The sequence below is a fragment of the Fringilla coelebs genome (genome assembly GCF_963513975.1).
Source record: "Fringilla coelebs genome assembly, chromosome: 11".
Classification (NCBI taxonomy): domain Eukaryota; kingdom Metazoa; phylum Chordata; class Aves; order Passeriformes; family Fringillidae; genus Fringilla; species Fringilla coelebs.
The window spans coordinates 11,419,499-11,996,214 of record NC_140037.1 but is presented as its reverse complement, the minus strand read 5'-3'; the positions used below and the strand labels follow the sequence as shown (position 1 = coordinate 11,996,214).

General features: G+C 43.2%; 9 protein-coding genes across 25 annotated transcripts; 3 read left to right on the top strand and 6 right to left on the bottom strand.

Annotated features, from left to right (window-relative positions):
* Window positions 1-62,682: 62,682 nt before the first annotated feature.
* Window positions 62,683-103,947, bottom strand: GPR50 (G protein-coupled receptor 50; the record flags this gene model as incomplete). Its single annotated transcript, XM_084213177.1, has 2 exons — window positions 62,683-63,904; window positions 103,773-103,947. The coding sequence occupies 2 exons, from the start codon at window positions 103,945-103,947 to the stop codon at window positions 63,036-63,038; spliced, it is 1,044 nt and encodes a 347-aa protein (XP_084069303.1). The 3' UTR covers window positions 62,683-63,035.
* Window positions 103,948-126,842: 22,895 nt separating this feature from the next.
* HMGB3 (high mobility group box 3) lies at window positions 126,843-133,302 on the bottom strand. Of its 2 annotated transcripts, XM_084213079.1 has the most exons (5): window positions 133,174-133,302; window positions 130,301-130,457; window positions 129,658-129,797; window positions 128,936-129,110; window positions 126,844-128,439 (listed from the first exon to the last, which is right to left on the bottom strand). In XM_084213079.1, exons 2-5 carry the CDS (start codon window positions 130,448-130,450, stop codon window positions 128,296-128,298), a joined length of 609 nt encoding a protein of 202 aa, XP_084069205.1. In that variant the 5' UTR covers window positions 130,451-130,457; window positions 133,174-133,302; the 3' UTR covers window positions 126,844-128,295. The 2 variants fall into 2 exon arrangements, with proteins under 2 accessions (XP_084069206.1, XP_084069205.1); XM_084213080.1 differs by lacking the exon at window positions 133,174-133,302 and having other exon boundaries at window positions 126,843-128,439; window positions 130,301-130,456.
* A 33,332-nt stretch (window positions 133,303-166,634) lies between these two features.
* On the top strand, window positions 166,635-198,723 carry CD99L2 (CD99 molecule like 2). 2 transcript variants are annotated; one of them, XM_084213196.1, is made up of 11 exons: window positions 166,635-169,085; window positions 184,661-184,726; window positions 186,731-186,778; window positions 188,180-188,275; window positions 188,479-188,559; window positions 189,405-189,497; window positions 191,066-191,128; window positions 192,146-192,181; window positions 192,262-192,375; window positions 194,792-194,857; window positions 195,288-198,723. In XM_084213196.1, exons 1-11 carry the CDS (start codon window positions 168,767-168,769, stop codon window positions 195,350-195,352), a joined length of 1,047 nt encoding a protein of 348 aa, XP_084069322.1. In that variant the 5' UTR covers window positions 166,635-168,766; the 3' UTR covers window positions 195,353-198,723. The 2 variants fall into 2 exon arrangements, with proteins under 2 accessions (XP_084069322.1, XP_084069323.1); XM_084213197.1 differs by having other exon boundaries at window positions 166,637-169,085; window positions 197,349-198,723.
* Window positions 198,724-201,168: 2,445 nt separating this feature from the next.
* Window positions 201,169-239,566, bottom strand: MTMR1 (myotubularin related protein 1). Of its 9 annotated transcripts, none has more exons than XM_084212971.1 (18): window positions 239,363-239,566; window positions 236,550-236,655; window positions 234,024-234,047; window positions 231,790-231,843; window positions 230,349-230,424; window positions 229,467-229,561; window positions 229,160-229,267; window positions 228,657-228,758; window positions 227,878-227,961; window positions 227,169-227,318; window positions 226,241-226,429; window positions 225,568-225,753; window positions 223,757-223,810; window positions 222,758-222,964; window positions 221,898-221,990; window positions 216,837-216,950; window positions 215,265-215,441; window positions 201,169-203,227 (listed from the first exon to the last, which is right to left on the bottom strand). In XM_084212971.1, exons 1-18 carry the CDS (start codon window positions 239,488-239,490, stop codon window positions 203,063-203,065), a joined length of 2,112 nt encoding a protein of 703 aa, XP_084069097.1. In that variant the 5' UTR covers window positions 239,491-239,566; the 3' UTR covers window positions 201,169-203,062. The 9 variants fall into 9 exon arrangements, with proteins under 9 accessions (XP_084069097.1, XP_084069098.1, XP_084069099.1 ...); XM_084212972.1 differs by having other exon boundaries at window positions 231,790-231,840; XM_084212973.1 differs by lacking the exon at window positions 223,757-223,810.
* A 216-nt stretch (window positions 239,567-239,782) lies between these two features.
* On the bottom strand, window positions 239,783-280,390 carry MTM1 (myotubularin 1). 4 transcript variants are annotated; one of them, XM_084213248.1, is made up of 16 exons: window positions 280,319-280,390; window positions 277,715-277,862; window positions 269,446-269,517; window positions 268,497-268,569; window positions 266,944-267,038; window positions 265,818-265,928; window positions 264,815-264,916; window positions 257,814-257,897; window positions 256,510-256,659; window positions 254,555-254,743; window positions 251,426-251,611; window positions 250,190-250,396; window positions 246,571-246,663; window positions 245,631-245,744; window positions 245,150-245,326; window positions 239,783-242,913 (listed from the first exon to the last, which is right to left on the bottom strand). In XM_084213248.1, the coding sequence occupies exons 3-16, from the start codon at window positions 269,506-269,508 to the stop codon at window positions 242,746-242,748; spliced, it is 1,812 nt and encodes a 603-aa protein (XP_084069374.1). In that variant the 5' UTR covers window positions 269,509-269,517; window positions 277,715-277,862; window positions 280,319-280,390; the 3' UTR covers window positions 239,783-242,745. The 4 variants fall into 4 exon arrangements, with proteins under 4 accessions (XP_084069374.1, XP_084069375.1, XP_084069377.1 ...); XM_084213249.1 differs by having other exon boundaries at window positions 239,783-242,910; XM_084213251.1 differs by having other exon boundaries at window positions 239,783-240,009.
* Window positions 280,391-292,638: 12,248 nt separating this feature from the next.
* Window positions 292,639-536,567, bottom strand: MAMLD1 (mastermind like domain containing 1). 2 transcript variants are annotated; one of them, XM_084212749.1, is made up of 8 exons: window positions 536,438-536,567; window positions 535,126-535,227; window positions 468,469-468,596; window positions 419,368-419,441; window positions 325,245-326,957; window positions 296,444-296,590; window positions 295,099-295,180; window positions 292,639-294,812 (listed from the first exon to the last, which is right to left on the bottom strand). In XM_084212749.1, exons 5-8 carry the CDS (start codon window positions 326,835-326,837, stop codon window positions 293,794-293,796), a joined length of 2,841 nt encoding a protein of 946 aa, XP_084068875.1. In that variant the 5' UTR covers window positions 326,838-326,957; window positions 419,368-419,441; window positions 468,469-468,596; window positions 535,126-535,227; window positions 536,438-536,567; the 3' UTR covers window positions 292,639-293,793. The 2 variants fall into 2 exon arrangements, with proteins under 2 accessions (XP_084068875.1, XP_084068874.1); XM_084212748.1 differs by lacking the exons at window positions 419,368-419,441; window positions 468,469-468,596; window positions 535,126-535,227; window positions 536,438-536,567 and adding an exon at window positions 374,394-374,619.
* Window positions 535,945-538,680, top strand: LOC311157794 (EOLA-like protein). 2 transcript variants are annotated; one of them, XM_084212753.1, is made up of 3 exons: window positions 535,945-535,976; window positions 536,813-537,096; window positions 538,168-538,680. In XM_084212753.1, the coding sequence occupies exons 2-3, from the start codon at window positions 536,844-536,846 to the stop codon at window positions 538,383-538,385; spliced, it is 471 nt and encodes a 156-aa protein (XP_084068879.1). In that variant the 5' UTR covers window positions 535,945-535,976; window positions 536,813-536,843; the 3' UTR covers window positions 538,386-538,680. The 2 variants fall into 2 exon arrangements, with proteins under 2 accessions (XP_084068879.1, XP_084068878.1); XM_084212752.1 differs by lacking the exon at window positions 535,945-535,976 and adding an exon at window positions 536,361-536,489.
* Window positions 538,681-540,098: 1,418 nt separating this feature from the next.
* On the bottom strand, window positions 540,099-549,464 carry TMEM185A (transmembrane protein 185A). The gene is made up of 7 exons (XM_084212750.1): window positions 549,326-549,464; window positions 546,894-547,070; window positions 545,883-546,090; window positions 543,125-543,208; window positions 542,123-542,299; window positions 541,664-541,787; window positions 540,099-541,170 (listed from the first exon to the last, which is right to left on the bottom strand). Exons 1-7 carry the CDS (start codon window positions 549,361-549,363, stop codon window positions 540,926-540,928), a joined length of 1,053 nt encoding a protein of 350 aa, XP_084068876.1. The 5' UTR covers window positions 549,364-549,464; the 3' UTR covers window positions 540,099-540,925.
* Window positions 549,465-560,732: 11,268 nt separating this feature from the next.
* On the top strand, window positions 560,733-569,707 carry IDS (iduronate 2-sulfatase). Of its 2 annotated transcripts, none has more exons than XM_084213180.1 (9): window positions 560,733-560,788; window positions 561,564-561,700; window positions 563,085-563,262; window positions 564,143-564,231; window positions 565,376-565,576; window positions 566,173-566,343; window positions 566,975-567,101; window positions 568,584-568,757; window positions 569,091-569,707. In XM_084213180.1, the coding sequence occupies exons 2-9, from the start codon at window positions 561,569-561,571 to the stop codon at window positions 569,591-569,593; spliced, it is 1,575 nt and encodes a 524-aa protein (XP_084069306.1). In that variant the 5' UTR covers window positions 560,733-560,788; window positions 561,564-561,568; the 3' UTR covers window positions 569,594-569,707. The 2 variants fall into 2 exon arrangements, with proteins under 2 accessions (XP_084069306.1, XP_084069305.1); XM_084213179.1 differs by having other exon boundaries at window positions 560,737-560,880.
* Window positions 569,708-576,716: the final 7,009 nt, after the last annotated feature.

Below are 576,716 nucleotides of genomic sequence, written 5' to 3'. Positions count from 1 at the left end.
TCTCTGGAGGTTCTGCTCACTCACTTCTGACTCCCTGGAGCTGCCTGTGACACAAGCACTCTAATGGAGCTTTTCCTGGCAATAGTGATTTGCCCCAAGCAGGGATGTGGGATTAAGAGCCTTGCCTTGCTTCCTGACAGGAAGAAAAACCACACACCAGAGGTGGGCTTGGGTGGCATGAGGAACACCAGGCAGGTTGAGAATGCCATCTCCAGGAATTCCACAGCTCAGAGCAAGTGTGGAACATTACTGAAAGGAACTTTGGGTCCCAGCACCCAAAGCCAGGAGCCATGGGACCAACTGTGCCTTCAGATACTTCTACTTTCCTTGCTTTGCTAACAGATGGCACCTTAGGCTCTTAAAATAAATAACATTTTGTTGCCTAAGCTACCAATGCTGGCATGAGCTTACAAGTAAAAAGAAAATACTCATGTATAGGCCTGTGTTGTGAGGATGCTTTTAAAGAGATTGGAATTACCAGGGAAAGGAAGGGCCCTAAGTGTCACCATTCCAGTGACAGCAGCAGGGATTGCTGAATCAGGCTCTCTCATCTGACAAATGCTGAGCAGGGCTCCAGGAGCACATGGGGCTGCACCACCCAGCCTGCTCACTAATGACAGACCCACCAGATCAGTGTGTGGGCACTGCCTCATTGCTGTTTTAGTCAATAAACCCCACTGGGTGAAATTACCAGCATGTTTATTACAAATAATATTTGACAGGATGGAATTAGCACATAGATGCTCTTATGTTGGTTAATGAGGTCTGAAATCTAATCCTATAAATCATCAACAACTGCCAGCTGGTGACAGACAGATGAAAAGTAGAGAGGGTGGTTATAACATATCCCCATCACTGCAGTGACAAGGGTTTAAAATAGCAGCATACCTTCAGGCAGGACAGCTGGGTGTGGACCCTGGTTGCAGGGTTTCCTTTCAAGCAGTCACCATGCTGGGGAGCTGGGGGGCAGTTCAGGGCTGCAATCAAACCTTCCACTGCATCCAGGAGCAGCTTGCTGGGTCCTCAGTCAGCTGTTGGGTGAGAAAGACCTGGCCATGTTGTCCCTCCAACAAAGCAGTTGCATCTGCTATGATAGAACAGGCTCCATCTGAGTTACAGATCAAATGGAAGGAGAAGTGTCTGTGTGCTTTCCAGTCCTGGCTGGTACCAGTGAAAATAAAGGCAAACCATGGCCAGTCTGAAACTGTTGAACATTTATAAGAAATGCATGCTCTGATTTGCAGTCTTTAGCATCCAATAGAATCCCACATTCTCACGATTTAGGAAGCAGTCAGGCTTTCTAAAGGCACATCCATCCTTATTCAAGGTCTATAGCAGACAGAACAAGAGGGAGTAAATTACTTTATTACTGCAATTCACGTTTACTGTCCAGCAGTTTTTATTTAGGAAGTAAATCCACTTGAAAGGCCACACAAGCAGGAGGAGAACAGGAAGCCAGAGTGTGTGTGAGGCACCAAAACCACTCCCTGCTCCCGTGCACAGCTGAGTCACAGCTGCGAGCACATCTCTGCACACAGCTCTCCTCATAGCTGGGCTTGTTTATGGGCACCCCCAGCTCCTGCTTTAGCACCCAACTCACAGCATATTCAGTGTTGGGAACAAATTCCAGGACTCTGCTTATTTATTTACAACCTCCAGTCATCACCTGGGGGTGTAAGTGACTGGTCCAGACAGCCCCTCCCCTGCTGCCCCTCCTAGCAAGCATTGCAATCTTTGCATAAGGGGTAAATAAGCACATCCTAGCCTGTTCTATGGCTTAGACAAACACTTTCCAGAAATGCAGAATATTCTTCCCTGTAGGCTGAATTCAGGGAGAGAAGTACATTGTAAACATTTAATATATGACTAAATACTGTGCAAAAATCATAGCCCTAAATATTTACTGACTGCTGCTTGCCCCGTGCTTTAAAATATCCTATGATGGAGTTATAAAATATCCATACATGTTTAAGCTTTCTCCTATTTTGTAACCCACTACAATCTGCTGCATCACTGATGGTTTTATTTCAATTTCAACAGTGCTCATTTGGTTTTCCCACCCATGCAAATGTGCTGCTAACACTTCACCTCACCCCTGTCATTTCAGTGTTCAATAGCATCCTACAACAGTGTAAGATTTGCTGTGCAGAGGGAGCTGGAGTTGTTTATCCTGGAGAGAAGGAGGTTTGGGGGGGTCATTCCTGCTCTCCACAAGTACCCAAAAGGATGGTGTGACAAGGTGGGGTCAGTCTCTTCTCACCTGCAGCAAACAGTAGGGCGAGAGGAAATGGCCTCAAGCTGTGTCAGGGCAGGTTTGGATTGGATATGAGGAAGGAATTCTTCCCAGAAAAGGTTATCAAGCACTGGAACAGGCTGCTCAGGGTGGAGGTGGGGTCACCATCCCCGAGGGGGTTAAAGCACGTGTGGATGTTGTGCTTGGGGACATGGTTAGTGGTGGCCTTGGCAGTGCTGGGTTGATGTTTGAACTCGATGATCATTTCCAGTCCAAATGAGTCTATGAGTTTTGATAACAACAACTGCAATATTTACATATTTCTTATATTTCCCTCAGTTCTTTGGTATTTCAAGTCATGTCAGCCTCCCATTGGGGATCAGACCCTCTAGGCTGGATGCTGCAAGTATTTCCCTAAGAATCAAACAGGAAATGTAGCAGAATATGTGTGAATTACTCATATTCACCAAGGAAATAACTGTGCTCTGAAAATTTGGGATGAAGAAATACCTCATTTCTGAAAAAAAGAATAGCTCACTGATGCATTGCATAATTTTAGCATAAGGTTACATATGCTATCCCCAGTTTATGAGAAAGAACATAATTTTGAATTTCCAAGAACCAGCACATTACAGTGACACCTGTGAATATTCCTCCTACTCTGTGAACTGGGAATTAGCTCAGAAGGAAACCAAACTTCACTGCATGTGTAAGAGTGCTCTGGGTATTTCTGAAGCATGTTTTCTTGCACGCTGCTCGCTGGAAAGATTTGTGTATTACTATTATATTGCAGGGAAAAAGATGTTTGTGGAAAATCAGTATGAGAACCTGGAAATAGTCAATGACAACATGAGAGGCAAAGCAGAAAGCTCCATTACTTGTCATTAATAGGAATAAAGAAACTTAATTAGTACCAGCAGTTACAGTGATCCTCAGAGGCTTTGCCCCTGGAGCTGATCCTAACTGTACACCTGCTTATCACACACCAACAAGCAGGGACAAGCTGATCAGGCCTCTCAATGAACTGCCACAAAGGAACAAGAAACCCAAGAAGAAACCAAAACTATGTGTGACACATGTGAAGCCACTGCTGAAGTGCAGAGGCTGAAGGGGGCTGAGCTGCAGGAGACCTCAGCAGGTCAGTCTGAGCTGGTGCAGCCCTGTGTTTGGTGTGGGAGAGGTTTGACAGAGAGAGTGTGTGTTCTGGCAAGCTCCCTTTGAGGAAACATGGCTCTCAGGGATTTGGGACATAGGCAGGATCTAACTTAGGATGCCAGGAAATTCCTGGGCTCCTCGTGGTAAATGAACTGTCAGCAGTAACAGAAAACAACTTTGAAAAGCTGGGCACTAATTCCAAGCATCAGGCGCAGAGCAAAGAATGATCTGGTTTCATGTCTTTTTATGTTTGATATCAAACTGCCTTCCAACCCACAAACAACAACAGGTTTTGCTCAGTTGCTGGCTCTGCTGATATAACCTTATCACTCCCAACACAAAGTGCAGTGATGGCCTTGCTGCTGCAGTCCCCATCCTTTACAGCCACACTTACCTGCTGTCACACACAGTTAAAACCTTACAAACATGTAAACAGGGTTAGAGAGAAAAGTTTTGATGAGCATCTACACTAGGCATTACCAACCAATGAAATGAGTTACAGGGAGCTGCTGAGCAACTGGAATTAAACATGGTGCCCTCTGATAGCCATAGAAATATACACTGTGGGTAATAAAGATTCTGCTTTTGCCACTTGAACTTTGAAGTGTTGTGTCCATCTTTGTCCATCCCCTCAGTGACAATATGCTGTAAGATTAATCTGCAAACATTCATTGTGAATCTCTTAATGCAAATAACCCATTTTTTGTACTCATTCCATGAAAGAGATTTGCAGAGGGATACAGGGCTTTAAAACGTTCTCACATCTTGCAGTGTATGAATGCAATGCATTTGTAAGTCTGCCTTGTCATAGGAAGCAGACCCAGCATTCAAAAAACAGCAGCCTGCCTCTTTTAGTTTTAGAGGTAACAAAACCAGAACTTTCCTTGAATGTCAGACTGGGGGAGAGAACAATTCTGCTCAAATCACTGTTCCTGTGCAGGCAGCAATGCTGATGAATGGCAAGTGCACTTGAATAAAGGGGTACCCTGACTTACTGACCAGAGCCCTGCAGTAGGGCAGTAGAGCAGTAGAGCAGCCTCATCACCCAGCTGACACAGAGAGGGTCCTGGCTTGGCATGTGGGATGTGGGAGAGGACCCAATTCCCACCCAGCAGAGACAGTCCTGGGATCTGGAAGGCACAGCCTCAGCGGCTGGGACACCACCACAGCAGCAGGTGCTGTGATCCCCTCTCCCTGCCAGTGTTTGGGAGGGGCTCTGACACCCCTGGTCCCTACAGAAATCTGGGATTCAGTTCCTCCTGCTGGCCTTCACAGGGCTTTCTGTGGGTTCCATCCCCAGAACTGACCACTGCTGTTCTGCAAAAGCCACACCTTGAAGTATTTGACCAGCTAACCTTAAAAAAGCCTCAAGACTCCAGCAATTCTCAAAGCTGCAATGACTGCCTCTGCTAGCAGTGAAAAAGCAATTACTCAAACCAACTGATGAAAGAATATTCAAGCTGAATATTTAAGGAGTTTCAGAAGCTTATCAGGGATCTCAGTTTTGTGACTTGATTTCAAATTTCCTCTGTAAGTCATGTGTTAGAAAAAGAATGCAAATAAACAATGAAAAAGATATTGAAGATATTACTTCAGACAGCATTAAAATGAAACAATGAAATGGAAGATTATTTTCTCCTCTGCACGTGCTGAGTGATGACACAAATTCTCATTTCAAAAGATGCAAAAGGCATTGTGCCCCAAAAGACAGAGCATGATTACAAGCTTAATGGGTTGTTTAACTTGATAAAGTGCCAGTTTCTAAATAAAAACTGTGCTTTAAATATTTAATCAAATTTTGAACAGTCTTCCATTTTTTTTTCTTGTCTAAAAAAAAAAGACACCAAAAATTACGTTTTTCTTTAAGTATTCAAAAATATTGACAGAGAAATTAGGCAGAAGAAGGAAGATTTAGGTAAATTTGAACCCACTTAGGTTCCTTCTAATCAAAGCAGAGACACCTCAGTGCAGATCCCAGCCCCTTGTCAAACACATCACCCAACAGAGATTTGCCTGTGCCTTTTGACTTCCCAGTGGTTTGCACACCCACAAGTGACCCAAGGAGGGGGATCCTTCCCCTGCATGCCCGTGGCTCCAGTGCCTCCCACCAAGAGTGTGGCACCACCACCACAGCCTGGAGTCCTCTCCCCACACATGCCCAGAGAGTTGAGAGCCCTGGCATGAGGCTGGCAGGAGAACATGCCAAACACTCTGTGCCCCAGCCTCACCACAGGGACCCCTCACCTCCCATCAAACCTTTTGCATTGCTGCCCTCTCCCACCTGCTTCAGTCTCCATCAATATTTGAGTCCCTTCCCACCTGCAGCCCCTGAGCAGTTCAGGACATCCCCTGGTTGTCTTTCCTTCTGCCACATGAACTTGAAAAACCTACGTGCTTCCATCAAAAAAGATACAGCAAACATTTCAAAGAACTAGAAAGGGGATGTCAAACAGCCCTGCTGGAACCCAGGCCAAGGCCATTGTTGGCTGTTTTGCCACGTTGAATGTGACAAGGCACAAGAAGGATGAAAATCAGTTCTGGGGCCCCCTCTGAGCCAGAGGGATCCCCAAGCTGCCCCTGAAGGACCAGGGCGCCCAGACACTGTGGGAGCAGTGAGCTGGTGGCACAGGAGTCCTGGTGGCTTTAGCTTTGAGCCCAGCAGGGCTGGCTCACCCACACTGAAGTGTCACACTCACAATGTCACTGCTGTCCCCTGGCAGGCTCTAGCCAAGGACCAGAGCACATCACAGTAGTCCAGCTCCAAAAACCCAAGGGGCTTTTTCCTTTCCAAACACTCCCATGGGCCCTCTCCAGTTGTCACCTCCCATGAGAGAGGAAAGTTGCTGTCCCTTTTTGCCAAGTCCAGCACTGGACTCTGAAAGAAGGGAATTTGTTTGTGGCCAGAGGTTTGACACCCCAGTGACACAGTGCTGCTCCCTGAGTGCAGCAGCCACTGCCACCTGGCTCAGCCCCAGGAGCAGGGATGGGAACAAGCCCTTCAGCAGACACAGGGCTCAGCTCCTTGCAGAAATGGGTCTTAGGCAGCTGGGAACAAATTAACATTCAAGTGAGTCTGTTTGGATAGCAGAAAAAGCAAAAACTCCGCGTGGCAAGTGCTCCCTTTTAGAGCAGCATTACAAGCCTGGCAGCTGTCCAACTGGCACAGGAGCTCTCCAACAGCGAGCACACACCATTTAGCTGGTGATGTGTAAAGGGCACCCCTTAACCATTTCTGCCTCAAAAACTGTCTTGTGAAATTTTTGAACTTGGGTTGTGTTCCTACACCGCCCAAATCAGCCGTGTACCGCTCGGCACAGCTCTGAGCTCCAGGCTCTAAATAAACCCAGCATCGATGTCACTCACCAGCAGTAACAACTTTTTTCAGTTTGCCTGTTTTCCTTTTTTTTTTTTTTTTTGGCACAGATGGCTGGGTGATGAAGTCATGGGTACTTCCTGAAGTGACTGTTTTTACACCCTGCATTGTTTTAGCTATCAGAAGCTCACTGTGTTTGGAGCTGTAAAACCCACTGCACCCCCAGCTATAGCTCAAACTTCCCTGAAAGCTCCCTTTTCCAATCCCTTTTTCACTTATGCCCTCCCTGGCTCAAACTTCACAGTCAGCTGTCCAAGGTGTGCTGCTCCTTTGTTTTACCACAGAATATTTTAGCCAAGCCATAGATACCTCGCAGCCCAGCCTGACTTTTCTAGAAGGGACCTGTTGGGATCATGTCTCTCCTCCACTGAGCATCGTGGGCACAAAGGGCAAATCCAGAAGGAAGGATCCTCAAAGCAGCTGCCTGGAACCCATGCCTGCTTTCTCAGGTGCCAGGGCACTGCCCATGGCCCTTGAGAAGAGAGCCAACATTCCTGCTGATGCAACCCTACAAGAGCCCCCTGCCATTTACAGAGGGATGAGAGAGAACTGATATGCATAGGCAGGGATATCACTCACCCACAGTCACAGGGAGCAGCTCTGCAGACTTCCAACCCAGGGAATCACCATATTCAGAAAGGCTTCTGGAAGCCAAGGAACTCCAAACAATGAAAGTAGAAGCATGTTCTCTAAGTCAGCTTTCACCCACCATACTCACTCCATTGATACCAGCAAGGTTTCCTGCAGGATAAACTCCTGATCAGCAGCCAGAAAAACGAAAATCTGCCCTTCGTGGGGGTTTTGCCATTGTTTATCTTGCTGTGATTTTTTTACTTCTGATCTCATTATTTCTATTCTGGAACTCATTACTTTCACTTAGTCTGAAGCTATCCTAACAACAGCCAATTTACAAAATTAAAAATTTAATGTTAAAAAAAACCACCTCAAAACTAAAAAGTAGCAATCTGAACAAAAAAGGTCTAATGAAGTAATTATATGCAAACAGCCAGATTGCATAGGTAGCTGACAGGGAGAGAGAATGTTAAGAAAAGAAGCAGTAATAGGAAAATCTGCTTTGGTTACTTAGGTAGGAAAACAGAAAACTTTTTGCCTGATATGTGTTTAGAGGCCAGTTGGACAGGACCGGTTTTGGAACATGAGGATTTTGCCCCTGGCATGAGTGAGGCCCATAAGAAAACCCCACTTCAAGATCTGACTTTGTGAACATAATTTTTGCAGCAAATCCTCAATATTCCTTGCCTAGCCTAAGTGACCAAGAGCCAGGGGAAGGGAGGGATGAGAGTGCTCCAGTCAGCCTGGCCACACACCCTCCCTTCAGCCATGCAGCACATCCAGATATTCCTGATGCCTCCTCCTGCCCAAATTGTTTTTGGAGCGTTTGATGCTTCCCAAAGCCACCTGCAGGGACTGGCTGGGCACAGCTCAGCTCAAGACTGACTTACAGCTGGTTTTCCCTTGTGACTGGATTCATGTTTGAATGTCACTAAAAACAGGCAGTTCTGCACAGCCCTTTGTGGGATCAATAATCCCTTTGTGGATCAGTGCCTCGATCCAGTCTGGTCATCTTTGGGATGGTTGTGCCCACCAGGGTTGTGGATTTTCATGCCATATCCCTGCAGCATGCCACATTCACCCCAAAAAGCAGCTGGGTTTGCAGAGTTCAGCCCCCCCACAGGACCCAGGCTCAGCTAATGCTGCAGCTTCTTCTGCAGACCACCTTCCCCAGACAGACTGACAGACAGACAGCAGCTGCTCAGCTCCGCGCAGAGGGACCTACTAACCTTTTACTCCTTCTTTCTGCCACCTTATTGCAGCAGTCTGGGTTTCCTTCCCAGATCCAAAAGAGCTGAGCACATGCCAGTCCAGCAGCAGGTGAATGTCTCACCTGCAGGACTCCCCTGGTGATGAAATACCAAAACTACCTCGCTGTGCTGCCTGAGCACGTCGAGAGCAGCCAGGGCCACTTGTGTTTGTAGCCATTCAAGCTGAGGGGGAAAGTCAAGAGCTATTTAGGAGTCCATTCAGAGCATAGAGGAGAGGGGACACCCAGGGTGGTGGCAGCAAGGGGACACACAGATCTGCTGGCACACAGGACCACTGCAGAAGCCACTCTGCTGGCCTGGGGAAGACTGGGCTCCCCAGGAGGGCTGCCTGCACAGCGTGATTCCAAGCTACACCCCCTCCCAGAGCTGCATTTTCTCCTGGGAGCATATTTGAGCTTATTTAGCATCAAAAGTAAAAAATAATAGGCAAAAACATCAAGAAATGCAAGACAAAATTAGCTAGGATAAAACCTGTGTGATGGGTGGCATTATAAATGCCTAGGAATAATCACAGCCCACCCAAGACTATTTTCAAAGGAAAGTAGCTCAGCTTTGATGCCTTTGGAGTCCAAGGACTTTGGCTTTTTGCTTAAACTCCTTGCATTGTGTTTCATGTTTTCTCAGGGGAAAACACAGGCATCAGAAAAACACCCTTAAGTAGGCTGCAGCTGAAGAAATGGCTTCATTTCTTGTGAAGAGATAAGAAGTGCTTTGCTTTTCAAGAGGTTGAAGTAAACAAAAATCAGCAATCAAGGGAATCAAAGTGCCCAAAGAGTCTCTGCTCACTGCTTGTCAGTGCTGAACAAGTTTTATTAAAACCAAAAATCCAAACCAAGCCACAACCCCAGAATCACAGCAGATGTTCAGGCACTCACGCTTCCCTGTGTGGCTACAAGAGGAAGAAGTGACATAGCAAGGAGAGATGCTGAAGTGCACTTTTCTCCAGGAAAACAAAAATAAAAGCTCTGTGAGAGACACATTCAAGACCTGCACCCTTTGGAGCACAGCAGGGGCATTGCTTGTGCTCACCCTGCTCCCCACAGTCCCTGTGATGATGCCGATGATGCATCAGGAGCCCCAGGGCTTTGCTTCCTGCCCTGAGGGCTGATGTTTGCCTCCATCCCCATGCAGCCCTGCTCCATCTGCCTCTTGCAGCACCCCTGCCAGCTGTGACCATTGCTCAGCCTTTCTGCCTTCCTCTCCAGGTGGTGGTGGAGTCCTGCTCGAGCCTTCCAGGGTCATTGTGTTCTCCCAGACCCCTGATCACCACCCCCAGGGCATGGCAGAGCCAACAGGGCCACAGGTGTCACCCTGCCTTAGAAGGCCCCCAGGAGCACTTGGACAATTCCCTGCAGCCCTGCCATGGACTGCTGGAATGAGGATGGAGGCCATGCACAGGAGGGGCCAGGGGGATGGCACTCAAACATCAAGCAAGGAGCAGATGGTGTCTCAGAAAGAACCTCGTGTACCTGGCCAGGAGCCAGAAGCACACTGGCCACCACACCAACCTTCCAGCAGGAGACAACCCAGCAAACAGCCTGCAGACAAGTTCTGCATTAATCAAAGAGCCTCAGGCAGGGGGAGGAACCCCATCCACCCAGTCCAGTGCAGTGAAATGCTGTTTGCTAGGCGAGGCAGGGATGCTGGCAGCAGCAGAGGTGCAGCACAGCCCCAGGAGCAGCAGGGCAGGAGGAGGAGGCATCTCAGAGCCCTGCCTGCCACCTCTGCTCCTGGCAGACAGGGACTCTGGCTGCTGAAGTCCAGCATTCATGTTTTAGCTTTGCATTTTCCTTACAAAAGAAAATTGGCCTTGCTCTTATTTCCCTCATGAAAACACAGCTCCAAGGTTTGTCCCACATCCCAAACACCTCCACAGCCCCTGTGCAGCCCTCGGTCACTGCTGCAGACTGGGAGCCTGTGTGCCCAGCTGGTCCTGGGAAGCAGCAGATGGGTACAAATCCTCAGTGCTGGAGCAGAAAGGCTGCTCAAAGGGCAAGCCCAACCTTATTGCCACCCCTGGATCTACCTCCCCATCTTCAGGCAATGTGGATTTCAGGTTTCTGCAACAGTCAGATGGACTTTGATGCTTTTTATGATCAAATGCATGTGTCAAGTATGGCCCTTCTAGATAAAGGGGTTTCAATGAAAAATCTGTTTCTAGTCCTGTAAATGATGGCATTTTTTGAAATAAGAAAGTTGCCAATCAGCATTTAATGAACCAGAATATGAGAAAACTACTACCATAATTGTCTGCCGTGGTAATTTCACATTTTCTTTTATTAAGTGAATGAAAAATAAAGCGACCACAATTATCTGAGATTCTAAGTGAAGTCTCCCAGTGACACTACAGGGTTTCCTCCAACTGCACAGATGTAAGAGGAGGCCACCCTGAGGTGCAGAACCATGTGCATTGTGCAGGCAAACACAAAAGAGAGGCAGTGTCACCTACCACAGGGTGTGGATACAGCTGTTTCGTAGGCAAGGACCAGATCTTGTCTTCACCAACATCAGTGAGCCCCAGTGAAGTGCCATCAGGCCAAACCTGGTGTCAGCCAGAAGAAAGAGAGCAGGGTCATTAGTTACAAGTGCTCAATGCCAGTCCCCTGGGTGGCACTGGGTGGCACAGAGGAAGAAGGACATCCCTTCCAGCATCCTGCCACTCTGCTAAGCTGGGAAAGGGTCAGTGAAGGGCATCTCCTGTTGGGTTGTGGTATCTGTGATGTGACATAAATGAAAGGTGACCATGCTGCTGCCTCCCAGCAGTGCCACCATGGCCATCAAGGCCGTGCTGCTGCAGCCAGGAGGGCACTGAAACACTTCAGACTCCTGCTCTGCAGTGAAGTCTGTGAACCCAGTGACCTGACACTGCTTGACAGACAGAGGAGAAGACATCCAGCATATTGAAGCTGTTAGCAAGAGCCAGGGACAACAAACACTGTCGTGCTAGGAAATTAAATTGAAATGCAATAAAAGTCTCACATGGGAAAATATGCAGATCATCCTGAACTTTGTCACTTTGCTGAATTCCAGCACGTTTGGTGACAGGGATTGCTTTTCAACTGGAAAGTAACAGATTTTTCTCTCTGATGTTGCTGAAATCTGGACATAAAAAGCAGTTTTCTTAGGAAGTGACAGTAGAAATACAATAGAACTTCTGGAGCATGTTGCTTCCTTTCATTCAAAGGGATATTGGTTTTAAGGAGAACTGAAGTTTTAATCAAAGATCTTTCTCATGTTTGTCAAAAGCAGGGGAAAATGACAACTGCTTGTTGGCTGTTGGCTCGTGCTGAGCCAACCCTTTGAATATTATTCCAGTTGATTAAATTTGCATTGCTAATAGGGGAGAAGCCATATGCCTTGCACACCTGTAGCATACAGCTCTGGGTTTTGAAAGGTTATTAATGCACCATTGTGTTGTGGTGAGGAAGGATTTTATCAGAGCAGGATTTGGAGCTGCTGGGGTGCAGGGAGTCCCCTGGCCCTGCTCCCCTTCCGTGCTGTGCCTGTCCTCCCTGCACAGCTCACCCCAGGGGAGGGGGAAACCTGCCTCTTCCTAGGCAAAAACCCTTCAGCTTTAGCAGGGATTTGTCCATCAGGGCAGCATGAAGTTGCACATAGAAAAAGAAAAAAAAAATCAAAAGAGCATGCAAGAGATTTAAATCTTACAGGATGGCTTATAGAGATAGTGGAATTGGTGCTCTCTGAATGCCTTCAGCTGAATTTTAAATGTCTTGGGTAAAACTGAGGCATTGCTTTTTCCTGTTGTCCAGTTAAGAAATTTGTCATCACTAGAGATTGCTGAAATTATTGCTTTCTCCTTCAGGTCATATTAAAAAAATTAAACAGACTACTCCTACTCCCCTTAAGACTTGGTAGAGGGATTTTATCCTGATTAAAGCATTAAAAATTAATGCCACTCAGAACAAGTCCCTTTGGATTCTACAGACTGCAGCTATTGCCTGTCTCCTCCAGGTATTTCAGCTGACATTATCTGTAATTAACACTACGTGTCTTAGCCAGTGGCTTTTTGACAGAGAATTTTCAGCAGTGTAAATGGGAGCCAGCTCTGCCTGCTGTGAAAACCTGCCTCAAATGCCAGGCAGATCCAGTCTTGTCCCCTTCCTGGCATGCAGCTTCCCTAGCAGGGAAACAAACACTATATTGAGACAATTCAGTGTGCATTTAACTTTCCAGGCAAAGGATCCTGGCAGGAATCATTTCTCAACCCTCACTCCCACCCCTGCCACATTCAGGCTCACACACCATTTGCTTTTTCCATTTAAAAGCTGTTGTCTGGGGAGAGGAGAATGCATTCCAGGCAACTCAGCTGAGCTCACTCTGTGTTTGATACAGGTGGGAAAGTGTTTGGACTCAGGATGAAAAATGACTGCCAGGAGCTCCCATCCACCACCAAAAGAGCCCTGTGCAAGCATCCCTGTCACCAGTTACCAACCCCACTTACCCAGCCTCAGTGTCTGGGAATTACAAGTCTCACTCTCCCCTGAATTTCCAAAACTTTATTGGACTAATTGAGAGCCCTTGAAGGACAGTCAGACAGAAATTCTGCACAGCAGTGGTGCAGAGTGTGATAAAGGGACGTGGGCTGGTATTTGTCAGAAACTTTTGTTTGGGTTCATTAGCAATTTGCCTTTTTTAACTGCAAAGTCATTTAGATTTGATAAAACTTGTTGTCAGTTTCCCAGAAATGTCTGAGGTGATAATTGCCATTTAAAAAATATTCCTCAGAAAAGCTTTCATTTAAACTTATTTGTCAAATTTTGGTGTTGGTGTTTTTAAAACCAACAATTCCTTTTTTTATGTTTCCAAACAAAAAATATCTGGCACAACAGACAGAATGAAGGAGGCGGTGGTGGCATGAAATGACTTCAAAACTTTCATGCTGTTGACCTTACACAAGGCAGAAATGTCAGACCCTCAGAACTGGGTTTGACAAGAAATCAAACCACCCAGAGGAGGCTATCCTGATGCCTTAATGCCCATGCAGGGCTCACTGTAACATCAGCCACGGTCAGGATGTTGTTGTTTTACCCTGCTTTACCCAAAGTTCCAGTGACTGCCATCCAGCACAAACAAGGTGCCCTCTCCTGTCACAGCCCACCCCAGCAGCCAGCATGGATGCACAAACTATTCCTGTTGCCTTTCCAGAGCTGTAGAAGGGCCTGTGTGGTTGGAAAAGGCTGGTTCCAGCAAGGGGCAGCTCTGCTCAGCTCTAAGAAGGGCACAGAGCTCAGATTCCTATGACAGGCTTTTTCTAAGCTTCCAGTGTTTACTCCTTCCCAGACAAGAGAACAACAACCAAGGAAAGCAACAACTGCCACATAATTGCAATATTCTGAAAATAATCCACTCCCTTTGATAAAGGAGCATGTTACTAAGAAATATACAGGGGGAAGATTGAAATTTAGCTGCAAGGTAATGAAAAATGTGCAAGGACTCAAAACAATTCCCAGCAGAGCACCAGAGCCTCTGCCAGGCTCAGCAGTGACATCCCACATCTGGGACAGCTCATTAAAACACCCACGGCTCTGAGCAGAGCCCGAGCCAGGGATGGGAGCAGAGGCTCAGGGGAAGAGGAGAGGTCAAAGCCCTCTCCAAGGTGAGCCAAGGCAGCTGATGTGGAGCTGGAGGAGCCATGGGCACAGGCAGCCTTAAGAGACAGCCAGCAAGGCACAAACACATCCTTTAGAGCAAAGAGAACCCCTCCCCAGCCACACCGTGTGCTCAGCTCGAGGACGTGGTGTGTCAGCACACAGAGCTCCACTCTCTAACTTGGAGAGGGCCCTGAATGCTCTGTTTAAATCTAATTTATAGACAAGAAACCCAAAGTTTCTTGAAAGAGCACGTCAAGAAATTAGCATCGCATTTTGCTGCCTTGTCAAGGATTAGCAGCTTTAATCCATTTCAAGTATGAATTGGGAATTAGAAAATAGTGCTGAGATATTAATAACAAGTAGTTCAGTGTGTGCCCTTAATTTGCCTAAATTTAAAAGGGCTGGTAGGAATTTTTATGCAATGGAGATAGAGCTGAGCAGATAAAATAAAAATGTCTTAATAGCACAACACACCTAGAGTTTGGGGCTAAAGCTCTGTTTTTCTCTTTTTCTACACCAGATATTTTCTGGCTGTCTGAGGTCTTCTGCTAAATCCTTCTGTCACCGATGGTTGCTGTCTCCAACCATTCAGCTCCTCTTTCCACCAGGAGCTGGGAAGGCAACTGAAGATGAGCTTGAGCAAGCAGAAGCTGCCTATTGGAGCCTGTAGCTGGGAGTGTCAGTCAGGCCACGCTCACACCCTCACACCCTCTCTGGACACAGTTCCTGCACACACTGGAGCCTCCAGCCAAAGGGCTGCACTTCCAGAAGCAGAACAGAGGGGGATAAAGAAGGTAAGATACACCAAAGGGCTTTTAAACTGATTGTCAGCACCTCGGGGATAAAATTTACATACCCCAAGGTGTTTGGAGAATGCCCACAAAGCCTCCTCTCCAGCACAGCCCCATAAATCATCAATTTAATGGCTGTTAATGGGCTGGTGCCTTCAAAGGCTTGCAGTCAGCACAGATGTTTCTTCTTTGACAAACCACTTTGATCATTTATGCTACTAGTAATTTTTAATTCAGAAAATGTCGTATTAATTGTTTGAAATGTGCTGTACAGCAGGCCATGGTATTGCTGACTGCCTTCCCTAAACTCCTGCAAAACAAGTATCAAAAGTTTGGCCCAGGCACGTAAGAAGGAAATGCAATTAATGTAAATTGAGCTGTAAGCTAAGGTTCTGTTTCTCCTCCCAGATAACAGTAGATGCCATCAGGATAAGTTGTGCAAAGAAGTTGAGACAAGGCTGTGATATTATGGCCATAAATCCCAGTGTCTTGACATGACCTCATTTACAAAATGCACCTCATTTGCATGGCCCCTGCTGTTACACAGGAAAACAGAGGTGCTCCAAAACCAAGAAGAGATTGCAGAGCTGAAGAGAGCAGAGACCATGCTCATCAGTAGTTACATTCCAGCAGCAGAAAACAGTCCTCAGGCAGAATGACAACAGTAGAAACCTCATGTCACACAGTCACTGTATATTACATCTCTAATCTTGTCTGTCCAAGGTTTTTCCACAGCTCAGTGCATTTTCCCCTTCAAAAGAACTGCTGTATCTGGAGCATAACAAGCAGGGTGACAAAAAGCCCCAAAGCTAAACCCAACATCTGGGGATCAGCCAAAACCTCTGGCACTGGCTGACACCTCAATTCCACGCAGAGGGGGCAGATGTCCTGCTCAGGTGCTCCATCAGTGACACTGAAGGCTGGTCAGGAGATGAGGTCCCACCATGGCATGTGCAGAACTGCTGACTGGTTCCAATTGTTTTGCACTTACTAAACTGTTCCTAAGTAAAATTTTCCTGATAATGTAAGAAAATTTATTTTTGCTCATAAAATTTAAGCTATTTAATAGTATTTCCTATCAACCTCCATAACTTTTGCCAGGATCTCCTAGGCTAAGGTGAAGGAAATCACAAAAACATTAAGAAACATGGAAAGAAAATGGCTAAGATGATATTTGTCCTAAGTTTGACCTTATTTTGGAACAGGCCATCACAAAATGAAAGTAAATATTTTCAAATAGAGGTACAGGTTTGAATTGTTCCTAATTGAAAAATAGCTGTAAACAATTTATTTAAATGAAACAGCTTGAATAAATGAGGGGAGGAGGTTCATCCCACCTCCTCCCTTCATTTGAAACAGGCCAAATCAGCTTAGTGCACTTCCAAGTAGCTGACAGTATTCCAGGAGTAATCATGTTGCTGTCTGGCCAGGGAAGATTGATGCCTATCTGTGCTGACATACATGCTGATGCCTCTTCTCCTCAGCTTTCCACGATTATGCTTTGACAGTCAATTAAAAAGTTCTCTCTTCCCTGACCAACTGTTGGGCTCCACTGCCTTCCCCCTGCCCCTTCCCTCCTGATAAAACACCCTCCCTGTCCCCTGAGCACAGGGATTTTATGAGCTCCCTCTCTCTCAGGCTGTTTTGGGATGACATTCTCCAAGCTCCTCTGTACCGCGGAGCAGCACCCACAGCTGGGCACCGCTCACATCTCCTGCCAGGGTGGCAGAGGGACACAAGTGCCACAGCTGCTCTCACTGAGGCAGGAGGCTCAGCCATGCACCACACAGTTCCTGGCTCCCTGCTGCCCCTACCAGCCCTGCCAGAGAAGGATGCAGGGCTCTGTCCCCAGGGCACTGCCCTTGCCTTGCCCCGCATGGCAGAGCTCACTGCCGCCGCAGCAGGAGCCAAGGAGCCAACCTGGACAGCATGGGAGATGCCAGAGCTGCACACTCCCAGCTTCATTCTTCTACCTGTAGATGGCATGGATATACCTTGCTATCTCAAGCAGCTCTCCACTCCTGCTCACGTGCTTGGTAGGCAGTGTTCTGGAGAGCAGCACTTTTAAACATGAAGCACTATCTAGTGGGTGAAATTCCCTCCCACCAGGCAATCCAGGACACCTCTGTAAAGTGTCTGTGTGGAACACCAATGCTTTTAAGGGCACTGGAAGTGTTACTCAAGCAAGAAACAGCTGTAGGGACCATTGCACTTGGCTTTGCAGTGACATCTTTATGTGGCGATTTCCCACGGCACATGGAGTTGTCTGCAGAGTGAAAAACAAAACCTGACACGCTTCCAAAGAAGCAACCAACCAGGAGAAAGCCATCTGAGCAGAATCCAAGCTACACAAAGTGTAGGACAGTGTGCCTGTGAACCTCACCCACCAAGACATCCCTCAGCAAATACTACTGCTGAGACAAGCTGTAGGAGGCTGCTCGCAGGAGAAGCTGCCTATCTGGCTAAATTTGTTACTGTGCCTGTGTAGCTTTGGGCTGCTTCTGCAAAAAGTATTTCAGTCCCTCAAGGGTCACAGCAGTGCTTAGTAAGAATGACAGGAAAAAGTCAAAACATCCTAGCAAGTGTGACTGCCAGGAGAAGGAGGTACCCTTGCATTTCTGTAACTCACACCCTCCCCCTCCCTAATTTAACCAGTTAAGCACCTTTGTAAATCAAACCCACAGCATCTTCCTTTAGGCACTTCTGAAAAGACTATTCTTAACTAAAAAACTCTCAGATTTATTTTTTTCCCCAAAACGTTTTGACATTTTTGGCATTTGATTAAAACAAGGGATTTACTCTGTGCAGAAAGCAAATCTCAGAACTTAATACCCTCAGCTGAGAACGCCCACAAAAGTGATTCAGTGTCTGCAGAGACCTGGAGGTTATCTGTACAAACCTGCTTGCTGCAATGCCTGTCCTCTACAGAAAAATAATGATGATATTAATTTGGGGCATTTTAGCTGCAGTTCAGAAGCCATTCCTGCAAAGGCTTCTCACATGGTGCCATTAGCACCTACTTGCAATGCACCACTTCAAGTGTGTAGGCAGGATTGTGGAGAAGTGAAGTCAGAGTAATTTGTATGTGCAGCTACCTAGGACACTGGTTAAAACAGAAATCCTGCACATAACTTACTTCTCCTCACAGTCATTTCATTACCACTCCAAAATTTTCTCCTATCCTAAGAGTACCCAGCAGCTTCAGGTCCTCCCAGCTCCTGACCTGGACAAGAAACCTGCCCTTAGAGCAACAGCTGTCTGCTGAGAGTGTGTCCTGATTTTACCTCCCCCCATACCTGAGCCTAGCTTTGCTGGTCATTGTTGGACATATAAATCACACACCCTTTTGGAAATGAAAAAGCATTTAAGATCTGGACTGACTTCACACTCTGGACATGCCAAAAGTTAGAAGAATTAAGTTGGCATAAGAAAGAATAAGCATTAAATCATGCCTGCCTTAGGGACAAGGGTTCACTCTGAAAGAACTACTGCTCTGTTATTTTATTTTCTCATTCTTTTTAGAGTTGGGGGGGGAATGACAGATTTTTAAAAAATTACATTGAGAACAATATTTTAATTGTAGCTTTTAAATTTTGAGCTTTGGAAACGCTCCCATATTCTTCAATGGGTTTGAGAAATGCTAACCTTCATTCTTAGGTGACTAAGAGATCTTGTTCACATTCACAAAAATCCTGATTCACTCTGTAGTATGAGCCAAAATGGACTGTGTTCATCCTTTAAAAAGATCAAATGAAGCAACTGGCAATGCAATTAACTTCCTTTTAATGCATAAGAAAACATAGAGGCAATTCCCCTGAGTGTGCAGTGACACCACACTTATTTAGTACCCTCCACCAAAATTCAACCTTGTATAAAATAGAAAGCCACACGGAGAAATGGGAGTGGAGCACAACACCCTGTGACAGACCTGTGAAATGTTCAGGGTGGTTTTTTCAGCCAAAATGTTTCAGTTCAAATCAGAACACTAAAGGACAATGCCAGAAGCAAAGTTTCATCTTTTGTACTTCGACTTTTTATCGATTTAATCAAGATAAATTAGCATTGCCTTATAATTTACTATATCTGAGGGTTCCATAAGCACCTCTACCTTGTGTTGTGCTATGCAAATTTATTAAATGAATGTAGAAATTAAGACAAACCTCTCCAAGATGTTTTAAGTACTGAAAGAGAATAATTAAATTTGATCTTAGCTCTGTATTTTGGTGCTTGATTTCTCAGCTTTTAGTATCAAAATAATCCTCCCCTCCTTATTTATAAATCAACCTCATTCTCCAATTCTTTCCCTCCTAGAGGTAAGAAACTGCACAATCTGTATTCATTTAGCTGAGAACATATTCTCAGAGGGAACTGGCAGAGAGAGTGCCTAAGCCACTCTCCCTCATATTTGAGAAGTTGTGGCACTCCATGAAGCTCCCACTCATTACAAAAGGGGGAACATAACCCCTGTTTTAAAACAGGTTAAAAAAAGGACACAGGGAGCTACAGGAACAGTCAGTGTCACCTTGATGTGCCTCAAGATCATGGAGCAGATGCTCCTTTCTGTGCTAAGGAAAATAAGAGATGATTGGTGACGGCCAGCACAGCATCACTAATGGCAAATCATGCCTGACAAATTTGGGGGCCTTCTAGGATGGGATTCCAGCACTGGTGCACAAAGGAAGAGCAGCTGCCATTTACCTGGACTTGTGCAAAGTGTTTGACGCTGTCCTGCACAGCATCCTTGTTTCTAAATTGGAGAAACATGGATTTGATGGGTGTGATTGATCTGGTGGAAGGTGTCCCTGCCCATGGCAAGGAGTGTGGAACTGTATTATTCTTAAGGTCCCTTCAAACACAAGCCATTCTGTGGTTCTGTGATTACTTATGCCAAGTGTTCATTTGGATCCACTGCAACCAGAAACAAGGTGCCTTCTATCCTCCAGCACCATCCCAAAGCCCACATTTTAAACATGTTTGGTCAAGTTGTCCTATCATTCCCCGAACAGAACTGCAAAAATACAGTGTTTTTTGATAAATGAGCTGTTTTTAGCAAGGTACAGAGAGTCCTTTGGGTTCAGCCATTCCCCATTGCTGCACATCCTCAATGCAGTTATATCAAAACAACACGAGTTGTTGTGCTAAGGGCACAGAAGGTCTTGACTGCTTGGGTGAGCCAAGCAATAACTAATTTGCCTCTTAGTCACACTCAGTTATTTTGTTGTTTACAGCTGTATACACAGGGCCAGCCTGGGACTCCTGAAGAGCTGGGCTAGGATGGGCAAGGCAGATATTTCTGTTACCAGGGCCTGCACAAGGGAGGCAGCTCACTGCTGACCTCTTAACACCTAGTCATAGTCAAAGGTATGCCAGTGTCTCAGCCTAAATAAATCTGTGGGCAGCCAAATGACAGTCATTGTCTCCTCAACTACCACACATGAGTCAATGTCTTCCCTAAAAGTAATGATCTAAAAAATCTCCTACACTCAGCAGCCACAGGCTGCTGAGAAGAAATAACATTCATCCATGGAAAATAAGTGTCAAACTTGGAACACAAGCACCCTTATAAAGTTGATAAGCTAGAGCTGCCAGAAATATAAAAGCTTAAAAAAACTGCCTTGAGAAAGTTGACATTGGCATTGATCAGTAATGCCCCAAATCAAGAGAGAGCTGTGAATCCATGAGCCTCTGAAGAGCTCTCTTTGCACAAGGGTCTGTAAAACAGGACTTTGCAAACAGCACTTTTTACTGCACCTGATCATTTCTGGAACTCACAGTAGAGTAATGTGGCTGGAGAGAGAAACCACCAGGCAACAGTTTCTGTTCCATTTTCCCTGACACCCACTAGCATCATTCAGTGTTGACTTCTGACAAATGGAATGCTATGGGTGTTCCAGAGGAGTGGAAGAAAATAGATGGCCAGAATAAGCAGATGGACATGAAACCATAAACTTGCATGAACCCAAGCAAAACCACAGATAGGCTGATATGCCACGTAAACACAAAAGAATTAAGATTATAACTGAATGTCCCATCAAGATAACTCTGCTGTGAAAGGCTCAGCTCTGGCTGATAGAGATGACCCTGTTGGCTCAACATGCTTCTGTAAGGCTTTTTACTCAAGTGAGTGACTTTATGCCTGCTGGTGTTGCAGGACAATATGGCCCTATGGATACATCAATGTAGATCCAAGTTAATTGAAAGACCATTAACAGATGAACCACAAGAAGCATTTGGAACATTATAAACCCACTCACACTGCAAGGTGAACTCAGGCAAGTCACTCTCAATTTCCCAGAAATAAGGAGATTCACAGAGACACCAACAGCTGCAGGTAGCTGTAGCCTCATTACACCTGTGAACTCCAGGCCAAAGAATCCCATTAGATCTGAAATTAGGGCAACATGTTTACAAAGCCTGGCACTTGATCCAGTCCTTCTGCAGAAAAAAGACATTAATCTGTCTCTCCCAGCTGTGTTGCCAGTGGAGGAACTTCTGAGGAGTGTTACTGGCTGGCTTCTCTTCCTAGAGATGTGTTGGATGAAGGGCTGAGTTGATTCTCTCCTTGCCAAGCCCACTTGTTTACCTCTTTCCTTTTACCTGAAGATACAAAAGCCCATTGGGACCAGTCACCCTTATGACTGATCATAATATGGCGCTTTATGCACCTCCTGTGTTCTCACAGTCAAACTGTGCTGGAATCCTGCAAACTCTTGTCTACCTTCACCTAACCAACACTGTCATCTGGGTGGTTGTTCCATGTCTGGATCACTAACACTGACTTCCTTCCAGCTTACAAAATATGATCCTGACCTGCATACTTCTACAGAATATGATCTGACAAGGGTTGTTAACTTCTACACATATTCCTACTACAGTCTCATTCCCAGGTTTCTAAACTAGAAAAAAAAAAGGTAAAAAATGTCCCAGTCATACCCAAATGTCTGACCTGCAACATTCACAGTAATTTCTTGGTCCACTAGGATTATATTTGCTATTCATGTGAGTGCTAACACAGCAGGAATAATAAGCTTGTCCTAATCAACGCTGCTCCTTCTCATTTGCAGAAGGGCTGATGGACAGAACTGAACATGTCTGCTGACCCCCAGAGCTGCATGGCACACCATCCCTTCAGCTTTCAGAAAACAACACTGTAGTGATTTATTCACCCAGCAGAAGTTGTGACAATCAGCATTGTTCAATCCTGGGGCACCCACACCATGTATTCTCTGACTCCCATGTTGCAGCTAAGTGCAGCCCTCCTGAAGTGATGGGTGTTCTTCCCCCTGGTACTCCAGGGGGCAGGTGCAGGTGCAAATTGCTGAGCAAAAATGCATGACTCGATGGTTCTCAAAGCCTGTAACCTTCTAGAAGACTCCTCTGCTACTCAGTTTCACTGGGGGAAAGTATCTGGGATCAGTAAAGGTTCTCCTGATCTCTCACTGCTGTCCCCCTTCACTCACATAAGCCTGGCCTACATTAAAATCCCACTGGAAGCTGAGAGCAAATTCAGAGTAGCCCTGAAGGAAGAACCAGTTTTACCAAAAGAAGAAGGTGGCCAGTTAAATCTAGTTGACCTTTTTAAGAAGCAGCAATTCTTGGCCTGGAGCAATTTTATGCCTAGCCTGGAGGCTCCTGTCCTTATCACAGCAGGACAGCACAATGGTTGTTTTTTAGGAAACACAGGGAAACATGCAATCCTGCCTCAGCAAGAAACAAAGATGAGCCATGTAAATACAATATCCTGGACCCCAACCAATGCTCCACACAGCCTGTCCCTACACTGCCTGGCACCTCCCTTATGGCAGCGTTCCCCTGTCCCCACCTTCCTCAGGCAAATTACCTTTTCCAAGAAGTCCTGATGAATTTTCAGCTGCAAACCTGCACTACACCTTCAAATCTGGAACATGATATTTCCTTTATGCGTAGTCCTGGTAGCAACCAAACACATTTTATTTACCCACAGCAACCCAAGAGGCAAGATTCAGACCTACCACTGTGGAAGAAAGCAAATTCAGCACACAATTTCAATTACTTGGGTTAGACAACTGATTTCCATTACTGCTAATGGGATTTATGCATCCATTCAACTGAGCATGGTACTGAAAATCTGCTCCTCATTCTGACCCCAGACATTTCTCTTCCCCATATAGCTTGAAAAGAATAGAATAAAATGCAAAGAAAATGAATGCTGTGTTAACCACTGTCTTAGTTTTGGGCCATTAGCAACGCCTCTGCCTCTCTGGAGTGGCTCATTTTATTTTCAGTACACATCTCTCCCCCCTCCAGTGATGAAGCTGTTGTCCCAGAGAGTCTGTCTGCCCTGGCTTTATGTGCTGCCTGTACTGGCAAGTTCTGTTTTCATTTCTCTTCCTACAGGTATGAAAGCTCAGCTGCTCTGAGATCCTTGGCATTGTCAGATATCTTCCAGAACTTGATCTTTCATTCCTGTTGAATTAACACTGCATGGGGAATCTCTTCCCTCATCTGTTTCCTACATGAAGGCACAGGTCTGGAGGAACAGTCACCCCAGGAAGTGCTTGGATGGAAAATCTGCTTAGCAACACTGTGCTGTCCCTAATGCTCAAAAAGCACACAGTCTCATTTTTTCAGTGGTAAGAAAGAGTTAAAACTTCAATTGCAGCAATGAAAATGAGAATGTCAACACCTCTTTGTCTCTTGGATGATTTCCAGACTAGCTCTGTTTATTCAATAAGAAACCATGACATGGCCACCTGTTTAACAAAGTCTCTGCAAGCCTCTTGCTAACCTTTGCTTTTCATATTTCTTAAACTGTTTATAGACACAGGAGGGCTCTGTCCCAGCCACAGTCTTGGGGCTTCCTGGTAGTTTTAATGAAAAGGTCAACATGAGAAAGGAGGGATTGTGTGCTGAAGAAGGAGGTAAAGCTTGCAGAAGCTGCATCCTGCAGGGGATGAAGCACAGAGGGATGACACCCAGGAAATTCTAGAGATTTTATCCTTTTTGCTCAGTTTGGTTGTGTTTCCACTCCAAGGAGTCTGTGAAGCAAGTACTCTGGTAGTGGGATGTTAGGATTTATGCATTGGACACAATGGTTATGGTGAAATTAAATGGAATATCAGATCTCTACAAGAGCCTCCCGTGGGGCTGGACTCCCACATCCCTGCTGCTGACAGGAAAATGAAAAAACGTCACCCTTCCTTTCTACTTTGACTTGTCCTTCTCAGACAGAGCCTTTCCCCCCTTTTCAGACAGTTTGGTCACTCCAAGAGCATTCTGATACCTTCAATCTCTTGAAGGCATGAAACTGCTTCCATTTAAATGACACCTAAATGTTATCTGGACTAAATTTGGGGTTGCAAGGCACGATGTCACTCCACACTGTACTAAGTCCCCTGTTGATGGGAGCTGTCCCCAGTGACACACCTCAGGTGGATGGTCCTCCTGACCCCACTGAGCTGGGACATCTCTTCAGTGTTGACCATCCTATCTCCTCATGGGATCTGCCACAGGACATGGAGAGACTTTCCCAGTTTCTTCCAAATAACAAACTAGTGTAACCCAGCCTTAGTGCAACAATCACAGCAGGTCAATACTTAATACAACACTTTAGGTAGCTGAAAGTCACATCCCAGCATGAATGAACCTGAAGTACCATAGGCAAAGTTTTAACAGCTTAAATACCAGTTTAACAAGGGCAGAGAAATAAAACATTTCCTGCACAAGTTTGTACTTCAGGTGAAATTATATTTCCAGGGCAGCCAAAAAACCAGAAACATATCTTTGAACATGGCATGGAGAGGAGAGGTTCCTTGCCCATATCCCAAATGTAAATGGGCTCTGGGCTCCTTGGAGAGCCAGCTCAGCAGCAAACAGGGCCCAAAGGAACCCCTTCACACCCAGGCTGAGCAGCTGAGCTCCCTCTGTGAAATACAGGGAATTATTAAAGCCCAAAGCTGGACAAGGAGTCACCGTAGGTGGCTGAGGCTAAGAAGGTTTTGTCTCAAATCCTGCTCCCCTTTGGATACTTCCAGCCCAGCAGTTTTGCTGTAGCAGTGCAGACCCCCCCTTTCCCCCACAACAAGAGCAGGACAGCTGATGGGAGCCTTGCTTTGCTCAGGTACCCTTCCATTCATCCTTCAGAAACACTCTGAGGCTCTTGGCAGCCTTGTGACCAAGTACTGAAATCAAATAAATAATAATTGTAATTAAAAAACCAGCTGGAAGGCTGAAAGGCTGAAGGACATGACTGAAACCAGGCTGGGGAACTGCCTAATGTAGAGCTTTGGGAATGGCAGAGACAGCCATGAGAGCAAGGTATGACAGGCAGAGATCAAAGAGAATAGACAAGCACACCAAGTACAGGCATCAGATCATACTTTAGGATTAGTTCCAGGGATGTAAAGGACTGTTGTTATTAGTTTCATGCAGGTGTTAGAGATACCTTCTGCACTGCAAAACAGATTCTGTACCAAGGGCTTTAAAAGTCCTTAGCCCTCCTCACACTCATGTCCTTTAGGTCACAGAAATCACTTTCAAGTCAGCAAGGAAAAAACACCCTGCTGTCTTCCAACAACTAAATGGGGCATACCCTAGGGCTGTCAGCAAGATTGAATGTAGCCTCTGTGCTCTGAGAGACCATAAATCCCTTTATTGGCACAGATTACCAACCTGATTGCTTGCATACAGATTAATGCAGCAGCATGAGTCCTCTGGGTGACTGCTGAGCAGAGAAAGAGGAGGGGGGAATTTATTTGCTCAGAAGCTTGTGATATGGATCTATCAATCACCAAAGAAAAAAACATTTCATGGACTTAATTCCAAAAATATCTTTGTATACAGAGAACAGAGCTGAGAAATTTACCCAGATTAAAAGAGGGAAGGAAACAGCTCTGTAGTTGCACACATGAAAACCCAAAGTTGTGCCAACTCCCCAGGGTCCACATGTTGTGACCCCACAGCTGTGGTCTCCCCTCCAGCTGTGGGATTTCCTCACCTACATAATTCCAGCAGTAAGTACCAATAGAAGGGAGAGCATGGCTGAAAGAGGAGAGCTAACACATGAAACAATCATTCATCTTCTGGAGAGCCTCAGCAAATTCTTTCCATTTCCATTTTTAATTCACCACTAAATACGGTGAATTGGAGAGAGGTTGTGAAACCTTTCTCATGGCAGGGAAGATGAAAGGGCAGCCCCTTCCCAATTTGAGCTAAGGATGATGACAATGGATAGTTTATCACCTCTATTTCAGGCTCCTTGCCCAGACCCTGCCTTGCTGATGTGGCACAGTGGGAGCCCCTCAGCCCAGGGAGGGGTGTCACAGACAAATTTTCGGAGAAATCCTTTTGCTAAGATTTTTCTCCTGAAGCCTCAGAAAAGAAATGTAAACAATATCTATCTGATGGCTGTGGGATGTAGTCTGGAGATGGTTTACCAACAGGTGCATCTTTGATTAGTTGCATGCGAATTGTTTTTAATTAATGGCCAATGACAGCCAGGTGTGTCAAGGCTGTGAGCAGTCACAGAATTTTATTATCATTCTTTTCTAGCTTTTTGATGTCTCCTTTCTCTTTCTTTAGTATAGTTTTAATATATAATTTCCTTTTAATATAATATACATCATAAAATAATAAATCAATCTGAAACATGGAGTCAAAATTCTCATCTCTTCCCTTGTCCGGGTTGCCTGCAAATTCCACAAGGGCTCCATCCTCCCCTGCTCCCACACCCCAGAGATGCTGACAGAGCCCCTGGGCACGGCTGTTTTAGTGCTGAGGGGAGCCAGTCCAGCCTGTGGCACACTCACCTGTAACAAAGGTGAACCAGAAAGGCTCCAGCTGCTCCCAGGGGCCCCACAGAGAGCCAAGCCAGGAGCTCAGGCTTTTCCTTCTTCTCCAAGAGGCTTCCAGGATCTAGGGACCAACTGCTCAACCAACCCAATTCAAAGACCTGATTAGTGGAATATTGCTCTGATGCTCAAGAGCAGGCATGTGCTTGCTGGCACAAAAGTCAATTTGGAGTCCCAGACCTGACCTGCCTCGTGCCAACATGTTTTTGGCAGCTGGATGTTCTAGCTTGGCACTCCTGGGAAACAGTCCCCACATTTGAAAACTGGCCTCAGACATCGAAAATGTGACTTAAAAATATAGACACACAAACTGTGTTAAATTAAGACAGCAGCACTTATTTTTAAATATTTTTTTTTATTTTCCTGAGCTTGGCTCTCCCTGAAATTTTTTACTAATGAAATTACTTGAGCAAATTTCTCAGGAGACAATAAACATTACAGACTCATTTAGCAAAAGGGAATTCTTCTAAGCTGAATTGACTCTCTCTCTCTCATATATTAAAATTGAGACCTGCTGCTAAATGCTTTGTCTTCTCCCAAAGAGCAGACTATAAAGCCAATAATTAACATGATGATATATTTACCGAAGAACTAGTGGGAAAAAAATTGACATTATCTGTTCCTAAATAAATTTCAGTGTTGGGAAAACAGTCTGGTTCCATTTCTGAGTAAATGCTGCCACTTGCACCACCTGTGTTTCACCCAGTCCAGTGTGGATCACAGAATCAGAATGGTTTGGGTTGGAACAGAGCTTTGGAGCTCCCAGTCCAGCCCCCTGCAATGAGATCCTCAACTAGAACACCTCAGAGCCAGACCCAACCTGACCTTGAATATTCCCAGTATAACTCCTTGATGCAGCTTTCTAAACACAACAGGAGCAATAACAACAACAACAAAAATCCCAGTCATCAGCCCAAAAATATTCCAGCCATCACTTGATTGTTTTTTGTTAATTATATTTTGGACTACAGACAATATTTATTTTCTCTCGTTACAGTTACTCTGTCTGAGCCATAAAAAAGTGACTTTACTTGGGAGAAAAGAAAATACTGTCTATGGGAAGTGCTGTTGCCAAAAAAAAAAAATTCTTCCAAAGTAACTTCAGAATATTTGTGTTCAGGCAACAGGCCACCATTTTAAAGTAATTTGATTTAAAGAGAAAAAATGACAACATCATAACAGCACTATCTGGATACAATCCAGTAAAGTGGATTTAGTTCAGGACTTGGATGCAAAATTGGGTAGAAAACTTGAAAGGAAAAGTAAGCATTGAGTTGCAGTATTCGCAATTATTTTACTTTTTAAGTTTTTAGAAGTTCCATGCTGAGGACTGGTTAGCACAACCTAATGGGGATGCACCCATTTGCATCATCCTTCTGAGGATGGAACCTTCTCCACACTGGTCCACACAAGGGAAACTTATCAAGAGGTTACAAAATGAAAATAAGAGGAAAGAAAGAAGATGTAACAGGACTATCACTGAGCATTTGTGCAAAATTAATGGAGCCTCCTTGTCCCTGCTTTCCCTCCTGTCCCAGGAGGGCAGGGGAAGCAATCTCAAGATGCCAGAGTGGCATCACAGCTCCTCTGGCCCTGCTTGGCCCCAGGAAATGAGCGGGCAGCTGCGGAGGGCGAGGTTCAGAAGGCAAACCAGAGCTCATCTGGAAGTCAGAGGCAGCCTGTGCACTCAGGCAGGCTGTGCTCAGTGCCTGCACAACCTCAGGATGGCCTTTCCCAAGAGCTCACACTGGGTCCTGGTGTGACAGGGAGAGCCTGACCCCTGCTCAGGACAGCCAGGAGGGGACAAGGGAGGTGACAGCCACAGGAACACAGCAAACCCCTCCCAGCCCAGGGACAAACCTTCAGCCAGCTTGAGTCCGAGAGATAAGAATTAAAAGGCAATTAAATTAAAATTAAGGTAATTAAGAATTAAAAGGCAATTAAAGGAAAAGCAGAGTATAAAGCTGCTCCTGCCCTGCAGGCCCTGCTGGATGCAGTGGTGCTGCATGGGTGGATGGGGCAATGCTGCCAGGAGGTTGCACAGGGCTTCTGCAGCCACAGCACACGAGATGACAGAAGGAAAGGATGTGCCATGCTCCTGAGCACTGACCCCTGCACACAGTCAGGTCCTGTGCTTTTGGAAGCAGAACAGCTCTTTGATCTCTCAGAAAGTAACAAGTTGTTCCACACTAAGAGCAAACACAGCATTTGTGCAACACGGCAAAGCCTGCAGAGGGTGGGAAGAGTCCTCTCACGGAAGGATGATGACCTTTGCTTTTATGATCTACACTCTGAGCACACTCCCCAAACCATACATGGAAAACCCAAGTAAACAGAAGCCAGGATGTGCTAAAAGCAAAGCAGGTTCCCTGGCAGTTTTATCGAATTCAAGGGATTTAACCTTTTCTTTCTCTTGCTCTAAATTCTGAAAATAAAATCAGGACTCCTAAGAAATTTGTGCACCCATTTTAATATGCAAGGATACCACAAAAAGCTGTGTTCATTTTTGATCTAATTAGAGAGATGCATTTCCTATGGTTTTTTTTGTGTTTTCAGCCACAAACATCAGGTATGACCACAGCTCTCCCTGGTCCTGCTCTGCAGTTACAGGCCAGCAGCTCGAGGACTTCACGTGCTGCTGTGCCCATGTCACCAGTGGGGCACTGGAGCCTGCCCAGGCAGCAGGTGACTCTATCAGTGCTGGATCAAGGGTGACATTTCCAGCCCTTGCACACACTGCAGCACCAGCAGCACACCTACAAAGGCCACCACAGGCCTCCCTAGTCCTCTCCAGGATGACATTTCCTGCACATTTCCTTGGTCCCTGTCCCGTGCTGGCAGCCTGCAGGGCAGCTCCCATCACAGCCAGGTGCATTTGCCTGCCCTGGAGTTTCATGGGTGGGCAAAGCTGACATAAAGCAGCACCTAAAGGAGAGAGCTGGTTCCTCTCTACTCCTGTCCTTCCCTCCTGCACTCTGAGAAAAGCAGCACTGAGGGGTTGCTTTAGATCACAGCTGGTTTCACTGCAGGCTGGTTTTCAGTAGACTCTCAGCCCTGCCCAGCCTCCCAACAGCTCTGCCAGTGCCAGGGGAGCCCAGGGCAGGAATGAGCAGCATGGCCAATGAAGAACAGGCTTGGCAGGCTTCCCACTTTGAGCTTTGACATTGGTTTCAGCTGACCTTGGCTGCCCTCAGTGCTGGAGCAGGAACCCCAGTGATTTACCCCACATCCATCCCCACCTATGTTTGCAGCATTGCCTTTGTGCCAGCAGCAGACTGCCTGAAAAATAAACTGATGAATAAAATGCTTTTCCTTCCTTTACCTTTTGTCTAACCAGGACACAAGCGTTACCCTCAACTAAAGGGGTAACTAAAACACAGCACTAGGCTCAGAATTCAAACACATCATTTCAGCTGCAAGTCTGGAGGCTCAAAGCCCCCCAGGACACAGGTCCAACACCAGGTCCATATCCTGGCACTAAACCTGAGTGAGCACAATACACCTTTGGGGTGGAGCATCCCTCAGCCACCTGTGTTCACAGCTGGCTAGGCTATCCCATTTGAGCTGCTTTGCTTCATCTGAAGATAAACACATTAATGAAATTTTCATCTGAAGATAAACACATTAATAAATCCTTGGTTTCATTTGCTCTGCAAGCAGGGAGTAAGCTCAGACCTTGGGCGTGAAGCAAGCCACATCTTGGGGAAGGGGTTGCTGAAAGCAGAGCAAGTGTTGTTTTTACCAGAGCTCACAGCTCAGGACCTTTCAGCATCAAAAGGGTCTTATCTGAGGTCTCAAAGAAAAAAAAAAAAAAAGAAATGTGCTAGCCTTGGCCAGCAACTCTGTTGAAGAACATTGATTAAATCTTACAAAAGGAGCCTTCTAATCCATGCTGGCTTGATGGACACCACAATGTTATCAGCAGAGCCACCCTCCAGGCCTGCTGCCAGCAGATGGACTTGGTACAGGGAAGGGCTGGGGCTGCACACCCTGCACCCCAAAGGGCTGGGGACAATCATCCCACTCCTGACAGGCATGAGAGCCCAGAGACCTTGGAACAGCAAACAAAGAGCAGCCTGGAGAGAACCTCTTTGGAAAAGCACTGAGACCCACGTGGTTAGACAGCCAAAGGGTAAGCAAATTGATTAGGAAACCAAAATAAGCACCACCAAAGCTGCAGAGAGCTCACACATCACAGATCACACCACCAGGGACAGGAGAACAGGAAAAAGCAGTTGCTTGGCTTTGTCCCCCACATCAGGTACTTCACTAAGTAGTCCAAAACACCCTCCCTCCAGTGGATGCATAGCAAAAAATGTTCTTGGAGGAGCTGATGTGTGCAAATACCTGTGTAATTGTCTGTTCTGGCTCACAGACTTCACATGATCACAGCAACACTCCCGCTTGGGAAAGTGAGCTCTGCTATGCAGGTGGAGATAGAGGAGCTGCCTGTGCCCAGCCCTGGCCTGGCAGGAGCAGTCACAGGGAAGGGATGAAAATGCAGCAGCATTAATGAAGAATAAAGTACTACTTTAACGTTCAGTTTCATTTTTTTCCTATTGGTAAGAAAGTTTTGTGCATTTTTTGGGGTTGTTCACAAGTAGATAATTTCTGCATTGATAAATGCTCCTATAAATTGAGTTTAAGGGTCTGCATAAACTCAGAAATATTTCTAGCTTATTTTACAGCCAGTTCTGCCTAAATGATTTCTAAATTGGTTAAACTCTTCATATGGATTTCAGATAGTATAAAGCAAGCAGCCAATTTTTTACCTGCACTAAGTTCAAGGTAACTTTGAAAAGTCCATTAAAGCTGAAGCAAAAAAGCGTTCAGATCACCTGTAGTCTTGTTGTGCTGGTTTGTGCAGAGTTCATTATCTTCATAGTAGAGGCTGGTATGGGGCTGTGGTTTGGATTTGTGCTGGAAAGAGTGTTGAAAGCACAGGGATGTTTTTGTTGTTTCTGAGCAGTTCTCACCCAGAGCCAAGGCCTTTCCTGCTCCTCACCCACCCCACCAGCAAGAGGCTCCACAAGGAGCTGGGAGGGGACACAGCCAGGACAGCTGACCCCAGCTGACCCAGGGGATATCCCATAATATGGCACCATGCTCAGCATAGAAATCTGGGGAGGAGGAGGAAGGGGGGACGTCTGGAGGGATGGTGTTTGCCTTCCCGAGTCACTGGTGATGGAGCCCTGCTGTGCTGGGGCTGGCTGAGCACCTGCCTGCCATGGGGAGTGGGCAATGAGTCCCTTGGTTTGCCTTTCCTGTCAAACTGCCTTTATCCAACCCACTCAGTTTTCTCCCTTTTACCCTTCCAGTTCTCTCCCCCATCCCAATGTAGGGGATGTGAGCAAGCAGCTGCAATGAAATCATGGTGAATAAAACACTTGGGAAAAGTTTTGGATTGCCAGAACCAAGATCCAAGCAGGGACTGAGTTGACTGGTAAGGAATCAACTTATTCCTTTCTTCCAACTAAACTACAGAAGGTAACAGCTACTGCCAAGAAAGGTGGGGCCAGCTGGAATCTGACTATTGCTGGAGGGAGGAGCTGGGAACAGGCTATCAAAAAAGGTGTCCCATTGTTGCACTTTCATCTGCACTTGTGATTGACCTCACCGTGTTGTGATCTCAGATCTTGTGGCCCCAGCCTACACATGCTGACTCTTTTGCTGCTCTAACTCTCTATTCCCTCCCTTCAAGCTCCATCAGTCAGGAGGAGCTGGGAGCAGCACTGAGTTGTATTTACTAGCTCAGCAGCCAGCTCCTGTGGCTGCTCCTTGTGGGTTGACTTGAGGCTATATTTAGAGCATGAAATCCCTCTTACCTCTATAAATTCTTTCAGTGACTCATCACAGGAAAATTAGCAGCCCTATACAATCATGAAAACAGAGAAAAGGATACTTTTGGGAGAACTGCCAGCACCCTTTATCTCCAATGAGACTTTTAATTGGCACCAGCATTTGTGCTCATTTTGATCCACACTCTTCTACACTCAACACCGATATTTAAGCAGGAGAAGGCGTAGAAATGGTACAGATGAGGCATGTGACCATGAAAGCCATATGGGAAAGTGCTGATCCCTTCTCTCTCTCGTACCAGCCTGCATTTATTCCAGTGTCTCTGCTGCAAGTCAAGGTTTACACAAACACAGCAAAGGTGGCATTTGCAGTCAGTGAGGAGCACACAGACACTCGTGCTGCACCTCAGCTGACAGCAGTAACACCTGCTCTGCTCCCATGCCATCGTTTAGAAGACGGCTGGGCCAGCTTCTGTTCAAAATGCCATGTCCAGGGTGGCAGGCAGGGGTCTGCTCAAGCTCTGCTGTCAACAGGAGGCAAGAGAACAGAAGGTCTGGTCCTCACCCCCTCACTAGGCATGGATGGACCTAGGGGACAGCATCCATCACAGCCTCTGTGTCTGCCAGCCTCAAAGAGAAGCCACTTGCTGGAATATGCAAACCTTTGCTGTGCTCTGAGCTAAGCAGGAGTGAGGGAAGCTTTAGCATTCTTGTGCCTATAAATGCTCCTGAGATATCAGAGTTCAGAGCTATTTTGCCCTGCACTAACAACTATAACAAGCCATAACAGGGGAGCCACTCCTGTGGGCTATGAGCCATGCCAGAAGCCTGGCTGAGACTATGGAAAGCAGCAGCTCAGGAGACAATTCAGCCCCCCAAAATTCCTTCACCAGCATCACTGATAATAATAAGCGGATGCAGACGATTAGTGACTGGGAAAAAGCTCTGTGGTTTCATTCAGTCCTCATGAAGTAAGAACCCTACAGTGAGAAAGTCACTCAAAAACAGCTGAGTTTGTGTTTGGGTTTTGTTTCCCAGTGTGCAGAAATTAGGAATGAAATACTGCTGTAAATCAGGCTGTTAGAAGAGCTCCCCCAGCCCTTTACTCACATCAATCATCTGATTGCCTCCAGTGAGAGTGTTTCCATGAGTGAGGACTTTTGGCAGGAGTAAAGTTGGAAAGATGAAGCACTTGCACATAATGACAGATTCATGGAATAATATGAATATTTATACATGCTGGCATGGGAGCACTAAGCTTCCCATACAATTATTTATGCTCTGTGTTCAGACATGCCATTTATCTCTCTGCTCTCAATCCAGCAGGTTTGTGGCTCACAGAGGCAGCCAACACACACTCAGCCACACTTTGCTCTGGTTTGCACCAGCTCTGATTCCATCCCACAGCTCCTGCTGAGCAATGCCAAGGCAGTGAAGGCAGATTTCAGCCCAGCACTATCACAAGGGCCTCACAAGCTTTACTGGCTGGCATCCCCTCCCCACAGCTCTGCTTTCTCCTTGCTTTTGCACGAAGCCAGAGGGGTTCTCCTCCACCGCCTGACATCTCTGAATGACTCACTGATGCTGAGGCCCAGAGACAGAGCTTGAGAGCTCTGGACTCTCTCTACAGGTTTGCCCATGTGGCAAGCACATCATTTTTTGGTGCCAATACAGTATTTTCAAGAGCATGGTGTCAGCTGCAAAGGGTGAGCAGCTCAGCTCAGATATTGCAGAGCTGGGGTGCCCTGCAGCTTGCTTTCCCTGCAGTATGCTGCAGGAAAAGAAAATACTTTGCTATTGTTACTTCTCATACTGGCAGTAGGAATGAAGCTACCAAATGTATTATGAAACACCAGGATACAATTGTTGCAGGAAAAAGCTACCAGATATCTCACCGGGACAGGAGCAGGCAGAGCCTGGAAATGGCACAGATCTCCCACCCAAGAAAACCAGCCTGGGACAGGCCTTCACCATAGTGAGGTAAGAAACCTTACACAGTTATTCACTAAGAGACTTCCCTACCTGCTGTGTTTTCCTTTGTAGAACAGAAATCAGCAGAGTAATACTCCTAAGCCCATGGCGTGGGTGGCAGCCCAGACTCGCATCCTGCCCGAGCTGAACTGTGAACTCCTAAGCCCAGAAGGCCAGGAAAACGTGTTCCCAGGGAAGATTGCTTTCTAGCAGCATTTTCCTCCTTATTTTTTAATATACAAATGCAAACAGCACTGCACTCACAGACTGCCAGCAGCAATAGAGGAAGGGAGCCACAGCCTGCCCCTCTCATGTAACACCTTCCCAATTACTGCTGCCATCCTGCACAATCAAAACTAATTACAGCCACACTGTCACTTCTCTAGCAAGGAGTAAAATGCTGATGATAACGATGATGGGGTAATAGAAACATTCATCCTGTGCGCATCGGCAATCCGAGCTCGCTCGTGTGCTCTGAATCCAGAGAGGTGCAGATCAGACTGGGGAACAGCTGTGTGAACTATTCTGACCATAACCCCTCAAAGTTAATTAAAACATCAAGTGCCTCCAAACCAGCATCCTGTAAATAAACATTTTTCACACTCTCATTCATGAGAACATAGAAGACAGACTGCATCAGTAGCAAGGAGATAACTGCCATTCTTTCAGGTGGAAAAAGCCAAAGTTCAGCCTCCTCCTGTGCCAGTTGCCAAAAAGTGGTTTGGGAGCACAAGATGCAGCAGCAGCTCTGTTGTGGCACTCACCACTAGAAGCTCCTTATGTGTAGCCCACACTCAGCATCATCCAAGGAGTCAACTGTGATGAGCAGAGCAGGTTTTCCTATCAGAGCACGACCTGAACATGGGCAGGCCATGTCCAGGGGTCAGTGATGTCCCAAGAGCACAGTTTATCCCTGAATCTCACAGGACCCTCATGGCCATAACATACAGGAGAACACCCTGAGCCCTGCAAATCTCTCTCACACACAAAGCTGTCTCTAGATCATGCATGCCTAAAACCCAAACACAAGCTTTCACGAGCATTGGAGTGCCAGACTCCTGTGTGAAGCTCATTTAAGTCACACAGTTCAGCCACACAGGGATTACCTTTTTTCCCCAGTGCTACACTACACGTTCCAGACTCAGATGCTGAACCAGGAGCAACTAGCAGCTTAGTGCTCAGCAGTGTCCTCTGCTGACAGACAAACTGCCCCAGCACAAATGTAGCCGTGGGCACTGCACCTTTTGGTGAAACACAGGAGGAAAGTCAGGCTGTGTGCCCACCTAGGTCTGGCTCTCAGAACATTTAACCAAGAAAGGTAAATAGACAAAAACTTAAAACAGGCTAAAAGTCTATCAACAAAACTTGTGCTGCATGGTAGGGTTTGGAATAGAGCCCGAGTGTTTCCCAAACCCATTGCTTTCTGATGCATATCTAAACTCTATCTATTGCCTTCCCCTCCCACTGGGGAGAAGATTTATGCAAGACCCATGCAGGCCTATGTCAAATTGAAAGGTATTAAACATACAGAATGCTGCTTTACTTATCACAATGCAAATTATATCAGCCATAAGCCATAAAAGAGCTCATTTCAAACAACAGTAATTTAACAGAGTTATTCCAAGAAGAACTAGTGGCTATATTTGTTTTCTTTCTGATATTGCAATAACAAACCATGCATGAAGTTTATTAAGCCATGCTAATGTCTTTCTGTTCTAGCACATTTTAGCCATATGGAGAATCTGGCCGGTGCTCAAAATACAAAATTGTTATTTGGGGAAAAATATCCTGAAAAGCTTCAACCGCTCCAATTGTTAATTTCTTCAACAATGTGAATAATACATAATTAAAATGTCAGAATGGATGTGGTACAACATGTTGGAATCCATCAAAGGAAGGTAATTTGCAGACCCCAAGGAGGCACAGGCAGGAAAACATCTGAGCTCACATGAAACATTGGCCATAACCTGAAGGGTTTGTGCTCCCTGGGGGAGCAGGTGGCTGTGCCTGGTGCAGAGCCCATCAGACCCAAGTGCTGTGTCATGCAGAAATCCCTCCCAGGGCAGCCACCTCTCCAGACTGAAGGCTGGAGATACAAAATCTGTGGGGAGAAATGGGGGTCAGGTTCAAATCCCAAAGTCCAGCTTTCACTGTGACCTTGGGAAGAGCCCAGAAAGCAGCACAGCTCATCCAGGGACACAACCCCTGCTCAGGGCAGTGGGCACTGAGGGGGTGACAGAGCTTCAAAGGGAAGAAGGGAGATGCTGGAGTTACTGAGACCATTTCCATGAATAAAAAAGTTCGAGGAGTTCACATGCAGAAACAAAAGCCTGGAAGAAGCCTTCTCAGCATAGAGAACCCCCTAAAAGTTACATGTAAGTGATGTTTCAGGTGGTAAATCTCTTTAAGGTGGTAAATTCTGAATCACATACAATTCACAAGGGAAATCTCAGCAAAGGTTGAGACTTTGAAGTTCATCACTATCAACTACCTTTGTTTAACTTTCCAGAACCTTTCAACCATGTAACAGATCAGAATCAACATACAAGATTTGGATTTCATAATCATTTGCATGCCTTGCCTAATTATTTTATATTAGACATATGATTTACAGTTTATTGAAAGATGACACAATGCCAGTAAATTAATTCCCAGAAACATTTTACATGCCCTCATTTTTTTGCTATCCTCAGGACATACTCTTTTTTTTTTTTGCTGTTATAATTCATACCACCATTTGAAACAGTGACTTTCAGTAAGGTTAGCCATAAAACAATTCAGGGTTGATAGTCTTATGATACAATCCAGTTATTTTTGAAAAAAGAGATTTTATTTTATTACTCCCTTCTGACCTAAACAATAAAATGTAAAGACTTGCTGCTGAGAAGGGAGACATGAGCACCAAATCATGACATATGAGATATAGTTAAAATGAATGATATGGTGGAGTTTTATTTTTAAATATTTTAAATAATACTGACTCTGGATTAAAAGAATTTATGGTTGCATGATTGTCAGCTTTTTCATTACCTGGCTCTGAACCCCCAAACCAGCAGAATAATTAATGTATTATGTTTTACTTTATAACAGATGGATAACAAAGTGAATTTAAGAACAAGATAAAATTTACAAAACACCTGAAAGTAAATTATCATCTAGGTGAGCCTGAGGAAAATCCATGGGCACAGCCAGTGCCATTACCCAGTGTTTTAAATGTTAGTTTGAGTAAGATAATGGAACACATCAGAAATGGAGGGTAGCCCTTACCAAAGCCTTCATCCACATTCCCAAGAGGATGCCTTTGGATGGACACAGCAGCCATGCCTGGCAGCATGGCCATCCTCCACAAGACCTCAGCAGGGCCTGCAGGAAGAGTGGAGGCTTTCCTAGAAATACATCCTGGAAATGCAGCCTGGAAAGGATGGGCAGGCAAGGCTGGTCCCCGCCGTGCCTGCACAGAGAGCTTGTGCCGGCTGCTCCTTGGAGCAGCATCTGCAGCCTCTGTCTCACATCCCGGGGCCTGGAAACCCCCTGCCCTGAAACAGCAGGCTCCAATAAAGCTCATAAATCCATATTTCTCCTGCCTGATGGAACTTCCAAACAGAAACTGCTGAAGCCCATTGTTTTGTGGATCTCAAGTAATTCTTGGGAAAAAACCCCGGGATGACATGAAGCATCTCCAGGAAAAGACAGTATTTTCTGTATAGTGAAAAATGTTAGAGGGAAAACAAGCCCACTGCCCCCACCTCCATGCTTGACACATGCACTGAAACAAACCCTTCATTTTGCTTGCTGAAAACCAGCAGGAGAAAAAAGTTTAAACAAACGAATAATCAGATGTCATCACGTAGGCTCTCCTGCTGGAGCTGCATGGGAGCTGTGTGACTCACTGCCTCAGTCACGGAGCAGAGGGATGAGTGAGCTGCACTGAGGAAGAGTAACTTCCATGACAACTTTTGTTTCCAATATAGAATTTCGTTTTCAGCATTAAAAGGAGATTATTCTTTCCACAGTACTTGTACACATGCAGGCATCTGCTACCAGATGGAGCCAAGCCCCACGTTGTTTTAACACCTTGATAGATGCATGGGAGTGGTTTACTCATCCCAGTCCTTGACAAGGGCTTGCTAAACAAAGGGAGTGAAGAGCCTCTTATGGTTCTCGTTCCCATCTGGCAGTTTTGGAAAGCCAGACACAAAGAGCAAGTTTTGCAAGGCTTCAGAGGTGCCCCTACTGGCATCTCCAGGATTTAGTCCTCCCTCTACTGAGCTAACTCATAGCAACACAGAATCCCAGAATGGTTTGGATTGAAAGGGATCTTTAAAGGTCCTCTGGTTCAATGTCACTGCCATAAGCAGGGACATCTTAAACTAGATCAGGTTGCTCAGAGCCTTGTCCAAGCCAGCCTTGAATGTTTATAAGATGATCTAGGTTAATTCTAGGTTTATCTGAGAATATATGTAACAAGAAAAAAAATAGGAATAATAATAAAATAATTAAAAATATCACCTAGAAGCACTACAAGAAAACTTATCTGATGCAGAATCAAGTGCAAACTCCTTACTAGAGGGACACCCTGTGCTGCACATGTGCAGTGGTGCCACACATCTTAAAATAAAAGGCTCCAGGGACACCTGAGAGCAACTTCCAGTACCTAAAGGGGCTACAAGAGAGCTGTAGAAGGACTTTGGACAAGGGCAAGGAGCAACAGTACAGGAGGAAATGACTTCACACTTCAAGAGGGCAGACTCAGATTAGATATTTGGAAGAAAATCCTCCCTGTGAGGGTGTTGGGGCACTGGCACAGGCTGTCCAGACAAGCTGTGGATGCCCCATTCCTCAAAGTGTTCCAGGTCAAGCTGGAGGAGGCTTTGAGCAGTGTGGTCTAGGGCAAGGTGTCCATGCCCAGGGCAGTGAGGGGTTGGAACAAGATGATCTTTGAGGTCTTTTCCAACCCAAGCCCTTCTGTGACTTCATGCAGGATGAGCTGTGGTAAAGGTATGGGCTCCTCTTATTAATATAAAAAAAAAGAAATAAAAGCTCTTCAGTCACTGGGTTGGGGAGAATTCCTCACAGAGGCATGCCAGGATGATATAGAAAAGCTGTAGAAAAGCTAAAACTAATGCCAGATCTCCTTCCTCCCACTTTGATACTTTTAGCTGTAAGGCCATCTGGTAAGAGGGATATAAAGCAAATTTTAACTTGTACTCACAACACAAGCATAGTTGAAAACTAGATTAACTCTAGTCCATTTGAGCTCACTGGAAATGTGCCAACCAGTAAATTAGATTGATCACCACTAATCTCCATCTCCATCACTGCTGGTCCCTGGTTGAGCCCAGGGATAGAACCAGTAGAGCCAAATGGGAGGAAATCAAATCAAGGATTTGATTGTATGTCTTCAATAATTTTTAAGGAACAGACTGGCAGACCAGGCCACTCTAAGCTTCCAACCCCTTGTTGTGGAGAAGCTACAAAGAATTCATTTGCAGAAAGTTTGTCCAGAATTTTGAACTGTGACTAAAAGATGATTTTAGCCTCATTAACCCAGTCAAGTGATTCCACCCAAGCCTGACCCTTAACTGCAAACGTGCAGTGGATGTATGCTACAAGGAATTCACCTCATAAGCTCTGCTCCTTTTATTGTTTTAGAAGAGTTCAGTCTAAACAAACCCTCTCTGAGGCACAGGTCATGGGTACACTGCAGAGAGAGAGCCTGCAAATTCCAGGTAGTGAAGAAAGGTTCTGGGTGTTTGTGACATTCAAAAGCAGAGCTGGCTGAAATGACAATTGTGTCCCCTGTAGAAGAAATGTCTGGCTGTGCTGTGAATTTCCTTCAGAAAAACCAAGGCACTTCCTGATGTTTAAATTCCTCATAGAAGAGCCAAGAGAAAAAAATAAAACCGTAGAACAACAAAATTTGTTACTGTTGGTTTACATTAACCTCATTTTTGAATGGCTAGGGCACGATCCTCCTCTGCTGAGCCCAGCTTGAGCATGAGGCAGCCTTTGAGGCACCCCTGCTAAGCCGTGGATCCCTGACCTCGCTGTGCAGAACGTCAGCAGACGCAGTGTCCTGATTTACTGAGTGATTCAGGGGTTAAGTAACAGGGGTCAATGGAGACACAGCTTTCTAGCATTAATAGTAATCTCAAAAATATTATCTTGATTAGCTCTACATCTCACTGACCCTGAGCCATATCCTTATTTTTCAGCTGCCTTTCCCCTTGCCACTGCTCTATTTCCTTCCGAAGTTTTCAACTAAATCCAAGTCATTGACGTAGTTCAGGCATTTTGAGGGCAAAACAACACCCACCCTTGATCCTGAGCCAGAAGTCTTTAAAAACTATACTGAGGTCAAGTCATAAGGATTCCTCAGCTGACCAGAGAACCTCCTGGAAGGAGCTTCCAGGTGCTGAAAAGCTCCACGTTGCTGTTTCTTAGGCTACCCCAGCTCCTGCTGTAGCTCACTGAGGCCTCAGCAGCTGCCAACACTGATTGCTAAAGGAGCTTTTGTAGTTTAGCAGATGGAAGCTGGATTTCACCTGTGTAGCACTCATACACACGAGCAAAAATAAGATATTAAATGCCTCTCTTCAAAAAACAATGTATGAATCAGTACTAAAGATTTAAGCTCTCAATTTCCAGACAAACCTGTGCCTTACTTCATCTTGAGTAAAAGCAAAACTACCCTCAAGGTCTTACCATTTGACAATGCTGAGAGATTATCAGCAATAAAGCCATCATCTAAAGTGATGCCAGAGTTTCAAATATTGCTGGTTTCTCCTTATGTCCTCTAGTTTTGAACATTCAATATCTGCCTCTAGAAAGATATATCCCTGGTGTCATTATTAACAATATTCTACTTTGAACATTACTTGAGCTGCTAAGGAAAGAAAGCTGGAGGTTTCTGCCAGGTAAAACATCAGAGAGCAAGAAAAGCAGCAAGCAGTGTTGAGAGAGATCAGAAAATTTGTAATTGAACAGTAGTTAGAAAATAACATCATCCAACCCACAGTGTAACTACACCCCCCCCCACCTCTAAGAAGACATCACTACACAAAATTTTTAGTATCTTGGCTGTTAGTAGGGCTACATGTGCAAAGCTGGTTATGAAACATGATTTTTAAAAGCAACATTTCAGTGGTCTCATATCTCCAGTATTACTTGCAAATTATTTAAACCTGCAACATTTTCTGTTTTAATAATCTTTGACAATCTTTGCTTCATTACCTCCAGTAATCAAATACAACAACAGCAGAAGTAGTAACCTTGAAAAACTGCATGAAGTGCAAAGCTGGGCATATATTTTGGCAATGTAACTGTGCTTTACCCAGTGCAGTTAAATAAGCTATGTAATTTCCATCTGCTTTGTGTAACTGCATGCTGGACACATGTTGGAACAGATCTTTTCTGCTTCTGTAAATGGATTCCCAGGTTCACCCAGTCCCAAACCAAAATCTTCACCAAGGTGTGGTACTACTTTGGCAAAAAGGGAGGGCTGACAATAGGTGGGCTGAGCTATTAAAAAATAATCAGCAATGACAACATTTCAGAATTTCATATTTTAGGAAACTGAGCCAAAGAATCTTGCTCTTATCTGCAATTCCATGGGAAAATGACAGTTTCTCCTATGTATGTCCTAGAAACATCTTCCAGTTGCTTTTGCTGAGGCTTAACCTAGCCAGCTCACACACAGTGAGCATGCTGTTAGCTGGCCAAGTTACAGCACATGGGCTGCTTGCCAGGACTCATTCAGAATAAAGCACTCAGTAAGTGCAGCTTCAGACATATCTATCTGCATCCCAGGGGGGCTTGTCAACTGGATGGCACCACCACAATGGGCTAGAGAGACTGGAAAAAATGTCTTGGGATAAAACAGGCACTAGGTCCAGCACCTGGGGAGCTGAAGGCACCTGGGCCATGGCAGCCCTGCTCTGCCAGGAAGCTCTCTTTGCCCTAAACCTCCCCTCTCCCTGCCAAGTGATTCACCCAGTTATTGTCCAGAAAATGCCACAGCCCTGGGGAGAGCTGTGGGCTCACAGCCACCGCTGTGAGAACATCCAGGCTCCCCATTATGTTTGTGGTGCAAAAGCACTCAGCTCCCCAGAGGCCATGGCAGGGCTGGAGGCAGTGGGAAGGGACCTGAGGGGAAAGCAGGCAGAGCCCAGCCTGCCCTGCCTCTGACACAGCAGCATCTCCCTCCATCAGTCCTGTGACTCTCCTTGCCAACAGCTCCACTCATCACTCACCTGCCCAGGCCAGAGAGTGCAGCCCTGTGTCATGTGTGGGCATCCAGCCCCTACCCAGCCCCAACCCAGATGGTGCTGAAAGGACAAAGTTTTTGTCACAATAACTTTCACCAGACATTTCACAGGTTTCTTGCCTGTTGGTTTTAATGTGATGCTAATTGTTAGAGTAATACAGGCTCACATCACACTGGTAACTGCTACCAAACAATGAAAAGCTTTTACTTCCCATTACTGAAACTGGGAAAATGTGGATGGGAAGTTGGAAGTGCCCAGACAACTCCCACATCTCTGTGCTCACCTATTTCAAAAATGTAAAGAATCATGGCTGCACTGTCACCTTATTCCAGTAAAGAGGGATCAGGTCTTTACCAGTTCTTACAGCTGATGTCACCAATCCTTTGGTGATCAGCAGCACGAAGTCTGGTACACTTGTACTGCAGTGATTCCCTGGGGATGGATCCAAGTCACATTGGGCTTCACTTAGGAACAAATCAGCTCCCTAAGGATCACAAAGACTACATTTGCAGTAGATGTTTTTTTTCTCCTTAGCTTTGTATTCAGTATTCCATTCTCCTCCTGCTGCTGGAGCAGTTTGCTATAAACACAAACCATTGGGAAGGTCCTTACAGACCCATCAATCTGCTCATGTATATTCCAGCTCTCAGGGCCATTTGCTCTTCCTCCTGCTCCCCAGTGCCTCTTACCACCATATCTTACCCCATGAAGCTCAGCTGCAGCATCATTGCCACACTCTAAAGGTGTTGTTATTGAACACCTACCTACCTCTTCCTGAATTTCATTGCTGCATTTCAAGAGATGGATTCATGCTGGCTGACATCAGGTACTCACATCTGCTTTGTCACATCCCTGGCAGTGTCTCACTCAGGTAGCTTGGGTGGTGGGAAGAGCTGAGTGCTAGATCTGAGCTGGGTGGCAGCAGTGGTGCTTGCTGCCCAGGCAGACAGTCCCCCTGTCCCAGGCAGAGAGCTTCTCCTGCAACTCCAGAATGGAGTTGCCTTCCACTGAGAGAGGACTGCAGATCCCAGTGCCCCCAATACCTCCTGTGGTCTCACTAATCAGGGTACTGATCACCACTTTGCCTTTGGAGACATCTGATTTTCCACTCATCTCACTGCAGCTCATCTCATGTTCTAGACCAAAACTCTAGAAACTGCAACTGGCACCAGCCCAGCCCTGCATCTGGAAAACACAGATACACCATTCACCCCACAGAACCCCAGACATCAAAAAAATGTGAGCCATTACTTGCCTTCAGCAGATTGCCTCCTTATTGCCCTCTGAGTGTCATCCCTGGAAATGGATTACACCAGTCTGCTTCCCTCGAGGGTCATGGAGCCTCTCAAGTGTTTTGTTGGCCAAAGCCCATCTACCAGCAGATAGCACCAAGCCAGCTCTCAGCAAGAGCAGGTCTGGAAAGCTTGTTTACAAGAGTTTTTAGACTAAAACGCTTGTAAAAAAATGTTTGACAAGTTCTAGTTAAAAAGATACTCAGATAATTGACTGAGATTCATTTTCAAGCTACAGACAGCCAACCCATTTCAGCCAGCACAATAAGCTACAAGGGTTCAGGAGGAAAGAAGAGGTGGTGGATTTTTTTAAACCATAAAAGCCAAACATGAAAAATTAGTTTTTCTTGGGTAATACTCCATCATTCCAGTGAAAAAACAGGGTTTGATTTGGAGGAAGTTAAAGGCAATGGCTTTCTTTCCTGGCAGCCTTTACTTCCCCAAGCAAACAGGGATAGGAGTAGAATAAGAAAAAAACCCACTGAGCTAAGGACAGTTCCAGCACTCAGCCACTTGCTGAGCACTGAAGCTGCACTGACAGACTGATGGGTCCCAGGGGTGGTTAAAAGAGTAAGGCCATCAGAAAGAACACAGGGTTTTGGAGAGCAGTAGAAGAATCTTCACAAGACATGGGGGGGAAAAAAGCATATAAATAGTAGCAATTATTAGCAGATGCATACAGACTGAAAGGGAATGTAATGCACCATTCCACAAATGGTATTTTAAGATGTGATGAGAATATATCTGATATATCTCCATTTTTATAAAGGTTTATGCATACCATGGTTGCACTGTACCCTAGTGGATGTCTATCCACACAGGAATTTTTGTTGTTAGCATCTATGCGTCTCACCATCAAGAAAATGCTCCTCACCAAATAAGTGTGGGTATTTATTTCTTACTGGGCTATTCAGCAGCAGAACACCATCAGCACATCACCAGGATGCACTGGAAATGATGCAGTGCTCTCTGTTGAAAGAAAACCAGATCTAAACCAAAAACCTTCTTAAGTTTTCATGATAATTAGGTGCCTGTAACATCTTCTGCCTCCCAGGGAGGGAGGGAAAGAAGTAATTATCAGCCATCCAAACTCCCTGCTACACAAAGAGGGCTCCCACGCTCCTGTCATCTGTGACAAGAGCCAGTTCTCTGTGGGCAGCACCTGTCCTATCCCCTGCCAAACAGCAGCTGAACGAGGCTGCTTTCACCACTCTGGCTTGGGCCACCCTCCTGCACCACACAAACTGCCAGGCTCAAACTGAGGAGCTCATTCCCAGCAATCTCCAGAGCACTTTGGAGAGACAGGGCTGATGACTACCAGCCTCAGTGCTCACAGCTGCAATCTGTAGAGATCACATCTGGGATCACATCTGGCCAAAGCCCATCTGCCAGCAGAGAGCACCAAGCCAGCTGTCAGCAAGTGCAGCACAGCAGCTTTGAGAGAAACTGGGACTGCTGTCCTGCCCCACAGGCAACAGCTCCGCTCTCTCAACTCATGGATGGCTGATGCTGCCTCAAGAAACAGCAAAAGCAGAACATTCATTCTGTGCTCACAGATTTCAGTAATCATGTTTCAGCCAACTTCAACAAGGGCAGAATAGATTTTTCTTAGTCAGTTTTTTCTTCCGCTTAAAAATAGGTGACATCAATTTGACTTGTCAGTTTTAATTAGTATTTGCATTATGCTCTGCTCTAAAGAAGTTGTTCTGTTTTGACAAACAAGGGAGAAAAAAATCTGATCCATAAATCAAGCCTAGAATTTAGGATGTCAACATGAAAGGCAAAACTAATTAAGATGCTTCACAGGAGATCCCAGCGCTTCCCACATACACCAGTAACATGATGTTTTAGACAGGCATTCTTTCTATTTGTATATATACAGACACAGCCAAACAGTCAGGGATTCACAAAATTAAAACTGACATCAATTAGCGCTAGCAATGGAACACAGACCAGGACTTGTAGCTAAGTTCAAGCCTAATGATACTGGATATTGCTGCAAAAACACATCAAGAATCAATCCCTATTTCAAATAATAGAGCGTAGTGACTCAAGACAAGGATGTGAAGAAAGTGTTGTTGGCAGCAACAGCTAATGAATAGAAAATTGACAAAAAAATGCAGATTCTCTAGACTGCACTGCTGTAGTCAGTCAGTATTGCATACAGATATAACCCCAGGGACACCAGCAGAAATAAGGATCATTTTTAAAAAGTTATTTGACTTATTAGACATTTCAGTTGACTCTGAAGCAGCTGCCTGCTTTTTTCTTTTTTTGAAGCACCTAACCTAACCAAACTTACAGGTGAAGTGTGCAGTCAGGGCAAACTTGCATGCACATTCCAGAGATTCTGTTTAATGTTTAGTGCCATTTCTGACACTGCAGAGTGTTAGAAGCATAAATGATGTAGAGAATTGAGGAGTATCACTCAGAAGTCTGTCAAAGCACACTGGGAGGTTCTTCTCCAACCCTTTGAGGAACCTTCAGCTCTTACAGCAGGAAGAGGCCCCAAAAGATAGGATCCTTTATCAGTCCTAGAGCAATACTAAAGTTTGAATTGTTTTTCTGCTTGCCATAAATTGTTTAGATGCCACTGACACATTTAAAACCAAGTGAAATATGCACAGGACAGCTCTACTCAATAGAAACATTTCCAGTTGTGTGCATTCCCCTTGGTTCCCTCACCTGCTCCCAAAGGCAGGAAAAGACTCTGCTCCAAGCAAGGCTTCCCACAGCACAGGGAGCCAGAGCACAGGGGCTTTATTTCTCCTGTTTTGTACTTCTGGCATTACCTGACCTGGTAACAGAACCTGTCAGCATTAACCAAGGCATGTGTAAGGGTAGACAGAGTAACTTTATTGTAATTCAGCAGCAAGACAACCTCATTGAAGGAGGGGAAAAGCTAGATAAGATGAAGAACAGTGCAAACCCCCCCAGACACTGACACGCAGGCAAGTTTCACTGAGAACTAAGAGAGTCACCAGAACAGCCTTCTAGGAGCTGCAAAGGCTGGAGTTGCCTTTGTAGTTTTAAGATAGAGCTTTGTTCTGCCTGTGATAGCTTGTGTGCTATAGCTGGATGCAGTTGTGAGTGGTGGGGACAAGGCAGGACCCGTGCCCAGGGTGACCTCTTGTACATTCCTTGTGCCAACATCAACTGCATGCTTGAGGTGTGCTTGAATTTGAGCAAGAATACTGGGGAAGCCTTAGTGGTAGGAAGGGGTGGGGTGAACAGAGAGGAGAAGGGAGGAGAAGGCATGAATACTTTTAAGACAATACCTCAGTTTTACAGGACAACAGCTATTTACTTGTTGAACAGGCAAGTTATGAGACTCTTGGGAATCAAGCTTTGTACTGAAGTAGCAATTGGCCTCTGATTACAGCAGCATGAACTCTGCTGCTCCAATAAAACATCAAAATCAAAGCTGAATCATGCCACAAAGGGAAGATTTCAAAAAGAGGAGTTGTTTTGGTTTTTGTTGGTTTGTTTTTTGAATGGCTGTGACCTGATCATAATCAAATTAGCCAAAAAGCAGTTGGTGGGTTTTTTCCTAAATATAACAGAGAGAAGAGTGCAGACAAGAAAGGTAACTCAAAAAAGGGAAATAATTGCATTAATAGAAATGCTGGAGTGTTTCAGTAGAAGAGACCAAGTGCTTTGGTTCACCTCCCTCTTGTGCCACAAGCTGTCCCCTCAGCATGTCACTGTGGTAGGACCAAGGCTTGCCAGAGGGAAGACATGCTGATAGCAGGGATAAAGGACCAAAACAAGTCCTACAGTGAAAGCTCTGACTACCTCCATGAATCTTGCCCCTGTACAAATTACCACGTTTTATTCCCCTGGGTTGTCTGAAATGCTCTTTCCTTTTATCTAAACTTGACTATGGTGCTCACCGTGCTCACCCACAGACAAACTCAGGCTACCCCAGGTATTTAAATCTCTCCTCACAGGAGGTACTCAAATTCAAGTTCAGGGCTATAAATTTAAACACAGGAGACCCAAGATGAGTCTGAGCATCTTTGTACATGGGCAGAGCAACAAACTCCATCTCATTTGTCAGACGGGAACCAAGGTGACAACCTGTGACTCTCCAAGGTGAGAGCCCAAAGATGAACAAGGCAAGTCTGTGAGACTGCTGGGCTCTGTGACCTGTCCTTCAGTGAAGCTTCCCTCTGGGCATCTTCACAATTTGTAGCTGTGTGCATAAAATCCTCAAAGCTGAGGTGCTAAGCTGACATCACCCAGGATGAGACCTGCTCCAGGGTCCCAACAAGTTAACAGCAAGACTCCCCATCATCTCTCAAGAGCTCCCTGTCCCAACCCATAGCCACAAGAGGGATCTGCAGCAGGGTGAGGATCAAGCACAGCATGGCCACATCATCTTTTTTTAAAGCTCCAGCTGAGCAGAGCAACTTCACATGAATTAAGCCCATGGATCAGTCTACTGGTCTGTTTCCAGAGTGAAAGTCTTCCCTAAATACAACACAAAATAAAGGAGGCTTTAAAATCTCACCAGGTTCATATAAATGCCTCTTCTTAACCGTGAAATATTGATGTTAATATAGGACATGAATAATTGAGCTCCTGATTTCTCTGAAAACCTAGCCTTACCAAATGTTACAGGACACAAAATTTATATTTGGGTAGTAGAGGAAATAACAAATGATTTCACCTCTTAAACCAGTCTCATAGGCAGCCTTAAGTATACCAAAGTACAGTAATTGCTATAATGGCAGCTTGCCCACATTAAGGCTTAATAACGTTATAATAAAAAGAGTTTTTATGGCTCTTCTTTTTAGGATTGATTCACCTTAAAAAGAAATCAATAAATGCATTTTTTCACTTCATCACTGCAAACAGCTGCTAGGTATTTTTTAGCTTTTCCTGCACTCAACTTTGCGGTAGTCCTACAACAGTGACCCACCTGGTCACAGATGCTCTAGGCATCCCCTCAATCTGCAAGTGGCCTGGGACAGATGTAGAAACAAGGAAAGACAGGAGCAGTAATCCTGCAATGTTTCAGTCTGTCAGACTCCTTCACCCCATTTCCTATCACTAGACTCCAAGCACATTTTATTCCAGCAGTACCCAAAAATAAACATCAGGTGGGGGCTGACCAGGGCTTGACTGGCTACCAAACCCTCTTCCACAGACTCCCAAGAATGCTGGGCCCTGCAGAGGACCCTGTGCAGAATTACATCCCATGGGCCAAGCCAGTGGTGACGGTGCTACTGGCACAAGGGGCTGCAGAGCTCTGCCTGACTGAGCACATGAATCCCATGACCAGGGAGTCCTCAAAGCAATCCCTGTGAACCATCCTCTTTGCAAACTTTACTGGTGTCACCCTTCCCTTTTGATCATACCTTCCACACTGTTAACAGAATTTAAAACAGGCCTAAAACACAATACCTTCATTTCACCTGATTTAACCAGCTATTTAGAAATAAGTCAAATGAAGAAGTGATTGCATTTCAGGCAGTGCAGTGGGAGCCAGGCAGGTGCTCAAAGATCCCCATGCCCAGCTAGTCCAGTGCTGAGGTGCTCTTAATTCAGGCTTATATTTCTCAGGAGTCCTGCCTAACTCCATGTATCATTCTAGGGCTGTATTTGAGCACTGAAGTCACCCATGCCCCAGTGACAGGAAACAGGTATCTAAGGCACAGGCAGAGAGTCAAGATGTCACTGCACAAGCTGCTCACCTGAAGATGGTCCAGGGATGAGCATTTAGGTGGAATTTCACACAGCCAACAACAGTCCTAAAATCAGTTAAATTATTTAGAAAAGGATGGTTACAGAAGCTCTGGATATCTTTCTGAATAATGAAACCCAGCAGATAATATAATTGAATAGCTAATTTCACAGCAGCTGTGAAATCATCTGCAAAACACTTACCCCTCATGGGTCTCATCCCATCTACATAAAATCCAACCCAAGTGACTTAGAAGCAGCAGAAACTCAGCCTAGCTGACAAACCAAAGCAGTGGATCCAATTTTACAGCTAATTGTGACAAATTCTGTTTGGGCCAGTCCTGTTTATATTATTTATCAGTTATCTGTATGAGGGGATCAAGAGCACACTCAGTTTGTATCTGACACCAAGCTGGCTGGGAGGGCAGGAAGGCTCTGCAGAGGCATCTGGGCAGGCTGGATTGGTGGGTCCAGAGCAATTGTGGAAGGCTCAAGAAGGCAAAGGGCTGGATCCTACACAACAACCCCCTGCAGTGCTCCAGGGTCGGGGCAGAGGGGCTGGAAGGTGCCCAGATGGGAAGGACCTGGGGGTGCTGGCAGAGAGCAGCTGAACAGGAGCCAGATGTGCACAGCTGGCCAAGGAGGGCAGTGGCACCTGGCCTGTACCAGCAGTGGCAGCAGGAGCAGGGCAGGGACCATCCAGCCGTGCTGGGCACTGCTCAGGGCACACCCCAAACCCTGGGCTCAGCTCTGGGCTCCTCAGGACAGGAGGGGGCTGGAGAATGTCCAGAGAAGGGAATGGAGCTGGGGAAGGGTCTGGAGCCTGTCCAGAGAAGGGAATGGAGCTGGGGAAGGGTCTGGAGCCTGTCCAGAGAAGGGAATGGAGCTGGGGAAGGGTCTGGAGCACAGGGCTGATGAGGAACAGCTGAGGGTGTTTGACCTGGAGAAAAAGAAGCTCAAGGGGGACCTTATCACTCTGTACAACTGCCTGAAAGGAGGCTGTAGCCAGGTGGGAGTCAGTGTCTTTTTCCCAGGTAACAAGCAACAGAAGAGGAAATGGCCTCAAGAAGCTCCAGGGGATGTTTACATTGGATATTAGGATAAATTCCTTTACTGGAAGGGCTGTCAAGCACTGGAACAGGGAAGTGGTGGAGTCACCATTTTGGGAAACATAGTACATGTAAGAGGATTTTCAGAAAGCTGTAAGAGTAGGCCTCAGAAAGAGCAGAGAGATTACAGCTGCAAATCTGAAAGTAGAAAAGTTGCAATAGTATAGCAAGCAAGGACATGAAACAATAGTTTGAGTTTTAGGTTTAGCTAAGATAGACCTTAAGACTGTAGAAAAATATGCCTAACAAGACAGTAGAAGGTTTTAAACTTAATAATAGAGTATTGTGCATTGTTAATAGAAGAGCACACAAGGAAGCATTGTTCAAAGCAAGTGTACGTGAGCTTTTAGGGATTAGCTAGAACAATCATCTCTAAGCTTTAGCAATGTGCTATTGGCTAGAAAGTTTTTTAAATATTCTATAATAAAGAAATCTTCAGCAAGCGTGAGCTGTCGCCATCTTTCAGTTGTCTCAACCACGTAATGAGACTGATACCACAACAAAATTCAGAGAATGGATCTCAGCAGTCCTGTCCTGTTTGTGAAAACCTCCAACACAACCATTCCTGGAGGGATTTAAATAAAAGACACACAGAAGTGGCACCTGAGGACATGGATTAGTGCTGGACTCAGCAGAGCTTGGTTGGACTTGGTCCTTTCCAGGCTAAATGGTTCTAATCCAAGTGATGAGATATTCTTGTTGGGAACACAAGCTATTATGCCTCAGTTTTGACAGGCTTTCACTGTAGCTTAAAATACACATTTTCTACATGAATACATCTCTCACTAGTGCACACAGCCACTGCTATTTTTCCTCAAATTAAGAGACTCTAGCAGTAACAATACTACCTGTGCAAGTTTATTTGTGTGCATATATATATATATATTAATGTAATAGCTCTGATTTCTCTCTCCAAATACAGTCTTTCATTGCATTTAAGAATACTCAATACAGACACTATGTAGTTTTGTAGAGCATAGAAATAATTTTAATACCTTATATATATATATACACCATATTTTTTAATGGTATAGTGAGACAGTGACCCCCAGCCTCACAGACTGTAACTCCTGCATTGCTTTTTAAAAGGGCTTTTGCCTGCCAACTCCCACTAAATCCCTAGTCCCATGTCAGCTGAGCATGGAACATTTTGCCCCCTTGCAAACATCATGGATATTGTTAATTTTGCCTGCATGTGAGCTGCTGGAGCAATCTCCAATTTTTAAAAAAGATCTATTTATACTTCTATCGTTAAATCACTTCTCACTTTCATTTTTACTGTCATTTTTACCACCAACAGTCCTAATTTCTAACTGATAAAACCAAATTATTCTGGATTGGGCACAGTTCTCCTCCTACATTAATGCTACATTAGCATAACTACAGCTTTCAGTGAAATTAGTCTTGTTCACTTTGCTGGGAAACAAAGAAAAAGCAGCAGTCCTACTGTTTCCTCCCTAATACACTTACAGGAGGAGTTTAGTCCACAAATACATATGCATGACCCAATGCTGGAAGGAGAATTACTCAGTATGACCAAGGAATATTGCAGCAAATCTGATGTTTCATTGCCACTAAGTATTTTCACCAAGAAAACTGGCTCATTTCAGTTATCACACCACCTGCAGACACTAGAATTAGACAGCAGACTTTAGTATGAACACCAAATAAACCAAAATAAAATCAGTCCTACATCTGCATTGAAACAACTCTTCAAATCCCACGAGAGAAATTATAAATGAGCTTGACTGGACTCTAATGTGTTACAGATAATTGCACATGTAAGCAAATCAAGCATGGCCTGCAGATCTGATCTTTCCCCCACTGCTTTTGACTGTTCTCACAATGGTTGTTCTGTTACAGAGAAAAAAAAAAATAAACCACCAATAAAAATCAGGGACTGCAGCAGGTGCCAACCTGTTACACACAACCCAGCCCCTGGGTTTTGCCCCAGGCCAGTATAAAACCATGGGCTCTGCAAAGCTTTGTCACAGCTGACTAATTCGGTCCTCTACACTTCTAAAACCAATATTCACCTTTGATTTTCACTTCAAAGATCCTGCTTCAGCAGGCTTAATGAGAAAGAAAGAAATCACAAAGCAAATTAATGATTAAATTAATCATTGTGCAATTCCCTTAGATAACTTAATTGTCTCATCCTCAGTGTTTTGCAGTGTAATTAACTACATCCCAGAACCAAAGGTAAAACACTCTTCAGTTCAAGGTCACAAAACAAGTAGAGAGAGGCAAGAACAGAGGTAAGATGTCCTGACTTGTCACCTCCACTTAGTCCCCTGCTTCAACCACTAGGAAGCATCCACTCTTCAAGTTGACACAAAACCCAGGACACCAAAGTCAGTGCTAGCTGCTAATTAAAATTTGAGAACAGAGCCTGGGAAAAGGAACCTTTCCACGTTGGTCATATAAAGGAACTGCAGCTTAAGGCAGTGTTTGATGTGCAGTATGCCTGACAAATAGACTTGTGTGCAAAGCTATCTAGCTCTTTTTACACATCCTTGGAAAAACTTACTGCAACTATGGACTCTAAAGATTCAAGCACCATTTCTGAACTCAGCTGTAATTTACTCTCCCTTGCTGAGCTCTTTATCATCCTAATGGCCCTGCCAAAACTAGAATAAATTCCACCAGACATATCATTAAGGTATTTAGTAATCACTACAAGACAGTTACATAATTCACTAAACACAAAATACCCCAAAATGCTGTTTCTGTCCCTTCACAGTTACTGAAGTGCCTTAATGAAATTCTATTTGACTGCAAAGTTAAGATATGGATGGATTTCCACATAACATAGAAACAGTCCATTTAATTAGCAGCTGAGATGTTTATTGGCTAGTATTAATTTCTGTTAAACATTGAGACATAACTCTCAGCTGAAAGCTCTGAATTCAAACAGTTGTTCAGGATTCATTTCACTTCAAAGGCTCAAACTAAATTTCAGATGCAACTGCACAACCAAGAAAAACGTTTGAGTTATGAGCAAATCAAGAGACCAACACTCAGAACTGAGAAGACCTACAGAAATGACTCCAAAGTGGCCATCCCACCTCCATCTCAGGCTGTAATGGGTATTGTCTGCTGCAGCCCCAGGGGACAGTGAAGTTAGAGAGGTGCAACTTGTTCCTTACCCAAAAGCCTGACTACCATACTCCACAAAGCATGGAGATGGAGAGATTGTGCCATTGCCATCCCAGCTGTTATCACCAGCTGTGCTGCTCCAGCCCAGCTCTGAGCCCCTTCAAAGAGGTCACTTACATGTGACAGCAATTCCTCAAACAACAATACCCACAAACACAAACCCTAAGGCAAGCAACCAGCTCCAAGCATTCACAAGATGCTGCCTCTTGGGGTGGGAGCAGTGAAGACTATTCATTGTTTTCCAAAATTTCAGCATCAGAAAACAGAGTGAGGGAAAGGTCTGCCATCTGAAATGACACATTCTGTCAGCCTAAGGACCTACAATTTAAAACTAAATCTTTATTTTCTTCTTGGAGTAAAGCCTGGCCAAATGTCTCCAGGCCTCAGCTGGATCAGCAGGGGGGAAGCAGCCCCACTTGTGAGCTCTCACAAAGGCACTGAGCAGCACCAGTCCCACTGCAGAGCAGGACTCAGCAGACAGCCAGCACAACTGGCCTTGCTTTTTCATCTACAAACTTCACTTTCTAAACATGCTGAGCACAGGAAACCCTTCAGTGTCTGTACAACCAACCTCCTCATTCCTTTTCTGCACAGTCCTAAGAACATGGCAAAAATAAACTGAGGATTCAGTTTCCTGTTGAAAAGCAAAGGGAAAAGCTTGTGCATGGCAACTAAAGCAAAGCTCATTTTACACTTTTGAGTCAGTGATACACAAAGTGCAAACCCCTGCATTCCCTGGTGGAAATACAGGGTCTCCAGGGTGACCTTACAGCACTTTCCAGTACCTACAGGAGCCAGAAAAGAGCTGGAGAGGGATTTTTACAAGGGCATAGAATGACAGGACAAGGAATAATGGCTCCAAACTGACAGAGGACAGGCTTAGATTAGATATAAGGAAGAAATTCTTCCCTGTGAGGGTGGTGAGGTCCTGGCACAGGTTACCCAGAGAGGCTGGGGCTGCCCCATCCCTGGAAGTGCTCAAGGACAGGCTGGATGGGGCTTTCAGCCTTTAGCAACCTGGTCCAGTGGAAGGTGCCCCTCCCCATGGCAGGGGAGTTGGGATTAAATGAGCTTTACAGCCCCTTCCAAAACAAATAACTCCATGGCATTTCCTCAGTAAAAATAAAAATACCAACCATCTTCCACATGCACAAAACCCCATGTTCTTTTTGTTGCTTGTTATTGATTTTCAATTGTTCAAGAATATGTGAATCTGTAAGACTTCACCTCTAACCGCCCTGCATGTGCTTTTATGTTACAGAGCAGTTTCAGGCAGCAAAATGTCAAAATAAACAAGATAAACAGGTAACTGTGACAAGTTTTCCCAAGGGTAGAAAAACATTAGCAGCACCTGCTGCGTTTTCCATCTGTTCTGAAGTACCCAGGAGGAAAAAACCCAGAACTTTTGTGTAGCAAATAATTTGAAATGTATGACTGGTCTTGGTTCCTCTAGGAAAACCCAGGCTGTGCCAATAAATAAATAATCATACATATACACACCTCTATACAATGAAGAAAGCAGTATAAGGGCTACTCTAGACTCCAAAGGGCTTCAAGTCAAAGTACAGTTCCTTTTCCTTCACCTGTCTTTCCTCTCTTTCAGTAGTGGCCTACAGGGAAGGGATGAGCGTGGGAAGGAGGAGAATTTCTGGTCCAGGAGACATGAGGAGAGTCTCACATGGAATCAATTGCCCTCAAGGTTTGCAGACAAAGCCCTGCTACCACTTTCATGCAGGGCTTGGTTATGACTAACCCAAGCAGGGTTTAGCCTGTGTCATTGCCTAAATATTTAACGTTTCTCACACCCCTCAGGCAGGGCTAGGTGTCATCAGCTCAGTCAGGAGCACAGCAGCTCTGTGAGGACAGGTGGGCTGGGAGGAGCACAGCCAGGGCAGGGCAGCAAGAAGGACAGGTTCTGTGTATGAAAAACACCCCCTGTCACCACTTTAACTCCTCCATCACCACCAGCAGGGCAGAGAAAGTCAGAGGCGACAAGAACAGAGCAGCTCTGTTACCCACAGGAAATATCTGCTTTCAGGAACATCTTTTGACTTTCCCATGAAGAGCATCATGCCAAGGAAGCAATCCTCCCTCTCATGCTCAGCAGAGCTGCCCCCTCCTACCTCAGTGTGGTGTCTTTCCTGGTTTAGTCTCACCAGACCCACTTGAACTGGATGTGGCCCCACTTTTGCATCACCCCAAGGTGCTGGAGCCCTGTAGTGCCCTTGGGGCTGGCACAGGAACCTGTCATTGTTGTCTGACTGTAAAACTTTTGTACCTTCGTTGTGAGCTCTCATGGGTAGCTCCTCACAGCCAGCTGGCTTCTTCTTCCTCTCCACAACTCCACCAGCTGACTCCAAGGCTCTCTGAGCTAGCTAGCCCACCCTTTTAGAACACTCAGCCTCACTGGATACACCTGTAGCCTATAAAGGGCAGGCCTGTTCCTAATCCTTGGTAATTAGCACAGCTGCAACTCCTCGGGGGTGAGATTGCCTTCTGCACTATCTCTTATTCTTCAATCTCTTATTCTACAACCCTTCCTCCCGCAGCACATCATCATCCTCCTCTCCCAGCCATACACTGCCTGGGAAAGCAGAGCCTCTCCCCAGGGGCATGTTAGCCCTTGAGGGCTCCACTCTGCCCAGGGGCAGCTCATTAGTCCCATCCTATCCCTGCCTGTGCCATTCCTACAGCTTGGGGCTCCCTAGAGCCAGACACAAACCAAAAGAAAATTGTCTTTTATTTGCAATGAAATCATAGCTGGGGAGGGAAAGACAAGAAAGACCAAAAGCAAAATCTTACTAAACTACCAATACATGTCTTCGTTTAATAGTTTCCAAAGTGTGCTTTGGTTTTCTCTAAGTTTCTTTAATTTTCCTTACTGTATTGACTGTTTCTCTGCAGCCAGACACCCATTCCCTGCCACCTGCATGTCCCTGTGCCACAAAAATCCCTGGGTCATTTTTTATATTACAGGATTTCTTAACTTCATTGTCCTAGCCAGGTCCCAGTTTAGTACAATCCCTTCAAATACTTCTCTCTTATTTTAACCAGAAATGTCTATAACAATTACTTCCTGTAAATTGTTTTGGAGCTTTTTCCACGCCCTTTTTTTAAACATTGCAAAACAGCTGTCACTTTTCAGCCAGAAGATGGTTGTATTTTGATGCCACATTAAACCTCTATCCTACACACTTATCAAAACCAGTGGAAACCTACCTCGAGGCAAAGCAACCTGCTTACAGTTGAGAAAACAATTTTGCATCCTATTTCCAGGGAAATTCAGAAAATTTGCTTGCAGGAGAAGCAAAATGATGAAGGAAGGACATAACAGTTTATTAAATGTGCTATGTGTAAAATATTCCACATACAAAATAAATTATGTGCTTCAACTGGACAGACATAAAATGGTTTGATGGCTCAACTCTATTTAAAAGGAAATCTAAGCAAGCAGTGACTGTTCAGACATTGCACCTAATCTAAAAGACATTAAAGTTTCCCTGATCTCTTAGAAGCAATCATTTGAGTTAAAAACCTTATCAGCAGACCATGCTTGGCAGAAAATATAGAAACATATTTCAGTTAATGGTTCAGACCCACCTTGTTTGCTCTGGAAACCGACCCTGTACTGTAAATTCTATCTCTGCTGTAGAGTACTTATAGCCCATGAATAATGGATATTATAAACAAGCACTTGAAAATGAAAATTCAGTTAACAATATTATGGAGCTTCCATTCACAAGTGTAGTTCATGAGTGATATGAATTTTATGGTTCTTATCACCAATGAAAAAAATTTGCATATCCCATCACAGAGTTCTTACAAGAACCTATTCTGCATTTCTTATCTCAGGGTTCTTGTGGTAAGAAGTATCGCATTAAGTCCAGTGATTTACATTTTTTCAATAAAATTCTAAATACATATGCAGTAGCTCTACTGACTGGTTTCATGTTATAAATTATAAGCTTGGAGGTAAATACATTAGGAGGTTTCTAAATAGTCACTATGAGTGAGATTTTATCCTGGTATTAAATTACCACACCTCTTGTGTTTTATATCTCTGTCTTATCTCCCAGTTACTATACTTTGTGACAAGTAAGTAAATAAATAACACTGCCTTACTTCTGACAGTTCAATTCATTCTGTTCCACATGGTAGAAACAGCAGGTACAAGTCCATGAAAGGGTTTTCTGGCAGCTCTGCACAGAGAGACATTTTGAGATTTGCCACTATCATAAACACTGCTTTCAGCATGTCACACAACCAAGCATTGCAGGCTTCACTGTAGAAGCAGCAGGTGAAGTCCAGTGCCTGTTGGAAAAGATTAGGGAAAAAAAAGTAACAATACTGCTTGGGGATGTAATTGAATGAATAGTCCTTGTTCATTCAACGTGTCTGCTCCATAGCTTTTCAGCAATTCTTTGGTTTAACAGATGGTTTTTGTTTTACTGGGTAATCTCAGCCTCTAGTACCTTAACACCATGGCTATATGTGACATCTGGTTTGGAAACAGGAGCTCAAGTTGCAGTTACCATTGGACCCCTCCATACTCCCATATTTCCTGCTTCACAAGCAGCACAGAGACTCCCCCAGTCAAGTCAGCACGGGAATATAATCAGTGCAACCTGTGGATAGAACCTGTTGGCTGAAGAACTGAATGAGTACAGCAAAGCCTGCCCCAAAACAGAGGTGGAGGAAAGAGCACAAACAGAACACCTTGGATACAGCATCCTCACAAAGCTCCATGATGGAGACCAAGTGTGTGTCAGCCCTCACTGTGCCCCCAGCCCAGGGTGACCCTCTCTGTCCCATCCCTTCCCCACAACCCAACACCACCTTGTGCCCTGACTTGCGACCACGCTGGCTCCCACACCCTGCTGTTCACAGCTCAGCTGTGCTGTCCTTCCCAGGAAAGAGCAAGGGAAATGATATGACAAACTCTGCTTCCATAGCACCCCTGGACAGACACAAGGATAGGCACAGAGAGGGACAAGAAAGGCAAAGGACCTTGAAGGGGCACACAGTGAGAAGATCAGTGGCTGTGTGGAGAAAGTTTCTTCCCTGATCAGGAAGGCCAGAGTGCATCAGGCAGCTGACTCACAGGCAAGTGGAAGAAAACATGTGGATCCAAGGAGATGTCTCAGATGCCCTGGGTCATTCACCTCCAGGTCCAAGCTGGGCTGCTGAGATATGTGTGAACTCAAACACGTTTGTCAATTCAATCTGCTTTCTGGGAGTCAACAAAACTCAAGGTGATGTTCCAAATATTTATTAAAAAGTAACTGCTAGTGGAGAAAAAAAAATCAGTAAGTAGTCCAATGGCAGATTTATTACATTTTTAACAGGTAAAGGGAATTAATCTATTTTATGAACAAAATTGGCAATAGGAAAGTATACTGAAGGATTCTCAATTAAACATTAAAATGGAAACAGCATATACAATACACATTTATATATAAATATATTGGTTACATTCTTCTTAAATTGATGAAACAACATTCATTAGCAACATCCAAAAATATTTCTTTGTGGCAAGAGATTTATCTTTCTTCACAGCAATACTGCCTCTCCATAAGTTTCCACTACAACAATTTTAGAGCTTGGGACTAGAATAGGTATTCGACACACCATATCAAATCCAGAGCAAGTGATTTGAAACTAGTTTATATGAGATCTCAATGAGACTTAAGGCCAGATATGCAACAGGTGGAACTGGCAGAATGCGATTAAAATTGTAGGATCTCACTGAAATCTCAAATTTGGACTAAAGCTAGATTCCCATAGGGAAACTGTGACACTGCCCAGAATTCTCAGCTAAAACACTTCCCTTTTTCTGTAAACAAATGCTAACAAAAATAAACTCTCTGTACCCTGTTAACCATTTCCTAACATAAAAATAAGGAGCTGCTCGGGTAGTTTTTAAAATAAGTCAATATAAAACTCCATCCTATCCTGAGCACTGCCTCTCTCAAAGTGCTAACAAACGGCACAGTGTTTCCTGTTTGAGGCTACATTCCCTGCTTCCCATGGTTCATATTGCAAACCTCAGCTCCAGCAGGACTGAGCTCAAGCCTCCAACCATGGTGGCTGAACCAGCCCAGCCCTGGGCACCTCCCTGGGACACCCAGAGCCTTCTGAACAGGTCTGTGCTCCCTGTGCTGCCAGAGCCACCCCCAGCCTGTGGGGTCTGCACTGCAGGCAGCTGCTCAGACCCACCCCAGCACAGCAGGTACTTTGCCTGTCCCCTGCAGAGATCTGAGCAGCAGCTGGGCTCAGAGCCTGTGGCAGAAGAGGAGCAGATAATTTTGCATAGTTTGGTTGAGTGGTGACTCAGTGAGTCCTGGGGAGATGTCCTATTGTGCTCCTGCTGCTCCCATTCCTGCCAGGTGGAGAAGGAACTCTCACAGCTTGCCTGTTCAGGACCTCTTTGGATTTGGTTTGGTTCAAATACTTGCTGGCTGTTAACTTTGGAGCCTGAATAACAAATAGTGCAAATACGAGCTTAAAGAATAAAATAATAATTAAAAAAACCCCACATTACCTTCACTGAACATTCATTTAAAAAGACAAGAATCCATAAGATTAAACCCCAGCTTTGGGATATTTGAGATTTTTGGCAAACTTGCACAAGATTCTTCACAATTGTCTTAAAGCAGTATATTTCACTTGGCACTAGATGCTTCAAATTATTTGCTAATGTGATTCTAACTAACACTGTTGTGGCTAATTGCAAATGACTTTGAAGCCTAGTCATGGAACACGGGACATCTCCCAGGCGTGATGGGACAAACACTCCCTGCAGTTATGTGCCCTCAGTGCTTTTCTTATCCAAGTTTAACTCAAAATGATTTTGCTTGCATGGAATGGTGTGAATTCATCCAGGGTGGTTTTTCTGGAAGGCGAACAGACAACAGTTATTTCTGAGGGTCAAAATACCTTTATTTGGCCATGCTGAGACAGATTAAGAGGCCAAAACAGAACTCAGTTTGATTCCTATTATGGGAGGCTGGCTGCAGTGCATTTTAAAACAACATTCATCTGAAGTGGCTGAGATGTTCAAGTTTGAAACTTCCTAAGTGCCAGGGCACCCTGTAAATGCAGGCCCCCCCTGTTACTGCAGTGACCTTCACCACATGGCAGCAGAGCAGCAGAGACACTCAGTCCTCATGGAGGCAACGCAGCATGCAAAGTTCCTTGGCCCACTTCAGAAAAAGCCTTTATTTTTCTCAATTCCTCTTCCCCAAAAAAATCAGCAGAAGGGACATTCAGCAGCAAGTTGATTTCAGAAAGCAGTGCACAAATGGCTTATTGTTTTCACTAAGGATTAGGCACAGTGCCTGCTCAGGCTTTGGGGAAATCCTACATACTTCCATCTCCAGGCACCTACGAAGTCTGGTCTCGGTCTTTCAGGGCTCAGTGCTGGGAACTAGTCCTGCCTTGACTAGAACCAAAGAGAGAAGACTGCAGTCCTTGACCAGGGGCAGGGCTGCCTGCTGGCCTCGTTAGACCCCCAGGGCTCTGACCTGCCCCTCTCCCTGCTGTGCCCCTCAGCACACTGGCAGGGGTGCTAACCTGAAGGTAGAGTTGCACCAGGGGGGTCTTACCTGTTCATTTTATGGGATTGTTTCAAAGCAGGATCCACATTTAAAGCCATAAAGAGATGAATTCACAATGAAGCTAAGGAAACAAAGAAATCCTATCTACAGACAGCTGCCATCTTACACACACACCCCTTTCATACTCCATTAAAGAAACAGCCTTATCTTTGCCCATGTGTTTATGTCTAATGTGATACTGGCCTGCCCAGAACTTCATGACATTGTTTCCAATGATACAGATAGCACAGTCCAGGCTTAAACAGAACTGATGCATAATTATGCTTAAGCAGCTTTTGTCTCCCCACTCTGAGTTAATTACAGTTCTGTATGTGAATAAAATGGGAAAAAAATCTTCACTTTTACTCCCATCAGCAAATTCATGTTCTGTGATGGGGAAAAAGAGGGATTTTTGTAAAAACACTGCCTTCCCCTTCTGTTTTGGCTGCAAGTGTAAATGTTACTGGAACTTAAAAGTCGCAATCTGCGTTACACAGATGGGACTCTGCTATGTTCATCTTTTTTATTGTGATGTTCATGTAGCAGTGACTTTTGAAAGATGTTTGGAATGACTGCTGGCCATGATAGGATACTGCCTAAATTAGAATCAGGCTCCAAGTATCTTACTGCAATTAGATTATGTCATATGTCATATACTTACTCATGGCCTGGGAAGGAGAGTGCAAGGGTACTTAATGTCTGTAGATACTCAATTAAAATGAGCGCATCAGACACACACTGGTCTGGCTTCTGCCTGCCTCACATCTAGCCCAGACTAGCTCCTAAACCTTAAGAGAAAAGAAAAAGGAAAACACACACCATGCCCATACATACACCTGCTGGCTAATACGGTTACTTATCTACAATGTAAAAAGCCATGCAGTTTACACTTTGTTTGATGCAGTTCAGGTTAAGTTAATGCTAGAAAAATAGAATTCAGAGGGAGGGGAGAAAGGTTTGTGTGTAATAAATGGCAATTTTGCTGCCTCTTGAAGGTTGCATTTCAAGCATAACTGCATTTCTCCATGCACTCTGAACGCTTCCCTTTTCGGGTATTGGCATGCTTGTGGCAAAAGCAACCAAACCGATTAATTAGGCACACAGTGAAAGATGACATATTAAAAAAAAAAAAAAATCAGTCATTGCTGTTCTGAAAATCCTTATTCAAAGCCTTGATGTCACAGCGATAAGCTAAGCATGAAAGGTTGCAGACTCCTTCCTTGCATGAGGGCAACACCAGCTGTGCAATGCACACAGCTGGAAAGGTTCTTATATATTATTTATACAACTGTAATCCAGAATAAATAGTACTGTCCTGACTCATAGGTGTATTTCAGCATGATTGTTGTTGGTTGTTATGGCTGGAGAATGCTTGCTCTTCATCCCTTCTGTCCCACCCTTGGACACATCAATGAACAGCAGCCTGGGAGTCCACAGTGTCAGCAATATCCTTTTGTATTCCTTCCGAAAATTCTGGTTAAGAAGCCCATAGATCACAGCATTGAGGCAGCTGTTAAAATAGGCCATAAAATAGCTCAGGACAAAAAGCCATTCTGGAATGTGTGGCTGCACTTTTGAAGGATTAATTGAAACAGCAAGGCCAATAAAGTTTAATGGTCCCCAGCACACAGCAAAAAGGACAAAAACCACAAACATAGTCAAGAAGTTTCGGATGTCAGCTGCCCTGAGTTTCTGCTTGCAGTCTTGTCTCACCCGGTGTTTGACTTGAATCACCAAAATCCAGATCCGTAGGTAGCAAAAGGTCACGACGGAGAGCGGGACGATGAAGTGAACCACCACCACCGTGATGGTGTACGACGTGCTCACCGTCTGGGCAAAGGTGCAGGAGTAAATCCGGGGGTCATACTGCAAGGAGCCAACAAAGAAGTTTGGCACAATTGCCACCACCGTGAGTGTCCAGGTGAGGCAGAGATAGCAGCAGGTGTTCTTCAGGTTGAAGAGCTTGTCGTACCGAAGGCTGTGGCAGATGTAGCAGTAGCGGTTGATCGCGATGGCCGTGATGTTGAAAATGGACCCGATGACACTTAAGCCCATCAGGAACCCACTTATCTGGCAGTGGATGTTTCCCATGGTCCATCCATTGTGGAAGATGGCACTTAAAATCAGAGGGTACGGATAAACTGCAACCACGAGGTCTGCAACAGACAAGCTGACAACAAAGATGTTGCCTACAAAAAAGAAGAGACCATGAGAGGTTAGTGTAGGTCCAGATGGACAACTTGCAACGCAAAACTCCTCTTTAGGCCTAAGTCTTCTGATGGGCTTCACTCTACTGTCCACTTGGAATTTGAAACTCTAGAAAATAAGACTTTGCTCCAGTAGCGACAGCAAGGGAGAGTAACTAGGCATGATTGACCTGCATGTTCCTTCTCAGGAACAGTCTGCACTAGAAGTGTTACCTTTAACTTGGCTACAGCTGGGAGTCAGGTACAGGTGGTCCTCTAGGTTATATAGAAGGATTTTGTTCTCCTTGTTAACCAGCCAGCTTGACTCTCTCTGACCATCATGGGCCAAAGGAGTATGGTAGGCAGGTTAAGTTTTCAGTGGTTTATTTATTTCACTGACAACAGTTAGACAGGAAGTCTCTTTTGTTCTTTTGCCTGTAAGCAGGTATGCATTCACCAGAATTTCTGTGCTGCTCATGCTAACAATTGTGTGTTCTTCAAGGAACCACGTGCAGGCAGCCTTGGATGTACTTATCTTACTTGGTATATTTTCCTGTCTTTTTAACGTGAAAGTTGTCCAGTTCAATGTGGAAGGTCAGTCACTTCTTCACTGTCTGGTCCTGGGCAGAGAATGTGATTAATAAGCTGCAGTCAGTCATCTCTGCAGAGTATGTGCTGCAGCTTGTTCATTCAGGCTCTACAACAGAGAGTCTCAGCAAGTATAAACTAATTTAATTCCTTATTGAATTGAAAATGCTGTATTGTGTGGGACAACACCTGATAGCTCCACTGTGAGGAGCAGCCTTCAATGACCTGGGTGACCAGTGACATTCTAACAGCACTTGCTGCTCATTTCATGAGTCTGGTGTATTTTCAGGGAGGCAAAAAGCCTTTCTGTTCAGTTTGCCAGTCAGCATGGAGGACTGCATTAAGAAAAAGACCCGAAGGTCTTGTGGGAACTGGTGTAACTACAGGACTAGCTATGCTCTGGAAAAGGACATCTGTCAATACTCAGCATTTTGATGACCACAGAGAGTATCATTTCAGCAGGAGATCAACATTTCAGTTAGAGGACAGCACACTAGAAAAAGTAGCTGGTTTTCCTAACTCTGCAACTTTCAGGTGTATCTGCAGCAGTGGGAAGGAAAATATTACTAGACAGCAGATATATATATACTCACAGAGAGAGTATATATAGAGAAAGCAGTTGTATATAACACATTTAAGGTGTGAAGACCTGTGCCCCTATGTGATACAGGCAACATCCCATGCAACTGATCCCACCTACACCTCCTCTTCAAACCCTCATATCCACTGTCTAGTGGAGTAGATATCTATTTTAAAAATTACTGAAAAGAGGTATTTTTGTGTAGTATCCCTGAAACAACTCTCTTACATCTCTATTCAACCAGGTCACAGGCTTTAGCATTTGGAAAAATCATGCAAGGGCTGTTGGAAAGCACGGCTGCATTGGCATTGCAGGTGGGCCATGGCTATGTTTGTGCCAACAAAAACTACCAGGACAAGTCAACAGTTCATATCAGGGCACTTCATGCTGACCGGAAAGCAGTCCAGACTGGAGAACAGCCCCCGGCAGTGTGCAGCTGACACAGACTGTCACTTCAAAATAAGTACTACCAGAGGTCATGTGAAGTGCTAAAATCTTTTTAGAGAGAAATTTTACATACACAGGTTTACCACAGCACACAGCTCTGCTGGGCCTCAGTGCTGCTTTCTTGCTGATTTAATAACTTACTGAGAGCCTTTTAAAATGCAGTTACTGAACCTGGTCCCCCATATAATTAATTCCATTTATGCCCATTTTCAAGGGCAGAACCAACTGTGGCCAGGCTTAGTGAGGCTGCAGGCACCCCAGAGGGAATGCTCTTCTGCAGCAAAACTTTTTTTTTACTTGATCAAAAACATGCACTTCAACAAAAAGAAAATGTGCCCCCAGCAACAGAATTTCCTTTTCTAAAACAATTTTCAAGAGAGCGAAACAGAGACAGAGAGGTATCAGCAATCCAATTTAGGAGACTTCCAGAGGATACTGGAGACAGACTCCACTAACTGGACCACAACTCTCCCTCTTCACCAGACCTGTCCAACTTGGATGCACATTTATACACAAGCAGGTAGAAAGCAAGTCTCTGCCTTTGCTGGGCATGAAAGAGACACATTCAACATCCAGCTCTGAACCAGGCAGAGCAGAACAAAGCTGAATATTCCCTACTTAAAACAACACATCCATGGATTTAATCCAAAACTTAGAAAAATCATGGGGAAAATTACTAGTCTTACTTCACTGCCAGCTGCTGGAAGAAATAAGCTGTTTCTGTTGGTCTTTCTTAACCAACTTGAATATTTGAAAGGAAGTAAAAATATAAGGAAAAAATTTATAGAAATAATATTCAGAGGATGAACTTCATAGTTTGGATTCAATCCAAGAGCACAGTATTGTGTGTATTATTTTGACACAACTTCTTTGCAGGGAGAAAATGAGATGGTTTTATCAAGAAAAGAATCATCTCCTCCACTCAGGGAGCAAACCTGCCCTCCCCTGCTCTGTACCTTCAGTGGTGCAGTCTCACCTCTCCTACCCACCAGACCTATGGCCCAGGCAAGGTGCTGGGTGCCTGGAAATACAGCCAGTGGGTTCACTCAGTACTGTTTCACAGAAACAAGCCCATCTCCCAGTTTATGTGGGAATGTGCTCAACTTCATCCTTTTCCTCTGGTGAGATGAAGGGGCAAGTCAGACCCATAAAACAGCCACTTGTAGGTCAGTCCTGAAAATCAGTGCATTTTTAATGGCTGAGTACTGAAAAGAGGGGGCACATTGCATGCCACCAAAGCAGAACATGCCTTTCAAAGTATGGGAAGTGGCAACTGGCTAATTATTAAAATAGGAGTAATCTGAGTTAACCATTGCTTTAGCCTTGCAGTCCCTGGTGTGCTGTGAGACCACCGCATGCTCAGCCCTGCACCAACAGCTTGTGTCCTTCCGTCAGTAGGATGAGGTTGGACCCCCCTTCCCAAAGACACTGCAGAAAGGGAAGCCATCTAATATGTGGCTTTTAGAAAAGGTAAAGAGCAGTCTCCTGCCAATGATCTTCATTACTATTTTTTTTAACATTTTCCCACTATAAAACAAGGAAGCCTGGCCCATAAATAATAGCAGTAGGGCTTTATCTCCAACTTAAATTTATCTGCTTCTGCAACAATATTTTCAGCTGTATCTTTTTCTCTTTGTTGGCATGTGACTATATTTCCTTATTAGCTTTCACATTTTCCATCCCTTTTTTAATTTCTACTTATTATAAACTGGCTCACGTGCCACTGTTCTCCATCCCCCAGTTATGGAGTCGTACATGAAGAGGCAGGAATGGGGAAGAAAGGCAAGTGTAACACTGGTAATACAGACTTCTCCACATTTTCAGAGAAATTACAAGTTCTTTTACATTACAGAAGTCCAACACAAAGCTACAGATTATAGAGGTACAACACACTGTTCACAGTGTAATCCAAAATTGTTTAGGGAAAAAAAACAACAACTCCAAGCAACCTGAAGCCCAGCTGCAGAGCAGATTACAGGCATGTGCAAATGATGCAAAAGGGAATTTATCCCAGAACATCTTGTGCCCCAGCACTTATTTGAGTTCCCTTTCTAGTCCCAATAACCTATTTCTGCCCACTCCAGCAGTCTGCTCCTGTACTCCAGCAGTTCCCTGGCCCTACCTCTCATTCTGCCTGGATTATCCAACAACACAGGTTATCTGAGGACATATTGTCAAGCCCTGGTTCTAGGAAATGTGGAAATAACTCAATGAATTCTGCAAATCAATAAACCACACACGTAAAAGTCTTTACTGGCAGGCTGCCCCAACAGCACCTGATTCATCCAAACAGGTATCGTTCTACACAGATTAACTGAGCATCACTGTACAAACACCAGGGTCACTGGCACTGCCTGCCTCAAGAGGCTGTTGGAAATCCCCTGGTGCCCAAGCTCCTGTTGCACAGATGCAGCCTCTCTTTGTTTTTCCCACACAGCAGCTGTGGGCTGTCCTTTACAGGCTGTGGTTTTGCATATCCTAAACCTAGAACCAGAATTAAAAGGTGGGGGGAGGGAAGGAGATAAAATATTTTTCTGGAAGTTGTCACTTTTTGTACATCTCAAAACGTCCAAACACCCAAACCTCTTGTTTCTTTGTTATTCATATTAAGTTCTTTTACATTCCTTGCTGAAGTATTACAGAACTACAAAACTGTTTCCTGCAGGTGAACAAGACAGAGATGCTCAATGCAACCTGAAGTTAGCACTGTTACCTGTACATCCAGTGCTGAAACTGAACTGTCCTGACTGACAGGATTTGCACCAAAGCAGAAACACAATTGTGGATCAACTTCTGCTCACCTGGAACAGTCTAGCTCCAAGTGAGCCTGCTATCCAGGCTGCTGCTTCCTCCCCCACTCTGTTCAGGGATTTGAGTTGCTCCCAAATAGACAGTGCCCAGCACAGCATTTTGAGGCAAACAAACCCACACACAACAGCTTCAAAGGCAGCAAGTGAGAAGCTGACCCATGAGCACAATGGACAAGTGCCATGGGGCTCACTGCATGACTAGTCACCTTGCTGTTCCAACCTCTTCCCAGCAGTGAGATCAGACCCTGGTGTCTGTCCAGCTTCTGCCTGATTAACTGACAGCTATAGAAAAGCAGGTCTAAAAACCTGTGTTGATAAAAATGTGCCAAGACAGACAATAACAGAATTACAGAATCACAGAATGAACTGGGTTGGAAAAGACCTTTAAGATCCTCTATTCCAACCTGTGACCTAATACCTCCTGGTGTTAGGAGGCACTGAGTGCCATGTCCAGTCTTTTTTTAAACACCTCCAGGGACAGTGACTCCACCACCTTCCTGGGCAGATGATTCCAGCATGCAATCACTCTTTCAGTGAAGAATTTCTTTCTAACATCTAACCAAAACTTCCCTTAGCACAGGGAAGTGTCCTCTTGTTCTGTCAGCTGCTGCCTGAAGAAAGAGACCAACCCCCACCTGACTACAGCCACCTTTCAGGGAGTTGTAGAGTGATAAGGTCACCCCTGAGTCTCCTTTTCTCCAGGCTGAGCACCCCCAGCTCCCTCAGGTGTTTGTGTTCCCAGCCCCTCTCCAGCCTTGTTTCCTCCTCTGGACGTGCTCAGTGTTCCAATGTCCTTCCCAAACTGAGGGGCCAGAACTGGACACAGCACTCCAGGTGATGCCTCACCAGTGCCATGTACAGGGGCAGAATGACCTCCCTGCTCCTGCTGGCCACACTATTCCTGATACTGGCCAGGTGTCATTGGTCTTTTTGGCCACCTGGGCACACTGCTGGCTCATGTTCAGTCGGTTGTCCAGCACACCCAGGTCCCTTTTACCTGGGCACTGTCCAGCCATTCTGTCCCCAGCCTGTAGCACTGCAGGGGTTGTTGTGGCCGAAGTGTAGGACTTGGCACTTGGACTTATTAAACTTCATGTTGTTGGACTTGGCCCATCCATCCAGCCTGTCCAGGTCCCTTTGCAGAGCCCTCCTACCCTCCAGCAGATTGACACACGCTCCCAGCTTGGTGTCATCTGCAAATTTACTGATGGTGGACTCAATTCCCTAATCCAGATCATCAATGAAGATATTAAACAAAATGCTAAAAGTTTATTGATGCAAATGGTATGTTTGCAGTGACTTCTTACTACTATAATTATACTATAAACCACAGCTTATAATAAAGAGAATCTTAAATTTTATGTTTTTCATTCAGGTTTTATGAAAAAATCAACAGACTCAGATCTTCCAGATAAATGGGATTTAAGACACACATCAGCCTCAGAGACATATATAATGAGGTTCAGTAAACAATTTAACAGGCCATGACTGTAAAGCAAGCCTCTGATGACCACTTACCATAATCTAATACTCTGTTTAACCTTCCAAAGCTTATGCTCACTGCAAAACAGAAACAAAATGTACTATTTGCTTCAAGCAAAAAAATAAAGTAATAAAAAGCTTTATTCAGCATGCAACAAGACTCTTTATTAGCTGTGATAGCCTCTTTTTCCTGTTTGTTTTTACCTGCCACTTGCTGTGTGATTGCTTGTATGTCACTAACCTCCAGCCTGCAGATGTAAAGCATGTGCTCAGTTCTGCTAAGTGGCAGTTCATAGGAAACGCTTTCAGATCAATTTTTTTCTTTTTATGACATAGAGGAACCACTGAGCATGTGCAATCATACTGATCGTGTACTGCTGTAATTAAGTGGATGACCATGCTGTCGTGCTGGGGGATGCTGAGCCTGCAGCCCTCACTCTGACAAGCATTTCCTACACCATAAACTCTAAAGGGTCATTCTTGGGTAGACAATATTTACCCCATCAAAGTGCATTAAGAATGATTCTTCTGTAGGGGAGTGTGACCCATTGCACTGATCCTTATAAGCTCCTGGCTTCCACACCACACACAATGACACAGGAGGAATCCCAGACTGTTGTCATCTCTTTCCACCATCCTGATAAGCACTGATACATTGATGTACCCACATGACACCCCAGTGTATACTTACCCATTCTGACAACTGAAAATGTTTGACAGGAGAGCACAAGTGAAAAATCAGCAAAATTCTCACTGAGATCCAGGCAAAAAAAAAAAAAAAAAAGAAAGATTTGTTGTTCAATTCATTAATCCATAAATTTTAATTGAGGATTTTATTTGTGTATTTAGGGAGTATGTTCAAAGAGAGGAATAAACAAAAGAAAGGAAAAGGCATTCAATTAATTATCTGCTATCATTACTCCATTAGCATTCAGACAGGGATAAAGTGTGATTTCCTGCAGTTAAACAGACAGTGCTGTCAGGCTGTCAGCTGCTCTCAAATCCTGACTGTGTTGCATAAAATGATACACAGGATAACAACAAAAAGGGCAGGAGGTATTGCCAACCCACAGCATTCTTAGGATATAAGATTAGACAATGTGGAAATATCCAATTTAAGGACATTATGAAAGTCCTAAAAAATGCATTAAACTCCAGAATAATTTAACCCCTGAAAACAGTCCTTTGAGATCTCTCAGCACAACCACAAAGCCAGAAAACAGCAGTATGCTACGGGCTACCAACTATTATCTGGTTTGCTGGCATCATTCCCTACGGGAAAACTGTGGGCACTAAGAGCTGCTCCCTGCCTTGTGCCAGCCCTGCAGATGCATAGAGCAAGGCCAAGGCAGTGCACAAAGCAAACTCTCCTCCTACTCCTCTGCCTTGCTGAGACCAGGTACTTTGGCATAGCTTTGGCATCCCTGACTTCACAAGCCCTCTCATCAGTACATCACTACAGCTGTGAAAGCTGCCCTTCCCTCTGGACCTCTAAGATAGGCTCGTAGGAGGAGGAGAAAAAAAGAGCATTTCCTGGAGAAGAAAGGACCAGCCCTGTAGGGCTTCAATTACATTAGTTATGCACCATATATTATCCTGGCTAATGGCTCGAGAATTGCTTACATTGCCAGGTGAAGGACTGGATTTACTGGATTTTAGACTTTTAAGTCATGACTTTCTAATTGTCTTGCTGCCAAAACCATATTTGAGCCATGCCTTCAGCCACTCTAACTGAATGCAGAAAAGGGCAATAGCTGGCAGTGTTCACACCCCAGAGATTCGTAAGTTTCATTTGGCTAAGATCAGCCAGATTCACAGCCTTAGCAGAGCTCAGAAGTCTGTGGAAATGAGCTAGAAATTAGAGAACAGCCCTGTTAGCATGATTTGGTACCCTTCCTTATATCACTTACCATTACACTGGAAGCAATGTAAAGGGGAGGATTTTTCTCTTGCTGTTACACAAATGGTAGCTGGACATTCACTCTCAAATGAATAAAAACTATTAAGTTATATCTTCTTCTGAACACTTAAAAAGTGGTCAGCCCTCTTTTGGTACCAATGCAGAGCAACTTCCCATTCTTCAGAATTTCAAATACTTTATTAAAAAAAAAGAAGCTTTTACACCATCCTAAGGAAACTGTATTTGGCAAGTTTCCAAATGTTATTACCAATTAATCCTAACACATCCTGCTCACCTTAGGCACTCCTTTCTGAAAAGGTGATCTGAATATCGTATAAAGAAAGGAAAAATTATATAAAGTTGACATTTTACCTACCTTCAACATTTTTCAAGTTTCTAAAATACCATTTAATGTTCATTAAGTGCCTTTTAATGATTTCTTCCTGTGTTTTCCTGGAAGTTCTGACCCTTCACATTAGGGAAAACCACAGTGCTGAAGTTCTTATGGATTTCTAAACTAGCTCTTGCTAGTGGGATGTTTTTCCTGAAAGCAATTATGGCCACTGAATCTGCTAGTAATGGAGGAGGAGTAAGTGGTGGTCTTGATCCAGCTCCTAATAAATACAAAAGTGCTAAAAAGTGCCCCTTCTGCTCATGAGCCCCAGGTTTCTGTCATTTCACTGTTCTATCCACCAAACTCATCACCTGCAGTAACACCATGAGATAGTGAGCCAATCCACACAAAATCCTGATTCTTTCTCAAATCAATTCCAAATGCTTGGACTAAAGGTGGGCCTGGAAATACTGCCTGCCTTCACAGCACATCCCAGCAAAGCTATGGAGAGCAAGTGTCAGAGTCAAGGTGGCCTTGGAGCCACCCCCCAACTTGCACAGAGTGAGAAGGAGCCTCAGCACCTCTGCCAGTGCCAGGTGATCTGCAGAGCCCAGGCTGCTGCAAGGACGGAACAGCTGGTGACTACCTACCCCCTAAGGCAGCTTCTTGTGGGACAGAGATGTCTTTGGGAACAGTCTACACAAAACTCCACACAGCCAGAGGTCAGTCCAGATACCCAAAGTAGCACCTGACACCCTGGATACCAGTGCTGCCCCCTGAATTCCAGCTGTTCACCCTCATTTTCTGCCTGAAACCCCCACAACCCACTATGTTATGTAAAGCAGCTGCCCTCATCCACATCCAGGCTTACCCTCCCACACTGGCCACATGGGCACAGGGATGAGCTCTACCAGCCTGGTTAACTCCAGGCCATTATTTATCACCTGGTTTATAAAGTGCTCTCAAAGAGGAAAGACCCTGTATAAACATAAATATGAATTATTGCCTGATCCATTGAAATGACAAACTGACATCCATCCTCTCCCAGTCCTAGCAGCTGTACCACCACCATTTGCCATCTGCTACTATTCCAGAAAAAAAAAAAAATCTGTCAACTCAGGCTTAAAAGACTTAATAATGTTTTTTTCCTATTGGTGTTGGTCAAAGTGTGCTCCCAGAAAGGAGCTGTGTGCAAGCAACCAACTCCTAGGCAGCTGTCAGGCAGAGCATACAGTCAGATATGAAAACACAGCTCATTTTAGTCTTAAAAATTTTGTCTGACTGCCCTGGAGAGCCCTGCTGAACCACCACAGCTGAGCCTAGGAGCTGCTCCTGCTCCTCCTTGTGCCTCACCAGCACAGTCTGTTGACTAAACCTTAGTGCCAGCACCAGTCACTACAAACACAGACATCCACTGCAAAGGAGTAGATGCCACAATTAACAACTTGTCTTGACCTCCTAGCCTTGACATTCCAGGCATGAGTCTCTCTCCAGTCCCAGCTCTTCCTGCTTAGCTGGGGAGAATGGGAGGTGGTTTTTTTCCTCTACAATTCTTTTGAATTGCATATGGAAATGATGAAGCTACTAAAGAAACAGTCACCACACAAAAATGAAGGCCATTTAGTGTTTAACTCATTCTGCACCAATTCTAGGTTAACTGAATGAAGGCTTGGGTGTTAGGGCAGTAGCAGAGTGATAATCACCTGTGCTTCTGCACAGCATTTGCCACTAGACTTAGGAAAAAGAAACATAATTTGGATCCAAATTATCTCCAAGGTGATAGCCTAGTTGTAGGCTACAGCACAGCCCTGGTATGCCTTACAGGGAGTGCTATGCCCCAGTTGACTGGCTTTTCTTCAGAAGACCTTAACATATTTTTTCAAACAAGAAAACCCCCCATGGGCTAGATTTAGATCATAGAATTCCCTAGACCCCACATTTTTTTCTCCTGTGGCCTCATGCTGAACCTGGCATGAAGCAGGTACAGCCACAGTACGCACAAGCAGTGGAGGTGAGGCTGGAAGAGAAATGATGCCATGAGGGACAGGAAAGCAGCATGACTAAGGGCTATGAAAAGGGCTGAGATACCTGAAGTACTGTTCATCCAGTTTTCACAATCTGCTAGGAAAAGGAATAATGTTCCTTACAAAATGGACAGGCAAAGAAAGAGTCCCAAGATGTCATGGCTTCATCAAGACTGCGTGAACTGTGAGAGACATAGTGCATAAAATCAGGAGAAAAGAAAGTAAAAGAAAATCTGTTCTGGACCTTCTGGTTCATTCATAACTATTTACTAATCCCACAGGAAATGGAGAGTTACTTTCACCTGGAAACACTTTAGGGACTCTGGTACAATTACATAGGCAAAAGTCCAATGCAAACAGTTAAAGTTGGTTCAGTAAGAATATAATGATACTGGAAAATAAAAAAACTCTCATGCCCTTATTTTCCCAGAAAGGAGTCCAAAAACATTGTTTCCCAGAACATCAGCAAAAGTTTCACTCCAGATATTCCACAGGGTTTACAGACCTCATGTACAGGATGAACCAGACCTCCTGGGTACAGGATGAACAACAAGAAACGATCAATGATATGAGAAACTTGGACTAGGGAGTCCCAAATGTATTGCTGGATGGCATCTGCTACTGCTCTTTTCCTAATGACTTACAATCACTGAGGTGCCACATCTGGGTCTATAAAAGGAGAAAAGATGTTTTTGCAGTAAAGTCCAGAGTAAATGTGTTCCAACACAAGCCTGTGTGAACAAATGGTTCAAGTGGATGTGCTCCAACACTGATCTCAATGGGAGTCTAGTGGTGGATAATATCCAAGTGGCTTGAAGGCAAGTAAGACTCCATGGGACAGTGACACCTGAATTACTGAAGTAAGTAGTCAGACTTACAGGCAGCAATACACACCTTCAAGAGCAGATCTCACACTTGTGGATAATACTTGAAGAGGCTGGCAGACACTTTGCTATCAACAGCTTCCAGCAGAGGAGCATTGCTGGATTCTGCTCTTACAAACCATGTTTTGCCCTCAGCAAAAAAGAAAAAAAAAAAGCTCCAGAAAGAATAAAAGATGCTGTAAAATGACCATGCACATAAGCCAAAGAAACTCTGACGTACTTAGCTAAATTGCCTAATCCTGGAATACCCCTGAGTCGTACTTTCTAATCTGTAGTGATAAGGGCAGGCCTACTTTTAGAGTTGTATAACCACCATCAATTGATGGTGCTTTCAGTGTCCCCTTAAAACTTTTCCCCTCCTTTCCCTTTATCTCCCTAATGAAATTTCTCAGCAAGAAATAAACCACAGATATTTCTTCTCTCTGAAACTACTTAACATCCACACTTCCATACTTCAAAGTGGTAATGTGTTCACTTGAGCCTCACGATTCCCATCAGGAACCCAGGAGGTGAGGGCTGCATGCAGCCCTTTAATGCTAATCCTGAGTGGACCTTTCAAGCCAGTTGGTGGTTGGTAAAGGAGAATCTCCTCTCCACCTCCATGTTTGTGTAGCCAAGGGTGTGGCTGTAAAACCCATCAGCAACAAAAGAGCTGGAGGGACCCTGGGAGGTTGACTGATCATCCCCCTCAGCCACAGCTCTTAAAAACTGCTGACAAGGAGGAGCCTTTCTTCACTTGGAACAGGGTACCTAGGTCAGTGGTGGAATCACCATCCCTTCAAGTGTTCCAAAAGTGCGAGGATGTGGCACTGGAGTGATATAGCTTATTGGAGAACATGGCAGTGCTGGGCTAATGGTTGGACTTGATGACCTTAGTGTTCTTTCCCAACCTTAATGAATCTATTTCTGTAACTACATTGCCCTTACTCAAATCCAAGCTACCTTTCACCCTACTTGCTACCATTAAAAAAAAAGCTTTAGGCATGTATTGGTTGAGTAAACTCAGAAACAAAGGAATAACTCAGCACCTTCAGTCAGTGTGAGAACTCTCCTCTGGCAGGGGCAAAATAGAGGAAAAAGCTATAGCTTTTCACACTGCCTTTTGTTCCTGAAGTGTGCTGGAATTTCGATCAGTTTTAGAGGTCATGCTTTCATTTGCCACCCTGTCCAAAGACAAGAGAAATGGTCAAGTTTCCTAAATTTCTACAAGAAAAACCATCTGTCAGTCAGTGCAATTTCTGAGAAGTCCTCTTCTCCAGTTCTATATTGCTTTATCTAACAGTATTTTTTGAAGAGCTGTCATTCATTAAGCATAAGATACTAATTCAGCCTTCAAGTCTCTTCAGAGCCATTTATGACCCTCCATTTCCTCTCCTTAGGATTCCCTGCTACTTTGCATTTAATTGCTGAAACCCCATGTTGTTATTTGTCCCCAATAAAGTAATTTTGTTTATGAACTAACTCCAAAGTAAGAGAAGTTTTAAGGATTAAATGAAGCGTGGGCTTAATAGAGAGTCTTCTAGGGAGAAGTATTTGTAACAAATACCAATGCCATACATTCACCATGAAATCTTCAGGGCAGTGGGGATATCACAAACCATTAAAGATACTTTTCTAAGAGGGGGTTGATTTGGCAGGGTTAGAAAGGATGAGGGTTTCTAGTCCTCAGCAGCAGTGTAACACAGACATATCCAGGTAGGAAATGGAAACTCACTGCATGTTTCTCACCTCCTCCTTCAAAGGGAGCCCCAAAACCACACAAACAAAGAGAGAACAGGGAGACATAAGGCAAGGTTAGTGTGCATTACAAACAGCTTCACAGAAATTCCATCCAAAAATTTGCTTGGCACGCTGCTGGCAATAGATGAGAGCTTTGCACATTAATGAGTGGAGTCCAGCAAACAGTCTCTGCTTCCCAAGCAGAGCTGGCAGCATGCTATGATATGGTATTTCCCTGTCAGGCATGGGAGCACACCAGTGTTGATTGCACATTGATTGAGGTAGCTCAAGAAACATCTTGAGAGTATGGGAGTCACCTTCAGCTCAGCAGGACCATCCTTGTACAACAGGAACATGAAATGTCTAACACTGAAATAGCTCAGCTGAGTTCTGTACGTACTCTAAGGAATCAGGGGGTTATTTGTAACGTCAGAGTTAGCAGACCCAGGATTTGCAGCTTCAATACCAGATTTACACAAAATAACAGAGCCCAGCTCTTGCAGCAGACTCTGCAGTCTGGACCACCCAAGAGCCTCCCCAGGGTCACCCCGTGCCCAGGCCATCACGTCACCCAGCCCTGGCTGTCACAACTCCCCCCTCTGGGGCAGAGGAAGAGGAGCCCCAAGGAGCATGGGCCGTGTCTGCTGACTCAGCAGGTCTCACAGCCCTCATCTGGGAGCACAGTGCAGAAACACACAGTGTAGAAACACAGAGTGTTTACTGCACTGCAGCGAAAAACAAACCTCCAGTGATTGCCAGAAGTCAGTGTCTTGGCACTGGGATCACAGGGCGTGGAGTTTAACTGCTAATTAGGACAGGACAGCAGCAAGGGGGAGAACAGGGGAAGAGGCTGGCTTTGGCTCCCTCAGGAGTTGAAAGGCTTTCCCAAATTCAGCCACACAACACATCCTTTAGAAGGAGAGCAATGGCTTCTATGTTAGCAACAAAGCGAAACTCTCATGCCAGCACTGCCTTCTGATACTAGCTGTCCTTTTATCATCTATTCAGGAATAAAACTCTCACAAGGCAGAGTTATATCAAATGACAAATAACAGCTGTAGGGAAAAGAAAAAAGTGTTGCACTTCATTAGAACTCTGTATGACTCTGACAACCAGAAACACACTGCCAAAGTGGCAAACACAGCCAAAAAGACAAGAGAGATCTCACAGCAGCTGTTAAACCAAATGGGAACTTGTTAAAATTAAGGGCCATTTCCCCTCTTTCATATTTAGTCTCAAAACATCATGTAAAGAAATTCAACCTCTTACAAAGACAGACTGAGTCATTAGTGCAGAAGAGATGCAACACCCTTGCAAAGTTTTCAGTTTAAAAGGAAGCAGTTAATACCCAAGCAGTTCCTAAAACCCTATGAATATGTTAATCTGGTATCAGCTTAAACCCTTCAATATTAAAGTAATAAATCTTACCAGACTGAATTTTACTGCTGTTCATTTGGTGTTACAATATTCCATTATAGCATTCAAGTATTCAAGATGGAGGATGCTGATGGGCCTGTAGCAGCAATGCCATCCTGGAACAGACTACACATTTCCTTCTTCCCAGAGAGGTCAAAGCCATTCCTGTCACCACCTGTCAGCACTCCCAAATTCTCTATGCCACCAGGCACTGGTGACAGGGCACTGGTGACTACACCCTGAAAGCAGCTGGGATTGCTGGAGGTACAGGTTTGTATAAGGCCGACACAACTCACACCTGGAGTTGATTTTGTAGAGGTACCACATAAACCACAGGGAAATACTTGGGGCTAAAAAGTATCCTGCAAGCCAAGCTGTACATTTGGCTCAAAGGATGCTGATTTCCAGAGGGGATGGGATGATTTTGCTTCAATCAGGCTCCTAATAAACACTGACAAACCAAACAAATTAAGCACATAACCAACAGCCACTTCCAGATTATCCCACAGCAGGAAAGTGCAGTGCTGACAGGTTTTGTTCTCTATTTCTTTAGAGGACAGAATGTGACTGCACTGTGTAATTCTGCATTTAATTAGTAAGAGCTAGTCTTATATTGGAGAACTGAATGTAAGGACAAACGAGAGACACACTCTTGTTCCAAGCAAGGACTTTTCCAGTTAATCGCCACGCAGCACAAGCAAACCGCTGCCTCAGCATGTTTCAGCTTCCTGCTCTGCCAGCAAAAGATCTGCCTCCAGTGGATTCACTGATATCTACAAGTACGAGGATGTCATTGACTGGAAGGCAGAATAAAAATTGAAACATTTCCAACATGCTCACCTTCTGGCTCTGGGGAGTCCTCCCACACTGAGCACTTTGCACAGCTCTGTGCAGAGCAGACTCAGGGCCTGTGACAGCAAGAACAACCGAAGAAGTGGGATATAACAGGCAGAAGCACATCCCTGTTCACCAGTCCTGGAGTTCCCCACAATCCCCCACACCAGGAGGAGTTAGATGAGAAATGCTGAATGTAGAACATGCAACTTTAAATTCCATGGGCAACCCTCTTCCCACCATGGTACCAGAGGAACATTTCCTGTTGAGAGGTTGCTGCTGACTTCAAGTGAAACTCACCTTCAGTGTCTCAGGTTAGAAGATGAAAACTCATTGTGGGCAAATAGTTATTAGCAGAAGTCTCCTCTAAATCAGTATTTTCCCCTAAATCCCTAATTGCTTCAGCAACACTATCAAAGGCAGGGATAATAGCTGGCATACATGTTTCTTGGAAGAAATTGAAAAATTTAACACCAGGGAATTAGCAAAGAATCCTCAAAAGACAGACATGTTAGAAATATTCCAAAGGTGAAAAAAGTCTCCATCATGGTTGGACTTCAACTGACACCAGAACCTCTGTCTATGAGGAATCTCCAATTCTCTGTCACAGGAAACTAAAATGAGGAAAACAAAGGCTGCCAAGACAGCCCCAAGCAAGCACACCATGGAGCCTGGAACAGGTGTCCTGAAAGGAAACTCAGAGCTGGCGCTGAACAATGATGGACACATAAAAATGCACAGTTTACAGAGGCAACTTCTACTACAGGCATGTTCTGCAGCAGCCTACAACAATGATTAGGATTGCACAGTCACAGAAACTAGTTTTCAAAGATCTGGTATATTCACAGAAGAAGAAAAAGTTGTCATGAAAAAATAAAACTAAACAAAATCTGCTTTAAAAAAATTTAAGAGGGCAGTAAACCTAGTTTTATGCAGAACAACCACCATGTAATGTTGCAATACAGCCATGAAATTCTGAGTTACCTAAACTGTCACCTAAGGGGAAAAAAAAAAAGAAAAACAAAGAGGCTGAAATGGTGCTAGCCAACACAGATAAATTGACTGACTAATGGATTTGATGCTGATTTAATCTTCTTTTGGCAGTGCCCTGAAAAGCCTGGTTTTTTGCCTTTCCTTACCTAAATGAAATTAACCTATTCCAGAAAATTAAGAGCAATTTATCAAGCCACTGAAGAGAGACTGCTTGTTGGATCTGGATCTGTATTATTCCATCCAAAACACAAGATAAACTTTGCCATTGAAAAAAACCTGAAAATTGAAGGATTGGTAAAGTGTAGCATCTGGAGTGTCACTGCTCTTTCCTCACACACTTCCTGGCAAACTCCAGCACACAGGTTGTACAAATAACCTTCTGTTTGGAACAAGAGTGTTTGGCTCCTGCTACAACACAATTTGTTCTTCATTACCTCAGAAAATGCAATTTCCAGTGCATCAAACAAGAAGAAATTTGGGAGCAGAATATTTCACTGTGACTTCAAGCTCTTTTACTATCATTATAAAATTAAAGTGTTGGGTTGGGGCCTCTTTCAATAAAGTTTTACATGGAAACCTTAATTTCTGAAGATGTCAAAACCACTATTTTGTTCTTCCTCACAACACAAAAAAAAAATTGTTTTCTGCAAAAAAGAATCTAGGAAATTGATTACATAATTTTTCACCAACAAAGGTTTCTTCTGTAAAACATTATCATTTTGCACTCATTTGAGGACCTGCAATGCTGCCATTGCTCACTCCCTGGAAGAAAACACAGAAACACATCTGCATCTCTGCATTTCAGAAACATCATTGGTTTGAAAGCCAACAGGGAAAAACCTAAGAGTAAGAATTAAAGGCCATATTTTCTTCTAGTATTAACTGGTTACATTCTAAAATGAAGGCTGACAAAGAAAATTCGGCTGAAGAATCAGCTAGAGCCAGAATGCTCCATCACAAAAGAAACCCTCTCAGGGAAAGCCCAGTTTGGCACATCTTTCCTCTCAACCTTTGAGCTCTACCTGCAGGATGCAATAAAAATACGCAATTATCTGTAAAACCTTTAATGGTGATTTTGAACTTGGGACATGAAGTAGGGCAGGAGGAAACATGCTCAAGAATAACAAAAAGGGTTCAATTAAAAGCGTTTTAAGCGAGAAAAAGCTGATGAAAACACATAGGTTGCACCATATGCCTACATCAATACAATGCAGCGGAATTCCCACCCTCCTGCAAAACTCACAGATGTGACTGCAAGGCCTGGCATCACCAATGAAAGCAGTGGGAGCTGATGAGTAAAGTGTCCCCTCCTTCTGTAGTGCCTGCTTGCTGCAGTCAGCAGGACAGTTCCCTCTCTAACATGAGGCTGCATTCAATGAGTAGAGAAAAATCGGAAGAGCAGAATGTGCAGGACAATGCTTAAAACTGCTGCTAGTTCACGTTAAACCCATAAGTCACCTTCAGATTCATTCTGGGGTGGATGTGACAGCAGAAGGAAAATGACAGCCCCTCCCAATTCCCTGTGTTTCGTTCATACAGGATTGGGCTGAAGGCAGACAAAACCCAGGAGAGAGGTTGTGAGGGAAGACAGGGACCAGGATGGATGGAATGCTGGGGAAGTCAGGGGGTGTGGGCACTGCACACTCTCTCTAGAGACCCAAAAAGTACAGTTGTCTTCAACTTTTGACACTTTGGGAACCATGCAAGACCCCTGTCAGCAGAAGCACAAGGCTCAGCCCTGCCCCTGCAGACAGCAGGGCAAGGCATGATGACACATCTGCATTTCACATTATCCATTTAAGCCAGGATTCACATATTTTTTCCCCTCAGATTGCTGTGTCATGGGAAGCCAAACCCAGTTCTCACTGAACTAGTGTGACCTCTACAAGGAGAAGCAGTAGGTCTTAAAATGCTCCTTCATTTCCCTACAGGCAGAGCTGGAAATTGAAATGGTCTGTCCAGTACACGCAGCCTGAGCCAGGGTGAGCGTGCTGGGGACTGCATGGGAACAAGCCCTCTGGAAACAAACCCAACTTTTCTATTTCCTGGTTGTGTTGGATCCAGCCTCTTTGGGCACATGATGAGAAAGATGCTTTGTGCCTTACCTCACCACAGTGCATTCTACAACATGTTTTGGGGTGTTGTGTCCACAGCCCACACCCACTAGCTCCACATTATGACAGTACCTGCTTTTTATATTTATCCTCCCTCACTTACACATTCTCCTGCAGTGTGCAAAGGGTGTATAAAGATGGCATCAGGATTAATTTGGATTGCTGTCCATGGACACTGGTTTGTAAAGGAAGGCAAAGCTGGCTCCTCTCTGTATTAGGAAGAAGAGGGAAAGCACATTGGGAAGGTTATATACTGCCGACACCATTTAAAGTCCAGGGAAAGAAAGCCCTACTTTAGTAGTCTTCTGATCATTTACAGATTTCTTTCCATGGATGTGGTCATATGTTTACAACAATATTTGCAGCTGCTGCAACAGTCACATAAACATTGAAAGGACATAAATTCAAAAGTTCAAATAATGACATTCCTTTAATTATGATTAATGTTCATTACTAATCATCCCAGAACCCATGCTTGGGAGATGTATTTTGCAAATTTGAATGACATCATGTGAATTACCCACATAATATCAAACACAAAACTAGATATTTCATGAAGCCCAGGTTGAAAGCCACAAATTTCTTCAACTCTGTAGCACTTAAGGGTATGCAGTTGTTTAGATAATTACACAGATTTTGACTCTGTCAGAGTATCATGTAAATTATTATCTACACACATTTCCCAGGGACACAATCAATGAGGCCTTAATGGAAAACGCCACACAACTACATATGGAAAAAATAACAAAAATCAAACTTACTTTGTCACAGAATCATAGAAAACCAGGCTGGAAAGGGACCCCAAGGATAATCAGGTCCAGCCTTTCTTGGGAAAAAGAAATCTCCCCGAGACATTGTTGAGGCACTGAAAAGATGTGGAAAACTGGAAAGAGCACTCATTCTGAGAGCATAAATCATCATGCTCTTAAAGATAACAGAATTGGATGATTATTTCTCACTAGGAAAAGCAGAAAAGCATTTTATGAGACTCATAAATCCACAACCCACAGACAAGGGAATCCTTATGATTCCTCTCTTTCTCATTTCTACCCCACTCCCTCAGTGCTTTCTTCTATTTTTCAGCAAAAAATAGGAAAAGTGAGTGCAGTGGGAAACCTCATGGTAGGAAAACTAACCCACTTGGTACTTCCCTTCCCACTACTGACAAGTCTCAAGGGTATATTCCCGCCTTTCCCTCTATGGGAAGGGACATTCCCAACAGGGCTGATCCTGGTGTACTGAAGCAAGCATGAACACTCACACTGCTTTTGTGGCAACAACGTCAGCACCATCCCTTTCAAGATGTTTTTGAAGGATGGATTTAGCAGGGGATTATAGGTAACCTTATAATATAAATTGTTCCTGGTGCTTTTTCTAGTCTTCAAACTCCATCTCATCCCAACCCAGAGCATTAACTGTCCTGTTTCCAAGTTTTAGGGGGATAAAGAGCATTAAGCACCATAAAAAATAAAAACTGCAGAAAGTACTCACTCATAAAGTAACTTAAAATTCTTCCTCTTGATTTGGACTATACCTGTATACATCTGAAGTGTATGAATTCACATAGTTATGTCTGATATAATAAATAAAAGGTTTACTAATGCAAGGGGTTGCAATGCATGGAGCTGTAGAAAGCTTACATTTTGACTGTTTTCCTTTTGGTTCAGTACCCTGCATTTTCAGGTCTCTCTACTGAAAATGCCTTGAACTTTCTGAGTGCCACTAGAAGCAAAAAGTTTTCAGAAAGCCAGGTAAATAAGGTCAGTGATTGTCACATTGAATGATTGCACAGAGGTCTGTTGAGGTAGTGTTTTCTCATACTTCATGGAGACCAAAGGGTTGATGAATGCTTTGAGCCTGAGAACAGCCACATCAAAGCAGACCTGAGGGTCATCTGGTGCCATGCCCTGTACCACCACTGCCAGAAGGAGCTGCCTCATGGAAAAGTTCCATTTTGCCTTATATGCACACTTAAATTTTTCAGCACTAACAGAGTGTTTTGACAAGCTGCAATCGACCTCCAGTCTGCAGTAAATTTTGACTTTTTGTTCCAATTTTAAACACCAAAACCCAAATCTGGCCATGACAATTCCCCATAGTACAGAAATTAAGAGTCAAAGACATTCACTCCCTAAAACAATATACAAGGCCAAATTTGTGATCTTTCTCTGCCTTTCCCCATTTGGCAGAGGGGAATAATCCCATACAATAGCACATGTCTGATATGATTGTCATGGGGAAATTAGAGTCTTATATCTAGAGAAGGAGAAGCCCTACATTACTAAGGTTTCCTCTGCCACCACAGGGAAGAAACATTACCTCCTGGTGATTAAGACTGTTGTTATTATTATTATAAATTCTGAAACACTTTGAATTACGAGGTACATTTTCTTTAAATGGGCACCATCGTTAGCGCAAGTTGATTTGAACCAATGATTTATTCATGGATTAACAACCCTGTTTGCTTCACACACTCAACACATTTTGCTCAGTATATTGTATTACTAGCTGGTTGCTATAAACAGTCCATTTAAATTTAGACAGAAGCTTTTGGAAAAGTTCTATTTCTAACAGATATGTGAATTAGAACTGCATTGATCAGGAACCACTGTTTTCTTTTAAAGTCTCTAACGTTTACTTGTATGCCTCAGGTTCTCAAAAATGTTCACAGGTTCTAAAAAGGATTCAGCACACACTGGAGTTCCCATTCGAACAAAACTTTCTATTCAGGCCAATCCTAATTTTCAGTCAATTAACGATCAGGAGAAAGTCTGCCAGATAGCACTGCCAAATTGTGAAATTTCTGCAAATTAATCAGAATCAGACTTCCCCATTGTGGTGTTAATAAAATACATCCGGCCTTGCCAATAAATCTGCATTACCTTTCTCCGTCTTCTGAAATGAAAAAGCTTTGGCTTTACTGGCGTTTGTTGCAAAGCAGGTCTTAATCAAAAATAGCCATGGAAGAAGAGAAAAAAGTCTTTAACATTTGGCTAGATACACTTTTGTCAAGAAATTATACCTTTTTACCACTGTGAAATTAAAATGTAGATTTTTTACTGAAATTCTTCCAAAGTTCTGGCTTGAAGGCGTTGGAGAAAAACCACACTACACCATTGATGATGTACAGAGCTCTACAACCAGCTCCTCTTGGGCTACTTCATATTTTAATTTTTAAAGATAGTGCCAGGGACCAAATACGGTTGTTTGCTCTCCACAGTGCTTAGAGCACTTTATAAGGGTCATATGCTGTTCCCTCTTCTGAAATTTCCATGTTGCCATGTCTTAATTAGTCATCGTTTTCAGGATGACAGTTTTTACTCGGCTCTTTGGAGAAGGAAACATTTCTAAAAGAAGCATCACAGTCAAGTATGTATAAAGCTGGGAGAAGCAACACCTGCTCCCTATTATACTCTACTCAGAACAGAAGTTACGTGTACATTAAGAGGCATTGCTTGTTTAAAACCTTTTCTGAATGGTGTGAAAAATCAGAATCTAAATCAAACATGAATTAGATAAAGCCATAAGCTGGAATGATGGGGCAGTGATTGTCTCTATGTGCTGGGTACTGGTGAGGGCATACCTGGAATGCTGAGTTCAGTTTTGGGCCCCTCACAAGAAGGACAGTGAGGGGCTGCAGTGTGTCCAGAGAAGGACACAGTGCTGGGGAAGGGTCTGGAGCACAAGTCTGATGAGGAGCAGCTGAGGGAGCTGGGGATGTTTATCCCAGAGAAAAAGAAGCTCAGGGGGACCTTATCACTCTGTACAACTGCCTGAAAAGACGTTGTACCCAGGTGGGGGTCAGGCTCTTCTCCCAGGTAAGAAGCAATGGACAAGAGGAAATGGCCTCAAGTTGCTCCAGGGTAGGTTTAGATTGAGTATTATGAACAATTTCTTTACCAAAAGGGTGGCCAACCTTTGGAACACACTGCCCAGGGACACAGTAAAGTCGTTATCCTGTCAGGGATTTAAAAGATGTATAGATGTGGCATTTAGGACGTGGCTTAGTGATGAACTTGGCAGTGCTGGGTTAATGGTTGAATCTTGGAGGTCTTTTCCAACTAGACAACTCTATGATTCTCTGCTGTATTGGTATCCTAGTAATGCAATCATTATTTTTGTTAACCAGCCCATTTCAAGAAAACATCAGGCTATCAATTAGCATGCAAAAAGTCCACTGTTTAGCTCAAACAACTTGGCTGGCCATATCTCCATTGTCTCAGAACAATACTGAAACACTGCACCCTTGTTTGGTCCCTTTAGCCTTTAAAGCATCTGTTCATACAAACCCCTTCCTGAACTGCCAGAATCACTGATAAAAAAATTTACTTTTTTTTAGAAGTTGCAACTTTTAGTAAGATGACAAGGCAGATGATACACTTGTATTGGTGTATGAGTGCCTGGGCCAACAGGATTGGGTTTGTTTGGGTTTGTGTGTTTAAATTTTAAACACTTGACTTGGAACAACTGAGAATAAAAATCTGGTTTTCAACATAGATAAAAGACAATAAAAGTTATATGAATGAATAAATATAAAGTAAGTAATTAATAGGTATCACACCCTCAAGTTCCAATGCAGCTGTAATTACAGACAAGATTGTGCATGGAGATATTCAGAGATTAAGGAAGAAGACTGGCAGAAGAGAGCAAATATTTTCCATGCTGTGAAACCCAGCTCACTGGCTTTACATTGCTTCCCAGAGTGAAACTTGGCCTACTTCCATGGGAGTGTCACAGGAGAGGAAAACTGAGATGAAGACTCACAGCAGGCAAACCTAAACACCAGACTCAATCTCACCCTTTCCTTTTAAACCCTATGTAAATCCATTCACATGGACACCAGCTTCTGTTTCTGAACAATGATTCAGAACGCAGATCTTAAGTCAGAAGGCAACAAGCTGCTTCACAAATTAATTTTGGACTCTTCTTGGTCTATTTCTGCCTTTTTGCTGCTTAAAACTATCTGTGTTTTGTTGCTCTGCTAAAATGTTTTAATGCAGGTCATTTACTACCCAGACAGAAGGGAAAGGGCAAAAGCAGAAGTGCTTGATCTCTTTAATGCACAATCTTGCAGCACTTTCAAAATCTGTATGAAGATTGCCTTGTCCTGCTTTGAATTTTATCTGGCTTCTTACTTCTCAAGATACTCACAACACAATTACAGGCAGACACTGTTAGTCCCTGAAAAAATTACTACAGCAAGATTGTGAGGAAGGCAGGGAAGTACAAGAGGCATAAGGAACAGATCTGATGCATTAGCAGACATCTACTTTTTGGATTCATAGATTAATATATTTAAACAACCCATAAGCCTTTGCAAACTTAGGTGTTACTGGACTGATGAGTTACAATACACTTTTTGATAGAAAACGCAGAAGAATTCTGCTCTTGCTGGTGGAGATTGAGAGTTCCTGAATGTCAGTAGCTTTCCACAGCTTGGAAATGCACTTAAAAGCTAAAATAATTTTAGATGAAGGGAGAAAGAACGAGACAAAGAAACTAATATGATGATGTGAGGGAAAACTATAGCTCCACAGGCAGGTGATCTGTAGGTTTCACATCCCACCACCAGCAATTCTCACAAGGAAGTAGCATTGTCCCGGATACAGCTCTTAAAATGCAAACTGGGCACTTGTGAGAGAAACAAAGTAAACCAGATGATGGGATAGTGTCATGCTTTACCTCAGCAAGTAACTAAACACCACACAGCTGCTCACTCATCTCCTTCCAGTCGAATGGGAGAGTGAAAGAGGAGGGAGGTAAAATTTGTGTGTTGAGAAAAAGACAGTTTAATAGCACAGAAATGGAAAGAAGTAATAACAATAATAGAATTAGAATATGCAAAACAAGTGATGCACAATGCAATTGCTCACCACCTGACAACTGATGCCCAGCCAGTCTCTGAGCAGCAGCTCCTGGCCAGCTTTGCCCATAATTTATAGTCTGAGTATGACACCATACAGTCTGGAATATCGCTGTGGTCAGTTGGGGTCAGCTGTCCTGACTATGCCCCTTCTAGCTTCTTATGCCCCCCTTGCTGGCAGGGCAGCATGAGAAGCTGAAAAGTCCTTGAGTTAGTGTAAATACTAACTCAAGCTTAGCAACTAAAACATCATCCTAACATTATTCTCATCCTAAATCCAAAGCCCAGCACTGGGCTCCAATTAAGCCCATCCCAGCTGAAGCCAGGACAGATGGAAACAAACATCTTAGCTTCTTTCAGATACCATAGCTCTAAAAATCTTCTTGTCTATGACAGAGGAAGCAGCACAATGAATGAATGAAGAGTATTGGTCTGGCAGCAGTCCCCTGGAAAGGAGGCTCTTGTTACAGTCCACAGCTCACCATCATCCTAAAGAAATCACATCTTCTGTCTTCCTTTCACAAGGGTGAAAGACAAGAATAAACATTACCAGGCCCAGTTTTGTGGATAGGATATCAACAGCACTGGGTCTTGTTCACAGCTGCCCAGAAAGCCAGCACAAGAGCTTTCTAACCCCTCATACCCTCCACAAAAGAAAACTGAAAACCGTTTTTGACAAGCACACAGACACAGAGATCACAGGCGGAGGCATATGAAAGGGGCTGTATACAAGCCAAAGCTACTTTCATCTCTTTTGCCACTGAAGGACACTTAGCTCAGACTGTCCTTTCACCAACACTGCAGGGAACTTCCACAACAGCTTCCCCTGTTCTACTCCTGTGCCACTTCGAGGCCACTTCAGCAGAGACCTCACCATTAAAGTCAGCACCAGCCAGGCCAAAAGGTCCAGAATCAGAAGACTTTTATACAGTCTTGTTTTAGCATGATTGCAAAATATCTATCTTCCTATTAGAGCAGGGCTGTTCAAGTATTTGTTCAAGTAATGTTCAAGTGATTTGTGTCCAAAGAAGGACAAGGAGGCTGGTGGAAACATTAAAAAAAAATGTAGATGTGACACTTAGGGACAGGATTAATGATGGACCTGGCAGTGTTAGGTTGATGGTAGGACTTAATGATCCTGGAGATTTTCCAATTCTCCTTTGAGCTCTAGGATGACTAGAGTCATTCTCTCTCCTGATTCCACTCTGTTTTCCCCCACAGACCACTCAGTACTCTACAGAGACTCAACACACAGTGGCCAATGCCTTTGCTCCCAACAGGGAGTTGCCAAGCCCTGCAGTTCCTGTTGGTGTGGCACCTCAGAGCTATGGCATTGCAGCCAGGGCACCGCTACAAATACAGCTGTACCACCAGCTACTTACAGTATTTAGAGGGCTCCCAATTCAAATCCAGCCCAGCTACTTTAGAAAGGATTCAGCACACACTGAGAACCCTGCTTTCAACAAAGTCCAGCAGTTAAAACAGATCCCTCAGAACAAAAAGGGCCACTGAAGGGTTTCTGAAGTGCAAGCCACTGCCACATGCTCATCTGTGCTAGCACCCTCATCCACCTGCAGTCAGCAACCAAATGCATTTAGATGCCCGGCACACAGCACCTTTCCCCAACCTTCCTCATTTCCTGGTGAAAGATCAGTCTCAGCAGAATTAGAGAAGCAAGGGTGAGTGAAAGGACAAATACAAAATGAATGCTTAGCAGGAACTGGCTTCTCTGTCTGTTTTTTTAAAAAAGAAGTGCTTTTCTAGAACAACAGAATGCAGAATAACCATTCAGCTTTCTATTTCAGAATGAATTTTTCTTACATGTCCATGGCAGAAAGTTAAACTCAACAAAGGGCTGCTCAGCACTTCCTCTTCATTGACATGCTGTGTCCTCCCATTCCAGTTTGGGGACAATTTTAGCCCAGCTAAGGAAAGCTTGTAGCCAAGGGCTTGACACAACAACTCCCCAGGCAGGGACAACTTCCACTATCCCAGGTTGCTCAAAGCCAAGTCCAAACTGGCCTTGAACAGTTCCAGGGATGGGGCATCCACAGCTTCTCTGGGCAACCAGTGCTGGTGTCTCACCATCCTCATGTTGCCATCTTATTGCAGGGGGTCGGTACTGTTGTCTCCTTATCGCAAAGGTTTCACACCTTGATGTTTCTCATGGGCAGCTCCTCAGAGCACCGACTCTTTCTTCTTCCCAAAGTAGCCAACCAATTCCAGTTCCCATCTCACCCAGCCACCCCACTCTTTTATAGTACTCTTCTTTTTCATTGGTCACAGCTGTGGCCTGTTAAAGTCAGGCCTGCCCCTAATCTTTGATTACTGGCCCAGCTGCAACTCGTTAGGGGTAAGATTACTTTCTACACTATCTTTATTTTCTTATATTCTATCCCCCAGATCCTCATGCTGAAGGATTTTATCTTAGTATCTCATCTAAACCAGCCTTCTGTCAGCATGAAGCCCTTCTGCCTTCTCCTGTCCCTACAGCACCTGTAAAAAGTCTCTCTCGAGTTCCCTTGCAGGCCAGGCCATAATTTTATTGACTACCAGGAACTGAAACTCATTTAAAAAAAAGGAAGAGAAAAACAGAAGAGTTGATTACAAACCAGGATCATATTCCAGGAAAAAAGGTATCAGAGTTTGATCATTTGTCTTCATTCCACATGGGAGGAAAAACTGGTATCTTTACAGATTTGTTAGAAATTATTATAAGAATCACTTTTAAAGGTAAGAGGAATCTGTAAAAGACTGGTCTGCCAAAGCAATGGGAACAGCCCAGCAGCAGCAACTGGTTTTAAAATGCCAACGATCAATCAGAAGAAATCCAGCCTCTCCTGGGAGAAATTTGTCTCAAAAAGGAAATAACAAATGAGAGAACTGGAGTGAGTATACCAGTAAGGAAGAACAGATGCTGCCACAGCAAGACTGAAAGAGTCTAGCTCCTTGTAAGCCCTTCTTGTTGCTTTCTCCACTCCTGTTTCCATATCTGTATAATTTATTCCAAAGCAAATTTATTATTTTAAAGACTCCATGGAGAAGGCTTTGTGTGTGCTAAGGGACACAGTGCTAACTACTTATTGCTCTTCCCTATTATCAAAGGCTTTGCCTAGTCTGGGATTTAGGAAGACTTTTAATTAATGGCTTCCAATGGTACATCCACACTGGAAAGACTTCTCTCATTAGCTAATTAGTCTATTGTCTTAATTAGGCAAGTCAGTTTTACTTCCTTGTTGCCTTGCATGGGAAACCCTGGTTTTCCCACCTAGGTTTTTCCTCAAGTCACTTCCTGGCTTCTCTGTCCTCACTTGCTTTCTGGAAGGACTTAGAGCAAGGTGCTGGCAGACAGCATAGCCTCACCTTTCCATGTGAGTCTAAAGCAGACAGGGAATGTTTTGTTCACTGCAGCTGTTCTGAAAACAGGGCCCCCTCGAGTCCCCAGCAAGGTCTTGGGTCATTAGGAACTGGCTCATCAGCATCTGTCAGGAACAAAAGTGCATTGTCTTACAAATTCTCTGTTTTCCTAAGAGGAAAACACTAGTGCCAGTGGGGTTGGAACGAGATGATTTTTAAAATCCCTTCCAAAACAAAGCATTCTCTAATTCTATCCCTGAAGTGCCTGAAGACCAGTACATGTGCTGAGATGTTGAATCCTCCTAACCTAGGTGAGGAGTGACCTGAGGTTGGGCACCTTCCAGCAAGCTGTGCTTGTTGAACTGCTCTGGGCCCAAATGTATCTCAGCAAGGAATGCAGGTGGAGCTGCAAATCTGTGCCTCATCAGAGCCAGCAGAGCTGTGACTGCTGCTCCTCCTTGCTCTGACTGCTGGCCATGGTATTTAACTCTCAGCAGACAGAACTGCCTCTTCAAAGGCAGGGATTTGCTCACAGCCCCCCACCACAAGTATCCCTCCTGTTCCCATCACACATGCCCCTCCTTCTCCCATCACACCTGTGTTTTTCTGCAATCCTCACACCACACTTCTCTCTTCCCTAGAGAAACTCCCACAGATGAGCACGGCAGAGTTTGCAATCCACACTGTAATATCTGTCCATTTTGGTGCCTATCAGCTACACCTACTCTTGAAGTGTTTTGTCAGCAAGCTTTCCACTCAGTCCAATTAATTGTGACTAATCACTTTTGGTTAGTAGAAAGACTGTTTAAGACACAAGCCATAATGGCAGAGCTCACCACTGACTTAATGCTCACATTTTAGGTACAGTAGAATTTTTTTTGTTTCATTTCGATTCTTCCCTTGAAAAAGCCAAGATATAATCTCTGCCTTGACAACATGTACTTCTAGATAAAGGCACCAGTATACTTCATTCTAGCTTGATTTCTCCCTTCAAAGCAGAGCACTGAAAACTCCAGAGATGCTGCAGAACTAGTGATGGAAAGCAGAGGATAGCTAGCTCTTCAACTCATCCTTGTTTTGCAACACCTCTCCTATGAAGAAAGGCTGGATGTTAATTCAAATTCTTGGGGGTGTTCAACCCAGAGAAGATTCCAAGGAGACTTTACAGCATCTCCTACTACCTAAAGAGGTCTGTAAGAAAGATGGAGACAGACATTTTACTAAGGGTTATTGCACTAGGACCAAGGGGAAATGGGTTTAAATTAAAAGAGGACAGATTTAGATTAAATATTAGGAAAAAGTTTTTTATAATGAGGATGGTGAGCCACTGGTATAGGCTGCCCAGAGAGGTGGTAGGTGCCCTGTTCCTACAATATTCAAGGCCAGGTTGGACAGAGCTCTCAGTAACCTGATCTGGTTGAAGATGTCCTTGCTCTGTGAAGGAGGGCTGGACCAGATGACCTTTAAACATCCCTTTCAATCTAAACCAATCTGTGAATTCTATGGTCTTTGCTACTGCTGTTTATTGAGGTGCTGAGATCATACTGACCATTTGTAAATAAGCTAATGTGCCAAACTCAGAAGAGACAGATATTTTCAGTCAGATATTAACAGATACTGCCAGTGTGAGCACAATCTGCCTTCCACCAGGAGTCAGAAGAGCATAGGTGAGAGAGGAACTTGAGAGAACAGCAGAAATACTAACTTTGGCAACTCCAGACTACTCCAAATGCTACTGGAAACCTCTTCCAGGAATATTATGTGTTGTCATGACTTGCTTTCAGTCTCTGTAACAGGAATTAGAAAGGGTGTTTACTGCACTTGAGGTAAAGCTAATGCACCTTATGCCCACATCTTCATGGCACCACTGGCCAAACTCTTTCCAAGTTTCAGCTCTGACCTCCTCCCTTAACACACAGAGAAGCCACAGAAGTGTCCGGGGGTGCTGTGAGGCTGGGCTACTTCACTTAGCTGGGCAGTCACAGGGGTTTGCTGTTATTTGGGCTGGCTCATGTCAGCTCTGCAAAGAAGCCATCAGGCCAGTGTTGAGAGATCACCACCTTCCCAGCACTCCCCAACTGAGACATTCAGAAAGTTCCAGAGCATCTCAAAGATGAGGAGGGAGGACCTCAACACGTAGAGACTGAAGAACTGTCTCTAGAGGTACTGATGCTGAAGAACAAACTCAGCTGGCAAAGGTGTAGTAGTAGAGGGAGACCACCCAGCCATTCAGCCCTGGCTCTGCTCCCTGAGGCACCTCTGGCAGTGCCAACACAGAGATATGACCCAGACAACTTCAGGGAAAAGCTGCAGGGAGGGAATGACACAATGCACAGCCCTTGTCCTCAGACAGCTTGGGGCCAGGCTAATGACACAATCTTTGTTCTCCCATTCTGTTTAAAAAAGCAATGACTTGTGTGGATGCTGGCTTTGGAGTACGTGCTTGGCAATGCCAGCAGATACACAGAAAGGATTTCCATGGAATACCACTTCTGAAAGAAATACATTTAAGTTATTTTTGAAATATTAATAAATCCAGTAGTGAATATTTTGAATGTGGTATAATCCATTTTCCTAGAAACCAGCCAAGAAAAACTGACAGCAGCACAAGGGAAGTGCCACCATGCTGCCATCCCTGCCTCACTGCTCCCTCAGGGACACGAGCAGGAGCCTCACATGCCTCCCTCCTCCATCAGTGTGCCTTACAAACATTGCTCCCATCAGCTCTTCCCTCACCAGGTAAGCCTGGATCCTTCCTGCTGATCCTGACCCTGCTCCCCTATCAGCCAGGGACCCTCCATCAGCCCTTGGAAGCCCCAAAGCTGAGTGCTGACAAATGCAGTAGGAGGGCCAATGCAAGCCACTAAAAAGACTGGTCAGGGGTATTTCAGCAACCTGCAGGTGGGACTGAGGGCCAAAGAACTGACACTGTGAGATCTGGAGGGCTCTTGCCATTGAAACTGGCCAGCAGATGAAAGCAGGAAACAAACAGGCGGACTGGGTGGGTACAGAAGAACCACCCCTGAGCACAGATCATCATCTCCCAGTCTCCAGTAGTTCTACCGTAAAAGCAGAGCCCAAATCCATACCCAGGCACCAGGACTCCAGTCTTCTACTCCCTCTTACCTTTTATGTGTTGTTCACTCCACAAACCCCCCTATGCCATGTTTGTATGCAAGTGCAGGGACAGCCTAAGCTGCAGTGATCACCTAAAGGAATAGTGTCTCCCCACCTTAGGAACATAGGAAAGAAAGTTAGTTACTCTGCACAAGTCATTGGAAAATCCTGGACGACCTGGAGAACATCTCCCTTTCCTAAATTGCTCCTTCTGAGTCTCCTCGCAAGTAGGACAGACCTGAAGCCACCAGAGGAGCCCCGTGCCCCCATCCTGGCTCATGCTGTGGGCACACTGGGGAGGCTGCTCCCTCCCACCTGGCTGTCAGGGCAGCATAGCCAGGGCTCCATTTCCTAATGCATCCAAATGCAACTCTGCTGTGGATTTCACCCATCCCATTAAGATTCAATTTGATCTATTTTCTACTGCAGTATCTGCAGAAATAAAACTCACAGCTGAGATCTGAAGGCCATAAAACGGGCTAAGAGTAAGATGAAATATGTTAAACTCCATTTAAGTTACAGCTCATAGAGCCCACGGGAACTGCAGGCTGTGTGCCTGCTCAGCACCACAAGGCTGGGGTTTGCTCTTAAAAAACACCAGGGTCTCTCCAGCCCACCTACCCATACTGCAAAACATCAATGTCTGCAACAGGCAGAGCTGCCAGCTCTCCCCACCTTTCCTCTCAGCATGGGAAGAGGTGCAGCTCAGTCAGTCTGAGTATTCCACTGCTCGCCCTTGGCACAGCTTTTGCTGTACTTGGTACATCCCATCACAACTCCTGCTGGGGCCAGATTCTCAGCAGTCCATTAGCATTCCCACTTATCCCCCTCCTCCCTCACCCTCTGTGCATCCTCTTGCCCCAGGCTGAAGCATTGCATCCATGTCAAAGGACAAGCAGGGCTTCAGGGCAGGTGGGACTCTGGGCTGCTGGACCTCAGCGCCCTACAGACAACACAGCATTTGTCAACATCACATCTCAAGGTGATGCTGGGGATTGCTCAACAAAGCAAGATCTGAGGTCTCTCAATAAAAGGCATCAAGGGGATGGTCTCAGAAGAGACTCACTGGTCCTCATTCCAATTTTCAAAAATGAGGAGAGTTAAACATGAGAAAGCTACACCACAGGTTTCCTTTTACATCTTCCAGAAAAAGCAGTCCCATCGGACCGGGGCTGTTGCAAACATGTCCTGGGATTGTGGCACAGCCTTCTGATAAGGACTGTCCTGTCCTCTTCCACCCCTGCTCTCTGCTGTGGGACAGACCTGGAAGGAATTAAACATCCTGCACAGAGAGACAAAAGCAAACAAAAGGCAAACAACAAAATGCAAACAAAATGAAAAACAGATAAAAGTATACAAAACCCACTTCTGAATTATTTTCCATTTTATTTATAGACCATGACATGACAGTTGTCCTTCTAAACCTTTTAATTAATCACAGGGAACAGTTACTTTGAGCACATATCCCACTCTCCCTTTTCCTGAAAGATGTTCCAGCTCGTATTGAAGGACTGTCTGCAAGGTAATTAATTATTTACCATTATCCATGCCAGTACTTGGCTCTTCAGATTTTTTAGGAACATCAAGTCCATGGGCAGCAATGCTCTTTGGGGCTGAAAAGAAAAGAAGAGCCTTTGCTAGAGACAGGGAAGGGCACAGGGCTAGGAGGGATTGAGAAAGGGAGAACAGAAGCTCAGCACTGTGCTGAACATGGCTTGCTCTCTTGTCCATAGGGTGGCCATCTGGGGAGGCAGGGTGTTATTTTACATGATACAAGACACAAATCTGCCTGCCTAATAATAGGAGTTTTGTTTCAACTAATTTCAACTGTATAGAGACCTGTTACCCATGTGTAACAGAACTTTTGTCAAACACTGCAAAGACAAATAATCTTCAGTTCAGAAATGCCAGAATTACTGTTTCTAGTGGAAACTTGAGTCATTGGTGTATTGATTTTGCATGGCCTGGTTTTTGGTAACAGGAGAGCCACAAAGATGGCTCCTTTGAAAAGCTCCTGGAAGCTTCCACCATGTCCAGCAGAGCCAACCTCTGATGGCTTTGAAGATGGACATGCTGCTGGCGAAAACTGGGCCAATGAGAGAGGCTGGTAATGCCTCTGTGATTACATATTTAAGGAAATCAAAACTAAGTCACAGGTTTTGCTTCTAGTCAGAGGAGGAGGTGAGAACATGTGAGGGAAAACAACATGGAGACACCAAGGTCAGTGGAGGAGGGGGAGGAGGTGCTACAGGCACCAGAGCCAACATTCTTCTGCAGGTCATGGTGAGACCATGGTGAAGCAGCCCATGGGGATCCCTGGGGGATGCAGAGATCCACCCACAGCCCAGGGGATCCATGGGAGATGCAGAGATCCACCTGCAGCCCGTGGGGGAAGGTGCCCACACCAGAGCAGGTGGATGCCTGGAGGAGGCTGTGATCCAGTGGAAGACCCAGTGGAGAAAGAGGGACCCTGCTTCCAGGCCGGAGCAGCCTGTCCTTGGAGGGCTGCACCCCATGGAAGGAGAGACCTATGTCACAGCAGTTTTGGGAGGACTGTCTGCCCACAGGGGAGTTCATGGTGAAGCAGGTGTGGTGTGGCTGCTGCTCATGAAAGTGGACCCACTCTGGAGAAGTTCATGGAGAGCTGTATCCCGTGGGAGCGACCCCACAGTCTCACAGGAGAAGGACTCCTCTCCCTGACAGCAGAAGAAAATCTTGATGATGAGCTGACCAAAGCCCCATGCCCTGTCTCCCTGCACTGTCAATTGGAAAGAGTGAGGGGCTGGGGGGAAGAAGTGTTTTAGGGGCTGATTTTACTTCTCGTTATCCTCCTCTGATTCTGTTAGTAATAAACTCACTTTGCAACTGTAAGTTGAGCCTGTTTTGTCCTTTAAGTGTTTTTCCTGGTCCTTATCTCACTCACAAAGCGTTTGTCAATTTTTTTCTTTTTCCCTTCTCCACCGCCCAGCTATAGCAGGGGAGGGTGAGCAAAAGACTCTCGTGCCTGGCATTGGGCCAGCATCAAACCACAACAATTCCTCTCAAATCATGTATTTATCACTTGACCCACATACCATCTGGCTCCCAAACCACTGGTACACCTGAAGTGCATGCTGAGCACTGCTGACTTACTGAATGACTAACAGTGCTTCAACTCCTATCCCCAGCCAGACATCCATGACTTACAGTGCTGTGTTCAAGTCCTGCTCCAACCCGGGGTTTGGGAGTGGGAGGAGCAAAAATTTCTGCTGGGAGTTACACAGAGTTTCACAAAGGGGCTCCTGAGATCCAGCGTTCCTAAAAATATTCGCCTCTACATAGAGACTTTTTTCCCTGGAAAAAAAAAATAGAAAAGAAAAAAAACCCAAACCCAAATATTGGAAGCTTTGACCTCACAGAGTTGATGAGATGGAATCCCCCTGGGAACCCCAATGGAGCTGCATGAAGGACCAATTTAGAAATATTTCTGAAGCTACTGTGCTACAAAGCAACTTAGGAGCTGCTCATGCCTGAGTGAGCTGTTGCTTCCTCCGGAGCCCTGGGAGCACAGCATGGGAGCAGCACAGCATGGGACCAGAAATGCCACTTGGAGCAAGACAGGGCAGTGGCTGAGCCTCCTCCTTGGCACTCTGGACACAGCCCAGGAGGAAGCCAGAGCAGCACTGCTGGAAGGAGGGATGTGCCAGGGCCTGGATGGGAACGCAGCCTGAACCCTCACCAATGCAGGAGCAGGCGAATGTGAAGGTGATGCCATCAGAGACCTCTCCAACTTAGTCTGGCCATGGGGCTGTGCCTGTGGCTCCAACACAGCCCAAACAAATGCCCTGTCTCTGTGTCTCACTGTGCAAGACATCTTCTAGGAAAAGACAGGTCAAGACTGCTCTCCACTTTCTGCTCCTATTACACTTAAGGTTCACAGTTCACCTTAATCCAAATTGATTTTCTCATAGGTTTCATCCCACTGTCACTCCCGCTTTGCCCACCTGCCACAGCCAGGTGTAGAAGGGTGGCACTCCAGCACCCACCTGCAGAGCCAGGGGAGCATGGGCTGCAGCAGAGGAACAGATCCATTCCCCCTGCCCTCCCGCTCTGCTGCTCCCAGAGCCCACCAGACCCCCCCAAGAGACCACTCTCAGCAACTTCTCTGCACCAGCCCTGCAGCCCACACCCTCGCTGTGCTGAGCCCCAGCCCAGCTTCTCTGCAGCCCTAATGTTGCAGGTACCATTTCCATGGCTGGGGCACAGGGGGAGCACTGGCAGTCAGCTTGATACGGCAAACTCACCACCGAGCTCTTGGTGCATCAGTAACAAAGCTAAAAGCAACCACTGGCATGGCCAGCCCCCATCTACAGCAGAGACATCTGTCAGCAGCTCACCCCTCTGAGGTCACAGGTGCCATCCCTGCTGAAGGGCAAGGGCTCTTCAACATCAGAGGTGGGGAAGGAGAGACCCTGGAGTGCCAGCAACCTTCTTACAGTTTAACCAACACACAGCCTGCTCCCCTCAGCAGAGCCCCCCCAGAAAGCCCAGCCACTTGCAGCAGAACCCCCCTCATTTCAGGGGCCATGGGCTGGGTGCGCCAGCAGCACTGGTAGGAGTTTGCTGTAGACAAGTGAATCAGTGGAACAGATGAGCAGCTCCCGAAGCATCTACCCACAATGTACAGCAAGAAGAGATGTAATTTCAGGCCTATGCCAGATGCTGGAGGGTTTGTGGTGCTAAAAAAAAAAAAAAAATAAAACTCAACACCTACATATAATAGATAGCTTTCTAGGACAAGGAAATCCTGCAGTAGCTGAAAGAAAACCAATCACAGTTCCCAGCTACATCTGAGGTAAGAAAACAGAACATGGTCCAAAACAACATCTCCTAAAGGTCAGTTTCACAGAACTAGAAAGAACCAGACACAAAAATAACTGAGAGAAAACATCTAAATATAAGTAAGTGTGACAATGCTTATTGGAGGATGTTTGAAGATGCCTTAGTAGAGCCCTCTTTCCCACCAAGAAAAGCAACAGTATATTTTTCTGGTTTAAAATAGAAATTAAGACAAGAGCCAAATATAAAAAAAAAAGTAAAAAAAAAATTAAATCTACTATAAAATTAGAGCAAATTTTATAGAATTCAATACATTTTATAAAGAAAGCTAAAAGATATTAAAAAACCTAGAGGCAATAGTTCTATCAGGAAAAAAGCAACAATCCATCAATACATTAGGCTTGATGCTAAAAAAGTACAGTGAAAGTATCCTGATATAGATGATGCAGAAAGTATAAGCATTACTTTTTATCTTTGCAAATAAGGATGACTTAAATCTCAGCTATAGCAAAATTCTCTGAGAAGCGAGTTGGGAAGATCCCCAACACCATCTGCTAACCATCCTCACATCTGTAACGAGAAAACCTGGACTCAGAGCCTCTGAAGGAGGTCACCCAAATTCCTAACATTGACTTCAAAAAAAAAAACAAACCAGAAGCCTGTCCCAGGCCAGCCAGGAAGTTCCAGAGGTCTTGGGATAATAAATAAAAAAGCCCTGCTCAAGCAAACAAAAACTTAGCCCAGTGCCAGTATTTCCAGAGGGCAAACGGCTGACCTGGGCAGTGCAGGCTGGTCACCCTGCCCGTGATCAGGGATAGAAACACAACTCCTGTTAGTCAACCCAGTTTTCTGGCTGGAGGGCTTGTCAAATGGATCTGGTATTTCTTCTTAGAGTTTGCATCTGGCTGACTAAGGTAACTGTGTTGACATAATACATAGAGACTTCTGTGTGACGCCCGACTTTGGCTGGGGTGACAGTTCAAGAACAAAATCCCCTCACTATGCAAACAGCCATGTATAGTGTATATCCAGAGGATTAAAAACCAGTTGAGCCCAATGACCTCATTAGAGTTGTACCTGCACTGCCTGCCCCTAGAGAGGTTTTGGATCCCAAGATGACATTCCCAAGAGCAAAAAGGGCCTATGAGGCAGCAGAAATTGCTCTCTACACACAAAGCTCCAGGCAGCACTGCTGGGAGACATGGGTTTCCAGGGAATGCATGCTTGGGCTCTGTGCCTGAGTTTGCAGTGAGTTCAGAAGAACGAGAGAAGGGTATTGCCCGAGCCTCTGCCTAGGGAGCAAGCTAACTCATTGAAAAATACTGGCTGGTTTTAGAGCTGATTTTCAGACTTGTAAAGCTGGCCAGAGGCAGAACAGAAAGCTATAAACTCAGTCATGCCAGCAGCCCTCAGCTGGTCCTGATCCTGCACGTGCCCCATTATACACAGCTCACTATCATTGTTTCTCACTTCGGTCCTAATCTGCGCTCAGCACTCTGAGCACCTCCCAGTAACAACACTGGACACATCAACTTACCTTACACCTTCCCAGATGGAAAGAGAAGCAGTGTGATTTCTCTTGAAGGAGCAAGTTCTTCCCAACTCCCCCAGTGCCCAGTGCAATAGAAGGACGGTCAGATTTGTCAAAGTTTTCAGCTGCCAAAAAACTTCACCCCTCCCATAAAAATATATAGACATCTTTAATGTGAGAGGAGCAGAGTTATTCCTCACATCCTTCACCCTCACTGCCCTGCACTGGACATACAGACCAAAGCCTGGAGCTTTTTTTGAACCTCTCTGAGCAGACAAATATCTCCAAGTGTCCAGGTAACTGGATGTAGGAAAGCCTAACACCAGACATTCTCCAGCATGACTGGCTGAACAGCCAGCTGTGGATGTGAACTGTCTACCACAAAGGACACCTGGGGCTTTCAGTGAATCCCAGTTTCCTCTGCCCACAGGCACCACCCACCTCCTTCTCTTTGTTCAGTTCCAGGCAAATGCTGATGTGAGATGCTGCCCAACAGTCACACTCCTGTGGCTGCATGCCATTGCAGCTGTAGAGTGACAGTGCTGGAGTGACAAGTGACAAGTTCTTCAAACGCATCCAGGGCAACAGACCAAAAACCCACCTCACAAGAGAGATCACCCACCAGAGCCACTGAAGCAGCGCTGGTTACACACCCCAGCCTGAATCCAGCTTATCCTGACAATACAGTTTTAGCTCCAGCTGGATGACCTTGCGTGAGCTTGCTCCAGAAATTGAAGACTTGGTCCTTCCAGGATTTGGCAAGGGCTGACAGAGCCATCACAGGTGCCCTTTTAATTTATTATACTGGCTTAAGGTGTATTTGCACATGAGCAGATAAACTCTTTGTCCAAAGGACTTCAATCTGGCTGCTGGGTTCCAGATGAGCCCCTTTCATTCACGTGGCTGCTCACATGTCAGGAGGAGCATGAACTGAGCTGAGATCCCTGACTTTTTGTCCTGAATCCAGGGAGGCTGACAGACTGCTTACTTCCCAACACAGAGAGATGCAGGATTGTCTGAACACCCTAAGCACATATGATCTTTTTAGCAACACAAGATGACAACACTTAGATGCAGGTTAGACATTTTACTTTACTGAATCAGACCACCACCACTGGCCTGACCACCTCATCCTCCTGCTGCTGAACCCCTTTGTGATTTAGCACAGGCATTCCCAGTTTAGGCTGCAATTGAAGGAGGAACAGTGCTCAGGTGAACAAAACAGAATGGGTCTTGGGACTTTTAACAGCTTCAAAGTCTGTCACACTGAATTCCCCACTAGTCACACGCAAGTTCTGTGTGCAACAAGAGCCACGTCCCCCCCGATGAGGAAGGTTAGCACTGTTTGCACTTGTGTTGACTTTATTTGTACACGCAGACAGCTTGTACAGAGAGCAGACAACAGGCTACTGACAAGGACTAAGATCTGGAAAATATCTCTGTGATCACTTCAACCCAAAGCTGCTCTTTTTCACTTTCACGGGAGCTTTAACTCAACTCACAGTGGAGGCAGTCTTAAAACATGAAATGCATTCAAGTGATCAACAATGTGAAAGGTAATAAAGGCCGTTAATAGCTTCAAATCTGCTTGCAGCCAGATAACATAAACAGCTAGTTATCTTTGGGAGAAGGGCAGGGTGCTTTTCTTCCTCAGAACCACTGATTAAAGCTTGCAGCACCCACATTTTAAAGCAAAGCTGAAGAGAAGAGCTTTTCCAGCTATATTGCAGTTTCTCATAAACCCAGTATAGCCTGACTGTGTAGCTATGGGCAGCATTTTATGTTCCAGTTAAAAAGCACTATTCAGGGTCACTGCATCCAGTGCCTGCCCAAGCCAATGGCCATTTTTGTGCTTTCTTTCATTAATAAATCAATCAAATGTTAGAGGCACTGGAGTGAAATTGTCCTCTCAGCCTTATCCATCCGGTACTTTTACTGAACCTTGCTGAGCTACTGCTTATTTACAGGAGACTGAGAGAGACAGTGAAACATCAGCATCTCAAAATACTTGCAACTTGCACATCATAAACACCACATATATTTCATTAAAGCCATTTTACAAGCTATAAAACTGAAGGTCATTTTATGTCTCTCTCTATAAAAGCAGTCAGTGATATAGTCCTCAGTAAAACATACTCTATGGTACAATTTAAGCAGCACTACACAGACTACTTGAAACTCCTTACAGAGCAACTTACATCCAGGATAAGTTCTCTGTTAATACAGATATCCAGTATTTCTTTGCTAAAATAACAAAACTTTGAAGGAAATAAATTTACAGCCTCAAATAATACAGCCTTCTTAAAAACACTGAATAGTATCCGTTTAACAATTTTCCTAGATGAATTCATTAGGGAGGTCAATACATAAGGCTACAAAGCAGATTTCCAAGTTACCGGTGGAACAAAACACGTAAATTCTTCACTCTGCTTTCAGCATAGCAGGTTTGTAATAAAAATACTAAAACACTGAAAGGCTAGAGCACAAAAGCAAGTGTACAACGTTGTAATGGACTTGTCTTAAAAACCCGAGCACTCTTGCTCAGCACCTGACGCGGCACTCGGAGTCGTCCTCACCTGCACCTCTGCCCCGCTCCTCCCAGCGCGGGTCGGCTGAAGGGACGTGGGTTTTACCTGAGTTGGCTCCTCCGTCTGCAGCTGCCTCTGGGGGACAAAAGTTTCGAAAAGTCGGAGGACAGCAGCAGCAGCGGGACGGGACGGGCAGAGAGCGAGCCGGGAACCCGGCGGCAGCCCGGCCACCGGAGAGAAGCGACGGGCGGGCACTGCTCCGGCTCAGCGGCAGCCCGGAGCCCTGGGCCGGGGCAGATGGGACCCGGGGCTCCCCAGCGGAGGTGCCCTCCCGCCCCGGTACGGGACTGCCGCTCTGCTCTCGCCGCCCCCCGCGGGCTCCTGCGCCTCCAGCAGCGGGCCCGGGGCGGCGGAGCCCGGGGCGCGGCGCGGTGCGGTGAGGTGCGGTGCGGTGAGGTGCGGTGCGGTGAGGTGAGGGGCCGCTCCGCTCCGCCCGCCCCTCGCTCCCGCCCCGCGCCCGCCTCGCGCTCACCGGCGTTGCGGAGCTTCTTGTTCCGCAGCACAGACAGGATGACCAGCGCGTTGCCCAGCACGTCCACCACGATGGTGAAGATAAGCACGGCCGCCAGGCCGGTGGCGGCTCCCGCCGCCGGGCCCCCCTCCAGCCGGCAGCCTGGGCAGCTCCCGTTGCTCCCCGGCCGCTCCATGCGCGCCTCTGCCCGCCGCCGCCGGGGCCCCTCCTCCTCCTCCCGCCCCGACGGCAGCTCTCACCCCCGGGCTCGGCCCGGCCCGTCCCGGCCCGTCCCGGGGCGAGCCCGCCGCCCCCTCCCCGGCGGTGCCGCCGCCCTGCCCGGGGCGGAGCGGGGGGGCCGGGCGGGGGTGCCCGGTGCGCGCCGGGGGCACTGAGGCGCTCTCCGGGCCGATGGCGCCACCGCGCGGCGGCGGCGGGCGGCGCGGGGCGGGGGCGGGCGGGGGTCCCCGCTTGGAGCCGCCGGGCCCACAGCCCCGCCGGGACCCGCAGCCCCGCCGGGCCCCGCAGCCCCGCCGGGCCCCGCAGCCCCGCCGGGCCCCGCAGCCCCGCCGGGACCCGCAGCCCCGCCGGGACCCGCAGCCCCGCCGGGACCCGCAGCCCCGCCGGGACCCGCAGCCCCGCCGGCCCTCCCGGCGGGACCCGCACCCCGCCCGCCTCCGCTGCTCGCCCGTCTCCCGCCCTCGGGCAGAGATGCCGGCAGGGAGAGATTACGAGGCGAAGTTTCGCACCTCGAGTCGCTGAAGCCTTTCCCGGTGCCTTTACTTCCCACCGCCCCGCGGCTCCGCTCCCAGCCAGCCACCCCTCAGGCAAACCCATCCCCACAGGGACTTTTTCAACCCATTACGCCAGAATAAGACCATTCACTTTCGGTTTAATACTTTTTACCGATTGTAACGTGTGCACTGCAGAATCCCCATTAGTAATGTAAGCTCAGCAGCCCCCTCACTCAGCTGCTGCTCAGCCGCACGCACGAGAACAGCATCAGTCGGGACACCCAGCTCCCTCCATCAGGATACCCACTTCTCACAACCCAGCCCCATCGCTGGGGTTTCCAGGCACCTTCTGTGCTTTATTCCACACCACCATGAGCAAGAAGACACCAAACCATTGTGGTCAGGCTGTGGCTGCAATACTACAACCACATGAGCTCTCAGCTTTGTTTAGAAAACAAAATCGGAAAAGAGAAAATAGGGATACTGTAGAACCATGGAATGGTTTGGAAAGGACCTTAAAGATCATTCAGTTCTAATTCCCCGTGCTGTGGGCAGGGACACCTTCAGGAGCACCAAGGTACTCAGAGCCACATCCAGCCTGGCCTGGAACATTTCAAGTGATGGGGCATTCACAGCTGCTCTGGGTAACGTGTACCTCATCATCCTCAACAGTCAAAACCTTCTTCCCTATATCTAATCTAAACCCACCCTCTGTCAGTTTAAAGCCATTCCCTCTCGTTCTATCACTCTATGCCCTTGTCTAAAGTCCTTGTCTAGCTCTCTTGTAGCCCCCTTAGGGACTGGAAGGTGCTATGAGGTGTCCCCCAAACGTTCTCCTCTCCAGGTTGAACAAGCCTGGCTCCCTCAGCCTGTGTTCACAGCAGAGGTGCTCAGCACCAGCCATGGGCAGGACAGAGGGCAGGTCCATGCTCAGGCTGTCCAGCACCACCTCCTGCTCCTGCCCAAAGCCACCCTGCTGTGTGCAGGTCAAAGTGTCCAAGCGAACATGAAAGTTGTGTCACAACCCATCATGGGGGTTTTACTGCTGCCTGGTCGAGTGAGTCAATAACAAAGCAAAAAGCAAAGCCTTTAGGGGCTCATTCCCTGCCAGTAGAGTACAAGCAGCAAACAGAGTCTGCCCTGGCCTGATGGCCCAGGGTCACAGCCAGCCCCGCATCTGCATTCAGAACCTTGCTGAGCCAACCTGCTTGAAATGTATTCTTACCTTTTCCCCATGACTGAAGAGCGCTCAATTTTGGAAAAAAAAAAAAAAAAAAAAAAAAAAAAAAAAAAAAAAAAAAAAAAGAGGATTTTAAACAAAATTATTAAAATCCTTGAATTGTTAAAGACAGTATTTTGGCTTGATATGTAGCTTCTTTTGACTTCCTTTTGACATTCTGCACTGAATTCTGCATAGTTTTGAAAATATGTTCTCTGCGTAAACCAAATAATTTTGTTAATGGACTGTCAGCTGCTCCGTTCAGGACATACCTGCAAACAGGAGTAAGTTCAAGTGTCACGGACATATCCTTTCTGCACCTTTCACCTTCACTCTGCTCTTCTCTATCAGTTTTGCGCCATTCATAAGGTGCTCTCAGGAGTGTTTCAGCTGTGGAGAACGGGGATGTGACTTCAAAGGACCTGAACTTTACATTAAAAAGTCTTGGCAAGAGCACCAAAGCTACCCAAAAAAGATTTTGGCCTCACACTTAAAAAAATCTTGCTCACAGAGCAGTGCAAGGTAAAGGGGGTATAACATTTCATTAAACGAATGCAACTGGAAAAACATAAAAAGGGCTTTTTATCTGGCCACTTTTTTTGGTGTGTAATTAATACCTGCAAAAAACAGTTCTTTTTCCACAGCCTGGAGTGACTGCCCTAGACAGGAAGGTCTGCAGAGCTCTACCAGGGATGTGTGCATCTGCATAGCTGCAGCAACTAATCTTCTGTAAGAAACTTAGAAGAAATTATGATAGATGTAGTGAGCAACTGTTTTCATCACTGGAGTGATTTAGATGAATGATCTTCAGGCTGTTTCCTCCCACCTTCCTGCTAAATGGACTCTTCACTGCTTCAATTAAGACAAGGCAAGCACTCTCGGAAGCAGTGGCAAGGGAAAAAAAATTAAGGTAGAGGTATCAATGAGACCTTTTTAATTACACTTTACTAGAACTGCTGACATAAATCACGCTGAAATAAGAGTGTCCCCAGTGTGTTAGAAGAATTTAGGCTCATTTGATTGTGCAAGGATCATGACCATGATCTCAGCAGAAGGCACCTGAATTAGGGTCAGAAACCAGAACCCTTCAGTACCTAAACTACACCAGGGAGAGTAGGTATACAGTACCTACTGTATACAGTAGTATGTATACAAACAGAAAGACCAAGTAGAATGTAATCAGTGTAAAATACTCAAGCACCATAAATCCACACTCCATGTGCAAAATTGTCACATCTTTGCTTAACAGGGAGGCTGGGAGGGGCAGTGCCTGGCACCCTCCTGCCATGCCCCTCACAGCAGCCCTGTTCAGAGCATCTCTCATCCCTCCCTGAGCATCTCCAGTGGCACAAAACACCCCCGTTTCACAACCCTACCTACCAGGGCACACAGCTTAGTAAGAGTTAATCCAGGTATACTGTAATAAATGGAATCTTACATAATTGAAAAATAGCTGAGGCATTAATCTTCCTTCTCGCTACCTTGAGTCCTCTTTAAAAAGATTATTTTGTCTTCAGAGACAGCTTTAATGCTACTTAATGAATCGCTTATAAATGAAGAATTTTTTTCCCCTCCTATACAGGGACAGGCTGACTACTAACCTGATTGTCACAGAGACAATTAACTTTTGTCAAATATACAAAGATAATAGCTGTTCTCTATGAATACTACTATACTGAATTTGGCATATTTAGGGCCAATTTTTCTTGCTGTTTTGACTATGCATGCTTAGTGACAGTGACATAACCATTCCCTTTAGCCAGACCTGGGGAACTCCTCACGCTTAGCAAAATAATTAGTGGCCCCCTGGGCACCCACTGGAACAGGTAGGTGAGCAGTGAATCAGGAATACCAGGTTGGAAATGTCAGAATTCCAACATGAACGTGAGCTCATTGAAAGTATCTTGGTGTCCCACTTCAAAGGAGAGAGGAGACATAAAAAAAAGGAGAGGGATGCAAAATAAGAGTCTCATCTTCCATGCTGCCTGTCTCAGTTGCAGACAGGGTGCAGGCAAGCCATCTTTGATCTGTAACTCCCTCCTTGCAAAAGCAGGCACCAGGACCACAGGGACCACCAGGACCACAGGGCAGGTTAGTGGTTTCATCACTAAAAATAACTCCCAGTGAGCTGCTAGGGCAATTTTATAGTCACCCCTGACACTGAGGTCTCCAAGCAGCAATACTCAGTTTTCTCCCTTGCCCATGTCCCACCAAACACCTGCTCTGTTCCCCAGAACCACACACGCAGGGCAAAGATGCTGAATGAAGCTGAACCCCACTTCTCCCACCACACCAGCTAGCCAAGTACTTGTATTTATTTCTAACAAAAATAGCAGGCAATGAAAGTTGTAGTTTCTCAACACATGGGCATTTTGACTCAAGCAATGGCCTTTGGGAGACGCATTAAGCAGACGCAGAAATGCGGCTGATAAATCCTTTGCCACATGGACTACTTCCACACTCTTTAGTCCCTGCACTCTTTAGGCTGCTCCTGGTGATGGGCAGAGCAGGTTTCCTCCCCCCTGAACAGACTCAGTAAGAGTGTAGAGGTCTCTGCTGCTTCCCGTATTGATACCAGCAGCGTACAGGTGTTGAATGCCACAAGGATGCAGTGCTCAGCCAGTGGAGAGCTTCAGCACATGCCTTTCCAGTACAGTCTGGTTTATTTGCTTAAGATTCTGATCTAGAGCCCAGATAGTAGAGGTTAATTCCTTGGTGCAGTCTAAGACTCACTGAGCCCACAAACATGGCTAAAATAAGTCATTTAGTCCTGCCATGCGTCATGACTATTGGCATAAAAATAAGGGCAAATACCTTCCCCCCCACACCCCTTCTCACAATTCTGCCCTTAAATCCAGCATGTGGCCAGGAGGCAGAGTTATTTCCAAAGCATTACCTACAGGGGAATCACTATTGCCCACCTGCAGTCCTTTAGCCAAACATATACAGCAGCGGTTCCTCTCTCCCAAACTTTTCTCTGGTCCAGAGAGAAACACAGAGAGGCAGCACAGCTGTACTGTGCACGGCATAGAGAATCCCAGTCCTGGGAAAAGCAGCGCTGGCTGCTTCAGCAACAAACAGATGAATGCAGCAGCTTGCCCTGAGCTGCCATCGCAGAGGAGATCAACAAACAAGTGGCTCTATTTATGCTCTCGAGGAGCTCCAGACAAACGGCTAAGCTCGTGTTCAGCCACTTCCCCTTTGTCCCCACGCAGCAGCAGCGAGCAGCACACAGCCCGCTGGCCAGAGCAGCCCTGGCTGTTCATCCCTGCCACAGCCCCGACACAGGCCTCTTCATTCAGCCCAGCTTAACGCTGCAATCGAAATAAAAAGGGAAAGAAGGGAAACTCTGTCTTCCTTTTGCACCCTGAATAATTAATGACACCATCAATGTTGCCCTGCAATGCAACATCAAGCCACTTCCTTTGCTCCAAGATGAGATTTAAGAAGAATGACTTTGAGGCTGACTTGCCTTTTCAAATATCCCAATTTTTTCCCCCCATTTCAAACTCGAGGATGCAACATGAATGAAATCAGAATTAGCCTCATTACAAACAAGCAAGGCGGGGGCTGACCTCGATTCACTCTGCCTCTCGGAAGTCACTGCAAAAGTTTAAAACCTGTCATATGGGGCTGCAGCACATGTAGGTCAAAGTTTGTTGCAATCAAATCATGCTTTCAGAAAAGGCTTTTGCTGGTGGGATGATTTGTATGGCAGTGGCTGAATTATGCATGGGATTTGTACAGTCTCTGCTGGCAAATAAATATGTGTGAAGAAACTCAGGCTTCTTCCTGCAGCATCATCAGTGCCTCGAATCCAGCTCTGCATCCCCAGGGACACATGTGCTGGGTTTTGTGGTAGCTCTCACCACCAGCTACATCAGGCAGCATCCCGTGGCTGGAACCCGTCTTGCTGCAGGTTTCAAGATGCTAGGACAGAATGTGGAATTTTTTCAGTGACTTTACTTAATCCTGCCCAAAAAAATGCCAAATTAGAAGGCCTGCTCCCAGCAAAGACAGCCTGGTTGCTGTGTAGGCTGCTCAGGGAGGAGGTTCAGATGACAATTGAGAGGTAGCATGGGACTCTCACAGGTGACAATCATGGCTGAAGGAAAGATATGGAAATGGTCCAGCTGGTGGGGTTTGTTGGGGGAAAAAACCCTCAGGGAAGGATCTAAAGAATTAATTGTTTTAGTATCCAAGTAAGAAACTCCTGCAAATCAATATAATGCAAAGTGAGGAAATCTTGTTCATGACAGACCAGTCCCCCCACCCCATTTGTGTTCAAGATCTTCCTTTGACTCCAGCAGAAGAAGGACCATTCATTCTCCTCACACCATCCCCAAAATGTGTGTGCTCAAGTGAGGTTGGGGCAGACTTTTCCCTTCCATAGAAACTTTTTGGGATGGTAGGAGAAAAAGAGGAAGAAAAAAAGGAGCACTTCATATTTTTTCTCATTGAGATTCCTCACCCAGTCCCTTTTCCTACCATTAGAAACCAAACCCCTTTCTGCTCCTTACAATTCTCCTTTCACCATTCCCTTTCCAGCCCATCCCTTTTGCCCCAACATGCTGTGCACACAAAAATCTTGCTGTTCTCACAGTTTCCCACATCAGCACCTATGGGATGCTGGCTGAGTTGCTCTCAGTTTTCCCAATGCCCCTCTCACAGCCTCTCTCACCTCACTTTCTCTCCCCTTACTTCCCCCTCCTTCAGCCTGGGGTTTATCCCAGTTAGAGATCAGCTAAAAGAATCAGGCCAAGCTTTTGGAAACATCAGGGTATTACCCAGTTCACCACCACCTGTATGTAGAAGGGACCTAAGTTTATCCTCTGACTGTTCAGGGGCAACAGTGTGAGATGGAAACTGCTGAGATGCTCTAGGGACTCTCCCCTTCCCATTCCCTGCCTCCCCAGCCCCCATTTGTATTTGGATGCACACCCACCTGCAAACATTCTGCCCACGCCACGTCCAAGCTGCTTCTCCAGCTGGGGATGGCACAAGCCATTGCCACTGGCAGTGGTTTCCAGTGCTAAGGCTGAAATTCCCATGGCTGTCCTCTTCAAGAACTGTCATAAGAAAGAAGAGAAGGAGCTTTCCCTTTCCTGGAGCAGCCCCTCCTGCAGCCTGGATTGTGACTTGAGCAAACTTCAGGAGCACTTGCCACTAAGCATCTTGCTATGAGGCAGCAGTGTAGGAAGGACAGTGCCACACTTTTGAGCTCTTAATTGTGTCCCAAGCAGCACCTCTGTGCCTGCAGTAATGAGGGCCCAGCTACATCCACGGCTGTTAGTGAGATCCTGTTTTACTTCACCCTCATTATGGGAAATAGCCTGCTCAGATCCAGCAGCCGTGGAGATGTTTCCTCTCATGAAGCAGATTGCCTTCCCCTGTCAATTACGAGCAGAGAGCTCGACAGCCCCGTGCAAATTGCTGGGTGAGAGCATAAATAGGAGCACGTGAGAACTGACTACAGCCTTGGTGGCAGGCTTGCTTAAAAACACCTGATGGGAACAGGAGGGTCAAAAAGCAGAGGGGTGATGGTGGCTGGCACAGCAGCGCTGTGGAGCCAAGGGGGATGTGGGTACCTACCTGCCCCATCCACAGTGGCAGTGTGCTGGGAGTTAACAGAGGGGCTGCAGCCAGTTGAATCCACGACCAAAGCTTTTTCTGCAGTGAAGAGATTCCCTTTCCTCAGGCTATCAATTTGGTATGTATCAGCAATGTCCAGCCCATAGGTGGGAAACTCTGTATTCTTCAGGGAAACAGAAATGATTCTCTTCTCTTGCTGTACTCCCACTAAAGGCTCTGATTTCACTGGACCATCCAACACACCTGCAAAGCTCTGCAGCATTTCCAAGAGGCAAGCACCAGGTCTCTGGGCTGAGGTTGCACACAAACCTTTACCCAGTGCACAGCACTGGTGCTCACACTGCCCACAGCAGCTGCTCTTACCTGAGACAGCCCAGGGTTAACTTCCATCATAAATAGACTCTTGTCCTGCTGGGTGCCCATTCCAGAGAACAGGATGAGAAAGTGTCTGTGGATTTTAACCAATGGTCTTCAAGATGGTTTATTCAGCCCTACAGACATTGCTGACCCTCCTGGGCCGGTTTCCCTGCTGCAGCCCTGGAGCCTGCCTTTACTCCTTCCTTTGGGCAAGGAGGTGGCAATGTCTCTTCTGCCTACAGGTCAGCCCCGGGTCAGGGACAATTAAGCAAAGGAACAACTTTCCTGCAGCAAACAGCTGAGTGCCCATCTTACAAAAATCACTTTTCTCTGCCCTGTAATACATCATTGCTCATGAACTCCCACTGGTCTTCAACCCACTCCCCACTGGCTGGTCTGATCTTCAGCCTGCCACTGTAAGGTGCACACCAACACCCAATACACGTGTGAAGAGCCCCTCAAGTTTGCTCTGTCCCACCCATCTCTGCATCCAGAAACCTCCTCTGGGCATCAGCTCTGCACACTTACACCTGTCAGTGTTTTTGCAGGCTCTGCAGGAGGGCATTGATTCCTGCTCATGGAGCAGTTCTGTCTGAAGGAAAGCTATTGTGTTTGCCTGGGTAGGCTTTGAAAGGGGGCCTTTCTGTGCCCTGCAGATCCATCCTTCACCTTTCCACTCCTGCCCTCCCCACAGACCCACTGGGGTTGCTCACCCTCCTCAACCCCAGCCCCTTTGCTTTCCTTCTAGACCCTGCAGGCAGAGCTGCCTATGATTTATTTCCTTGTATTTAATTCTGCTAAGTCATAGGCACCAGAAATCTGCAGCTGGCAACTCCAGGCTGCTTTCCAGCTTCTCCATCCAGACCTGCCAGCAGACATTTTCAGTTTTGGTTCTCAGATCTCCATTACAGTCTGGTCTCAAAACAGTGAATCCACCAACCCTCCAACTGTGCACGTTCAACTCTACAGCCTCAAAGCTGCTACAAGTGAGCTACAAGTTCCTCCTGCTCCTCCAGAGAAGAGGGTATCCCTCCAGTGTGTCTTTCTTTGGCAGAAAATGGTATCCTTCAGCTCTCCTTAGCATAGTTTGGTGCCTGGTTTTCCCCTCATCCCCATTTGTAGGCTCATAAGCAAAAACAGCTCTCTTCAGATCTGGTGGTGTTAAAGCTCTTCTTTATCAGTAACTCCACTTACCTCTGCAACAAGGTGAAAACAGTGCTTGAATTTCTGCTGCTTTCCTAGAGAATTTAAGTGACACTGAGCTGTAGGACCATCCATCCTCCTGCTGCCTTTCCCTCAGCTCCTCGCTCCTGGTTGTGCTCTGCCCTTCCCACAGGCATTTCTTAACAAAACCGGGGCCCAGGTTTTATTCAGTCATGGGGAAGAAACCAGAGTTTCAGTTCATACCTCATAGGAAACTCATTGAAAGTTGAATGAATAACTTCAGAGAAGAGAAATGGCAAGAAAAAAGAAGGATTTGCATGCCTCAGGTTCACCTCACTTTCTTAAAATCTGATTGAAGAAAGCAAATTTGGAGATGTTAAGTCAGGTCTAAGGTTTAACAGGTTTGTATACAGTTAAAATGAAACCCCCAGTAGATGGATTAACTCCCCCCGTCAGTTTGTCCCTGCTCCCAGGCAGGGACTAAGCACTCTCCCCAGGCAGTGGGCACTCTAGCCTGGCATGCAGTGTGAACAAAAGAGCCTGAAGGAAAAGGCAAGGCTGCTGAAGTTATGAAAAAAGAAAGCTGGATGCAAATTAGATCTGTAATGCAGAGAGCTTGAAATTAAATATAAATTCAACTACAGAAAAGGTTGCCAGAGATATTTAGGATTTGTATGTGTACATTACATATATATACACATACACACACTCATATATATTTATAAAGACCAACAAATCCTATCTGTGTTCAACGTGGGCAAGATGTTGCTATAGTAATCTTAATTTTACATTCCTTACATTAAAAAGAAGATTGCAAGTTGTTTGGCACTCAGACTGTCTTTTTGTTATAACATGTGCTGCATTTAACCCAGTGGGACGCTGTTCTCTACCTCTTGGAACTATGGAAATAGAAATAACTACTAACAATAATGTCATCATTACATGGCAGCCTTGGATTCAGTCTCCTTTTTAAAAAAAAAGGAAAAGGAAAAAAAAAAAGGGCAGACAGATAAAGAAACAGCCTGTGCATGTTAGCATTAAATTTAGGCTTGGACATGAAGATGTCCTTGAGGACAGGCAGGGAGACACTGGGAGCTGGAGGGGGAGCAGGGGAGTCCTGGGTGGGAGAGGGGCAGGAGGAGAGAATGTGCTTCAGATTTCATGTGACACCAGCTGTAAATCAGAAGTGACTCCACCAAAGCCAGGAAAAGCACCAAAGGGATACAAAAAAGGATAAAACCCAAGTGAGGTACCTGTGCTGCAAACACACTGCCTGTGATGAGATGGGGAGCTTCTCCAAAAGCTGGCATGGGACAAGGGGCTCTCTGCCCACACTGGGGGTGTCTCCCAAACCAGCCTCCCTCTCTGGCAGGAGCAGCTTGGAGGGTGGCAAAGGGCACCTGGCAGGCACGGGGCTGCCCCCAGCAGCTCACTCCTACCTTGGTCCCTTCTGAGAGGGGCTGGGGGCTGCATGGGGGGCTGCAGCCTCCAAAATCTGGGGACCCAAGCCCTCCCAGGGAAGAGGACAGACAGCACTTTGTCTCCCTGGATTTGCTGGAGCTCCAGACCTGGGGAGGTGTGAGGTGGGGATCCATGCAGCCCATGTGCACATCCTGTGCTCTGCAGAGACGAGCGCTGACTTCGAACATCCCCACCTGACACCAGCTCCCGGGAGCGTTTGTTTTCTCCAGATTGATGGTGTTTACAACTCAGGCATCTTCTCAGTCATCTGTGATCTCTGGCTGGGAGTGGGTCTCTTTGGGACATTGGATGACAAGTGTTGCTACAGTGCCAAGGAGATGGGACTCCCAACTGCCTGTGGCAGGCAGATCGCTGTGAAATCATGATTTATCTGGAGTTAAATTAAGTTATGTCTCTCTTTCCTGCCTGCCCTGGCAGTGGCTGCATGCAGGTATGCTGTATTTCTTCCTCTAAACAGGAGAACGTGGGGCCATTTACCAGCAGCTAGAGGTCAGAAGGTGCCCAAATGTAAACTCCAGGACAAAGCTCGTCTGAGCGTGTTCGAGGGACAGAGCTGACAGGTGACAAACGGCCAGAGCTGAGTTTGCTCTATTTTGGCTTATGCCACTGCTTGGGGAAATACAGGAAGGGAAAACAGGTGAATTATTGTCACCTTCAGACTTAAACAAATAGAGGCTTCAAACAAAATTGCATTGCTTAGACGTTCAGAGGGGGAAATATTTACCTCGCGTGCAGAAACAAATGTTAAAGTTTATCAGTCACATAAAGCCTTTTTATGCTGAAAATCCCTTCTGGATGAGAATGGGGATATTTCTCATTGTGATCTTGATCCATCCAATTTATTTGTGGATCAAAAGGATCAGTGAGGGCCTAATTCTGCAGAAGATCTGGCAATGGGAAAAGTTCTCTCAGTGCAGACTGGATGCCCACCTGTTTCTCCCCATCCTGACTCACACAGGTCCCTTCGCCCCTGGCAGGAAAAGCTCCGGTTCCCTCTTTGCACTGAGGGTTTTTGGCTGCAATAACAAGTCTGCTCTGTCATGTGGTTGCTCCCCAGGGCCATGGGATGGAGTGGGGCTCCTCCAAAACTCCCTGTTCACAGGCAAAATCAGGCTTTGGAGGAAGACAAGGAGCAGAGCAAGGTGGAACACAGGAACCAGCAGGCTAGGCAGGAGGAGGGTGCCCTCTTTCTTGCTCTCTCTGACTTCTTGCAGCCCTGAGCACCCACCTTGCCAGGATGCCAAATGCTGGCATTCACTCCTCTTCCCTTAGCATGTGAGAGGGAGGTGCACCAATGCATGGAATAAAGGATGAGACAAAGAGGGGCAACCCCAGTCACTATTCCTGAGCTGCTGGCACTACATTCCAGGGAGACAGACAGCAGCAGATCCTGGGAGAGGCAAAGACAGGAAAAACTCATTCATATGCAAAGGGCTTAGATCTTGGGGAGAGTGGCAGTGAGCTCATGCAGCACAGAATGAGCCTGCCCAGAGTTCTCTGCCTTTTGGAAAAAGACATTAGTACTGCAGGAGCCTCAGGCCTTGTGGAAAAGCCACCATTTCCTTCATTGGTGATGATTTATTTGGGAAGAAGCCTCATTTTTCACTGATCGTATTAGAGGCACAGAATGGATTACAGCATGGAGTAACCCTGATAGCTGAGAAATTCAGTGTATGCAAATGTGAGCCTTAAACGGCTCTTTCTGTGAAAGATTGCCTGTAGCTGGGATGTGTTGGAGATGTGGCACCAATGAATAGGCTGGTATTTCAAAGCAGAGGCTCTGCCACAAGGTACAACACAAGGTCTGCTGACATTTACAAATGCAGCTGCTCCCTGTGAGCACAACTTGCATCTCTGTTTTGCAAACCTGCTCCTTTTGCTGCAGAACCCTGTGCCCAGTACACACGCACCCGTGCACCAAAAGACTGCTAAAAACAAACAGTAAGTGATCTGCAGCATCCATGAGCTCCCAAGGCCTCCCAGGCTGCACCCTGGTACCTAAACTGCAGCCCAAGAGTGGCCAAGAGGCAGCACCAAGGACCTAGGGCTGTTTCATCCTCTCCCACCTCCTCCAGCCCCTCCAAGCTCAGGCATTAGAGGGGAACACGTTCAGGTGGGAAGAGGGATGAGGTGAAACTTGTGTTTTGCCTGGACTGACGCTGCCCTTTGCTCGGGTCACCTGGTGCATCTTCCCTTGGGCATCCCTCGTGGGCCCAGGCTGCGCCCACCCCCTCCAAGCAGCACAGGGATGGGCAAGGATGCACAGGGATGCTGTGTAGTGTGTGGCAGCTGCCTGAAGATGGCAAGCCAGCACTGCAGTTTATAATACATGCAAATAACCCTGCTGGAGGGAGAAAGGGGCTCCCTACAAATAAGAGGGCTATATTTTCTTGGCAGCCCATGGAATGCCAGAGCAGAATTTAAATTGCCGTGTTTATCAAACAAGTCTGAACCTTTTTTCCTTTCCTCTCCTTTGTTAAATGCTGCCCGTCTTGCAGAATTTTGAGCAGTACTCCTGGTACTGCATCAGTCCTCGAGCCCAAATGCAAAGTCTGAGGAAGAAATTGCAATGCATCCTTTGGCACCAGGGAGCCATAGAGCTGGTGTGTGCATGCAATAATTTATCCTAAGCCTTCTAGTGGCATTTTATGTCTTTTTGCTGTAGTGCTATTACAGCTTTGATTACTCCATTTTTATGTTTGTCAGCACAGCATATGGGCAAGATAATTTGTATTCAAAGTATTAAACTGGTAATGTAAATTATTAAAGACCCAATTCATAAACGCATTACACACCATATGCAGATTTCTTCCCCTTAACTCCCCCCTTCTCCTCCTCCTCCCCATTTTGCAGACCTGGCTTCACACAGCTGGCGCAGGACCACTGCCAGCTCCCACCCCATGGGCACCAGGCCCATCAGGTGAAGCGAGTGTCAGGTGAAGACCCAGCCTCTTCTCTTTCCTGCTGCCCCCTGCACAACTCATTCATCCCCAGGTGCCTATTGCCCATCAGCTCATCTCATTTTGGCACCTCCAAAGACAAGAGAAGAAGCTCTTTCCCAATTTTACTCCAACCCCAATTTGCACCAGAGTACCCTCCGAAGTATGCCCATCTCCCAGTGCAAGAAGGCACTGGAGTGGGCACAGGAGGAGGAGCAGACAGTCACTGTGGCAGTCCCATCTCATGCCCATTTGCAGTTCCACACGTGCAGGACAGTGGCAGCTTGGCTCTGGTTTTGTGGCAGGGGCTGCTGCACCTCTGGTAAGCACGCAGTCTCACGGGCAACAGGTCACCTCTGCCTGTGCTCGGCCCCAACAGGATTCCAGCAGCCACTCTGCAGGGCTGTGGGCAGTGAAACCCACCAATCCTGCATGGAAATGGGGCTGTTCAGCTGTAACCCCTTCCATAACAGGCATCTCCTTTCAATAGCTGTTTACCAGACCATACACAGCGCCATTGTGTCGAGCAGATGCCGTCTTCTGTTTTTCTCATTACCAAGATTTACTGTCTTATAAGCTTATTATTGACCCAGGCTTTAGGCTTCCTTCAGGGCTGAGGCCGAGGGAAATGCAAACTCCCAGCACTGCTGTTTGCAGGAGCATCCCCCACTGAACCCAGGGAACTGACACAGAGCTCAGGGCTGCCTCCTCCAAACCTGGGTTCCCCCACCTCACATCGAAGGCTTTGACAGCCCAGAAGAGGGTCAGGGAGCTGCAGGGTGCCCTGTCCCTGTCCTGGGGATCCCAAAGCCCCTGGGCAGCCCCTCAGACTCTGCCCCTGGTAGAGAGCAGTTTCAATGTTTTGTGCTGCCAGCACTTCTGAAAAGTTACATTACAGCAGAGGAAGAATTGGGACTGGGATGCTCAACTGCATTTAGCGTGTGTAAAATCAGGCAGGTCTCCTAACCTAGAGCCCCCCCAGCACACAAAAGACCTTTCTGGTCCTGCTTTTCAGACAAAATGCATGCCTCCTCCCACCCTGGGACAAAAAGGAGTATTTTGAATCCAGCTTTCCAGAGGTGTGGCTTCCAGGGTGCCCACAGGTGACCACAGCAGTGTTGCTCTACTTCAGACCTGCATTTCCCCAGCCAAAAGGCGCTGTTGGCACAGACCAAGAGCCAGAATCCCTGGTACACTGGCCCTAGCAAAGGAGCTATTTCACCTGCGTGCCACACTCCACCCAGTGCCAAGAAATCAGCAGAAGCTCCCTGAGCTTCTACCCAGAAAAAATGTACAACTACATCTCAACCCAGTAGGACACAGAAGAACTCAAAAAGTAAAAATGCTGTCAGTGCCTACTGGGACTCAGCTCTGCTCCCCCAAGCAAAAAAAAAAAAAAAAAACAAAGGCAGTTTTGCCAGAAAAAGACAAGAAAACAAGGCAGCACAGCAGGAGCCACTGGCCATTGGTGCTGCACCCAGAGCCTCATGGGTCAGATTAGTGTGTGTAGCTGACAGGTAAAACAAGACCATCCCCCACAAATTATAAATTTTGCCGGGCTTTCACACAAGCTGGCCACGTATTGCTGAGTCAGAGCTTTCAGTGGCTCTTCAGTGACACTGGCACCCTGCTCACTCCTCACTCCTGCTTTCATTCCTGGGACATGGAGTCCAGCTGAGATGGCAGTGCCAGAATCAGAGCAGGGTGGGAATTACAGTGCTCCTGAACAAGAAACCTCTCCGTGCTGGCTGGCTCAGGGTGATGCCTCCCACCTGTGGCAGGCACAATGCTGCTCCAGCAGCAGGGGATGTGTGCTGGGAGCACTGCGAGGCTCCAGCTGTGCACAGCCACCTTTGGGTACATCACAGCTGTGGCCAAAATTGAAGCTGCCAAGGCAGGGTATGCAGGAAAAGGATGGAAACATGAGCAAGGTGCTGGAGATGCAGGAGCAGAAAGGGAGCACATGCAGAGACGCTGGGAAAGAAATTACTATTTGGGAAAAAATAAACCAAACCACCATTCAGTTATTTCTGTTTACAACGTATTTGTAATCCCTTCTCCAATACAGTTTTCTAAAAAGCAGAAGAATTTTTCAACTCCTATTTTATCATCAAATGAAGAAGACCCTGATCCATCCACACTCTGATGACCAAGCCATGAGCCCTGTGCCTGCAGGGATGAGGGTGAAGGGCTGGGAATGAAAGAGGGATGGAGCAAGTGGAGCTGGCCCCGGGCAGACAGTGCTCCAGAGCAGATGCTGCTGGTGGCAGAGGCAGCCCTGCACGGTAACAATGGGCTCAGCTTTGGGAGAACTGGGCTCTGCACATGGGAAGGGATCAGAAGCCCTGAGCTGGGTTTTCTCCTCCTCCCCCATGCATCTGCTTTCCTGGTGGGCTCTGCAGAGCTGCCCCTGCCCAAAATCACAGGGGGCACTGTGCAAGCAAGGCCCTGAGCATCTGCTGGGTATCACCAGCCACGGGGATGGATGAGGTTTCCCCCAAAACCTGGGAGCAGCAGGCAGAGGTGGGGCATGCAAACGGTGCCATCAGACCAGAGCGTGTCCCTGCAGCGTCGCAGGGGGAGCTTGAGCGCAGGGAGCTCTGCTGGGGAGGGTGGGGTCCCTGCAAATAACAGCAGTGATTGTTATTTTGGAATACATCCACGGAGAGCCACCGTGATCCCAGCGTGCTGCCCATTTTCAGGGCCTATAACCCACATTATGGAGACACAGCCCAGCCCAGCAGACGAGCTAAACAGCAGGCTTCCAGATGTCCACCCGCTCGCCCATCTCAGACTCCTAATCCCCTACTTTGTCTGAGCTCTAGCTCATTTCTGATGCATTCAGATTATCCAGCGAGCATAACTGCTAGTGAACATCTGAATATTTCCCCCTCCATCTCACATTTCACCTTGGAGGAGAAGCACTCCACAGAGCCCAGGCCCTTCTTTATCAAGCCAATTAGTGCAACACAAAAGCAGTGAATAGGACCAGGCAAAGCTCAATGGCCTGTAAAATCCCCAATATTTCGAGATGGGCTTAGGCCAAATATGACTGTTTTTTAAAAAAAGGGAAAGCCTAGGGTGAGTAAACCAGAGTGCTGGCCTTTCCAACCACATTAAAAAGAAAACTCAGCAAATCAGTGCAACGTACAAGGCAGTTCATGGATCATAATGAAAAGTTTACAAACAGAGCAGCTATAATTCCTTCTATAACATTGGAGGACCCAAGTTTGCAAGGAACAAAAGGAAATGATTAACAGGGGAAATATGCATGGTACAAAAAGACTTTTTAGTCCAAAAAAGGATGTCCATATTTAGAAACACTTGATTCCTGTTGTCAGGGCCCTGCTTTTCCTGAATGTGTTTCTCTCCCGTGAAAGAAAGAAGTCACAAAGGGAGTTTGTGCACAGCCATGTCACATGAACACAGGGCACCGCTGATTCTTCTCCAGGATTAAGGGAAAAATGCAAAGGATTCCAGAGCAAGCAAATAAAAAATTAAAAATAATCATGTCCATATTTAGGAGAAGGCTTCGAGCAAACCAGCAGCTCCTCTGGCAGGATCCCCTCTCCCACCATGGGCACCCTGAGCCCTTGTCAGGGTGGGCTGCCCGCACAGAACCCTCCCTGGGGGGTTCTCACTCCCCTGGGGCTAGGGGGCCAGAGGCAATCCCTGACCACAGGGATCTGCAGCTCTGCTCTGGGAGAGGCTCTTGCTACAGGGTTCTGGCACCTGCTCTGGCACAGCCCCACCAACCAAGCATGGCCTGGAAGGGGCTAAATGGAATAGAGACCCTAGCAGAGCACCTCTGATGGGCAGGATGAGAATGTATATGAAATATTCACATTCACTAACACTTTATCTCCCCCACAGCCAGCCTGTTTGTGTCCCTGCCACAAGGTGTGCCCAGCACAGCCTAACACTGGCAATAACCACCTCCATGAGAGACCTGAGCAAAAACATCAGCAAACATTTCTGAGAGCAGCCCTTCCCTCTGAGCCACAGTGGGTGCTGAACCTCGTGCTCAGGCAGGCTGTGAAACCCAGCACCATCTGGTGCCCACACAGGCAGGGACCCTGTGGGCTGCACGCCGTCTGCTCAGGACCTGGGGACCCCCATCCCTCAGCTGCCTCCTGCTCCTGGTTCCCACCTCCAGCACAACTGTTCTCCCCACACGGGTCGGCTCAGCAGCAGCTCCTGCAGCCCTGGAACTTCCATCCTCATCGTGGTGCTGCTGTGGGCAGAAATCCCAGGGGAATAGCAAGAGTGATGTCTGAGCTGGCACAGAGCAACAGCCCATGACAGTGGAAGGTGTTCCCTAAAGCACCTGACTGCTGGGAAAACACAGTCCAGGCTGCTCCCAAAACTTAAACACAAACCACACCATCTGAAGCAAGCCTTTGGGTCAGTGCTGAGCACAGCTGCTGTGCTGGACTGAGAGCAAGGCAGAGAGCAGGAGGAGAGCGTGGGGCACCCACAGCTCCTCATGGGCAACTGTGCCAGTGCCTCACCACTTCTTCCTAACTTCTAACCTAAACCTACTCTCTTTAGCTTAAAATCATTTCCTCTTTGTCCAGGCACTCTCTGCCAGTGTCAAATGTCACCCTCCCCTCTTTTCCATGAGCCCCCTTCAAGCGTGGGTAATGGGAAGCCCAAGGGCTGAGCCTGACATCCTCCCCAGGCAGAGCACTAAGGGGACCGGCCCATTTGCTCCCTCTTAGCAGAGATGGTCGGGAAGAGCAGAAAACAAACAAACAAGGCTAAGTCCTTCTAGTTCAAAACCACTGAAAGCCTTCGTGAGTCACCCTCAAGGCTCAAAATATGTGGTCTAGTGGATTTTTTTTGCTAGACAGCTCTGGTGGGAATCACAAACAAATGGAACACAAGTGACAGCCTAACAGTCGCCTTGTCTAACCCTAACCTTGTCTAGGAGAAGGTGCCCCTGCTGTGGCAGGGGGTTTGAACAAGATGATCTTTAAGGTCCCTTCCCACCCAAACAATTCAAAGATTCTATGATTCTACTTGGTCAGGTTCTATTCCACTTTCAGACACATCCTTTGAAGAAAGGGTTCTCTTTAAAGAGTTTTACTGACATCTTGATCTTTGAGCTTGGTTTGAAAAACCTCCCAGCAGCTTGCAAAAATTAAGTTTCTATATGAAGCAACAAATAAAGTAACAGGAGACCCAGCATGTTTCCTTCTGCTCTCCCTGCTACTGGGGAGAAATCCTAGTCAGGACCTACAGGTAGTAATGCCTTAACTGCAGAAGCCAAGCCCAGGGAAGATCCCCAGCCTGAGTTCTAAAGCTAAAAAGAACAAAACTCAACCAACATATCTTGTAAGAAAATGGGAGACCAAATTGACCCTGCTTACATCTTTCTCAAGCTTCTTTTGCAGGACCATATATTACTGCTGGCACAGCCAGGTAACACACAGTAAAAGAGCAATCACACACTCATTAGCAGCAGAAAAGAGGCATTTGTCTCAAGCAATCCCTCAAATCACTTCATCCTGCTATGGGTATTAATTTTCTAAACTAAATAAAGCAAATTTTAAGCTTCACAAAGAAGCAGTTAAAAACACTTACAAGCTATAAGCTCTTACAACAACAAAGCCGGGCCATGTTTGATTAATATTTTTAAAAAGAGTATTCTTCTGACTTGAAATACCTGAGGGAGCTTTACAAGTGGAAGGGCTGGGAAGAAAAAGCAACTCTATCACTCACAGCATCACACAGGTTTGGCTGCAGTGGTGTGTGACAGAGGGGCTCCTCTGGCTCCCCAGGTGCCCCACAGGGAGCACTGAGCCTGAGCAGGTGGCAGGTATGGAGACAGAGCAGCAGCCCTCAAAATCAACCACAAACACCCTCTAAACACCCAGCCCCACCTGGGCTCCCAGCTGTGGCTTGCCTGGCTGCTGAATTCAGCCAGACATGAAATGAGTCAGGGAACACAGTTACAGGACAGGCATTCCCTCACCACAGTAAATGCATTTTCATCTCAACAAAACAAATGTCTGCTTTCATTCATCCCAGCCTCCAAGGGTCATAGCCCCACCAGTTTGCACCTCCACACAACGTTCAGGCTCCCCACTCCTGGGGAAGTCACTGCCAGCCCTGCTCTAGCTTACCCTACAGCCCTGGCTCAGCCACTGCACAGGGGTTTGAGAGGCTGTGCCACATCCAGGAGCAAGAGGAGCAGTCACCACCCAGCACACAGAGCTGTCAGCTCCAGCCTGGCTGTGCTGCTTCCTCCTGCCTAATTTAGGGATCCAGGTGCAGGAGGGCGCTCAGGGAAGAGCTCTTAGCAGCAGACAACTCCAATCAAGAGCATTAGCACATGCAAGGAGACATCCCCCCCATCCACACATTGCTTTAGCACATAGAGATCAGATCTGCTGGAAGGTGACATGTTTGCAGAGTGCTTTGAACACAGGTTATCAAATGCTGCCCAAGCAGGGGCAGGCACACACCAGAGCCCAGCCTGCAAAAGGGGGTGAAGACACTTCAGAGGGCAGAAAACCCCACCAGGCACGCTGGTTATTCAGTCCCTTCCCCACTGCAAGCTGACACATTTAGAGAGCAACTGCTTGGTAAAGGGTCCCCAACACTTTGTTTGCAGCACTGCTGTGATTTGCAATTCAGTTTATTGCATTAAAATGTGGTGCAGCCATAGCCCTAGAAAGAAATAAACATGCCACTTCTCACAGTTCCTCCTGTTATCTTTTAAAGCAAGCTTGGGTGAACATTCATAGACAGGAGTCTGGGGCTTGTCAGAAAGCACTGCCAGAAATGCAGCATCCTGCTCTCACCCCACTGGAAACATCCTATCTCCTCATGCCAGCTCCCCAAAACCTGCAGCAGATGACAGCTTACTTGGGACACGTTCCTCTGCCTGTGGAACAAGAGCCTGAGCGAGCAGAGGGAAAACATGAACTCAAGGTGGCTGCCAGGATTGTGCTGGAGGCTGGAAATAAAAAGCCATTCACCTGCTGAGCCAGGACCAAGAGAATCCCTTGCACCTTGCTGCTGCTCCTGCAGGGTTTATCAGGAGTGAGTAAAACTACCTAAAAAAGAGCTGTTCCAAGGCAGGTGTGAGAGATGCTGTGACTGTGTTTGTATCCTCAGTCCCACCCCCAAAGAAGACTCTCTCCTAGGGAGATATGCAATTTTACTAGGATTTTTAATTAATTTTACTATAGAAAATTAACACACTCCTTCCCCACAGATGTGTTAGGGGCCTGACCCAGCAAAAACCATCCTGCAATGTAGTTTTCCTTGTGACTGCTTGTGAGGAGTGACTGCCACACCCATGCTGGGACTCCCCTGATGCTGCCCCTTCCTCCCAGTCTAAGTGCTCAGATTTGGCTCACACCAAATATTTACCACATCTCAACTGAACTTTGGCATATACAGGCTACAGAGCAGTGGGCCTGTGGCCTCTGACTCTCTGGGTCACGCTGAGACTCCCAGGCTCATTTTCAGGAGAGGCAGATTCTGCCCTGCCCAGGGCAGCCCAGCAGCCTCTGCCCCCGAGGGTGTGACTGCAGAGCAATGTGATGCACCTTGGGAGCAGCTCTGTTCTCAGGAGTCTGGGCAATCCTGAGTGCAAACCAAACAGCACTGACCACGGGAAATCACCTGCAGGATGTGGGTCAGTGCTGTCTCTGCCCCACACCACCACCTCTGACACCCCTGTAGGCATCCAGAGGGACCATGCCACAGAGCCAAGCCTTCCTCTGCCTACCCCCAGCAGTAAGTGGGTTTTAACAGCTGCAGAACCAGCACCATCCCTTTCTCTTAGCTGAGCCCTGGTCCCTCAGCCCAGCTCCAGCAGGGAGAGGAGCATCAACACATCACATTTTGGAAACATAAGCAGTCTCACAGTCAGCTCTGTCAAATTCAAAAGTCTCTTCATCCATCCCCTCCCTTTGCCCAATCTATTTTATCCTTACCCTTCTCTACATATCATGGAGTTAATAGGACACATATTTATTTTGCCTGGCTTGGGACTAAAGTTGAACTAGAAGTTTGAGTTGTGCAGCAGCACAAAGCAGAAATGTCTTCTCTGAAACACCACAAGCATTTCAAAGCAGAGAAAAAAGAGCATTTAGAGGGTGTTCCATGAAAATAATGGAGCTGGGTGAAACTAAGCAGTTCCCAATATTTGAGATGACATGTCAGAACACAAAACAGTGGGGGGGAAATTATGTGTTATTTATATGCACTCACACTATGGCATTCATCAACAGCAGAGTATTCAGGGAAGAAACATCACCACTACATCTGCAGTACCCAAATGTGAGTGCCTGGAATCCTGCACTAGGGCTGTATTGAACAGCAGCCCCCAGGAATGCCATATTTTAGGTGTGTGCAGAGCAGCAGCAGGTAGTGCACTGTAAGGTGTGAGACCTTGATCAAGCTCTGCAACTTAAATGGATTTCCAATAGAATGAAGACAAAGAGGTGTCAGCTCCAGTCCTCATTTGCTGATACTATCAATAGGGGCTCAGCTCACTAGCAGTTAATTCAAAGCCAAGCTCAATTTGCACAACAGTGATCTACACCAAGTCCCATATGTGGCTAAGGGGAGATTTTGCCAACTAGACAATAGAAACAGCATTAGAGCTCCTGAACTGATGCCATCACTTTTTTTTTCCTGCTCCACCAGTTCCCCATCAAATTTCCACAGGCTGGGATCTCCAGCTGCCTACTCCCTTGCATCAGAAGACATGCAGAAAGGGTAGCAAATACAGAAGTACCTATTTCTTTTCCAGATGCAGCTTTATTGAGGCTTTTAAAATGCAACTGCCCATAAAATAGGGGCAAATACCACCTTTTTGTGCAATAAAGATACTAAAAATTATCATAATTAAGCAACTATAAAAGTACTTCTGAGTGATTCAACTGTCAGCCTTAAAAACAAAGGTAGACACATGTTGCTATGCTTCATGAAAGTTTTTTAGCTTGCTCCATTCTGAAAATTTTGCTTTCAGGTTTTAGTCCATCTCAACCCTAGATCAGACTCTTTTGCCAAGCTGTTGCTGGTGAGTTGTTGTTATGCTGTTGAGAAGACAGAGGAAGCCAGAAGTGCTACCCAATTAGGCAACTAAGTAGTTTTAACCACATTCTGATGTTACTGCCTGTAAGCCTGGATCACATTCATCTTAAAGTTTGCTCAAAAGCAGAGGTGGCAGCAGCCCATGCCCAGTGTTTGCACCTGTGAGTTCCTGTGTCTTCTGAAACCACCTGGACACAACAGCCCACAGCTCTGCCTTGCTGTTAATGCAAGTGCCCTCACACCCCCATCTACTCCCCACCAAGCAAGCACTGACTGCTAGAGCCAGCACAGGAAGGAATTCAGGCTAGTGTGGGGTGCTGTAGCTTTTCCAACTCCTGCTGTTCCCATGCTAAGGAAAACCAAGGTGCAAGTCACCCGTTAGAGAGCAGGAATTACCTTTCAAGTGCCACAAAACACCCCCAGCTTGGACTTGGAAAGAAGGCAAGACTTGGACACAGCCAGCTGGAGACCAGAGGGGAAAGAGACCTGTTGTTCCCCCACCCCAGCTCCTACTGAACCCTGTGTCATCAGAGAAAGGACACAGACCAAGTACCTGTGCCACGCTCCTACTGCAGCAGGGAGTTAGACGGAGGCGCCTGGCTCCTGCCACGAAACAAGAGGCTAGAAAAAACCACAAGTCTGAAACAGTTTAACACAGGACAAAAAAGGCACATTTTAATATGTACAGCAATGCATTTGGGCTATAAATTTACCCAACACAACTGAAAAAAATCCAAACTATGCTTTTATACTTATTCCATGGTGTCAGCCTCATTCCTAGCCACCTACCTTTCTCTGCATCTCTGAATGCTGCTATATACACACACAAACAAACAATTACGTCATGAATGTTCATTTAGGCTCCCAAGTTCAAGTAATAAAGTTCAAACTTGCATAGCATCTTATGCCACTCAGCCATAAACAGTTACGATTGCATATTAGCTGGAGCAGCCATCTCTTTCAATTCAGCCAGTTTTGGCTGGCCACCATTTTTTAAATTTTTTTTTTTTTTTTTTTTTAATCCTTGAGTCAGAATGTTTCCTAAGTCACCAGCCCTGAGGGATGCCACAGACTTCAAAATGAACCTCTTGCTGTTGTTAAGATCCTCTTAAACCAGAAATTTAGAGTGTTGTCAAGAACAGTTTTAAAAATGTAATACTGTTTATTTTGCTTCAAAAACATTTCAGCATTCTAAACATACAAAAAAAACAGAACGTTGCAAATTTGTTTAAGTACAGAGTGTTTTTGAACTTCAGTTGCTGCACTGGCTCTTCACTTAGTTGACGATGAAGAGATGTCTACAGTTTCAGTTTAAAAACTACCGCACTTAACTAAAAAAACCCATACACTTCTCATGCCAGCTGAACCCCCTTCCACAACTAAGAATGGCAGCAGAATGCTATTTCACTATATACAGAAAGACAACTTTAAGCTAAATGGACGCCCACTGTAGTGTAAATAGATCTACCCTCACAGTGCATGCTTTGGGCCATGGCACCCCGGGGAACGTACAGCCTCTCCAAGTCATCACTGCTCCTCTAAGGCATCATCACTCTAAGCATGTACCACAAGAATCTGTCTAGTTTTTACAAACTATAGATATGTACAGTTTATAACCCAGGATTTTCTAGCCAATAACCATATAGTAACACCACCTTACAAATTAAAAAAATGCTTGAAACATTTTTAAATGCTTTGTTACACCAACAGCAAAGTGCACAGAGTTAGGAGAACACTAGAGCGCCTTTTCATTTTAAAAATGTTTGGAAATATGTACAACTTTGATACAGTTTCAGGGTGCTCACTACACCCATGGCCACTTCATGTAAACCAGTTACAATTTCTAGAGCACTTTTAGAAACTACAACGCGATCGGAATCCAATTTTTTTTTTAATTAAGCCTAATAAGGGCAAGAGACACCATCTCAAATAAGAGGTGCTTCATTTATGGTGTTTCCCCTACTCTATGGTATTCACATGGAGACAAGTATTGTACAGTTTTATTCATCATCATCATCTTCATCCTCCTCTTCTTCATCCTCCTCCTCCTCTTCGTCTTCTTCCTCTACCTTTTTCCGAGCAGCTTTGGTTGCTGCTCCCTTTGCGCCATCAAACTTTCCTTTAGACTTGTAGTCTGCAACATCCTGCAAAGTCAAGGGGATGTCTTAATTTGCTCTAAGCAGCAAACACACACAGCATTTGTACAGCAGCGGGCGTTAAGGCAAAGGGACTGGCCTCCCCAGCTGCACCCCAGGGGGACACAGCCAGCAGGGAGCACCCAGCTGTGCAGACACCTCAGCACGCTCACGGACCATGGAGGTCTGGAACCCTGCACCATGGCCATTTCTCTGAGGAGGAGAAGAGAACCAGCCTCTCAAAGTTTCCTGATAACGGGACAAAGCTCCAGTAACAGCACAGCAGACCCTTTCTGAAGCAACACGAGCAGCCCCTGCTGTACATCACTGGGGAAAGCTCTCCCTCCTTGCTGAAATCCGCCTGTGGATCTCGATCCTGCTCTGCCCCAACCTGTGCAAAGCTCGGCTCTGACTATGCTGGGGCCAACTGAGCTGGGCCTGTGTTACAAAAGCATATCAACAAAAGAGGTGGTACAGAGGAGGCACAAGTGACAACTCTCCTTACCTTCTCGTATTTCTCCTTCAGTTTAGCTGCCTTATTATTGTAAGGCTGCTTTTCACCATCACTGAGGTTGTTCCACATTTCGCCCAATTTCTTTGCTACATCCCCAATAGATATGCCAGGGTTTGTGGACTTGATCTTGGGGCGAAACTCTGAACAGAAGAGGAAGAAGCCAGACCTTGGGAAGAAACACCAGAGGACAGTCAGCATTTGCAGCAGCATGCCCTGGGAGCACTCCTTCCTCCATCCCTCCCCCACAACACTGACACATGCATGAGCACACAGAGCAGAAACTTTTCTTTAACTTACAAAATCAAGCTTCAACGTGTTTTGATTTTATGGAGGCTCAGACCTGCAGCCTCCTTCATTCAATGCTCTTTATTAATTAAGCGTTTTATATCCCCTCACCCAATTCCATGTTAGATACACAAGTCTTACAGTGACTCAGCCACTTGTGTCTTCCTATGAGACACACAAAGTGTCTTCCTATGAGACAACTCCTAGCACTATGAGTTTAAGAGTACCAAGTATTGACAGTTTGTGTCAGTGCCTTACATGCTCGAGACACAAGCTGCCTAGAAGGCTTACAAGACAGTATCACTACCAGTCCTGCTGTAACAACACTGTGTCCCCCCCATCTACCTCCTTCCTGGAAAGCCATGTTACATACAGGCTGTGAAAATGAACCAAAATATTTCTGCATTTAATGTCTCAAAGACACTTACGGTGGTCGTTTTGGGGCATTGGGGTCCTTCTTCTTCTTGCCACCCTTAGCTGGTCCATAGTCCTTCATTTCTCTATCATATCGTACCTTATCAGCCTTTGCCATTTCATCAAATTTAGCCTTTTCCTTGCTTGACATGGTCTAAAAAAACCAAAACATGAGACATCAAACTTGTGATTACCCAACTGTTCAATGGCTGGCAAACTTTATGCAAACAAGCCAACACATATCAACTCAATACGGGAGTTTCGGAATTTGTTTGTTTTTTTAACTGGACTGTCCTGTACGGGAAATCACAGCCACCACAGACATACTCGGCAACAAGGAAGCAACAGAAATGAGACAAGCACAGTCAGAGTCCTCCTTTGGACACACACCTGGAAGGAAGTAGCTGCTGAAAGGCACTGCTTGGGAATCATAAAAAATGCCAGACTCTAGCAGAAACATCTAAATGGGCAGACACACAAGGCTAAAATGTTCAGTATTGCTACAGGCTCCAGCAGCACCTGACCAATGGCCAGGTCAGCTTGCCAAGATCAGCACACAGACCAAAACAGCACCGGCTCCCTTCATGTTCAGACACACACACATCATCCTAGCAGATACTATAAGAGGTTCCTTCAGGAAGTCACAAATTAAGGTACCTTCCACCTCTCTGAGCACTTCTTGGAAAACTCTGCAAAGTTGACTGGAACCTCTGGGTTCTTTTTCTTATGTTCCTCACGGCACGTCTGCACAAAGAAGGCATAGGCAGACATCTTGCCCTTGGGCTTCTTCGGATCACCTTTAGCCATCTTGACTCTGTAGGGACAGAGGAAAAAGTAACAAATAAATTATATTTAGATGAACGCACGCACCGATGTATGCGTACACATATGGTGTGCATATATTTATATACACACACACCCCCTCATCATCTTCTGACGTGATGTCCCATCAGAAACACACCCCTTTCTTTCCCCTGACACCTCTCCCCATCCCCAATACAAAGACTTAAATTATTCTCTCTTGATACTTGGGTTGCAGACAAGCCAAGAGAAACCAGTCAGTGGATTGAAGTGTTACATTAATATATATTTACATCATGTCCAAAGACTAGAGACAGACTATTAAATATACATACTTATACCTATTAAGCGTTACACATGAACTAATATAAAGTAACTGTTTTAGTTGGCTACCACACTGGGGCTGGAGTGGCATGCACAGTACCAGGCAGACTTATCCCTTCAGGGGCTGGAGTGTATGTCTCAGCAGCTGCTGCTCAGGTAAGCAGGGAGGACAAATTAGTTGCCCCAAAAAGGGGAATAACCTTTTATAAATAAAAAGGGCACAAACACAGGCTGACTTTAACCACAGTAGGACCCGTGGAGCTCTGCGAGGTGAGTTGTGCTTGCTCTTGCTCCACCAAGTGACACATGTTTGAGGCATAGTGGTCAGTGCAAAGATGCAGTCGGCAAGTTACCGAAACGATGGCACTAACTTTTGGGCTCCATTTATTTTTCTACTTCCGTATTAAATTTTCCCCGCTTAATAAAAAATATCTTAAGCCCACCACAGTATTTTCTGTTTACAGCTTTCAAGTTCCTTGAAAATGTAATTTTTATTAGCACAGCGTTAATATTTAATTGCGCCCAATAACCCGCCAGGTGAAGCTAAAGCGGCCGTGAGCCGCCCTGCCCGGTCCGGCCGCTGCCGGGACACCGCTGCCCCCGCGGGGGCGGAAAACGCGCGGTACCGGGGCCGGGGCGCGGAGCCGGCCCCGCTCCGAAGTTGGGGCGAGCGGCCCGCGGCGGCCGGTCCGGTCCGGCCCGGCCCGGCCCTGCCCCGCGCCCCTCCCGCATCTGCGCCCCCCCAAGGTCACAGCGGCGGCCGCGCTCCGCGGCGCGGGCACCTGCGGCGGGGCCGGGGCCGGCGGGGGCAGCGGCGGCTCCGCCAGACGCCAATAATTCATCTTCCATTTTGTGAAACGCCTCCTGATGAAAGAAAGTGCCCCTGAAATGCGGTGGGGCGGCGGGCGGGGGGCGCCGGGGGGCCGGGCGGCGGCCAGGGTCGCGGGGCGCCGGGCCGGCCCCGGGCGGCCGGGGCAAGCGGCAGCGGGAGCGGCGGCGGCCGCGCTCCGCGCCCAGGGCCGGCCCCGCTCGCTAAGATGGCTTCTCCCGGCGCCGCCGCCGCCGCGCCGCCGAACAAAGCCGCGTTCCCCCTCCGCCGCGCTCGGCCCCCCGCGCCCGCCGCCCCCGGCAGCCGGCCCCGCCAAAACGCCGCCCCCGCCGCCAAGGGGCTCCCCGCTGGCCCCCCGGCGGGCGGCGGGGGCGTCGGGGCCGGGGCGCGGGCGGGAGCCCCCCCCCCCGGCCCCTGCCTAGCGCAGCGCTCTCTAACAAAGGCTCCCGTGCAGCCATTACCGCCGCCGCTACGCTCCTCCGCGCTGCCAGAAAAAGAGTGCGGGGAGCCCCGGGGCGGCCCCCCAGCGCCCGTCCGAGGACACGGGAAGGTGGGGGGAGAGGAGCCGGGGCGAAAGCGAAAGGTTTGAGCCCCCGGCGGGGCACCGGGAAGGAGATTTTCCTCACCGCGATCCCCCTCCCCATCCCTGTGCCGCTCACACGTCTTTCTTCCCTTCGCCGGGGCTCTCCAGCGCCAGCCATATTAATGCCCACAGCACGGGCGGCGCGGCGCGGGGAAAAGGCGATGCGGGGCCCCGCCGCAGGCGCAGCCCCACCAGAGACACCTTCTCGGGCAGGGGAAGAGCGGCGGAGGCAGAAGCGAAGGGATCGGGGGAGTTTGGAGGTGGCGGCGGCGAGAAAAAAACTGCTTGGCCGGGACCGCCGGGCGCAGCGCGCAGGGTTTATCCCTGTCAGATGCTAAAGCGACAGCCATATTAATGCAGAATAAACAGCGGGCACGGCACTGCGCACGGCCGACAACTTTCCCACCGCCACCAGCCCCACCGAGCCCACCCTGGGAAAGGGGCACATAAAAGCCGAGGGCGCCGCGCGTTTTGCCGTGCGACATTAGGAGGCGGCAGAGAAAAATCCCTGCCCATGCGGGGGAGAAGAGGAGTTAGTCCCGGTGTAGTTGCTGCACCAGCCATATTACTCTCGGCGGCACGGGAGCCCAGCGCGGAGCTACGGGGCTGCACCGGGGGCAGGTGGCCCCTCGGCGGCGGGGGGAGCTCCCGGCGGGGCAGGGCAGGACGACGGGGGACAAACGCTGCGCCTCGCCCGCTGCCCACCGCCCCGCCAGCTGCGCACAGCATCTGCCCCGGTACCGCCGATCCCCGCGAGAGGGGCGAAACAAAGTTTTGGGTGAATTTCCCGATTCTTTTCTAATTAAAAAAAAATTAAAAATCAAGAACTCGGAGGAAGGAAAAAACGAAACGCAACATTAAAAAATAAAAAAAAAAAAGAGAGAGAAAAAAAAAAAGCATGCTGGGGCAGGCAGGACAGAGGGACGAAGGCGCGGGGGCAGGGCGGGGAGGGGGCAGCCGCCCCCCGAAAAGTTGCGGCGGGGCTGCACGTACCTGTATTGTTCGCGGTAGTGTGGACAGGAGCGGAGCGCAGGGCACGACGCGGGGCTCGGCGCGGCTCAGCCTCGCGTTGGCTGCCTACGAGAGCGGCCTGATTGGCTGCGGGGCTCTGCCGTTTAAAACAACCTCCTCGCCCGCTCATTGGCGCGGCGCCTCATGAATATTAAGCGCGGCCGCTCGGCGGTTGGCCGGCGCGGGTGAGGTCATTCATTCAAAAAGAGCGCCCGCCGGGGGGACCGCGGAGCGCGGCCAGCGCGTGCCGGGGCGCGCGCCCCGCCGAGCCCCCGCCTCGTGCGGCGGAGCGGGAGCCCCGGGGGGCCGGGCACCGGGCGGGACCCGCGGAGAACCCCCGGGGAGCCGGGCACCGGGCGGGACCCCCGCGGGAGCCGGGCACCGGGCGGGCACCGCGGGGCTCCAGCTGTGACAGCCCCGGGCCGGCCCGGCTGCCAGCGCCACGGGATGACGGGCAGCACCGGAGGAATCCGGGGGGCGGGCGGGACCCCCCGGCCGGCAGCAGCCCGGTATTGCCGCTTTCTGCCCAAAAGCCGTACGGGGCGGTTCCAGTTGCAGTGCGCTGTTTGCGAAGCCGGCTACTACTGCGCGTAGTGGAACCGAGACCAAAATAAACTCTGCTGACAGTCCCAACACACAACGGGTGGAGAAGGAGCTACAGGGCAAGAAACTGCGTGTTTGTGTGGGGAGGAACAGAGTTTTACCCGCTCGTTCATCAAATAAAGAATCCATTTGAGTTACTAGTTCTTACAGACTTTTATAGTTTGTTTGGTATTAACTTTCCAGGATTTGCTTGTTGTAAAGGGGGCTGGTTGCATACAAGGAAATCTGTTAAGTATGCCCTGCTGACTGAAACCAGCCCAGCGTGACTCTAGGGCTCCTCTGGCTCTCTGCAAAGAGCTGTTTCCTATAGGGTGGCTGCCAAATGGTTAAACTGGTATTCGTGGCTGACCACAATTGTTGGTTGGCTCGGAAAAAAGAGCTGTTATTTTTAAGGACGGAGCGGTAAGACTCAGAAACCACCCCATACTGTTATGGGCTGTTGGTAACTGCCGCCCTGTTATGATAGCCAGAAGAAACAGTTGCCCTCTTTTAGGAACAGATAGTGAAAAGAAGCCTCCACCCTGGGCTGAGGCGCTGTCAGGCAGCAGGGCTTACCAGATACCGCCCTGTGGAAGCGCTTGTGGCTATAACAACATATGGTCACAGGTTGCCTTTGCCGGAAGAGATCAAAACAACACGGCTGATGAGGCACACAAGAGTGCCAGCCTCCCGCTGACAGCTCCACTGGGAAGCACGCCGAATTTCACCCAGGGTTTTAGCCAACGTCCTGCCTGGATTTCTCCCTTAGGGTACGTGTCTAGCAAGCACCCAATCCAATTGTTGGTCCGTGTGCGTTACGTACTTACGGAGACCTTACAGCCGTGTCCTCGGGCTTTTCAAAGCACAGATGATAAAATCAGTCTTACTAGCCTCTTGCCCTATTTCTGCCTTCTCAAACCAAAAGTATAAAACGAGGGGTTCCTTCATAAACATTAATGAGGTTACCTGAGGGACTGTATTCTGTAGCATCATCATAAAATAAGACAAGCAATACTACTGCAGGAAAATCTCTTTGTAGCTGACAAACATCCCCTTCACCTATTTTTAGGGATACTTTCAAGTGTTCCAAGCTAGTTGAATAATTAGGGCTTTTTTCTTGGCTCTTGAGTCGCACAATTTTTTTATTCTGGAGCACTTTGTTCCTCAAACCACAATCTCACCCTCCAGAGCACACCAAGCAGAGAGCATTACTAAGGGGATGGACAGGCTGTTCAGGGGATGGAGCTGGCTTAGGAGAGGCACCTGGCATTGAACATGCTGTCCCACAGCCATCTCCAGGGCATCCCCTGAGCTCTCATCAGCCAAAGGAAACACCCCCTAAGACACTTGTTCTAGGAAAGCCAGGAAAGTTTTGACAGCTGGCCAAGGGGCAAAGGAGATATTTTGGTAGCTGAGAGACAGCTGGGTTGGAGGTTTTATCCTAGCACTTGCAGCATGCTTTTGAAAGCAGAGGAGGGCTGAGTAGCAAATGGGTGAACATAACCCCCAGAGGGAAAGCTTCTACTCGCCCCCAGAAGTACCACTGCTGCAATTCTCCTGCAGTGCCCTCAGCTCCACACATCACACCTGGCCCTTTGTCTGGGCCCTTTCCTGCCGTGCTCCAAGAAAACCACACAGAAAATTGGCTGAGCAAATCCAACCCTTTCCTGCAACCTCTTCCAGTCCACGCAGTCCCCCTTCCTCGTGCAGCTCACCTCTCTCCTGGCCCTTCTGGAGACAAGGCAGCTCACTAACCCAGCAAAAAGTAAACAAAGCCCAAAATTCTACCTCCTTTTATGCTGGGCTAGCTTTCTGCTGGATTAGACTGAACCAGTGTACCAAGGAGTGAGGTGACTACCAGAGCCAAGGCAAAGAAAGGAGTGTGCAGAAGGATACAGCCAGCAGCAGAGACACTCCCAAGTGTGGGTTTCGTAAATTTTAGGGAGTTTGGGGTTGTTTTGGTGTTTGTTTTTTTTAATATTACGTATTACCATGTGTTTAACTATAGGAAGCATGAGAAAAAAACCCCACAACTTAAAGAAACTTTAGGATGCCTGGCTTTTGGCACAGCTGGCACTGATGCAAGGAGAACTTAATACATAGTTCTGTACCTTCCCTTCAGAAAATCCTGACCTGATCCCCACCAGGTAGGATTTCTTTTGCAAACACATACCACATTTTCAAGCAACTGTCAGCCTTACCCTACATCCAACGGCAGGGACCCAGGTCAGTCAGTTCCTTGAATATAAGGACTGAGGCCTAAAATGTTGGCCAAGGTCCCATAGACAGCTCCCAATACTTGCAGTAGCTTGTTGCTGAGAAGATGGATGGCAAAGACCTGTCCCAGGCAGAGTCACCAAACACTGAAGGCTTCTGGCCCATGGACATCATGTTGGTGCTGCCCAAGAAACAGCAGAGCTGCAAGCACCTGAGTCCATGCTGCCAAGCTGAAGCACTCTCTTCTCTTCCTCTGGAGATGATATAACAAGGAGGCAGCTGTGAAAAAATCTGGAGCCACTGAGGACCCCTCCAAGAAATCAATAGACTACATGAACATACTTTAAATTCAGTAAAGTCATCCACAAATGAAATTGCCTTCTTCTGTTCCATGTAATTGCTGGAAGTCTGTAGTAAGGTCACACATTGCTCAGCCAACAGCCACATCTCACCTGAACATCAGTGACAGCTTGGTGGGATTGGCCTCCTGACAGCTCTGTCCATCTGTTGAGCCACAGGGCAGCAAACGAGGGCCCACCCTGGACTTAAGGTATTCAGAAATAAAAGTGCTGAAAAGGACCAGAGCTGTAAGTGAGCTTTGTGAACACTGATCAGTGATCAGCTCCACAGCTCCTCCAGCCATTCTCACAATGTTCCTCCACCCTCTCATTCCCATCCATTAATGCCTTGGAAGGATCATGGAGGACAACAACTGTATGCTAAAGATTAATCCCCAAGACCTTTAACAAGCTTCCCAGTATGGATCCAGATTGTCTTGGTGTAGGAAGTTGGCCTGACATTAACCTGTGCTCGAGCTCTTGCTGGCTGCACTGTGCCACATCTGGGATGACTTCAGCTGAAGAGTTGATGTGATGTCTTTACTGGGCTTGTCCAATATTGGTCAGAGCACGTTGTGCTTGCTGTGTTGCACATCTTCCTCATGGGCAGCACCACCTACTAGTAGCTGGGAAGAGGCTGGTGTGAGTTGACACATTGAAATTGTAAAGCATCTCAGTGAATTGGAAGTACACCAGTCACAGAAAAATTATTTGGGCCTTCAGTACAATGATATCCCCAAAATGAGCTATTGTGCTGAAAAGCTTCACAAACATACACCATAATTTCCAGGAGGAATAAAATTTGCCTGCTTTCTGTTTTGGAGGGGCAGCTCAAATACACAGCTCATTGTCAAAGCAGTTCCCTTACTGAGGGGCTTCTTGGGCTCAGATTTGGCAGCATTTCTGGGAACAGCAAGAAATATCCTCTGGTCTGTAGCCTACATGCTTGGATATGTGCTATTTCAGCCCATCAGCCTTCATTTTTCAGTGCTGATACCTGAATTTCCACCTTTTTTATCTCTCAGCCGATGCAGGTATCAGAAAGCCAAGGGAGCTTTGCAGGGGCAAATAGCTGCAATGAGGCACTGGATACCAATGCAGCATCAGTCCATTTGCTCTTTGCCACCTTTGGAATATGTTGAGCCCATGACTGTGATGTTAAATCAGAAGCACCTATGCTGTTGTGCTCCTGACCATGGCACTGGGAGCTTATTCAAGGCAAGGAGTAGAGGAGGCTTCAAGAAATCTCACAGGAAAGCTGTCTGCAGTCCTCCTGAGATAAGAACTAATTTTCTGATGCCTTCTAGGCCACAGAATGCCATGGGTCACAGAAAAAACCCAGAAGTGTCCCAAGAAGAAACACACTTGCTGTTTACAGGGTGAGGAAGCTCCAGAAAACATTTGTGAAAAACACTCAGCTCTCTCAGGCATGCAGCTTGCTTGCCATGAGATGTTGCTTCAAGCAACCTGGACATCCAATGCCAGCACACCAAGATGTGCTCACAGCCCTGGCAGAAACACCACATCAGGGACATCCCCTCTGACCTGTGTCACGAGGGTTGAGCCGCAAGGCAGGGGCCAGCACAGGGCACCCTCCACTAGCCCCACTCCGGCCCTTCCCTGGACCACAGAGAGCTGAGCTCGCTCTCAGCACCCCGTGAAACTGCCCTGGCCTGGGCACAGCAGTCCCAGCACATCAGCAGAGCTATGGAACCATCCTGCCCTCGGCCAGTGGCTCCACTGTGGTCACTGAGCTGCAGCTCCAGCAGGGGAATTATATCTGCACTTGGGCTTCCACTTCTGTCTTCATTGCATCTCTTCAACTCTCGGGCAAAATCCTCTAGTGGAGACTTGACCCGAATGAAAAGGCTGATATAAATACATCCGTAGGGTTCTGCCAGCAATTAGGAGTAAGGATGGGGGAAAATCCCTCCTAGGAATCGAACAAAGCCAGGAAACCTTTTTAAGCAGAACCAGCCTATCAGAGTGACAGAATTGACATTTAAGGTTGGATGGACAATAGCGACATGAAAAGTGTTAAATGACCTGTTTATCTCACCAGCATATTCATTAGGCTAGTTAGGGGGCTATTTCAAAAGCCTTCAGCGGGGACCTGGCTTCTCCCACCACTGACCTTCCCTGCTAACATGCAATGGAGATGAAGAGGTTCAATTAACCCTTCTCTAACTGGTATAGTCAAAAGCTGACTGAAGAGGTTTCATTTACAAGTCCAAGCTTTTTATTTTATTTTTAAACCAAGAGTTTAACTTCAGTAAAATCAGAAGGAATCCCTCCATATAAAACCCTACCAGGCTTAAAACACTTGGGATTTCCACACATGGATTTTCCGATGCCCACAGCCTGAGGCTGAATTCCAAGTCCTGTAACTATAATAAAATATTTGTAATTGCTCACTGGGATCTCAGCCAGTTAGAATATTTCCTCTTTAACCTATGAAACAAAAAGAATTATCTTAAATACACGCTGAAAGTAGAAAATAAAATTAGCAATGGTGTTTAAGGAGCTTGGCAGCATGCAAGTTCACAGAGACAGAGGTTAATCTGTTCCCAATTCAACTATCAGAAACCTTATGTTCCAACAATTAAAATATTAGTCTAAATGACCAGGTGACCCCCCAAATTCCCTAATGGGGTGGCACAGCCTGTTATCCCCTGTAGCCATATCCCATTAAGCTGACACCTCTGCAGGAGTAGGATACACTCTCAGTTGCACACACAAAATTAATTATTGTCAAATGCACTTCATGGGGACTGAGGTGAGAAATACAAGTTAAAATAATTGACAGTCATACTAGGCAGCAGTTCAAAACCTCCTTGCAGTCTAACCACAGGCAAGATAAACAGAAACTCACGGTTACCTTCACAGGTGGCTCCCCCTGTGTCTTGTCATATTGTCCACATTCCTCTCGGGGTTTTTTCCTTCCTTTTCTTTCTCCTCTCCTCTGTTTTTGCTTCTCTTCACACCTTGGCCCTGGCTCTTTCCCAGCACATGCTGCCAGGATGCCCAGGGGGTGGCAGGCAGGCAATTTGCCCCTGCACACCTGCTCCACGAGATTTACCACGGAGCACAGCACCTCCCACGCTCCCAGACTCCTGGGAATGCTGTGCCCTGCACACTGCCTCCCTGCATTCCTGGCTCGTCTCTGCTCCCTCATCTAACACATCCCTCCTGCCACAACACTCTTTCTTCAGGCGTCTCCTTCCATGCTCAGCTACCACAGGGCCATCTGCTTTCATGTATTTTCTTTTTAAAGATGCACTATCCCAAGCCTTCTAAACCCTAAGCGACCTGGCATGAGAGCAATGAGCAACACACAGCTTCAGAGGGGTCTTTCTGCTTCTGCTTCATATGCACAGAACTACACCCCCCCCCTAAAAAAAAAAAAAAACCAAAAAATTCAAAAAACCCTCCACATTTATCTACCTACCCCACCCACCCAAAAACCAAAAGGAGAAAGACAGGACAACTGGAAACAACCTCTGCAGGTTTCCCATAGCCTTCAGAGAAGGTAGAATCGAGATGCAATTGTAAAGGAGAAGATTGTAAGTGTTTCCCTTGCACTTTAATTGGCAAGTAATCAAGACCACATTCAATGCAACACAAGTTCTTGCAATCACGCTGTGACAGCAGACCAAGAAACTCTATTAAGAATCCAATGCAATTACAACCCAACAGCAGTCCAGCAAAGGGCTGGATATAAAGGGAGGCATGACCCCACATTAGAAAGAAGTCAGTGATGATACAGCTGAGGTGTAGTTCAGGCACCACGGATGTGACACTGAACGAAGCAATCAGAACGTCTGGCACTGGAACAAACCTGCACTGGATACTTATTTCAGGACTCAGATCACTAAGTAACTGTTCCCAAATCCAGGAATACCTGCTCCTACCCCACACCCAGCGCCTGCACTCGGCAGAATCTGCACTCCAGTGTGCATCCTTTCCTCTTTGGCCATCCTGCCACTGTCCACAGCTCCAAACTGGACCATGGCAGCACACAGCACACTGACAAAATGATGCTCCAAAACCACTCACATTCAGATGAATGAAAGAGGAGAATGTTCTCCAATAAGCATAATCTTGGTGCTACTCTATCTCACACGTGTCTGAATGAAGCTTTGAGTCTGGCTGTGGTTTGCAACTTCTCAAGATAGGCTCCTGTCTGCAGTGTCACAGTGAGACGGGGAGTGACGTACAAAATCCTTGGCTGGAGAGAAGGAAAGATGAGTTTTCTCCACAGGAGCTGTGAACTGAGTGTTTGGTCTCTTCCCCACCCAGCCAGGCTGCCCAGCAATCAGCTGCAGGGCTGCCTTGCACAGTCCAGCTTCTCCAGCTGGCATCTGAACTAGGCTGAGGGTGTGGGTGTAGGAAAACACAGGGAACACTGGGGGATTCCAGCCAGGTGGGGAAACTCACTGCTAGCACAACAGGCCTTTGGGAAGGGTTAAAAATCTAATTCTCAGAAAAGACATAAACAGCATAGGTGCTGCAAAGGCGGAGGGGAAAGCAGCTTTTCTTGATCTATCACCTGCACTACACTGCTGGGACTTAAGATCTCCAAAACTGACTGTAAAGCTAGGAAAAGAATACATTGCCCACACACATGAAGGTGCAGGAGAAGCAAAGGAAAAAATGTGAATTGAAGTTATAAGTGTTTACAGTTCAGGGGAATATTTAATTGGTTGTAAAAAACCCATTGGGGTGACACTGCACAGGATAAGTCTTGCCTTCAAAGGGTCAAGTGGACCTTCAGTTAAAAAAGGAAGGCAAAAAACTGGCTCAGGAAAGTGCTCAAGGCCCCTTAAGCTTTCCCCACTCTTCCCCATGACCTCTCTATCCCCTACACCTTTATTTTTTCTCTTCTTTTAAATCTGTTCAGAAAATATTGTTTCCTTTTTTGTATCAGTTTTGTGCCATCACTTCACCATAGCAACAGACAGCAAACAGCAGTTTCAACAACTGAAGTTGCTTGCTTACTCAGGTAGGCTCTCCTGCTGCAGCAGCCGTCAGTGACTCCCTGCTTTTGGAAAAACAATTAGCTGCATAATTCCAGGTTTATTTCCACTAAAAAGAACATGTACAATTAACTCAATGCCACCAATTAACCTATCAATAAGGCAGGGATATTTTCAGTACTGCACTTGTATACAGCTACACTGTTACTGCAGCACCCCAGGCTGATTTTAGAGTGACCCCCCAAGTTCTGGGGACAGACAGGGCCAGGAACCCCCGGGTGCCATCCTGGGCAGTTCCCCTGCACACAGCTCGGTGCTGGCAGCAGCCACACTGCCAGGCTCAGGGGGGAGATTTTTGTGAAAGATCCAAAGTCCCGGTGCCTCCCAGGCAGTGAGAAGAGACCTGAGCTGGGACACCGGAGCGAAAACTGAAGCACATGGGCTCCACGTTGATACTGGACCGTGCAGGTGTTTTGGCAGATCAGCAGGAAGATACAGAGGTAAACAGGATGATGAAGGAGAGGAAGGGAAGTTTTGCAAGGCACAGTCAGGACTTGGATGAATATCTTTACGTCACTGAACAGCACAGGAAAGTCATAAACTGTGACAAGGGACCTAACTCAGGTTGCTGCCTGCAAGTGCTTACACTGATCCTTGATGATGTTGAAGGAGCAACTGTTTTGGAGAGAATTTTAATAATAAAAGGTGTAGATTTCTGCCAATTCCTCCTGAATTCTTCTTGCTTTACATTCATTGGACATCATGTTTTGTTAACATATTTGATTCCTGTTTTGCTTTGGAGTTAGGAACTTTACAGTGAATGAATAAAAAAATATATTTCAAATATATATTGAAAATGTTTTGAAAAATATACTGAAAATTTTTTAAATTGCTTCATTTATGCACATTCCTTTTAGAGACATACATATGTATACAAGTTACATTAAGAATCGCTTTAAAGATGAACTTCCCCCAAAAAATTTGTGCTATTTAAATTTTCTTTTAGGTTTGTTAACCCATTTTAGGTTTAAAAGACATTGTCTATTGAGACTGGGGAGTGTGTTGTATATCTATAATTAACTTTTCTATTAACTACAACTTCTCATATCAAGACAAGTGTTTGATAAAGTTCCTCCAAATATCTCAGCTGTCTGCTTTTCCCCAACTAAAAGTAGATGCTTTTCAAAGAAAAACAGCAAAAGAAAGACAAACATATTGAAAATATTAAAGCAAAATAAAAATTTTAAAATCTGCCAAACTTCCTTCCCAGTATCATCAGTGACAACACACTTTCAGGATATCAGCAGCAGCCTAGTGTGGCATTTAAGAATATCCAAATGCCTTAGACGCTGCACAGCCCCTGCTGTTCTTTCATTTATAAATTAGTGCCCAAATCCTGACCTCCGGATACAAAACCCCACTGAATTCACCAGAATTTCACGTGTGAAGTTCAGGACAGAATTCAGCTTTTAGCTGCTTAAATTTAATTGGCCCATCATATGTTTGCTGCTGGGAGACGTTTTTTTCCCACCACTACACAAACTGGGAAGATAAAAATTTGGTAACTAAAAATGTTTTCCAGAATCCTACTTTCCTAAGGAAAAAAATAATATAATTACATGTAAATGGCAGAGTTATTTGATCTTACTGTGAACAGGGTAGCTGTGGTGTCTGGGTTGTCTTGTGTTCCTTCTGTCCTTCCATCAGCTCACTTGTTTTCCATGTGGCTGCTCGTGTACTTACAATTGTGTCTGGTTATCATATGCTGAACATGATTGTTTTGCACTCAGATTTATTCCCAGCATGAAAATTATTTGAAAATGGGTGGAAGAGAGAAACACAGCCATCATTTGAGAAACTCACACAGCAGAGTGCTCAAGGGCTTCCTTTCAGATTTGCTTTCCACACCAAGAAAAGGCATTGTTACAATGACAAGTGTGTTACAATAGGAAAATCATATGGAATGCAAAATTAAAATCTCAGTCACAGGTGCAGAATCAAGGCAGCAGAGGAGTGCACACACAGAACTCTTGCACTGCTCTTTTCTCCCTGCCTTTTAGGAAAAGTTGGCAATGCCTGGTCCCTGCAGAGGTGACTCTGGGAGATGCCCAGTGCCCACGGCAGGGGAGTGAAGCACCCTCCCAGCGCCGTGTCCTTCCTGGCTCTGCTCAGGGCACTGCCTCCCCAGGCTCCAGGCAGCTCCAGTGCCCCAGGCTCCCCCAGCCTGGCCCCTGCTCCTCTCCAGCCAAGCTGTCTCCATCTGTCCCTCTGCCCCTCTCCCAGCTCCTGGAGGGGCTCAGGAGGGGAGGCTGTGCCCACAGCAGGGGCAGCCAGTGGGGCAGGGCACCTTCCAGCCCCAGCTGAGAGCTCTCAGCACAGCCAGGCCCCTGGAGCCCATCAAGGGAGCAGGGGACTTTCTGCTGCTCAGAGACAGCGTGGGCACACCAGCAGGACTCTGCAGCACGGCCAGTGGGACTCCTGTGCCGTGTTAGGGTTTCTTCAGGGGAGCACAGGGTGGCACCTACTCTCAGCCAACAATTTGAATCACACCTGGTGACAATTTACAGTCACACTTGTCAAGCCGGTGCAGATCCAGATAGAAATCAGGTGGGATTTCTCCATGCACAGAGCATTCTGTATTTCTGAATGGCAGATTATGCTCCTCAAGTTCCTCTACTTCCAGCTACCAGGCATTTCTTCCCTCTTGTAGCAATTGTGGCCAACAACCCCCACTACTACTTACCCTCTTTGAATAATCACACCCTTACAGTACCTCTCACAGCCTAATGTTTTACAATGAAATCTGAGAAGCTCTGAATAATCCTAATAGCAGTTAGGCAACAGCACTCGCACAATTATGATATAAAAGGTAAGTGTGCTCCCACCAGCTCTCCATTTAAATTTATAGTGATTGGTTCCATACAGTAACATGGTAAATGAAAAACATCCCCCAGCCTTCATTTAAGAGGTTTATAGTAAATAAAAAAATGCTGAGGGTTGTGTGTTGGCATCCAGCCTGGCAGCTCTCTGTGCAGGAAGGGGATTCAGGCTCCTTTTCCTAGGCACACATAAATGCTGGGTGATGTACAGCTCTGCTCCACCAGCAGCGTGCCTGCAGCAAAAGCCTGAGGAAGTCAGGCTGCTGGTCCTAAGGAACCTTCTCTGCCAGCCTAGGCTGGGAGGGCAAAGGCAGAAATCACCTGTGCTGTCCTGTCACCTGCCCTCCAGAGACACTCCAGCATCTCTGCAGGGTTTGGTGACGAAGCATTTCCCAGCCATGAGGCAGAATGGAGTTCCCTGATTAATTCAGTACACAGTGCCCTGATCACACTGAACAAGGGCTGGCAACTGTCAGATGTGTCAAGTGCTGACTAAATTTTTTTTACAAGGAACACAGACCTGGAAGATTTTTAAACCTTCTCCAGAGACTAAAGACGGCTCTGTTGTTCTGAGCTTAGACTGCAGGGAAAACAGGTCTTGACTCATGAGAATTTAATTTCAGTACCTTCCCTAGTACCTTTAGAAAATGCAACGGGTCTGACCCTGACTCTTACAATTAACTTGCACAAGATCCTGTGCAAGTTAATTAGACGAAAGGTGTAATTCTGCTACATAAAGCCAAGCATCTGGGGGACAGCCAATCCTATCCTGCTACAAAGTACATCACTCCTGGGTGAAAACACGGAGGTAGCTTAGCTGCTCCTCTGTGCTCCTTCTGGCTGAGGCCACCCTGGCAGCCTGCAGGTCCCCTCTGCCCCTCAGCACCAGACCCACACCACAGCTTTGGAGTCAGAACAGCCAGTACAGCCACACAGGAGAAGTGCCCGTGGCTGCTCTCCTCAGACCAGCTCCAAGAAGGGTCCTGCAGCCCAGACAGCCAATACAGCAGGCACCAGAGAGGCTTTCATCATCTTTACACTCCCAGCATCACCTGTGCATTGATTCTGTGGAGCCCAAAACTTCCTTACCATGAGCCTGCCTTGCTCACCCTGGTGAGGAAGGGCAGATCCTTCAGGCTTTCACACCTTCATCAAGCTGTTTCTACAACAGTGCTCAACACCCTTGCACTGCTGCAGTGTCCTGACACTGCTTTTCCCTCATGTTCCTCTCCATCCATTTCATCCTTAAGATACATAAATGAATGAAGGCATTGCTGGCTGAGCCTCAGCCCTACACAGCCCATGCTACCGACAGTCCCTGCTGTGAGACACCCCTCCCCAGAGCTGCTGGACACAGCACAGCCTGACCTGTCTCCATCACCCTGGCTCAGCCTTCCCCGTGGCACACCCACCTAAGGGATACTGCCTGCCTCTAATTTCCTGGGATTTCACACCAAGAAATGAATGCCAATGTTTGTGGGAAGGGCGAGAGTCCCCAGCCCCCAGTGCAGCATCCACTGTCAGACTGCAGTTCCTGGCCCAGCGGGTTGTGACTGGCATCTACCTTGCAATGCCCTCATTATATCATCCCAGGGCTCACCCTATACTTAAGGAAACTCTCCCCTCCCTACAAGAGGACACAAAGCAGAACAGACCAGTTTGTGTTTCTCAAGGCACCCTGGGAAGTGAGTGGTGAAGGAAGGGTTCTGCAAAACTGCCCCAGTAAATCCCTGGGGAGGAGAAGGGGCTGTGCCCCCGCGCCCAGCTCCGAGGCGTCGCACTCCAGCAGTGTGCTCCTGGGCTGCCTTGCACATCTGCTGAACTAGGGTAAAACCAGACACTGCAGAGCTGTGATTGATGCCACCAGGGCAAGGCACTGCTGGAGAGGTCCCTCCCTGCTGCAGGAGAAATACTGCACACTCCTCTCTCTCTGCTCACACATCCTGCCCCTGGGATCACAGCACAGTTAGAGGCAAAGCCTGCTACGAGATTGTCACCTCTCCTCCTCAGACTCTTGCAGTGCCCAGAAGTCCCAAAGCTTGTGGCTACTGTGCCACCCTACAGAGACAGAGGAAGGGCTTGGGCACCCCTGCTAGAGCACCTTCACACAGCACCCCCAAGTCACCGTGCTTTGGAGCAGCACAGGCAGCTTTACCTTCCAGGAGCACTAAGTGAAGAGCTCCAGCAGAGCTGGCAGCCAGCTTGCCTGCAGGAAGAGTTAACTGGGTGGAAGGAGGCAGAGGAATAAAAGGCCTTCCTTTCTCTGTTTGTCAGGCAACAGGTCACACATGCTTGCAGACAGATCCCAAAGCCTGTCTCTATTCTCACATTTCCTCTCTTCCTTTCTCTGACGCTTTCCTGACATATCTTCTTGTGCACTTTGCTCAGCTTTTGAAGTAACACTCCTCCCTGCTTGTTCTCCTTCCCACTCCTTGTCACTGAAGTCCTGCTGCTGTCATCACACTCCCATCAGACTTCTCCTTTCAACTGTGCGTTTCCACGCTGTCTCTCCCAACTGTCACACACGCTTCTGGTTCAAACATCTGTTCCTCCCCCTCCCAGGGAAGTTGCTCCAAAACAAGCTGCTTTCTGTCTGAATGGCAGGGAGGATAGATTTGGTTGTACATGTGGCACCACACGACCATCATGCTGCCAAGTGAAAGGCTCCTCTTCTGTGATTTGGTCACATCAGTTCCCTGGGCTACAGGCTTAGGACCTCCTTCTTGTGCCAGGGAGGAGAGTGAGGAGCCTGTTTGCTGCACCTTACAGCCTGGTCACTCAGGGCTCAGCCTCTGCTCTGCAGGAAAGCAGAGGAAGGGGATACTTGCTGCCCTGCACAGAGGGAAGGTCTGCAGGATCCCTCTCTAACAGCTAAAGGGATGCCCATGCCAGAATGGCTCAGCCCAGTGGAGTACCAAGAGCCCAGCCAGGAGCTGACAAGTTACAGGAGCATTGTGGCTACCCAGTGCCCAAGAGCTGGTGCTGCCTGGTGATTTCAAAGGCCTTGTGTCACTGCAGTGAGCCTCAGGCCAGTCCCAAACTCAAAGTGGGGCTAACCCAGGCAGCATGGCCAGCAAGGTGTCCTGCACAGCCTCCTAGTACCACGGGGCTCAGAGGCAGAGCACATCTGCAGGCCTGTGCAGAGGCCACAGCAGCCCCACTGCCTGCACACCCAGCTCTGCTGGCAGCCTTGGGGTGCCAGCCCCACTGACACCCTCAGGAAAGAGAACAAGTGCTCTCTGGCCTGCTACTTGCTCTGTCCCCATGTGCTGGCTGGAGGCAAGCCCCCAAAGCAGGTGTCAGAACGTAGAGAAGAAGGTTCAGAGAGGTTTTATCAGCATCACTAAGTTCTGCCCATTGTGAAGAAACAGAAATGTAGTTTCTATTCTATTCCCTTTTCAGCTGCTTATAAGTTTTTCAAACAGATTCTTATTCAGGGTGAAATGTTCAGTGCTTGGTCTCAGATCAGAGATGATTTCTTTTATTTTCCCCTACAGGAACTGTGAGCAAAATACTAAATGGAGTAGATTTGGAGTTTGGGGAGCATGAGCAATCAGATATTTCCCCCTTGTTCCCTCTGATACCATATGTTCCAGTTGGAAATTTTACACTTGCAGACTGGTAACTCGTAAATGGTGGAGATGATAGACTTCAAATGTTCTCATTGAGAGGCAGAAAACAAACCCAGATTTAACAAAATAATTGGTTCAATACTGTTAAGATGAGTTTAAAGAATTCTGATAATGCTTTCCCCTTCCGTCATGTCCCAGGAGAGACAAGTACACACATTTTATTTCAATCTCTGTGCTATAATTTTAAGGATAGCTGACAAGAGGTGGTCTTTGTTAAGATGTATCTATTTACTTTGAAATCCAAAGAAGTTCAGCACTTGCAAGCTGCCAGAAATCACAGACTTATTATTTAAGGAACTTTTGAGCTGTGCTGTCAAACCCATCAGAAGTCTGTACCCTGCACAGCTCCCATTCAATGCATTTTTGTGCTCATTTACAAACTCTCCAGTGGAATTGCTTGAAGCTTTATTCCCCTTAACTTGAAACTCACTTAAAACTAAAGCCAGGGAACTCCAGTGTTCTTGTAAAGGCTTGTTTGGAACCCAGCCTTACAGAAAGCTGTATTGACACCTATATTGCCAGCTAGGTCACTTAAAACATCACAGTCTAGCTGTTTTTTTTACTTCAAAGTCAGGCCTGCAAACCCCAGGTGAGCTTTGGATAACCTGTTAATGCCCTGCATGTTGGTATAAATGCAGAAGTTACAGGACAGACAATCAGCTTTAAGCACTGACAGTTCCTGATCACAAGTGCTCTGTCACGATCAGACCCATGCATGCACCACATCCAGAGATGGTTATTTACATTATCTCTCCCTTTCCCACTGCACAGCACAGATGTCCTTTTGTGTCTGGGGAGACACTGAGCAGCTGCCCAGCCCATCCTGCTTCCCCCACTCCATCCCTGGTCCCACTCACAGCCGAGAGAGGCACTGCTGACAGCTCATGTGTATTTAACAACCCGGGCAGCAGGTGACTACCAAAACATCCCAGCACTTTGTGGCACAGTAAAACAGGACACAAAAATCACCCTGTTGGGGCAAAGAGCTGGAACTCACCACACAGCAGGGCTGGCAGACCATCCAGGAGGCAGGTGATGGCTCTCTTCCAATCCCACTGACCAAAGTGACCCAGCAGCCACCTGGAACACAGCAAGAGATGAAATCTCTGGCAAGCAGCTCCCAGCCTGTTCTCTGCCTCCACAGCATCTGGCACGAGCTACTTTCACCTCAAGCCCCTGATCTCTTTGATCTCCCAGATAGTTACGGACCTTAATGATTCATGATTGTCACTTGAGTCCCACCTGCAAGCAGGGGAGCCTCCACACCAGCCTACAAAGGTTATGGGATAGCTGTGGGCTCACCTGCCCAGCCCCTCCGGGGAGCTACTTCCTTACACCAGTCTCACAGCATGGTAATTCTATTAAGTGCTATGGAACTAATAATGATTTATGCCAGTTGAAAGGAGAGAATAACCTGTATCCTCACCTCCTGTACTACTGATACTGCTCTAATCTTGTTCATACTTCAAAGTGCTTCATTCCAGCCAGGTTGTTAGAATTACTTTGTGCCTGTACCCTTAAGCTGTGGTCATTGTTTGCTGTAATTCCTTGCTGTGGCTTCTGGAAAGGTGTTTTTCTCCCTCCACTCTCCACAATAAATGAGTTTGTCACTTGAAATATACTGCCAATGTGTTACGTGTCCCATAGTGTTTGTGGTTATATCAGAAGTGTTTGTTTATAGCACCATAATTCAGCAATATCTTGATTACAGGAGAGATGGTGTTGTAACTCACTGTGGCTTGAGAGAATATTATTTTTCTTTTCCTTTAATATAAAATGTTGATTTTCAGTCAATACACTGAAAGAAAAAGGTGCAGTTGTTGCCCTAGTAACCAGCTGCCTTGTAAACCATAAGATGGTAGGAGCACAAGGTGTTAATTGTTCCAAGTGCTGCTTGTGGTCAAGGGTAAAAACTAGAATGGGAGAGATCATAAGAAACATCTGGGAAGACAAAGTCAGCTGGTGTGTGGTTGGAGAAAGCCTAACAGCTAAAGTGAGAAGTACCACAGCCACCAGAGGTGCAGGACGAGTGGACTTTGGCCTCATGTGAGAGAGTCCCTGAGCGGAGCCTGCAAGAGCACAGCGCACCCTGGGAGCTCGATGGGTTTAACCGGGCACCCTGTGGGTTCAGCACTCCATCACCACAGGCAGGGGCTCTCCCTGGCAATGCTCATCCCCTTCTGACCAAACCCATTTACCCTTCTGCTCTGTCTCCTGGTGTCTGGCTATGCTCTGCTCCAGAAGGTTCCTCCCTTCAGCAGGAATTCAGGCTTGTCCTTCCCATCCACACCTACCTGGGTTGCAGCGCACCTCGGCTGCCCTGCTGAGCAGGTCCTGCTCTGTCTGCACGGCACAGCCTGGCACAGCTCAGTACCAACATCTCCCTGGGTGACCCTGCTGTGCTCAGCCTGGCTCTGCTGACTGCTGATGGCCAGGAGGGCAGACTGCACACAAAGCATCTGCGCCTCTGCCCCAGCCCTCCGTGAGGCACAGCCCCCAATCCAGTGGGTTTGTGCTGGGAGCAGCACCAGGAGGACTCTGTCGGCAAGGGAGGGAGAGGGAGAAAGGCTGCATGGGGGCTTCCCTCCCGTGTCTCTTCCCCCAGACTGAAGCAAGCTGGCAAGACAGCAGCCTCATGCTCCACAGCATCTGCCACCTCTCCCCTCTCTCCCCCTGCCCAGTCCTTGCCACCTGGAGAGCAAACAGCAATACTGTTAGGTCTGGGGGGAGCTTTTCTGCTTTGGAGCAATTTACCATCTCTGAATGCCCACTGAACCTGCCAGCATGCGCGTTCCCCTAGGAAATAAAGGCAAGGAGCACAGGAAACGCAGTATATTTGCAATATAAGCCCCTCCCAGGGGCAGGGTTATGCTAAGCAGGAGCCTCTGCCCCAGCATGGGACGTGGATTACATCTACACGACAGCAACATATGGAGAGGAGGGCTCATGTCCTGCAGAGAAAAAGGATGGGACACCAGTATTTTTCCCCCTTGGACTCTCATTGTCCAGGGATGTATTCCTGATGTCTCATTGACTTCTGGGGGGCAGTTTTTCTCCCTGTTGCTTTTATTTACTAACTCTTGGTGTTTATACTTCGCAATAAAGTCATTGCAGTGAGCCATGCCACAAAGCCCTGAGTGCGATCTAATGACGTGTCACACTGGGGATGAAGCCTACATTTAAGCAGAGGCTTATTTTCTTCCTCTTGCTTCCCCATGACAATGCAGCCACCCTCCTCTCAGCACAGCCTGATGTAGACCTCTGCTGCTGATCAGGGCTGGGATTTCTGCCATTCATCCTTTACACTAAGAAAACACACTCTGAGTGAATAAAGCTGAGAAACCATGAATTTTTCCAAGCAGAGAGTGCTTGGGCAGCACTTCAGATAGCAAAGCTGTATTTTAACTGGGATCTGTGGGAAAGGCTGAAAAATAAAGATGAATGAGTTTGGTTGGGTAATTAGATAATAAAATTGAAGGCTCTGGAGTTTAGCCCAGAAATATAAGCCAGTATATGTGGCTGGCTAGCCTGCTGACTCTCCTACTGCTGGCAGCACTGTCTTCACCCAGCAAGGAGACCTGTCCTTCAGAGTCCAAGCACAGAAATGCGTTTGTGTAGCACAGGACCAATGGCACAGGACAATCCTGCCCTCTGCCAGACTCCCAGCAGCTGGATTTGCTCCCCACAGGTGCTGCAGGGCTCAAAGTGGGCTTCCCACACCCAGAGGGGAGCTGGGCACCAGAACAGGCTCCCCAGGGAAATGGTCACAGCACCAAGGCTCACAGAGCTCAAGAAGCATTTGAAAAATGTTCTCAGGAGCACGGTGTGATTCTGGGGCTCTCCTGTGCAGGGTCAGGGGTTGGACTTGATGATCATTGTGGGTCTCTTCCAGTGCAGGAGATTCTATGATTCTATGATCTCCCATGCATATCTTGTGCCAGTAAATACTACTGTGGCTCTGTAGAGGGTGGTGTTTCAGGGTAAAAAGGGCAGCAGAGCCAGTCTGAAAGGAAAACTGGGAGTGATTTTGCTTTCTGGAGCGACTGTTTTCCTAGATTCAGTTTTCAAATTGCTGCAGAGCTGAAAAGCAAAGCAAGGCAAGTTCTCTTTGACTTGGGAAATACTTCAAAAATAAAGCAAGCTCATTTTGAAAGGCACTTTGTCAGCTGCCCTATTTTTAGGATTGACTCCTACAGGTCCTTCCTTCAATGATAACAGTTTTGCCTGAGCAATGACTAGGGACTGCAGGATTTAGGCTTTTAATAAAGCAATTGTGTAATTAAAAATAAATGGGTCTCTAGTGTCACTATTTAAAAGAAAAGAAAACTTAGATCAAATAAGGCATTTCTTTCTTTTTGGTTTAGTCTGCTTGGATCATGCAGAGCTTTAATGACGCAGTCACAAATGTTGTATTTAAAAGGCCTCTTAGTTGCTGAGAGGAGCCCCAGGAGAGGGCTATTAACTGGCCAAATTAGGCTATTTATTTTTGTGAGTTTTGCAAGTTTGAAAAAGAGAGGCACATTTTCACTTAGGAGAGTGATATTTCAAATAGGTCACAGGAAACTCTGGCAGGCGGGGAGCAGAGCAGAGCGTCAGTAGGAAAACATTAACCAGAGACATTTTGCAAGTGTAAGTCGACATTTGGGTTCCTAATGGCTTCTGAAGTCCATTCAAAAATCTTTCAGGGAACATAAAATAGGGGCAAGGCACTGCAGCTGTGCAGGAGCCCCAGCCTGATCCTGAATCCCTTAAAAACGGCAGAGCCGTGCCCAGGCTGCCAGCACAGCCAGTGGGACGTGTTTGGGGGAGATGGACTCTGCCTTTGGTCAGGAGAGAGCTGGGGCTCACAGCCAGTCACTCCCAAAACCTCACTGCACCTTTCCTGCCTTTAGCTTTGAGTTTGATTCTTAGGACAAGCCATGAACTTCACTTTCCTCTCACAGAGTCACAGCCTGGAGCAAATCGGGAGTGACTTCGGTAACTCCTGTAAAGCAAGCTGCGTGTTCACCTTCAGCATCAGGCACAATATATTTTAAATACAGGTTGGAAAAGGTGTCTCCACACCACCTCTGCAGGCACAGCACATGCTCACCAATAGCACACCTTTCCCTCCTTTTCACCTTTGCAAACAGAATCAATTACCTTAAAGCCCACTCAGGAATGATTCAGGTGAAATTGCTCTGAAGGACTGGTCCACCTCCCATTACCTTCAGAGCTGAGGATGAAGTTACCCAGGAGTTAAGAAGCCTCTGGGGCAATGTCAGGCTGTCACTGGGTCCTGTCCTCCTCCAGCAGGGCTGAGGTCCCTTGAGCTGCTGCCACACAAGAAACAAGAGCACCACAGCATCTGGATGTAAAAGTTTTGCAGGGTCAGGATGAGAAAATAAATGACATAGTAAGATAATAAAAAGCAGTGTTCCTAGAAAGTGAAGTTTAATGGGCTCCTCTTGGTGGATTATAAATCCAGCAGCCATACATGTCATAAGACGAAACCAAAGTTAAAGAAAAAGTAACCAGATGCCTATTAGAGCAATCTTCCTCAAGTTCTTTCCCTACAGAAACTGGGTAACTGAGGACTCAAGGCACTGGCATGTGTGAGGCTGCAACTGTTGCTTCTGCGCTTCCATCAGTGAATAACAAATCTCTACAAAAACACCTTTCTGTGACTGTGGTGGGACAGGCTCTCAGCACCCCATTCTGCTCCTCTGGCTGGGTGAACTGGGGAAACTGGGGTGCTTTGTGCCTGATGTTTTCACAGGACTTCAGGTTTTTCATGACTCAGACAAACCAGTGCTTCACTGGATCAGAATTACTGGTGTAAAGGGAGCTCAAAGGGAAATTTGGAGTTTCACCAAAAACCTTGTCAGCCCATACACAAAATGTCAGACAGACCTGGCCCACAGCTTTATTCTTCTCATAATCACTGTACTCTGTCATACTAACATAAAACAGCCCATCCCACCCTGAACCAACCCAACCAAAACCAGGAGGGGATTCTGGCATGGCCTTGTCCTGCACTGTAAACAACACTGCACACTCAGCAAGAGGAAACCAGAGGTAGAGAGAGTCCCTGCAGCTGTGTCATAGAAGAAATCCCTGCTCTGACCCATGTGATGGGGAGGCATATTTTTCAGAGGTGAGGAGGGAATTTGTAGGTACAGGGAAAGCACAAATATATTGCTTGTCTGTTTGGCATGAAGGGAGCTATAAATAGCTTGACAATTGTCTCCAGAGACCCAGGACAACCCTGATTAGCAGCCACACACTGTCCCTGTGGACTTTACTGATGCCATGCAGGTTGCAGTCACCAGCTCAGCTGGCTCAGGTGTCTGTTATTGCCTTTAAAACTGCCCTAGCAAAAGCTGCCTTTTCCAAGGAGAGACAGAGGCTGGTCCTCTGCCTCAGACAAACCTGCTGTAGCCCCAGTGTTGATCATCATCCAGTTGAACAGTAGAGCTCTCCAGCTGGACCCTGTGCCTGCTTCATGGCTGTAATTTTTCCAGACCTCCTCTGTATATTAGCTTAGCCTGGCAATATTTATTTAGCAGATAAAACTTTAATGCTGCTCCTGTAGAAATAGTTTGCAATATATTAAAAAGGCCCTAACATTAGTCAAAAGCATTTTTCTTGTGCCCCCAAATGTTTGGTGTAAAAGAATCAGCAGATGCCAAAGATGACAAGTTAACCAATTGGTAAAACAAAAGGATGAGGGTGATCAGGGGTACCATAAACCACTCTCTCCTCTAGGACCTTGCAGCTCACAGCATGCTGTGTTTAATGCATGCAAGGGTATTGCTTAAAACAATTCAATATGATCCAAGTCCATCCAGACACAAAGAAATAATTCATCCTTTTCCCATGGATGGGCACAAAACAAACCATGCCATGGTTCCATCCAGGGACAGATAGGTGTTTCTTGTTCAACGCAGCTGTATGGACTCACACTGCCTGCCTGGCTGAAGTGGGGCTTCAGGAAAAAGATTTGGGTCACTCCTGCTTTCCCTACACCACCCCATCCCATTGCTCCCCTCCCAGGGGCATCAGAGCCCATCCAGCCCCAGTCACAAACAGCTCCTCCTGGCCCCATGCTGGGGTGAGGGGGCCTCTCCAGGGTCCCCCTCCCCAGGGAAGGGCAAAGACGTTCCTCATGGTGATGGGGACTGGCAGTGCCCACTGCACAAACCTCCCCCTGGCCTGTTTTCTTTCTTTCTCTGTTTCCCCATTCAGGAAAAAGCTTCTGTCACAACAGCTGCTGATTCATTTTCTGACTTGGTGCCGAGCATGCCAGACATAACACTTGTTTGCTGCCAAAGTGGTAAAAACAATGACTTACCAGCTCATTTTTCTTCAGTTGATTATGTGGTGGGGGGAGATAGAAGCTTTAATTAAAATTAGATAAGGAGGAGAATAAATCCACTGAGATGCAAACAGCAATGCTCTGGAAGGCAGGAGAGGGGAGGGCATCTGAGGAGGTGCAGGAATAACCATCACTAAACAAAGGAAAACAAGGGACTCCATGGTCAGTGGTGAGGGATTCTGTGGTCCCTTGCTGCCCTTCACCAACTTCTCGTCTCTACACTTTCCACCATCCAGATGTCAACAGCTTCCCAGACCAGTCACTCTCAGATCCAATGCTTTGCCTGCCTGACTGAGAGGAGAGAAGCCACCTAAAAATGTTTCCAGTGAGGGCAGAGAGGTATACTGGTCTTTGAGACTTCCCATGTTTCTTCCCTGATTTGTCTTCTGTAGTGGAGGAGTCCCACCATTAACATTTATTTGCTTCTTAATACACTGACTGATGATTTACCCAGCAGAGACAATCGACTTCCAACTCACATTTTGGAAGTGTTCAGGGCAGAGTGACTGGACTGAGATTTTGGCTTGCCTATTAAACACTAGAGCCAAGTCTGGCTCCAGTGAGTGAAAGTCATGGTAATAACCAGTGTGAGGGTGAGGACATGCTGTGGATGAACCACCCAAAGCCATTATCCCAACACGACCTTTACAATTTCATCTGATGATAAAGAAAAGCCTAAATCATTTAGAGGCTACAAGAGAGATTTTTAAGGCAGATGGGGAACAATCCTTCCACAGGTGGAATGTGGCTGTGTGGTCAGATGCTACAATTCAAACCAAGGACTCATCAAGGACTACTTATCCAATGCCTGGTAACCTCTCCAAACATATGAGGAGGAAAAGCTCACTTTTATACTTCACAAGCTCTTGCATTCTTTGCTTTAAATTGTTGTTAGCTCTCTTCATCTGAGGGGAATACAAAGAATGGCTATTTGCAAATGCAAAACCCAAGATCAAGGAGTCATTCTTGTTCACCAGAGAAAATAAAACAAACACTAGAGAAGCTCTTTAGAAGGAAGGAAGGATTTTCAAGAATACCAAGTAAGGCACCTAGATACCACCAACAAGCCACTGAAAAAGATACACACCTTCTTGGAATATTTTTGGAAAATCACCTCATTATGTCAACTTGTATTCAGAACCTGAAAGTAGTATCTTCACCACCACACTCTCACAGAATGGGGAAGAGGGGAATTAAGAGGTATCTTATGTTCTCCACTCTTACCTCTGCTACACAACCAAACCATTCTTTCCCTGGCTTGATCTACCTGCATCACCTCTCAGGTCTTGTATACACTGTTTCCTTGGGTGGCATTGCTAATTCCTGCGCTATAACCAAGTGTTTAAGAAAATCTCAAGTTTCTCTCAAGCAGCCATGTTACAAGAACACCACCAAGAAAGGTTTCTCCCTCCCATGACCTTTTCCTGATGCAGATCCCACAGAAAGCAATGCTGCACTGCAGAGCAATGCTCAAGCTGTGGAATGACATACCTGACCATCCAGAGACACCCTGCCCTTCCTGGCTTCAGTTGGACCTGTATTTTCCCAGCACCTTTACAAATTAAGTCTGGAAACTAAAACATTAAATTGTATTGCTGCATAAGGACCTTCATTTCCAGTCTTTTATCAGCAGGAATGATATTGCCATTCTGTACACTAGACCTGTTTTTGTAATACTATGGTTCATCAGAAGTTTTTATGTTAATACCAAATCAGAAATAATACACATGTGATTCATAATAATCTAACTGAATGGCTGCACTGAATGTATTGTAAGAAATTCTGGTTAGGCAAGAAACTCATTAAAGAAATAGTGACTGCTATTATCCCACAGCATATATTGTTCTACTGGAAAGTTTCCTTGAGTAGTTTCTTTAATTAGCAGTTTGATATTTTGAAATAGTGTGATCTCCACAACACACAATTTGTAACACAGACTTGGCTGGCAAAACAAAGGAAAACAAGCAATCTTTTCATAGTTTGCATCTCTAGGGCATATCTTGTCATTTGCTGCTGTATATATGTGTATAACATAGTGACACTGTTCTTGTGGGATTTTGATTCTTAAAAGTTACTTAGATAAAGAGCTTTTTTATTGGAACATTATATATTGTCTTTTCTTTTTCTTTTTTTAGAAAATCCACATAAAATATTTGCATAACTTTGGGCTGTTCAGATAGAAGACATTGACCCCAGCTGTGTTCTGGTGAATGAATCATTTATGTAGGAGCTCATTGCACAGAACGTATGGTATTTTATCTTTGCTGGGTTTCTGCCAAATACAGTCTGTAACAATTTTTCCCCTTTGCCGCATTTACTGCTTGATATCCTTTAAAATATCCCAGCTCCAAGTGTGAGAAAGCAAAACAGATTCTGGCCAGCTCTGGCTGAGAGCTGTTTGTATGGATACCCCTGTGCTGGCACCGAGGTGCTCTTGTTTTTGGAGAACATCCATTCCAGATCTGAGACTCTCCTTGCACTGACTGCTTTTAATAAACATTGAATCAAAGTTAATTTAAACCTGCAGGGAACTGCAGAAGCCCAGGAGCAAGGGAAAACAGGGATCCTCTTCATAAACATAGGAACTGCCCCAGTGAGAGAGACAAACTTCCACTGCCTTGAACATCCCAAGCTCTGCACCTGCAGGCAAAGCCTGCAGGGAGTGAGGGAGGGTGTTTCTGCCACTGCTCTGCTCAGTTACAGCTATCCTCCAGGTATCACTTAACTGGAATTTGGGCAAGACATATTTCTGCCCAGAAGGGCAGGGAAAAAGATTATTTCATTAAGTGACTGAGGCAGTGCATGACCAAAGCCACTATTACAGCAGGTTTGATTTGAAACGCTGAGGGAGAGGTCAGACTCTCTCCACACTGATCTCCCGGGGGAGAGGAGATAAGGCAGAGTGCTAAGGTTTCCACGCTCCCACATGAATAGATAAGGTCTGAATGAGCAGCCTCATCTGTAGACTGCTTCCCTAAGTGTTTTTCATAGCTTTCACTGGAAACTCTCATACCTTTCTACACTGAATCACATAATTATGGTTTCCACAAGAAATTCAGAGCAGGATCTCCTCCCACAAAATTTCCTCTCACCTGCACTCCTTTCATCACCAAAGATGACTATTTGTCAGCACTATCTCTACTGCTGAAAGGGTTCACAAGCAGCTCAATTTAGCAGCCAGAGTCAAGAATATTTCCCCATGTGCAAGCTTCTAAAACGTGTTTGTGTGTGGCATGAGCATCTCCATGAGGAATCACTCATTCAGGACACACTTGCAGTCTCGATGTGTTCTCCCTGCTAAGCAAGGAGTTTCTTTCACAACAGACAACCTCCACCATCAGGAGGTTACCTTCCAGTTTCCCAGGAAAGCCTTGCTCAGATGGAGATATTGCTAGCAGGAGGCAGCCCCATTAATCTCTGCCATCCCAGTTCCTTCTGCCTGAGCTGTTCCCAGCCATAGGAGGCTCCCTCTTCATCACAGCCTCCCACGTGCAACAGGAACATAATAGCCTGGTTAAACCTGACCTGGGTAAACTCCAAATACAGACAAGACAGTGCTCTGAAGGTCACCAGTTCATTCATCTTTCAGCAGCAGATGATTTCTGATGTGAAATGTTTGCTCCTATTCCCTCAACAAAGCAAGCCAGAGTTTATCTGGTGCTAAGGACAGCTCTGCAAGTCCTTCCTGAGAGAGTCACCCCAGAACCTGCACTGACACCAGTGCCAGAGCTCCAGAGTTGAAAGTGCTGCTGTAGTTACACGTGGCTGTTGTACAAACTCCAGTTTTGGTTGCTCATAACTTCATCTGTAATTAATTGTTTAGGCTGAAAATTTCTCCAGCTGGATTCAGCCTCAGGCAAAACTCTCATTTTGGCTGAAATGGCTTGTGTCTCTCCCAAGAATATATTTAAGGAAAAAGACTCTCTTTTGCCCCTGTTAAAAGGGTCTTTTTGTAATTTACTGAAATGTTCTCACAACTCCATGCTTCTAAAAGCAGCACTTTGAAATACTGGCAGACTTGATTGTTGTGAGACACGTCTCTTCATATTGTCAGGGGGAGAGAAGGATCACAATTTGGCCGTTTTCAGCCTCAGACATATATAAACATGTATAGGTATGTATATATACACACACACACATATTCCACTCTGACTACCCTCAGTGCTGAGCAAGCCTGGTGCCCCACTGTGCCAGACACACCAGTGAGGGGACACACAGAATCCAGCAGAGCCCAAGGACACTCCTGCAGCTGCAGGGCCTGTAGAGCTTTCCCTGCACACGAGTCCTTTGGCTGCAGGTTCTCTGGGGCCAGGAGAGAGCTGGGGGCAGGTCAGGCAGAGCAGGACACAGACACTGCATCTCAGTGAACACAGGAGATGCAGCTACTGAAAAGGGCCATGATGAGCCTGGCCACAGAGCAAGGTCTGACCTGCAGGCAGTGAAGATAACCCTGGGTGCACATGGAGGAGCAAAGACAAGTCAAAATGTTCAAAAGCAGTTCAGTAAATAGCTTCTGTCTACTCTGAGAACAGCCACAGGTGTCTCTACAGAGGTCTGTTCTACAGTGAGACAGAAGTGCAGAAAATGAGTTTGTGATCACTCATGATAAAGAGCACAGCACAATGCAAGGGGGCTGAATGCAACCTGCAGGAACAACCTCAAGTTTCCTTCTTCAGGAATATCTGAAGCTGAAACCTTATGACAGGCTAAAGATGTTGTACCTACTTTCAGAGCAGGTGCACACCCTGTGGTTTCTAGCCATGCAGAAAACAGGCAGAAAGCACATCTGGCTGCAGAGAACAAACCCTAGAAACACAGGAAGTCTTGAAAAATCTGAACAGAAAAGTGAAAATTACTTAATTAAATTTTTTACCAATGCAATAGAGTCCAGAGATGTCATTAGGAAAAAGAAACCCCAGCACACATCTGCCCCTGAGCTAACCAGGAAAGCAAAATGGCCCCACTCTAACTAAGGAATTAAAACACTTTTAGACAGTTCTTACTACTCTGTGAACATGAGTCAGTACAAGTGAAAATGGTGCACAGATGGGCCAGCACAGAAGCAACAGAAGTGCCGTGATATTTACAAGGGGGGGAAAAAAAATCTTCCTTTACAAGTGTAAATATACCAGAGAAATCATCGGCTCACAGCACAAACTGGGCTTTGATGTAGCAAACACTCCACCAGGGACAGCACCAGGAGGAAGAGGCATGGTAGACACTGCATCTGGAAAACAGTAGGCTCAAAGCACTGAGCTCTTCTAAAGAGTCACAACAAACACAAACATGCCAGACACACAGACCACTCCACAGTCTTCAGGCAAGCAGCAGCAAGGGGCCAAGCACTGAGCCAGCCCACGGAGAGATGCTGAGAAGGAAAGAATTGAGGTGAGCTTTGGGCCCAGCAGCTGGAAGGAGCATTGTGACAGCGCCAGCAGCCTGGGCTCTGGTGCACTGCCCACAGCACCAGACGTGCAGCAGCTCAGACACACAAATCAAAGCTGGTGGTGCCCTGCATGGAGCCAAGAAAGCAGCACCTGAATCATTCTGTCCACATCTAGGGTCCTCAGCACAGCAAGGACATGGACCTGCTGGAACAGGACCAGAGGAGGTGAAAAGGATCCAGGAAGACAAAACACCTTCCAGTACCTAAAGGGACTACAAGAAAGATGGAGACAAATATTTTACCAGGGTCTGTTGTGATAGGACAAGGGGTAATGGTTTTAACTAAAAGAGTTGACTTTAAATAGTTGCAAGGAAAGGTTTTTTTTACAATGAGGGTGTAGAAACACTGGCACAGAGAGGTGGGAAATGCCTCATCCCTGGAAACACGCAAGGTCAGGTGAGATGGGGCTGTGAACATCCTGATGTTTAGCCTGAACTAGATGACCTTTAAAAGGTACCTTCCAACCCAAGTCATTCTATGATTTTTGGGGCCCTCAGCCTCTCACTGAGCAGCAATAACACAGGGGGTCTTTTTCTTCAGCCTCTCTCAGGTCTCCCCCTCAGTGCAAGCTGCTCTGAGTTCACAGGGAGAACATGGGGCTGAGCTCTCCAGACTAATCACATTCCTCCCCACACGTCTTCCCCTCACCTGTAAAACAGCAGTAACAATATTTACACTTCTGCAGTTGGCTCAAGATGTGGAATGAAAATTTAATTATCATCAGTGCTATTCACCTGTGAGAACAGCTCCCAGCCTGACCACAGCAGGAATGAGGCGAGCCCAAGGAGCCCAGAGTGGAGCTGCAGGAGACAGCACAAATCTCATCCCAATGGTAAAAAGGTGTGGCAGTTTTGAATGGGAGAGAAACAGCTTCCCCATCCCTTATGAACTTGTTTCTAGTGAATTATCACAGAATTTTGTAATGGATTTTCAGTCTGCAGGTCAGGCAGACTCCTGCCATTCAGTGCTCTGCCCGCTGACTCTGCAGTGACACACATACTCGTGTTCTACAGGAAAACCATTTTTAAACAATAAATCTGCCTTTCCAAACCTCTCACCTCCCCTGGGTCCCTCTAACAACTTTTGTGGGTTTGTGCTACATTGTCTCACTCCTGAAGACCTTTTTTTCCCCAGTGTTGCATGAAAGACCCAAGCACAGCAGGAGAAATTAATTAACAGAGCAGACAGCTATTCTGCCATCAAATGAACAAAATTAAACAGTACCAGAGACTTACACTTATAGTCACCCCTAAGTGTTTCACATGACAACAGCAGGGAAAACACAGTCCAGACTGTTGTTTTAATGTTGATAATATTCCAAAATCCACAGCGCTTACCAATTTCTCAGTGGAAATAAAACCTTTGACACCAGTGGGAATTCTGTCTGGGCATGAAAGCTGGTTGTTGTACTATGATCCAGCAGTAAGAGTCTGTTTTGATTGTCAGATGTTTAGCACCATTCCCTTCTACGCCTGCCCAGAGCACCTGGACTGACAAACTGAGGACAAAACTTGAATACATCTGTGCACTCATGTGCTTTCTGCCAATGCTTGCCCTGGTGAGGAGCTGATTCTGTTCTCCACTACAGGCAGGGTTTATTTACACTTTGCAATCACCTCCCAGCAGCTGGAGGGCTGCCTGATGTGTCAGCCTGCTCTGCTGCAGAGAGTTGGCTTTTTGCATCTCAGCTAGTTTGTTACTGCTCGGATGCTGACCAGGACTGGGCTGCTAATTTCTCCCAAAATCATGAAGATGTTAAGGAATATAGGGGGAGGGAAGGGGACAAGGAAAGCATTATGATACAGCAACAGTAAGAGGGAAAAGAGTTAAAATGAAGACAGGAACAAAATTCAAAGGCGCACGAGTGTAAGACAGCATCACTTCAGGCATATGTCAAAATAGTGTCAGATTTTTCTCTCTTCATTAAGTCAACAGTTAAACACCCACCAGCTCTGCTTTTTACTAGCCCTGGAGTTTTGCTGCACCTGGAGAACCTCTCTGTGACATCAGCAGTAGAAACAACTGGGTTTGTCAGCAGATAACCTCATTCATGAGTAGGCTGAGTACCCCCTTCCACTCATGTCACCATGAGGGCCATGAGCAGGGGTCAGGTCACAGACTCGAGGTGGTGGAGACCAGCCCAAGCTCAACAGAAGCTGTAGGAAAATGGCCTGAATTTTATCAATTTTTCCTGGTTTTAAGTCACAAGTAACAGCACTTAGTATTTGTCCCCAGAGTTTGATAAAAATAAAATTATCCCCATAATACTAAACTAAAAGCATCAAATTCATATCTGTCCAGCTAAGGTGGTAGAGATCACCAGCCTGTGGTGAGGAATGGTGCCAGCAAGGGAGCATCTGTGCATTTGGGAAAAATTTGGGGTCTGGGAAAAACCCCCTGTCCAGCATTTGGGGTTCTTAACTCCCTCATTTACAGAAGATTCACAGAGAAAGAACCTGACATATGAGTGCTTTTATTCAGGACTTTGAACCTGTAACAATATTTGATATAAAATTACTGCCCTATTATAAAATTTTGTGTTGTGGTTACAGAAAACCCAAACAACCCACACGCAATAACTTAAGAATAAAACGTTAGTTTCCCTTTTTGTACATAACTTTTATTCTACTCATTGGAACTCTTCCATTACAGGTAGAAGGATGAGTAAACAAGCAAACCCTTTTTACAAAAGAGGGGTAACATTGTCTAAGGGAGAGTGCATATTAGATTGAGACTATGGTAATGTCCTAGGACTGTATTTAGATGAAAGAATCTGGGGTTTTTAGTGGTTTTGGCCTCAAAAGCCTTCCCAAGGGACACGTATAATTTAGCTGTGATAAGTCTCCCTTAGGTTTAGGAGCCAAGAAGACAGACTCATCTCTCTTCTGCAAGAGCCAGCATCCAGAATTTGGCACCAAACACACTTTGCTCCCAGGCAGTGTCAGCCCTGAGCTGTACCTGCTCTTTGCCATTATAGCAACCCAGGCACATAAATCAGCCCTGTCCAGTCTGAGGGAAAAATCCCACACAGACACCTCGACTGCCCTGATACTACCTGTTCTGCACTCCAACTTCCACACCTCTCAGTCCAAAAAAGGCTGCTATATGCACTGTTTTATTGCTTCAGGTAATACTGCACACTCTCAGCAAGAGAAACAAAGACTTTGGTGAAAGCAAACTTGTTTGTCTGAGGGTTTTGGGGTTTTTCCCATAAAAAAAATTCTCCCCACTTGTAACTATGAACACTCCTCAACAGTCCTCACCTCAGTCAGCCAAAAATCACACGAGGTCTTTCTGAAAAACTAAGTTCTGTGCAATGAAGTTATTAACTGCTGGGAAAGGCAGAAAAGCTTTTTTACAGCTGTTCATTGATGCACTGAACGTCACCTTACACTCTATAGCCCTTTTGGATTCCGCAGACTTCTGGAGTAGGCTAAGAAAAAACAAAAAATCTTGGCCAGAGCAGTTACACTGCTTCTTGAGACATGTTTGGTTTTTTTTTTTTTTTTTGGGTTCAGGCCTCAGATTCTCAGCCAGCAATTTCTGTCCCTGGTGGAAATTAAAAAAAGCAAAACAAAACCACCAAAAAACCAAAACCAAAAAAAAACCCACCAAAAAAAAAAAAACCCCAAACCAAACCAAAAACACACAAAAACAAACAAACAAACAAAAACCAAACAAAAACAAACAAAACCCCCCCAGAAACCACCAACAAAACAAAAAACACCCACAGAATGCACCAGGTATGTCTGCTTTTTAGGAATCCAGGGAACAAATATGAGTTCCTAAGGATGTGAATTAACCCCAAAGCCCCAGCAGCCTTCCATGGAAGATCACAGTTACTCTGACAAAAGCCAGCAGTGCCTGGCTCAGAACCAGAGTGCTCCCAGACACACAGGGCTGGGAAGTGGGAGAGGAGCAGCCTGGCCATGGCAGCTCCCACTTGGCACCTGTCAGCCCATCCCTGTGCACACTCAGTCATGCTCCCACAGAAGGGGACAGCCAGGTCCACTTGATGCTGAAGTCCCCACACTGATGCTTGAGCCTGTCCACACAACAGCTTTAATGACTCAAAAACTTTTCACACAGGGACCACGGCTTGTGCTGCTCCCTTCAGTTTCAGACAGGTGCACAAACCCCTTGGTTTAACCAATTGGTTGTCATCCTGCAGTAAATGAGGCCAGAATTCATTGGCTCTGTTTAATTTATGTTTCAACATTTCTATTCTAAAACTGTACATGGATGCTGGGGTACCAGCAGGTGCATTCCTGGTACATGAACCACACCAAGCAGTCCTGTTCTCATCCCTGTGTGCTCCTGCAGCAGCACACCACTCCTCACACCCCGTCTGCTGCTCGGCTTCCTTTCCTCTTTCTTTTTTAAATGGCATAGATAGCCGAGGAAGAGCCAGGCACTCACCTTGACCCAGACTTTCTCAGCAGGAACAACCAGGTTTGAAATGAGAGGAAATGCTTGGCAGGTGCTCCCAGGGGACCAGCCAAAAATAACTGCACTCTCTAGTTAACGTCCATCCGAGTAGTACTAACATTTCTGCTTTAGGAGTGCGGCTGAAGCGTTTGATTTACACAGGGTTGTAAGCAGTTTTGTTAGCAGTTGCCCAGCAAATCCAGCACACAACAGGGAACAGTCAAACCCATTTCAATCACCTATGTAAGGTGCCCGCGTTCTCCATACAGACAAGGCATCTTTTAGGGTGTGATTAACTGTAATTAGGAACCTACCTCTCACCTTTGATTATAGCAGTAGTCTAGACAGCCAGGGTTGGCAGAGAACTAACAGACTTAAAATTACCTTCTACAAAAATTCCCCAATGCATCGGTTATGCAAGGAAACGGACCGGAGGCTCTCTGGGAAGAGGGTTATACCGAGTAGCACTCGACACTTGGCAGCAGTGAGGAGCAGGTAAGGCTGTTTACAGGGAGCTCTACTCAGCCGTGACTTCCACCAGGAGCTCCCCGCGTCCAGCTCAGAGCGCCGCAGGCTGAGCGAGCCGGGTCCCGGAGCCGCCGAGCCGCTCCTGGCGCTGGCACCGGAGAGCAAAGTCTGCTGGATGTCAGCTCTGGCACAGCACCAGGGCCGGCAGCGTGGCCAGCCGCCAGCCCGCTGCTCAGGAAAACCTACTGAAAACCTGCTCCTTCCTTCGGCTCGGGCATGCAGCTGTGGCTGAGGAGCCCGGGAATATCCTCCAGTCCTGCAGCCGCGGGCTGCTGCGTGGTGCAGGCTGACGGCGCCTTGTAGCTCTCCTCTCCTACTACTGCTTGCCTTTTTTTTTAAAGGAACCACTTGGATCGTAACTTTAATCAAGACTTTAGAAAACGAGTCATCTAGGAAATCTGGCCAAACGTATTCCAGCTTCATTAAAGGATTTAAAAGCTGCCCCTCCAAATTAGCAAATTTTTATACTTAAAAAAAGGATTGTTGTATTTGAAAATACTGCCATAAAACAATACCTCAGGCAAGAGATAGACTAAGGTTGAAACATAGTTCAGCCCCTGAAATTACTTGCTTTAAATTGTGTATTTACATTTTCCATCTGAAATAACGGTGTGGTGAGGCTGTGCATTGCCACACGACAGCTCGTTCTGCTTTTAAAACAGCAGCACTTCAGTAGTAGCTAAATTGATGCCTTTCATGGGTCCATCACTTGGGTAATTGATTAGCGCCAGTGAGGGGCTCTGAGATCCAACAGATTACATGTTCTGAGCCTGCTAAATTATTTGAATAGATTTAAAAAGAAAAATATTCAGAATTTTGTGTGATCCAGTATTACCTTCCCCAATCATCATTTCCCCTTCCCATATTTTGGCTCAGTTACAAAACAAGCGTGCTAAGCCCAGGGAGCAAGAAGAGTTGAGCATGACACCTGTTAAAATATAATAGAAAGCGAGTATATTTTTCCACTGAGAGTTTCTCTGATGACTGTTTATTCCGCTATTTAAAGATTACAGCTTTAATCTCGCTCAAGAGAAGAAAACGGAAAGGTCACAGCTCCGTCGAGCTCGGAGCGATCCGCCGGGCAGACGGCACTGCAGCCCCAAACAACATGCCGTGTTCGAGGCTCCAGCCTCACAACACATCCTCTGTGGTGCAATTTGGAACCATTTAAGCTCAGCTGCCTTAAACACAGCCCGAACCAAGAATAGCCTCGGCTCCCGGGCACAGGTCAGGCGATGCTGAGTCACTTGCTGGCCGGGGCCCAGGATTTCCAGCTGCCTTGGGCTCGGCCTCCTTAAAGACACAACTTGTGCCTGCCGCACACAGCCCCAGCTCCAGCTGGGCACGACCAGCCAGGGCTGGCACCCTCGGATGCCAGGGGTTTAGCCAGATGCTTGATTCCAATACGAAATCCTAGTTCGTGCCGCCCTGTTTCCCTCCAGCTTCGGAGCGCAGCGCTGCTGCTGCCTTCCTGCTCATTCAAAGCTACATTCATACATCTCTTTGTAATTATGAATCAACTCCCAGGCATCGGTGCACACCCCAGGCTCACACAGAACGGCAAACAATATACTGTCACGGGTTGCATCAGCTGCACGATGCTCTCTCATGCCTTCAGGCTTGCTAAAGCTGATCCAACGCTAATATAATAATAGCCTTTTTACCCGCCTCCTCCCCCAACAATTACCGGAGGCTTGGAAAGCCATTGAAATGCAAATAGCACACGGAGAGGTTATTGGGAACCAGGCTGGGAAGGTACAAATGCTGTCCTGCTAGTTTCCTTTAGTTTGACACGAACGGGACCGTAGTCCGGAATTTCTCTTTGTATAAACAGGGAGAGAGGCAATATCGTGGATGTACAGACGGCTCAGTGTAGGAGCTGAAGTTCATCTTCTCCGGCACGGCTTCTCTGTATCTGGGGCCCCTGTTAGTCCCCTCAGCTGCTGCAGTAGCAGAGAACCGCACAACACAGAAGTGTCTGTAGCTCCGATTATACCAGCGTGCCCAGCTACACAAACTCACAGAAACGCGCGCAGTGTGGGTTTGAAAGATCTTGCCCCCTCAAGGCAAGGCACTGTAGAGCCTGCAGGTTGCTCTGTGGCCAGATGAAAGTCAGAAATGCAGCATCCCTCTCCCTGCTTATCCCACCGCATCCTTCAGCCCAGGCTCTTCTACAGAGGACAGGACCTCCCTGCACCCCGCCCCATCATGGTCTGTTTGCCTACTATCTTTTCAGGTAATGTTTCCACCGAGGACAAAAAATGGGCTTTCTAGACACAAGGCAGTCCTGACACTCGGCTGGAGCAGCCGCGAACAGCAGCATGTACCAGCTGCTGTGAGGTGACATGGGACTACGATGACCCAGACACTTCTTCAGCCTCTCAGTCCCAGTAAAGCTTCAGGAATACCTCCTAAAAATAGGCCGCATCCTCATCCCCTTTTCTGTAGCAAAACAACCTATAAATATCACAAAGAAGATGTTTACCCTGTTATAAACAAATTCCTACCCCCGTTCAAAAGAGCCATAGAGAAGAGGGTCCAGCAGCCGGTGCACAAGGGGTAACTTGTTTGCTTTGGCGAGAGGGCGGCTGAAGCAAATCTAACGGCAGTTTACAGCTACTCGAGCGCAGTTATTAACGCGACAGAGCCAACACAGCTGGGGGTGATGGCTAAAGGGTCAGTGTGAGGGGCAGAGTGAACCCAGGAGAATCTTCTTGCCAGGGTAGCATACAGCACGGCCATTGGTCATCTCTGGGAAGGCTGGGGAGCTTTCAGCCCTGCAGGTGTTCAGATTGTGGCTGAGATAACCTGGTGTCCACGGGTCCCGCTCCGATGGGGTCTTTGGGCTGGAGACCTCCAGAGGTCGCTTCCAGCCACCAATTCCATAGTTCCGTAACCTCCACGTTAAATACTTGGCATTAAAGGGTGAAACTGCAGCAGCTCCTTCCCCTGTATTTCTGTTCTGTCCCTGGAGCAGGGCACAGCTCCCAGGCCGCGCACCGCCCCATCCCAGCGGGGACGCGCGGCCGTCCCTGCCCGGGGCTGCGGGCACACGGGGCTCCCCCGGCGCCGGGCTGACAGCAGCAGTCCCAAGCCCTCCCTCGTTCCCTGCGCGTCCCCCACCGCTGTTTGCCGCCCGCATCTCCCAGCTCGGGCGAGCAGATGCGGCACTGACGCCGATGCGGCGGAAGGATGCGCACCAGGGCCGCGTTTTCGGCGAGAGGCAAAGGCCGGCGGGTGCCGGGGCTCGGCCGCGCTCCGGGACCCGCGGGTCTCCTCCAGACACCCCGCGGGTCTCCTGCAGACACCCCCTGCGCTGCGCGGGGCCGGGCGGGGGCGCGGCCCGGCGGGGAGGGCGGGGGGCGGTGGCGCGGAGCGCCCGCCCCTCACGGCCGCGTCCCGCCCCGGCGGAGACGGGAGCCGAGCCCGCGGCAGACGCAGCCGAGCCGCGCCATGGCCGGCCGCCGCCTCCTGGGGCTGCTGCTGGCCTTCGCCGCGCTGCTGGGCGCAGGTAGGGCGGCCGGGCCGGGCCGGGCCGGGGGCGGCGGCGGCGGCGGGAGGGGGCGGCCCGGGGGAGAGGGCCCCGGGGGGCGCGGTGAGCTGTGCGCATGATCGCGGCGCCGGGCTCGGCCCAGGAGCGGCGGACCCCCGCCCCCGGCCGGGGTCACCCCGCGGGATGCGGCCCCCGAGGGATGCTGCCCCCGAGGGATGCAGGCGGCGCGGCCCTCTCGCCGTGGGGGCTTCTCGGTCTGGATATTGCTCCCGGTAGCACGGAGCCTGCCCCGGGAGGGGCTCACGGGGCCGGGGAGATGCGCCCCGAGGCGAGGCCCCGGCTGGGAGGGTGCTCCCCCGGGGATCGCCTCGGGGAGGGGGCTGCCCCCCTTCGGGCCCCGCCCTGCGCAGAGCACCCCGAGTCCGCAGCGATGGCGGGGTGCCAGCCTGTGCACCAGGGCGGGCTGCAGACCATCCTTGTCCCCCCTCCTTCTCCCGACCCCCACCCTGGGCCCGGCTCCGGCCCCTGCCCCTGCTCCCCCGCTGGCCACGGGGCCGGTCCCGCCGCCGTGCCCTCAGGTGGGGCGGCTCCAGCCTGCCTTAGGTGACAGTGACAGTGACAGTGCTGCTGACCGACGCATCGCGGAGCGGTGCCTTCGGGTGACAGTGTGACAGCGATGCTTAAGAAGCTCGATGCTGCAGGTATAAAGATCTGGAGCAGCCTGGGGCTCAGTTAATCCTAAACAGAGGTAGCCATGGAGTCACCGCCAAAGGAGTTTGGGTTTGTCTGTCTGCTCGCTGAGCTGTTGGATTAGAGGATTCTCTGTGTGACCCAAATTAGTCGGGCTGCTGGTTGTATTCTCACTCTTTTTTTTGTCCCACTGTTATTTCTGCAGATCAGAACAGTCTAACCCAGAAATCGTTCCCAGCTAAGCAGCAACTAGGAAGGAAAAAATAAAATACTGTTTTTAGGAGAGTAGGAAGGAAGAAATTAAAATCAATGCAAAGTTTTCCACAACTCTTTGTCTCCTTAGAAAAACCCAATGGTACTTTTAAAAAGCTGTGTGTTTAAACTGGAAAGAAACATCTTTCTAAAGATTATGCAGAGGAAATAGACAAGAATTATGTAAAAAGCCTCAGGAAAGTTTTTCTAAACAAAATCTGCTATTAACCAGGAGGCACCCGGCAAGCACAGACTGATCAGAAGATATCAGCATCAAAGCAGACAGCGAACTGAAACCCAAGCAGCTCTTGCTGTTGGAATAGATTAGGTTTTTCCCGAGTCAGCCTGGAATTTGTTTGCATTTGGTACCTACCTGTTTGTGCACCTGTAATGGTAACAGCGTGGTACAGAGTTGCTTATGCTGACCGGGTTAGCGGCTGCATTTTTAATTGACAGATATCAGTTTGACAGGCTGAGCTGATAAAATCTTGATTTTGGGTTAAAAAAAGAAATCTGGTTAGTCAGTACTAAAGCTATTTGCCTTTTGTGTTTTTCGCAATGTGGGTAAACAAAAATGCTGTTTTGGAGCTCTTTGGCTGAGGAGTCCAGCTCTTAAATATCCTTGGCTGTGTTTGTATCAAAATGAATTTCACTGAAACATTCATAAATCATTCCTGCCAGCGTGAGGCTTCACAGGTAATTGAACAACATTAAGTTTGTCCCCTCTCCGAACCGTGGCAGTCATTGCAAGGGGGAGTTCTCTGCTCTTGGCTTCCCTCCCGTGCAGAGCCTTGCCGACACAGGACACACCGAGCTGGGGTGCCGGTATGCAGTGCAGCCTTTCCACCTGGCCTCTGCTTCCTCCCCCGGGGTATCCTGGCAGCGGCTCTCCCAGCCTGTGGGTGGGTGCCTGCTCCTCCCTTCCCCTTCCTTCCTCTCTCTCTGTCTCCCCCTCCCAAATGTGTTGGAACGGCTTTGCAGTGCCCTGAGCGAGCCTTGGGAGCCCTTCCCCACCTGAGCACTGACCTGGCCTTTTGGGTACTAGCACAACCTCCCTGCCACCATCCTGTACCCACGGGAAGAGAACAGGTGGTGGCAAGGCAGTGGGTTTCCCAGGCAGGGCATTCTCTGCCATTTCTCCAGAACAGCAGCAATAGAAACCACATTTTTTCATTGCCTCTATTCCCCAGCGGGGTTGTTTTTTTTTTTTTGGCTTGTTCTGAAACAGTTGCTCCAGTAGTGCTGAAGGCAGGCAGTGGGCAGCCCAGTCTCTTGGAAGCTCAGGGATTTACAAATTACCAAAAACCAAGCATAACAAACAACAAAATCAGTACCTAGCGTGATTCCTGCAGCTGTGGTCCACCTCCACTACTGACACAAGACTGATGTGTGTGTTGTCTGTGACTGTCCAGTAAAGCAGGAGCAAACTTCACTTTTTAATTGGGAAAAAATGGGTTTGGGTTTCTCTTTGATCACATTCTAGTGTATTTCCCTTCATTCGTGGCTGTGTGCTTCAGTGCCCTGTCCGGGCTCTCAGACACAGCTGTGCCACATCTGTCTGTGCCTCCAAGCTGCCTCTGGCCACAGCCTGTCTGCCTGTGGCTGCAGTGCTGGAAACAGGCACTGCTTGTAGGGCCCCAACCCACTGGCCAGGGCTGCTAAACTCTGCCCTGTTCCCAGGGTGCTGGGGGGCAGAAGCATTAAAGTATTTTGAGAAGGTGGAGAAAACCAAACACCCTGCAAAGCCTATTTGCTGTAGCCAGAGGCAGGCATTCCCTGTGCCACCATGTTGCATGGTGTTTTAAATTCACAGATCTGTGACTTTTCCAGAGTGTAGTTATGTTTCATGTTTATGCGTCATCCAGGGTTAACCACATGCTTGTGGAAAACAGTAAGAGTCGAGCAAGAAATTTACCAGTCTTGTTGTTTTCCCCTCTCCTGTCCTCAGTCTCATAAGCCAGTACAGAATGCATTAGGTTTTCTTTGAAAGCTGGCAACTTTGACATCTGAGGGCTTTTTGGAGGGAGCACAAGGTTTCCTCTCGCAGCCCAGGCAGAAGAGGCACGTGCAGTTTTTGTACTTACCTTTTGTAAGAAAAGGTTGAAGAAAACCTTCACTCTCCAAGCAGCGATAAGAGCAGTCGGGTGTGTCCTCCAAAGTTGCCACCTCAGCATGACAAGCTGTGTTGTCACCCATGTCTTCATAAGCAGCATCTCACAAATCACCTCTTCTCCCGAGTGTGGCTACCAGCACCCACCAGCAATTACAGGAACTGCTGAAATGTGAAGGCAATATCAGACAGTGCAGTTAGCTCTGGGTAACTGCTGCACAGATGGCCGCAGTTCCTGCGGGCGGCTCCCCTGCACCCGCCCCACACCACAGTGCCCAGCGGAGGCACGGGCAAAGCAGAAAGGAGCCATCTCTTCCTGATGTTTTTTTCAGGTGTCTGGACTCTGTTTTGCGCTGGGCAGCTGTGGGTGCAGCTGGCAGAAAAGGGGTGCCAGTGCCAGGTGACCCTGTGTCTCTGTGTCCCATCACTTGCTAGGGTCACTCACCATGGATATTCCAGAAGAGTTGCAGGGAGGAATTATTTTGAGTAGAACAGAAAGGCTGGGTTTGGCATTGTTGTAGAAACTAAAGGAGATAGCAGCATTGTATAAAGCGGCTAAAAATCTTTCTTATAATACATTATTGTGTTATTAAAGTTATAATTACCAGGTATCAGTGGTGAGTCAAAGTAATACATTTAAAGAATAATTTTTACTTAGATAACGTCTTTAGTGTGTATGACAAAGCAGGAGAAACCAAATTGGTTTTCTTACAAATTATCTCTGATCTTTGAACACATATGCATTAATTAAATGTGCCATGCTCAGATATTTATGTACATAGCTGTGGAAATAATTAATTTCCATGGTTCTACTTGTATTTAGAATTTTTTTCTTCTACAGCCTAGTGATAAACATGCTTGGAAATTGCTGTTTAAGTCTTGAGGTTTTTTTCCCCCTCTACAAAAATGTGGGTTTTTTCTTACATCTGTTGCAAGCATTTCAGCCCTTAAAGCACATAAAACAGAAGTGTCTATTGATCTCCTGAGTTGACTAGAATAAACCTTTAAAACTACTTGGTTTAAACCCAAATTTGTTTTCTTCTTGGAGGAATAGCTCCAAGAGCACTAACTTTACAATTAACTAAAGGAAAAACTGGGGTTTTATTAGACATTGCTTCTGAAGCCACTCTAATAACAAAACATATGCTTGATAAACTATATAACACTGATGGCAAAGAGACAAGCTTTGCAGCAATTCCTTTGTAAGCTGATTGATACAATTCACAATCAGGGGAAGTGCTCAAATAGAGGAAAGCAGGAGAAGATGAACGTAGCACATCAAAATGTAGAACATGAAAGGACTTTGAAAGAGAAACTTCAAAGTTGGGGATCCAGATGCTGGAGTCACTAGCTGTGATTTAGGATGTGAGCACAGGAACGTGACTGCTGAGGGAACAACACCTTTGAGAAGAAAACAGAGTCCTGATACAAGCCATGACACAGAGAGGGCTGAGTGCTGCCTTGCACTCACAGGGATTTCAGTGGAGCTGCTCAGGGTCAGCTTTGGGTTTGATCTTGTGAGAGCTCAGCCTGCTGGAGTGGTGGGGGTGAAGTTAGTGCTAATACATATTTATGGAACTGCCTTGCAGCCACTCCAAAATCCTTTTCCTTTGCTTTTCAGCCTTGTCTAGGAAACCCAGAAACTTATTGTGGGAGGAGAACTGGTGCCACAGGCAGAAAGCTGATGCTGAGTTTGAGCTTTGTTTCCCAGCCACATGAGCAGCATCTCCAGGGAAGGAGATGGCCAGGTTGCTGTAGGGTCTGGTGCAGTCACCACATACATGTGTAAAAAAACCAAAGCAAGTGAAACCAGAGGCATTGGTAAGATTTTGGAGATGGTGGCTCAGACAGGGAGGAGGGACACATCCCTCAGCATCATTCTGTTGGAAGGCTCTGCAGGCTGGTACAGTGTTGTCTCCAGCAAACAAGGTGCTGGGGAAAGAGAGCGGCACAGAATTTTGCTTACCCTTTGAAATGCTCTCTTTGCCTGTGCACAGAGAAGTCTGGGTAAAAAGAACTTGTCAAAGTTGGAATAATCTTACTGAAATCCTGCTTCAGAAGGACATGCTTCAGGTTGGGTGTTCAGGGGTAACTGCAGCTCTGGCTCTGGGAGAGTACAAGGCAAAAGCTAAACAAGCAGAAGAGGTTTCCAGCCCCAGCTGTGGATGGCACAAGAGGTGCTTGTGCTGCAGAACAGATGTTAGATAGCTGATGAGATTTTGAACAGCACATTAGTCTGTGTCCCTAAAGCTTTGTCTGCTGGAAAAAGTGTCCTTTTAGGGGTAGGAGCTTGGAGAATGCCTCTGTCTTAGTGTCTGATCTCTAAATGATCTTCCTGTGGGGTGAACTTGAGCTGCTTGGTGAAACATCTCTGTGGTGACCAGACACCTCCATTCAGGTGCTGCTGCTACTGCAGGACTTGGGCCATCTTTCCAGACAGTAAAATCTGAGTGAAAATAATGCCAGGCTAATATAGGCTCATGTAGAGTAAAAACCTCCCCAGGTCCCCTCCTGCCATCTGGTACACAGCCTTCCTCTTGGAGCTTTGCTTAGTCTCCACTACAGAGCCTGAAGAAGTAGAAAGACTCAGAATTGGTGCAACTTCACCCTGGTACATTTTCCCACCCTGGAAGTTCTTTTGGCCAGAAAATCGCAGAATCAATTAGCTCAGAAAAGACCTGTGAGGTCGTTTAGTCCAACCTGTGACCAACAACCACCATGTCAATCACACAATGGCACTGAGCACCACATCCAGTCTCTTAAACATCTCCAGGGACAGTGCCTCCACCATCTCCTTGGGCAGTCCATTCCAGTGTTTCCTCACCCTTTCAGTGAAGAAATTCCTCCTAAAGTGCAACCTAAAATCACCATGGCACCTTACACCAATGCAGGGCTAGGTAGAAGAGGTTGCACCCCCCCAAAATCAAACCATCCCATCCTGCATGCTATTTCCAACTGCTGCTAGCCTGCTCTGAGCCCCTGCTTTGTGACCCAGCCACAGGCTGGCTTCTGCCCAGGTGCTTCCACTGGGGTGGGTGTTCAGCCTGGCCCCACTCACCAGGCCCCAGCTACTGCTGCTGGTGCCAGCCTGTCCCTTGCACTGTGCCATGCCATGCAGTTCTGTGTAATTATTTGAGGAAACTGGAATGTGTTATTTCCAACCAGCACTCCCCCCCACCCCAGGACAGCACTGAGCCTTGACCTCGTTATACTTTTAAAAACACCCACAGATCCCAAACATGTCTTTCACCTCGTGCAGAAAAGAGAGCATTTTTAAGTGAGGTTAAACATACATTTGAAAAGACAGTGTATTCCTTCTTTCTTTTTTGTAACGATGGTCTTAACTGAGTGAATTATTCATACTTTCACAGAGAAAATCTCAGAACCACAACAGTTTGCAGACAGTTGGGTCTGCAAGTGTTGGTGCTATTTCCTCTCCAAGTAGGGTCAGAGAGAGTAAGAGAGCTTTTGCTGGACTTCTCTTTGAACTCACTGAGCATAGTTCTATGTTTAAATTGTTTCATGCCGCATTAATAGCACAGAGTGCTCTGTTTATACAGCACCTGGTCCCCTGGTGATGGGGATGCAGCATGTGCATGGGAAGCAGCAGAAGCCGGATACACACCCCAAACTCCCCTTTTCAGAGACTTCTCCAGACTCTTCTGTGAAAACAAGGAGCCAAACTCACCTTATTGAGCACAAGCTGTTGGAAAAGGCTGAGGGACGTGGCACGGCTTCCCTTGCCATGGGCAAGCCAGGAGGGGTGGTCTCACAGCTGCCGGCTGGGTGGTTAAAAATCACCACCAGTTCCTGCACCACCTGCTCAGAATTATCTCCAGCAGATCTCTGTTGCTGCTTCCTACTTGGAGGGTGCAGCCCCCCACGCTGCTGTCTCTCCGTGCTGGTTCCTTCCCGTGGCAGCCCCGCCTGGATCAGGGATGCTCCCGGAGCAGCAGAGCCGCACGACCCGGAGCACAGCGGGAGTGTGGGTTGGCCAGGAGGGTGCAGACAGTGAGCAGCACAGGCTGGGCTCTCAGCTCTCCCCACCTGACCCGAATAGCTCCCGTTTGCAGGGGAAGGGGCTGTGGGGAGGCGGGGACAGCAGTGGCCAGGTGGGAGCCCTGCGGTGATGGGGCAGACAGATGCTCTCAGCCACAGGAGCAAACTGAGCCCCCCATGCTCTCCCAGAGCCCTGCTCCATCTGTCAGCATTACCCGAGTTTTCCTTCCTGCTACTGCTCTGCTTCTGATTTTAAATAGCACTGTATGACAGGAGCATCACATCCCAAGTGATGAACCAGCATTTTTACTCTGTAATTCCCTATTTACCTACTTTTAACTACAGCACCTCCTCTTGATCTTTATCTGATGAGAGCAATCTTTTTCCACCGGGAATCAGGTGATAAGCATTTAATCTCCTCCAGTTTTCTTTGGGCACCTGCATCACTGACTTTGTCATCAGTTGTTCCTGCACTGAGTTATGAACAAAATGCTTTCATGCCATAATTTGTTGCCTGGTTGATGCACAGGCATCTTTGGCAATAGACAAATTCATAGCCATTACTTAATGTGTCAGTAGAAATCATATGGCTAATGTGAGTGTACATTGTAATCTTTCTGGGTGGACAGCAGGCAGGAAAACATGGAAGCAGCTGTTGTGGTGTAATCCCAGCTGGCAGCTCAGCCCCACGCAACCATTTGCTCACTCAGCCCCATTCCCCTTGGGATGGGGAGAGAACTGGAAGGGTAAAGGTGAGAAAACTCATGGGTTGGGATAAAGGCAGTTTGACAGGAAAGGCAAACCAAGGGACTCATTGCCCACTCCCCATGGCAGGCAGGTGCTCAGCCAGCCCCAGCACAGCAGGGCTCCATCACCAGTGACTCAGGAAGGCAAACACCATCCCTCCAGACGTCCCCCCTTCCTCCTCCTCCCCAGATTTCTATGCTGAGCATGGTGCCATATTATGGGATATCCCCTGGGTCAGCTGGGGTCAGCTGTCCTGGCTGTGTCCCCTCCCAGCTCCTTGTGGAGCCTCTTGCTGGTGGGGTGGGTAAGGAGCAGGAAAGGCCTTGGCTCTTTCTTGCTCCTCATCAGGAGGAGGGTGCAGCCCCCCCTCCAGTTTGTCCCCATCAGAGGCCTGCACACAGCATCTGGTGGGGACAAACCTGAGCCCAGAGTGACACTCTTGTTTTTTTTCATCACTGAAAAGTCATCTTTAACCATTCTCCATCCTGTGTAGTTGGTTCAGTGCTAATTTCCCCGTGGCCCCTTGCAAAGTGGTTGGGGTGTGGGAATAAAATAAAGATGCTGTCCACATCCTTTCCCCTTTAGCATATACCTTGTTCTTCCTTTAAAAATCCCCAAACAAAGCAAGAAAGTGGAAAGGAAAACCAACTCACTTTCTTATAAGATACACCTTTAAGTTATTGAGGGTTACACCTGGGGCGTTTTCCCACAGTCCCAGGGAGGGTCAGAGGTTTGCAGAGCTCCTGTGAGGTCTGGGACAGGCTGGACTCTTCCTGTCCTCTCTAGTCCTCAGCTGCAGTGTCCTGGTACCCACTTCAGGCATGGAAAGTTTGGTATCACCCCATCCTCAGCACAAGTACAGAGCTGGGCTCAGGCATGCCTCAGGAGGGGAGGAACCTTAAATATGTCTGCTCTAAACCTTTCAGCCTTTTGCTCTGGGTGCAATTGATCTGGGGCTAATTGAAAGCAGGTTTTGGCAGTGCTGTGGCAGAGCCCTCTTTGACACAAGCCTCAAAGAACAACTATCATATTAAAGTTGCTTAGAAAACATCACCTGCTGCATGCACTGAGATGGCAGAGAGCCCTGGAAACCTGGAAAGCTTTGAGCGCTCATACTGAAGAAAACTGTTTATTATCTTGTGTTGCCAGAGCAGGACTACCTGGTCTGGGATCCTCCTGTGATGGAAGAGCTGCTGAAACATTTGTTTCATGTGGGGTCAGAGAGAGGACACTACTGTGGAGCCAGAGATGGGGCAGACCTGGCCATCAGCTGCCAGCCCAAGGCATTCCATGGGAAAGCCCCATGCAAAGCCTTTCCTGGCTTTGGTCCTGCTGACCTTGATGGGGCTTTGCTTTCCCTCAGAGCTGTTCAGGGTTGCTGCTGGCACTGGGAGGTGTTTGTCTGTCTGTGGCAGGGACCCTCAGCTTTCAAGGGTTCCTTGCAGCCTCTGTGCTGGTAAATAGGCTCTGTGCCAGCCAGTTACCAGATGCAGCTGTTGGCAAAGACAAGTCAAGGGCTCTTCCCTCTGGGGTTTTAAATCTTGCTGTGGAGGAGTGGAAAGGCTGTGCAAGAGGGCAGCAGATGAAAAACTCCTCCCTGCTGTGTTTTTTGTCTGGTGTCTGCAGAGGGACCTGCTGGCAGCTCCCGGTAGGGCAGCACAGCCTGAGCCGCCACTGCTCCCCCGGGGCTGTGGGACATGGCAGGGCGTGCAGGCTGGAGCTGCTTCTTCCGGTGCTTTGGAGGCAAGCTGCAGGTCTGTCCTTCCACAGCAGGTGGGGAGAAGATCCCCAGCATGGTGCAGGCTGGATGGGCACTGCATCCCTTGGGCATCCAGAGTGTGGCCAGGCAGGGCCCGGTGAGGGCTCGCCTGCTCACCAAAGATGCCCTTCTGGCCCTGCCCCACATCGTGGTGCCAGTGATGCCTGCTGGGAAGGAGCCTGATGCAGGCTGGTTTTGCTCACCAGCTCCATCACTCCTGCTGGGTAGAGGTAGGGCTTATTTGGTACCACTGCCAAAGAATTGATACTATTCCTAGTAAGCCTTGAAATCAAGGTGCACCAGACACCTGCTTCTCATGCAGCTGCCGCACAGAACCGCGGTGTAATGCTGTGGCTTAGGGGCCAAGTGAGGTGTGTTGTCCTGAGCTGCAGACTTCAGAGCTTTCACTGGGGCTATGCTGCCTCTCCTGGCCTGTCCTGGGGCACTGGCTGCAGGAAAGGGCAGAGCTGGGGTTGTAGTGGGGCTGAGGTTCCCAGCAGGGGCCTGAGGACAGCGTGGGCACTGCATGGGTCAGGACAGCAGAGCCCTGGCTCTCGTGGAGGCTTTTAGGCATTTCCCTTAATAGGTTTCAAACACAACCACCATCAGTCCCTCCACAAAGAGAAAGTCTTCATTATGCAAATTCTCATCTTAAAGCTTTATTCATGTGCTTCCTGGCAGGCTTTCCTTTAATCTCAAGAGCGAGATTGCTTGGAATTACCATACACCCTTGTTAATTGCATTAAAAAAAAAATTCAGCAGAGGTTGTTTTTGCCATAATCAAGAGTGATTTTTGATTAGTACTTCTGAAAATCAAAATGTTTCACTGAGAATAGAGAGCAAGGACAGCAGCATTCCCTCATCCCCTGCAAGGAGCAGGGGTCATCCCAGCTGGGGGAATGTGTCCCACTGCTCTTTACTGGTCATGCCCTGGGCTGGGTTGTTGTATCCCCAGCATCAGCTGTTGGTCCCACTGCTGGGGTGAGTGCAAGGGTTTCTCCCACACTTTGCTTCCCAGCAGAGCCCTTCCACCCCTTGCCCTGGCGGGCTGCTGACAGCTTGTTTGTGCAGGACAGCCAGTCTTCCCTGGAAGCAGCTGAGGAGATAAATTGGAAGTTCAAAGTCTGCTTTTCAAGGCAGAGCTACCTTGAGGAGGAGGTCTGTGCTGAGGAGGCAGCCTGGCCTCTCTGCAGGGAGCAGTGCAGCTGCACAGAAGCTGTCCTTAGCCACCTGCTCCAGCAGCAGTGCTACCAGAGATTGTGACACCTCAGCTCCGAGGAGCACTGCTCTCCCTACACACATGGAGCTGTGCTTTGGCCTTAGCAGTCAGCAAGAATTTGGGATTCACAAGTAAATTTCCCACCCATTTGGCAGTGGCTGGGGCCAGTGCCCATACAGCAGTGGGGGAGGCACTGATGATTCCAAAGCTCTGCTCTGTCCTGACTGGGATCTGCTCCAGCTGATGGTGTTGTGGTGTCAGCTGCCCCAGGAGAGGTCCCTGGGGACACTCAATGCTGCAGCAGGGTACACCTGTGCCCATGGGGGAGCAGCTGTTTACTCCCCACAGACTTTTGGGGTGTGTCTCTGCTGAGATGGCAGAAACCCCACTGCGAGGATGCAGCCCAGAGGTCCAACAATACAGCTCTGCCCCCAAACCCCCTCTTCCCCAACGCCCTGCCCAGAGGTCCCAGCACAGCTGTGGGTGCCCAGCCTCAGCCCACCCACCTGTGTGTGCCAACATCATAACTTGGAGCAAAAAGATGAGGTTGGTCACTGGGGACACCCTTTTGGCTGCCACAGTACTTGCTCTCCTGCTTTCCTCCTGCTCCCCCACCCTCTGTGTTGCTCCTAAGGTGGGTGCAGTGCCCACCCAGCCTGCAGCAGGGAAGTCAGGCAGTTGGAATTACTTTCTGCTGCCCTTGTTCCTGCTTTGCATTCTCCCGTAATCTCCCGGGCTGTCAATCTCGTGCCGTCGCAGCTCTCTATTCCCAGGGAAGCTAAACACACATATACTGCACAAAGAGATCTGTGGGCTGCTGCTAAAAATGGAATACACCTCTCTCTGAGTGCTGCAGACGGCCTGGCAATATCCTGGGTGTGAATTATGATACTGTAATTCAAGCTTTGTCAAACAGAGGGGCTTAATTAGAATATATATATAATTGTAAAAACTAAAAAGCTGACGAGTACAATTGTGTGTTTGAGCTGCCTGCTACAGAAAATAATGAGGAGAGAATACATTAAGGCACAAAAACCTTCTACCTTCAAAGAGCAGCTAGCTCTGATTAAAAATACCCCTGGCAAGGCGAGCGGACTCAGCAAGAGGTGGGGGAGTCTGCAGTGCCGGCTCGGCCATAACTCCCACCCCTGTTACACAGCTTCTGCTGGACACAGCTGCAGCCTTGGGGTCCCCCCACCTCCCCATTCTGGCTTTGGGGGATTCATATTGGGTGCAATGTAATGTCCCAGCTTCGTCTCTGTGGATTGCCAGATTAAATAAAAATATGGAAAGCATATCTCATTTGCCTATTCCCCCCTCACCACAGAGCTGCAGTCCCTTGGGTGCTCCACTGCCCCTGCTAGTGGCACACAGAGCTGGAATTGCCTCCAGTTGCCCCAGGGGATGTGTGTTTTCTCCCAGCAACCAAAGAGCATAGTTCTTCCAAAGACCCAGTGCAGGGGTAGGGAAAAAAGTGACCCAAACTAGCCTAGTCATCAGCCCTGACAAGGATCTCTTACTGCTCCCCAGCACTTAGCAACCAGCAAAGGGGGGTTTGTGAATCACTGCTGTTGTGGCCCTGTAACAGGTGTAGGTGGGGGTGTCCTATGGGGAAGGTGGCATGTCAGGCCATGCACAACCCTGGCTCCGTTTCATGGGCATCACAGACAAAACTCTGCTGCAGCTCAGCAGCTTGTGAGTGCTGATGTGTAGGTATGGGCCCCAAGCTCTCTCAAAAAGTATAAACCCTTACTGTAAAGATAATCTCTGCTGTGCATGAGTTCCCATCAGTGGGCTTTGGAAGCTCCACTGCTGGAGTGACTGTGGAGCAGTGGCTCCAGGAGCAAAGGGATTGCACAGGCCAGTGCAGGGAGTGGCAGTGCTGCCTCCAAAACACTGCACGTGCACAGTAAACACACGTCCCAAGAGCTGGTGGGGTTTCCAGTGTCTGGCCATGAAGTACCAGATTTGTTACCACTTAATAACAGAGTAAAAGAATGAGGAGAGCATTCCAGTCTTATCTGTTGGAGAGAGCAGGGGAGTCTGTGTGCCTGTGACAGCAGCACTCGGTTATTGATCTCTAAAGGGTCTACTGCATCTCTGTAACACCCTTTGCATGAAATACAGGTGTTGTCAGCTTCAATTAACTGGCAATCTATTATTAATCCTTGCTAACACCTGGGGGAATCTGGAAAAGGATGTTGGTTTGCCAGGGGCAGCATTGGGGAAGCCCTGGATACCAGGCTGTGCACAGCACTGCCGCTCTCTGGGAGGGTTTTACTGGGCAGCTCAGTGCATCCACAGTTTTCCCAACCCTCGCTCGGGCAGCATTGCCACCTCTCCCACCAGGGCAGGGAAGACACCCAGGATGCAGCTCCAGCCCAGGACTCTCCAGCAGTTGCTGGTTTACCTCAGCCCCATGAGGATGGAGGGCCCTGAGCACCTCTCTTCCCCTTGGGGCCAGCTGGCTCTTTGGAGAGGGGTTTTGGAAGGGGCGCCCTCCTCTCATCCTGCAGGGAAAGTTGCCAAGGGAGCTGTCACCAAACCCAGGGGGGCTGTAAGTGCTTCTCAGCTGGCAGGTCCAGTGAGCCCCCCAAAGCCAGGAGGAGGGAGCCCATTTTTGGGACACTGTGTTCCCTGCCAGGCCCCTGTCCCCACTGGGGGGACATCTCTGTGCAGCCCCACAACCCCCAGAGCCCTTCATTAGAGCCTGTGAGCTGCACACACCCCACGGCTGTCCACTCCTGCCCTCGGTATTTGGGCTCCTGCACTGAGGCAAAGCATGGGCGGGATACACTAACACAGGGCTCAGCATGCAGCAAGTCAGTGCCTTGATATTGACTTAATCATGGAGAGCAGAGGGAGAGGGAAGGGAGGCTCCTGGCATATTGCTGCGAGTTGGTGCTGCCACCACATCCCTCCTGCCGGCTCACATGGTGACAGAACATTTTCCTCCTTCGGGCTGATAACGCTTCTCATCCACCAGAGACGCGACGTGGGCTTCCCCTTCTGCCTATTTTTAAGCATGCTTTTATGTAGAAAGAAACAAATGGTGGAGTCCTGTTAGTTCCTGGAAATCCAGTAAAGAGTGGGAAAAGAGCCATTCTGGGGAAGACTGCACGAAATTGTCAGACTGACAAGGCTGGGGCAGTTGGCCAGCACAGTGATGAGTGTGTTGAGTCTCAGCAGGGATGTTGATGGTTTGGCAGCCCCCTGTGCAAGCCCTGGAGCTGGGCAGGTCTTTGCCAGCACTGTGGATGGTCTTGCACATTTTTAACTTTGCTCCTTTGCACTGACAGACCACTTGTTAACTCTGCAGCTTCACCCAGGCTGTCAGAGCGGGAGAGCAATGCCTGTCTCACAGTGCCAGTATTTCACCAGCAATAAGGCCCAAGAGGGAAAGATTTTGGGAAGGGAGGAGAGAGGCATGGAGGGAGGCTGAGGGTGGCAGACACTGCCCTGCTGTGCTGAGCAGGAGGCTCTTCCGTGTGCCTCTCCCTGTGGATTTCACAGGGATGTTCCCTGCCTCGCCTGCTGCTGGCCGTTCCTCCAGGCTGCAGGGAGGCGTTGGCATCGTTGAGCCCGATGAGAAACACGGTGTGGGCTGGGACACTCATTCTGTACACACCCCCTCCAGCAGCACCTCCCGTCCAGCCTTTGCTGGGGGGAGAAGCCCACAGCAACTTCCCAGCCCCAGCCCCTGCACACAGATCACATCCATCCCCTCAGGGCTGCTGCGTGTGCTTCACAGGCAGCAGATGAGATGAGAGGTGATGTGTGAGTGAGTGAGTGGAACCCGAGCTGCAGCTGTTGCAGTACTTAGTGACCACTCTCAGTGAACTTTTTCACTGAAATGCTGATACCTGCTTTGTGATGGACTGGTGCCTTCCCATTGTTACTGTCCTTGTCAGTAAAGCTTTAAATTTATTCATGAAGCACGCTGGAGCTCAGGTGGCAATAGCTAAATCCATTTAGCAGTAGGAATAAGAGGAAAGCCATTTTAATGTTCTCTTGCAGTGCTGCAGTACTTAGCAAACCCAAAGGATATTAATTACTCAGCATGCTCCGAGATGTAAAAGCATGAATTTATCAAGACAAATACATTCAGAACTAGGGTAAGTCAACAGTAATTAATGCCATGCAAAAAAGAGACTGAGAAAGGAAGGATTAGCTGGCTCTGTTGCAGGAGAACACGATGTAGCCCTGAGTTATCCCTGGGATATGGGACTGGAGTTGTGGTGAGGCATCTCTAACAAAAAAATCTGCCTGTCACGTATATCCCTGGGATGGGGGTTTCATCCTGGTTCACATTTCCAAGGCAGAATGATGCAGGCTGCCTCTGAAATGCTAAGTCGTGCTTGGCAGCCAGCAAAAGCTTTTTTATGCAAAGCCTTTGATGTTGGAAGGCACTTGAGAAGAAGAGGGGCATAGGGCTTTTGTGTTTGCCACTGAATTTGTCTGCACTGTCCCAGTGTTTTCATGGAATTTAGCAATCATATAATCGCGAGCACAGCCAGAGATGAGTGGCAGCTCAAGAGATGAATTGGTAGGTTCTCCTTGACAAATCTAAGCATAACATGTGCCTTTGTACCACATCCATTAGGGCAGACAAATGGAAAATCCAGAGATGGCTGCCCTGCATTTAATAGTCACAGCATTTGGAGAAGGCTGATGTCTTCATCACCAGTGTTGGGTCAGGCTTGGAAAAAACCAGCAAAAAAACAGCAATTTGAGCAAACAAGTCTAGCTATGCCTTATTTAAAGGTGGTTTACTCTGTGTGGAGTGAGTACAGCCAGTGCTGATTCTTTGTCTCCAGGTCATGGGGATGACACAGATGACTTCAACCTAGAGGATGCCCTGTTTGACCCCACCACCAGGCGACGTAAGTCACATTTATGCATTGTTTTAAAGAGGAGAAAACAAACAGATGGTAATAGATATAATTTGTTCTTTGGGATCTGATGCTGGTGGGAGGGTGGTAGAGGATACACCTGCCTCATCCTCTCTGCCTGGGAGACACAGGGTCTGGGTTGGACAGGTGGAGCTGGGGACAGTCCTGGAGAAGCTGCCTGCTGACCAGGTGCCCTTTGCTTGCTGGCTCCTGTGAGGAGCCACGGAGGCACAGCACGCAGTGCTCTGAGGTAGCAGTGGCACTGAGCTTGCCCTTTGGTTCCTTGCCTGCCTCGGTAATGCCTTGCAGCAGGCCTGGAGCCATCATGGAATCCTTCCCCAGCTGGGGAGGGCAGCTCGCTGTGCCTGGCCAGGCAGGGCAGTGCTGGCTCCTGCCCTGCTGCATTGCAGTGTGGTGCCCAGGAAAGCTCACAGTGCCCAGGGGCACTGCTCTGCCTCACTGGGGTTCCAGTGTAGCCCAGCAGACAAAGGAAACTCACTTCCTCAGGGGTGCCCCACTGCTGGCATGCAGCATTCAGTATTTTGGTGTTTTACATGCCAAGGACCTAACTGCCAGCACAGCAGCTGAGGGATGGGAGGAGGCTCATCTCCCTCCCTGGGAAATGTTACCTGCCTTACCCCAGTGCCAAGGGCTGTGCCCGAGGCTGCTGTGCACCCACACTCATCTCTGGCTCCAGTTGCTCCCCAGCCATGGAGATGCTGTGGCAGAGCTGCAGATGCCAGCACCCAGGGCCCCTCACTGCCCAGCACTCCCCATGCAGTTCATGGTGGCTGTCCCCAGACCCAGCAGCTGGCACGGCAGCAGCAGGGATTGCTCCATGAGTGATGCCAGGCTCTGGGATCAGGCAGAACCTACCCACGTGTATGGAAGGGAAAGCTGTAACACTGTTTGCAGCCTCTTGTGCTGTAGTCTGACAGCAGAGGGACACTTGTGCTGTGTTATTTTGGAGTTTTTGTGCAATAGAGGGTGCTCTCCACAGCTCTCCTGCATAGGATAGGCCATGGGGTATCAGACTTGGTGACAGGGCTGATGCAGCTCATCTAGGATTTTCCAAAAGCCATTGAATGCAGCATGTGAGGAGACCTGGTTAGAAATGACTAATGGCCACCTCAAGTGGAGAGAAAGTGGCATTCTCCAGGCTGAAGTCCCTGCAGTGAGGGAAGGAAGAGGCAGCACTGTCCCCATGGCCTCCCCAAGTGCTGCATCCCACTCTGCATTCATGTCAGCCCCAGAAAAAAGCAAACTGAGGGTCTGGAGTTGGGTCGCATCAAACCACACCAGCACACTGGAAATCAAGCCCAGCAACACCACTCCAGTCTAATGGAAATTAATGGGAATGGAGCAGCCACAGCTCTTGCTCATAATTTATTCATATACTTGGTAATGCCAGCCACTATTAATAGGCAGTGGTTTCCATATTGCTCCGTCCCTCCCCCCTCAGGAGGCTGACTGTAGCCTGTTTTAGCCCAGGAGCAGCCAGGGGAGGCTGGGATCTGAGTATCAGGGTGTCACTGAAAGCTCTCCAGCTGACAGGGAACCTCCTGTGCACAACACAGCAGAGGAAATTATCTGTCCTTGGACTGCCTGACCAGCCAGGGACACCAAAGCATTGGCACCTCACTGCTGGTTTCCACACGTTCTGTGCAGTGTCTGCCCTTCCCTGTCTGCTGCTCAGCCCAGAGCCTTGGAGCAGATTGCTGCAGCTCCCTGCTCCCACCAGCGGGGCTGGGATGCTGGCTCAGCTCAAGGCAGCAGTGAGTGCCCTGTGGAGCACTGGGCTCCATTTCACCCATGGGCTGTCCACAGTGTGGCCACACATTGTGTGCAGGGTGTTCATCCCCCTGTGCCCTGAGTTTACAAGTGCAGATGTCAGAAAGCTGTGCTGAAATCTTTGCCATTCATTCTCAGTCCAGAGGTGACATTTGTGCTGATGCCTGTGACTAACACTTTTCCTCCCCATCTCTTTTGTCACAGCCACTCCCAAGGGCCCCAGGAAGCCAGCAGGTGGGACAGGTGGGACAGGTGAGACCTCCTTGCATGCCCACCATCTCTGCTCAGTGTGGGGTGCACTTCCCCTGGGACAGAACTCTGTGAGCCCCCAAGGGCTGCCCGAGTGTGGCTGAGTGCTGCTGCCTCAGCAGCTGCTTTGGGACCCCTTCACTTGCCCATGGGGAAGCTGGAGCTGGTGTGTGCACCTGCACTGTTCCTGTGTGGCCAGAGAAATGCAATATTGATATTTCTGTCCGTGCTGAGGGTGAGTGGCAGCGGAGCATTTACAACCAAGGCAGAATTTTGCACACTTTGCAGTATCCTAATGGAGGAGACACAAATCACTGCTCAGCTACACAAGAGCTTTTGTTCCTGTCTGCATGGCACCTGCTAGCTTTACTTCCCAGAAGGAAGTCCAGAGGATATTTTCCTTCCTTTTTTTTCCAGCCTGCACAGAAAGTGCCATCTTGGTGACACTTTCCCCTCCAGGGGAGAATGGGTCTCTCACTGTTGGTGCACATCAAATGTGCTGTCTGGCCAGCTCCCAGCAGCGCCACGGTTGAGGAAACTCCCTTCAATTCACATGAGTTTTGTTGCCAGCAGCTCCTGTGGCTCAGTTTTGGTCAAAGAGTCCCTGTTAAATATAGCACAGTCACAGGAGCTGAAGGGTAGCTCAGTCCCTGGAGGAGCTGCAATAAACCGCATCAGAGGAGTGCTAAGAAGTAAATCCACTCACCCGTGCAGGAGGATCTTGGCACAAATTTAAGCAAATTCAACTGTCTGGCTCCTTGGCCACCATGGTCTTTGGTAGGGACAAGAAAAGCCAAGTGCCAGAGGCACACTCAGGGCTTCAGTGCTTGGATTGCAGCCTGAAGGAGAGGTTGTTCCATCCAGTAAACTCCCCCTGGGAAATGAACACATGTGGAGGCTGAGGCTTTGTCTCAGCCAGTTCCTTCTTCCCCAGGGAGTGTTTTTTGGATGAATGAGAGGCTCCTGCAGTAGATTCCTGTGCCCTGGCCCCTCTCTGTGCATGCCCTGCTCAGTTCAAGGTCACTCACGGGCAGCTGCACAGGGAGCAGTGTCCTAGCCACTGGCTCAGTTCCACTGCCCCTTCTCGTCTCCCCAGCTCTCAGGAGATGCTGCAGGTACCAGCAGGACTCCCCCAAAAGTGAATTACTTCGGGACTGCTGGGGCTGGGCTGCAGCCACAGCTTGGATGGGGACACTGAAATGGTGGCCAGGCTTTTCTGAAGCCTTTGTGATAGGTCACGATTGAGCAGCAAAGTGGCTGGATGCCCTTTCCAGCTCCAGCCTGACGTGGGAGGCCCTGGCAATGGTGCAGCATCATTGCACAACACCCACAGGGAGGGGTGTGTGCCAGCAGCCTTGTGCTGTCCCCACAAACAGGAGTGTAACAATCTCTTCTCTCCTGCAGACTTGGATTTGGCTGATTTCTTTGACACGCCTGTGGAGACTACCACCAAGCCAGCCAAGCCCACTCCCAAGCCCTTCCCCAGGCCAGGGAAGCCAGGTAATGCAGAGCTCCCTGCAGGCTCCAGCATCCATCCCCAGGGCACCCAGAGGGGTGTCAGCTTTTGTGTGAAGACCAGAGCCCTGAGCTGGCCCAGGGCAGCCCCAGTCTCCCAGCAGGGTGGGGGTTTCCCCACACAGCACTCCTCCGAGCCCACCTTTCAGAGGGTAACAGCATTTTGGTTTTTTTTTCCCTCCCTTCAGACAATGGCCTTTGGGATGTCATTCGCACCACCACGACCAAGCAGCCAAAAACTACAAGAGCCCCTCCTAAGCGTAACCCAGGTGAGCATCATCTCCACAGCCCCTGCTGCTTCTCTCCTGCTCTGCTGCCCTCATCATGGTGTTTCCAACCTCTAGTCTGTTTGCTCGCCTGAGACACCTCAAGATAAAAACAACTATCAAAAGCCACAGAGAGGACAGGACATCCGAGCATTGCCCTGCATTTCCCAGGGGACCTCAGTGGTTTCTGGACCATGCTTCATTCCCATGCTTGCTGGAAGGCTGTGAGCTGGTTGTGCTCCCTGTCATGGCACAGCTGTGTTGGGCAGACACCCACAGGCTCAGGGCACCCTGTCAGCTGAGCATTTTGCTGCCTGCCCAGGCTGGGTTTTGGTTTGAATCAGAATAAACTCAGAAGTGCACCGGTGGGAGGGCCAGTACTGGGCTTTTAGCTGCTATTTGTCAGAGTCAATATCCTCTGTCAGCCAGGCAGGTCGGGGGACCAGCTGAGCATTCACAGAGGAAAATAACTCCAAGGAATCAAGCCACAGCCATTCCAGCTGGCACGTGAGCATGGTACAGCCACCTCCCTCCCTCCCTCCGGCTGGGCCCAGGGGGCACCAGTTTGGCTCTGACTTTTCCTACTGGCCTCATTTATCTGATTGCCTGGCACTCCAGCCATGGGGACCCTGTTCCTGCAGGAAGGACGTGGCATTCCCCAGCACAGCAGCGTGGGGGCATGGAACAGGATGGGTTTGGAAGATCTGCCACCAGGCCTCACAGCAGAATTGGGAAATGCTTGTGTCTGGAGCTTCATCTCTTTCAACAGTGTTTTTCCCTGATTAATTAATTAATTGCAGAGTTCCTCAGCCTATCACCACATTGCTAACCCTGGTCTTGTTTTCCAGAAAAGGATCCTATGGATTTTGACTTGGCTGATGCCCTTGATGATAAGAACGATAGGAAAGATCCTGGGAGGCCAGACCTAAGGCCAGGTGAAGGTAGGCTGACCTCTCCTCTCTGTCCTGCTTGCTACCAGCCCTGCTGTTCCCTGGGGCCTGCAGGAGATTCTTCCCAGCCTGACACCATTCCCCCCAAGAGATGGGATAAAGAGAAACAAGTGCTGCCTGGTCTAGTGTCCTGCCTGCTCACAGTGGAGACATTTCCACAGACAGCTTGATCCTGGGGAGGGAAGGAGCCTCTTCCTCAATGGTCCCTGGCAGAAGGGGGCTCTTCTAACAACTTGCTCTGTGTCTGTGTGCAGGTTTTTCCCCCCAGGGTCTCTTCTGATCCATTAAGGTGCAGTGGTTTTGTTGAGTTCCCCCCATCCCCAAAAGCTCTTTAGCCGAGGGCACGGGCTGCTGGGGTTCACACTCACTGCCAAGGTGTAAATCTGGCCTAACACACCCTGTGGGCTGGGAAGGATCTTTTTCCATCTCTGAAGTACTCCAGTGAATGAATCATTTGTCTGTGAGGATTGTTCCCCTGAGCACTTGAGCTGGGAAGCAGACTTTGCACGGCTGGTTTATTGATGTTGGGATGGCTGTACACCCTGCTCACACGCCTAATTAACAGGCAGGTATTTTATTACATTGTATTAACTAGGTGACTTGTCTGCACTTTGGTATTCTGGGCTTGCTGAGTTTTCAGGCTCCTGCAGGAAAGGTGGAGGTGTTGAACTGCTGGAACGTGGCACTGGCCACAAACCAGCACACACATTCCCCCAGCATCACTGCTCCCTGGATTGCCTGGGACCTCTCCAGGCTCTGGCATAGTCAGGGCTTTCATTCTTTTCACACTCATTACTAAGCCCATAAATCTGTTTTTTGTGGTAAGCTGATGAATAAGGCAGTCTCTTCCAGTTAAGGCAAAGGAAATCCTTCCCAATGCACAGCATCAGAGGGGGAGCCTTTTGCTGTCTCTGCTCCCATCACTCACCTTACTGCACCCCTGGGCTCCCTCTGGGACTGCAGCTGAGACCTTCAACAGCACCTTCAGCTGCAGATCCACAGACCCTGTTTCTCTGTATTTATCCTGCATCAATGAGACTTGCCCACTACAAGATAACTTTTTCATGTGGACCAAAACATGCTGGTGCTCAGTTTTTCCCCTAGACTGTTCTGTCCCTCTGGGAAGGATAAGGGCCAGTTCCAGCCTACAGGACCCCAGGCCCAGCTGGTGCAGCTGGGACTCACTGATCCACAGCAGTATGGCCACAGCACACACAAACTCCTTCTTCCTGCCTTCTCCACTCTCAGCCAAGGCTGACCACCAAAACATCTAATGAACTCTTAAATAATCAGTCATCTGTGATTATCAGTCGTCCTCACTCCCAAAAATCACTAACTTCAGTAAAAAAAAAAAAATACAGTAGCATTTAAACTAGTCAGTTATTACCTCTTCTATGACCTTAAAGAAATTCAGGGTTAACATCTGGTAATTGTAAGAAAAGCAGTACTACTATTTGACTAGTCCCAGTTGCCAAGGGGAGATGGAGCAGCCCATGATCCCAACTTCTGGCACAGCTGTGGCTCCCTCAGGTGCCAGCCACTGTTTGTTCCTTTTAAAGGATTTTCAGATGATGACCTGGCCAGCATTGTGGATGGTGGCTACAGCCCAGACAAGAAGAAGGGTAAGTGCTGACCTAGGTATGGTTGTTTTCTTTAGCAGTCATGGCTTGGGGTTACCCCCAGCTGCTGGAAAGAGCCCTGTGCAGAGCTGTGCTCACCTCCATGGCAGGGCAAAAGGGGTCTCAGCCATGGAGCCAAGGGAAAAGTTCTTGGCTTCTGTGGTCACGCCTGGTGCCAGCATTGGAGATGCTCGGTTTGGATTCCATGGAGGCTCTGCAGCTCCAGCTGCCACCAGGGCAGACAGGACCTGTGTCTCCCCATCACCTCAAGGGCACCCTGGTGCCATGCATGGCTACATGCCTTCGTTTGCTTTTCACCACATGACCACCAATGTCTGGAACAAGGGGAAATCCAACAACCACCGGATAAGCCGTTCAGAAGGATCCACAGCATTAAATATTAAAAGCAGTCACATAAAGAGCTGAACACCATGAGCCTAATCAACATTTAATAAATCCCTGTGCCAAGGACAAGACGCAGCAGAGGCATTAATACAACGCTGACCTGCTTCCATAAATTCAGGATGTAAGTGACTCGGCAAGGACTGCGGCTTCCTCTGGGAGCAGCTTCTCCTCCCAGCCCAGTTTCTCCAGGGAAGGTGGTATCAAAATAGACTTCAATCCAATTGAGGGTTCCCTGACGTGATGGAGCTCAGCCAGTCACCACCCATGTGCTGTGTAACACTGACAGCCCTTCAGGTGCTCCCTTGATGCTGAGCAGTGGGGGTGAGGGTAATTATCAGACACAGGCAGAGGTGTCCCATGCAGAGAATCTCACAAAACTTCCCCCTATGCACACACAGAGGGAGAGGAGCAGCTTCAAAGCCTTTAGAAGCAAAAACCAGCAGCCCAGTGGAGTGTGGAGCAGCAGAAAGGCTGCAGCCCATGGAGGCTTCTGCCCACCCCCAGGCCTGGGCTGCCCTGGCACCCCTGTCCTGCGTGTCCCCTCCCTCTGAGGCCAGCGGTGGGGGAGCAGCGGGCAGAGAGGGGCAGGGGCACTGACGGGTTGTGTCTCCGCAGGTGCCAGTGGCAACACCGACAACGACTACAGCGGAGGTGGGTGTGTGCCAGGGGACGGCGGGGCGGGGGGAGCTGGGGGTCAGTGCCCATCCCAGAGCTCTCTCTGTGCCCCACAGTGGCAGAGACGGGGACGATCGCCGGCATCGCCAGCGGCCTGGCCATGGCGCTCATCGGGGCCGTCTCCAGCTACATCTCCTACCAGCAGAAGAAGTTCTGCTTCAGCATCCAGCGTGAGTCCTTCCCGAGCACCCAGGGCACACAGCCAGCACACACCTGTGTTCCACCCTGAGCCCTGCTGCCATCTCCACCCAGTGCCCCCAGCTGGCAGAATAAAGCCCCAGCACAGGTCACTGAGCCCCCCATGTCAGGCTTTGCACAGACAGGAACCCACCAGCAGTGGCAGCCCCGGCACCCACTGCCACCCCAGGCTCACACTGCCCCACACAAACACTGCCCAAGACCAAACCATCAATACCAAACACAAGAAATATGAAAAAAAAAAAAATCCCACCCCAAAATAAACAAACCACCCCCCCCCCCCCCTCCCCAAAATCTCATCAAGCAGTAAAGACTCACCAGGATGCAGGGAAGGGAACAGGGGCAGTATCTGCATCTGGGACTTCAGCCCACTGCACCCTCAGCAGGCATGTGACAATCATTGCAGTAAACTGCAAATTAAACAGCAAAACTTACCATAAAACACCTTTTGCACGAGCTGCCCTTAAAGCTGCTTGGTGCAAGCATTGCAGGAGACTCCTCACAGCCTCAGCCCACAACACTCACCTGACCATGGTGGGCTCCTGCAGCTCTTTATGAGAGGGAAGTTACAAGCAGCTGAGTTACAAGCTCTTTTTTGAAATTAATCAATTGAAATCTCCTGTGAGTCCCATTTGCTCTAGGGAAAGGGTGTTTGGGGTTGGAAATGTTCTGTTGGGATCGTGCTATTTTCCCAGTTGTGCCTGAAACAAACAGCATTTTGGTAAATTAGATCAGCAGGAAAAGTCAAATGAATGTGATGGAATGAAACACTTTTGTACATTCCCCCCACTTAAATGATATTTTGGCAAAAATAAATAATAAAAAAAAAGGAGTAAAGGCTTTGATGAGGAGGAAGCTGAGAGACACAAAGCCCCAGAAAGGCAGCAGGAAATTAAAGTTAATTATAAAGGAGGATTAATTTAAGCCATCAGACATGGCATGCTGGGCTAATGTCAGGCCTTAGATGCATTGCAGTGCATGACAGAAATCTAAGAGTTGTCAGCCGCTGCTTTTTATTGAAAAACATAAATTGCATTTGCTGTTACTGCAGCAAAGCATGTCTGACCACTCACTTGATGCACAGAGGAATAGGCTCACTTCTTTCTGTGTCCTTCAGCTTTGAGTCTCTTCTGAGGAGCATTTGCTGATGATGCCCAGCACTGCCTAGAACTCTCCATCCCACTTTCTTTTCTTACACCTCACTCGTACTCACCAGCCGTGCCCTGGCTGTGGCTCAGCCTCTTGCTGTGCCTGGGCAGGGTGGCAGCTGTACCTCTCCTGCCTCCACAGCTTGCCCAGCTGCTGCCTGCAGTGTCCCTGCTGGCATGAGGGCTTTATGGGGTTTTCTAGCCAGTTCCAGAACCCTTTCCTCCTGTGCCTTGGAGGCAGCAGCTGCCCCATTACTGCCTAAGGCTCCCACCACACTCCTTTGGCCTGGTCCTGGCACCATTCCCTACCTCCCTCCTTCACTGGGAGATACCAGTGAGCCCTATCCAGACCTAGTGGTGAGGCACAGCCAGTACCTGCCACACCCTGAGCTATATTTAGATGTGCAGACAAGTTACAGATGCCTAAAAAGTGTGTGCTGCATGGCCTGATTGCCTCAGGCTTCATTTGCAGACCAGCACCCGAATCCCCTTCCCTGGTCCTTCTCCAGTGGAGCACAGCACTTCCCCCTCTGCCTTTCCCCACAGCTGTCCCTTAGAGGAGCTGCTGAGGATGCCTGAGGTCTGTGGCACACCCCAGACTGTCTTAATTCACCTCCAGCTCTGAGCTGGACCACCCCTTTCTCCTGCCCACCCTCCTGCAGCCACCCCTGCCCACCAGTGCCCAGCCTTGCTCCATGGCCTCGGCTCCACTTGTTGATAACGTTGGGAACTTCTTTGCATTTAAATAAGGGACTTACTCGGGATTTGACACCCCACTGGGATCCTGCTTCATCACCACAGCCCTGCTCTGAACTGCTGCTTGAAGCTCTGCATAACTTAGCTTTTAATATGGCTGTGGCACATCTCTGTGCTGAGGCACACAGCCGTCCTGTCCAGGAAGCTTCCTCCCTTCCCCTCCCGCACTCCTCAGAGCTCAGCTCCTTAGACAGGAATTAGCTGGGCTGTCTCCCGTGATAAAGATGAAGCAGGAGCCTCAGACAAAAGAGCTGCTGCTGGAGCTGTGCCTGCCAGGAGCTCCATGGGCACTTTGAAACCCAGCAAGTCTCAGCCCTGGCTGTAAGTTACGGAGGCTTCTGTGCTGCTGTCACTGCAGAGGGGGTTTTAAAAAGGCATCTCTGCTGTTACAGCTCTACGCCCATTACCGGAGTTTTTAAGGCATCAAAGCAAACAATTTCACTTTCTACCCTTCCCCTCTCACTGTGTTTATTGTACTTCTCAGAGGGACTGAACGCCGAGTATGTGAAAGGAGAAAACATGGAAGCCGTCGTGAGCGAGGAACCCCAGGGTGAGAGCCTTGCATCCCTTACCCCTGCCTGCCTCCCTCACTAAAACAGCTTTACCCAGGGACTTCCCTAAAGTCCCCGCTGCTGTACAGAGCTGCTGCATCCCTTTGATGATGGCACTGCTTAGGTGATGCTGCAGCTTTTGTGAAACACCCACCACCGTGCTTTTACCCCTTCAGTGCACACAAAGGAAAGCCTGGTAAGAGCCCAAGGAGCTCGAGCTGCACACGATGGCAGTTAACACCGAGCTTTCATGTAGCAGCCACTGAGAGTCTTGCACAAGAGAAGCGTGATCCTTCTTTCAGTGACAGACAATCAGAGCTGCTGCAAAGGCTTTTCCAGTGTCACACACAATCAGCCAGTGCCGGGGTTGCTTGTGCCCTGGTTCCATCGTGTGCTATTGTACTCATGGGTTTTTTTCTTTCTCCCCAGTTAAATATTCAGTCCTGGAAACGCAGTCAGCAGAACCACCAAAACAAGACAGTGCGAAGATATAAAGCGAGACCCAGGGCTAGAAAATAATCAGTCAGCAGCAACAGAGATCTTATGTGCTTGTAATTTAGCTTTTAATTTAATTTGACTCCAAAGCTATTTAATGTGTATTTAAGCTTGAACTGGCTTTTTATTGCTCTAGGCTTTAGGGTTAGACTGGTAGCATGTGTTTATTTTTTATGAAGAGGTTTATGTTTACATCGAAGCAGTAGTGTAGGATTGGTGTGCAGTTGGATGGAAATCCACAGAAGGTACTTCAGCTGTGGTCAGTTTTCAAGAGCTTACAGGTATGAGGACAGTGAAGTGCCTGTAAATAGCAATCCAAAGCCAAACCCTGCAAAGCGCCTCAGCCACCTTCTGCCTTCAGCTCCGGGCAGTGTCACTTCCAGTGCTGGGGAAAAAGCTGCACATTTCCTGAGGGTTGATCGCAGTCCTTCGTGTAGCTACACCTAAAAATGAAGTGCCTATGGTGGGTCCTCGTGTGGGGCCTTGGGCTGAGCCAGGTGACTCCCTGCTCCCAAGCCAGGAGTTTAGGATGCTTCACCACCACCACCACCACCCAGCGCTCGGCTTGCAACCAAAGGACCTGATTTTCACACCAAGTCACAAATACAGTTGATAATGTGAGTGCAGTGTTCACTTCTAGCAAATGCCATTTGAATGCTCCCTGTGCTGCAGATCAGGCTGGAACTGAAGTGATACAGTTTGTCTTAAGCTTCACCAGGGGAAGTTTAGGTTAGACATCAGGAAAAAATTCTTCACTGAAAGAGTGATTGGGCACTGATATTGTCTGCCCAGGGAGGTGGTGGAGTCACTGTCCCTGGACTTGTTTAAAAACGACTGGATGTTGTTGCCATCTTATTGCAGGGGTTCCATACTGTTGTTTCCTTATCACAAAAGTTTCATACCCTCTTGGTGTTTCTTGTGGGCAGCTCCTCAGAGCACTGACTCTTTCTTCTTCCCAGAGTAGCTAACTGACTCCAGTTCCCTTCTCAACCAGCCACCCCACCCTTATAGCACTCATTGGTCACAGCTGTGGCCTGTTAAAGTCAGGCCTGCTCCTAATCTTTGATAATTGGCCCAGCTGCAACTCCTTAGGGTTAAGATTACTTTCTACACTATCTTTATTTTCTTATATTCTATCCCCCTACAGGATGTGGCACTCAGTTGATGTGGAGGTGTTAGGTTAGGTCATGGGTTGGACTTGCTGATCTCAAAGGTCTTCTCCAACCTAGGCCATTCTGTGATTCTCTCTCTGTGACTTGAGATAGCTACACTGTCACCACAATTAAAGCTGCGTGCGTATGGATGCTTCCAAGGACAGGTTCAGATCTCAGTCACACTAGAACAAGTGACTGATTTAACCCAAAAGAAAATAAACAAAGCAGGTACCTGTTAAGACCTGTAATGCTCAGTACAAAAGAAGTCAAGCTTAACAAGATGCGGTCCCCTCCTTTTATCAGCAACTATCAGGAGTGCTCTCAGGCACCCAGAGGCAGAAAAAGGATTTAAACTTCACTCTTTGTGTCACTTTTAAAATAGGCAGTACCTCCTGGGAGGACAAATCCTCCATCACTGTCCTGCATGGGGTTCCTGCAGCTGCCTGGAAGCACTGGGCTGTGAGTGGTGCTCAGCAGGACACTGGGCTGCACTGGGACAGTGCACACGCAGCCCCTGCCACGCTGCTGAACTGCTGCCCAGCCCTGACCTTCACTATCTTGCAAGAGTTTCTGTTTAGATTTCTAATGTCTCCCCAGCAACCTTTCTGACTGCTGCTAAAATATGGATAACTGCCACTTTCCAGTACATTTTTCCAAATCAATGATTGCTTAAAAAGCATGCTCTCAACTGAAGGGAATTTCACTTCACATGATGTAACAGGTACTCACTATTTATATATAAACCTGAAATGTGAGCATTTTGTATGGGTGTGCAAATTTTGTGTTATATGAATGTGTATTAGGAAAACCAAGCCTTTCAGTAAGATGTACAAATTCACAGCTTTCAGGTAGACATGACTTCCAGAAGGCCTTGCCAGGAGGTGAATGAGCCCAGGAGCATCGCTGTCTAACAGCTCCATTTGGAATGAAATTGCCTAGTGACTTGGTTAAGTATTTTGCAATAGCTGCACAATTCTTTATGCTCTTTTTAACACTTGCATTTTTAAAGCCTTATACTAGCTCTAGCAGAACAGCTACAGTGGTTTGAAAGGTGCCTCACAACTATTCAGAATGCTTAGGCTACAACGATACTACTCTGAACAGCTGCTGCTTTGTTTTATGAATGTTTGAAACAGAAATGTTAATTATTGGCTCAGATAATGGAAGCATAAGAAAGAGATGGGATGCACTGTTTGCTTACTCCCAGAGAAGGGTTTTCATGGAGGAAGTGTATCCTGAAGAATTTGCAGCAGGAGCTCAGGTGCCATCAAAGCCACACAGCTGAGTTTGTGTATCTCCAGTCCCAAGCACCAGCACTTGCTTTTTGTTCTTACCCAAACACATTTGAAAGCTGTAGCATGAAATGTGTTATTGTAGATGCAGTGTTACAACAGGGCATTGATGATCACTAGAAGCTGTTTGCCCAGCTTCGATCTAGTGCCCATAATTCCTCCTCTCACTTTGCCAGTGACTGTGTCAATGGTCTGTGTGGTTTAAAGAGTACAGCACCTACCCCTCCCTTGGGGAACTCTGCCACCAGGGCACAGAGGGAGCACAAGTCCAATTCAAAATACTACAGGTCACAAATTTAACAAGGAAAGGCAGCAAGCTGTTTCACTGGAACACCCACCCCAGGTTTTGGGACTCAGAAGCTGCTGCTTTGCTCAAGGCTCTTCTGTAATGCTGGTGACTACTTAAAAGTTAGTGCATTGTGTAGGTATGTGGAAATCCATAAATGCACAGTGAAAGAGAACACTTCCAAAGTGAATAGTGACAGAATTCAAGATTTCTTTCTCTAGCATTTCAAATAGGAAAATACTTGCAAATTCTGCAGTAGAGAAATTAGGCTTGGCCTTCTCTTCAAAACTGAACAAAAATCAGAGTCTTAGTGGTAAATGTCAGCAAAGGCTCAAATGTTTTTTTATTGCTGTTCCCTCTTCCGTCTGAACTGCCACCAGTCTCTGAAAAACAGGGAGTTTATATCATCTATATTTTAGGCATTGTAGTAACTGAGAGGTTTCCTGTGTATTTTCCTAGTAGTGATCCAAGTTCTGGAATAGCTGACCCAGCACCGACCTCTACTTTCATTTAATTACTATTTATTCACTTTAAATTGGGATATGGATTTTTAAAAAATCCTGCATTTAAGCTCTGTATACATGGCATGAACTTTCTTGTCCTTTATTAAAAAAGGCAATAAACCACTAGAAAATTGGTTTGCTTTTTTTTTTCATGAGTCCAAAACCTATATATAGATGTCCTGAGAGTTTTTGTACTATGTATGCTGTGAGCTCTTTTTCTTATGACACCTCACTTCTAAAGCTATTTTAAATGGCAATAAAATGATTCAGAAAAGGTTTGTCAAAGGTTTGACAGAGAAAAGAGAGAATTGAAAGAATTCAGCTGGCTCTTTTCGTGTTTATTCTTTCAATTACTTGCATTTTCCTTTGGCAGTACTTCGTTTCAGATTCCTCAGCTGAGAATACTCTGACACAAATTTCAGATCTTTCTGGCACTATAAACTCAGTCATTTTCAAGCAACCCCACTAACGAACCCTTACAAGTGCTCCACTGTCATTCTTAACTACTCATTTGTTGTGATAAAAGTGGAATTAGTCCATAATACTGTTTCAGATTCTGAAAAAGAAGGATGAGTCGGCAGGCTGAGCTTTAAAAATTGCTTCTCTGACAGATAATGTTGGGGAACAAATGAAGTTCAGAAACAAGAGCGTTGTGAAATTAGAGAACACTCTTTTGAGTGAAGTTCTAACTTAGAAGCAGGACAGATTCCTTGCTGCTGAAGAAGTGACCTGTACCAAAGGAAGGTTGAATGTTACGCTGTAACAAAATACATTTTGTTAATGTGCTTGTTAGGGTCATGGGGGTAAAAACCAGAATTTAACTATTTAACTACCTTTGAAAACACCAAATAAACCAAGTTGACTGGAAAGACATTTTAGACTTGACTTTTTTTTTTTTTAATATATTGGAAGTAAGCTGCAAGTGTTTGGCTATATCCTTACGGTACATCACCTCTAACTACACTGAAGACTTCATTTAAAAATCCAATCCAAACTAGATTGTGAGAAAACAAATACCACTATGGAAACTTTAATGGTAGAAATGGAGTGTTTGCACCCACACACACACTCACTCTCTCAAGTCATCAGCAGCTAAACTCAAGGCAGTGCCCAGGTTTCCTGCAGTTTTCTTTACATTTTCACACCCAGTAGGATTAATCTCCCATGCAGTGCAAACTAAGCTTTGTATCATAATGTGATTTTTGACCACAGTCAAAAAAGGTGGTTTATATTTCAAACTAACTTCTGAGTCATGTTTCTAAACTCTTTCCTCCCAACTACCCAAGATCTGGCAGTTGAAAGCTATCAATACCCTCTTAGTTCAGCAGATATGGTCTCAGCAAATGGACATTCCTTTTTGCTTTTTACCATGAATGTTTCACCTGGGGAATAGCCTGAATTGCCCATTTTACTGTGTCCTCTGTTGTGAGGCTTAGTGCAGATGAATGAGAGCTCTTGATTCCTTGTTTTCAGCTTTTAGAGAACCAGATGTTCTTGGTGTTACTACGTAGAGCCCATGAATTAGTACAGCTTCTCTTGGAAAATGAAAGCAATGAAACACTTCTTGTTTAAAGCTCTAACTCCTTGAGAAGGCTGCCTCTGCAGGGAACAGAACCAGGCAGTTAGGAGTGTTTACTGGCTTTAAAAGCTTTCTTCCATTTCAAGGAAACAGCAAAAAAATTACTTATCTATACAGGGGAAAGAAGTGTAAATTCAACTCTGAAACAGGACTTAAAATGGCATAATCTCTGATGCTGATGATTCACTTCACTTACTTTACAAGCAAAAAATGTGTCAGCTGGTTACCAAGGCTTCATCCCCTCCTGGGACACTGGATTCAGGTTGTACCCCCTCTCATATGCCACTGAAATAGGACAATCCTGCAAGCCAAATGTAACTGCTTGCTGTCTTTGCACATTCCCTTTATACTGAGCAGTCAAAACCAAAAACCAAAGCTGAAAATCTAGTGTTTGAACCAGAAGTTAATAGCTCTGTCCAAGGTGCAGACAGGGAACAGGATTCTGCTCATCCCTGAGATAGTTCAATACTGCCTTATTGAAAAAGAAAAAAAAAAAGGACAGAATTAGTTGTTAAATCAATAGGAAAAAAATCTGATTATCAGGAAGCAGAGTGAGTACAACAACAATCATCTCTTCAGTGTAAAGCTATGCTCTAACTAGCTCATATGAGCTACAGAATACCTCTGAATATTTCCATGCTCAGTGTGTACAAGCACATCCATTGTGCTGACACAAGGGACAGCAGGACCCTCCCCCAGAGCTCTCCCTGCACATCAGGGACTCACTGAGCTGAGCTGAAACTGGTGGATACGCAGCCAGTCAGCTGAAATAACTGATATTCTTCTATGCAAAACCAAATTCTCAGAGTTTAGCTTTAGAAATCCAAGCTTTAAAAATCAAGCTAACCCAGGCATCGCTTTTGCAATAGTTATAGAGAAAATATTATGATTATTAGCACAAATATAGAGGAAAAACTTCAAAAGATTTTCTTTAGCGCTGCATTTTGGAGATAATGTGCTTTACTTTAATATACAGTAGAAATGTCAAGGAAATCTGAAGTACAGAAGAGTTTAATTCAACACCAGCTCAACATATTTTGGCAATGTAAAATTCACTGCTGGCACACACTGTTCAGCAGAACCATTTTTACAGGAACACATCTTTCATCTATTTATAAAAAGCCTGAGGTTGATTAAGAGATGCAACATTGCAAGCCTTCCCAAACTGTGTTTGTGTAGGTGAATATTTATTATAAAAAGCATTCACTACAGTAAAAAGGACATGTTGAAATACCCTGCACTGCACAGTAAACATGTAAGACTGGATACAGCACTTCAGCCTCTGCAGCTGAAGTCAGGAAGGTGCTCAGCAGCTCACCTGGCTCATTAACTGTGTGCTGAGTAGAGTTAATGCAGAGAATGAGACACAGAAAAGCACTGCTGTGTACTGGGAACAAATGTGCAGCAACAAATGAATACTCACAGTCAGGAAAACCCACAATCACCACATAGAATCAACTGGCTCTTAAAAATGGGGCTTAATTCCCACCAGCAGAACCTGGAGCAATACAAGAGTCAAAAAGCAGAGCTGCAATATTTAAGTTTCCTAAGGAGAAGAACCAGATTTTCATGAAACACAGCAGGAAAACAATCCAGGGAAAATTTGCAGCATGCACCATTTCTGGGCCTTCCAAGAATGCCAGTGAGTAGTTTTCTAAAGGGTGGAATGTTACAGTAATCAAATCTCTCCAATATGAGTATTTCTGGGGAGAGATGCAAGAAAGTTGGGAATGTATATTTAACATGTCAACACAGTTAAATTATTGCAGAAAAAATGCTAGTAGGAATTTAAAAAACAAAAAGCCAAGAGGCTTTATTTCAAGAAAAACAATTAATATCATATTATTCAAAAAACTTTGTCAAACAAAGTCATTGCAAGTTAAGGTCCTCAGAAGGGTTTGGACAGGCAGGATCCATTTTCTGAAGGTACAGGTTAAACCCACGGGAGGATGCATATGTTCAACATCACATACACATGGGTATAAACACACACAGCTTTGCATTTTGTGTGTACACTCAGAAACAAAACACACTTCACAATGTGGAGCTATACAGACTATACAATTTACACAGCTGGGTGTCATTCCAACCCCAAGTATTACCATTTGCTAGAAAACAAACTTTTACTTTGTACAAGACCTTGACATGAGCAAGTTTACCCCTCGCTCAGGAGGCTGAAACTGAAGAATAAGCTAAACAGTCAAAAGACTTTATTTCAACTTGTACAAAAGGCATTAAAAACCCTAAAATACATGCTTTACCAAATATGTTACATCATACAAGTCAGTGTGGTGTACTTGATAAACCCAGCTCAACTTCATCCACTTTTAATGGCATATTTAGTTCGAAATGTAAAACTGACTACACTGGAAAACATTTATTTTAAAATCAATTTCCAAGTGCATTACCTAAAAAAAATAAATTGCTCTAGCAAAAAAAAAAAAAATAGAAATATATATATATATATATATTACTGAGTGAAATGAGCTCCCATTCAGAAAAACATTTTGTGTTCTGTGTAAGCATCATGTGGCATTTCATCTGATTCTCTCAACCAGGCATAGTACTCTAGACAATGTGTGAGGCATTTTTCTCTCTGCTTGGCAGATGGATTCCTTTTTAGAATGGTTAAATTGTTAGTTGCTCAAAACAAAGTTTAATTTCACGATTGGTGACTTAGCTAGAGTGTCAAAACACATGTGGGAACTGCCAACAAGAAAATACATCACATCTACTGAAGCTCTTTTTGGCCTCATTGTGATAGTATCAGACACAGAGTAAGGCATGTAGATCACTGCAATCACTAATCACTCGCAATCCTTTTGTGATGGGAGAAGCATTTCACCCTCCTCTGTGTTACCCCACACTGAGTTTTTCACATGGCTTTTGCTCCACTCACACAGAGGTGTGCACTGGTGTGGCAGAATGGGAAGGAGATGAGCCTCTGTCAGAGGAGGAGGAAATGGAACGTGTGGCAGCTTCCCGCTGCAAATCCTCAACCTTCTTCTGAAGCTCTGTCCTGATGGCCAGCAGTTCTTTAAGATTTTGGTGGATTGGAACCTGCCAAGTAAAGAAACAAAAGGCTTACTGTGGCTCTCATAGTGAGTTATCTTTTCCAGCAATGTGTCTGCTGTTTCTTTCAATAACAAGGAATTCAACTCTGGTGAATTTCGGTATGTCAATATTTAGGGAAGGTGTTTCTTAGTCATTTGAAATGAAACATTGCAGGAAAGTGTCCCTTTCTAACAACACAACTGGCAGGAAACCTATTAAATATACTCCAATAAATGTACCTGTATCCCTTATCAATACCACTGTCAGCTGAACTTAAAATGCCTTTCCTGGGAATGATTTCTCTGGCCTGTTGGGACAGGACTTACTTTATACATGGAATTAAAAAAGCTGGTTCCATATGGAGCATCTCATTACTCTTCTAACCAGGCATCCTTCCAGGAGTCTGACCCCTTCCAGTGAGAAAAGTGCAGCAGCCAAGTGAATGGTGCCTGGACCTCCCAGAGTCTTACTCCAATAAATCTTTCACAGAAGTGCATTGTACAGGTTTCTGCTTCTGACATTACCCAACAAACATCAGAGATGCAGCACTCTGCATCAGAGCCCTTTCATATTCATCTGAAACATTCAACTATATTGTGGCCAAAGGAAGATTCAAGCCATACTGGATTTTGCAGCTGGATTTGTTATCTCAGACGAGCAGAGAGAACCATCCCCCTCTTCCAAATTCCACAACAAGGGAAATAAAGTTTTACTGTAAGTTGCTTTAAATTTATTTTATCCTGTACAAACTCTAATTGTTTATAGCTTTTGGAAAGAGCAAGAGGGGAAAAGAATTTAATTGCACCCGACACAACCATCATGGGGAAATGCAGCACTGGGAGACCTATGGATTGTTAGATGAGTAATTTATACCCTGGGCTTCTGGAATGCCAGGCTCCAGGGAACTGCATTCTCCCACCATCAGTTCCCACTGATGAGCAGTGACTGTTAAAGCTGGGATGCACACCTGAGCCTGCCACCTGCACGTGGTGCCATGAGAAGGAAACAGCAAAAACCAGAAAGGGTTTTTCTTGCTATCAATATGCAACCGAGTCACAACTTACATTTTTGTGAATTCCTGCTTTTTCCACGCATTTGATATTGATATTTTCAGTATCAAATGCAGAAAGACACCATTTAATTTTTAACTCTTGTTCTAACTTAAAACAATGAAATAGTACCAAAGGTCTTTTTAGGTCTACAATTTTTTGGCCATATGGTTTTTTCTTGTTTGTGGCTTAGCCTGTGAACAGAAACTTCAGTGTATTGAGAAAGTGCTGCTCCCAGTACCCTGGGAGTCATCAATTCATCCAGCATGTCATCTACAGCAATTTTAGAAGTGTAACTTTCAGAGTCTTCAGCAGAACAATAGCTGCACACCACCAGTTCCCAGTGACCCTGGAGCCCTGCCCTCACTGTGCAATGAATTCCCTCTTTTGCAGTTTTACCCTCTATCCTCTATACAAACTCTTCAGCAAGCGAGGCCACAAATCTACAGATCTCCTTCACTAATCAAACACCAAGCACACACTCCAGAAAGCCAATCTCATTTTTCTGAGGTAGACTACAGAAAGTAGAACACCTACAAACATGGCAAAACTGAGCCTGCTGATAAAGATGGTCCAGGATGCTGCAATACACACTGTGGAAACTTCAAATTTTAGTAAAGATTGAGATTTTCTGGAATTGGCATCCCCTGTATTTATTCTTCCCTCTCAATCAAAGATCACTTTCTCACAGACTCCTACTTTAGATTTCTTCAGGAAGACATTTTCCTGAAACATTTAGGTCCCTAACAGAACGATTTACCATTGCAATCATCAGTCCCACAATGGCTCCCTGGGTCATGGGAGTCATTGATTTCTGCACAGCTTAACCATGACTCAGTGAACCAGGCCAGATTTCACAGGGCCATCAGCTGCTGGGTTCACTGCAGAGCTCACACACTCTCAAACAGCAGCTCCACAAAACTGGCTTTTGGGGAACCTACTACAAATCGTTCCAGGATAGACCACACAAAAGCTGCTGCAGGACTTGCCATGCTCTGCAAAGTGCTTTGAGGAAGGAAAGTGTGGCTGCACCTCTCAGTCCCTCTGCATGCCCAGAGCCTAATTCAACAGGCTCACGCTCCAACCTTGACGCAAGTGCTGTTCTCCCCACAGGTCCATCCTGAAGAGCAGAGCTGCCTTTCAATAAATTAGCTAAATAACAATAATAACATTTAAAAAGCCTCTGTATATTCAACTCACACACAAAACTCTTCAACATTAAGATTGCAAAATTACGCTCTCAAAGAATTAGGAGGTGTCAGAATGAAGATTACTTCTTCAACCTCAATTCAGCCTTCCTGTACATCTGTATAAAATCATTGGTCAAATAAATATTAAAATACTAGCTTCCCCCTTGTATTCCTCATTTACTCGGTGCACAGGCTGATGCTACTTAATTAATGAAAAGTTATTCAATATTTAGTTTTCTTTGCAGTGTCTGACCTCATCTTTTATTTATTGTTCTGAATTTAAAATGCTAAAGTTCCTTTTTCTGTACTTTCATCTCATGTCAAGAAACAAATTTATTTCTGCAGCACCCTAATGAGGTATGGGAGTATTAACACTTCACTTTTACAAACAAAGATCTGAAGCCAGCACCTCCTAATTTAACAGAGAACTTGGGAATTCTGCAGCTGGGGCATGTGGGTATCAAGCAAGACACCCAGTAAATAAGGACAAAAAAAGGGACCATCCTGTTCCAGGTGAGCTCCCTTACAACAGAGGAATCCTGTGGCAAAGGCAGGGAGAAATGTCATTTCTCTCAGGGGACAATTCTTTCTCAGCCTGCAGCCATGTCCCCTCCAGCCTACTTTCCCAGACTCTGTTCCACGGGTTGAACAGAAAGCCAACACCTCCAGCACCTGGAGCATTATTCACTCCTAGCTCCTATTCCCTGCTAGACACAACTCTCTCATACACTCTGTATAAAATCCATCTCTCAGGCCTTTTGATTTATTCTCAGTTCTTGAGAATTCACTGAGATTATTCCAGCCTCAGACCTCCAAATTGGAGGAACTTTTTCCAGGATATGAGCGGGACAGTTTCTGAAATATAATCCCACTAACACCTCATGTTTTCCCTAGAGATGGAGCATTTATAGAAAAACAGCCCCTTGCCCCAACAGAAGTCCTGTAAGTTTCCCAATATTTTCATTTGGAAAACATTTTTCTTAGTCACATTCTCATAAGAAACTGAGCCTTCTTGGATTATATTTTACAAAACAATTCAGTCAGACACACAAACTTGGGGACTCAATACAAACCATTAGAGCCCAGCTAAGCTGTGAGCAAGGCAGAGTAGGGTCTTACAGTAGGGAAAAAAAGGGGTCACCTTCAAAATATTGGCCATCTTTCAGTAAGGGCATGTTAGATTTAAAGACTGCAGGACAGTTCCACATGAATATCATCATGCCATTTCATCTGGTAATGTAAACACAACAGAAAGGTTTTCTGATGTGATGCCTTCCCCAGGAAAAGATTCTTTTTGATTACCATTAACACAGCATCATGTAGATGCACACAATAAACAATAAAATTCCAGAAATAGGTTTCACATATTAAGCTTCCAATGCACACTTCAATTTCATGAAATAACATGCCAAATTCAGTCTAGAAAAATTACAAGCAGCTCAATTTTCAAGCAGCTAACAACAGCTGATTTTTTACTAATAAAGGTTCATGTTCAAATTACATTATCATGGGGTAAGGAAAAGGTGGTGTAGGCAGTTGAAGTACCACAGAAGTTCCTACAAAGAGACCTGAAAAGCAGCCTGGCACAAGGATTCAGGAAGAAGAGTAAAAAGATGAAACATCATGAATTAAATTCTGTCATGAAAAACATTAAAATTAAAAAGTCAGTTCATTTCCACACTTCCTAAAGACTTATTCCCAGGGAGACCTGCTGCTGTCAGTGTATCCTCAAACCATCCTGCACAAATTCTTACAGATAAGCATCTCCATTTTTGTCACTTCACCCTGTTCTATTTCATCACGAGCTTCCTCTCTCAATTAAACCTTCTTCAGAAGGAAATGGGTCCAACAACCTTCACAATAACACCTGTAATGGCTTGCTGTGAACGAGGCTCTCCTTCACTCTGCCACTGTTTAGAATGAAAGGAAGTGGAAGAGTGACAGATTCTGTAAGGAACAAGAAGTTTGAAGAAGATTGTTTATTACAAGATCTTGTTACCACTTTAACCCTAGAACTGTGTACTTGCACAGCACAAGTAGCATCTCCAAGGCAAGCTTTTATTACTGTCTTGTTAAGAAATCACGTAATTGGTTTGCCTGAGATGAATTTGTTGGGAAGCTGACAGCAGCTGTACTGTTTTCTACTCTCTCATTCTGCCTCTCAATTAGGAGTGGAAGCTCAAAAGATGACTCTGGACCTATCACCCAGCTGCATTCAACATATTTTTGCTGCTCTAGTCCACAGATTTTCAGCAGAGTATGCATCCTTTCCTTTGTCCCACCAGTGTCCCCACAGTGATGCTGCCAGGCAACACAGCTTCTACAGCCATCATTTCTGTCCATAACCCAGCTAAAAGCACAGAACTATTTCTGCTGCATGAGAGGAGCCTACACAGATGAAACTCTACCCAGCAGTGCATCTACAGCTTGGCTGGGCTGGAAAACTTCCAGGGCCATTGCTCTTCAGGATGTTTTTCATGTGCTATTTAAACTATTATCTCAATGTGCTGAAAAACAGTACATTTCATTTCTGTGATTTAACACAATAGTCCAGTAAAAATGAAGTAGAAACATAAAGGTGAATGTACTACATTCCTTTTAATGGTTTTTAGAGGGTAAACGTCATAAAAAAAATCTGCCATGTATTATTTACAAGAAATAGAAATAGATTTCTCTAGTCATATAAAATTTATTATCAACAGTTAGAAGCTGCTCACCCCAAAACAAATTTGGCACTTGCATCTAATACAGGTAGTGACAGAAGCAAACAGGGACAAGAATATGGAGTTTGCCAGCAGCACTAAGGAGGGGGGAGAAGGGCCTGGATCCTTGGGAAGTCTGACCTCACTCCAGGCATTAACCAAAAAGTTGGCCCAGTAAAAGCTGCAGAAGAATCTACCCACAACACTTCAAAAAGACTTTTCAGTTTTGGGGCTTTTTTGTTTTCTTCCCACCCCCCCCCCCCCCCCCCATTTTTTTTTTTCATTTTGTGAGGGTTTTTTTAGATTTTTAAATTGTTACTATAATATTGACTCAGGAAGTCAGACTACATGCTGCTCCCCTACCTCATAAATAATTTTTCCCACCACTTACTCAAACCCTGTGCCCCAAGTCCTTTTACTTGTCCTGAGCAATACCCTCAGCATTAAATATAAGTTTTATAGACTTCTCCCTGTTGTCCACAATTCTGGCATCTTTCTGTTTGGCTTTAAGCCCTAACCAAATTTTGTACCATCACATTCAAATCCCTAGTTTTATTCCATTACCTCTCTTTCACTGAGTAATCTTAAGGAACTTTTTTTTTTTTTTTTTTTTTTTTTGTAAACAGAAAGTAAAAAGAATATTCAGCTCACCAGGAAGATTTTACTTACATTTTTTCCTGTTTCTTCCCATTTTAACATTTCTCTAAGTTTTTAGTTCAACTTCTCTCTACCAAGCCACAATTCAACATAGGACCTGATTCCTTACTCATACAACCTTCACCTGTAGCTACCTTCAATTTCTGCAATTCTTCTCTGTTACTTGGTTCTTTCCCCTTCCCTTCCCTTCCCTTCCCTTCCCTTCCCTTCCCTTCCCTTCCCTTCCCTTCCCTTCCCTTCCCTTCCCTTCCCTTCCCTTCCCTTCCCTTCCCTTCCCTTCCCTTCCCTTCCCTTCCCTTCCCTTCCCTTCCCTTCCCTTCCCTTCCCACTTTCTCCATCACCCCAAGGAGTCCCTCCTGTCTGGTACCTGCAGTCTCTTTGCCCTGGAAGGCATGACATGATTCTCACACTACTAATGATACCTGCAATATCTGAAAACCCCATTCCCAACCAGTAAAAAGCAGCAAAATGCTGCCAAAATGGAGTGAGCCAAGTGACATTCTTCACTAAGGAAGAAGTGATTGTAGGTTTCTGCAAAGTAACCAGTTAAAATGGGTGGTGATTGTTTTCCTCCTTTAGCTTCCTTTGCTGCCTATTTCATTCCAAAGCAGGTACTTTTCCTCCACCTTAACAGTAGGGTACCTACTGCCTACACTAAGCAGGAAAATATTGACAACACTGCTAAAAACATTCTTTATTACTAAAAATACCATTGATATGAAACCATTTTTTAAACTGAATTATCCACATATATCAAAAGCAGAACCTGGTGCAGTGTAATGCTGAGCACATGCCACTCCACAGTCAGGATGCATTATTCCTGCTGGGGAAGGATTTGAGGAAAAATAAAGTGTTTTATTTTTAAACTATGCCCACTAGAGAAACTATAGTTATGCTATACCATATACATACTACCTCCCACATAAAAATCATCTAGACATAAGACAGCTTCATTTCCTCAGAAAGCCTTCCTCTTCACAGAATTACTACAGTTCACTTTCAGTATTGATTTTCAGGTTTTCATTCCCAAGGAATCCTTCAGGATCCTGAAGTGCTTTTGGGTAGCAAAATTTGTCAACACAGGGATGGATAAAAGAGAAATTATAATAGTTACTCCCTTTTAGTACCAGCAAGTCTTAATTGGATGGATATCTACTGTGTGTTACTCTATGAGCTCAAGGACAACCATTCACATGAAAATTGTTCAACAGTGAATGCATTTTGCCTTGTTCAGTGAGCACACTTTATCTCTTTTAGCAACAGGGAAGAAAAGCTGCAGAAGAAAATGGTTATTTTAAATTCATTGCTCAGCTTAAGACTGTCAGTTTTCCAAAAACCTACTCTGTGCTTTGGAAAGACAACAATATCTTTCACTTGAGCTTTTTGTTCCTCTCTGTGAAGAAGTGGAACTCTGACAGCCTAGTTAACAGGACACCTGTAGCAAAAGGCAATCTCAAATGATGAAGACAGCAATTTTCAATAATAGTCAATACTTCTACACTTCTTGCTCCTGAGAGATCAAAGAAAAAGCCCTGGTCTCCTGGAAAAGCAAGGACAGAAATTATGAATTTTGGATAGCAAAATTCATAATTTCCCCACAGCTACCAGGTGGGAACTGGAACTCACAGATTTCCAGACTCAGGAAACTGCACATGCTACAAGCTGATGCCATTGCTTGTTAAAACCTACAGCCCACTTAGATTTAGACATCTGAGACATGAGAGAAATGGAGTGCTTGCCCCTCAGAATGTGTTAGAAATTCCCAAAAATGAAGATTATTTGCATAGTACTAGCTTGTCCCATTCTGTGCACATTCTGATGCTCACTATAGGAGCTGATTTCTTTTTCTTAGGTAACTACAGTTTCTTTCAGCATCCAGGATAAGCAGTTAGTCTCTATTTTATTCCATACTGATTGAATACTGAGACTTTCATCTATAGATGAAAATTATCTGCAGTAAACTAGACTCTGGAAATCTTTACTTGACATTCTAACTAGAGAGAAACCACCAAGTACTGGCCAAAACCTGCCTCATCTCAGAAGAAACTTTGTTAATTGCAGGGATGAAATCTGCTTGGCTAAGGTAACACCCAGCTGCTGTCTAAGCCACAAGGCAATTCCTCCTCCTGACACCTCCTGCCCCACTCTTTCATTCAAAAAGAGGGACTCAGGACCAGCAATGCCAAACAGTTCCAGAGCTGTGTGATAACTCTGTCCTGCCACAAAATGGTGGTAAATCAAACGTGTGGACTTTCAAAAATATCCCAATGGCAACTTGCTTGGAGGGGAACACGCCAGGCAGTGTGACTGAAGGCAGGGATAAGTACATGAACACTCCATGTGCCAGACAGTAAGTTACATGCAGGAAGTTACACATTATCCTATTACATGCAGGATAAAGCATTGCAGTAATTATGTTTTCCAGTTTATTGTCAGCAATTTTCCCAGTGACACTCAGGATCTTATTTGTTGTTTTCACTGTACAATATTCTGTGTTTATTGACATTGAAGCACAGCTAACATCTGATTGCTCAACTGTTCAACACATCAAATCCTCTGGCAATAGCATCAAATAAAAGCAGCAATTGTAAGCTATTTATATAGTTTACAGTCATTTCTGTATATACTGAACAAACAGCTTTACCTATTCCTACCTCTCCCTTTCACATCTTTAAGTGAGCTGCTAACAAGTCAATGGAATTTCCTGATTCTTGCACAGAAGTTTTGAGATTGCCTTTAGCAGATGATCCCATCACAGAAGCTGAATTGAATTTCTACGTGATAGATGGTGCTAGCCTTTCACTCTGGATGACAGTCCACACACATGAAGAAAATAATGAATTTGAAAAATTACAGGGATTTCTATGGTTTCAACATGAGCACTGTGGCCAAATTTACAGAACAGAGTTTGAAGAAAAAGAAAAAAACCCACATGAAACTTTTAAATTAAACTAAGCCCTGTCCTCCAAGGGTTAAAACATAATTTCCAAGAAAGCATAAAAAGAACAAAACACATCCTAATGGACTGTGCAAAGTTTGGTGACTAAAACGCATTATTTTCCTTGCCTCTCACAGCTTGACTTGAAACTTTTACTCATGCTCTGCATATATGAATAATAGGGTATGTTAGTTCAAAACTACTGCCCCTGCAGAGATCATTCATTGTTGTGTCCTCCCCACATTCCAGAGATGCCCAGAGATACCTAATGATATCTGGCAGCCAAAACTCTCTAATCAGTGTCAAGAAGAGGATGAAATGACTACATAGAAAAGGGAAAAATATATATCAACTGAAAAAATTCACAATTGTCATAGTATCTAATGTATTCCAGACTAGCAGGATCATCTGTAAGGCCATACCCACAGATCCCACACTTCTGCATGACAGAATGGAAAAGCTTCACTTCCACATGTCACATACAAATACACATTTCTCCAACTCAAAGAAAGGGCAAATCTGAAAAAGGTCTGCTCCATCAATGAACTCAAGACAGAACTTACATCTATCTAATTTTCTTAGGACAAGAAGCCAATAATGATGCAACACCTCCAAACTCAAACCAAAAAACTTTTTATTTCACTTAAAAATTAGAATGACCTTGTTGAAGCACAATTTAGCAACAAAAAATGTCCACATTTAACCTAGAATTTTCCACAGTGTTCAGTTCTCAGACTTCTGAGCTTTGAACCCTATGGAAAGAGGCTGTGTGTCCTTAAGTGCACAAGATCTACTGCAATACAAGATAAACAGGGCTCTTGATGCAAATAAACATGATCAAAACCACCATCTCAAGCTTCCACAAAGCTCAGACAGAACTGAAGTTATATCATTCTAAGCAATCTTTATGGAACATAAGAATGATGCTAAACTCTGTATGTCCTAGAGCATTGAAGAATATGCTCAGGCTGTACCACATTGGTAAAGGTTGAGACAGAGATATTTAAAGACAGAATACAATAATACAAAAACAAATAAATTGCTGTATCAAGTTAGCATTCAGTAATTTTCAAATTAAAAAAAAAAAAATTACAGGTCATATATGCTCATTTCCAATAGAAAAGGCAATGAAGTGCAATGAAACTTCTCTCAGTCCATTTGAAAATCAAGTGGAAATGAGAAAACCTAAAATACTGCCTCCAACCAAAACCTGCCCTTCTGCTCCTACGAGATTTCTCTCCCATAACACCAAGTTGGTTCAAAACAGGTATCAAAGATCCATTCTGATTATATTCAAAGTACTATTATTCATCTTCCCTTAAATTCACCTGTTGGGCTTTTTCTCCTTTTTGGTGAGCACCTCAAAAACAATACACATGGTTTAGTTTTCTAAAGATGCTTTTTCAGCTGATAAAACAGTAAAAGGTTGCCTTGAACTAATCATCAGAGAACTTATTCATGTTAAATATTTAATTTTCTCTTATATTTAGTTGAAAATCAAGAGAACACATTAAAAGGTATTCAACAAAATCACCTTTTATCAGTAGGCAGGGATGCCCATTATTTTAATAAATCCACTGATTAAGAACTTTTTTTACTGAAGATAAGTGAAGACCTGCTGGGTGTCACAAGGGTCATTGCCTTTTTTTCTGTCACTGAATACATCTGAATGTTACTGAATTGGTTGACAGGGTGTGACAACAGACAATGCAAACACAGGGGAAAGCAAACTTAGTATATTGTGATTAATATATTCTTATTGCACTTAGTATATTCTGTGATTGCAGAAACTATTTACTTGCTTGTATGAGTTTGTGCTTTCATAATTAGACTGGCAAATGCAATTCTGCAATAAAATATTGTCATTTCTGCTGCTAATTTATCCAAGTAGATTTGAAACCCTCTCAAATGTTGGTCATAAACATAAGTTCAGGCCAGAGACAAGAAGAAAGGGATGATGTACCATGACAAACCTTACGTGGCAGAACTAAAAAAGGTGAAACACTTTTTAAGTACTTAAAGAAAAACAGGTGGCAGGAAAGTTAAGGCAGTTACCAGGACCAGCACATTTTGTTCCCTTCAGCTCCTGATGGAGGGACCTGCTCTCTCAAGTGAATGAATCTCATGTGCCAGAGTGACTGAGGAGCATCTCCCAGAGAAGCAGGCAGAGCACTCAGCAGTGAGCAGAGCTTTCACTAAGAGATGACAGCTCTGGTATTTCCTCATTATGTCATCTCTTCCCCACCCTCCCTCTTTTGGACCAGGACTGGCTTTCATGTGGTTCACAAAGCCTGCTTGCTCTCAGGGCCTGGAGATCTTAATCAAATACAAGTCATAAACCAACACTACTGCAGCTAGTGCAAACAGCACCCAAATGGAATTCAGCAAACAGGCTGAAGGAAAGATGGCATTTTGCTAAAAAGCAGCTGACAATTTCACATGAAAATTATATAACATAAAATACACCATCATTCAAAATTTTAACAAGTAAGAGAAACAAAGCAGCTCAGAGGAAACCCCTCAATGAGAAAAGCAAGCAATCCAGACTTTTCCAGGTCCTTAAAAGGTATTTCTCAGAAACCTGGACTTCTACCAGTGTAGTGGCCTTGAAACTTACCTTGGAAAAATATCTTTTACAACAGCCTCTGACTTGTGGATGTCTAATAAATCTGAAACTCGCATCTCATTCTAACTGCTAGAAGATGAAAGCACCTTTTGAGCAATCACTTAATACAGGTAATTTATCATAATCTGCTTGGAGGTACCTTGGAATGTTACCTTAATAAAGAGATGGCGTAGCACACTCAGATATATTATGGTTGTGACACAATCTGAATGTTCTTTCTTCAGACTTCTAAGCATGAGAACATATGGAGCATTTGTCTGATGAGATTTAGAGATTTATCTGAATAGCAGACATTACTTATAAGAACAAATACTGGATGAATCAAGGAGCATGTATAGGGAGTGTTTAATCTTTAGTATGCCAGCTTAAAACTATAAAAGTCAATTGAAAACAAGCATCCATGGGATGCTTAGTTTAGAGAGCCTGCAAAATGAGTTGGTATAGTCCAGTTCTTTCAGAAACTGCTGCTGTAATCTATGTCAGGGCTGGGGAAAGGGCAAAACATGATTAAAAACAAAGGTACACAAAAACTAGGAGAAGGTTAAGGCAATAAAAGTACTAAAATGTGTTACAAAGTATTATAAAAGCATTATAAATTAATCTTCTGACAAAAAAAGACTGTTAATCATTACAAGCCAATACAGTGATACTGTAACTCCCTAGTTTATGACTGTAGAAAAGGGAAAACATCTTTTTTTCAAGTTTGACCACATCCTGCATTATCTTCATGACAAACACCTTTTTCCCTATCAGCTGAAATACGTGCAACAGATGAGCACTTTTGTATTAAAGGCTGCATTTGACATTAGGAAAAATAATAATTTCTCTTAATCTCTGTGACCTTCAGTAAAACATGAAGACATGTGAGAGAGAGCTCATACCTGAGGCCGCATCCTGGGGTTCCACCTGATGTAGTAGTTCACCCACAGCTCCAAATGGTTCAGACTGGCAACAGGATACAGGACGTGGTTTTCATAGTTTACATAGAAGGGATTTGTGAATTCCTCTAACTGGCTGTTTATATAGGACCACAGAGATACAGTCTTTGTGCTCACCTCCTGATTGAAAAAAGTTATAACAAAAAATTAATGATGTGGATTGCAAAATTTAAAAATATTATGTTAATATCTACATATCAATAATAATAATGTCAGAATTTTGCCTTATCTACTAGAAAATTACATGCAGGCTGAGAACACTTCCGGTAGCTGATCAGTGAACAGCCTTAAAACTTTAGCAAAACATCTGAACACTTATTTTGGTCCAAGGCCAATAGAGAAAGGAGATTTAGCCATACTATTTTCAGAGACACTGAAGTCTAGTTGAGCAAAAGCAACCTGTACTGCTCATAATTTATAGCAATATATACAGCTACTTAAATACATGCTTACACACTGAGCAACTAAACTCAAAAGATTAGCTTTAACAGGAATATCAGTGAAGAGACAGGAGTTTGGAAGATCCAAAACAGTGTCTGTGAAAAATAATTTTTCAAGCTTCTCACTCATACTATTTGCTCCTAACAAATAATTGATGTTATGCTTTAAACTGACATATTTGTACTTTTATTTGCACTTCTGAGGGTTGTATTATTCTAAATTTAATCAGCATAATAATGGTTAGATCAAAGATTGGAAATCTGAACTTACATCAGATTAATCTTGAAAATATAAACTCCTTCAGTGTTGTAAAGCATGTGTTTCTACTACCACTGTGTCTTGAATTGCATTTCTCTATTGCGAATTGCATCTGACTATTTATTTATGAAAGAAAGCTGTCTGGAAACCCTGCATTTGCTGAGAACATGTTATTCAGCTCCATCTTGTGGTATTTACATGCAACTTTTCCCCTACAGAAGCAGTAGAGGCATATTAAAAAAAAAAATGTAGAACTAAATATGACAAGGAATTGTAACTTGCTCGAAAAAATGAGACAGTAAAAACAACAAAGCCACAAGAGCACTTGGAATAGCAACAAACTTTTAGTTTTTCTTCACAAACACCATCTTTCATTGAATCCTAACTTCATTCATTTAGATAATTTTAATTTCTGTAGTCCTCAATCACAAGTTCCATCCAGTTATCTCCTATAGTAACCTGCCACATCATCCATAGGAGTTCCTTCAGAAATAGTGAAAGAAATGCTAATATTATTTGATAATTACTATTGTTTAAAATTTTGTATTTTTGCTACAAATACCTGCAAGAAGACTTACTAAAAACCCTCAACGCCACAGACAGATGATAACTAAAGAAACCTAAATGCTGCCTCATTTAATAGAATGGCATTAAGTATATATTTCTCATACTATGAAATTTAATGTCTGCACCATTTTTTAAGACTATGTGACAAATATATTTAATATATACAGCTCAGACAATCTTAGGTAATTTTCTATGCATTTTAATATAAAAATCAGAAAGCCAAGAATGTGCATTATACTAATTATTTACCTCTTTTAATCTCTCTTTTTCACAGTTGCATAAGAAAGTTCCGAAGAGACAACTATAAAGGTGATCCAGAATGGTGATCAAAAATAACTCATTGAATTCAAATGCTGCAGGAAACTGATATTAAAAAAAAGGGTAAAATTACTTTAAGCAGTGTAGAAAGGAAGAAAACCAGACATAAGAAGCAACCAAATAATCCAGGTGAGATTTTTGTCCTATTTAGGGATTATTTGCAGGAAAACTCAGCAATTTCAGTAACTCCCACTTCAATAATCCACTTCACCTATGTACTTCTCTACAAATACTTCTCAGAGCTATACTTTACATTAATTATCCAAGTATACCAGAATACAAACATTAGCTGATGTGAAACTAATGATATAAAGCAATCCATTTTAAGAAGCTCTAACAGTGTTCTGTTCTACCCCAAGCACTCTTAAACATATACTTTATATCTCTTATTACAGAACAAGAAAACATTCTGGGAAAAAAAAAAAAAGGAAAAATAAGATAATGGCATTTAAGAGTTTTATTTCCTATTTCAACATGCAATGTATTGAATAATAAAGACTACTACATATACATTGTACTTAACATTTCATTAAAACTTTTCTTTCACTTTCTACTCAAGTAAGTTACTTTTCTCCATTTCACCCTGAGTTTACCATCAGCTATATATAATAAGCCTTTAATCCCTCTTCTTCTGTATGGGAAAGTAAATCCTGTACATCTGAAATGAAAGAACTCTTATTCCCCTGAGCACCATTAGGTATTTTATTCACAAGCACAAGTTACTTGATATAAGACAAACAGTCAGAAATCTGAAAATGTTTCTCCTAATCTGTAGAGGTCTAAAAATTCATAAAGGAAGAAATTACTACAAAATTCGTGGGCTGCTGCCCATTCAGATGGAAGAAGTCTTTCTTCAATCAGATTTTATGGTAAGACTACCTGTGGCAACTGCCTGATGTGCCAAAATAACTTTGTGTCCAGGATGACAAGGGTAGCAAATACAGACATGGAATGATAGACATTTAGAAGAATAACAAATTGAGAAGAATAACAAATTGAGAAGACTTAAGGAAAACTTAAGAGGTAGTATTTTTCTCATTAACAATAAAGAGCATGTAATAAGAGAATAATGTTCAGGACAAATGAAACAAACTTTGTGCATTCCCTCTAAAAGAGCACATCTTGACAGAAGTCTAAAAGACAAAGTTTTAGATTTGCAAGGCAGAATTTCCTGCTATATGGAGAAATCTTAAGTCAGTATTTCAGATGTGCAGAAAGCACAGTCTTAAGAGGATTGGTTTCTGTTTTGTGCCACTAAAGAACACTGGATACCTTGGTGAGTGACTCAAGAGCTACTTAAAATGAAGATGACTCCTATAGTTAGGAGGAATAACAGCAATTGGGACTGTGGGTGAACTAGATGATCCAGAAATTCCTCTTCAGTGTCAGCTGTGATTTATGAAGGGCAAATGTTTATTCATGTTGAAAGTAAAGAGATGAATAACACACAAGAGGTGTGCTTGTATTAAACCCAGAAAGAGCTACGTTTTAAACAATGTTTCATAAAAAAGATCGATCTAAGACAAAAATTGCAAAAGCATTTTCTTTCCAAGACTTCTCAAGCTAATACATACCACCTTTTGACTGAAAATTTTGAGTAAGGAGATTATCAGCACCATGACACAGAAAATGAACGGGAGCCTTCTTATGACTCTGCTACAGATTGTGCACTGTTCACCAGCACAGTGCGCTCACACTGGGGCTTCTCTTGCAAAACATGGGTTGTTTTCAACCTCCTCACCATTTGTTTTCATAAGGCATAGAGGAAACTAAGATTATCAAAATCTCTTTTTCAGTCATGTTCATAAGTTAACTACTTCTGAACTTCCTTCTCTCTAGGAAATCATGCCAAAACTTAATTACAAAACAATGATGTTAAAAACACAGCTATTACTCTAAGGAAGTATGAACAGAACTTGACAAGCAGGTGTGCTGAACCAAGTCAGGAGAAAATTCACTGGGTCTCAGATCTCAGCCTGCTGCGTCCAACCCAAAGCAGCAATCAGATACAGAGAGCAAAAATAATTTGCAAAGCATCAAAATGATATTTGGAAAAAACTTTGAAGACAAAGTGTCTCCTAGAGGGACTCTCTTTAACTGAAAGCATTTAATGAGCCTTGTCACATCAGGGTTCTGTGTTGTGACAGGTCCATCCTAATCAGAAGGAGGCCGACATGGCCACTATTCCAATCCAGTGAAGCATATTCAAAATTCCATACATCAGTGCTTGCTCTCCAACTAGTTTATTAATAAGTGATAGCACTTTATTGAAACCCAGTCTTTGGATACAAGAGTTGTACTGTTGGAGCTGATGTTATCAAGACTGTAGAGCTTCTATTACTGCTGCTGAAAAATCACTGACCTAAAAATGCCTTTCTCTGTAGTTCCAAGCCTATTAGCGTCTGCTTGAAGATTCAGGTGGAAAAATTCCCCAAATGGAAATTTACTTCTTCTCAAATCCACTAATTATGAGAAAACACACAGTCATTAAAATCTCCCACTTGTTGCTGCAGGAGTTGTTGTTTTCTTTTTTTTTTAAAGTGGCATTTAAAAAAAGAAATTATCTTGTTTAAGTCTGAAGGTGAGAAGTAGCATTTGATTCAAAGACTTACAAAATACACTTGCTTTTTAATCAATGAACTTGTTCTGTACTACAGTAACACTGAAACACTTGGCAGAACTGTGCAATGGACAACAATGGTTAACTGAACACTAGGCAGAGGAACAGTGCACTGCTGAATCCAGTGAAAAATGCATCTACAGCAACAGCTGACACCCAGTAACAAACAGGATGAAACTTTCTGCTGACTTTCTGCAGACCTTCCTCCTGTGAGGGTTCTGTGCATGAAAGGTAAGAAGTTAAACTGCAGGGCTAATGCAAATTTTACAGTTCTGTTTCATTTTTAACCAGGCATCAGTATCTCATCAGTTCACATGTGGCCTTTCCAGTCTGACATCTGCTACTCAGTATCACCAGAATTTACTAACAGAGGAGGGAAATCACTTCACCATGAAGTTTTTTATTAAAATCTGATGTCAATGTACTTCTCTCAAGTTCTCTGTTATTTTATTTTTGTCATGAAGACCATAAACCCAAGGGAAAATATAAGGCTGTCAAGGCCTAAATTTCATTGTCTGAAGCTATCTGGAAATTTGTATCTTAGTGGGAAGTTCGAGATTCTCACTGTTTAAAGGTGACTGTTTTGAAAATGTAACTCTTAGACCCCAAAAGAGCCTATTTGGTTGCTTTTAGCCCATGCCCACACCAGAGCCCTTACACCCTCCAGTCATTAACACTTACTTAAGCTTTGAAACATTTCACATATGTTTACCATGAATTCTAAAGCACAAAACTATCACTGTTTTATGAGCAAATGATTTACACAATGATAAAACAGAATCCTGTTTTTCAAAGGTCGGTGTCACGGTAATCACAGTCTTCACATCTATTCTCTAAGTGTACAAGTCAACTGAAAAATTAAAATAAGTGGGCAAGAACTGTTCAAGAATAACTTTTTCTATTTTTTTTCCAGTGCAACATTTATGATTTTTCAATGTCACTGCTGTTCATCAATTTCAGAACAATTTTTGGATCCAGGTTTTGAACAGATGTGGTATTGGCAAAATGTTTCAAAGATTCCCCCTCTGCCCCCATCCCTTTCTCTTTTTTAAACTAGAGGCAACTAAACTGTTTATAGCAAGAAATAGGAGGCAGCAAGGGAGATCACAAAAAGAGAAGAGGCTGCTCCCAATTAAGGATCTCCCCAAAGGACTTTTGTTCCTACCAGGTGTTTAGAACAGCTCCTCTTTGCTATTGTTACTAGCTTTCCTCTGAAATAGGGACAGAATTTTTCATTCATTTTCTCCAGCCATACTAAACAGCACATAAATGCTGAAATATAGAAACACAGAAAGTCTACAAGACCCCCTGGACAAGGGCCCAGTAGAACAGCAGGGAACTTTCATAAAGATGACTGTTTTGAATACAAGTTTTGGAAACTATGATGTAAGTTTTAAGAACTGTGCTCAGAACAAGAAGACTAAGGTAAGAGATCTGGGAGTGCAATGATCATATGGAACCAGACTGTTACCCTCCTCCCTTCAAAACAAATCACATACTACAGAGAGTTCAGTATAACAGCTTTTACCATAAAAGCACAGACCCATGTTAGGCTTCAAGAAGGTAAAAAAAAGGAAAGAAGAAAAAAGAAAAGATAAAGGGGAAGGTAAAAACCAAAGGACTCAAGCACCAAGAACTTCTAAATCACTTGGAAATAAAGCCTTCAGGTGGACAACCCATTTCAATAACCCCATTAAAGTATGGCAATATAAAACTACAAAAGAAAGCCTAGCTTTTTGCTCATGGAGGCACAAATAAGGAAAACGAAGACTAAATCCATTCAATAACTTAGCATTTCAAAACAAAAATGAGAATCTGAATATTTTGGTATCTTAAGAATCACTAATTTCAGACATCTCCCTTGATCGAGAGGTAAGAGCAGTGATGGAAGTAAGAAAACTTATCAGAGAATAATAGGTTTGTGTGGTATAAATGCTGTCCTGTATACATAAGGATGAAAATGTTCACATTTGAGATTTATATAAAATAACTCTCTACTACCCCCTGGTCACAATCAGCCCAGATTTTTCTCTTTCTTAAGGACAATCTAAATCCATACAAACATTTACTCCACCAGTGACCTTGCAACACAAATAATTTATTTCATCACCAACTCTTATTTATATAAACAGCAAACCCTTTGTAAGCCTGTTTTAAACAGAAAAAAAACCCTGGTATTTTGGTTTCAAGACAAAATCTCTACTCTAGCTCCCTGTATCTCACTTGCAACAGAAATTTCCCTCTGCAGCCTCAGAGTAACCAACTTCAGGTAAACATGCTACTATTCTGTAAAGGAATGTGTTCTCCTACACAAATTATGTTTCAAAGACAAAGACTGATACCTCACAGAAATACACTCCTCAGCATCTTACCTGCCTTGTCATTTGCCAAACACAGTCAATGAACTGCAGGAAGATGGGAGATCTGTCAGCATCCGCGTGATCATCATCTCCATGTCCCACTCGCTGGAAGTCAGAGCACACTGATTTCAGCCTGATGTGCCTGCAGCACCATCCCAACACTGCAAAGCTCAGGAACTCTTAAATATGTTCCAGGAGTGAACAAGACAAGCAAGTCTTCCATAACGTTAACCTGTATTTTTCAACTACTAAAAATGCCTCCCAATATTAACTTAGGGACATGCCTTCAGCGTTGAGCAGAGCTGGAAAGCTCTACCAGTTGCTTCTCCATCTTATACTGCCAGTCACTGATTTCCACCAGTGGCTGAAACTGGTAGGAATTTATTAAGACTGAACTGAAAAAATGGCTATTCCATATCCACCTGTCATAACTACATGCCATTTCTACCAAATAATCCTAAGAGTAAGAGCCCACAGAATGTCATAACAATTTATTCTAATTCCCCACTAACCCATGTGTTAAATAAACACTTCAACCTTAAATCAAAGTAATAACTCTAGCCATTTTACACTTTAGAAACCTTAATTGTTTTCCTTGGTTCTCCATAACATAAGCTACAATCCCTCATTCTCATAAAAAAGCCACATGACTTTTTCTCACCATTGCATTCAAACCACTTCATCTTTATTCACTTTACATTATACATCACATAGAGGTTTCTTGCTAAAAATGAATGGGTCACAGTTCTCTGACACACTCAGACCATTAAAAAGACACCAGAGACAATAACTAAAATGCAGCAGTAAAAAAACTGCTATTCAAAGTAAAAGCCCTGAAGGTGACAAACTCCACACTAAATTTTCCAGCTTACCATTGCAAATCGATGTCCAAAACTTATCCATTCTTTCTCTACAAGAACTTCAAAGCCCTTGATGGTTCTGTAGTAGCTGTCCAGCATGAGCATGGCCAGTGCAGTGAGCTGTGCAGTTCGGTCCCAGCCATCACTGCAGTGCACCACTACAGAGGTTTTACCAGATTCAATTTTGTCCGCAATTCTTACTGCTCCAGCAAGAAGCATCTTGAACAAAAATGAAGAAAGAAGTGTATTAAATACTACCAAAACTTTACTAAAAAAAAGAAAATATTAAGATTTTATACTCTTTAAGTCATTAAGTTTTAAAATTTCAGATTAATTTCATAATCATGCTGATGACAATGCCTTTAATGAGAGATTTCCAAACAGTGGTGTGCATGTTCCTAGAGGTAGAAACACGGCATGCATTCTCTTGTACAGACAGAGAGCTTACCAGCTCCCCATTACTAGCAGCACATAACAAATGAACCTGGGAATCCCTTCTCTAAATTAATCTATACTCTGTATTATGATGAAAAGACACAAATACTGTAATCTATTCCAAAGGCTGAAGTTTCAAGGTTTTCAAAAGTTGATTTCACATTAATCAATCACTCTTTCTTGCTCCATTTTCAAATTCAACTGAAACTACTGAGTTTAGAGAAAAGGACAAAGCATCCAGCTAGTGTGTACCAAAACACAACCCAAACAAACCCACAAACCCCTGGCTGGGAGCCAGGTCTGATTTGCTGCTGCATGAAGTATACATGATATTCAGCTTCTGATCTGACCATCAACAGCCTGGATTCAGTATTATGACAGAACTGAAGTATGCCAGAGGGAAAATATCAAGCAACAATACAGAAGTGTCTATGTCTATGTGAGTGTGTCTGTGAGAGAACAGCTTGTGGTATGAACTAGTTAACTGCCAATTATTTCAGTTAGAAAGCTCTAGTGCATTAATATGAACACAGTTTGGTCTTCAATAAAAGCAGAAAACAAATCTATTTAACATACAGGTATGCAATAGCTTGCTTTAAAGCGAACACAGATGCCTCTGAAGGAAAACAGCTGGAAATAAACAACAGAACAGGTACAGGAAATGAGCAGGGAATGGGAGACAGAAACCACATTTACTACTAATTCAGCAGATATCTGTGGAGTATGTGAAGCACTTTATTCTACTTCAGACAACAGCCTTTAGAAAACAGCTTCCTCTACAAATTTATTATTCTTTACAGATTTTTTGAAACTTGGTAACCATCAGAGTATTTCAGTTTGAGCTCCTAACGAATAACTGGCTTTGGACTGGTTTACAAAACAAGAATTGAAAACTTAGTTAATAGCACAAGTTCTACCCTCAGACAGAAAATACTCCAGGTATGCAGTAAGCATGAAGTGCCTCTACTCATGTTGTTATTACTGTCTGCACACACTGAGAGTTACTGGTGCCTTCACTCCTAGACCATCTCTGGAGCACTGTGGGTGCCAGGGGTTGGAAGGTGAGTTTCCAGTAATGCATTGCATTCATCTGGGACACAGCCACACTGGTTTGAGCCAGAAAACAGCAGATGTGTTTAGTGTAAAGCTGTGGAGTGTAAGTGCTATAGCAAGCTAAATCAAAAGGCAAAGAACTCTTGGAAGAAATCTCAGAGAGATCCTACCAACAGTGTTAACACAATAATGGCAGCCTTTATGGAATCAGCCTGCAGTTTCTGCTGTCAGTACCCTTTAAAGTGAAGTAGCACCTAAGGGACAGATCCATGAAGAATGTCACACATGCATCAACTCTTCAAAATCATTTAAATGACATTTTCAATTGCTGTGCTATTGTCACCTGTCTGACAGCAGTATCAAAGTTCACTCCTGACACTGCCTGATCCAAGAACCCCATCAGAGTCAGCGGCAATGAAAGGTGACCACAAACACAAAACAGATGACTGTAAAAATTCAGGCTGATAAAAAAAGCTTAGATTCTCAAAGCTGTTTCAAATAGTTCAAATTAAAGCAAACAAGAAAATTAAACTGTTCACAAAATATCATTAAATCTGGCTCCAAATTTCGTGTTTGCTCCCCCTACTGGCTCTGCTGCAGTTGTCAACAGACACTGCTTAACAGTGTCAAACTAATGAATGATCCCAAACATGTTTTGCATGAGTGACATTTGAGCCAGCTGCTAATAAAACAAATTATACTCCATCCATATTATTCATAAACAGGGGATTGAATGTGGTAATGAAATAATCTACTCTGCAATAATTTCAAAGGTTAGTGAAACTGACTGTAAAACTGAGTGTGGTAGTGATTTATTTTAATATTATGTTAAATAATAGGGCAGATAATAGTCTGATAGATCAGTGGTTACAAACAGCTCATGAAAATGTAGGTGCCCATCACAAGAACTGTAACATTGCACAGAAGGAGAGAAGGATGAGAAAGACTCTGGAATTCACAGTCAAGTTCTTTTGGCAGCGGCTCAAATACACTCTGAAGTTCCCAGTGCATTCTTCCAAACAAGAGGAATAACCCTGGACTGCCCACAAACATTCCTTCTCAAGAAAATAAAACACAGCAGTAAATATGATACTATATTATTGGGAATTAACTCACTATCTGCCAGTACATAAAACTAGAAATACTACATTATTATGAAATGCTTAAAATGCTGTGTTCTAAGTGATTATTTAAAAATTAAACTTTTCCACAAGATTATTTTAATTAAAGCAACATGCTTGAGTTTCAGCATTATTTTTGCAGTATTTTCAGAAGTGCAAGTTAAAAACATGGTTTAAAAAAGTAATTGACTTTTCACACCAAAAGCATTTTACCCTTATATATTCCAGCCAGTGTGTGGAGTCCACGTTTGACAGCCATCGAGTTTCATCAATAGTAGGATAAACAATTTCTTTCAGTTTCCTCAGGGATTCTCTCATGACATGGATATTGTGAATCTCCAAAAAGACCAGCTCTGCATTTGGGTAGGCACTTTCACTTTCATATCCTCCACCTTTAGCCTGTCATTCAAAAGGTAAAAGCAGACAATGAGAAGAACATGTGCAAGACTTCAGTATAAGGTGGAGAGAGTTATTTTACTCAAGTTTCAGAATTTTCTGAGAGAAGGAATTATTTTAGTGCTGATAAAAACATATTTTTTGGCTTCTGTTTTTCTAAAAAAGCTGCAGTTTTTTTAGGTGAAAGAAATTCTAATCGTGACAGGCTACATTTGTTAATACATCCATATACCTTCACTGTTTTATTAATGAAAGCTTTGGTCTTCTGTGAGCTCTACTGCATAATTTCTCAGCTATATCTTCATGTTGCCTTTGATTCCTGCCAGGCTTTCTAAAATGGTACAAGCAACTTACCTTCCTTCCCCTGCCCTCTTTAGGCACCCTTTCTTATCTCTTTTCAACATCAGATTCTCCACATTCTGATATCTGGCTCAAGCTTCAGCCTTGTGATAAGGCTGATGAACTAATGCCAGTTATGATACAAACCTACCTTGTTTGTATCTGCAACACTATTCTGCCTGGCATCAAAGATGATCAGTTTATGTGACTGAGCATTGGCATCCATAATTGTCTGCAAATATTTTTCATCTTCCTTGCAACGTTTATCATTTGGCCCAACTGATGGCTGGCTGCATCGTGTTATTGTCGCTTGACTCTCAGGATGGATCCAGGATAACACCTGGAACAAGAGAAAACTATTTCATTTACTACACTACTATAAAAGCAGCAGGCCAGAGAACAACCAGACAATCATATTGCTTATCTGGCATTATTTCCTGGCAAATCAACAAATGCAAGTTTAAGGACAGGCTGATGCAAAAACATATTGACAGCACACTAGCACTGACTGCTCATCCCAAATCTGAGCCTGAAATACACAGCGATTCCAAACATCTTAGCTTTTATTTCTAACAACAACTAAACCTGCATTATTCTAATTGAAAAAAAAATAAAAAAGGGCAATGGAGGAATAAAAAACTGCTTCCATGTGGAACAGTATGGACCTATATACTACCTTGCTAAGCATGAAAACCAACCCAATCTAACACATTTAAAGCGATTCTAATGCTACCTTGTCTATTCTTAAGCAAAGCACTATGGCTATGACACATTCTACTCCAAATAAGAACACAAGCTAACACATGCCAGAGCATGAGACACCATTGTGGCCTTGAAGTGCTAATCCAAACAAAAAAACTCACTACAAAGCACAATAATTGTGCAATTAAACTCAGACTTGAGTTGCTCCCTACGTTCTAAACCCATTGAGTCTAATTCTTCTTTCTTTCCCCCCCACCCCAACTCAGGAAGGAAGCCATGTAACTGTTTAAAAAACAAAGCCTGAAAGAACACTAATAATTTTTTAAAACCTACAAATTTCTAAAACAATTCCATTCTCTTGTACAAATTTCACTTACAGGAACTCTCCCTTTTGCTCTAAATGCTGCCACTTTTGAGAGGTCATCGTCCTTTACACTGGTTGGCACAACAAGAACAGCAGGGTATGTATCACAGAGCTCATAGGTGCTGTTAATTTTGGATATCTTCCAACTCTCATTGGGCAAGCCCTGTACAGAAACAAAACAATCTTGCATTTTTCAGGTTAGACCTTTACATATGTCACCTTGGGGCAATGAAACATTTTATGTGCTGCCTGCTTTAAAAAAAAAGGCATGCCCACTTTTTTTTTTTAAATAAGCTGTAAACTGAGGTCTTCATTCTGAAACACAGACCAGTGGAAGTCTTTACACTAAACTGATAAGGAAAATAACCATATTGAAAATGCAGATTTAAAATTACAAACTACAGTTACTCTTCTGTTTAGTGATGTTTATTCAAATTCAATTTTTTGTAACACCCGTGTTTTGTAGAAACAGCACTTGAAAAATGTGGATTTCAGAACCATGTTAAGTTAGACCAATTCACTCAAGTATCTCCACCAACTTTAGCAGGTGCTTAACACACTCAAACTCAGGCCACTTGCATTTTATTATCTAAACATGGTATGCAGACAGTCATCGATGTAGCAAGAGGTGAAAATGATGAGTTTTCTATAACATTTTTTCCTTGATTAAATGGCTCTGGAGGAGATGAAAAAAAAAATACACCAAGTATTCTATAACTTACCTGCCTCTTATATTCTGCCATTGGATCATACACTTTCCAGCCATTAACAGCAAACTTTTCTTTATAGCTGAATGCAAAAAGAGGCTAAAAACAACAAAACAAAATCGTAAATTACTGCCTGACAGGTTGTAAGAACAGTAACTCCAAAACAGTCAACACTCCAGTATTTCAAATCTAAAGCAGACATAACACCTTCAGTCAAGACTGGAAAACACTGAGCTAGAAAAAAGATAGTTTTTTCCATTAAGTAGAAGTTCCATTAAGCATGAGTATGAATTCAAAGTTCAAAAAACCAACAAAGGAAACAGAAAATTGAAGTTATTTGCCTCTGATCACACAACACATCAATGGCAATGCCAAGATTAGAATATTGGTTTCCTACCTCCCAACCAGTTCCTTACCCACACAAGCAAATGAAACAGAATTCTGCAGCTAACTAATAACAAGACTAATTGTACCTATTTGTTGTATTAGACAGAACTTCTAGATTTAATTATCTACTGCAGAAAATAAGTCAACACATACATATTTTTATTCAGCAACATTAGTCAAACCTAGATCTCAAGGGTTATGCATAAATGAACTTCACTGATAGCAGACACAGCTGTGTTTGATGAATTAATGCAAAAAGCACACAGGGTCAGAGTGGCCTGCCCGCTCTGCAACAGATTTTATGAATCAACACTTCAAAGTTTTTTATACAGCCCCTACACTTTCCTCCCCTGCACTTTCCCAAAAGAGAAGAGCCAGTGACAGTCTCTCTCCCTCTCAAAACTTACCAGCCCATTAGAAACAGGAAATGCACGAGTTACAAGGTTTTCAAAGATCTCCAGTCTGTTCTGCTCTTCCTGTTTATAGGCTAGCCGCAAATTTCTCATATCCTGTCAAAAATAAGTGACATTTTACTCTATGATAAATTAAAAAAAAAAGAAAAAGCAGTTATAAGACATTTGATTGAATGAAGGCATATATGGAACACTAAGTCACTGACATCATCTAACCCCCAACAGAACAGAGTTGTGTAAGCATTCATGAGATAACTAGGACGGTCATTAGAGATGCTTGATATAAAAATTGCCACTTTTCCTTTGAATTCACTCTTCAGACAAAAGGCAGAAGTATTTTAGACTGCAAGTATCATAGAGGAATTGAAATAAATGAAGCACGATTCAAATACAGGGAACTGATCAGACAGAAAAACAGCACATGAGCTGGCAGATCCTTCTTACAGAAAAATGAAATTAAAATAGTTTTATATTAATAAATCTCTACCATGCCTTACCTTGCAAACTATTTCTATACCACATGAATTGTCTCCATGGCTCTGTACTCCAATTTTTTCAACCCTACTTATAACTCCAAGGGGAACGTCAACAACAAAAGGTGGATCCTGAAATTTGAATATAAAACAAAGAAGAAATACAAATACAAATTACTATTCTTCATGGCTGTTTCGTTAGAGCCAACAGTAATTCCAGTTTAGTAAACTGCTGTGAAACATCACACTTCACTGAATTTGTCACTTTCTGAAATCTACTTCAGCAACATTCCTACCTGAAAGAACAGGCAGATAGAGAGTGAAGTCTTACCCTCTCCACACTTTTGATAAACATTCTGAAGTCCGTCACTGTGAGTGTGCCACTGACTGCTCCCATAAATGGACAGATATACATAACATCCTTAGCTGGAAAACAATCAATTAAGCTTTGTTTTACTATTATAGACATTTGTTGCATAACAATCTATTTTCACTTGAAACTCACAAGATTTTGGCAGCTCCACAAAGATTTTGATGCCTGACCTCTTTAGGAAAGTCTATTCTTGCAGAGTTATCTTTATCTCAACAATGAAAGCAATCAAATTCCTCCACTGCTGCTCAGCAGTTCCTGAGCACTTGGGTCAGCAAGGGCAGGCAGGTCCCCAGCATCTGCAGGTATCCCAGGTGCAGAGCACCCACGCCCACCCCAAAACCAGAGCATCCCAAGTGGCAATTACTGATCCACATGCACCCAAGCTCCAAGTAATTCAGTTCTATGCCCATATCATTTATTCGCTGGTATCCTTTCCTAGCCAAGTACTGCACTGCTAGCAAAGAGCTTGCTATCACATGCCAGAGTGAAATAAATCCCACTAAGTACTGGAAACTAAGTTCCCCATAACTTCATCTTTTTTGAAGAATAGAATTTTGAATCTATGACATATCCTTAGCACCCCCAAGCAGAAATACAATACATACATTTCTATGGAACAAAAAATCCTTAGGAAAAGAAATATTATCTATATGGAGCAAGTCACCCTCTGGATCTGATTTCTCCTTCCTACACTAGTATTTAAAAGACAAAGAAAAGAAATCCACATCTAATCTTAAGTGCATCAAATGAAATAACAAAAGTCAAAAGGAAGTAACATTCTGTTTTTAAATAAAGCAGCAATTTAACAGTATTCAGTGCAGCACTCAGTGGTACACCTACCGATAACTTTGATTGATTCTCCAGGAAAAAGTGGAGCCTCTTCCATCTGTGCCAGTTTGTTTCCATCCCGCAGTGCCTGGCAAAAATCCAAAACCATGAGTAAATCTCACTCTCCATCTGTAGCACATCGATATATTTTGATGCAAAGTGCTTTTACTACCAGATTACTGGAACACAAGAAGTGTGTCTTTTTTAAAATCACACAACTGTACTAAACAGTACCACAGTAAAAGAAAAAAACTAAAAAACAACCAAACACAAAACTAAGTATTATAAATTTAACACAGACATACATGTTAGTAACATATTAGTAACAAAGCATTCATGCAACAATTAGTTTCACATGCTAGCTATATATAGCATACAAAAATATGAACAGTAAGATCAGCCCAAATTAGTAATTAATAATTTGTTAGTGTTTTGCTGAATGCAGGTATTATTTGGGGTATTTTATCTATTTGAGAACATTTTAAAGCTTTTTTTTTTTAAATTCTAACACTGCTTATCTAATATTTGAGTATTTTAATCTGAGAGAATTATATGGCAGAAACTTTATTTATTTAACATTTTAATTTTGTGATTTTGATAGCAAGAAGCATCCCACAATGCCCTATTTCAATCAATACCTTACTAAGAGTGCCACAGGTTATGGAATAGGTTCACTATAGGAATTTTGGATCCAGATGGTCAGATTAAGAATGTAGTAGTAACAAAACATACAAGGACAAATAGCAATTTTAAAATAAGAATAATTTTAATAAATTTTCATTGAGGTAAATGGCTTCATTGCTGAATGATACATGATGGATTCTTAAGGTCCTTTGTTGGCAGCTAAGATTTACAATGTACTGAAGATTGCAATAAAGCATAAAACAGTTTGTGGGACTGTTAAGGACCATGTAATAAAGTGATCTGTCTCAGGTCAAAATGATGAGATATTAGAGTCTCCATTCTTCACATCCTGAATAAATATAATGGGGTAACTTGTTACAACAAACAACTAACCCTCCCCTTCTGCTGGAGCTCTGACCCACACAGCAGTAACTGGCAGGATCTCTCTGCTTCCATACAGACTATCCCAAGCTCTCCCTAATAAATAATTTCTAAAAATATTTCAGCTGATCTCTGGCTTCAGATTTCCTTGGAAAATTTTGGAATTTTACATTCAGCACTCAATCACAAAAAATAATGTGCAGAGAAACAGCCAGTGCTTACAAACTGAGGGTGGATGTGCTCTGTAAGCCAGGATTATATTCAGTATTATATTTTAGACTACATGGCCTTACAAGAAAATTCTGTCTGGCACATACCCAGTAACAACTAAATAATTTCTAGGGCTTCTCTTGAGTAAGAAAAGTACAATTTCTATGCACTGTATGAGTACTACTTTATAGTACTTTGCTACATAGTTAATGAATGAAAGATGAGTAAAACTTGCCACCTGATCAGGTTCTGCTTCAGAATGATAGCCATTGTGTCCATCCTGAATCTCCTGCTTTGCATGAGGCAGCAGTAGGGCAAGAGAGAAGTAACAGCAAAAAAATTGCAGACAACAGGTGAAAGGACAGAATCTTATCTCTTTTTTTGTTTCCCTTTTTAAAATCTCCTTAAAAAGACAGTATATACTTTAACTCCAGTTTAGCTTTCCAAAATCTTCCACTCCTGGCACACACTACTTTCCACAGAAGGGAATCCAAGCTATTAGCACCATCCTTTGAATGTTACTTGGCACCACACAAAATGAAAAATTTACTCCCTTTTTCACAAAAGAGTCAGTGTTGGTAGATAAGAACATAAAAGTATGCACTGTCTTTTTAAGACAAATAACCTTACAATGAAGGAAATTAATTTCAGTATGCCACATGCTTATCAATAGAAGAAATTGAGTACAACTTGCAATGGCAGCATTATGGGAAAACTCATGCAATCTTTCACAGAAAAAAATAGGTTGACATCAAATAGAAGTACCTAGACATTTAAAAAGAGCTTTGCTGTGTAAAACATGTTGTAATTGAACTCTCAAACTTATAGTTTTACATATATTTCTAGCAACTTCTATGTTTGAAACTTGGCCAGTAACTTTACAGAAACTAAAATAACTACTCATAGCAAAATATGCAAACAATTCACATTTTCATGGTAATTTATTTTTGCATCATTGGCAGCAAATCCTGAACATTAGTTCAATTTCTGTAATAAACATAAGGTCCTTTTGCACACTGGAGAGAAGCACAAATGTCATTGGGTCAGCTGAAGGAATTATTTTAACATGTTCAGCCAAAAATGTTCTTCCGTCTTCTTTCTTTAAGGACTGGAGAGAAGTTGTGCTCATGACAGTCTATTACTCCCAGCTCAAATGCAAAGAACTCACTTGGTCAGACCGTGAAATCAGCCTCAGTCTAAATTTACAAGTGTTTGTCAGAAGTCAATTTTTCTTTTTACAGTATTTCTACAAGAAACCCTGAAGAACAAGCTTAGAAAAAGCACTTCAGATATTTTCAGATAATTTGAACTCTACATGAGTTTAAAAAGTTGTAAGTAATTAAGAAACCTTTTCAAGTTATAATGTTACTAACATTTTGGTGTGGGTAGAATTCTGTCATACAGAAATTACTTTAATTCCAGAGAATAATTATGTTGTTTCTGAAATCAAAGAAAGTAGACATTGTGACCTCTGGAAGAAAACCAGCAGGACAATGAGCAAATACACCAAAAAAATTTAAATATATGAAAGACAAAGAAGCAGAGCAGACCATTTAAGTATGAAAGCCTTTACACAGAACTGGGAACAATTAAACAAAACCACTTTTTATTATTCAACTCAGACCAATTATTGGAAGTGCTATCTAGTCAAAAGAAAAAAAAATCAATTTGTGGATTTGTATGATTGGACTAAACACATCATTTTTAAATAGGTAAACAACAGATGAGAAAAAGAAACCATTCAGACTTCATCTCTTGGTTTCAGACCGAACAAGAGGTCTTTGTTTGAATAAAAGTGTTGGACACATTTCATGAACAATGTCAGAACACTATCCAGATCATTTCTCACTCCATAAATGTTACTAAGAGAGAGGGGCAAGAAAACAAGGCATGCCCTTTTTAATCTTCAATGGACAATGGGCAAGCCCTACTCTCAAAATTATCATTAAAAAGATGTAGGTCATTGCACTAGTGCCTAACTTCAAACCTAACTTTCAATCCTATTACAGCTTGCTAAAAACTAATTTAAAACAAGTACAAAGGCAAGCATGAATTTGGAACTTACTTAAATAGGACAGACACAGACAAAATGCTTTTACCACTGGTATTCTTTAGCACAGACATGTTAGAGCTGCTAACACAGTACTCTGCAGTCTGAAGCACATAAACCTGAATTGCAAGCATCCATTTTGTCAAAATTAATGTAATAAAACTGAAGTTAGTATTGCACATTGATAACATAATTTTAAAATATTGCTCTCTTACACACTGACTTTCATTGCTCACGAAAACATTGTAATGTATATAAAGCATTTTTGTGGCAAAGAAGCTGTTGCACTGCATAGCAAAATGGCCTGACTGGTTCATAAAACCCATTAATGAGGTAAAGAACACTTGACACACCAAGATCTCACACAGCACAAGAGACACACAGGTAGGAGGCTGTTCACTGCTAGCCAAAGGTAATCTTACCCGTATAACTGGCCTCCTGTACACCTGTTAGTTAAAATATAAAATATTATCCAATGAAACACATGGGTTTGATTTGTTAAAGATACTGTATCTTATTTCATCAGATTTTCAAAAGAACTCTACTCCCAAACATTTTAATTATAGCTAGATTTTGAAAGAACAAAACAAAACTATGCAGAACTAGTAACTCTCCTTTGCAGAACTGTTTTGGTCTAAAAAAAAAAATCTCAGCCACTTCATTTTAGTGATGTAACAAATTCCAAGCTCTTTGGAAACATTCATTCCTAATCACCCTTTTATCCTGCTACACTGTGCTATTGTTAAAAGAGAAGAAAGAGCCTGGTAATCCTTCTAGGTGGAAGACAATAAGGCTGCACTAACAACCATGAAGGAGAGGAACTGGACCTTTCAAAAAAAGACAACTCTTCTCAACTTCTGAAGGTGTTTGTAGCCAGCAACTACAATCTGAGCCATTTTCATTTATATGAGCCCCTCACTCAAGAACACTCTGCAGGCAGAGCATGTGTCAGAGAAGACACACAGAGTAGAGCTCAACTCAGACTGAGATCACTGCTGCTGTAGGTTTAGCAAGCAAGAGCTCCCCCAGTGCTCTCCAGTTCTGACCATTCCATTAGCTGCCACCTTGCTTCCCTCCTCCCTGGTAAGCCAAGTCACATAAGAGTAATGTGAGTTACACTGTTAGATTCGGGAATCAATATATTTACCTGGTTTTGCAAACATATGAATTTAAACAATAAAAAAGAAAGAATAAAGCAATGAGTTAGGTCCTGGTAAATTCAGTACAAACTGACAGAACTGACTGACCAGTTCCAGAAGCAAACACACACATCTGACCTGATCTGAAGGCTCTGAGTTGTAAGATAGTCTCTAAATGCAGCAGTTCGAGGCAACCAAAGGTAATGAAGACCCAGGAAAGTGCATCAAAAGAGAAAGATATCTCAAAGAAAAATCGAGCTATTGTATGGTCACTGTCTTTTCATGTGTGGATTCCACAGTAATAATGAACAAACACAACCTGCTAGTGGTACTGAGTAAGCAACTATAAAAAATTCCATCACGTTATATACAAATATGGGATTTCAGATCACAGCAATGCAATTTATCCACAAAACTTCTTAATTTAAACCATCAGGCTTAAATCCTTTTCTTTTATTTCTCAGAGAGAGAATGAAGTAGAATTTTAATTAGGCCTTAAAAGATTTATTCCTCTTAAATAATATCTGAGATGAGTTTGGTATAGAAATGGAAGTTATTCAAAATTAAACAGTGCTCTTCATTCCAGAGGAATGCACTCTACTCAGAGATAAACTGAACACCAGGCTTACACACATGGATTTTACTAAAATGAAATCCTTGACAAATACAACATCAACATATTCAATGCAAGGTTTCCCACAGTGTTTTACCAAAAATGATGGTCTTGACCTGGAGCAAGCATTTGCAATTCAGCTGCTGTAGCATGGGAGAGCTACTCTTTACAAACTGCTGCCTGTGCTAACTGTGTGAAACTCTGTTGAGGTTGAACTTTTAAATACACTACAGTCAAAAACATTTTGTGGACTCATCTCAGACTCAGGCTGAATCTGACCTGCTGTCACTCAATCTAAAATGCACTGTTTCCAGACAACATACTTTGTAATCACAAAGCATATGTGAATTAAAATCTAGTTAAAACAAAACAAGAAAAAGACATAAAAACTTTCCAGGGGCCATTCTCTATGAAAACAAAAAAAACCTGTTACAAATCTAGGAAGAAAAAGGGATCTAGACAGCACCAAGTTGGGCTTCTTAAAGGGAATTGAAACATGGGTAACTTTTGTCACGTTGTGAGAGAAGAAAAACTGCCCATGCTCCATTCCTGACAGCTGAGTTGAGGGGCTGCACGACAGAAACAGCCAGTGAGTGTGAAAGAACAGGGGCACAAAAGCACAGTGGAACTCAGAGAAACCATACTGTGCAGTCATTACCTTAGTGACAAAAATGTTGCTGGGAGGGAATGAAAAAGGTGACTTGTTTGTTTGATGTTAAATTCTGTGTCTCTAGAGAAACCCCATCAAAAATGATACTCAATTATGTTCCCTACACAGTAAAAAAGACATTCATGTATTTTTCGTGGAATCTGAGGAGCTCAATTCTTTACTCTGAATAACACACAACAGAAACTGTTTCAACCTGTAACTATAATCTACTTTACTAATTATTTTATACAGTAATCAAAAGAAAAGACAACTCACTTTTGATGTTTTATTCAAAACATTGACTTTTAAATTTCCTTTCACTTCCCTGTTAATTTTTATTCTCTAGACTTCAATGGCACTATTCTAAATATGGAGGAAAACAGGAAGCAAATTCAAGAGACTCCTATGGATAACGAGATGCTTCTAGTTCTGAAACACTCAGTGATCACTCATGTACTTACCATTGGCTAATCAAGATAGCAAGGACCTTCCCCATCTTCCACTCTTGTATCTTAAAACAAATCAATGCATTTCTCAAGTAACTTACCCTGTAGTCTCTGGACACACCCTCTGATGGGACAGACCCTGAAATCTGACTCGAAATGGTTGCAGCTATCAGCTGTTTACACCATTCCACGTGGGATCCAGTCGGGCTACAAAACCAGAAATTTCAAATTATTTAGCAGTAATTCAAAATGTGTATTTTCAACTGCACAGATCCAGAAAGCAACACTAAATGATCAATAACATCATAAAACTTTGTTTGCTTTGTGGGCAGAATGCAACTATCTTATTGATCAAATTACATAAAAGAATTTTACTAGATCATGTCAGAGACACAGAGCTGTCAGGAGGTTAAAAGTGAGGTTAGGGTCCTAGGAACTTAAAAGATGTTCTGCTCCTTATCCAGTGTAATTTTTACGATTCACATGCTTTTTGCTTAGATCCATCCATGGAATCAGTTTGGCCAAGTAACAGGAAACTCCTTATATTGTCCTTATTAATATGTCCTGATTATTCTGTAAAGCCTCAGAATTAAATTACTTTGTGCCAGTATTAAAAAAATTTAAACTATGCTAATGTTGTATTCTATATTAAATGTTGAAAATACATGTTGTCTAAAGGGTAACTTCTAGTTAGCTGCAGCATTTTCCAATTAATGAAATAAACCCTGGATAATCTTCAGGCTGGGCTTTCACATGCCACAGGACTGAACTGTACAGCACAAGGTGTTTACAAGAGCCCTAAAGCATCTGAACCACACTAAAGCCCAGGTGATGCCATTTCAGAACATCCCCTGAACTAGGGCTGCTCACAAGTAAAGCACCACTGAGAAGGAGAAGCAATGACAGTCTGAAGTGCACCAGGTCTGCTCAACACACATTGGTATCCAAGGAAAAACTGGGAATGCCAGAGGGAACTGCTCCCTGAGTGTTACCACAGCCTCAGACAGTATCTTAGATAACTGCCACTTTTCTTCACACCATTCAGCTGTGCTCGTCTACAGACTGAACGCTTATTCAGAAGTCAAATACAGAAAGAAAATGTTAATTTTTTTTTTTTTTAGTTAATTCATAAACTAGCTTTGGATTCTACGAACGCTCCATGACATTGAACTGAATATCCTTACAAATACCCAGCACCCAGCAGGTGCACCACACCTCGGACATTAAGAGGGTGGGGTAACAGCCTTAGATGACCAATTACTACTGAAAAAGAGGTCTTTCCTTACATTAACTCTGCCACTATAGCTAAGTATAAGGCACAGATCCACGCAACAACGTCATACCTGAAATGGAAGATCTTTCAAAAATTTTCTGATAAATTTTAAGAGCTTTCTCCCCACATGCACATTCTACACAAGACTAGATCTCACAATCTTGTTTTGCAACTAAAACACGTCTATGATAGTCCTGCTTGAAGAACCAAGACAACTCTCAGGTTAGTGCTGAACTTAAACCCAGATTCACTTAGAGAACTCCTCACTTAAGTTGTGCAAAAGAGCCCAACACCTAAATCCTACAGAAATCCTTTTCTTACCTCATTTATTTCTCCTTCTCTCACAGGTCTTTAATTTCCAGTATAGCTCTTCAGGGCTTGCCTAAGTTTGTTTTCAAATAAGCACTCACTTGTTAATTAAGAAAAGGATTTATTTTTCTAGGGCTTATCTTCACAAGGAATCACTACATCAACAGAGCTACTAACAGCAGGAAAACGAGTATGAATGCAAGACCATCCCCTGAGGCCAGTGCAGGGGATGTGACAGTGTTCCACAGAACACCGATCACGACGATGTGCCTTCTCCCCATGCGCCAGTGGGGCACGCAGCAGAATGACTGCCTTTGCATTCTATCTCATCTGCAGTCACACACAGCAGCCTGGCCTGGTACAACCCTACTGGCAAACAAGTGAACTGTATGACAAATGGACATATAACTCATATAGCCCAGGAAATAGCAAGATCAGAAGAAGGGAAGATGAAAATTAGGATAAGAAAATGCATTAATAAGGAATACAAAGGTGTACATTTTGGTGATAGAAAATGGACATTTTATTTCCATCCTCACCAGAATGACGGAACCCCCCAGGTTTCTACTAAGAGAAAAAAGAGAGAATACAGAGATTGGAACCTAGCACTGATTTTAAATATTCTTTTTTATTTACTTTTCATCATGGTGAGATTTCCATTCACTTCTACTCTTACTTAAGGATTTTAAGCTCAATTCTGAAGCCCACCTTCAGCTGGAAACTTCTGAGTGAAGTAATGTCTCTGCCAACGGCTGCCGGGGGAGATGTGGTCCCACCTGGCACCGTTCTGGTGAGACCCTGCGGACACACCGCACACACGGACACACACCAGGGACACACCGCAACACAGACAGCATTCCGGGACACACCGCACACCGAGGGGGCACAGCGGTGCCTGGGGACAGTCCCATCTCTGCAGATTAAATACGTGCACGGAAAAAGCCCCAAACCAACCGGGAAGACTCTCAAAACCCGCGGACGGTCTCAGCTCCGGTTTGCAGGACGCTGCCCCAACCCCCGGGCCGCAGCCCCGGGCCGCCTCGGCCAAGCAGGCGGCGGCAGTGCCGGCACACGGCAAGCGCAGTAGGAAACTTTGACAACGGCCGGTTCCCGCCGCGGACCATCCGCCGCTGCACAGCAGCCGCCCGCAGACTGCAGCTTCTCGGGCCGGAGGGGTCTGGGGAGGCCGCCCCGCGGCCGGGGTCCGCGCTCGGCCGAGGCTCGGGCCGAGGGGCGCCCGCCGCCTCCCCCGCCGGGCCCCGCAGGCCGCGTCTCCCCCTCTCCCGCCGCCCGCTCCGGCCGGGGCCGTCCCCGGCCGCCGGCCCCGCTCACCTGTCCAGGGTCTCGGTGCTGGGCTGGCGCGACCCCGCGCCCGCCGCCGCGGCGCCCCCCGCCCGCACGGCTCGCCGGCTCACGCCGCCGCCCTCCACCGCCGGCCCCGCCGCCGCCGCTCGCTCCATGGTTCCGGCCGCGCCGCCGGGATGGCGGGCGGTCTCCCGCCTCTCCGCGGCGCCCGGCCCGGCCGCCACAGCCCAGCCCGCTGGGGCCCCGGCAGTGCCGAGGGCTGTCACCTGGCGGCGGCGCCTTCCCAGAGGCCCCCGCGCCGCGAGGGTGGGCGGGCGGGCGGCGGGGCCAGGCCGGGCTGAGGGAGGGCCGGGCCGAGGGACGGCAACTCCCGCCCGCCGCCCATTCCGGCCCCAGCACGGAGACGCGGCAGGAAAAGGGCTGTTGGAGGCACAGAGTTCAGCACTGACATCTTTATTTTCCCCTCCCCGCACAGACACGGCAGACAGATGGTGTTCACTGCTCTCCCCCCGACCCACGGCCTGACACGTAGGGCCCGGCTCCAGAGCAGTCCCGCGGCATCCAAGGAGAGCGGCCGACATGGTTAGTGAGGAAGCGGCAGTACTGAGGAGATCCTGCGCTGTTACAGATCATGTTTTCTCATGCATAACAGAATGCTCGCTGCGACACAACACCTGAACTCAAGGCAGAGGTTAACAATACATCAAAAGGAGGTAGCACACAAGTCATGTCTTAGGTACAGCCATAACTGATGCTGGGGGGAAGGGTAAGGCATGAGCAAATAAAGAAGGCATTCAACAAATAACCTTTCTAAATAAGTAACGGAAGCCCAGCACAAAACCTAGCTTATTCTCCTCATGTCCATGGAAGGAAGAATACAAAAAAATCTAAACTAGCATTCCAAGACTGACATTTCTTATGGGATATTGGGCATTCATTGCTGGTGATGTTGGCACCCCAGCTCTGCTTTTTCACCCCTCCTAGAAAAGGCACTCAGCACGTGCAAGTCTCATCTTCACGACCGCAGAAGCTTCCCCAGGTGTGCTCCTGGCAGGGACCGGTGTGCACAGAGGACGGGAGGTCTGTGCAGAACAGCCCAGAGCACCCAGTTATGATGGGCAAAGGAGAGAGGGGTTCTGCTAGCACTGATAAAATCTGTATGCCTACATTCACACATAGTATTTTTCAGAACATACTAGATTAAAATCACCTTTATGTTGGTCTCATATGTAAAAACAATTAAAACACATATCCTATCTGACTTGAAAAATTCCAAGCCCGCAGAGAGCCATGTTAGAGAGCTTCAAAGACAAATTCAGCTGAAGAGTAATACAAAGTAATGTGTAATGAAGTAAGTGCAAAAAGATCCTTTCCATTAAATGACACTTTCCCAAATGTAACAGGTTATCATTTAGTGTTTACACAGTAAAAACGATTAGATTTTCAGAACTTTTTCACACCGCTCAGAGATGTCACCAATATGTTAAACTCAAATACAGAAACTTTAAATATTCTAATAAAAATAGCGTTTTTTTTCTTTAAATAAACCACAAGTAAGTAGAAGGCAAATATACCAGAGTATGCATAGCTTTCAAATGTAAAATACATCATGAACAACTGAGTATCCTTCTTCATTCATTTGATGTAATGAATCTTAACAAGTCAAGATTGGGGGACAACATTGTTGTTTTGGATACACATACTGGAGAGCATAGATTGGAGAATGAAATTTAGAGGACAAAAGTCATATAATTCTGCATATTTAGAGCATACATGCTGTATGCTCTGAAATTCCCTGAAAACACAGTGCAACTCAGTGCATATACTGAATTAAATCCAGAGGCGGTATATTTTTATTCCTTTGAAAAAATACTGTTTTAAATATTCAATGTCCTCTAAGCTTTGACTTATTTTATGGAACTATACCTTTAAATTTAGTTTTCATATGCAAAATATTTACACTTTATAAACTTGCAGAATTTCTAATAAACTATATTATATACACTTACACAAAACTTAATTTATATATAATCCTATTATATCTTGCAGATCAAAACTCACCACATGTACAATAATTTACAATGACAGAAGCCTCAAGCATCAAAATATCTCCTTTAAAATAACAATATTAGAGTCCTTTGCAGATTCTGATTTGCAGTATTTCCTGGATTGCTTGAATATCATTAAACTTATAAGAATATGCAAAATTTTAATTAAATATCAAGAGCAAAGTTTGTACTGTCATAAGAAATGCTTGCAAGTATTTAAAAACTACCTGAAAGAAACAAATTAAAGATTTACAAAAAGCGTCTGAAAGGCAGGCTTGAAACTAGAGCTCACTTGAATGTTCAATATAAGTGCAGACACCATATGCAAATCTTGAATACTGAAGCCCCTTAAATACGTTAGAATAAATTTGCTGAACAGGAGTTAAATTAAACATTAAAGTATAAATGTACAAGTTTTCAAAATTATTTATAACTGAGAATTTTTGTCTACTTTGGTATAAAAGCTCCTTTAAACAGGCACATTTATTTTTAAAAGACAAACAGAAGCTTTAATACTATGGCTATTGCTGGATATTTAAGCAATTATCTGTGGTTCTGTTTTTCATTTTATAAACCTTCTTTTGGAAACATTTAATTCTGTATTAATTCAAAGAACCAATACTGCCCACAGTGATAATGTGTACTGTACTTTAGTGCTGAACAGCTAGCCCAAACAGAACTTCTCAGATACCAGTACAACTTTCATTTGTTTTTTTAAAAAAATAAAATCAATTTACGATAAAAAGTTTTTATTTTGATATCTACTGAGCTATTTGAATTTTTTATCTAGAAGCATATCACTGAAATGCCTTCCATATTTCTGTTTATTTAAAAAAAGGAAAATTTTGAATTCTTGGTTGATCAGAAAGTTTCAACACTTCTCTCTGACATCGTGCAATATAATTGATTTTTCTCTCATGAACTCCATGAATGTATTCCTAACAGGAATACAGACATACCTAATTATATACAATGTTAATATTCCTATTGCCATTATTGTGTTTATTCATGACAGGTAAGACTGAGCATGAATTTCCTTACAAAAACATGACCTAAAATGTAATAAATTAAAGCATTCTTATGAAAACAATATATCAATTTAACTTCAATTGTACCAGACCTACCAAAATAACTCTTAAAGCCCTCCATAGCTATGAGTTGATTAATAATGTTCCCAGTCCACAGGTTCTGAAAGGCACGTAATTGAAGAGCTGGGTTTGTTTTGAAGTCCTCCACAAGTGAAGACAGTCTAAAAGAATTTGTGTTAGGACAGTCTAGTGTAAGGCATTAGAATATTCCTCTTTAGAGATCTGTGTTAAGCACCACTTGCTATTAGAGTTTAGAAAGAAGCCAACATTTTCTTCAAAAATGTGTTTGTACGTGGGACACCATTTGTGAGGGAGATGTTGATGAGGCTGATGAATTGGATATCTTAGAATTATTTGTGATCTGAAGCTCTTCAAGTCTCCTGATATAATCATCACGCAACGCAAGGAGCTCCAGGTAACGCTGCTCCACGGGGTTTGGCTGCTAGGAAGAGATCCACGTTAGTCTTAGCACTTCACTCCAGCTACTTGAACACAGGCTGCTCCAGTATGCGGGGCTTCCTGGCAGGTGTAGCAAGTCAGAGCTAAACAGAACCACCCACTGCTGTAACCTCAGAGCCCTCTGCCTTTCAGCTGTCTCCCCCAAAGTCCACCTTTGCACAAAATTGTTTGTCCTAACTCAGTAAAATCAGATGCCACTTCCTGGAACATATGGATTTTATTTTCTTGCCATCTAATATTGTGTGCAAGATAGTTACTTGTATACCTTGACCAAAGCTTTTTTCTTGACTTACTAAAAAGTTTTAGAGTCCAGAAGACAAATGTCTCAGCATCTTCCTAAAACACAGTGTTTAGCCAGATTATTTTAGCTACACTGATCAGATTTAAGGTCCATGTCTTCTGCTTAAATAACTTCTCACACCGATGAAATTTACTTGAGTTTTCAATAGTTAATTTGCAACTTAGTGTAAATAAGTGAAAAAACTTTTTAAAGTGAATTCTCTAAGTAAACTTGCATGTGTTTAAAATCAACTGCTCTGGCTTTCAGGAGATTACTCAGAAAGAGCCTTTTAACTGTTTCCACTTTGAGCTTAACTTCCTTTTCAGACTAATGAAACAAATGGAAAAGAACTATTACAAATGTCCAAAGCAGAGAGAGAGCTTTAAATTTCCTTCAGCTGAATATACCTATCTAGAAGTTGTTACTGTTTCACAGTTAACTGCCTCTAATTCAAAGCTATCAGCAGTGGAGTTTCAGCAGCAAAAGGCTGAACACCTCACCAGTTCAACACCAGTTCAACCTGCACTCTGAGATGCACCACTCACTATGCACTCATCTGAGGATCATGGTGAATGCTGAGGCAACTGTGGAAGTTGGATCAATGCTGAATGTAGGTACTAAGATGACTGGTGATGTAGGATAATAGTTTTGCTAGCAGAACATAATTCTAGAGAATGGACTAAGAAAGGTCATAAAAAATATGGTTCAGGTCACATGTCATTATTCAGTTGCTTAGTTGAAGATGAAGCATAAATTTCATGTGCAGAAAAAAAAGCTGCCTTTTGTGTACAAAAATGGTGAAAATTAGGGACCAGTAGTAGCAGCATGGAATACTGTCACTTGGTTTTGCATTTCCAAGGAGAAACTCCTGCCAAAAAACTCTCTCAAATAATGGCAAACTGCATTTTTAAGTAGATCTACAGCTAATTTGCATGTCTTATAATCCTTTATTTTCTAAAATAAATCTTTATATTCACCTTTTGCAAAATACCCTCATCTTTCACAACAAGAAACAAAAGCTTTAAAACCAGGACTTCCAAGTCCAATAGGCAATGTATTTGTAAAAAGCCATAGCAAACTGCCAGGCTTTCCTGAAGCCTCTAAAGTGCTTAAATAATACAGGAGATCAGCTGTGCAAAAGGAAGTGTATTGCTTGAAAACTACTGATTCATTCCAAGGCCTGGACTGTGAAGACTGCTTCTGTCAAGAAAATTGCTCCTCTATCTTCTACTCAAATCTCCACAAGCTGTTAAAAAGGACAAAAAAGTCTCTATACAAAATCTTTATGTGCCATATGGTGGAGATTTCCAGCAAGACTGTAACAAACACTGAGTATCCGTATGGATTAAAACCACAGAACTGAACTATGTGTCATTTGATAAAAAGCTTTTCTGGACTTTCAATCTGATCTACTTGAATAATTTTCAATAACAGCTTTCATCCACAGTGTAAACAATGCTGGGTCATCAATGTTACATAAAAAAATAAAATCTTACCATCAATACAGATAGCTTTGAAAGAGAAAGGACTCAATGGGTCATTTTATTTGTAAATTGTTTCATACCCTCTCTAAGCAAAAGGAGAAAGACCAAGCAAATGCAACTGTGTTTGTGTTGCTAATGCCCCAACTCTTCAGGGATCAGCAAGCCCCATTTCTAAGCATTGTCATTCAGGATTTAGTAGCATCAAATGCCCTTAGATATGTGTACAAGGAAAAGGACTAGAAAGAGCTCAAGGATGACTTGCCACCAAACAGAGAAATAAGTTCAATGAACCAAGAGACAGCTAAATAATTACTTACACTTTTCTTCTCCATCTTTACAAATAAATATAACATGGAAAACCTGAACGGATTACAGGTACTGCTCTACAAAATCTACAGAATCCTTATTTCCAATGTCTATGAGCATTTTTTCTATGTTATAGAGAATTTACTTACTTGTTGCCGAATCCTGGGGTTCCACCTGATGTAGTAATTAACCCAGAGCTCTAAATGCCGCATGCTGGCTACAGGATAGAGTGCTCGATTTAGCTCTTTACTATAAAAAGCATTGGTGTATTTAGATTTGTCACTGTTTATCAAAGACCATACGGATAACGTTCTCTCAGTCACTTTCTAAAATGAAATCAAAATAAGAAAAGTAAATATATGCATAAAATCAAGAAATCCATCATAGAAGCCATTGTTACATTCCAAAATTAGTACACTTCCAAAATTAGTACATTACTCTATTATAAAGATTCCAAACCAAGTGCTTGACAAGTATTTTAGTGACTGCATGGCACTATTCTATAAGAAAAAAAGCCAGTTCAAAATCTCTGTCTGCAAGGACTATAAACCAAATACAATATAACCAAAAAATTTTGCAATCACCTAGAGTAAAGACAGCAATGCAATGACAGTCAGTGGTTTGACCAACCTCTTTTTCTCGGAGGAACTCGCTGTTATACAAGAAAGTGCCAAAGCGGCAGCTGTACAAATGATCCAGGATTGTAATCAGGAACTGCTCATTGAATTCAAAGGCCGTAGGAAACTAAAACCAGGAAAGATAAACTCATTGTTTATATGGAAAACGCAGGGGGATATGCACATGCCCTGGTTAAAAGCCTGAAGGTAGAGTTCAGAAGTGTGGATATATCTACAAATAATTTTTAAGATACTACTTTCATGTATTTTACAGCAGACTAAGTTGAACACAAAGTGTTCAACTTTCTCAAACTAACCGCTGAAAAATCTCTTCTCAAAATGTTCTACCTACCTTTAATTTATAAAAAGAATAAAGTACAGAATGGTTACACATACACTTTTACTAGCAAGACAGAATAAAATCTCTTCAGTGCATTCTTGCAGTCCAGCACCATACAGGAAAATAAAGGTCCTGATCCTTAGCCCTAAGTGGACTAAGTTCACTGCTTTGTTTCATTACTTACTGACATTACTCACAGCACTCAAATCCCAGCACTCAAAAAGCTCCCTAGCTTCCTTTTAAAGCATAGATAAAACAACAGGTGTCCCTGCAGTTCAAGGGACAGCTTCACAAAATGGTCAAACAAAACAACAGACCCCATTAAGACAGTTGGGTGCAATTCCTGTAAAAGCTTTCTGCCAGGTATGAAACATCCCTCAGACTGGGTCTGAGAATCCCATATCCAAGAACACCAGCCATGCCTGCACAGCCAGTGCCACATCCAGCAAAATAACTGCAGCCTGTATATCACTTTCACAAAAGTGATACTATTTTACCACAGGTCAGAGCAGAGAGCTGTCCTCTTCAAATACTTCAAAAAAAACGAAGATGTAGGGGTTTTAGTTCAGTAATCTCTTCACACTGTTACCTTCTGAAGAACACCACCACTTACCTGTTTAGACATCTGCCACACACAATCAATAAACTGGAGAAAGATTGGCGATCTGTCAGTATCAGCATGATTTTTATCACCGTGGCCTATTCTCTGAAATGAAGCAAAGCAGCCTCCTGTTAACTGAAACATGATATTTTATGGCAACAGACATTGTTTCTTATTTTGTACTAGAGCATTAATTCTTTCGCAATAAATCAACCCACCATTAAAATTTCAAAATTAGTTACTGCATCAAGGAGGAGAGATTCAGATACAGAAACATTGCAAAGCTGTTCCAAAGATATCTGAAATAAATTCCAAAGATAATTGGTCCTGTTATAAAAACTTGCTGATTTTTAGACAAGCAGAACTGTGGAAGCATCCATTACTTAAATAATCAAGACATTCTGAACTACATTTACATGGAAAGTCTGTCAAAAGCCAAGCTGCATACTTTGTCTTGCTTTTTATTTTAAGCCACTGCAGGACCTAGATCATCAAATTATCCACACATAATCTTTTCTTTCTCCTTCACTTGAACCTCCACTTGAACCTTAACATTCACCCAGGCAAACATGAACAAGATCAAAAAACCATTCATGTTCTTGACACAAAATTAACAGATTGTTTAAATTTGGGTGAGCCCCTTATTCTGAGGTGCCCAAAGTAACAATCAAAGGAATTTGCCCCACACACAAAAAGTAGATTTGGTAAAAGCTATTTTACTTCCTTTTTGATAGCTGAGAACAGGTAAGAGATTCAGGGAAAAAGAGTTTCTTTTCATTCCATAATTGTGTTTGAATGTACTTGCTGGAGGAGACAGAAGAAAAGCAGGTATGTTGACCTGAGATGTTGTCTATCTGCCTGTAAGATAGCAAGCTTAATGCCTCAAGGACATGAAAAATCATAAGAGCAGTACACTACTCTGTACTATGGCTTCCAAGACAGTTTAAAATAATAGAATTGAATGGGAGGAAATAGAGGGAGATGAGGAATTGCAGCTGAACTCAGTCAACAGTAACAAATGACTAGAAAAGGGCTATAAAGAAGAAAACCAAATTGGCTTCCTTGCTCTTCAGTTTTCATGGTTTGAAATACTCAATATCCATTAAGAGTCATATATGTGTTTAGTAAGGACTGAAAGTCTGTCCACTTCCACTATAGTTAGCAGTTGCAGGATGTCTAACTATTTTCCATCTATAATTATGTCTCATATTTGAATGCACAATTAAAATTAAATTCCACATAAGTGAATTTATCATCTGGAGAGAGTACTAAATTCAGCAGCACACATAGAAAAGTTGGGGTAGGGAATTCCTTTTCAACAAGGAAACTTATTGCTCACTTCATTTGATATAAAATATGGTGAGGAACTATTAAGTAGTCTACTATTTGGTTATTTGATATTAAATAATGCAAATTGCAACCCTGGTATCATAAAAACATGATGCCTGCACCAACCTAGACAATGTAAGTAATGCTCTACTCTTCAACTCCCTACTAAAGGAAAATGAAACAACAACATTTTAAGAGATGAGGTTCAGGAACTGCTCTAACCGCACCGAGTGTCTAGTTCTCACTATTCAAGTCACACTTCTATCACTTAATTACCAAGCTAAAAAGGAGTATGAATTATCATAATATTTTCTGCTTGCGTTATAATTTTTTTATCATAGAATAGTTAAGGTTGGAAAAGACCTTTGAGATCATGGGGTCCAGAAGTGACAAATTCACCACTAAGCCATGTCCCCAAGCAACACATCACATGTCTTAAATCTCTCCAGGGATGGTGACTCCATCACTTCTACAGAACACTCCAGGAAAGACTGACTTTCACCATAAGCCAAATAACCCATCAAATAAAAATTTACAGTACTCTCAGATTACAGCAGATGGCTAAAGAGTGGCTTCAACCGTTTCCAAAGATTGCTACTTGACTGAGCAAGTTGGGAAAATAGCAGTTTAAGCAAAAGCAACTACTTAAATCACTCTTATTGCTGCTACATTGTCAGACATGAACCAATGGACTGAGTGAATCATCTGGAAGGGATGCCAAGGCCTGCCTCATTATTTGGAAAAAAAACATCTGTTGAAGGAGAACAAAATCCTTTGATTATCCAACTAAAATGAATGGTTTGACAAAAAGAAACATAGATTACTTGAATTTATTAATAATGATGAAGAACACACAGATCTCTTTTTAAGCTCTGTGGTAAACCATAACACATGTGTTTGACTTCAAGTGCCCTAGTTATACCATCTAATTTTATCTGCATCCTGAGTCTTAACTTTTTGAAGTACAAAATAAAACGTGAGAAAAAAAAGTCAAGCCAGTAGCTTCACATTTTCTTGTGGCTGTACCAAGACAGAATACTTAAAAGTTTATAGAACATATCACTGCTGAAAGACCACAAGTAAGTACACAAAAAACCAGACTGCATCAGCTATCACTCCTGACACCCAAAATACAAACCTCCTAAGCCTCAAAGTACCTTTTGAATGTCAGGTCAGAAACTGTCACAGCCTACAAGCACATGAAAATGGTGAGGTGATTTATGCTGAGTAGCTATACATGGATTTCCAAATGACTACAACACTCTTAACGTGTTTGCTCATGTAAAATGGGCATGAAACACACAGGTAGGTGTATTTCTCCATTTATTGATTTTTTCCAGATTGCCTATTTTCTGAATTTTAGCAATATTAATATCTTTAGAATATTCCACTAGGGACAAAATGTCCATACAAGTAACTTCTACTGAAGTTGTAGAAACTTCTTCCTGTGAATTACAGGGTTCAGCTCCAACAAGCTACACTTGTAATGTTTATAGTAAGTAACAGCACAGTCTCCACGGCAACCTAATCTGCTCCTCCAGGTTCCTCATATAGATTTCCTGGTTAAATGGTTAGCTGCCACATTTAGAAAAAGTTCCACTAAGACTTTGGAAAGTTTTATAACACAAAAAGGATGAACAAGGTCCCTTCCAACTCAGAATATTCTATGAATTTTCTGTGAAAATTATTCACATACCTGTGAAATATGCTTCCTATGGAAGCAACTACTTGAACCTTCTGAGCTTCTAACCTTCTGCCTAGAAGACAACTGAACAGAAGCTGAGCCAGCATTACCAATGACAGCCTCTTGGGACCTATTATGACAAGTTTACAATATTTGGGAATCAGCATGCAAAATCTCTCTTAGAAGACACTGGTCACTCATTTATCTGCTCCTTGTGACAGCCAAAACAGTCCAAAGAAAGAGTGATGGAGAACCTCATGTCCCAGCTTTATCTGATCTTCAGGTGAAGAATTTGAGAGGACACAATTTTTTTGCCTCCTTATTTTCCTTCTGCCTCTGTATTTTCTCAATAACTACAGTGACCCTAGCAATTCCATGCTTTTAAAAGGATGCAAAGGACAACATATGAGTTCTCAGAGAAAGAATAGCACAAAAAATATTGATCAAACAGGTCCAAACCTAAAAGTTCTGCTCAGTTTACCTGGAAATGTTTTAAATCTAAACTGAAAAATAATGAAAGGAATTATCAAACCCTGACGCAAAGTGAGCAGTTTAACACTGGAAGCTTTTCAAAAAGTTAATACTGCACAGTCTTTGCAATTATCTTCTTATTCTTACCGATGCAAACTTGTGTCCAAAGCTTATCCACTCTTTCTGCACCAGAACTTCAAAGCCTTCGATGGTTCTGTAGTAGCTGTCCAGCATGAGCATGGCCAGGGAGGTGAGCTGAGCCGTGCGGTCCCAGCCGTCGCTGCAGTGAACCAGCACCGAGCTCCGGCCCGACGACACCTTGTCTGCCACCTGAATGGCTCCTGTCAGCACCAGCTGGCCACAGCAACACACACCAAACAAACAACACAGCTTATTTCTGCTCTAGGTTAAGTCTACGTTCATTTCTTTGTATCTGAAATAATGCTGTTTCCATTAAAAGACCTGAAAAGAGCAGTGTAGTTAATTGGAAAAGAATTTTCTAGGAGATCAAGTGAATTTCTTGCATAAAAATAGAGAAATAGATTGGTTCCCTAATCCCTTAGTAAGATCAAATTCATCTCACCGCAAATTCTTAAAAAATAGGGCAGAAAACCTTGATAAACCAAAGAACATAAGCTTCTTTTACAAAGAAAGAGGGGATTTACCATAGGATATACTCTCTAAAAAATCAGTGCTATTTCATTTGACTCCTTTCTTTGAACCAAATGACTGAATTATCTCAATTGTTGGAAAAAGGAGCTTGCACCCTTCTAACACACTTATTTTCCAAATATTAAATTAAGATGAAAATTTTATTAAGTAGGATTCATTACATAATACTCTAATTACTTTTGCACAGCTGTACTTGAGGCAAAAGATCCAATGGTCAACCAGTAAGAACACTGGTGAATTACCAGCTTAAGTATTTTATTTGTGCTACCAGATGAAAATGACAAAATTTAGAAATAAATTTACAAGATTTATTTACAAACCCGTAATTCACAAAATAAAGTCACATACACACTGTCAACTAAAGTATTTACTAATATCTCACAATGACAGTCATCTGCAGGCCTTGTATAGCAAGAAGCCAAAATAAATCAGTTCTCATGCATGTAAAGCCAATCAGACTAAGAATGCATTCTTCTACTGAAGACTCTTAATTGAGGCATCCAACAAAGACTTAATTTCACCTACTGTTGCTTAGTTATGAGCCTCATAACTTACTCTAAGATTAGTTGGCAAAAAAAGCCAACACTCAAGGATGTGGTTTTTGTAGTCCAAGTAGTTTGATGTGTTCTAGGACTATTTCAAAGCTTAGCAAAGAAAGTATGACATGATAGATTTGGACAAACATCTTTCAAACAACCAAGAAAAAGTTACCTTTATATGTTCTAACCAATGGGTTGATTCCAGACTTGACAACCAGTGTGATTCTTCCACATTAGGATAAACAATGTCCTTCAGCTTCTTCAAAGATTCCCGCATGACATGAATGTTATGAATGTCCAAGAAGGTAAGTTCTGCATTGGGATATGAATCTTCACCTTCATATCCTCCCCCAGTTGCCTACAACAAGAGATCTGAAATTAACTTTAGCCATATACACTCTTTTCAACAGAACAAGAAAGGAATGAATGTCATTTGACATGGAAATAGACAAAAGTGATAAAATGTTTGGCTAAATAAATTTAAATTTAAGAGTTCAGTTAATAATAAGATACCTTTAATTAAAAAATTACGTTCAAGAATTTTAGAGCCTGTCTTTAAGAAGTAAATTAGCAACAACATTAAAGCTTCTTTTAAACTAACTTTTCTAAAACTAAATTTCAGTGTTGAAGACTAAACACATATTTAGACTGTTAAGATATTAAAGAGTCACCTAAGTAAAAAGTCTGCTTTGCTGCTGCTCTTTCAAAACATTTCACCATTACCACTACAGAGGATGTGCCTGGTCACAAAAGGAAGCAGAAAACCCACACATATTTTAGGGCACAAAGCCACCAATGAGACTTTCCAAAGATAAACATGAAGACCTTTAAGATCATTGAGTCCAACCATTAATCCAGCAGTGCCAAGCACACCAGTAAACCACACCCCCAAGAGCCACATCTTTTAAATACTTCCAGGGACAGTGATTCAACCACTTCCCTGGACAGCCTTTCTACAAATAAAATTCTCTGATATCCAATTTAAACCCCTCCTGGTGCAACTTGAGGCCATTTACTCTTGCCCCATCACTTGTTACTCAGGAGAAGAGCCTGACCCCACCTGGCTACAATCTCCTTTCAAGCAGTTGTATAAAGTGATAAGGTCCCTCCTGAGCCTCCTTTTCTCCAGACTAAACATCACTAGCTCCCTCAAGCTCAGAGTGCTGCAAAATTGCAGCATTTCCTGCAGACAGCAAAAACATGCTATAAATTTGGATAAATATATTTTGCCTTTATATGCCATTGCAGCTACCAGCTACACATCAGACAAGAGCCTAAAGCACAGGGTAGCCTTTCCCCACGAGTGCCACCTACACTGCTGTTCAGCAGCACAGTATCTCTATTCTGTGCTCTCTATCTCTTTTCTCAGATGTGGGGTTATTATCAGAGCTGCCAGGCTCTGCAGTGAAAGAAGCAATGAGTGTATTTTATTCTTTCCTTTGATTGTTAGGAAGTCTTTGTGAGGAATGACTGTAATTTCAGCATCAGGGCTGCTGCAGCTCCTGACTGTCTTGACCTATGTACAAGAAACACAGCAGTGCATGAGTAGCACAGTCCAAGATTTTGCTTAAACAAATCTTCACAGATGTTCACAAAATATTTTCAGTGCTGATCAGCACTGTTTTGCACTTTTTATGTCATTCTCCCTCGGACCTAGAAATGTACCCAACTGTGTCCACTGCTCTGATTGAGCATTTCATATTTAGATAAATGAAGAGTTAATTAAAACATGTACATATCAAGTTTGTCTGTAAGACAGTACCTTAAATTTTTTGGCAGTTCTTGGACAAACTCAATTTTTTACCCCATTTGTTTCAAAGATGCAACTGACAATCTTTCCACAAGGCAAACTGAAAGATGACATGTTTTGTTCACCCATAAAAATTCAGTGTGCAAAGGATAATGGGATTTGTACAGTCTACATTCTGTATTATAGAGAAGGCTGTACAGGTACAAATAGGTGCACCTAACTTGCAGAGAGCAATCCAGTATTATTGTAAATCCAGTTTTACTGTCCCTCTTGAATTATTATTGCTACTCTTGAAAGCAACTTAACATTTGTTACGCATAAACCTCTTAGATGCAAACAAGTTTTACCATTTCATATTCCTGTCAGCACAAACACTGAAGAGGACTCATTTCACTAAACTGGTGTTTTCTTTGTTCCACTAAACTATTCAGAAGCTGGAATTCCTTCTCTCCAGATAAGCACACTTGTCATTTCACTCAGGTCTCAAACCCTCTTGAGCTCAGCTCTCATGCTCTTTGCTGTGCAGACACACACCTTCACTAGTAGGTACTGAAGTGCACATCCCCTTCATGTGTGTTTGAACTTCCATGACTAAGGGACTATCCCCAGGCATGGCACATTCTCTTATGACAAAAGCATTAAACTTGTCTCCTTCACCACCACTCCCTAGCATGGCTTTTGCATATAAAGATGGAACACATCCATGTCTCCTGTGCTTCATGCCAAAAACAACACTGACAGTGTACTGGCATTATCTGAGCTTGCCTAAATAATCTAATCCTCAATAGAGCTGAAGGGGAAGCAGAGGAGAAGGTAATCCACAGGCATACCTTTTCTTCCTGACAGGTTAGAGGAGACGATTTTTCAAGAGCCATTCCAGCCTGGGCCGGTATATGATTCTGATCCCATTTAGGCTTTGATCACAAATAACAAACAAACAGCCACCTTACCCAACAAAAACATTGTTTCTGTACTTATCAACTGCAAACACCTGGGGAAGAACAACAGGTACCAAGGCATCCAAGATCATACCCATACTGCTGTTTACACTGCAAACACCCAAATTAACTTATTTATCACTTTTTCTTTATTTGATGGATGCCAGGACAGGTCTGAAATATTCCATGTAACAGTTAGGATGACCCAAACAAAGGATGCCTGTCAGTGGGCTTGGCTTTATGCACACATCCTTTCTAGGAAGGAATTTTCCCAGAGCATCTGCAGGTTGCACAGAGGTGGCTGTCATTCCAACAGGGAACATGCTCTACAGACCAGCGCAGAGCGAAGTCATGCCCAACTTCAATCCCATGCTAAGATATGTGCTTGGCTGAGAAGAGATACAGTAGAGCATGTCTGGAAATCCACATACGGTCCTGAAACTATGCTTAGGGACCTATTTCAGATACTCATGTCCTTTCATGGCCTTGAGGCTCAGTAATTGATTATCTATATTAAGATCACTACTATTCTCCAAACTTCCTCACAGAAAACTTTGAAGTAAGTTTTGAAGAGAATGAGGAGGAGACCAAGACATTAGAAGCATCTGTTTACCTTGTTTGCAACAGCATTGACATTGGGCCTTGCATCATAGATGGTCAGTTTGGAGACCTGCCCGTTGGCCTCCCTGATGATATCAAGGTATCTTTCATCATCTTTGTTCCGCTTGCCGCTCATTCCAACCAGGGGCTGACTGCAGCGCATGATGACAGCCTGGGTCTCCGGATGAATCCACGAGAGAACCTGGCCACATGGCAAACACACAGCAGAGGAAACTCATTTTAGTACAAAAATCAGAACTTAAAGCTATATTCTTTAAAATAGTATGACAATTAACACCTTTCTTTTTATTTCTTCAAAATACAATCCCTTGACATCTCATCTGCTTCTAGTCTTATAAGATTTAATAATAATCTTCCAAAGAGTTCTCTTAATGCTTACTGAAATCATACTTACCTATATAATCCAATGTATTTTAATATTTTCCTACAAGTCCCACAAATATCCCTAAAAGTAAACTAGTAACAAACATATCAATCTCTGCTGAAACGAAAATCAACCCAGGAGAATGAACTGATTGTAGAAATGTGACTATGATGCTGTACAAGAACAACTTTCCTCTTTTTTTGGATAAGGAAGGGAATTTGCACCTTCCTGCAGTATCTTGAATGTTTTCTCTTCTCTTTAAAGCACATTTTGTTCCTCAGCCCTCTTTACAAAGAGAGGGCACTGGAGCGAAGCACATGCTGTCTTTGTTGTTCTGAGCCAGAGAGGACTTGCCACAAAAGACAGTGAGCTGCCCAGGGAACAGATGCAGTGCCAGAGATTAAAGATAAGCAAGAAACCCATGAAGCAGGCAAAAAAAAAGCAATTTAATTGTTGAAAAATATTAAGAAACAGTATTCTCACCCACTCCATAGGTTGTGGGGTACAGAGTAAAAGAAGATCAGAGTTGAAACAAAAAACCCTCCAAAATCCAATCCTCAGAAACTGTTCATTCCTGAGGTGTAGATCAGAAACAAGATCTGGCAGGGGGGAGGAGGGGTGAGGATAAGTGGCTATTTCTTGTCAAGAATGAAATTACTATTTTAATAAAATTACTATTACCAAGGTAATTACTCAGAATACAGGCATACCAAAAGGCCTGTCATGAATTTTGAGGTGACAGGAATGACACTGTTAGGTTATTAGAACTATATGCACAGGCTATATATTACATATATGTATTCTATACACATTATATACTATACAGATATATGTGTGTGTGTATATAGAAAATTTACAATTATAGACCTAGTCTGTCAGTAAATACCATATCAAATAAATATCTGTCATATTGAGCCGTGCATATGTTTGAAACTGCGATTCAAGGCAGCTTTCTGACACTGTCTAAGAATCCAGCACATCTTCCAAGTTTGACAAAGGGAAATACCAGTTAAAACAAGTATCGGGATAGAAATTAATATTTTCTATAGTACTGTAAAGAGCTGATACATGAAAATTCTCTTACCTCATAGAATTTTCATTACAGAAACTCAAGAAGTCAAATGGGTTTGTCTTATTCTACAGATTAAAAAGCCCAAGAATTCACTAAAGAGACTATGTATGAGGTCTTATTTTAGGATTGACCAGTGGAACTATGTTTAAATGCCATGGTTAGCTTGTAGGACAACATTTGTGATTACTTTTTATGGGCATTCAGCAATAGTAACAAGTGCATATGGCAGTAAGGCTCATTCCTCATCAAGGGAAACTGCACTGCTGGCCACTCTTACCAGACGAAGTCAAGTTAAAACCAATGAAGCTGACGTGGGTGATAGGGGAAAAATGGAAATGTGGTTTGACCAAGATACCAGTTTCAAGCAGTGAAAACCACCAGCCAATCAAAATTATTTTGCCACAACTATTTCCAAAAAAAAGCATCCTCTGCATTGTGTTCAGCAAGAATTTGTCTGGATGTAACTTAAAACTAACTACACTTTCAGGCAAGTTCCATCAACCATACTCACTGGGATTCTATTTCGGGACCTAAAGGCAGCAACTTTCTTGAGATCATCATCTGTGGCGTTGTAGGGCACGACCAGGAGCGAGGGGTACGTGTCACATAGCCCGTAGTGCTCGTTAATGAAAGTCACTCGCCACCGCTCATTAGGCAGCCCCTAAAACACAACATGGAGTCATTCCCTGTGGTTTTGGCTGAACCAGCAATAATTCTGCTTCTGAATTTTACATGACATTATGGCCACACAGCAACAATTTAACTAAGTACCATTCAAAGCAATAGAAGCAAAAAGATTACAAGACCACACGAACGAGCTCATTGCAGATGTACTCACAGCCTTAAACAGCTGCAGAGCCATCTCATATCCTTATGCACACAATTCTAGTCTTATAGTAACTCTCAAAACAATGACTGTAACTAGGAGATGTATTTCTTTAACTGTGGGTTTGAGGAAAGAAAATGACCTTCTCTCCTTGCCTAAAGCTCTGCTTTTCTACCTTACCTGGTGAAGAGAGACTGTGGAGGAGAAAGTCTCCCTATAACCTTTCTTCCCTGTAGCCTGGTACTACCATCAGGTTAAAAGTAAGATTCAGGGTAACTTTTTTATAGAGAAAGAACATCTTCTAGTTGCACACTGACCACTAAGGCATTTCCAGGAGAAATACTGTTAAGTCCTCCACACACACACAGTGGGTTTGTGTGGGTGTTTGCATTTTACCATTTTTGGGCCTTAGGCTTCTAAACCATGAACAAAAAAAAACTACGGAGGGTAAAAAAAATTAAGGAAGTTCTTATTGTTTGCTATGTAATTTTTTTAATATCATACTTTAATTATTTAACAGACATTTCAAAACGAAGTATCATCCTCTTTCATTGATATTTTTCCAAGACCACATAAAGAGCAAGAAAGAATACTGACAGACATCTGTAATTTCTGTAAAGCAATGCTGTTTCTAAAACAAGCTGCTTTTTTTCCCCCCACCCCACTTCATTTTGGGAAGAAGAACAAATCCAATCTATGTTTAGAATGCTACAGTTACATATTTGGCAAATTCTCCCCACCTGTTCTCACTTAGCAGTGGCACATTGTAAGAGGCATCAATAACTTCCTTCAAAGAGCAAAGATTACCTTCCTGTGACATTCTAGTGTTTTTTTAAAGGCTCAAGTGTTTTATTTCTTTCCTTTACTTTTCTTCAAGTTGCAATTCCATCCTCTCCCAACAGCTGATAAGAGAAATGTACAAACAGTAATTCCTCTATGCAAGTTGGGAGATGTGAAAGCACCAGGCAACGGCAATTGTAATAACTCACCTGTCTCCTGTATTCAGACATTGGGTTGTACACCATCCACCCATTTTCAGGAAACTTTTCTTCATTTACAAAGGCAAAAAAAAGCTGTAAGATATAAAAGAGATAAAAGAAGCTTATTACACCAAACTCTGACTGCAAATGGCAAATATGAGGGCTCATCAGCAATTATACCCTAATGCTCACTACAAAATAGGGCTGACTGCTCCATGGCAGCCCCACTCTCTCCATTTATATCTGTATGTGAAAGACCATGAAGCAAATAACAAGTAACAAAAAAATACAGATCTGGTAATGAAAATAATGAAAATATGACAACAGTTACCAGGTAACAAAAAGAATAGAAATTATAAAGGCTAACAGGTTGGATTTTTTCTTTTTTACTGTCAGGAGATTTAAATGTTTTAGAATAGTTTATTTCCCATATTTCACATTATCACTAAATAAACGACTGTCTTCTCACCAAATTTCTGCAATAGGCACAGCCTCAATTACAACATACAACATTAGATGCTAAATTCAAAGTGGAAAAAGGTTTTAATTGCTATTCTTTGCCATTAGGAAGCAGCTGCCTTTCTTCATCCCCTCCCCAACTGATACTCACTAAGAAAAATCCCAATTACTGTAAAACTCCATGAAAGTGAAAAAATTGCCATTGAAAATGAAGTTGTCAGCTGCTTACATTACTTACTTTTTACTTGCTTTGTTGCTTGCTCTCACAATTTATTTATACAGCAGAGCAGCCTCACTGAGCATTCCAGCAAGTTCTTCATACCTTTTATCTTCCTTCTCCTTCCAAAAAATTCCAAGTGGGCTGTACTACCTAACTAACCCCCTTCTCCTCCCTTGGTTTGTTTCTATAGTTTAGGATGAAAGTAAAAGTAATGTGTGAGAATTGATTTTTGGTGGCCTAAAAACAACTGAGCAACAGCATACAGAACAGAAACAGTCCAGAGCCCATCACAGCTCATCTGTAACAAAACAGCTGAAAGTCCCTGAGCTATTCAAAAACCTTAAAAGGGGAAACTGAACACTAAACTGAACATCCCACACATGCAGAAAACCCAGTAAGCAAGAAAAAAACTTGTGGTCTAAGGTGCCATGATTCCACCTACAAAGGTCCAGAGAGAAGGCAATTCATCAAACCTGCACCCCCCCCCCCCCCCCCCCCCCCCCCTCCAAGAGGAGGCTTTGAACCTTAGGAAGGCTCTGGGAAATTCTGCTCAGCCCAGTAAGTTACACTGCTTTAAACACTGAACAGCTCATATCAAAACACAAAACTGAATCCCCCTCAAAAGAAGTTTTTTCCTCATGTAGTTCAAGTAAACAAATATTTTTAAAGGATGTTACTGCACACCCAAGATGCTTTATGTCACTAGTTTTACAAACTAGAATTGTAAATTAAATCACTATTTTAGAGCAAGTGCACTCATTGGCAAGACTGCAGAAGTAAACACTGCATTGCCTAGTTCTATTTTCTGAATGTCTTTATAATTTTTAAAGAGGCAGAACTTCACTGCAAGTAAACATTAAAAATTATTTTTACTAAGTAAACTGCCCTCAAGTGGTCAAGCGGTACAGTGGGAAGAAAAGAAGAGGTGGACATCTACTCTATCAGAAAAAGCCCCATTTCATTCTACAGTGCAGCAGGCAAATGGAACAGAAATAAACAGGAAAGAGAAATTATGCCATTCACAATATAACATGCATAAGTTCTCTTTATCACCTGACCTAAGATTTGAGAGGTGCTATCTTAGTAAAATCCCATGGCTTAGCTTTTTGTGGATACAGGCTCCTTCACATTAGAGCCCCTCACATACACACACACACACACTTGCACGAGGGGAAGGAAGCAGGAAGGTCTCACACTGGGCACAGACCAGCTGGGTGGGTATTTTATTTATAGCCTTCAGATGCAGAGGGCAGAGCAAGGTCGGGGAAGAGCGACATGAGCAGCACTTGGGATTGCCGGGCCCGGCAAGGCAGGAACCCTGCCAGCCCCTCTCAGGGCACCATCACTCACACAAGAAAGCCTTTCAAACACCACAGGAATTAAAGGCTGGTCAGTTCTCTGCCTTCTTCACACATCTTCCCTTCAAATCTATGGTACACCCCTCCTAGATCGTCCTTCTCCCCAAACAATACTTTAGGTACTCAGTGTCCCCCCAGACCTCCACTCATTTTTTCTTCCCTCTACACACACAAAATTAAATTCCTTTCTCTCATTGTTAATCCTGCCTTGTGGTGTTTGTGAGGGTCCCCAGGACGAGGTGAGAGATGAGAATCTGACTCCATGTCCTCAGAAGGCTGATTTATTATTTTATGATGTTATATTAAAGAATACTAAACTAAAACTATACTAAAGAGAAGGATACAGACGAGGCTTAACAAGAATGATAATAAAAACTAGTGACTGACTCCTCAGAGTCTGACACAGCTGATGGCGATTGGTCATTAAGTAAAAACAATTCACATGAAACCAGAAGACTACTACACTTCAAAAAAAATCTTTCAAATCTTATCACGTTTTTGGTAAGCTATTTTTTTATGCTTCACTGTGCAAATAATAGTTTACTTCCTTGCAGGTGTTAACCCACAATTTCAATACAGTCCCTATTTTTAAGCCCCCTACAGACAGAGTTCTTTAACATTCAATTTCTCCTTCCCATGCACAAAAATAATATGTAATATACTGGTGGCTCAAAACACAACATAGTTCTGTGAGGTAAAGGAGAATGCATCTGCAATCTGGCAATTACAATTTAGCAAGCAGTCTACTTAGCAGTATAAATATAATGTAAATATATAAATATCAATATAAATACAATAGCTACATATTTACTCTTTATGGAATCACAGCACATAAATACATGTTATACTTGTACATGAATATATAATGTAGGCACAATCTAGGAAATATCTGACCAATTTTTATGCATTGCAAAGGAAGAAAGAGGCAAAACTAGAATAAGAAGGTGCCACACACTTGTGAAGAAAATTGGTTGCATTTTCTAACTCACTGATATATGTTTTTTACATATAATAATTACTACGTTTTTACTCACTATAGAAGGCTGACAGTTGCTCAGTGTATTTAAAAATAAATATATCATTATATCATTATCCTTGCCATTATTAATGGCATTTAGTATGCCATTACCACAACCTAGCCAGTTACATCTTACCTGTTGATCTAAAAACTAAGGACAGACATTGTAGTGCTGGTATAACTTTGCGAACACTGTCACCTCACACCACTGCTGCCCTGGCTCTGATGTGACATGGGGAATGAAGCCTCAAGCCAAGGGGTTCTTTGCAAATTCAGGTGCTCTGTCAGACAGGCCCCTTTGCCAGCCTTGCTCCAGCTGAAGTCATCTTTGCAGATCCAGCAGCAATACTGGTGTGAGCCAACCCTCAGACATTTTACATGGCCAGGAGCAGCAGTGACATCAGGAGCACTTCCAGTCAGCCAGCACAGCCACCAGAGACTCATCACAATGGGCATTCCCACAGACTACTGGGGTTAGGAATAAACACAGACTGTGCAGATACTGTGATGCTGAACAATCTTATAAAAATGATGATGTGTACTTTCATGCTAAGATCAGGAAGTGAAGCAGCTGCTATGCAGAAACTAAACTACAGAGACCAAATATATCTCATCTTTTGTGGTGTACTAAAACATCTCATTTCAGGGGGGTTTGGCTATTTTGGTTTTATTTTTTCAAACATTAAAAAAAAGCAAACACTTTCAGCAACAATTTTCTTTCAATTAGCACAAGTTTGCAAATGCAGCAGAGGATTAGCAACAGCAGCTGCTTGCTTCCCATCAACTAAGCTGTCAGTCAGATGAGCTATCAGATTTTACTTTATGTTACTGATACAAGGATATCTGAACCCAACCTATGCTCAAACTGGAGACAAACAAGAATCAGCTTCTGGAAGTAAGCACCAAGGACAATGCTGAGGCACAGAGGAACAGTTGTGATTTATTACAGGCTCTCAAACACTGCTGTTGGGATGGTGATGGAGACAAATCTTGAAGTACACTCCACTCAGAAATCATCTTTTGGGTTTTATTTACAATCTATTTGTATGAGAATGGAGCAGCATGAAGAAAACAAGAGCAAGGCATCTCTGGCATCTCTACCAGTTCCTGTTTAGGATCAGCTCTTAGGATAAAGTTCCACTACAGCTGAAAATCAATCATATAAAAATGTGATATGAAATATAAAAATACAGATAAAAATCAGGACAGTTAAGAGTTAGAACTTTCTTGCCTGATGATATCTTCTTTCCACTGCAAAACTGTACAAGCATCAGTGCTGCTGAACCAGCTAATAAAGGATGCAGTTCCACAAGATGGTCTGAGCTAAATTAACATTTTATAATTGCTAAAACCAGGACATTCCCCTTTTTTTCTCTCCTGTCTTCTCCCTGCTCCACTCAATGTCCACTCTTGCACTGGTTCTGATGCATACTGATTTCAAACCAGGCCTCTCCAAATTATTCAAAGCAGCACAGGACTAACCAGAATATTTTGTGCCGGATAAGTGAGTTATGCTGGCTCAGTGATTATATAAATATCAGTCTGGCATTAGAAGAATAATCTACCACACAACTGAAAGGTAGAGAGGGAGACCAGAAAAGAACAAGAGCTCAGCATTTGAGTATCAGAGGGCTTGCATCTCCACCCAGCTGCAGTTCTCCATGGGGAACTACAGCACATTCTTTGCAAAACATCTCCCTGAGTGAGCTGGCTACATGGCCAGAGGGTTAGAGAGCACTCCAAGGCATGCACAGTCCCAACACCCTGCCACATTCACACAGTGAAACCTTGATCCGAACCAGCCACTGAAAGGAGCAGCACAATCATCCCTCCTCATACACATCCATCCAGAGATGCTTTGACACCACTCTCACTTTGGACTAACAAGACAGGAAATAACTCAGAGTAAAGCTTTTATTTTTATCTCCTTGTTAACTTTAGTTCCTTTCAGTTCCCCATCTGGTTCATCATGCAGCCTCACACTCATGCAGCAAAGAGCAAGACAGGAATGGAAAACCAGGCAGAAACACTCACCTTTGGCAGGATCAGTTTAAACTGCTTGCCAAAATACAATGAAAGCACACCAAGAAAAAAATCACACACTTCCTTAGCTTGTGTGGAAGTTAAGGGCTCATCAACACTGTGACATTAGAAAATAAGGATAGCTGCAACTTCAGATGGAACACAGGCTCACTATTTCCCTCCAAAGAAGTCCTGATTTCTAACAGGCATGCCCTGCTTCAGACATAGTTATGAGACAAAGTACAGCCACTCTCTTTCCATATTGTCACCATCTCCCCAACTTCTGTGCTTTACTGAATCCAAGGGCCAAATTACTACTGCTTCAACCAAGTCTTTTGTTATTAAGCTTAACTTCTGTTGGCAAGTGGCCTTCACACAGGCCATATAATGATGAGCTTTATTAGGTCCAACAGGTCCAGCAAATCAAGCAGGAAGTGGCCAACTCCACACATCCCTCACTGCCATCACCAGACAGGATCTCTGGGTCCTTTTGGGTGATGAACCTAATACAAGTGCACATCTCATCATCAAGTTATTCATGCCCCATAGCTGGATTATCCCACACTCCCAACTCAGTTACAACTTGATTTGCCCCTATTCACTACATACAAGCCTCAAAAAAAACCGCAAAAAAACCCCCTCTTCCTCATGATAACGTGGAAGAGAGTGCATGGGCATGATGGAATTTACAATACAGGAAATATTCAACAATACACTTGACTGCGCCCTGAATAACCCAATCCACAACCCTCTTGCAACAGAAGCCAGAACCCTGTGATGTCTAGAAGACACTTTTGACCTGAACCTCTCCATAACTTGGTATTTTCACACACAGCTTCTTTTCCATCATCCTTTCATGGTTCACATATCCTGTCATCCTTTCAAACATTCTCTATTTTAAAACAGATAAAATGGAAACAGAAGAATTAGATATATTCACTTCTTTAACAATTATCTTATTTGTGATTACAACTCCTCACACCTACCCAAATGTAGAAATCTGTTTCATTTCTGAAGGCTTATTTATTAACAATACAAAATATTCTAAGCAAAAGCATCTTTTCCCTTACGCTTTCACTCCACAGTTTGTGTATAGACTGAAAATACCTGCAGAGAAGTTTTAAAGAATTAAATGTTTATAAAGTTTACCCCATTGACTGACACTTCCTGGAAAAAAGTAAGATTCTTGCTGCAGCCTTGCATACTCAACATTTCCTTGAACAAAGTTCTTAAAATTCAGAGGAGAAGCTCCCAATACTTTGTGAACAGTGCTCTTACACTATTATCCTAAATTAAAGCATACCAATAAAGTGTAAATTGAGTATTACAATGGACAAAATAAAGCATTTACTAAAGAGATGTCAAACCACTCACAATAAGGACAGTGCATGGATTTCAAAAAAAGGAAGATAATGATTAGCTTTCATCATTGTTGCTCAATTTCTTCCATAAGACACTTTTTTTACCCTGAAATTCATAAGTGCATTCCTGTTATATTTTTCATTAGTTTAATCAATAAAACAAGTGTTGTCTTACCATATCTTTTTCTCCTGAAGTAAAACCCTTGGTGATTCATACTTACTATTGCCTTGGAGACTGCTTGATTAATTAATGTTTTCAAGAAATCAAGTAAGGCATGTATTCCCTATATTCCCAAATTAGGGAGGATAACTTGCAGTTTCTAAGCAATGAATCTGTATGGAGCAGAGGTGCTCAACAGTCTATCTGGAGTACATCCATAATTTTACAAAATATATAGATTTAAGTGGTGTAAATATACAAAATAAAGCTGCTGTTTAGTTTATGCTAAGACCAGATTCTGTTGTTACACTTTTTAAGCAGCGATGATGTAGCCATTACTAGGTCAAATAGGTAGTTAATTGGCAAGAACTCTGCATTAATACAACTCAGCAATAGAAATGATGTAACTTACCAAGTTATGTGACTGGGGAAAAGCATATTTGGTGAGGACTTCAAATATATCTCTTCTACTGTGCCCTTCTTGTTTTAATGCAAACCGTAAATTCCTCATATCCTAAAACAAAGCCATTATCTGTTAGGTGAACCAAAGCTGTAAGATGCTTCTCTCTGTACAAGTGCTATATTATACACTAAACATGATTTAGAATCTGCTTGTAACACACCTCAAACCCTTGTGAAGGTTCACTTTTATTTCTTATCCCATAAAATGGAATAGAGTTTAAGAATTGTACACATAAAGCAGGACCACACTCTGCATGCTGCAAACAGCCCTTTGGTATGAAGCCATCAGAAATGACTCTGTTTGATTCACTAACAAGTCTCACGAGCTACTGAAAGTTTGCAGTATGGGAATTACTCTGTTTTTGAAAGAAAGATTTGCCAATAATCTCTGTAGAATACATTGTTCCTATGTTCTCATCACTGGTGTCAAAAATAAGCAATCTGTGCATTAGCGGCTAAGAATCAAATGTGCACAGACTCAATGAATCCAGTAAAGGACCCTCAGTTGTCCACTGGGAACTCCCCTATGACCATAGTTTTCCATGGTGACAATTTTTTGTAAGACTATAGATATTTTTTACATAAACTTTTCACTGGCTTTACAGTTTTCAGAGACCTTGTTTGAGATGTTCTTCAAAGATACCAGAATTATTAAAAATATTCATTTTAGAACAAATGAAATAACAAAGTAGTGCAGTAATAGGGCCCTAAAATACAACTGACATGTAAAACCTTTTCAATTAGTGATTTGGAAAGCAAGACCAATTCCTCTCCTTTCATGTAGGTAGAACAGTTAAACAGCCCTTTATATAAAAGGTATTTCCCTGTCCATTTTCAAAAAGCTCTGTTTAATTCATCCATAAGCATGTGCTTTTCCCTTCCTATAAATAAGTAATCAGTGAGGAAAAAACCCTCTAGATTTCATTTCCTACTGAATTATTGGAAAGTCTTACTTTACAGGTTATATCTAATCCATAAGAGTTCTCTCCTCTGCTTGAAGCTCCTCCCATTTTTTCAATCCTTGAAATTACACCCAATGGAACATCCAATATCACAACTGGATCCTGCAAGAAAAGTTTGAGTAAGGAAAAGATTAATGTGAAAAGAAGACTCAAGCAAAATGTTCTTATGCATTCCAGAATAGGAAGCAGACATGAAATACATACAGGAAACAAAAGCATGTTTCTGACTTTGAGTCTCCTCTCCCAGCATGTTACGAAGTCTGTACAGTCACTCTACAGCCTTGAGCATCATCCAGTTTAACATGCTACAAAAATATTTCATGCCTTGTTCAGTATGCAGAGGAAACAGTGGCAACACCCTAAGAGATGCCTTCTGCTACACAGACTGCCCCTGCTTGTTAATACTGCTTTACTGATATACAGCATAAAGGAGAGCTAAATGAAAAAAGACATTACTAGTAAAGTTAGCTACAGCCAGAAAGACCTCAGTTCAATAGTCCCAAAGCCTTATTAAAAAAACCCAAAACATTATGAGAGAGATCACAAGCACATTTTCCTCTCTTCCATGTCACTGCTTATCAAACACATTACCACTCTCCCCACCCATATAAGGGTCTACTGATCAAAGTATTTCTCTTTTCTAACAGCAGGACAATCAAAGTCTTGGTTTACTGACAATCATTTTAAGAACTATTGCACATCATTAGTTACTGCCCTTGATCTATCACAGATTAAAGTGTAAAGGAAACAGCTATCAAAAAAGCTCTGACAGACAAAAGATAAAGGTATCAGTTCAGTCTAAGGGATTAAACTGTAATTTTACCAGGCAAAAATCACACTTTTACAACACAATTAACTTTAAAGAACTTATATTGTAATACAGATATCTCAGTGGCACAAAGGCAATTACTATTTAGTCATTACAGAATTAAGATATGGTTTTACTAACATTACAGACCATTTCAAGCAAAAAGCCTCCCATGCAATCCCACAAGCAAATGTGTGCCAAAACTAAAACAAATGAACTGGCCACAAAATAAATCAAAGGTAGTGGGGGTGAACGGAAGGGAGTTTAAAGCCAACTCATCCCATGAAGTAATTGTGGCATGTTACTCACATTTTCCACACTTCTTAGGTACAGCCTGTAGTTTGTAATGTACACTCTTCCTTTAACGGGGCCATTAAATGGACACATATAAATAACATCCTTGTCTGTAAGAAATGTAGTATTTCTTAAAAGATTGTGAAAAGACAAAATGAGAGCTGAGGACAATATTACTTAAGTAGCAGTAAAATAAAACAAGACCTGTACTCAGAGGTGAATTAATTTAGAAAGTAATACATCTGAGTTTTATCTACTTGAATTATTAAGAAAATGTGAAAGATTAATTTATTAAACTTGTCCAAATTAAGTGCAGATTTCAGCAGCCTTCCCTAGTTATATTTGTGTTTTCTTTCTCAGCACTACACAGGAGGACATAGAACAGGGAGTACTGTTATTACTGTACCACAGTCTATTCACCATCCCAGAACAAACACATTGTTGATACTATTACACCATTCTGTAAACAATTCTCTACTGAAGTAGTAGTTCAAGTTGAAGAGTGTTTAGGGAACTCACCACGCTGCAGAGAAACATTACATTTCAGTTTGAGGCAATCAAACAGAGTAGGGCCATCAGCAGTGCTTCAGCAAGGACAGTAACAGAACAAATACTAACACATAGCACTCAAAAAGATTTAAGTGAAGCAATGCGAGCAGAATTACAGAATTGTTAAGGCTGAAAAAGATATCTCAATATCATTGAGTCCAATCATGACATTAAAGACTTCCCCATTTCTTTCTGTCTACTCATTTCTTTAGCCCAATCTCTTTATCTGCCTTCCACAAAAAGTGCCCTATTCCAGTGCAGTGCCCCAAAGCACAGACAACTTCCATAAGGATCACATCATACATCCATCTTAGTCCCACACCCTCTCCCTCACACCTTCTTCATTAAAAACAAAACTACTTCCTCTGAATCACCACTTTGTTTTCAATTAAGCCAATCTTGTTTACAAATGCACCCAACAAATCTGGCCATAGGGGAGAAGCTGCACAAGTAAAAGACTCCAACAGAGACTTCCATTTCAGGAAGAGCCTCCATCAAGAACAGAAAACTACACAGTACATTAATGTCCCTCATGCTGCAGCATTTGTGTATGTAAAAGACAACAAGAACAGAGAAGCCCTGTTCATGCCCTCTTGTGTCAAGGAAGCATAATATGGTACTTTGGGAATTCATCTTTAGGCTTAAATTCCACACCACTCTACCAGGTATCAATGCATAGTGGGTAGAACATAGAATTCCCTTGACTTCAGGAAGCTTGGAGGAGCTCTCATCACTCAATATGTGCTGCTTAATCTGTAGATACAATTAGGACACAACTTGCATTTCTTTCTAAGAGAAGATCTGGCCTGTGTAGGAACCAAGGTTTTAACACTTAGAAGTTATTTGTGATAGGTGATAAAAAGAATCTTTCACAATTTCTTTGAAGAACTCATGACATTGCAGCATGACTTATCTTTGCCCCCAGCCCAAACCAGTCCAAATTACAAAACAATTCAGTAAGATACAAGTGTTTCAGACTGCTGAACATCACTGCATCAGGCACCTATTGAGCTTCATACCTGTGACCCTGGTCTCCCCTGGCAGACGAGGTATTTCTTCATTTTGTTCCCAAGTAGTTCCATCTTTTAGATTCTAAAGAAGAGAAGCACAACAGCACATCACAGTTTATTTACAATTTCAAGTTCCAGATTAAAAATAAAACAAACCAAACTTAAAGGTAATTCCTGCATGGGAAAGAACAGGTCTTGCCAAAGTAGGAATTCACAGACTGAACCAAAACAGGAACACACCCCACTATCTCACAATCCAACTATGAAATGTTTAAAGGTTGAACAGATTTGAAACATAATCAGGTTTTAATCTTTCCCCTTAAATAACAGTCAGTTATTTGTATTCAATTGGAATTAAATCTCTATACTCCAAGTGTTCTGGAAGTTGTGTGCATTTATTTTTCCAAGTATGTTGGGCTTGGAAGAACAAATCAACTGCAATTACTTAAGCAATGTACTCACAACTATCACACAATCTACTGTTTTCTTGCACCCTGGTTACATTCTCTTCAGCTGCACAGCATTAGAAAGCAGAGGGACATGAAACTTAAGATTGTTTCAATATATTTTTCACTCAAGAGGAACATCTTAAAAATGAGCCAAACAAACATAGCAAGGTATAACTTAGAAATCGGTATACAGAATTAAAGGCAACAAAGTACAAAAAATTTTCAAGAATGCAACAGAATCTTTTAAGGTAGTAAGCAAGGATAAGAGTAAGTACATTAGAACTGATTTTAAGGAGCCTCTTGTTAGCTATGATAGCAAATACTTTGCCCATCCACTCCAAAAGATATTTAAATCATCTCAGTTAACTGCATTAGAATTTTAGCAATAAAAGTAAGTATACACATTCAAGAAGCCATTTAAATACTTGTTTTTCTAACCAAATATGCAAGCCAATGCTCTCTGGGAACTCGGATGTAGAAAACCAAAACATGAAAAAAGTTACACTTGCCTGTTTACTTGAGGAGTTCTCCAAGGAGTTTGAATTATATTTAGGTGTTGATGATGAGGCCATGCCAGGTATCTGACAAGTAAACAGAAATTGAAGACTTAAACTACCTCCTGAGCTACAAGACTATTTCCAGGAGAGATTTTAGACTTTTGAGGTCCACCGGTACAGATGAAGAACATAAAAGAATGTTTTGCAAGCTACCAGTAATTCAAAAAATTACACAATCCCTCATAATTGAAGGTTACTATTCAAAAACATCCAAATCTAACAAGAAATTCATTACTAGCTTTGCAATTGGCTCTTATTATAAGGAATATTCTGACTCAAGCTCTCCAATGGAATTCCGATGTTGGAATACGAGTATTGGTTCAGTAAACAGACATTAGAGTGCCTGTTTTAAGTCACTGTATACACATATTATGAAATGCTACCTACTTGGAGTACTATTGCACAGCTCTTGAAGTCACAAGCATGTCAATACACTGATGTGGTTCAAGTTTAAAAAACACAAGAAAAAGAAGTACTTCCACAGTCCGTTTCTGTTTAAAAACAATTCCCCATTTCCTATCTGAAGCTTCAGTTAGTACACCAAAAGAATGAGGATCCAGCCTTCTGGTCTGAGCAACCTTCATGTATTTAACAGAAAAGGATGTTCTTTATTTTTTAAATGGTATTAATTAAAGACAGAATCTTGTGTGACAGAGGATTCATCATCTTAATTTCCCAACACTGCACAAGGGAATTTTAGAACTAACACTGGGAAAACACTTCCCTTTCACTACTCACACACCCCTCGTCAACTGATCTGACAGCAGTCTTGATGAGATTCTGTTTGTTTGTTTGGGAGAGGAAGGACAATTACAGACTACACAGTCTTTGTTTCTATAGCGCAAATTTGTAGTCTTTAAAAAGCACTGTCTCTTCCCTCTCAACACAGGAAAGTTTGGCCAGATCTCTGCACCATGAAAAGCAGCCCATGCTCCTGTGTCACAGGAGGGCTGACAGTGACACTGCAAAAGTCCTGTGACAGAGACACATTAAACTGCAAGAGAAAAAATGCTTTGACATTACTTTAACAGTACATAAATGTGTCTGTGCAGGAATAAAGTGGAACACCACCACATCCTGTGGGTTCTACAGGGTTGTTACCCAAGTCTTTCATATCTCATTAAGAACACAGAAAACTTGACATTGTGTTTAAAGCTGCAGTATTCAGTGAAACAGTTTATCAGTAAAAACTCACATCCCTCCAAAAAAACCACAAAAAATTTAAAAGGAACATTAAAAGGAACAGACGTCCAGCTGAAGAAATGAAGACAAAGAAGCTTTGAATTCCATAGAGCCTGTGTGATCCTGCACACAGAGGCTACTGCCTCCTTTCTGGGTGTCCAGCTATCTTAACTTTCTCCAAACACTGAAACGGGCCCTGAACTACTTTTAGTGCAATGCCAACAATTTCAATGAAAAGCTATTAGCAATCAAAATTAAATCATTATCTTTTCAAACTACTCTATACAGAAATACTGTTGCAACACTGGAGTCTAATATTTTGCCCATAGAGGATTAAGAGAAGATATTTTCACAGCTTTTCCTTCCTTGCAATATCTTACATACTACAAACTTAAAGCAGATTCAACTTTTGCTATATTGCCATGCCAACTTGTCAACATCCAATACTTTCTCAGATAAGATTCTTCAATTTATAGAAGTTTAAGATTTTATAAATGTAAAAAGCATATTTACTCAGGAAGCTGTTTTAAAAAAAATTCCCATATGAAGTGTTCTTTTCCCCATATTTTAAATGAGAAATGCCAGGTGAGATGAAGGCACAGCAGCCCCAGTTTTTCTGTCAGCAGAGACCAAGTAACTGCAGCTTTTAACTGGAGCTCACGTAAATTTAAATTAAGGCTGCACCAACCACAAGAGACAAGTGAGCACAAACAAGCCTTAGAAAAGTGACTTTTAAAGGATGTGACAACCCTGAATAGATCTACACTGCAAAATGGAAATTCTGACTGCAGCAGGTACCAGCACACCCAAGCTGGCTGATCTTGCAACCACAGCTACTCCAGCAGCAAAGCCACAGGGAGAGCTCAGCAGAGCCACAGGAGCCCAGCCAGGACCCGGGCACTCACCTCAGAGCCAGCCCACTGCCAGAGCTCAGGAAAACAAAAGCTTGTTTGGACACTCCGTATGCCCTCCAATCACAGTGTACTCCTGCTGCTCACACAGGGAACAGCACCAAGTGTTTCAAAAGCCTTCTGTTTGCTCCTTGGCTTTCTTTATTATTTCCTTCCCTCACTGCACAGTCACTAAGTTTGGGCTGAACTGCAGCATTACATGAGGTAAGATTCTGAAACAATCCAGAACACTGACTATAATTCACACTGAGGTGTGGAAAAATTAAAATAAATAGGCAGAGATCTTGTCAGGCTCTCAGAAAAAAAATTCTCTTTGAGGAACCCGACAATACAGCAGGACAGAGCTTCCCTTCCCCCCACAGTGCCACCCCACCAGGCCACTTCAAGCAAACAAGATGTGTGTGGTTTTGCTGAAGATGTTTATGTTTCTGTGTATGCAAGTTTACTTTGTGTAAGACTCCCCCAACTCTCCCTAAAACTCATTTCTTTAAACATACTTTACAGTGAAAATAAATTCATTATCTGACTTCAATTTCTATAGAAAACTTCACTCTAGAAGTACAACCAACTACTCTGTTTCATTTCCAACACTTCAATGATGCAAATTAGACTTATTCAGAGCTAATCAAGTTGAATAAATATGTAATGAAGATAAGGTGTTATCTGTGACAGTATTTTTAAATCCGTCAAACATTTTCACTAAAATTAATGTGAGTTAATTTCATCAGTATGCAAGTGGAAGAATACTTCTAATGCTAAAAAATTTTGCTTTGAAATCTAGTCATACCTAAAAATCCCAAATACTAATAAGCATATTTATAACCACCCACATTTCCATAAGTAAACTAAGTCCTAGTAATTAGTTATAGAGCACTCATTAGACAGCATTTAGAACAGTGTTTTGGACCCCAGTACAAGACAGGCATTGATAAATTGCAACGAGTTCAGCTGAGGTTCCCCAAGAGGAGCAGAACATTGACCACCTGCCCTTCTACAGTAAGAGGCTGAAGGAGCTGGGAATTGTCCAGCCTGAATAAGAAACAGCTTCAGTGGGACCTCACAGCTGCTCACTCAGCCCTTGAGGCAGCTGCTGAGAAGGCAGAGCCAGGTCTTCAAAGTGGTGAGTGACAAGATACAACAGAAATCAAAACAAACTAGATTCCAGCTTGATTTCTGGGAAAAAAGAACAACAAAGCCCATCTTTTGCACAGTAAGGCAGCGAGGCTGTGAAAACAGGCCCCAAGGAAGTTGCAGTCTTCATCCCCAGAGGTTTCTAAGACCCAGCTGGATAAAGCTGTGAGGAACTGGTTCTGATCCTGCTTTGAGCAAGAGGTTAAACTGCAGGCCTCCTGAAGTCCCTACCAACCTGAAGTATGTCTCTGTGATCTTCAGACAATAGACAAGATTAAGTTCTCATTAAAAGTATCCATCAAACAAGGACACACCCTTAAGGAAGTGGACTTCTCTATATCAAGAGAAAACAAGTTTTCAAAAACATTTAAAACAAACATGAAATATTTCCTTTTTAAAATATTATTTCTTAATCTCTCTAATTGTAGATGCAGCTTCTGGCAGCCACCCAAAGTAATAGTGCCATGAACAATTCAAAAAAACATACTCCACCACAGTCTTAAAATAGCTACAACTTTCTCATTATCATGGAGCAGCAGTAGTCCTTCCACACAGGGAGACACCTTTCAAGTAGTTTTCCACTGCAAGCACATTTTATTCCCCAGTATCACTCGTGTATTTCTAGACTTGCACAAAAATTGATAACCATACAAAGCTCACACTTGTCAGTAGCTGAACAGAAAGAGAATTACTCTGCAAATTTAAAACAAATCAGACAACTTTGTTTGTGATATTCTGCAGTTAGCACTAGTTGAACATTCATTCCTGCATGTAGAATAGCAAAGAGACAAAGCAATTTAACTGGATTTAACTTGAGCTGATAAACAAAGCTTTGTTAAAGTTATCAGAACTTAATATAGCAACACTATCAAGAAATGGAAGCTCTGGTGATCTTACAATAACAAACTACTTGGAATCTGTGTTTTCATTAAACATGATATTTATACTTGTGCTTCCTAGGATTCATGGGAATGGAGGCACACAGCAATGTTTGAAAGGTATTCTGGTAGAGTTTTCCTTGCTACAGTAACATACAGAGCCAGTACGAATATACGGCCTTGTGTTTCCCATACAAAATTAAAAGCATAAACTACAAAGTCCTAAAACCAAAGGCATATCTGTCAGAACCACAACTACACAGATGAGGTAATACATAATATGGAGGATTTCAGAAATAACATACAGAATAGCACAGAACTCCAGGAATTTCTAAGACAGTATCAAAGTTAAGCTAGGACAATCATGAAGGAAAAAGGCAAAAAAAAGTATTTCACTCTAAATATCAAGCAGAAAAGAACATAATCCTTTACAAAATATATATGGAAAAGCAGTAGTCCTGAAGTGTCAAGCCAACAGCAGCATCTAAGTTATCAGAGTCACCAAAGTAAGCATCAGCACCTTAACACTAGTAAATTGGTATTTAATCCAATGAAGTCAAGAATAGCCATTCATCTCACTAAAGCTTAATGAAATTTTAGGATAAGATATAAAAACATACAGGGGTATAAAACAAGACACAAGAATGATCTAAGGCAATGAAAGCAGTTTTCCAGACATCAGCTGCCTCAAACCAAACAGCACCAACCAAACAAAATAAAACACATAAAACACAGTAAGAAAGACAACAGTGGCACAACTAACCAAGTCGACAGGAATAAATACATCTCTTTCAAGCTCATTTAACCAGTTGTATTTTAGCACAAAGGAACTATACTCAGAAACAAAGATAAGGTAGCAGAAGTCTCCAAAGTTACAATGCTACAAAAAAAGAATTAGCATAAAGCAGAGCATTCCAATTTCTAAGAAGTTAAATTACACAAACAACTAAAACCCCACAGAAAACCCACAACAGAGAAATACTGGCTGATATATATTTCCAAAGGATAGAAACCCAACAACAATTTCCTGCAATAGTGAAAGATACCAATGCAGGGGAGACTTAGAAGCAAAAGTATTTGGGCTGGAAGGGACCTCTCTAAGTCATCTGGTTCAATCCCCCTGCAATAAGCAGGGGCATTTTAAGTAGATCAGGTCACTCAGAGCCCTGTCCAACCACGCCTCAAATGTTTCCAGGGAGGAGGCATCCTCTCTGAGCAACCTGTGACAGTGTTTCACCATCCTCCTGAAAAGCTTTTTCCTTTAACTAGTCTAAACTGACCCTCTTCTACATTAAATCATCACCCTTATCCAATCAAAATAGGACCTGATAAAACCTTGTACCCATCTTTCATTTAGACTCCCTTCAGGTACTGGGAAGTGCTATAAGGTCTTCCTGGAGCCTTCTCTTCTCCAGGCTAAACATCCCTGACTCTCAGCCTCTCTTTATAGGAAAGATATTCCAGTCCAAGATCATTAACCATGATGATGTTTGTGCTCTCTTATCTCGATTGGCAGATCACAGACTCTCCTCTTTCTGCTTTACCATCACCGCTACAGAGTCTAAAATCCTTCCAAGCATAAGCTCTTAGTAATGCAGGTCACAGCCCTCACCTTCCCTCAAATGGATGCTCGTGATTCTACTGATCTGAAATTGGATTATGCCACTAGTGGGTCTTCTCTCAATGTCTAAATAACATTCCCTATTCACATGTACTTACTAAATCTACATTTTCCAGGGAAGCCATATGAGCTTTCTAGTCTCTCTGAAAGCCTTATCAAATCAAGATGTAACCAGAACACACAAAGCAAGCCAGCAGTGCAAGCCTCAATGGAATACTGTCCATGCAGAATCTATCTGCCCTTCTGCACCTTGCAGGTTTCCAAGTCAGTTAAATCAAATTCAACAATAATCACTCTATTAAAAAATCTGTATCCTTCAAAAACAGTATCACAAAAATGCTCTCAATCTGAAGCTGTTTGCTCAGCACCAATTCTACACCAGGCTTCCCATCCCTAAGAAAAATGCACTCCAGAATTGCTGCCAATCTCTGCTAGACTGTACAGCAGCTGCGCAACTCAACACAGACTGCTGAATTTGTTTGTGAAGAGCCAGAAATGCTGCCTCTCCCAGAAAAAGCATTCTCTTGTTCCTTAATGAGCCCTGCATTTGACAGGTCAAGTCATTGTCCCCAAAGGATTCAACACAAATAAACAAAATTCACAACAGTCAAGTGACTGCTAATTCACCAAACCAATTACAAGCGTGTCAGCTGCCTGCCCACTCAGATTTTATAGGCTCACTATAGTAGGGAGTTTTCAAGATATTAAAAAGAAGACCTCATACTAGCAATAACTGGTATCCTGACAATGGACATCTACAAATGGCAGCAAAAGAAAAATCTTGGCAGAAAGTTTGGCAGAAAATTTCTCAGTGCCACCAAAACCTACACACTTCTATGAATAAGTTCTTAAAAAGAAAAACCTCTTGTAGCCCATACATGGAAGGCAGGTATTGAATACAGAATAGTTGGAAGAAGCAAAAAAATTCTCAATTCTGTCTTGACTGATATTATTCCTGTCTGCATTTGAAGTTTTTTGTTTTACTGTCTTAACAGTAGGGAATTTAATTCCCACCCTATTTTCAAAGTAAATCACAACTTTCCACCAGACCTAACATAAATGTCTATAACATTACTTTTTATAATTATCAACCCAATTGCTTACTCCTTTCATATTATATTGAAAATACAGCTTAGCGTGATATCCTAGCTTTTGTCCTGGCAAGCTTTCTTTCAAGAGAATTACAAGTCCTCTCTCAAAGAGAGGTGATAGAGTAGAACACATGCCATCATGGATCTGATAGATAAGTTTTGTGCTTTGTATCACCATTACAAATAAAAGCAGCACCTTCGTTACTAGTAATACATATAATTATTTTGTAGGGCCTCTATACCAGTAATAGTTCTATTCCTTGCAATCTATGCTAACAATAATTTCTGTCCACTGGTACTCACTTATTACTAATCTTGTATTTGTTCTATGTGTACTACCTTTCCCTTGCCATGACTCTCTTTTTTCCTGGACTGCTTCTTAATATTCATTCTGGTAGCTGAGTTCTAAAGTGGAAGTTCAGTCCTGTGAGTGGATCAAAGGAAGCAGTTTTCCCTCTAACAGCTAAATCTACCTAGATTAGGTGGCATGACAGAAGTGAGTGGGTTTTTTGAGGAAGCATTTGTCAGATTACCTCTAGAATCAACATTACATCTGTAAGAAAACTATGCCTGAAGGCTCTGAAGGCTGATCCATGGCTTTCTAAACCCACCCAGTCTATTTTCACTGCTTCACATCCCCTGCAGGGAATGCATACCTCCCACATTGTCAGAAGCTGATGCAGTTGACAGGAAAGCCAATGGGACAGCTCGCACAGCTTCCCAGTTTCCTATTAAGAAAGCCTTCAGTTGCTCTCTGCTCATTCTTCTTGAAAGACATCCCCTTAGGCCACTGTAGTTCTGTTGCTAAAGATCTAAGTGATGATTCCACAGGAGAAATGGAAATTGCATCTGTTATGCAATTATATACTGGGTTCAAAAACGACATTGTAACAGTTAAAACTACATCCCCCTACCCAGACTTTCCTCCCAACTTTCCTTTAAGAACATGTACAACCCATCAGACTCATCCTCTGCCATCTGCTGTTTAGTTCCCTCTTCCGCTACATGAATACACATAATGCCAAGGAGAAAGTACCATTCTGAGCTGGTCTGTGCTTTAAAAAGCAGACTAAGTGGACGATGATTTCACAGACTATGACAAAGACATTTACAAATCATTGCTGGATTCCAACCCTAAGAAAGGAGACATTGGGACTCCCCTGCCTAAGTCATTCACAAGGCAGCACAACGCTTCTGGAGGTGCTCTCTTTCAAGCAACAGGCAGGGTCTTTGCTGGGCATAGAAACTTGGATACTTTCCACACTGAGGGTCCAGTGACTTGCCAGTATCTGCTGTACAGCCTTTCCACTCGCTACATGCAATAACATGAGTTCCTTAGATATGGCTGGGGAAAACCACATTCTATCTTACACAAAAGTGTACTACAGTCTACTAAAAGGCACTTACTTTTGTTCTTCTTGCTCAGAAGTCTCCAGATTCAACCAGTCATTTCAGTTGTATAAAATATAGATGCCCTCTTCAGTGTCAGATGTCAGGAAACTTATGCTCATTCCTTCAACTTTACCGCATTTGACTTTTGTGCTGTAGCTGGTCCCTAACAAGAATGAAACAGGTAGGAAGACATTGTTAGCACTGCCAGAAAATTTCAATTGGCATTACTTTTGAAAACTTCAGAAAGGAAGCAAAATCCCAGAATAGTGCTATCAAAAACAATCTGGAAAAAGGAAACAAACAGTACTAGTTTTTTTTATGTTCTACCTTATGTCACGAGGCTTAGCATCAAGTAGGTGAAATTGAGAACTTTCTCTTCTAAAACTCTTAAGAACTGGTTTTAAAATGTTGTTAATCAGTTTCTTTTCCCAAACACACTTAGGAATGACTTTCATATGAAAAGCTACACAAAGTCAGAAGCAATGGACCACAAAACAAAAAACTTATTTCTACTCGACTCAAGTTGTTAGAGAAACTAGTATTTTGTGTCATTTGACACATACCTACAGTTTTTTGAGTTACTTCTCATTAAATCAGTTGTGCAGTCTAAATTAACTATTGGTAACTAAATCTACAACTGCACATACAGGAATACAATAGCACAGAGTTTGATCAACCTTGATGATGCTACACGTCCATGTTTTCAGTGAGAGTGTTTTGTGCAAGTTTCCTTCTGACCAAGCACAGAATGATAAACAGTGCAAAAAGGGAGAATTCTACATTTTATTGAAATCAGCTCTATAGCTCATCTCCTGGGACACTTGCCACACAATGAAGTCACAAACAGCACCAGAAATTCCACATGTTACCACTCTGTTAATAACTGTAAAGCCTAACCTTTTTAACTATCTAAATAAAAATTAACTTTAAAAAGAAACCTGTAGCAAGGAAGAGGTTCTGGTTTTACATCATACTGTTCCTGTACCATCAGATACCTGGTCCTTTGAATATGGCTAATGATAAACAGATGTATGACCACTAGCAAGCAATGGGCACAATTCCTGCCCCAGAAAAGAAGCTGTGCCATAGAGCCAATCCTCTTTTTAAACCCCCAGTTTTTGTCAGTGCCTATTGTGGCAAGCCAATCTACAGACCCACAAAAAAAACCTTCTCAATTTTAACACTGAGTTTGCCTATGCTGCTTTTATAGCACTAAGGTAGCACTGGGGTTTTCTGTGAAAAAAGCTAACACCCTTCTTATGCTCTTAAAACACGCACATCTGAAAAAAGCCCACACCAACAAAACAAAATCCACCAACCACACAAAGTAGAAAACATGCCTTTTGGCTGCCACAACACAAAAACCAACAAGAAGATCTGTTATCTTCAAGAATAATTTCTTGCTTTAAATCAACTAAAAAGTTTCCTCTGAAATGGAAGGATTCAGCTTTTTAGTCGTGAACATTGAAAGAAGTCACATGCCTCAGAACAACATTTAAGCCAGTCAGAAATGAACACTACAGCAGCTTAAAGGCCTGACAGTAAATCAAGAGCACTCGGGATATTTTCACATCACGGAGAGGACTGAACAGGAAAGTAAAAATTACACTTCGGAGGTGCCTTTGCTGAGCCACACTTCAGCAACATCTCACTCCCAGACGGATGCTGCACACCGGGGTGGGGATCAGGAGAAGCCGGAGCCAAGCGGCCACAAACAGCCCGGGCAACCGAGCCCCGCCAGCGGCGGGCCCCACCGACCCTGCCCAGACCCACGGGCCGGACACTGCCCGGGCCTCGCACGGACACTCCGAGCCCCGCACACATCGACAATGCCGGGGCCCCGCACCAACGCTACCGGGCCCAACGACACACAGCGCTCCCGCCCCGGCACTGACCGGCCCCGCACCAGCATTCCCGGGCCCCAGTGACACACAGCGCTCCCGCACCAGCACTCCCGGGCCCCAGTGACACACAGCGCTCCCGCCCCGGCACTGACCGGCCCCGCACCAGCACTCCCGGGCCCCAGTGACACACAGCGCTCCCGCACCAGCACTCCCGGGCCCCAGTGACACACAGCGCTCCCGCCCCGGCACTGACCGGCCCCGCACCAGCACTCCCCGGCCCCACTGACACACAGCGCTCCCGCACCGCCACTCACCACCACCTCCGAGCCCCACTAACAGACAGTAGCCCCGCACCGGCACTCCTGGGCCCCAGTGACACACAGCAGCCCCACACCGGCACTCATCGGCACTCCTGGGCCCCAGTAACACACAGCAACCCCACACCGGCACTCATCGGCACTCCTGGGCCCCAGTAACACACAGCAACCCCACACCGGCACTCACCGGGCCCCAGGGACACACAGCAGCCCCACACCGGCACTCACCGGCACTCCCGGGCCCCAGGGACACACAGCAGCCACACACCGGCACTCCCGGGCCCCAGGAACACACAGCAGCCCCGCACCGGCACTCACCGGCACTCCCGGGCCCCAGGGACACACAGCAGCCCCACACCGACACTCACCGGCACTCCCGGGCCCCAGGGACACACAGCAGCCACACACCGGCATTCCCGGGCCCCAGGGACACAAAACAGCCCCGCACCGGCACTCACCGACACTTCCCGTGCTGCCGCCGCCGCCGCCGCGGGCCCGAACACGGCACTCACGTGACGGGCCCGCGCCCCTCCCATACCGCGGGGGCTGCCGGGAGCTGCGGCCGAGGGGCGGGGCTGTAGGGAACGGGGCGGGGCTCCGAGGAGGGGCGGCTCCGGGTCACCCCCGGGGGCGGGGCTTCCTTGAGGGGCGGGGCGGGAGCGGCCCCTCAGGCCGTGAGGGCGGGCGGGGCTCAATGGCGCCCTGAGGCGCTCGGGGCTGTGGCCGCCGTCGTCCCCGCCCCGCAGAGCGGCCCTGAAGGAGACACCCGGGGAAAAGGGAGGGGAGGAAAGGAACGCGCGGCCAGTGTGAAGCGGATCGAGCTGATGGAGTGGTCAGACACCCAAGCCTTCTGGATGCCCACTGGACACCAATGAACAATATAATAAAAGGAGTAAACGACAAGAATAAACACTGTGCTAAAGGAAGTAAAAGAATTGGTGATGCAAATGGCAGGGGTATCGTTCATGTAAAATTAAAATGAAATAAGAATTGTCCGTAAAATGGCCTGTTGGCCCTGTACAGGGAGCAGCTGTGTGTGTCTGCAGGGCAGGGTGGAGATCGGGCCCTCTCCGGGATCTGATGGTCTCTGCTCTCAGGAAAGGGGGTTTGTGATATTGCCAAGCCTTTCTGATGTCATAAAGCACATTTCTGAGCTACAAAACAGCAGTGTCCAGCTTCCCCAGTGGTGTGACTGGCCCTAACTTGACCCCCCATCAGTGGAAGGACAGTTCCTCCCCGCTTGCAGGACTGGATACCACAGAAGAGCTGATCAAAGAAAAAATTTTTAAAAACCCATAATACAGACAGTAACTTGGGTTCCTTTGTGAGCAATGAGGAGCTCCATCCTCAGTTTAAGCAGCTCTCACAGACCAAGCAGTGCTCCCCTCACACCTGCACAGGGCTGGCACTGGCTCTGGCTCCTCTGGGGGAAGATCATCCCCTGCCAGTTCACAAGCATCAAACCAACAACTATATCAAAAACACCGTATCACCTCTGCTTTTCCATGTCTTCTTGGAAAAGTCTTCGTCCAGTTTAATTTTGGCATGTGTATGTACATTATTCCTTCTCTAGGAACAAACAGTTACACCATCTGAAGAGCTGACTCTGACTAAAGGCCCTTTGAGGTGAACTGTACATTTGTATAAGGCAAGAAGTACTTTCAGAAGAAGCCACAAGACAGTAATTTTACCAATAATTTTTTGTATTACGTTTAGGTGTCACCTTTATTATCAACAATTTACATCTGGAATTCCAAAAACTTTAGAAAATCAAAACCGAAAAACACAAGGGAACTGGGCTGGTGCCTCTTATGACAGAAAAAAAACTGTTTCTGGAGTGAAAAATATTTTCCTACAATAAGCATGGAACTGTATGCTTTATATTAATAAGCACCAGGAGTAAGCAGTGATCAAAAGAAGGAGATGAAATGTTCATCTCCCTCACAAAAGCAGTCTTGTCTTCTGTCTTCTGGTATGATATACCTTTGCCTCTGACATTATCCTCTCAGCAAAGATTAGCTAAAAAATCCACTGATGCATATGTGTGTATGTGTGTGTATGCACAGAGATCCTTTGCTTGATCATTCTTTCAAGGTTTCATTCAAATCACGTTTTAAAGGTTTTTTTCTGTCATCATGAGAACTAGAACTCATTTCTGACACGTCATGACTCAGATCACTAAAAGTGCTCTCCCCAAATGTTCTCATAAATTTATTTCCATCAGTTTTGTCCTAGATTTTTTCCAGCCTGGTTTATGCCCTTTGCATTTCTTTCAGACGACAAAGTCTCAAACAGCCTCTTGCTCATATGACCTTTAATGATCACAACTATTATTCCACCTGAATCTGTCAAGTGAAATACTCACCCTTGTTCAGTGACTGACCTGTCCCTTTTTTCCCTCCTACATTTCTAAGACACCTACTGGCACATTTTTGAGGGACTGTTTTTTACATGCCTTCTGGCTTCCAGTCAGTATTAACCAGACCTTTCTCCTTGGGTCTCTGCTCTAGCCACTCCACACTTTATCCCCAGATAATTTGTACTGTGACCACAGCTCAAATGACCTTTTCCACTCATTTTTTTTCCCAGCTATGCCTCCTCAATGCAGATTGACTTGCTTTCCTAAAAAACTTTAGCTTGTATCTCTAGTACTTTCCTATGATTCTTCTGTGTGACTTCATCTTCCCCTGCACTCACTCACAATGGTCCTGTGAATCCCACACATGCATGGTCAGGCACCCAAAATGATGTGAACTGGAAGAAATGTGCTTAGTCCCCTGACTGATAGATCACCCAATAGCTCCTTGGATCTGCAAGAGCATTAATTATTAACATTATTTACATTTTGTTAATAACGTGGGACATGAGTGGGGTGTGGGGATGTTTAGGCTCTCTCTGTATTTCTGAGCCTGTCCCTGTTGTGGTACACTGTTGTACTGCAGGATGTGGTGCCTCTGCTGTAATCAGCCCAGACAGCACACAAATACTCCACCCTCCAATCCCTGCACCATCTGGATAAAAACTGGTTAATTGGCGATGCTAATGTCATTTTCAGCTCTGTACAGTTAAAATAGTGTCAAGCCTTCTCCCACAAGTACTCTCTATCTATTTCACTATTATCTGCCTGTATGTAATCATCTTTGACTCAGACCTTTCCCTAGCCCTTTATGGTCAGATTATGTCTAAATCTGTCCATATAGCTAAAACTCCCATCGTCTCAAATCTCAATTACTGCAACATCCTTTCCCTTGGCCTTGAAAAATATAACCTTGTCTTACTCATATGTATTGAGAACACTACTACAGTAACCATTTTTCTAAGTCTGTCATTCTCACCGTGTTACTCCACTCTTTTCATCCCTGTGCTGGCTCAGCCTACTCTATCATGTGGATCCTTACCTACCTGTCTTTGCTTTGGAAGGCCTTGGCAGCCTGTCTATTTGCCATTTCCATTCCCTGCTGACATCTAAATGCAGCTCCAATCAGCTCACCATGCCAGCTTTCACAACCCACTTGTAATACATTTAAACATGTTTTTGTGCATTCTTTTCGCTGCCTTTTATTTCCAAGGATTCTATAAATGGCCCAAAAGTTACTGGTAATTTTCCTTAAAACCTCTCCTTAAAACTTTTCCTTCCTGTAGTGTCTACAATAGAGGATCACAGTTCATTATGCTGCCTCTCCTGCCTGTATTCCTTAGTTCTCTAATTTTGTACTCTGTAAAGTATAAAGAGTATTGACCCTGATACACACCAGGCTCTTGTAGCACTAAGGTAATGCAAATAATAAATGCACATGTAGAACTGAGATGCCAGGGGGAACTAAGGTATTATGAGATTGATGATATAAAATTGCGGTTTGAGAGCACAACAATACCTGATAATAATAATATTAACTCATTTTCCTCCTATTCTGAAGAGAAAACTAAGTGGAGTGAGGAATCTGCATCTTTAAATCAAGCCCATAGGTCAAGTTAAAGATGATTTATGTCCATTTACCACACAATAATTTTCTGTTGCTGTTTTCAGTTGCTGTTGTGACAGATAAAATGGAAAGGACAATGCATGTTAAACATCACAAATCCATAGAGGTGTCTGTATGTTCACATGTGTACATTTTTTTCCCTTTTCCAAGTTAGATATTAGAAAAGATATGGTATATCAGTGATTCTTTTGCTTTTCTAGCACAGTGCTACTTACACCCTTTGTTTCCTGTCATTGTTCTTTGTTTGCTAACCTGATGTTTATTTTTGTCTCTGCTAAATAAAGACCTCCAGATTTAATTCTTTTAAGCTGTACTTTAAGACCTCTTTAACCTATTTCTGCCTAGCTTTCCCCTCAATTAGCCTAATTGTTTCTTTATCAAGTAACATGTCACCAAATAAAACACATATAGCACCCTAAAAAAAATCTGCCCCTTTCTGCTTGACTCACAATAGCAATAAGGTGAGTTATATAAGAGGTTTCTTGTATTTCTGGATCCTGCGACTCCCAGGGGCTGGAAATAGCAATTGTATTTTGGGAAGCACTTTCAGAAACACTGACTGAGTACTTGTTATTGTGATTTCAGGCAGATGATAGCTCACTTTTGGATACCTGCGTTTGCATACACAGCACTGCTGTCACCAAAACCTGGCACTTGGCAACTGATGCATACAATATATACCTGTCTATGTGTATGTACATAAATACACACATCTGCTGACACCACACTGACTCCTTGTCTTCAAAGACAAGGAAAACTAGTATCAGGTATGTGTTGATCCTGTATTTATGTAGGAACCACCCCTCCCCTTATATTCTCTATGCAAATATTAAAAGCAGTTAGTATGTTGTATTTGAGAAATAGCTGCATTTCACAAAAAGGCAAACTCATTCTCACATGTATCATCCCTCATTTGCATAGAACATAAAGGTTTTAAGAGAACTGGAGTGTTTGGATTAGAAGAACCAAGCAAATTGAAGTTAGTAATATCCACTGAATTACCCGATCTGTTAGTGGAATGAATCCTAGTAGAACATTGCTACAAATTAAGAGAAATAGAAGAAAATCTTCTTAAAGCAAATAGGACACAAAAGCATAAGCTTCCAGTACACTTTCTATTGCAAACTGCAATATAAAATTATCTGTTAAATGTATAAATATAGCTTGTAAAAGAGAAGGACCCTTTAGACTAATACCTGTTAAGTGCTTTGCTTTTACTCTGTGCTCTGAAGTTCTGTGAAGGGCTGAGGTTTAATTCAAATCCTGAAAGAACTCCAGTGACACAACTCAGGCAGCTGAGACTGCAGGAGTGAAGTGGTTGAAGTTAAAACACCTTGTAAAAGCAAAAGCATCTTGGCATCAAACAGTTTATCAGCGAAAAGAGAACTGTGCAAGATGGACCCCCAAACACCCCCCTCCTATTATCAAGGTTCACACATGTGAAGGTTTAACATGTGAAGCTTTTACAGTAGTGTCTGAATCACTCACAATTCAGCATGTAAGAATTATTTTAAGCATCATTTCTAGTATGTGAATGAGTGTGACAGAAACAGGCTGTCACAGCAGAGTTAATACATGCTCCATTCAGAAATACTCTTTGTTTTATAGCTCAAGAGTCACAGCAGCTGATAGGGCAGGACAGGAAGCCAGCATTTCCTACTCACAGTGGAATATCTGTGAATTTTGAAAACACAGCACAGCCCCTTTCAGCTGTCATCCCACAACAAAGAAGAGGTAGCTTCAAAATTCAGACAAGCTCCAGACAGCAGATTGCAGCTGCTGAATGCAAAGAGTCCCAAGGTCACAGACCAGCTAGAGAGCCTGTAGAAAGACCAGCATTTTGAGAGCCTTTTCTCTTTCAAATAGTGCATCTATTTAGATCAGATCATATTTTTGTTTGATTTCCATGACAGTATTTGCTGTCATATTGTCAACAGCAGTGAGTGCTTGTGCACCATAGGCGACCAATGAGTGGGCAAGCTGTTTCAGGCACCGCTGCTCACCAGAGCTTTACTGATTTCTGTTTCTCTAAAGCCCAGTTGATCCAATAAATTGGAAGAAATTCTTCACTATCAGGTGTTAGACATGACCTTCTTGTTGGATTAAAGCCTCTGTCAGCAGAGGCTGCCAGTGCATAGCTCAAGGAACTGAAAGGAGCTTTGAGTTCTCCAAAGTTCATGCTTTACTGATTCGGGTTTAATACAGATTTTCCTTTACCATGTTTTGTAGGCAAAATGGATCTAGTCTTGTTATTCTGGGGTGTTAATCTTTATAATGAAAAAGAAAATACACCATCATAGTCAGTTTGCCTAAATACGTCATGGTGGGAAGCAGAGGAACTGGATTTCAAATGCAGTGTTCTTTCCCACTATTAGAGAAAATTGCCATTAATGGGCAGGATTAAAACCAACTGGTATTCATGGTGTTAACAGGAACCTTCACTGCAGCAATCAATGAAGATCTTTCTCTTAAGTCCCTTGGGACCAAGGATCATTCCTGTGGGACTGAAAAAGCCATACTGCTGTGGATCATTTAGGCTGGCACATCTTTACACTCTGGTGAATAGGAGAAAATAATTTTATCATGAAGCAGAATTTCTTTGGTTGCTCTAATGAGTGGAACAAACCCTCTCTCAGCTCTGCAAATCACTGAGACAAGTGGGGCCTCAGCAGCCCTGAATATCACATCAGGTGCTGATATAGGTTCTTCAGACGATTAGCAAATTTTCAAGCAGCCACCTGAAAGAAATAATGGCTTTTATTGGAGCTAATGCAGTCATTTCTTCCATGAAGCTTCTTGTGAATGATTTTTGCTGGAAAAATTGTACACGATTTCTTTTCATTTATATTTTAATGCAATTTATTATACAACAGTGACCCTCATTCAGGGTTCAGAAGATCAGAGCACTTACAGTAATCTTCACAGCACTTTTTATCTCCAGCTACAGCTTACATTCACAGCATGAAAAGAATAAGAAGTTAATGTACCAAATCAGAAGGTCTCTGTGTAGCAGTGTTAATCTCAGTGTTGAGCTATTATTTATTAGTAGACTTAAGGTATCATCTAGAGACTAGGGCCTCATTGTTTGGGCACTGCATAAAATACACAAAATACAGAAAAGAATATATTTGCTCTCTAGGATAGCTCAGAGTTTAAGTTTAAGGATGATTTCAGGATGTGGACAAGAGGTACTACAGCTATAAATACTGCCACAGCCAGAGGCAAAACTTCTCATGCTTATTGTGGATGCTGACAAGAGGAATAAAATTACCAATTGACAGACAATTAAAATGGAAACATTATTCTGGGATCAGACTTTTAGGTGCAAGAAGATGAAAAGAGTCTCCCTGCCTGATTTCATGGATGCAGGTGGTGTCTCACTACATCTTGGGTACATTAACGATCCATTAGAAGCTCAGGAGGTGTCAGGTTTGAGTTGCAGGTTTGAAGCAGGAGTAGGACTCCACCTGCCTTCAAGATGCACAGGTGGCACTTTTGAAGAGTTTGTTGGCAGGAATATTGGCCAAGAAGAGTGACCTGCTCTTGTCTGCTGTGTGAGCCCAAGCCCTTTGGCAGGGCCAGGTGTGCCACATCACAGAGGTGGGAACAAGGTATCGAGTAAAGCAAAGAACTTGCAGAGAAGAGAGGTGGAATCCATGGCTCATCCTCCACTGCCTACCTGCCAGGCTGCATGCTATCCCTGCCAGAATTGGCCAACTGACTCTTATGGTTGGAAAATTAAGACATCAAGGGGCCTGACTCACAGCCCCTTTTTACCCACAACAAGCCATACAGAAACAACCAGCTTATCCTGATCTGCACGGCTACTGGTGGTAACACACAACCCACTGCCCATGAGATGTGGCTGCTAGGCCTGCTTAACTACACTTGAAAAATCCTACTGGTGTCTGCCTGCCTCATTAGGCACCTAAATATCTTTGGGAATTGAGTCTTGAGCCTTTTGTGCCTCATGGTCCCCCACTGCTAATGGACATCATCAACTATTCTGAAAGAGCACAGGAAAACATATATATTTATTAAGGATTGTAAGGCTCAAACAGGGGGTTAATGGGAACTGCTTAGGCAAATCGTGCAGTCAGCCAATAGGTGAAAGAATAGTAATTTATGGGCTGAGAAGAGGAAAGGAACAAGGTGCTGCCAGGTAATTCTCTTTCCCTGGCTGTCATACAAAGCCAGCAGGGTTGACAAGGAGAAGTCTGTAAACTTGAAACAAAGTATGTTTCTGCAGCTCGATAGTCAAGCACAGCTCTATATCAGCAAAACAAAAAGAGATTTCACAACTTTATAGCTTTGGGCTGGTTTCCCCTCAGGGATTGAAAATAGACCAGTCTCACCACCCTTCTACTGCCCCAGGTCTTGTCTGTCCCAGACATCCATCAAACACAGCACAGCTCCATGACAGGGAACCCGGCAGGGTCATCACATGTGTCTTTTCACTCTTTAAAAAGAAATTAAGGCAACACCAAAACAATTAAAATGTCCTTTTTTAATACAAATCCAACTTTAAGCTTAAAAGGGCATTTCTTTTTTCTTCTCCAGCCAAATTGGTTAAAGACATTAAATTGCAGCATCAAAAACCTTGATAAGGACAAAAACAATGTGATGCACAAACCTCAGGAGCTTCTTAGTGGTTTTTGGCTTTGGCACACATTGAGACTGGCAGCAGGGTTCAGCCACGGGCCCTTTGGGCTGTGGGGACAAATCACTGCTGTGGCAGGGTGTTGTTTTAATCGGCATGTAGCTGTTGTGAGCAATGATACTCACTTTCAAAAAATTTACAAGGTTTATTATAGCCTTATCACAAACACAACAGAAGACTGAATAGAGAAGATAGTACAGCCACAGGAGCAAAGGATTCTACCACCATGTGCTCATCCACACAATGGATGTTCTACCCTTTAAACCTTTATTTAGCCCCTCCCAAAATCTTGTCAGTCGACTCCTTCTACGATGTGCAGTGGTGGAGATCACTTTCTTATATCTTGATTGGAGGCCAGGTGCTGCCACAGTAACAAGCTGACCCTCCCAAATTCCCCGACTAGCCTGGCTATCCGTGATAACAATGCAAGGTGGGGGAAACACAACTATACATCTACAAAACTTCTCTTCACATGTACGTAATATTTTCCCTTTAATTGTGAGAGTCAACCATTGCATTACTCACCTGTAACACAGCCATGGCTGTGATTAACTACAGCTCCAGTGGTTTCAGCTTGACTGCTCTAATAACCTGCCTGTCCCTGGTTTCATGCAGGATTGTACACATGAGGCCTCTTGCCCAGGCAGAGTCTTAAGTTCTCAGCACCTCCTGCATTTGCCAACCAGTACTTCTGTTTTACCTTGCCCAGGAGAGACCCTTATTGGTATTTAAAACATCTCAACATCTCACTTTTTTCCACATTTTTTAAAATTATCTATCTATCTATCTATCTATCTATCTATCTATCTATCTATCTATCTATCTATCTATCTAATCTCTATACCTGTATCTATATATCCCTATATAGCTATATTTATGTATATATCTATCTATACCAGGGAATAGACGGAAACAGGCATTAATTTGGAGTTTAGCACCAAGACCTGAGCTCAGCCTGAATAACTGTCTGGGCAGATGTTCCAGGGCCAGTGTCCCCCCAGGAGCATGTGCCACCTGCCTGTCAGTGCAGATGGCAGCAGCAGAGAGGCAGAGCTGGTGCAGTGGCCCCTTGCCTCATTCCTCCCCGTGTCCTTGCTGCCCTGCAGCACCAGCGGGGAGCAAGTTCTCCCTTGGGGCCACCCTGCACATCTGTGGCACCTCTGTCACCAGAAGGGTCATCCAGGTAGGACCATGAGACAAGTGCCAGCTTCTTGCCAGGTGCTTGCTCTGCTCCCAGAGAGGTGTAAATCAGGAGTTACCCTGCAGCAGGCAGTGGAATAGCTCCTGATTTACAACATCCTACACAAGAGGAGAGCTTGACCTTACACTTCAACATCAGTGCAGCTTCCTTTGTTGAAAGCTTCTTAAGACAGACATGTAATCAATCCTGGAGAGCCGCTGAGCAGCAGGGCTCAGGTTCTGCATAAGTCAGGGCTATGCTTCCCAGGGAAATTGTCTGATCCAGGCTCCCATGACATCTATTCCTACTGCCTAACAGGAAAGAGTGTGTTTTTCAGTTTTTCCTTTGTTATAAATGGGCTGCTTTAGATTAATACAATCCACAAAGAGAATTTTTCCATAGTAAGTCTGGCTTACCTATGCTACTAATCTTTCAGTGAGAGAGGCTTTCAGTGAGCTCAGGTCTTTGGAAATTCTGGACTTTATAGGCATTTGATGTTATTTTAGAATCCAAGAGGAAAAGCTTACTGCCTTGCCTCTGTTTTTTCATGGCCATAATTATGAGGGCAGTCTGGTGACGTAACTTGTATGGAAAAGAAATGATGGCATTCAACAGTGAGTGCTGCAAGACACTTCGTTCCTTGTAACTATTTTAGAAATCCAAATTCAGTTTGCACTGCCAGAGCATCACATGCTGCTCTTATTTATGTTTGTAAAAATCTCATACTGTACCACTGCCTTCAGGAGTTCTATTGTGTATTTACTCTGCATGGTGGCAGAATTTGGCTCACAGTGTAAGTCCATAAACATCTTGTGGGGTGATCTGCTGGTCCAGCAAATACAGCAGGAGACCTGTGCAGGTATGTTTAGTCCTACAATTCACTAGCCCTTACTAGCTGTAACTATTTCCCTTAATGACACAGACTGTTAGAGTGAAGGCAGGATTACACTTTGAGCATTTTCACACTTTAAACAGAGAGAAGAAAAGGCAAGGCAAAGTACAGACAAAGCTAGGGTTTTTAAAAAAAAAAACCAGGCAATTAATTGTCATTAACTGTTACAGCCTGACACCAACCAGGCCTGCAGTGCTCGTACTCCAGCTGCTGGAATATTTGTCTGTGGTCATCATGCCTTTGCCCTGAACTTCCCTGTGCCTGTGCTCCAGCCCAAGCTGACCCAGGGAGAGGCAGCAGCCTTGTGCTTGGGCTGCAACCCAAGCAGGGCATTGGTCATTGTGGTTATGTGCCAACTCCCCAAAAGACATGTTTACTAAAGAGTACTTACAAATACAACCAGCAAGACAATAATAATTATACTCAGTCCAGTTCTTCTTCCAACAACACCTCTGTGGCAAGGAAGGATCATCATTCCCTCTTGAGGTATGAGGAATGGGATATGGAGGGGTGAAAAGCTCTAGCAGCTGAAAAGGTAGACAAAAATAACAGAGTAAAAACAAGTGCATACATAACAGAGGTAGAAGATAAACTGTTTTACAAAAATTCTGTTGGAAACAGTTGGCTTTTGAAGACATCCTCCCCACAGTGTTTATAACCCAAATCATGCAGAACTGCAAAGATGAAATATGTATTGACACAAACAAAATGAAGAATGAAAAGAGGACATTTTTGCTGTTTTTATTAATATCCCAAAGAGGACCATGCAGGCAGTAGCCTCTGCCATCAGTGGCTGCCGTGCTGCTGGCTGGAGGGCTTGAGTGCCTCTGGATCCCAGACCTGTCTCAGACCTGCCACTCCCTGAAGCTCCCTGTGCCCTGGCAGGATACAGCTCACGACAGAAAAGCTGCTGAAATGGTGCCAGTTTTCACAGCCAAACAAACTCACCTTTGTCCTCACCACAGACTCACTCACGGGCATTTCTCCCACTCTGCTGTCCAGAGGCAAGTCAGCATTTCTGCCTTACTCAGACACTTGCTGAGTTCTACAGCATATTTTTGGCTATTGTTTGGTTTCCTTTGCTGGAAAAACTGGCTTTTTTTGTCCTCACCCTGTTTTCATACAAGTACATGTCAAACTTGAGATGCAGCTGGTTAGGGATCACACCCCTCAAAACCTCTGGCTCTGTGGGATCTGCCTTTGCCAGCAGGAAGCCCCAAGGATCTCTGACAAGCCTGGAGTGGCTGTGCCCAGGGAGGTCTCAGGTGCACCAGCAGCAGAGCCTGTGCCTGGCTGCTTTAAACCCTGACTGCCCCCTCTCATTTTTGACTTCAGGAGCTGTTTTCTGCCCTTTGGCTCTGGAGAAGGACCCACTCCAGGACATGAACGTCCTTGCCAAGCCCCTCCTTCCAGCAAGGAATCCCTCCAGGAGATTTCCTCAGGCTTTTGGTGCCCACCATGTGCCTCAGACCAAGGGCAGCAACATCAGCTGGGGCCATGTCTGGCTCAGTTAAATGGAGGCATTTTAGCTCCAGATTCTATTTGTGCATTTATTTAACATTGCTAAAGTTTTCCTGTTCTTTGTTACCCCTTCTCTCAGCCTGGCCTCCCCCAGGACAGGCACCAGCTCTCCCATAAGACAATTTCTGTGTCAAAGGAGTAACATTCTGTACTCACCACTGCCCTTGCAGGTGCCACAGAATGAGCAAGGTCCCCTTCTCACTGCCTCACACTTGGCATTTACACACAAGAACCGTCACTTAAATAAAAATGGTGCTATGTAAAAACAAACCCAACAGAGAATAATTTCACATTCACCTATAATTATACTTGAAAAGGACAGTGGGCCTCAGCAATACCACCTTAAAATAAAATTAAAGTCTCCTTAAACTCTCTCTCTGGCCCACTGCTCCTACCAACAGCACACATGCATTTGTACATGTTATTAGATTGACGTTGTAGCATCCTGGACAAATCAAATTAATTCAAATATCTGTGGGTACAAAACACTGTAGCTGAAAAATGAGCACATAAAGATACGCAATTTTCCCCTGGCAGTTTATTATGGTATGAAGAAAAAAACATTCTGTGCTTGAAGCTGACGTTATATTACAAATGTATTGCGAAGTATGACGTGACTATTAAAATATGATTACACAAAGTATGAACATTTTAAGAAGTTTACAGTACAGCGAATCTTTTATAAACAGACTCTTAAATATAGAGGACAATAGTAGGTGACAGAAAAACATCAAAAATTAACTATTAATGTTTGTAGACTTTTCCCCTGAAAAAAGTCTTACATTAAAACAGAAATTATGAAAAGCCTTAAAACCAGGAACAAATCACCTGTACACTACAAATATACATGGTAGAGGTGCACAAACCAGAGCTACCTTTTTGCTGAAGGGTTCAGTGGCTGGAAGCTGGGCAGTGCCTGCCCAGCACCTCCTGTCCAGCATGGACACCATGGGCCCCACCACGCCGAGCCTGCGACCCCAGGCACACACCATGAGCACTGGAGGTCACCAGCACACACTCCCTGCAGGACAGCACTGCCACAGCCACCTACTGGAGGGTGTCAAGCTGAGAACATGCCCAGGATCTGGCAAATGGATCTCTGCAAGCAGATCCCTGAATGCACTGGGTGCCTGGATGGGACCTGTGTACCAGGTTTGGTCTGCAAGACTAAGTGACGAGGGAATCAGCAGCTCCTTTTAGGGTTTTTATTTTTTTTTTTTTTTAATTCAACTTTTCAATCTTTCCTTTTGATATGGGAGAATAAATGCCACATTTGATTTCTGCTTAGTCTGGTTGCAATGACACCCCTAGATCATGTGTTAAGTTATGTCAAAAACATAAGTATTTTATGCTGTAATACACAGTATTACTGAAACTAACAATATTATTTGCATATTTATAACAAGGTATAATGAAATCCCTATAATAAAACCAAAAGTTATGCTATAGATTTATTTACAAAGAGTCCAGCAAAGAAGTATAAATACTTCTACATTTAAGGTTTAGGAAAACATAATTTACAAAATATTCAAATATATACAGTCATCTGAAAAACTGCCAATATTAAACTTTGATGCAGGCAAAGAATTGGCTGAGTCTATTCCCTCTGTATTGAACGAGGCAGTGGCTTTCACGGGTTGTCTGTTCTGTTCAAAGCCATACGTGTGTTATTTACAACGAGGCTGCTTCTCTTTGAGCTAAACGTGTCCAGAGCTTTGAGCATGCTGTCCCAAAATGTCATCTATCATTGTCAGATTGTTCAACCACTCTTCGTCGTTGCTGCTGCTGCTGTTCTTCATGAGGGAGTCGAGGAAGTCAGTGTCGCTGCAGTTGGCAGGCATGATGGAATTGCTGTGCTGGGACACAAAGTCGTACTGGGGCAGCTCAGCAGCACTGCCCATCCTGCTGAAGGCGTCGGGCTGGCCAGTGGAAGGGTAGCTGGGCGGGCCCAGCCCCGGGGCAGGATTGAGGTGGTTAAAACTGGACACTCCTTGGGGCAACGATTTCATAACATTCATAGCTGGCAACGGTCCCCTGGTTAAATTGTGTCTCAAGTTCTGATTACTCATTGAGCCCAAGCCCTGGCCAGACTGCCCCATGCTCAGTTTCTGCATCTGCCTGACCTGGATGCCAGGAGCGATCTGGTTTGGTGGCACCACAGCCTGCTGGGAGAACGCCTGACCCGGTGTGCTCGGCCTCACGCCCTGTTTGGAGAACACCGTGTTCCCAGAAAACTGCTGCATGCTGGTATCCATTTGGCTTTGATTTGGCATTCTTGGCACAGTAGTGGGCGTCCACATCTGGGCTGATGAGTTGGGATAGACGTTAGGGATTCTTGGCATGCTCGGCTGCCTCAAGTGTTGCTGTGTTGCGGAGTGATTCGCTAAGGAGCCAGAAGTGAAGCCTCCCATCGGCATTCCTGGCCTCACAGTGGAGTGGCTGTGAACAGTTTGGCACCCCGAGTTCATGCCTAGTGAGTTCTGGCTCGGCCGCAGCGGGATGTTAAAGTCAGAATTAGGTGGGAAAATCCCCTGCTGCTTGCCAGGGTTGTGTGGAATCATCACCATGGTGCCGCTGCTCTGGCTGGCGGTGGCTGAGGCCATGCCAGAGCCCAAGGTGCTCTGGAGCATGGCTGGGTTTGACGGCAGCATGCGGTGGTTGGGCGGAGGAGCGGGAAGCACCTGGTTGCAGTCAGCAGGAATGGGCTGCTGCACGGCTGGGGACAAAGAGACACGTTAGCTGGTGAGCACAGATTCACCCTGGGAACATGGCTAAACCTTTAAAAGCTGCTGCTCTTTCATGCCATGGGAGCTTCCCCTTCGTGTTCTTTGCAACAGAGTTATACTGGAGCCATAAGGAAACGGGAATCTCACAATATGTGATAAAATGCAAAATGCTTTTAATTTGGGGCAGAGAATCATTAAGTGTCTCTATTTAACTAGACACCAGGCCCTGGCACCTCAAGGATTTTCAGACCGTTTTCAGGCTATTTCTTTCCTTACCTTGAAACTGGTTTATCTGCTGAGCTGCAAACAAGCTCCTCTGTTCAGATGTTACTCCCAACATGTTTTGTCTCTGCTTTTCCTGGAAAACAAGAGGTGTAATAGTGAAGTTGCAGTCTCTTGACAACCAAAAGAGCAGCAGACACTTGAGGTGTAGCCACTGTCATTAACAACCTCTTCCACACACCCTTTACCCGCCTCCTCCAATGAGACTCAGCCCAGACAGTTCATTCCAGACTGAATTTTAATTTCTCACATTCCCCTTCTTGCAGAGGTGTCCTGATGCCAGCCTAGCACTGGGAACTGCAACCTCCAGCAGATGCTGTGCAGGCAGCCAAAGGGGAGCTGGACAAACGTGGAGACTCCTGTGTTCACCAGCTTATGAGTCAAGTGTGCTGCTGCTGGAAGCTCTGCCCATGTGCACCATCCCCTTGAGTGCTGGTTGCCACTTCTAACCAGAACACAGGAGCCAGGGATCCACAGCAGGTGCTCCTTGAGCAAGGCATTGCTGGGCTAGTGCAGGTGACCTGATTTGAGTCTCCCACCATTTAGCCCCAGAACCCAGCACTGCACCCACATCCCTGCTGTGGGCAGCAGCTGTGACCTGGGGAGCTCTCTGGGGATGGTGGGGCTCCCCATGTGTTAGAGAGGCCCAGAAAAAGTTGAAGCCAAGTGATAGCAGGGAGGCAGAGTTGGGTTTGAAAGGGAGTCAGATCAAGGAGCAGCTCAGGACTTCATTGAGGGTTTTTGAACTACTTCTCATCTCATTTCCCATCCACAGAAATTAGCCTCCTTGACCCAAATCCAGTAGCACATTCAGAAAGTCAGAGGCATGGTCAGAGCTGCTTTACCCAATTCAGACTAAGGCTGTGGGATTTCCCCATCCCAGCTTCCTCACACAGCCTGTGGCAAACCTCCTACAGGGGCTTCTGTTGCTAGACAGACAGTCAAGTCCTGGACAAACTGGAGCCTAACATCTGCTCTGCTAAATCTCCAAGGAACCAGAGAGAATGGCAAGCATGAAGAACATCTCTCTGGGGCTGATTCACTTTCCAAGCCTCCCTTCTTGCATCTTCCTTCTCAACTCTGTGGCTGACCAAAAATGACATCAGGGATATGGAGGTGACCAGATCCTTCCCTTGCATATGAGGGGGCAGATCTTCACTCAACTCTGGCAGAGCAGCACTTGGCCTTGGCCTCTCCTGGCTTCATGCTAGACTCACCACAGCCTAGTCTGACTCAGCCTAGCAATTCCAGAGCCACTCTTAGTGTTTGCTGACTGATGATTTCCTCATTGCAGTTAGTCCTGTCCCTCCCAGTGAGGGGAGAGCGCTCAGCACTGTACCTGCATCAGCTGCCGTTTCATGATCTGCTGCTTCAGGAGATGGTTCCTCATCGTGTACCCATTGACCGTGGCCGGGGCCGGCACGGAGCCGCTGCTCGGCATGGAGCCTGGCTCCTGCAGTCTGGCAACGATGCCAGGGCTTTGATCCTGCACAGAAAGAGAGAAAAAGGAAATTCATCTCATCAGGGAGGTAACAACAGAAGCCCTTATCCTCTCTACTGATGCCCTCTCTTCAGTTTTCAGCTGTCCCAAGGCCAAAGCACCTCATGGACTCACATGGCCCTGTGTGTTCCAGTGAGGACAGAGGGAGGTGGGGGAGTGCTCTGATTTCTAAGGATCAGCACAAGAAGAAGCGAGAGAAGCTAAAGGTTGAACCAAAATTCCTTGTGTGTTGCCCAAGGCCATGGGGACCCATTCACTACCACTGCTGCAGTCACAGACCTGCCTGGCTGGCAGAAGGGGTGGGAGTAAAGCGTCACATTTCTCACAACTTCTCCAACTGTTATACTGAAAGACAGAAAGAAAGGAAAGGAAAGTTGCATCAGGGCAGGATTTGGCATGAGAATGTAGAGGAAAAACCTACAGGAAAAGAGCAAACTAAAGGCAAAGGAATGGAAAGGGTGCCGTCAGACCCGGGACCCAGAGAGAGAAGGAAGATGTGGGCCAGGGATTAAAGTGGTTCTTGTGGGTTTCAAGATCATATGAACAAGAAGAGGTCACTGTGAAAGGAGAGAAGAACATACAAAAACGCAGGGCCAGGTCATGCCTAGGCACAAATCAGTAATAAATGCAGTGAGCCCTGCTCCTGCCTGGCACAAGCCAGCCTCTTTAAGTCCTCAGTGAAAGATCCAAATTGACTTTGACAGCTGAGCTCTTGCCTCCAAAGAAAGAGTACAATGGGGAGGAGAGAAAAAATAATTCACCAGAACATAGTGAAGACACAACCCAAAATGGAAAAAGAATTTAAAAAATACTGAATTCTAAACATCTTGGGAGCTGGCAGGTATTCAGGGAAATACAAGAGAAAAATGAGGGAAGAAGTCAAGGCCTCACTAAGGACAAGATCCTGTGAGTGCTGTACCCAGGAACAGCAGCACCAGCGTATTCCCCCTTCCCTGTTTTCACATCCAGCTTCTACATTATTTATGATGTATTGTTATTATTGGAAGGGAGAAGTATGTATATTATATCCAGCATCCTTAGCTGGGCCATGCTTCCTTTGTTTTCAGAGTGGAAGCCCACATCCTTTGTTTGAGAATCAATGTTATCAGGAGATAAGCAAGAAGAAAATGGTTGTTGCCTTCTGACATCTGACAATTAGAAGCATGCTCAGATGGAGAAAACAGGATACGAGCCATGTTTCAGAGGGGCCAGAAGGAAGCCTTGAAAAGCATTTGTCACCAGGAAAGTTCCTTGAGCCTGGGGCACCTTTCCACAGAGGCTTCACCATGAGGAATCATCCAACTCCTTCCAAGACATTCTTTCTAAGAGGGATTACCAAGAAGGTCACTGAAATTACTCATTTTTATGGTGCCTCCTTTTGTTGTAGCACTTTGGTCTATTATGCAAAAGCACAATTGATGAAATGTAAATGCCTGCTAGATAATTTACTAAAAGACACAAACCTGCAGCTCATCACTGCTCTCATTATCATTCCTATTCATGGGCAGTCTCGTAAGACTAGATTTTATTACTGGTGCTTTGCTTACAATTCTGCTGGACATCTCTCCTCCTCCCCCTTCCCTCCTACCCATTTTACTCTCTCTCTCCCACGGAAAAAGAGGAGGGGAGGAAAAAGCAAATATGATTTACTACAGATGTAAATATGAAAGTTCATTTTAAGCTGACAGTCTGCTTTCATGTCAGACAGGATTCTGCAACCACAGTTAAGCTTTGAATAATGCAGATTGCCTCTGGGGGAATATTTGAAAGTGGAGAGATTCAGTTTGTGTACTCTGCACATGAAAGACGCTGAAATGTTCATACCACCAAAATCCCTGCCATCTATCCAATTTCCTCCAAACTTGTCTTGTGGAGCACAGAGGGTCTGTGCTTACTGAAGCAAAGGAGTTTTAGTGCAAGGACAATCATTCTGATGTCTTGCTCTGGGCTATTGCATTAACAAGTCATAACATAAAAGTCTCTTTTCCTAATCATGTCCACCTCATTCTAATTTCTTCTAAACATCATCAAGAAAATAATGTTGATGTTTCCATATTATTAATGGTAAAGAAGTGTAAATCACATTACTAATTGCAGCTCTTGTGCTGTGGCAGTACAACTGCTTAATTATATGGGATTTTCTGCAGGCACCCTATAGCAATAATGACAATCAGAAGTTCATTTGCAAATACACTGAATGGGTTGCTGAGTTTTTCAGAGCAAAGTTGTATAACACTTAATTAGCCAGTAAAGAAACAATCTAGAGATATGCAGTTTGCTTTTGGGTAAATTAGGACAAAATAGCATAGCTGAGAAGCCAAAGAGTGAGTTCAAAATCCTGACTTCGACAAGTTCACATTTAGGTTAAGACAAAAAAGAAAAACAGAAAGGAAAAGGAAAAAGTTCTCTCTTTTCACCACTAGTGGGAACTACTGTATTCCTGTACAATATAAAATAACCACTCGCACGTCATGACTAAGAATAGCTATGGTGTAGTCTAAAGGACACTGCAATCTGTACCAAAGGTTAATGAACTTTAAACATTTTTGCTTTTCATCACTTCCCAAGAAAAATCACTTTCCTTCCCCTAGCAAAACCAAGCCAAAGCAGCCATAATCTTAACTCGTCTGTAGTTTGGTTTTATCCTATTATAAATCCAGGAAGACAGCAAAGAGAGGAGGATTCTGCTGCCAAAGCTGGGAATGTTGGAACTGGATGTTCCCACCCAAAGGTCTGTGTGGCTGAGCTGTACAGTTACACTGGAGGGTGCAGAGAGCTATGGGAGGTTCTGATTCTTTGACTTAAAAAAAAAAAAAAAAAAGAAAAAAAGGGTTTGTATGTAGGTAGCATGTTTTTTTCTCCGTTTTCCACTCCCAAAACTCATATTAAAGTGGGCAGAATCCCTTACTAAATGGCACACCACACAGGCCTGGAACTGGAGAGTGAGTTTGAGAGCATGTGTTCCTGTTGCCAGGCAAAGTGTCACAGCAGGTCCAGAGCTCCTGCAGCACTCCCTGGGCTCCCTGATGGAGCAATTTCTGCTCAGAAAGGCCTTGGGGAAAACCACACAATTCTGACTCAGTATCTCATGCACTAGTTCCAAGAACAGGCAGAAAAGAGTCGGTCCCCAGGCTTGCAGGAACGTGTAATGCTCCTGTCAGTGTTCAGGCACTGAGTGCCCCTGTGAAGGCCACGGCCCAGCCAGTGACACCAGTGACACCAGTGACACCAGTGACACCAGTGACACCAGTGCCCTTGGCAACCCCGCTGGGCTGCGATGGCAAATCTGCTGTCACTGCACCCAGCTGGGGCCAGCCTGGGCCTGCTCCAACAACCACTCAGGCACTGCTGGATGGAAAGTGTGCACACAGTGCCACTGAGCCCTCCATGGACATTTATGAATCCACATCCTTCCAAAAATCTGCCCACGAGCTCGAGCCCCATCACCTGACTACGCAGAAAATGCACAGCTGCAGCAAATAAGCGCGGAGATGAATCGTTCTGTGTGAGCGTGGCTGATAAACTTCAGTCCTCAATACTTAGTAATATATCCAGTAATCACTTTGTGGCTTCACTTAAGCAAGAATGAGTAAATTTATGGCCCTTAATTCCTCTGAATCCTCATTAACAAACAGTCCAAAAAGAATTTAAAAGCAAGACTTTCTGAGGAGCTGAACCAGAGCTGTAATCACTCTTTGGTAAGTATGTAAAAAACCCTCTAATCTTTAATAAAGAGCATTCATTGTTTTTAGGACTATGTGAAAATACTAAACTCATTTATCATTATTAAACTTTCCCATCTGCTCTTACGGTGCAACTCCAAAGAATATAACAAAGAAATTGTACATGTTAAACTGTATTGACTTAAGCCCAGAGCTATTGGAGATGTACCATTTTTTTCAGTGAGGGCAGGAAGGGACTGCAGGTTGCTAGACAGTCTCATTTGTCCAATGCTGAAAAGACAGTTATCTGCACCAAAATGGCTCTCAGAAAGGCACATTTGCTTTATAAGAAATAAGCTGCCAGGTGAGACCATTCAGCATTATGTTAAAGACTCAGACAATAAAACTAAGTCATGAATTTGAATAGTTAACAGATGGACTAATTAGAGACTGAATTCTTTGTGGTTCTAATAGATAACCAGGTCACAGCAAGGTTACTGAGAGAGAGGCAAGCAGCACAGCAAATTTCAGTAGATATTTGCAGAGTTGGGGAAGAGCTGCACTTCCTAACTGAAAGCCTTAGCAGAAGTGGAGGAACAGAAAAAGGGCTAATTTAAAATACCTCTGGTCCCTGAATTTAAAAAGTTAATTCAATTTCAGAAGACACTGCTGATTTGAGAAATATTCCCTCTACTTCCAATGGGGCATCCAGCTGAATCCAGTGATTTCAGAAATTAAACCGTCAGGGCTGTTGAGATGAGCCACAGCATAAAAACAACAGACTAAAGGAAATGGGGCACCCAGTGGATGTTTGCTCCAAGGACAAGAGAGGGACAAACTGCTTTTCCCACCAGGTTTGGGGGTTTTTTGGCAACCAAAGGTAATTTAGTTTGAAGTATATATGATGATATCACACAGTAAATAAGAAACACAAGAACCAACCAGAAAACCATGGCTACAGGACTTGAGCAGAGCCACTCCTGACCTGCTCTAAGGCCCTGGCTCCGAGGCTGGGGACTCGTGGGCGATCCGTGCTCGTGGCAGGGACAGCTATTCCCTGGGGGTGGGGTGAAGTTTCACAAACCAAGTTCTGTTCTGTATTTTTAGAACATCTGTTACAAACAGGGAGCTCTGTATTCTGCTGAGAAAATGCAAATGCTAGTTTCAAACTAATGCCCCTGCATTTCTCTGCACTCCCACCTGCCCCCGGTGCATCCTCTTTCACCCAGGAGCTGTGCTGCATCTCTGGTGGGGACTTCAAGCTTGGGCAACACTTCATTCTGAAGCCCAGGACTGAGACCCCAGGCACAACCCCACTGCAAATACTACAGTCTAAGCAATTAAACACCAACAGTATTAAAGCTGTCTGTCCCAACTTCATGGTTTTAAGTTTCATGACTTAGAATGACAGGGAAGCCTCATGTACACTCCTGGTGTGCAGGGACTTTGTGCATACCCACAGGAAACCCTGATGCCACCTTTACAAAGAAGGCTGATGGCCTCCACAGCTGTTAATGCTCTTAGATACTAAGACAGTGACCTATGCATACAAATAAAGCAAACAAAATCCAGGGTCAGTTTATCAAAAGGATCATGTCAGCCCCCTCAAGAGTGTGATGTCTGTCAGATGCCTGTCATTTGCTTCGTGCAGAAAGAAGTCTGGGGTTACCTGTGCTTCTTGCCTCTGCTCCTTGCCATTACCAAAACTCTCCATCTGCTCTTTGAAAGTTTTCTGTCTTTTTTTTCCTCTATTCTGCTCACAATGCAGAGATGCTCTTCGAGATAAAACAGCCTTTCAGTTCAGAAATGCTCCAAAGCTTTCTGTTTGTTTGCGTGTTTGCTTTAGCACAATGTATGAACATTGATAAAACAAACTGTGCAGTTTGGTGGATCTGGGCTTTTTTTACCCATCTTTCAACCATTTACTTGATACACAAGCATGTGAAATACTGCCAGACTCAAGTTTCTAAGCTTATCTTGGGGGCTGTCAGTCAGGAAGAGGCTTTGTTTGAAGACTGTATGTGATCCGTGGATATATGGTTTGGTTAAAAAACAATCTTCCAAGATTTTTGTTCTTTTCATACAGCATGAGCACGTACAGTTTCCTTGAAAGGTACTCCTCCTTCCTTGCTAGGAGCAGTGGCAAGATCACCACACCTGGCTAGCAATTTTATCAGGATCTTCCTCCTGCCTTCAAGCAAAGCAGTTGAAACACTGATTTCCCTGTAGTTGTTCTTATACTTCATGTTGTGCAAAACAAAACAAAATTCCATCAAAGTATCCAAGGTGTTTTTAAAATGCATCCACGATTCTAATACAATGGAAACTGACTCCACTTCCCCTCTTAAAAAAAACTAATTGAATTAGATAAAGCTTTTGTGCAAAGACTTTACCAATATTGTCAGAGCTGGTTTCATCCATCAAAACATGTCCTTAAAGAGCAACAGCAACCAGAGCAACAGAAAGACAGAAAATCCAGAATGAATTATTGCAATGGGGATTTTTCTCTTAAGACAAAAATGCATCCTTTGGCAGGCATGGGGAAATGATTGGTGTTACCAATGTAGTTATAAGGAACATGGGAAACAGCTCTGGGAGCAGCCAAGAGCTTGAGAATGGAGGAGTTGGTGTGTAACAGACACACACAACCTGCCAGGGACTGCAGTGCTTGTAGAGAGGTGTGATCAAAATTCCAGCAACAGCAGCTCCCTTGAAAGTAGTTCCTTTGGCCCAGATAAATTCCCAGGCCATGGGTGAGTGTAGCCTGGAGAACTGCTTTGATCCACCATCCTGAATGCAAGGCAAACCTTTCAGATGACTCTCTGCCAGGCCCCTGAGGGCAGTGGGACTGAGGTGCCTGCAGTGTTCACACTCCTTTCTTCCACCTGAGAGCTGCACTCTGGGGTCAGACTCATCCAGCACTGCCATTCTTTAACACAAACTGTGCCTGTTACTGTTTGTGTATGCTCCCAAAGATGCAGGGATGGGTGGTTTGTACCTCTCTGTATAACACATTGAATCCTCTGCACAGAACATATATTTATATTGGGTTGTACAGCTGCCATGATTGTCCAACCCTTGACACCAGCTCTTGCTCCCATGGAGGGCAGCTTGCCTATAAATTGAATGAGATAATCTAAAACTGTATTTATCTCACCTAATTTCAGCTGGTAGTCCTGCCTGTCTCTACAAGGCTGTGCTAGCTGTGATGACAAACTACAATATCTTGTATCTTATGAAGTGGTTTGACTCGAGCAATCCTTGTGTTATGTCAAGTCATGCTCTCAGAGGTGTCGATGAGATTCCAAAGGAGTCAAGTTAGCTCAACTCCCAGCAGAAGCTGCTACAGGGAAGGGCAGTGACTGGCTGGTAAATTTATGTATTAGGGAGAGCAGAGAGATCTGATAAAAGAAATACTGAAGATTTCACACTAGCAAAGTGAAAGTCAGAAAATCTTGAGCTAATGGGATAAACCAGTTCTCTACCTGCCCATTTCTGAAAAGCTCAGTGAACTGCAGTGAGGTGGCGTGGATTACTGAGATTTTGAAAATCCCCTGCTTTCTCCAAGATAACATTTCCATTAATTTCTTTTTCCTTGTCATGCAAAGGATCAATTTGCAGAGGCAGATGCCCAAGTCTTCTTCACTTTCAATAGTATTTGGCTCCCTAACAACTTCTGACAAGTCCTTTGCATGAAAACGTCTCCACATGCAAAACTCAGCAGAATTACTCCTGATTTCTCATGTAAGTGCACAAACAAAGCATGCTCTGGCACAAAGTATCGCATCACTTTTTCAGTATTAAACTTCTCACACCCTTAGTCTTTCCTAACAGATTAAACTAGTCCAACACCTAAAAAGGGTTTCATCAGATCCTCTGCCAGGTGTCAAAAATCAGGGTAACTTACAAAACACAGTGATCGATAATATGCTGAAATAATGGATACAAGGAAGGCTGTGACTAGGCAGTCCTCATGATCAAATTTTTAAAACCAAGATATTGACGTGTTAAAAATGAAAAATGTGTTAAGGTGACCTTGAGTATGGGGAACAAGGAGCAATTCCATTATGTTTTTAAATGGAAATTATTATTAAAACACCTGAAGCTGAACTGTTGTAACCAAGTCAACTCAGTCTCCCCTTAAAAAAATCCCTTTTCTCCCTTTCCATTCAGATTGTATTTACAAACTGTTAGATGTCTCATTTTTTTCTTGTGTCATTTCATTATTACAGAGTTGAGACTAGCCATCTGCAGCTTCATTTCATAAAGCTCTGATTTGTCCTTGGAGCAAGGTCATCCAGAACAAGAACATAAAATTCTGCTTTCCTCAACTGACAGTTCTTTATGTCTTCCTGTAAATACTCCCTACTAATTTTAAATAATTTTACCACTTCATACTCCCCCTCATCCACACTGAAAGGCTGATATACACACATATTAATAAGGATCTTGTCATTTAACCACTGCATGTCATATTAGAAGCAATTAATGGTGTTTATTTGCTGATAACACAGGCATTTCGAGCTCCAGCTCAAGAATCCCCGGTAGCTCCATGTGACTCGCAGGATATTAGCTATGGGTCAGAAGCTGGGATCCCCCCATTCAGCATTATCATATGCTTGGAGCAACTCTGTTTTCTATCAAGCAGAAAAAAAAAATGCAGTCAATGCACAAAAATTACCAGCTGCTATAACACCATATGATAGGTAAGTGATAATAGAACATCACTAGGTGTATGTGGGTTCATTAATCGAAATCAACAGACCCGTAAAGAAAGATTTTCAGGCGCATTGCACAATGTTCCAAGCTAAAAACAAAGAAAACTGAACATGGAATTTCTACACAGATCAGATATGACTTGCCAAAAATTCTGGAGCATCTTCTCTGAAGCAGACTGCTGTTCTGGATTACAGAACAGAACAGAACAAAACAAAAAGGCAGGGTAAATTAAATCGAGAATCATCAAAAGAACCACCAAAAAGAAACAGGGAATAACTGAGTGACTGAGAATAATCAGCATTAGCTCTGGGGGTCAGCCTCGTCCCTGATCTCTGCCCACAGATGCTGGCAACAGCAGACTGAAGGTCCTGGCTCTAATCTCCAACACAAGGTGCCTATCTTTTGGCACTGGAAAATTCATTACTGAGCGGATGTGGTGGATTCTGAGATACGCTCTGCTGTACGCAGCCATCTGCCTCACAAATAACCATGGGAGAGCTTTTACCTGGGTGCCTCTAACAGCCCCAGCAGTCCTAGCCACGGAGACATGAAGAAACTGGAGGTCTGTTTGCTAACACCCCTGGCTCTGTGCTGTGCATGCAAGACTGAGGAGTTCAGCCACAGCAGGAAGTGTCCCTTTGGACACACAGTTGAGGGTGAGATCATGGGAGTGTGAGCATGCAACTTGTCAGAAGGAGAAGTGGAAGCTGGGATCATTACAGGTGAGTTCCCAAGCCTCTAAAGCCTTTGCTTCTTTACTGAATCAAAGGACAAGAGCCATTCCTATGCACTTGGGCTTAGTTAACCAGGTCCAGTTTCCAGTTCTGTCATACAGAGATTCTTCACTGACTATGGGCAAAGAATTTCATTGCTCCCTGTCTCAGTTTCCCTCCAAAAGGAATTAAAGTTCTGCCCAGAAAGAATGAGGGAAATTTCCTGAGGCAATGTAAGGGTTTACATCTGAAACGTGCCTCTCCCTTGCCCTGGGGTCATGACCCCACAGACCTGGCAGAGCTGCCTTCCTTGTTGCTCAGCAGTGAGAGGTGGAAGAGCTTTTCCTGCTTCACTCCACATACAAATCATTGTCATGTTCTCCTCTCTGCACCTCTCCTCCAGGTCTGGCCACAGCTGGCTGCATCTCAGAACAACACTAAACTACACAGAGTTGTAATGGTCCCCCAGGGCTTCTAACCTGGCTGCACAGCCCAGTGCAGTGCTGCATGTCCCAGCCACAAGCCCCATGATCTGCCCCTTAAGTCCTCAAAACCTCTGCATGCAGCAGCTTTGGACATGGCAGCACGTGGAGAATCCCTCCCAGGCTCAGCTGGAAGCTGTGTGAAGAGAGCTCAGTGCTGGGACAAGTCAGCCCTATGTTTTGTCTTTACAAAACTAAGAGACTGGCTGAGGTAGTTTCCTGTGAAAATCTTGGGATCTTCCTGCAAGTCCAGCTTGATACTTTATTATGACAACTTTTACTGCAGGGAGAATGGTCCAGTTTAACTCCACATCCTCTCACACATCCCCGTCTTCACCCCGTTCCATCCCCATTGTATGTCCTTCTCTGTCATTTACATTGCAGATTTTTTTCATTCAAAATTTACCTATGATGAGAAAACCTTCCAAGCGCCTCCAAATACCATCTTCTCAAGGCAGCCAACATTTCCCTGAAATTCTGTGGGATTCTGGTGACTCTGTCACTTAAGCTAAAAGGAGTTTAGGAAACATGTGCCTTTGAACATTTGGCCAGCCACCCTTTTGCTGTAAGGAAAGGGGGACGGGTACAAGAGGCTCAGAGCTGGAGCTCGGCCACGCTCCCTGCCAGGCTGGGATGTTGCAGAGCACTGCACGTGTCTCTTCTGCAGAGACACTGCATGTCAACAGTTAACTTCCCTTTGTTCCCATCCAAATGATTAAGCTTAGAAGCTTGCCTGGTGACATCACCAGAGTTTAAACATGCTGGATATGGTCCAGGGAGCCAAAGTTATTGCTGACCCCATGGTTACTGATCCGCTCTGCAAGTAGCTGATGTCTGCTCTCACTTTATGAATTATTTAATGGGTTAAAGATTGGTCAGATCTTCTTTATGCAATATACAGCTATACATTGGGCAGGGGGACGTAAACATGCATTAACAAGGTTAAAGTCATATACTGTAACTACACTGTTTTCAGCTTGCAGCTTTATTGACTTAATCATGCCAGCACCGCAGCCAACAAATCATTAAATCCATTCCATTCTTCTGCTGGTTACCAACCACAAAAACAGAGGCAGGCAAACACGGAGCAAATCTGGGAGGGGGTGGGGAGGGCAGTGGGGTGCGGGGCCGAGGAGAACAGTGGGATCACTATGGAGTGACGCTGGCCTGTCACCGCCAGCACAAAGACGCCAAATCTGTCTTTATGGACTAAGTGGTTTCATGGTTTAAAGTGACACACTCATTTGTTCCTGTTTTGCAATGATTATAGAAAAGAAGAAGGGGGGAGTGGGGAGAGGCAATAAAAAGCAAGCTGAGCTTCTTCATACCGTAACGGGGGGGGGGTGTGTGTGTGTCTGTGTCTGCGTCTGCGTCTGTCTGTGTCCATGTGTGTTGTGCATCCTCACAGAGCCACAGACCTCAGCTGCAAACATCCCCCAGGCCAGGGCAGAGGAGATCTGGGTGCTTGTGGCACCCCGAGGGGTCTCGGGCTCTGTGCTGCACTCACTGCTAAGCTGCCGCCAAACACAGGCATGATTTAGAGTTCAGCATAAAAGCAAAGAGACAAGGAGCATTAAATCAGTCCTTCCACTGCCCTCCAGGAGCAGCTCTGACCACACAGAGCCATGGGAGAAGTCTCTGCTCTCAGACTGAGCTAACAACTTCACTTTCAGAAAAAGGCTTTCATCTTTGGCCTGGCACTTAACTGCAGCTTTTCAGATCCCTGTTCAGGACCCCCAGAAGCTCCCTGACTGTCAGTAGTGTGGAGAATGCAGGTGGTGCACCACAGTCAGCAGATTACTAAAATACTGTTTCTAGATGGTTAGTTGAAAACATCCAGCTTTGGAAATGGAGCTGTCAGCTTACCAGGTATGAACCTGTAAGATCTTTATTTGTCACTGCTGTTGTTCATTTTTTGATGGAAATCATCTTTTCTCTCACCAATGGCTTGATGCTTGTGCTAGTGGAGCATCCTGTCAGGACACAGGCATAAGTGTTACAAGTGTTACAAGGCTACAAAGTAAGAATTCAGCATGAGCTCCTGGAAATCTTCAGACATCAGGGTGTTTTGCTTCTTTTACTGATGTCTATTTGCCAGCTTTCCTCCAGTGCAAGGACATGAAATAAGCTCCCCCTGTTTGGGGAAGACTCAGCTACACCAGGAGAGATTCCTGGCCCCTTTCTATTTGTTTTGAAAAGAAGAAATGGCGCACAAGCTCCCTTTGCTTCGCCTTCTGGGTACAAGCTGCTCAGAGCTCCCTGTGAGAATAACCCAGATTTTAGCATCCTACCAATGCAGGGGCTTGGCAGATACATTTGCACCTTGTCCTGACACACACCACTCCAGACCTTTTTGAACATCATCATTATTCGGTTTATAGTTGCTTTCTTTAGACCCAAACAACTCTTCTTACAGTTTGAGTTCCAACCTTGCCTTTTTTTTTGTTTACTAGTCTCCAGATCCCTATCACCCAGAGACGGCTCCTGGCTCCATATATTGCAAATAAACATATCATTACTTGGTACAAGAGTCAGCCAGAATTCCTCTTGGAAACAGCCTCCAAGGAAGAGCCTGTCCCCCTGCCTCTCACCGCAGTGTGGAGGCAGTGGAACACAGCGTCCAAGGTGCTTCTTTCCAGCCACCATACTGGAATAACAGACAGAAACTAAAACCATTTTTGAAAGTCAGAAAGTAAAAAGTCAGCTATTTAAGGTACCCGTGTGACTTTCAACTTAATTTACTTTATGTATTGGATCACCACAGCTGCTGTTGCCTCCACAGATTGGGAATACGGGCAGGCAAGGGCAAGCCTTGGTGTGTTTTCCAGGCTTCCCTCACTGCAGCCTGCCCACCTCGCCTTGGAGGTGCACATTAAGGGGAGCTGAAATTCCTCTTGACACAGCTTCCTCCACGGGCCACAGGAGAAGTCTAAATGAGGGCAGCAGAAAGATGTATCCCAACCAGGCACTGAGCAAGACTGACAACAGAGAGCTCTAAATCCCCAGCTCACGAGGCCCAAAGCAGCCCTTAAGCACATCCCTGTTTTGCCTTTTTTCTGGGGTTCAGCAGCCCCAGCTCCGCAGTTTGTTCCCAGCCGAACCCGCTCGGCCAGCGCTGCCTCCCTCGCTCGCTCGCTCCGCCGAGCCCCGGCCGCGCAGCTCCCGGCCAGCCCAGCCTGCCCGCTCCGCTGTGCCTGCGGGCCCCAGCCGGGCCCTTTGGGGGCTGCCGTGATGGACCCGGCCTGTGGAGCCTTATCAGTGCCCTGAGCACCTTATCAGTGCCCCGTGCTTATCGGGGAGCGGGGGAACGAGGAGGAGGCTCCCAGCTGCGGTCATTAGCGGCAAGCCGCTTCAAAGGGAAGTGACAGCTGTGCTGATGTTTCAGGACCGACACACCCAGCCAGGAGTAACACACCAGTTGGGCTATTTATAATCCCTGACTCTCGAGTCTTAAAATAGCACTGCTTTTATTTTTACATTTTTAGGCACACTGGTATGTTTAAGCAGCTCCATTCGCAGGCTCCACATCAAACACATCACAGGCGGTCTCGGAAATGACACTCGGGACTCTGCCTCCCCTCGGAAAGCAGAGGTGAATTTCCCTCTCCCCATCACCCCTATCTCCTTGGCAATTGTGACTGGGCCTATTTCCATGTATTTACATACAGACTGCCTCTTCTAAAGGCACAAAGGAGGGGCCATGCAGGCTGTCTCTGCAGACACCCAAGGAAAGCAAACAGCAGAGGTGCTCCAGGCTGCAGGACACGGCCACACGTCTGCCGCTCTCATCAACAGGCACCACAAAGCCTCGGAAGAATTAATGGGTCCTATAAGAAAGCAATACTGTTTGTTTGTGTTTTTCTTAAAAAACAAAGGTCAACATACAGAACTAGTCAAACAAACCAGGGCTGCAGGTCTGAAAGGAGTGCTCCCTCCAGCTGCAGCACAGCCCTAGCTATTTGTTCTCTGCTCCCTGGTGCCACAATGTACCTTGGTTGGCATTTCTTAATGACTGGAGCATGCATGTGCTCTTTGTAGAACAATTATAAAATATTCAGGGCAGGAGAAAAAATTTCCTTGCACAGCCAAGGCTCCTCCAGCAGACAGCATAGGTGTCAAATGGTAAATCGTTAGGTGTTTTAATTGCAGAGTTATTTATACCCTGGAACTTGTTATTAACATAGGAAAAAACAGAACCTATTGTTACCCATAATTAAAGGGATTATTATGGGACTGCAAAAGCATGGATAGCCCCAGCCAGACCACCTGCCTTTTGGCAGTGGTGACTGTCATGGGGAGGAACATTTAACAGAGGCATTAAACAATCTTCAGCCAAGAAGTTCAGAGGGGTGGTCCCAACATGGGAACCCCAATTTCTTTACTCTGTCTCGCCCCATCACCCCTCTGCTGCTTCTGGCCACAGGCCTGGCATTCAGCAGGGGAGCTCTGAGGAGAGGGTACTGCAGGGGTCCAAACCCATCCTTCCCTTTTCTGACCAAGGGGGGCACAGATAAGACACATCCTGGATTTGGCCTGGAGTTGCATAACTATCCTGTTAAAATTCAGGATTAACAGGTTATATTTTCATTTGTGAGATCATTATCTGCCCCAAGAAAGGTTTCCGATTTCACCAGCACTAATCAGGAGCCACAATGGATTTCCGGTCTCAGCAATGAGGCTCGAGAGCCTTTGTACCTTGTGGAGCCAGTTTCAATTCAAATCTAACTGGCAGAGCTATCATAGCTGCATGTTGAACAGATTAGAGGAAAAAGAAAAGTCACTGCTACTTACTACTGTAACTTATTTCTAAATCCATTTCTTACAGACACAAGTCTCCCTGAGCACCGGAGCGTGTCGCAGCCACACTCCCTTGCCAGCAGTGGCACTCTCAGTCTCCCCAGGGGCACTGACCAGTGATCCCCATTACAGTTCTGTACCCTAAAAGAAATGTGTCAAAACCCTGCACTGGTGCCCACCTCAAGTTCTGGTTTAGGCTGTTAAGGATAGCATAAAAAACAAACAGCAAACAGGTCTAGAATAAAGAGATTAGTGTGCCAGGACAGCCTGTGCCTCCAACAACAAAGAGCTGCGTGCCCTGCACCGGGCTGTGGGCTCAGCAGCATTCCCCATTGGAATGCTATCACCCACACAGGGCATCCCAGCACAGGAGCTGCCTTGGCCTAAGACAGTCAAGTACTACTGATGCCTTATTTATACCTGGGAGGCCAAACAGTCTCACAGGAGGCACTGTCTTTGTGGACAGAGAGGTGGAAGGCTTACTGACAACTGGCTTTACCAGATAAGTAAATTAGGCCTGGGTTACAGTCTTTATGTTCTCTCACTGCCTCCACTCCCTGGACTGCATGAGTCAGTAGAACTGGAGGGAAAATATTCACAAAATTCTACAAGTTCAGGAATTAAAGAGACATCTCTGAAACTTGCCTGTGGCACTCAATACCAGCTGAAAAATTGGGTTAGCTTGACATTGCTGCTGGAGGTGAACAGAGCTGGGAAGGCTGGCTGAGTAGTGAGAGCAGAGCCCCTCTCTGCAGAGCAGGTGAGCACAGTGCTGCCCACAGCCTTATTGCTCCAGCATGGAAACACCTTTTAAATTTTTAAATCCAGGAGTGAGAGCAATTAAGGAAACAAACTTTGTTTCCTTAACAAGCATGAGGTTCAGACAGTTTGGGATTATGAGATACATGCAAATCTGCAAGTCTGGCCTGAGCAGTTTTTGAGGGCTGGAGAACTCTGCGTGTTCTCCGAGGTTCAAGAGCTTTGCCTTGAACAGTCATGGCAGGACCATTTCAGTGTTGAGGTTCCTTTACCTTCGCCAAACCACCCCCAGCTGACAGTCACACTGCCTGGCAGGAGAGCTCTGTGAAGGGAGCAGCAGCTCTGGAGAGCAAACCCCAAGTGTCTTGTGGATCCTGCTGCAGGGAGTGCCCCATCACAGGGGGCTCCTTGGAAGGCTCTCCCGGTTTGTCTGCTCAGACAGGATGCCAGGCCCTGCTGGTGATGACACCCTGCTGCCTCTCCTGATACCAAACTACCCAAGCCACCTGCCTGCTGCTGCCCTGCCCCTGTACCAGCAGCTTTCAGAAATCAGGGCACCAACTAAGCCAGGAAAAAAACAACAAACCACCAGGTTACACCGATTTTTTCCTTAGTACTTCACTTTCTGCTCCCATTTGCTGCTGGCCTTGAGGAAAGAGTATAAAGACTGATAAAAATGAGTCCAAAAACCTCTGATACTCTGCCCCCAAGGTGGGGAGGTTTCCCGGGGCTGGAACAGGGGCTGCCTCCGGAGTCAGCTGGGAGGAGGGAGAGGAGGCAGGGGAGGGAGAAGGGGAAAAAATGAACAGCTGCAGAGCAATTAAGCCTGCCTCCCTGCCGCACTGTCCAAAGCAGGAGGCAATCTAATTCAGCCTGGTGCCTCTCTTCCTTCAGCCGTCTGGTGCCTGCCTGGGATTCAGGAAAGGGGCTGTCTGACTGCCCACTTTGTCTGACGAGCCAAAGGGGCCCTTCCCAGCCACAATTTCCAAAAGAAAGAGATCTTGGCTGGTGGTGTCTCTTCTCTTCTGAGAAAAACATGAATTGAATGTAGTGGCAGCAGCTTTATAACCCTCTCCTGCCCTTCCTCAGCAAACAACCAAAGAGGAGCTGGAGCAAGAGAGTGACCCCGCTGGCTCTCTGGCTCAGCACTTGTCTCCCAGCACAATGAATCAATTGGCGTCCCATCATTATTGTGGTAACTGTATCTTTCACAAGCAAGATTTTATATAGAGATAGAATAGGATGTTTTCTGCTCATTTCCTTCCTGTCATTCCAATCACGAACTACTGTTAAAAACACAATGCATTTAAAGGCTGTAACATTTGCAAGCATGTGTTCCAGTTTCCAGGCTGAACGGCTGGGCTTTTGTTTTCTGCCCAGTAAAGGTGTGGAGAAACAGTGATGGAGGGGAGCCTGGGGTGCAGCTGGGTTAGCAACTCACATGTACAGAAGGTCATCTCATTTTCATGTTCCTAATATCAGGGATTACTTTAATTCCTTATTCTGGCCAACTGTTTTGGTTTATAATCCACAACAAAGGACTCCTTCTAGCCTGTCTAAGGTGGTAGTTGTTCTGCTATTTCTTCAGAAACTGGCAAAAAATGTTTTATTTGGAAAATGTTAGTGAGGCAGGGCAATAAAAGCCTTTAAGTACCCAGTCAGAGGAGCAAATTGGGTCTGTTAGGGGAACAGAGTACAATTCAACTCTACTTTCAGTTATGTTTGACAGTAATCTAGGCAGCAGGTACACACCTTCCCCCTGGCTTGATGAAGACAGAAATATGCAAAATGTGTATTTTAAATGCAGCTAGACAGCATTTCTTCTTATGAAATTTCTCAATACTATCATCATAAGTAGAAAAATCATAGAGAAAATCATAGAGAAAAAAAGATTTTAGCCCACCATTCTGATTAATGCTTTATAAAGGATGAAATTTGAGGATTATTATTTAGCTCTTCATAAACTAAAGCACAGTAACTTTACATATTGTGTCAACCTAGAATGGAGCAACCCACTGAAAACAGGAGTTCCTTACTAAACTTATAACACATAAGGTCCCTTGTGAAGGCCACAGTTCTGTTTAAAAATATAATTCATAGAAATATAGACATATCTAGGAAAAAGCTCAGACTGTGGACTGGGCACAAAACAGATCAGTATATATCCCCTCTCAATGCCAAATTTTTTTCTTATGAAAACCCTACCTTCCAAAAGTTCTTATTAAGTAGTAATTTTTAATTTCCTTAAGAAAAAAGTAAAATGCAACATAAATAAATGTTGGGGGTTTTAGTCCAAGTCCTAAACTATGAGAAAACACTGAAATGTGTACCTTTTTCAGTTAAAGATTTACTCACATTTCAGGACCATCACACAGTCTGTGGTGATGTTAACAGCACTCCTCTGTTCTTGTTGACCTTAGGTGCTCTTAAACCATTATATACATAATATTCCCTGATAATAGAATGCCATTCACATTTCAGTAACAATAATTCACCTTAATGAGATAAGAACTTACATGTCAAATGACTCTACCTCTATCTGACAGATATTAGCACACTTTGGGTAACTGTAGAATCACAAATAATGACATCAAAAGTCCAACACTATTCCTGGAGAGCTTGTACTCCCAGTTCCATCAGCAGGAATTTGAGATGTGTAAGAATTGCAAAAGCAGATGTTAATCTGCAGCAAACACCACAGGTATGGGCAGTCTGCATTTTTGCCTTAAGCAAACAAGAAAAACGAGACTATTAATGAGAGAAAACAGCACCAGTTTCTAACTGCATGTATAAATAGGCATTAACACCAACTATATTCCTGAAGTGACTCATTACCGTGTAAAGAAAACTTTTACAAGAAACATCACGTTGTTTACAAATTTCCCGTTTACATTTTGTTTTAATTCTTGCTTTCCCACTCGTATCGTGCACCGCAACCTTAGGAAAGATCTTCAAGAGATGGAAACTTGATGCTTAAACTAAAACCAGAACCATCAAGATTTACTCCTCCAGTGGACTGGTTCTGCACTTTTCCTGCGGTCCGGTACCCGAAGCAATGCGAGCTCCGACCTTTTCACCAAGGCAGCCGAGGTTGCTGGGGCTGTGCCGGCCCAGGGAGGGATGGATGGATGGATGGATGGATGGATGCTGCCCGGGCAGGGCTGGCTCCGGGCTGCCTTGGGCACCGCGCTAGCGCCGAGCCAAGGACCAAAGATACAGCAGGAACAGCCTAATTCCAGCTCTAAATGAGCTCAGCAGGGAATCTAAACAGGCAAGTCAATTGCTGGAATCTGCACTTTTCAACCTCGTTCTGCTCCTTTGATCAGACTGAATTTTGAGCTACGGCGATTAATGGACTAATAGAGGAAGTCACAGGGCATCTCTGGGGAGGGGAGGGAAAGGAGAAAAAAGCGTCTCATACTCATCATGCAGCTATGCTGAGAAACACAATTCCGTGTAGAAAACGAAAATGCCACTGCAGAAAGTGTGCTGACTGAGCGGCAAAGGAGGAGAAAAAGGGGGTTGTACGAAACAAAAAAATAATGCTGATATGATGGCTCATTCATTGTTTAAACACAGCCTGCGGAGCAACGAGGAGAGAAAACAGACTGCCCGAGCATGAGAGTCCTGTAAACTACCCTTCAACACAGCGCTGCAACTGTTTATTCTTAGTGCCACAGAGTAAAGGAAATATTAAACATATTTATTATGCAAAGAGAAGCTTTCAAAAGCCCTGAGTAGTTAAGCACTAAGAGAAATTGATTTGTTTATGACAGGGATACATACTACTGATATTCCAGGGTAGTATGTCCTCATCTTGCTGGAAATGGAAGAAACACATTAACATTAGAAGTCTGCTAATCACAAAAGAGAAGAGTGTTTTGTTAAGATTTTTTTCCCCATTTGCTTTTTTTATTGCTGTGCCTGAGAGGGTGGGAGGACAGCTTCTCTTCCTACAAGGGGCAAATTTTCCTTCTGCAGTTGATGACTTTAAAAAACAAACACAAGAGGACTTCAAATAACCCCTGGACTGATTAAAACATTAATTTATTTGAAGCTTGGCAAGTTTGTAAAATGCTGGTACTAACCCCTAGAGGGTGAAAAACCCCAGTACCAACAACAACACCACTACCAGAAAAGCAAAAAATAATTCAAATGTAAACTTGAGTTGAGGCAGGAACAAGTGCATCAAAGCTTCCAAATCCCTCTCTTTTTTTTGCTGCAGCACTCATACAGCATTGCCAACGACTGCTGGGCCCCTTGCTGCATCCTTCTGCTCCACCTTTGGTTTTTCTTGAGCATACAAAGCCTAGATACATACATGATTCACTCAGCTCTCAGAAATAATCCTGCAGTCATCCTGGAATGACCTCCCACTGCGTAAATTTAGGTGTGTGTGTTTGAATCTTTACAAGATCAAGCTGTTAATGTAATGTCTTAGGCCAGGATATCACACTATTTTGGCTACATTAAAGGGCTTACCCTCCTTGTGGGTCTCTCATCAATTCTGTAGTGGGGAAAAACAGCTCAGCACAGCTTGTGCATAACCTGCATTCACATCTGTATCTGCCTGACACTGATCCAAGGAATTGCATTTTCATTAATTCAATGACAAATGTTAAATAATTTTGCTGGTTATGCAGAGAATATTATTCATACTGAAGTACTGCATTTACTACCTTCATCCTTTAACATTCCTATATTCCAAGGGTTAAATTGTAATACAGGATTACTTCTTGTTAATGGTAGTGCTTTTCAGAATTATGTACTGATAATGATGATATTTGCCTTTATATGTGCTATAAAAAATTTAACTTTAAAACAGGTAATAGAGTGATTAGCCTTCAAAGACCTAAGAAGAGCTGCTGCATTCTGATTGTGATTTTCTACAAATTATTAGTGCTGGCTGCTTGAAATATCCAAAGTGCTCGAGACAGAAATATTACACAGCCAACAGGGCAGACTGATAGCCTTCCTAAATGTACAGTTTTTGAAAACAGCTCATAATAGTGTTTGGCTTTCAAACCTTAATGTTAACAGCTTTGATGGGACTGCTTCTAATTCGTATTTAAGACCCATTACCTCTTCCTCTAAGCAATCTTCATGAAACATCATTTGTTCTGGGGGGATATTTGCCATCCAGTGCAGCTCTGTAATGGCCGTTAATTCACACCATTTTGCTTGCTCCTGTATTAATCAGCAAACTGTGAATCATCCCAGTGTTTCCAGACTCACAGATGTATGAGAGAATCACCGAGGCCAGTTCAGTTTCTCTCCCCATTCAGTCCCACAGACAATATCAGTTCCTGTTTACAGACACGGCTTTGTTTTCCCCCACCCACACACTGAAATTTCTCCAAAATGCCCAAAGAAAAAAAAAAATTAAAAAACCCCCACCGAGTTCATTTTACCAGGAAAGTTATTTCTAGGTAGAGCATCTGAATCAAAACATGTTTGTACTTTGAGCTGGTGTGCAGGGCTCACTGCAGCCGGGCAGGAAGGCAGAGGAGCAGAATGGGAAGGCAAAGGGGCTGCTCTGTCAGCCCGCCCTGCCGGAGCCAGGCACGGCAGTAACTGCATCCAGGGACTCTCCTACACACTTGTTTATCTTCATTCTGTTGGTTAAATTGGACTTTGCTTCTGCACGTCTTTTTGCCTTGTGAAGTACTGGTATAATTTTAAACTATGACAAGGCAATACCAGGTAGAAAGCACCCCAAAAATCAAGGGTAGATATCATGCTCTAACAGTACCACTGTGGAAAGTATTAAAATTATTTATTAATTTAGGCATAAAATTTGAGGAAATAAGTAGGGCATGGTTTTAAGGAAGTGAGCACATTTTCCAAAAGCCAGGCTACTTTTAGTTCAACACAAGCTCCCCAAACTGTCATTTACTAAGAAAGAGACAGAAAATACAGACAACGTACAATAAGAAAGAGACAGAAAATACAGACAACGTACAACCCTACCTTCCAAAAACATGGGGAAAATGGAATGAAGATGTTCTGATATTAATGGGGATTTACAGCACAGCTGAATTGAGCTGGGTGTACAACAGGGTCATGGAAACCATTTCCTCATTGCTATTCCTCAGCACGCTGGGCCATGAACACACCTTTGCAATGTAAGAATTATGGGTGTGCTGACTTGTGAGTGAGGATGTACCTTACCCATCACTAACCACTCTACAAGTTGTTATTTTTAAGAATGATACACAGAAGGAAGTTATGGCATTCACCCTGAAGCCAAGCAGTGAGAAGTTTGTCAAGTCCTCCCCTAGATTCCCAGGATGTTTAAAACTTCATTGTATCTAAGAGCACAATTGAGAAAATATGTATGCTCAAAACTTTTTGCTCAACTGCCTTTAATTAAAGATTTCTGCATATGGATTTTTTTTTCCTAATCTGTCATAATAGAGAAAGTAAAATGAGTTATGTGGGAGGAGAAGAAAAGGCAAGAAAATCTGCAGATGGGGCCCAATTCAGCTGATGTTTAGCCCAGAACACTTGTGAACTGCCACCAAGCTGTCTGGAAAACCTGAGAGGAACTGTCCACCCCGGCTGGCAGGGTCAGAGGGGTTTGGGTACAACTGGTGAACCTGACATTTTTCATGATAGTACCACTTTCCCTACACCTTTGGGAGGTGAGGCTGTCTCCCATCCTGCACGGCAGAGCAGGAGGAAGCAATCATCTGTTGCTTAGAGCTGAAAACCACAGAAGTGAGGGGTTTCCAGGGCTCACACAGAATCCCTGTGCCATGGCTCCCCCTCCTCCGCTCACCCACGGCTCTGTGGCTGTGCCTGGCCTGGAGCAGGGACACAGCCTGGACACACAGCCCTGTGACACAGCCTGGACACACAGCCTGGACACACAGCCCTGTGACACAGCCTGGACACACAGCCTGGACACAGCCTGGACACACAACCTGGACACACAGCCTGGACACACAGCCTGGACACACAGCCTGGACACACAGCCTGGACACAGCCTGGACACACAGCCCTGTGACACAGCCTGGACACAGCCTGGACACACAGCCTGGACACACAGCCTGGACACACAGCCTGGACACACAGCCTGGACACACAGCCTGGACACACAGCCTGGACACAGCCCTGTGACACAGCCTGGACACACAGCCTGGACACACAGCCCCATCCTGAGCACCTGAACATTGCAAGCAGCCTGTCAGGCTGAAATGCAGCACCTTGCCCTAAATTTCTCTGGGCTAAGTCACATTTCCCTATAGGTGTTCACAGCACATGAGCACTGCTTCCTCCTTCTCCACCCTGGACAACCCTTCCTCAGCCCTGCAGGCATCGCTTCACTGTCCTGCACATAAGGAAGAGAAGACTTCCTCGAACTTCCAGCATCCCTCACTGGTGTTTACAGTATCTCCTGAGCACTTTCTTTTTCTTTCCAATTGGATTTTAATTTGTCCAGTGTGAGATTCCCATTGAGTTGTCCGTGTCCTACATGCTCAATGGCTGGCTGAACATTTTCTGTTTTATTAAACAGGCCATAACCAATGGAAAGACCTGGCTGGATGGAGCAAAGTGCTGCAGCTTTGGTGTAGGGTCCACATTAATTTCAGATCCAAAAGGTGAGAGTGGGGGAGGATGCTCCCCACATGGTGTTTAGAAGGATTTGGTCTATTTACAAGCTTCTTCTGTGCAGATTGCTTGCCCTAATGATGTGCTGTGCAGTGTCCAAGAGCTCTATCAGCACAACAGAGAGCTAAACTGGAAGGAATTATGAGTGCATTAGGCAGAGCTGTTGGAAACATCAGTGCCTGCAAACATTTGAAAATACAAGCCAAAGAAGTGGGAAGGTTAAGACATGGCTGTAAGGGCTCCACTACAACAGGGGAATGCTTTGAAATACCCAAAATGTGACACAAGAAGACAACACATGCAATTTAAAAAAACACTGAGAAAGAGCAATGGGGCCAGAAGATCAGATGTGAATTAAGATTTTTTAAATTTTGATTACAACACTTCTGAAAATGTTGACGTGTTGAGGCCAAGCACCCCATTTTGTTCCACAAGTTTACTTCTTAATTTCCAAAACTTATCTGATACTATTTATTCCCAGGGGAGGGAAGGGAGAAGAAGGCAGCTGATAGCTTCAGTCAAGCTCCTCTCAGACTCTCTTGAGAAGAGAACAGAGAATCTCCAAGTTTGAAAAAAATATCAACTCACTGGCAAATGCACAGATAAATATAAATTCAGAAATGACCATTCAAGAAGATGTTTTAACATCTGTGGAGATGTCAAACTCCAGGCTCAGCCTTATTGCTCTCTGTAATCCAGATTCATCATCAGCTTCCTTTATTCCCCTATTCAAAGGCACTTAATTAGCTGAAGGGCTTGTTGCTTTGCCTTCAAAAGCCCTCCATCCCTCAAAGGCTTTGCTTTGGTATTGTGCTGCCACTGTCCTTTGAAATCAAATCTGGTTTTCTCTTCACAGCATTGGTAAAAGAAAAAAAGGTAGATTTAAAAAACTTGGTTCCCAAGGAGAAGGGAAGAGAAAAGAGAAGAGAAGAGAAGAGAAGAGAAGAGAAGAGAAGAGAAGAGAAGAGAAGAGAAGAGAAGAGAAGAGAAGAGAAGAGAAGAGAAGAGAAGAGAAGAGACCAGCAGAACTTCATTCAAAGTGGCTTTAAAAATAAGTTTGACCCTGAAGGGTAGGGGATTGAAGCTGCAGATGAAATCTGGCCAGTACTTTTGGTTTTATTAATAAAGCATGGCACTGTAATTGTTTTATGCATTAGGAAGATGCCTTGTGACATCTTGGAAATCCCAAATAAAACATTATTTTCCCCTGTACTCGCAGGAGGACTGTATGTACTCAGATGATGCAGGTTGTGTTCTCTGCTTTTCCAAATTCTTCATCAACCTGCATCAGAGCTTGTGAAGTGCTGCTGAGTCAGAACAGCCTCACCTAACAGTCACAGTGCACTGACTTTTCACAGGCAGAAATAACATCCCATAATATATGGCACCCAGAAATCAGGCCATGGTATTACCATTTCTTCATATTAAGAAAAGCTGTATTTTGTATTCCATTATAGTTATTTAATCTTTGACATCTAACCTCTGGGTAAGTTTGCTCTTCATAACGGCACATTTCTTCTTCAGTTTTGTTTCTATATTTAGAAAACTTATGCTCTGAAAGAAGATTTTTTTAACTTTAAAGAAAAAGTATATTGAATCTTGCTCAGAGGTTTTGGTGTTTCTCTGCAACCTATAGTTTATTCTTCCAGCTCAGATAACGTATTGCTGATTTACCACAGTCAAAGAAATACTTTGCTTTTCAAAGGATATTTTAGTCCTCAGCATGTTCTTCACTATCCCATATGCAGTCCATATGTAGTAAGAGTACAGCCACTTTTACTGCAAATAATATTAGTTTTCTCTGTATCTCTTCCCTTGTCATTTTTTCTCTATCAGTATTTTTGGCAATGGAGATGAAACAAATATACCCTTCACTGACAATCCCGTGTACAACTCTCTGGATGTCAGCAGGAATGCAGAGAGCTCTAAGAATAGCGCATTTGGTTCCTACGGTGCAAGTGGAGCTCAGAAACACAGCATGTCCCTCCCAGACAATGGCTGTTTATCACCTACATCCCCCCAACAAAACAACCTTTTCAGCTCTGTTCTGGTTCTCAGCATTTCACACACGGAGCAGGCAGTGGGCAATCCTGCTCTCCTCCCTGAGACTCCCAACTCAGATCAGCTCGGGCTTGGAAAAGAGATAGCCACCCAAAGGGTTTCTTGTATTCCAGCCTGACTCAAAATGTGAATATCACCGCAGGTTTTCCTGCCTTCAGGGAGGAGGGGATCCCTCCTTCCCCTGCACAGAGCCCTGCGTCTGCTCTTACACCGAGGGACCGACAGAACAGCTTTTCTGAACGGAGGTGTCGTATCAGCACTGCTGAAGGCAGAGTTGGGCCCAGCGTATTGGACATTCCAGAGCAGGAAATCTGCAAGTACAAACTCTATTCAGACATGAAAATCAGGGAGATGCCCAACTAGTCAACCTGCCTGGGCAAATGCAGCTTTTTGTGCTCCCAGATACAGCCAGTAAAGTCAAGTGATGAAGCTTTACCCCCGAAAACAGCGTGTGATAGCTCTGGAGACTACCTTTGACTCTGGCATTTACTACCATCTTTCTATTTGGATTTACGAGTGCAGACCTTTGAGTATAACGTCACTCACCAGTATCAGCCCTACAGGAATAAAATGAAAACCTGCCCATGGCCAGAGAGCAGCCTTAGCCCCGCCAGGCTTTGCAGTAGCACACAATGCAAACTGTCAGCTCCTCAATCAATACCCGTCCGTGGCCAACAATAAAGACACAGCGCTTCAGATGGGGGAGATTAGCCCTATCAGACTGAGCAGTGTCCAGGCAAGACAGGGTCTGGGACACACACTGATTACACTTAAAAGATACATCACTAACTACGAACATGGTAGGGCTGAGAGGCACCAGCAGTAACCCTGCCTTTGGAATGTGGAGTGTTTGCTTTAATACACAGTCAAACAACAGCAAAACTCTCACTCCGGGGCTGCGGCTGCTGCTCTGTTCCTCATGTTGCTGTGCCTGCTACAAGGATCAAATTTCATGGTTTATTGTTCTCTCTCCAACTGGCCACCATCCACATTCTTCTTCTGTACAAAGCTGCACCTCTTGCTCCAAAGAAGAGAGAACTATGCCTTCTTTTTATAAATTTTAGTCACATTTGCAAACACACACACAGAGTAAGGGGATGACTTTAAGCACTAAACAACATTTCAGGGAATGCTGTTATTTTTCTCTGAACAAATTTCTGTGAATGAGGCTAAAAAAGGGCAAATTTCCACCAGAAATTTACTGATTTTTGAGATGCAGAAGTTGTCTCCTCTGTCTTCTGAATCTTTAACATTGCACCTTTTAATGAAACAACTGCTCATTGCTTGAAAAGTCCTATTCATCACCTCCCTCAGGAGGGAACTGCACTGAAATTCTGCAGAGCTCGAATTCAGCTCTGGATACACTGCTGGAAATCAAAACCACAGTCACTGGGGGTCCTCCACTCTGATGGAGTAAAACTGGCACAGAGCAGGTGAGGTCCACAATTCAGTACCATCCCTCAATGTAAATAAGAAACTTACTGCAGACAACAGATCTCCATGCCAGATTTCATGAAATGTACTAAGTATCTCAGACTCAAGGATTCCTACACAGAATAATTTTCCTATGTAATCTTTCTCTTTATTCGGCACTCAGGATCCATTTTCCTCTCTGAGATTTGCAGTAAAGTTATCAAAACCTTACAAAATGCTCCACTCCTGAAGATCCACCATCTTTCTCCAGCAGCTCAGCAGGCTGTAAAACTGGAGCACTGTCATCTGGTGTGTAATTATTGGTCTAAGTCTTCCCTGTAAAATGAGGGAGGCACCATAAGCTTACCTAACTAGTCTGCAAATGTAAAATGCTCATCACCTGTAATCATTGTCTTAACTGTCCTTGATCTTTACTGATAGCAGCAAGATTATAATAACTCTCTCTCTGACAGTGTGAATCAGCTGAAAATGCAGCACAGGCAGAGCACCAGGAAAGTTGCTTGAAGAAGGAATATTTCGGCCAATTAGACAGACTGACTTCAGGAATTTATTTTTTTTTAAAGTCTAATCAGTGATGCAAGGGGTTCAGAGGTATAAGACTAAAATGCAAAGCAGGGAAAACTGGGGCATAGAAACCTCAGGAATCCAACAAGGACATTCCTCCTTCACAGACTAAGTAGTAAAACCAAAATAAAACCTCAAAGGTTATGGACGTATGATCAAAAGTGATCATGTCACTGTGGTTAACAACTTACTAGTCCTCATGCAAGATGCAGGAAAACACCATGAATGTATTCTTCACCCACACCTGCCTCCAGAGTAAAACATCTGGTGGCCAGTAATTTGTGGAACTGCTGCACTTTGCTCGCTTTCAACTGTATGTCTATGCACAGGCCAGGATCCCCAGCCAGCAAGGCTCTGCTCTCTGTTTAACCTGGGTCCTGCTGGACACAAGCAGGGTCCTCGTGTGCCTGGAGTGACAAACTGCTCCAGGTCTTTGTTGAATAAGGGGCCTTTCACTGGTAACCCCTAAAGAGCACTCTGTGTGCCCCCTGTTACCTGTTCTACACAAATTCAGTGAGGCATCACTCCTTCCTTCCCTGCTGCCTGCTCTAGGCTGCTGCAGGAAGGGAGGACGGAGGGAGCACAGCTTGGAAAAGAGCGAGGGGATCCTGAAGGGGCACAGCAGCGAGGCACCTCACTGACTTACCCCTCAGCAGCTGATAGTAACTGTGCCCCAGTGCTGTCACCCGACATCCTGATATTTAGTTACACCAGCAGTACACCAAGATTGATGAAATCCCCCTCCTTAAGAGCCAGTCACTTTGCAGGGAAGAAGGGCAAAGAACACCTGGCTCTGGAGTGCATTTCACACTTCAGCTCCCAAGCAGATCCCAGCAGAATTTCAGTGATCAGTCTCTGCTTTACTGGGAGAGAAGTGTCTCAGTCCTTCCCAAGCTGCTGATGGAGTGACTGTGTGCACAGCTAAGCAGCTTGGAGGAGTCTGCTTACCAAGTGTTGGTTCAGCCTAACAAAGCCCTTGGTTTGGTGGCGAGGCTCGGTGTTTCCAACTATTCTTCCAAACAAAAAGACGTTTATTCCTCACAGCCAGGCTGCTCTCAGACCCAGTGCCCGAGCCCTGCCCTGCTCCCAGGACCCTGTTCACAGCACACCTCTCTGATCTGGGGTGGTAGCAGATTCACACCTCTCACTGAGTCTCAGGAGGAGGTCGCTGGACAGAAACCAGGGCTGTGCCTGACTTTTGCCAGCTGCATTTTTGCATTTACCAGCTCGATTGGTATCACAGATCACCATGGGTGGGGAATGGCCCTCATCCAAAGCAGGGAATGGCTTCTGGCAAATGCTAGTAACAGGTATTTCAAGTCTGCCTCTTTGCTATTCAGGAGCTGTACTGTTTGACCTGCTGTCCATGAAGGACACATTTTAACTTCACTTCTCACCCCACCTGATCTTTTCTAGCCTTAGAAGCAAAACACAGAGATGAATTTGTTGAAGGGCACTGAGATAAAAAGAAGATATTCCCTCTGAAAGGATAACATGAAACATGCAAGGAGAATATCTCTGGAGATCATAATATAAGCTAAAAGAGACTATCACTTATACAAGTAAAAAAAAATTACTTTAAAACAGCACAAAGTTCTCCACCAGGCTAAAACAGGCAATGCATGGTGGAATTACGGTACATTTTTAGTAGAAGAAATAAATAAATTTCCTATGATAACATCAGAGGTTGTTATTGCCTTGTCCATGTATGCACCGTGCACACCTCAGAAATTTAGTGACGTCGCATTTGAAACACAAATGGAAAAGCAAATTAAGAGAATAAATGACTTGGTATTTTCACATAAGCCATGTAAGACAGAGGAGAGGTTCTCACCTGTCTGCTTTGAGATGGCAATGTGGCAGCCTGCATCTGTCTCTGCATCCGATGTGGCTGCATCAGCTGTCGGAACTGCTGCTGGAGGAACTGGCTGTTGTTGGTCTGCTGGGACTGCTGCGTGGCTGGGGACTGCTGCTGCTGCTGCTGCTGCTGCTGCTGGAGATAGTGAATGAGGGACTGCTGTCCTTGTCCTGCTGTCAGAGGGGATATTTTTTGAGTAGCTGACTCTGAGGCAAAGTGAGACAGTGGTTTGGTGTTGTTGAAAGAAAACTGGTCTTGGCTAACAGGGCTCTCATTCACCAGACCTGGCTGTAAGCTACTGGATGGCTGTTGCATAATTATGTTCATATTTTTGGTCTGGTTTGTAGTCATTGATTTAAAAAGCGAGTTCTGCATATTTGTGGGATTGCTGGTGGGAGTGATGTTAGAGATTAATGTACCTTGAGGACTGAAGGGCTGCTGATGCAGAGCAGGGCTTGACAGCTTTTCTGGCCTGTACGGTGGAGAAGGTCCAGTATTTGTGGAGGCCATGCTGGCAACCAGGTTGTTCTGTGGGCTTTTAATGCTGCTGGCTGGCAAGCTGGCTGCTGTCAGAGCAGGCAGCATGGAGCTCTGAGGGCTGAAGGGCTGCTGGCTCAGAGCCGGACTGGAGAGCTTCTCAGAGCCATAGGGGGGAGAGGGGCCATTGGATGGGGTGCTGCTGGAAGTCATGCTTGACAGCAGAGTGTTTTGAGGACTCTGAATGTTGTTTCCTGGTAAATTATTAGCAGGCATGCCAGACACCATAACATTTTGAGGACTAAAAGGTTGATGGTGTGGGGACGATCCTGCCCTGTAAGGCGGAGAGAGACCAGGAGGAGACATAGTTGGCCAGCTGGGAGCCTGTACTTGTTGCTTGGTCCCAGACACCTGCTTGCTGGCTGCCAGCTGCTTTAGCTGCTGAGCATGCCAGTTGGAGCCAGGCATGTTGGGCAAGGGCACTGGGAGCATCGGTGGTGGCTGGTTTTTGTTCTGAGCTGCTGTAGAGATGGGTGATGCAGCAGGTTTGTTTGAGGGAGGAACTTGGAAGTTAGCTCCAGCAGATGATGGTCTCATCTGAGGGGATCCTCCGCTGGTTGGATTGCAGCCTGGAGAAAAATCTTTGTTAGCAACGTGGTTCTCCAAGTGGGAAGTCTGCGGGGAGGACTTTGGAGTGGTACTTATGTTTGGTTGGGAATGACTCAGACCAAGTGGATCTTCAGCCTTGCTGCACAAAATCTTCTCCAGATCCAGATCATTGGGAGAAGGATCAGGCATTTTGGTCAGCTCTTCCAATAGATCTTGCAGCTCTTGGTCCACAGACTGTAGGCTGTTTCCTTTCTCATCGTAATGGACAATGTTGCTGGTTTGCCCCCCTACTGACCCCTTCTGATTTATTTCCGTGTTGGTTGGCACTGAGAACGGGGAGCCAATGCCACCCCCGTTCATGTGATTGTTTTCCAGGAGCACTGGGTGCCCTGTGACTCCCAGGGAAGAAGTGCTGTGACCGGTGGGGAATGGAGAACTTTGCATTTCTGGACACGCCATGCTGGGATTGGCACCTTGGCCCATGGCAAGGTTTACATCATCAAGACAAAGTCTTTTACTGTCATTTGGGAAAGTGACATCGGGCACGCCACTGGAGGCAGGAGAGCTATCATCTTCCAGTTTTCTTTTAATGGATCCCTGTAACTGTGAAAATAAAAAAGGAAGAAGAAAGGATGCATTATTGACCATATTCTGACATGCACTGAAGCTCCACACTACAAACACTGGGTTGGAGATAAAGAAAATTAAATAATACAATTAAAAAGCCAATCGTGTGAGACAAATTCAATCAGGATTTAAATGTGTGTAACTTCACTGAAATCAAAAGAGTTATAGTCAGACAAAGGCTAAATCTCATGAGTTGGCTTTAAAACAGATGTTAAAGCTACAAAATACTGTCTGTCATGTGAACTGTAATAGAAGTTTTTAAAATAGTTTCTGGTTGCATTTCAATTAAGACATTATACTCCCTGCATAACAAACATGCCAACATTTTTATGGTAACATTTTTTAGGTCTAAATGGCAAATCTGAATGAAACCCTGGACTGAATTTAGTGACCTTCTGCCAGTGACTTGAATTAAATTCAGACCTGAGACAATTAAATTGTTTTACATTCTTTATAGGCCAAACATCTGAAATAACTAGCATACTTTCTAAACAAACCAAAACAAACCAAATTCTCAGCTATCTATCTAAACAGACTTTCAAACTTCCTATCACACATGTTTTAAATTCCAGAAAGGGTAAGTAACAGCTAAACTTCTTAATTTTTGTTTATTCTATGTCTAAGGCATTGTGAGCTTTATTCTTTTGAAGGATTGCCACTCATTCATAAAAATGGACATGTTTTCAAAATACAATTATATAAATATCTTGACCTACAAGAAATGATGGAGCTGTAAATTCACAAATCTTAGGGAAAAGAAACCTGCCTTCTACATATAAAGAAAGTGAAACTAGAAACAGTGCTTCTCATGCTATTTCAGCATATGGCAATCTCTTCCACATAAAATCATCTATGGCTTTCAATTTTAACAAGCATGACCTGTATGTCACAGGATTAATCAGACCTTAACATTGCTGCTTCAAGTTAAGGGAAATAAGGATTATGACCTTGTTTATCAATAGAGGGAAGCAGTATATAGAAAAGTATCTGATCATCAATGGAAAGTGAAAGAACACTGGTTCCTCTAAGCCAGCTCCCAGTAAAGCATCTCCCAGGTCTGGGCTACAAGTCCAAGTGCTTCCCATCATGTAGTGCTATAAAAAAATCCCATCTAATAAAAGCTCATATCAACAGAAAAGTCCCCCTGCCAATCCCAGCACAACCAGATCCACTTCAGGGCTATGCTGCAAATGGCCAACTTCTAAATTTCACACTAATTTTTAAACACGTTGCAGTTATGCCTCAGTCACTGAGCAACTGCAGCACTTTGGTGCTCTCAGACAGCAGTGTCACAGCAGTGTCACCACAGGGGGGGCACTCCACGTGCAGCTCCTCTGCACTGTGCAGACAGCTCATGCCCACCCCTACACTCAGCCCGTCTTCAGGCAGCCCCACAAACGTGAATGGCTCTGACCTGGGCACATGGCAGGGCTGCCTGGTGGCTCACTCAGCTGGTCTCACACCTCTCATCACTATTTCTAAATTGGTGGCCAGAGGGACAGTGGCAGATTTGTGCCCACAGCTGCTGAGGGTGTAGATGCAGTTTGGGATTCGTATCAGACCTTGCCATGCCGGTATCCAGTTTACAGAGACATTTGGAAGAGAGTGAGAGGATACAGGCTGGTTGTCCATGACCATCATGGCAGGTCTGCAGACTACAGAGAGCTGCTGAACAGCTTTCAGGAGGTGCCCATCTACCCTCCATCACCAGACACAGCAGCATTAGCACAGTGGCAAAGAGACCTTTGGGTGTTTTCCCTTTACTCCCCAGGAGCTGTCCCTTACAGAGTTATTAGTGCTTGTCTCTGGTGCTCTCCAGTCACGTTGCTTTAACATGGGCTGTGCTTAAAAACCACAGGTGGGAGAACTGAGGAGAGCTGCTTCCAGTGCACATTGTCTGGTTCCCTGAGAGCCTCTTTGGGCAGCAGTGTCTGTGCTGGGCCAGGACTGCTGCTCTGTGAGAGATGGTCCCAGTGTCACAGCCAGACACTGCTGCACCAGCAGACATTTGCTGATGAGGCCAAAACGTACTTAGCTTTAGGAAATGGAACCAGGCCTAAATCTTCTCCCTCATGTTAGTCTAATGATGGATGAAATAGTTTTCCTTCATTTTCTCTGCTAAAATTAAGCCAGAGCTGCATGTTTCAACAGATGTTGCCCTGTGTAGGCTGAAACATGTTGGTAGAGACTAACTACATATATTTAGAACTCAGACATGTATAGAGAGTATTTACAGGGGCTTCACACATCCAAAACAAACAGAGTGTGCTCCCAAGTTGCACCCTGAGAACCTTCAGGCAGGAAGTGGTGGGGGATCTCCCACCCTTGGCCAGCTGACATGCTGGCATGCATGTCCCTGCCAGCTCTTCCTTTGCCATAGGACATTCCTATGCTCTGAGTTACTGGGGAAAAATGTGGGCTTTCTAAACACTGAAAAACAGTTCTTTAACTGTTGCACTGGGGAATAAGTGTGATGGGAAAACAAAACTTCATTTCCCTATGACTGTTACTAGATATAAACAGATAAAATAAGGCCATAGCTTTCTGATGGCACAGGTATTCCAAAACTGGGACAGGACTTTTAAATAGGATGCTGTTGCTTAGCCCTCCCGAGAAGATTTGCTGTAAAGGAGGCAGTGAAATTAGCTGGGTGTCATGTTCTCTTGAAAAGCAAGATTCCTGTTTCCCAGGTGAGTACTGCACAAGTACCATAAAATCCAGAAGACCAATTTCTCCCAGAGCAGGCAGGTATAACTCCACAGAATTTAGTCACCTTGCTTTTGCTTAAGATAGATTTGACTACAGCCCCAAACTCGAGAGAGAAAGATACGCTCCTTAAAGCAACTAAACAAATCACAGAATAATTTTGGTTAAAAGGGGCACTTGGGTGCCATCATCCTTCTGCTTCAAGCACATCACCAATGTAAAAAATAGACCATAGTCACCAGGCACTTAACTATGACGCTTCCATTACAAACAGAAAGCCCTCCTTGCTCTGGCTGAGAGGTTGTTTTCAGTGCTCCCCACTGACACCTCAGTGGTTGTTTCTCCCACACAGCACGCTCTGGGCTGGTGCTGGCTGTGAGGAGCCCCAGCTCTCAGTGGCTGCTCTCCATACACATGCTGCTGTGGCACCCTGACCACGGCAGGGGACAGGAACACAATTTCATGCCATCGGGCCCTGCCTGGCTCAGACATACTAACCACAGTGGTGGCAGGAGAGCATCAACAAGGCACTACAACTTTTAGGATCAGGAAGTCCTGACCTCACTAATTCAAGAAACTGCTGGTTGCAGAACATTCCTTCATCTGGTTCCAGATTCTCCAGGAAGGACTTGGTTTATTCCAACTCTTTCTCCTCTTCTTTTTTTTTTACACAATTTGACAAAATCAATAGGAAAGAGAAGAACACCAAACATGTTCTTCCCCTTTCTCTGCTGATTAGCATATTGGGCAGCTCTGTTTCAAACTGAATACCTGAGAAGTGAATGGAAATATTTTAGAAATGCATCACACACACACACACACACACACACACACACACTCTCCTAAGCTGGCTGGAGGCTGCCTATGGCTCAGTATGGGAAAGCTTCATTCACATGTACAAGCAAGGACGAAGCAGACAAGCAACAAAGGGGCTCTTGTGACATTGTCAAAATGCATTAAAATGCACTGGCATGCACAGGCTAACTTCTGTTTGGGAATACCTGGGAAACAAAGGCAGCTCTCCGATTCAGGGCATATCCAATTGTGAGTTCTCCATTATCTCAGGTTTGCTTTTAGCAGTGATCCCAGCACTCCTGTCCTCTCCAAACCAGCAGGCTGTCTTTCTGGGAAGAACCAAGTCACGCAGGAGCAACGCTGCTGGCTCGACATGGCAGCACAACCAGAATAAATAATAACTGTTTATGCTGCTCTGTCCACAGAAGCTGCACAGCTGTGGTTACAAACAGCTAATTTGTCACACGCTCCCTCCCTGCACCAAACTGATTCCCTCCATGTGGGCAGAGCACTGCACAGGCTCCTCTTGTGCAAGGAGGGGAAGGCAGCCTCAGCAGGAGGAGCCGGTCCTTGGCTGTGCCCTCCTCAAGCTGGGCTCACCGGGGCTGCTGGGGGGGTGACCTTGGGCATCAGGCACCAAACTTAGGAGGGGGAGCTGGCCTTGAGGAACTCACTGTTACTCAATGAAGGGACAAAGGAAGGCAGGAAGTGGCAAAAACCTGAAGCTGAGTGGTCAAATTGTTGATAAATACATACTGGGATGGTTCCATTGGGTTTTAATAACCAACCACACATGGGCATCTCTGGACTGGCTCTTTGCTTTCTCAGCACTCACAGCCTTTCTTCTCTTGTAACATGTCAGCTGTCCTCAGCTGCTGCTCCAGCTCCCCCCATGAGCCAGGCTGCCCCATGGCCCTCCTGACAGCCCCTGTTAACTCTCCTCCTGGAACTCATGCCTTCCTTCACCTGCAGGTGGGAACCTGGGAAGGAGCACCTGCACCTATACTGGAGAGCCTTGTTTCTCCAGCCTCACAACTGACCCCTCCACCAGAAACAACACACCTCTAACCAGAGATTTAGGTCAACGTACTGCAGAAATGAGAGAGGAAAGACATTAGGCAAGGTATTTCAGTGCCTCTTCCTGTGCCTGCAGCCTGTCAGAGAGTCAAGCCTTGATTTACAGCAACTGCAGGGTGCTGATTATTGATCTGCACCATCCCACCCCACGCCCTGCCACAGACAGACCCAACCTACAGCAGTGATTCCCACACCTACAGCCTCTTTGAGTGAGCACTGAGACCAGTGGGCTGCTGCCATCCACACCCTCCCTCAGCAGCTGCCCTGTGTCCAGCAGCATGGCCAGAGACTCTCCTGATTTAATTAACTGATGTTCATGGATCCATGCCTGGGATATCCAGAATGGGAGTCAGATAACCTCCTTTCACTAAGAGTCTCAAGATCCTTGTAACCTTGGGAAATTCCATGTGTTGGTTTTTCTGTTTGTTTCATTGAGGAAAAGAAATTATTGTAAAAGGAGATGGGGCAGGTGGGGAAGACATCAGTCTCAGCACAGATCCTGAGATTTGCTAATGTGGTGGCAGCTTTGCACAAAGCCTTTCAGAGCAAAACACCTCGGGAATCCAGGTCACTGACAGGCTGCTAAGATCTGGCATATCTGAATTATTTTGACAGATAGAGCGCGTTTAATTTTTGGTGGAAGGACTGAGCAAGGCAGAAGCCTGAGATAAACAGAAGTATTTTTCCCCCCAGTATCTTCTCAAGGCATAATGCAAACTGTTCCCTCTGCAAAGTATAAAACCTGAGTCTAAGGTTTGCTTAACTGAACTGACCAGAGAATCTATCAGTCTCTGTCTCTTTCAAACACTAGACACTGCCAAAACGGGAAGTATGTATTTGCCAGAGGCAAACTGTTTGCAGCATTCAGCGATCAAGACTTCAGCCTCCGTGGCTTCAACAAGCTTCAGCGAGACCTATCTGCCCATCAGCCCAAAATGTTTCTATCTGTTCTGACAAAAACAGTCATGCAATGAGAAAATGGAACTGGCAATTTTCCATATAAAACAAGAAAACTTCACATTTTTTTTCTCCTGTGCCTTAAATTCACAGTTTGGAAAGTTTTGTGCTCTCTATTGCTCATTTATCCACACTCTAGATGGATTTTACTGTCCTGCTAATATTTAGGGACAGTTGGTGAAAAAGAAGTGAGAATGTGCCTGTGTGTTTAAAGGCTGGAAAGTGGATCTGATATAAAATATTACCTTTTAAATAGCAGCAGTTACTTGCAGACCCTCTGTGCTGGGTAGTGGCTGGCTTGCACATGAACAGCAAACCCCAAATGCTCCTGGGCAACAATCCCACTCCAGTACAGCAGGACCTGGCACTGCAGCAAGGGCATTTAGCACATCTGTAGGTTTCTCTTTGTGCATGCCGGCTGCAGTTTGGTAAAAGACACTCACATTATATACCTGAATCCAAGAAAAAATGCCTCCTGCTGACCAGTGAGCAGCCAAAGCAGTATCTGACTACAAGAAACATAAACTAGATTTTATCAGTCATATCTCAGGCTACAAGGAGAACTCAAGGAGGCTCAAGCAATTAAAACTACCATTCACTTTTTCCAGACTAAGATTAAAAATAAGGTAAAATCACTTTTTCCCTACTATGTTGGGCTGTTTGATCCTTCTGATTTAAAGCAATTTGAGCATGGATGGACATTAGGTTGTCATTTTACAGTGTAAGGAAAGAGGTCACAATGCAGTTCCAAGCTACCAGAGGAATGCACCAGTGTGCTTAAAAATTGCAATTCCCCAATTTTTCAGGTAAGGAGTACCAGAGTAAAGTCCACTTTGGTCTGTTGGGTACTTGTAGGCTGCAAAGGTGGCAGATCTGTTTGTAATGAGGTGTGGTGGTAGAGAAAGGATTATGAATAGGGAAAATTCACAGGGTGGATTTCCTTCTATTCATCATGCTCATAGAAATAGGCAACTGGAAGGGAGGATGTAGGAAGAGGAATGGGGGATGTAAGAGTCACTTTAACCGTGAAAGGATGTTGGGTATTAGCCACCCTGTATGCATGATGTGGATTGGTTTTACCTGACACTACAGCTTAAAGATGAGAGTCTCCCAGCTCCCATCTTTAAAACAAATACAGTAACAGCAGGTACTGGAAGTTGTGACTTAGGTGTGCACATGTAAATGACCTCCCAAACACTGCTGCTGCATGGGGAGAATTTGATCTCCCCTCAGTACAGGAGCATCAGTTGACTGGATGGGAGTGTGCACTGATCCTCTGCCCCATTACCTGCACCACTCAAGATCTTCCCCAGTTATTCCCTCAGTAAATCAGGGACCTCATGCTGTGTTAAAAGAGAAAGAAAATCACAAGGTGTGCGCTTTCCCTTACTAAATCTCACATTTCTGTTGTGAGCACAAAGCTGCAGGAGCCAGGGGCTGTGCTCACACACCCCCTGAGCGTGCATTGTCAGAGACCACAAAACACAGAACTGTGCCCTTTAGGTGGTAAGCACAGAAATCCCAAACACCAAACATCATGACTACACAAAAACATAATGAAGTGGTCTTACAATAAGCTTAAGCCACAGAAACTAACAGGAAATTCAACCTGGACTACCATGAGCCTAAGGTATTAGCTTTCTTTTTCTCTAAATTTTAACAAAGAATTAAGGGGAAGAAGATTTTACAAATATGATTTTCTCATTCACCGATTTGTGTGAATGTAATTACACTTCTAATGATAGAAATATGTGTGATCTATGTCTTGCTTTCAAAGGGAACAACTTACAGCCTACAGAGCAGCAAATATGCGAACAAGATTTTTCTAATTACCCCTGTGCAAAATCACAGGAAACATCACTAATGTCTGAATAAAGGTATCAATGTAGGATGAGAGATGAAAAAAAGGAGAAAGGAGAAAAAAGACATAGCCAAGAATATACCTATTTTGCCATCCTACACAAACAAGATGCATGTAAGAGGCCAAGTACCATTCACTAGAAAGAAATGAAAAAAAGAAAAAAAAAACAAACAAACCAGCAGCTTTTCAGGTCAGACAGAATTACCAGACTCATTTGGTAGGCACCAACAGAGATCTGCCCTATCAAAACAAATGTTCAGAGCCTTCCCATCTTGTCTTTCCTTAGCGATTCATCTGCTTTCGGTATTAATGTCACTGTTAAAATGGAAATTTTTCCAGGAGAAAAATTGCCGTTGACAAATGGATCTGGAAGAACAGGACTAGTGCCTGCTCCTGTGTTGTGCTGCTAGCAGGAGATCTCTGTGCAGATGCCTTGTAATTAGTCATCTGCAGACTTACAGCAATCGCGTCACGCATATTGTTTGGCTGTAACTTCCACGTTCCATTTAATGACAAGTGTTATTAACTAGACATCTGAAGACAGAACAAGTTCTTTGCCTCTTGGTTTTAAGCTGTAGTACGAGAGCAATTCTTTCATATCTGGCTGTAAATCAAGATCAATCTTAGACTCAATGCCTTTCCATCAGTATTACCTCATCTTAGCTCAGTTTTAATACCAGCAGTATTGTTTTATATCTTTTTTATAGTCCATTAATTTCAAAGTCCTATGGAACACTTTGCAGTAATTTTGTAGACTACATTAATTTCTCACAGCAATGTCTAGGCTGGAGAACTGCAGATCCTCTCCACTGAGTAAAAAGTGTTGTTTTTGCTACTTGGGTCTCCCAGGATTTGTAAGATACTTTTCTCTCTTCTTTTCTAGCCTCTAACACTGGCACAGTTATGCAATGACCACAAGTAGAAGAAACAGGATGTACGTGTTCCTAAATTATGAGGTAGGTTTTCCATTTACTCGATAAGTAGATAAAACCCAGTCTGACACTTCTTTTCTGCTACATATTATATTTTTAATATCTCAGAAGACTTAGTCCTGTGGTTTTACCAAACTACAGGTGCCATTCTGTCAAAAGGCAGGGTTGGGGAATTAATAGCCTGGAGGCAGAGCCTCCAATTAGGTCAAACCTAGGGACAAAATGCTTTCAAATTCACAGAACAGTAAGAAACAATGGGATTTCAGTCTGAAAAAAGGGCATTTTTATTCCAACAGCTGAAGTACTCACACTTACTCCTCCACAGAATAACAGCTCCAGCCTCCTGTGTGTGGCTGCTCTGAATGCTGAGACCAGCACCCTCACATCTGCCAGCCCAGTGCCCTTCTGCTGACTGCCTGCACTGGAAAATGATCTATTACTGAATCTGAAGCTCTCCTCTGGGCTCAGGCAGGACAAAACATTTAAAAGAGCAGTTTGAGGTTTCTGCTGAGTGGTACCAAAAACTGAAGCACAGCTCTTAAGAAGGATGGAACAAGTGGGCAAGGAAAAAAACATCCTGAACAGCTCCTCTCCTGCTCCTTTGATATTCTCTGTCTTTCAGAAAATGAAACAATAAACAGGATATTGATTAATACAGATCCAAAAAACCTCACTTAGAGAAAAAAAGATAATCAATCTAGTCCCACAGAAAGTGGGTGCAGAGAGAAGTCTGCATAATGGCCAGAAGCAGAAATCTTTTGTAAGGCATGAGGAATGAATATTTAATTTGTTTCTGACTACTTCATGCTATGCCACCACTTTCATCTTTACCAACCCAGCACCTCTGCTATTCTCAGTGTGCATCAGCTGGAATATGAAACGATTCATTGGAAAAATGCTGTTTGTACACACCTTTCCTCCTGCTGCAGGGAGATGACCAGCTCAGCATACAGCTCTTGCTCCTGTAGTACCTGCTCTTTGAACATGGCTCTTGAACTTACCCGGGGACCTTTAAAGGAATTCTGCATGTCAGTGGTACTATAAACCCTAAACCAAACACAGATTCCAGTCCTGAAGCCTGTGTTCTGTGTAAAGCTGCTGAAATCTTGGCCTCAATTAAGTAAATTGGTTGGACTTGATGATCTTAGGTCTTCCTCAACCTAAATGGTTCTATGAATATTTTGGGACGCTGACTTCATCAGGGATGACATTTCACTCTTTGCTCCTTCCTCCTAACTAAAGGAGTGAATTAAAAATACACAGGAATTGGAGAATTTCTCTCTGCCAGAATATGCAATGCCATAGTTACTTGGGTTTTAACCAGAGAACCTCTTGACTTGCTATAGATACCAATTCCCCTCTGTCCTAGAAGCAATGTTAATCACACATTCATCACTGCAGAATTGACAACATAAATGCTGACTTATGCAAACAATATTAGAGAAAATGGTGTTCTTGCTGCAGAAGTGAATTACACAGCCTTTTAAGCTTTCTACACTTCTCAGTTTTATGTAAACTCCAATTTCTAAGCTTTTGTTCTGCCTTGAAAGGTCACACAGTTGAAAGCCATGAAGCATAGCATGTGTTCCTACTGATATTAAAATACTGTTTACTAAATCACGCATATAAATGTAAAGAAGAAACTGTTTGCAACCTACTGCGTTAATAAGAGATGATTTATGAGACAACACAATTCCAAGTATCAACATGTGGAATGCAAGGATCTGATCTCAATCACACAACGTGATTTTTTTGGCTGTTTTTTGAAGCCAAGTCTCTGCACTGCAATCACACTAACTTCTGATGACACTGTATTTGACTGATTAAACTCTTAATCGTGCCAATGCTTAACTTCAGGAATACAAGTGGCCTTTTCAGATCTGAGCATATGATTGCACATTTGCAAGATCAGGACTTCATTTGCATATTCAAATTGCAAAACTGCATCTTCCCTTTGTCTGTGTAAGGCCAACTATAGCGCTCCAAATGCTAAACAACCACCATAGAGTTGGACAGTATTTTTAGCATCTCTGTGGTGCACTCCTATCTTTAGCTGCTGTGTTCACAAACAATCCCACAGGACACTGCATAGCTAACATAGCTCAGGCTCTTCACCACATTCCAACTTTTCTCCCAAAACATGGTGAAAGCAGAGTATAAAACAGACCAGTTCAGGACCTGCTACAGTTTCCTAACATGCATTGTCTTGAGCAGAGCAGAAGTATTTTCAAGCACAAGAACAATAAAATCTCAGCACATTCTCCTCGGGAGTGGTGATGGAGCTTGCTGTGACTTCCTCGGGGGAAAATACAGCTCTGCACTCTGAGTTTGCACTGTGCAGATAAATCAAGTAGGACAGCAAAGGATTCCTCCTGCATGTTGTTTCCTAGCAGGATGTGCCCATGGGTTCATGGCAAATTTCTGGTCAAAGCTTAACCCTGCAAGAGAAGTTAATAATTGAACTTGCCAAATCATCACAATTTCTAAATCCAACTGCGCCTTGTTTTTACAAAGGGGCATATTAAACCAGTGAGCCATTTTATTAGACTCATGCTCATGTAACAAAAACATGTGTTAGCTCTTGAGTGCCAAGTACCATCCTGGAGGGTTACCAATCCCTGATACAGACTTTGTAGCCAGACTGCAGTTATCTGTCATAACAGAGGAGGTAGTTTGGAATACACAGGCTGAATCGTGCTGCTCCTCTTGGGAATACTTTACTTGGTCCTGGTCTCTTTGTAAAAACTCTAGGGACATGAACTGCAGCAGGGAAAAAGAGCTTGAAACTTACTGCTGGCTGTAGTGGGACTAGCTCACAGAAGCTCCCTGGATGGCTGGAGCATCCTTCATTCCATAAGGAACTGTTGCAATGGGTGCAGCATCAACATGCAGCTGCAGCAGCTGGGTCAACTCTGAGTGCATAGGAAATGCTTTCAGTCATCTGCATAAGGCATTTCAAAACTACAGGGATACCACAAAGAGAGAAGACTCATCAGGGGAATGAGGGTATTAATCAGATGATTGACCTTTGAAGCTTTGAATATGAAATGCTTCGCACACTGAGCTGGAGCTGCACATGGAGACAATAGCCTCCAATATCTTGATTTACAGAGGAAGTACTGATGGAATTCCATATATCCTGTTAATGGTGAAAGGAAGGGAATTATGTAAAGGAACTATTTTTTTCATTAAGTGTCTTAGCTAAGCCTTGCAGATGAGCCTAGACACTTGGCTGCAATTTAATTTCAAGGGGACAAGATAACCTGAAAACTCTCAGAAAACCCTAGACCTTGTGAGTGCTTTAGAAACATACTCCTCATTTCCCCATTTCACTTATCTTCTCTCCCAATACTACTTGTGTGTGATCAAACATTCTCTTATTACAACTCTTTAAACACGAATGGACTTTCAAACAAATGGTGTTCATTTGCTTCCCCTGCCCCACCACAGGTGTGGCTCTATGTCTGGGAGGTGAGAACTGAGGAAACAGTACCTGGGTTAGGAGGGTGTCCCTTGGCTCTGCAGCAGCACCAGAGTAAGCAGAAATGCACAGGAGGCAGTGGCCAGGCAGCAACATGTACCATGCACTATGGCTGCAATATACCATGTCTACAATATACATGTGCTTTTTTGTTGTTGTTGTTCTGGTCAGTTATTTTTTCCTTTTAAGCATAAAACAAATTCAATTCAGAGTCTCACTTTTTTTTTTTTTTTGTCCCAAGTGTTCACTTTATGCAGCATGAGCATCAGGTTAAGGAGAAACCAAAAAACCCTGCAGGTACTTTGATTTTTTTCTGAACCCTTTCTAAAAGGACAAATTTTCAAATGAGCAGAGGCTTTCCCTCCACCCAGAGAGCAAGGCTGACATCCTGGGTTATAGTCCTTATCCTAGAAAGGGCTCCTTAATCCTAGAAATGTGGGTTGCAAGACTTGGCCTTTACTAAGAGACGATATCACAGGAAAACTCACTGTATGCTTTTGAACATCAACACTTAATTACCCTTCTATTTTCTAATACAGACATGATGTCTAGAGTTGAACAAACACGTTCTTGAAAGGTCAGAGCACTTAAACTGGGTGTACCTAGTTTAGGATGACAAACCTGTTGCTGCTTTTTAGCTATGACATTTCAGTTTACCCACAAGAATTACACTACTTCCCTAAAAGTTTTCAAGCTCGAGAACAGTGTCTAAAGGGAAGGCAAAACTCTTTTTTGACATTAATTTATCACAGCTGCCACTGAATCCTGTGACTTACTGAGAATTCTGCCTCTCCTCCACAAAGGGTTTGAGGCACCAGCAGACCCAGGCACAGGGATGCCCTGCACTTTGAGGAGAGGGGCTGGCTTGGCTGGCTGGCAGCCAACAGAGAGCTGCTGCCCAGGCCAGCACACACAACCATTCACCAAACTGTGCAAACCTGAACCAACAGCTATGAATTCTCCCAAACCACACAGCTGGAGGGCTCTTCATTTTTTTTCTGAAAGAATGGGAGGAACTTCCTCTTTCAGGTCGCCTTACATGGGTTAGTGAGGATTTAACTGCTGCAACCACCAGGAAACGACTGTCCAGATGGCACCATGGAGTGTTCCTGGGCAGCTGCAAGAACCTTGCAAACTGGGAATTATAGTCTGGATTTCCTGGAAGTGAAATCTGTCACTAAACACTGAGTTGTGTCCAGCTTCAAGTTTCAGGGCACTCAAGGAATTGAAGGGGCACCAGTTTAATCCAGAGAGGGGAGGTTCACTTAATTTCAACAGAGCTACTTGAGATGACTTTATCACTTCAGACCATATTCCTTCCCTGGGGCTCAGAGATCCTGAAGCCAAGGCCACTGAGCTATCTCTGGGACTAATTAGCATGGGTGGGCACTGTGTTAATGCAACTCACCTGGCTGGGACATGCTGGGACCTCAGCAGGACATTGCATGTGCTGTGCTCAGGCAGTCTCAGCAACCTTAAGTGGAATTGTGCTGAGAGAAAGTCCCCTTAAGGACATCTTAGGCACAGTAAGATGCCTGTCCTCTATAAGAAATGACAGCCTCTCAGGTGGAAGCAGCTGAACCCCAGCTGAGAAGCACTGACTGACTGCAAACTCAATGGAGAAAGAATAGGTGAGCCACTCCAAAGTGGCTGAGGGTAACCATTTCATCTCACATCGGCACAGAGGCTGTCAGCTACTGCTCTGGAGAAGGAAATGAAACTTCTTCAAATGCACTAACTTGAGTCCTTCCAAGTGCTAACCATGGCTGCAACCCCTCACCTCCATCCGTGCCTATTCGAAGCTCTGCCAGGCCCTTGACAGCATTTCCTGCACACATCATGACCATCAATGTGCATTCCCAAGTTCTATAAGAGGGCCTTCTTCTCTTCTGAAGCAAATTTTCAGCAGTGTCCCTCCTAGTGCCCACCAGCACCCCTGTTCCACACCCAGCCCTGTGCACCTCATCCTACCCCGGGGGCAAGAGATCTCTGGGTCTCCAGAAGTAACTTCCTCCTGAACTGAAGAGGCTGCAGAGAAATGGTACCTGGTTTCTGTGCCTCAGTCACCACATTTACCAGACATGATGTAGGAAATGGGCAGGAAACACCAGCCTTATGTATGGCAGCAATTCTTCCCCCTCCCTCCATGACATGTTTGAGCGCTCCAAAACCTGACCTTGCACTTTTTAATGCAGCCTTTCTTGCACAAACATTTGAGTCAGATCTGGAGCCAAAACCAAATAGAAAGCCAAACACATTCATTTTTTTAAATAAAAAAGGCTGTCACTCTGTTTTATATCTATTTGCACTCAAATCTAAAATGTACTGTGTATTTTTAACTGCATGAATTTGGTAATATCAACAAAAATTTTAAAAAACTCAACCTATTTTATACTCTTTCTGATACTGATGTAAAAGCTGTTAAAGAACTGATATTATCTGGGCTCAATACAGACATGAGAGGGGCTGATGAACAAGACAGGTGTACTATGATTAAGCACATTTGTTAGGAGGTTTCAGCTGTTATATTTCTCCCTTTTACAGTCATCTTCACTTTGCTTCTATTTCAAAATCTAATCAGAAAACCGACACAGAATTAGTCCTTCACCTCGTTTCTTTGCACAATTGTTTGGATAATGTATTTAAAATAGCACTGTTCTAACCTGGCAGCATTTTATATTTACTTTAAATGACAGCCTAAAGAATAAGGAATTGTAATCAGATACAGCATGTCTTCCCCTAGTAAAACTACCTCTTTTTTCCTCTCGAGCACCTACAGTTGAAATACAATTTCCCTCTTTTGTTTCCCCATTCATTATATACGAACAGGGACAGATAAATGTCAAGTGTATCTTTAAAGGAAAAATGCACCACAATTTATCAGTCCTCCAACACAAAAAACCCCTCCTTCTGCTTAAATTTGAAGTACTTTTTTCTGAGTATACAACAAGACACCAAAAATAACACATGGGAGAAATGGGGTGGCACTGGGGCAGACTGTTGATTTACGGAAGTTTCTGCTCCAGCTGCGTGTTGCCCTCACAGCATTTCCTGGTTTCTGTGAGACAAATCTGCTCTGTAACAAGACAGACAGTAAGTCAGAAGTGTCAATATGAGCAACTCCCTGAAAACAAACTTTGCTCATTTACAATACAGCGTTTCTCGTGTGGGACATGGAACTGCACTGAGGGGAAGGAGCTCGCCTGGCTCCAGAGAGCCAGCTGTGCCCACGGCAAAGCACGAGACCCTGCTCCTCAACCCTGCCAAGAAAAGGGCATTCCTGGGAAAAACAAGCTGGCCAGCAGCTGGGTCACCAGGTTTCCTCACCAAGCACTCGTGCAAGATGAGATTCTGCTTGTCACTAAGTGTCCCCACTGCCAGGGCTCAGGGTGTTGGGCTGTCTCTCAGGATGGGGCTGAGATAGGAGGGCACCTTGGGCAGCTCTTGCACAGCAACTCTGAAAACCACGGGCTCTTCAGGACTGCCCATCTCATGATGCCAACATGGAGCTGATGTGGGATTCCTAGATAGCTCTCACATTGCCACGGTCTGGGTCTCTCACTGACCCACATTAGTTTCGGGTTTTCTGAAAGAGGCTTTTCCCTTGAAATGTACAAAAGCTCATGGATTGAATGGGAAGGGAGGAGAATTAACCTCAAGTACATTTCCACTATTTTCTAATGATTTGTGACTAACTCTAGGAGCAATCCAAGAACCAGGAGGAATTTCTGTTACCCCTTAAAAACATGTATATCCCCATGTAAGAAAACAGTGGCAGCCTTCACCAGCACATAGTAAGCTCCTGGCTTCTGTCAAACAACTAAACACTCTTAATAAAAACCTGGTCCATTAACAAGCTGAACCATCAAGCAGTCGCACAAGAAAAGCAAACAACCCCAGCAAGAGCTGCTGTCTTTCCATGCTGAACAAAAAACTATTTACAGTAAGTGGAATAATACAGCTCCTAATAATGCTTTTCCTCCCTCTCCAATGCATCTGCACACAATTGTCCCTTTATTCCTGATGCAAATTTAAAGAAGCTAACCTTGCCCTTGTCTGTGCTCACCTGTTCCCGGGGGTTCCTTTGTGCTGATGTGCTTCCAGCACCCATTTCCAGCCACATTTCAGTGCCAACTGCAGATTTCATTGGTCCAGGTCTCCACTGCCCCATGCATCAAACACATTTCTGTTTGGGTATTGGTCATCAGTAATATTTTTTAAAATAAAAGCAGAACTTGGGCTTTTCCTCTCTGAAATCTGTCTTTAGGATATTCTATACTCAGAACAATCTGTATTCCATTTTATAACTGGACCTGAGCTGGTGAAGCAACTGGAAACTTTGCTGCTGATTTCAGTGGGCATTTCTCTGTGTATCCATTCACAGTTTGCTCTTTTGAGGATCTCCACATCTTTTACAGCACCACCAGCACTCACCCTCACTTTCTGTATACCTGTGCATCTAAACATGAATAGAGATTTTATTGTTTCAGCACTCTCCATATTTGACTTCTTTCAAACCCCATGTGCAATACAAATAACTGCACTACAAGGAAGAGAAAGTACATGTTTAACACAAACATTTATAATTCCAAAGCCTTAGACAACAATTGAGATAAACCCAGCATCAGTGGCAGTACAAGCTGTGCTGTGTGATTCAAGGGGGGTCCTCAAGGTGCAATTTGCATTTAATGTTTCTGCCACTAGCTCAGGCTTTAGGTGAAACAAAACACCCCACCTCATTAGGCAGGTGGAATAAAAGGAAGGTGAGGTTTACAACACTCCTACTTGGTGTGGGAAGAACCATACTTACTTGACAGGAAAGATGATGATATGTCCTCTGATGAAGATTTAATTTCTGGAATTTTTATCTCTGAAAAAGGATTGACCCCCTCCCCACCACCATTTTAAGTATGTTCCCAAAGGCATTCCTAACAACAGCAGATCTGTGTGCAATGCTCTCCTCAAATCTTCTGCCTTTCACATACAGGCCAGCTGCTCTCCAGACACAGCACTGGGCTACAGAATCAGGCTGCTCTGATTTATAACTGAGGTGCTTAAAATAAGGCAATCTAATTATTGACTTGATAGCCCACAATGTCTGCAGTCAGCAAAGTTTAAAAATGCAAAATATTGACAGGATCAGACAAATACATAATGAGGGAGTTATTAAAATGCAAATTGCCTGCCTTCTGGTACTCCTGTGGTGCATGCACAGGACCCCAGAGCCTGCATCCCTCTAGCTCTGCGCTGGTTAGGAGGAAGAAAAGAAACAGAGCTGGGGAAAATGAATGGGCAGAGCTATCACAGGCCAGCTGGATGGGACCCCACACCACAGGGGTGCCCCAAAGAAAGACAATGACTACATAGGAATGAGAGGCATTGCAAGAACAGGCAGCCCTACACACACTGGACCCCAGACTTTTCCAGGATTTCAGAAAGGTCCTGGAGCAGAGGGAAGCCCAACAACAACAGTTCAGTGCCACATCTATACATCTATTTTGGGGAAACATCCAGAAATGGAACTTTTTGCAAGTTAGTGAAACTTGGTATCAAAATGCATGAAAAGCACCACACTAAGATTTATTAAAAAAATAAAGTCCAAAGAAAAGACGTAACAAAAATCCTCTGTCCAACCTGCTCTGGGATGCTAACACCTGGCTTTAGAGGTTGATATGCTCAGAAGAAAAAGTTCACTGCCCTGATCCTAATTTGAGAGTCCTAACTGGAAGGTGAAATGGGGTATTATTACAAGGCACAGAATTCCTTCCCTTCTCATCTCTGTCCCCCACTTTTTCTTCTCATTTAAATAGCCTTCTAATCCTGTGGACTGTCTGGTATACACTTTTTATTTTACCTTGCAGACACATTCCTTTAAGTCTGAGGGCTGTGTATGTGTCTAGATGTCTATAATAGAACAAGTAAAATAATACCATTCCCAGCTGGGCTGGATGATCTAAGCCCCCACCAGGAGAAAACTTTGATGCATAATATAATTTCATGCAATGCATTTATGTCATGTCAATATTACTGTAACAACTTCTAAAAATGACTCCAATATAGACAGTGATACCTAATTAACAGGCAAATTCTAAGGGGGAAGTTAAATGCTAATTTTACACTGGCATTTAGCCTAAGAACTTCATTATGCCATCTTCTATTTTAAACTGTAGCCATCCCACCTTGCGCTGTGCTGCCGCCTGTTCTCAGGCAGTATTGCGTGGAGCACAATAATTCCTTGCAAGACAGACAAGGTCACAATGGTTGGGGCTGGGAACCTGCCTGAAACCAGGAGAAAAGCTGGTCCCTGCCCCCAGGAGCCTGCAGGGACTCTGACACTAAGCTTTAGCATGCTTCCATGCTTCGCCTTGGAAGGGGAATTTTGTGCAGGGCGCTAAAGTGGTGGCTGGGACAGGTGGATGTAGCTGCTCAGGGCTCCTGAAAAGGCATCAAAAGGAAAAGGACACTGCAGCAATACAATCCCCACTGAATACTGGCTCTTTCCAGTACCTGGTTAGAGCAGCCATGGGCAATGTGGGGTCAGGCAGCCAAAGGTTGCTGAGCCTTCCATACCATACTGGTGAGCAGCGCTGATACCACACAATTCTCCATTTCATCTTTTGGATAAATAAAATCCAAAACAGATGGTCCTTAAAACACCCTGGCAATGGCAAAAGTGCAGAAAAATATTGAAAAATACTACAGAATACTTGAACTTACAGCCAGGGCTGTGGTAAAGCTGTATCAGATTTGCAGAGAAATTAGATGCCTCGTTAGCTGCAGATAGATGCACAACTGCCCAAATTTAAACTTCCTCCTTTCCGCAGCTCACCACAGTCATTACAAATCATGCGGCTGAATGAAAGCTGAAAAAGCACCAAGAACTTGGCAGTTTTGCTGCAGTGAGTCCCATAATAAATGAGGGACAAGGGGTGGCAGCACTGATAATAACAAAAACACATTTTGTGCAAAGCAGCCTACTATTGTTCATATGTAAAATACATCATGTTGCTAGGAGGGAACAAACTGTCCTGCACTTTACAGATAGCCATTTTATTACAGATTCCCCCTGACTGTGACGCTAAACTCACACAATCCACACCCCCTTTCTTGTTAATAAATGCACAAGATACAAAACATGGCTGGATGATGTTATGCAGCTCTAGACAGCAGTTTCAAATGCAGAGTTGGAGGTATATTTCTAATGTGCAGTATCACATATAAATTATTAACAAAAGTTAAGGAATGAAAGCAGAGCAAAGCATCATCTGCCCAACTAAAGACAGTTCCTGAAACATGCTGAGCAGCATCCCCCTGTACTCAAATCAAATGGGCTGGAGGCAGCTCAGCACCCAGGAGCCCTGGTCCCCTGGCATCTCTTCCTGGTCTCCCCATCTTTCTCCCTGAAGCAATTCAAAAATCCTGAAGGCTTCTTGGAAAGCCAAATTTTCTCTTTCCCTCCCTCTGAAGTGAGAGTGGCTAGATAGGGTTTAGTTTTGTGAGCACTAAGCCTTTTTCCTAAAGCTAAAAATGTTTGTATAGATGCGAACAGCCTTGACCACGTGCAGGAAAATCTAGTGCATTGCTTATCAGTCGATTTGGCTTCACACCAAGAGTAACACACAGCTATAAAGGGCCAACACAGTGTGAAAAAGGAGCTGTTCTACTAGAATACACTCCGTTAATTCTGGTTGAACTGACATTCTCCTAGGACAAGAGCTCAAAACACATTTAGACTGTTGTACTAAGCGTGGCAGGGAATGGAGCAGCAGACTGGTTTCTCTGATGTCACTAAACAACAGGCAGACACCCCCCTGCTTCCTCTCCCCCCACCACAAAACCCCATCAATCTCCTGAGAAAGCAAATGTGGGACAAACTCTCACAGCATCATCTTCCACCAAAATAATATACCAGGTTTTGAACAAAAATCCCCGCCACCCTAGCAGGGAAAAAAAGCCTTGAAAAGTCAAAAATTCCAGCCTTGCTAGACTTACTGTAATTGTCCTTTATAAGAAGAGCCCTCTAGTTATGTGAAATGACATTGCCTCAGCGACCCAGGCTCCCCACGCTCCGCACAGGAAGGAAGCAGACACACATCTCTTTAAGAGCCGTTTCCTCTCTGCTCTATTAATTTCAGAGATTAAGCAAGCCACTCCTTTGTGGCATAACAGAGCAAGATAGAGCCATTGTGTTTGAGGAGAGTCCTGCTCACTGGCTTCCTACCTTTCACTGGGGGGATGCATTAGCACTTTATTCTCAGATGAAACACCAGAAAACTTCCAGCAGCCCTAACACCCCCTCATTCTTAAATTACAGTTTCAGCACAGAAGAGGCCAGCAGCACCATTCCTCTCCCCTCCACTGATGAGGGTTTCAGTGTCTCACTGAAACAGTTCAGGATGTGAAAAAACCAAACCAGTTGCATTCGAGGAGGAATTTTCTTTTCAAGGGCCCTGAATCAACAGGACTTATTTAATCAAGATTATTTTGCCTGGACACACACATCCCACCTCCTGTCCTTCCCTGCCGTGTTGAACTTGAAGCACTAAATTTGCCATAATTTTTTCATCTTCTTTTCTTCCTTTAAAATTTATATTTATAGAATTTATAAAATCTTCTGCTTGCACAAAGTCCCTTCAGCTTGTACCAGATGTCTGATGACCTTTAATAATACGGAGGCCACGGCCTCTCCATTTCAAAGACTATCACCACATCTCGTGTGGGAGCCTGGGATTACATGGGCAGCCAAAGCAACCACCAGCTGACCAGAGCCTCAGCTGTTCCTAAAGTCTTCTGATGGAAGAAGAGAGAAGCAGGAGAAGATTCAGCCAATGAATTTGGGATCCCCACGCCAAGCCTGGGCTCCCACATTTCCTCCTAAACCACGCTGAGATGTTTCATCCTCAGCTTTCCAGGTTTGTTTCCAGGCTGGGCACACAGGACCCTTTTGGAGTCAGCAGCCATAGGAAATTCCACTTTGTGGGGGCGCACAAAGCTGCAGAATCCTTGAGACACGGTCACATTTCTTACAGTGTCAACATGGCCCTGGCTAAACAGAAATGCCATCAGCAGCAAACAGATACCTTCAGGGGGAGGGGGAGACAGATAACACACGCTCAGGGCTTTTGAGCAGCAGCAGGAGTGATCTCCTGGCTGAAGCAGGAGCGTGTGAGCCAGAACACTGTTTGTACTGTACCTTCCCTTGCAACACAGAGTCAGGAACACAAAACTCGTCCAGATAAAACAATCTGCCTATTCAGCAGCTTTCTTTTCATGAGCTGCTTCATCTTTGCAGGCTGCCTCCCCCTTTCCCCTCCCCGCTTCCCAGTCACCAACTGAAAACTTCAGAAAGAAAAGCAAAGGAGAAAGGAGTTGTTCAGACAAAGGGCTGATTCTCTGCGAGGGGAGGGCACACACAGAAAACACGGTCACGGTGTTCTGGGCACAGAGCTGGCACCAAGCTCTGCCAGTATTGTAGGAGTCTGCTCCCCAGGCTCTGCTTCAGGTTTTGGGACCACGCATTTAGAAAAAGGAGGCAGCTGTAGCTCCTGCACCTCCAGCAGCAGCCTCCTGGATGAGCTCCTGGCCAACACTGCAGCTGGGAAATATTTGCACCTCTGCACTTTCTCCCAGCAGCTACACAGGGCAGGGGCCTTGCAAGCTTTTGCCTGTCTGTTGTCAATAGAAATCTTAACCCTATTCAGAGATTTTTCCTCTGAACAGTCTCTTGAAAAAACCAGTTTGGGTGTTCAGGGTTTTTTTTTTTTTTCACTATTAAACAGAGACACTCTTCTGGTGTGTGAATGTAAATCACCAGTTCATATTGCAGAGGTGACTCAACAGCCATTTAGATGCCAACATGTAGTTACTTCTGGATGGAGCAGGATGTGATTCAGCAACTACAGGCAAGTAGCAGTGTATTCATTTCATCTTCAAGGCTTCTTTTTTTCTTAATAAATTAAATAAAAATCAGTTTATTCGTTTTTACTTTGTAGGATTTTTTTTTTTTATTACAGTCATTACTGGTCTAACATAACTCTTCTCTAGTATTCAGAACACCTATGAGGAATTGTAGTATTGCCACACATCAATAAGGCTAAAAATCCTCTGCTTGGCATAACATTTGGCTTAGCCCCTGAAAAGGCTTTCTTCTACATTTTATCAAAATTTCACCCCAAATGCAGCCCCCACTCCAGGTGTTTCACACCAACAGCTGGAAGCAGCTCCCCTGTTGCTCTGTTCTCTCAGGACAGTGCTGGAGCAGGGCACATCAGGTGCTGGCCCCTGCTCCACGGGCACTTTGGAGGATCACAGTCACCTTCCACCCACGTCTGAGCTGCTGGGAACAGCAGAGATGAGGTGATTGCAAAGCACAGGTGAGATGTTTATTTTTTACTGTGTTCTTTGTGAGGTACAGAAATGGCTGCACTGAACATATCAACCTACAAAGCTGAGCAGGAGAAGCCCTGGTTAGCAGGGATGATGCAGAAGGTGCACAGGGATGCAGGGACAGGCTCAGTCCTTGGAGGTGCTCCTTGGCATCTTCTCCTGAGTAGTTCTGAGTGCCTTCATCAAAAGCAGAAATGTTTAACTTTACACTGGGCTTTGCATCAAGGTTGGCAAGGGGGAAGCAAACTACCTGAGCAGTCCTGGAAGATCTAGAAGGCAGGATTTATTAGTTTTAATACTAGAAATCTAAAAAATCTACCCTGTTCATAAACTCAGGAGCCTTGAGTCACTGAAGAAAGAGACAGGGATTTTTTTTTGTAATTGTAATTTTGGAGTTTAGAAGCCCAAACTGAGTGACAATATTAAAATCATCAGTCACAGCAACCTTGTTTCCAACACACAAACCTTTGCTCACATCTTCTGTACAGGCAAATCCTGTTCACTTAGTGCCTTTATGCCCAGCCTGACTAAGGAAACAAACATGCTCTTTGCCACCCACTTTGTGTGGCTGTACTTCCCTGTACCACTTCCAGGGATTAAAGGGAATTTGGTGACGGGGTAGGTCTGGACCAGGCCTTTGCCTTAGAGAGAATACCATGCTTATTGACAGGTGTTTTGGTCCCCAAATCTGGAAAACAGCTTCCCATCTGCTTACAGCTTACTGCAAAACAAACCTGCACTGGGTTAGTTAAAAACATGAACTTAAGTGTTTATGTAAGAACCCTTTTTTCTGAAGTGCAATAATGGTCTATTAGCTTTCATTTAAATCGGCTCCTAATGGAGGTAAATAAAATGAAAAGCATTGTTTTCACCTTGCCTGCCTAAATCCCAGCACACACCAGCTGATGAGCAGTGTCACTACCTTGCTCAGACAAGACCTGAGTCCTCCTGATTTAAATTCTGCCCTGAACAGTTCACCTTTCAGATGTGCTAAATCTCAGCCCTGCCATGCAATAGTTACCTTCATATAGGGTTAAAGCAAAACAGTAGAAATAAACACAAACAGGGCTCAGCACTCTACAGGCACTTCGAGGAGAAAAGGGGGGAAAGCTTAAATTAACCATAGGGCATAATTGCTTCAAAATTTGGTTGTTCAGAAAAAATTACCAGTGTTTCTTTGCACAAGGAAATATGCCTCTAATCTTTGCCAGACACAAAACCAGGAGCAAGGAATTAAGCAATGAGCTAAAAATGGTTCAACTCTAAAAGCAGATTGTAAAGCAAGGGGAAAACTCCCAGGGAAAGCCGAGAATAAGGTTTCTTAATCTTCCACTGAAGGGTCATAAATGTGCAAGCTCAATACCTCACAACCCTTTTTGAGTAAATAAAGGTTTAAAATGTTCTTTAGTGCGACTGAATTCCTTTCCAATGTGACCTCAGCATGCCATTCCTCTGTCTTTATCTGCCGACACAGCAGAGCTGTTGACCTTTCACCAATGACCTGAGCAATCAATAAACAGCCCACAAACTATCTCCGCAGAAATTCTCCACCAACGAGTTCCTCCCTGGCTCTCTGCCGCTCCTGAACTTTTCCTCGGGCCCTGGGCCGTGCGTCAGTGTGACTTAACAAACAACACAGGGCTCAGAAATACATTTTCTTGGGCATTTCCTATCCAAACATATTAAACCTGTAAGTGGTTTTGCTGTTGTTTGCAGTGCCACAAGCTGCTTTCATGTTACTGTAGGATCTACAAGATCTCTGCCTCATGCTAAGCACTTCGTGTTGATTTCCAAGGACAGAATCCAAACTCAAAATAACTCAAATACGCTCAAACTGTTGGAGAGTAAGATAACAAATCAAGAAAATGAAAAATCTTATTAAAGACTTGCCTGAACACCAAGTGGAAAAATTTCATCTTAAAGAACATTATTACACAAAAAATGAACACAGTCAGATGAACACAGCCCGGAATAAGAAGAGAAATTAAGGCAGGTCAGAAAATACTAGTGTTACTATGGATGTCTCTCAGATGAGTTCCAATGCTATAAATTCTGTTGTACTGTCACATTTAATGAAAAAGGATCGAATACAACTTTTCTATCAATATGATTTATGAAATCCTGGCTCAAACAGAGCCATACTTGAAAGGTGTTACAAAATGGGGAATCAGTCAAATGCTGCAATATGTGTTTCTGGGGTAGAGCAGAGAGAACAACCATTCCCTGCAGTGCTTACAGCAAACACACCAGAGCATTGACCAAGATCTGAGAAGCCAAAAGAATGAAAACCATCAGATATCAGCCATAAGCAGAAATGAAACTAATTAGCCCATAGAGTCTTCATCAAACTGAATGAACACAAAGGTAAAGCAGACCTGCAAGTACTGAAAAGGGACTTAGATTATTAAAACTGAAAGAATAACAGTTTGAAGAGCTTATTCCCATGACAACTAAAATGCTTAACAGAGATGGAGTTTCTCTACATCTCTACATGTACAAACACTCATATATATGAACTTCTTACTCTCTATATATTTATATATATATGAAATCTAAGGAAGAGCTTGCAATGGCTCTTAAAACATTAATAACATTTCCTGATCCAAGATGCCTAAAGTTTCAAAACCCAATAAACTGTTAAAATTTGCTTGAACTGCTACTTGCTCATATGCTCCACTTACTCCAGAAGACTAATTTATTGTTTTTCTCCACACAATTAAAAAAAAAATTGGTAGCATGACTGCAACTGTTTTTTGAATTGTTCTCTTACATTAATAATGTAAATCAGTACTAAGTGAAGCATAACATGGTATTCTTTTATATAGATTTTTTTCAGTCTCTCTAACTTGAAAGTATGTTCACTGGGCATTGTTACAACCCACTAATGACAAAGATTAGGTCTTTAAACGGCAGTGGCAACAAAATTTTAATAACAGTGATGAAGTTATTAACCTGCTTGTTGCAGAAGTGTTTGCATTATTGGCTGCACTGCAGAGAGCTGCAATGTGTGCAGCAGCTCTGGTTATTTATTTATCCTTAATATAAACAAGCCAGAGTGGCTCAAATAGCAGCAGTCAACAGATTGCATTGATGGATCAATACAATATTCCACTGAAATGAAACTTCAGGCAGACAAGAGCCATCAAAGCCTTTAAATAAAAAAATCACTTGGCCTTCTTGTACTTTCTAAGTCCAGCTCTTGCAGCCTGATCCCCCCAGCAGGATTTCATGGGTAGGAGCCCCTGCATTTCAGCTGGGCTGTTTCATGCCTGCCCAGGGTGCCTGTGAGAGCTGCTGAGGCTCTGTGTGAGCACAGGAGCCACCTGCACCAAGCCCCAGGCATTTCTGAGGCATCTGCAAATAACTTGGAGAAGGGAAAGAATGACGCTCTGCAGATTTCCACACATGACAGCTATTCCTCAGTGTAAGAGTGGGAGTCAAACGTCCTGTTTGGGATTGCTTAAATAAACTGGCACGGATTTCCAGCTGGGCACCTCTCCTGCACGGTCTGTGAGTGCAGGATGCTGGGTCAGGAAGGAAGTGCTGTGACTGCTGGACAAGGTATACAGAAAAGCAGGAGCCCTTGGCTACCAGCCCTGGTCCTCACCTGACTCCCTGTGACTGCATCACCCCACAGAGCTGCACAGCCACAGTGCTCTGACAAGAGGGACCAACTGGAAATAACAGAGTGGAAGAAAATGCAAGCCCACCTTCCTTTTTTTTTTTTTTTTTTTTTTTTGCCTCTCAGGATGTACAGAAAAGCCCTTGAGATCCCAGCACTCTCGAGGTCAAAGCTGTGTGGGAATACTTGAGCTGTGCTGGGGTTTTGGCTTTAGTTTTTTGTTCTTTTAGTTTTCTTCCCTTTTTTCCTTTTTTTTTTTTCCTTTTAATCTAGATGGAATTAATTGAAAGTGCTGCTTAAGAAGAAAATAAGAATGTAAAACTGCAGAAGCATGATAAGTAGATGTATTAATAAACAGGTTTCTAATTTCTTATCTTTGATGGTATTCAGTACTATTTTAAATATTCTCAGAAGAATCACAAACATACAGAAGGTCATATATAAAATCCCTGATGAAGCAATTTAATGCTAAATTAAAGCTGAAAATAGGTAAGCCCAACTCTTGGGATCTTGGGTATTTTCAAAGACTAAAAAGGAATCAACACTACCCAAAAATACCGTGTGTTTTTCAGATTTTTAAATATTTATTTCCTAAATTAAATCGAGCAGGATTAGCTGGTTCTTACAGCTTAGCAGGAAACAATTTAATTTCCAAGCCAATTGTATATTGACAGTTGGCAACAATGGGTTTGCTTTATAAAAAGAGAATGGGAAAATAGTTGTGCATTTCTGAAACACTTCCAGAGAATTTCCTTTGAGAACACACTGAGTGAAAAGTATACAAACAGGCATTAAACATGAATGTAATTTAATAAATATCCACTCAGCTATATGGTGTGATAAATAGGTAATAAGAACATAATACAGGCATTTACCTTTCAGCTTCCAAAGGAGCTGGAAGCTAAAACAATAATACTTTCATTAGACTCTCCTGCCTGGCATCAAGAGCCAATTTCCACCTATTAATATGGATTTCTATTACCTGCCTTGTGAATACTGTTAACCCATTTATCAAGCAAGAAGCCATATTTTTGTCACTTATTACAAGCAGAAGGGGAGCAGAAGGATTGCTAAACCATGTCACATTAGAGCATCAGATTAAATCATTTGACCTAGAAGATTTTCCACTTACATTTAAAAAAGAAAAAAAACCCACTGCAGCCCTGCTCATCTTACATTCAGTAAGACCTCTTGCAGGACCAATTTTTTCCTTGGGGTGTCAGGAGAAAAAAAAAAAAAAAAAAAGGAAAAAAAAATCAGTCTGCAGACTAATTGTAAACTGGGTGTATGTGTAATTAAACATGCCTCATTGGTTCTCTTGATCTGTCAATAGTGGGTAGGAGGAGGTTGATTTAAGTTAAACGACTCAAGCCTTACGAACATTTGTCCCTTTTTGTGTCCTCTAAGCAAAGCATCACTGAACAGAACCACAGCCAAATATGCGGAGCTCGGAATTAAATTTTTTGTAATTCAGATTAGAGCGGTGCCCAGAACATGCCAGGCAGTTTTCTAAGTGCAGAGGGAGGTGCTGGGACAGGTCCCTTCCTCCACTCCTGATTGCCCAAGAGCACAGATCCCCCACCCTGAGCAGAGTCCCTCTGCTGCTCCCCTCCTGCAGGGGGGAGATGAATGGAGGGATGGCGGTGCTGTGGCAGACACGACAGGCACACAGCTATTAATCACATGTTTGTGGCTAAACACACTGAATTCCCACTTTCCCACAGCGCTGAGGTCTCCTTGTCCTCACAGCCAGTTCTCAGCTGCAGTGAGCAGCACTCAGCAGCTAATGGGTCCAAATGAGCATTTAGCTTCAGATCCCTGGTACCTCCCTGCTCCACCACTCACCTCTCGCTGGGCTATCACAACTATGAATTTGTCTTGCTGTTCACACTGGACCAGATAATAAAACACGTCTGCTTCCATGCCTGGTGCACAATATGCACCTCAGCCACTTCCTCTGGAGCAATGACCCAGGAGCAGTACTTATATTCCTCCCACTCTACACAGCTCAGCTACAGATGCCAAAAATACTTAAGACCTCAATCCACAAGGGATATATACAGGATCTGGTGAAGCCGCAGAATGTGAGCAAAGTTTCTCAAGTTATAATACCTCAAATTTTCTGCTCTATGTTCACTGGAGTCATTGAAGATATTTAAATTGAACTGGGATGTCTCAACTTTCCCTGCCTCATTCTCTACTGCTGAAAGACCACAAACTTGGTCACTTGAATTCAACCACTTGGTGCTCAGTTACCCTCCTCACCTGGCTATTCTTGTTTCAATTCAATTTTGACAAGCCACTGAAGTCTTTCTCTGTGTATCTTTTTGGAAGGCACAGCAGAGAGCTTTCAGCACCATGCACTCCAGTGGGGCCAAGGGACCTCCAAAACTCCCACTGAGAAATGAACATTTCTCTTTTCCTTCCCTGAAACCTCACAGTGATCCTTAAGTCAGTGAGTTACTCAGAAGTCATTGAGCAATCAGGCTGCTCATTATACTCCTCAATGAAATTATTACCACGAGTAATTCTCAGTGCAGTACTACAGGTTAGCCAATCTTACATCCTCATCAAAAGACTCAAAGAAGTTCTGCACTTTTGTGAAACAGATTTTTAATTCCTCTCATAGTCTCGGGTAGTAGTTTTATCCCATATTTTACTGTTTTTCACACTGCAAGTTAATGCACACCCCTTTATTTCTCAGTGGTCCTTTAATCCTTTTCTGTTCGTGCTGCAGCTCAGCACAAGGATGAGGGTATCTCTATAAGCCATGTGCTCAGGAGGCTCTATCAATATGCATGCACGGTGCAAGGCAGAAACATATTTCTGCTGAAGAAGAATCAGAAGTTGGGGTCAGACATTTTATACTTTAGCCAGATTTTGATAAGACATATTAGGAATTCATAGGGCTTTTATCATTTTCAACAGCAAGAGGATTAGACCCTACACTGACAAGAGCAAGAACATCAGTTGTTAGAAGTATGAGCCACACTGAAATACAGTCAAGCACCTGAAAGACAAAATCTATTGTCTGATAAAAACACTCTAAGCACTTGCAAATTCAGCCCAGTGATGACTTGCCGAGTCAGTGCTTCATTTGTCTGGCAGAGTCAAAATTACAATGACTTCTGTTCCAACACTCAAAAATGCAACAGACGTGCAAAGGGAAGCCAGGATTTAAACCATGGCCTCACACAACAGCAAGGATTCAAACTATGCATAATATACTGATGCTTAGGCCATAGGGAAGAAAGAAACAGAAAGAATCTTTATTTGGATTCTAAAATTTTATGCTGCAAGCTTGCAATGTTGACAAAAAGACAAAAGCAATTTTTTTTAATCCATCCATATTCAGGAAAACGTAAAGATAATGATTCAAAAAACCCCATTCTCCTTCCAGTTTGAAGAAAGATCCCAAAACCAAAAAAGAATCTCAGTTTCATCCTTCTTCTCCCTAAAATATTCAGAGCGCTGCAAATGTGTTACAAACTAAATGACTTTTTGTACAGAACTTTTAAAGCCCTTGACTTTTAATAAGGTCGTGCATCATTTGATTTTAATTACAGATTTTTTTATCCCTTAAATTTGACTAAAAATGATGTGATTTACAAAGCAAACAAGCCAGTTAAACAAAGCTAATTAAATTCACTAGAGACAGCCTTGCTTTTCCCCTCAGTGAGTGTTTATTTCAGCTCCCAGTGCTCTGATAGCTCCTGACAGCTTGCTGGGACACAAGAAAGAAGTAGGTCAGGGTAAGCTGGAATCAGCAACAGAGGATCCCATTAGACAGGCTTGTAGGGTAATACGGAGATCGAGGAAGTGTGTGATGTAGTGACAGTGTTAGAGACACATAACAAACAGCCTGAGGACAGCCTCCAGCAGAACCGGTACATTTATCTTCTCTGTGTTATAATGACCCCTCACACGGCTTATCCAGGCTGTGATTTCTCGTACAAGAGGTGCTGTATAAACCTAATGACAAAAGGCGCTCCCGCTGGCCAGGCGGGGCCGAGGCAGCGGCTGCGCTCCCCGGGCAGGGCTGTGCGGGTCTGTGCCCCGCTCCCCGGGCAGGGCTGTGCGGGGTCTGTGCCCCGCTCCCCGGGCAGGGCTGTGCGGGGTCTGTGCCCCGCTCCCTGGCAGGGTGTGCGGGGTCCGTGCGGGGGCTGTGCGGGGTCCGTGCCCCGCTCCCTAGGCAGGGCTGTGCGGTCTGTGCCCCGTTCCCTGGGCAGGGCTGTGCGGGGTCTGTGCGGGGTCTGTGCCCCGCTCCCTGGCAAGGCTGTGCGGGTCTGTGCCCCGCTCCCTGGCAAGGCTGTGCGGGTCTGTGCCCCGCTCCCTGGCAGGGCTGTGCGGGTCTGTGCCCCGCTCCCTGGCAGGGCTGTGCGGGGTCTGTGCGGGGTCTGTGCCCCGCTCCCTGGCAAGGCTGTGCGGGTCTGTGCCCCGCTCCCTGGCAGGGCTGTGCGGGTCCGTGCCCCGCTCCCAGGGCAGGGCTATGCGGGGTCTGTGCCCCGCTCCCCCGGCAGGGCTGTGCGGGTCTGTGCCCCGCTCCCAGGGCAGGGCTATGCGGGGTCTGTGCCCCGCTCCCCCGGCAGGGCTGTGCGGGTCCGTGCCCCGCTCCCAGGGCAGGGCTATGCGGGGTCTGTGCCCCGCTCCCCCGGCAGGGCTGTGCGGGTCTGTGCCCCGCTCCCAGGGCAGGGCTGTGCGGGGTCTGTGCCCCGCTCCCCCGGCAGGGCTGTGCGGGGTCTGTGCCCCGCTCCCCCGGCAGGGCTGTGCGGGTCTTTGCCCCGCTCGGGCTGGGAACGCGAGAGGGAACTCTCTGCGCACAGAGATCAAAGCAGAACAACACTGGCTTTTCCTAACCAGCTTCTAAATCATCATACTGATGATGGTGGTTGCAGTGCCTACACTGGATCTGAAATACCAAGCACGCCAAAGGGGCAAGAGATGCCACAGCTGTAGCTAGGATTGCAGCAGTCCTGTGTGATGGGGCACAGAGGATGCCTGCTCCCACTGAGCTGTTCTCTGGGGGCTCCTCGGGACCAGCACCCCGGTCCTTGGATGCCATTGCATGGGGCAGGAGGGCTTGGGCCTGTGTTCCCATACCACAGCATCTCTGCCTTTGGGAGCAGAGACTGGCTGGGAGGAGAGGCTGAGAAAGCTGCGGCTTCTGCTGGTTTTCCCAGATGGGTTTGATGTGAGATGAAGAAACATCAGTGGAACCAAGGAGGAGAACATAATCAAAAAGACCAAAGTGATCCACGTAAAATATAAAATGCTCTATGTATCACTGTTTTAGAGGATTTAACGTAAGGTGTATTTTTACCACATGTATATATACCCAAATACTTGCTAATGCAACTCCTCCTTCCTGAGGAAAAGTAGAAAAGTATTTTGTTTAAGTGCCTGTACATAGGAGCAGAAAACACACCACCATAAACTCTCCAGTTTCAATATTAAGTCAGAGGCAAGTGGAAAAGCAGAGTGCTAACTCCCCTTGTTCTTGTGACTCCTGCTCACACCATTAAAAGTCCAAAGTGTCCCCACCATCTCTGGCAGTGCTGTACATATACCAAACATTTAAATTATCAGAGTCCATTTCTCAGGTTCACACACAGCCAGAGAGATTCTCCCCAAACCCAAACTGTGTGTCTCACATTAAAAGGAGAGCACAAGTGTGTGCTGTCTCAGAAAATAGGTACTTTTGACAGGAACAATTTGAATTGCCATGGGCATAAACAAACACAAATGGAGAATGTTGTTTTATTTTGTTCAGAGCTCAATACATTCACTCTGCTCAGAGATGTCTCCCGCATCCACTTCACTTGAAGTGCCTAAGTGACTTGGTTTGCAGCAGCAATGGGGGTCATCCTAATAAAACAGGAGTTTCATTTTTCTCACCCCGACTTCATTCCCCCCTTCACTCAGTTAGAGTGCATCGTGCTCAGCATTTATCCCCTCTGTTTCTCATTACAGAAGCTTTCTGCAGCACAATCCCCATCCGGTGGCAGCCACGCTTCCTGTTCTTCAGGGGGTCATGCTGTGTGGTCACTTGCACCCACCCATTTTACGACACCACACATCCCTTTCCTGCAATTTTTCCTTAAGCAGACAGTTCCACTGACTTCACAGAGGTTTGGACTGATTGACGCCTATTTGCTCCACCCCTGAGCATGGAGGTAAAATCCCAGCCTAGTTCAATGTCCTAAAGAAAAACATGCATGTCCTAACGAAAATATGCATTAGGATAAAAGCATTAAAATAAAGGAAGACAAAGAGAATGATCAGAGCAGCACTGCCTGCAAGGAAGGAAGGAAGCTTTTAATAGCATAAAATATAAAATTGATTTGTACACATATTTGATAAAAATCAATACAATTAGCAAGTAACTGAATACTAGAAAGGGAAATTGATTGCTCGAGGGCCCAGAGGACTCAGGGCAATCAGTCCATTCTTCTAGCTCCTCCACTCTTAATAAAAATTTACTTTTTCATAATCCTGCCTGAACTCTTTGCCCATTAATAATGCTGCTAAATAGCTCTTCTTTTAGCACTATTATTGCAGACCTGCTTGAATTACATTTGGAGGCAGTTTCAAGTGGCATGTCCTGGCCATTTTGCTATCTGCAGCACAAACCTCCGAGCAAGAGCATAAAAGAATAAGGGCTAATGAACGGCAGCACAGGCACACTTGAGAAGAGCTTATAAATTTAAGTACCAAAGTTTAAATAAACGGATTACCATAGAATTGATTTGCTACATCAATTTGGTCAGCTTTTGCTGATACATCATTCCTGCCTCAAAAGAGAAGAGCCACCGGTTTGAAACAACTAATTAAGCATTTTGAACCACGGCCTTACAAGGGGAGTGGGGCTGCACTGCTTTGCTCTCCTGCCTCCCTTCTCTCAGCCAGTGACTCCTCACTGCAGCATTAAAATCATTACTCCATGTGAAACAGGAGGCTCAATTTACAGTCAAATCTAGGTAAAATGAAGTGGCTTATATGGCCACCATCTCAGAGTGGATTTCAGTTTCAGCCAAGGGCATCTTCTCTTTTTTCTTTAAGGTAGGATTGGAGGAACTAAAAGGCAATTGCTTTTCCCCACACAGGAGGAGGGAGGCTCCCAGGGGAGCCTGCCAGGTGAGGGTTTCCATTACAGTCAACCAGCTGCACAACCAGATTGAGGATGCACAGAACTCATATGCATCTAGCAAGGAGGCTTCTCTTTCAAAAGATCAGATGCCTTTTCAGACAAGAACTTTCTCAGATGTTAAGCTTTGCCCACTGACTCATCTTAATAGGAAGCTCTTTAAGGCAAAAACTACCTTTGGGCCCTCAACAAGTTCCCTGCCAGTCTGCAGTTCAGGGTGACATGGCCTTTGCTGCAAACCAGGGCCCTGATTTGGCAATAAACTTCAGTATATACTCAAATAGAGCTCTATGAGTAGCCATATCCAAACCAAAGGTAAACAAATAATTTTTCCAGATTAATGGGATCCCTTGCATGCTTAAAATTCAACAATGTAATTTAAGCACTTTCTAATGCAGTAAGTCATTGAATTGATTAAAATCGTATATGCATCTCATCATATTCACTTCAGCAGAGACTCTTTTATTCCAGAAATCTCATTTCTCAGTGGTCCAACCAGACCAATGACTAAACCGGGCCATTGTATAAGCCTAAGGAAAGATCCACAGGTGCTTTGCAACTCAAGTGGCAACCTGTGGGAATGCCTCTGTAAGGGAGGAGGAAGGAGAACAGGCTGGCAGGGCACAAGCCTAAGTGATCCCTCACTGAGTTGTTATGATGTTCTTACTCCAAAGTCTATCCTGCTGCTTCTTCTTCCAAAGAAGAGACATTAGTCTGGACTCAGAAATAGAAACCTGAAATTACACAGTTTCTGTATTGGCCTTCTTTGTAACCATGACCAAACTACTTTAATCTCCTTGCTTCCGTTTCCCTGCCTTTATTAATAAAGCCAAGGGAGTAAAACTTACTTCACCTAACTCATATATCTTTTGTGAAGATGAAATGCTTGCTCTGTGTAAAGTACTTGGAAGATGAAAGACATCAAGTAAATATTAATCATAGTCACCACACCTACCAACAGGATCTTCAGTACACTGATTTGGATCCGTGCTTGAAGAGGCTTTCTTTGTGCAATTCAGGAACTGTGCTTTCTTGGAGTAGTAGAGCTGAATTAAAGCTAATCAGGAATTCCCATGTTAATCGGCCTTCTAGCATTCACAAGATCATAAGAAGGATGATGCTTCCATTTCAAAAGACAGCACAGTGCCACAAAATGAATTACATCAAACTGGCTGAAGCCCATTTACAGCATGGTCATGGAGGAAACTATTGGAGTTCATCCACCGACATTCATCTCAGGGCATACACACTTGTAAATCAGCTCCTATTCAGTAATGAAATGTCGAGTGACTCATTCTTTCTACATTTGAAAAAGCTCTCAGAGAGAACCAAAGAGTCTTTTACTTTCATGTCTGCTTTTATAAACACTGAATTACATCTCCCTACTTCAGGGAAGCTACAATGCTTCAGAACCAGCTGTAAAAGAGAACATTACCGTCCTTGGTTCACAGAATCCAAGGCCACCTTAAGATCCCAAATTGCTGTTGAAGGAGATTTGGGAAGATGTTTAATTAGCAGCTCAGAAGATCTTCTGACCTAGCTTGCCAGTGCACAGCAAGGTGCACTGGTCTCATGCAGACATGCCCCTGAGGCTGTCCCAGGGAAAGCCAGCCTGGGGCAGGCTGGCAGTGCTGCTCCAGGTGCTTCTGCTGTTCCATGCGTGGCAAGGGCCAGATTATTTACTTAACATCTTAAGCAACTTCTGCAGCTCAAACTCAGCTCGTGCAGCCATTGCTGTCCTGCAGGCAGTGAACTGCAGTTTGGCCAGGTGAAAGCTGCCCTCACTCTTTCTGCCTGAACCAGTGAATTCACAAAATAAGGACAGCAGGGCAGTCATACCTTGACTTTTTGTCCCTGTGTTAGCACCAGCTCACATCCAAGGGGCACATCCTGCAGCTGCACAGGGAACAGCAGCTGTGTTTCAGCCAGCTGGGCTGCCCCAGCACTGTGCTCACCCAAAGAAAAATCCTTCTGACAAAACAAAGCAAACCAAGCCATGCCTGTGATCACAGGGAGTGCTGCTCCCTGCCACAGCTCTGCTGCCTCTGGAGAGGCGACACCAGGTGAGATCCTAGGAGCAGAGCAACCACAACAAAGGCATGAAGGGAAGAGTACAAGGAAAAACAAGGCTTGCAAACTTAAAAGAGACAACAGAAATAAAGTAAAGCAGTGCCTGGAAGTCAGTGTCCAAGGAACACAGAACAAATTTGCACACAGGAAGCACTTACTGCTTGAATGGAAGTCGTAGGAGATGCTGGACCTTGTGGACCAGGCATGTGAGAGATTCCAGCCTTACTGAGGCAGTCCTGGACCTGCTGCGCCTCCATCATCTCCCAGATACCTGCCCAGCTTCCTCAGCTCTCCTGTCTCCTTGGCTTTGCCCTCCCTTTGGTCCCAGCCCATCCCAGCTCTCTCTCCCCTACCACTGCCTCCTTGTACTTTGGACCTCTTCACCTCAAGCTCTCAGGCTGTCCATGTGTGGCTGCAGCAGCCCCAGCCCGCGCGGCCGGTGCTGGCAGCGCCGGGCTCCAGCAGGATGAATGCACAAACAAACAAGCTACACTACCAACACAGCTATGCTCCAAAAGGAAATGACCACTGGATGTTATTGCATAACCCTTCTGAATAATGAACGTGTATTTCTTGAAAATACATGCCACCTAATCCCCTTGGCATTACAGACATTTACCACAGGATGGTAATTTAAGTTAATCAAGCCCTAAGCTCCGTGCAAAGTTTAACAGTTTGCTTTGCTACAGTTTGAGAAGCAGATGGCAAAGCACTCGGTGGCACATTTTCTGCCATTCTTGTACAAAGGGCTGTACCTGTTTCTGTTCCAGGCATGAACAGCAACAAATGGATGTTTGCTGAACTACCTGGCCACTGAATACCCTGAAATAACATACACGTAGATGCTCCACAGGGAGGTCTTGTGGGCAGCCAGAATTGGTCATTTCCTGGCTAGTTTGCCATTACTGCCATTCTTAGATATGATAAAATTAAAGCTACAGGCTAGCATAAGGCTCTTTGTAAGTAATCCAGGTCTTATCTGCAGAAGTACCCACATCCACAGGCAGTTCCATGCAGACAAGTAATACAGGTTTTCTTACTCAACAACACTTGACACTGATGCAGTAGCTCACAGTATTTCTATGTACACTGTATTCCAAATGACTCTGCCTGGCATGTGGGCACCAGAAACCAGTCTGAGGGTGGCATTTGGATTTCAAACTACCTCTGTGGACAGTCACTGAAATGCTCTATTTCTGGCTAGTTTGTGGGATGCTGGGCTGGGGTAGAGAAGAACTGACAAGGGGAAAATAGAAATTCATAGATCATGTGTAAGGCCAAAATGCTTTTAAAGAAAGGGCAATTCAGATGGCCTAAGTCAAGCTTTTTCTAATTATGTAGAAAGATTGGGAAGTGCGGTGGTGAGCAATGAACAGTTTATCCTGACACATTCAACATCTTCAAAATTTATAAACAGCAGAAAAAGCCACACTTCTCCTTCAAAACAGGGAGCTGAGCCCCCAGCATGCAGCTAATGGTGGTGTGCACAGGGGATGTACTTACACTAATTGACTGGGCCATGGCCACGGCTGCCCCAAGCATTTCTGAAACCAGCATTTCTACAGCAGCACCGAGCAGAAATGCTTCACATTTATTAACTTGTTTGGTTTTGATTGTTGGATTGGCTCCCCATTCCCAAGGCTCTCAGATTTATTCTTTTAGCTTAACACTACAAAGTAATCAAATCACTCTGTTACAGCTGACAGACTGTGGGAGCCCTGAAGGGGAGGGGAGAGCACCGTCAGAAGAAACAGCTACATTTTCTCTTACATCTTTCACACTTGCCCTAAACTTCAGATTTGACTCATCTACATTTCTGGAATTCAAGAATACTGAACTTTAACTGACATGGGAAGTTATTTGAAGATGCAGGACTTTCACTTGAAATTAAATCTGATCTTCCTCCTGGGATCAGGGGACCAAGATTCACGTCTCCTAAGTACTGAAAAGTCCAAACGCACTCTCATTCTGCTTCAAGTCAAACACAAGTGTTGCTGCAACCAAGAAAACATCTTTCCAATGCTATGTGAATTCAAACCAACAAATTCATACCTAAGAAGAGGAGATGAGATGGAAGATTCAAACATGCCTTTGTGCCCTTCCATCAAACGTGTAGAATAGGTAAGAACAGGAAGACAAAAGAGATGGCTCAGAGAGTCAAGATTAATATGGAAATGGAGAAAAAGGGCATGCCTTGGGCTGGATTTCATGTCTCTCTTCAGTACAATTTATTTTCAGCTTTACGCTATGCAGTATTAGAAAATGCGTAGCACAGAACCCTTGATGTGGAAGACAAAGAAAATTTTTTTGATTTAGATGAATCCCAATGTCCTTGTCTAATGTTACCCAATGCAAAATTAGAAAGAAATTACTGCTGGCTTGGTCATGTGTTTTTAAAAATAATTTGAATGACCCACTGCCTAAAGTATGGACAGGGTCCTCTGTTATTAAATACAAACAAAGTCTGTGCTCAAATTGACAGGGTAAAGCTTGAAGAAAGTCCCCCAATGGGTTTCTTTACTCAAGAAAAACAAGCAAAAAAACCCATGAAGCCTGTGAACAAACAGTCTTACAGGCTTTGGACTTAATATACCAACAATGTCAGGCATTTCAATGCAGTAGCATCAAAACTAGATATTTACTGCTTGGTAGTGAGTAACCCTTTGAAAAGGGAGGAACAAAAATTCCTTTTTAATGAGTCACCATTTGACAGTCAGAGATCAAAACCTTTTGCCTGTATTTCTGACTAGCAGATTGTATAAACTTCAGTTTTTCTCTCTGTGAATGTATTTAAATCAACACAATTAATCAAGAAAATAAGTAAGTTAAGGTAACAGAAAAAGTGAGGTCCTTAAAAGTACCTGACCATCAGCAAGATCTACTGGGCTACTGAAGTATTAAATACATTCAGAAATTATTTCCTTACATAAACTTAGACTTGTGAAAATCCTAGTAAGATTTTAAGTATCTAGACCAAGAAAAGTGAAATTATACTCAGTATCCATCCTGATAACCACATGAAATGAATTATACATCATTATTCTGAAACTAATGTGAATGTTTACATACTAATCCTTGGAGACAAAGCTACTAGTGTGTTTGGAACTTTTACAAATATCTTTGTAAAATATTGACTTTTTTACTATTGCTTTGGACCTCTTAAATCCATGAAGAAACTTAAACCCATGAAGACCCATGACAGAGAATGAAACATTAAAATACATGCCTGAGGGTAGATGCCATTTTTGCCTTTAAATATTTTCTTTAACCCCTACATGAAATTCTGAAGTTTCAGCAAAAAGAAAGATACTATAATGTCATATCAGGGGGAAAAATTAAAAAAAAAAAATCCACCTAAGTTGGCATTACAGCCAAAGCAAAGAAACAAAACTGTTGTTCACAGTGAGGGAAGCTTCCAGTAGGATACACCTGCCTTTATTTTGAATATAATTTCCAACTATTTGAAACGACCCTAAAGACCTCAGCTGGCAACAAGCACTGATGATTTATGAACTATTTAACTAGTTAAGGATACTTAGTGTGAAGGTAAAGGTAAAGCACCATCATTCCCATTTTACAATGGACAAGTAAGAACCTAGGAACTATTTTCTCCTAAAATTGCCTCCAGCAATACATACATACAGATATTCAGGCCCTTTGAAAAAAAAATGTGGATAAATTTGAAATAAGAATAAGCATTACTCAGCCTTGGCTTGTTATATGAAAACTGATATCCACAAAAAATCCCACTTGCTCCACAGAACTTTCAAACCATCCTGAACTTCTGACCAGTGAGAGCATCTCCAAAGCTGACTCAGCTCACAGAACCACCCTGTCCTTCTCATCAGTCGATCTTAATTCATGTTCGATTTACTTGTAGATTGGAAGTAATTAGAGTAAATAACTACACTAACTGGTTACAGTTTGGGAATTGAGACAACTGAAGAAAGAATTCAGAGAAATAATCTGATCTACTACTGTAAAGAGAATCAATCATCTCTTTCCCTCCATTAGTCTTTTTGGCAATCCTGTGTCACTGTTGTCACAAGCTTGGATAACGATGCCACATTAATTCTGCTTTTGAGAAAGGAAATACAAGATGTGACTCTGTAACTGTGTCCTACCTCACCTTGGGGAATCTTTAGGGGAAGTTTCCCATCAAATGCACCTACAGTTTTTACTGAAGGAGAATTACTGAGTTGGGCCCATGCTTTGTAACTCAAATGCACGACACAAAAATATACAACCAATCTTCTGTTTCCATTTGAAATAAACTATTAGTACATAACCAATGATTTTTAAAATCCAACCTTACATGAGAGATTACATTTTCAAAGTTAAAATGACATTTTTTACGAGCCTGGCTCAGAGTTGATGAATATGGTGCTGGATGACAAGACCCCTACCGCACATTTCTGATGTAACACCAACAACCTTTAGCTACATTTCAGCTACATTTCCCTAAACTGGAGGTAGCCTGCATTTCCCAAGCCTAACCTTTCCAAAAGAAAAAAACGGCAACTGACACTTTTGTCGCAAACATTACAGAATTGGAAAAGAAGGAAGTCATTCCATGTTTTGTAACAGGAGCAGATTCACTCTCTTCCTTCAAGACAGCAGGCTGCTCTCAGTGTGAACTGTGGCACTGCTGATGTCACTGTGAGCAGGGACAAGAGGACATAAGGCCTTTTGTACTGTTCCCATGATGCTGCATGTTAAAAAAAAAAAAAAAATCAAAAATCAAAAATCATTATCCAAGCTGGAAGAAGCCCAAGCCATCATAAATGTTTGTTTACTGCAATTTGGCAGACCTTTTGAGAAAAAACAACAAACTGCACTTAGATATGTAATCCTAACCCAAAATGTCAGATGGGAATCAAGCAGAAACCATGCCATTATTTTGAGGAAACCATGAATTATTTGGGGGAAGCTTTTGCTGAGATGCTTATTTGAATGTTTCTCTGTAAGTAGATATCACTTCTATTACTGTGGCTATAACTAACGAGTTAACAACACTATTTACACTAGTACTGTTGTATCATTAGAAACAACAAGATTATGTACTTTAATTCTAATGCCAGCACAATTATTTTAACACCAAGTGTGTCAGATCTGACTCTGTACCCCCTAAATTAATTTCAGAGTAGTGGCTAAATAAAATGACATACTTCTTTGTGCTTTTGTTACAACACGCTCATGTGCAGCAAACTGTGAAGAAAATGTAGTAATTAGAGGTTAAATTAATCCCTGACAGACAGGCAGCTTAGTAAAGCTGGGCCCTCTTCAGAAAACAGAGCATAAAGCCTGCCAGTCTTTCAGAATTAGGCACAAAGAACAGGGAAGATTGGCAAGTCCCTCACTGCTGTGATCCAACCGAAGGGATGGAATGCTGAAAAGTCGGCGTAAGGCTTGGAGCAGCCAATACTACCAGGCAGATCTTGTGACAAATGTGATTTAGAGCTCCAAGGGATTGTTGCTGCAGCCGCTCCAACTGCCTGATCAGGATCAACCACTTGAAATTACAGACAGTCTTTTGCCCAGCAGAACAGGCTTCTAACCACCGTGTAATCTACCTCGAGACATTAATAAAAGCCAACAATGGCATTGTATTTCACAACATAACTAGAAAGTTACCTTGCTGCTTCGGATTTTAATGCAGGTAATGGGGTTTCATTGCCCTCAACAGCGTAAATGTGCTGGGTTACTCTGAAAGCAATAAATAGGTACATCTGGGGTAGATGTAACTCCCAAATCTGCTCGGAGTTTTGAGGTACTTAACTCTAGAGAAAAAGAAATTTACACAGAAAAGAAAAACCATGCAAGAAGAAAGAGGCAGCCAGATCATGATGATGATACCCAGTAAGTATTTCTTTTGTATGTGTGTCATCAGAGGTAAATGTTTTTCCCAATCTCTCTAGCTGTGGCACATGAAAGTAGCCAGGTTTTAAATCCATGCAAACACAGCCTGTTATCAACAGGGGGGTAACTGAAGGGCACCTGTTCTGTGCCGTGCGAGAAGCATCTTGGCTCCTGTGCTGGCAAATCCTGGTGCAGGAATTGCAGAGGCAACACTGCCTCAATTCCCACCAGATATCTTCCCTCAAAAGTGGAAGGTGCAAGGAACAGGCTTCTCCCTGGGCTGATGCTGCTGCCACTCAAGAGATTGTCTGACATGGGGTGACACCTGGCCCTGCAGAGGGAACCTCAATCCTGCCTGCACCAGGCTGAGTACCCAGCTGGCCCTGACAAATGGGAAGGCACGACAGGCACCTGCAGCGGGACCACCAAGAAAATAAAAATAACCCCAAAACCAAATGGGAAAAAAGCAAAGTGCCTGTATTACAATTAAAGTAAAAGTCAAGCAGGGAGCCTGCACAGATTGCAGATCTATGTGGAAGTGCTTTAACAGCACCAGCATTTCTGTCCTACCCAGATCATCAATTATTAACAAATTAGGACATGCCTGATGGGGTACTTATGTAACACTTCTTTATCAATAAAACTGCCAAGTCCCTTCAGGGAAAAGCACCGTGGCTCACAACAAGTCCCAATATGACACCTTCCTCTGGACAGGGCACTCCAGTGAATTCTGGTCTGCCCCTCCTCAGTCTGGCCACCCATTCCCAAAGAGGAATCCTGGGCAGCCCGGCAGCCCCTGCCAGAGGCCCAGGGTGCACCCCAGCCTCCCGTGAGCAGCAGCCCTTTAATCAGGTCAGTGCTTATCAATGGCTCATTGTAGCCAGGAGGCAGCTCCGAGCCAAGGCCATATGAAATCCTGCATCCCGCTGCATCTCCCACGCCTGGGCCCCACGGATACAGCTTCCAGCAACACACTCCCTGGGCACAGCAAGTGTCCTCCAGCCAGTCCAGCTGGCTAGTGGGTAGGGAGGGGAGGAAGGAAACCCACAGCTCTTTCCTCTGCTCTCCCCTTTGGGCACAACAGGTTCTCCACAGGAGCAGAGAGCCAGGTAAAACTCGCCCATCAGAGACAGTACACTGAGCCCTGCTTTGCTTCCACTTAGCTTCCCCCATCAGGTGAGAATGAGCAGGGCAGAGGCACACAACAATTACCTGTCTATACTGAAGGGCCTGATCCTTGAGCCCATAATTCTTGGATCAAATCTGTGCCTCATGCACTACAAAATGGAAAAGGACTGCTAGGCTGGGCCCTGGAAGGAGAAAGCTGGGTGTACTCTCCTACCACCCAACCCAATGAACAGCTTGCAGTTAACCCAGGGCACACACCAAGGGAAACAGCTCTGGAAGACCTACTGCAACTTGGCTAGTAAATGCTGCACAAAATAAGTGCTTTCTTCTTAAAGGAAAGGAATGACTTAGTAATACTTTTTCCTCTATTTAATAAAATGAAAAATATTACCAGTGAGAAGGGCTCCCAAGAGGAATAAGCACTCTTTCCAACTCATTTGCAAGTTATCCCACTCTGACTGCACTGGTCTCTGGCAGGGTTAACTGGTGAGTTCTGAAACCATGGAGTCACATCCTAAGAGCCACAAGCCCTGCTTATGCTGTCACCCTGAGATATACTTCCATTGTGAACTGAGCTAACAGGCCAGTCCACAGCAACTGCAATGAGAAATATCTACCAGAAGACAAGGACATAAAGTGAAACCTCTAAATGACAAAGACCTCAATTTTCTGCACAAAGCACTAGCAGTGATAATACAGAACAAGGGAAGGAGACTGTGATACAAGCACAGACTGTTTTGCAAAGCTTCAGCTGCTGGCAGCCCTGAAATAGGTTACAGAAAGTTAAAATTGTGGTACTGATCACCGCCCGTGCTACAGGGCTGTTTTTAAACATTAAACAGCATTTTACTATTTCTATTTTCACTTAAAACAATATTTCGGTACTTTCCAAAAGCCAGTCCAATCCTGAAACAACCCTAAGGAAGGCAGTACTATACACCCAACCAGCTTCATCACGTATTTTTTCAGCGATTGCCTTTTCAAGGGTATCCCTTTTAGAGGTGCACAACACAAAACTTACTACAAGCACACAGTGGTATCGTGCACATTTGGCATTTTACAGCTGTGCTCTAAAGTTCCCCTTCAAAATTACTGGCAAGGAAGGAAGTTCTGTGTAATTTTAGCACCCAACATCTGAAAAAATTAGAAATGTCCCAACTGTTCTTTGATATGTAGAAAAGAACAGTTGAAAAACTTACAGTTGACTGGTGCTACCTAGGTTACCCATCAATGGCATTGAGACTGGTATATTATTAAGAGAGGTGTATGATGGGAATTGGTTTATTGTGCTGATCCATAGTAACCAACTCCTGTTCGTCCATCATTTATCTCTCTCACCAGCGACATATGGGTTTGTCTATTCACACTCTCAGCATTCTCTCTGCTCCAACAAACAGTCAGCCTTTTCTGCTGGGATAAGGAGATTTTTTAGTTACATCCATTATGTGCGTATCAACATTTATGGCAGGAAGATAATTGCCAAAGAGCTCAAGGGGATAAAAGCTCCCTCTTTATAACACAAACCCCCTTAAAAAATCAATATTGATATAAAACAGTTCAACACAAAGCCTTGGTGTGTCTTCTGCTTCCTTCAGTTCAAAATGCTGGTTTTGGGGGTTTTTTAAACATTGCAAGTCAAACTGGAACATCAGGTAGAAAGTGTTCATAGTGAGTTACACCACTGCTCTTCCCACAGAGGATGATAGAGCAGTGTACAATATTAATTGTTCCTCAAGGAAGTTTGCAGCAAATGTGTCAGATATAAAGAGGACTCCTTGGAGAGTAGCCAGTACCATTTAAACTGATTTAGCTATCTTTATTTGGAGACCATACCAATTACTAATGAATCGTAACTTATAGTCACCTTCGCCTAAACGCTGAAAAACGCTGACACAGCCAGCACCAGGGAACAATGAAAACCTGGGGATTCTGCCCCTCTCCCTATTTCAGGAGCTCAACCTTCTACTACTCCATCCCCCAGTTTGGATAAACCCATTTGTCACAGCTTCTACGTGATTTACTTCACTTTCCCATGGCTATGTACTCATGAAAGTTATTTTAAGGCGACTTTTATCAGAGTGGATAGAACAAAGTAGAATAGAACATTTATTGATTAAATTTCAGGGAGCCACTGAGTTGCACTGTACTTAACCTACAGGACAACTTAGGGATTTTTCTTACTGTTATTCTTGCCCTTGTGTTTCCTTCTGCCTCCCTAACTTTTGTCATTCTCATGAAGCCCATTAATGGGTCAATTCTTGTCCTACAGTCACACCCAGGCAGGTTAGTGACCTCTTAAGCCAGGGCAAGAGTATCACCCTTACACCTGGGATCATGAACTCTTCCAGTAAATCTTCCTGCATATTCAGAAACCATCTATCACAATAGTTTCTTAATCCTGTTTTAAATCTCCAAATGCGGATACACTGTAACATTTACAACGGGGTCAGTAAAAAACATTGTATTTATTAAACACCCCTACCTGTGTTAAGAGGAAGTCATACAAAAAATTCTAAAAATATAACTGCCTTCTTTAATTACTAATCCTGCTCCAAACCCTCTAAAAACTACCTTGGCTTTAAAAAAATCTAAGACACTTTACAGTTCAAAATACTTAGTTACAAAGGACCAAAAGCAAAGCCCTGTCAATATGTGCTTTTCTGATTTTGAAGTATTACTTAAAAGGAATAAAAATAGAGTTGAAAAACCACATGTAAAAAAGAGAAAAAAACCCCTCAGAAAATAAAAAGCTGGATTGAATTTGAGCTGCTCAATTGTGAACACTGAACAGCTTTTCACTCACTCGAGGGCTGTTAACTGCATGTTACCTGCCTTACAGTACAGACTATTTGTTTTTTATCCCTGAGCAACAGACTATTTCCTGGTTGAGTTTAAAAACTCTGTGACGTTCCAATATCAACCCACACATGTGTGTCACTGTCAACGTCAGTCGCAGGAAAACATTAGAAGTCACCCCTTGCTAATGCTTTCCTAACATGGAATTTCCTTGTACCTCGCCCCCCAGCCCACCTCCTCCTTCAGCTGAGAGCATCCTTCCCAAAGTGCATTTTTTTTCTCCCTTCTAAACATATGGCAGGGAGAGAGGACTGAAAATGGGCAGTGCCAGCACTAGATCGCTGCTTTTTTAGGTGCTCGCGTGTAACTTACTCAAACTGCTCTCGCTGCCTTGCACGGGGCGAGAGCGGCCGCGGGGAAAAGTCCCCCCGTGCGTGGGGGCTTCCCCCTGTCCCCGGGGCGAGGGTTCCCCCGGGCACTATCGGTGCCTCCCGCCGCCGCCGTTCTCCCGCACGCAGCTCCGCCCCGGGAGCGGGAGGGCGCGAACCGGGCAGGCCGTTCTGGGGGGATGCCGGTGCGCCGGGGGAGGCAGCACCCAGCTGCCGGGACCGACGGGTTCAAGGCCGTTCCGGCTCCCTGTCTCCCGGAGGCACCATATGGTCCATCTTGCACATCAGCAGCTTTATTTCCCCATCAGCTCGGCCCAGAGGGGGAGCTCCGGGAGCAGCAGCCACCCCCTGCCCCGCAGCCCCCCGGGGCAGCGGCATTAGGCATTACCCGGGGATTACGGGGCTAAGTAGGGGAAGACTCGCGTTATATAACCGGGGGAGCGTTCCGCCCTCACGGCGCTCCCACAGCCCGCCCTCCGCCCCAGCCGGGGCGGCCGCACGGCGGCGGGGGGGGGGAGCCCGGCGCCTCCGCCCCCGGCCCGCGGAAGGGGCCAGACGCAGTTAATCCCCCCGCTGGCGGGGCGGGGGAGGCACCGCGGGGTGCCCCCGCTGCCCGAGGAGGAGGCGGCGGAGGAAGGCTCTTCCAGGAGGCTCCTCGCAAGCGGCCGGTGCTCGCGGCGTTCAGCGGCTTCCGACGGGACGAGGCGAGACGAGCCGGCCGCGCGTCCCCCGCACGCCGCACCGGCGACCTGCCCGCCCGATCGCGCCAGGCCGCGGCTCCGCGGCGCCTCTCGCCCCGCTCCCCGGCCCCGGGCTCCGCCGCCCCCCCGCCGGGAGCACCGTGGAAAACAAAAGCGGCCTTTTAATTTATTGTTCCGGGGGGGAGGCCGGAGGGGGGGCGGTGTGAAAGGAAATCAAAGCCCGTTTTCTTCCCAGAAACGGCCGTTCTCCCCGGGATCCCTCCGAGTCACCCTGGTGACAACCCCCCTCCAGCCAAAGACGAACAAAAGCCGCGGTGCCCCCGGCACCGGCGCTCCTCCGGGCCGAGCAACAGGCCGGGAGAAGCGGCGGAGGAGGGACCGGGAGGAGGGACCGGCTATTGACGGGGGAGAGGGGCAGCCCCTGCCTTGGGGGGGGGACGTGGGACCGAGCCAGCGAGCGCCGTGTTTACCCTGCCATTGCTCTGAGCCCCGATCTTAACCACAGCATCAGAAACCAAAACAGTTTAAAGCGTGAGTCAGCACGCGTTTTGTTCACGCGTTCTGTTCCGAGCACACGGACGGTCCGGCGGCGAGCGGCGGAGGCGCCGCGCCGGCAGCAGCGCCCGCACTCGGGGCTGCTCCCGCACACGCGCTCCCGCAGCTCGGGCTCAGCGCCGCGCTCCACGCTCCCGTCAGGAACAACCCAGGGCTCCTCCGGGGCTCGGACGAGCCTTTTGTTCACAATCGTGCCTATCGAACGTGCGCTTCGGGTTCCCAAAATAACCAGGCACGGGGCTGCCAACGCAAATACCAGGAATTATTAAAAAAATGATACTGGAGGGACCACCGCTAGCCCCTCCACGCGTGACACCCTCCCGGCGGAGTCCCCGGGCGATGACGGGTTTATCCTCCCCTGCCTGTCTGATCCAAGTTTAGCTGGAAATCCCCGGACGATGGCTGAGCCGGCCCGGCCGCACTGACACGGGAACCCGCGGGCTGGCGGTGCCGGGCGCACCGGCGGGTCCCCGCTCCCGCTCGCCCCCGACAGCATCCACCGCCTCTTCCCGCAGCATCCAGCGCCTCTGCCCGCAGCCCAGCGCGTCACCACCCGAGCAATGACACGGAAACCCTCGGAGCGTCCCCCGCTGCCGCGCACTGGCTGCCCCGCCGCCGTGCCCGGGACCGCACCGCACCGCAAATCACCTTCTTCACCACCATTTTAAAGCCCACGGACCCCCTCCCTCCTGCCCTCCTCTTCGTGGTCCGACTTTAGCTCTGACCAGAATGGAGGACGAAATTCCCCCCTCAAGTTTCTGTCCCCTTCCCTCCGGCGGCCCCGGCACTCGCGGGCAGAGCGAGCCCAAGGTGGGCACTTTCTTGAACCGCCCCTGCAAACTTTCCAGCCTGGCTGCGACCGTGCCGAGCCCGGTGAGCAACTGTTCGGAGGGTAAGTCCTTTTAAACCAGCTCCTACTTTCCCAGCCCATATAGATTTCAAATGCTACTTACTGGAATATGTGGCTCCATCCGTGGTGCTTCTACCCGCTGGGAAACCAGCAGCATCTTGGACTGGGAATCAACCGGCTTTTAGATCCACTTTGGCTGTATTGAGCAAACCCAGCGCCGCAGAGGACTCGCAGCCTGTTTTCTCCTTTTAGGTTCCAGACAAGTTCATCCTGGCGTTGCAGTTTGCTAATGATTCACTGTCTGTCTCGATCTGCTCACTACATTTCCATCAACCCACAGCTTCCTCACTTAGAAGGTGGAGTTTGTGGGGTTTAAGTTACTGATAGGCATATCTAAGTGCTGTGTCACTCAAAGAGGAGGAGACACACACACACTCACACACACAGCCCGCACACTCACACACACGAACGGCGCCAGGCTTAAAGGGGAAGTAACACTTTCTTCTCTACAGAAATTGGACACCTCACAGATCCATGGATTTAATTTTTTTTTTCACCGTGCATGAAGGCGAAAATTAACCAGCCTATGGTCAAAATTTTAACACACAAAAAGCTGCTTAGAATGTTTAGAACCTTCCTTGTAGAGCTTCAAATTCATTTAATACAAAGTCAGATAGGTCAGAAAGCTGCTGGCAATTAGCAGATTTTTTTTTCCCCTTCCAAATCAAAGTGCTCAAATCACTGAAAAGAGAGCCCAAAGCATGAAGTGTAAAGGTTTGAGTTATTCCCAAAGAGTGTAGTTTCCTGTCCCTTTGTGACATTGGATGTTCAGCACTCAACACAAAAGGGTTAAACTCATTTCGCCCAGGTGAACCCAGGTTAGCAAGAAGGAAACAGCAGAGTTCTTTCATTTATCTTTTGTGCTATGTACATGTCTTTTTGAAAACAGACACAATTCCAAATAGAGAGCTCCCATAAAGCCACGCACTTCTCATATGACTATAAATGTGCTTGCTACAAGCTGCAACCTCTGAATACTGATTTTGATAGACCATCAACTGAAAGCTGAGAACCTATTCAGACCTCCTCTTGGACTGTGCAGAAAGAACTGGGAAGAGCAAGCTGCAGGCAACTAGGAGAGCACACTGGGTCCACAAATAATGGCTGGTATAATTTCATTTTATTACCTTGCTAAATCACTACAATTGTCACTCCTATCCTGATAAACTGGAGATGCTAGAAACTCTGTCCCAGTACATTGACTCAATGGATGAGGTGTGGAAGACTTACTAGCATTTGTAATAAAATGTCTAGTTTCTAAGATCATTCCTGAAATAGCGATATGAGTAAATTATGCTCTGTAAAATTAGGAAGTTATTTGAATACAACCCCTTTACTGTAACCAAATACATAAAAGTGGAGCCAGAATCTGACCTCGCTTTCCTGAAAGTTTTCCAGACAGCAATCACCTTCAACTTGCAGCAAACTTATAGACCTCCAAACCCATCTTTGTACCTGAGCTAATAAATATTGACAATAACAGTTCATCAACAGAGAAGCATTGCTTTTTAGCTTTGCTGAATCCTCTGGCTTGCCTGTGACAGCTGCAACAATGAGCCCGCTTCCCTGAGCAGTATTTGTGGTATTTCAGCTTGCATTGTTTGGAAACTTATTGGTTTGCTTTTCTAGTGCTCTTGCCTTTTATATTATTTAAAATTACTTTGATCTATTTTGTCAAATGAAAAAAAAAAGGAACACAAAAATAACAAACTTTTGTGGGTGTAAACACCCTGAATTCTACAGCCTCTGAGGGTCAGATCTCAAGAGGTTTCAGTGACTAAGGGGAGTTGTATCAACATCTGGTGTTTGGGTTTCTGAGCTGCCCATACCAAATCTACTACTCTGCCTGAGGTGCTAAGGCCCAAACACAGCATTAGGGCATCAGCATGGGATCTAAAAGAGCCAACATGCTGAGCAGGAATCACCTAAAATGAACAGGCTCAGGGAAGATACACATTCATCACACCTGCATGAAGCTCCACATGGAAGGAGGTGCCACTCTGCCCAGTGTGCAAAGTCAGAAACCCTCCCCTGAAAATACACGTGTGTGTAAGGGCTCCCATCTTCCTCCCTGGAGATTTTTGAACTAAAATACATATGTATGGAATATGGGGCACCCAGGGATTCACACACGGTGTAGCTGGACCTACTGACAACACCATGATCAGATGATGAACAGTGGGTCCCTGTCAGTTTTCCTATACCAGTTATTGTCAAGAAGTTTTGTCATTTATGGCTCTTGCCAAACATTTGAAGTTCCTGACAGATGACAGTACTTCCTAAGAGCTGTCATTTGCTTTGTTCACTTCATAAAACTAGACCAAAGGCCTCCCCCAAAGGGAAGATGATGTGGGTAGGGTAGAGGAGTCCTGTGTGTGCCTGCTCTGCAGCAGGAATGATGCTGCTGCCTTTAGTTGCCAAGGGCATCTGCTTGCCAGGTAGTGGTTTGTGCTCCTCTGTAAGGTAGGGTGTGCTCTCAGAGGGAAATCAAATCAAGACACTTTTAGCAGTTAGTCCATGACAGAACGTGGCAACATTTTCCTTCTGAACCTGCTGGCTTAAGCTGTGTAGGCTCTGGATGTCACTCCAGCAGCTCAGTGCCAAGTGTGCCCATGCTGCCAGACCAGGTGCACTGAGCTGATGGGCCTGGATGGCATGTGCTGGGATGCTCCACAGAGGCAGGACAGCTTTGGGTGTGCTCAAACCCCCAATTTCAGGCAGTGTAAGCATTTAACAAACCCTTGCAGAGATCACTCATTTTCTGTGATAGGTAATGGCTAAGCAGGGGATTTCAGGGCTGCAATTTTGGTCTTTGGTGATTAAATTATGAGCCCTTTCTTTAGGCATATTTACTCTAGTTGACCTGGGGGAATCCTTGGCTGCTCTGGAATCAATAACAAAACTTCTTCAGGGCAGTATTTCATCTTCTCAGGTTAGGCTTACCCTAAGCAAGTTGCAGGCTACCTTACTGCTATGCTTCTGTCCTATTTGGAAAAGTGACTTGTAGGATTCTGCAGAAAAGATGTGATTCTAATGACATCAAGGCTGTTATGGCCATGAGGCAGGGCAAAACATATTCTAGTACCTCAAATGCTTCTCCCGATGCTGGGCATCAAACCTGGGCCTGACTGGTTGATTAATCACATTATTTATCAATTTTACAGTAGTTTGCCACATTTCATTTAGCATCTTTAATATCCATAGAAAATATAGTTTGCTTTGTTCCTATATAAAACAAGTATCATTTCTTTCCACATGGAGATGTCTTATTCAAAAGCCAGAGTCGGAGAGCTGAGAAATTATAACTGAGAAAAATAACAAAGGGATGAGAAGAGTGCCTTGACCCAAAACAAAACCCAAAACACACAGCAATCCAAAAATATCCCGAACAAGACCAATGTTTTTCCTTTACTTACTGTTCTGAAAAAGCAGTATCTTTCTACCTAAGGAGAACAGTTAGCTGGAAAGCTGCAATATGCTAAATAACTGCCCTAAGTTGTGCTCACCAAACAAAAGGATTGTGCATTCAGACACAGCCTTGATGGTTGTGCCTTGATTGGCACTGCCAATGTAAGATGGCCAAGGGCTAGAGAAAAGGTTTGCATCTTCCAGGCTGGTGTGAACTAAAGATGCTAAAACTGAGCTTCCAGGTAACCATGATGCTGGGACTCTTCTCTCAGGAGAACTGTTCCAGACTTCAGCTGGCCTCTGGGGTTCCTGACACTAGAAAGCATAACAGAAGTCTGAGCAGAAAGGACTGCCCCACAGCATGTCTTGTACACTGAAGGGAAGCGGCAAATAAGCAGCACAAGGATTCACCACAGCTTCACTGAAGGATTCAGAAGTTTGTCAGTGCCTCAGAACCAGATGGATAGCAAGCATGAGATGCTTTCTACTTGCACATTTGCAACTTGAAATTAGGTGAAATCAATGGGCTAGATGAACCTTCAGTTGGACTAGTCAGTACTGCATTTCTTATGCTAGATCAGATAGCAATCCAGCTAATTTGGTATCCTTGTCTCTGACCACAGGCAATAGCTGATGTTACAGAAGATAGAAAAGAAACTTTTACTGAGCAGTTGCAGGACAAATTGCAGGTAGTGGTGCAAGCCCCTTAGCGAGTTTCTTTTTAAGCAAAGCCAGTCTGTAATTGGCTGATGCTCAGAACCAGGAAGGCTCATGTCCTTTGGGTACTTCCCCACAGTACAGTGTAATAAACTAGGGATGAAATTACTAATGCATGTGAAATTTCAATTCATTTCTGAAAGTCACAATACTGTCAGCATCAGTAACATTGTGTTGAGTAAAACAGCGTCTCAGGTCATCTCTGAATGTGTTTAATTGCATGCCCTTTCTCAGAGAATCAAACCATTCCTTGCTGCTATGGTTTGGGTTGAAGACACCTTAAAGACCATTTACCTCCAATCCCTGCCATGGGCAGGGACGCCTTCCACCAGACCAGGTGGCTCAGGACCCCATCCAACCCCACTGTGGACACTCCAGGGATGGGGCATCCACAGCTTCTCTGGGCAACCTATGCCAGAGCCTCAACACACAGTAAAGAAATCCTTCCTATTATCTAATCTACATCTACATCTTTCAGTTTTTCTCTTTTTAGTCCTATCAATATGTGATTTTTTTCCTACTAGCAGTATATGGAAAATACCTAAAAGTAGATAAAATGCTTCAATAAATTTTAATTTCCTCAGTAATGCTTGCTATATTGAGTAATTCTGTAACTCATATGAAAAACATGTATATGTGTATAATTGGTAATGTAGCAATTCAATTCTTTTAAAGAAATGTTACTTTTAGGAAAATAAGCTTCAAAAAAAAAAGCTTTTGATTGCAGTTAACTGAAGTTTTTCAGCATGGTCTTCACTGGACATGAAAGAAGAACACGTATGATCAACTTTTCTAAGTCCTTCAACTTCCATAAGTCATTGTTTACATGAGTTCCCATGGAAGAGTCTATAGGTAAAATCATCAAAGGATGGATGGCCATACAAACATTTCAGTGGGTACATGAACTACTTTAGAAAATTATATAAATTAAATGAATTACAACTTTGTCTTTTATATGGAAAAACAGACACCAATCTAATCTCTGTGTTAGGAGTTGAGATGACAGCTCTGTGAGTAACTTCTTCATACTTTCAGAGAAGTACATTGTCTGTCTTCTACTAAAGTATCACTTAAAATCAAGTTGTTAATATCTGCTTAGTGACCAAATGCTTGTTTCAAATTGCTATCTTTTGAACTTAATTTTTAAACTCAGAAATCAATTATTTGCATAGCTCAGAGATCCACTTAGGCACATGCTAACATTATGTCTGTGTCTCAGAATGGAAGGGATTACCCAAGTGCTGAGGGAAGCACACAGATGATCAGGGTGGTGAAATGCTGACAGGTTGCTCAGAGGGTTGGGGGATGTCCCATCTCTGGAGACTTTCAAGGTCAGGTTGGACAGGGCTCTGAGCAACCTGATATAGTTGGAAGATGTCCCTGCTCAGTGCAGGGGGCCTGGACCAGATGACCTTTAAAGGTCCCTTCCAAGCCAAACCATTCTGTGATTCCATGAGGTGCTTTTGTAGAAGACTTACAGACATTTCAATTCTGACCATCTTGCAGCTAATAAGATTATTTCATTAAAAGCACAGAAGATAATAAAAATTAACATAATATCATTTTCAATAGCTCTATTGTCAGCAACAATACATTGAAATGTTTGATAATGAATGACATTTCTCCAATTTTGACTTGTGCATAAAACATTTTCCCTCTTGAACTGTGATGTGTGCACTCAGCGTGGCTGCTGCTGGCTCTGCCCAGTGAGCACAAACCCTGTGCTGGGCTGCAGGTGTGTTGGATGGCAGGGCTGAAGCTGCTGCACATTCCACCTGCAGCCTCAGTCACATCTAAGAATAAAAGCTGTCATTTGCTGAAGTGAGAGGTACCTGCAAACACTCAGGCATTGTTTAAAGGAGCCCCTGTCTCTCCCCAGGAGATGCCTTTTCTCCAAGCATTATGTTCAGCAGCGTTGTCTCATTTATCAATTGCTCCAGCAGCCAAATGGGCACACAGCCAGGTCCCAGCACATGGTGGGTATTGGATCAGGAGCAAACAGTGACAGGTATCACTTGCCAAATTTCCAGGTTAAGAATAGGTCTAGGCAATAGGACACACTTATTTGACTCCTGTACCCAACTGCAAGTAAGAGAACACTCAGAATATGTAATAACACAAAAAAGGCTTAGCAATAATTCTAGCCTTGCCGTTTTTCACTGCTGGATCACACAGTTCACATACAAGGGCACTGATCAGGGATATACAGATCTGCCTCAGTTCCTCTGGAAGTCAACAGAAAGGCAGAATCTGACCCATAGCTGATACAAGATATTCCAAATTACTTTAAGTATCTTAGCATAAGAAAATGCTTCTACATTCACATAATTTTGCTGTCCTCAGGAAACACACCTTTTTTCCTTAATTTTCCCTTTCGTTTCTAAAGCTGTTCTCTCTTTGCTAAAGCTATTTTTTTAAACATTCTCTATTTCATGACTGTCAAAGTATTCTTTCCATGCCAGATACATGGCAAAGTTACATATTCTTCAACTCAAAACAATTTACATGAATATTCATAAACTACCTGATGGCAGAATTGGCCCTGAGATTTAAACCCATAAAGCTCACAGAAACAAATGTTACCCTCTTTCCTTTGTCAGAGATCCCTTGGATCATGCTTAGAAATTATTCTTTTATGCAGTTGCCAAGAAAATGCAAAACCAATGCATGAAACATTGTATGTTCTGTTTATTAAAGAAGAGTGTCTGTGATGATACAGATATTCAGCCAGACTAGGATGCTGCCAATGTCAGTTTGTGATTTACTAGAAATTATTGATTTCAATTCTTGGTTTCCCAGGGCTACTGAGCATATCCTGTCATATAAATATGCATCCGTTTGCTAGAGGCTGCAGCCTTCTGTAGAAATGTGTGGTGTCTCAACTAGTGTCAGATTTCTTGAACTAAAAAAATACAGCTTTACTTCCCTTCAGAAAAGGAATGAATAAAAGCTATTAAGGTACATTTCTATGTCCATTATAAAACTGTGGCATTCATTCAGAATTGTACATTTTGTTATTCAAATAAATACAGTGGCATGGTCCAGAGAAATTGTGCTACCACCCTCCCTGTCCCCCAAAGGAAAGTACAAGACCAGTAACCTCAGACTTCTCATGGAAATCAAGAAACAGCCTGAACTGAACTGCTTTTAGGTATGTATAACTTACAAGTCAGTTACACAACATGCAAGTGCAAAAGGATGATGAGTATAGTTACTCTTTGTACTTTAGGGCCAAGAGTCATAGTTCATCGCCAGCATTTGTAAAAGGCAGAAGGGAGCCCTTGGGAGCTCCAGCATGTGTGTCCCCTCAAACTGTCCCCCTCCCAGGACCCTCTGTTCCCCTGCCCATCTTCTGCTCCTGGTCCCCCAATGCATTCCTGCCCAGCGTTTCTTTCATTTATCCCTACTACTCCTTAACACTTTTCTCTTGGTCCTTGGGCTGTGTTCACACCTCTAATTCCAGCTACCCACTCTGCTGTCCTCCCTTTCCCAAGGGAAGTACTCCAGGGTGGAGACAGGTCTCTCACCTACTGCTGGAGCTGCCAGCATGTGCCACAGGGTACAATGGCATTTTTGGAATTTGGTGAAAGATGCGGACAATTCTGCTGCACAGAACGTGGTCCATCCCCATCTTAGTGTTCAGAGAAGGGGTATGGTTCTAGATTTTTCTCCAAAAAACCTCCCTGTTTTACCATCACTTTTCTCAAGTCAGTTGCATGCCCTAATGAATTCCATGTTTACAAAAATACAAAATGTTCAAGGCTAACAGTGGTGGCAGAAATGACAGAATAAACAGGATAGCATTTTCTTTTGTCTTCTCACTTATTTGTGTACAGTGCAAAATAGTGTAAGTTTGGGAAAAAGAGAACAGGGCACAGCCTCACAGGAGCAGCCAGTGCAACCTTTGCAGGTGAAGACTGTGAGATGGACAAGCATGACAAGCATCAGCTTTGCTCCCTCCCTGCTGCAGTGGCTGGTGCAGCTGGGACAGGGAAGGCACTTCCCTCTCAGGCAGAGGTTGGTGATCATTCCTGCTCTGCCTTCCAACTATGCTCACAGCTGCCATCACCTGCGGTTTCCACACTACATTGAGGGAAGTTGGGTTTTGCCACGGCAGGATGGAAAAGGTGGGAAGCAGCTTCCAGCCGTGGGGGATGTTGCCTGGCTGATGCCTGTTTCCCACAAACACAACAGCCCCACACAACAGTGATCACCACATTGTGAAGGAAGGAACCCTCTCGTTAGGGGACAATTTTCGACCGGCTCTGAAATGAACCCCTGAATTCCTTTTGAGCACTCTGGCTCTTCCTAAAGTATTTGAAAACAACTTATTGCCAGATTATGGTGAGATCATCTTGCTCTTGCAGGAAAAAGAAAGGAGAGAGAAAAGAAAGCACTGCAACTTCCCAAGCCACTTCAGCACTAATAGCAGTATGATCCCTAATCAATGCAGAGGGGCTGACAGCAACAATAAGTGTTAACTGCTGAGCTGAAGGGGCTGTTTAACCTGGCTAGGAAAAGTTATTTCTGCCACAACTATTTGAAAAAAACATCAGCAATTAAATTAATTCAAGCATATCCTCTCTTTTCATGGGAAAAATGTGGAAAAAATCCAGGCAGAGAATGAATGGCACCCAGATTAATGAGAAACTGCTCAAGAAGAGAAAAATAATGGTTTTCTAAAGTATATTCATATTACATTCTGTGGTAGCACCATATGCTAGTTTCCTAGATGCTGGTAATCCTGATGTATTTTTATCTTGGCTAGTACCAAGGAGGGAGCTGTACAAGGCCAAGTTCTTCCCACATATCCCTGTTGAAAGCAGTTTACCTTCGCTCTGCGTTGTGAATGTGAACCAAGGCAGCCATGCAACTGCTTCAGAGCATGCCTTTATTTCCTGGCTGCATCTGACTGGCTTTTAAAAATCATCCTACTGCATCTCTTGAGTCTTTTATGAAGCCCCTTTTACAATGATAGAGCCTAGAAATGTTGGACTTAGAAATCACAAACCTCTACTGCTTCCATTTAAGGGTCAGATGCACTAATTAGATACAGCAGGAGACTATAAATTGTTCACGTTTCAGACAGAGGAGAACAACAAAAAGCCATTCTGTGTTAGTGGGGATGTATTAACATATATGTAGGACTTCATTCTTCTCTAAGTTGAACAAATATTCTTTAATCAGTCCTTAGAAATCACTTCTGAAGGTGGTGGCATTCTTCCATTACTAGACAGGGACAAACAGCTCTGACTGTACTAGAAAAAAGAACCACCACTAATTAACATTGTTTAATCAGAGAGATTTGAAATATCTATAGCACAGGTGACCCTAACTCCAGCCTGCTGCTGAATTATTGTACTAGCAGCCATGCTGCTCTGCTCCAGCTGCACCTCTAGACACTTAACCACAGATCTCGATGCAATTTCTGATGCAGTGATTCTGAGGCTTTTGGGGAGTCAGCAGTCCAAGGATGAAAGTGATCACACATTCAAAATTCACATTATTTTGAGGGTTTTTGAAAGATGCTGGTATGAGCATGTATCACAGCTTCCACAAGGGCCATGGGAAAGGGTTTTTGAAACAGCAGGGTTGAAGTCAATGGCAATGAAATGGAGCACAGAGCTTAGAGCAGTTTTCTCAAGTGGGGCTCACCTGATACAGAGGTGAGGCAAGAGAGGCAAGTGCAACTTTGGGTGTGATGCCTAGGAGAAAAGCAAGCCATGGTATGTCCCAGCAAAGCACAGAGAGCCAAACAGCAATTCCTCCACAAGAAAAAAAAAAAAATTGTAGATTTGTCTCTGTCATGAGGAAAATCCAAGTGTCTCTGACCATCTAGTTAGCAATTCATGCTATGCTCATCAGCATGGTATGTGACTCCTTGTGACCACACTGCCTTTTGGTAACTTTTAGCCACTCTGAAGATAGGTGTGGTAGCACTTTGGAGTCACTCTGGAAACCAGGAATACACGTTTGGGAGGCATCTTTTATAATTGGCATGGCTGAGCTGCAGCTCTGCCTCAGGCAGAAGGTAGACTCTGTCTCGCTGGGGGTGGTGAAATGAAATCTCTTAGCACAGAAAGAACACGGAGAAGCTCAGAAGCCTGGAGGAAGGGGCTGGCACCTGGGGTTGCACAGAACCTCCTTGCAAAGCAACTGGAGGGAATTTTTTTCCCCAAGTGAGGGAACAGTGTGGAGGATGTTGTTGCCGAAGTCACCAGTGAAGTAGGGAAATTGAAATAATGAGCTACAGGAATCTTTCTGCATTTTGGCAGGATTTGAATCCACAGCTGTTTATAAGAAAGTAATTAGTGGCCTGTCAAGCACTCTGAAGATGTTCTGAGTGCTAGAAAATTGTGATAAACTTATCTTTCTGTGCCTCTGTGTCTTGTGAGCGATTATTCAATCAGTGGGGTTGTTGACTGGAAGACACAGCCAAACAGTGATTGGGTTTCTAAACTATTCAATTACCTCTAATGAAGAAGGATCAGAGAAACAACCCTTAAACACCTTAAACAGAGCAGCAGTATTAACACACAAAATAACTCTCAGGAGAAACCTCCAGACACTTGCCAAGGTTGGCTTTGGAGCCAACTGTGATACAAATGCATAAAATATTAGTTCCTTAATGGTTGTGAAGTGTTGCTCTTTAAAGGTTACTGTCTTCCTGTCCAGACAAGGCTGCAGTGGAATGATGAATGAAGCGATCCATAAATCTGAGGTTTTCAAGCACCTGCAACTCCCATTGGGGTCAACAGGAATTTTGGATTACTGGGATTTAGCCAGTAAAACCTGATTCTGCATGAGATTAAGAATCCCCAGGGCTATTGGCCTCATCAGCCACAGTGTTTACCTGATGAAGTACTTGGAATGACGGCTCCAGAAATGCTGGTTATTTGGATGCATGTTTGTGATGGGAGACTTGATCTCTAAAGCACAGGGACCAGGTCTGTGCCAGAGAGGCTGCCTGGAAGTGAAATTGGGAAGAAATCCCTCTGTGGCTGGCAGAGAAGCATAGTGAGCCCTGCAAAAAGTGCAAGACAGGATTCTGCTTCTGAGGCAGCTTCTCTCTCCATTACAAGTCTCGCCATATACAAAGAGCTGATTTGTTATTGGAGCTCAAAGGAATGAATGAGCTCTAAAGAATGTGACGAGGAGAGAATGCTACAATTCCACTGGGAAGAGCTGCTTCTTTTTCTTTAACTTTTGCATTCAGTTAATATTTGACAGTGGCCTTGGAGCACAGGATCATCGGAATGCCTCGGTGCAGCACCGGACAGTCGGCTGCAGCACAAACACTGCACCTGCCTGTAGCTGTCTAGAAGCTCTGTGTGTGTCTGCATTTTTGAAAGTATCTCACGGTTTTGTTTCCTGTGAATGTGCATTCAGCCCTGCACACTCGTGAAATGCTTAGCTGGGCTTGGGAACGTGTACATAGTGGGCCACAGTGTGGGGGATGGGGCAGGGGAAGAAAGAGGGGCTGTAAGGCAGCTTGAGAACTGATACCATGCTAGTGTGAAACTTCTTTGTGAAGGGAACAACACTGCCAGGTTTTGGCTTAAAGATTCTCAAACACTCCAGCAGCTTTAGAAACTTGAACGTGTCCTAGGCTCCGCTGTGTGCAGACACAATGCTGGAGAGGAGCCCCCATTTAAAATGGTGCCAAGGGCTCCAACAGCTTCTGAAATTCCAGGATCAGGCCCTAAAAATAACAACACGTTTGACCCAACATAGCCAGCAGAGCCAGAGGAGATGATAGGCTGCACAGCATAGTTCTAAGCCAGCTTTCCTAAACTGCAAACCCATTAAATATTTAGGTGGCTGTATGCAAATCATTTAAATTCTGTTTCTCAGAAGCACACCATGGTGTACAGATGTGCTTTGTGCTGAGATCCTCATCCTAGGCTTTCAGCAACTATTTATTTTAAACCAGTAAAGGACTTAATTAATGGCTAATTGTGAGCTACCTTTATTTAAAGAGTGTTTATTTATGAGGGAGGAGGGGGAGGAAGCAGAAATGCAAAGACCTGAGTTTCTGTCAGAGCAAACTCACATAGAAGAAAACACACTTTTGTGACTGAACCAAAACCCCAGGATTGCTCAGATATTTTCAACCCCCTCCACGGGTACCAATTTGCTAATTCAACAAATAAACAGCCCTTTATGTAGGAGCTGTCTCGTGGACACTGTGAACACTTTAGAGACTAGGGCCCCAGATCTTCTTTTCTTAATGTCACTGTGAATTTGCTTGTGGAAGTGTATGACACCATGCACAGAGCCCAACAGCTGAGCTCATGCTTCAGGCATTCTCCCAGGACCGAGGGGGAGGGGGCTCTCTGCCAGCTCCCGGCCGCCTCTCCCCTCGCATTTACACACACACAAATCATGTTATCATAGTGAAAATATGTAAGAATTCCAGGAAGCAGAGGAAGTTTGTATGTTGACCTTAATTTTTTTTTTCCAGAGGAAGATCACACTGAATGTAAAAAGAAAGGACGGTGGATGCTAGCTAAATTCATTTGCAGATATTTTAATTTTCATTGCAACTCTTTCCTCTGCTGTATTTTGTCTTTTAGGATTAATGCTGTTTGTATTTTATCCCATGTGGCTACTTTGACTGAGAGAACTGAAATCACTTGGTGAGAGGTCTATGGGACCTATTTAGACTGAAAAAAAAAATTGTAAAGGAGGTCCCAGTGCATTCTGGTTCCTATTTTCCATTACAGTACAGTAAAATTGGGTGAGACTGTTTCTGGAGGGAAGGGAAGGAAGGGGTGGATGAAAGAGTGGGCTAACACATTAGGCTTTGGCACATGGAGGCCTGGGTTTATTTTGCTTTACAGTTCTGGGCTGGAACTCTTAAAATGCTGATCAGTTTGGCCCCAAACTCAATTGCACTTCTAAAAACACACTTAACTTTAAACCTGCAAATGCCTTTGGAAGACTGCGGGACCTTAGAAGCTGCTGTTCTGGGAAGTGCAGTTATCTGCACAGCACCTTGCAACATCCAACCATTCCCAGCAGCTCATCCCAGCCTCCCTGCTCCCCTCATTAGTACTCACACCTGTGAGGCTTTGCACACATTCCAACACAGCCATTCCACCACCCCTAGGACACTGATGCAGAGCCAGGGAAATAGTAGCTGAGTCCTTAAACACTCATCTCTCTCCATATACATGAACAATGTGGTCCCACACAGACTTGTAAAATGGCAAGTAAAGATACCCCATTCCTCTTAACTGACCAACAAGGAACCCAAGCATGGAAAATATTTCTGTTTAATTGCAGGGGTCAGCCTGGCAGTCTCCATGAGCAACACCAGCCATGCCTGGTGGAGCACCAGCTGTATCCTGTGCCCCCAGCACACCTGAGCCTGGTGGCTGTTCCTGAGGAACCTCACACTCTGTTGGGTGCTAGGGCTCTTCAGGTTTTGTAAAATATGCTTTGACCAGCATGTTTAACTTGTTATAGGACTGGGCAATAATCCCAGACACATCTTGAAGAGTTTGGTTTGAGAATTTATCAGATTGCTTAAAATTTCTTTGCAAACTATTTCATTCCTTATGTTTCTCTGTTGCAAACTTAAGCTTGAAGCCTGATTCAATTTTAAATGAGCAAGCCTGTTCTTCTAGCTAGCAGGCAACCTGTGATGTATATTTGGGGCAGGCATCCCCACCCAACAGCTCTGCTCAAACAAGTAGGGCCATCCCAGCAAAATCTCCTGAACAGCTTGGTGTCGGCATCCTCCCTGAAATCAAGGGATATGTCACTGAAGATGTCAGGGTAGGACTTGTGCCACAGAATTTATTGCTCTATTCAAGTTTTCCTTTATTCTTTTCTACAGGTTTTCTGAATGCACTCCTTTCTCTCTCCCTCTGCTTGCCCCCCATTTTATTCTCTTGTCACATATTTCAAACACACACCTGCTTTCCCTGCCTCAGCTCTGGAGGGCTCAGGCAGAAGGTGGCAGGAAAAGTAGTATTTGAATTATATTTTGGTCTTCAGACTATTCAGACATACAAGTAGGCAATGCAAGCCTGCTACTTGGCATGTTGTGGCACTGAGGCTTTTTTCTTTTTAAGCATACAACCCCCTACCAGCTGCAGTCTAGATTTACACCACGGGGAAGAACACAGTAGAACCAGATTGGAGATTAATCAAAGCAAATTCTGACCCGCTGTTACATGTGTCTCAATGACAAAAGATTTAAAAAGTAAAAATAAAAAATGAGGAAGCTTTGCTCTGGTAATAAACATTACAACAAAAAGGCACAACTTTCCCAAATATGCTGTGAAGAGAAGACAGATGCCTTCTAAGTCTTCTTGGTGTGTCTGGCCATTGTTGTGGATCTGTGGCTGCACGCTGCCAGCACGGGGAGCTGCCCCAGCAGGGTCCAGCATTCCTGGCTCCAGCACATGCTGGAAACATCCAGCTCCTTCTGGGGTGTCCAAGGCAGACTGCAGAGCCCAGCTCACCTGCCTCCTGCCCACTGGGAAAATTAATGATCCAGAGGTTTTGGTGTAAGTCAACCACACTGCCCAGGAGAGAGACAAAAAACCCCTGGAATCTTTTCTACACAGAAATCCCTTCTAGTCACTTGTTTGTGAGTCTAAATCATACAGCTTGTGAATAATAAAAACAGAAAGCCACATACAATGATGAATTATCAGTTATCCTGAAATGTGACATATTCTTCAGATTTTAGGGGTATTTTTATTCTGTTGGGATTACAATCAGGTGAAAGTTTGTAGTTATCATCACTAGAGTAGCACTGTTAGTCTGAATTAAGAACATCTACCTAAACTTTTGGGCTACCATCCTCAAATGGCATAAACTAACACAGCTCCATTTCAGTTACTGTAGCTCTACTTAGCTACATCTTCTGGGGAGCCAGCTTTTGCTTTCTTGGGAGAGAAAAAAGAACAAAACCCCAAATAATTAGTAGGGTTAAGATTTCCTATTTTTAAAAAATATATTCACAGGTGGCACAGGTTAATCACTGTGTTTAGATATAAGAACTGAGAAGATACCAGGACTTGTGAAAACCATCTGCATCTAGAAGAAGGAAATACTCCCATCCTTACTGGCCTGTATGAGATATTTGAAAAACATTCACAAATGGTTTTAAGTATCTTTCTCAGCAAAGACCTGGCTGAATTGGCCCATGTGTGTAATCAGGGCAGGGTTATACAGTAAGGCCCCGATTCAGCAAAGTGCTGGAGCACACCTTCAGCTTTTAGTGCATGAGTGGCTTCATTGAAGTCCTTAGTAATTACGTGTTTTGCTGAATCAGGACCTGAATTTATTTGGGGCAGGAGGACCTTAATATCTCCCAAGGAATTATACTTATTACAGGGGACAGTCTATAAATTAGTGTTTAAGTTAAAATCAATTTCTAGATAATACATATCCCTAAAAGACAGATTGTTAGTTTGTATGAGCTTTGTAACAAAACTTTAATTAAACCCTTTTTAAATAAAACCTGTCGTACATTATACTGCTAATTGACTTGACCTGGTACAAAGAGGACTCTGCCAGCTAGAGGAGACTAAAGGAGATTATTCTGTCTGGTGCTGCAGTGATTGTGTGTTAATAAAATTTATTTCTGCAGTCTTGCCCAACTCCCTATTGTGTATTCAAGAAATGTGTGGGCTTGAAGCCAGTCATCACAAAGCAAAAAGTAATAAAACCTCAAAAGCTGACTTTTTCTACCTCATTCTGCTGCTTTGCTGTAGCACAAAGTACATGGTACAGTCTGCTCGCATGCACATCTCAGAGTTCTCTTTTTTCATTATTTTAATTTATTTTTTCAATTATGTTAAACTCTGCACCTTATTAATGTGAGCACAGTAACAAATGAAGGACAATTAAAGGATTCAAAAAAGCTCAGTGATGAAATAGTCTGGGTGTGGCAATCATATTTTATTGCCACTACACTGATTACATACAATATAACACATCTAGCAATTAGAGAAACATGTTAATCCTCCTGGCTCAGACCTATTTCACACAGAATTCATTTCAGGGGGCCAAATTCTTCCTTTACCCTCATGCAAGTAAATCTGAAATAGCTTCTTGCCAATCAGCAGAATCATTTGGATTGACATTCATGTAAATGACAGCAAAATACGACCCACTGACTTCACAGAGTTATTCCTGATAGATGCTGGGTGCAATCACAAAAAAGTAATCACAAGAACTTATGCAAGAAATACATGGAATAAACAGGAGGACTTGGAAGTTTTAATACGTGCTCAAAATTATGAATTAATTGGCACAAGAAACTTGTTGGGATAATTCACACGACTAGAATATTAATTTATCTGGTGGAGCTCGTTCAGGGAGAAGGACAAAATGCTGTCCACAGACACATTCATCCCACAGTGTGAAACATGGGAAGAGATAACCAGCTGAAAATCCCTAGCTAATAATAACAGAGGGAGTGAGCACAGGTGCTGTCACAGCAGAGGGGGGCTGAGGGGGGTGTACAGAGTAAAGCCACAAAGAACAGATGGACAGAACTCCTTCTTTTGGAGGGCAGGAAGATGAATCATACACACATCCAGGCCACTGGGCTTGGAGATGATGGAGGCACAGGCAGGAGCTGATGGAGATGCCTGCTGGGACACAGGGATCACAGGACAAACTCCGTGCTGCCAATGTCTTCTGGGAGAGAAGGCTGGGGAAGCAACTGAAGGGACATTCTTTACTCTTCATTTTAAGAGTCAGGGGAAATAGGTTTAAAAATAAGCAAACAGAATGCAATTTGGTGACAGTTATCATGGAATGAGAAAACCCACTGCTCCTGGAAGGGAAAATGAATAGCAAATAGAAGCAATAAACTTGAAAAAAGCCAGATTAAATAAACTCAGAGAATTTTAAGTATTATCTCATGGGGAATGCACTCAGAGTAGCTGACAGTTCCTTAAAATAGTTCTATTAACAGCATGAGTGCAAATTATCCCAAAGCAGCAAAACCATTTGAAGTGTTGTAAGAAACCATCTTAGCTAAATCATGGACTCCTCCTCTCTGACCTCAAACACGAGGAAGGCATGGAAAGTTGAACCTAGGTCAGATTATTGAAGACCAGGAGGAAAGAAAAGAGAGAGTGTAGGGCCCAAATCCCAAAGGTCAAATGAAAATGCATTGGTGCAGAAAGGACAACAAGAAAACAGGATGTAATCATACTTCATAAAGAGAGGAAGATGAGGAAAATGTGTTGGCCTTCTATTGAACAAGGCAGGGAAAGTTATTGACAGGTGATGCTGAAGAGGCTGAAGGCCTGAAGGTTTTTTCCAGCAATCTTTACCAAAAAGGTCAAATGAGGCTAGGTGGGAAACAGCAATAGTGACAAAGGTAGAAATACAAGTGAAATCAGGGAAAGAACAGATTAAACAGTGCTTAGATAAATCAGATCTTTCAAATTGGCTGGGTCAGTTACAAATCTACTAAACTACCTGAAGCAATCCCAGGGCCATGAGTGGTTGTCTTGGAGATCTTAGGGGATATGGGTGAATATCCACAAGACAGAAAAATAGCAGATAGTGTGTTTCCTTACACAGAGGGAAAAGATTGTAATGGGGAATTAAAGAGCAGTGAGTGAAGGTCAGTTTTTGGAAAAATATGGAAACAATCATATTATTTGTAACCGCTCAGGAAATAACAAGGAGATGAGTAACAGTTAGCATGGCTTTGTCAAGAACACAGATTTGTTAAACCAATTTAATTTCCTTCAGAGGGACTGGAGGAGAAGCAACAGATAAATCTCAACTTCATTAAAGCTTCCCAGGATCAGCCTCCTCATAGTCATAAGTGAGCTAGGAAAAATACAGTCTCCCTCTACCTACAAAATTCTCTCTAAAACTGGAGGTATGTTAAATACATTTCAGTAGGCATCTGCCCTGGATTTGCTCCTATGAAATACTTCTACTCCAGTCTTTTATGTTAGGTCAGAACGACTTAGTTTCTGCACACAGTAAAAGTGAGAAGAGCTGCACAGGTGATACCAGGCCATTCTGAGGATGCTTGCTTAGAATACAATGTGATTTTTCACAGCTGGAGCAGTGTAGGCAGTTTCTAGCAAGTCCTTTCAGCTTTACAGAAGACACCAAACAGAAAAGATCTGCAGAGAGCACTGAGAGTAGCCAGAGGCCCAGCAAACACAAGCTACAAGGAAAACTGGAAGGAATGCTCTCATATAGTCTGCAGAAAAGGCTGAGGAGGACTACATATGTAACATGCACTTAAAAGAGAAAAGGAGTAAGTAGTCTTCCTTATCCAGTGTGGATAGGATGAGAAATATTGAGTTAAACAGCAGCACAGGAAATTTAGGTTAAACATTAGGAAACCCTGGGTAATAATATGGCTGGTTAAGCACTGGGAAAGATCGCCTGGGGAGGTCAGAGAGCCGCCCTCCTTGGGAGGTTTCAAGAGTACGCGAGATGTACACTTAGCAGAAGTTATGCTTTTAAAGTTGTGGCAGACTTAGATGACCTCTAAAAACCCACTTCCCTTTATGAGGGCTACTATTCCCCCAGTTGGAAAGGATAATTCCCGTTGGGGAAATGGATCCGTGCCTGGATGCTGGAATGGCACATCACAGCCACCCCGGGCCGCTCTCGGCGTCAGCAGCTCCGCAGGTGCGTCAGCCGGTGCCTCAGCTCCAGCAGAGAGGTGATCCCTCCTGCAGGCACCTCTGTACCTGAACTAACTTCTCAGCACTTCACTGAACCAGGAGCTCAGCTGGCAGCCTTTCCCCTGCCAAGGTGCAAACACAACTGCCCAAGCTTTTACCATCCACTGTTCACACCTGTGGCAGCACTCAGCCGGGAATTGCTGCTGAAGGACACACAGGGACACCACTCAATGCTCCATGTTTCCAGAGAAAACTGAACTGCTGGGCAAAAACACAGCCTGCACTCCGTGCTCTAGCTAAGAATTCATTCCAGAGGGAAACAAAGTCCGGAACACTGAAGTCCAAGTTAGACTCTTGTGTAGCAGATCAGGTCCTACCCACTGCACCTCCTGCACAACAACCTGTGGGTAACACACATGCAGACAAAAATCACCAGATCATTCATTGGCCACTAGCCAGGAATTTATCCTACAACAAACGGGTTTCAACCGAGACCTAGCCATGTGCAGAAGGCTCTGAATGACACTGTTGCTGAAGCTTTCCATTAAAATGGCAACTAGAATATCTATCACTAAGCTCACAGTCACAAAGATATTAATGTTCCTAGCACCCCCAGCAGTCCCAGACATGTCACTCTATCTCTGCCCACTGAAGCCACAGCGCTGTAAGAAAGTCACAGCTCCCAGAAAATGAGGAACTTAGTTTATCTGAACTTACACGGCATGAGATGACATTGCTAAAATGATGATAAAACTGGGGAAATCAGAAGACAGAGCTTGTCTGCTGGTTGAAAAGGCAAAGTGTACTAGAATTCTTGCATTCCCTTCCTGTACAAACACTGATCCCTATCTTAGGGTGTCAGTTGTAAAGGAGGTGTGATCTGTTACACAACATATTTCATTCAGTTAACAACACTTAGTTACATGCTAATAAAGCATGTGTTAAGAATACATCAAACTAATAATTTAATCACAATTTCTTCTCCCATTCTCCTTAGCCTGGACTGGATTTGAGGCATAAAGAGGATCCATGAAGTATTTTGCTGTTTCAGGAGGTTTTTCTGGCATATTGGGCCAAGTTTCTCAAGCTTGTAGGAGGAAGGAGATAGAGCCACACAACGCATGTGCATACTCACACAGACACAGAAACACAGAGCAGGGAATGAGGAGATGATGTAGCCACTGGCAGGATGTGTCTGCTCTTGATTTCACAGTGCCACCAAGCCCTTCCCTGGGTTTTTTCCCATGTTATTGTGTGTCTCAATGCCAGCACTGATTGTGGTGATTGATTGACTGAGCTGGTGCTGCAGGATTCAAAACAACAACCTTGGTGGCAGCAGCTCAGGGAAATGCAGAGAACACTGGGTTAATCCAAGGAGAGAAGAAACAACGCTGGTGATCTGCCAGCTCTGAGCATCCTACAATAAAATAGGAATAGCTATATTCATTGTTTTAAAATGAAAGATGCAAGCAGAGCCTGGCAGAAGCTTTTTAAGCACTCTGTGCTGGGCTTTAGCCTGTGGGCACCCAGAGAAAAAGCCCTTTTTCCTTCCCTTTGAGCTCTTCCTCACATATCTCATCCCACTGGCCTCAGCACGTGGGCTCACAAAAGCCATTCCCTCCCTCCCTCTGGGGTGCAGGGGCTTTCTCCCTGCCTGTCCCTGATGTGACTGTTTGTGATTCACCTACACTGAAATGGAAGAGGTGCTCCTCACACAGCATCTCCTTCCCTCTGGCAGCAGTGTCCCTTTCCCCGGGGTCTCCCCCTCCTCGTGAGGATCAGTGAAACCCTCTCAGACTTCACACCTGCACCTCCCACCAGGGTTAAGGAGGTGGAGATTCCTTTCCAGAAGCAATGTTTCTCCTTGGGAAAAACCCCTAGAGAATTCAAAGACGATCCTTGAGCTTTTTGCTGTTGTTAATTTTCCCCACCATCCCTTTATCTCCTGTGATCTCCTGCTCCTTCTCACTCCACTGCTGCTGCCTCTTAATTAAACATTTTGACACTGACCCTATTTCCACTTTATCTAACTCCCCTCTCACTCCCTTCAGCAGAGTCCCACTGACGTGGTCCCCATTATGTTTCTCCTCCCACTCAGCTTATAGTAGTAGCTACTTGTCTGTTTTCCTGATAGGAACTCAGCCTTCCCCTGGCTGCACTATGAAGATAAGCTGCTCCCAGTGACAAAGGAATCACTAATGGACGTGCCTGCTTTCCCATCCCGGGCACAGAGGCTGCTGCTGTCAGGAACTTTTTCCCTAGCACAAGTAGTTTTCCAGCATGCCCTAAAACAGAGCACATTTATGATTGCTGGCATACTCACAGGGTTACCAGGCAGCTTTTTTCAGCACAGACTTTACAACTTGCATATAGATGGACCCAGACATGGCTCTGGTTACAGACAATGGGAGATTTACTATTGCATGTATTCGCACCATGATTTGGTGGCTTTGTATAAACAAAATAGAAACAGAAAATAATTATTTGTTTGCCAACCCACTGAATGTAGGGAAGAAGCACAAAGTTTTATTCATCTGCAAGCTCAGCAGATGTCAGTGTATGAATGGCCTGATTTCAGTCTCATTTTTGGACTAATGAAGATTTAATGTAGCTAACAGAACCATGAGGTAATTCTGGGTTTAAACAAAAAGTGATTCCATATCATCCCATAACTTGTCATGATAAAACATTAACTAACCCCATGAATTTTGTTGGTGGTGTTTTGTTAGAACAGCTTCTGAGGGGAGTGATAGTTCAGTCATTATTTGAATGTCTGCTATAGTGGAGTCTATCACCACTGAAAGCCCAGAATAATGGCCTGTGTTATTCTTTTGCATCTTTTTCTATACAGCCTTTGAGGGAGCTGTAATTGAAGAGAAATGAAAGGGCAGCCAACCAAGAGACAATGCTGCAAGGATCAGTACTGGAATGTGAGACAACATAGTTTAAAAGCTGAAACTTTAAAACTCCTGCTACGTGTGTACTTTTGAAAAGGGTAACATCAATAGCAAAAAAAAAAAAAAAAAAAAGAAACCCTGGCTAACTACTTTTTAAAAAATTTTTTGTTTATAATCTGGTGGCCTCCTATGAGGGCATGAAAAAAAGGATTAATGCCTTCACTGAGTACCTACTTTTTACTGCTGTTCTCTTTGAAAATGTGATTAACTAAAAAGGTGAAAAAGAGACCCATGGAATAAAGATATGAGAATACCAAGGCAGGGTGTTATGGAACAGGGACTCTACAGCAATTTACAAAAAGCTTGCAAAATATGAACTGCTACTTAGCATCAAGTCCTGTGTCAACTGGGTTTGCAGTGATGTCAGTGCTGTACCCCCTGCTGAAAGCATTCCTGGTGCTTACAGAGAGCTGAAACACCACAGACAGCATTCTCCATACTTAAGGTTCAAACTCCAGTACTTAGAGGATTGCAAGAGGATCACCATTGTGCACTGACTGATGAACCAAGCTTAAATTTTCCTCCTGTTTCTACAAATATGAGAGTAAAGCTACTGAAGCCATTTTAAAGCCACTAAAGTCAGTGAGAATCTTTACATCTGTCTCTTGCACTCTTGGATTCTCCAAACACTTATGTGTGTACTTAATGTTCACAGGAACAATCCCACTGGAGAAATTGTTTGTCTTAAGCTCAGAATAGGGCCAAGTTTAAGATGGCTTTAGCTAAAAGTGGCCAGGATAAGCCCAGACATAAGCCTTTCCCTACCCAAGCCAATTCAGCAATACTCTCAATTTCTCAAATTATCTGTGCATCTGAAGATATTTGGGATATATTTGCGCTCAATACTTAAAATTATACAATAAAGGACTGAGCTTCTTCAAAATAAGTTGGATCCCAAACACAGGAGTCACCGGATCATAAACATAAGAATACTGAGGCTATTTCAGGCTGCAATAAGCAATGTTTCCTCCAGTGTACACCCCAAAAAGATTAAGTTTATGTTGCTTTTAATGATGAAGAGTTTAACAAAGCATAATTTGGAACCAGTTTTCAGTACTCCTGCCAAACTCTGAGTAAAACATCATTTACCTCCTAAGTGAACATTTTTTCTGGCAGTTTTGTATGAATTAAACATTTTGGTCATTTAAAGGAAAAATGTTAAAAATCTGGAGTGTTCTTAAAATAGCAGATCAGTATACTTGAAATATCTTTTCTGATTTTAGGGAACTCCCCCATGCATGTAACGTGCTATGAAAACCAGAGCTATTTTGCACAAATTTCAGAGCAAGCTTATGAAAATAGTATAATGAGGCAAAGTGCTCAGCAATGCCAGAGCATGGGGACCACAATGCTGTAATAGATGATATCAGGATGATGGCAAAATAATGTCACTGCAATCACTGGAGACTACATTACTGTGTCAAGATGATGGCAAAATGATTTTGACGCAAGTCTATTGAAACTCTGCTAAAATATCCAGATGATTGCAACATATCAGGCAAATGCCCCAGAGGCAGTGACTGATACATTTGTGTTAAAGTATTTCAAATACCACTCCAATCTATGTTATATAGACAAGATCCTGGTCTGCTAATGCTTTAGCCTGACACCACCAACACTGGCCAAGGCTCTCAAAAGGAAGCTTTGCCTTTTGGTGAGAAGTTCTGATGATCCTAGGCCAAGCCAGGATACAGAGTTCATTTGGCCTTCTGTGCATGCACAGCTACAGTTTGAAATTGCCATAGCTGAAAAAACAAGTCTACTTCAAATGTGGCCTCATCTGAGGTGAGCAGTTCTAGGAGTTTATGGTGTGGAGAGGCAAACTGTGCCCTGGTGCTCTAGATGTGGAAATATCAGGTGATAACTAAGAATCACAGCCAAAACAAGGAGAAAGCTCTCCCATTGTGGAGAATGGTAAACAGGTCACAGGTAACAGAGGTTAAGGCAGCTTTAGCATCTCCTCCCCATATAGAGTAATGAGTTAATCAGCAAGGGATGCTGTCTTGGATGAACTCATCATTTACCCAAAGGGGCTGATTTTTTTGCAGCAGTAAGGGACTGTGCCTGATCGTCACAGCAGAGTTCATGGACATTGAAAGAAGTTAGCTGTGGAGAGCCTGATGGAAGCAGAGTAGATTACACTGGACTTTAGCTGAGCAAATTACACTGAAGAACTGTATCAATAACAAGTAATGATGTCTTCTCCTTTTATGCAAGAAAATCTTGCAGAACATCAGCCAGCACTGCTCCCTGCTCTGCCAGGGCTGCCAGTCCCTGAGTCTGAAGAGCAGCATGCTCAGCAGGAATGGTACGTACTGACTGCAGGACTGAGCCCTCGGAAGATTGTTACAGCAATTAGTGCAGAAGCAGCAACATTCCTGCTATCAGAACTAACAAGAAGCTGCAAGAGCTATTTCAACAGAAATAGTCAAAGCTGCTCTAATTATATGTTCTTTGCATAGGCTGGCAAGTACGATGATTTTAGAAACTGGGTTATTCAAGCTTCTGAGGTTACAAATGCTGCTGTGCCAGCTCCACCCACTAAGTAAAAGGTTGCATGCTGCAGTCAGCTCTGGGTCCTTCAGCGCAGCCACAGCCATGGGCAGCTTAGAAGGGGAAATAAGGCTGTTCAAAGGACAGCCAGGTGTGTTTAGGAGGTGGTCTTGCTGGACTTTTGCTTCTACCATAGGTATATTTCAACAGTGGTGAAAAGTGTTTTCTGCCACTTTCTAGGGGAAGAGGCCTTTACTGCTTGTTTTCTAATCTTGCTGCTCTGACCCACTTGTTCCTCACCTCCAGCTGACAGTGCTGCGCTGGCCACCGCATTCAGCTGTGCCCTGGATCTTGGGCTCATCATGTCTACTGTGAACAGATGGAGCTTGGGGCTCCTGCAAATCCCATCTGCTCCTGCAGCAGCCAGTATCAGTAGTCCTTTAAGAAGAAGCCTACGTCCCTCCAGAAATCCCAGTCATCTTTCTTGCTTTGCACTGTCACTTACTGGGGCAGATGGACCAGTGAAAGATGGCAGGAAGTGCCAGCAGCACCCCCAGAACTGGGGGCACCTCATCTTTCCAAAGGAATATGAGCCTGTCCAAAGGAATATGAGCAGGGTCCTTCAGGCCTTGCTCTGCAAATGTGGACTTGTAGCCACCTGTGCCAGAAAGCTGCCTCACCACAGAGCAAATCCAGCTGCAGGAGTACCTGTACCTTATGGGTTAAATGTGCAAAGGAGTCTGATGAAAATACAGGGTTTTGCACAACACAGTTCACAGCCTTAGTTGACCCCTGTATACTTTTCTGGCTCAGATTTAAACACCCAATCCTAATTTACAGAATTTTTATTGTTCCAGGGCTAAGTTATGTGAAGACCTGCATTCAGGCACATCTCTCCATGCAGCTAGACTCACAAAAGAAACCACATCCGGGAATTCTGTCACTCCTGAAACTCCAAGAATGGGGAGAACAAGTACCCTGTGGGAGTTGAGACTCAACTGGAACCCAGCCTGGAAGATACAGGAGCACATTCCCATTTCGGGTCCCTGCCTCAGCCGTCTTGCTAGCTCCTGTCAAGGGTGACCCAGTCACCCACCACCATCCCTCCCCATTTCCCAGGAAGGAGCCTGGCTGCCTGGGCACCAGGGAATTTGATTTGCATTCCCAGGGATCTTGGACTCCCAGGGAACTCTCCCAGACCATTTGGTCTCGATGCAGCCCATACAGGTGAATTATAACCCTAGGTTGGAATGCCTGGTCCTGTAAGAGTAGCACAAAGGAAGAGGCTTTGCTTTATGTGACCAGAAGAAAACCCTCCCTCACTACAGGGATAAAGCCAAGTGGAAGTGATTTCTGTGCCTTTCCAATCTCATTAGGGATTTTAACTGAGAACAAAGGGGTATTTGGGATGCTGTGCTCCAGTGATCTTCCACTTCATGTAAACTCCATTCCAGTGGTGGAGAATGGAGTGATCTCGTGATCATTTTTTAAGTCATCCAGAGTCTGTCAGTATAGATGGATCAGCATATAAGAGGCTACAGTTGCATCTTTGACATGTTCCCCGTTCTCTAGTGCTGAGCACAATTGTGCTTTTACATCTTTTACATTAGAATCTGGTAGAAATACAGATTGTTTTGTTTCCTATCAAGACAAAAGTCCTGCTTTCAATAGCACCAGCTGAATACAGAATAATGCCATTAAATTCAGTGCTGATGGCTATTAAATTATTTGACCCTCAAATATGCTAGTCAGTGGTTGAAATACAGGCATCTCTCCTGGAGTCACTGTGACAGTAGCAGCAAGCAACTGGAATGTGAACACTGTTCTTTCAGCATGAAACTAGCTGTTGTAGCTCAATTATTTCCTTTATTTTTCTACTGTCACTAATATAAATCAATACTTTTCCATCTGCTGCCATTTCTAGACTTGAACCATGTATCGCCTTCCTAACCATTATGCAACCTCTTGACAGAAACCCATTATAAACCTTTCAATTTATTCTGCAGCACAGCTCTGCTAGTGATATTTACATCTATAACATGCACATCTCATACTCTTTTCTTTCTTGAAGCCTCTTTTATTGCACCACATTTTCACACCGTACTCACTTCAGCCTCTAGCCAAGGCAAACACAGACAAAAGTATACTTCTTAAACATATTTCCGTTTTAACTGCAGACTTCAGTATTTCCAGTGAGAGGTTCATAAAGAGCTGTCAACAAAAAAGGGAGTTGATTTCAATTTTTTAGTGCTTTCCCAGTACAGGAGGCTTGTTAAAGATCACAGCATTGTAGTGGATGTTGAGCTGTTCCACTCAGTATATAAAGCTGCCCCTTAGATGTGCAAGACACAGGCACCCACCCCAGCTGCTGATCCCCTACTTGTGCCCATCAGACACTCTCTCTTTTCCAACAAACACATCCATACATTAGTTTCACAGCACAGAAACAGCAGCCTGACAGGACCTCTGTCTTTGGTGGCAGGACATGACAGGTTTCACTGCTGATCTAACAGCACCATACTTGTTCAAAGTCACACCTGCCTTCCTGACAGACCTACTCACAGTGTCTGCTGGTCTTGATGTAAGGCAGGTGGTAACTACAGAAGCAAGAGTCTGCCCAAAGTAGAGCATGAAGTAATTTCCCCATTCATATACATATATAAGTATATATATTAATGAGAACACTTCTTGCTGGACCAGGCACTGGCTAGATGGGTGTAACATCAGATCAACCGTCAATCCACAGCAATTTTGGAAATGTTTTTAATAAAGGTTATTTGGGAAGGAGCTTAGAATGATGAAAAACAAGTAAGTGGAACCCCCCATATTGCCTTGGTGAAACCCCCAAATGGCTGCACACTGGCAGTAGGCATGGCTCCAAGAGAACAGGGACTGTCAGGCACAGCTGTGACCTGGCAGGAAGATGGGAGCTGCCACTGTGGATCACACCTGCTCTGGTGTCCCTGTACTCTGGTACCATGGACCAGAGGAAGTGTGCCTGTAGTGGCTGATTATAGAAAAGCCTGCCCTAGAGGGAAATATTTCCTTAAGTCTCATCAGTCACTACTTACATATGCTGTGAATCATAAACATTTAAATCTCTTAAGATTTTTATCCCAGCTAACATCAGTGTAGATAAGCTCATGACCTGTTTCTGAACATTTAATTGTTCTTTCTTCAATACTAGTAAGGTCTCTATATTTTATTTCTCACACAGACAGAAAAACAATGCTTTGTTTGTGAGTATGAAGTCTGAGTAACTTTACTCACTGGTCATGTCTTGTGCAAGCAAGACCCAGCATTGCAGGCAGATGGAGGAGAGGCTCCCAGCCACTAAATAGGAATGGCATGCCAGAAAACTAGGAAAAAAAAAAAAACCATATCTTGAAAGAAAATTATCTCTCCATATCTTGCATGGCTTTTGGCTTTGTTATTATGAAAGATGTCTTGAGAATTCCCTGATGCACCTTTTGTATTAGATTCATTGTTTTACATACCACTATTCTGTCAGACCTAATTTGCCCATTTCCTGAAGTGTTCTAAAAATCAGTTTTCCTCAGATATTTCCATGTGTTCTTAATGAGAGGAAACTTCATTTTCAAACAAAGTACAGCCCCACTCACTGTATTCACTGCTGCTCAGTGGTTTAGCCACAGCTACACCCTTAGCTAACTTGTCAGTGTTAGTTAGGACCTAGCCAAGAACAGCCTCCCCTCCTCTGTGCTCTGCAGCACTGTTCCAGTTGTGATCACTGAAGGGCTTAAGAACTTGCTCTGGCACATTTGACCAGTTTATAAGAGGGAAGCTGGATTCACCACTTATTACTGTGTTACTTGGGGGTTTGGGGGTTTTTTGCCTCTTTGATCTCCCTCAATGTTTTAGTCACAACATTTTCTTAGGCCAAAGAAATAAATATGACTTTATTTATGTAACAGTATTCTCATGGACTTGGGATTTTTCTGTCTCGTGTTTATAGCATAGTTCAGTTCACACAAAAATGTAGCCTGTACACAAACCCCTGGCTATGGCACTGGTTGCTCTGCTGATGAGCTGGTCTGCTCTTCATATGCACTTTATACCTTGGCACCATGGCTTGTGCTGTGTTCACAAAGGAAATAGGACTGCACATAACATGATAGCAGAGCTACCCAAAGAATATTAGGGCTGAGGTATCTGGTTGCAAGCAGGAGCATGACTAAGAAATGAAATAATTTTGGTGTATATGCGACTGTGCTGATAATCACACAGAACTACTGACAGCATCCTGTGTCTAAGAAAAAGGTGAAATCGTAATTCTAATGAAGTAAAACTTCAGAAGTTCCCAAGCACCAGAGTAAAATCAGCTGCCTGCTCATGCACTTAATAGATAGTATGCCTTCTCTCCTGAAAAACCTGCCTCTCAAGTATTTATAAAGCATTACATGGTGTCAGAAGTTATCTTAAGCCAAAGATGGAGCAATTACTTCCCCCAAGTCTGCTGGCTTTATGAGGGAAGCATGTAGAAAAATGGTGTCAGCTTAGCAACATTTTGAAAGACTCTTCTCTGCCATGGGGGCTACTGGGGAATTAGCTGAAGGGCGAGTGTTGACACTGCTTGGGGCACAGGGTGCTCAGCAGCCCCCTAAGTACATGGTGGGGAGGGAGAAAAAGAATTTAACACAGCATTAGGTGCTAAATAAAAACCTTACAGTGATTGGGAAGATCAGTTACATTAACTTGCACTGACATCCCAAAGCAGAAGGATCAGGTTCAGAATCAGTGGCATATGCTGGGGTGTGCCATCCATACATAAGCATCAGAGAAGTGCACACAAAGAAGGCAATCACACACGCATTAATTTTAAATATTTCAATCCTTCTACTGCCAAAATAGAGTGCCAGAGTGGCAACATATAGGATGAGGTTTTCAGTCACAATCTGGTTTCTTTGCGCCTTTACTATAGGAAACGGGCTACAGCAGCTGGTGTAACCCAATAGGCAGCAAGTTTACCTAGCTCTGCTTTGGGTAGAGCTGACACGTTTGCCTTTCCTTCCTTCTTTAAGTTTTACTCGTCACATTTCCCCAGCCAAACGCGCCCCACTCGCTCGTGTTGACAGTGACCCCGCAGAGACTCCCAGTTTGGCTGGAGCCGCGATGAACTTTCTGCTTCTCCTCACTGGGTGTGCCCTGTCCTGCTGGGGATAAAACGGCGCATTCAGCTGGTGCTCACCACAAGGAATAAATAAAGCCAGGAAGGAACTGGAGGCTGGCGGGAGAGCCGTCGGTAGCGGTGACGTTCGCGCTGTTTGGCCCCGCTCGGGGCTGGCCCCGCGCCCGCCGCTCCCCGCGCGTTCTTGGCGCATCAGCCCCGGACGGGCCCGGCGGGACCGCGCTCCAGCCCTGCCCGGGACACGGCGGCGGCCCCTCGCCCCCCTGCCCGGGGACACGGCGGCGGCCCCTCGCCCCCCTGCCCGGGGACACGGCGGCGGCCCCTCGCCCCCCTGCCCGGGGACACGGCGGCGGCCCCTCGCCACCCTGCCCGGGGACACGGCGGCGGCCCTTCGCCACCCTGCCCGGGGACACGGCGGCGGCCCCTCGCCACCCTGCCCGGGGACACGGCGGCGGCCCTTCGCCACCCTGCCCGGGACACGGCGGCGGCCCCTCGCCACCCTGCCCGGGACACGGCGGCGGCCCCTCGCCACCCTGCCCGGGGACACGGCGGCGGCCCCTCGCCACCCTGCCCGGGACACGGCGGCGGCCCCTCGCCGCCGGGCCGCGGTGACCGCTGGTGGAGCCTCGTGGGGAGAGGGCCCCCAGCTCCCCCCTGCCTGGGGAGCAGCTGTGCCACTGTGGTGCCACATCGCTGCTGTGCCACCAGCTAATCCCGATCTGTAGAACCCACAGCAGGAGAGCCCAGACTAATTTTTTTTTTTTTTTTTTTCCTCTTTAAGAGGACAAAACCCAGGAGAGAGTTTCCCAGAGCCAGGCTAGCAAGCCAGCACCATACTCCTGAATTAGCACCACTGGAGCAGAGCAATTCCCAGTATCAGCTGGGAAAGGGCAGGAGCAAGTGAGCGAAGCAGGCATAGGGGAACGTTTAATAGAGAGCCTATCTAAATAAGTACCATGTGCTGCTGCCAGGAGCCCCAGCTGTCAGCAGCACCTTTCACCTGAGCCCGCCGCCTCCCGAGCCAGCTGGAGGAGGAGGATGTGTGTAGGCAGCTCCTGATGACATTCAGGGAGCCGAGCACCGGGAGCTGCTGCCTCCCACGAAGCGCTCGGTGGCCGGGTGGCAGCAAAGGATGGGGCTGAGGGGGAAGGGTGCTGGTGACAGGGACCTGCGGTGGCTCTCACGTACACTGCTTCACGTCTGAGCCACCCGAGGTGTCACCCGAGGTAAGGGACAGTGAACACTGAGCCCAGCTTCCTGGCCACAGGTGCTTTTGACACCTCAAGCTGCCCGTGCTCGGCCCAGCTTGCCCTTTACGGGCACAGCCCAGCAGCGAAGGCACAGAGCAGACAGCCACGAAACCACCCCTGGTGAGGCACGTCTGTCTCATTTCTTTGAAGCTGGACAGATTTCAGAATGACTCAATAAAAGTGAGAATTAACAGTATTGAAAAAGATACTTTAAGGAAGGCAATTTGAGATAATGCAGCCTGAGACCACACTAGCCTTCCCAGGGAAAAAAAAAATTAAACCACTATGGAGGAAAATGAACGTATTTAAAACACTGCAAAAGTGTTTTGCCACAGAAATTGAGGAAGGAATTGATCACTAATACCTGGATCCAGGACCTGATTTTCTATTTGAAAATTTCTAAATGTCATTATGTCCTTAAAAAAGTGCCTGATTCAGTATTCTAGTTTGCATTCCAAAAAAACCCACAAAACAAGATACTGTGTGAAACAACTTATGTTTGTGTGTTCTTCCATGCCTTAAAAAAAATCTAGCGCACAGTTTTCTACGACATTGTTCAAAGCAGTGTTTTATATAATCGCTGTATTTCAAAGGCATATGAAACTGAAAACTTGATAAGAAAATGAGAAGTGGAATGTTTAACTTCAAAGAGAAATAAAACCTCACTTCCTACTTCTGCCCCACTGTTCTACGTTGCAATTAAATGTGAAGTTTCATACACAATGCTGTGATTTATCACCAGTCAGAATGTGGAAGCTAGCTTCTGCTTTAATAAAGACTGCTCAGCCTGTGGAATTTTGTGATGCCCAACTGTGAATGTATTTTACTAATAAATTACATACATTCAAGAAAAGACATGAATGAAACTTCAAGATGAAGGTAAGGACCAGGCATTAAGAAATAGTAGCTTAAAACAGCCCAAGGCTTACTAACCAAAACTTCCATTTTTTGGTTAATTTCTTAAAATGCTAAGCCAAAGAATGAAAGTACAACTCCAAGGCTAGAGCAAAGGCATCAGTAGGGAAAACCACATCAGTAATCAACAATATAGAAACTATTCTATGGGGTTAAATTACTATTTTCAGTAATTTACATCCCATACACTCCTCTGCTTCAAGTTACTGAAAAATAAACCACAAACAACCAAAAAACATCAGGAAGACCATCTTTTTTGTCCCTGCTGCCCAGGCCCCACCAAGGACTGGAGGGAAGCAGGATGGTGCTCAGAGAGCTCAGCTAAACCCCTGGGCTCACCAGGGTCTGTTATCCATGCAGTGCAATCCCAGGGAGGAGCGAGTGGGAGCAGGAGCCCAGCTGGGATCTGGATTTCCTGACTGCTGCAGCACCTTTTATCCAGGGCTTGTGGCAACGCCACAATTAAGAGCTTAATGCACGTAAGACATACTTTGCAAGCAAAACATTATTCATTAACAAATCTGATTAAACTGCTAATGCAGTGAGTGCTAGCACAAGTTCAGAAAGACAAATACTCTCAGTGGTGCGGTGTTTGTGAGGAACATTACCTGTAAATGGATTTTAACTATTTAAATTGGCTTCTGTTCAGGAACTATGAAAAGACACAATGTAGCACAGAACACTTCATTTAGCTTACTGGGCTTAATGTGAGGAGGGAAAAAACCTAAAGATTAAGGTTTCTGACTTCAGAACACTAATATGTGTAATTCTGCAAAGATATATGTGTCATAACCCTGAACTTAAAAAAAAACCAAAACAACAAAATCAACCCAAATAAAAATAATAAATTAAAAACTAAATTCCCCCAGCAGCACTTCATTGATTATTAAAGATTTGTTGGTAAATGGTTTCTTACTGTGTGTAGAACATTTGAAACCCATTCCATATAGACTAAATCATGTTCAAATCCTGGATTCCACAAACGTACACTGTGCTTTGCTGCTGTACTAGTAAAACTGTTCAGCTTTCATCCTTTTATAAGCCTTCTGATATTTCAGATCATGAAGGCAAGTTGCTACAGGAGAATTTTAGCTTTTATCTTTTTAGTGAAGGTATATTTTCATCATTTTGGCAGAACTAAAAAAAGTTCCCACTGGCCATGACAGACATCTGATGGCTTTCCTTCCTTTCACACACCTATTTTCCCCCAATTTTTTCAGAAGCCTGATATCAAATCCTGTAAGCAAGTAACTCAGGCTGATACATGCAAATATGCTGCAATAATTACTCCTGCTAAAGACAGGTCCATGGTGAGGCCTTCAGAAGAACCTGCTCCCTTGCAGGCAGACACCGAGCCCTTATCTGCAGCTGCCGGGAGCGGCTGGGGCGGGTGTGGCAGCCCGAGGTGTGGGATGGCTCGGGAGGATTCCCGGCGCGGTGCTTTGCTGCCTTCCTTTGATCCCTCTCTCAGAGGTGGTAGGTGCACAGCTCTGACCTGCTGAACTGAGCTATGCTAATGTGGCCAGGACACCGCAGTAATTATTCACTCGTAAGACCCAGAGCTCCAATTGCTTCGGTACAATAGCAGCCTACCAAAATGCATATTCCTGTGTAACCTGAAAAATGAATAGTTTAAAAAACTCTAGGTGGTTTTTTTTTGCTTTTCCCATTGATCTTTTATTTCATTCTCTAAAACTCAAGATAAGCCTCAACTCAAAAGATCTGAGATCAATAGGAATTTTGACTAAATCAGAGCTGTAAGATTTGGCCCATGGTTTCTAGAGCTACTCCTGCAGCCTGAGAAGCATTGCTAGTCAAATCTCCCAGTGATAACAAGCTGTGTACACACACTGTTTACAGTGGCCTGATATCAACTTTACATTATAAACTCAGCACCTTTTCCTCTTATAGCAGCCTGTTTCATATGTTCAAATCTTGTTTGATGGCAGTCACAAAACCAAGCAGTTTGCAATTTCTGAAACATCTAGGGAGATAGAAATCAAATGGTGCTCAAACTAGTTAATTAAAACATTTCAGAATCTTTCACCTGTGGAGTCAAGCTGTTTTGTTAAGAGAAGAATTGAGAGACTAACAGAGCAGGTGCTGCTGCAAGCACAGATTGCCACAGAAAATCACTTTATAGAAACCCATCAGAAGTAGTCTGACTACAGGATCTAATAGAGAGGGCAGTGTATGCTCATTGCTTCTCATTACCTGATTGTGAAATCTTTAGTTTAAGAGAGCTCTTATTGAAGTCAATGGGGATTTTCCCAGAGTCAGACTGCAGGATTGGGACCACACTGTGCCATTATGGTAGATATCACAAAGACCAGGCTGCCTATATTAGAGTTTTCAATGGCAGCATCTGATCTGAAGCCAAATGAATTTAATAGAACACTTTCCATTGATTTCATTGCAGATCAGACCAGGGGAAGAGTCACCTAATGGCTGAAATAGTAGAATGAAGCATCCTTGAAGTTGTTTAACAGGTTGTGAATACATATATTCTCTCCCTCAAGGAAAAAAAAAAAAAAAAAGAACAGTTATTAAGGACTATGAAACGATAGCACAGAAAGGAAAAACACCTAAGCTGCAATCAGCTGGAATGATGTGCATCCTGCTTGGTATTTCAGGGCATCATTTATTGATTTTTAATGGAAAAGAATGTTAAAAGGTCAGAAGCAAACATCTGCACACCACTGCACATCTGAGCAGTACCAATGAAGTCAATGATGCTTGATCCATTTGTGCAGAAAGACTAAGGCCAATGCTTACCACGCCAGTTGTCCCAGACCTGCCCTACTGGGAGGTCTCTTGAGCCCTGGCTCTGGAGGACCCCCTTGAAATCATTGCCAATGTATGCAAGCAAGAGTATTTGCCTCAGTCAGCAATTTGCAGGACACACACCTTACTCTGTATGATCCTTGGGGCAGAGGGGGAAATGAATCTGCATTTATATGGATGCCCCAGTCCTACCTAGGATTGTAGGTAACAGCGTAAAAGCACAGTGCTTCTTTCTAGAAAAACTGAAAAGGGAAACTAGAGGATATTTTAAAGAACTTTTCCGTATTCCCACTAGGCTTTTAAAATGCAATCCCACCTTCCTACTCACCCCAATAAAAGTTGTAACCAAGATAAGGCATTTTTACTGGGTTGAACCTTGTTTTTCCCAGTGAACTAATCCCCTTCTGGAAGTTCATCTTTGCTAGGACAAATGTGTTACCTCTTTTCCATTGGTGCAGCTTTGTGTTAGCAGTTACCTTTGTGTTGCCCCAGAAGACAAGAACATGGACTTTACAGGGGCTTGAAAAGAGAGCTATTCAGAAAGAACAAGTGGCAGAAAGATGGATGTGCAGTAATGAAGCTTCTTTTTCCAACTTATCTCTGTTTCCTCCTGTGAATGAGCCCAAGCCAGTAAAGCATTCTCCTAGACTCTACTGTACTGCTTGATATACGTGAGTGAATCAGAGCAGATGAAACTATAATTTACAAGAGCTGCCTTCTAACATATAGGACTTTTTTCCTTAAAAATACCATGAAAAGATGATTCTATCGTAATACATATTCTGTGTTTGCAAATGCACTGTTGTTTGATATGGGTTAACTTCCCAGGTTCCTAGCATGCATTACTGCCAGTAACCAGCCCTCTTAAATGAGCATACCAGTCAAGATGAGATTGTAAAGATGAACTTCTTTATTTTTCAGAGGTAATCTGTCCTTATGGTGCTCCCTCCCCCCTCTTAGATGTTCTTTCAGGGAAGTAAAGAGCCTTTTAAGCAGTTGCTTCCTTTCCATCCCTGTTCTTTTCAAATAGGTGATGGATCAGTTGTAGAAGACCTGAGGAGGATATGAACTGGAGTCAAACTTGAGATTCCCCATGCACCTATTTCTTCACTTCCCAACTGCTGTAATACTGAATCATCTTCCAGGCTAAATTAATTTTAAGTCCTTTTATGAAAAGTGGCACATATTATTATGGTATCGATGTCTGATACCATTTTAAGACAAGTCTTAGTGCAAGATTTTACCTTCTCTCCTGAAGGAGGAATGAGTAAATATAACTGCCCTTCTAGGTACATTTTCCTCAGGAAGCAAACCTAGACTTTCTACACCAAAATCCCTAAGCATCACTATCTCATATGAGAGGACCAAAAAATCACTATGAGGTGGATGAGAAGGCATAGCAGACTGAAGCCTCTGTGCACACATAACTGGGACAAAGAGCCACACCAGTCAGGATTACACATGCGTGCATAATTATCTGTTACCCAGCAATTATGTGGAGAAAGCACTGCCCATCTAGATCTGCAACAGCTACTGTGCACACACACAAAGCATCTACATGCTGCCTTATTGAGGAACAGGAATGAAACAACTTTTTTTTAAAAAAAAAAAAATCACCAAAGAGGACCAAAAAAGCATATGTTAAGGTATGATTGACAGCCGCCATAATGGACTGTCATGTCAAAAGAACTGCCTTGCTAATTCTCTTACATAATGAGCTAGATGCTAGGCTCTCCTTGCAAGTTTGATTGTGCACCCTTCCATCAATCTTAGCGACATCTTGGCATCTAAAATACAGCAAAACCACTTAACAAGGGCTCTTTAAACAGGAAAGAGGAGGGATGTCTCTGTGTATTAAACGTGATGTGGAGGTTGCTATGGTAAATTTGAACATGAGAACATCGCAGTGCAAAATTCCATACTGGTGGCTGCAGCTGAAGCTAGCCATGCCTCCAGGTTCTTTAGGAATACTTGGATTACATTATTCAATCAGTGGAAAAAAATATAATTCTGGTGCCACTTGCATGGTAAGGATTAAAAAAAAGTGCCTTTGTCTAATCCTTTTCTTTGTGTGCGTCTGCAGATCCCCAGAGTACTGATGAGGAGTATCCAAAATGGGTTGTAGTATGTTCTCTCTGCAGCTTTCAAATATGGGGCTCCATCCCCCAGACTCCCTCAGTAACTAGGACTGGAAATATACATGCATTTCTCTCTTTTTTTTTTTCACTTCGTCTGGTTGTCACAGTTACATAATGCTGCCAGTTGTAATCGCAGCTCAGTGGTGTTGTTAGGCAACTCCGTTAGCTTTAGTTATTGAATTGAAAATTGCCATATAGGTGTCGACTATCTGCCCTGCAGTTCTGGTGATTATAGCTTTAACTATTGGCACTTCCCTCATTACCAGTTCTCTGAGTTCCCATTTCACTTGCCGGATTTATAATCCACAGAGCCCCTTGAGCTGTGAACTGCTCCCACCCAAGCAATTGGAGATTAATTGCCAGCTCTGCTCCAGGGCCCTGCAGCAGAGGGGGACTGAGCTGCTCATCAGAGTGAAGTTTAGTGTATAAACATTTACGGGGATTTACTGTTCTCAGGGTTATTTCATGTTCCCCCTTTAGAAGAAATTCCATGAGAAACCTCCTGATTTCCCAGCTCCATAGTGACATTTCTTAAAACATTTTTGTTGTTTCTACTCATTTTTTATTGCAAAAGTACCAAAATAAGTAACACACTACAAGCTCACTGATATCTCCACTGTGGCTCATAGCACACAAGAGCTGCCACCACCATCATGCCTACTTTATCCAGTGCCTTTGGAGTTATTTATTATTGTTTATGTTTGTTCCATTTCTCTATTTTTTTCTATTCCTTTTCTTGCTCACATTTTTAAGTTTTAAACATCGGTTTAGCCTGTGTTCCCTTTTTCCTTTTGGTCAAGAAACATTCCCCTCCACAAAGTATCATTTTTTGCATGCACGATTCCATTGTTCTCCCTTTGCAAAAGTCAAACTGTCTGGCAGACAAGTCCTGGGCTGACTGAGCACAAATGCTGATCTGACTATTCTGTATGATCCTCACAACTGGAGTTATTTTCAACCCCCTCAAACTTCCCTCTTTCCAGCACTTGGCTGGTTTCAACTTTCAGGGGTTTTGTGCAATTGCTAACAACATTAGAGCCTTCTCTGTGCTTTTGTTTAAACACATTTAACAGGATTCTTGACTTTCTTCAACTCAAAAATATTCTCCTAAGGCACCTCCCTCCCATGGCTCCAGAAATCAACCCCATTCTTTGTACAGCATCTCTGACAACAACAGCACCAATTCTGACTCACCCAGCCAACCTCTACAATTTTCACAGTCAAAAATACCAGCCACAAAGAAACAAATTTCATACCTGAAATATAACTTCTCAAGCTCTGTCAGTACAACACTTGTTTAGCTGGGACTTCTTACTCATCTCATGCTCCCATGTCTCCTCATTGTAATTCCAGGATCCCCCAGTGCTCCTTCTTATTCAGCCTTTCCTCTCACATCTTTGCCAGCAGCACCCAGGAAACCTCAAAAGCTTCGTGCCCCTGCAGGACCCTCCCTTATTTGCCACAGCTGTTGCCAAATTGCTGATTTAACTGATCAATTATTAGAATTGCACAAAGGTATTTAAAAGCTTGTAGCTGTAGCTTTTAAATTCATGGGGTTAGAGGTGACTTTTCTGAAAGCATGACCAGATATGGGGAAGTTACCAAGTCTGTTTTATTAACTTTAAATTTCATTGCTGTCTCTTATTTCTTTAACACTTCTGATAAACTTTCCCCCAGTATTTCTGTGTCTGTTTTTCAAAGCTGTAAGTCTGTTTTGGCCACATGTTTGTTCAGTTTGCTTATGAACACCTTGGCAACAAATTCATCCTCTGGATTCCTGAATCCTGCTCCTATGTACAACAAGTCTTGCCCATTCTGCACACATCAGTTTAATATGAGTGAGATATTTGCACAGGCACTGGGAGTGAAATTTGGGGTGGGAAGAATATTTATGTGATGAAAGCATGTGTTACAGACTCTGTTCAGCTCCTGATTTCTACCTCTCACAGGCTTTCTTGGTGATCTCGGATACTGCTTTACTCCTTTATGACTCAACTTCCTACCTGTAAAATAGTGAGGATAATGTTTGGAATGACTGGTGCTTGTGAGGTTGTAGGGAAAAAGCCACTAGACAGGAAAGTAAATAGAAAGATAAAAAGATCTTTTGCTCTCATCTGTTGGAGTAAGGTTTTTTTTTCCACCTAGCCCTCTTCAGAGTACTTGAAAGTGAAAAAAGAATTGTGTTTCTCAGTGGGCTAGATAGTCTCAGCAAGAGCATTTCTTCATTTTTAAAAAGTATCTCTCATTTCAGTTGTCATTCAGGGAATCTGTTTTGTTTGGGTTTTTTTTTCCCCCCACTTGTGTATCTGTTCTACTTCTAGCTTTGTTATCTTGGGTTCAAAAACATTTCCACTCTTACTATTCAGATGGTTTTGTGTTCAAAACTCCAGACATCAGCAGTATATGACTTGTAACACAACATTTAATATTTTTTCAAGTGCATATTTCTCTATTGGGCATTTGAAATTGCTTTTAGTAAGGGCAATCTTTTAAGAGAAGAAAAAAAAATAATGGCTGTCTTGCTTTGCATTACCATGTAAAATCACCTTTCTACTTTTTGCAGTTTTGTGGTTTCTTCTATGACAATATAGATTAATGGATGCATTTTTTGTTTCTCAGAAAGATCTAATCATAGCACGGAAAGAAAGAGAAGCCAGTGAGAAGCCTCTGATCAGCCAGCTCTCCCTAGATCAAATGCTCTCTGTTTGGGAACATCTGCCTTAAAAAATACCACCTGTTCATAAAAAAATACCAATAATAAAGTGCTCATATGTCAGATATGGCAAGGAATGTTTAAAAGCTTATAATAATCATTCCTTGTAAAGTAACCAGGTTATAAATTTAAGCTGAAAATACTGAAGAGCCAAAGCAAGTACATCTGCCTCTGTGGTTGGTATGACAGGATGGTACATGTAGAGCCATGAGCACATTATAACATTTGATATTTTTAATCAAATCCCATTTTAAGATGTGATGTGTGTTACTCTCCACTAAAGGTCATTTTAGTTACAGTAGCATTAAGGGTTTTCAATAAAACATTTTAAATGCCAGTTATATAACTGCTTTTAAAACATTTAACAGCCACATTGGTTACATGACCTGAGACAAAGGATATTTTCTCAGCACTTTGATATATTGTGGCTAGATTATCCTTATGGGAACGTTCAGTTCCATAATGGCCTCAGGTCATGCCATAATACGAGGTATAGGATTTTTTTCACCAAAACAATAATTGCTAATGAAGCCAATGGTGATGGAAGTTCAGTGACATGGCAGAGGATGGAGACTGCAGTCAATAATAGCAGCAGACACTGGCCAGAACAAGAAGTTCATCACCACTATTCAAGGACAAAGAGATGTAGCATTAAGGAATGAACACACACAGATGTGGGTCTTAGCACTGCATGGACATTACAGAACAATAACTCAAGGAAACAGGAGTTCTTTCCACCTCTGCATTTCCAAGAGTTTTGCACCATTAAAATATGCTAGAATATAAGATATATATATAACATAATACAGGTTATGTAGGATATGGTTTCAGGACTTCCCAGCCAGGTGTCCCTGTGCACAGACAGAGATCCACCCCTCCATACAACAAGCTCCATGTAATGTACAAGGGACTCAAGCCAGACCTCATTATTAGGGTAGAGAGCTATTTCCTGTTAGGTTCTTTGCAGAAAGGTATCAGTGGAGCAGCATTTTCAGCTGTGGCATCTGCCCTGCCAGCTCTCAGATGCTGGATCTTGTCCCCAGACCCAGCAACCTTTTTGACTCACAGTTCACGTGGAAGATCATAAGCCAACATCAGGACACATTCCTCTCTGTTTCTTTAATTTTTTTTCTTACTTATCTCTTTGGGTTTTGGGTTCTTGTGGTTACCGCCACCTATCCACCTTTGCCTATGCAGTCCTGGGCTGTGGAGCGTGGATGGGGTTGGCAGAGGGTTCTAGCCATGCTTGTAGACTTCTGCTCCCTCAAAGCAAAGCAAGTGGATTTTTTTTTAATAAAAAGAAAATATTTGTTGCAAAATATGAAATAAAAATAATATACTCTTATTTTCTTCTGTTCTGAGCAGGAGTTATTTGATGACCTTCTGAGGGCCTGTCCAGCATGAATTATTCTAAGAAAATGTGAATATTTGTTGAAAAACCAACAGTGGCAATCCTTTTTCACTGCTCTTAGGCATCCTGTCTTTCTCAGTGACTTCAGGTCCTAATGAAATTAAGAAGTTTCTGTGTTTCAGAATAATATCGTTTGCAGCCAATTTTATCACGAGCCAATGAAATAAATGTTTCCAAAGTGAACAGCTGGCATCTCTTTTCATAAAAGATTCCCTTTTAGAACACTATTTCCAAACAATATTACAGTGGCTCCATTCACATGGCTATAGTTAAGACTGTGTCAATACTTCTCTTATAAACCTTGTTTTTCAAGGGTTTATAACTTTACAGCTGAGCCATAATTAGCTGGGGTTTGAGTTCAGGCACAAGAGTTTAGTCTGTCTGTGACAGCATTTTTGCTAATATTAATAAAATCAGTTTTAAATCATAGAAGAGTAAAACACAGTAATTTTTATGCATAAAAAGGATTCTTGAAAATTCAACAGCTTTGATTTTAAAAAAGGGATTTTGACAAGTGATTAGAATATACTGCTATCTCCTTATTTTTTGTCTTTTTAAAAGAAAAAGAGCAAAAAAATCCACTTAAGAAACTCAGTTTGACAAACATGGAAATTCAAAATCTAAGTGGATGGTCTCTCCTTAATTTATATTGTTGTGAAGAATGGGTACAATGGTCTCATTAAAAGGCACAGAATCAAGCTTGTGTTCTGTGGCTTTACTCAGTTCTTGCTGGCATGTAAGCAGAGTTTTTAATACTTGATATAATTTTGTTTGAGTATTTTATGACAATACCAATTTGCATCCTGCCTGTTGTTTTATGGGCACTTCAGTCTCAGCCAAGAGCCCACCTTTCTGCACCCCACTTCCAAAGCCATTTTTCATTACAGTGCAAAATGAATCCCTCCTGTTTCCCATTCCAGTCATCCTCAGCTGGGCTCCTCTGCCAGCCCAGGTCCCCCTTTCAGCACGAGCCCAGCCTGGTTTCTGTTGCTGGGCTCTCCTGGCTGCAGCAGGATTGCATGGCAGGGAGAGCCAGAACTGGCTCACTCACTGTGTATCCTCATGGCAGGGAACCAACAGTGAGGAATACTTGTGGTGACACACAGGGTGGGTACAGCCCAGGATCTCACTCACAGACATTCAGAGTGACCTCTGCATTGATACAACCACATGACACCCCTTCCCCTTTCTGCCCTGTGTAGGCACTGTCAGTGTTTCCCTCCTTCTTCCCTTACCAGGCAGCTCTTAATGCACCCTGAGTTTGGTAACAATCTTGGCTGAGCTAGGAGACTTTTTTCCTGAACAGAAGGATAATTGGGGTGATTTGGAAATACACCTATTTCAGCCTAGTATGTTATCTCCAGTGATGCTGAACAGAGCAAAAGGGACAGACTTTCACCTCAGCATTCCAACACTGTGGAAACAAACACAAACCTTTAACGTTGGAGTGCAAACAGCAGCCACAGAGCTCTCCTTGTTACCACTGCTGACTGATCTGTTTGGGAATTGCAGGCTAGGATGACTGTATCCCTCTCAGGCCAGAGTTAACTGTGTTACGCAGTCAGAAGCCTTCCTGAACTCTGTGGCCATCACCCCCCACAAAAGCATGAAGTTAAAATTGTTTCTCTGAATTCAAATGGAATCAATACTTCCCAGGAGACAGATGGGCCTTTCTTTTCTACACTGAGAAAAGAATCAGTGTCTGGAGTTCTGGTCTAAAGTTTTCATTCAGCTACAGGACACCACTAGGAAAAGACAGCAGAGATTGGGCACCTGCTTTTTTTCCTTGATCAGCCCTGAATCATAGAATTTGATATTTCATATAAAGGGAGCTTGCTGTTGCTCTTGTGTGCAGCTTTTTAGACTATACAGTCTGGCTCAAGCGAGAAGACCATGCATATTTTTTTTTTTGGAGCTTTTTAATTTTTACTTGTAGCTGAATCCTCTAGGTCAATTGTATCTGCAGGGGTGGGAGAGGAATTTAATTGCTTTTACTTCCTACCTTCATCTCAGGGTGACCAGTCCATTAATAATGCACAGGAAGCAACTAGGAAATGCATGGTAGATTAGGGATTAATTGATATTTGGAAAGATTTCAATCCACATTTGAAGGAAAAGGTTATGCACTGTAGTCCAGCTCTAGTTACTATGTGCATTTGATTATTACTTCTTACAGCCCTGCTTCTTATGGTTTTAGATCTGTTTCTCCCCTTCTTTGGCCAACAAGGCTTTTACAAAAATTTCCTTGTTTGTTTCTTGCTAGAGATATTTTCTACGTTTCTGATACCACCCAACATCAAATAAATACACATATTCCTCTGTATTTTCCAGTAACTATGAGCTTTTTCTGCACTGACACCACCCACAGTTCCGTTATGAACAATTTGACTTTCCAAAATGTTATTGATTTCTCTGCTTGGAAGGTACAAGATTAATAGCTTTAGAGGCAAAAGTCCTTCAATCCATTCACTGAATAGGTGCTGCAAGCTTGCTTCAATGCCTGCAGATGTGCTTCAGCACATCACTTTTAGTTAGAAACATGAGTGAGGCACTTCTCAAATCAACAAGGCACTAAAACACAGGAAACAGATGGGTAATTCCAGTGATGTCAGGGCAGGAAGGTATGATTTAGTTGGCTTGAAAAGCATGAGCCTGACAACTTGACTTGTTTTGCCATAGAAATGATAATGACTTCAGTAAGTTCTTTAGCCATTTTAGAGGCTTCAGAACAGCTAATACTGACACCCATAAAACCTGTAACTACTGGTAGCAGAATTTGACTCTAGCTGTCAGGAGTAAGGGATGAGTGTAAAGAACAGAAGACCCAATAGTAAAGATATATTAGATTCTTTTAAGACCTTGAGAAAATCACCATCTTTTGTCAATGCTAGTTACATTAAAAATAGACTAAAATAAGGAATGTAACATAAATGTCCAGTTACAAGCACTTTGATAATGTTAGGTGAATTGGGCAAAGACCTTTTGAGGACCCCTGGTGTTACAGCAGCTTTTATGATGGTATTTGAATTTGAGAGTAATGGATTCTTCTAAGCAGCTAAAGCCAGACTATTTGGAAAAGGTTCAGGGCTGCTAAATGCACACTGCAGAGAATGTAAAATTTGAGTGGCCATCTCAATTTAGGACTGAAATGTCAAAGGAGAGGTAGACCTGTGTTTCATATGTGGTACCATGGAGTATTTGGAATGCTAATCCTGGAAACACTTAAGTACTTCTGTAATAAACTGCCCCTTTGGGAGCAGAGCTAGACTAGTTACTCATGTCTGTCAGGATCCAGTAAGTGAGTAAAGAAACAGTGATGGTGACTGTCCTTTGCAGTAATCGGTTGGGATTGCAGGAGTTCATCTCCTGAGCTAGTAAAGGGCACATCATAAGTGACTTTTTCAGGCTACCAGTGAGTGTTTTGCACTGCCAATGCAGTTATGTTTTAATTCCCTCTTTGACAGACCAAGAGAAAGGGAAAGTTATTGAAATATAAGAAGTATCTCAAGAAGATGCCCAGGAGGAATCTTTGCTCATCTCAACACATCACAGAGTCATAACAGCTCTGATAATGCCACCTTTTTTCCATTGCATAATATCTTATTCAAATACCCTGTCTAATGAGCATGAACAGTAAGCAGCATATCCTATATTACAGTACTAAACTTAAAAGTATGCTTTTTACAACAATTGTTAAGAGCAGTTTTCAAATCCCTTCAGTATTTTTCATCTATAGAAGTATTTGGGGTATTTTGCTAATTCTGGTTTTAATAATATATTTGGTGAAGGTTATCTAAGTTTAGTCTCTTAATCTAGGAGACTTTGCAAGCACTATTTGCAAGCACTGATTTATCTGTTTTGATTCATTAAATAAATGAAGAAAGAATTGTAAACTGTACTGGTGCCACAATGGGGTAGTTATGCTTTATTTTAATTAAAATCAGGATCTAAAAAATATTTTATTCAGCGGCTATCTACCTTGCTGTTCTTGGCCTAGTTTCTTCAAGTACCTAGAGATTCTGCTGAAGTCTTCATTTGCTCAATCTGCCAAATCCAGAGCTGCATTCTGTGTACAGCTCAGACTGCAGGCACATTTTCAGCCAAAAGAATCTGAATTCTCTGGTCACAAGCATTTGTGTAAAGCCTGTGTTGCTTTTAGACAAATCTGCTCTACTTTCCACAACTTCCAGGCTCTGCACCTTGCTGTGGTTGCAAACTTCCCCTGTAACATTTGAGGAAAGAAGACTCCACAACCTTCCATTTCTATTTTACTTTCCACCCAATCTCTGCAGGAGCCCAGAGATTGTCATGGGCAAACCTCTGGCTCCAGTGAGTTTGCTGACCGAGAATCACAAAAAAATAACAAAACTTGTGCAATCACCTCAGCACAAAGCAATACAAGTTCTTTCAAACAGAGGAAGCAAAACCTAAAGAGAGTTTCCTTACCTTTGGTGAAACTCCCAGCTATGTGGTTTATGGCTGGCCCTCTGTTCTTAGTCATGCCCAACATATCCTGAGTTCTGCAGGAGAAAGTGATTGTAATTAGCAATCAAATAAATATGAGTTTCCATCACAGCTTATTTTTCATTTTAGTTGGCAATGATCTCATCCTCTCAAAATCAGTTACATATTGCCTTGGAGACCACAGGTTACCTGAATGTTGCTAGGATGCACCACTTGCCTGATTCTCTCTCCTTTTCCTCAGCCACATTGCCCACTCTCTGTGCTGTTAATCCATTTGGATGTTTCCATTCTCTATCCCTGTGCTGGGAAGTTCCTAAGTGGCCATGTTGCTTACCTTCCTTCTCACTGCACTGTGCTTATCTTGAAACGCTGGACAGATAATATTTGCATGTGCATTTATCCCCTAGATGGGCTGTGTTGGTCTTTTGCGGGAAATGTTGCAAACAGACCACAAATGAAGTTGATGTGAAACTGAGAAAAGCAGGTGGATAGTGTTATATACAGCTAAATTGAGAGGGGATGTGGAAGATACAGCAATCTACTATCTAAACTTCTATTCAATCAGTGCAGTTTATCTGATTGACCTGTATTACCACTGGCAGCAAAAAGCTCCAGTTGGGAAGCACTTGTTGGTACTGACAGCAAAGGGAAATGGAGTGAAGAAACCTGAATGAACTGAGCTGAAAAAAATAATAGCCCAAGTATCTTTTCCTTCCTAACCATCATGTTTTAATACAACAGGATAAAGTGGCATATAAAAGGGTAATGTGCATTTTCTTCAAGGACTTGTTGAAACCCATAATACAGTAGCTTTGTAATTTACTGGTAATATGTATACAATACAAAGGATCAGGAGCAGAGTACTATCACTATATTTAGAGATAATGCTGCTTTTCTTTCATAGGCTTGATATAAACTTTGATTACATAGCATTTCTTTAATTTGCTGCTATTCAAGAAAACCCTTAGAGCACTGCAGCAAGCAATGCCTCTCTTTTACATTTGCATTTTTTAATTTGCATTTTTTAATTTCCCAGACTGCAGCTCCACACCTACACAGGCTTCCCCTGTGGGAAGGAAGAGAATATATTTCAGTATGAATGATACTGTTTTTCTTCTCAAATAGCTGTAATTATTAATTCCAGAGATTTACAAAAAAAATCACTTTGCTACTGTTTCACTTAAGTGTGTAGGGTTTTTTTCCTAACTAACATCAGATGCCAATCTATTGCTCCACTGGTACCCATTTTAAATAGGGCAGCCAGGCAAAAAGTTCAGCCTGCTCAAATGACTGGCTGCTGCTCTCAGCAGCCTGCTCGCGCATTCCTTGCATACCCCAAAACGACACTGAGTGCAAGAGGAGTTTGGTGCTTTTAAAGGAAGAGCCATTATGTCCATAATAGGTTAAGCCCCCCGTGGCACATTAATGGCAAGAATCTAGACCAGGTTACTGAGCACCACAGACTATTTACTAACCAGCAGGGGCCAGTTCAGTCAATACCTTTAAACATGTACTAAATCCTGATGGTAGGGGCTGGGGTACGTGCCTGTGGCCTGGGTGATCCACATTTTAAACCCCACTGTTCCTCTCTTGGATGGGGATCTCAACTTGGATCTCTTCCATCTCTTAAGAGTGTCAGGCTCTTCCAAAGCATTAAGATGAGGCCGTGACAGGAATATCCTATAAAACAATGGTTATATCGCTCATGTGGCAAGTGACAAAGTTGGGACATCTCATCAAGTAATTCAACCACTGGTATTTCACTGCATAAAACACAAATTGTAGCAGTGACACTGGAAGAGGCTAAGAGAGCCCACAGTGCTGCTCAAAAATCCTGGTGGGCAGAGCCCTTCTGAGACCTAAATTTAATTCTATATGCCAGATTTAGCAGAGGGACATTTAGCTTTCCATTTCCTAGAAGACGTTCAATTAGCAGAAAAAAAAAAGTTTCTTCCTCACTCTGTTTGGCTGTTTTGTAGAGAAGTGTTAGCTTCCTTTGAGCATAAACCTTCAAGAGAAATTTCAGAGTCCCAGGGGACACTGATGCACTCAGAGGTCAGAGAGCTGTCCTCCCCTGGGGCATCTGCTCCCGTCTCACCCACCAGTTCCCCTTTCAATATGGTGGCTCCTGGGACTGGCATTTTTAACTTCCCCACCTGGTCCAGCTTTGCAGGAAGACTCAGTGCCTAGGGTGGATTTCTGTCTCTCACACAGAGTCTTGCCCCTGAAGAGCCTGGGATGCTAAATTTGAGACATGACATAAAGAGAGACGACAACAAGCAAAATTAGACCTGGAAAAAAGATGGCAGCAGGGCGATGGCTCTGCTTAGGCATTTAGCCAGTACTAACGCCTGTCTGTTAGAGAGAATCTGTCTCCAGAACAACTCCATCCACAGGCTGAGGCAACAAAATGAATTATTTGACTTTCTCTATCCAAGACCTTGCAAAAGAAAATTTACAAACACATTGTGTCTTCCCAAGACTGAACGTTTGCTCACATAATAAGGTGGGGGAAAAAAAAAAGCATGGAAGACTTTATATAACAGTACCATCTTGCAACACCTGCCATAACAATATTTTATTTGTCAGTCTTTTCTTATCCCGTGTCTCTTGAAGTTGGCTAGGTTACTCCATCAAAGGGCAGGAGTAATAGCATCACTTCAGATAAAAGAAAAAGAGGGAAGTGTGCTGTACACAATCTGCCCATCACATCACCTCGCAGTTACATTAACCACATCTATGAAGAGTTTACAGACATGGCAATTGATGCCAGCTGCAGCTTCTTCTCAGGTATGGGAAAAAATGCTCCACTCTTATATGGTACCTATAATTTAAAATACTGTACACAGATTAATTAATAGAATGGTCTTTATGCACATCAATACACTGAGTCAGAGAAAGATTAAATAAATGACAAAGCACGAAATTTAACAGGCACAGGAAATAGCAGAGCCATAAACAACACTGAACTCCCAGATTTCAGAAAAAAAAACCCTGTACTCTAATGCAACTATATCATTTGCCTTTCTTAAAGTATATGTTTCAGACAGCAAATTCTGCTGTGCACAGCACTGAGCACATCATCAGCTCTTTGCAAGTACTGAACTGAATAAATAATATTATCTATAATCCCAGTACTATGTCCTAAACCACTAAATCTATTGCAATTTGAAACCTTTGTATTTAACTGACTTTGGTAAAGATAATTCTGAAAGCTGCACTATCTTGGTATGACTAATTAATATGTAATAATAATGATAATCATGACCAATAATGCTGCTTTAACAAGGATTTAATCCTACTGATCATTTTATGAAAGCACTTTGATAATAATGATTATTTATTCTTACACTGCGTTTTTCATGTTAGCAACTTCAAGTACCATGATGATTAAAAAAGCTAAAGAAATAAAGAGATACAAAAAATAACAAGCTTATGAGACTGCTAATATGCTGAGCTTATTTAATAAACCTTACCAAATATAAAACTGTAAGGGAGATTCTCCTGGGAGAGGGGGGAAAAAACCCCCAACATAAAGCCCTGAAGGCTATGTCAGCAGGATCGAATTGACCTGTGTATCACTGTCATTTCCATTGTCACTCTAGCAAACAAAATAAAATAATAAATAGCATTTAGTGCATTATGGGCTAGGCTGTCAGCTGGTGTAAAGAGGTTCACTGGCATTAATCTAAAGGACTTGTTCATCTGGCCCAGCATTTTCAATGGCCTGCATAAGCTTAAGAAAATAGCAAATATGTCTTGTCCATGATGACTCCAACAGGCAGCAGAGGAAGGACACAGACTGTCAAGCCAACATCCTTGGTGACAGTGGATGTACTTAGCTATTTACCTAAGTATTGGGACTGGGCATACTGAGATCTTTCTGGGGCTTTTTTGGCTGCAATAGAAGTGTCTCTTGCTTTCTTTCTCTCGAGTTCCCACTCCTGCAGCTAAGCCAAAGGCTTTGGTATGACCCAAGTTAGATTTTCATAGATATTCATATCAGACCAATAGAAAAATTCACCTGGTCCAAAAAAATCCTCCATAAGGGATCCTTTTAGCCTACAAAGCACTGCATAGGCAGTACTTTGCCAAAAGAGCTTAGAAAGGAAATCACCTGAGCTGGCACAATTTATAGCAGCAAAAAAAAATCTTCAGCAGGATGGTTTAGATAATTAGAGAAGTCTGGTTAGCAATACAGGCAGTTTTTATAGACAGTACTCAATCCTTAACAAGAAGCTTTTACTGGTTTGACTTCCCTGGCAATGTCTTGGTAGTAGAGACCAATTTGAAGAGATCTATTCATCAGCAAAGGTCTCTCCTGGAAGGTGAAATTTCTTGGGTTAAGTAACTTCCCTGAATTTGCTCCTACCTGGTACAGATTGCTCCAGTAGCAATGTGAAACCAGAAAGAAATGGGTTATGGGATGCACAAGAGAGGAGAGAAGTTCCAACGAGGAGGTACACTGAGACAGGAGATATAAACAGAAATCATCCACAGTGATTTGCTCATGGGCTCCACAGCAATGTCCACATGCTGAAGCCAGGGAAGACAAGAAGGGAGTATCAACCTCAGGTGTGAGACAGGGAGACAGGAGCAAGTCTTTGGAGGAAAAGCTGAAGAAACCATTTCAGGGAAATTCTGCAGTGTAGGGAATGATTGCACAGAGAAAGATACAAAAGAACAAAAAGAGATGCCAGGTAAACAGAAGCCCTTTGATAAAAGAGAAGCCCAGCTCATGGTCAGAGAAACTACATGATGGCAAGAAATAGCTGGCGTGTTTTGAATACACACTATATAAACACTGTCTGAAGTTCGTGGAAGTGCTGAATGGAACCAACTATCTCTTTGTTAAGGGGATGAACAAAATTTCATTCCAAATAACTATCAAGAGTAGCCTCCAGCCACAGAAAGCAAATCTGAACAGGAAGAGATCTTAGCAGATCCAATACCAGCTTTCTACACTACCTGTCGATCCTTCTCCAAACTAGTTTGTGAACAAAGAGCAAAAAGGGCACATCATATTTTCTAACTGAAGAGTAAAGTATGCTGAATGAGAGTACAAAGTCATAAAATATATTCAGGTTATTAGCTATGTAAGGATTGAGGAGAAGATAGAGTGCTCCACACTGCATTCCTAGTGTTACATATGATAAGTAGAGACAATAGAAATCAGTGGAAAAAATTGGCGTGCAGTGATTTCCTTCCCTGGGCCTCCTGCAATTTGCAGAACTCTGCAGAATTTCTTGGGCTGCTTGGTCAGCTTTCTCTTTTGCTGAAATATACTTGGATTTCAATGCTAACTACCACTGCTACAAAAGGAGGGTAGTTATAAAAGGTTGATTTGCAAAAATATTTATAAATTCTGCAGCTTTCTATTTTTAGGTGTTCAATTTAAGGCTTCTGGTGGCTGCAGACATCTGTCTTGTCAGAGATTTCTCTGTGGTGCTAACAGAAGTGAAGACTTAGATTCATCATGAAATGGGAACTGGGACTTTGATTCTACAGAAAATAGAACCCAGAGGAGAATCATAAACACACACACACATTTTCTTTGCATATAAATGTTTCTATTATTCTGATGCCAAGATGATTTTTTGCCTTTTCTTTTATATACCTTTTATATAATTTTATGTATCCTCAGTATTCTTAGGCTGCATACTTGTAACTCCTAAAGTCTGATAACTTAGCATAGCCCCAGTATTCTGTTAGGCCAGGAGACCAAACATCCTACCTCACAGCAGGAGGCCAGAAAACCCTACACTATCCTGGGAAACCAAGGTCGACTCTAGAACATATCCTGCAAACTGGAGATTTGGTCCATCCAGGGAGGCATTCCACGGATGGGGGAATATCACACCATTCATCCAGGCCTCCCATTGGGGCATCCTTGTTAGATCTGCTCATTTTTAAGGTCTGTAAATTGTATAGGTGATCTATTGTGTGTGTGCATTGTGGTGCATCGCACCTCGGCGAAGTGGTACACCAGAAGGATCCTTATTAAATACTGAGGTAATAACCCTTACCCCTTAACCATGCTGGCTCTGAATTTTCTAAGACCAGGATAAAGCAACAATTCCCAGGATTGTTCAGCAATGGAAATAAATAGGAATTATCTCAGGGATTTCCAGTGGGATCAAGATAGAGCCAGGCTGTAGTCAGCAACAGCTTTCAGGACACCAGCAAGCCTAGAACTATAGAATCTTTTTGTATGGAAAAGACCTCTAAGGTCACCAAGTCTAACAGTTAACCCAACACTGCCAAGTCTTCTACTAAACCATGACCTAATTGCCATCTACACATCTCCTAAATACCTTCAGGGACCCTAGGTCAACCACTTTTCTGGGCAGCCTGTTCTAGTGCTTGACAACCCTTTCAGTGAAACAATTTTTCCCAATCTCAAATCTAAAGCTCCTCTGGCACAACTTGAGGCAAATTCCTCGTCCTATTGCTTGTTACTTGGGAGAAGAGACCAACCCCCACCTGACTACAACCTCTTTTCAGGCAGCTGTAGAGAGTGATAAGGTTCCCCCTGAGCCTCCTTTTCTCTGAATAAACACCCCCAGCTCTCTCAGCTGCTCCTCATCACACCTGTGCTCCAGATTCTTCCCTAGCTCTGTTCCCTTCTCTGGACACACTCCAGCCCCTCAATGTCTTTCTTGTCATGAGGGACCCAAAACTGAACACAGGATGTGAGGTGTGGCCTGACCAGTTCCCAGCACTAGGGTATGGTCACTGCCTTGGTCCTTCCTCCCACCCACCTTGATGCCATCCACATCGGAGGATGCCTGCAGTCCCCTTGTTCAGATCATCAATCAAGATGTGATAAGAGAACTGGCCCCAGTACTGACCCTGGTGCACGGCACTGGTGACAGCCCCAGCTGGATGCCACTCCATTCCTCACCACCCTCTGGGCCTGGCCATCCAGACAGTTTTTACCCAGTGAACACTGCACCCATCCAAGGCATGAGCAACCAGTTTCTCCATGGAAATGCTGTGGGAAACGGTGTCAAAGCATTGGCCCTTCTAATTTTCTCCCTGCATAGTCTCATGATATCTCTGTAGTCCTGAGTTGTGTGCCCTTTCTTCCAAAAGTCATAAACTCTCCTTTTGTTCCTGAGTTACAACCAAATCTCTCTGTGCAGCTGCCTAGTCTTTTGGTACATGGGGACAGCCTGCTCCTGTGCTTTTACACTTTCCTTCTTAAAGTATGTCCAGCTCTCCTGGACTGCCCTTCAGGACTGCCTCCCAAGGGACTCAGCCAACCACCTCCTAAACAGGACAAAGTCTGCTGGAAATCCAAGCGTGTCTGTTTGTTGGACTCAGTTGTTGACGTTCAGCCTGATGTGAACTCCTAAGGTTTGTGCTCCCTTTCTGTGTTTTAGCAACACACAGCTTAATATCTCTGCCTAACCATGTACTCTTGGTTAATGGTTCCCTAGGCAGTCTGTCAATGCTCTTCCTCAGTTATTCTGTATTTCTGTAAAATTTGGAAGTCAGCTGAAGTAAAATTAAAGTTACCAGAAGCCCATTTGCTCAGTGTTTGTGCTAGGAGACCCAAGACTTGAAAGGGAAACTTTTTCCTTGAAGGATTATCCCAAATAACATTTTCACAAAGGCTGGAGAGCGTATCATGCACAGAGAAGAGATCATGCAAGACTTCTCCTGGAGTCTCATCAACACCATATTTGAACAACAGAAATGCAGAAGAGGGAGGAAAAACCTGCATGCATGTCTGTGGGATGATCAGCATGGACCATGTAGGTGTCTGGTGTGTTAGTTATGAAAATTCTACTAGCTAGGAGAAGGCTTTAGAACAGCAGAGTCTAAAAATGTGATTATTCAGGCTATAAAGAATAAGAGTTGCTGGAATGTTCTGGAGTACCTGGAAAGAATATTAAAGCATAGCAACTAGGAAAACTTTTTGGAAAAATCACCCTGCTTAAGAGACTAAACTCAGGCGGGGTTCACGAGGCAAGCAGTGAGCTTCTGCCATCAGCAAGGTACAGGGCATGGAAGACAAAATAAAGCTCAAGAATGAGTTGGTAAAAACAGGGAGAATACCTTCTTGTCTCAGATCCAATCATGGTTTATGATATGGTTGGTTTTGATCAATTTGATTTGCATGCTGCAGCTTCTATTACAAAATCCAGCACAGGATATAAAATACTTTGTTTGTTCTTAAGATTTCCATTTTCCCTTTCCTATAAGGTTCAAAAGAATCTTTTGCTTGTGCTATTCTGCTCATACCATACTTGAAAGCAGAAAAATGTGAACTGTTTGTTTATCCTCAGGGCAGGTGCTCTGTAGATTATCACAGTCAAGCTTTGTTGTTCTGCACTACAAAGTCTTCAACCTTGACCTGTGAGGTTGTTTTTTCCCATTTCCCCACCCTCTGAGAAAAGGAAAAATAAAGTGAAGATGGAGAAATCATTCTGTATTCTAAGCTAGTGCTCTGTCTTGCTTTAGCAAAGCCTTTGTTGTTCATAAACATGTACAAGTTTTCTAGTTACCTGTACCAGGTGTTAGTCAACAATGAAGCTGGTCTGGGGCTGGAATCACTGTCTTAGTGTGGGTACAAAATCAGAAGTGCAGACTCTTGTGGGGAATTCAGCAGTGTTAATTGTATGACTTGGCAATACTCAGGGGAAACCTTCCAGGTGACATGTAAGGAAATAACACACATATATCTTACTTCAATATGAAGGAAACCAGAGTGCTCATCTCCCTGCAGTCTGTTGACAATTTTACCCTTACACTGAATGATGACACACAGGTGGAATGATCTTGTTCCATTAAGGATCTTTTAGAAAAACATATATAACAACAAAAGTCTGCAAAGGTTTTTTCCTCCCAGACGAACATTGGATAAATCCTAAATTCTGGAGTTATTTCAAAAGAGTAAATCTGTAAAAAATACAAAATGTTTTCTATTTATTGGCATCTAGGGAAAAGTAATACAGTAAATTACTGCTCCAATCCCATGCCCCAGTATGATGTGTGATACAAGATAAAAAAGCAGACTGCAGCTCAGAGCAGGAGGTGCAAAGGTGACTTTTGAAATCCCCCAATCCCAACCTAATTGCTAGACAGTCCCAAAGCATAAGTTAGAGCAGCTTCCAGCATCAGCATCTAAACATGCTTTTTGTTCTAGTGCAAAGCCCATCGGGCACCAGGCACCAATACCACAGGAGTATTCTCTGGGAAAAGAATTAATAGGTTCCAGAGCCATTTGCTTCATCAGCCTGGAGAAAGCCCTGCTTAACTCTTTGCATAACTTCAGCATTGATAGTTTTGACCATATCTTCTGAGAATATACCACAGTGGCTGCTATTCATAATTTAACAACATTTCTACAGTATCTTGCTGAAATATCCTCCTGATAATCCATGAGTGACTCTTTCATTATCTAAGTCTGTGAATGTTTCTTCTTTTTTGTTCTTCTGCAGAAATTTAAAGGCTTTAAACAGCCATTAATCTCAAGTCTATAGACCTCAAACTACATCTAATAATATTGGAAAAAGTTTCTCAGGCTCAGATAAACACAGATTTGAAACTTCTGACCAGACTGGTTAAATGGCTAAAGCATAAATATATCCCAGATGTTACCATGGATGTTTGTCTTGACTCATTATTAAACTCTGATATGCATAGATACTTGGCATCAAAACACATTTTCTTCAAATTCCTACCAGTGGAAATTTGATAGTTATGAAACCCTTTTTTTCTTATGAATGCTGAAATGTGGCAATTATCAGTACATTGGGCCACTGGGTTTACACAGGGCATTCACATATGAACAAGGGAAATAATTATTTATCATGAGAGACAGAAATATTTCCCTTACTTCCTGCAGTGGCAGAAATGCAGATGGGACAAATGGATTGGATTCTGATCACATGAGGTCACAGCTTGCAGGAATGAATAAATGGGTGTAAAACTTACATTTGGCTAAAAGCAGTTTGCAATGGATTCTTTTCTAAAATAAGACTTCTGTTGACCCTTGCATTTTAAAATGAGTCAAAGATAGTTGGAAATTCTATTAGTACAAAATGCAGAAGTAAAATTGTTTCATGCTTGTAGGTTCCTTTGATAAAAGGAACTTTCCTAGTTGTGATTAACACCTCTAAACCAACCCTGTCTCTATTTATACTTTGGCTATTCCATCTCCTTCTCCAGCAGGACCAATACTCCAGCACCACACAGTCAGGTGACTGGCAGCTGGGCACCTCTGTGCTGAACAGTCAAACCCATTAGATGTGGGGGGAAAAAAAAAGAAACTGTGTCAAGGAAATCTCCATCAGCTGTGCCCTGTATCTTAAAACTAGAAGCCCCAAAGTGTGCTACTTTTGAATTCTTGCAGGGTTACAGGCCTCCAAAACAAATCAACTCTGCCAATTCTGAAACACCCTAGAGCATGTAATGGAAATAATCACTGTCTTTTAAAGTGACAGATTAAAATCTCTAGTAACAAAGTTCTCCTTTCCTTAAGCAATCTGTAAGCAATTCCACTCACTCTTGCAGTGAAGTATTTGGGTGTTCTTCTGAATAAGAAGCCCCACCAGCCTGCTTCAGACTGATTCTGATCCTGCACCAGCAAAAAATAAATGTCAGTGTACTGTATCAGAGGTACTTTGGTGCATGTCCAGAATTAGGCTCCAGCTGCAGACCTGTGTATTTTTATGCTAAGAAGTCCTAAGCTGGGCATGCAGAAGAGCTGTGGTGGGGGAGGCAGGGAAGAGACGTATTTGGGTACAGTAACTCAGCCACACAATCCAGTTCCTGCTGGCTGTTCTGACTGACTTATGTCTCTGATGTTTGTCTCAATGCTGTCAGCATGCCAGGAAGCACTGGGCACACAAAATCAGGAGTGCAAAGGCAAATATCATGTCTCACTAAGCCATTCATGAATGACTGTAGATACCTGTCTCCAAAAAATCTGAAAGCTCTTCAGACAGAACCGCCTCTTTGTGTGGTTATGTGGAGTCCTCTGTGCTGGAGTGAGGGAAGGGTCTTTCTTGGCTGTAAACAGAGTATGAGACCACACCCAGACACTGCTCAAGAGAAGAGTTCCAATTGCATTTGTACTCTGCAGAAAACACCTTGAAAAATCCTCAGTAGCTGCAGTGGCCACAGGTCCAGCAATGTGCACACTGTCCTCACCCCAAACAAAAAACATGGCTCATGCCTGTGGTACTGGCCCAGCAACAACCTGCTCAAAGAATGGGAGAACAAATCTGGGGGAAATCATTCTTCAGTATAATTTCAGTTGAAAGAAAATATTTCTCAAACTGGGTGAACAGTAACTCACAATCAGGACTTAAAGACACCATGATTAATTCTGTCTTTCTGAGTTTTCAAACAACTGCTCCAGGAAGTACAAATGACTTTTTTATTTGTAATGGACTAACTCTGAAATGTAATGATGGCAGTTAAAAAAGAAAAGTTTAGTATTTCATTACCTGATAGCACTTACAAAATATTTAGCCCAATATATCTGCCCATAAGCCCCATATAATCTGCCTCTACATGTGAAATCCATGTGTCACAGACCTCAACTCTGTTCTCCACTGACTTTGTACATGACATTTTGTATTTCACAATTAGGCAATTTCAACCCAAAAAACCAGTTAGATTTGCCATACAACGCTGCAGATGGAAAATGAAGACAATGGACAAGACATTATGAGACACACTGATTATCATAGTAGAAGAAAAACCATGGTGTGGTCCCTGTTCTGACTACATTATTCATTTTCATATTTAATTAATAAAAATCTTTGTCTAATTTCCACAAGGTTTCCAGCCTCTTGCAATAAATACAGCCCTGAAATCTTGACATCCTCCTGCAAAATTCTGGTTGAGCTGGGTACTTAAGAGTAAAAATACTAATTTTAAAGAAAAAGCCCAAAGCCCTGATCACACAAGAGTTTTAATGCTTAAGCTATTGTAAACAATTGTGGACAACAGTTTTCAAGAAGAAAGTGCCTGTCTTGTCAACCAACATCTTTTGAAAAGCACCAGGTTTTGACCAATATGTAAGACTAATGTAAATCAGAAGCAATCTCCTTGAAGTTAATAGAGATCAGATTCCAGGCTTATAAGCTTTTGCACACTGAATTTAACTATCTGTCATGCCTGCGAGGTTACAGCACAGACCTAAAAGAAGGTATGGTGCAAGATCAATGTTAAGGAAAGAGTTTCATTTAAAAGACCATCTTTTCCCATCAGACATGATAGGAGATTTATTATTCCAATATTATTGTTGAAACTAGAAGAGAGAGAAAAAATAAACAGGAACATATATTTTCATTTTATGACTGTGAACAACATTTCATACTGTAAACATATCTTGGTCTATAACATTTACCCACTAAAAAAATAATTTCAATACAGTCCTTATTGCTAGCTCGGCAGAGCCTCTCCAGAACATTGTGTTAATGATTAATATGAAGTCAGTGGAATTCCACAGTTGCTGAGAGTCTTGTGCCCAAGAATGAACTGCATTGCTAAATCAGCAAAGACAGTTGTCAAGGTAACCTCTATGTAATCTATTTAACTGGCTCCCAAAACACCAATCAAGGTCAGATAACGCACTCAAGCACCATATGAACACACTCATACGGCATAAAGCTTTGTATCAAGACAGCAGGGAGGAAAAAACCTCATTAGGAAGCAGGGGGAAAAAAAAATCAGTTTTGAGAAGTGTTAATTGGGATTGCAGTTAGCTTTGTGGGGAAAGCATGCTGCTCATCTGAATATGTTTTATCTGTAGTAGAAGTAATTTCATTCCAGTTCAGTTTGAATGGTAATATCCTTCTACTAGTGTTAAAAAAAAAAAAGACAAAAACAACCCACCCAAAAAGTAAAAACAGCCACATATAAATTATTAATTTCATTTATTGTTTTATTAATGCATGTCTGGCATCTGCACTCTGATACAGAGTTCTCATTTTGTTCTCTCTGCAATAGATTATTGTGTTACTTAACAACAAATAAAATGCCAGCAGCATCTCAGGGTGGGGGATACAGCTCCCCACACAACACAGTTCCACAGGTCCTGCTCCCCTGAGGCCTCTCTCCTCCTGTGGAAACTTTCCAGTCAATTCTGCAATGGAGAAGGATCTATTTGGAGTTACAACCTGATGGCACCCTAAATTTTCAGTTGTATTTACTTGCTGTGATTTCAGATCTCTACAGCCATAACAAGGGCTGGCAAGAGTCACTGGGGTCTGAACTGATTTTTATTCCAACAATTGCTGCGCATACAAATCAACATCCTTTGCTTGATATTTACTGCTTTGCTCAACATTTACGGCTTTGCTCATCCTGGAAGCAAAGGACAGTAAGCATTATGAGAATTAAACAGGTTGTCTGTTTTCCTTGGAGCCTCCATACCCTTGTCTTCTGCTGGGAAGCTACAGTACACCACAGCTTCTTACAGCCTCTAGTCCTCAATGAATCTCAACAAATATCCCTATTCAGCTTACAGCAAAAGTACATACCAGGGGAGCTATTTCCTTCCTTCACTTATACACTGACAGTACCAGGAGCTGTGCTAATTCAGGACCCTGCTCCTGTTCCACAAAGATGCCAAAAGGTCTTGCTGTGGAAATGAAGAGCTAAAATTAACAGCTCCAAAACTGCAGAAAGCAATCACAGTAAAGACTATATAACATCTGTGTGCTTAGACAATATTTTTGGCCAAGGCCATTCATACAAAATAAAAATTCTTCTTTAAGGGCAAAAGGACTGCATACAACACGTGTACATCATACATCATACATCTCAGATGTGATCCTGCGAATCAAGAGTCACCAGCAACTCTGCTAAAGTTCTAGACATTCAGCATTTCTCAGGGTTTCCTCCTTTGTAAGTGTGTGAGATCTGTATGCCTGTCTGGGATCAGTGCAGGATCCAAGGGCAATAAAATCATGTACTGGATTAGGAAACAAGGAAGACAACTGCACATTCTAGTCATCCCCAGTGTGGGAGGGTGTGATGGTGCTACAAGCTGCTGCTTATTATGTTGCTGCTGAAGGCAACCACGTGGGCAGAACTCCCAGCCTTCTCAGAAGTACCCCAGGACTGCTCTGGATCCACTAGGCTGGGAATAGAGAGCTGCTAAGCTGCCTCCTTGAGAAATTCCTTGAGAAGTCAGGCATCAGGAGAGGACAAACTATGTTGCCTGTCACAGCACCTCACCTAACAGATGTAGGGTAGATGTGCACCCACGTGGTGCACCCACACACACCACACATCATGGCTGGGTTCCAACACATGCTCTGAGTTTCCATCTCAGGGAGACAAGACTGAAGGCTGGGAAGGACCTAGATGTCATCTGGATGTGGAGTCAGGATAGATGAAACATGAACAATTTCATATGAACACCTTAAGAATCCAATATTATTCATGACATTTTTTGTTAAAATAACCATGACCATAAAATCTTAACATGTTACCAATACTCAGGAATTAACCACAGACCTATGAGATACAAAAAGCTGCGGGCTCCATTTTGAGATGAAGAAGCTAATGAGGATGTGGACTAAGTGACTTGCTCATTGTCAACAGGATGCAGTCACAGGTGGATGCCAAGAAACCCCCAAACCCCAGCTCAGATGAAGCACTGTGGTCTCTGTCTTAAAAAAACCATTTGAGAGCTCTGAGCACCCACAAAACCTGCTGATTTCAGATTTCATCCAGAGGTGAGAGCATTTGGCATTTGTTAGGTGTGTTAGCATAAAAGGAAGGAGCTTGTGTATCTTTTCAGGCTCTAGAGACTGTGGCTGCTTTCAACAAGAAATTAGTAGGTTGTCTCTGGGTTTTGACATGTCAGATACAGAGACACTGACAGCTAATGAAGCTCAGAGACAATTACAGTGACTCTCCCAGAGAAATCCACCCCTGCATTGCTGGGCACCAGTGTAATGGAAGTTGGACTATTCATAGCATATCCCCTTTTGTGCCACTACAAACACTGATCTGACAATGCAGATAAAGAGGAAAGAGGATGAAAATTGAATGCTCATTCCTTAGACAGACAATGTCAGAGATGCTGTATACAGTCGATCAATGTAAGAGTGTTTCTTGTCCAGGCAAATACATGATAAGCCAAGTTTCAAACTGACAGGATTGTAAATACAAATATTTGTTGCCGTGCCTAAAGTAACTTGATTATTTCAGCTCTCAGAAAGTGGTTCTGGATTCAAAATGACTTCAGCTCTTAAATGCCTTTGAAAGTGGATCTAGGTTACTTTTAAGTTAATTTTGTAACATGAACATAACTCATTTAATTTCAATCAATACTCTGCCACTGTACCTTTTGTGTGTGTGTGTAGGCCATGTGTTCTCTTTATTAATCCCAATTAGAATTGTAAACATGGACTGTACCAAAACCACTCTTCTTTGCATCCATAAAACTGCTCTTCTATTTCTAGGAAGTTTAATGCAGGCATGGGCAGCAGGTAACAAGCCTTGCTCTGTGAGGGTGTAGCACAGCCAGTGTAGGCAATGCTGGCAGGAGATACCACGCACTTCCTACCCAGAGATAGGATAATATAGTTCTTGTGGACAGCCAAATATAAATATGCATATGGAATATAAAGCAGGATGGTTCTAGTATCCAGCCACAGAAGTAATTTTAAAAGCCATGAGTAAATGTATATGAAACCATCACACTTACTGCACCATCTCTATTTTGCAAATTGTTACAGTAAAGTCATGGTTACAATCATTTCAGTCAGCACTCCCTTTATGGAAGTAATTTCTGGAGGTCACAGCCTGAAAGTATGTTTATATCTGATGAAAAACATCATGCTTGGAGGTTTCTGAGACTTAAAAAAACCCTCAAAACAACCCCCCCCTCACAATATCATCAAAACCTATCTTGAACAATACTATTTGTCGACTTTAATAGATAAAGTTTTGAAAAAAAGGTTTCTCATTTTTTCTATTAACTTCAAAATACTAAATTTAAAGACTTAATTTGCTTATTCCTAATCCAAACATATACAATGGAAAGCTCTGAAGCAGTTAAAAAAATTGCAGGTGTGGTTTTCATGCATCTCTCACCCACCCATATACTTCAAATGTACTGTTAGAGCTGTGTTTAAAACCCTTGAAATCTGGAGGGGAAGGGATCCCTACGGACCCAGCCCCATGCATGGCTTCAGGATCAGCACTCACATCTCCAAAGGAACATGAACTAATCCACACAGTAAGACAGGATTTACAAGACAGACTGTAACAGCTCCTAAGATAGCTGTTACTGCCTCTGTGTTGTTAATGTGTTTGCAAGATTAGTATTAATTACCCAATAAGGGATATATCTGTTTTGAGAGCTTCTAATAAGTCTGTACTTAATATTAAGTAAATCCCATGCAAATGAAATAACATACAACATAAGCAAGAAAGCATTTAATGATTTGTATGTATATTAGGGGTTTATAATAAATAAATCTGTCTTTGCAGGATCTATTGTAGGAATATATTTGTGTATCTATGAATAGTGATTGTATAAAAGGATATATTCAATACAGACATTCAAGGTTAAATAAGCAATGGAAAGGTGATACGAACTTATGATTGTCAATACACTCAAACTTAGATACCTTTGATTGCAGCTGGTTTTTGTATTAAGAATGGTGAGTGCCTGTCTGCCCATCTGCCCCTCCCTACCTCCAACTTTATCATTCCTGGTTTAGGATCGTGTTCTGAACCTTCTTAAGCATCCTGCTTAATGTGAGAATTACAACATTTTTCTTAGGTAAACAAGAGAGAAAAAATAACTGACAGAAGACCAGTACAAGGTCGAATCATTTCCCTGCAGCCCACCAAGCAATCCTGACTTTTACCAGATGGGCCCCCAGCCAGAGACTCTGACTCCCGAGTCAGGCACCCGATAACAACCTGTAGGAAAGACTCTGCTCCTCCTGCCACCATTCCTGCCGTTCCCCAGCTCCCTGCAGCAGGGCAGGGCTGTGGGACAGGGCAGCCCGGCTCGGCTGGACCCGCGGCTCCCGGCGCTGCCGCCTGGCACTCACCAGCCCCCACAAGGCTCACACTTGTGTATTCCACTTGGATCTTCTGCTCCCCATCAAACCACAACAGCCAGTGATACTAATTCATCTCCATTTTCTCAAGTAAAAAAACCAACATGGCAACTCGGGCAAATGTTTATATGGAAATGTGCTTTTTATCTCTTGATACCTCTGTGACTGAATTTTCCTTCAAGAATAACAGATGGCTTAAGTGTACCAGGTAAAGACTGCATGAGTTGGTGAGAAAAAAAAAAAAGGGCTGTACAGTGGGTTTTTTATAACATAAATCTCCCCCAAACCCACTCTTGTAAACAGTAATAAGAACATGCAGGGCTTTTTAATTGAACATTAAACTCAGAAGTCCCATTACATTCACAGTACAGTATTCAGTTAATACATCCTTTGGGGTTTTTTTTTCCCTTTGTCCCACCCACAGAGATGTTACAAATTGGATTTAAATTAAATTTCATTCTAAACACATATATTCAATCATAACAAAACAGTGACAAATTAGCTTATTCCATTTAAACTCATTGTATGCTGAGGCTGAGTGCCTCCTGCTCCAACCCAGGGCCTATTTCCCAAAGGTTGGGTATTTAAAGAACTGACGCACAAATGTGTGTGCAGCTATTAGCAGGGGAATTGGTTTGATTATTACATGAAATATCAGGTTGAACTGCAGTGTGTTTTAAAGTGTGAATATGGAAAAGGGTTGTTTTTTATTATTGCATCAGTAAAGGGGTATAAAGGGATGGGTACAGAGTGCTGCAGAGGTAGGTGCAGCTGTTCTAGAAATGCCTACATTTACTTTTCACTCTTTCTTAAATATAATCTGATACAAAAAGAAACCTGACAGGTAACTTCCCTTTTAACATAGTCTGTTGTAAATCCATTGAAACACTGTTCCCCATTAGCTACCTTTCCTGTATAGGAACATAAAACATATAAAGAGATTTTCTTGTTTGGTTGTGGATTTTTTCCCATCACAGCTGGGCCCTTGCTAGTTTTAGCATTTAAAGGAAGCCAGAATGGGTCAGGTGTGGAAAGAAAAGAACAAATTTGATACCACTCCTGAGAGAACTTGGATAGATTCCAAATCAATCTGTCTCAGGGGGTGGAGGGAAGGGCAGAAAATCAACAGGCATGAAAAAAAAAATCCTGAGTGTTACCATGGCTGAACATCAACTGTGGTTGGATCAAACACTTGTGAAGCAAAGGATACTGAAACCGTTATTTGTAAAGAAAAAAAGCCATCATCTCAAAATTATGGTGGAATGTGTTTAGAAAATAAACATTCTCAAGTTGCCCAAAAACTTGTTAGGCGTAAACAAACTCACTGCTTTTCCCAGATTTATGCAGTCTGTATGCACTGAGGATATTCTGGAGATAATTCAGGACTCCTTGTTAGAAATTTCTCTAACAGGTAGGACTGTGATGTCCCTACATAGCGATGTGCTTTAGCTATCTATTGGCCTAGGGTAGTTAGTCACAACTGCTAACAAACAGGAAAAAAGAAACAATTAAAATTCTAATTGGTTTGAAACTTTAAATCCCATCCCAGCATGCACTCTCATTCTTCTACATACTACCTAAATCCTAGCAAACCTTCTTACCTTCTCTCTGTGGGCCAGCCATGCACAAATTTGCTGCTTCCAAAATTCAAACTCCAAGTTTAACTCTGGATTTAATCCTGCCAAATACCCAGAAGCTATGACCTTCCCTGAACATGCTAACATCCTCACAAGAAGGGCCCAGTACCTAATGGAATTGCTATGAAGAAACATTTTACAGAACTGCTTAGGTTGTAAAAACCTCAAAGATGAGGAAGTCCAACCATCAACCCAGCACTACCAAGTCACCACAACATCATGTCCCTAAGTGCCACATCTACACATCCTTTAAATACCTTCAGGGATGGTGACTCAAACACTTTGGGGAGCCTGTTCCAGTGCTTGCCAACCCTTTCAGTAAAGGAACTTTTCCTAATATCCAACCTAAATCCCCTCTGACACAACTTAAGGCCTCTGGTCCTATTGCTGCTTGGGAGAAGAGACTGACCTCCAGGTCATGACATCCTCCTTTCAGGCAGCTGTAGGGAGCTATGAGGTCCTTCCTCAGCCTCCTTTTCTCCAGGATGAACAACCCCAGCTCCCTCAGCTGTTCTTCATCAGCCTTGTGCTCCAGACCCTTCCCCAGCTCCATTCCCTTCTCTGGACATTCTCCAGCCCCCTCCTGTCCTGAGGAGCCCAGAGCTGAGCCCAGGGTTTGGGGTGTGCCCTGAGCAGTGCCCAGCACGGCTGGATGGTCCCTGCCCTGCTCCTGCTGCCACACTGCTGGTACAGGCCAGGTGCCACTGCCCTCCTTGGCCAGCTGTGCACATCTGGCTCCTGTTCAGCTGCTCTCTGCCAGCACCCCCAGGTCCTTCCCCTCTGGGCACCTTCCAGCCCCTCTGCCCCGACCCTGGAGCACTGCAGGGGGTTGTTGCATGCTTAAAAAATAAATAATCATAAATCAGAACATGACTGATGGTAGCTGTCAGCTGAATTTTTTCCCCACATGCCAATGGAATACTGTGAAGTTCTTTTGTACCTTCACAGCTGTGCCCAACACACTGCCCAGGTGTAACTACCCCTGGCACTAGTAGTTTTTCCTTTGCCACACGAAGGAGAGCTACAGAAGTGCTGATTACACCATCACCAATAATTGTTTACAGCTACAGGATCTCAAAACATGTTCCCCATTTTGCACAAGGTCTGCTGAGCAGTGTTTGAGGTTGTACCATCTGCCCAAACAATACTTCCACATTATTGCACCCTATAAATCAAATACAACTGCAGGAAAGCAGGTGGTCATAAACTAACAGAAAAATCAGACCTATAGTGCACATATATTAGACTAGATCCACTCATCATGTTGCCCAGTGGTTGAATGCAGACAACAGGACAATTTATTTAGGTTATCTGTGGCTGACAGGGGTGCTGGGAGAGCATGCACAAGTTCTGGATAACAAGGCTTGCATGTTCTGACTGGTCTGACAGGGAAATCCCTTCCCTCTGTCCTCACTGCTACTTGCCTGCTGGAGGTCCCAGAAAAAGCCCAACCAATGCAAGGATACCCTGGAGGAGGAACACTTAACTTAGCAAAGAGTGAAGTGGGGCACCTGGGATAGATGATGATGCTTAGGTAGATGAGCAACTGCAGCCAGAGACAAGGGCTGTCTCAAAGAGGTAAAGGAATTGATGTGGGTGGGAACTGCAAGTGGGGCAGAAGGGACTTGAGTGGAATGGAAAAGTTGACTGTAGCATTGATAAGCTGGAATCTTCAGCAGCCTGGCCACTGTTTGACACCAGGTTTGTTGAAGAAATATCAGCCTCAGTGAGAACTCTGCCTGAGCAAGGATCTCAAGCTGAGAACTGTAGTAAACAATCTGGTTTTTTAGTGGCTTGGGGGCATTTGGGGTTTTTTTGTTTGTTTGTTTTTAATAATCAAGGACCACCAGCAAGATAAGGACAAGAGACAGCGGCACATCCTCTGGAATAGGAAATGGTGCCCATAGCACAGGATTCTGCTGAGCACCAGGGCACAGCCCAGCAAGCAGAGCAGGGCAGTGACAGTAGCAGGTCTTGGTGATTGCTCAGGGAGCCACAAGTGGTTTGTAGGTTACACATCGACTTCAAGGTCAACTGAAATCCAAATGACATTCCAAGACAGGGCTGGGGCCGTGCACACCTACACTGCAGGGACTGAAGCCCCAGAGAGGAGCTGCAGAGGGGTTCCTGGGCCACGGACAAGCTGCTAGGGGCTTGGCAGGACTGCTGGGGATTACTGGGGCAGGTGGGGCCCTGGTAACCATCAAGGGGCATCTGTCAAATCTACCAGCACACAGAGGGGCAGCTCAGGGCAGCAGAAATGCCAGCAGAATGTCATATCCTAATGCTGAAATAAGGGTAAAGCTTAACAGGCACAAGTGACCCTCATTCCAAACCACTGGAACTGCTCAGGTGAGTGCAGGTTACACCAGTTGGAGCCAGTGAGATCCAGCCTCTCTTGATTCCGAGGTCAGATCCAGGCACATTTTAATTAAAGGACAGAAAAGGAAGCAGAATGGTAGGAGTTAAAACCTACTGCCAGCAAAAGCCTCATCTTTTAAATATTCTTTAAGACTACTTAAGTATTCCTGCCCCAAGGAAGCAAATGAGATTATTCATATAAGTAAAAACTACTTACACAAGCTACGGTTTGCAAGACACTTTACCAATTACAGAGACAGATTTCTGCAACAACGTCTTACAAAATATGCAAAGACCACTTTTTTCTACTCTCCAAATAATAAAAACCACTGACTATCCAAAATTGCAAATTGGAGGGAGGAAAGGGAAAACTGCAACAATAACCCCTCTGCCAATGGTGTTGTTTAAAAATTAGTTTCCTTCTAAAAACCCTATATATCCTCTTTACTTTCAGTTATTAGAGTATGATTTCAAATAAAAAGGGGCACTTGAAATAAGCACCAGGAGCTGCTTGGACATGGAAATGTTTCTGATCACAAAACTGCTTACAATGTTAATGATAAAACCATTCCTGTTTGTCATGGCCACAAAAACACCCTGTTTTTTGAAAGGATAAGGTCCTTTATGATGTTGATAAAGTACGCCTCTTGCAGAAACATAGGGTACCATCAATCAATAACATTTGTCTCTGGCTTCTTTCGTTGACATCCCAATATTGCAACAGCAAATCATAATCCTAGCAAAGTGAACAGGCTCTGGGGAAAAGCAGCTATAAATTGGGCCTGCTTGGATCAAATGAACTCTATCATGAAGGTCTGTTAAGCACTGAGCGTTTGACTTTCTAGCAGAACATTCAAATTGAAAAGAAATAGGTGAATTGAAAGTAAGCAGAGTTAGGAACCAGACAGCCAAAGTAATTTGGTTCTTCAGTTAATTAGCAGCAGATCACCCTGATAATCACTGTTGTGCGTGTTTTTCTTTAGCAGTTACTGATTTCAGTTCACCTCAGTATTTTCACATTTAATCCTCCTCGGTTTGGGAGATTTCCTTAGGTGCAAAGCTCAGGCTCGAGCTGAGCAGATATCAGTCCATTGCTTTAATGAGCAAGAAGGGCCTGTGGATGTCAGAAGGCTGCTGCAGATTACAAACAGCCTGTTAAGTGATGCACCAACTGATGCAACTTTGTCCCAAAGATAAGTCTGAGCTCTTTTTGTTGACCCTTTAGAATATAAGTATTAGCCCACTTAACTCCAGTTTTCATGAACATATTTAATGGTGTTTTGTTATCATAAGAAATTATCATTACAATTATTCCCCTTCAGTACCCTGGAGCATGCTGTGTAGTGCAGTGTCAAGGTTCAGTTTTGATCTGGGTCACACATACATCAGGCCATGAGAAGGAACAAACTCAGGTACATGAGTATTGAGCTGTTACTTCCACCTTGGACAAGTGCACAAGCAATCTGTCAATACATGGCAGGCAGCAAGACCTCGAGCCAGGGAGGGAGCTCACCTCAAAGCAGATTTTACCAAGATTCACTGATGCCAACACTGTGCAAGAGATCCAGCTGAACCCCAGGACACAATCTAGACCTTGACTGTAGGTAAAATGCAATGATGAAAAGGGAGCAAAGTAATTAAAAAGAGCTAGTGCAGCCACACTGACGCGCTGTCCAAACACTTTGAGGGTGATGTCTCTCCACAGTTCTAGAGTACAAAATTCTGCTGCCTGTGTACTCTCACAGGTCCATGCTTGACTTTTGTGTGCATTTTGGTGCACACAGGTAGTATATTCAAAATCCAATTTCAAATCACAATTATTATTATCAATTATTATTATCAATTATTATTATCAATTCCAAGTAAAGTAAAAAATACTGTTGGGGACTGTGGAGATGCATTTCTGACAGGGAGCAGGATCTAAAAGCTCACCTTCTGACTCAAGTCTTTACACTATTTACAATTGCTCTCCCAACTGCTCAGGTGTCAAAAAAAAAGCAAACTGTATTGTGCAGAAAAAGTAACTTTGACAGGTCTAATTTACTGAGACTGATTCATGTGACAGCATAAACAAATCATTCTTTTCAAAGTCTGTATTGAAAATGGAGTAAATTGATCGTGGAGTCAAGTGCACTAGTAATTTCAGGGAGTATTGTGATTTCATTTGTAAAACTACTGCAAAGAGGGGAAAAACCTGTCTTTCAGAGCTGGCTTCAATTTTTGCACTAGTCAGAGCAGTGGAAGAATATGCTGGTTAAGAGCATACTGCCACTAACAGCACTTTTCCTGTGCAATCCTCCTACTGTGTATTCAGGGAAGGAACATGAGAAATCCCCTGAGAGCTTTTGTACAAATATACAGCGGAGATCAACAAGAAATCCTCAGAGTGAACAAAACATTCTGTATGTGTTTTCTTACTGCTTCTGTAGGGGCAGAATGTTGTGACTGATTAGAACACCAGTGCAACACGCAGTTTCTTACTGGAATTGGTTTTTATGCTTAGGAGCAATTAGAGAAACTACATTATAAGAATGATGTCTTTTAACATGGGTTCAAATTATATAATCTCTGAAGTCATTGTTTTCTTGCTCTGCAGGGGAGAGGGCACGTTCCTGAGAGGATTCTCTAACTGACAGCGCCCGAGCTTCTTATCTGGGGATGAGAATGAGCGAGACGTAAACTTTGTGAAGATAAGCAATGGCAAAACTCGTGTGTAATGAATCCAGCCAAGCTAAGGATCCTCCAGGCAGAGAAAGTGAAGCCAATAAGTTATGCTAGACAGGCACTTACAAAGGGCTTCTGGGGTCATGTTTACTAATCTCTCTCTCTCTCTCTCACTCTGCCATGAAGGACCACAAAGCATGCAAACTACAAGGTAGATAAACAGTGAATTATTCAAAACGATACCTTCATGCTTTCTATAAAAATAACAAAAGTTAAATCCAGAATGCATTAAACCACAGAAAAAAAATTAATAGCCCAGATTCTCAGTATGCCAAGATCACAAGAACGGGGACGTGTCTTGCAAGAACAGTTTTATCCATTTTGCAACCAATGGATTTAATAACATGCCCCTGTTTTCTGCAATCTCTTGACTTGGTACAGCCCTTTGGCTTAAGTTCCAGCTGATCTCTCTCCTTCCTTTTTTTAAAATATTTTCCCTTCCATATACAGAAGGTACAAAATCTATTGTTTGTATTTCCAGGGGAAAACCAATTCTGTCTCAAGAATATTCACCTTTTGTGTTCATCTTAAAGCTTCATAAGGTCAACACAAAATAGGGAAACAGAGCATTAAATTTCTAAAATCGATAGCATGTACATAAATTGACATTCATTACTTTACAGCGATTTCCAGTTTCTCCTTGATTGATTAAAGCCAGGGGTTGAAAGTAAGTGCTTTTCCCCTGCCTGGAGAAATTCCCAATTGTCCATGCTGTGAACCTTCCATTATGAGACATGAGACAGCGGTAGCAGTACATGGTTCATTTCACACCGCCACAAAATAGACTTGTCATTCCACAATCGAAAGTAAGGAACCTGATGGAAGAGCAATGTGTCAAAAACTTGTCAAAAGCGGCCCGTGCTTAATGACAACGGAGAACAAGGAAACAATATCCTAAGGTTTTCACTGGCCAGATCTCACACGTGGGGAGCAGAGCAGAAAAATTATCCTGTTAATTTGTTATAAGTTTATATGTGATATTGAATGGCAAATCATATTTTTCAAACTAATTAATTTTGATTCCACATTAATTTAGAGAAGATTAATATTTACAATACAATTATATTAGTTAATTTACAAAAGCAGAGGGGCAAAACCATTTAAATAAGGGCTGCTTAAATTAATGCTAAGAAAAAAGAGATATTTTTCCTAGTCTAAAAGTGCTGGAAAGCTAATGCTGCATTAAATGTCCTGTTATTAAGGGTTCTCTATACTTACATGATAAGTATAACAAATTGATATTTTGTATGAATTATGCTAGACCCTGAGAAATGATAATGTCAAATTCTGCGGCACAGTGGAGCTGAACCAATTAGATGAGTAGATAATTTGGCCCTTCACACTAATAACACATCGTTAGTTAGAATATCTTCAAAGAAAAACATGTATCTGGGGAATACCTTGCAACTAGGTGATGCTTTTTAAATGTTTATACAATGGAGATGGGGATTTGATTTCTTAAACCTCAAATACTAGGAAGGCAATTCCATCAAGTGGGATTATAACTATATAGAGATGACAATATTGCTGGTTTATTAATAGTTCCAGAAGCACATGCATGTGTGTATGGTGTATGTCTAAAATATTTTTTCATGAATGGGCTGATAAATGAATGATGGGCAAAGCCTCAGAGTCACAAGGATTCATGAGGATTCACAAGTTTGGCTGTTTATATCTGAAGTCCTTCAACTAAAAAAGCCTAGAAATGCCACTTAATGTTAGATTTACAGTAGATCTTGGTCTAGCACAGACCAAGGAGAATTCTGGAGGACTGTCTTTCCTCACAGTGCATTTTTGCATTTATTCTCCTGTCTGAGCACATGGAAAACTTTCCAGAAGTTTATATTAGACCCTCAAGAAGGCTTAAGTTCACTTCCTGAAAGCAAAGTTTAGAGGAAATGATACACATGCCAAATCACTTGACCCTGCAGGAACCTGCACAGGCAGCAAGTCAGGCTGCCTTGAGAGACCTCCTCATGTCACAACTGCCAGAACAGTTTTGTTCAGTGGGGATCCAGGGAGGTTTCCACCTATCCTATTTGGTCATGAACTTCTGAGTGGCTGCAATTTCCCTGAATTACACGTGTTACAAGAGCTGTAATGGCATCTAACAGCAAATTCTTCCAGGTAACTCCCATAAAACTTGTACAATTCCATTTTTTGACCAAGAGAGACTCAAAGGCAGAGCCACAGGGCATCACAGACATGTACAGCAGCACGCTGCTGGGGACACAGGGCAGAATTCTCAGTACCCTGAGGATTATTTTGTCCATGCACTTCATGATCCTTCAGTGGAAAAGGAAGGATTAATGGATAAGTACATTAGATAAAGAACTTCTTGGAGGTCCCTTCACTCCTAAGACTCCCAGGCTACTTGCTTGCCAGAGCAGTCTCATTGCCTTCATTTGTGTCCCACAGAGCTTGTCATGGAGTCAGGTTTCCATGGGCCATTTACAACCTGTGGACTTTGCCACACTTCTCTGGAGCTCAGAAGGTGAAATCAATATTATTCCTGGTGACTCAGTTACTGGGTTGTGTTTGTTTGTGGGGGGATGTTCATGAAAGCCTTCAGGAGAATTTCCTGTGTTCATGGGGAAGTAGAGAGTTTGTGTGGAAGGAATATCTTTGGCAGGAAAGGCAGTATATTGTCAGTTACAAAGTGGAAGGATGAATAAGGTTTACATATATACAACTTTTTGTCTACAACAGTACTTTAGGGGAAAAAAAATTAAATAAAATAAATGTTAACAGGTAACCTGAAACTGCTCTCTGAAATTATTTTCTAAGACACAATTATAATTTCAAGGTGAACTGAATCCAAAACCCAAGGCCAAAAGAGGTCTTGGACTAAATCAGACAAGCATACCATGCTTTGTTGCACTGTCTCCTGGCTCTTTTTCTGGGAAAGATTTTCCCACCTCCCATCTGAGCACACTCCCATCTGAGTTAGGTTACTATTAGCCTTCAACATGCAGATCCACTGTGAATACACCACAAGATGGTTGCTCTAACAGAGCTCCATGGGATTTGATAGAAAAAACCCAAACACAAAGAAAAACCATAGAAAATGTAATGTGGGAATTTAGGAAGGCACCTATTTAATTCTGGGCCTTTTCTGCAAACAAAAAAATCTCAGAAACAGCAAGACTCACAAGAAAATTTAAACTTTGAGGCAAAATTATTATTTAATTTCAGTAGTATTAGCAAACACCTTGACTCCTCTACTCCACAGTGAAGGAACTGTGGCTGTAGAGTGATATGAGTGTGCCTGTGCCTGGCAGAGGGGAGGGCAGCACTGATATTCAGTCTCACCCTCCCCAGAGCATTTACTCTGTTCCTGTTCTCAGAGCATCTCTGTCTATTCTCCTCCTGCTACAGACACTAAACAGCATATTTGGTTAAAAAAAATAAAAAATCCTTCCATATTTAAAGGACAATAGGACAATTGGCTAATTGAATAAACTGATTATTTTAAGGGCATTTACAAAACCATTCAAAAACCATTCACCCCATCAAGGAAAAAAATTCCAATTGGTGTCGGGAGCTGTCCTTAGGGATCCACCACTCTAAGCCTCTCAGCATTGCACTGCCAGTGTCTTTGTTCTTGACCTGACCTAAAAAAGTGCTCTCTTTATGAGTCACAGAGGATTTATTTTCTGCCTTAGCTTAGCCTCAGCTTCTTTTAGGTAGAAAATGACAATTTTGCTCAGTTGTGGCAAATGACCTACGTTTTTTATGATGTAGATGATTGTCCAGCAGGATCTATGCTGAAGCCACCAGTGTAATTGAATTTAGGAGCACAATTGCCTGGAAATGTTTACTAGAAACACCATTCTTGGGGATGGCAGTAGGTTTTGGACTTCCCTCCTATTTTCATAGAGATGTTTAAGCCTAAAAGTGCAGTTTATCAGAATATTTTACAAGATACTCTTTTATTGCCCAGTGAAATATTTAATGTGTGAATTAGATCTGTAGTTCACACAAGTCCTTAAGAAATGTACAGGTTTATCTTATTTTACACTGACTGAGGATCTGGTTGTATGAAAACTCTCTCCTTTCCCCAGTTTTATACATTAATTTGTCCCTTGAATTAGCTCAGAACAAAACCCTACAGTCTATATGCTCAGTTCTGTAACTTGTTAAAGATTTTTGTACATCTGCAGGGATACATTTTATAATCTAGGCATTTAGGCTTACTGATATGTGCTTTATGGCTTACAGAAAACTCTGAAAATATATTTCAGGATAGTGGATTTAAAATAAAACTTGTAGAGAGAAGTCATAAACATTATCTACTCCTACAAATTTGAATCAGTTACTTAAGAATTGTCTCTCCCAGATTACCTAAGGGGACTCTTTCCTGAAAACGATTCCTATTTGAAACCTGAGTCTGGGTTATAGTCCTGCTTTGAGACACAGGAGTGGGTCAGAGACAGCTCCTGTCAGCAGCTCAGGGTGGGATGGCACAGGGACAGAGGGCCTGACCACAGCCCTGCAGGGACACCAGCGTCACTTCACGTGGAGCACAGGTACTCCAGGTGGGAGCACTCTGCCCCAGAGAGACAAAGTCCTTAAGATGGTCCTAATAACAAAATGTAATTTTCCAAAGCAGAAATATAGCTCAGATTCTTTCACTGGATCAAGACAGGCTGCTGGTTCCTGGGCTAGAGCTCTTCAGCTAATGAAAGTTTCACTGGTCTGAGGCAGTTCACATCACTGAGGAGCTGGACCTATGTTTTTCAGGCTTATTGAGGACTGCACTCATCCTTCCACTTGCTGAGTATTTTTGTTAATATTTTTTACTTAATTCCTGCTCTGTAAATTTTAATTTCCAGAACTCAGGTCTTTGTAATCAAATCTGTAACCCTAATCCCACAGTGTTGTAGTAGGTGATTTTAATTATTTTTCCTTTAAAATTCTGATCACATTCAAGAGCTTCTAGTGAAAATAAAATCCTGAAAATAAGACAAAACCATCTCAGAATAATCAAAAGCTAAAATAATAGAAAATTGAAGTATATTATTTTAAAATCCTCATGAATTGTAATCCAAATTTCAACTTGAGGTGGCTTAGCAATTGATTTTGTAGAGATGACTAATTGTTTATATATTTTCCTATAAATAAAAGAGTTTAGACTTTTATCAAGGTTTTTCAGGGCTGTATTCTGTACACTATGTAAACAATGCAGTAATAATACTCTTCCCCTCTCTTTCAACCGTCCCATTGGTTTTACATCCTGACATTTAAAAAAAATGTAAATGTTAAAGGTTACCTACTTCTATAAGGAAGTCATTTACTCTACCATTCAGGGTAAAGGCACACCATTACCATCTGAAATATTAAATCACTACCAATTCATACCACGTGGGAGTTTTGCAGAGCAAATGGATTTCTCACTGATTGCCACTGTTACTTTCAAAAAAAAGCGCATGTGATGAGTGGAGAACTGGCCTGGGAACCCTGCAGTGCAGTGAGAGGGCAAGCACTTCAGTCCTGCAGATGCACAGTTGTTGTCCACCAAAAGGGAAAAGATCAAGTTTAGCCTGGTGGGACTGGAGCTGTGCACGCTGTCCAGCCACGTTCCTGGCTCCCAGCCCAGCTGTGGCCCACCTTCCCTGGCCTTCAGGATAACTGAGAGCAGGATGTCAGTGCTGCTGGACAGGGTGTGGGTGGCACACGCTGCCCTCTCTGGATCCAACCCATCTTGACAGACCCACGGAGCTTCGTTCTCTGTGGGGAACTGAGCCTGGCTGGGCTGCTGCCCTTGGGTGTGCTCTGGAGCTTTGCCTAAATCCACACTTCAGCACAGGCTTGTGCATAAACAACACTGATGATGAACAAGCTGGGGCTTGAGAATCAGCTCAGATCTACATTTAAAGCAGTGCTGTGGATGCCACATACTCAGCTGGAGAATTCTGTTTCACCTTGTCTGGAGCCAGGGTGTGCACAGCTGCACAAGGGACTCCAGGTGCTTCAGAATCCACAGCATCACTGAAGTCAACAGAGGCTTTGGATTTTAAGTTGTTTCTGTTCCATAACTGCTGGATTTTTTGAGATATGCAAACCAGAGAAGCCCACGAGCTTTCCATAAACAGTATGAGAAAGCTACAATACTTCTCTAACCACATCTTAAACGTTCTGTGTGTTACTGCAGGACACAGAGTCCCACTGGATGTTATTTATTTCTAAGAGTATTTCCATACACTTCCCTGACTTAAGAAGCCTGTATGCCCAGATGCAAAAGCAAACATTGCTCTTTGTGTGTAATGTTTGCTGAACTGGGCTCTAACCAGCTGTCTGCCTCCTTTTTTGTTCTCATTTTGTTCCCTTACAAGTGTACGCAGTGTCAGATGTCATCTAGTCTTTGTACATTTCTACAAAAACCACATAAAATCTCTTTCTTGATTACTTTTGCTTAATATGACACATACCAAAGCCCTACAAAGTCAGCTGTTTGTTAGATTTATCGTCCCTTCAAACAAAGTTCATCAATACCCGAGAGATGTTACTTTCATGTGGATTTGTGCATCGAGAAACTGCTGTCTGATAACTTAAGCATAAAGTAAATCTTCCTTAGCTAACAACATCAGAAACAATTTCCAACAAAAGCTTCTAGGAAATATTCAATTCACTGTACAAAGATTCATTTTTATCTCTGTATTATACCCCTGATGTGCCAAATGGGAGAAGAATTGTCTGCACTGATAGAATAACATGCTCTCCCCTCCTATGGTAGGCATTTGCTTTATTTTTCTTCTGTGCACTCTGGGCAGATAAAGGCCATGATATTAAACTGTTCTGCCATCTCGTCATACTTTGTTGGTTACTGTTTAAAATATAGCAGATGTAGCTTCAAAGTGATATGAGAATGCAGTCTAGTACCTAAACACAATACACATCCCTTACTGAAGGCTATTTATTGAGGAGAAAACATTTCACACATTTGTGTGTTATACAGAAGATGCTTTAATAAGGTTATTGTATTTGCCTGTCATATTGTACTAGCTTTGTACTGAAAATAGTCTTATTAAAGAGAAAGACTGTCTTTTCTATGACCAGGGTCTTTGATATTTAGAGAAAGATAAAACAAAAAGAACAAACTGCTCGAGCATTTCTTTGACATTCTGACACACTATTTCCTAAGCTGATGCTCTTGAGGTGAAAGCTAAGAAAAGCAGAGAATGAAATGCTTTGCCTTTTCTACTCCCCAGCCAGTAATAAGCCCTTTCATAATCAGCAATAGTCAAAGATATTCCACTCCATCAAAACCAAACACAAGTCATCCCCTGTGGAGCCAACAAGAATTTTCAATTTTCCACCCTTTTAGTACAGGTGCTTTTTATGAGTGACTTCGAAGAAGACTACTCAGTGCTCAGCCATCTGGTCATATCCAAACCCCCAGATACTTTGTCTCAAAGGCTATTAGAGAATAGTTTTAAGGCAAATGAAAAAAAAAAAAACAAAACTAGGTGCAGCATTCTTTATTGTGAACTGTACTGTGACATGCTGCTCTCTCACTAATTCAGGTAAGTCCCCTCCTGAATTCTAAAGTGAATTTCATCCAAGTCCTTCATTTTCCAGGATGGTGGCCACCAAGGGAATGAAGCAGAAAAAATGTGAGGATCTTCAAGGCACCATTAGCAGCTCCATTTTTTGTTCATACACGTGCACATGTCACCACAGGAAAGAGATTTTTACTAGGAAATACATTCTTTCTTATACTAAAATGAAGTCTCTTGCAAAAAGTGGTTGTAGGTGTTCCACCTTGGATTAATGTTCCATTTTCTCCAATATATCTCTGCATTCACTGTTTTTATCTGTCCCCAGTTAATTCTCTTTTCACGGTTTTCTCCTCATTTTCTCTTTTACCATCTTTCTCATTTTTAAAACATCTTTTACTATTGATTTTCAACCCTAATTACAACCACAACTGTGCATTTTATTTTCTCTCACACAGCAGGTGAAATTTCATCACTGACTACAGTGAACTTGCACTGATGACAAACACAATGGACTACAACTGGCAGCAGCTCATTTATCAGCTGCTGCCATCAACCCATTTGAAATAAATATAAACGCATGAGTGCCAAACAAATGAAAAGTTCACAGAGCAGGTTGATAATAACTTCCATCCTGAGCTTCACTAGTCTTTCTGCATCTTATTTTCTGTCAGCCAAGAGAAAACACTTCAGAAACTCTCATGTTTCTGACCAATCATTAGGATTTGAAAGCAAGCACCTGACAGCACCTTTTCTCACGCTTATACTTTTGTCATCTTTCACCTGTAGAGTTGGTTATAACTTCTGCTTCAAGCTGCCCTTTCTGATGAACCTTGCTTCCAAATAATTCTTTTTGTTTTTATGGTTTGTTTTTGTATGTGGGTTGGTTTTTTTTTTGTGCTTGGTTTGTTATTTGTTTCGGGTTTTTTCAAGTACAGAAGAGGTAACAAGAATGGCAACAATGCTGCATAAAGGTATAGAATAACCTTTTTCACAGAGAGAATTAGGATTTTTCAGAATGGAAGAGTGATAACAATCAATGGATAAGGTGGTAGCCTGTAAGACAAAGGCCTCACCTATGAACAATTTTTTCCTCACATCCCAAGAATTTGCTGGTGTACCCATTAAGTAGCAAGCTTATACAAAGAACAAAGAGAAGTACTTTTTCACCCCATACAGAACTAAATTACAGAGGCTCACTTTCACAGACTGTTGTGGATGTAAAATGTAAAGAATGACAAAGGCACAGAGTAACTCCAGTGGCTGCTCTGAGCACAATGGTTCAAATCCTACCTCTACTCATGAGAAATGCAAACTGGTGTTTGCAGGGTGTCTCTATCTGACCTCATTCTTACCCTTCCTTAAATATCAGACACTAACTACTATTCTAGTAAGAATGTAAGATTAAATGGACTTTCAGTGTGACCCAGGTATCTTGTGTTAACAATAAAGCTGCAATGTAAACCTTTTGATTTGACATTGTTTACTGGAGAGTGGGAGGAAGATGTTTTCCCACATTGAGCACTGGCCTTACACGATCCAGATCCACCCCCACTGCTGTACCTGGAGTCACTTGCACATGAATCTGCCTTGTGAATCATGCCTAAAAAGCACACACCACTCGCTTTGCACTGAAGCGTACAGATAGAAAATGTCTTTGGGGGCTGGGGTTTTTTATTTCTTCTTCTTTTTTATCCCCCAAGTCTATGAGTGGATGCTTCAGTTGCTTGCAAAGATCAGACACACAGCAGAAGTGTTTCCTCTCTTAATGGTCTGCTATCTTTAGAATATGACTAAGTTTCTAATTTTTTTCCCCACCCACTTGCACAGCTCAATACAGCTGAGCAATACTGTAGACATAGCAATGAAGATAAATGACATATTGAAAATATTTTTTTACTTTAAAACTGACAGAAATGACATGCCTGATCCCAAAGCCAGTATCACAGATCTATTTGCCTTGCCTGCTGGAACCAAACTTCAACTAACTAAAAAGCATTAAATCCCTTTTTTGAAAACATTTACAATGAGATTTCATGTACACCATGGCAATAAACATAATGTAGTGACAAATTGCACTGTTGTCCAGAATAAACTAACCTATATATTGCACTGAATGTCTCTGCTGGGCACGGAGATGGGCCCGTTCTTTCCAGTAACATTCAGGTTGTTTCAAATTGTGATCCAGCCCAGCCTCATTTCAGCAGCTGTCTCTTGAAACTTCACAATACAGAACCCCTCTTCTAGAGACTCCAGTGTACAAAGAAATGAAGTTTAATCATGCTTAAGATACAATGCTTACTCTTTGAGGAGTCTTTTTCTCATACAGAAATAAGTTTAAGTCAAACGCTTGTTACTCTGGATTCAATATTTTATAAGCACTGCAAAGTATATTTACAGACATGAGGGAAAGATTCTGAAAAGCTGTAAAAGACTGCATGTTATCTCAGATCAGCTCAGCAGAAATATACCCTATTGGCTTAATATGTATACACATATGCACAGAAAAGAGCAGCTTCACAAAACATACATTTTAAAGTGCTCTGTGACTGTCTATTTACTAATAAGATAGGTTATGCAGTACCCTTATTTTATGATAAACATTTATCCTGTGTTTTGCACTGTAGACACATGCTTCAATTAGTGTGAGACAAATGGCATAATTCTAGATCCACTAAACCTCGGAGACCTATATTGTCATGCACACACAGCATGCACTTTACTACTACCTAGGAAGCTGTATCTCTTCACCTCCTCCTCTTTTTCAAAAGAAGCCACTTCTGAATAAATGGGATAAATAGCCCCCAGGCAGATACTCAGAAATCACTGCTAAAACAGGCCCTCGTTTATCTGTAGGCAGCCTCAGTGAGGTGAGTGCAGGGAAAACCTGGTCTCACACAGTGCCAGGCAGCTGAAGAGTGGGCAGAGCTGCCCACTGCAGTGCTCCTGCTAGGGAGAGACTCCCTCTTCCCACAGGTTTCTGAGACAAAGGTGAGAGAGACTTTCCAAACTGATCAATATCAGGCAACATCTAAAACAATCACACCCCTCAGAAATGCTCTGCAGTAACTTGGGAAGCTCCAGAAGCAGCATATTCTGCACAAACTCTGTCTTCACTCCAGCCTGGGGATTTTTTGGGTTTGTTTTGCATTTTTCTGCTTTCTGGTTGGTTTTTTTTTTTTTTAATGCGCTTATTCCACTTCTGATCTGGAGAGCAAAGTCTCCCCACAATACAGGGATCCTCTGCAGCACCCATGTGCCTATGAACATTCTCATGACATGAATGACACAGACCTACATGATGGGACACTGCCTCTTCTGCATCCAGCAAATGAGGCCAACTACTCCTTCATCAGGGGGCATTTCTGCACTGTGCTCAGCCTAGAACCATGTAGGAACTGCTCTGGAAAAGCAATGAATCCCCTTTATCAGTTAAAGGCATGCTGCAGACATGCCCACATCTGCAGCAGCCCCACTGCAGTGACTGCCCAGAGCATCCTGTTCACTGTGTCCTCACAAAGAGGAGACAGAACATTTTCTCCAGTCATGCTAAAATCACTTTCAGGCTGCAGTACATTTGACAAGAGCACTTGTGAGGAGCTTAATGGCTGATATTTTGGAGCAGCAGCATCCTTAATAAGAGCTGCAAGGGTTAAGTGTGAAACCTTCAGGAGCCTCCAGCCCCTGAAGACTGCATGGAGCAGAACCCTTCCATGTACTGCTGGATCTGGGAAGGGGCAGCTGCTATTACCAGGTACCACAGGAGAACTCTGTGCTGCAGGAAGAACTGACTGCCCTCCAAGACCTAAGGTGACCAAAGAACCCTGCCCTGGATAAAAGAAACATTGAAAAAGTTTGAAGCTTTCAAACAATGTCTTTGAAGCTCACTGTGATGCTGATCGTAAACAGTGTGGCATGTGATTCAATATTAAATTTGCTTGGTAAGATGGAGAAAGAGAACAAAAAAAGAGGAATGCTAAATAAAGTGATCTCTAGAAGCTGAGCATGGAATAAATCCTGTGTGTTGTCAATTAAATGGCAGTTTTACAATTAAAGTATTTAATTTTCATAAATCTGTTGCAGCATGTCAGAGGAGACTAGGAAGAGAAAGTTTGGGGGTGGGAAGTCACAGAAGGAGGCAAGAAATTTTCCCCTGCAGAAGCCTAACATTCATTTCCAATTGATTCATTGAACAGAAGCATCTTACCACAGCAGCCACCCACCTAATGATGACAAAGCACAGCAAGTGCAGTGATGATGGCACAGCACAGTCAGGCAAGACACCTCACATTAGCCATGGGTGGCTAATGCCACTACCCCAACACCCATACTCTGAGCTTTGCCCACCCTCTTGCTGGGTGAAAACAAGTTACTTCAAACCTCAAGGCAAGGAATACAATAAATGAATATGCATTCAAACAGGAGGTCTGTGTTCCTGTATGGATTCCCTTAGGAATATTCTTCCTGACACACTGCAAGGTGTGTTATGCAAAGAGAAAACACTGACATTTCATATAAAATAGTCAATCAGGACTGTATCATACATATATAATTTCATTCTCTAAAAACACCATAAAATGACTGACATTATTCCCTGGAATTAATCTTGATGAAATTGTTCAGCTTTCCTGTCACTTGTGAAGGATGCAAGTGGTTAGATTTATTTAGGACAGAGATGGACGTGCCAAGCCATGGCACAGGGTGAGCTGGAGGGAAACATTAAGGCACTAACTCTAACCTGTTTTTATATCATGAATCTCTCTCCCCAGTCCCCTCCCCCAAGTATGTAAATTGGCAGTAAATGACTGGCATTCACAAACGTGCCTCCAAGCAGGTTAGGGATAATTAGTAAAGCATGTAGACACCCTGTCCTAAGAGCCAATTGTGACAAATCCACAAAATAATGAATCTCTATTAATAGTTAATGATGTATGTCAAGAAGAGCCCAGACTTTGGGCTCTTCCCCTTTAAGCCTATGTGCTATCCCCTTGTGTTTCAGCTGGTCCAGCTGAATGCCTCCCTCCCTCCCTCCCCGTGTGCCGGCCTGCTTTGAATCCCAGCCAAGATGAAGTAATTGAAAACTGCCAGCCCGAATACTTCAGAAGTCTGTAGTGGAACAAGATTCAACAAGCCTCTTCTCAATTTGTAAATATGCTGGAATATAAGTAGTAAAAAGGCTCTGATGTCAAACAAGTTTAAGCATTAGCCGTGCTCCTTTACGAGTGCTACAGCAGTGCTTAATGCTTCATACATTAAACCCTATTAACACTGCAAAGTTATTTCATCCCTGTGTTCCTCACACTGTTTTGCTCATAGATTTTTTGACTTTTTTAAAATCATTCAAAGCATTCAGTTACTGCAGTGATGTATATGTATTGAGAGTTTTAAAGTCATATTTAGAGGTCTGGCTTGAAAAACATCATATTTGTATGATTTTGCTTGACACAAAAGAAAAATAGTTTTAGAAAGAACTTGTGTTTTGTATATTTTGTTTCTAACATGGTAAGTTACATATTTTGGGTATATACATATTCATGACCCACTTTGGGGATTTTGGAACATATTAAAATACCAAAGTAAAACATAAACAAAATATAAACCTTTGCCATGTGAAGAGAAATCAAGAGTAACAGTGAGAATTGAGATGACATTACAATTTTATGATGAATGTTTTCAAGTCCTCCTGGTTGTTTGCAACTTACTGGTTCTTGATGCCCAACCATTACTGACAGGCCATGTGCTGTTAATTGGACTGAAAAAATTACTTGCTCCAAAATTCATCACTCTTAATAGCTTAGTCTCTTTGTTGTCTTCACAATTAATCTTCTTACTACCAGAAAAGCTGTAAGAGTTAACTCTATACACAGTTGGTCATCAAATTTGAACCAAAAAATTTTAACCCAAACTTCTGGGATGGGTTGATCCAGATCAGTGTCAGCTTATGTCCCTCCCTAATTATTTAGAAGAACAGCTGGCAGAGTTTTTGTAATACTTGATTCCTTGTGGCATATATAGCAATCATGGGTTTTAATTTGATCACACAGAAAAAGGAGAGTTTTAAAAGAGAATTCAGGTGATTTACTGTTATCAGTGGAAGAGCAGTGCAGCCAGCAGTGATAAAGAACTTTCAAATGATCAGATTTTAACATGACAGGGTTCCTCTTAGAAGCTTTTACACCCTCTGCTTAAAAAGAATAAGGAGCCTATAAAACCTAAGCAAATGTTTCTGAGTACAGCCCCTACCTCTGTGAGACAAGGTTAGTGAATCCCCATCCTTTATTTGCCTCTCTTTGTTGTCTCTTCAGAGACACATCACTGCAAGTCATCGAACCCTACAGAACCATCAGAGGTAAAGAGCAGCTGAGGCTTTGAAAAGTGCCAGAGCATTAATTAGCTCAGAATTCCTGAATCTCCACTGATACAATGAAAGTTACTCAATCACAGGATGATGTGGAAAGCCTAATAGCAGCTTTATAGTTAAAGCACAGGAGTGGGAGGCAAGAAGTGCAGGTTCTATTCTTACTGCCAGCACCTGTGCGCAACCTTCAACAAACCATCCGTTTTCATTGCTCATTTTCTCTGTATGCAAAGTGGGAATAATTGTGCTCACAGGACTCTTCTTAAGCTAACTTCACCTCCATCTGAGAAGCACTTGGGGATCTTCAGGTTAGAAAAACCACTGAACTGTAAAATATAATTTAAAATATGTATTTTACTGGATGCGCTTAAAATAAGTATTCCCTGTGCCGGTGTAAAGAGGAATTTTGAGTGTGGGATACCAACTCTAGGTAATTTAACTGTTACCTTGAAATGTAAAAGCATTGTTTGCAAAGGATTTTTCAATTCAGCAGATGACTGTAAAGCAGCACTTCAAACAGCTTTGCCCAGAATATCTATTATTAGTAAACAACTGTGCCTTACAGGATTATTTGCAAGATTCTGCATTAGGCACACTTGAGGTAGGCTTCTGAAAATAGAGCTTCAAACATGTTAAAAGATAATGTGTGTGCACATGGATAAACCTCTACATTTTCTACAAACTTGCATTTCTGTTCTAACAGAAACATAAGTAATTTCAAAAATGACATTCAATATGTGACTCACTTTTATGCTCAGTAAAGGTGACACATTGCAGAGGAACAAAGCACAGAGCTGGCCTGGCTTTGGCTGTTTCCTGTTTAGTCAGGAATAGCTGTTGGAGCTGTGTTTATCCCTCACAGCACATCAGCAAACAGCAATCCTCCCTGAACATATCTGTCCAGTTGGTCCTGGATGTAAACACTGAAAAGTTCTGTTCTGTGTGACCAGTTTCAGGAACTTTTATGTAGGAAAGAGTAGGAGAACAGTTACTGTGTGAGGGCTGTCAGTAGGACTGGTGACCCTCTTCAGACTTTTCCTTTCAAACAGATGCACAGATTTGTCCACTAAAATAATGCTGCTTTGTCTTCATTCATTATTGTGCACAGCTTTTGTGCTCATCTCAGTGTTTTTTTCCTAGGGGCTTTCTACCCACACAAATGGCAAACATTTAGTAAATATTTGTTGAAGACTTCAAACATAATCTACTTTGAGAATTCAGATTGTTAGCTAAATTATAAAGGAATAGTCTGCATGCAATCATCAGTCTGACTCCAAGTAAACTGGGGCTTAAAGCAGGTCAAAGTCATAAATAAATTCTTAGGCTCAGACAAAGCCTTAGTCATTAACAAGAGCACAATTACTGGAAAAACAGTATTATTTGAATTTGAATTCCAAAATTGAAAGTGTTATTCATGAATTAATCTACAATTGGCAGAAAAAATAACAACAGTCTTCACTTTCAACAGCATCCTCCTTATCTCATGACTTTTATTAGAGAACTCTCCTGAAGTTTTTCCTCTACTGTCTGCATACCCTACCCAAAGGGAGACTGAGCTATGCCAGGGAGTACAACAGGAAAGATATAATAGCCCTATTTTGATGAACTAAAACCACTGCCTCACAGTTTATCTTTACTACTTTTGCAGGAATGTGATTTTCTGTTACTAGTGCTTGGCACCAAAGGACATCTACTGCCACCAAAATTGCTAGTAATAGACAGAGACCCAAGTCGATGTAAATACAAGTTTTAAGCAAGGGAAGACAAGCTACATTTTTTTAACCAAAACTACCCTTTGCAAGTCTTATTATATAAAAGCTCTCACACTGCATTTCCACCTGAAATCTACTAAGTTCAGTGTGTTTTAGGATTCCCCTTACTTTTTTTCTTTTCAAGTCAAGGGAGAAACAAATCACCACACATGACAGACCTGCAGCACTGCCTGCAGTGTCAATAGCTGTGGTGACCCACTGTAAGGGCTTTCTCCATTTATGCAGTGGAAAAGCTCCAAAAACCTCTGCCAGCAAACATTTAAGAAGGCAGCTGAATCTTTGCCTTTGCAAAAGAAGAATAACAAAATTACCCAAAGACAGGGTAACAGCTATGCCTAAGGTGACCATGCAGGGACAGCTACCAGCACTCCTGTAAAAAAACCTAAAGAACAAGCTGTTATTTTCAGCCCAAGGATGGAACACAATTGCCAAGGCTACTTATCTTCTGCAACTTAGGCAGAAATACTCAGGAATCTGCCTTCTCTTCTGCAAAAGCTCCCAGTCCATAACCCTCTCACCCTTCTAGGCAGGCAGCTGGGAATGAACCAAAGCTGATTCCCAGCACCTCTGCCATTTTACAGCCTTGGCCAGCTGTTCTTGCAAGGGCTTTAAAGACCAGGAAACTGCCACCCTGCTCACCATATAAAAAGAGGATATGCCCTCACAGCTTTGCTGTGCTTGGCCAAGCAGCGTGCTGGCAGAGCACACAACCCAAACCCCGGTAAAACATTTGCTTTACACAAAAGCAAGCTGAGGACAGAGAAGTGGAAACTGTCAGCTATGCCTGAATCAGGCACACAGCTTTACCTTTATGCAATGTGACTTTGTCTCATACTGAAATAGGGCACAGCTGAATTTGTAAATAGCCTAGTATTCACTCCTCTGTCCTTGTGTAAATTAAACAGGGACCTTTTGAACGACAATTCTGGTGTCCTCTGCAATCTCTTCTGGAGGCTCCACGTGGAGCCACCTTGTCAGCTGACTGAGATCTTCCAACTCCCATGCCATGAACCATATCCAAGATGAAGGCAACTTGTAGCCAGTGGTGAGATATGGTGACATTGAAATATGGAAGCATCTACAAGGAAAGATTTTTATAGCTACTTCTGTAACAATTCTGCATGATTTGGTGGCAATTTAAAAATTAACTCCATGGTAGAACTTCATTAGCATTGTTATCTTATAGAAAGCTTTCCTTTGAAGTGCAGTATTACATTAGTCATTTTGGGTTCAACTGTAACAGAATCTAATCTGGGCAGTTGCAGTCCTGACTATTAGCTGCTTTTATGATCTTGTAGATGTTTTTTGAGTTGAGCCTTAATAAAAAAGTGTTACAGTATAAATATGCACGTATTTCCTGGAAAATGGGTGCAGTCTCCAGTCCCATTTGTGTCACTGCCCATGAGCCAGCCATGTTCAAGGTCCCACTTGTACTTACACAGCAGAACTTAGCATGGCTCTAGCAGCTTCTCAATGAGAGTGGTTTTGCTGAGAAAACATAGCCCAAGCTTCCCTGCTAAATGTAATTTATTTTGTTTTTATTTGATTTTCCCATGTCACTCATGTCCTTGTTTTGCCACCTGCTCTATCTCAGTCAGCATGTAATTTATGAAACTCTGTAAGAAGGATGGAGACAATCTTCCTCTTACTGTTCAGTACAACATGAAGATAAAGTGATCCTGGGTACAGGAACGCAGCCATAGTATGGTTTCAAACTAGATCTGGGAAAAAAGTCTGACTGATTTGGTAGCATTGAGATTTCTAGGTAGTTTAAAATGTGCCCATTCATTTTTGCAGTGCAAAAAGTCACCGCCAAGAACAAATGGTTTCTTGAAGTTAACGAAAGGCAATCAGAAGGCTGCTGCTCCTGTTTAAGTCATCTGGAATTTTGCCACTGGTACAACAGCGCTGAGATTTCATGCTGGGATCTAAATGTGAATGACCAACCCCATGCCAGAGGGGAAGCCACACACCCTTTTTTGTTTTGGTAGGCTCAATTGCAAAAATAGTTAAAAACAAGACCATGCAAAAGTCACTCTGCCTCAAAGGTGAGATTTCCTGAGGGAAAAAAATAGTCCTGACTCTCCATTAGCAGTGATGTGTCATGACTGATTTTGGTGCAGATGCAAAAGAGGGCAAAGAAATGGATCTAATACATTTTTCAAAAAAACAGGACTTCCAGGCTTCTACTCAGATAATGTGAGTTGCCAAGTTTCTGCTGACCATGCTTAACAAACATGTTCTCTTTGCATTTGTCTGTGCCAAACCATGAACACTTAAAGTAATTCTAAATTTTATCTTGATAGTTATTTTTCTTTTTCTCATTCATACTCTGACTTATGTATGATTTATAATGTTTCTACTGGGAAAGTTTCATATGCAAGTAAGCTTTCCCTTGTGAAAGTTTGTACATTACCACTTGGAGGCATCTTTTTACTTTTACTATAGTAATATTTCCTACATCAATTTTAAACTTCATCATTACTGGAAATTGTCTAGGTAATAATTTTAAAGATGTTAAAGAGCTGCTGGTATTTCATGCAAAAGCCTGACAAACATTCCATTAAAAATTGTGCTGGTGATAATTCATCCAAAGGCACACTTTTCTAACCCCCTTCTTTTGTTACAGACTTTGCCACCTGAAGTTACACAATTTCTAAATACATAATTGGCCCCAGCTCCTCTTGTTTGTATTTTCCCCAGAGGAAAATGCTGAGTCAGACAGAGATAAAGAAAAAGAACCTTCTAACACAACTAGGCATTCATCGTGTTCAACCCAAGATAAAGAGGGTTGGGTTGCAACAGTCTTTGAAGCTTTCTTTTTATCAGAATCCTGTAAAAACCTTATATTGAGACTTCCCACAAATGGAAAAGAAATCGCCATTTTATTGGTACCAATGCAAGATCATCAGCCCCAGCTCATGTTGTGCAATGAGCAAAAATGAGATGGCAACAATGAGGAGCATAATTTTCACCCCACTGAAGACCTTTTTTTCAGACATTTTCTCCTCATAGTTACCCTTATTATTATTTGTTTTCAGTCACTATTCACTCACTGGACACAAAACATTCAACTTTTTATCTCTATATATTTTTACCTACCTATGACTTTCATAGGTATAACAAATTAGCTGCATTTTCATTCAGTTCTTTCACTAGCATGTTGAATTTAAACAGACAGTATTCAGATTACATGGATTAATTAGATGTTTTATTAAAAAAAAAACCCAGGAAAATGAGTTGCAGAGTATAATATAAAACACAGCAGGCTTTGACTTTCTGCCTGGAAGCTGTTTAAAAAAATAATAATAATTAAGAAGGAAATGAAGAGTACACTGTATTCTGTGCATAAATAAGAGATATTAAAGGCAAATATTTGCTTTTAGATTATGATGAACTCAGATTTACACCAAAAAAATGGACTTGAGATGTTAATTTAGCTAAATATGAGCTCTAATCAGTCATTCCTCCTGCATCATCTTCCATGGCTATGCATAATTATAGTAGAGGTGCTCATACTGTAACACAACCTTTCACTGTAAGCTACAGCCTGAGGATGTTTTCTCCCCTTATCCTTGAATCCCCTTTGCACAGCCCTAAGCCCCATCACACATTTAGAAGGAACAGTTCAAAAACTAGATGGAGTATAATAAATTAATCTGGACTTAGTGGGTGGATAAAAGGTCCAGCAGGGGTTTGTTACAGACCCTGGGGACAAGAAGAGAGAGGAAAATGGAATACTGCACAATGACATTAGTAAGGCAAACAGAGATAATACTCTGTGTGCATGTGTCTGTGTGTGTCTGCAGAGTGCTGGGGGAAGGGTGGCATCAGTATTCTCAGCCTTGAGTCATCTTAATGTAATAAGGATTGAATACTGCCAGCCTGCTTCCACAGAGCCAAGGAAGGAGTGTTCCTACATCCCTCCTTAAATTATCACACACCACCAAAGCACAGACACAAGAACTCTACAGCAAGAAGCAAACTGTTAGCAAGGCTCCATTCTGAACACTCCTGGGAATTGGAAACCTTTGTTCTCTGACCAGATCTACCCAGAGAAGGAAGGTGTGCACAGCCTGCATCAACTTATTATGGGAAAACTTCATAATAGGAGATGCAAGAAGGAAATTCTTGTGCTTTTGAATAACAGGCAAACACAAGTGTTAGACACCATAAACCAGGTTTGTCCTGATATATACTCTTACATATAGTACTAGTGCCATATCAGTGTCTAGAGGCAAGGTGGCAGCTGCACTGTGTTTGGCCCTACCACCTTTCCAAGGAAAGATTAAACAATAAAAATGCTTCTGTCCTACCCATAAGTTGCTAAATGGGCTCTCCTTCCCACACAGACTTGGACTTCCTAGATGCTATGAACCATCTTCAGGAAGAACATCAAGGTAAAAGTGTATAATTTCTTAAAGGAAACGTTTCAGAATGCAGAGAAGCACAAGGCAAACCAAAGTGCAAGGAAAGAAAGAGGGGGTTCAAATGGAATGAGAATTGCATTGTCAGAAGCCTAGAAACGAATGCGTTTGGAAAAGTAATTTCTGATGATCCATTTCAAATTTCTACCTAAAATATGAAAGGCATGAATGAAATATTCCTGTCTTGAATATATATATTCATCACAACTCAACATGCAATATGCACTTTGAAACTGAAATGAAAAAAAAAAACTAATGTAATTGTAAAACATGCCTAAATAGCAGCTGCTCTTCATTCCCTTTACCCACACCTACTGTAAGCAAGGGGTTGTCATAGCTCAGGCAACTTGGGTCATTACACATTATATCAATCATTACACATTATATCAAAGACTATAGATGCCAGTGCTTCCCATTTTAATTTTCCAGCAAAATTCTGGATGACATTTTCAGCCAAACACAAGGAGAGGGAGGGATATATTACACCTTCTACTCTACTGGGATCTGAGAAAACAAGTTGAAGTGCCTTCTACCGCTGCTTACATTGACCAGATCCCCTTCTCCAGCTCTCCTAGAGCTGTTGAGGAAAAGCAGGGACTTGAAGGAGGTCCTCCTGGACATCACTCATACTCTCCCCATGTCCACTCTCTTCTAGAACAACTCTCACAACACAGCAGACCTATGCTTTTTGAAGAGGAGCTTCCAATTTTGAGCCTAGCTTTAGTTTAAAACCATAATTTTTCTTGTACATTCTCTCAAAAACTGCATTTGCAATGGAATCTTTACAGTGCAAGAATTATGTGTGGTTACTGGCTTAATCTCTGCTGGATTCCCAATGGTCTCAATGGTATTTTTATCTCATGATCTCAGAACAATTTGGGATGTTGCACAACAACCAACAGTTCTGATGCAAATAAATGGTAGCAATGCAGTTTTTCAAGTTAAAAATCTGGATATGATGCTGGATTGACAACATCTGACGGGCTGAAGATTGTGAAAGAAACAGCTGCAGTAGAGTAAAGGATGTTACCCAGAAGAGCTAGAAGTTAAAATAAGCCCAAGGTTATCAGGTCTTCAGCAACATCTTACATATGATAAAAAATACAAAGCATGTAATTAACTGGACAGTGGAGAACATTTCCAGAACATGCAGAGAGAGTTCATTTGGAAGTCATAGCAACTTTCTTCATCTGCTGGGGCTGCATCTGTCAGTTGCCAGAAGGTACTCAATGCTGAGTATCTCTATTCCTGCAGAACTCTTACAAAACACAAAAAGAACACAAACAATGTTCCTCCTTTAATCTGTTTGTAAGTATGTTTTAGATAAAGCTATTCTGATAGTTTAAGACTATTTGTTCAGATTGCACAAGCTATTCAGTGCCAGAGTTATTTAAATCCTGGGAAGAGGTACTACAATAGATAGAAATGCTGTATGAATAGAACATAAATGATGATAATGGAAGGGCTGATTCAATAAATAGAAACTTTAAGCTGAAAACATGAATGAGAAGGCACTGGATCTCCAGCTCCACTGATGTGGAATGTGGAGGTCATAAAAAAATGAGGGCAAATGCTCCCTGTTGTCCTGCCTAGATTTATCCCATGCTCTGAAAACTGGACACTCTTGGATAAGCTACTGGAGCTGCCACCTCGCAGATGATACTTGATACTGACAATCTAATCATCTGCAGCACTTTTTGTAAAGATAGGGAATTAGCTGTAGTGAACTGGCCTCATTTCAGCCTGCATAATTACACCCTGCACACCTATGATTCCTTTGCCTTTTCTTAGGGGAAAAAAAGAACATGTTCTTCCCTTGCTGTAAGCCTTTTGCCTAGGAAATCTCAGCTATAGCTGCAATCATCTTGTGCTTAAGTTGATATCACACTGTTAAATTTCCAATGTACTTTGAGATCATTTATTCTAAATCTTAAGACTATTATTGCAGACATCTCAAAGGATTACAAATTCCACCCTGCATTTTCCAATAATGAGGCACGAAAGAGTAAACTGAGAGTTTGGTTTCTGATTCCACCCCCTTTTTTGCCCTGCCCATTTATATCCTTTGAAAACTGAAGTCATAACACTGTCAGAACATTTTTTTTTAGTGGTTTAATAAACATGACATGCTTGCACTTGCTTTGCATTTTAATAGCAATGCAGTGGCAATAAGACACTTCCACAAATATAATGCATGCAATTACATAGGGTTTTAAGGGCTAACTTTTTATCAGGCGTATATATACACACATACTTTAAAATTCTTTTGTTCAAAACCTAAAAATCCTCTCTCCTTTTTCACTTTCTCATTATGGGTACCTGACTGCCTTTCAGGTGGAATTTGAAGGGCACACACCACTTAGAGTTGTTTTGTGTGACTGTATCACTATGGTTAGCTTCAGTGGAAACTTTTCAACCAGAAGAGTACCTATGGAAGTGGTCACGTTGTTGATCCAACAATTTTGTTCCTTGAGGACAGTTCCAACACAAGGGATCTGCTCCCTGATCTGTACATATATATACAGTTCTGCTTGACTGTATTTGTAGTTTTCCTCTCCTGCCTTCTCTTAACTTCAGTGCTCTCCTACATTTCAGTACACACAGCAAAATGTACCTTGACTGTGTCCAGGCTGTGCTGCTGCCCTGGTGTGCTGTGCTTCAGTGTGGTGTGTCTGGTGCTTCTGACCAGCAGACAGCTGGACAGAACACTGAGGAGTGACCACCAAGAGCATCAGTGCTAAGAGCAACCATGGCCAAGAATTGTTAACACAAGAAGCTTGGATCAGGATTTTAAACTCCCAAAGTATTGTAATGGCCTGTCCAGGGTTTTGATTTGACCCATTTTAAATATCATGTGTCTATTAGGCGAGTAGACCTTCATTAACCTGCCCTGAAGTTCTTAAAAATTAAATTAAATCTCACTAGAAAAGATTCAAGTAGGAAAGGGGTAGTTTTAGTTCTCAGAGATATAACTTGCAATGGGTTATGCTTCTGATTTTGGGCCATCACCCCTCTCTCTCACGAGGCTCAGGGTGCTATTTCACTAATTTTTATTCAGAGGTAAATTGCATGACCAGGAATGAAATTAATTCCATAGTCTGGCTAAAAGTGCATTAAAATAAACAAGAGGACACATATTAACTTTAGTAGAATACCTACAACATTTAGCAGAGCACTATAGTTAACATAAGCCAAAATATGCACATAGTTTTAAAGGAAAAGCTTTAATATTCCATCCTATACTGACAGTATTTAATCTATGCTTATGCTAAGCAGCATAACTTTCTTTTATGTTTCAGATGTTAACATTCATAAATTTACCGTATAACATTGTATTTTGCTTTTGCATTAGGTTCAGCTAGACTGTTATCTTGACAAACATTTTCAAAGATTTTCTACTTACTAACTCAAGAGACTACAATCAGAATTTTTCTGCTACATACCTTCACTGGTCTAGGGATTATAGGCTTGAGCAACTTACATTGTATAATAAGCTGCCAAATGAGATGAGGTAAAACAGTAACTCCACAAAAGGATCTAATTCAGTGTACTTACTGTATGCTAGCATTAGTCAGTGATTAGGTTATTAAATCCTCTCTAATTATTATTTGAAGCTTTTCATAAATAGCTTTTTGCAAAATGGATCTTATCTAAAAATTTAATTTATTGGATGTTTACAGGCTTAAAAAAAGTGATTTTATGATATAAAGCCAGAATTACTTCCTTTTTAAATAAACCAAATTGGTGCTGTAATTGAGATGAGCATGCTATTTTTTTCACACAATAATCTGATATGGGACTTTCTTCTCTCAAGAGACTTGCTTGATCTGCTCTTTATAGACATTCAGTCTCTGTAAATATGCTTTTGGTTTCTTTATCAGTAATAGTATTAGACCTGAATGCTTCAGTATACAGTATAATGGGATATTAAAGGGCTTTCTGTATATGTTTTAGACAAGCTAGTCTAATAGAAAGCTAGTCTAATAGAGAGAAAATCACATTGCTTTCTTTCCCTTTTTTTTTCCCCTCTCTGTCATTGTTTGCCTTTTCTTCCTGCTTGTACTTTGCTACTGAACCATCTGACTATCTGTGTTGCCATGGGAAGGACTGCAATGCCATAAATTCAGAGAAGATAAGTTCCTGTGCTCGGGGTTTTTTTTTCCATTTTATTCTTAAACAATCATTAGCACGGGTTAGCTGCTTTCATAAGGGTGTTCTGGCACTAGAGGAGGATTGTAAAATATTCATTTCTGGAAAAGATACAGCAAAAACATTCTATTTGTTTCATAGAAAGGAACCAACCTACACAGGCAAAAATCCACGCTTCCCAACTTGTAGATACCTGACTACTGAGAGCTGAGCCAAATTATGGGCAGTCATCCATCTAGTCTTATGGTAGCTAATGTGAATTTCAAAAATGCTACAAAATTGAGTTAAAAACATGTTGAATCAAAAAAAAAAAAAAAAAGTGCTGGATGCCTCAGAGGATTTGGGATGCAATTCAGAGGTTTTAATTTTCAAATCACTGGTCAAACACCCCACAGGCTGAAATCTGCCACCCTCTAAAATCTCTGAAGTGTGGCACATCCAGAGGGAGCCCAGTGGCCTCAGCTCACTTGCCAGTGCCAGCTCTTCCCACTAGACAGAAGAGCTCCCTCCTACAAGCAGCCTCTCACTCACACTTGAAATGTACAGGCCAGAACACCTTCCAAAAGCAGCTCCTCCAAGTACCACTGTAAATAACAGACCTGGGTTTGTTCAACAGCAAACTCCTTGAGCCACAAATGAAATGTCTTTGGACAATGGAGCCCTCAAGTCAAATCTCCTCAAGTGAAAGGGAATGTACCACCTGGGCATGGCAGAACCACACACTGTAATGGGATCAAACTTCCTCATGTAAAGCCAGACCAAGTGCCTTTACAGGTCAGAGTAGGGTCCTGAGTGCTGAACACTGCAAGGGCCAGTCAGCATCACCAGGCCATATCCCCACATTACCTGCTTTTCCCATCCCACATCCAGACTGGCTGCTCACACTTGTTCCCTCAGGGTAAGTTCCAAAGCTCCAAACAGGCAAAATGAAGACCCTCACTGGAGCTTGGCAACAAACACAACCTGGCCCTACTTCTGTCACTGTATTAATCATCAGTGCTGACATGAGGAACAGCTCATTTTGACCAGCAAACAACAGAAATGTGATTCAGAAAAGACAGGGAAAGACGTGCAAGACTCAGGAAGCCGAGCACAGACTCACCATCCTGTCTGCAGCCACATGCTAACCTCACGTTCGGCTGATGGCTGTGTGCTGAGCTGCTCTGTTCAATATTTTGCATGTTGATTGGCTTGTTATTCACTTCTGCCTCTGCTGGAAGCCAGACTAACCTGTGGGGGAAGTGTGGAAAACAATTACAGTATATTGAAATGGTCATACAAGTGCAGTACACTGAACACTTTACATAATTTATTAGGTGTTACTACACGCACTGGCACTCACATGACAGAGATCTTAACAAGACCAACAAATAGGACAACATCTGCATTCCTGTAAGAACATTTGAGATGAAAATTTAACATTAAGCCAAAGCTGTACTTACTGCAGCACAAACACTGCAATCAAGTGGTCTGTCTTGACTTGTGATGTATTATGTCAACATGGTACAATTGCCAGAGTAAAACAGAAATATTCATTACAGCAGCAATTAATTCCTTGCTATTTTTGAAAATTAACAGTTAATATATTTTTCCAAACCAATTCAGTGCTACTCTGAATTTTCACGCATCGTTTCTTTATTTTTGTCCCTATTGTGCACACAAGGTCAATTTACTGGTAAATATAATTATTTTACAAACATAGCAAGCAGCAGCTATTATAAATAACAACTTATTTGCATATTTCCTTGTTTCTGAAGAGAACAGTGATGTTACAGGTCTGAAAATCTTTGCAACTCTGATATAGTGAGATACTGGTTTTAAGTAAATCTTCTGTTTCAGTAGGTATTCTAGTAAACATGCCATTTCTTAGATTAAAATCAGCAAGTAGAAGCTGGGTTTCAGATTTCAGAACTTGTCTCATTTGCATCTTCAAAATGGAATGGAACTGAAAGCTTTCAATCTTTATTGTTCAATGCCACAATTCTGTTGCTCTTTGTAAATGAAACGGAAAAGAGATGTATGTGAATATATCACACATTTCAGGGTAAATGAGTTTTTCAAATTGTAAATGAATATCATTGTTTGTAGTCACCTTCACAGCATTTCTGAAGTTGAAGCTATGAGCTGAATTCTGACTGAATTTTATGAAAGATTTGGGAAAACATGACTCACGAGATTTTAATACTGGCAGACAAAGACCCCTTTCTGACTCTATTTTTGATTTCCAGAGTCCCTTTAAATAAAGAAGATATTCAAGACTGAGGGACAATGGAGTACAGCTGCAAGGATAATTTCTTTTAAAATGAGAAATCAAAGGGCAGCACTCCTCATGTGCACTATAGATGGCAATCTCTTTGGCTGAATATCCAAGGACTGCCTGGTACTCACATGCTGTGCTGAAGCTGTGTGGCTAGAGAGGTTTTCCTAGACATATTTCTTGATGACAACTGCATGCTGTTGGATTTGTTTCCGTGGCTGTGAATTTGTGAGCCATGCATATTGTGTTCCACTTCACAAGAAAAAATATTTAGTGAGCTCATGGAAAGCAGGACACCTCATTTCTGCTGATTGGGGTAGATAGGGTGATTTGGAGGTTCACACATGCTGAGCTTCAGGCACTTTGAAAAAACTACATCGGGCAAATTTGAGATTTATGCCCCAGCCCCAATGCAATTCATGTGTTGGGGTGTCCTACTGAGACCCACCAATGGGAGCTGACAGCTGCAACCAGTGCACTGGAAACATTTTGGAGCTTGCTGTAAAGAAAATAGAGCAGTCTTCGCCTAGCAGGGAGAAAAATCGATGAGTCGGCACTTGGCAGTGGTGACCAGCAGGAGGATGCTTCTGATGAATGCTGAGTCATTGATTTCCCTCCCTGATCAGCAGCAGCTGCTCCATTCACACTGCAGAGCCTCCTCGCTGCGACCACACGTGTCAGCAGCCTTTACTGTCATTAAAGCAAGAGGTATCAGCTGACACGACACCCAATTTATGTATTTTTGGTTTCACTAGCGCTACCTCACAATTTCTAAGTTCCTTCTCAGCTAGGGTGCCTAAAAAGACATTGATAACAAGGCAGGAGATCCAACAGCACAGGCAGCTCACAGGTACAGGCAGTATTTGCATGACAGATGTGTGAATGTCACCCAAGCCTTTGGTTTCTTTTCTCACCAGGAGGCATAAATTTCATAAACTCAGAGCACAGTCAAGCAAAGAGGTTAAGACATCATCTGAAAAGATAGGCTGCAAGTCAGCACAAAGCTTACATGTTTAAAAGCAGACATATATGTAAATATGCAGATGGACTGGGCTCTGCTTATGTGCCATGCCCTCTGTGTATGGTATAACATGGTACAGCTGAAGACCAAAGCATAATTTAGTTGGCAATTTTATGACAGTAAAAAGGCAACAGGTAAAACAGGTGAGACTACAGTGAATGACTACAATGAAAGTGTAGTCAGAGCAGGTTATTACAAATCTCAGCATTTGATGAGGATGTATATATTTCTTAACATGCCCCATCATTTGCTAGATTGTTTACATTGCCATAATTATTACTTAAGAAGCTAATGTGTTTGTATATCTGTTTGAATTGATCTCTAAGGAAGCAGTTTACAATAAGAGAAAAAAAGAAGAGAAGGGGCTGTCATGAGATAAATGCTGTTTCTCAGGATTAAAATCGACTGAAATACACTATTTATAGTCAGGCACTTCACTGCTAGTAGCAATGCTGAGCCTCTACATTTCAGGTTCCATTCACTGCAGAATATGCATGACTTTGCCTCAAAAACACTCACAGAAAAAGTCATAGGTCAGGCTTCTGTGCTTGAACTGGTATTTTAGCAAAAGCTCACGTGGCCAGCCACAAACCCATTCTCCCTTAACTCTACGGGTGCTCGTCCTCTGAGAAAGAGCCTCCTCACCACAGTGACAAGCCTGGATTCAGGAGAACCCATCACTGGCAAACTGTATTTTCCTAGTTAATTCAGCTGCAGATTGAAAATTGATCTTTTCTAGCTTGCTCCCTGCTTTCATAAGGCACAAGTCTACTTAATTTCTTTTGCTTTTTCAAGCAAGCCTGACCTGGCTTCAGTGAGTCCTTGTTAGAGCTGCATGAACTCAGTGGTTTTAGTTTAGATAGATTTTTGGGAAGTGTACATCAGTTACAACATCCACTCAGGTCGGAGTGTTTTTTGAGTTTATGAGCTCTAAAATTTAAGATAAGCATCACTGCCAGCACCTTTCCTTTGCCTTATCTCCCTGCATTTCTGAAAGCCTGCCTTCACTCTGCTGTGCCTGGGGCAGCTGAGCAGGCTCCTCCTCATACCAGTGGTTGCATTAGCACAGAAGCTTTCAAGGATAACTGCTGCTCCTCAGGGAGCCCCAGAATAGGAGCAGGCAAGAGTGCTCTCATTCTTTTATTCCTTCACACATCTGGGGCCTGAAGTGTCTTAGGCTGTGCTAAAAATCTGCTAACTTAAGAAACAAGTCTTTGAAATCAGATTGTCAGCTATATTGCAGGTAATGAGCTGTGCAACTTCTGAAATCATACACGTATCACTTTCTTTAAAACTGTTGACCAAGGGTATGAAAAATACAAAACAGAAATAGCAAATGAATTCAAAAGTATAATGTGACCCTGTCTCATGTCTGAATTTCTTTGGTATGATCCACATGGACAGAAATGACTTGCACATTAGTAGTTGCCACTGATGCAAGTAGCAGTGTTCTTGTAGTTCTCCATTTAGTTTGCCAGTGATTTTAGTTAAATCCTAACTTTGCAATCTGAACGCCAGGTTCTGGTACTGACTGACAACCAGGTGACAAGGAAGAGAGGAGGAATCAAATGAAAAATAAAGAAAATGACAGATACTAAATAATTTCATTATTGACTGAAAATCAAAGAACACTCTATTCAGGGCAGAATTCAGAGAGAATAGAATACTTGGTGTGTAAAATGTTTTTAAGTCCTATAACCCTGATCAGAAGGGGACATGCTACCCATAAATAATGAATTTCCAATACATATTATGCATATTGGGACACATAGTCCAAGTTTTCAGTAACAAGAAGTTCCATTAAATAGATGTTCCAATGAACAAGATTCTGCAATGTTTAGATCATATCTGACTAATAAAATTAAAGATTTAGACATAATTAATATAGATCCAGACATTTACTTAATTAAAATGAACAGGGTAGAAAGAATTGATTATACATTTCCTTATGAATGAAAATAAACATACAAATTAGTGTTCTTCTAAAGATAATATATAACTCAAATACTTTGATGATATAAATCTCACATTATTTTTAATGTAAGATTGCTACTGATCAGAAAAAATGTATGTCATTACAGTTGGTCAGTCAGATTGTCCAGATCAGCATATGAGTTGATGGAACAATGACAATTTACCATATCTGAGAATCTGCTCATTATCTTCAACCAATGAGGAACACAGAATCAACATTTGTAAAGAGGAACAGTTCCTTAGAGACACTATCAAAAAAAAACCTTTCAGATGAAAAATGAAAATCAAAGATAACACTGCAAAGGCTGTCACCATAACCAGTACTCAAACAGCTTTCATATATGTAAAGGAAGAAAATTTATCTGAAAATAAATTCAAAAAAGGCTTCCCATAATGATGTGAAATTTTGCGAAGGGGTTTAAAATTTATCTTGAGCTCTTGAAATCAAATAAGATCCTTGAAAATAGACTTGATCTAGATGGGGTAACATTTGGAGTCATTATATTGTGTGTATCCCTTTCTGTTACATTCCTGAAAATAAAATCAGAGTATTCAAGAACAGCCCCAAATAGGCTGCCTTTTGGACACAGAAGACATTCTTAAAATATATTCCAAAAACTCTCAAATGTTCAGAGAAACAGCTGTTCAATCTTATGTCATATCACTACACCATTCTTGTTGCAAAAGATAGAGACCTTGCATAATCAACATATTTTCCTGGCATGGTCTCCTATCACTCCTGTTCTCACTCTCTAACGTAGCTGCTGCATTAGCAGCACTTCTGTTTGACCACATATGCTGAAGATTATTTTCTAGAATAGACATTCACAGTCAAAGCTTCATGAATACTGCTGGTCAGAGCTGTCAGGACCCTTTTTCACAGAAGACATAGTTTTAGTTTTAAAGACATCTGGTCAATATTTGTAAAAGCTTGTAGATTGATTTGATGATGTGGGACTAGAACTCAACTGATAAACTGATATAATTGTAATATACTCTGCAGAGATATGCTGAATTAACATCAGTACAAAATATGTCCCTAAAAACTACAATATAGGAAGACATTAGGCAGGTATGCATCTTTTAGAAACTGATTTAAAAGTTCACTTTAAAATCTTCACTTTCCCTAGATGCAACTTGGGGATACTCTAGGTCTTAAGCAAAGCTATTTGAAGGTAATGTCCTAGTGCAGATAAGAACTGAATTTGGCTCAGTGTGTTTTCACTGGATGTGCTCCACCCTGTAGAAACACCTCTTCCAGATCAGTTTGACAAAAATGTAGGACAGAGATCAGACAGTACTAGTTCATTTTTGCTCACTTTTTAAAGCCTTCCTTGCAAGCATCTTTTCTCTCTCTCTGTGTGTATGTGCATGTGTCTACCCCTCCTCTTTCATTTCTTTTCTCTGTAGGGCATCGAAAGTGCTTTTCAGGTGGGAGGGCAGCAGTGTAAAATTGACTGCCATTCTAGTCAATTTGCTTCAGCAGCCATTCCATGTGTAAAGCACTTTATACAGAAGGAAGCTTTTTAGACATGAAGACCAAGAAATCTATTCTTTTACAGCCACGAAGTCCCTGTGAAATCAGAGGTTTTGAGAACTCATGCGAGGATAGAATTTGGCACGAAACCCACTGGAAAAAAAAAGCCCATTAAGATCTTGCAATCTGTTTCCCCTTGTTTTTCTTATTAGCAGAAGAAAAATAATTTGTTCTAGAGAAGAATGTCTTTACCCAGGAACTTCAAGCAGGCTGTACACAGTACCACTGGAGCACTTTCCACTGACTTCTACTGTCTGAAACCAAATTTTAGCTTTATTTTAAAATCAAATAGAGCCTAGAGAAATACAATTATCTGTCTACATCCAGCTTGTGTGTCTCATGCTTGGCTGAGTTGGTATCATCCAGTGATAAGTACCATCCATTTCAGTTCTTCTGGTGTTTACTGTTTTTCTATGACCTTACATAACTTTTACTTAACTCAGTATTTAAGCTGTAAAGGCTGTAACCACCTTTAACCACTTTCACTTAATATGTTGAGGCCTGGTTTTGAGGACAGACACAATTGTTCTTGTTGCTGTTGATCTGGAAGGAAGGAAGGTCATTCTCACTGAAAACATGTGGTTGCTACTTGACATAGGAAAACCCAGCAGCCTTCCACATGGCCAGGACAACATCAGACCAGTCAGATGTTTAGTGTAACACACAAGTCTTTTAAAGACAAACAGTCTCACTGATTCTTTCTCAAAAATGCTTCAAAGCCATCATTTAGGAAAAATCCAAAACAACAACTAGTTGCCAAGTCCATCATGTAATCCCAATTATGGAAAGTCTGCTACTAGCAACCCAGAAAGTTGGCCAGAGAAACAGTGGGCCAACCTGCATCTCAAAAATATGGATCTGGCCTCAGGAGGCTTTCTGAGAGTGATTTAAACCAGTCAGGGCCAGCCCAGGGCAAGCAGAGAAACAAGTCTCCTGAAGAGGCTCCTAAAGCCTCTTGTTACAGGGCAGAGAATGCTACAAAACAGGAAGGAACTTCAAGAAGAAATGTTGATGCTACCCCAAGACATCCTGAACTATATCCTTCTCATTCCAGACAGGCACTTTTTCTAACCTCAGCTTAATGAAAAAGGTAATGGTTCTACAGTAATTTGTGTTTATTGTCAAAAAAAGCTTTTGCCTAAAGCCTAGCAAAACATTTTATTTTATGCTTGAATCACTCACTCTGTCCACAAGGCTATTCCCTTTGGCTTTACACCAGCTGTCTTCCTTATTTGAAGACTCCTAATCATGTTTCTACTCAGTGTTTTCACCTCTAGTCCAAACAACCCTCTTTTCTCATAGGTTGCTATATTTCTCTGTTCTGGTGCACATAAGAATTAAACCTTACCTTAGCTTAGAACTTTTTACAGCTGTAAAAGAGAAGAAATACTTCATTCATTTTGCAGACTGTACTCCTGTTTTAAGAACTCAAAATCCTCCACTTTTTTTACACTAGTATGGCATTCCCCATTCATGTTCAAGCTGTAGACAGCTAAAACCCTTAATTCCTTTCCTTTATGACTGTAAATTGGTTGGTTGTTTCTCACTGAGCTGATTCTATGAATGACTCTTCTTCTCAAAGTACAGAAACTGGACTTATTTTAATTGCATCCTGGGTTTTTTTTCATACCATCTTTCTAATTTTTAAAGATCCCTTGAAATTCTAATCATGTTCTCTTCTATACCTGGAGTCTTCAAAGCTTTGTGGTATATCTGCATATTTAATATGAACATTTCTTATCCAATCAATGAAGTCACTAATGAATATTTAACAGTATCTGGTTCAAGACAAATCCATGTGAAACTACATTTGATCTATACTTTCCTATTTCCAGCAAATCATTGGTTAACTATTCTTTGACTTTGTTTTCCCATCTCATTTTGCTACTACTCCATAGTAGTCTTTTCTAGATCTTGTTTTTCCAGCTTGTTTAAGACAATGTTATGTGAAACAAGAATGCTTTAAAGCATCTCTAAAGTTAAGATCTACAGCTTCAAGAGATATCAGACAGAAACACAGTTCATAGGCTTCTAAGTAGCTTTGCACCTGCAAAGAGCCCTTCCTGAGCAGTTATACACCCAGAGGGTGTGACCCCTTCACTTGCCCCAACTTTCTCCCACTGTAAAAAAATCATATCCAAGGGGAAAAACCCCATTGAGCTGATACAGAAATTCATGGAGTTTGGAGTGGTATGAAGTATGGAGATCAAGTTATAAAGGTATGCTGTCTCTGAGCATTCCTTCATACCCTGGAAAAAAATCATATAACTAAAGATCCCCATTCCCACCTTCTAATTGTGGAGGGGTTCTGCAGGTATGTGCAACAAAAGCTATTACCTCCCAACCACTTCTTCCAATCTAGCCAGTTCCATCAGTTTTACTTCCTTCACCACTACCAGTGCTGGAGAAAGGGAGTATCCAGACCCAGACTTGTGTACTAGCTTGGCCCAGCTGGGTGATCAAAGGAAGGAATGTTGGCCTGAATTTCCTCAGTTACATGCATTACATTAGGCCCTTATCATTACTTTGATGTCAGTTTTTGTGGTTTAATTATATGCTAAGATGTATTCTTAGGTAAGCCAGGAAAAGCTGTCCTTATGACTCAACCAGCTACTTTTTGGCCAGCTGACTGTACATTTAATTAACATCCTGGGCATCAGTTCTGCAGTCCTACCCCAGGCAAATCTCCCATCAAAGTGAATGGGAGTTACCATCTGTGCAGGGCTGAGCAGAGAGTCAATAGAACAGCACTACAAGTTTGGGCAAACAGTCAATCTTTATAAATTTTTAAAGCTGTTAAAGTTGTTTTTAGATTAAAATATTCCTTTTAGTTTGAGGAGACTAGTTTTTTCCTTAACTAGTGCATTTGAGTAATTTCTAAGTCAGATGTTGGTGAAAACATTAAGAGAGGTCTTTTGTACTCAGTCTTTTCATTTGTATTCCCTTCCTTGGTGTGGGGACATTTGAGCATGGTGCATCTCACAGAAGCAGTGTACGTGTACCACGTCAAGTGCATAGGAGAAAAGATAGATAATTGTGCATTTAAAACTTCAGGTTGAAAGGTACACTCCAGTCAACGGCAGCAAACGTGAAGGTGTTTAATATTTAGCAGTAGGCTAACATTTCACCCATTGAGCTTCATGGTAAATCTGCTCTCAATTTCACAAAAAAAAAAAAAAAGTCAATTCTCAATAGTTCTGAAGCACTGTACCAAAATTTCAAATTCTGCTACTGGATAACCTTAATCAAAAATACGTACTATAAAATCAAATAAGTGAAGGGTCACGACCATTTGGATCTTTCACAACACTGACTTTAAGAGGCAGTATAAGAACACAAACAAATCCATGACGGTATTAAAGACTTTGGAAAAAGCTCAGTGGGATTTAGAAGAGCTGAATCCCATGCTAACCTCTACCTTTCCCAATTCATTCTGCTTTTGCTGTTACCAAGGACACAGCTTCCACAGTGGTGCTGGGTCCCTTGTTCAACTCTGCTCATCTCAACTCAACCTCATCCCTCAAAGACTTCCAGACTTCCCACACCAGTCACAGCTCTGCCTCACTTCTGAGTTGTCTTGAAGACAAGAAGGTGCCTCACTGGCTGAGAGGAACAGAGGAGCAGCAGAGCTTGCCTCAAGCACCAAGGCACTGCTCTGGAGCTGCAGTAGAAGGGCTGGAGCAGCAGACAGCACTAATGCTTGAGGGGGACAGAAATGGGCTGAAGACCAGAGAACAGGATAGAGCACTTCAACTGCAGCATTAGGACAGCCCAACCACGCTGTGTATTCAGCATGTCTAATGCATATGTTGTATGGGGATCGTCCAATGTGTTTGTTTTAAAAAGCAGGTGAAATCCAAAGACCCTGCCAAACTCAGAAACGTGATTTACATTGAAACAATTTGTCATGCTTTGCCTCAAAAGGCAATAACCTTAATTTGGCCCCCAACCACAATGGCCACAAGAAGTAGCAGTAAACTGCATCTGTGATTCAGGAAAGAGTAAAAACTATAAGAAAATCAGTGATGGACCAAAAATATCCGCACTGGAAGCATATATACATTGTATCTCACATGTCTCACAGAAAGGCTGTTCTTTGGCAGAAATAACAGACACTGGTTAATTTTGTGGAACAAGAGACAGAAGAGATTTTTTTCAAACTGAAATGATCAAAGAATAAATTTAGGTTTCAGTTTTCTCTGTATTGTGTTTAATTAGGGCAGGGGGAAATGGGGAGGTGGGGGGAGGAGAATTTAAGAATCTAGTTGTCCTTAAAGAAGGTTTTCAGCAGTGAACAGTGCTGGGTAGAAATCTATCTTGCACTTGTCACATCTATATTAAATTATCTACTTTTTTCATTTTACAAGGGAAGACGTGAGCAGAACATTACTCAGCTGTCAGGATACAGGGCTATGCTGCTGAGCAGAGTAAAGTGAATATATTCTACAATGCTGCAAATCCAGCACAAAGGTACCAGAGGAGGGATTTGTGTCACCAGTTTTTCCTCCTGTGTTCCTGGAAGGCAGTTTTCAGTAGGCTTTGTTTTGACTGCTTTTTGCTATGATGATATTTAAACACAATCAACAGCCCTTTCTTCTGTAAAAATAGTGTCTCCCGACTACAATGTTACAGATAAGGACTGGAAAAATATTTTTAGCTTTCATCAAATACAAACTGACCAATGTAAAGCCACTATGATGACTTATACAGATCCTTGCCTAAATACCAAAGGGTACTAAAGAACAATCCTTGCAACTCAGTTTTTGCTACACTTTGCATGAATTTTGGCATATCAGAAAATCAGGAGGTTATAAGAGCATTAAGAACATACTAAGAACATTATAGACATATTTGTGCTTTGCTAGACTATATATATGATACAACAAAGAAGACCACAGACTTTCCTGATAATTCCCCACTTTTATCTTGAAATCTGACTTCATGGATCTTAGACTTTGCTGTAATCAATTTTTCCACTTACAGGAATGAACATGTAAAAGAGAGTCTTACAGTCCTTGCAAGGACAATTTTAGACCACAGAGTGGCAAGACTTCCAGAGTTCAAAAAATGCCAGAAAGTTAAACCTCAGTGACTGAACTGTGACTGTAGAGGGTAGACTGGGAATATGCTTGGGAATAGCTAAAAGTTATATTATAGAAAAATAAATACTGAAAACTTAGATAGCTCCTGTGCCTATCACTTCCTTCCAATACATTTGCATGCCAGCAGTGCTTTTTATGACATTTCCCTGACTGTCAAGGTAGTACTGTACTTCTGGGTATGGCAAGAAGTTGAATGAGAGCTCTTTTATGTGACAAAGTTGTATATAATAAAAATAGAAAGTCATATTACAGTGTGCTAGCAACTTTTCAATGTATGCATGTACTCAGTATACTGCAGAGTAACCTCCCTTTATGTTTAGTACTAGCTGAGAATATCAGAACATAATACTAATCAGCTAGTGCTGTCCACATTCAAAGCCTAATATACCATACAGCTCATCAGACAGAAAAATTGCAGAAGACAAAAGAAAAGAAGAAAAAGCAAATTTACTAAATAAGCAAGCAACCACAAAGGCAAAATATCAAATACCAACCCTGAGACATTTTCCATAAAAATACAAACACCCCACCTCTTAACTCTGTTCCTAACTCCCACCCTGGTGAGTCATTGTGCACAAAGAGCTGGACATTATTTGTTTGCCAAGAACATGTTTAATCTAGAATCTGCAGACTGACACCAGAGATGCAAGAGATGCATACAATGCACTTCCCCAGCTCATTTTCAATAGGGGAAAACACCAAATCAGCTGCCAAAACAAGTGCAAATCTTCAGTGTCATCAGAAAGCGCTGAACTTAGACTATGCCGTCTGTCTCGTCTGCTCAGTTTCGTTTCCCCTCTCACAGATTTCTTTCAGCAGTTGCACTTCATGTGGCATTGGGTTACACAGAAGCCTGCTCAGCTCTTGTTTGATCTTGTTTGTTTACCTTAGTCATGTTATAAACACTAAATCTATTTTCCAGCTTATGACAAGTGTGTCCATTATTCTTTCTTTCCAGCATCCTAAGCATCCTTAATGCCAGCGTCAGAAATGCTGCTGTTTTCTAGTTTCCATTTTCTCCTTTGACAGAAACAGCTACAGAGTTTTATGGATAATTTGGCTTCTAAAGTTCACCAAGCTTTTGCATTTCCTTACTTGTATGCTGGATATGGAAACAAATACAATTTTTAGGTTTTTTTTCTCCCCAACTACTTTTGTGGAATGAAAAGGCTAATTGACAATCTGAGCCCCAACTATGTAATTTACCTCAGCTCGGGCTAAATTGTGGCAAAATACCTTGAGAAAGAAAAGTAGGAGGCAACAGATCTCTACCTCCACCAAATATTTTTGCTAGGAAAAAATAAACTTCCATCTTTCCAATTAACTGTAAGCCAGGAGTGTCCAGGCTGATAGCCACTCCCTTGAGAGGGAGTTAGTCTGAAAACACTGCTGAACCACCCCATGAACGAGTTTCTGGAACAACACTGCCAGTGCATCCCTAGACCACCTCCAGTTTCCACTTGTACCACCGGCATATCTCATGGCTGTCTGCCTTTCAATATTTTTCATTTAGCTGTATTCCAAAACTGAGAAGCAATATTTTCCCTTAAAACAAAGGCAGAACTTACCAGAACACTGTTTGATAAAAAGAACATTCTTCTGTGCTGCTGAACATCCTGCACTACTAATAAATTCATAATGAGAATAAAAGGTGTTCAGCTTAGTGGGGAAAGGATAGATCCTTGTACTCCTTATAAATATAGATACATATTTTACAAAGATCATTTATAAGTCAGACTTAATACCTCTTTGTGTCTCAGCATATGTCACAGTTGAGCCAGCTATGCTACACAGAGTGCCACCACACCGCTTTGGACAGCTTCAAGCATCTGCCCTTCTTCTTCTTTGCCCAGCCTTTTATCCCCTCATGTTGATGCACTGCACCTGTGTGCCCTCTGCTCCCTTGGGTGGTTGGTCAGTGCCCCTGGGCACCCATTGCTGTCTGTGCTGCTCACAGCTGTGCCCACTGGGGATGAGGCTGGGCCAGCCCCCCTCCCAATTACCACAAACTGTGTGCCTACATCTTTGCACCTTCTGTAGGAGAATATTGGAGGCAATGAAGAGGATGTAATTAGTCTTCATGCCATTTGAGGAACCTCCTATCTACACTTACTGTGAGACTGCTAATAACCAGCATTCTAAAGAAAGAAGTGGCTTTATCTGCTTTGGAGTACATTTCTATGTTTTAGGGTATTTCAAAGTCACACAGCAACATCTCATTCCACACTGACTCTGACTTCTGTGGCAGCAAGAACTGGACTCTAAGATACTGCCCAGTTTGAAGAAGCAGAAAACTTTTTCAAATCCTGCTCTCTGAAATATATGAATTCAGGTCTTTCTAGTCCTTTATACCACAGAGCCACTGGAAAGCAAGAATGCTATGGATCTTCATTATTAACCTTTTGCCCAAGATGCTTTCCTCACTATTTGATTTTTCTTCCTTTCCATGCTTTTGTTTGGCTTAAGAGGTTCTGCAGCAGCTGCTGGAATATGGATGCCCAGGACCCCTTATGGCATTATCAAGTGTTGTGCTAAAGCTCCACAGGCTCATGTGACAGTAATTCCCCCCCCCCCATGCTCATACACTGTGTGGATCTGTCTTGACATCCACCCTAAAATTTCCCAGAGCTTCCCTTCAAGACCTCAAGGGAGATATCTTTACAGTTCATGTGCCTTATCACTATTATTTTCAAACAATGTGGAATGTGGAAGTAAATGTCCTGTCCTCACACAAGGGAGAAGGGCAGTATGAATTAAGAGAAAGATGAAAATAATGTTGTTAACCACAGCACCTGACAAAACATAGTATTGTCTCTTAAAAAAAGCTCATATAACACCAAATTCCTAGTGTTTTTATCTCAGCATATAAAATTCACACATGTAGTTATTAAAATTAGACTATTAATAAAAATTAGATTACATGATACAGGTGAACTACAAATGACAGGACTTTCTCTATTCTGTCCTACTGACATTTTTGCTTGTGCTTTTATATCCCACTGTTATTTTTTAGGTCACTTCAGTTTTGGAAAAGGACTGTATTTTTATTCATTTAAATGTCATATACATGTACTTATTTACCCAGTAAATAATAGGAAGAGTTTCTGATAATTTGGGAAATCTGGTAACATTCTGTTTATGAACTCTACTTGAAGTTGAGGAGGGACCAAGAAAAACTATGAAAAGGACAGTTTTCCTACAAGGAGAAAAGTGTTTTTTAATCTGTAGAACTCCTCAGCACAGAAAGATGCTGACTGGAAAGGTCAGAGTGCCACTCTATGTTTGAAGGGTAGGGCCTTAGCTAAAGAGGTATTCAAAGAGAAGGAACTCACAAATCCTGGCAGGACATATACCCAAATCCTAAAGAATAACTGTAAGCACTTAGGACAGCCACAGAAAATCTCAGGGGAGAGGTGAGTGTTCTGTAAGGATATGCCAATTTTTCATGCTAAAGCAAAGAGGATTTTCTCTTAAAATCCCTCTGCAGGATGTGATGACTTCCTTGTCTGTGTTTCTGACTGTATGGCTGAAAGTGGTCCATCAGACCAAGAACAGGAGAAAGAGATGATGAACCTCAGCAGGTTAAAACTGCTCATGGAACTTAAGGCAAGGGGGACTGAAAGACCTCCTTTTAAGCAGTGATGTCAGATGGAATATCTGTGCCAGAGAGGGTGGCAGAGGTGGTGCCTGGAGCATAGGAACTGGTCTTGGAGAAGTTTGGAGTCATGTCTGTAAATTCAGACACAATCCACTGAATGCTGAATTTCAGGAATGTTACCAGAGCTGTGCAACAATCCTTACCAGTAGTGCTGACTGTGAATGTACACATGAAACTACTCTCAGACATGGAACAACACCTTGAAATAGCTGATTGGTGTCTCCAGAAAGAACTGATTAACTTGAGCAGCTCCACCTTCCTGCAATTACAAAACCTTCATGAAATTCAAACCCCACAGAAAAGCACAGATCTGAATGCTCAGAAATACTTGGGAAGAGGCTAATTACTTGGACGTTTTCTAGAAAGTTTGAATTGTAATCTAAATTAATGGAGTGCACTATGAGTCACACAATTATTTCACAATATATAATCATCAGGCATCCATCCCATTTGTTTAACAAATTTTTTAAATTTCCTAATGAAAGAAGAAAACAGTAAAAGCCCTTGTCTAAAATCAAAAATCCACTGTACTTCTCAGTATTACTGCACAGGTCCTCTACCTGCACATCAGTGTTTTTATTTCTCTGGGCCAGCCTCCACATCATGAGGCCGTAGCCAAAAGCACAGCTGTTCTGGATACTCACTGCCACGTCCTACAGTTAAACACTTCACCAAATTCAGCCCCAAAGCTTCTTAAACAGAGCTACATTTGGTAGTGCTTGTGCACAGCACTGCTGGTGTTGAGGCGTTTGATATTGAAATCTCACATATGCCCTTCTTTCTAAATAATTAGTGATTGTAATTTTGTCCCAGGCTGTGCACTGTCTACTCAGACACCACACAGAACCCATGGCTGTGCCATCTGCAAATACATTTGAACAAGGAAGTTTTGAGCACCTGCCAGAAAGCAGAATATCAGCAAAAAAAAAATACATTTACTCAAAGAGAATGAAAATTTGCATGGCAGCAAAAAGAAACCAAACATTGCCATCACCATTATGCTGCTGAAGTGCTATTGTAAATGTGCAGTGATTGTTTGCTCACTGACAGCAAACAAGAAGCAGGCTGCTTGTGTGGGAGCAGGATACAGTCTCTTCAAAAAGAAAAGGATCTTCTAAAATACCAAGTCAAACTGCTAGGAGATGGATCTGTCCATTTTTATTTTTTAAGTGAGAAAAATAAGTGGGTTTGGTAATTAAAAAACCTCAAACAAACCAATCAATCAAAAAAACAACCAAAATTTTAAAAAAATAACAAACTCAAAGCAGTCTTTTCCCTGGAAGTTCCTGAGAAAAACTGTATTGCCCTTAGAGCTTAATTTTTTTTTATTACCATCTATAATTGTTTCCCAGGGTGAAATCACTCACATGTAGCTGGAACAGTACTGACTGGAGAATGTCTCCTATATAGGCTTTATTTATTTTTTCCAGAGAAGGGAGACAGAGGCCTGAAGCCATGATTTTGTCTTCATTCTGTGTGCAACATATCTCAAGGACAGAGCACTGGACTGTAAACAAAAGGGACAGCTGTAAGGTCATGAACATTCCTGGAAGCCTATTATACACAAATACAATGTGGAAAGAATATGGAAATCAGACTGAGCTTTAGCAATATTCATTTTATGCAGAGTTTTACATGTTTCTAAGAACCCAAGCTATTTCAAATTCTATTAGATCTTTTGTGTTGTATCATTTAATGTATTACAAAGCAGCTTTAGCTAACAGCAGAGGTGGGGGAGAAGTACAAATCTCACAGCAGAGCATAAAATAACCTTATTGAGTCAAAATGTTGTCTTTTTTGGAACAAAAAGTAACCCTTTATAAAAATGGAAGTTTCAGTGCTAACTACACTGTATGGAGACAACTGAGGAAGTATGAATAGGAAAGAGATAAGAAATGTTACATATGTGTTCTGTAGGTTATATTATTCCTACCATCTTCCATTCTGCTTCTAGGCTGATCATTTTACATTTGTCCTTTAAGTAAATAAATAAATAAGAAGAAAAAGGCCCTAATATTAACAGCTTCATGACTCCAGGAAAGGTCAGAATTCGGGTTTTGTTTTGGTTTGGGTTTTTGTTTTTTTTTCCTCCTGTGCAGGGTAATATTTTCAAGACATGTTTTTCCCTGCATATTGTGCTTACACAGACTTTTTGGTGGTGCTCCAATAGAAAAACGTCTGCATGTGCAGTTCTAAAAAGCTTTTCAGCAATGTAAATTATTAAAGACACAGGGACTCAAAACCATACAAATGCAGTGAAAAGCAAAGTCCCTGTTGGCTGCTGTACATGACTGAGTTATGCATTGCTCTCTCCTTATCTTCATTAAAGTTTGCACAGGAAAATCATTCTCTGTGGTCCCTCTTCTGTGTCAAATGCTCAGCCATATTCTCTGTCCAAAGCACTGCCTCCTCATGCAATACTCACTAACTCATCAAGTTAGCATGGGGACTAGAGTAAAATTAAAATGGATACTTCTAAATTCTTCAGCTTTTGGATTATCACATGTGGCTCTTGGCACTGCAATTGCATGAATGATTACCCATGAATTCTCACCCATTATTTTACTGGATAGTATGTGCCAAGAATGACACAATTTCAAGTTAAAAAATATATCAAATCTCTCACCTGCTCCTAATAACTCCCCCTTCCTACCTAATCCTTTTTTTGCCTCAAAGAAGAGATAGGCCTCACAGTGAGCCCTGAAGGTCAACAATCTTGCATTCCACAGGAGCAGCAAGAGCAGCAAATTCCACAATTAAGAACTAATATAGGAATGTCAGAGTCCCACGTGATTTCAGTGGTTGTAGTTGAGGTTCAACTCCATGCATGAAAGCCCTGCTTGTTAAAAATCAACACAGCAAATTGCCCCTACAAACAAACTGGAGGCCAACTCCTCTTACAGATGGCAGAATCGTATTCTTGAATATTGAGCTAATATTTATTTGTTGCTGCAGCATCAAGTCTGTGTGACAAGCATATGCCATAGTGCCAAGAACCTCCAAAGACAGCACCTCTTCTGTTCCTCCCCAGCTAACAATTGGCATAAGGAATACAATATTGTTTCTGTAAGAGCTGAACAGTGAGAAGTGACCTGCATAGTCTTTGACAGACGGAAAATCACAAGCAGAAAATTCATTTCTCACTGAAATGCATTTCTCACCACTTTTTTTTTTTTCTTTGATACCATTATAATAAAATATTTTCTATTCTAAGGAGGTTTCCTGAATCCACACATCACAGGCAGAGGCTAAGTATTTTATTGGCACTTTCTCCTTTAGCAGCTACTCAATCCAATGAATCTGTCTATTCTACCTGCTCTGCACCACCCCCAGTAAAATGTGATCAGTAGATATATGGGAGAGCAAGAGGGAGGAAGCAGCATAGATGGTCTCAGTGCCAGCAGCTATCAGCTAGGCAGGTTTGTGTGCCATTAGGAGAAAGAAATACAAAGTGCTCTTTCTGTATGCTCTTCTTTGTATTAAAGCAAAAGCTCCAGGGAGTAACTTAAAATCAAAGGCTGACAGGGCACAGTGAATCTGAACAGTTATAAGACAGCTGGGGAAGGAGAGGCACACAGGTGCAGAGTGGAAGGAGGAGAGGAAGGAGGAGAGGAAGGAGGAGATGTGGATACAGAAATAAAGTTGAGCAGTAAAGTATAAATCCACCTCACCCCTTCATCTTGTTCCAGCAGATTCTGGCAAACAGAAAAGTTTAGTTCTTTTACAGTTTTTCTGAATTCTGTTGAGATGCAAAAGTGCTTTCAGCATGTCAGAGACATGTGTTTTCCCCTTTTATATTTTTTAATTGTTCAAATACATTTAATGAAGCCAACATAACCAAGCACTTGGAACTCCCTGCTAATACACCAAAGTGCTGAGGCAATCTGAGTGGATCTACTTGCAAAATAGTTCCTGTTTTATTTGCTTTCCATGTTAAGAGTCCAGTGCCACAGAGGACTTGGCAAGCCTATAGTGTTCAGTGTTTATCATAAGGAACTGGCTTTTTATTTCTTCCCAGGACACAATGTTGATACAGAGCGAATTCAGTACTGAAACAATGCCTCAGGATGACATTAAGAGACACTGCTGTGGCATATAAAATCTTTCAATATTTATTCTTTTCATATTCCCAGCAGTAACACTGTAGTTAATAAATGCACCTGAAGTCTCCACTAGAATTTTTCATTTCCCATTCTAAGCTGTTTTAAAGTGCTCCTGTGCACTTTACAATAGTTGCTCTCTTTTGTCACAAACATGATATCTTCTTAAGAGTGGGAGAGTCTGATCCCTGCAGATCCCAGAATTACCATATCCTACATATTAATCAAAGTTTATGAATCTATTAAAGATTATAAGATTAAAGTAACCTAAAAGTTTAAAGTATAAATAACCATGTATTTATTTTTAAAAAGAGCTGGAACATGTTGGCAGTCTTAGAATTCACACTATTTTCTTGTTGGGTCAATAGAAAAGGATTTTCTCTGCTGATACATGAAACAGACTGCTGCTAAATCCTATGCAAAGTCTGGAATGCATCATGCCTACATGTGCTTACATTTTTTTATATCACCAAGATAGCTAATTACACAGCATCACTTATTTATTTATAACTGTATGACTTTGATGCTCTGATGCCTATGAGATTCCAAAAATCAAGTACAGCTTCAACACGGGTACCTGCTTGTGGATGTAAGTACCTGAACAGCAGAGAACTGGACCACCTCAGCTCATTTCAGGAGCTCATTCAAAAGCAGTGTGACCAGCAGGTCCAGGGAGGTGCTTCTCCCCTTCTCTTCTGCCCTTCTGAGACCCTGCCAGGAGCTCTGCATCCAGCTCTGGGACCCCCAACATAAGAGAGACCTTGGAGTGAGTCCAGAGGAGGCCCTGGAGATGCTCCAAGAGCTGGAGCCCCTCTGCCATGGACACAGGCTAAGAGAGGTGTTCAGCCTGGAGAAGAGAAGGCTCCTGGCAGACCTCAGAGCACCTTCCAGTGCCTAAAGGGGCTGCAAGAGAGCAGGGAGGGACTTTCTGCAGGGGCATGGAGTGACAGGACAAGGAGGAATGTCTTCAAAGGGCAAGAGGATAGGTTTAGATTAGATATTAAGAAGAAATTCTTCCTTATGGGGGTGGTGGGGACCTGGTACAGGCTGTCCAGAGAAGCTGTGGGTGCCTCATCACTGGAAGCATCCAAGGCCAGGTTGCATGGGGCTCTGAGCAATCTGGTCTAAGGGGAGGTGTCCCTCTCCATGGCAAAAGGTTCAGAATGAGATGGTCTTTAAGGTCCCTTCCAACCCAAACTATTCTGTGATTCTATGATGATTCAATGATTTCATGCATGGAATACGGAAGATCTTACTTTGCATCCTACTCCACGTTATGATAAAAATTAAAAAGCATAGACTAAAATCCTCTCCTGTTTTAACTATCATACCTCCACTTGCTTCTGTGGAGCAATGCCAAGTGCTGAAGAACTGGACACATTTTAAAATTCGTAACGAAAATTCACTTCGGGTTTCACCATGGGGATCACTGAATGCTGCATCACTGTGTGGGCTGTATGTGAACAAAAGGGTTTTCTTTAATATATGCTGAAAATGGAAACTATCATTAGTGATGATGTTCTGTCAGGCATTTTTCAGTGACAACTTTTACAAAGAGAAGTGAAGAGATCTGGCCGAACATTGAATTCAGGTATTTTTAAAGAACAAGTCCCATACAGAAATCCAATGACTGTTACTCAGTGTCCTACCTGCACCTCAAAGAAACATATCCTCATGAGGTGCTCACCATGTTTTGTCAGTGCAATATTTATCCTGAAAAAGCACTTAGGGACTTAAACACATATATGTGGTTATTTGTATTTTTATAACATTTACAGGTAAATGTGTGCGGATCACTTCACCCTGACTAAATTAAAATCATCCTTTAAACAGAGCAAAACAAAAGTTTCAGAATAAAATTTCACTGGGGTTTTAAGAGCTGAGGAATACTACAAATTTAAATTACCATTTGGTAAAAGGTGATTATCCTTGAGGAGATGCTTCCTCCAAAAGCAGTTCCTATCTTAAAAAAAACTGTCATATTATAATCTCTAAAATATATGTACTTATAAATTTAAAAGACCACTTAGTACGAACTTCATGTGCTCAAATTTTTAATTTACACTGTAAAAAAAATAAAAAATGGATATATTGTGAATTTAAGTCAGGACAAAAATCATGTAAACATGAAAGGGCAATTTGAAGAACAGGTAACTGTCTGAAAAATTTCTGGAAGTTCTTATTAATGATATATAATCATGCTTCTTCCACTTATTTTACATCACTGTGAATCTGAGTAGACCCAATATCCCATTTTTACAGACCCTTCATACTGCCAAGCAGAAGACAAAATGTTATTAAAAATGGGTTCAAAATCACTGCAAGATCAGTGGATTTAACAGCAAATGCAAAACAACTTATATTGAAACTCTTATTACACTAAACCTCAAAAAACTTAGGCCCCACTTAGATTAATTGGAAAGATACAGAATAATGCAAAAATATTTAAAAAAACTATTCCAACACGAATCTTTAAAAGAAATTCTGTGGTAAAGACATCTGCCTGTTGTGGCAATTCTTTCCTCCGTTCCTATTTAGATCTTTATTACCGGGGCACAGCAAAATGCCAGCTAATGAATGAGAATCCACTTTACTTTCACCGGTTCTCCCATGATCAGTCCTATATAGCTGAAATGTGTTTTCCCAGGCACGATTTGGCTTTCATATAAAAATATCAACTCTGCTATATTCTGGTCACATACTGATCCTGGTCTTTTTACCCTTTCTCTTTAACTAGGTACACAAGCTATTGTTTTAATTGAACAAACAGAACTGTTAACTCTAGGCTGTTGTACTCGTTAACCTGCGATCTAAATACAGGTTTCTTTAGCAAAGTTTCTATATCTATCACCAGGAATGAAATGCTTGCAGACTTCACATGTGACTTTCCACTCACTTTCAATTTAATAAAAATAGAATCCCTAAGTGTTTGAATGTACAGTTCCCACTTTGTTTCTAAATTTGGGCCATTACTTTAAATTATTTTTTGAAGCATCTCTCCCTAAAGGAGATCAGAAGGAAAAAGGACAATGTCTAACTGTAAAGTCGTGATTGTGGGGGAGTTTTCTTTTACTCAGTGCTCTGCAAAAAGCTGTTTTGTGGCATTGCAGAATGCTGTGATTTGTTGCATCTTACTGCAAGGTGAAAGGAAACCTCATCATCTGATCACCACTGTATCTTTACAAGCCCCGAAGATAAAGTATGGAAAATCTATAACTGCAATGTTATGTCTGTTGCTGCTGTGCTCTTTATTAATCAATCAATGCCTCTCAACAAAGCTCTTTCAGCCTCCTCCTGTAGCAGTTAGACCTATAATCAGCTAGACAAAAACAGTTCAGAGATGCATCCTTTGTGCTTCTATGTAATTTACATACACTAAAAAAATCCCTCAGCATGCTATTCATAACATATTATGTAGTATAGAACACACCACATTATGTGCTATAATCACAGCCATTACTTAAATTGGCTAAAACGTTTTTTTACATTCTGGAGTAAATTTCACTATTAAGAACAAATGGATTAGATCATTGTTTCCCTATTTCCTCTGTAAGTAAAACACAATTGTTAAATAAGTCCCTGACCTTCCTGTGCATGTAAGGTAGGATGAGAGCACTGTTACAGAAACGACTGTTGTAACAATTTGTAAACATTTGTAACTGATATATAGACACCTTCTGGCTAATTTTTAATAATGAAATTTTTAATTTTCTGAAACTGAGCCACAGTCATCAGTGGAGCAAAAAGCACCCCGTGCTACATCGATAGGAGCTTCAGCTGCTGCATTACCGTGCCATTTCAGACACGGCTGTCCTACAGTACAGATCGATTCACTCGCCTTTGCTTCACCACTGTTCTCTGGGGACCTTCTCACCTGAGTTTAGCCTGGTCATTTTCACCCCCAACTGTTTTAATAAAAAGTCAGATTTGGAAGAGTTAGCGCTGCAGCTAGTGACTGCACACCAGATTTTACTTGGCTTTTTTTGTAGGTGAATAGTCCAGAGGGGAAGGAGCCTTCATTTCACCAGCTTGCCCACCCCGTGCAGCCCCTGCACAGGAGGGTCAGCAGATCCCCAGTGATCAGAGCTCTGGGTCAGCTGCACAGAGGCTTGTAAAGAAAGTAATCTGTTAAGTACTCAAGGAAAGATTTATTTAGAAAGCTTCCGTAGGAGGCCAGTGATGTGGATACAAAGGGTGACAAGTCCCAGGTGCTCTACTTGTTTTCAGGACAGGAGCAAGGTTTACAGTGAGCTGGGCTGCTCTGGAAAAGAGGTAGATATAAGCTTGGTGTATGTTGTCTGACTCTTACAGAAATTTTGGGAAGCAATGAAGTTTTACTTTTGGTTAAAAAAACATATAACACTTGTATAAGCTTCTCTGAAGTGTCAGCTCTGGAAGAGATTATTTCTGTCCCACTAAAATCAAACATCTGGCTGTTAGAGAAGATGAAAGTACCTCAAATAAAAAAGAGGATGTTAAAGCATTACAAGAAATGTATATTTTAACAAAACAAACTATAATATGCTGTGGTCACAACATGCATTATGATCTCTTCAAACAGCTGTTCAGGCATTTTGATAAAAAAATAACACACAAGACTTGCCTAAAATTTAAATCCTTCCTTGTATAAATATATTTATTTTCAACTCCCTGAAATCAGTTGTGATGAAATAGAAAGAAAAAAGCTAGAACAGTACAAGAGTTAAGACCAAGAGAGAGTTTCTTCCTCTGTATTTTCATATCCCACTTGCCTTGACAGTATCTGAAAATGTGAATTTGGCTGTCTCCTTTGAGAAACTGATGGTGGAACATGCTCTTATCAAGAGTCTGAATTCTTATGAACCATCATTGGCCACAAGTGGAATAGTACACATTCAATTTGATTTTTTTCAGCATGACATTAACTACCTGAGCTCAAATCCACACACTCCATGAACGGATAGTAAAAGTGTGAATCATCAAGCTAAAATCTAATTCTCCAGACCCCAAACTTCCCTGCATCACTCATTAGCAGATACAAAGCCAACAAAAATTTCACCCTCCAATTCCAGTTTCCAAATGCTATCTATGATCATTTTGGTCTTCAGTGACAGAGACTACTGGAGAGCACACCCCACAGAACATTGCTCCTAAGCAGAAATTCAGAATTGGGCAAACTGGGACAACATTCTCTCTAAAATATTGCTAAGCTTCCCTTCCTTACCGTAAAGTCTTAATCTCAGTTTTGATCTGAACGGGCCAGAATTTTGTGGAAGTCTGAATCCAGTTCTCTACTTTGTAGCTGAGGTCTATATTTACTGATGCAAATGCAGCACTTGAGTTTTGATTCAATGTAATCTATATATCCATGTCATCTTCACAATAGAGCACAGGGGCTGTATGGGGAGGTGTGGCAGTAAGACTGTCCCTAAGGGTGAGCTATATTGGATGTAACATGCTCCAGAGAGCTGTATCCACTAGCATGGCATCAAACACACAACTGGATTAGCAAATCTCACTGGACAAGTCTGGAAACCACAACAGATGCTGGCAATCACAGAGACAGTGTTGGAGTGCAGCCTCACATATTATCCTCACCCTTGGTACTGTTATGTTGAATTCTGACAGGGACTGACCTTTCAGTCAGAAGATCTTTTCTGTTTGTCTGCTATCAAATAAATAGGTCTTAACATGTACAATATTTTAAGAAAGATATCTAGCTGTCAGTACTCTATATGAGCAAAAAGCCTTCCACCAAAATAAGGTGACAGAATTAAAAGAACATCACCTCTCTCAGTTATGTGATTACAAAACTGAGGCAGCCTACAGCAGAGTGAGCTGCAGGCCTCAGAAGTCTGCAATCACTCAGAAGTTAGCTAGGAATCTTAGATTAAATTTTTTCTATAACTTTCTTTTGTCAAGTATCAGTATACTTTGTAGTGAATACAAGAATGAGGTTGATTTGCCAATTTACCTGAACATGGCACCACAAATGTGCCTCCTTACTGCTTTTATTTACTTACCAATTTGAAATTGTGGTATACTTCTGCAGGTGTTTTTATGATGTCTACAGCTGGATGACTTGTTGGCTTCTAACAACTGACTAACCTCGTTAGAACTCTCCTTTAGGCTTGATGTTTTTAAGAGAAAATAACATTCTTCCTTTTCCAGTCTCCTCTAACTCCCTGTTCTTTTGTCACCCCCTCCCCAACCCTCACCTTTTGTCATCCTTTCAGGAGCAAATGCTAACAGAATTTATATTCAGCATTTTGTCACATGGCAGACATCTATTTTTCACTTATCAGATTGGCCAAAATTAAAGCAAAAGCATATTAGTATCTAATCAACTAATGCAGATTCTCTGAGTGAAATCGTTGTCAAAAATGGGTTCAAAAATTACTTGAAAATTATTGAAGTAAGAATACTCAGGCTTGCATAACAAGTGACAAGATTTCTGCATATCTATTAAGGATTTTTTTAAAATAAACTGGAACAAGGCAGAGGATAGGGCACAGCTAAAAGCACATTGGAAAAATCAATAGCCATAAACAGCAGATCCTTTTAAAACAAATCTATCTGTAAAAAGAAAACTGAAAGTAATTCTTTATCCTCCACTAAATAGCTAAAAATTTACATGTGCTGCCAGTTTGAAAAGGACCTACCATGTTTAATATATTCTGGGTTATATTTTGCCCTAGATGAATCAATTAGAGGCAGCCATTCCCCAAGGTGAAAATATACATTAAGAGGAAAAGACACCATGCCAAACAACCTTTCATTTATTTAAGTAGCAGTAGTAATAATAGCAGTAGTGGTGTTTTCCCTTGCTTGCAATGAACGTAGGTGGATTCTATCTCCAATGAGAAATCAGTATGAGATGTAATAGTTGTAAGAAACCAGGTGACACTCTTCCCTGTTTGATAACACAGAGCTCACTTTTCTCTTATTGATTCTCCCACATAAGTGACCTGTATGGAACATAACATGCTGGTTAGATTATGCTCCACAATGCTTGAGAGAGAGTGAGCCCAGTAAGCAGAAGGTTCCCAGCTGCATAAACAATCATACCCTGCTTACTGCCTGATTCAAGAGTGAAACAGCTGTATTAGCCTTGGCAGAAAATTATTTCAGACACAACTGGACTTGATTTATGTAGGGGATCCATGAACACAAAGCCAGACTTGAACTTCTAGGAGTTGATATGGTCAGACTCACTTTATCTACTGCTGTGTGCAACCACGGTAAAGCAGCAGCAGCAGCCTGGACTGGACACTTTTGCCCATGGTATAGTAAAGTCATTTAAGAGAATATGGTCATTTTTCCCTTTTTACCAGAGGTATGGGGTACAGTAACATCTTTTCTCAGTGATGAAGAGATCAGAAGGGGTTTTGATATTTGAAGATACACAAATCACAGTATATTTGGGTGGATTAGTTCTGACAAACTCCAGCCCTTTAAGAACCCTGTCCTCTCCATATTCCACCACACCAGCTCCTTGCAGCTCCACCCCGCCATTCTGCTTTCTGTGCCCACAGCTGTACAGTCATCTCGAGATGACACAGCACTCTAACTTCAGAAATGGCCAATAAAACCACGAAGCAAAACTTTCTAGCCTGTCTAGCCACTCTCTTCAAGTTTATGAAAGCAGGTTTCCAGAGCTGACAGTTCTTTTTGATACTAATAATGTCCCAGGAGCACAGGGACGCATGTGACTAAATTCTGAGAACTTTTCTTACCTAACAAGGTAACACTTTCCTAAGGAAGAAAAGTAGTTGCATTTACTCTCTTATAAGACTATATACTAAAGCTAAAATGACAAAAAGCAGAAAATGTAATTTTAGTAACCTCTGTAAAGGCTGGAAATGCAACAGAGCCAGGCATCCTTTTGAATTTTAAATAAACTACAAAGTGAAGTGTTTTAAAGGTCAAAGATTGTAGCAAAACAAAGGAGTTAAACTTCCAATGCACACTGCCTAAATGCACAAAACTTTATATGTCTAAAACAAAATGGAGTTAACAGGGTGGGGAATTTGGGTTAACCTCTGTATTCCAGGCATGAATTAATCACAAAAAACCACCAGTGTGGGTGAAGCATTTGGAAGAGAGAGTACACTGAACACAGTGGCGCAGTAAACCTGTCCCACAAGGCAACTTCTTTGTTCCCTCACACAAAGCACATTTAAGCACATTTTTATGCAGGATTCAGGATCTGGTTCCAGTATTTTAAAAGTGGTAAAATGTGTGTACCATGTTGAATGCCATCCTGAGAGTCAGGAGTCCTGGCTTCTGTTCCCAGGTAAATTCCACGTTTCCATGGGATCTCAGGCTGGCCACCCAATCTTGCAGTCTTTCAGTCTAGCAGCCTGCAGTATGGGTATAATGGCATTTGTCTGTGTGAATAAGATATTTTAAGACTGAGCATTTACAGCATGCTTTAAGAGTCTCAGATGAAAAGCATTACATAAATCCAAAGGATTTAATGCTTAGGAAGATGAAACATGAAAAATTATTTTCAGTTACTTTAAACCACTGACAAGAAAAGTTTTTAAAACCCATTTTGTTAAATTTGAACATATATTTATGAAAAAAAGGCTTTTGGGGCAAAGTTTCTAATTCTTTTTTGATTACCCATTTTTAACAAGTTTGCTTCATTTACAGGAATGGGAGAGCAATAGAAATGAAATTGTAAACCAACAAAAGTCAGAATATATTGTAGATGTGTACAAAACCAACCAGTTTACAACCTGCAAAAGCTTCCATTCAAAAAGGAAGGCAACCTGCCACACACTGCAGAAGCAATCCATTTTGATAAAATGCATGTCTTTGTGAATCATAAGCAGACTTTCCACAAAACTGTCTCTCTTTTTCTCCTGATTCCCTGCAGACGTGTGCAATTTTCACTGCCTGTCAGTTTATCAAAAAGACCAGAGCATCAAATTTCAGCTCTGGATTGTCAGGTCTGATCCCTATTTCCTTTCAAATTCCAATATACTGACACATTGATTGGAGTTCATAATGTCAGACAACAGCACTTAAGAGACATTTTTGCTAAAATATAGCTTCTGATCTATCTTTTATGTTGGGTTGGAGTTTTTTTTGTTCCTTTTGCAGCCTCAAGAGTATTGATCTGGGACTCATTTATATATGATTTTCACCAAGTAGAAAGTGATTCGCTCAAACAAAACAGTTCTTTTGTATAACCTTTTAAAAGGGGGCCCATCAGAGGGGATTGATCTAGCTTATTTAGCTTGCCAGGACATCCCCCTCACACTTCCATGAATTGCCTGGATTTTTAAGTACCCAAATGCAAGTAAGAAAGATCTATAACAAGTGCTCACAGCTACACAGAGTGCTCAGTGCAGTGCAAAATTCTGGCGTCTTAACAACATTTAAAAGTTGTGACCCCTAGCAACAAACATTTTTATATACACACACACACAGAAAAACACTGAATATTATCTGTAAGGCATCTTTAGCAAATACATTATCAGAGCAGATTTTCTCTATCAGATAGTATCTAGGAATAAAGTCTCAACAGAGTGTATTGATTCTGACACAGGATTCTCTCTGAAGTGTGGATCTCTGAGGTACTCACAGAGTCATCCTGTCTCCTGAACATCTGCCCTTTCCAGCTGGACACTGTGCTGGACACTGCCCACACCTGTAAATCTGAGGCAGTAGCAGCATTTGGGGTACTGCAGTAGCTCCACAAATTGCATAACAATAGATTTGAAGCACTCTAATTCAAGTGTACACTCTAATTTAATGTAAATGGTTAATTTGATTCTCCCTCAAGTGTGGAAGTCAGAAGATGCTGCAGTGTTTCTCCAATTTCACTAAGCTCACTTTTTTCCCAAAAGTACACAGTGAGGGGGGATTTATTTCCTCCCTCCCCCCAGCAGTATATTTAGAGATTTGTGCCGATGCTGTGTATTTGGTTGTGTTGCAGAATGAAAGGTTTGTTTCTGTCTTCCCCTTCAGAGAACACACTTTCCCTTTTCTTAAATTTTTCATATTTAAACCAAGAACCCTTCAAGGGTAATCCTTCTATATAAATATACATGTGTGTTTTTTAAAAGCGTATGTATAGGTATATACGCACGTACACAAATATTTTGATCCAATATCACCTTTTTCTGGGATGGCCATAGAGGGAGCACAAAATGAAATACCTGTTCCACCATACTCTCAACTAGGCCCCTCCTTTCAGGGACAAAAATCGACAGGGCTGTTGTTAAACTGTGGTCACACATGGGAGAAAGATGGACAGGGAAACACTGTTTGTACTCACTGGATGAAAACTTGCAGAAGCTTCTCCATAACATTTGAAAAGAAAAAGGAGTAAGAGTAAATGGAAATTTTACAGAGTTTGAACTGAGATTAGAGGTTCAATGAATAAGCAATCCTTAGAACTTCCAAAGATGAAATGAAATCTAAAATAATACAAAATAGATCTACAAAATTCTTTATGTTAAAGCAAAAATTTACTTAACTAAAATTCTTTGCAAGATATCTACCCCCTTCAAGAATGTTGTATGAAAAGTTACATGAACTTTATCACATTAATTCTTAAACCTTTTTATATCTGAGCTGTGATACAAAAAGCTTTAGCACTATCCTTATAATTAATTTTCTATTCGTGTTAATTTCAGAGAGCTTCAAAACATGTATGTAATTTAAAAAAAAATACTAGGGAGACATTGAGGGTGGGGGAGGAGAAAACAAGACAACATTATATCTGTTCTAATTGGTAAAACCCTAAATTTCCAAAAGCAGAAATGCTTTTGTCAAGCACCTGAACACAGAATGGAGGAAAATACTCCATAGGCAGCTCAGACACATCACGCAGCCAAGGGAAAAGAGGTATAATTAACTGAAGGGGAGCCTAAGAAGTTGTGCTGGCAGCACAGAGAGCTGGTGGGAGCCGGCCCCGCGCGGGCGCGCTGCAGCGAGCACAGATTTCCTTCTGCGGGAACTGACCTACATTCATCACGGAGCTGGAGCTGCTGTTTGCTCCTCTCAGCAAAAGGGATCTCTGTTCTAAGGCTTCCACACAGCACTGGTTAATCCAGAAGAGACGTACAGAACAACGAAACCATGAAAAGTGAATATCTAATTACAAGGAAACATTTATTGTTAATACACAGTTTTTGTTTATTGTGTACTCATTATAGCACACACATATACAGCTACATATACTAGCTAAAAGAGCTGGTTTTCATTTTGAGGCATAAAGGAAATTGTAAAACCAATAATGGCCAGAAGAAATACTTTTTTTTTTTTGCAAAATACTTTGCTTCTATGTGAATATGGAAAAACAGATGAGTGACAATAAAGAATATGTGCTGCGATGTTCTCCCTTTATTACAGAACCCTGTCATTATGCAAGTAAATGAGTACTTTACCAAAAAGGTAAAAATGCCTTTGGCTAAATGAAGGATTGGTTATGAAGTTTTCAACATTATTACTTTTGACCCATTAGCACCTGAAGGCCAAGCCAAGATCAGTGTAGAAGTCTTGTTGACAAATCATTTACAATTTAGTTAATTAATACCAAAAGAAAACCAAGGCACCGAGAAGTTGAGTGACTTGCTAAGGGTCATAAAGTAGTTCAACAGCAGGGGCAATAAAAGAGTCCTAGTTGACTTTCAGCCCACTTCCCTTCCCACTGTGCCTTTCACCCTGCAACACAGAAGACCCAATTTTCTCCACGTGTTACTTACTCTGTCAGATAAAAGTATAAACTGGTAAAAACAACATGGAATTCTTTCTACTGGAATGAACTGGCATTGGTATTTCATTTCTGAGAGGATTTCATCATGTATCTTTCATAGAGTGAAAAGGAATTCCTTGTTACTCAACACACAAAACAAGAAGAAAAACAAATCAAAAACAAAAACCAAAACCAAACATTTCCAAAGATCTAAAATATTTCCAATGCCTTTTAAAAAGAAATTGAGCAGAAAGCTACCCTCCACACTTTCTTGATTCTTCATGTCAGTTCTTCTACCATCAGAACCTCATTACTGCTAAGTTTTGAGAGAAGCAGGTACGGGAAAGCTAGGACAACTCTCAAACTATGAATGCCCTCAAACGCAGAAGACTCTTCTGTCAGCATGGATACACATCTGTGGGCTGGGATGTGAGATCTTTGCAAAGGCATAAAACAACTGAGTGTGAGCTGGTCAAGAAGTCAGATACTTTTATTTTTAGGGAGATGAATCAACATATGACTCAAATATTGTGCAGAAACAAAACACACAAAATAAAACATGCCCTCAACTCCCCTGGAATCACCATGGTGAGATAGAGCTCTTTCTTCATCAGCTGTCATGAATTGCTGTTTATGTGCAGACCTTGTATGCCATCTATGAAGCACTTACACAGTGAAGTGTTGAACTCAGTATCCATTGGCAGACACCCTTTTCTTCCCTGTCTGTCCTCCAGTGCAGAGAAAATTTTTCAGATCTGTTTCTAGTCAGGTTATGGTAAGCTGACTGAAGCTGACCCAGACTCGGGTTTTGCCTGTACAACTCTAAGTAGTGCAAGACCAAATCCACCTGTAAGACAGGTTTCTGTACAAAGCAAGCCCTGCTCAGAGCAGAGCAGGCAGCAGCACTGTCAGCTGCCCGTGATGCCTCACAGGAACGGCCAGTGAGCTGGGCAAGTGGGCACAGTGCCACACCAACAGATGGGCAGGGGTCTTAGGCAGCCAAGAGACCGTGTATGTGTGTCAAGTGAGGGTACTTAGGGCAGGATTCCCATGGCTATCCAGCCTAAGCTTGCACTTTGACAAAGGAACGCGCCATTGCTAATCCAGCTCAGGGCTGGATTAAGCAGGAAGGAAAAAGAACAGCTTCTATCACCACTTGGGACTCGGGATGGCTGGGTGGCTGGAACAGAGAAAAGCCTATTGCTGCATTTGCTTTTGTCTTTTACCGCAACACTCACATGGGAAACTATGTTCTAAGTGGATAGGATTTGAAAACCAGGAGCTGCTGTCTTCAACTGAGAAAGAGCTTTACTTCCTCTTTTTAATATACATACATATAAGGAATATTCCTCTTGCCAACCCTCTTATTCATCTGAGCAAGAATGTGAAGTGCCAGTAATCATTTCTCTTTTTCTGCTGTACTTTGGTTATGCAATATTGGGGATAACTGCTATGCAAAACATACGCCACACAGTCCACTTACGTTCCACTTACTCGATTTTTCCAGTCCCTGCATGGAATTAGTGTGAGGTATTGCAAGGCAGAGCGTGGAGTAAAATCTCCATTGATGTCAAAACCTAAACTGAATTAGAAGTGAAAATTTTGGGTCCAACCCTACCCTATTTTAAGCTCAAAGTAAATCACAAAACAACCAATAGGATCACAGAGGGTTAAGTGAGGGCTGAATGCGTAGCTTTAGTAACTACAGCACAGAAGTTATTACCTACATTTAATTTGATGTTAATGCATGCATAAGCCTTCTGAAAATAAAACTGTAAACAACCAAATATTCCATAATCAGGACTAGTTATACTTAGATGACAGCATTTAGTACTTCTAGGTCATTCAGGATCACGGACTTTAAATAATTTCCATTACACATCTAAGAGGCAAGAGGTACTATCAGCATACTTCATGTAAAGAACTGACACCACAAGCAGCTTTAAGGAGTTGCTGACTTTGGATGAAAAAAGTGGCAATGGTAATGGATTTACAAGGAAGTTTCTGGTTCCTAATTTTGTGACCAAACCACTAGATTTTGGCTAAGGTTTTAGGGCCAGAAGAAGTAATTTTTGCTAGGACTGCTAGGATTGTAGCTAATAAAATGTATGCTATAAAGAAAAAGCAGTCATTCTGAAAATTAAAAAAACAACAGGATTTGATTCACAATGGCATTTGAAGGAATGCTGCACAGAGGAATGGGAAGCAGAACAGAAAGGGACTGCACATCATTTGCAGACCTTTGCGGTCCTTTGGGCTCATTGAAAGCATAGAGCCTAGCAACTAAGGTCATTGTGAATAGGTTGAGTTTAAATGCAAGTATTTAAAATACCTTTAATATTGATTATTTTCTTAAGGCAAAGTTATGTTTTTTATTATTCTGCTCAATAAGGGTTAGAAAAAAATTACATTCATGTTCTCACCAGTATGTAAATCACCACATTTGTCTAAAGAGTTCCCAAGACTTTTCTGAATTTAGTTGCATGCCCTTAAAAAAGCAGCATACATTTCAAGAATGAATGAATGATGTTCTATTATATTATGTGATTTTAAAAAATCATCCTAAATTTGACATGCTGACCTTTCACTTACATCTCCTTCAGTCAGAAAAAATAGAAAGAAAGAAACTTGGTTTTAATGAAAAAGGTGCAGTGTAGGAATCCTCAGTTCTATTTAGAAACTCAACAATCAAGCTGTATTTGAGCTGCAATCTTTTTTTTAGTGAATGATACTGATAGTTCAGTACAGCTACAACTAGGCTTCTGTACCTTGGCTCTCATATTCCAATATTTACATCATGGTGATTAGTTACAATTTCCAATGTTATACCAAGGGAATATTTTCTATTTTTATCACACCTGAATTTTTTTCATCAGTCCCAGTCATTTTGCAGAACCAGGAAAAAAAACATGCAGGAGAAATAACAGAATGCAAACATTTTACACAAGAACAACCCCATCCTCTTTAAACATGGGTTGATGAGCTGGAGAATACAGAATGCTTTTGGATTTGCCTGTCTGTAAGTGGTTCTGTGAAGAGAACATAACAACATAAGCTTTGTGAAGCTCCCAAAAATGAGAAAATCATGTTGTGCTGTATCTCATTTCTATGTAAAATTAATGAAAATAAAGCAATGCACTTCCCATGCATAATGAATAACCATGCCAAGCTGTATCAACTTTTTCAGACTTTCCCTCTAGAGGGCTTTTAAATGAGGTCAACAGCAAACATATCTTTACATTCGATCTGAGTGGGAGCAGCACACAGTAACAGTGCTTGGCCATGCAAAGTGCAGTAACAAGCTCTTCTAATTCTGGTGATGAAAAATAGAATACTAAATATTACCCTTGTATTTGTACCAGATATGGGTTTCACAGATTCAGTTATGGAGAGAAGACAGGACTGTGAGTAGAGCTCCACAGTCCCCATTAACAATGCTGAAAAGATCAATACCAGCTAAGCACAAGAATGACAACCCCATATGTCAGATTCAGTAGGACCAACAGCACATGCCTACTGAGAGGGAATATTATTCCTCAGAGGAGTCTCAAAGAATCAGGCAAAATGCTCCCTTTCTACCTCAGAAACTGATAATTATGATCCTACCTTAACAGAAAGCAGCACCAGTATGGTCACAATAAGGAAAAGGCAGCACTAATTAAGTAAAACTACCACAACAGCTCATGTTCCGTTTTCCTGGTTGGAAGCTGACCAGATCAGCACAGCTCAATTCAATATCATACTTTTTTTTCATGGTCCATGCAAAGACACTATTTCTTGTCTATGACAGACCACATTTTGGAAGTACAAAAATATACAGCAAATGTGTTGCATAACTCAGACTCTTTCGTTCTGTGCTTAAAATAAATCAACTACTGTTTTATTGCTTTTATAAATGTGCGGCTATCATAGAAGAGAAAAATTCCATTAAAGAAATTATTGGTAGTCTTCTGGAGATCTCTCTTAGCCCTGGCATCTCCTGCTTGATTTCTCACTTACTCTGTCAGTCCCTTTTTATACCCAGCAGCCTCACACTGGCATGTCCCAGGGAAGTGACAGACATGGGAGTATTGGGGATCCTTCCCAGACACTCCTAGGATCTGTTTCCTCTGCACTGCCTTTCCCAGGCTATTTCACAACCTCCACTTAGGACTTCTGTGGCATCTTTGCTGCTGAGAGGCTGCAATGTAGTGGCCATGGGTAAAGCAGCAGCCCAGCAGCTGCAGGCTTGCTGTGCACGGTAAATTCAGAACATGTCACAGTTCCCTTCCCCAGAGCAAGATCAAACTGGAGCAGGCAAGGCTGGAGTCCCCAGGCCGAGCAGCTCCCTCTCCTGGAAGGATGCTCTCCCTTCTTGGCCAAGTAATGAGATCCTAACCAGCCACCTGGGAGAGGACAATTTGTGTGAGGGAGTTGTAAGAGTCTGTTGCAGGTGTTTTATTAACAGAACTAACCTAATTAAGAACCAGTCTTCTATACCAGTGGGGCTAGAAGTTGAAGACAACATCCTTGCCTAAAATTTTCAATATTAAGGGTTAATTTTTTGTTTGCTTTGGGTTTTTTTTTTTGTGTTTTTTTTTTAGGGGTGTTGGTTTTGGGTTTTTTTTACTAGTTGTATAACTATTATTTTAATTATCATCAAATATATTTTCATCAAAACTTACAAAATTTGATTTCCATTGAAACCACACTGTGCTAGGAGCTGTAAAATCTACTCCAAGTCCCTTGTCCTGGAGATCTTGTAATCTTTTTTATTTTGTTTTTTTAGACGGAGGACACAATCACTGATAGAGTGATCTCATAGGCAGTCTCACAGAAAATGTCAGGAATCAAATCCACATCTGCAAAGTGTTACTCTAATATTTTAAAAGCAAGGCAATTACTTTTATAGATATAGTAAAGCTTTTTTATTATTGTTATCATTTGAAATATTTCCCTTTTCTAAATCTTCTCTGCCTCTAATACTTTCTAACTCTGGAGTGGGAATGCTTGTATTTAACTGACAATTATTCATGATTTTTCATTAATCAGCACATTCTGTGAAGTTCAAAGCAAAAAGGCTACACTTCCAGAAATTCAGTCTTTCTTTTTGTATTCTGTGCAGAGGCATTATTGGAGTGTTTCTCTGCAGCCCCTTTTGCACCACTCACAGGACAAATCAAACCAGGCATCAGGACTCCAGAGCTGGGCCACCAAAACTGCAAAGACATCTTGATTACAGACACAGATATTGTTGTTTGCTTCTCAACAGAAGCACCCATAAACCATAAATCACTTCACAGTTACCTCTTAGCAAGGATTAATCTCCACTTAAAATGGCAATAAAAAGAAAGAGGCGCCATTTCTCCCCTGAAATGCTGAATCCTGGAATGGGAGCCTCACAGATCTTGTCAAACTTTTTTTTTTTTTTTTTTTTGCACTTGCTCAAATAATTTAAGACTTGTTGGGGAAAAAATGTTTGAAATACAGGGTCTTCTTAAAATTATGAGAAAAGCCTAATAAGTACAAACATAAAAAAAACTTCTTCCTTTAGCCCAGCTCTTGTCACATTGCATCTCTTCAGCCAGAAAATTCACAGCCATGATGGTGGGAACACAGCAATTTTATGTTGATCTTCAAAGTGATTATTCAAAATGGGTGTTTCAACTTCCACCTCTCATTGAATTGAGAACTTGGAACGTATTTAAGTTGTTTCTGGTGTACAACTTGTTAAATACATTTATTTGTATAGTAAATTCTAATGTACTCAGGCCTGCCATTAAAAGCAAAGAGAATCCTCAGAACAATTACAGCTCAGGAATGTGAACTGCAAAGCCATACCCACCCTGTTCTGATATTCTTCTCATCTCTATGTCAGCATTTCTCCCCAGGATGAGTCAATGCAGTTGATTTTGTCATTTTCTTTACATATGTTATTTAAAACAAAAGTTACTAAGTAATGATACTTCAGTTGCACTAAACTGGCAGACGGGGATTTGGAAGAAAAAAGACATCCTAAAGTTCCTGGAGAAGAAGCTACAACTATGCAAATTGTTCACAATCTCAGGAGTCTGGATGGAATTTAGGGAATTTGGGTTAAGCCCCCAAAGTGAGCAGAACCTACTGGGAAGGTGGAGTGGCTAGGCTAAGTGATCACTAATTTGGGCTCTCTAAAGTAATTTACATTATAGTAATTAAAGTTTAGATTCCCTTGCTGTTCTATTTACGAACTCCATTAACCTATGACCTTTCTCTGAAGTTTACACCCAACTGTTTTAATTTTTTTTTCCTGAACAAAAGAAAAGCAGTTCCTATGGAAGTTATTTCTCATAATAATTAATTGTGTTTAGACCCCGAGATGTAGATATACACTTTAAGACAATCCAGCTGCAATGCTGTGCTGTGTAATTATACTACAGATCCATATTTTTGATCCTTCAGATGAACCATTGCTAATATTCTTGGTTTTATTTGCCTTGATTTTGCTTTAAGTACAGCCTACTATATGCTTTTCATTTAGTTGAATTTAAAAGGATGGGTAAAATTTGGCTGCAAATTATGGAGATGCAAACAAAGAAAATACTTTGACCCTACATTCTTATTTGCCTGTTGTTAACTCAAATTTAATGACACTTTAATAAGCCAAGGTAATAACTTTTATGCTATGCATAGACACATTACATGGCAAGAATAATAAACAAAAAAGTCTGCAGCTGAAACATTATGGTAGCTGCTTCTCTGAACAGGTATGACCACATATCCTCAGATATCCCAGTGAGTGAGTCACAAACCAGCTCATTCTAATCCACATCTGAAAGGCTCTGAAATAAATGTCAGTTTCTTGCTATGTCTTAATATTTGTCTCACACTCTTGCAGCATGTTATGATTTGGAGAATGCTGCTTCTGGATGATGGACCTTGAAAGCTGAGGGCAATTGTTCCCATCCAGAGGCTCATCCTGTGCAATACAATGGCTTAAGAACATGGAGTAGAATAAAGAGCCTACTTAGTAGTGTGGGGGAAAAAATCCTCTCCCAATAAAGAGAAGGGAGTTAATCTGAGACTTTCTGCTTTGGGGGGCTGAAAATGGGCAACATGGATGGAGATTTGTGGAGAAAGGGGCACGTGCTGGGCTACAGAAAGAGCGTGCTGCTTTACCAACAGGGGGAAAGACTGCACAGAGAGAATTAATGATTGTGTTGGGCACCAGTAAATAAAACAGCATCATAAACATCAGTAAACAACAAAGCTCCAGAGTTGGTCTCAATTTGTAGAAGACCAGGCCTCAGGAATCTATTGCCCTTCTACTGGCCCAGCTGCATCAGGCATTGACAGCTACATCTATAGATTAATACATTTATATGTAGCTAATGTGAGGAGCAGAGATATGTGCACATTCACAGAGACACTGCCTTTCTGCTGTGGGAGGTATGAAGGAATATCTTATGCTTGGCTCCAGAATTATATTCATATAGCTATCTCATAGATTCTTTTCCAGAAATAACTTATGACAAGATCTCTAAATAAAATAAAGGTTTAATTAAAAATGGATTTCCCAATACTAAAAGCTAACTATCCTTCAAGTTCACATTTTCCCTGAGAACCTGGATATGTTTTTTTCAATTTACATCACTAAAATACACAGCCTGTTCATTTGTTACATTGATACAAAGACATGACCATCTGCCATCCTTAAGACACCTACAAGGGATTGGTGTTTTTCTAACTAATCTTGGATATGATATAGTCATATCACTTCTAATGTCTCTGGGAAGAGACATCAAGAGCTAAGACACCAGAATCGGAAACAAAAAAAGAGCCTGCACTTATTCCTTTCATAAATTAGAAATTTTGTCTCTTCCAAATGGCAAGTAAATTTTGAGTTAGTGCAATAGATTATGTTAATCAGATCATCAAGTTGTCATGCTGTTAGTCCTGTTCTACCAGTAAAATGTTAAGGGATGTAATGCTATTCATAAACAGGGCTACATTTTCAACCAAAAACATGAGTTAATTGAATTCCACCAAAATTACTGTCCCTAGTCAATCTGAATACAGTTTCTTATCCCCACATGCTCACCAATATGTTAATAGGGTGAGTGATGTCTGTGAGCATCTTATTTATATGCTGATTAAATACTAATCATTCCCAATAATTTCCCAGGATGTAGATGCCACTGCTTGGGATTGGTTTAAGATTATTATCAGTGAAAGTGCAGGAGTTTGTTTAATTAAAGTTATTTCAAATTATGATTAAAGCACTTCTATTTTGACTAATGGGTATACATCATAACCCATGATATATGTGGTCTTCTATCTGTTGTTCTAATCTATTAAAGGGTTTGTATTCACAGAGAACAGATACTGTGTTTTGCAGGAGAGATAAAGATAAAATGCACATCCTGAAGTAAGAAACCAAAGTGATCTTTTGTGAAATCCAAAAAGGAAAACTTATAACACATGTTCACAGGCATGGGGGAGAAATCCATTTGTGATAAACTCAATCTACATCAAACAAGCTATATCTTAGGCTAACCTTTTCTCCTGACTAAAGCAAAGTCATTGCTGATAACAGATCAAAAACTGTCTCCAAATAGGATTTGAAACAATACAGAACTTTCAGTTTTCAAATAACTCTTGCTAATTTTCTTACATAAAACCATGACAAAATTCATTGGAAACTCCTGTATAACTTTCAAACGTGCATATTAGTCTTAGACACATTCCAGAAAAACCCAGAATGATGTTAAGATGTAATTTCTAGTTTTCCAGGGTTTTGTTAAAACTAACAAACTAATTGCATTTTTTGCATAAGTTTATTTTTAAAAAATCATATTTTCCATACATCACATGAATAGAAATTACAGTTTTAGTGTTGTGCAAGCATTTAACTTTTGATTAGAAAACAGAAGTTGCAAATCCATTAGGTAAATAATTAATCTGTAAATTACTGAACTAGCTTGGTTACCTCTTTACCAAACAACTGCGCTGGCAATAATTTTGACATTTCACTTCAGAAGAAAAGGAGCTTTTCATTATTTGTTTTCAGTCTGGTCAAAAGCCCACAGAAGAACTTCATGTCCTGGCCCAGGAGAAGGCAAGATGCCCGTAGCCTCCAGCAGTGACAGTGCCTATGTCTGGTGTTAGCAGAGCTGAGCCTCTACCCACTCTCTCCTCTTTCCCTCACCTAGGAGCACCAAGTCCTATAACAGCTATGCATGTGCAGTACATATATATTTTATATACATCCATCTAGTTCACATGCATTATCATGAAAGAATACAGCTAAACTGCAAACTTTTTCTTTAAAGCATTTCTATTGTGTCCCCTCTTCACAGACTGTTATGCCATTTTCCTTTTTATTAATTATATGAAAATCCTCACACATTTGGGGGTTGCTGTTTACAAGTGGCCAAGCTTTCAGCAAGAACAGTGTAAGCCATGTCCCAGTGCTGGCTGAGGCTACAGAAACATTTACTATGTAGATTCTGGAGTATTTTAAAAAGATTCCACAGTCTGAATTCATTCTTAAAGATGTTTTCCAAAATGTTTATCAATCACATCAGTCCCCTTGGGCAGCAGAAAACCTATCTTTTCTCTCTGCTTGGTTTCAAACTGTGCATACTGTGTGGTATCATTATTAGAAATCAAGATCAAGTGTGATTTTCTTCCTTGGTGTGAAAAGAACATACAATCACTTAGTCTCCAAACCTACAATATAGGCTAGAGCAGGCACCTTTGTGTTAGGGTAGCTTCAAATCTATAATTTTCATTCATTCCCTGCTGGCATTGTTATCTCTTATCTCCTCTCTGATCCCCCAGTAACATATGAGAGGGTACTAGAAAAATAAATAAACAAGTGGACAGATGAATGAAGCATTCCTCACTTTAAAAAGACACTACTTAAACCCCAAAACTAAACCTAGTCTCCAGTATTTCAGAAACCACCTGCTAATATCCTCTACAATGTGTTTTTTCACTGTACTCAAATCAACAAAGCTTTGCAGTAACTATACCCATGACCAAGGTTTTAGTGATGACCATTCTGTCAAGCATACTACAGACAGCACAGAAGAGTTACTATTTTCTCTGTTTTTTCATTTATAGCCTTGCTAGTTGCAAGATAAAAATTATGTAAAATGCAACCCTAAACTCATCTCTAGATTTAGCACCACGTTTTTAGCAGAGCTACAGATTGACTCAGAATACTTTAAGGACAAATCTTGTCATAAATACCATGTATGAAAACTTCTCCCCCCTCGGTTATCTGCTCTCCTGAGAGAGTAGTTAAGATATTTTTATATTCAATATGAAAACTTTTAACTGATGTCAATCAGTGTGGTTGTTGACTTCAAACCAGTTAACAAATCAGTGGGTAGTTACTAATAACATGCACATCTGAGCTAGTACCTGAACCTAAAGCCCACCACTAATCCCAGTGGTTCTAGGATGTTTCCCACCTGGCTGAGCCCCACATGCAGTGTTCACTGCAGGGTGCTGTGTGTGGCATCTCACCCTTCCCACTGCAGAGTGATCCAGAACTGAGGGATAATGACACAACAGAACTACAAATATCTGATTCTGCATTCAAATGACAGTCCAAGAGATGACAGCTGGCACAATCTCATCCTATTCATTTTACCTACCAGTTTACCCTGAAAAGTGTCTCAAAATCACTTGATGCAGTAAGATCTTAAAATCTGAAGACCAAGTGCTCCATTTCTCTATAACTAATTAGTCCACACATCCTGCAAAGCAAAAATATAATTGTCTCTGTGTGTAAAGCTATCTGGGGAGAGCCAGTGTATTTGCATGCTAATACAAGGGACTGTTTTTAAAGATAGACCCCTCCATTATAAATGGGATATTAGAAAGGTGCCAATTATGAAGAAGGGGTGCACTGCATTATAAACCAACTGCCTTGTGCAACTAACTAATTGCTCTACATGCTGTACAATCCAAAAATATAATTGACCCTGTCTGTATAGCTATTTTTGGGAACAATAAATCATTAGCATGCCAAAAACAAGTGCCAGTTACAAAGCAGGGAGTATGACCACTGTGACCATCTGCCTCCTAGATAAGTGAGCTACACTTTTTCAGGGGGGAGAGAAAAAGACCTCCCCCCCCAATCCTCTCTTTCTTACTGCTGTCCAAAATGCAAACAGGCCTTATGGGATTTTATGTACAGGGCATTTGCAGTACTCTGCAGTAGAGGAATATCTTTCAAAGGAGTCTTCTGTTCAGACTGAAATCCTGATGGGAAGGATCCCTGTCAATGGCAGTACTGTGTCTTTGAATACTGTTTTGGGTTGGCAGAGAATCTCTCCTAGGGATGTTCCTTATTTCCATCTTATTCCATGGGTTCCACTCAAATACGTACAGAAAGTCCTTTACTGAGGAAACAGGCTTAACTTTTCCCATGACTAAGCAATAGACATCAGTGAATTAGAGACACAGGGGAATGGCTCTCTGTGTACCTGGAATAACAACAACGGGCCAGATGCTGCAGCTTATATGATCCTGACCCATTGTGATTAATCAGCCAAGCCAGAAAAACACCCAACATTTTGACAATGTTTTGTGTTCAGAATGCATGAAATGGTTCAAAACCACCTGCATCTTTCATGTATAAAGCACTTATGTATTTCCATGACCCAAAAGTACTGATGATTACATTAACCATCTTTGTCCAAATTTCTTATGCATTGAGATATTAATGAGAAGAAAAGTCCCTTCTTCACAACTCTCTTAGCCTTAGGGAAAGCTGCAGAGAAGTTTCCATTAGATTGTACCACTTTAAGCAGCTCCTGGCAAATGCTTCTGTTTATTTTCCAGGTACCATGTATTCTGGTGGTAAAATAATCCAAATGTGTCTTTATAAGTAGACACTGTCTTTATAAGTGACACTGTGAGTCACTAAAAGACACTTGAATTATAAACTGAAATTAACTGGATCATGTTTTTGGAGATTCTGATGGGACCAGGCAAGAAAATGAGTTTTCTCCTGCACACATCTCGTAGTGGAGCAGGTAAGTGGAACAGAGTTTATGAATTGTGCACCATTTCTTCTCTGCCTTCAAGGATTTCCCAATACACACAGCTCAAGTGAAATTTTGACTTCTGGGCTTTGATCCACAGACTTCAGTTCGTCTTGGGAACATGCCAGAAAAATCCCTGGTGAAAAGCAAAAGAATAAACTTCTTGTAAAAGGGTTTACATGTGTATACAGAGGTGAGTTCCTGTCAGTAAATATTATCTCACTAAACCCAAACATCTGTCCTGCTGTGGAGCATAAGTAGTTTCGCTGCCTCACATTGCCTGGTCATATTTATTTACTGTTTGTAACTAAATGTTTTTTACAGACCTGTATTCCAGTTTTAATACATTTTAACTAATTCTTCTAGAATGTCTACAATGACCCTGTAGAATGTCTATAATTTGCTAATTCTTTAATAGGCCTTCACTTTAAACATAGAACAGATTAATTTAATTTCACAGTATTTCAGAAGAGGCATGTACCTCTGAGCTGTTCTTGGAATGTTTTGTTTACTTGAATTTTCCGCCTAACTAAATGGAAACTGATAGACTGAGTCAGCAGGAAAAAGAAAAAAAAAGTAAAAAGAAAAGAGAAATGCAGTCGACAAAGATTTTCTTCCAAGAATGTTTACAATCTAAAATATCCCAAAGTAATGATTAGCAAACAAAGGCTACCAATCTGGACAGTGGAGTTTTATTTTCTCTCACTATCCCTACTCTCTTCAACATCCTTACAGATACTTGCTTGGTTCCTCACATCAGGAGAAACAGCAGATGAAGTCTGCCCTCAAATTATATTACAATAAATAATTATATTGCAATAACTAAATAATCTACCTGATTTACCGGGATAATTTTCTAACTTTCCCACACCATACTTTACTAATACACAAAATTGTAGCATATATTTATTAATGAAAAGGTATTCTATTAACACAGCAATGTGTATTAATAAAACTAAGCAGAGTTCTACAAATTATAAAAGTTTTGCTGTCATCAGAACTCTGTGGTAATTTCTTTTTTCTAAATACACTTTTTCAAGTCTGTTGAGAGGCACTGGAATATAATGCTTTCCTATACTGTTCTGTAGTAAGTGCAGTTTCCCATCATTTTTTATTCCTAACTTTACAAGCACCCAACTGCAGCAGTAAAGGCAACCTCACCTGCACCACCACACCTGCCCCAGAGTGCAAGCCCTGAGAGCAGGGACTGTGAGCTTCTGTCCCTGAAAACTCAGCAGCTGCAGTGACATAATCAACACCCCCCCTTATGTGGGTATGAAGGCACAGGACTTTCCTTTCTCTTCTAGTTTCTGTTCTTTTCTAGAAACAGGAGAAACGTCTTGCCAAAGGAGCGAGGAAAGCCCAGCCTCTGCAGCAGCAGCAGCCCAGGAGAGGCTCCTGGTGATGTAAGAACTGTTCAGCTGCAAACGCCGCGATTCCTGGGGCTGCGTTCTGCCCAGAGCGCTGAAAGGAGGAAGCGGCTGGAGAGGAATACAGAGAACTCGCTGCTCTTACGTAACAACACATTTTCTGTTTCCTCTAATTGCAACAGTATCTGTATCTGATACAGCCCCGCTGTCGATACTTGGTGCTGTCATCAGTTTCAGCTTCCAGAGCTCATAAACATTATCAGGGTTCACATCTCTCATGGACATCAGGTTCACAAAAATTATTTGCTCTGATACAAAACTCACCTTAAAAGTCATGCTGCCTAACAGGCACTAAAGCCACCTCTAAAATTTAATTTATCGGACTCTAAAATACAACTACTATTTCAACTACTATTTTATAGGCCTATTTAAATTTAAAAAAATCTGCAGGAACTGTAATATTTTTAATTAAGTTTCAAACTGAAAAAAGCAAATGTTTATACTAAGCAATTCCAACTTCAGGCTGAAAAGCTGATGTGCTCACATTGGTCATAGCAAATCTATGAGCATTACATGGTATTCTCAAATTACCTTGAGTAATTCCAAACAAACTAGCCCAGTTTGCAAGACATAGAACATTTGAGCAATTAAAAAAAAACAAAACCAAGAAAAAAAGAATAAAAAATCCTTTTTTTTCCATGCCTTTAACTCACTGCCCCACTGAGAAAGCACTATTTGACTTCTATCATGCAATTAAAACAATGTTAAAATCCTCTTCAGCGTTACTGCAGCATCTGCTTCACTGATTGGTGTCAGCTGAGGTAAAATTTTAGTCTTTATTTTGCAGGATTCTGCAGTGACTAGCAGATGCTTAGCTATTGTCTCAAACAAGCAGAATCTAAGCAGTGAAGACAACCATATCACAAACAACTGTTAGAATAATCACGTAATATGAGTATTCAATGCACTGCCTCCTGCATTTCTTAGATCTCACAAACTATAAGGAAGACAAGAATTTTGTGATGTAATCCTCCTCCTTCACTTTTACATGGGGAATGTTAGAATCTGTTAGAACTGTAATAATTTAATGCAAATACCACATGTGGAAATAGGCCCCCAATTTATAAAGACATTTATTTAATCAAGTATCTTAAGTTTCAAAGCTTAAAAGGACAATTATTTGAGGGTCACCCTAAGAGTTGTACACAGGCTGCCTGGCCATGAAATGCAGGGAAAGTGCAAATTCCTTCTGTTAGAAAGTCTTTTTGTTAGTGAGATTCAGCTTGTCACCACTATTTTGAGGTTATGTAACAGAATAAAAGTCAAAATGTTGGAAAAGGCGGTCACAACTCTCAGCTCTCTTTGGCACCTTTGGCTGAGACAGGGAAATAGCCCAACATGCTGACTTCAGAGGCATCCAGAGCTAGGCAAGAACTGTCCCTTCTCCCTGCAGCTCTGCCCAGACACCTCAGTCCTGGCCCCCAGTATCCCCAGCTTCAGCTACCAAACCTCTCCTGTCAGAACCTGTCAGTTAGGGAAAACTGGGCCAGACTCCAGCGTGGTTTTGTAATTTGGATTACAAATGTCTTCTTGGAATCAAATTGAGTAAACCAAGCTTATTAAACCTGTCCTAGACAGCTTCTGAAGCAAGGTCACCAGAGGTGGAATGTTATGAATTAATATACACATTCCAAAACTTGACCTCTTCCTTCCTTTCTTTTTATTTTGCTTCTCTCTTTTAAGAGCTATTTATGCTCATTTAACAAAATGTTTGGTAGCCAAACAGGAAAATAAAATAATAAACAATAAATAATGAATTTTAAAAAGTATTTATTATCTTCAGGTTTTAAAGGAAATAAAGCATAATAATGGCACCTTGAATTTATTCTCTTCTTCATAGGATATGAAATATGAAGAAAGAAAAGACAGCAGGAACTGTCATACTGTCCTCAACACAGATCTAAAGAAGATGCAAAGGAAACTCAAAGAAATAGCTTTATGATAGCTGACTAAAAAACAGTAATATGTAGGTTACCTCTTTCTTGGAGGAAACACTACATATTCTGGATTAATTTGAAAGCATGTGAAATGACCTTGCTGAACTTCTTTCAGGAGTTTCACCAGACCTTCATTCAAATGTTCTGAGATCAGCAGTATTTTTCTGATTAGCAAGATCTGCATTTTGATCAGAGAGCTGCAGAAAGCACCTGTGCATGTCCAGCTGCTGGGAATGGATCCTGCTGCAGCCATGCTTTTGTTATTTATGGCCTGGTGGAAATGCAGTCACCATCCTGCTAAATGTCATCCTGATTCAGACAGTCCTACTGCAAGGAGATGAACTTTGTTAGTGGTCAGGCTGTCATAGGCATTGTAATAAAGTCCTTCTTTGATATCCTTCAGGTTTTGAAGTTTAAGCCTCTCTTCTCTAAAGCTTTACTCCAATCATGGAATCAAGGCTGAGACTAAAATCTTATAAAAATAGAACTGCCATCACAGTCATCTCACTGTTGCAGTACCTATATATCTATACATTTATATAGCTATAAAATCCTTTCCCTGGCTCCTTTGCATTACTCTGCAGTATTACTATTCAAGGCTTCCTAGTGGGAGCTGCTGCTGAATTGTGTGGTGACAGGGTTTGCTTTCATAATCAATTACGAATTCCACTGAAAAAGGCAATCCAATTATTCCCTAGCTCCCAACTATGCCAAGCACAAGAGCTTATGAGGCCACACATTCAGTCAGATAAGGGAACTGATCCAGCTTAAAACTGACTTACCAAAGAAAATAGTTAGCCTTCATTTGGGTGACCCCATGGCCACATGCCAATGGAAATGGGAAGGATCTTCCTCCAAGAACAAGAACTTCACAGTCTCGATATCATCATTCCAATTCACCTATGGATTTTCCATTCTCACTTCTCAGAACACAGCCCCCATTTTTACATAGATTGTACTGCCTGTTCCTATCCATCCAGCTTTATGAGTCTGCATTTGTCTGTACTAAATGAATAGGTAGATTTGTTTGCACAGTCTGAGGTCACAGAGTAACACAAACTGCTCTTCATGGGTGCCCTGACCAGGTCATGACCTGCCACCCAGACAATTTTTCCATCACCCTTAGGTACCCACGATGCTTTTATATCTATCATTCACGTGCAGAAATGCAGACAGCCAGACCTCCTACTGTCCCCACACAAATACGGTAAAAACTTTCATTTACATGATGATTCCTTATTAACAACTGCTTTTTGATAACTGTTAGTTAACCAGCACTTAATGCACTTAAGATGGGCTTTCCTGATATTGTAGAGTGCTAATTTTTTATCAGGTCACACAGTAGTAAGTCAGATGCTGTAGAAAAGCCTATTACATCTACATACACAATAAAGCCCCACTGTATTATGACCAAAATTTTACAACTTGAACTTCCAAAGCTTCTAAATTCTTTTCCATTTTTTAATATTCCATGTCTAAGTTTTCAACCTTGAACAGTAAGTGAAAAAATGGAAATTAAATAATTTACCAGTTAGAGATTCTAACCAGTAAATTGCTGTGAATTTGTAACTGCACTATCATTTTCATTGTACTACATTGGCCATTTAGGTGAATGATAACCCAGGAGACAGCACCATGCAGGGCTAGCAAACAAGTAAATCATTTAGATTGCACACTGCTTTCAACTGAAAAAGGGGCAGTAAATCTGTCCTGCCATTGCCTTCTCTTTTGTTGAATTTTCAGGATGGTGCAGTCTTTTCATTGAAACAAATAAAAAAAAAATTCTAGAGATTTAATTTATTGTCTGGCTTTTGCGCATAATGACTGAGGCTGACCAAGGCAAGGCAGTGCCCTGGAAGAATAGGCTTGGCCATTTAAGATCGTGCCAGATATAACACACAGCTGGCTTTAAGCAGACGACGAGAAAATTCTGGTTACAGCATGGCACCATCTAATGGCTCCGGCTTTAACTGCAAGAACTCAACCAGCGTTAAGAGCTGGCCATACAAACTGCCCTTCTATCGTTATTTGGCTCACTCGTCTCACTATGTAGCAAAGCCATATGGAAGGAAAAAAAAATAGGAAATAATTTAAGTTTAAAATATAAATCTGGGTTGACAACTTACATGGTAGTAACACCTGCAACCTCTTTTTAAACCATGACTGAACACTTCAGTTCCAAGAGAAGTATTTTAACACAAACAAAATTCAGGTATACAAAGAATACAGCGTTGTCTCTACACAGAGATAACAAAATACTGTATTTTCATAGAACCCTAAAATGGTTTGGGTTGGAAGGGACCTCAAAGATCATCTAATTCCAACCCTATTTCCATGGCAGGGAACATTCCACTAGACCAGGCTGCTCAAAGCTCCATCCAGCCTTGAACATTTTCAGGGATGGTGCATCCACAGCTTCTCTGGCCAACCTGTGCCATGGCCTTCCAATCCTCACAGGGAAGAATTTCTACCTAACATCTAATTTAGAACTACTCTCTGTTAGTTTGAGGCCATTCTGCCTTGTCCTGTCACTACAGGCCCTTGTAAAAAGTCCCTCTCCATCTTTCTTGTGGGCTCCCTTCAGGCACTGCAAGGCCACAGCTCAGTCACCCCAAAGCCTTCTTTTCTTCAGGGTCAGTGGTCCCAATGTTCTCAGCTTTTCCTCACGGCAGAGATGCTCCATACCTCTATCACCTTGGTAGCCTCCTCTGGATTTGCTCCAACACATTTCTGTGTGGGGGACCTCCAAATTTCTAACTCACTTTTGGATAATTTCTGCTAAGAAAAGGTATGCCTAGATTTTAGGTTATTTTGCATGGTGGAATTTCAAATTTCTTTGAAATTATGCTAAGAACCACATAAATTTGTACAATACTGTGACAACTTCTTTTTTTGTCAGCAAGTTCAAGGAAAGAGGTGATCAGGACACTTGGGTTGCATTCCCATCTGCTGGTGTCATACTTCCTGTGTTAATACTGAGCAGATCAGTATGGCTGCATGAAAATAATTTTTGTTGCAAGTATGGAAATGCTAATATTAAAATTCCTTGTAAGCATGCCAATTATTTAATAATCAAGTATAAAAACATGCATTGTCACGAGACAAAAAAATATTGTTATAGCAATTTCCTTGTAGGAGATGTCTGGCCATCCATGCTCAGAATATCCACAACATAGGCAGAAATCTTCATTTAAATATTAAGTGTTGTTTAAGACTATGATTGACACTTAGATGGTAATAAAAAACAAGTGGTACTTGAAAGTGAAAGGCTCCATAACTTTACCATTCCATCAATTCTATTCAACACTGTTAAAACATAATTTAAACCTAAGACAAGGGTGATTGAGCAGAGGAACAGGCTCCCTGGAGGGGCTGTGTGGTCTCTGCCCTCAGAGGCACTGAGAGGCCAGCACAGCTCAGCCCTGGACATCCTGCTCTAGCTGCCCTAGCTCTGAGCAGGGTTGCTGTCCAGAGGTTCCTGCCCACATCAGCCATCTGTGGGGCTGTGGTTTTCTAAAATTTCTGTTGCTGCTTTAGAAATAAAACCCAAAATCTCAATGCAGAATTAAATCACGTTCATCTCCAAATCTTGTGATTATCCTTCAAATCTTCTAAGATTTAGAAAAGTTCCCTCTCTTGTAAATATTTAGGATAATATCTCAGCTAGCTAGGGAGTGTACTACTGGAAAGATTTAATACTGAATCTGGAACTAGCTCAATGGCTCCAGAGACAAACTAAACATAATGAAAATGTTACAAATCACTGAAGTGGAATTCAGTCACAGCCAGTATATTCCATAAAACACAGATCTTTTTCATTTTAAAAATAACCCTTTGAATAAACCAGAACAAATCTAAAGGCAGATCTATAATGTAATTTAACTGTTCTCACATATTGAAAATATATTTACAGAAGTTCTAAGAATTGAACAATTTTTGAAAAGAGTGAATAGAAGTACAAAATCTGGTGATAGGGAAATAGAGTTAACACACATACCCCAGACCTCCTCTCTTTTATCCTTTAAGAGACACAGTCAGATCTTGCTACCATTTTCTCCAGAGAGGCTTTCACATGTTCAACATATGTCCAGCTAACCAGTTCTTCTTGTGACCACTGCTGCCTTGGAGCCTGTTCATACCACTACTGCAAAAGCCTCTGCTGGCTCAGCTGTAATTTGGTTGTCTGCTTTTAGGGTTACAGGGAGAAGCTTTGGAAGTGCAGCTGAGTCTGACTCATGTTGCAGGCAGCAGGATGCGTATGGATGCACTCTTTGGCAAAGCCCAAAGCACCATGACAGTGCACTTCTATGAGATCCCTCAGGTTAAACTGGATCCCAAACACAGCCTTGAGGTCTGTGCTTCAGGGATGCACTAACACCCTTGTCCAGCTCACAGCAAACTGAGATATCAATAGGGAGCTGCTGCTTCCAATGCTTTGAACAATTAAAGTCATGGTCACTTGGACAGGAGTGCAGTGTATGCCACAACCTGCACAGATAAAAGAGGAGATAGTCTGAAATACACTGTTATTAATTGTAAGAGTAGATACATTATTCAAACATTAAAAATTTTTTAAAAGCAAAAATAAAAAATTATTTAGTGTACTAGAAGCACCTGCCTGTGGAAAAAAACCTAAACATAAAATAATTACATACTCAGTCCCAGAATCATATATTATAACTTTGCATTTATGTAATATATTTAGAGGTCTGTTCCAACTACAGATTCTTGCAATTGGAATACAAAAGCCCTCTGGCAAAATTTAAGTATAAAAGTGTAGACATAGTTCTTGTTTACAGGGATAGTTGTAGAAGCAAGAAACAGAAACAACAGCCTCAGGCACTGACAACAAGTTCTTTCCATCTGGAAATGCCATGCACATAAGGTAAGCTGCTTTACAAGGTAAGCAGAGGAATAGATTCACCACTGGTTGTACAAACACACAACAAAAGATCACCATAGGGTATACATGGGGAAATAAGTAATAAGTGCATAATGTCTAAGTGTATTTTTTGTATGAGAAGAAATCAGAGCATTTGGCAATGGCTAGCATTAAAACTAAGGAAAAAGATTCACCATCTTCCTACACTGAAGAGAAAACAGAGCACAGATCCAGTGGACTGCCTCCTGTTCAGTAGAAATATTTGTAGAGCTGTATCCCTTATGTGACTTTAAAATGTGACTCCAGTGAAATTCTTCCTCTTCCTTTAATACATCATTAAAGCTTGGTAGCAGAGAACAGACCTTTCAACAAATAGCACACTTTCCTTTCTGCATAAATTAGGCTCATCTGGCTGGACAATCTTCATCCAGGGGTTGAAAAGCTGGTCTTGTAAATATTCTGCACTCCACTATCAGTCAGAATCTCTGCTTTCCCCAGTTCTCTAAAATCATGTCACATCCTATTGAAGTGTTAAGTAGAAAGACAGAAAAATGCAAATCGCTGTTCACATTGAATGACAGTTTAGAGGGTTTGTGTAGCACAATTCAGAAACTCTACATTATTTTACTGCTTGCATGTCTATCCTCTGCTACTGACTGCTCCAACTACAGTGCCACACACTCCTTCTCAGAAAACAACTACCTCATAATTTGTTACTTGAACATTTTTTTTCTTAGCAGAGTACTTCCATAATTTCCTCCCAACTAGTTCCTCTACATAAAGAATCTATTTCCCTTTTATTGTCCAGCCCTTTGTATTTTATACATACAATTATTACATTATATTCTGTGGTTTTAAACTTAATCATCAACAAGGAAAGCAGTATAAATTCTGAGAAGTATGATTCCATACTTTAGAGCTTTTTTCAGTAGTGTCCCATGGCATACAAGATAATCTTAACCAAACAGTGACTACATTTTAATTTCATTTCTACAGTTCTTAGCAGAATTCTCAAGACAGTGGAATAATCAGAACGTAGAAGGGTGAGTAGTCCAGAGCCTCCCCACAGGAGATCCCTCACCCTGCATTTGAATCCCTCGGGAATGTATGAAGAGGTGATGCTATATGAAATACATATATAAAATAACTTGGACACATTACAATGCTGTCTGCTTAAGATGATTCCACACTTCTTTACCTCTAAATCTTCCCACTAACTCTATTCTGGTATTATCAGCAAAGCTGAAAGGGGCAAATAAAGCAAGGGAGGGAAGCATAAAAAAGGCCATACCATTAACTCAGATATAATGAATAGTCACTTATGGCACTTTAAACCATTCTTAAAATTCATGGAAACTTTGCTTATGTGAAGTTTTCTCTCCTACACAGTCTTCTCTGATTTACTCTTCAGTGGGATTTCTTCTGTGATAGCAGCTCTAATAGCCAGGCACTACAGACAGGTTCTGCTACCCTGGTGCTGGGGTGGTCACAGTGCTGACAGACTGTACAGACGAGAGGCTGTGTAACACTGGAGAGGGGTAGGAGGCTATTAGTCTCTTTTCCATAACCTTGCTGTCCTTTTGCTCCCTATGGGAGGATTTTACAGCAGCATAATGCAGGGTTTGTACACCCCATTATATGAGTCTGGAAGGAGCTCATGGGCTGTTGGGTACCTAATCAGCCTCTCCCAGAGGCAAACAAGAGACTTCAAAGGAGGAACAAAAAAGGAAGAGCCCTGCTTAATTAGTGCTCAGCTGAGAGATGCAGACTTGGGGGAAGACACAAGGAGAACTGATTCCTGTCAGAGTCCCTTGGTAGAGAGGAAGGCCTGGCAAAAGCTGTTCCCTTCTTTGGCTGCCAATGCTCAACTTCAGCTTCCCTGAGCCATGGCACCACAGACACTTTCATGAGTCAGCAGTTCAGAGAAAACAACAAAGAATCTGCTGTCAAAACACCCTAGAAGCAAACATAAATGGAACACTTCTGTATGTCCAGGTCTAATTTTTATATACACCAAAAGAAATAGAGGTTGGCCTATCTTAAGCAGAGGGTGACATCCATGCAGTCCTTCGGTGTCCCAGGGCTGCGTGGAGCAGCAGAATAAAGCTGCAAAAGGTTTTTAAACATTAATTTTGTAAACTTTCATGCCTTTTATTATAAAAGACATTAAAAGATTTGTTTTTGTCATAACAGGTGTTTTTAGGTCTTTTTCTTTCTTACATTTTACCTAAGAAATATCAGAAACTAAATCTGGTATTTGGTGACTTGCCTGTGAGAGTGGACAGTATCTGAGGAGAGAACAATGTTCCAAGACAAACACATGTTCATAAGGAGCTCATAAATGATACTAAATATAGGAACAAATGAATCCTGAATTTCTCTTACAGAATTCCTACTTCCCAGAATTGTGAACCACATGTGACTCTTGGCAGGTTATTAATATATTATTCAATAAAATAAATTTTAAAAGAACTAGGAAAATTAAAAGGATAACCAAGAAAAGTTTCAATGGATTTTTATACCCGTGCCTCGTCTTTAGCAGAAATGGATGAGAAAATACTGTTCCAGAAGAATTTTTCTAAAAGACTTCACTATCAAACTAGCTAGATATTTTCTGCTTAACTGTTTTATGTATGCAAGTGTATACATGAATATATTTAAATAAAACCATTTTGTCCTTTTCCTTGGTACGGTTAATTTTAATTTTAAATGTTCTTTCTCAACTCAATTTTTCTCTCTCCAACTGCACCTTGGATCAAAGCTGGGATAACTAGGTACACAGGTATTAACAGAATATACCATTTGAGTGTAGAGACCTCCAACATGAATATTTTCTCTTAGAAACATTTTAATTTCTTGCTTGCATCTTGCTGTGTTGGAAACAAAGTAGATTGATTTCTCAAAAAACCCAGGAGAATTCCAGGCATTGACAGCTGAGGAAAGGGACACAGAAGCTTTGGAGACATTAAAATAACAGAGACAAGAGTTTAAAACCAGCATTTATACAAACTGCTTCACATCCTATATTATGAAACCTACTCACGTCTAGAGGATACCACTTTGTTTTCAAAGACCAAATGAAGTGCACAGTCAGATTTATTATATGCTTCAAAAAAAGAGAGATATGTTCTCTGAATAAAGAATCCATGCTCTAATGCACAGCAAAACCAATGCACAATTTTCCTATTTCCTGAGCATCATAGAGGTGCACAAGGATTTCCATGCAGCTAATTTATAGACAGGGAAATAAAACTCATGTTAATAACAGAAATCTGTAAAAGCTCAAGATCTTAGAACAGAGGTTTTAAAACCAAGCAGAATTAAGAGTGGCTGTTCACCACAAGGTAACTGAGGGAAAAAATGTTAAGGATGGATAAACTCTGGTGACAGTGTCTGTTCATTCTTTCTCTTAAGATAAACGCCTTAAAAAGGGCTGTAGAGGGACATGATATGTAAATTAACAACTGAAGGAGCAGTCCAAAGTGTGCAAGACAACAGGTTTCCTACTCTAGGAAAGTACATGGTTTGAAGGCATGCAATTGGCTCTGCCCTCTGAGCACAAATAACTTTCTGTGCTTCAATTTCCACTGCTGCAGAACTAACAGCATTTGGGTGCTGGTTTTGGTTGGGATCACTAAAACACCATGGTTCCACAACATGGTTTAGTGGGCATGGTGGTATTGGGTTGAACACCAGACTTGATTATCTTAGAGGCATTTTCTAACCTTAATGATTCTGTGATTCTATAGAGTTAATTTACTTTATAGCAAACCTCTATATATATGGTTTGGCTTTGTGCTGAGAACACTGTTGTTAATTCAGGGCTGCTTTCCTTCTCACTGAGCAGCACTAACACAGAGCCAAGGCCTTTCCTGCTCCTCACCCACCCCACCAGCAAGAGGCTCCACAAGGAGCTGGAAGGGGACACAGCCAGGACAGCTGACCCCAGCTGACCCAGGGGATATCCCATAATATGGCACCATGCTCAGCATAGAAATCTGGGGAGGAGGAGGAAGGGGGGACATCTGGAGGGATGGTGTTTGCCTTCCCGAGTCACTGGTGATGGAGCCCTGCTGTGCTGGGGCTGGCTGAGCACCTGCCTGCCATGGGGAGTGGGCAACGAGTCCCTTGGTTTGCCTTTCCTGTCAAACTGCCTTTATCCAACCCACTCTGTTTTCTCACTTTTATCCTTTCAATTCTCTTCTCCAGTGAGAGGCCCTGTGGGGCTGAGTTGCAAGCTGGGTTTAAACCATGCCAACTTATAACCTTATCTAGCAGAGGGTCCTGAGAATTTAGTGGTGATATTATCAGACAACACTGGTACAGACATAAGATGCATCATTCTGTAACTATTTACTTAAGACATGGGACACAGATCAATAAGCAAAGATGTGAAGTATTACTGTAATACTTTCTCATTATTTACTAGAAGCCATCTCTCCTTCACATTCAAAGTAATCCATATTTCCCAAGGATAACAGTAATTCTCAATTACAAAATGATCATTTAGTCAGTGCACCTGCCTTTTAAGCATAAAATATAATCTTTACAAAGTATGTGCCTCTTTTCTGATTTCAAAGAACACTGCAAATGTAGAAGAGTGTGAAGATCAACAGTCAGCAAACAGTCAAAAAGCTTTCTAATGATGAATAACCCCCTTTGAAGTGGTCTACTTCAATATTGTTATTTCTGGAATTTCAAGCATGAACTCTATGAGCAGCCAGACTCCACATTTCTATTCAGTGGCAATAAAAGTCGGCTAATTTGGTACCAACTACAACAGGATATATTATAATTTATGTACAGTTTTTATCTCACAGTTAAGGACAAATCTGCCAAATTCCACAAGATATTTCCTTATTACAGGGAAGTTTAGAAATGGAGGAACCATAGTGTTAGAGTGCAGACCACTATTTTTTTTTTCCATTGAAATGAAAACTTCACCCTTGGAAAATACACTTCAGTACTGAATATATTCATTAGCTTTTTGCATTTGATCCTATTTTGATGACAACGATTAAAAGGATGTCATATTACAGTAAATGCAGTTTTGACAATGGGTTCACTCATCCATTGTACTAAGTCAGGAAAAGTTCTTGTATTGAAATGGCTTAAAATTTTCAAAGAATCTTGTCAAAAGGTGATTAATTTACATGTTAGCTTAAGAAAAAAATCCCATCACATTCATTTTCATTTTTTTCCTTAAAAAGTAGTCAAAACATATTTGCACATTGCGACACCATTGAGCACCCCCCTGAAAAATGACAGTGCATAAATTACAAAGCAGGCTTTTTACAGCAAACACAGATCTGTGCACAAGTCAGAATAACATTCTCTTAATCCCTAAAGCAGAGCAGTGAAAAATGCATCTTTAATATATTCAAAAGCTGTTACTTTTTCCTTTTTTTTTTTAGCCAAACTGCAGTGCTATGAGTTTAAACTTCTCTCATTGCATTGCTCCAGGCAGTGGATCTGTGAGCACACATGCTTTCATCCTGTGAATGTAGGTGAGAGAATAAACCAATGCCTGTTTGCCTCTCTTCAGCATAAAGGCATTTGTAGCTAGACAAGAACCTGTGGGATATCAATCATGCTAATGAAACCTGACTGCTCTAAAAGGGGCTGGCTGAAAGCTTGGCTTTCATTTGATAAATAAACATCTGAAGTTATCTGCTGCAAATGCTTTCACTTGGGGTCCAACAGTAACTTTCTTGTTGTAACGCTAATACTTAAAGTAACACCAGAATGCCCTGTATGTTAACTGACTCATAGTATTTGTCTGTTATAACTATATTAATATTAATTTCAGAAACGTCTATACATTGAAAATATAAGCTTCTAACAATCTGACAGAAAAATATAGGTATAATTCAGTGCCTGAATAAAATTGCCCAACAGTTGTTTCAATTTCCTATTACACAATCTAACTAGAAACTGATTATCATCAATAAGAAATCTTACATCTCTTAATATACTATGTACCTTTCAGTGAAAATGTAGTTGGATTATAAACCAGTAAAATTACAAAGTGATATTGGTGAGAAAACTACTAATTCACTACATCCCTTGTACCTACTCAACATGCTGTATTTATATGGCAGTCAGCTCCCAAATAGATGGCACCAAAAGATCAAAATAGTCGCTTGTCACAGCATGCAAAGAAAAGGGAATTTTCTTTATCTTTACACACAGTTCTTTGAAGCTGTCCTGATCCTGAGGTATCTCTCAATTAAATGTCACTATTTCCTCTCTCTTCCCACTAAAAAAATAAAAAAAGAGAAAAAACGAGAAAAAAAAAGATTGCAAACCCTTTTATTATGCCTAGGGGGATGGATGAAAAATTACAAACATTGCCAAATGTGTAACTAGAAAAACTGCCTTGAAGTGGGTGGGGGTGTTTAGATCTTGGCAGCTGCTGCGTAACCAAAAGCTTTTACAAAAGCTAAAGTAATTTAAGTATTTTCAGAGAGGCCCACTGGTTCTGGTAGTTATTTTCCTGCTGACACTAGAAGTTGATCAGCTTTTCACTCAGCATTCACTCGGGCTGTCATCCAGAATGAGTGTTCTGTCTGTCCCCTCAACAGGACCAAGCCACAAAAGGACAAGATTTTAGAAACAATGCAAAATACATCCTTTAGAAAGCACGAAACGTAGCTAGGAACTAAAACTCCGGCTGTTTATTTGCTAATTTCTTTAAGTCCTGTTAACCAAAGAAATCAGTAAGGTCTAGAAAGGTACCTTCTGAGGCTGGCAGGGATACTCAGTACATCTTTACTGTTATTTCTAAGGGAAGCCATAGGCATTGAACACACTAAGTTGTTTTTTTTTTTCAACTGCCTTTTGCTTAGAAAGTTGAACTTTCATCTAAACTCCTTACTTTCTCAGTTTTGGAAAACTAGAGGCCCAAGAAGGTGTCCTCCCTATTATGCCTTGGGTGATACAATAATGGCTGAAAGCCCTAAACACTCATAACAGCATCAGCATATGCAGACAACAAAAGTAAGGTTTCATGGTAGAATGGGATTTTGAAATTTTCTGGTTTTAACTTATAATTCAGAAGAACTACAGAATGTGGAAGTCATCTGCACCTGGGCACCTGAACAGAAGTTGAACAGCACACCTGTATACACAGCCTGTGAAGAATTGCTAAGCATCAAGCAGACTCAAGTTTTTGTTTAAAAACCAAAGAGCAAACACAAAAAGCTTGAGTACAATCAAGCAACAAGTGTTTTTTTTAAAAAACAGAATATGATTCTTTTCCTGAATGATGGATTATAATTTTGTATTTATAAATCATATATTTAATTGGTCTGAGATTCATATTGAGCCACATGCCAACATGCAATCAAATGAATTTTAAAAATAAATCTATTTTTTACATATGATATGAAATGCATAACAACTCCTGAAGAGAATGACATAATATAAGCAGAACACCTATATAACTTTTTTTTTCCATGTGCACAGAGACCTATGATTAAAGTCTGAGCTCCCATGGTTTTGATGCATACAAATACGTGTTACACACACTGTCTCAGCAGGCACTCATTATGCAGTCACAGCAAAGAATAAGTAAATGTCTCACTGAATTAGAAGGAAGAAGGAGATTTTTCACCAGTTCTGTCGAAAGGCAACAACAACTTAGAGAAAAGAGGAATTATTGCATATCCCCCTTTTACTCACTATTTGGGATAAAACAGTTTACTTGTATAAATAGCTAAAACAGTAATTCAGCTAAAAATCATTTCCAGAAGCTATAAGCCTCAAAAAATTCCTTACCATTCAAAGAGTAACTAAACAAGTATACAAGATTAACTAGGCAATGCAAAACCGGAGTAAATAATTATTTAAACCAAAGATAACAACCTGCCCTTTAACTTTTTGGGGATAAATTTTATCTGTTCAATTACTCAGATGTGCAGTCACTGAAAGCAAGAGTTACTCCAGAAGATGTGGTCTAGTTCTTTAAGTATTTTTTTCCCATGGTGGATGCCAATTAACCCATCAGTTTCAGATGTATTAAATAATACAGATTAATATTCAAAGTATTCTAAAAAAGATATTACAGTGATTTCCTATGGTTAGGACTGTATATCACACTTTAGTATCCACAAGCAAACCCTTCTACAAGTGAATGTCATTTATCTACACCTGATGGAAGAATTTATTTTTAAGAATGCAAATGCTGACTACATATTTAAATTAATGAAGCAGGTGATGTAGGCCAAGGACAAACTGGAGAGAATTTTTCTGTAGAAAAATTTTAGTAGTTTTAATGCTATCTGCAGCAGTTTTCACACATTCTTAAATTAGTCTGTAGGCATTTTGAAGGTTAAAGAACAGTGAACTTTGAGAACATAATCATGAAGTTCAATGTGAAGAAAAACTTAAATCATATGCTGGAAGGGTGGCATTTGAAATTTTGCCAGAGGCAAGGTAAAAAGCGTAAAAACAACTGTGTTAAATGGAAACTTGCTACATAAAAATACAGATAAGAAAGACATGGTAAGACTAAAGCTGAAAACTACACATTTCTCATATTTTTTCCTGCAGTGGTTCTCCTGCTCAAGCTTTACAACCTATGGAGTCAAAGACAAAAGGTGCAATGACTGTAGATATTAAAAAAGTATTTATCAATAAGGAAAACAACTGTAAATTGTGGAGTGGCATTTTGAAAGCATATCTCTGGGAGATCACATGCTTCTCAGCACATCAGGAATGTCATCTACACTTATTATTACACACTGATTATTTCATAAGTTCTTCCACTTCCATCTTAACACTACTAGAGGTTCATCGTTTTTACCAAGACAAATACTCCCACAGAAACACAGCAGCTGGAACTGCTCTGCTGGGTCATTGAGCCAAAGTCAGAAACTCCAGCTACTAAATTTTAGACTGCTGTATGGCCAGGCTTCAGCTCAGCTTTTATTAAGTGTACAGCCAGTGTGATACCATACATGTCTATGCTAAAGTATGTACTACAAACAAGGGCACTAAGTCAAGCATATAAATAACTTCACTAGCAGTTTTAGGGTTACCTTTTTAACATATGCAGAGAGTTAGAAAATATCTAGCATTTTTCTTTCCCCTCTAGCCTTTTCTTCCTTGTAGTGATTGAAATTTTACCACTCTGCTGTTAACAGGATTTGCACAGCCACTGTTGCACCCAAGATCTAAGGCAAAAAAATCTCTCTGTTGATGCTCTGTAGGTTTTGCAAGGTAACAAACATCACATCCATTCACCTGCCCTCAGACCACCTACTGGTCACTTTCTGACACTCCAGATTTCCTGTGAGCCATTTGCAGAGGTCAAAGGCGGCTGCATTATGCCAAAAGCATTGTATTTTCACACTGAGGAAAGTCTCTCACCAGACACTGTGACTGGTATATAAACCATGTACTAAAAGTGCTTTATTAGTCAGTTGCATGCACTTGTGTACTTGCAACCCAGTAGCTACTTCAGATAATTTATTAAGAGAATACCAAATAGATTCTGTCCCTCTTTCTACAGAAACATCTAAGCTTCTAATTTCCTATTTAAATGCTAAGACTTACCAGCTCATGATTTGCAAATCACAATGACAAAGAGGCTTTAAAATTATATAGAGTACACTTTACAAGATAGCTCCCTTTGACTTGTGAGATAGGTAACCTAAAAAGTGTTTTCTGTGTTTCCAAAGGATGCAAAAGAAGATGACTTTTATTCTTTGAAGCTGTCACAAAGAACATACAGGAAATGCCAGCAATATACTATAATTAAACAAATATGAGCAAGTAAATCTCAATAGTGAGTTGTATAAGACAAACAGTATTTCCTTGTTGCTGCAATTACACCTTCTAGCAAGGTCACCATTCTTCAACTGAAGGTCTCTCCAATAAGGACCTCAGCCAACAAATTATTAAAACACTGTACATCGTTTTCCTGCAGTATGAGGGTAATGAGAGCAGTATCAGCCCCTTTTTCCTTTCCACCCTTACAGACACAAACAGCACTGGAAGCATCAGTCACATTTAGACCACATGTTGATGCCAAAACTGCCACCAACAAATACTTCCTTATAAAATCCCTAACATTAACTGGCTGCTATGAGCAGCTCCAGCTCTTCAACTGTGGGCCATATGTGCAGGATGTGTTAAAAAAAAAAACAACTCCCACTTAGTCTGTTGAACCAGCAAGTTTTGATTACTATTACAGCTGGATCTTTATGTACTAATTAGTTTCACAAATTCAACATCGGCACATTACAGAAGAGTCCTACATGGAGCAAACAACAAAAGTCACAGAACAATTAAGTTTGTTTCTTGGGGCTTTTTATGGCTGGACTCATCACAATCTCTTTTTCTTGTTTTCTGATAAGTCTATTGTCATTGAATAGATTATTTTGGTTCATTTCAGAAGTAATCCTAAGAATTTGTTAAACTTTAATAATCTGACACACTATTTCATGTTACAAATGCTACATACAACTACTGGTATATGGCAACATCCCTGCTTAATGAGTTGCTGCTCTGAGACCAGAGCGCTGACAGTGTCTCAAGGGTGTGTCACTTGAGGAGCCAGATGAGACAGCCCCTCTGATCAGTCAGGAGCCCTCATGCAGGGGTACCACTAAAGACTGGACAAGAACAAGGCACAGGCACAGAACACAAATGCACAACTTTGCTTCCTTGGAAATGCACTTAACAAGCCTCAAACCCCCAAAACCTTATGTGGTTGAGGCACTGCATTAGGAAGATGCACTCTAAAACCTTCTATTCCCAAGCCCCATGCATTTGCACCTCCCTTGGGATAAAAGGCAGGTCATCATTTCTGGAATAAAGGCACTTGTCCTCCAGTGCCCTCCCTTTCTATCTGCATTTTAGGATAGACCATCTCAGACTTAATAGGAGTGTTGAAAATCTGTTTATTAATGCTTACATGACAGTTTCATAATTAGGTTACGAAGGATATCTAAGGACTGTGAAAGGTAAAATCATTTTTTAGTTAGATCTAATTTCTGTTATCTCCTTCCTTATGGTTAGTCACCAAGTTCTAGTCCCTGGTATTCTGCTGAGCCCTGCTATCTACCTTTTTGCTCTCTTTTTCAAAATAATCCACTTCAACTCAGGTCTAGACTGCCACCATCAGCACTGCTAATACCCCGTTGTGCAGCTACAGCAATGATTTATTATTCAATGACAACAATGTAGAAGAAATGCTGGCACTATGATTCTTCTTATATATTATGAGTTCAATAAAATAATCTGCTGAAGATCTTTTTGTTTCTCTGAAGTACAAAGACATTCTCTACAGATAACACAGGAGATCACATAGTAGCAAGTATGAATCTCAGTAGGAAACTAGAATGCTTTATTTCAAACCTGTCAACATTTTTCATGTATCTCCAAAAAAATTATTCATTGCATTTCCCTCCCACAAATTCTCCAGATTAAATCTGCTTAATACAGGAAATACAGGAATGGGGGGGGGGGGGGGGGGGGGAAAGAAGCATGTATTAATAAAGTCAGAAAAGCATGTTAAGTTTTCTCCCATCTCACTACTTCTTTCACTTTTAATAACATAGTGTGCTGAGCTAAGGACAACATTCCAAAGGAGGTACATAAAAATTTGCATACAGTGACAAAAACATTTTCCCAGTGATTCTGAAAAAAAATGCAAATTCGGGGCTCATTATTAACAAACTGAAGATTACTAATTAATGATTTTACTTATAAAGAGTAATGTTTAAAAACAAACAGCTACATTCATAATTAATAGGAACAAAAAGATTAATCAATCATTTGTTGCTCTTACATATTGGCTGAAAGTTGATGTGCTGCAGAATTACAGTTTGGAGTGGGGAAGCATCCACTCTGCAAAAAAACCTCAGTATTCACCAGCTATTTCTTTATTCTCTTGTTTCTGAAGCTGCAGGGGAAATTACTACCTGTCTGTGGTAACTAGCCATTAAAACCAAAAAAACCCCCCAAATTAGCTAAAGTAACTGCTATCTTACTAAAGTGGAAGCAGGCATTTAACAAAATAAATAGAACTACAGCAACAAGTTCCTTCAGATTATTTATGCAGAACACATAGCATGGGTGATGATGCTTCTGGTAGCTTGTGATGTATTGTACAACCATTTTAAACAGTGATACAATATGTCATAGACAATAAATTAGTAAATACTGTAGTGGCTTCACAGTCCTGCTCTTTCTTATCAACATGATTCCATAGTTCCTGAGGTTAAAAACTGTCATGACTTTAGATTTTAAGCACTCAGCATAGAAATAATTTATATGTGGGAATCTGAAGTTGCAAGACTTTATTACACTGCACTTACCCTGTGCCATTTTCACAGGCAGTAACAACACTGGAGGCTCTACTGTCTTCAGCACTGCCAAAATAGATACATCAGACTTCAAGAAAGTTTAAATATTTACATCCAGAACTGTTATTTTCAGGCTTTGCACAGATTTAACAGCATTTAGTTTTAACTCTAGTAATTTTCTGTGTGCACTTTAAATTTGTATGCTGATGTTCAAATGCCACAGAGGATTATTATTACATATTTACTTATATAGATCCATCCCTCATGTACATTGATGTTAACAAGAAAGTAAAGACACTTCCAGAGGAGGTAACACCTTCTGACCAGGACTATGCTGTGTGATCATTCAATGAATGTGCTGTCTTCATACTCAGAGTGAAGAAAGGATACTCTTTGGAGTAGAGGCCAGTAGCAATTTAATCACAAGGAAAAAAACTTTCCCACCAAAAGAACTAAACTGACCCCTGATGTGGAAGCACTTCTCTCAGGGAAGATAGCTCAGAAAGGAAGAGAATTCAGAGGAAAACTGCATTTTCCATTTTGATTAGTGTTTTATCAATAGTCAAAGAGTAATGTTTTAGTCATAAAAGAACACACAGAACCAGTCAGAAACTGCAATTGTTTCTACATATGAATTCTTTCTCTTACAGATCTTGTCAGGAGTATCTTTTGTGGTTAATTCAAAATGGTGAGGCAATTTATTTTCTCTTTTTTTCTTTAAGTGTCTCCTGATTAGATGAAATGAAAAGGTACTTAGCCAAACATAGTAGAATTTGTGGAAGAATTCCCAAGCATTTTAACTGTCATATAAAGAAGATTTTACAAAGCAAACAAAGTCATTAGTATTTTAGGTTAGTAGTGTAAACATTCTACTACTAATCTATTAGAAATAGCTCTTCAGGATTTTTAAAAATTTGCAGTAACACCTTGCACCTGAAAACCAATTAAAACCCCAAATAATTATAAAGCTAGACAGACAGCATCAATTAGAGAATTAAAGATACCTACTCCCTTTATAGCAGGAGTGCAAATTAATTTTAAAAAAGTTTTCAGCATTTCAGAGGGCGTGAACCCTGGTTGAGGGCTTGTGGCCATAAAAAGGTGTTGATCAGTCTTATCTTTTAAAATGTTTTATGCAGCCACATACAACAGAGCTGCCTGTGGATTGGACATAATAATCAGCAGGGGAAGGAGAGCTCATTACTACAAGCTCTCCTTCCCCTGCAGATTACCTCAGCATGAAGCCACATATCTCAATCAAAAAGATTGCTATGGAGAGCTACACAAGATGTTTCTAAATCAGCTAGCTTGGGGCTCAGCCTATAGCTGCAACCTTCTTTTAACCTTCAGAAAGGCAGAAGAACCGGGATGGTCTCTAAATATTGGCCATCTGTAAGTTTAGAAATAAATCACTTAGCAGATAAAAGTCCCCAGCAGACCTGGCTGTCTCATGCTCACACAACTGATGCCCAGGGCAAACACATGGAAAATTGAGCAGCAAGATCTATTGGAAAAGGGACAAGGCAGGACATTGAACAAGTGGGGGGCAGTAGGGGCCTAGGGGTGTCTAGAAATTGTAGAGTACTCAGAAGAATACTTAATGCTTTGGCCCATTGTATATACCTCTGAAATATTTCTCAGACACAAGAAAACTTTGCTTGTAAGTCACCAAACAATCTATGACTATTTATGATGACTTTTGACATTGGCTAGTGATGTCAGTGATGTGTTACAAACCAGAAATATGCCCTACTTGCAGGGTGTGGGGGGCAAGGTGTGTGTAAAAAACCAAGGGAAAACAGTGGTGCAACAAATCTGGTAATAAAGAGAATCATCTAAAGAAACTGGAGAGCTGTTTACCGAACCAAGCTTAAGACAGTCATAATTTCTTATGATAAGTACAAAGAAATACACAACAGCTTGGCAAAATGTAAGTATTATTTCAACTATAATGTTAGAATCAGAGACTGAGTAAAATTAAGGCAAAGGGGGCAAAATGTAGAAGGCTGGTAGAAGTCCTTATGATGGAATTACTGCCAGAAGAATACAGTTGCAGCATCACATTTCACATTTTTTTGTTTGATGTTCTAAAATGCAGTGTATGCTCAAATGTCACTACAGTACAGATTCTCACAAATAGCTATTAAAATAGTGACCATTCAATACAAATAATTGTACTGAATTGTATTTCATGTGTTATTAACAGCTGAAATTTTAGTTTTGACCCTCAGTTTCCTGGAACATACTGCACCACATCAGTCCCCACTTTGGAAATGACCTGTAGCTGATCAAGTCCCTTGACCTGATTTTGACACAAGATATCCCAGCCCCTATTGCTGGGTACTGAACCCTGTAAAATCAGCTGCTAAGTGAATGTGACAAGGAGCACAGCAATGCTTGCCTATCTAGATGAGATCAGAGCTGAGTCCTTATAAATGATGTACCAGGTACTGTTTTAACTCCACAGAAAGCAGTAACCCATTCTGTAATGTGAATTATGTCGTTTTTGTTCTATAAAATTAAATTTAGGGACACCCTAAGAAAAGCTAATATAGAGGCATTGAAATGAAGTGAGAGGTTATGGAAGCACAGACACAAGTGGCAGAATTTCCTGTTGGTGAGATTGTATGTGAGGAGATAATTTGGGATTGGTGCTAGCATGTGAAAGCCACAGTGACCAGAAAACAATAAAGTGCATCTAAGATGCCAAGCATAAACTGATCATCTGCTAAGATCAGAATGAATTTTCTTTCTCATATTCACCTTGTACATTATCTTTGAATCATTATCTTCAATCCTGAGAAAACCTACTAGAGTGCCTTGACCACTCACAACACAAAAGGCTGAACAATACACAAGGACTGTTAATTACAGAGCCTTATTTACATGCTGCTAGAAATTGTTAAGTCTTCTGATGAGTGTGTTCCAATATATGGGACAAGGTTTCTACAAACCAAGTAACACCATTTTGTGAGAGGAGATTTTCAACATATTAATTCACTTTTGGTAGCAGCACACATATCTTCTGCTGTTTATATTTCATTTAGAGCTGTTAGACTTGAGATTGTAAGTACCCTGGAGACTTTTCCTTAGATCAAGGAAAAAAAAATCTTTTTTATTTATGTCACGAAACACGATACAAAATCATGCCATAATGGACATGAATAGAAACAAAGCTGCTTACACAACATGAAAACATTCTGGCCTATATTCTCCCCAAAAGAAATAACCCCCACATAAAATACAATTATAAAGTGGAAAAATACCAGAAGCAAATACCAAAACCCCCCTGAAAGCTCATTACTTGCAACTCTAAACAGATTCAACAGGTTCTTCTACTAATCATGTGCATCTAGTAAGATGAAAACAGCTTATAGCAAAAAAAGCATTTAAAGTAATAAACCTGTAAAAACTACAATGAACTTAAATTCAAGTCATCTATTAATTGCTCTTCTTATTATGATCTTATATAAAGGGCAGGAATGGCTCCATAGGGAACATTTTGAACAAGATATTGGAAATATCCAGGGGGGAAAGGGGATAATGAAGCAGAAACTTCAGAAAATGGTAATAAGTAAAAGTAAGCCTCAATAGTTAAATGCTATCAGCCATAAAATAAATAAAATACTTCAAAATACACAAAATTCACTGAAATTATATTTGAAGCATACACCAGAACTGGCTCTCACAAAAGTTATGTGAAGGGCTTATCATCAGAAAAGAATCACTTAACCCTGCAACTACAGAATACTAAGGTTACTTGTAAGGTTTTACAATAAATATCCATTATTCACAAAGTCAAAGACTTGAACAAAACCCCCATAATTAGTCCTACCTTCTGCTCTGTGAAGTTACTCCACCCTTCTAAGCATGGGATCCGCCCATCTCTCTCAGAGTAATTCCAGCAGATCACTTTACTCTTTCCACCTGTGAGTTCCTGGAATTGTTAAAAGTAGCTTTGAGATCTCATGCTTAAGAAATGTGATTTAACAGAGCAAAAGACAAAAGAAAGGTCATCATTACTTTTTCCCTTTGTGAATACTACCATTTTTTCTTTTCCTTCCGCAACACTTTTCTTTTTCCTCGTCTGTCTCTCGTAACTCACTCCTTTTGGTCAGCATTCTCTCCTCCCTTTCTTTCTCTCAAATGCTGTGTGCATGGCAAAGCTCCCCAAATAGTTGTATTTACCGCCCTCAGCTGAAAGCTAGGGCTTTACAGGAGAGATGAATATTCCACGATTTTATTTGGACAGAGACACATCTACAATTTTTTATCTTCTGTATCTGCAGAAATTCAGGCAGGACTCAACTCTTCAACTTGTTTTATCAGTAGCCATCTTTAGTATCACTGTCCGCCTTAATGAGGTCACTTTCATTTGTATACCTTGGATATTACCACGTAAAAACACGTGTTCGCTGTTTTATTCAGCCTATATATATAGGCCGCCCATTAAAACTGAACACATCTAGCAGGACTATACATCTATTCTAACCCTCTCCTTTTCCAAATTCTCTTTTCCTGTAAGGTCTCTGAATTTTACTGTGCTCACTAGATCCCCACACGTTGCTCACAGCGGGGCCAGCACACACAAAACCTGTTGTCAAACAGTAACTGCGTTGTTCAGAACGCCTGTATCAGAAGGGCAAAGCCTCGATGCAGAACGCCATAGAACGCACCAGGACACGGGTAAGACTGTCCCCAGAGAGTAGGGACAGGGCACTTTGTGAAATTCTGTCCCAAACAAACCAGCACCCAGAGAAAGCGGGAGGTGAGAGCCACTGAATTTTCACGTGCTAAATTATTTTAGTTATGACCAGAGGCGCGGAAGCCTCGCACTGCCCGGCTGCAGAGCCGCACGGGTACCCCGCGGTGCCGCGGGCACGGCGCTGTCGGCCAGGAGGGCACCGAGCGCATCCCCGAGCCCGGCAGCGCCGCTCCGGGCACCGGACACCCCCGGGCAGGGCACACGCAGCTGCCGCCTCCCCTCAGCACCCACCGCCGGGCCGGGCCCCGCCACTCCGGATCGCGGGGACCAGGCCGTAACCCCATCCCTCCTCCCGGGACGGCCGAGAAGCCGCAGGAACGGCGCGGCCGCGCTCCCGCGGGGCCGCCGCCGCCTCCCGCCCCGCCCCGCTCCCGGCACCCACCGTGCGGGCGGGCCGGCGGAGCGGAGCGGAGGGCGCGGAGCCGGTGGCGCAGGTAGGCGGCGGCCCCGGGGCCTCCATGGCTGCGGGGCGGCGGAGCGCTCCCCGCGGGAGCCAGCGCAGGGCAACCGGGCCGGGCCGGGCCGCGGGGAAGCGCCTGCGGCCGTGAGGCGGCGGCCGGGAGGGGCCGTGCCCGGCCGCGGGGGCGGCAGTTCGGGCGGCGCGGCCCGGCCCGGCCCCAGCGCGGAGCCCGGAGCGGGCAGAGCGGGGCCCGCTGGGGAGAGGAGGCCGCGCAGCTCCGCGGCTGCAGAGCCGCGAGCTTGTCACGGGCATCGGCCGCTGCTGCAGACTCATCCCCGGGTGTCCGTGTGTTTACAGGAAATAAACGGCTTCTAATGCGAGGAGCACGATGAAATTCGGTTGCCTTTCTTTCCGACAGCCCTACGCAGGGTTGCTTCTAAACCAAGTCAAAACAGTAGAGACTCGCTGGCGTCCTTTGCTAGCAGGCTACAAGAACTCCACCATTGCTATTCATATAGCTGTTAAGGACTGGGAAGATGAAACGTGGAAAGAAATTCTTCTGAATAGGTTCGGCATGACTCCAAAACAACTGAAAGATTTGTTGGATGAAGGGGAAAAATTTGGCAGAGGAGTTATTGCAGGTAAGTATCCTTGGGTTATATTTTGTACACAAACTTTCAGTCCCTTAACAGGCACTGAAATATACATCTGCTTTATGTGTTTGCACTCATTATGACATTTCTTTACCACGTTGAAGCAGTGGAGCATGAGTTGTGATGGGGGGGGGTCTATTTCAATTCCTGTATGTTTCAGCACAAAACATGTCAGTTTTACACTTCCTGCGTTTTGAGCTTAGAACTCTTGCTGAACCATTCTGTAGTACTCGTGGTCAAGAGAATTCATGATGTTGCAGCGCTGTGCATGTCATTTTAAAGTATACATAAATAAATCCTATTTCAGTTTTACAAGCCCCCTCTGTTGCTTTTGGTATTTGGGCGGTGAAGAAGTTTGTTTCTGTAGCACAGTGAAGAGGCAGTGATGTTTCACTGCATAAATTATGCTGACATATAGCAGATGTGCACTGTACACTTAAAAAGTTTTTAGTGCTCATTTTGTACTATTTAGTTGTAGGTATCTTTGTTACACCATCTTCGTCATTGTCATTTGAATACTTGTAGCTATTCCTGCACAACAAGTTATTCTATCACATACACTGAACATTGTGGTCTGCAGTGCTGAATACTGTGGGTCCTACATAATATGTAGATTTTCAGCCTTAACATAAATTGCATGCTTAATTGTGGTGTAGGTAGGAATTTCAAAATAGTTTAATGATTTTAAAATGTTAATGGAATAGTGGCTTGAGAGGAGCAGAGGGTTTTATGCTTTACTGAAGCTGGTCCAAGGTGAAATGTAGCTCAGGAGTTTTGGTAGCAGCTGTGTCTCCTTACATGCAGGCTGCTTTTCAAGGAGTTCTGCAGCACTGGGTTGTGGTGATTTTAACTGTGCCCTCCTCCTCCTTTTCCTCACCTGAGTTGAGTCAGATGGCCTTTTGCAGCAGACAGCACAGGTGGGAGGTGTGCCTCCCTCTGACTGTGCCCTTCTGGTAACAAACTGGCTGTTCTGTGTCTTCAGGGAGGGCCACTTGTGGAAAACTTTTCTCTAGGAGACCAAACTGCTAACTAATTTTGTATTTTAATTGTCATATACAGGATTAATTGATGTTGGAGAGACATCACTTTATCCAGAAAACCTGCCTCCTGAAGAGATTCTGGAGCTGGAAAACAAAGCTGTGCTCAGTAATCTAGAACAGAAATATTTGACTGTTGTTTCAAATCCCAGATGGCTCCTGGAACCAATTCCTGCCAGAGGGAGACAAGGGGTGTGGCAGGTGGACATCCCTGAAGAACTGATCCCTTCAGAATTGTAGCTGTTGCCCCTTACTATTATCTTTTCCTGCCTAAATGCAGACTTGTATTTAAGATGCTGACTTGTGAATTACATCAGCATTTTGTCTAGGATTCTATTCCAAAACTATTTGAAATGGCAAATACATTTGAAGAACTGCTTTTTTGAGACAAAACAAACAAGATGTGTCTTTATTACATGAAATTATTTTTCTAGACTTTTCCTGTATAAACAACTCAGTAAATGCCATTTTTAAATGTACAGTTACGCATTGTGCCAATTTAAATGTAAATTAAAATTATTTTTTGATACCTGCATCTCTGATTATAGGAAAATGGTTCTTAAAAGCAGGCTGCCACAATTTATAGGACATCTGTCCCAGACCACTCCTTGTCCTGCCTTAAGGATAGATTCTTTTCATTCATATTTCAGGCACACAAAATGTGCATATGATGAATACAGCTCTGTGACCTGACAGACATTGCAGAAAGGCCAGTTTGAAAAGGTGCTTGTACAAAATGAAATTGAGCAAGTATTAAAATTTTTTTCCTCTTATTTAAGATGAAAAATACTAGTTGTCTTTGAAAATATAATACTGAATTTAAAACAAGTATGAAGAATTACAAATAATCACTAAGCTTTGGCACTCTCAAGAGTTTTTCAAAATTCATGCCCTACATTACAGTGAAAATCCTTTTGATTTTCTGGAGCAAGGCCACACCTAGGCATGGCTCTAAAAACAGAACAGGACAAGTGGCAGTCTTAGTATTCAGACACTCTACTGGAGCACTTGGGAACCTGTTCCCTTGGACTACAGCACTTCTGCCAGAGCTGTGGTCCAGGGCCAGTGCCTGCAGCTCCAGGGTCTGAACCCCAGGTAGAGCTGGGCTGTGACCTGGAGACAGAGCAAGCTGCCAGTGCAGCTGCAGGGGTGGGAAGTGACTGCAGGGCAGGGCTGAGCAGTTCCCTGGCCCCAGGGGACTGTGCCTTAGCTGAAGTGAAGGTGCAGAGGCTGCAGCTCCTCCATGTTTGTCTGAGCAGCAGCAGATGGAGCTCTAAAGGCACCACTGCCTGAGGACCTGCCTGGGCACTGTGCTTGGCAGCTGAGGCCTTCCCCAGTGCAGAGCTGTGCCTCTTCTCCCTTGCCCCTGCTGTGCTCTCCTCCTGGGACGTGGTTTCTCGTGCAAGCTCAGCCTCTGGTTTTCTTCTCTATGGCAGTGTGCAGGCAGATGGATGTCCAGTAAGAATCCCGCTGATGTTAATTTGTTGAACCAGAATATAATAAAATATATAAAAATAGTATATATATATATATATATATATATAAAATAAAACTGCAACAAAATTTTAACTGTGGGATGGGACAGTGCTGGGTTGGGTTTCAGATAGTAGCTGATCCACAGGCAAGAAAGGGGAGCTCTGAAGCATCAGAAATGGAAGTTCTGCATCCAAGTTTTTCAGGCATACACCTTGAACACCTGCAGAAATGTCCACACACTCCCTGCTCTTCCTGCCATCTAACACTAAAGAAATGAGACCCGTGGTATTTACCTATCTAAACGTGGGTTACCTAAACAGACAGAGCAGCTGCAAGGGTTTGGGAATATGAGACCTCTGGTTTTATAAATTACACATTTTGTAGACTCCATTTCTCCAAAGCACCTGTAAGTCCAAGGCACACTGTCAAAGCAGGTCTTTCTTCAGACAAGAAAATGTTATGCCAACACCAACAAGATCCTATCTTGAAAAGTTTAATCATTTACACTGACCAACACAAAGTTGGTAACAAAGACCAAGCTATGATATTTATACCAGCTAACCAACAGCTGTGAAACCTACCACAGATGTTTCTGGCATAGACCACACAATGTGAGAAACAGCTTATTAAACAGCCAGTCTAATGGGAGAATGGCACATGCTGCTCAAGAAGAATCAAAGCCTGAAACTGGAAACGCAACAAAAACAACATGTAACTCCCAAACCAGCACAAAAGTTGAAATACTTACACGAATATTTACACAGCTAAATCAAAAGCATCATGTCAGTCACCGTACATTCTACTTCCCCTCCCAAAAAAAGCTTTCCAGTGTTGCCTCAGAAGTGCAACACTCTTGTGCCTCTGATGATTGCAGCTGAACAGAGAAAGAAGAGGTACTATGCTAAGGCATCCCAAAGCATTTAAGAGACATGAAAACAAGTGTATATTTAGGACCTAAAAGACACCTGGAATAGCATAGGCATTTCATACAGGGTTTTTAAAAAAATACTTTTAGATAATACTTATACTGTACACAACAGGACTTTTAAACAATATATTACACTGCTAAAAATGTTCATATAAATACTATACAGGCAAGCGTGCAACCAACCTGTTAGGAAGGTTCACAAATTAGACAACCACATGTTTCTGGAAAAGCACTCAGATTATCTTCAAGATTTCTGATTTGTGTAATCCAAGCCACTGATTCAGCAATATCTATTTTAAAGGAATTGGGACAAGGCATGAGATGAAATACATCTGTCTGCTGATGACCAGTTCAAGTTTAATATGCTACTGTCATCTTAATCTGGCATATCAATGTTTAACTTGGGAGGTGGAATCACATATTTTCCAGGACTCTGTGTAATGACCACTCCAGTCTTTTTTCGGAACATTGGTGCAATTTTTGGTGGTTCAGGCAGCGGTGTTTCTTCTGTCTCCTCATTATCTTCATGATGAAGATCATAAGAGATATTTCCATATTCTCGCAAGAATGGGAAAATTTCAAGCAGGAACTGGCAAAAGTCTTTGCGAATTCCAAACCACCCTAAAAGAAACAAAATCATTTTACATTATTAACAGAATGAACATTAATTAAGTAGACAGACTATTTAAGGTCTCTTGATTTTTTGCATATAAATAAGATTTGTTAATGCTGCTTCTCAGCATCCTTATGCCTATCATACATTACAGTTCAGGTAATACACACACAGTCTGGACAAGCACTTGCACAGCTCCATGTCAGCACATGCATGCCTGTGTGTACATCCATCTGCATATATTACAGCTACACTACCCCTGCAAGAATCTATTTCGTTTCACACATTACAAAGTGTCGGGTCACATCAGTACAGAGAAGGAACACAAAAAACTTTGCACCTCAACCAAAGTAAACAGTGCCACAGGGGAGGACACTGTAAGCACTGAAACCTTATTACAATTGCCTGAAAATAGTAGTAGCAGAAAAGCTCTTTCTGAAAAAACAAATCTTAATAAAATACATTGATTTTTATCTGTTTCCAGGATTCTGAAATACTTACAGTGATTGCCTCCTTTTTGTCCAAATGTTGTTGCCATTAATGTTATCAGTGAAAGCCAGAGAGGAACAAATATGGGTATGAAAGAAAAAGAATTATGCCCATCCAGTCTGTGTACTAGCAAGATCTAAATGGGAAAAAAAATTATACAATGTCAGTTTAATTGCAATACTCACTTTCAAACTACTTAAAGCATATGCTGATCTGAAATCGTTAACTTCACACATCTGTGAGGAAAAAGTGGCCTTCACAGAAGCATGTAGTTATGGTTCCAGTGTGAGGCAGATTTTACTCAAGAATCTTTAAAGGAACATAGAATTCTCGACTGTGTTTCATCTTTGCTGTAAATATTTTATTCCAAAACAAAGAGCAGCATTCTTGTTTCAGTAAGTTCAAAAATCATCATTGATTACTCACTGAAAAAAGAACAAGACACATCAAACTCATCATGGCTTTTTCTACCTCAAAAGTGAGCAGTGGAACTACAATTGTCATCCAGCTGACAGCCATGGTTATGTGTGTCCTCCTCTGCTCAGCGATCACGTCCATGGAGCGCAGGAACAGCACAGACCACACGATGTAATAGAGCACCACGAGGCACAGGAAGGACATCAAGATCCACAGTGGAACACAGACAACCTGAAAGACAGACACATTTCATTTGTTTCAGTTTGGTTTTTTTTAATAAAGTGAGTCTACATATTAAGCCTAAACAAGAAAATGAATTCTTTAACTAATATGTCTAACAGAAGGACATCAAGCTCATGAGTGTGTTGTTTTGGGACATAATCAGTTCAGGGCTTCCTCAGCTTTCTAAACCCCATCAAGTTGAAACAATTTAAAATTAAGGCAATGTAGTTCAACTTAGGTAAGACTTCTGTGATTTTGCATGGGATCAAACTGCACTTGAAACTGATTTTTAGCAAGTACTCCCACACTGGATACCTTAAAGAGTTTCAATCCTTTCTCAAGCTTTTTTTGACAATAGAAAGGACAGATTGTCAGTTTTATGGTAGTTTACAGAAACAGCACTTTTGTATTCTAAAGGCACTTGAGACAGGACATCTCAGCAGTTTTGACAAAGACTACTTGCACAGTAAGTGGATCTACATTCATAGTAACACAACAAATAAAAGTATTTATCAGTTTTCTAACTCACCAGTCATTCTCATGGCTTGTTTAGTGTTCCCATTGGGAACTTTGGGTGAGGATTTCTCTTTCAACTGCTGCTCAGAGATGAACTGCAATTGATGGCACATTCCCCTCCCTCAGAAGATAACATGCCCACAGAACAGCCTCTGATTGCCATCACCACTGAATGAGCTGCCAGACCTTCAGTGAAGGATTGCTAAGTGAGCAAAAATGGGATCAGGGACTGACCACGTATTAACTGTTCCCTAGAATAAATATCTTTATGAAATGCAGCATTTAAAAAAAGATAAAAAGAAAACACTGGTTACATACAAGCCATGGCCATCTGATGATCTCATCTAGTCTGAGTGCAATAAATATGAACTGTAGAATATTGACTGAACACAAGATTTCCAGCTAGAAAAAGAAAAAAAAAAACATTAGTTAACTCTTACTATGATAAACTTACTTCCAGGATAACCAATGAACCTGTCAAAGCACTTCTCTGACCCCATTCTTATCACTGAAATATGAAAATTCATTTACATTTTCTATTACTAAACATCCCTAAATTTGTGTGGGTGTGATCCCAACCAAATAATGTAGAGTCTGCTGTTTTCAAGATCTCCCTTAAAATAAAAAAAAAGGGGCACTTAAGAGTGATTAGAGAAATAAGAAAAGCCAAACCAATCAAAAAGAAAAAAGCAAAGCATGAGAAAACAGCTGTACTTTTCGTACAAGAAATAGCGCTAGAATTAAACTATGTATTAAAAAGACTTTCAACTTAATATTAGCAAAATTAATCTTTTGGAATATTTTGTAGTTTCACTAATGGGCAAAACTACCAACAGTCCAAATTAAAAGTCTAATTAAAATTAAAAGCTCTATCTAGGGTAGAAAAGAAATACATGGAATATTGGAATATGACATCCAAATTCAAATAATTTCCTGTATAATTGAGAGATATTTTAAATTACACTGAAGACACAGATTTTGTGGCAACAGAGAAAAGCAATACTTCTCATTAAAATGTTAATGAAAGGTTTTCAGGAGTTCTGCTTGCCACAATGAGAAACAGCCCTTCATTATACTTTTTTTTTAAAAAGTCTGTGTCTAGCTTGAACAAAGTGAAACAATGAAACACCATCACACTTGGCAAGATTCTACTTCCAAAGTTTATGGGCAGCCCTACAATGGGTAGGATTTTCAGAGACCACAGAATTATTATCTGAAAAGTCTAACTGAAGTTTTTGAAGGCAAGCTAGAAACATTACTCATTTTAATAAAAAATATGCAGTTATGTAAGCCTCTTTCAAATGAAAGATTGCTCTGAAGGCAGACACTACATGCTACTTCTCACTAACACACATGATTGATCTGATCTGGATAAATGCCTTTGAAAGTTACAGTTCAGGGAGTCAAAAATCCAGCAAGCAGCAGGCACTTGCCAGCTTCAGGGACCACTACAAAATCTCCACTGTTCAACTATATATTACTTTAAAAAGACTGAAAAAGTAGATTTAAAATAATTTGTACCACTGGCTTTCTTAAAAGAATAAACCACCACCCCCCCCACTGAAGCATAAGACCAAGCAACCAGAAAGCTGCAAGAGCAAAGAGAGAGAGAAAAATATAAAAACCAGAGGCTCAATTGCTGTAAATAGCTTACAGAATTAAATTAACATATGAGATCTATATGGCTAGTGCACACATAGTTGTAGTGGCTCACAACTTAATGAATTCAACATGCTTTAAATAAATGGTGCTTTACTGTCTATAAAATAGTGTAACACATAAAAGGAAGCTTTTTCTGAGCCCACCATGACAGAGACAAAAACCCCAGCATGTACTTACTGATCACCTAATCAGATGCAGAACAGGAATGAGCAGATAATGTATTTCAGATTAAATACTTATGAAAATAATAATAGATTAACAACTGCTTTGATTACTCAAATCAAAAATTGATGTCCTGGATTAAAGGCAGACCCCTCATGTTTCTAGCAAATGAAAGGGAAATAATGAAATCTTCACAGACTAAAAAGAAGAGAAAGTAGAACAGTACTAGGTGAAGATGACTAAGAATTAAAAAAAAAAAAAAAAAAGGGTTGAGACAGCTGTTGCCTTTTATGGATTCCACTTTCTTCTGCCAGCACTTAGCAGCTGTGCAGTCATCTGTAAATCAATGGGCAATCAAGCATCATCCAGGAGATGGCAAGCACTTCCACACAAATTTTACTTTTAGCAATGCTTAACTGGTAATAGAACCCTGCAAAATAAATTTCTATTGGCAAATGTTTCAAAATGAACTTAGGATATCAGTTTACCAGCCATCATAACAATCACTTACCAAAAATGTTTCTCTCTAGTGAAAAACTCATCTTATGCTAATGTTAGAGAAATAGCCGCTTGAAATGAAAATACTGGAAAAAGCTGAGCCTCATCTAAAAATCACATTTTAAATTGTCATGGGGTAGTTTGAGGACAGAGCAAAATGAAAAATTCCTTTAAAAGTTCAGTATGAATTCTAATTTTTTTGCAAAATGTCACAATTGTGGGAGCACCTTGAGAATCCTTTCAAGGTTCTTCCAAAACCAAAGGGAGTTAGAGATAAAATAGAGGCGGAAAATAAAACCCTAATGCTCCTGCCTACCATTCATATTCCCAAATTAAAGATCAAACACACAGATTGTGAAATTAAGACATTTTCAGCCCTGATTACATGGGGCTCTAGAAGCTCAATTCTGCCTAGAGACAGTGCTTCCAATCAGTGGAAGTTTTTTCTGTTGTTTCCGTGTAAGTGTTTGGTATTGATTTATACTGCAGAGTTCCTGGTGAGTTATTAAAACACAAAATAATTAAAAACCAGGTTCAAAACATGTTGCAATGTGGTAGTTGAAAAAAACTAGAAGATACTAGAAAAAGTTCTATTATTCCTAACCCTGATTTCATTGCCATTTGCAGATGAGTGCATTTACAGGTGAGTGCAATTAATTGGACTGATGCAGTCTTCTGAATTTGCTTTCCTGAGAGACAAACTGCCCCAGGGCTGCTCCCAGGCCCTGCAGTGCCCTGTGAAGGGAAGGCTCACCTCCAGAGAGCGGTCGTGTCGGAATCCCCACACACAAGCTGCAACTGAGACTGGAGACACAAAGAACAGGGGCATGAAGACCAGAAGCCAGAAATGGGTTCCTCTTTCAATCCTGTCACACACCAGGACTTCAAACATCAGCAGGAGCAGGTGGATGCCTACTGCAATTAGCATAGCTTTGAACTCCACACAGGTTTCTCCTTCTGCTCTGAAGAGAGGATAAGGAAGAATTTATTTGCCTGTAAGAAAGCACATTACCCTGCAAACATCCCAGAACATTTCCTTGAGCTTCAGATATATATATAATATAAAGATAAAACCACTTGTTTTTAATAAACATATACATTATACCCATTAAACTTCACTGCTTACGACCTAATAGGATTTCTTTCCCATAAAGCTGCACATTTGAAGTATTTTACTCAAGGGGTGCAGTGGGATATTTACAATTTGAAAATGTTTTAAGGATTCCATAGCTGGGCAGATAAAACAGGATTTCTTTGCTAGTATAGCAACAGTCAGTTATCATAAAGGCTGTTAGAAAAATAAGCTAAATTTAAAATTATCTGTTTGATTTCTGCATCAGCATTCATTGAATCAACATCTTTCCCCAGAATTTGTTTATTTACCCAAGCCAGAATACTGCAACAGCTATTTTCTGTAACTAAAAGTAAAATGCCTGTAAAATGACAGCACATACAGAGCTTCTCCCTGCACCACTAGACCCATTACGAGAAGGGGAAAACAAGACCTGAACCACACAAAATGTGGGTGTATCAGGAGATCTGTGCACCAAGATTTTTCATTAAATATTCACCACAGACAGAAAAGACATTTACTGCACTTCATTTAAGGTCATTTTTCTTTTGCCCTGGGATCTTGAAATTCACATTCTACTCAAATTACCACAAACCTCAACACTGCTGTATTTAAAGATGTGGAAGTTATTTTGACAGGACTGACAGGACAGGAGATTCCCTCTGTTTTGCCAAACAAACATCAGTAACTTACCGGTACTGAGGGTTTCGGGCCCACACTCCTGTTCCCACCGAGGCACCAACAATCACCATTAACTTCCACAGCCATATTGGAGCAAACACAGCCCAGTAACTCCACTGAATTTTGTCATCCAGACGTAGAGAGAGCAACACAGAGAAGAGCAGCAGACAGGCATAAATAAGGAATTTGCTATTGAACAAACAAAGAAAACAACCCAGTCAGGAATCAAGGCAGGCAACTTCAAATTAGCTTTGTTGAGGACAACAAAATCAGTCACAGCTGAAATTTCACTGGGATACTTCCTAATAGAAAATGTGTCAAGCTTCTTTGCAAAAAATCAAATATTTCATCATAGATACAGCATATGTCATCTGTTTCACTTACAAACCCATTGCTTCAAGGAAACACAGCAAAAACATTTCTGCATAACAATCTCAGTGAATGGACTGAGATAAATAGTTCCCTTACACAAGGATTCAGTCAGGAGCTCTATTATTAGAGCCTCACAAATATACCAGATATCCAAAAACACATTTTTAAAAAATGTGTTCAGTCATACCAATCAGATGAAGTAGTTTTTGATATTCAAAACTGAATTACATAATTTAAGAAATTTTATCCACACCAAGTTATTATGAATTGCAATAGGGCCAGCTTCAGATAATTTTTTCTTAATGTTAACACTCCGTTAAAACAACCAGTATTATGGAAGAGAAAAACCCAAACAGGTTAAATGTTTAGCGAAGTTACCTGTTGTACACTGAAGCTTCTCACTGGACTATCGAGGATGATGCTTACAAATTTAAAATAGCTACATTGATACAGCTTATAACAGAGTCAATTTAAGAATGAATAAACATATCCGAATACTTGAGCAGCGGCACAGCAACTGCGTGTACCACCAAAAATCAGACAAAATAATTACACAGTAGGCAATTTCCTCAAAGGACAGGAAGGGAAAAGTCTCCCATCCATCCACCAGAAGCTCACTGACTATTTTATAAAACACATAAACAGGTTTCAACACTGTTTCAGTGAAGTAATTGTATGTACTTTAAAACATGGATAACCTAAGGAACCGAATAATGCAGCAACAATCAGGAATACTACAATTTCTCCAACAGCACAACTCAAACTATCCACCTTCGCTCACATCAAATAACAAAGCATTCATCAGATCAGGATTGCTACATTTGGTATCAAGCTGTTTTGTCTCTACTCAGAACAAGTGTCTCATCTGCTCCTTAATAATGAAGAACAGATTTATTGTGTCAGCATCTCCCTGCCTGCTTGATGAAACTACCTCGGGATGGGATGATATAAACCGGTCACACCTCACAGCAACAAAGAGATGTCCCAGCTCCTCGGCTAGTCATCCTTTTTTGACACTGAATATTTGTGCAATTTGTACGTTCCCTGGCTCCTCAATAAACACAGCAGTGAAATACCCCTGCTCCCCGGGCTTTCCAGGCACACCAAAACAGAAAGACACCTGCAAAAGTGCAACATTCGGCCTGCTCATTCACCACGCAGCACCCAAATAAGCTGCAAGCATCGCTCTGCAGCAACAAAACTTCATAAGCTTCTAGGATTTCTGTTCCTCCTTTTCCATTACTCTGACCACACATATTTCCATTGTGTGTTTCAGCTTCTGTTACAATGCACTTCCTGGAGCTTTGGTTACCCTTTCGTTTGTCTAAACAACTGACTGAACATGGTTTACTCGAACTGGCATCGTGTAAGGCCTCTTTCACGTGCAAGGTTCTTCCAGGACTCTCAGCATCTCAAGCCACCTTGCAGGTCCTCAGTCTGTGGTCTTAAAATATCTAGTAAAACCCGGTAATATTTAACTCATTCTCTCAGTTTCTTTAAAAGTGACATGTCCGTACTTGCTTGGAGAGCCAGCAGAGCCCCAGGCTGCATTGTTAATGTTAAGAGAGGCCGAAGGAAGCGCCCGCCTGCCCAGGCTGCTCACACCTGCGGACACGGAGCCTCCGCCGCTCGGTCACAGCCTGAGCTGGGGCGTGCGGAGCCACAGCACCGCGGTGAAACATTCGGACTCCACAAAGAGCCCGGCAGTAACGCGACAAAGTTACACAATAACAAAGCAGATGACTGGAAGCGGGCTGCAAAGCAGATGTGCAGCGCTCGCCTTCCCAGCCCGGACGGCGAAGCAGCGGCGGGGAGCAAGCACCGCCACCCGGAGGATGGGAAGGTTGGATTCGATGATCTCGGAGGTCTTTTCCAGCCTGGTTGATTCAGTGATTCTGGGCAGGAAACCGGCCGGGAACGGCGTGTTCCAAACGCCGCCCGAGCTCGCGGTGCGGAAGGGCCACCCGAGGCCGCGCTGCGCTCCAAAGCGGACGGGTCCCGCAGCCAGCGCTGCTCCCCGCCGGGCCCCCGGGCCAACCCTGCCGAGCCGGCGCTGCCCTGGCCGCACTCACCTGGGGTTGAAGTCCTGGAAGAAGCCGCGCAGGTTCATCGCGGCCCCTCTACCAGGCGCTCATGGCGCGGCCCCGCCACCGCTCCAGGGCCTGGCCTGCCCGGGCCTCGCCGCCGCCCCGCGCATGCGCACGGCCTCTGCCGGGAACCCTGCCGGCCCAGCACTGCCGGGCTTCGCAAGAAGCGCTGCGCATGCGCGCCGGGCAGGGCGGCGGCTCTGCCAGAGGAGCGGGGCGGGGACGGGGCGGGACCAAGGCGGGGCGGGGCTAAGGCCGAGGGCGGGGCTGGGAGGCGGGGCTGGGACGGGGCGGGACCAAGGCGGGGCGGGGCTGGGGCGGGGCAGGGCTAAGGCGGGCGGGGCGGCCCCGCCCCGGCGCTTCAGCATCTCCAAGAACTTTTTCCTCCTTTCTGGCCCAAATCGGGTTTGTGCCCCTGCGGAGCCAGTCGTGCGGGTTCTGGTGCTGCATGGCTTCATAAAAGTCCCTCTCCAGTTCCGTCAGCGCCCCTTAGGTACTGGAAGGTGCTCTGAGGTCTCCCTGGAGCCTCTCTTACCCAAACTGAGCAGAATTTGGATGACAGTTTCAGAATCTCTGGGCAACTCTGGGACATTTTAATGTCTGGGACAATTAAATCCTTGGGCATTTAGGGACAGCTCTACAAAAAGTTTGTCATAATCCAGTATCACTGAGAAATGTTCCAAGTACAAATTTGAAGTACCCAAACAAACTATGTATGTACCTTCTTGGAAATAAAGAAACGGCATAAAAATCAAGGTGGACTTAAGTAAAACAAATTGTGGTCAGAAAGGGGAGAACTGGGCTTTCTGTTGTTTGGGGGTTTTTTGTTTGTCCATTTGTTTAAGTGAAAGTAATTAGCTGTTGGAACAAATAACCCAGAGAAACAGGAGATTTTTCACTTGTCTGTATGGCTCTCTGGGAGATAGATGCTAATCTAACTCATGCTGATCAGTTTGACTGTAAGAAGACTTAAGGAATTCTATAGGAGATCAGGATAGTTTACACCGTGACTCCATGCCAGGGCAGATTATCTGGTGGCACTTTTTGAAGCGACAATCCCCCGAGCTCCTCCCTCAGGGTTATATTGCAAGTGAAATGCTAATAAAAACAAACAAACAAAACAAAACACCACAATCATATCTTAAACTTTAGCTTTTGCAGAAAGATGAAATTAAGTAAAGAACCTAAATCTTCCACCAGCTGCTAGCAGGACCGGTAATTTATACCCAAGAAGTGAGGTGTGCATGCAGGGTGGTTTGTTAAACACCACAGCTGCTCATAGCCTGGGACAGTACTCATTAGTTACTACAGATACAAGATGTGATTCATCTGGAGACTCTCACCGGCAGATTGTAGCCAACTGTAACTCCAGTGGCAAGAGCACAAAAGCTGACAGACATCCACACCAGGAGCTTTGCACTCAATATATTCACCTGATGAAGCCAGGGCATGCCAAAAGCTATGGGAGAGCAAGGATGTGTCAAGGAATGGCAGTGGGGAGGGCATGAGGAGCCTGGGGAGAAACAGGATAAGAGAGAAGCAAGAACACGTAGTGGAAGAATGGGAAGGGAAGGATGAAGGCTAGACACTCTTCAGAAAGATGCCATGACAGGATCTGTGCCAGGGCAGTACAAAAGCTTGTAAGGAACCAAAGAATTAACAGGCTTAAACAGTTGGAAAGTAGAACATTGGTTCTCATTATGCTTTTGAAAAAGTTGAGCCTCATCAGTTTGGAAGAGGGAACAATTATGTGTAATGTATTTGTCCAAGGTAAAATATATCTACTGCAGTGCATAAAGAAGCTACTAGACAAGGCCTGAAAGCATAATCTGCAGCCAGATGCAATCATAAAACAAGTCAAAATATTAATAACAAGGAATTAGCTTGAGAATTTTTAATAATTCAGAAGGCTAATAAAGCAGCTTGGCATTTCTGAGAATATTCATGAAGTTCTGTAGAAGTAAATCAAGAAAGATTTGTTCTGCAGTTACAATGTTTGGCTGACTGCCCAGGCAGCAGAACAGTTCCAGTGAGGTATGAAGAACTAGGGAAGAAATCCCTGGTTACAGAAATGAAAGCTCAGGGAACATACTTTTGTACTGGGACCTCAGGAGAGCAGAGCTAAATTTTTTGTTTGAAGTCAAATAACTGCAAATTTTAGGAGCTTTCTTAGATTTTTTTTTTGTGGTCTCAGATTTCCTGATGACTGTGGTGAGATACTACCTACACCTGTGAGAGTGATGTTAAGGAGAACAGAGAGCAGAGAAAACCCAAGCTCTTGTCTAAACTTAAAGACCTAAAAGATTTATCTTAAGTTTACATTTTATTGTAATTTAAGGGTAGGAGGAGTAATATGGGCAGCAAATAAAAGAAGTAGCAAGTCATCTGCTTTCTGTGAAATCTTTTTGTCTATAGCTGATTGAGACTTGAATGCTGGGAACTGAAGTGAATCCCCTGAGACAGTTTATGTTGGAGACTAAACACAAATTTTGGTTTTACTCCATTTATCTGTTGTCTCAAATTAGTTCAAGAAGAGATATAGAGTCTCCTTTATAGTCACTGCCATTACTGCTTTTATAAGCCATCTACTTGTATTCTTATTCTGCTTAAAAAATATGAACTAGGAGCTTCCCTATCCTTGACAGGCCAAAGTTAAATGCAGGAAATAAAACCTGAATCAGCCTTCTAATTTGAAAAGCTTGCTTGGCTGTTGACAGTCAGCCTTGACTCCTTCCTAACATACCATATAATTCACACTCCTATTTGCTTTATAGGCTTCTCCAAGTGCCACTGATAGGTGAGTGGAATACTGCAGCATTTAAAGGGAGGACAGCAGTTCAGCAATAACTGACTGATGTGGCTGACAGCAGCCATGAACTGTTTCTGGAATCATCTTTCATGGTCTATGACAGAACATCAAATTGTTTACAAAAACAAGTCTTCAGGTTTGAAAATCCCCATTTGAATTTCAGTTGATTTTGCTGTAGGCCTTCCTTTCCTCTTAACATTTATTCACAGAATAAACAAAGTTTGACCAATAATTGACAAAGAAGAGATTGTTCAATCTATTATGATGTATTTATATCAGCCAGTAATTTTGCACAGTTAAAAACAGTAATGATCTAATTGTGTTGTGTTCCATGCCTCTTTTCCTGTGCAGTCTGTGTGGTTTTTCTGCCTTACCACAGCTTCCAAGTTATTCATTTTCTATGTTTCTCTACACACAATTTTTTCTTCCACTGTGCTTAGTAGCTGTTTAAGATAAAGCATGAAAAGAAGGCATTGGATCATTGTTCTATGAATAAATCCTATCAATTTCCTAATAGCAGTGATTTATCAGAGCAGATTATTTTGTTCAAGGCCTTCTTAATTCCTTTTTAATTTCTTTCTTCTTAGTTCCTTCCTTCTTCATTTCCTTTAAGACTTTGATGGAGGACCAGATCGTGCACATTGTGCAGGCAAAATTAATATATTGTTCTATTCTTAAAACCCATCCAGCACAAAACAAGACTTATTTGCAGTTGTTTACTTTCAGCTACTTGTTCCAGATGAAAACTGAGCTTCTAACTATTTACATTACTCCTTTTTTTGAATATAGGCACCTAGAAATTTTACCTACAGCATTACTCAGATTAAGAACTTTCATACTGACACAGATCAGGTGTTCCAAGAATCTCAAGGATCTGTGTGTCTGGATAACACACACTTCAAATGCAATTTCTGTCCCTGACTCATCTGGGCTTCTCTCAGAAGTCAAGTGAGATAGAATGAGATAAATGATTAAATACCTCCAAATTAAATAAGAGGTTTTGGATGCTGGGCACAAGAGGTGAGTTCCACTGAAGGTGCCTCACAGCACTGTAATCATTTGCAGCAGGGTTGCATGTGAGTCACAACACTGGCACCCTGATGTACAAACACTGTGCAACTCATACTTCAGCCAGAGACACTAGACAAGGATAAATCAGGCTTCATCTTGTCAGAAATTGGATATATCATAGCTCCTTTTGCAATGCATTCAGGGAAAAGTAGCAGTGGGTTAAATATCAATATTATTGTGGCATATTTATGTGGCTTTTACAGGGATAAAACACTTAACCAGCTACTTGCTGCATTTTATTCTGTGACAAGGACTGACTTACATCTCACCACATTGAAAAGACACAAAAAGATATCAAAAATGAATACAGCTCACTTAAGTTTCTGATGTTTCAGCCATGAAGTAAGAATTAGCAAAATTGGATGGGAGACAGGAAATGGAAGCGAACAACACCAAAGGGGATTAGCTTTTTTTTTTTTTTTAACCTTTGCTTCAGCTCTCAAGTCTAGCAAGATGGCATTTTGGAATCATCTAGGAGCTACCCAATTTAAATTTCAAGTGAAAATCAGAAAGCTTCAGCTCAGTGGTCCAAAGAGGAGTGTTGGATTACCACCTCTCGCAAAGGATGACTTCAGCGAGAGGACAGCATGAGGAGATTAATATTCCCTGGGCTTTCAGCTTTACAAAAGTCTACCAGCCCTTTGGTTTTTAACTTGGACTGTAGTGAACATGTGTATATCTTACATGGAAAAAAAACAACCTAAAAAATAAGTATTTTAAAGTATAAATATTCTCACACAGCTAAGCTGTGCAAAGCAGCTTTCAACAACAAGATCACCTGCTGCTTCCGCCCATATATTCCTGCAGTAAGTTGGAGTTGTCTAGTGAAGCATCATCTTGGGTATGGTTTGCTGCTGAAGGTGAAAGGTGTTCTGTGAAGGAGTCAAGAAATTTCAGGAGGAGAAAGAATGAGCTTCCCCAAGGCAACTGAATTTTACATTGTGTCTGTACAATGTACAAGCCAGGCTTCTCTGGTTCTTTTTCCCCTTTGCATTTCTTACCCACAGGGTGTCTGTGATGGAGATACTGGGACCTACTTCACCCACACCTGCAGCAGGGATGAGTACCTGTGCTCATTCAAACCTGTATTCCAGGATTATGTAACAGCAGGAAGTTTGGAAAATCAAGTTCCAGATGGACAAAATAAGTGGGACAAAATCTGTTTGTCTCCCACTTCTCTCTGTTCTGTAATTCCATCCATCTCTGTTCTGTAATTCCATCAAAGGGATGAAATACTCTTAGTGAAGAGAAGAACACTTCTGTGCTCCATTGAAACAGCATGATAGCTTAGTCTCCACTTGCCTCCCCACTCCCATGCCTGCCTCCAAAGGCAGGTGGGAGCATTGCCCCAGAGGCAGCAGGGCAGAGGGGGTAACCAGATCACAACTGCTCACTTCTTAGCAGCTTGGTTCTGTGCCGCTCTTGCAATTGCTGGGAGCAGCAGGAAATTTTGCTCAGCTGAGGCTGGAGTTTCTGCTGAGCATGTGAAAAGTGGTTTTTATTTATTTATTTTTAAAAGGAGGTTCATAAGAACCTTCACCTTCATGGAAGTTGACAGCAAGATCCATACCTATTTTTGGTTCCTAATGCTTGTAAAGTTATAATTTATATTTGGTTTGACATTTTAAGATGTGCAGGGGATTTGTCTTTATTTTACTCCTCTGGTTTTTCTTTTATTTTCTTGTGGATATTTGCAGTTTTCATACCCTGCTGCTCCCTGCCATCACTGTAGCTACTTCCTCTCTGCAAATCTGTTGTCCAAAACTATTGCCACTATCTACCATCTCATGGTACATATGAGAGTCCTTTGCATAAAAAGCAATCAGAGATATTATTCACTTGAGCTAACACATTCTAGAACACATTTGTCCCTTTGTGGTTTTTACCTGAACCTTTTGAACCGTAGAATACTATTGACAAATTATAGGGAAAAGAGAGTGTGGAAAGGATGTACTAGTTTAGCTGTTCATCAAACAGCTCCTGCAAAACCCCTTTGAGTCTCACTGTCTGAAGGGGAAATGATGGTATCCAGAACAGACAGGTTACTTTGCTGAAGTGTCATGCTTAAAAGAGTAAGCTCAGCGTGGGGCCTTTTGGATCCAGTACACTACACTTATTATACACTTATTATAATAGGAGATCAAGGATGCAGGTTAGACAGAAATAATCTCTTTTTCCTACCTTTGCACTTATAAAGAATAAAATGTAGAGTAATTATTTTAGTAACCAGACACAAGCTATTCCATCCTGTAGTTGTACAGAGAGTAGTACCAATTCCTGAATACATTGTGGGTTATATCTTGGTATGTTACATATTGATATGGGGAAATTCCTGTGTTGCTTCCCAAGAATCAGAAGAACACAGCCTCCCATGGGGCTGGCTGGGTACTGGTGTCATCCCTGGCCTGTTGATGGGATGCTCTGGGAGGTGTTGGCCATTTTCAGCACAGGAAGCAGTGTTACTCATGAGTAGGTGTAGATCACTTTGTATCCTCTTACAAATCAGTGTTTGGAACACACTAATGTAGTAACAGAACCGATGTCCTACTGTGTACACAGTAAACTCAGAGCAGTGCAGGTAATGTCTATGGTGGTTGTGAGAAAAATGGTTTTGTACTTCTGAATCTTTTGTCTCACAGTTCTGTTCCTAAGGTGAACTGTGAAGAAAGAAGATAGTAGAGAAAGGAAGAATTTGATCTTACCAAAAAGACGCTGTTATGCACTACTACAATTGTTAGTTCTATGTCTCTAGTTCTTACTACTCGTGTTTTAGTCAAGCATAATACAATGTGTCATTAAAAGAATCCTCATTAGCAAGTCCTTGCTAATTTCTAAAAGGCTTTATCCTAACCTTGAGCAACTTTTTTCCTACCTTGCTCTGCTTAGTTACAGATCCCTGCTTATCATCCCCTGTGCTTCCACCTTCATGACATTTGCTTTGCATCCCACAGTTTGCACGTACGAGAGGCAGAATTTGCCCCTTTGCAGCAATCACTCCTCTCATGCTTTGTAAGTAGAATTGCACTCAGAAAACATCACCTTAGTCAGAGCAAAGTAGTCATGTACTTTGGTGTCCTTGTCAAATTACTAATTGCAAGGTTTTAAAGTTTGAAATTGAGAGTTGCTTAACAGAAGAAGGTGACCTCCCTGTTAGCAATACCTGAATACTGATGAGCTTATTCACTTCCCCTCTAAGGCAGCTGTAGAAAGGGGAAGAGAGGGTGTACAGGAAAAAGAGGGAATAGATTTCACTATTAAAAATAAATGGGGGACAGGTTATTTTGGGGTTTTAAACAAATGCAATCTTGTTATTATGCAGAGGATGCCATTCAAAATACCCTCTAAAATCTGCAGCAACTATTAATCCTGAATGACAAACAAAACAGAATTTTTAGATGTTTAAATAATAGACCAACCCTTGCCAGCTATCCATATTAAAGAATTCAGTAGCCTTCCATGACATCTTGTTTACACAGGCTTTCCTGTTTGGGGGCCTTATCTTATTATTATACTCACCTTGTAAATTGAGAAATTATCTGTGTCAGGGCTTATGTGCATGGAAATTATTTCTGCACTGTGCTTGCCTGCCCTCACTAAGCACTTGGAACAGTGTGATTTCTTTGAGCAGTAGTTGTCGGCACATTTCCTGAAATGGGAGTAGGGAGGGTCAGGAAGAACTCCAGTTCCTCAATCCACCCAGCTGTTCTCTGGCCAACACATCAGAGCTGGAGCTGCCACTGTCTAATTTGCCATGTTTATAGGCCTAAACAGGAAATGTGAGAAAGCAGCACTGAGGTGAGCCTTAAATCCACTGCTTCTGGTGGTGATAACACCATCTGCCTTAGCTGCTGTCCAGCACTCAGAAGTCTAAATAGTATTTTAGAAACAACTCTGATGTCCTTGGGAAAATTCCTGGTGTGAGATCACTGACCTGGGCTTGGGGAGGGAGGGAGCATGCTGCAGGTGAAGGGATCTGCATGACTCACTTCAGCTGTAGAGAAATGACTATATACAAAATGAAGGCTTATAATGAGTATTTTTGGATTAGGAATGTTAATAATTAAAGTCTCCAATGTATTTTCTAGCGCATAGCTTTGCAATTCAGGCTGCAAGGATGGGCTGCAATGATAGCATCTCATCATATGAATAGTTAACAAACTAAAAGTCTATGCAGATCCCTCTCCTACAATGTTTGTACCTTACTCTTGAGTGCTAATGTTCACAGATGGTTTAAAAAGTATGATTGGTTTGATTCTGAAAGTACAGCTAAGGAATTCTTCAAAGATAAAAATGCTGTTTAGAGATATATCAACATTCTTTCTCAGGGGTTCATGTTTGCTCGTAGTATTTCACTTCATCACAGTACATGCCAGAGGAGGATACAGATATTAATGCAGGTGTCAATATTTTAACAGATCTCTCTCTCATTTTCTTCATGGCAGCTTGTACAGAAACAAATTTCATCGGTCCATAAAATGAAAACAGTGTTTTTTTGATAAGAATCAATTTAGGGATAAATAAATTTGCCAAACAGAAGCTTCCTGTAGTGATTAGTCACTTTCTATAATGCATGAGAATTAAATGATAATCGCCTTGTGATTACTTATATTGATTCATTGAAAACTGCTTTGCTCTTTTGGTGTTTGAGTAAACTGACCACATTTCACCATTTGTGAAAACCTGGTTTCTTAGAATTACTGAGTGATGCATAAAAATTCCTTAGAGTTGCTTTTGTGCCAAATGCCACTACTGGTGAAATCACTGGGGAGCACATGCAAGGGCAGGTTTCACATGTGAAGAGTCAAGATGTCCTTACCAGGCAGAGCTCAACACCAGGGCTATTATATATTGTCTGATCATATGCACAGAGTCTCAAAACACACTTCCTTGTCAGAGGAAACTTTATTGGAGAGTGTACTAGGCATGGAAATGATACTTTATAAGATCTGCTATGGGTCTGACAGTACAGCCATTTCTTACAGAGTCCTTCGAATAGGATTTTTTCCCACTAAAAATATTGCTGTGCTGAATTTTTACCATGGCTTAATGTGTGCCATGGAAAATAGTTGATTTTAAATATTTAGCTGTTATGTTGGTGGCCTCACCTACATAACTAACACTTGTGTAAGCACTGTGGTAGACCCCCAAAGATTTTGGTATGTGCTTTGGCATATTGCTAAGCTTAAAATGGATTTGATCCTCAGTGGTGGTGGTAGGGGGAGAAGGCTGACATTGACCCTGGGACTTCCAGCAGGGTGACTAAGGAGGAGTGCTGCACAGGGTATTGCCACTTCAGCCAAGGTTTAGGTTTAACCCTTCCTGTGACACTCCCAGCTCATCACACTGAATCCAGCAGTGGTTTAGTCCAGGAGCTGAACAACAGGCTGCTCAAAGGCCCATACATCCGGGGTGGAGGGGACACTGAGCTGTGAGACCAGTTTGCACAAGGTCTGTGATTTCAGTGTCTGCAATTATTCACTGGCAGCATCCCAACTTGCTTTTTAGCACCAGAACTTGTGTGCTGTTTGAAAAAGGCTTTTTCTCTGTAATTTGTTCTTCTATTGGACTGAACTTAATAAGATTGCTATATACTCATGTTAGGCAAACCAGGAAATTCATATCAAGTACCACTTAGTGTATTTGCATTTGAAAGAGGCAAGCATTATGGTAATTAAATGCATGTGCAATGGTGAAGTAATTCCTCGGCTTTTTGCATAAAAAGTCTCCAAATGAAGAGAAGTGTCACTTGGGGATGCAATGTTCAATACATTTCCAGCAGCTGATCCATGTTAGGAGAGTTGCTGATACCTATGAGATATACTGCTTATACACAACATTAATTCCAAAATATGCAAACATCAAATATACTGAATAATATTCATGAGTCGATTGCATGTCATGTGCTCAGTAGTAGCTGAACTTGTAGTAACAGTGTTCTTCATTTGATTCAAGCTTTTCCAGTGTGTGCAGGAAGGAAGTGTACGATCAAAATAAGCTTCACTGTAATAGTTTAGAGGAAGTACACGTGCTTGAATATGTATGCACACACCGTGTAATACACAGTGTACTGCACTTCTGAGTCACACATCTCACTGAGCAATAGCATTGACACAGACCACTGTAGCCATCATTCCTGCTAATCTAATGGTGAGTGCACACACAGCATATTTGAGGCCTCAGGTATGAATCTTTACAGAGCAGAAAAGCAGATTATTTTTGATCCCATTCTTTGTGACAAAAAAGCGACAAAAGAGAGCTTTTTTGTCTCAGAACTTTTTATAAGAAAGAGCAACCAATGCAGTCCTGAGGCACTGAAAGAATCAAATTATAGATTCCCATTAGAGATAGATTAGTTTTCTGTAAATGGAGCGTTCTTCTCAAGTTGTTTTGGGGCTTTTTTAGTAGTCTGGTCCCAAAGATGATGATATTTACCAGTACAATTTACTGTTAAACTTTCATTTGTATTCAAAAGTGCACCTATCACTTGCTAAAATAGAAAAAATGCACAAACCATCAGATGTTTCATTATCATAGTGGTTCTCTCACCCAAGTGAGTTCATGTTGACTATTTTCAATATTGGTATACTTGTCATCAGTTTACCTGTTAAATGTGTAAGACAACATAGTTGCAGTCTTTTGATTCTTTTTATCTTCCTGTGAGCTGCTTTATTATACATCTTTGATAATTTTACAGTTACTGATTGGGAAATATTATGTGTAGTTAACAGTGAGTTTATTTTGTAGAGGAATACTAGCAATAAATCTGTTCTCTTTACTGCAATTCAAGATAGAAACCATGAAAATTGCTGAGCTTTTAATAGAACTAGTTCTTAATGAAACATTAAGTGTCATGGGGAGCTGTTTATTTTGTGTAACTTTTCGTGCATTGGCGACTCCCTGGCCCCGCAGAGTGCGCACCGGCACAACCGGAAACACTGAACAGAGACCGAACGGAGTGTTAACTGAAGCACTCAGACAGCTTCTCGCAATACTAAACCTTGATTTCCTCATTCCCCAATGGCATTTCCACCAGAAAGAAATAATGCTCAGAAAGCCACTGACATTCCCTTTCCACGAGAGCTGAAGAGCGTCGGCAGGAAACGCAGGAGCAACGCTGTGCCCTGAGCAGCCCCGCACTGCTCCCGCCGGGCCGGGCCGGGCCGGGCCGGGCCGAGCCCCCGCACCGCACCGAGCTCCGCACCGCACCGAGCTCCGCACCGCTCCGAGCCCCGCACCGCTCCGAGCCCCGCACCGCACCGAGCCCCGCTCCGGCCGGGCCCAGCCCCGCACCGAGCCCCGCACCGCACCGAGCCCTGCACCGCTCCGAGCCGCGCACGGCTCCGAGCCCCGCACCGAACCCCGCTCCGGCCGGGCCCAGCCCCGCACAACGGAGCCGCTCGCTCGCGGGGCCGCGGCGCCCCCGTGCGGGGAAGGGGAGAAGGCCGGGGAAGGGGAGGCGCCGCTCCGGCGGGGCTCCGGCTCCGGCGATGGCTCAAGACGCCGCCCCCGGGCCGCCTCTGCCCGGCCCCGCCGCCTCGCTGGGCCATGGCGGCGGCGCGGCTCTGCCTGTGCGTGTTCCTGTGCCTGCTGCGGCTGCCCCGTGATGCCTTCGCGGCCGGCCCGGCGGCGGCGGGGCCCGCAGCTGGGCGCGGGCCCGCGGGTTCGTTCTGGCGGCGGGGGCTGGGCTGGGGGGAGCGGCCGGCGGGAGCCCGGGCCCGCGGGGCTCGGTGTGGCCCGCGGGGCTCGGTGTGGCCCGCGGGGCTCGGTGCGTCCCGAGGGGTTCGGTGTATCCTTGGGAAGGCTGCGGCTTCACCCGCCGGCAGCGAGCGGGTCCCGCGCCCGTCGAGCCCCCAGTACAGTCCGCCGCCTTGAGAGGGCGTTTTGAAAAGATGTGTGTCATCAATTAAAGAAAAATAGTTTTATCTGTTGGGAGCAGAGTTATACAGGACTACTGTGTTGTTTACCCGTGGTTTAACACCCTTTCCGAAGCTTGCAGGCCATGGAATTCGGTAGTCGGTAGACCAATAAAATACTTCTTTATTTTGACCGATCTTACTTTTGCCAACTGCAAGGACTTACCGTGTGCAGCACCTGGAGAAAATACTATGAGTGCAAGCAATGAAATAGGAGGGGAATGCAAGCCACTGTATTTCTGTCTAGGCCAAATAAGAATTTCTGTCTTTGAAGAATTAATCCCATTGTTTGCATTCCCTTACAAATATATTCTTGCTCATTTTATTTAATTTTATTTTTGCCCTCAAATGTGTTCTAGGGTTAAAAACTGATAAATCAGCATAAAGTAACCACTCAGGTTAATTTATTTCTAATTCTGTTTCTTCGTAGATGGTATGAACGTCTTGTTTATAATTGTGGATGATCTGCGTCCTGTGTTGGGCTGTTATGGAGATAAGCTTGTGAAATCCCCCAACATTGATCAACTTGCTTCTCAAAGTATGGTGTTCAGCAATGCATATGCCCAGGTGAGATAAATGACTTAAACATGTTTTCTCTATGCAAAATAATTACTGGTTTTATCACAGTAGGTGTTAGGCAGGCCACTGGAAAAAGCAAGTATTTATTAGCTTGAAGTATTTTCAGTAGAAAATAAATTATTGGGCTGAACTGCAGTGTGTGAACCTATCTTTACTAAGGTGAGAAAAATGAAAACAGGGCATTTAAATTATGGTATTTGCGTAGCCCTTGGAGGAATAGATTGCCACTCAAGGGTTTTCACTGTTTGCAGCCAAGTGCTGCTTAAAAATGCCATTTTACTAAATTAAAATTCTCTTTTTCTACTGCTTACAAAAGATTGTTTTATCTTTTAATCTTTTGAGGGAATCACTTCTATAGACTGTTATAAAGGGGCACTTTGTGTGGTAAGCATTGTTCTATTTTAGAGGACTGCAAGCATCACTAATTGTTCTTCACTTGGATACTCTGTATGGGCTGTCTACATTCCCAAGTTCCTCTCTACTGAGAAATTAGAACTTTGGGTCTCATTCCAGCCCAAAGCAGTAACTCTTGGGTTTTGTCAGTCTGAAGCAGAATTGGTCAGACCTTTGGACCATAACCCAGACCTCTTGTGTTTATCCTTTCTTTATTCTTAAGGCTGCCCAGATCAACTAGACTTCTTGCTTTTATCAGCACAGTCCACCTGCTACTGCTGCTCAATTCTGTGTGATGTGAGCAACCAGATTTCAAAAGCACTGCCTTTATGGACCTTGCCTTGCATTTTTAAAAGCTTGCAGTTTGGAATTGATATGCTTCATAAGGATGCTGTTCATTCCAGCCCGAAGGGATGTGAAACCCATTCCCTGTGATTCCTGAGCTTTCAGGTGGTTGTGGTACAGCTATTGATGCCTTGAGAGGCTCCCATGGAACAGAGGCTAGACGGTGTTGAAAATAAAGTAGGTATTTATTGAAAAGGCATTTAAAGGATACACCCTGGGCAGTACAAGAGCTCAGCTTAGGCTACACCCAAGATGGACAATGGGTCCCGAGTTTTCACACTTTTGTAAGTTTTGGTCCATTTACATATTGAGGTTAGTTGTCCAATTGCAGCTCCAGGTTATGAAGTCCCATCTTCTCAGTTTGCTCTCCTCAGTTTACTGTTGTTTATACTTTTTGGGCCTAGAGCTGCAATGGTGTCCTTGGTTCTGGGGCTGGAAAAGGATTGTGTTGTCTGACTAAACTGTGAAGAGAACTTGCTAACACTTACATGAAGTTTAGAGTTACATACTAATGCAGTGCAGAATCTGGAAAATATAAAAGCTAAAACTTAAGGCGTCGCTATGCCCGAGCTAATTGGTGCATGTGTTTTGTTTTTTGTTCCAAATGTCTCTCCTTGGCTGCCTGTCTCCCCAGCAAGCCCTGTGTGCTCCCAGCAGAGTGTCATTTCTCACTGGCCGCAGGCCTGACACCACCCGGCTCTACGATTTCTACTCCTACTGGAGAGTCCATGCAGGAAACTATTCCACCATGCCCCAGTACTTCAAGGAAAATGGCTACGTGACCCTGTCTGTGGGGAAAGTTTTTCATCCTGGTATGGTTTGAATTGTCATTTGCTTGACATAGAAATGCTTGATGTGTATAGTCTCACAAACTTAGATGAGTATTGATGTGTGATTCTCGTCTATATTCAGAACCTAAATCGCAATCATAAGCCAGATTTTACAGTGGTTGTCATTAAATCTTAAAGCATTAGAAATGAATGTGTTAGATGACTTTTATCTAATGGATGTTTTCACATCTTGTCTGGGAATTGTGGGAATAAATGTTTAACATTCTAAAAATACATCTGGAAGTAAGGTATCTGCTGAAAATGAAATTACTTGTTGGCTTAGTTCTGCCTGTACATGCTTCATGTTTCCTAATAGGCTGTGAGTCTGGATCAGGACATGTAGAATGTTTGACTAATGCTTCAAGTTCAGTAGGAAATTAGTTCACTAGTTAAAAAGCAATAACACAACTGAGTTGAAAAATATTGTAATACTGATCCTCTTTTTGGCAGTTCCTTATCCTAGAAATAAACTTGTGTGGATAGTTTCACTATGTGTTTCAGTTTATAGTAAAGCTAATCAAGGATATGCAGGAAGACTGTTATTAATCCTGGATGTTTTATTAATTTTTTTGTTTTGCTTTGGTTTTTGGTTTTTTGGGTTTTTTTTGTTGGTGTTCCCTGAAGTAAGGTTCTTCAACAGGCTTGACTCTCCTGCACTAGTGCAAGGTGTATTTTGGGGAAAAATATCTTTTATTTCTTGGTTATATTTTCCTCAGTTGCCAAAGATTCATTTGAAATGTCTCTTCATTTAACGTATTTGTAAAAAAAAAAAACAACAATTGAAGACAAGTTAAACTTGTGTCTGAGCTTTTCCTGGTTCAGTGAACTATTAAAGCATTTTTAATATCTTTATCCATTCTAGGGATTTCATCCAATTACAGTGATGACTATCCCTACAGTTGGTCCATTCCACCCTTTCATCCTTCAGCTGAAAAGTATGAGAATGATAAGGTAAGTGTCATTTGGGACACTCCAACAGAGAAGGGTGTTGAAGATATAACCAAATGCTTTGTATCAAGGACAGGCTGTGCCCTGTGGGCTGCACCCTTGTGCAGGAAAACAAGTAACCAGGTCAATGCTTTGTTTCTGTGCTTTCCGAAAGAAGGCCTAGATTATCAGATGTGTGTTTTGTCAGTCAATGTGCCCATCCTGCAGATGTTTTAAGTATTTCTAAATTGGTATTTGGAAACTTCAGTTACTGAGATATAAGCAAGAATGATCTTATTTGTGTATAGTTCATGAATTCCTTTATCTGAAAAGTGTGGTTGTCAGCTTGCACTTGCAACTGATCTGGCTTTGCTTTAGTTAGTGAGAAAACCTTGTCAGTAGTCTTGGTAAAGTTAATGTGATAAAGAGCTCAGGACTGAGTGAGCAGGGGCCATAAGTAAAATAATGTTTAAGTAATAACATTATTAATCTGATCCAGTTTTCTAGAATGTTTGTTACTCTAAGTGTGACACAAAAGAGTCTGGTTTATCTTTATGCAAACATTGCATTAGCATCGTGTGTTGGAGTCTGTACACTGCCCAGCAGGAGCTGCAGTCATGAGGGTACAGACAGCCTTGGCAGTGCTTTGGTCTTGGGTTTACTGCTGGTAAAGGATTGGTTTTAACAACAGCAGCATTTGCATCCATGACATAAAGAGAAGTAGGTTCATTTAGCAACCTTCCCAAACACCCTGCTGAGGCCACCTTTCCCTGGCCGCTGTTTAGTCTAATTGATCTCTCTTCACTGATTACTCATCAGCCACTGCTGCCATTTGCTCAGAAACTAAGTCAGTAGCTTCCAGGGGGCTTTCTCTGAACTCTTGGGATCAGAAGGAGCTAAAATGTATGTATATATAGGAGGACCTAATGCTGCTGCATCTCCATTAGATCAGAGATTCTATTCATCATAGAAGCTGTGGGCTTTTGACCCATGTGACTACATTTAATCTTCTACCCAGCTCTAGAGAGGATTTCTGCATTTTCATAGGCATGGGAGTTGCATTCTTTTGTTGGTAGAAACAAATTTGTTTTGAAGTTACAGAACAGAGGATTTTGTCTTTGTATTTAACAGAAGTTACTGAACTAATTTCTTTTTTTCTTTTATGAAGACTTGTAGGGGAAAAGATGGAAAACTTCATGCAAACTTGGTGTGCCCAGTGAATGTGACAGAAATGCCTGGGGGGACTCTGCCTGATATTCAGAGCACTGAGGAGGCCATACACTTATTGAACATCATGAAAACCAGCAGGCAAAAGTTCTTCCTGGCTGTTGGTTACCACAAGCCACACATCCCACTGAGGTACCCACAGGTGAGGAGACTGGAACCTGCAGGAGAGGGAACTTAGACAAATGATGCGTTTGTTTTTAAAAGCTCTTCCCACAAATGCTTTATTGCTGTTTCCTGAAAGCAAGTTGGAAACCAGCCTTGATTTGGTGTAACTTCAGGAGTCACCTGTGATGTGTTTCAGAACATTTAATGAGAATGAATTGTGACTCAGCCAAAAGCCAGGCTTCTGCCACCATGATGGTGACTGCTATTGCCTGGAGATGGGCTTCAGCTTGATGGGGTATGACATAATGAGGTGTTACAAGATCTTGGATTTCATTCTCTGTTTGGCTTGGTGGCAAAACTACTGATTTCAAAGTGGTGTTGGACCTTTTATTGCAGTATTTATTTTGAGATACAGGAAGCTGTGTTTAGGTATTTACTAACTCAGTATTTTTCAGGAATTGGTTGGAGATGTCAAGTATTGCTGTGTTTCACACTCTGGCAGAAGGGGAGTGAAGCCTTGTAAACTGTAATGTTAAAGGGTCCTGAAAGGGAAAGTGGTTGCTGTTTAAACACAAAAGTCACAGTACATGGTGGAGGTGAGGACAGTCATTATATGTGTTTTGTCTTGTAAAGGAATTTCTCAAGTTGTACCCCTTGGAAAATATCACATTGGCCCCAGATCCCTGGGTGCCTAAGAAGCTACCTTCTGTGGCATACAACCCCTGGATGGATATCAGACAGAGGGATGATGTGGCAGCATTAAATGTTAGTTTCCCTTATGGAGCACTTCCAGATGATTTCCAGGTAAGCTGTCAATACAGTGCTCTGAAGTCAAACTGCTTTCACTTGTTCAAATGCAGGGGAAGTGTCAGCTGCTCTAGGATGCTCCCAGTTATTCAACAAGTGACCATTTGCAGTTACGAATTCCCTGCCTTTGGGGCACTCCAAGAGAGAAGGGTATTCAAGATATAACCAAATTCTTTGTTTCAAGAACTGTCCCCTCTAGCTCTGTAGGCAAACCCTCACTGGCTGCAGTTCAGGTTGCATGGGAGGGAATGGATGTAGTAGCTACCAGTGCTGTGTTTGTGTTCATTATCTGAATCTGTTTATCAGTTTCAAGCCAGCACACAGTGTATCTTCTTTTGCAAGATCTTCCTTTACTCTCCAGTCCTTATGCCAAAATCAGGTGCACTGGCTAGACCAAGAGATACAGAATGGGTTGGTTTGCAGTGTTTTGCTTGAACTCACTTCTGGAAGGCAGAAATTTCTAGCTGCCCCCTTCCAGTTTACCTTTCCTGGGACATTGATTGGGCTACAGACAATTAAAATTAAAGCTTTGCAAGTAGAATCGTTTCTTTTCCACAGCCACCCCCTGGTTCTGCTGTATGTGTCTGAGGAAAAACTTTTTTTTCTCTCCTGTTTTTTTGACCTGCAGCGGCAGATTCGTCAGAGCTACTATGCAGCAGTTTCCTACGTGGATGTGCAAACTGGCCTGCTTCTGAGTGCTTTGGATGATGCAGGACTCTCAAATAACACAATAGTAGTTTTTACTGCTGATCATGGTAAGCATTTAAATCTTTCTTGAGCTTACTGTTAAGAACTTTATTGTTCAACTCAGTGCTGGTTTATTAATCCAGTGTGTGTTTCTGTAGTGTCAAGCAGAGCTGTCCCACCCTGTACCTCTGGCTTGTCTGAGCCAGATTGAGGGGACTGACTTCTGTGGCTGCACAGTTCTGTCCCCTCAGGCACTTTTAATCAGGTTGAGGATTTGCTGGTGAGGGATGAGGCTGCCTGCCAGGACACAGGGCTGAGCTTCCCACCCCCTGCCCAAGGAGTGACTCTTGCTGGGAACTGTGCTCTAAGAGTACAGCCACCACTCCTCCCCCCTTGCCATTTGTAGAAAGCCATCTGGTACAGTGGGTGACAGGCTTTCTCATTAACTGCTCAAGTGTGTTTTCTTTCACTTGTCATTGCTGCTTGCAGAGCATCTAAACTGATAGGGATATGGTTCCCTCTCATAACTGAGATCCTGCACGCTCTGGATGCTGGTGGTAAAAAACTTAATTTGAGCTGTGGGACAAATGCCTCAAGCATTTAATGCTTGTTTCAATACTCTAATATTCATTAAAATAACCCTGTCATGATCCATTTGATTGTGGCATGGCTTAGCTGATTTAAACCAGTTAGGATGTGAATTAACTACATCAATTTAAAGTCACATGTATAGTTTATTTGGGTTGACTTCTATGAGCATGTGTGTATAAAAAGCTCTTACAAGTTGCAGAGTGATGGCATTAATACTTTTGGTACTAAAGTGACTCTAGATGTTCCTTCTGACTTGTTTGTAAACTGAGTTTTTCTTTTCCTTGCTTTGGATAACTGTAAACAGTTGGTGTTTCCAGTACCATGGCTGGCAAAGTGATCAAGAAAAAACATGTGTTAACGTAGCTGTCACGGAGTTCCTTTGTCTTCCCCCAAAGTGAAGTTGGCAGTATATCTGCCTGGAAGGAAGTCATGTTGGCATCTCTTTCAAGAGGAAGAGGAGAGCTGAAAAGTTTTGTCTCTATTGCTTCCTCCAGGGTAGCATCCTGATATGGCAGTCTGGCATAGAGAGCAGCCTTGGCTCCAAGGGATGTTCAGCTTCAGTGTTAACAGGAGCATTGGAGAGCTGGCAGCTGCCCAAGACTTAAATGAATGCTTTGTGGAATTGATCTGGAGACTCTTGCAGGCACTGTGACACACCCCAATTCCTCTTTTCTGCTGTTTTAATACCGATTTCCTAATTCTAATCTTGAGAATCTAGAAATAAGGAAAGGTGTAATTGTTTCTTTTATGAAAGAGTATCAAGTTGCAAGATACAGGTGGCTGTTGAAATAGTTTTCATATTAGAGAAAAGCCTTGTTACTGTAAATACAGATTATTTACCTTTTAATATTACCTTTATAACAGACTAGTGGCTCGTCAGAGTCAATTTACAATGAAGAAGAAATCACTGCTAGATTATAAACCAGTGTCTGCTCTGAATTGTCTTCTTTGTCACCTAGGGTGGTCCCTGGGAGAACATGGTGAATGGGCAAAATACAGCAATTTTGATGTTGCTACCCGAGTGCCACTGATGTTTTATGTCCCAGGAATGACAACTTCCCCTGCCAGTCAAGGAGCAAGGGTCTTCCCCTACCTCGACCCTTTTAGCCATATTGGAGGCTCAGTACCTCAAGGTAAATTTCCAGTGCTTATTTTTTGTGGGTAGATAGAGGTGGTTATGTGTCTCCAGGCACCTTGAGAATTTACTTTGTCTTTCTGAAGAGCACTTTTTCAAACTAACGGATATGATAATCTCTAAGGCTAATGGAGAAACATAAATGCAGTTTTCTTGTTAAAAGTAGATTATAAGTGCATGGACTGGCATTTTCACAGCTAACTGCTTGATTTCAGTATCCCCAAAAATCCTGTACAGAGCACTTTGAATAAAACACCAGCTGAATTATTAGAAAAAGTTGTTGTCCAACTACCCTGTTCCGTAACTTATATTTTGATATTTTTTCTCCTAGGGCAAAGTGAAAAAGTGGTGGAGCTGGTGTCTGTGTTTCCCACACTTGCAGAGCTTGCTGGCCTGCAGGTCCCTCCTGTGTGCCCAGAGATGTCATTTGGTGTTGTGCTATGCACTGAGGGCAGAAGCATTGTGCACTATTTTAAAAACTCTGAAGGAAAGGCAGAGCGTGGCAAGGAAGGGTGTGGTGACGCTGAGAGGTGTTTTAATGAAGAACCTGTTGCTCTCAGCCAATATCCCCGGCCTGCAGACACCCCCCAGTGGAACTCTGACAAGCCAAGGCTGAAGGACATCAGGATCATGGGCTATTCCATGCGTGCCATTGACTACAGGTACACTCTGTGGGTTCAGTTTGATCCCAGCAACTTCAGTGCCAACTTCGAGGATGTCCATGCAGGAGAGTTGTACATGATGGAGAATGACCCAAACCAGGATTATAACATCTATAACAGTACTTCACATGGTTGGCTTGTCAAAAAAATGATTGACTTTCTAAAGCACTAGGGTTCAGAAACTTCTTTGTGCCTGTTCTTGCAACTGAATTAATGCTTCCTTCTTTTGTATAGAACCTTTCTGTTGTACAGAAAACATTTGGATTGAATAAAAATCCTGCTTATATCAAAACAAGCTATTGCCTTTGTCTTGTTACAGCCCTTACTGCACTGAAGGAGTCAGGGGGGACTTCTGTAGCTGCTTTCAAACACAAGCTTGTAACACTCCACACAGAGTATCAGGCCCATACAGTGAAACATCTCAGTGGTCTTCTGTAGCAAGTGAAGAATTAAATTTCATTATCTGTGCTGAAGATGTTGGTGTGAAAGGTGGAAAACCAGGAACTTAGATGTTTGAGTGGCTGTGTGGAGAATATAAGTCATGACACAAGTCCTGTCCCCTTTACCCAGAAGCCTTGGGGCTGGAGTGGTCAAGCAGACATTTGGTAGTGGGAAGGACTGAGGTGTTTGCTCTTATTAGCCTTACCTCTTACTATTGTCCAAAGGGAAACTTCATGTGTTTTATTCAAAATTTAATTATTTTAAATAAAAGCTTTAATTTAGAATTCATGCTTATGATACAGCAGGAGAATCTGAATTTTTAATTAGTTATTGTGTGTGAAAGAGTGTTTTCATCACTGAAACACTGAATAATACTGGGAAGTTAAGGTAACACTAACATGCTCTTCAGTGGATTTTCCTGAGGACTGGTCTAATCAGTCTCCACAGGTGAGAGGAGATGGAAACCTTTACCTTTTGGAGCTGGTTCTTAGCAGAACTGCTCAGTGTACTTGAGGCTGTCGCATCCAGTGACAGACCTGAATGTTTGCCTTCCTAGGTGCTAATGGGCTTGGCGTTCTCTGTCTTGGACTAGGAGAGCTAAAAGCTGCCCATTTAAATTTTTAGTGTGGCATTTAGCAACACAGGATGTGGAGCAATAGTTGTCCTAAGCTATGCTGTAGATAATGTCCAGATGGCCAAATGCATTAAGGTAAATATGTTTGGGAGCTTGTATATGAGAAAAATGGTTTTGCTGAGTATTTTATGTAAGTGCTGTCTGTACTTTGTGCTCACAGCCACAAGGTACATGGTGCTTTAGTGTGAGGGCAGTAATTTGTGTTGTTTTCCATCAGCCTGCTGGATTTCTGCAGTTCTGTCTTGGTAATCGAGAGTCTTAGAATTTGTACCTTAAAAAATAAGAGCTTGTTCAGATGGTGTTAACTCCTGCTACCTTCCTTAATGAACTGCTCCAATTCCTACAAAAAGCCAGCCATTACTTGTCTTCCTCAGATAAATTGACTTTAATATCCTGGAGAAGCCATAGATATAACTTTATTTCATTAAAATCCATGTGACAGTCTTATTCCTAATTAATGTAGGGATACCCACCATGCATCTGATTCTCTGTTAGAAGACAGTGGTTATTTAGTGCCTTAAACTCAATTACAAGAATGTATTTCTTATGAACTTGTCATTTGTTTTACTCAGCCCAAGATCCTGTGTGTTCTGCAGCATTATTATTCCATGTAAAAATGTATTTTTCCCTCATTTATGCATATATACTTAGATCCTCAGCTGGTGTGAAGTACTTGAGTTGTATGTAGCAGATTCAATGTAGCTATACCAATTTCACACTGCTGAAGGTGTGTTTTACTGAGAGCAGTGCCAGGCAGAGATTTGGAGTCTGCAGCTAGAGCTAATTATATCTCTGACACACTTTCCTTCAAAGGAAAATCAAATATTGGGGAAGTTATTTTGGGGAATGTATTGAAGTGTTAAGGATTAATCTAAATCTCTGGTATGCTGGGTCAGTAATACAATGTGCATTTAAAATTGTTCTGGCAAATGGGTATTATCTGAGACTTGGCTACGTGAGCTTTGTGTTTTGTTCTCCTACTAATACATCTGCAAAAAAACCCCACAGTTTTTGGGGGATGTAAAATCATAGTATGGAGATAAATTATTTAGGGTTTTATTTGCGTGGAAACATTTCTGTGCATACCCTGCCCTAAGCCTTCCATCACTTCAGGCAATTTAATTTTTCAAGTGGAGATAAAAGTCCTGGTGCTAGGTGATGAGTATTTTTTTCCTCAAGTCATTCTCTTTATATTGAAAGGGAAAAGCTGCCCTTGACCTTTCTTAATCAAAATCCAGTAATCTTTTGGGGAGACATGAAACAGAATTGTCTCTGACAGCCAGTGAATCAAGATGTATCTGCAAGCTCAGGGCAAGGACGTTCCTGAGGAATTGCAGAAGTCCCTGAGCAGGGTTCTACAGTGCACCTGGAGAGCTGGGCCCTTCTGCCTGCTGCTGAGGTGGGGCAGAGCGTTTCTGGGGATGGAAGAGGCACCGCAGTTAAAAATCCTCTGCCCTTGCAAGTGCCATGTTAGTTTTGTTATGGAACTGGGTGAGCCAGGGGCAAATGCAGCAGTGACAAACAGAGAATGCCCATTTTTTCAAGCAAACCAAAACACTGCTTCTGCTGGAGAACTGGAGCTGTGGGTCTTGCTGGGCTGAGCAACCTCCACTGAAGAACAAAAGAGCTTAACAGGAGTAATAAAAGTAAAGTGCTCTTGTGAGCAGCGCTGTCTCTAGAGGGAAGAGGTTGCAAGCCAAGCATCAGGAAATAAATGAGATGCCAGTGTTGACCCTATTTCTCAGGATGGCACCAGAACAGCTGGAAGAACAGCAGGATGCAGCCTCAGCAGGAATTGTTACCTGTGGTACATGGATGGAGAGCCTCCACTGGGGACTGCAGAGTAGCCTCTGTAAGCACTTGGCACAAAGCAGAGTCAATAAACAGAGCTCTGTTAATAAGCTAATGTACAGCAGTGATTAAGCAATGGAATTAAGATTTTGGTCCCTAAGCAGCAGCTGTACATCAGTCAGTCATATCTCATGATGTTTTTTCAAGTGTATAGATGCACAGAACCCTAAAATCAAGCTTTTTGAAGGAAAGTGAAATATACACTATGTACAAAGCAGAAGCAATGGGAATCTAAGAAAGAAATGGAGGCGGCTGTGTTTGGGTATTCTTTGTAGCCCTACAGGAATGTTTATGGCATGCTGTTTGCAAAGCAAAGATTTGGGTCTAATTTCAGGCATGCTGTGCACACTGGAGTAGATGGAAATGCTGTAGCTCCACACTGTGCTGTGCAACAGATTGGAATCCCCCCTTTGGCTTGTGCTTGCTGGGGGAAATGGGGTACATTTTGGATTAATGTGAGAGTTGGAAGTGTTTGTGTGTTGAGGCAGGCAAAGGCAGCTGAGAGTCCCAGCTATTGGTTAGATGTTGCCTGATTAATCACCATTGCATGTTAATTATGTATTAGTGACTTGCTGCTGGGTTGTCTTGGTCAAGTGGAGTCCCCTGCTGGAACGAGTGTTCCACAGCATGAAGGATGGGATGTGGATGTGCTGGGTCAGTATCAGGGATGTTTCTGAACTCCTGGTGCTAATGTGTATTTTCTGTGATAGGCAGCCATATCACCAGTGGCAGAAGGACCATAATGTCATGGCTGGCACCCAGACTTGCAGGGCACTGTGCACAGCTCACGTTTCATGTGCTTGGGAAGTGCCTGGTAGTTGCAGCTGAGTTCCTTTGTTGAATGTATAATTCTTTTCTTTTTTTTTTCCCTCCAGTGGTTACTTAGCATTCAAATGTGAAACGCTACATAAAGAATGAAATTGCCCTCCTGGTAACTAGGTTTTCCAGCACTTTACAGTTTTCTAGGCTATAGAACTTCTTGCTTTTCACATCAGAAACTCCCAACCAAGTTGACTCTGTGTCAAAACTTTTTATGTCTCTGTGTTTGACTTCCTAGCTAATGAAACTTCAGATCTGCATGGGTGGATCTTGACTCCAATATTCTTCTCTGCCTAAATGTACAGGTCTCCTTTTAAAGTCTGTGGGAGCTCTGCTTATGAAAGAAGATAGACTACCAATGTCAAGATCTACCATATAAAGCAGCAAAAAGAGCTTTTTGCCCTCCATCTGTAAATCTTGTCTCAGTGCTGAGTAGCAGAAGAACATTTCTATCCAGCAGTGTGTGAAGGCACCAGCTCTGATGGAGCTTTGACTAAGCAAGAGGAAATGGCAAAGTCTGAGATGTTTCTGTAGGTGCAGTTGGACAGAGAGCAGGATAATAGAGAAGTAGGAGAGAAAGGAACAGTAAGATGCAATGAACAGTGAAATCAGATGTAAGTCATGACCTGGAAGATTAGGATCCAGCAAGAAAACAGAACAGAAATCTAAAGAGTACAAGTTTGGGAGTGGAAATATTTATAACTCTGGTTTTAGTTTCTGCCTTCCAGCTCAGGCATTGTATGTTTCTTGTTCTCTGAGGAATGAAGCAGCAGTTTTTTGTTCCAATTCCCATCTCACTGCCACCTAGCTCTCCTGCAGTGCCTCACAGCTCACCCCCTGCTGCTGTCAGACACTTCTGCTGCTTCTGGGAAAGCCAGGCTACACAGCCTCTGCACAGCCAAAAAATGCTTCCCCTGGCAAGAGATCTGTGGTGACTTTTAAGCAGGGCTTTTTTTTTTTTTCCCCCCCAACAAATTGCCTAATAAGAGGGTGAATATTAATCACATGTCTGGAAAAAGTTTGTTTTGATCTCTGTGTCTGCTATTCCAGCTTTAAAGAACAGAGCCTTTTCTGAAACATTTTCCTGGTAATAGAATTAGGACATAATTCCTAGAAGACAAATCTTGGCAGGTATGAAGTGTATAATACCTGTCCTTGACTGAACTTACAGCCTAGCCTAATACTTCCCACATTTTCCTGGTTTCAAAGTGAGTTTGATCTTGTGCTGAAGGAAATTATTCTCTTTACTTGAGCCCTCTTGAATATTTCACAGTAAGAAGGATGTGATCCATTACTTCAGGAGCCCTCATTATGTGCAGCTGTGGGATACTCATCTTTTCCTTTATCTGCTCTGCTGGAAAACTTGGATACCTTGTTTTGCTAAACAAAATCAAGATCAGGGATGTTTAAAATAGATTGACTTATTGAACTTGATGGAATAATAATTTTCTTGTCGCCAGCTTTATCTTGTCTTTGCTGAAATAAGATTAGCAGAGATTAAAGCTATTTATTTTGGAGGTGTAGCATTCTGGTCAGGGAAGCTGTGATGAGTTTTTCTTTAAAAGGATCTTCATATTTTATGAATTTGCAAATTTTCATTTCTTTTGAGGGTTGTTTGTTTCTGTAACTGCTATTCTTGCCTGCAATTGCTCTTTTCCAAGAAAATACTTAGTGGAAACACCCAAATATCTTCTGTGTTCGTTCAGTTAAAGCAACAATGTTCTTTCTGATATAAAGCCATGCAAATGAGATGGGAAATTTTCGCTGCCTTAATAAGAGATGGTTTGTCTAAGGATTCTCCTGAGATTCACTTGGTGAAAGAAATAAGCACCAACCTTCCTTTACCGTTATCAAATTCAGTGGGGGCTGACCTGGTGAAGCATTAAGGCATGCACTTCAGTACATTCCTAGGCAGTAAAACAGTGACCTGTGGTAGCTGAGTTTGTGTTTAAAATGCTCTGATGAGTCTGGGCCACGAGTCTGTGGCACAGCCATGCCAGTGCTAGTGCCACCAAAGAGCCAGGGGCTGAAGAGACCTGCCTGAGTGGGGGACTGAGTGTTAACCAGCAGGGTTTCATTTCTGCTAGGAAAAACTGTCTTGGTGCTCTGTGTTATCAGGTCAGCTGTTCACTTCTGAGGAATGTGTAGGGCAAATGTGGCAAGGTTTTGGGAACACAGGGTGGAATTTCTGTGCTAGTTAGGCTTCATAAGGCTCCCACATCCCTCTTGAACCTCTCCCTTCAAACTTTCTCATAGGTTTTAGGTTAAAAGAAGAGCGAGGTCTGGATTTCTCAAAATTTCCTCTATCCTTGATTACAGATCAACAGCACTTGACTTCTCCTGAAAGGTTTAAATGAGTCACAAGGCATTAAAGCTGAAAACTAGGAAATGCAAACACACAATGTTCTACATAAACTCTCCCCCACAAACCCGGTGTAAATTCCCTCTGCCTGCAGAGTGCCCGGCCCCGCTGTGCATCCCCTCTTCTGGATCCCGGCTGGGAGGGGCAGCATTCCCCTGGCTGTGCCCGGCTTTGTTAGGCTGGAACGAGCTCTTCCCTGCCATCCGCAATGTGGGAGCGGCTCTGCTCTGTAATTCCAGAGTTTTTCGACTAGAGGTCAGTAACACATCAAAGAACAGCAGCCTGAAAACCAGAAACTGGGATATGAGCTGCCACTAAACGTTTCATTTTGCATTTGAAATAAAGGCTTGTGATTTGGTTAATCAGCAGCAGCTCTAAGTCACACGGCTATGGGATAAGAGTAGTGGAGTGCTTCTATTCTCTATTTTTTAAATACTTTTTTTGGTATTAGATGCATGTTATAAGCAGTGCTTCTAAATTTTAAACAATAAGAAAAATTATCACCCTTTTAATATCATTTGGTAATATGTAGTCAGTTGGACATTTTGACTAGTTTAGAAAATAAATCTGATTTTCAGAAATTTTTATTGCTAATTCTTTATATAGTCACTTTAGCTGCATTGGCATTTTCTCCTGACAGGGCTAGCTAATTAGCTTGGAAGAGAAAACCAGTGTCTGAAGCAGAGGTGGTTAAAAGTAGATTATAGATTGGCTCAGAGTCCTATTTGTTGTGTCTTTACAGCTTCGAATGTAGAGTAGATCAGTCACTATTTAATAAAGGACAGGTTTAGGAATGCATAAAGGTAAAAGATTTGTTTGTTTCAATTTGCTTTAAAAATAACCTTTATTGTTCTGTAATCATTCAATTCTGGTTTTTTTCCCTGCTGAACCGTTTGTACTCACTGGTAGAGGAATTGGTCATCTGGACAATTAAAAGCAATTTATGGAGTATCTCTTTCTCATCCAGACACGTTTCTTTAAAGGATGCCTTGAGCTGTGCTGCCATTTTAATAGCAAGCTGGTCAGATACATAGTCTGAATTATTTCTTTGTAAGAGCAGGCACAAAGGATTCTGTTTGTATTCTTTGAGTGCATCCTATCCTGAAAATACTCATTTCCTTTATCATGACTAGTGCCATTACTGAGTGGTTTTGCTGAGGCATTTAGTTCAGCTGTGTTCATGACTGT

Bases quoted from the DNA above. Each gene is read 5' to 3' on its own strand.
- HMGB3 (XM_084213079.1), bottom strand. From the start codon at position 130,450: ATGGCTAAAGGTGATCCGAAGAAGCCCAAGGGCAAGATGTCTGCCTAT. The intron at 129,111-129,657 runs GTAAGTGTCTTT...TTTCTTCCCAAG, and splicing joins AATGCCCCAAAACGACCACC to GTCTGGCTTCTTCCTCTTCT. The intron at 128,440-128,935 runs GTAAGGAGAGTT...TTGACTTTGCAG, and splicing joins TGAAGGAGAAATACGAGAAG to GATGTTGCAGACTACAAGTC.
- CD99L2 (XM_084213196.1), top strand. From the start codon at position 168,767: ATGCGCACCAGGGCCGCGTTTTCGGCGAGAGGCAAAGGCCGGCGGGTG. The intron at 189,498-191,065 runs GTAGGCTGACCT...TTCCTTTTAAAG, and splicing joins AGACCTAAGGCCAGGTGAAG to GATTTTCAGATGATGACCTG. The intron at 194,858-195,287 runs GTGAGAGCCTTG...CTTTCTCCCCAG, and splicing joins CGTGAGCGAGGAACCCCAGG to TTAAATATTCAGTCCTGGAA.
- MTMR1 (XM_084212971.1), bottom strand. From the start codon at position 239,490: ATGGAGCGAGCGGCGGCGGCGGGGCCGGCGGTGGAGGGCGGCGGCGTG. The intron at 216,951-221,897 runs GTAAGATGCTGA...TTTTAATATCAG, and splicing joins TTTGGCAAATGACAAGGCAG to TTTCCTGCAGCATTTGAATT. The intron at 215,442-216,836 runs GTAAATAATTAG...TTTTTCAATCAG, and splicing joins AAAAAGAGAGATTAAAAGAG to GAGGTGAGCACAAAGACTGT.
- MTM1 (XM_084213248.1), bottom strand. From the start codon at position 269,508: ATGGCCTCATCATCAACACCTAAATATAATTCAAACTCCTTGGAGAAC. The intron at 267,039-268,496 runs GTATGAAGCTCA...CATTTCTTACAG, and splicing joins AGGGGAGACCAGGGTCACAG to ACAAGGATGTTATTTATATG. The intron at 257,898-264,814 runs GTAAGTTACATC...TATATCTTACAG, and splicing joins TTCCCCAGTCACATAACTTG to CTTTTTTTTGCCTTTGTAAA.
- MAMLD1 (XM_084212748.1), bottom strand. From the start codon at position 374,447: ATGCTGCTGGTTTCCCAGCGGGTAGAAGCACCACGGATGGAGCCACAT. The intron at 295,181-296,443 runs GTACAGTGCTGA...CTTGTTTTCCAG, and splicing joins TGAAACGGCAGCTGATGCAG to GAAAAGCAGAGACAAAACAT. The intron at 294,813-295,098 runs GTAAGGAAAGAA...CTTTGTCCCCAG, and splicing joins GCAGATAAACCAGTTTCAAG to CCGTGCAGCAGCCCATTCCT.
- LOC311157794 (XM_084212753.1), top strand. From the start codon at position 536,844: ATGAAATTCGGTTGCCTTTCTTTCCGACAGCCCTACGCAGGGTTGCTT. The intron at 537,097-538,167 runs GTAAGTATCCTT...TGTCATATACAG, and splicing joins TGGCAGAGGAGTTATTGCAG to GATTAATTGATGTTGGAGAG.
- TMEM185A (XM_084212750.1), bottom strand. From the start codon at position 549,363: ATGAACCTGCGCGGCTTCTTCCAGGACTTCAACCCCAG. The intron at 547,071-549,325 runs GTGAGTGCGGCC...TTTGTTCAATAG, and splicing joins TTCCAGGACTTCAACCCCAG to CAAATTCCTTATTTATGCCT. The intron at 542,300-543,124 runs GTATGTAACCAG...TCTGTCTTTCAG, and splicing joins TCATCAGATGGCCATGGCTT to GTTGTCTGTGTTCCACTGTG.
- IDS (XM_084213179.1), top strand. From the start codon at position 560,766: ATGGCGGCGGCGCGGCTCTGCCTGTGCGTGTTCCTGTGCCTGCTGCGG. The intron at 561,701-563,084 runs GTGAGATAAATG...CTGTCTCCCCAG, and splicing joins TCAGCAATGCATATGCCCAG to CAAGCCCTGTGTGCTCCCAG. The intron at 568,758-569,090 runs GTAAATTTCCAG...TTTTTCTCCTAG, and splicing joins TGGAGGCTCAGTACCTCAAG to GGCAAAGTGAAAAAGTGGTG.